The 567,926-nt window shown below is 52.0% G+C and overlaps 5 protein-coding genes across 12 annotated transcripts; 4 read left to right on the top strand and 1 right to left on the bottom strand.

Moving 5' to 3' along the window:
* The first annotated feature begins 6,888 nt into the window (after window positions 1–6,888).
* On the top strand, window positions 6,889–35,615 carry TMPRSS13 (transmembrane serine protease 13). Of its 2 annotated transcripts, XM_044257926.1 has the most exons (14): window positions 6,889–7,025; window positions 18,077–18,341; window positions 19,308–19,412; window positions 21,592–21,630; window positions 21,726–21,848; window positions 22,790–22,919; window positions 24,656–24,748; window positions 25,764–25,807; window positions 26,993–27,155; window positions 27,977–28,149; window positions 30,715–30,813; window positions 33,052–33,194; window positions 33,334–33,486; window positions 34,177–35,615. In XM_044257926.1, the coding sequence occupies exons 1-14, from the start codon at window positions 7,005–7,007 to the stop codon at window positions 34,201–34,203; spliced, it is 1,578 nt and encodes a 525-aa protein (XP_044113861.1). In that variant the 5' UTR covers window positions 6,889–7,004; the 3' UTR covers window positions 34,204–35,615. The 2 variants fall into 2 exon arrangements, with proteins under 2 accessions (XP_044113861.1, XP_044113862.1); XM_044257927.1 differs by lacking the exon at window positions 21,592–21,630 and having other exon boundaries at window positions 6,890–7,025.
* A 26,061-nt stretch (window positions 35,616–61,676) lies between these two features.
* On the top strand, window positions 61,677–91,404 carry FXYD6 (FXYD domain containing ion transport regulator 6). 2 transcript variants are annotated; one of them, XM_044257923.1, is made up of 8 exons: window positions 61,677–61,852; window positions 85,876–85,938; window positions 86,157–86,192; window positions 86,313–86,387; window positions 87,165–87,201; window positions 87,965–88,014; window positions 88,529–88,579; window positions 90,092–91,404. In XM_044257923.1, exons 2-7 carry the CDS (start codon window positions 85,881–85,883, stop codon window positions 88,555–88,557), a joined length of 285 nt encoding a protein of 94 aa, XP_044113858.1. In that variant the 5' UTR covers window positions 61,677–61,852; window positions 85,876–85,880; the 3' UTR covers window positions 88,558–88,579; window positions 90,092–91,404. The 2 variants fall into 2 exon arrangements, with proteins under 2 accessions (XP_044113858.1, XP_044113859.1); XM_044257924.1 differs by lacking the exon at window positions 61,677–61,852 and adding an exon at window positions 79,885–79,902.
* A 7,608-nt stretch (window positions 91,405–99,012) lies between these two features.
* LOC122912320 (sodium/potassium-transporting ATPase subunit gamma-like) lies at window positions 99,013–106,808 on the top strand. Of its 2 annotated transcripts, none has more exons than XM_044257921.1 (6): window positions 99,013–99,125; window positions 104,392–104,430; window positions 104,615–104,689; window positions 106,103–106,139; window positions 106,315–106,345; window positions 106,622–106,808. In XM_044257921.1, the coding sequence occupies exons 1-5, from the start codon at window positions 99,107–99,109 to the stop codon at window positions 106,337–106,339; spliced, it is 195 nt and encodes a 64-aa protein (XP_044113856.1). In that variant the 5' UTR covers window positions 99,013–99,106; the 3' UTR covers window positions 106,340–106,345; window positions 106,622–106,808. The 2 variants fall into 2 exon arrangements, with proteins under 2 accessions (XP_044113856.1, XP_044113857.1); XM_044257922.1 differs by lacking the exon at window positions 99,013–99,125 and adding an exon at window positions 102,233–102,335.
* Window positions 106,809–125,595: 18,787 nt separating this feature from the next.
* Window positions 125,596–465,431, top strand: DSCAML1 (DS cell adhesion molecule like 1). The gene is made up of 33 exons (XM_044257920.1): window positions 125,596–125,760; window positions 141,223–141,540; window positions 145,057–145,203; window positions 363,384–363,530; window positions 368,456–368,734; window positions 371,997–372,272; window positions 374,656–374,952; window positions 376,559–376,831; window positions 385,717–385,995; window positions 386,364–386,483; window positions 387,371–387,547; window positions 406,822–407,021; window positions 407,611–407,707; window positions 408,355–408,483; window positions 424,689–424,856; window positions 426,169–426,239; window positions 431,712–431,952; window positions 435,458–435,604; window positions 437,768–437,923; window positions 445,299–445,438; window positions 451,342–451,495; window positions 454,508–454,625; window positions 454,861–455,024; window positions 455,277–455,375; window positions 456,052–456,240; window positions 456,664–456,951; window positions 458,463–458,618; window positions 460,683–460,713; window positions 460,842–460,960; window positions 461,248–461,400; window positions 462,003–462,197; window positions 462,663–462,974; window positions 464,390–465,431. Exons 1-33 carry the CDS (start codon window positions 125,715–125,717, stop codon window positions 464,863–464,865), a joined length of 6,162 nt encoding a protein of 2,053 aa, XP_044113855.1. The 5' UTR covers window positions 125,596–125,714; the 3' UTR covers window positions 464,866–465,431.
* Window positions 465,432–499,934: 34,503 nt separating this feature from the next.
* Window positions 499,935–567,532, bottom strand: CEP164 (centrosomal protein 164). 5 transcript variants are annotated; one of them, XM_044257916.1, is made up of 33 exons: window positions 567,509–567,532; window positions 556,420–556,522; window positions 551,818–551,929; window positions 543,500–543,704; window positions 536,481–536,636; window positions 535,934–536,068; window positions 534,994–535,071; window positions 527,327–527,713; window positions 526,269–526,349; window positions 524,324–524,407; window positions 521,560–521,645; window positions 520,512–520,709; window positions 519,492–519,638; window positions 518,130–518,267; window positions 515,399–515,599; window positions 511,271–511,402; window positions 510,971–511,187; window positions 509,931–510,008; window positions 509,563–509,694; window positions 509,158–509,280; window positions 507,992–508,135; window positions 507,477–507,560; window positions 507,300–507,368; window positions 506,799–506,974; window positions 506,416–506,542; window positions 506,078–506,145; window positions 505,413–505,620; window positions 504,490–504,597; window positions 503,821–503,965; window positions 503,047–503,394; window positions 502,347–502,413; window positions 501,355–501,483; window positions 499,935–501,172 (listed from the first exon to the last, which is right to left on the bottom strand). In XM_044257916.1, exons 2-33 carry the CDS (start codon window positions 556,499–556,501, stop codon window positions 501,079–501,081), a joined length of 4,539 nt encoding a protein of 1,512 aa, XP_044113851.1. In that variant the 5' UTR covers window positions 556,502–556,522; window positions 567,509–567,532; the 3' UTR covers window positions 499,935–501,078. The 5 variants fall into 5 exon arrangements, with proteins under 5 accessions (XP_044113851.1, XP_044113850.1, XP_044113852.1 ...); XM_044257915.1 differs by lacking the exon at window positions 567,509–567,532 and adding an exon at window positions 561,760–561,866; XM_044257917.1 differs by lacking the exon at window positions 567,509–567,532 and adding an exon at window positions 561,760–561,866 and having other exon boundaries at window positions 506,078–506,109.
* Between the last annotated feature and the right edge of the window lie 394 nt (window positions 567,533–567,926).

Raw genomic sequence — 567,926 nt, 5'->3', positions numbered from 1 at the left:
GGCTGTTCAGGACGGACCATTATGAAGTGAGGTCATGGAGGTCCTTTGGCTGCAGCCAGACTTAGTCAAGCCACTGCTGGGACTGGAGCCTCTCTGGGCTTTCCTGAGACTGTTAACCTATTCCTCCTACCTTGGATATCCTAAGGACTAGATGAGATAAACAAAGAGAAAGCACTTTGCAAATGTGATTATTCAAAGTCCTAACATCTGTGTGCATAGGAAAACCCCATATTTCTTTAGATTAATCTGTTCTAAACTGAGAAGTCTTTTGAGAGCCAAAAAAAGCAGAAAAGCTCCTGTTTTCTTTCCAAACTTTGAATCACCTATAGGAGGAATGGGATAATGGGGCCACCTGCTCACATACCTGAAGTCTCTCATGTTAACTAAGTTTGAAGTCTGGATAACTTCATATCTTTTTTTAATGATTCACATTGAAAAGCAAAAAATTCAAAATGCATAACATTCCCCTTTCACGGAGCAGACAATATAAACATGTATCTCTCAGTGACAGCTGGCAAAACACGACTGATTAATCTGCAGACCTATGGGGGTTCACCTTCAGTGACTTCCCACTTTTCATCTGCTCTGATAAAAACACATCTGGAACAGCTGAAAAAATGAAGCTAGGAGAAGAATTGCATCAAAATATTTTTTAAAAAAATACTCTGGGTTGTAAAGAATGTGAAGGTTCTAACAAGAATGCACAAACTTAACAGGTTCCACTTTATTATTAAACAGTATATTGATATTCAAGAACATTTAAAAGTATAATGACCCATTATATGTTTCTATTACCACTGAGGTCTTCCTGGTAAGAGCAGAGAAGTGGTGGCTGAAAGTGCGGATTTGAGCATTAGTTCTATCCCTTATAAGCTGTTGACGCAGGGGAGCTTATTACTTTGAGTCTTTGCTTCTTTGTTGCAAAAAAGGGAGAGTAAAACTAATAGTGTGCAACTGTGTTCTGAGGATAAAGTAAAATAATACATGTCTGTTTCAAGTGCTTTGCAAACGTGAGTTTTTATTGCCTGGTGTTTTTATTATTTTTCACCATGAATATATGTATATAGCTTCGACTCAGAATTTTCATTTATTGCCCATTGCAGCTATTTTTGCTTTCTGCCTGGTTTCTGATCTGTCTTCTGCTCCTGTCTCTCTGGACAACGTTTGGGGGTATTTTCTTCCTCCTCAAACTATGACTGTTTCTGTCAGATCCGCGGTTTCTCCACTCTTTGGCCCGGAGCTCCAACCCACCTGATGACCTGTGTCGGCTTTCTTTTCTTGTGCCAGATCTCTCTACTTAGAGATCAGTGGGTTCTCTGGACTTGAAAGGGACCTTGCTTTCAAAAAGCTGAGCTCTGGGGGCCTGGGGAAGAAGTTGCTTAGAAGTCAGAGAGCTGCAACAGAGGCTCAACCCTGAGTCTTAGCCCCGGGCTTTCTCCGCCAAACTCCCAGTGAAGGACCCTTCTGTTTGGGCTTCGGATTCAAAGCACACATCTTAATCCTCTCCACACCTGCTCAGAGCACTATTTGTTGTTCAACCAAACTTAGAAGTTATAATCCTATCATAATGGCTACTATTTATCGGTGGGTACTATGTACCAGGTCTTGTGCCGAGTATTTTATATAAACGATGCCCCTGCATGGATATAAATATTTTATTTGAGAGGAACACTTATCCCCATTTTATGGATGAGGAAGCTGGGGTGCTAATTTATTAAGTGAATTGCCCAAAGACAATCCTAAGGCACCTACCTACCTAAGGTAGGTACCTGGAAGAGTTGTGATTCCAAGATCATCAGATCTCCAAGTCCACTCCACAGACCACTCAACACTCACTTCTCTGAATGCTCCTTCCCTTCCAGTCTATCAGGCTCCCACGACAGCCCCAGAATGCCAGGTTGTCTTACTGCCTGTCTTTCTAGAACCGTCTGGAATCTCACTATCTCCTCCAGAAAGTCTCTTAGATGGACCAGAGGGGAGTGAAGACATTCCTGTCTGAATGTGGGGGTCCCGTGCTCACTGTAGTATGCTTCTGGCTCAGCCTCACTAATTCTGTACATGTTTGACTCCAGCTGTGTGCAGGTGGCCTCGTGGTTGCCTCTGCTGGACTTAAGCCCCACGTGGCTGTCCCCAGTGCTAGTCTGTCTGCAGTGGCTCCAGTTCTATAGGAATAGGAGCAGCCCAGTGGGTAATTCCAGTGAACGACTGGTTGGTTTTATCTGAAGGAGGAACCCCTGTAAATAAGGCTGTGGGGACCCCGGCTCTGAGCCCATACTTCAGGAGGGCCCCCGTGTCTGTGAGGCTGGTCTTGGAGAAATCCATGGGGGTGAGGGGACTTGAAACCAGCTCACACCAGGAGCAAGTGAAGAAGGGGCTGTGTTCAGGTGGAAGAGAGCAGACTCTCAGGCTCCCCAAAGTCGCCCTCGAGTGAGAGAGGGCGGTCTCGAGGAAGTGGGATTTGATGTTTGCGGACGTCCCCAAGGAGGGGAACTGGGAACTACAGAGAAACGGGTGTGGGCGAATCACGAGGAAGCCCAGCTGTGTCAAATCCTTCTTGGGAAACAGGTGGCATCTAAAGAGTCAGGACCATCCCCAGATGGTGGTATTTCCCACTCCTGGGAGCCATCTGGGTACAGCTGGGCAGCTACCAGGTCAGGGTGTCCCAGAGGGACCACCTGGGAGGACTTGGCGGCACTTGGCCACCTAGGAGACCCTGGGGGGCAGGGCTAGCCTCCCATTGTCCCGTGCCCACTGCCTACTGTTCAACGGTGGGGAAGCGTGTGCTGAGGGAGCCGCGGGTCCGCCAGAGGCTTCTAACTAGTTTATCCCATCTAGTCATAGATTTTTGGTGATGCCATGAGCATAAGTGACAATTACAGGGAGAAGGGCAGGGCTTTGTTCCTCTCTGTCCCCTGCTGGTCCCCAACCAGACACAAAGGGGCAGTAAAGCCCACGACTAAGAGAGATACTGGCTCCTGTGGTTCCGGTTCTAGGCTCTCGGAGGTGCAGACCCGCTGTGGGCTCAGCAGGGGGTTCTTTCCGCCAACCTCAGGCTTCCCACCCATGTTTATTTTCTAGCTTCCCCTCCTGGCTATGCCCATCCTTCCTCCCTCTCCTGTCCCCATCACCCAGATGAGAGGCCCAATATCTGCCTGAAATAGGAGCCACTGAGTTGCTCACCAGCAGAGGCCCCTGTGAGCCTTCCTTAGCATTGGCTGAGAGGCCCCTGGGGACCAGGGACTTGGTTTAGTCTTACGGGGTGTTTCTCTTGGCTTGAAAAACAATACCTCCACCCTATCTGGCCTCCCTTTACAATCTCCAGGAGCACATGACAGATGCCTGATGTGGTCCTAGGGCAGTGGGTCGGCTGCTCTGTGCTCAGAGAGAGAGGCTTGATGCCTAGGAGCCAGGGAGGACAGGCTCTGGCTCCCGAGCTTTCCCCTGCTGACTCTGCCCTTGAGGATGGGCTCAGTGTCTCCTCTCTGCCCTGCCTGGCCTCTGAGTGGGTGGTCTGTGTCTGGCCCCCTCAGGCCAGGAGGGAAACCCCTCTGGGGTGTTCTGAGTGACGGAGAAGCTCGGAAGTGGGGTGCAAATGGGGGGAATGGATTTCAGGGGCTCCACGGAGTGAGCTGAGGAGATGATCTGGGAGCGAAGCTGATGAAGGAGGATTCAGGAAAGAGAAGCTTCGATGACAAGGTAGTGGGAATGGAACGGGCAAGAACCCTGCTTCCATCTGGAGCCCCAGGAAGGAGTTGGTGGTGGCAGCTGGAGCAGTCATGACAGCAGAGAGCTGGGACTTGAGGCTCAAAATAGGAGTGAGGTTTCTGTCGCTCCTGGCTTTCTTCCTCTGGCTGCCTTGAGGCCCATGCCCGTTTGCATGGCAGATGTATTTTTTATGAAAAACTCCACTTTGGATGGAAAAAGCAGGAGGGGGGCAGTGACCAGGTATGAAAGGGCCAGGTGGTCCACCTAAGGTCCCCACTGGGGGTCAGGAAAAGGTAGGGTAAATGGACACTTGGTCCTAGGGTGCTGCTGCTGGCCTCCAGGTGGGGGTAGTCGTGGGCCAGAGAAATAGAGGGAGGGGGCAGGGAATGAGGCCAGAGGTAAGGAAGCAGGGATGGCATAGATAGGTTTCTCCTTCCTTCCGGGGAGGCAAGCGAGGGCAGAGGCAGGCCTCCAAGGCCAGCGGTGCTGCAGGAAGGGTCCAGGTCTTGTGCCATCCTAGCCCCTTCCCCCTCTGGAAATAAAACTATCAACAAAGAATTCGATTCCTCAGTGTTTCACTTCTGCCCCATGAACACACATGTCGTGAGTTCTTCCAACACAGCTCCCTGCCTTTCTTGCCCAGTAGCTGCTGTGGGGCCTGGGGCTGAGCAGCCAAGGCCAGCTGCGCCGAGCTGAGGATGGCAGGGACCCCATGCGGGTTGGTGGCTCGGTCAGCAAGGATGCTGGGATAGCCCAACTTGTGTCTCTGATGAAACAGCAAGAAAGAAAACTGACATTTCTTCAGGGCCTACCTGGGACTGGACACATTCCCTGGTCTGGCATGTCATCGTCTCTTTCCAGATGTTCAGTCTGAGGACATCGAAGTTCATGGAGCTGGTCTTCACCTCCGAGTTGGGGTTTTCATCTGCTCCCATTGCTCCAGAACCCCAAGTCTGAGCTCTTCCCAGGAGTTGGTGGGACCTTTATGGGAGAAAGGTGGAGAGTGATGCTGGGAGGTCAGTGGTCTGTCTGGGGATGGAGTGATGAATGCCAAGGTTCAGCCATGGTTTCATAGCTCTCTCTGGTGGCCGGAGTGGGGCTGGGTGCTTCCCTGGAGAGAGGAGGCATCACCTCAGGATTAGATGATCATGTGGCAGTGGTCCCTCTGCCATGGCATGCTGGTCAAGACAGCAGGAAGGGGAAGTGGCCTGCGGCTAAGTCCTGCTCTCTCAGAGAACCAGGAATGTGAACTCGAAAATAACTCAGGATTGGAGAACCCTGGGGTCCCTATCTGGGCCCTCTGAAAGTTCTCTCCTCCCTCCTTCTGCCTCAGGATTAGGTTTCCCTCACGATACCTGAAGCTGGAGTTGGCAGCTTCCATTCTGAGCTAGAAGTTTCTGTTTTCTCCCATGTAAGTGGGGAGAATAGCAGTCACTTCCTTGAAGTCTTTGCTCAAGGGTCATGCCCATGAAGGGCTCCCTGACCTCCCTGTTTCAGACTGGAAGTTTGCCCCCTGTCTTCTTGCTTCCCTTGCTTGCTTTTTCTCTCTGTAGCACTTCTCACTATTATCTATCTATCTATTGATCGATCTATCGATCTGTCATCATTTATCTGTTTATTTTAGTCTGCCCAACTCTACCCCAGTGCTAGTGCCTCGGGAGAGGGGTATTTGCCTGTTTTGTCCCCTGTGTCCCCTGCACCTAGAGCAGTGCCAGGCCCATCAGAAGCACCCGGATAGGGCGCCTGGGTGGCTCAGTGGGTTAAAGCCTCTGCCTTTGGCTCAGATCATGATCCCAGGGTCCTGGAATGGAGCCCCACATTGGGCTCTTTGCTCAGCGGGAAGCCTGCTTCCTCCTCTCTCTCTATGCCTGCCTCTCTGCCTACCTGTAATCTCTGTCTGTCAAATAAAGTAAATAAAATCTTAAAAAAAAAAAAAAAAGCACCGGGATATTCGTTGGGTGAAGGAGTGAAGGACAGATGGATAGCATTGTCATGAAGGTGGTAGGCATTGCTGTATGTTGAGCATTGGCAGGAAATCCAGCTCCTTATCGCTGTTGTCGCTGCTGTTTGCTCCCTGTAACTTGAGTCGGTTCTGTAAAATGAGAGGACCGGGGGCGCCTGGGTGGCTCAGTGGGTTAAAGCCTCTGCCTTTGGCTCAGATCATGATCTCAGGGTCCTGGGATGGAGCCCCGCATCGGGCTCTCTGCTCAGCAGGGAGCCTGCTTCCCCCTCTCTCTCTGCCTGCCTCTCTGCCTACTTGTGATCTCTATCAAATAAATAAATAAAATCTTAAAAAAAAAAATGAAAGGACCGAAGCACTAGACGGTCTCTGGGCTTCCTCCAACCTTAAAAAGTCTGCCGTTCTATGGCCACCATGCCCCCAAATGCTCAGTCACACAAGTTCTTCTCAAAGCTCACCTGAAACGCCTCAGCAGCAGCTCTGCTGGGTTCAGAGGTGCTGAGCACCCCTAAGGGGTAGCCCTTCCTCTGTTTCTTTCGACTCTGACGATCAGAACGGGGCCTAGCTGAGAGACCATGAGTCAGCTCACAGTTTCTTAGAACGGTTTCCATTCAGATACTTGTATGTTTTATTCTAATTGGCTTTTGATGTGTTGTTTCATAACGTTTTATTGTTTTCCGTAGAGGAAATTCATTATAGGTATAATTAGAGGTTGTTTGGTTTTAATTTCTTTGGTAAGTGTTTTCATAGAATAGAGTTCAGAAAATGAAAATTTTGCCATGTGCCTTGATTTGGGATTTGGACACGTGGTCCTTGGAGATGAAGGTTGACACCGTCCTGCCCTGGGTGGGGCTCTGGTCCCTGGCCTTGGATGTTCCATTTGGGAACAGGGTCCTGCCTCAGAGGGCCCCGGGGAACATCTGTTTTAGGTGCTCAGGTTGACTGGCCTAAGACTGTCCACACAGGGCCTCCATTTTTCCTCTCAGAATGCCCCTCCGAAAGCAGCATTCCGGAACCCCTGGTTTCCTCATAGCTGACTCTGTGGGGGCAGTTTCAGGAGTAAAGGTAGCTTCACACTCCCGGTATTTGGTATTTGGTATTCGCTGAGTAACTGGGATGGCCTCGGAGGAGGGGAGAGGGACAGGTCTGGCTAGTTCTGAGGTGTTGTTTATACTTGAGATTACCTCACACGTCCCAACCCGCTTCCCCGCCCCATCTCGTGGGGGCTGGCCCTCAGCCTTCCAGCCCCTTTTTCCCCACATGCTGGGGAAGACAGGGGCCAACATGGCTCTTCCCGTGGACATCAGCTGAGCCTGGAAGCTTCACCCCTCAGGAGACCATGGAAAGGGACGGCAGCCGGGTGAGTGGCCATGGGCCTTGGGCCAGAACTTCCCAGGGCTGGGGAAGCAGGGATAGGGCTGGGAGATGGGTGGGGCGCTGCCACCTCGGTGCCTAAGGTTTTGGGGGAAACCGAATGTGCCTTTTCACACTGAAGCTCCTCGAAGGGATTGAGATTGCTTGCCTCCTTTTCTCCTGGTTTCTAAGAGGGGCCCCTGGGAGCAGCTGATGGGATTCAGGGTCTGGTCAGGAGGTACCACAGGGCTGTCCCTGAATTTTGGGCTCTTGGTCTGTCGCCTGTTAGATCATCCCTTTTGCTGGCTTGAGAAATCACCAGAGCTTCCCATTCTAACTGGCCTTCAAGGTACTCTTGGCTAATCCCTCCTTAGACTCATAGACCATCTTAGAAAATTTGAATTTCTATGTGTATTTAAGATCTTCAAGGGAATTTTTCAGTCTCCTTTGGTCACTTATTTTCAGGCTTTATAATATTCATGCTTGGAAAGTGCTTCCTTAAGTCTAACCATAGTTTCTTCTGCCACAACTCAGGTTCCTTTCCTCTTCTGTTCTTGATGGTGGCAGAGAGCAGCTAGAGTGCCCTGCGTTGAAAAGCCAATTATACACGTGAAGGCTTCCAGAGATTTTGTTCAACTGTGCCTCAGCTTTCTTTTCTGGAGGGACAGTCTTCTTATACTCTAACTTATCCTTACATCTTGCTTTCTACTTCTCTTTTCCTTCTTTTTTTCTTTATTAAAGTAGTATAATCAGAAAATCTGGGAAGGATGGGGCAGCTCTGGGTTTGAGAAGGATCAGCCCAGCCTATGTTCTGACTTATAGGAGGCTTGTGGTCCATTCTGAACCCCAAATACATTTCTGCCAATTTTACATCATCATTCCTGCCATTCTTCCAACCCCTTCTTGACTTTTCTTTCTCAGACTTAACCCCTGACCTCTGCACTGTCCTCCAGAGTTCCTGTCTCCTCCTCCCCAGGTCATTTGGTCCTAGGCCTCTGGGCTCATTGGAGACTCTGGTGAGCAGTAAGGGCAGTGCATAGGGCAGAACAGAGTTTTGTCTGAGGTGTGGGGAAGGTGAACCCACAATCACAGCCATCAGGCATGTTTGTTGGTGACTTTCTGGGAGCCTAACCTTGATGATCTCTAAATACAAAGGATGAGAAGGGCTCATTTTTCTGAAGGATGGTAGGGCCAGACCTGGGCAGGGTGCTGTAGGTGCCATATGCCTAGGATGCTTGTCTTTCCAAAGTTCGCGACCTTCCATGGAAGGTCACTGGAGGGGCAGAGAGTGGAGAGAAGACTTTTCATTCCTGATGGAAGAAGTGTTAAATGGTGTGTTAGGTGCCATGTTCTTTTGTTCTGGGAGGCTGTCCTAACTTACTTTGGAGTGAAAGAACTGAACCACCACTTTTTTTTTTTTTAAGATTTTATTTATTTATTTGACAGAGATCACAAGTAGGCAAAGGCAGGCAGAGAGAGAGGGAGAAGCAGGCTCCCCACTGAGCAGAAAGCCCGATGTGGGGCTCCATCCCAGGACCCCAGGATCATGACCTGAGCTGAGGTAGAGGCTTTAACCCACTGAGCCACCAAGGTGCCCCTGAACCAGCACTTTAAACCACCTTATTTAAGGTTCTTAAATTCACTCCCTTGTTTAAGGTGGGCCCTCCAAGATAGTGAGCCGAGGATGGGGGCAGGGAGAGCTGCCTGGGGCTCTTAATCTTATTAGCGCAGATTTCTTCAGGTCCTTTAGACTGAAGAGGAGCAGACTGGAAGAAACTGGTAATTTGTGACTGTGCCTTCTCTCCGAGGGTTTCATGGCAGAGAGATGTGCACTGCGGTTTTGGTCCTTCAGTTCTGTAAAGCAGCGAGCAAGATGGTAGCAAAGGGACATAAGCCTGTTGAAGCTGGTTGGGTATTCAGGTGGGACCTGGGACAGGAGATGCAGAAAGCTCTCAGCTTCTCGGTCTTCAAAAGAGAAGCTGCATGATGTGGACAGAACACTGACTGATTCCAGGTCACCTGTGACTTTGGGCAAATCAACCTCTTTGTACCTCAGTTTCTTCATCTGTAAAATGGAATAAAGATAGTGTCTCCTTCAAGGAGTCTTAGAATAGTGACTTTCACATATAAGACCCTTTTTACTTTACTTTACTTTTATTTTTTAAATTTTATTTGTTTGTTTATTTATCTATTTATTGTTTTTTATTAACATATAATGTATTATTTGCCCCAGGGGTACAGGTCTGTGAATCATGAGGCTTACACAACTCACAGTGCTCACCATAGCACATACCCTCCCCACTGTCCATAACCCAGCCACCCTGTCCCTTCCCCTCGACCCCCCAGCAACCCTCAGTTTGTTTCCTGAGATTAAGAGTCTCTTATGGTTTGTCTCCCTCCCCAGTCCCATCTTGTTTCATTTTTTCCTCCGTAGCCCCCCATACCCACCCCTCTCAAGTTCCTCATATCAGAGAGATCATATGATAATTAAGACCCTTTTAAAATAGCATCCAGCAGAGAGAGAGATACAGAGTTTTCAGATTTTCCTCCTCCTCCCCCATCATCATCACGTGGGGTCTAAGCCTGACTCCTCTACAATGTGGGCATGCCTCCATGCCTCAGTTTCTCCGCCTACCAAAGATGAGGGTTGGTCAAACTGCTTTCCCCCCGCCGACAGCCCATGGACTTGTATGGAATGGGATTACAGGTGCATTCCACTACGTATGTGCATTGCTCTTGAGCAATAGTGTGTGTTTTGTGTTTTTTTCCAAAGGTATCACATTCTTAATGCTTACAGAAGTGCCATGTTTATTTAAGAGAGACTGAACAAACCCACTGCTAAAGCTGCAATCCATTGTTGACTGGGTCTTCTTATAATAGAGCAGGTTCTGAGTCAGTCCAAGACCACGGGTGTTGTGGACTTGAGAGGGGTAGGTGGTCCCAGGGCTGGGTGGGTGAGGCACCCTCCCTTGATGGGGGTGGGTAGGTTCCCACGAGGGCGGATCAACAGGCTCAGGTCACCGTGCTGTCAGCCCCACAGCGCAGGCTCTTCCAGGACCCTTGGCACCAGCCCTTTCAGGCCTACAGACGTGCTGCCCTCACCTGAGACCTCTCTGTTCCCTGTTGTCATTGGTGCTGGGCAACCTTCCACCTGGTGCATCTTGCCCTGCCTCCCCCGAATTGTCCCTGTGACTTGGCAAATGTGAACAAGAATGTGTGGGAGTGTGTGTACGGGGCTCCAGGCTGGGGTGCTGGGCGGGAAGGCCGGCTGATGTAACAGTAGCCACTTAGCTTAAGTGTCTTGTTTTCGCAGAGCAGCTTCCTCTTGGTACAGCAACAGCAGCGTGGATGGTGCCCAGCCAGGCGGCCCAGGTGCTGGGGGGAGGTGTGAGGGAAGCTGGCCCGGGCCCCCCGGGGCTTTGGCAGGACCCTGGCAGGACCAAGGGGAGGGTGGCTTCTCTGATAGGACAGTCCAGGGCACTTCCATGAGGTACCAGCCCTGAACTGTGTCACCACCCCAGCGTGGGCCTAAAAGGCACATGGGGGGAAATTGAGTTAACAAGACCCTGGGTGATCAAAGATTATTTGCTTGGCAGCAGTAGATCCTTGACGTTCTTTAAACTCTTTGATGAATGAACAAATGAATGAATGAATACACGAATGAATGAACAAGGAGGTGTTTTGACACTGGGCTACCGGGGATTCCCCGAGGCTTTTTCATGAGGCATCGTAAACCAGAAGGAACATCAGTGCTCGCCCAGGCCAGTAATTTCCAAGTTCTTTGTAGCAGCAGCCTCTTTTGTTCAAATGAAACCGTGTGTGGAGCCCATTGTACACAACTGCCAAGTGGGTCTTCTCTGTTTGAAGTGGGGTGAAGGACTCCGGACCCTTTCCCTGCTCCAATGGTCCTGGTCCCAGAGGCATTTCCACGGAACCTCTCATGCTCCAGGAACCCTGCTTGAAAACAGTTGGTTGTCTGCTCTCTTCCTTTTATGGATCAGGGAGCTGAGGCCCAGAGAGGGATGCAAATGTCCTTAAGGTCATGCACGGTGAGGAGCAGAAGCCAGACTCCCCCATGTATCCCAAGCCTGCAAGAGAGGCCTCTGGGACCCAGTTTGATTCCAGGGGGCTCCCCAATTTGGAAGGAGGGTGGAAGGAAGTGCTGGGGAGTCTGCCTGTGCTCTGAGGGGAGCCTACATTTATGGAATTTACGTGGGTCCAGGAAGGAGGGAGTAGAAGGGAGCCCGGCATACCTGGAGGTACAGGGAAGCCTGGGTTGAGCAGTAAGGACAGGAAAGAAGCACAATCCTCTCCATCCCAGTTCCGACCAGTTCAGTCCAGGCCGGTCCATAGTCGAATGGTTTCAGGCCTCCCCTCCCAGGGATTCCCCAGCATCCCAGCAGCACAATAGCCATTTAGATTCTGCCAAAGGTAGCTTCTGATTTTTCTTGGTACCCTCTAGTGCTTCCAGTGGGGATTGGGGCCATCTCTTCCTGCCTAGTCCAGAATGCTGGGGGGTCAGGCTGGGGTCCTGCCTATGTCCCCCACTCCGAACATCCCTGATACTCAGGGTCTCTGGGAGAGAGAAGCTGCCACAGGGGCCCCAGTCTGGTCAGGAGTCCTTCCCCATGGGAGCCTGGTAAGGGACGCTGGGAGAGCACAGTGATGGACAGGAGCCCAAAGACAGGAGCCAGAAGATGACATCGCCCCCGACTAGCTGTGTGCCCCTGTGTGCCCCAACTAGCTCTGCTCCCAACTGGCTGTGTGCCCTTAGACCAATAGGATAAAGGAACCAGAACTAGAGGGTTTTCAAGCTCCTAGCTTTGACGGCTTGTGATCTGCCCAGCTTGCCTGGGGAGTAGGCTGCATGAAGGGATGGCCCAGGGCAGAGGAGGGAGGCCCTGCCAGCTTTGCTGGACTTAAACGGGCCCTAGTGGACCTGCCCTTGAGTCCTGAAGTCGTGTTATGGCTGCTGCCACCCACCGGACATTTCCACGGGAGCCTTTAGCCAGGTTCTTCTCCCTGCCTGCCACGGGCTCTGAGCAGCCCATGAGGCTTGTATCCTGGAGTTCAGACCACTTCCTATGGTTGGAGAACAGCCTCTAAGCAAAGACCAGAGCTCAATCCTTGGCAGCGGCCACGAAACCGAGCAATCTCGGAGGTGACCACCGCATGGGTCAGGATGGCAGAGGATCCCTGAACCCTCTCCTCTTGGCACAGCTGGCTGGGCTGTAGGAGGTGCAGAGAGGCCAAGGGCAGGACCACTGGGCTCCTTGCTCACTCAGTGCCACCCCCACCAGGTAAGGGCCCATGGGACGGACTCCACCAGAAGAAACCATAGACATGTCCCATTCAGCCTGGCAGCCCTGGGAGAGAGGACCATGGCCTCGGTACAACAGCCCTTGGGTTTTAGTCTTTATTCTGCGATGTAAGATGTATCAAAGTGACTCTGAGGAAAGCATGCAAATGTTTTAGGCCTTTACTTCCTTGACTGTAAAATGGGATTAATAATTCCGATCAACTCCTGTTCAGGAAAGTGCTTAGAGAGCGCCCCAGAGCCGGGGACTGTTCTGCCCAGCTTTCTGTCTGGCCCATCGCTCACTGCCTCCCTGCAGATCCCTGTGTGGCCTGCCTTCCAGCCAGGCCGCCTGGTGCCCCAGGGCACCTCGGGGGACCTGTTGCGAGTAGGCACCCCTGCGGAATGCAAAAGTACAGGCAGGTGGGGGTCATGACTGCCTGGTGTATAGGCTGGTCTGCGATGCTGTGAGGGCTACGAATGTATTACCCCACGGGGAACCCCGGAGCTGGCACAGAGGAGAGGCAGGGCCAGGAAAGAATGATTAGTGTGCTTGGCCAGGGAAATAGTCCAGAATCACCCACCTGCCTGGGTTTGTCCCGTCCACTGTCCCCAGATGGGCTGAGGGGCCTCTCGCCAGCAGGCGGGTCATGGGGATCCTGGACTTGGTCATCTGAGTTCCATTGTCAGGTCTTCTGTTCACTGGCAAAGGCCAAGAGTTGGGCTGGTTCTGGTTTGGGCTCAGGCCCTTGCATCTTGGGGTTCTGGACAAGAAGTCTCCTCCTACCCTCTTCCTTACCTACTCAAGGCATCTGCTCTGAGGGTGAGTCCAGGCCTCCAGGAGGGAGGCTGGAATCGCAGCAGTTGCTCTCCAAGGATTGAGGAAGGGAAATGAGGTACTGCTCTAATAGGTTAGACACCAGAAAGAACTTCCAGCAGGTGGGGGTGGCAGGCCATGAATGGGGAAGAGGTGGCTGTGGAATCTTTTCTAGTGCTCCCTGAAAAGGGGGGCTCTTCCCAGCATCCTGGGATGGTCTGGGTTGAGGTTCAGAGTCAGGGGACTGAGGCAGATGGCCTCACTGTAGAGGCTGCTTTCCTCTGGTCTTGGGGCTGCCCGACCATCCTGCTGGGGTTCATGGTTCCCCTAGCCTTGCGGTCAGGCCTCTTCTCTTGCCCTGGCCTTTGGGGCCCAAATCTTGGCTGTGACACAAGAGTGCTTGCTCTATGGAAACCAGGCCCTGTACAGCCTCCAGCTCTTTCTTGTCTACCCCAATGCCTGGCCGCCCCTGTGCATCCACAGCCCCCTCCCCTGCCCTGGGAAGACTTGACATGGGCTGAGCCTTGGAAGCAACACCTTTAGAGTCTGTCTGGAGACTTAACCCCTTCATGCCCAAGATGAGTCCCACTTTACATTGCCCCAGCTCCCTCTAGACTCAGAAGAGGGACCCAGGGGCTCCTCCAGCCTGGACCCCAGCTCACCTCCCCAGACACCCTCCTCCCTGCTTCCTATGGGCCGAGGCCATGGGTGGGCACGTTGGGAACTATGTACAGGTGGAGCCAGTATCAGGGAGAGGGCTGAGCAAGGTCTGGAGACCTCCCCTCTGTCTTTCTGGCTGCCCGGAACTTTCTACCTTGCCTGCTGCTCACCAGTTACCCCTCTGGTCTAACTCCCTCCCACTGTTCCTACCTTCCCCTAGCCTTTCCACCATCTCCCTTGGGGCCTCTGCCTGCTGTGGGCCCCTTTGTTCCTGCCACAGTGAAGCAGTACCAGGACCAGGGCCATGGAGCCCTGCTCTGGTGGGGACAGCCTGAGCTCTTGAATGTGAATCAGAAGGTTGTGTTAAGTCCCTACAAGCCTGCCAATCAGTTCAGGGGCTCTGGGCATGCTGTTTAGTCCTCCGCACCCTGGTTTTCTCAAGGACAGGTTGGGGGTCATAGTTCCTTCCATCCTTGATAGCGCGGCCATGGGAGAATCACAGGAAATAATGGGTATGGAAGCTCTTTGCATGCTGTCAGCCTCAAGGAAGCGAAGAAGGTTATTGGGGACTCTCACGATACTGTGGGTCCAGACTCTACTTGCTCCTAGGAGGCCTGATGAGGATCCAAGCCCTGTGACTCAGCCCTAAGTGGTGAGTTTGGCATGTTCTTAACCTCCCAGGACCTCAGTTTCAAAATCTATAAAATGAGACTGATAGTACCAGCCATAGAGGTCTGTGAGGAGTTTGAAATGGGATCAAGCTAAGTGCCTAATGGGCTACCACCTTTGCTATGGTGCGACACACATTCATAGACTAGGCTCTTCTGTGTTTATTCTGCGGTTATGGGGAAAGGAGGCAAGGTCAGTCCATCTTACATGAATGGGGACAGACTAAAGTATCCCCTTACTTGCCCAGGGCAGTGCATTCAGAAGTGGATGCAGTCGTATTTGAACACAGATTTTTCTGCTTCGACACCCACTGTCACAGCTCATGATCACCAAACCTTTCCTGTACATACAGCATCTTTTACTACGCTGCTAGGAAGCAGGGCGATTGGTTCACCTTACAGATAAGGAAACGGAGGCATAAAGAGGCGGAGTCTCTGGCCCAGAGTCTCCTGCTGAAGAGTGTGTGAGCCTGGCATGCTGCCTCTCCTGTCCCCAGACTCCACCCCAGACCCACCTGTAATGCCCATGAGAAAGTTCCATAAGACCGAGATCACTGTAGAACCATTGTCCCCACTGCCAGGCTCCCCAGGGTGCTCCCAACCCGCCAGGCCCCAGGTCCCAGTTCTCAGGCTGTGTCACAAATGCAGAACAAGTGCCGGTGTACAGGTGCCTGGAGAAGACTGTGCCAGGGGCTCTTTCTTGCTGCCGACCTCAGAGGGCAGGGGACTCACACACACACAGGCTTGGGGCAGAATCCCGACTGTGGGATTCTGGGCAGTCTGAGCCCTGAGACTTGGTTTCCTCATCTGTAAAACAGGCTTCTAAAAACACCAAACTCGGGGGCCTGGGTAACTCAGTTGGCTAAGTGACTGCCTTCGGCTCAGGTCATGATTCTGGAGTCCGGGATCGAGTCTGGCACTGGGCTTCCTGCTCAGTGGGGAGTCTGCTTCTCCCTCTGACCCTCCCCACCTTTATTCTCTCTCTCAAATAAATAAATAGAATCTTTAAATAAATAAATAAATACACCAAACTCTCATGTTTGGAGTGAGGACCTCATGAAACCACAGACGTGAAGTTTATTGTAAATTCTCAAGTGCCATACCTTGTGAACTGGTATGTGAATTATTATTTGAAGGTATCCTGTAGTGGGAGTGTGCCCCCCAGGGTGGGGAAGGGTTATGGTGTGAGCACAGCAGGGAGGGAAGGCTGGCAGGCCATTTGAGGTGCCCAGTGCCAGGGTCCCGGGCAGGGGACAAGCCTTGGGCCATCATTGGCCGGAAGCACAGAGTCTACACAGCCTGGGTTTTTCTCTCTCATTGAAGGACCTTAGTCTAGTCTTTGTCCAGCACCCACTTTTCTCCCTAAGATGAGCTTCCACCATCTTTCAACCCTCTGGTCATGCCCCAGGGCTGATAAATCTCCGGCAGGGGGGTGTTGTGTGGGCCAATGCAAAGATGGAGGGAGACAATCATTTCCTGCCCAGCTGCTGTGTGCCACACATAGGCAAGGCATTTCCCATTTTATCTCATCAAGTCCTCAGGGTCATTAGTCCCATTCTATAGATTAAGAAAAAGAAAAAAGTTTAAGTGTCTTGCCGAAGGTCATACTGCAGGGTACAGGATGCAGACCCAGGTCTACCTGACTCCGAAGCCAATGCTAGCAGCTGATGGGTGCTATATTTCCACACATCCTCACCGCCTCTCCCTGCCCCCAGCCCCAGTCCTGGTCCCCGTGGAGCATCTAGGGGCTCGCCTGTCTTCACTTTACGGGAATCTGGTCTCTAGAGGTTGGGGGTGAGAGGGGGGAATCTGAGCTCTGGTTCAGCTGGGTCAGCAGCAGTGGCAGCTGCCTTTAAGGTCCCTAATCACACACACGTGTGTCCCTGCTCAGCTGGCTGGGACACCTGGACCCACGTGTATTTACTCACATCCATCAAGAAACCCAGCAACAACCTGGGATCATGGCTCCTGGTCCCAGCCGGTGGTAAGCCGAGCATGGTTAGGGACTCAAGATTCCTTCTTGAATTCATCTTGCAGCCTCCAGAACAGCGAGGAAGTGACCAAACTATTACCTCTGACTCTTAGAAAAGAGAGTTTAAAACAATTAAAACAAAACCAAACAAGAAACCCTTGCCTGGTAGGGAAGATAGTGTTGACTTGGGCTGATGTTCAAATGAGGAGGACTTTTTCTTACCTGCTTTGCTTACTAATAATGTCCAGTGTTAGCACAGGGGCAGGAGAGGGATGGAAACAAATGCCAGGGGTCCAGAGCCTGTGTCCTCCACACAGCCCTGCCGACCATGCCCCAAGCATGGGGTCCCCAGCACAGGTGAGCTGCCCTCACCATCCCTGCTGCTCCCGCTCCCAGACTGCCCTCCTCACGGGCCAGGCAGTGCTCAGTGGAAATGATGACGAGGGTCAGATGTGGCCCTGGGGCCAGCGCGTTCCCAGATCCCCCCTGCTGCTCTGGGACTTCTGGAGGGGCCTGAAGAGGTAGAAATGGTATAAGGAGTCAGAAGGCAGTGACAGGGACTGGGAAGCCCCACCAGACTTCCCTCCCGCCCTGACTGCCCACTGGCTCTCTCTTAGATGTAAAGCACCCCAAAAGCTCCACTTGCCAGGAAGGAACTTACCAGCATTCACAGATTGCCTAGTAAGGCCAGCTGCTGCATTATCAACCGTGTTCCTCCTCAGAGAGGCAGCAAAGCCTCGAGGTTGAGCTGGTCCCTAAGCCCGGCTTTCTGGACTCACGCTCTGGCCCTACCCCTCTCCAGCTCTGACATCTTGATCACGTTGCTTAGTCTCTCTGCTTCTGTCTCCCGTGTGCAAAATGGGAGTGATTCTGTCCTGAGGACTAAGTGTGGGAATACATATAAAGCTCTTGGAGCATGTAAAGTCCTCTCTAAGCACCCACAGGAGTGCTGAATGGAGGTGAGCGGACCACTCCTCCCGCAGCCGAGTCGGCTTAAGGATCTTGCCCAAGAGTGGTGGGCTCCTACCCCACCTGTACCTTCTTCTGATTTTGCCTCTCCAGTTGCCCCGGTGCACTGGTGAGCAAATGCACATGCGTGTGCGCAGGTGCGCCAGTGAGCGAGACAAATCTGGTTGTTATTGAGAATGGTGGGCTGCAAGGCAGGTCAGGGCTCTTCTTAAGCAGAGCTAGTCACCCTTGAATGACAGCTCATAGTAAGAATGGGGTTTTAGAAGTCTGGCGCACAGAAGTGGAAAGGGCTGTGGTGTGGGGGGAGTGGGAGTGAAAGGGCCATCACTTCTGCCTCCGGGGATCATATCTCCTTGAGCCACCCTCAGAGGGCGGGTCCTTAGACACATGTAGCCAAAGCAAGGGCCCCTCAAGCCCCAGGCAGATGGCCCATTACCCTCTGCCCACCTCCTCAGGTCCCCGTGATAGGGAGAGATCATGGGGAGCTGGGGATGTGCAGGCTCTTCGAACTGGTGCTGCACTCCAGGACACTCTCTTCTCCCATGCTTGGGGGGGCGGGGTTTGTTCCCCACCTAGCTGCTTGCCCCAGGGCTAGTATCTCTTGGCTCAGACGGGCTGACAGCTGTGTGCGTTCTCAGGGGAGCAGCCTGAGGGATGCCCTTCACTCTGCTTTCAGAATGCTTCCCCGGCAAGGACATCTCCAGTCCGGGCGTCTCCAGCCCGGGCATCTCCAGCCGGCACGTCCCCAGCCCGGGCATCTCCAGCTGGCACACCCCCGGCCCTGGCGTCCCCTTCCAGGTCATCGTCTGCCAGGTCAGCCTCCACGACATCCTCTCCGACAAGAGTATATCTTGTTAGAGCAACACCAGTGGGCGCCGTGCCCATCCGGGCATCTCCTGCCAGGTCAGCACCAGCCACGAGGGCCACCGGGGAGAGCCCAGGTAAGGGGGACACTTCAGGGAAAGCAAGAGGAGCAGGGAAGCAGGAGGGTAGTCAGGGTGGGCAGTGGGGGGTCTGGGGAGGTGGGGCAGAAAGGGGCCATTCCACGTAAACCTAAGACAGTGGAAAATTGGAGCCAGCGGGGTAGGGGCGAAGGAACCAGGACCAACCCAGCAGCTGTAACTTTGGAGGCTGCACAGTGTGGGTCAGAGTTCAGATTTCGAGAGCGAGGACTCTGGTTGGAGACCGGGGTTCTTTCCTTAGGCTGCCCCACAGGTCTTCTGGGAGGCCCGGGTCTGCCTTGGAGCAGGGTCCTGATTGATCACGGACCCATCTATGGGAGGAAATGGAGGAAATGGATTCTGACCAGGCACTCTCGGGCCCCATCTTTCCAAACCGGCTTATCTGGTTCAGGGGCTGGAAATCAGAGCGGCCCGCTGGGCCTTGGGGCCGGCTGGCTCTGCCCCTAACAAGACAGTGTGTCTGTCCATCCCAGCGTTGCCTCCTCATCCAGTTGTAGACTTCAGACCGTCCCCACCATCCCATGCTTGGGGCCCCTCTCCCAGTCTTTCCCTCTCGGGCTGGTGGGGCACTCTGGTGTGGTGGCCTTTGGAATGGGACACACTTCATTTGACTGCCTGCTCTGCTGTTCACTCGCCGAGTAACCTCGAGCAAGTTCTTTCACTTTCATGAGCCTCAGTTTCCTCATCTATAAAATAAGGAGGATATCGCCCAGCTCACACGATTGCTGTGAGAATTCCCTATGAGAATACTTGCCAGTGCCTTGCTGGCCCATAGGAGATGCTCCATTAAAGAAAGCTGTCTGTATCCGGTGGGGTGGGGCCATATTCTGGAGTGGGGAGGTCCCCAGGGGGCCCTTCTGGGCCAGCCTGTTCCCTTCCCCTCCTCCCCTGCCCCGGACCCCTCTCCAGCAGCCTTACCCTCCCCTGGTGCTGTCCCGCTCCTAGGTATCAGCCTGCCCAAGTTCACCTGGCAGGAGGGCCGGAAGCGGCTGCCGCTCATCGGATGTGTCCTCCTCCTCATCGTCCTCGTGGTGGCCCTCATCATTCTCCGTGAGTTTAATAGAGGGAGCAGGGGCAGGCTCTGGTCACGGTCAGGAGGCATGGGGTCCGCCGGTGGGGGCACGCTGCAGGGAGACGGGAGAGGGGAACACACACACAGCTGGCTACCCTGCCCCACAGACACTCCTGCAAAAGGCTGTGGGCCACGGTGCCTTCAGGCCCCTTTGAGGCTGCTGGGTTAGGGGGAACTGGGCTTGGGCCTTATCCTTGCTCCTTCCTGTGCATCTTGCTTGGGAGAGTTAGCTAACCACTCTGAGCTCCGTTTCTGCATCTTCTAATGGGATTCAGTTCCTTCAGTGCACTTGACTTACTACGGGCTCCGTCAGCACTCATAAAGATGTCACTGAGTTTGGAGCCATAAATGACAGAATGGCCCAGGGCCTGGCACAAAAATCTCTAAATGCTAGTTATTTTTTTAAAAAAACATATAAAGATGGATTAGGGAAAGTCTCTTGGGCATTTTGGACAATAGGATAGAGTGTTCTGGGGTTTGGCACAGGCCCAGCACAGTGGGGAACTTCAGAAGGGGGCAGAAGGGGAGCACACCTCCAGCCACCCTGTCCTTGGAGAGATTCTAATCTCCTTAGGGACCTGGCTGGCAATAATTAAGGCCAGATGGGACCATCGAGAAGAGGTGACAGCTGTGTGGGCCAGGGTGGTAGGGGACAGCTCAGAAAGGTCCAGGAGACAGGCTGGAGGAGGGGACAGCATGTGGATAGGGTGTCTGAGTGGAATGAGCTCCTGCAGGAAATGTTGGGGCAGGTGGGTGAGGTCGGTGTGGGGAGAAGGAAGGGACCTCTTGGCCAGAGAGGAAAAGAGTGTTGGGGGATCCCAGGGGGGCTGTTTTGCTGCGCATGGCCAAGCTACATGGTAGAGAGCTTTAAACACCAGGCTGGGGAGTAAGGTTTCTGCTGAAGAAGTGGCACGGTGTGGGGAGAAGCCAGGGTGACCATGTGGAAACCTGGGCTGGCCAGGCTGCTCCAGGAAAAGGATGGCGCAGGAGGAGGTAGTGTGCTGGTTAAGGGCATGGCCACCTGGAGCCTCCTGGTTCTGCTACTTGCCACCTGGGGGACTGCAGCAAATTAATTAACTTCCCTCAGCCTCAGTGTCCCCACCTGCCTGACAAGGTGATGGCATCATTGTCATGCTCATAAGGGCGTCCTCAGCACGGTGCCTGCCACATGGTATTCACGTGGACCATAAGCCAGGAGATGCTGCCCAGCTTCTCCTGCCCCCCCCCACAGGGCACTGCTCTAGGGACCCCCTGGCAGTCATGGGAGAGCAGGTGGGAAAGACCCATGGAGGACTGAGTTGGCATCTCAGGGCGCCCGCACCATAGAGTCACAGTGTGGTTTCACAGCATGTCCTGAGGTCCACTGACCAACAAGGGGGCCCCTCCACATGTGGCCCAGCGGGCACTGGAGTCTGGGTCTGGAAGGAGCAGACACACAAGGGTGACCTTCGCCCTGGGTGACCTAGTGCGTGGTAGGGCTGGGGGAGCAGTGGGACATCAGGCTGAGGATAAGGGGCGGGGTGAGGAGTTAAAACTCAAGTTTCTTGGACACCCAAGGGAAGATGTCTCCAGGAAGGAGGGATGGGATCCCTAGTTTTAGAAGAGGTCAGTGTTCCAGACGCAGGGAGTCATGAGGCTGACTTTCACAGTTTGCAAAGCTTGTACATTTGGGAATCAGCCATCTAGATTTGCTCTTTGAGAGGAAAGACATTTCTAAAGACAAGTAATGGGGCAGGAGCTGATCGAAGGAGACATCCCTTGTGTAGGGGAGGGGAAGGAGAAGGAAAATCCCGAGATTTGAGACTGAAAGAACAGCTTTCGAGCAGACAGCATGGGGAGTGCTTGTGCGTCTGGACGGCGGAGACAAATTTCTCTGCTATGACCTGCAGAGCACAGAGAAGAAGGGATATGCCAGAGGGGCTCCGAGAGGGGGCCCTGGGATTCTGGAGGAGGGCTTTCTCTGGCTGCCAATCTGGCCCATGTAGAGCATGGGAGCTCCCAAGCCGTACCCACCTCCACCCCTCCCTCCCTCGTTGTCCCTCCCTCTCTTTCTCTCTCTCTCTGGGTGGCTGCTTGAGTCCGCCTGGTGCTGCCCTGCTTGCAGGAGCTTTCCGGAGCATTCTGGAGCATTTCTGAGCAGCCTTTTTCTCCATACAGATGGGGGAAGAGAGCCCCAGAGTCCAAGAGGGATTGCAGGTCGGTGTCTCAGAACCCCCAGGGCCTCGGGCTGCTCAGTGTCTTATCTACGTGGGGTTGGCAGTGACCCGGCTGTCTGCTCCGTTGTCTTCCAGTCTATTTCTGGCGGGGCCACACGGGGATCAAGTACAAGGAACCAGTGGAGAGCTGCCCCATCCATGCTGTGCGCTGTGATGGGATCGTGGACTGTAAGCTGCGGAGTGATGAGCTGGGCTGCGGTAAGGCTGCTGGGCACAGGTGCATGTGTGCCTGAGTGTGTGTGTGTGTGCGTGCGCATGCACTCTCGTGACTGGTGACTGCAAACTGCATATCAGCTCGAATTGGAGGCAATGCACAGGGAGTCGGAAGACCTGGGTTCTAGTGATAGTAGACTCGGGTCTGAAACCTGGCTTTGAGTGCTGTGTGACTCAGGCAAGTCACTTACCATTTCTGGGCTTCATTTCCCTAAGTTGTGAAATGAGGGAACTGGACAAGATTAGTGGTTCTCAGAATCTGCCCACTCCCAAGTAGCAGATAAAATAGAGCTACTCCAGCTGGAGGCAGATGTGGGGTCCAGAGCTCTGCCCACATACCCCGTCCATCTCGGCCCCCATAGGTGACCTCTGACTTGGCAGCCCTACGGTTTCACACAGGCCAGTTTGTAAATAGCCAGCAGTGGTGAGCGCAAAGATCTCTTTGCCCTTGGATGCTCAGGGAGCTTTCAGTGCGTTGTTGACGTGTAGGCTCAATGTTGGGGTCCATGGGAGCATTTCCCTGTGTATCTGTGTGTGCTTGCCCGTGAGCACACCACTCTCTGACTGAACATGCAGTCAGATCACAGGCCTTATTCCCCTTGCCACTCTTTTGTTCGGGCATGCCGCTGTCCTCTTGGGGCGAAGGCTCCTGGCAGTGTTCACCCCTTTTCCCAGCACTGGTCCCCTGGGTCCTGTTGCAGAGAGAGCTCTCTGCCCTGCCCCAGCCCCTACCTTGGCTCTGCCTTTACTGAGTGTCCTGGGCTTCTGAGCCCTGGCCTGTGGTCATTACCTCCTGGCTCTGGCTCCCAGATGTTCCCCAGGCCGTAGCGAGGAGCCCCAGGACAAGAGCATCTAAGAGCCCAACTCAGTACATTCCTCAAGAACCGGGTGCTGAGAGCCCGCTCTGCCCTTTTCCTGCCCGGCAGTGAGGTTTGACTGGGACAAGTCTCTGCTTAAAGTCTACTCCGGGTCCTCCCATCAGTGGCTTCCCATCTGCAGTGACAGCTGGAATGACTCCTACTCAGAGAAGACCTGCCAGCAGCTGGGTTTCGTAAGGTAAATATCCCCCCAGGTGTCCCAGGTTCAGAGGCGTCCTGGGTTCTCTGCAAGGGCCCCTCAGGCTCACTGTGGGCAACTCATTGAGAAGAGTCTTGAGGACCAGGGCTGAGGGCACTAGCTCGGACACTCCTGTGTCATTCAAAGGGACAGTGGCCCTGGGTGCCAAAGTCTGGGAGCAAGTTGTTCCCATGAGGCCAAAGTCATGATATGGAGATTTGTCGTAGGACCTGACACTACTGTATGTTCTCTGCATCGAAGTGGCCTTGTGTCCGTGGTCACGGTTCATGGTCACGGCAGCCCAGCAAGGGGGGTAAGGCTTTGAGCACTCCAACCGGGAACCAGAGGCTCAGGCTCTGCACCCCAGCAGTTGTGGCTTGAGCTGAAACTCATCGAAGCGGGGAGGAGATGGGCAGGTGTGGGCAGGTGTGGCCAGGTGAAGTCTTAAGAATCTTTTTGGCTCTAAAGATTTCACACCAAAGCAGGTGCTCGTGGGTGGAGCCGGGAGCAGGGTTAGGACAACCTTCCCACTTGATGGAGTCCTGCCTTCTTCCCTTATTTCTAGGCCACATAGCCAACTCCATCTTCCTTCTTGGTCTGAGTATTGGGGTTCAACAATATGTGTGGGGTTTTGGGGGGAAGGGTTTCAGCTGTGGACTCTCTGTGGAAAAAGCACCTTGAAACCCCAAGGCTGGGAGGCCAGGACTTAGAAAGCCTGTCCTCTCCCTTCCCTCAGCCTCAGAGTTCTGATCTGTGAGAGGGAAATCAGGGGGATGTGGCTGGAAGACGGACATCTTTAATTATCAAGTTGTACGACCTTATGCAAATCAGAACCTCCCTTGGGCTTCAGTGGATGGTGTCGCTTATTCCAAACACATAATTGAGATTTGATGCGTGCCAGAGACCACGAGTACCCTGACAAGATCCCTGCCCTTCCAGAACCTCCGGTATGGTGTGGGGGAGAAAGGCTTAAACCAATAACCATAGCATAATGCTATGCGTAATGATAAGCACTATGGGTACGCAACGGAGAGGGAGCCTGACCACACCTGGTGGGCAGTAGGGAACAGAGGACCCCCAGGGAGAGGAACAGCATGTGCAAAAGGCACACTCTCATTCAGGGGTGCACCATGTTCCAGAAATGCACAGAAGTGCCACGCAGATTGTGGTCCATGGATCTCCCACATCAGAATCACCTGGGGCGGGAGGGGGGGTTGTTAAAATCAGAATCTGTGGATTAAGATTTGAAACCTGCTTAACAAATGTCCTGAGGTGATTCTTATGTACACTGTAGCCTGAGGTCCAGTAAGTGAGTACCAGGTTCTCAGATTTTCATGTGCAAAGCCGTAAGATGGGGATCTTAAAAAGGCGAAGTCTGGCTCAGCAGCTTTGGGGTGCTGCTGTGGTGCATGGATCACAGCTTGGCTTGAATTTGCATGTGTATCAGAATCCCCCAGAGAGCCGGCAAAAACATAGAACTGGAGTTCCTGATTCAGTAGATCTAGGGTTAAGAGGACCCAAGAATTTGCATTTCTAACAAGTTCGCAGGGGTGCTAATGCCACATCTCCTGGACTGGTGCACAGAGCTAGGGGGGGACAGTGGTGGAATGTGTGGGTGGGGGCAGGGTGTGCTGGGCCTTACCGGCCCCTGGCCACTGCCAGCAAAATTCTTAATGTCAGCTGGGGCACCGGGAGTGGGGGCAGGCTTATTCTTCTTTCCCCCACCCTCTTCACAGTGCTTACCGGACGACCGAGGTGGCCCACAGGAATCTTGCCAGCAGCTTCTCGATCTCCAAATACAACTCCACCCTTCAGGAAAGCCTCTACAGGTGTGGTGGTGTGGGCCAGGCTGCCTGCCTATGAGCAGGGAAAAATGGGGGAGTGCTTTGAGTCAGGGAGTCCTTCTCCTTTGGCCTTTTTGAGACCCAGCCTCCAGGAGTCCATCGTGAATGTCCTGAGCATCCCCGAAATAGTCCCCATTTGCCACCTGTCTCCTGACTTGAAAGTTATTGAAGTGAGGTGCAGAGAGAACTTCAAGGTCAGCGGAGCCCCAAGCATTCATCTGTTTGTTAGAGACCGTAAATAAACCTTGGGGCCACCAGTCTGCTGGATCTTTGGATTGGGAGCCGCTTTAGGGAGTGGGCTTGAGGTGGGGAGGGAGAAACATCGCTGGGGTCATCAGGGGGTGGGGAAACAGGAGCAGGAGGAGGGCCAGGTGCATGTGACCAGGGACAGGGAGCCCTGGCTGGGAGGCCCTGGCCCCCTCCTGGGCCCTGCCATCTGTCATCTCTGCATTGCAGACCCGCCCTTGTCCCAATCCCACTCAGGGGAAGGTTGAAGGGTGCTCCACCAGCTAGTGGTGTTTACCTTGGGGAGGGAAAGAAGAAGCCAGGCTTCCAGAGAAAAAGGGACAGGGAGGGGAGGGGAGAGAAGAGAATGAGCTGTAGCCTGGATGCCTGCTTTGTGCTAGGTGTTTTGCAAGCTATATTGCCCGTGAAGCATTGAGGAACTGGCTGAGGAGAGTCAGGCCACCTGTTCAGCTGTGGAAAGATGCAGGGACAATGAAGTCATGAGTTCAAAGGACAGGGATCTACCCAATGCGTGCAATCTCCCATAAGAAAACTGAGGGGTGAGGATGGGGACAAGAGTGGGGATGATTTGCACTGAGTCATCCCCATTTCTGGAGAAAGCACTAGAAGGGTCTGTCTCTCTGGGAGGGAGATCAGAACCTCTATCTTCTGCAAAGGAAATGGAATAGGAAGTTAGAAGGAGTCAATCAGGGAAGGCTTTCTGGAGGAGGTATCTAAAGTGCCCTTTTCCCATCTTCTGTGTCCCTTTGTACAGGTCTGAATGCCCTTCCCGGCGGTATGTCTCTCTCCAGTGTTCCCGTAAGAAGATGCTCTTCTTCCTGGACTGTGGCCTGTGTGGGGTGGGGGTCAGGGAGCAGAGACATGGGACCCCTCTAGGGGAGATAGCCAGCCCTGGGGGTCCCAACAGGAAGATGGTCTTCAGCAGCAGGCCTGCTTCAGGGCTGAGGTCCCTGTAAGGCACTGGGACAGTCTCAGAGTAACACTTCTCCTCCTGACTCTGCTCAGCCCAGCAACCTTGTTCATACAGGGGAAGCCCTTCAAATCTCACGGATTCTGGGAGGTGGAAAGGACTGGAGGGCTAGTCTGGATCAGTTTAAAGCTCCTGTATCAACAGATGTGGAACTAGATCTAGGGCCAATATTTACTGAGTACATTCTACTCTTATTGACTCTTGATAAATAATTGCATTTCATTCTCATGAGGCAGGGCCATTACTGTCCACTTACTGATAAGAGACTGGCATGTTTGTCTCACTGCTGGTAGGTTAGGAGCTGGTATCTGACCTTGGGTCTGACCCCAAAACCCAAGCTGTTGAGCAGCCTGTATACGTGTGCTGTGTTCTCAGTAATGACCATGTGGGAGTGCTCCCCTGAGTGGGTGGGCACCAGGGCTACAGACAGAGGGCCCACCCATCAGACCACTACCGGTTCTTCATTCTCTCCCGCTTTAAAGAGAAAAGGAAACATTTCCTAACAGACTCCAAAGACTGCCCTCCTTGTCCACAATTTTGGGGAGATGACTCCAGAACATGGTTGGGAATGTCCCTGTGGGGGTACATACAGGGTCCCCAGTAGCATTAAATGACCCCCTGGGGAATCATATGGGCACAGACCCACCTGCACAGCACGGCAGCTCTGGGATTTGCCACCATGATGGTATGGTGCTTGGCACAGTCCCCCAACTTCAGACACTTTAATGAGCATTTGTCATCGTTAAGGAAAGAATGAAGGAGTAGGAGGAAAGAGGAACTTGCCTGGGATGAAACTCCCCGCTGGGTGATCCCAGCAGTCTAACCCTCCCCATGGAAGCTCTGCTATGGCAGGAAACAGCTGGGCCACATCAGATTAAGTGAGCAAAGCTGTGTCCATGGGCGGGCACGTGCCCTCAGGATGGGGCTGCCTGAGCCTGCCCTGGGTCCAGGGAGCACGGGAGCCATTCTGAGAGCAGCAGAGGTCACGGTTCCTCGCTTCTGCTTCTCCCCAGACTGTGGACTAAGGGCCATGACGGGGAGGATCGTGGGAGGGGCGCTGGCCCCAGAGAGCAAGTGGCCTTGGCAAGTGAGCCTGCACTACGGCACCACTCACATTTGCGGGGGCACGCTGATCGACGCCCAGTGGGTGCTCACCGCTGCCCACTGCTTCTTTGTGTGAGTGCCCGAGGGGCGGGGAGCACCAGGGAGGGCTGATGGCAGATGGATTTGTGTCTCAGCAGAGAGGGCTTTGGTCGTGAGCCCAGGCCCCCAGTCTCAGGACCATGATCTGCAGTTACTGTTGGGTCCTGGGACTGGGCGTTGGGACTGCTTGTTCTGAGTGCAGCCCAGAATGAGAAAATAACCTGGATGGCCTAGAGGGAGGGTGAGGCAGGCAGGAAAAAAGGGCTTAGGAGTCTTTCCCGAAGAACAAAGAACGGGGTGAAATAAAAAGGCTTTGGGTTTGTTACCGCTTCCTACAACAGGAACTTCCGGGGAGGGAGCCTGGGGAACAGAAATGCTGTCCCAGGGAATCAGGAATGGAGGGATAGGGGCCGCGGGTAGGGCGGTGCTGTGAGCTTCTGACTGTCACCAGCCAGCCTAGGCCCCTGGAGCTGGAGGGCAGGAAAGGGCTCTGAGGATAAGGCGTCAGGGGCACTAGCTTCCCCAGGAGGGAGTGAGTCTCTGGCAGGTCCCTTTGTCCTGTCTACAGCTCCATTTCTGCTGACCTGTCCTGTCCACCTTATAGGAAGCTTGGTGGCATGCAGAGGAGACAGTGGGGGTCATGAGGTGCTGGGTGGCCAGTTAAGGACCGGCTTTTAGAGAAGCTGGTTGTTTTTGAGTCCTGGGCGAAGATGGAGGGCTCCCTTTTGAGGTCATTTCGTCCATCCCCCTGCCTGTAAGCTGGTGCCGTGGCTGCAGCTCCCTGTGCATGGCAGACACTGCCAGGGGGCCCTGCCAACAAGGAGCTGGACCATGCTCCCTTGTGGCTCTTGCAGGACCCGGGAGAAGGTTCTGGAGGGCTGGAAGGTCTACGCAGGCACCAGCAACCTGCTCCGGCTGCCTGAAGCAGCCTCCATCTCCCAGATCATCATCAACGGCAACTACACGGATGAGGAAGACGACTATGACATTGCCCTCATGCGGCTCTCCAAGCCCCTGACCCTGTCTGGTGAGTCAAAGCCACGCCCGCTTTTCCAGCAGCCCTTGGAGCCCAGCCTTTCCACGTCCATAGGCCCTTTTGGGGTCCCAGAGCCTCAGCACAGTGGAAGCCAAAGGCTCTTAGGAATCATTTAATGGAACACTTCTACTTTACCATTGGGGAAACCGAGCCTCAGAGGCTGGAAATAAGGTTGTGCCAAATGACACATCTTACATTGCAAGTTGATGACAGAGATAAGGCTTGGGTACTGGTCTTAACCAATATGAATAGATTGAATTGTTCCACGCATATTTATTGAGCACTTAACAGGGGCCAGGCACTGCGACAGGCATTTACAGCTGCATCATTTACTCTTCCCAACCTATCCTGTAGAGCAGGTACTATTATTAGCTTCATTTTATACTTGAGGACATGGAGCCTCAGGGAAGGAAAATTACCCAAGGCCAGAGTCCTAAGCGGCTGCCTGCTCCAGGATGGGATCCAGGCGGGTCTGCCTCCGGAGTAAAGCTCTTTGTGCTGGCAAATTGGGATCACTGCAGCTGGGAGCACAACACGAGCACATATGCAGACAGGGAACTGCCACGAGGTTGGCCACAGGATGGAAATGCTAGGGGGGTTGTCGGGAGATCAAAGGTTTCATCTGTGAATTCACTCACTCATGTGCGGGCTTATCAAATACCGTGTGTCTACCGCTATGCTGCGCGCGCTCCAGTTGAAATTGCAAATAGAATGAAATGGGTGATACGCAGCCAGTAGAGGCCAGTGACTTGATGGTGGGGACAGCTGGGGGAGCCGACATGGCACAAGTGGGGCTTCTCTGGAGAAGGATCTCTAACGTGGACTGGGCTTTCTGGGCTCTCTGGTTAGTCCAGACTTTCTCGTGCTCTGACCTGTGAGCTGGTCTTTCCGGGCGTATTAATTACAGAGGCGGTGTCAGTCCTGAGTCAGACACTAGGTCGTCAGAGTGGGGTGAGGAGGAGGAAACAGCCTAAGCTCGGTTGGGCGGGGCTGGCCTAGGGCCACGCCCTCCCAGAGCCACGCCCACCAGCTGTCCAGTCTCCTCCACTGTAGCTTATCAGCCCATTTTGTGGCGAGGGGCGGTCTTCCGTGCATGCCTTACCCTTCATGCCCACCTAAGAGGGGCAGTCAGTCTGCAGGACCAGAACAGGCCTTTCCAATCTTGCCAAACCCAGACTCCATTTCGCTAACCATCCTGATCTCCCACCACCGCAACCTCCCTTAATGTTATTTGGAATTCCAAATCAAATTAGGTAATCTGTAAAACCAAATGAAAGCTATTATAACATTATGTATGGTTTTCAGACTGTGGCAGTCCCTCTACAGATTCATAGGTCCCTGGGCAGGAAGCACACATCTAGACTGAGAATTACAGTTTAGATTTATATAGTCCTATGGTCAGACCAGGTGCCCTGATTTTGGGTTTAGAAATCAGGGTAGATTTTCTTAAACTCCTTTGGCGGGCCAAGCACTTTCAAGTCACAGTTCTATCGAAGAAAACTTGTGAAAATTCACTGATAAAGTTAATACCCCCCATAAAAATGAATGGAGGATAGAACCATGTTAACATTTTTTTAAAGACCCTGTATCTTTAAAATGGGCATATTTTAAGAAATTATGTTTTGCATTTTTTGGTTAATAATTGATGCCATGCCTTCATTTCTTTTTTGTTTACTCTCTAGCAGACAAATATGTTAGACCCCGATACTTAGAGCCCAATTTATAGGAGAAGAATCTAGCGTTCATTCCCTCTCCCACACTCCCATCCTCTGTGTCACTCCTTCCTTTCTTCCTTTCTTTGTTTGTTGAGTACTTTGTATGTGTCAGGCACTGTTCTAGGTGAGCATAAGAAACCATTGAGAGCATTGCAAACATTCTATCAGCTGGTATTTTCATCTTGCAAGTTGGAGTTTGGTTGCTCACGCCCTAGCTTAAAGATCCCAGTCCTCAGAAAGGCTGTGACGTGATGCACAGCAGCACCGTCTAAATGTTTCTGAGCCTGGGAGCAAGTGAGTAGGGGTTTTGTGGTCCATGCCTCTAGGGATGTGCTCTTCCCACTTGGGGAGGTTGAGCTTGAGGAAGCCTCTCAGTTGCTGACCCACCTGTGGGTGCTCTCCCCAGACCTGGCTGGACACATCACTGAGAGGCCATGGTGCTAATGCCTGGGACTTGGTCTGCTGCTGCTCCCTCCTCTGACGGATGCACATGGAGGAGGTTCAGCCGGGAAAGCCACTCATAGAAGGGAGATCCTTAGAGCCACCCTGGTATCGGCGTGGCACAGGGGAGCTTCCAAGGCATATGCTTCTGCCCACAGGGCACCCACTGAGATCAGAATGTTTACGGGAACTCAGCAGCAACCCAAAGGCTGGAGGGTCAAGATAAAGTCCCTGAGTTTCTTGCCTGGTCTGGTTCTTGCAAGGCCCTAGAAGGTTCTGAACCATACTGGGGCAAGGAGGGAGGGTCCTAGGACCTGGATACCCCTGTCCCTCCCTAGTAACATCTCAGCTGAGATCTCCAGCCTTGACCTTGCTCTGATGTCTTGAGGTCTTGTTGCAGCTCACATCCACCCTGCCTGCCTCCCTATGCACGGACAGACCTTCAGCCTCAATGAGACCTGCTGGATCACAGGTTTTGGCAAGACCAAGGAGACTGATGGTGAGAGGCAGAGTTGTTGGGCTGTGTGTGTGTGTGTGTACATGTGCATCTGTACAGAGTGTGTGGGGGTGATGTGTCGGGGTGTATGGAGGAGGGCCTATCTAGATGAGGGTTTGGGCATAGAGATTCATGGGCCTGCATGTGGGTATGTGTGTTCACATCACCCCCACACATGGCAGACCAGTTTATATTACATCTTGTAACCCATGTCACCCTTAACCCCTTCTCCCCATTTTACAAATGAGGAAGCTAAAGACCTTTGGGGCTCCGTCATTTGCCCAGGGTCACCCTAGTAGTTTCTGATAGACAGAACTAAGTCTAGAACAGCCTAGAATAGTCTAGAACATGCCAGGCTGGTGCTATCTGCATCATACTCCACCACTTGCTCAAAGAGCCTGGGTTGTTTCTTACACTTTGGACTAACTTTTCCATGGAGAAAGCCACCATTAAATTGCAGTTATTTTGAATTTTTTAAAAAGTGAAAATGAAATGAGAAAAAAAAGGTTTTGTTTTTGTTTTTAGTATATGCAGCTTTAGTCAATCAAAAGAAAAAGTCCCAAATGTGCAGGTGAAAAAAATGCCAAGACACATGCTTAACTAATATCTGCCACTTTCACAGAAAACTTACCCTATAAGAATATACAAAATGTGTTTATATACAGCTCTGTACCTAGGGGCCTATATGGTTATTTCCTCAGAACTCTTAGGTGCCACCTCCTGGCGAAGAGGCCAACACTTCATTCACGTATCTTTACCAAAAAAGACTATTTAGCAACAAATAGACTATTTGACTGTTGACAACACTGTACATCCTCTATTCAGACCACATAGGCTCCGCTTGGTCAGTTAAGATCCTCCCATCAATGCAGACAACACCAGGTACCTGTGTCCCCCTACATGCAGACCCTACCAGGTGTCTGTGTCCCCCTAAATGGCTTCACATGGAGCTCTCCCAAGTGAAATCCTGTAAACCAACCTAAGACAAATGTGTATGAGTGTATATACCTGAGCAGATGTCAAAGTAGTTGGTCTCCAGCCAAGACCACCTGGAGACCCCCTATAATCAAACACGTTTGGTCCATTGCTCACTGCACTGAGGGGGAACATATACCACAGGGAACCATGGACGTCTTAATAACAGAGTGCTAGGAAGGACTTATTGTAGGGAAGGGGGGCGGTTCAAAGAAGTGCAACATTTCTCTAGATTGGATGCTTTCGGGAAGCCGGGATAATTCTTTTTTTTTTTTTTTAATGTTTATTTATTTATTTGACAGAGATCACAAGTAGGCAGAGAGGCAGGCAGAGAGAGAGGGGGAAGCAGGCTCCCTGCTGAGCAGAGAGCCCAATGTGGGACACGATCTCAGGACCCTGAGATCATGACCTGAGCTGAAGGCAGAGGCTTAACCCACTGAGCCACCCAGGCGCCCAAGCAGGAATAATTCTATGATTGGACATCCTAATAATCTCATCTAGAAGTTAAGAATAAGCAGAGTCTCAAGCTATAATCGGTGAGGAGGCAGTAGCCATTTCTATTGGCTGGGAGAGGGGATAGTTGCCGTTATTTGTGGTTTGTAACCTACCTTGTTTTCCTTTACCCTTAAACAAGATTATGAAGTGGAGTGGTCTTCTTTCGCCTCACTTTATCTCTATTGCAGAGTGATCTTTGCTGGTGTTGGTTCTGTAGGATGGTTTATGCTTGGCCCCGGAGCACGTGGCTGACCTCACAGAGAGCCTCTGGCCAGTTGCGGGTCTCAGGGCCTCCTTTCCCTTGCTCAGTGCAGTGGATGGTGACTGGCCTGGGAGCAGACTTGTTCTGGTCCCGGCTCCATAACTGACTGGCCGTGTGACTGTTGGCAAGTCACGCCTTTGGCCCTGAGTTCCTCCAACTGTAAATGGGTTAATTATACCTCGTTAGGGCACATAGTTACTGAAAACAAATGAAATGATGTGTTTGATGGTGCTCTGCATACAGAGAAGATCTTGCAACATGAAGGCAGCCCAATAGGCTTGTGAGTTTGTGTACATGTCTGTCTCTATGTTACGTGTAGGGGGTTGTGTGTGGTGTGAGGGTGTATATGGCCCTATGTTCTGGGAGGCCAGCCATGGGAATGGTATCCTCTGCTCCCAGGAAGCTGTGACTCTGAGTCATGGCGTGGCTGGCTAGAAGGTCATGAAGGTGTCCAGATCTGGTCTCACTCCTTTCCCATCTTCTCTTTCCTCCACCCGCCTTCACTGAAGAGAAGACATCCCCCTTCCTCCGAGAGGTACAGGTCAACCTCATTGACTTTAAGAAATGCAATGACTTCTTGGTCTATGACAGTTACCTTACCCCAAGGATGATGTGTGCTGGGGACCTCCGGGGAGGCAGAGACTCCTGCCAGGTGAGGGGCTCATGTCCTGGGAGCCAGGGGCCATGGGGGAAGGCTGGGGTGGTGGTTTCAGAGTGAGAATCAGGTGCCTGCCATTTCCTGCTCAAGGACCACCTCTCCCACCCTGCTGAGATGTGTGTTCCCCCCACAGGGAGACAGCGGGGGGCCCCTGGTCTGTGAGCAGAACAACCGCTGGTATCTGGCAGGAGTCACCAGCTGGGGCACAGGCTGTGGCCAGAGAAACAAGCCTGGTGTGTACACCAAAGTGACTGAAGTCCTCCCCTGGATTTACAGCAAGATGGAGGTGAGTGTCTGCCTGGGCCAGACTGGGAGCTCCCCAAAGTTGGGGTGTCTGGTAGAGGGCCCAGGCTTTCCCCAGAGTCTTAGTAAAGTTCCCCTCACCCCTCGTGTTTGGAGGTGTTCAGAAGTGTGGAAGACCGGGACAGGATAGGAATCAAATGTTGGGCCAACCCCAGCGGCCTAGGTTTCTTACCTTCTGTTTCCTTCCTCTGGAGGGATGGAAAGGGGTGGCCCCAGGCTGGGCCCCAGTGGCATGTCTTCTCCCCAGAGACAGCCACAGTGTGAGTTCACACAGCTGACTGGAGCGGTGTATGAAGGAGGCCTCCCTCCTTGGCAGGGAGTTAGTCTCATGGGTATCTGGGGTACAGGGCTTCACCCCCACCTCTGCTGACCCAGAACAGCCCTACCTTCCCTGCACCTGCCATCTTAGCCCTAAAGCACGAAAGCTATGCTCACCTTCCCTCCTCTGCCTGAGAGAGGGGAGAGCAGCACACAGAGCTTGGGTGGCTGGTCCAGAAATCCAGCCTGGTGGGTCTCTCTGCTTCCACGGTTCCTCCTTGTTCCACGGTTCCCCTCCTCTCTCTGAGGAGCAGTGCCCAGTGACAGCTGGACTGAATGGCAGGCTCTGAACCCCACCTTCGACATCTGTCTTCCTGACCCAGTCTCATCCTGTTCTCCCTGTTCTCGTCCTCAGAGGGAGGTGCACTTCCGGAAATCCTAAGCAGCTGGACTGTCCCACCTCAAGGCACTGGCCAAAGTGACTGGGCCATCGGCAGTGTCATCTAGGCTAAAGGCCACCAGGCACCTTCGTTACTCCTACATCTACTATCTGCTGCCTCTGTGAATATGCACGCACGTGTGTGTATGTGTGTGTACATGCGTGCACGCATGTAGATGTTGTTACTCTCCCAAGGTCTTCAGAAACCGGAAGAGCTGTCAGCTCTTCGCAAAGCCCAGGCTGGAAGGCATCTGGAGTTAATGGTTTGGGCTGTGTGGAGGTTCTGGCAGGGGTAGCCTTAATGGACAGAGGTGGTGAAGCCCAAACAGGGCCCCAGAGAAGGGCCTGGAAGTCCATATTAGGCATTCTTGCTCCTCTGACCGTGACTTGGAGACGAACCCAGACTGTGTGGTCACCAGCAGCCCCGGGGACACCCAGGTGGCAGAGGGCCTGGGCTGGCCCTGGCGGGAAGTGTCCCCCTTTGAAAGAGCTTCCTGCTCTTTATCAGACCTCGTGTTGGTACCCGGATGTTGAGGGCTGGCTGCATGCAGCAGTCCAGGCTCAGAGGCACTGGGGCAGATTTTTATTTTATTTTTATATTCAAGAAATGGAAGTAGATGCATTTTATAAAGATTCTCCAAAACTTCCAGGCGCCTGAAGCACTAGCATCCATCACCCCAAAGACTCCAAGGGACTTCTGGGAGTTGTGCCATTCCGGAGTCCTGCAGAATGTTCCCGACCTCAAGGGACCGGATGAAGGAGCCGCTTTGGGGTACTTGGTAGGGAGCCCTCAGGCGGGCTGGTGAGCAAATCCCTCACAGAGAGCCACATGTGTCGCTGCATCTGAAGGCCACACCAGGGCGTGAAGAAATGGCTGCTGCTTCTCCATGGGCGCCAGAGCCTAAGAGAGTCCGGGTGGACAGGGTTCCCTGTCCAGTGCCCTCCTGGGCCTTTTGCAGTTTCTTTTCCGCTTCTCCGCCTTTCAAATTCTCAATTGTTTCAGAAACCGGGCATTGACCCCAACGCTGCCGTGGAGAGAGAGCGGACACAGTCTCCAGGCCCTCCAAACAGTCATGTTGAAGGATCTGAGGTGCCCTGCTCCCGTGAGCCATCAGTGTGCCTGGTTTCCATGCCAGCCAGAGGCCTGGGCCTTCCCCAGCCTCTCCTCTGGGCTAACTGTTCTTGCTCAGCCCCATTCTCCTCACCTTCCTGGGGCCTGCCTCACGGTGCTATGACTCTCTGAGGCAGGGTCCACGCGGGTCAGCCCAGCCCAGCTCAGGCAGGCAGCAAGACTGGACAGGGGCCGAGGGGGCCGGTTGCGTGTTATCAGGGCTGGGGGTGGGGGAGGGCAATGTTCATGTCTACAGCAGCCCCGACAATGGTCTTCAGCAATAAAAGTTGTGTAACCTGAAAAATTTGTGATTTGTTGTTCTACTGATACCCTGCCCACCCCGGTGTCCAGACAGTCTCTGTGGGGTTCTTAGGTTTGGTTCCTCAGCTGTGGGTTCTGAGTGTTTATTTAGCCCACCAGCCAGCCCCCGACCTGCCATATCAGTGCCTACTCTGTATCAGGTATCACGAGAGGGGCACAAAGACTATGACAGTGTCCTCAGGAACTCATGTTGTGACCCAGTGTGACGGAAGCTATGACGAGTATGGACAGCATGCGTGGAAGCTACCAGTCGCACCTGGAGAGGTCAGGGAGGGCTTCACAAAGGACGGGAGGCTTGAAAGGAATCTTAAAACTTAAGTAAAACTTCACCAAACCAAGCCAAACCAAATCAAACAACCAAACAAACAAAACCAGACAAGGATGGGTGAAGGACAATCCAGTGCTTGTCTTTTCTCCTTTTCCCTTCTTCCTCTTTCTCTTCCTCTGCCTTTGCAAGCTCAGAGAGAGGCCTGGTTGTAAGAAGCTTCCTCAGGCATTTCCAACAGAATTGGATCGGTGGTCCCATCAGTTTCTGAAAGATCTATCCCTTCTTGCTCTGCAGTTACTTTCCTACCTTGAATATATTGACCTCCATCACTGCGACCCCATGGATACACGATCAGCGTCACTGGGCACACCCCTGCTTCTGGCCATGATCACAGACATCTCCAGGCCTGCGTCCGTGGGCCTGGCCTTCAGACACCTCAGATTTGGTTTCTTTACTCTCTCGTGTCAGTGGGAGGGGGAGACGTCCCACCTTCAGTTCTTTTCTGGCTTCATCCCAACAAAAAGGGGTGGGGGAGGGGCAGGTGGCGGGCTTAGCATATTAGCAAGTAGGGAAAACATAGCGACCCCAATAAGAGCCCACAGTTTCCCACAACTTCAGTGGTTCAAGCCAAAGCTTATTTCTCATCCATCTCAACATCCAGCGAGGAGGCTTCCTGCCACATTATTTTTCAGACCCTTCTCTCTGTCTGGCTTGCTAGGGCAGAAGTAACCTATAGGGGTGCAGGTGTGTGTGTGGGAGAGATAAGCTTGAGAAAAAGCAGTATCTTAATAGGAAAAGAAAAACACTCCTTAGACACCGGACATTTACAGAAGCCATAAGAAGCATGGAGTAGGGTGATGGAATTTCCCAAATCCGTCCAGAATTTCCAGAAAGATGTGCGTGTCTCTATTGGTGGAGGCTAGTGGGGGTTGCTGGTGACACCGTCTCGGGTCCCTGGATCCCAGGCATCTCCAGGTACCACTCAGACTCTCTGGCTTTGTCAAGTCCACTGACTGCTGAGTTTACCCCCCGGGGAAGGAGGGGAATGTACGTGAGTGTGTTGGGTGTGGGGCAGAGGCTAAGTCTTTGGAGGCAGAGCCGGTCACAGCCCAGCAGCCCATCCTGCTGCCTCTGGAGTTTGGTTCAGTTCCCAAGGGCTATTGTTTCCCATAATTGCTTAGCCAGTGTCCTGATGCACTTGGGGGGACATTGGGAGATGCATGTGGAGCGCTTTCTGTGATGATAATGATGAGGATAATGATGATAAGAGCTAGCACTTGCTGAATGTGTGCTATATACCAGCTGCTGTGCTAACCACCTGATGTGTCTTATGTCCCGAAAGCACAGAGTAGGCACTATTATCCCTGTTTCATGGATGAAGACACAAAGGCCAAGGCAAGTGAGTTAAGCTTCCCCGAGCCACACGCCTGCTACAGTGGTAGAGCTGGACTTTGAATCGAGGCTGTCCGATTTTAAAATCTGCTCTCCCAAGTCAGGTAGGTCTCTCCTAGCTGTGATGTTACAGGGTCTGCTGCTCGGCAACGGGTATCTTTCCGTTCTCCACTGGGCCTCTGCCGTGGGAGGGCCAGGGCGGGACAGTGCCGCAGAGAAGGCTGGGCACACCCCTCAGAGTGTCACAGGACCGGAGCCTTAGCTCACACAGAACCTGAGACAAAAGCATTATGAATGGGAGGAGGCCTCCTGACTCCTCTTGCACCCACGTCCCAAGTGGATGCCTTCTGGGAGGTCCTCCTCTGCCATAATAAGCTGTCACCCCAGGATACCTCCATGTCTCCTCAGTGCGGGTGGGTGGCTCTGAGAAGCTCGTGCCACTCATTCCGTACATCCTCCGCGCTGGCCCAGGCTTCCTGTTCCATGGAATTCTGCTGCCCAGCCCAGGCAGTGAGCTCACACTGGTCTCACGATGAGTCTTGTCAGAACATGGAGGACCACGCTGTGGAGATATGCAGCCTGTGTCATCTGGGCAGAGATCGTCTCAGATGAGTCCTTAGAGAAGAGGAGGGCACAGCCTGGGCTTTGGTCCGGCACGGCTCAGCTCCGGCCCGCAGGATGTGGGACGTGGACGTAATGGGGTAATTCTTCTGCCAAAGGCCCGAGTCCCAGAATAAGTTCTTCACTTTTCAAACAAGGAGGGAACTGGGAATCTTCTTTGAACTCCTCCTAATGACGCTGATTTAGCGGAAAGAGCCATGAAGTTGGACTGGAGGTAACCAGAGGCACAAATTCCAGCTCCACTTCCTTTGCTCTGTGACCCTGGGCAAGCCAGCCTCTCCCTCCCGTCATGCAGCATAGGTGCATCTCTCCCATGTGCTGTTGCAGGGTGAAACGGGCGGCTGCGTGTCAACATGCAGGACAGTGACAGGCAGATCAAGCCCTCGAAACAAACGTTGAAATTGCCGCAAAAGGGCCAGATACTTTACCTCTTTCTCCACCCCTTCAGCAAACCAGTGAGACGGGACTGGGGAATTTGAATAAATCTTCACAGGGTTCAAGTTTCTTAGGAGATTTGCCATTTCTCTGTATAAACCTGCCTCTTCATTTTATAGCAATGGGGTTGGTCTTATATGAAGGTGACACCACCACCCGAGGCAGCTGGACCTCCTGCTGGGAGTTTCTCTCAGTCAGGGAGGACCACTGGGTTGAGCTCTCTCTGCTCTCTCTTGCCACTGATGGGACCAGGATGGGTAGCTGGCGCTGCCCTGGAAGCACCTGGCCACTCGGCCAATGGAGCTGATGGTTCAGGGCTGTGAGGGGACATACAACCTCATGCCCCATGGGCTCCTCAAGCCACAGCCATCTGGCTCCTGCCCCATCACATCATTGAGCCACCATGTTGCCAAATCCAATGGTAGCTTTTCAGTCCTCATCCTACTGGAACTCCCTGCTGGCTCTGAACTCTTGAGGACTCCCTGCTTGATGACATTGCCATTGCTTCTACGGCATCAACCTCTCCCTTCTGGCCCTCTGGCCGCTCCTCCTGTCTCCCACAAGCTCCTTAAATGGTGTTCCCCAGGAGACCTCCGTCCGATCTCTGGGGTTCCAACGAACACCCCATGCAGTCAGCAGGAATTTGCTCCATGTCATGAAGGTACAAGAAATGTCACCTTTCTTTATAAAATGGATGAAAATCTGACTGAACTTCTCAGCCTGTCTGGAAAGCATTCCTCCTCCTGTTCTTCCCCAGGATGCTACGCCCTGAGGGAGGCCACACCCTGCTCCCAGGCTGGCTGCTCCATTGGTGGCCTTCACGGGACGCCCTCACACGATTTTACAGGTGCAGGCAACAGCTCGCAAATCTGCAGCTCTCTGTACCCCTAGTCTCAAGAAACCCCTGTCTCGCTGGGTCAGACTCTAGCTGCTCCCTTCTCTTCCGCCCCCAAAGCCCTTCTCCTTGGAGACAGTCCAGGCTTGTCTCTGTTGTAAACATTGCACAAAGGCCTAGAAGTTCTCATGAGTCAAAGCTGTTCCTCCTTGATAAGATCATGGCGGAAATTAAGATGAGCATAGATTTCAACGCTCTTGTACAGATTTTCATGTGACTGAAGTTTGCTTTCCTCTAGGATTAATTACTACAGGTGGGATTGTTGGGTCATATGGTGATTGTATGTTTGACTGTATAAGAAACTGCCAGGCTGTTTTCAGAGGATCTGTACCATTCTGCGTTCCCACCCGCAAATTAGAGTTTTACTTGCTCCTCATCTCCCAGTAATTGGTATTGCCCAGAATTTTTTAGGGCAACCATTTTAATAGGTATGTAGTGGTATCTCATTGTGGTTTTAATTTGGATTTCTCTAACAATGAATGATGTTGAGCATCTTTTTATGTTTTGTTTTGCCATCTGGAGATCCTCTTTGGCTAAGTGTTCAGATCTTCTTGTTTCTTTGTTGGGTTGTTTGTTTCTTATCATTGAATTCTGAGAGTTCTTTTCTTTATATATGCTAGATACTAGTCTTCTTATTGTTGAATTCTGAGAGTACTTTATATATTCTAGTTGCTAATCTTTCCTGGATATTTGATTTATAAATATTTTCTCCCCATGTGGCTTGTCTTTTCACCCTCTTAATTATGCCCTTATAGAGACAAAGTGAATTTGCTGAATTCCAACTTATCATTTTTTTTTTTTTTGGATTGTGCTAAGAACACTTGGCCAAATCTAAGCTCATGAAGACTGAAGACTTTTTCTGATGTTTTCTCTTAAGAATTTTGTTGTTTTATGTTTTTTATTTGGACTAGGATCCATTTAGAGTTAATTTTGAGATACTGTTGTGATCTAGATTGAGGTTCATTTGTTCGCTAATGGATGTCCGGTTGTTTTAGCACCATATTATTTTTTTAAGATTTTATTTATTTATTTGTCAGGAATAGAGGGAGAGAGAGCAAGTGAGCACAGGCAGACAGAGAGGCAGGCAGAGGCAGAGGGAGAAACAGGCTCCCTGCAGAGCAAGGAGCCCGATGTGGGACTCGATCCCAGGATGCTGGGATCATGACCCGAGCCAAAGGCAGCCGCCCAACCAACTGAGCCACCCAGGCATCCCTTAGCACCATATTTTGAAGACTGCCCTTTTCCCACCCGCAAATCTGCATTTCCATTTGCCCTTCCATTTTCTCAAAAGGCAATTGAGCATATCTGTGTGGGTATATATATATTTTTAAAGATTTTATTTATCCATTCAACAGAGAGAGATCACAAGTAGACAGAGAGGCAGGCAGAAAGAGAGGAGGAAGCAGGCTCCCTGCTGAGCAGAGAGCCCGATGCGGGACTCGATCCCAGGACCCTGAGATCATGACCTGAGCCAAAGGCAGCGGCTTAATTCACTGAGCCACCCAGGCGCCCTCTGTGTGGGTATATTTCTTTGATCTATGTGCTTATCCTTTCAGCAATGCCACCCTGTCTTAATTACTTTAGCTTTATAGTAGGTCTTAAATTTGGGTAGGGTGAGTCCTCCAATTTTTTTTCAAAATTATTTTAGGTCTTCTGAGTCCTTATTTTTCCATTCAAGTTTTAGAACCAGCTTGCCTCTATCTCCAAAGAATCCTGTTGAAATTTTTATTAGGGTTGTGGTAAATTTATAATCCATTTGGAGAGAATTAGCATGTTAGCTGAGTCTTCTGAACCAGGAACATAGCATTTCGTTTGTTTGTTTGTTTGTTTGTGAGGAAGAGTGAGAAAGCATGAGCAAGGTGGAGGGGCAGAGGGAGAGGGAGAAGTAGGCTCTCTGCTGAGCAGGGAACCTGACATGGGGCTTGATCCCAGGACCCTGGGATCATGACCTGAGCTGAAGGCAGAGGCATACCTGACTGAACCACCCAGGCACCCCATATTATCCATTTACCTAGATTTTCCTTGATTTCTTTCACTTAAGTTTTATAGTCTTCAGCATACAGGTCCTGTACCTATTTCATTACCTTTATAGCTAAGTATTTAATCACATGTTAACATAAATAATAATTTTATTAAAGTAACTGCATTTTTCAAAACAAAAAATAAGAACGGTGGCATTGTTTTTACATTTTTGCAAATCTCTTTAATATCTGGCTGAACAAAAAAGATAGCTGGATTCTCATACTTCCTCAGTATTCAATCTGTTGTGATATGTTGTTTGGGTTGAAATATATGAAGAAAATCTGATCTCACATAGATGTAGAGTTGGAAAGTGAAAGAGTATTTTTTTTTCGAAGATTTTTTTTTTGAAGATTATTTGAGACAGAGTGAGAGAGGGATAAAGGACACAGAGGGAGAGTGAGAGGGAGAAGTCTACTCCTTGTTAAGCAGAGCCCGATGCAGGACTCGAGGTCATGACGTCAGCCAAAGGCAGATGCTTAACCCACTGAGCCACCCAGGCAACCCATGAGAGGATATTTTAATAGCCTTTTCAAGTACTTGTGGATACTTCAATACTGTATGCAAAGTTGACAAGCAGCAGTTGGTAAAGATTAGTTGCAATGTGGAGTCTGAAATCTGTCAATGAACTTTTTGTATTTGGTTGTTTTTAAATCTCTTGGTCTATGTCGCACTCGCAATGGGTTTTTCACCCATGTATAACTTCATAACATTATGAATTGATCATTTGGAAAATATTGGTTCTGAGCTATGAACATCTTCCAGATGTTGACACATTCCATTTTACAACATGAAAACAAATCTATTCATATCATCACTGATGTCATCAGAAAAGTCTTTAAGGATTGGGAAGCTCCTGGTAAAGGATCCAAATCTTCCAAGATCCAAATTTTCAATTGAAATTTTAAATTATATCATTAGGGACAAACGCTGTCAGATGTTTTCTTTGAGGTGACGATCTCATTTTGTTCATTTTTGACGAAATGGTTGCCAACTCTGAAGTCGGAGTAATCGCAGTTGTCAATCTTCTTTCAAGGAAAAATGGTGTTTCATGAAGAGAGTGGCAAGTTCAGCTCGCAGCTGAAACATAAGTGCTTTTTCTCGAAACAGCCCCCAAATTTTGGTATGCAGCGCAAGTGCTCTCATTTTTTTCACCCTGAATATTAAAAAGACATATATTTGGGATTGGGATTTAAACAAGTTAATACCTTGTAATAATTCATAATTTATACTGCTTCAGCAAGGATTTTCCTAAGCAAAACTGCCAAGTGTGTGGTGGTAAAATGACTACAGGCACAATTTGGTGCCCTTGCCTTGATTCATGTGAAGGAGCCAATGGTTTTGCCCACTTTTTTTATGTGCCATTGGTGCAAACATCACCACAATGAAAAAGGCAAATGATATCATAGTATTATTATGAAAATAGTTTTGACCTGCTGATGCCCTGAAAATGTCTCAGGCACCCCCACACTTTGAAGACTGCTATATTAGACCACGCAAAAAGACAAAACCTGGGGATCTGCAGGTGATGACTTTGGATAGTTGCTTCCTGGAAATTGCTTTGGAACCATGTCTTTTACTTACCCTCACTGTCCACTTTCAGGAAAAAGTGAACAATCTCTCATCTAAAGAAGCCAAAGGCTAGTCAGCTTTCTGTGGTGATGTTGGGTCTTGTTGAAGAAGGGAGATGTTAATTTAACTGCAGGCTAATGAAGAGTTCAGTGGGTGAGAGAAAGAGGACCGGGGATTCACATTTCCTTAATTTCCTGGGCTTGATGTGTCCCAGGCAAGGGCTCTAGTTAGATACTCCAGTTGGGGCACCTGGGTGGTGTAGTTGATTAAGTGTCTGTCTTTGGCTCAGGTCATGATCCTGGGGTCCAGGTTCCCTGCTCAGCGTGGAGTCTGTTTCTCCCTCTCCACCTCACCCCTGCCCCCCATCGTGTTCTCAATCTCTGTTTGCTCTTTCTTTCAAGTAAAAAATAAAAGCTTTAAAACAGAGAGAGAGAAACACTCCAATCACTCTGACCTATAGCCTCAACAGTGAAGTCTGGTTGGGGTCTGCCTCATGGTGGGACTGGAGACTAGTATTCCATTAGGTTCTTTTCTGATAAAGCTTCTCACTGGACTAATGGATGCTCCAAATCCAGTTGGATTCAACAAATTGTTGTAAGCACTTACTAGTACTGAGGACTGTATTAAGTGCTGGGACTGGGGTTTGAGCTAGAGCTGGAGGACACATACCTGCCCTTGGCCCTTTCCAGCCCTTTCTGGGTCTATGTTTTAAGGCTTTATTGTTCTTGTGATTTTGTAACTTTGTTCTCACTACAGGAGGATTCTTAAAAATCAAAACAATCCTGGAAACTATACAAATGATATAAAGAGAACTTTTCGTGCCTAGGATCATGCTCTAAACTCTCCACATCATCCACATTTTATCTCTTTTAATCTCTCAGCAACAGTATGAAGTTGGTACTATCGCAAAGAAGAAAGTAAAAATCATCTTCAATCCCACCATGTGGGGCGCCTGGGTGACTCAATCAGTGAAGTGTCTGCCTTCAGCTCAGGTCATAATTTCAGGGTCCTGGCATTGAGCTCCACGCAGGGCTGCCTGCTCAGTGGAGAGCCTGCTTCTCCCTCTGCCTCTGTCCGTGCTCATGCTCTCTCTACTGTGCACACACACTCTCTTTCTCAAATAAATAAATAAAATCTTAAATAAGTCCCACCATCCGGATGTAAATATCCTTAGCATTTTGATAACATCGTTCTACAACTCTATGCAATCATAGAGAGGGCTACAGTTTTATGTAAATGGGATCATATTTTACAGATTATTTTGTATCTTGATTTTATTTTCTCGATAATATGAGATAAGCACCATCCCCAAAGGGATAGATATTATCATCTTTAACAATTGTAGGCTATTCCATTGGCTAGATATACCAGTTTTCTTAATCTTTCAGTGGACATCTAAGTAGGTATAGTTAGTTTCCAGAGTTTGCTTTATAAACACTGTTGCCATGAGTACATTTCAGTAAGTAGGATTGTTTACATTTCTATTCCAAATGCTGAATTGTTTTTCAGAAGAGTTGAATTAACTTCTATACCTCAAACAGCGTCCAAACAGCTTCTGCTGTGTTTTTCTGCAAAGAATGCTGAGGGTAGACATGAAAGAATACATGTGAATGTCTTCTTGTGTGAATACCTGTGTGTACATGTGAGCTGTGCCCACATGTGAGGGTTCATTTATTCATTCAACAAACGCTTCTGAGCATCTACCCTGAAGCAGATGCTTAGGTAGGGGTGAAACTGTGCGAAACTCAGCATGATCCTGTCTCTCATGGGGTCAAACATACTTTTTTTTTTTTTTTAAAGAAATAGAGAGAGGGAGGGAGTGCATGCATGCACATATGGGGTGGGGAGGGGCAGAGGGAGAGAATCTTAGGCAGGCTCCTTGGCCAGTGCGGAGCCTGATGCAGGGCTCTGCGCATGACACTGGGATCATGACCTGGGCCAAAATCAAGAGTTGGACACTTAACTGACTAAGCCATCCAGGCACCCCTCAGATGTACATTTAAAAAAAAAAAACCTACCATATCCACGTAAAGAAAATTTATATGACAATATGGCCACTTAAATTGGGCTCTCCCTTGGTCTAATGATGATGGCCAGCGTAGCAGAGGAAATCAGAGGAGGTTTCCCTGATAAAGGACAGTCAGAGCTATAGTCTGAAAGCTAAGGAGGCATAGCCCAGACAAAGATTAACAGGACACGTGTTCCAGGGGACAGAAAGCTTCCCGTTTATTTTTCCACCTGGACTAGGGACCATCCTGCCAGGAGAGTCTCCTGCCATCCCCCACATTCTGGCCTTTCCACCTCAATTCACTCTTCTCCCACCTGTTTTCCTTCCTGAGGCAGGAGGAGCACAGCTTGAAGAACATAAAGAAGACAGGAGAGGTTGGAGCCCAGAGAGCGAGGCCAGAGACTGGGGCCCAAGGATGCTGAAGAGGAGGCAGGTTGTGTGTGTCTGAAAGTGTCCGTGCCTTTGAGCACATGGGTGAGTCTCTCGAGAGCTGCCGGTGGGTGAAGGAGGGGGCTGGTTCTCCAAGTGTGGTTCCCCTGACCAGAAGCATCAGCCTCTCCTGGGGGTGGGGCCCAGCATTTGTGAGTTAACCCCTTGTGGTTGTGATTTGCACGTTGGTTTGAGAAGCACCCCCCGAGGAAGTGTGTGTCTGAACGCACCTGCGTGAGAGAGGCTTTGGGAAATTTGTTTTGCAGATGGAGGTTTGCATGGAGACCTCCTTGGGGCAAAAAACTTACCCATCTCCTTGACTTTGTCTTCTCGAAGCACTTCCCAGTCTAGAGGCACTTAGCAGATATTAAATTACGATGGTAACGACAATCAGCAGCTATGTTTCTAGCTGAGCTTCTATTTCTTACCCATCCCTGGGCAGAGCTACCACAAGGCATCCTTCTTTTATCACAGAAAGAAATCTAATCTCAATGGTGCAGAAAGCAGGAAATTCACCATGGGAGAGCAAGAGAAATGGCTTATTCAGGGGGGAAAATACCCCCCTGCACGTCCCCTAAGCAGATGGCCAGGGCAAAGGAACAGTTTCCCACCTAGCCCTGGCTAATGGCTCTGGTGTGCAGAGAGATAGGGAGGGTAGGGTAGGTGCCAGGGCCTCGGCTCCAACCGGGCATGGCTTGCCGGTGGCTGGTGGCTGTAAGAGGGTGTCCTTGTATCACAGGGTTGTGCACAGAGGGAGCTCCAGAGAGCAGAATCTCCTCCTGGGAAGAAGGGGCCAGACAGCCACGCACTAAGGTTACATCTTCACCAAACAAAACCCCAAACGAGTACCCAGTTTGCACCCAGATTCATGTCCTGGCTCTGCTGCTTATCAACACGGCAATTCTGGGGGAGTTGCTGTCATTCTTTCAGCCTCAGTCTCCCCATCTCGGAAATGGGGCCGATCGATCCTAGGATCTGCCTTGCGGGGCTGCTGTTCAGATTGAGTGAGGTGATGCATGTGAACTCATTGGCATGGAGCCAGGCACACGGGAAATGCTCACTTCAGGTTGGCGGTGGCATTTGTGTTTCTGCCTTGACATGCAGTTCACTGGTTCTGCCAGTGAGCCAGCTCAGTGAGTTCAGCTGGGTTGTTCAGGGTCCCCCAGACACGCAGCAGGGCTGGTGGCCCTTGCATTCCTCCTGGAGCACCCAGGGTCCTGATGATCTGCAAAGGTGTCGTGGTCAGAAGCAGGGGCCGTGTCACGTTGCGACCTGCCCTGTTGTGAGCCTGTCATGTGGTACGTCCATACTGGGTGTTGGTTAAAGATGAGCTTCTAATCAGACACATGAAAAAATGCTCATCATCATTAGCCCTCAGGGAGATTCAAATTAAAACCACATTGAGATATCACCTTACACCAGTTAGAATGGCCAAAATTAACAAAACAGGAAACAACATGTGTTGGAGAGGATGTGGAGAAAGGGGAACCCTCTTACACTGTTGGTGGGAATGCAAGTTGGTGCAGCCTCTTTGGAGAACAGTGTGAAGATTCCTCAAGAAATTAAAAATAGAGCTTCCCTACGACCCTGCAATTGCACTCCTGGGTATTTACCCCAAAGATACAGATGTCGTGAAAAGAAGGGCCATCTGTACCCCAATGTTTATAGCAGCAATGGCCACAGTCGCCAAACTATGGAAAGAACCAAGATGCCCTTCAACGGATGAATGGATAAGGAAGATGTGGTCCATATACACTATGGAGTATTATGCCTCCATCAGAAAGGACGAATATCCAACTTTTGTAGCAACATGGACGGGACTGGAAGAGATTATGCTGAGTGAAATCAGTCAAGCAGAGAGAGTCAATTATCATATGGTTTCACTCATTTGTGGAGCATAACCAATAGCATGGAGGACAAGGGGCGTTAGAGAGGAGTAGGGAATTTGGGTAAATTGGAAGGGGAGGTGAACCATGAGAGACTATGGACTCTGAAAAACAGTCTGAGGGGTTTGAAGTGGCGGGGGGGTGGGAGGTTGGGGTACCAGGTGGTGGGTATTATAGAGGGCACAGCTTGCATGGAGCACTGGGTGTGGTGAAAAAATAATGAATACTGTTTTTCTGAAAATAAATAAATTGGGGGAAAAAAAAGGAAAACAAACAAACAAACAAACAAAAAGATGAGCTTCTATCTTGGGGCTGGTCAAAGTGGGTTTACTTAGGGAAGTCAAGAAAGGAATATTGGCTGAGTGATTGCCATGGCTAGCATGTGGCAGCACGCGCTTTCCGAGTCTTAGCTTGATCAGTCCCCACAAAGACCCTACGGGATCGAGAGTAGCATTAATACCATCTTCCCAGAGAGGAAACAGATACTCAGAGAAGTCAGGTGACTAGTTCAAGTCCAGCAGTCCTGGATTTTAATTCCCGACTACATTCTACCAGCCTCTTACCCCTTTTCCAAAAGAAACTGCTCTTCAGTGAGGAAACTGCAGAAAATGTTATTGATTTGTCCATTGAGTGAGAGTTATTTGTCAAAGAAATAAATTTAACCAACATTGCTCATTTTGCCCACTCTGACCACAAAGTTAGCTTTTCCGTCTGCTTGGACTTGACCTCTTCTACTACAGGAAAAATCCCTTCTCTTTTGTTCAATCCTCAGTGCAGGACAGCTGGGAACACTTAAGTTCTGTTCTCTGCTCGTGGCAGCTCCTAGGAAAGAATGGGAAGCTAAAAATAAACTCATTGGGTGGTATCTCAGGGGCTTCTTCTAATAACAAAGGGGGGCTAGACTTTGAGGGGAGAGAGGGGAAGAGAGAAGAATCCTGACACCAAGTTCAGAAGCCTTGGTCTTGCAGATAGAACTTTTGGGGCCCGTTGTCTCCCAGGCCCTGGTCAGCCTTTTTTTTTTTCCCCAAAGATTTATTTATTTGACAGACAGAGATCACAAGTAGGCAGAGAGGCAGGCAGAGAGAGAGGGGGAGGCAGGCTCCCTGCCAAGCAGAGAACCTGATGGGGGGCTCTATCCCAGGACCCTGGGATCATGACCTGAGCTGAAGACAAAGGCCTTAACCCACTCAACCACCCAGCCACCCCCCCACCCCCAGCCTTCTTAACAGCCCAGTGGGATGGGTGGGGACTCAGGAAGTCTGTGTGATTAGGCCTTCCCCTTTGGACAGCTGCCAGTCCTGTCTCCCTTCCATGGGTGGAGGAACCAGATAAGAAACAGACACTAGATGGAATCTTATAAATCCCTGTTCCTTCCCAGCAGGCCTTTCTGAACCTGCTAAGTAGATGAGACTGTACATCCACAGGTCTCATTCCAACCTCTGTGCCTGGGTTCTCTATCTGCCTGCCACAAACCTCCATCCTCTTCCTTCAAAGGTCAACTGTTTCAGGAAGGCAGCCCAGATTAGTTCCACCTCTAATTCTGACCTTTCTCTTACTTTGGATACTCTTGGTATGTTCACATTCATTGGGATATTAATAATTGGTACTCACATGTACATGGCTTATTTGAAGGTATTTAGTATTTTAAGGTATTTATCATGCATTTAAGAAAGCGTCTGTTTTTTTTTCCAATTTATTTATTTTCAGAAAAACAGTATTCATTATTTTTTCACCACACCCAGTGCTCCATGCAAGCTGTGCCCTCTATAATACCCACCACCTGGTACCCCAACCTCCCACCCCCCCGCCACTTCAAACCCCTCAGATTGTTTTTCAGAGTCCATAGTCTCTCATGGTTCATCTCCCCTTCCAATTTACCCAAAAGCACATACCCTCCCCAATGTCCATAACCCTACCCCCCTTCTCCCAACCCCCCTCCCCCAAGCAACCCACAGTTTGTTTCGTGAGATTAAGAGTCACTTATGGTTTGTCTCCCTCCCTATCCCATCTTGTTTCATGGATTCTTCTCCTACCCACTTAAGCCCCCATGTTGCATCACCACTCCCTCATATCAGGGAGATCATATGATAGTTGTCTTTCTCCACTTGACTTATTTCGCTAAGCATGATACGCTCTAGTTCCATCCATGTTGTCGCAAATGGCAAGATTTCGTTTCTTTTGATGGCTGCATAGTATTCCATTGTGTATATATACCACATCTTCTTGATCCATTCATCTGTTGATGGACATCTAGGTTCTTTCCATAGTTTGGCTATTGTGGACATTGCTGCTATAAACATTCGGGTGCACGTGCCCCTTTGGATCACTACGTTTGTATCTTTAGGGTAAATTCCCAGTAGTGCAATTGCTGGGTCATAGGGCAGTTCTATTTTGAACATTTTGAGGAACCTCCATGCTGTTTTCCAGAGTGGTTGCACCAGCTTGCATTCCCACCAACAGTGTAGGAGGGTTCCCCTTTCTCCGCATCCTCACCAGCATCTGTCATTTCCTGACTTGTTGATTTTAGCCATTCTGACTGGTGTGAGGTGATATCTCATTGTGGTTTTGATTTGTATTTCCCTGATGCCGAGTGATATGGAGCACTTTTTCATGTGTCTGTTGGCCATCTGGATGTCTTCTTTGCAGAAACGTCTGTTCATGTCCTCTGCCCATTTCTTGATTGGATTATTTGTTCTTTGGGTGTTGAGTTTGTTAAGTTCTTTATAGATTTTGGACACTAGTCCTTTATCTGATATGTCGTTTGCAAATATCTTCTCCCATTCTGTCAGTTGTCTTTTGGTTTTGTTAACTGTTTCCTTTGCTGTGCAAAAGCTTTTGATTTTGATGAAATCCCAAAAGTTCATTTTTGCCCTTGCTTCCCTTGCCTTTGGCGATGTTCCTAGGAAGATGTTGCTGCGGCTGAGGTCGAAGAGGTTGCTGCCTGTGTTCTCCTCAAGGATTTTGATGGATTCCTTTCTCACATTGAGGTCCTTCATCCATTTTGAATCTATTTTTGTGTGTGGTGTAAGGAAATGGTCCAATTTCATTTTTCTGCACGTGGCTGTCCAATTTTCCCAACACCATTTATTGAAGAGGCTGTCTTTTTTCCATTGGATTCTTTCCTGCTTTGTCGAAGATTAGTTGACCATAGAGTTGAGGGTCTATTTCTGGGATCTCTATTCTGTTCCATTGGTCTATGTGTCTGTTTTTGTGCCAGTACCATGCTGTCTTGATGATGACAGCTTTGTAATAAAGCTTGAAGTCCGGAATTGTGATGCCACCAACTTTGGCTTTGTTTTTCAATATCCCTTTGGCTATTCGAGGTCTTTTCTGGTTCCATATAAATTTTAAAATTATTTGTTCCATTTCTTTGAAAAAGATGGATGGTACTTTGATAGGAATTGCATTAAATGTGTAGATTGCTTTAGGTAGCATAGACATTTTCACAATATTTATTCTTCCAATCCAGGAGCATGGAACATTTTTCCATTTCTTTGTGTCTTCCTCAATTTCTTTCATGAGTACTTTATAGTTTTCTGAGTATAGATTCTTAGCCTCTTTGGTTAGGTTTATTCCTAGGTATCTTATGGTTTGGGGTGCAATTGTAAATGGGATTGACTCCTTAATTTCTCTTTCTTCTGTCTTGTTGTTGGTGTAGAGAAATGCAACTGATTTCTGTGCATTGATCTTATATCTTGACACTTTACTGAATTCCTGTATAAGTTCTAGCAGTTTTGGAGTGGAGTCTTTTGGGTTTTCCACATAGAGTATCATATCATCTGTGAAGAGTGATAATTTGACTTCTTCTTTGCCGATTTGGATGCCTTTAATTTCCTTTTGTTGTCTGATTGCTGAGGCTAGGACTTCTAGTACTATGTTGAATAGCAGTGGTGATAATGGACATCCCTGCCGTGTTCCTGACCTTAGTGGAAAAGCTTTCAGTTTTTCTCCATTGAGAATGATATTTGCAGTGGGTTTTTCATAGATGGCTTTGATGATATTGAGGTATGTGCCCTCTATCCCTACACTTTGAAGGGTTTTGATCAGGAAGGGATGCTGTACTTTGTCAAATGCTTTTTCAGCATCGATTGAGAGTATCATATGGTTCTTGTTCTTTCTTTTATTGATGTGTTGTATCACATTGACTGATTTGCGGATGTTGAACCAACCTTGCAGCCCTGGAATAAATCCCACTTGGTCGTGGTGAATAATCCTTTTAATGTACTGCTGAATCCTATTGGCTAGTATTTTGGTGAGAATTTTTGCATCTGTGTTCATCAAGGATATTGGTCTATAGCTCTCTTTTTTGATGGGATCCTTGTCTGGTTTTGGGATCAAGGTGATGCTGGCCTCATAAAATGAGTTTGGGAGTTTTCCTTCCATTTCTATTTTTTGGAACAGTTTCAGGAGAATAGGAATTAGTTCTTCTTTAAATGTTTGGTAGAATTCCCCCGGGAAGCCATCTGGCCCTGGGCTTTTGTTTGTTTGGAGATTTTTAATGACTGTTTCAATCTCCTTACTGGTTATGGGTCTGTTCAGGCTTTCTATTTCTTCCTGGTTCAATTTTGGTAGTTTATATGTTTCTAGGAATGCATCCATTTCTTCCAGATTGTCAAATTTGTTGGCGTAGAGTTGCTCATAGTATGTTCTTATAATAGTTTGTATTTCTTTGGTGTTAGTTGTGATCTCTCCTCTTTCATTCATGATTTTATTTATTTGGGTCCTTTCTCTTTTCTTTTTGATAAATCTGGCCAAGGGTTTATCAATTTTATTAATTCTTTCAAAGAACCAGCTCCTAGTTTGGTTGATTTGTTCTATTGTTTTTTTGGTTTCTATTTCATTGATTTCTGCTCTGATCTTTATGATTTCTCTTCTGCTGGGCTTAGGGTTTCTTTCTTCTTCTTTCTCCAGCTCCTTTAGGTGTAGGGTTAGGTTGTGTACCTGAGACCTTTCTTGTTTCTTGAGAAAAGCTTGTACCGCTATATATTTTCCTCTCAGGACTGCCTTTGTTGTGTCCCACAGATTTTGAACCGTTGTATTTTCATTATCATTTGTTTCCATGATTTTTTTCAATTCTTCTTTAATTTCCCGGTTGACCCATTCATTCTTTAGAAGGATGCTGTTTAGTCTCCATGTATTTGTGTTCTTTCCAAACTTCCTCTTGTGGTTGAGTTCTAGCTTCAGAGCATTGTGGTCTGAAAATATGCAGGGAATGATCCCAATCTTTTGATACCGGTTGAGTCCTGATTTAGGACCGAGGATGTGATCTATTCTGGAGAATGTTCCATGTGCACTAGAGAAAAATGTGTATTCTGTTGCTTTGGGATGAAATGTTATGAATATATCTGTGATGTCCATCTCATCCAGTGTATCATTTAAGGCCTTTATTTCCCTGTTGATCTTTTGCTTGGATGATCTGTCCATTTCAGTGAGGGGAGTGTTAAAGTCCCCTACTATTATTGTATTATTGTTGATGTGTTTCTTTGATTTTGTTATTAATTGGTTTATATAGTTTGCTGCGCCCACGTTGGGGGCATAGATATTTAAAATTGTTAGATCTTCTTGTTGGACAGACCCTTTGAGTATGATATAGTGTCCTTCCTCATCTCTTATTATAGTCTTTGGCTTAAAATCTAATTGATCTGATATAAGGATTGCCACTCCTGCTTTTTTCTGATGTCCATTAGCATGGTAAATTCTTTTCCACCCCCTCACTTTAAGTCTGGAGGTGTCTTTGGGTTTAAAATGAGTTTCTTGGAGGCAACATATAGATGGGTTTTGTTTTTTTATCCATTCTGATACCCTGTGTCTTTTGATTGGGGCATTTAGCCCATTAACATTCAGGGTAACTATTGAGAGATATGATTTTAGTGCCATTGTATTGCCTGTAAGGTAACTGTTACTGTATATTGTCTCTGTTCCAAGAAAGCGTCTGTTTTCTCACTCCTCAGGACACAGAAATCCTGAGAGACAGATGGGTGAGGGAAAGAATGGACCAGTACTCAGGAGACCTTGCTCCGGTCCCAACTGGGTCACAAGCAAGCTAGGGGACTTTGAGTCAGTCGGTTCCCCCCTCTGGGCTCCCAGTTTGCCAAACGTCCTCTAAGGCTTCATCCAGTTCAGATGTCCCGTGGCTCTGTTTGGGGCTCTGCACAGAGAGCTCTGTGGTACCCTGTTTCTTCTAAGATGTTGCCTTATCTCTCTCGTCGTGTATGTCCCTGGCCCAGGTTCCTGCAGCTCCGATGCACTGTGCGTTCCAGGGCTTCAGACTCACTGACTCTGCAAGCCACAAATGAAATCATCCATGGGAGAAGTCACTGGGAGGCTCAGCTCTCTCCCTGTCCTAGGCAGGTTCTGTTAAAAAGCCGACACCCAGGTCCTGTTCCTGGAGCATTGGATTTATGGGTCCGGGGTGGGCCTGATCATCTTGCTTGAGTCATCTATGGCACAAAACCAAATGCTTCCAAACTTAATGGTGTAAAAAACAGCCATCACTTTATTTGCTCCAGATTTGAGCAGGAGGAGCTCATCTGGCATGGGAATGTCCGAGGTGGCTTCTATCCTTTCTCTGCGTTCTCTCTGTCTCTCCAGCAGAGTAGTCTGACTTCCTCTAAGGCAGCTGGCTTCCAAGCGGTGGTGTTCAAAACATTGAAGGCAGAAGCTGCAGCTCTTTGCTGCAGACCCCATCTAAAAAGTTATATGGTGATTGTTCTGCCCCTTTATGTTGCTCAGACTAAGTGCTGTGGCCAGCCCGGATTGCGGGGAGGAGAGACAAGTGCCACCTCACAGGGGCAGAAGAGCCTGTGGGATGGGAGACACTGCTGAGGCTATCTCTGGAGGCACAACTTACCGTAAGTTAAGAGCAATCTCCAGATGCATCTGCTGTGGCCCATGTCCCTGGAACCCTGCTTTTCATCTCTGCCTCCCGCTTATCTGCCAGCCCAGGCAGCATCAGATGGCCTCTTAGTCCTGGTCAGGGGCAGGGCAGGGCGGGGCGGCGGGGGTGGGGGCCTCTGGTTCTTGAGGCACGTTGTTTTTCTCTGTCAATATCACTCTAATCTCTTGCATTAGTAAATACTGATTAGCCACCAATTACATTGGCAAGTGTTAGGGACCAGGTGTTAGAAGCATAAAAGAAGAAGAAGGAAAAAAACCCTAAAACCATTCCCGAACAAAACAAACAAATGGAAAAACATAAACTGGATATTCTTCCTGTCTTCGAGTTCCGCACCATCCAAGAGCAACCCACTTAGGTGATTGCCTGGGTCAAGTCATGGCACCCCGCCTGCTGATTTGGGAGCTGAAGGTTCTGAGCTAACGATATGCTGGGAAGGAGTTGTGTTCAAGGGCTATATAAATGCTTATTATTAGAGTGAATATTAATATTAGAGTGAATTAGAGTGAAGTAGGGAGGGGTGAGGGTTTATGCCCTTCTCCTCCCACCAGCCACACCTAAGGTTCCATCAAGTCCTAAAAAACGAAAATCAATAGAGATAATGCTTTAAATGGTGGGCATCAAACAGGCTTCTGGTCTGAGAGGCAATTACATACACAGCAGCATCAAAGAGAGAACGGAATGGCAGGAGGATGGAGGGAGATGGAGAAGTCAATGAACCCAAGAGTCCACTACCAACAGACAAGAGAGACAGTGTCCCCACGACTGAAGGGGTCTTCAGGCCTGCCTGGAGTCCCTCTTGGAAGCCCATTATGGTCAGAAACGAGCTGCCTTCCCAAGATGGGCCAGGCACAGCCCCAGGATGCTGGGCGTCTGGCTGCTGCTGTCTGCTTCTTGGGAGAAACGCAGCTCTGTGCACAGGTGCCGAGTTTGCCTTGCACGGAAGTTGTTTTCCCCACGCAGCAAGTAGTTTCAGGCTTCACGCAAGACTCCCCTATAAAGTTCAGTCACCAGACAGCCCAGATCATTTTTATTGCTCCCCTCAACTCTAGCTTGGGCTTTGGGGTGCAGGTAGGAGTGGGGGAATGCAAAAGAGAAAAAAGTGGATTCAAGTCTTTCTTGCCTGGAAGTGTGGCTGGGCTAGTGGGTTATTGTCTAGGTGCAGGGCTGGTCGAGAGACTGAATAGAGTTGACGGCTGGGTCCCTGTGTCTCTTCTGGCTCACAAACTCAGCGACAGCCTCTGTTCTGAGCCTGGATCCAGTGGGTTGGAAGAGAGTATATGATGATAAACAGGTGCCTCTCCCCACAAACGTTGGCTCCAGGCGCTCAGGGAGGGGTGGGGAGTTCAGACGCCTGCTTATGCTAACAGGCTGTCAGCTTCTCCGTGCATGGGGAGAGCAGAAACACGAAACTATTCTGGTCTTGTCTAGGGAGCCATTATGTATTGAATTTCCAACATCATTATCTCCAAAGGGCAACATTGCTCGTTTTCTCCCATTTGCATTCACCGGGAAAAGACAAATGGGTGCACATTTGCGGAGTGGAAAGGCAGGGGGAGGAGTGGTCATGTGCTCGATTTGGACGACCAGCAGCTCTGGAAGGGGCAAGCTCATAATTAGAGATCGGCACCTCGAGGTGATGCTTCACACTTACATGGCAAGTTTAAGTTAATCAGGCAGAATTAGTTCCCTAGACTGATGGGACTGGGGTGGATTTTTCACTTAGGAGCAAATCTCATGCATGCTCTGGCATGCCTTGTTTCCTGACATATGTTATAGTTTTCCTGTGGGAAGACAGGGTGAAATTTTATTTCAGACCTTCCCCACTCAGCCTGCATTTGCTTTCTTCCCTTCTCAAAATCCAGATCCTGCTATAAAGGTGGCTAAGTCGGTGGGGAGGGGGGACTTAGGGGGACCAGGTTCAGGAAGAGAGGTTGGCACGTGTCAGGTGTATGCTAGCGCTAAGTGGCAGGTAGGGGTCTTCTAGGCCAACAAGATTTGCCCGTGCTGAGTTTCTGCTTTCTCATGATGCAAGGCTATCCTCTCCAGCTATTCCATTCTATTTGTACCAGTCAGGACTGTGTTGGCTGCATGGGACAAAAACCAGTTACAGGGCATTTCTGTAACGCGAGCTGAATTTTCTCAGGTGACAAGAAATCTGGAATGCAAGATGGCCACTTTACCTTCAGGCATCACATTCATATTTCTAACCAAAAAAAGGATGAGGAGGAAAAGTAGGAGGGAGAAGAAGAGGGGACGGAAGGGGAGGATGAAGAAGAGGGAGAAGAAAATTGCAAAGGGCAAAGTCATGTGTCTTTTTTAGAATTCTTACTCAATAGAATTCTGTTGCCATCTTCTTGGCCAGAGCTGGGTCACATAGATCCCTTCTAGTAAATCTGGAGAACAGGTGGTTTTTTTTGTTTGTTTGTTTTGTTTTTTAAGATTTTATTTATTTATTTGGCAGAGAGAGATCACAAGCAGGCAGAGAGGCAGGCAGAGAGAGAGAGAAGGAAGCAGGCTCCCGGCTGAGCAGAGAGCCCGATGCGGGACTCGATCCCAGGACCCTGGGATCACGACCTGAGCTGAAGGCAGCGGCTCAACCCACTGAGCCACCCAGGCGCCCCGAGAACAGGTGGTTTTTAAACAGAGCACATTGTAGCTCGGTTAGCGAAAGGGCAGGAAAAAAAAAAAAAAGAAAGAAAAGAAAACCAAGCTGATCTAGGCAACCAGCAGTGTCTGCTATCCACCTGGTCCCCATGGCTCCCTCCACCATCAGAGACGTCCTGCTTTTCAAGCCCCCATGTCGGTATCAGGGTCTCCTTCTCTTCCCCTACGGGTGGTCTGGCCCCAGAGCCCCGTGAGGCTCACCACTCCCCTCACCTCTACCTGTGACCTCAACAGCCCTGCTCCTTTGTCCTTTCTTCTGGGGAAGACAAGTGCATCGCACACAGGTGTGCAGGCGCCGGGGTGCCAGTGCATGGGGAGACGGTTCTGAGGCTTTGGTGAAACTGACAGATTGCTGAGAGAGCAAGGAAAAATGTGTTCACGATGAATCTGGAGAGGTTGGCTAGGACATAACCATGCTGGGTCTTATGAGCTACAGGCCACTAGCTACAGACAGGTCACCAGGCGAGACACTGGGGTCTACATATGGAGTGAGAGGCCAGGTTGCCCCCAAGGACTTCCCATTCCATTAGGGTCGCACATAGGTAATGACACAAACTAAAAAGCCAGACGATGATGTGCACCGTGATCAATGGAGAGGCTTGACGCCGGTCATGACAGCATGGAGAAGACAGCCTTAATTTCAATAAAGTGATGTTTGAATTTAGCTTTGCAGAGTAGGGAAAATTCTTACGAGAAGGGAATTAGGAGACATTTGAAGCAGAAAAACTACATGAGCAAAGATCGGGGGCAGCAAGCCGGCAGCATATTCGAATCATTGTGAGTAGCCCTTTTGGGCCGGGAGACAGCATTTGCAAGGACTGGGCTGACAGGGGTGGAGATGGGATGGGGAAGGCCTAGCAAAGAGTGGGGTCAGGAGATGAAGCCAAGAGGCGGGTGTGTGTTGGGTTGTAAAGACGGAATGTCATGTTAAGAAGTCGGACGATAGGGTGTAGAAAACACGGAGCGCCTGAAGGTTTGAGTCACATCCGAGCTGCAGAAAATACCAGAGAGTTGAGAGCCTGGGGGTGGGGAGACTGAGGCAGAGTCTCCAGCAGGAGTCTGGCAGCAGAGAGGCCTGATCTGGAAGAGAAGCACTGGGCGGGAGGGGAGTGAGGACGGTACAAGCTCTCCCGGGTGAGTGACTGGTGGTGGGGTTGGGGGCGCGGCCGTTTAGGAATTCAAGAAAGACCTAGGAGGGGAAGCTCCTTTGATATGTGAGGACAGTTGGATGATGGATTCAGCATAGGTAGTGCTGGGTCCCTGGGCATGACTCCTCTGGGTCTCTGGGGGTGAGGACCAGGGCTGGAGAGGGCGGGGCCATGAGCCCTAAGTGGATGGTAAAACCATGGCTGTGGACTGGATGGTCCAGGAACAGGGTAAAGCAGCAAAGGGCCCCAGACAAGCCATTTGAGGGAGAAGCCGGGGGTGGGGGGGGTTGGGGTGTTGGGGTGGAGGGTCAAAAACCCGGGTCAGGGAGGGTGGAAGAGACTAGGTTCAAGGAGCAGGTTGGACATGACCAGGCACTTTCAGCCAAGGAGTTAGGAACCCGTTCTGTCCTGGGGTTTGGGGGCTCTGCCTTTAGCCGAGGGGTGAAGGTGCATTCGAACTTGTACAACGTGAGTGTGAATGGACTGAAAGTAGCAGCTGGTGGGCAGGAGCTGCTCTGATTCCTCAGGACGCACGGCAGGGTGAAACGGTACCCCAAAAGCCATCTTGGAGGGTTACATGCTAGGAGAGGTCGGGGTCTTTCTCCACAACTCGTGGTCTTGCCTGTTAATTTTCCCTGCTGGCCCTCCACTTCCAGTCAGTTGGGCCACTGCTCCATGCCCTGGGCGCTGACACGCTGACAGGCTATTTTTGCCGCAGCGCCTGGCGACAAGGCAAGGGCTCCCCACACGGGGTTTTAGTATTTAGTAGCACAGTTGTGAGTTACTGAGCTCAGCACAAGCTTTAAAGCACTGAGCTGTCCCTTGTGCTCCCAACAGTTAGGCTGTCCTTCTAAGCCCTAGGTCTTTTCATGGCTCCAATTCTGGACAAGTGGGGAGGGTTTTAGAAACGGTTGCTAGCCTTTCTTGTCCTATTTCCACCATGGCTGTGCACCCCTGCCCCAGCTCACTCATTCTCTCTCTCTCTGCTTGCAGGGCCTTTAGAGAAGCCATGTTCTCCTCATTTGGGGGTCAGACTCATTTTGTACCTTCACATTACCATTGATCTCCTCACAGCCCCTGAGCTGTCACTGTTGGGTCCTCCTACAATGTAAGCCAGCCACTCCCCAGTTCTTGCTTGCAACCATCTTCCTAATGCCCGTCAGTGGCTTCCTATTGTCCTGAGGATAAGAGCTGGACTCACCCAGGATCTACCAGGCCTGCCTGGTCTGGTATCGTTTCCTACCCCGGCCTGTCTCCCCTGCTCAGAGGCCACAGTGGCTCCTTTCATGCCATGCTCCTTCGGCCTCAGGGCCTTTGCACATGTGTCTTCTGTTCCTATGTTGGATTCATTTCCCAATCCTGCCTGTCACTCCAGCTCCTGGCTCCTTCACCTCATCCCTTTCACACCTCTTGACTATTTGGCTCGCTTTTCAAATGCTACATCCTCAGGACTCTGAACAGGTTTTAATTAAAACTTTTTTTAAAAAAAGATTTTATTTATTCATTTGACAGACAGAGATCACAAGTAGGCAGGCAGAGAGAGGAAGGGAAGCTGGCTCCCCGCTGAGCAGAGAGCCCAACTCAGGGCTCGATCCCAGGAACCTGAGATCATGACCTGAGCCAAAGGCAGAGGCTTTAACCCACTAAGCCACCCAGGTGCCCCTAATTAAAACTTTTTGTAGGACTAGCTGATAAATATCCATCTTGCCTGTTCGCCTTTCCTTTCACTGTTGTATCCTGGAGCGTGGCCCAGGGCTCGGTGCAGAGGGGCTCCCCACATCAGTAAAGGACTGAAAGAATGGGGAGCAGCTGGAGACCCTTTAACACCCACGCCCGCATTTCACGGGGGCTAGATGTGCTTCTTCTTTCCCAAGGGGGGGGGTGCTACTCTTTCCAAAACAAACTTGTGTGGATTTCAAGGCAGTGCCACCCCAGATTTCTTCTTCATCGCTCCTGGGGGAGCTGTGAAGATGCACAATTTGAGAGGTGAGCCATGGGCCTTCCTCTAGTGATCATAGCTCCTGTTCTCCCTCCCCGGCCCTTATAGTGGTCAGCAAAGCCAACAGCTGCTCCCAGGAAGTAATTTGGCCAAACACCTTGCAATTCTGTGACAGGAAAGGGGCTGCTACTCCGGGTCACTTGGCTTCGGAGTTCCTTTTTTTCCCAAACAGGCTTGCAAAGACTGGGTTTGGTGTGTTCCCAACCAGGAGGAATTCCAAAGAACAATGCAGAGAAATGGTCAAAAGGCAACACTCAAGGTCATCTGGGAGGGATTAATCTGCTTGCCCAAGGACGTGGGCCTACCAAGTGGTGTGGTTTCATCCCTCTCACCCGCTAGAGCAAAAGAAGAGGGAGGACAGCTGTCACCAAGTCTTCACTTGCAGAGGAAAAGGCAGGGACAGAAAGGTGACTCAGTCTGTGTCGAGTCCTGTGGATCAGTGAGACTAGAGCCAGGCTTAGAGCTTTAGCCTTCAGAGGTACCCACAGAACTGGGGGACTGTCTCAGAACCAATCCACTTTGTCCAAGGTGCTGTGCTCAGTGGGTCAAAACTGTCATCCATCAGTCTCCTTTGGTGAGGGAGGCTACCCACTTGTTCTCAGTGACCACTTAGGGCTTCCAAATCTATGCAAAGCCTTTTTGAATTCATGAATATGTCCTGCCTCAGGGTTTTGAGATCATTTATTGAAATAATAAAATCATCTAGGTGAGGGCTTGAAGTGGCTTTAGAATTCTCTAGTCTCCTTCCTTTTGCAAATAAAAATATTGAGGCTGAGGGTTGGGGGTGTTAGAGGTAGGGTTGGGTCCCATCCCAGCTGTACCCCTCATCCCAGGATTGGGGGTCTTTAAGGAAGTCTCTGTGGCCCTGCCTAGGTGGGGACAGTGTCTCCCGGGAAACACCCCTCAGCCTGTCCACCCCCATCCTGGCTCAGGCTGGGCAGCCTTGTGGCAGGCAGCATGGCTTCCTGGCTACCAACGAATGGCCAGCCCTTGCTGTGTTTCTGTGGTCTCTGCCAGGACCTGACTGGCCCCTTCCTACTCGCCTTTCTGCTCTCCGTGGCCTCCGGTTTGCAGAGTACTCCCCCCGGGCTCCTGGGCTCAGCCTCCTAGGAGGTGAGTGTTCCCACAGCCATTGTCACCGGGAAGGAAACTGAGGTGCAACATCTTCCTTAGCCATTGGCTCAAGGTTACGTCACAGGTAGACCCCGCAGAGCCAGGATTTACATCTCGAAATTCAGCTGTCCTCTTAAATCTGGAGCCTGAGATTGGGGTGGTGGAAGGATTGCAACCCAGCAGGGCCAGAACGAGGGGCCCTGGAAAGGGGATTCTGGGCGGCACACCTGTGAGTCGGGTGAGCGCCCCGCCCCGCGCCCCCCACCTGGCTCTAGCTGGAAATGACAACTACAACCGGAGCGCGCTCAGGCGCCCACGACACAGCCATTCATGCTTTGGGTACACATTTCCCTTAATTGCCAAGCCTCCCAATTAACGTGGGTTGCTGTGTCTGGTGCTCGGTTATTTTCCCGTTCCCCTCAGTTTACTATTTCAGAGAGACACTAGCTCTGTCATTGTGTTCGTCTCGCTGCCTTCCCAGAGGAAAACCAAAAAGCAGCCGCTGCGGGCAGATCCCGGGCGCGGGCCCGCCCCCTCGGCGGCAGTCTCCTGTTGCTTCGGGAGCGGGCCCGCCCTAGGAGAGGGGCCCGCCCTCACCCCGCGAGGAGCGGGGCGCAGAGGGGCTGCTCGCGCGACGCCAGCCGGTGACACCGCGGCGGCCGGTCCCCGAGCCCCGGCCCGGCCGAGCCCCGCCCCCCTCTCCCACCCCCGCCGGCCGCGCTGCTCCCGCCCGCCCCAGCCCTGCGCAGGAGGGGAGGCGGGAAACACGCGAGAGCCTCGCCCACCGCCCTGCCCCCAGCCCCGCTGCTCCCAGGCTCCTCGGACTCCCGTGCGTCCTCCGGGGATCGGCTCCGAGGGGCTCGCGCTCTGCAGGTAAGCCGCGGAGCGGGAGGCAAAGTTGGGCGCGTCTTCCGAGGAGGAGGGCGCGAGGCCGGGGTGGGGAGCGACCGCGGGCGGGCATGGCCCGGCGTTGTTTCGGTGGGTGTGAGCGGCCCTCTCGGGCCCGAGGCTGCCGGGGCGGCGGAAACGCGCCGGGGGCTGTGAACGCGGAGGTGGGCGTCGGAAGAGGACAGCGGCCTCGGTGGGGAGGCCGTCCGCGGCTGTGGGGGCGAAGCCGGTGCTCGAGCTCGGGGCTACGGCGTTTTGGAACAAGGCAAGGGGCAGCTCCCACCCTGTATCCAGCGGGAGTTTCCCCTTTGTTACTGGGAGGCTGTGGACACTGGAGTGGAGCGTGGGCATGTGAAGACGGAGAGGTCGCTGGATGCGCGAGTGTAGACACACCAGCAATACAAAATGGGGCGGCTGGTTTGGTGCTTGGGGGGCATGGGAGCTGGGGCTGGGCGGTGGGCAAGCGGTGGCGGAGAAGGGGGGAGGTAAAGAAGGGCTGGGCTTCCAGAGCATGGGATTCATGAGAATGTCTGCATTGGTTTTTGTTGTTGTTGTTGGTTTTTCTTCTCCTTCTTGTTTATCCAGTCCTGTTTTCTTCCAGGGGGCCTCCCTGATCCCCCATTCTCCCCTTTCCCCATGCCCAGCCCCTTTCCCCAGCAGGGCTGGCCCTGGCAGAGCTTCCCCCATTGTGTCTCGCTGGGCTTCCATGGACAGTTGGAAGAGCAGCCCCAGCTCCTGGCGCTTGCTGCTGGCTCTTACAAGTGGCCGCTGTTAGAGAAGGCACCCGAGGGTGGGAGCAGCTGCGCTGGAGAGTGGGCCTGGTCAGGCCCCTACTGCCAACCCCCAGGCAGGGGAGGAGGGGCTGGCTGTGGAGCTTTCTGCCCACCAAGGTGGCCTCTGTCTCCACTTCCTTTGTCTCCTGGGTGTTGTGCTCTCTAGCTGGGCCCGGATTTCCAGGTTTGGAGATGGGCCAGTGGGCAGCCCATGCCCTCTGTGCAAGGAACCCCACCCTGGGGGCCCCGTGCCCTCATATTGTGTATGTGTGGTTGTGTGTATCTGTTTCTGCAACTTAGCCTTTTGCACGTGACCTCCCTGGTAGTTGCCATGGAAACTCCTCTTCAATTCCCAGCCTCCCTTCCTTTTCCTGCCCATTCCTCACCTCCATATCTCCTCCCCTCCCCCCATCATGGTTGCCTGGATACTGGTTATCCTTGGCTTCTCTGACTGGGTGACCCTGGACAGCTAGCTCCCACGTGGGACTGAGGTGACCGCGTACCCACTCCAGTCCTCCCCGCCATACGTCACAAATGTGCCCCTAACACCCCACATATACGTACCTACCACATTACACACCCTTGCGCACACAAACACCACGCGTTCTGTTGTGCCACACACTCCATCCACACACGCACACACGAGTATATCATACCACAGATAGACGACGCACACCCCCAATGCACTGTACATTGACCACAGGGGAACACAGCACCCTCAGTGCCATGCACAGCGCGCTGTGTACGCTCTCACACACATCAGCCATAACTCACACACGCGCACCGCTTCTAAATAGGTCTCAAGCCGGAAGAGAGAGGGCAGTTTTCTGTCTCATCTAGGTCTGTGCCCGGGAGTGTGTGTCGGGGAAGGCTGAGGAGGGCCAGAAAGAAGACCCCGCCCCAGGAACCCTGTGGAAGAAGGTATCGAGAAATGTACTTCCAGATTCCCACAAGGCACGGAGGAGAGGGAAGCCAGAAAGAACAGGAAGGACAGGAGCTGGGTAGTAGGACAGTACGAGTCTGGACATCTGCTCCTCTTGGGGGTCCGGCCACCCTCTCTCCTGCCTCCTGTGGCTCCTGCAGCCACATCAGTGCCTCTGGGAGAGAAAGCCGGTTTGCAAAGGGCTCCCGCATTGCTGGGCTTTCAGAGACCGGTGGCTTCTGTCCCTCAGGTGGTTGATACCAGAGGGGGGCATCGCCTTTCTGGCCTCCGTGCTCTTTGGACTGATGGAGGATCCGTTTTACTCAATGGTTCAGTGAATGTTTTAAGTACCTACGAAACATTCATCGATGGGGACACTAGGGTGAGGAAGAAGAGAATCCTAGATTTCTCGGAGCCAGAGAGGCCTTGAGGGAACACCACTCAGGACATCGTGTAGGTGAGAAGACAGGCTCAGAAACAGACACACACCCAGGGGTGGCTGAGGCCTTCTGGCAGCTCAGCCAGGATTTGTGACGCACACTCCCATCCCCCATCTCTTGTCTTCTTTTCTCTCTTGCCAGCAGTCCTCTGGGGACTGAATGTCCCTTCCAAATGGGTGATACCCTATTCCAAATAGGTACCAAATACAGGTATTGTAAATGGGGTACCCAAGGTGGGTACCCTAGTGAGCGAAGAGCCTGCTCCATTATATTGACTTGGAGGGCGTGGCAAGGAGAGGGAGGGGAGAAAGAGCAGTTCCTTAGGCTCTGGAAGCTTCCACAGCCTTAGGTGAGCCAGCTGACCTGGATCCACCATAAATCAGAGCACACGCTCCCCTGCTCCCCAGTCCTGGCGGACTTAGGGGGCTGCCATCTGGAGGACACACACTCATTGTCTAACAGATCACCCACCTGCCCCTGCCCCAGCACCTGAGCGCCCCGGAGGAAGCCAAGCAGTCTTGACAGGCGCAGGCCCTAGAGGCAGAGAGCCTGGGGCCGAAAGGCTGTGAGCCCGGAGGCACAGACCCAGGTTCTAGTCCTGGCTCTGCCCCAAGGGTAAGTGCATTCAATCCACAGATATCCTTTTGGACGCAAATGGGGCTTTTGGGGGGAAGTCAGAAACTGTTCAGATTGATTTCAAGCAAGGGAAAGCCTCCGTAATTTTAGACCTGTTTCTACATCTGTCAATAAGGGGTTAGATTCCATGATTTCCAAAACATTTCTTCCTCTAATTTTTTGTAGATTATACGATCTTGAAAGAGAGCCCTTTTCCCTCCAGGTGCCAAAGTGTACTCATTATTTCATAATACAGGGTTGCAGCTGAGTTGAGCAGGAACGGGGCTTGGCCTCCGGTTCCTTTGGGGAAAGCCTCCCTTTTCAGCCAGTCGGACAGGAGGTGCTGCAGAAAGTGAGCCCGGGCTTTCTTCGCCCCCGGGTGCGGGAGCCAGCCCCTTCTAGACATTGGTCTACCTGTTCTGTTCTGCCAGGATGAAAACAGGCTGGGAAGAGTGTTGAAAGAGCTGGCCTGCAGAGAGGATGAGATCCAGGGCCACTGGCTATGGGTCTGTGAAATCCTGGAGAGGGAGAACCTTTGGCCAGCTGGTAACTGTGGCCAGAGGAGCTGAGCAGCAGAATATCTCTGGACCAGACGAAAGCCTGGAACCAGTTTGGCAGTGTCCTGTCCACTCTGGAAGAGGGAGGAGGAGGGAAGACCTTGACCTGGGGAAGTATGAAGTCAGCTTAGAGCCCACACAGGAACACATTTGTTACAAAGATATGCAGGGCAGGGTTGGGGAGGGAGGTGGAGCACGAAGTCCAGGAAGGGGGCTAAGGCCCTGGGGACCAAGCTGGGCCATGGGAATGTGGCTGTTCCCACTGCTCAGAATATCTGACTTGGGCCAGAGAGGGCCGAGAGGGAGGGAGTTGGAACGACGGCGACCCCCACACAGCCAGAGGACAAAGCCAGGGCTCCAAAGAGACCAGAGGCCAAGGTCTTAAATTCATTCATGGCCTCCCTTTAACAAAAAATCCACAGAATCCCTCAGATGTGTTCGGCTGGGCAGGCTTCCCAGAGCCTGGTGGAGCTGTGAAATGGTGGTCTTGCATTCCCAAAGCCCTCCAGCTCGGCTCAGTTGGGTTGCTTTGTCCTGTCCCTTCCTCCCGCCTGGACAACTCTGCAGTCTTCCCGAGCAGGGCGGGCTGGGCCCTCATGCACACGTGGGCTCACACATGCACACACTCTCCCTTTCTGACACATACCTAACCTCCATCCCTCACCCACACACCCTCTCACCTCACCCGGCTGCAGTGTCACACCCAGGTCTTGGTGACAGCCCGTTCCCTCAGGCTCTCAGCCCCGATCCACTTTCCCAGTGATCCCGCGGGTGGGTCCAGCTACATCGTACCTCCCCCGGTGCGCTCTCCTCCATTAACAAGGACAGGTGCCAGACCTGGCTGCGGCCGTGCTCCCAGCCCTGTCCCCAGATGGTCACCTCTGGCCTTGTATCTACCTCCCGGCCACCTACACTCAGACCCTGCCTGGAAGGAGCCCTTGCTCTCACCCTGCGGAACAGGGGCTGGCGGCCTTGGGAGACACAGGGACATGGGTTCTAATCTGTGTTCTGACACTTCCTGGTTTTCTTAACTTCCTAAGCCTCCGTTTCCTTATCTGTCAAATGAGCACGAGAATAATGGGGCGAGCTGTGTAAGGTGCTGCGCGTGGTGCCTGCGTTAAGTGAACAGTAGATGCTCGCCGCTGTGATGATGATGGTAATGATGACATTATTATTATGGAAACGGATTGTTATATTTCATTATATCAGCCTTCGAGGCTCCTCTCAAGAGCTCATTCTTTCAAGGAGTTTTTCCGAACTCCCAGGAAACAGAAATGCTTTCCTCCTCCCTGGGCTTCTGAACACCCTGATGGTTCTTCCCCGGGAGTGTGTGGCCCACCCGGCGGGCATTTTAGTGACTTCCACACATGCCTTCTCCCCCCGTGGGTCAGGGTTTGTCCCCACGCCGCTGCCACCACGAAGCAGGACCATGTGAATTTGTGTGAAGCACGGCAGTGGGCCAGAGCTGTGCTTTCCAGGAGCTGGGTTGTCGGGTAGAGCCGCGCCAGAGGACGGGCCGAGCTGCCTGTCCCTGTGGTCTGACTGGGGGCGGGCTGACGTGGCCCTGGAGTTTCTGTTTCTGCCTCTGGGACTGCTCGTCTGGCCTCTCTCGAAGGGGCCTTTGTCAGCCGCCTGCGGAGGAGGTGATCCTGTGGCTGGCCTGACTCACTCCTGTCTGCCCAGCCTGCTGGGGCGGCTCTAGCCTGGGGCTTCTGTACAGATTCTCTGGAACTGGATGGAGTTCCAGTCTGGGGGTCAGGGCCCGGGCCCACGTGCTTGCCCTGCTCCCTGACTCACTCTGGGCAGCACGCGTCAGTGGCCTGGGCCAGGCTGGTGGCCGTGTCCTGCTCCGTGGGCCTGCCTCTGTGGACTGTTTGGAGTGGCTGCGGGGTGAGGGCTGGTGTGGGCTGGGAAGACTCATGGGGGGACATCAGGGCACCATGCCCCCCTGGGGTATCAGCTTGGGGTCCTTGCCGAGAAAATTCCAGAAACCAGGCCCGCGTTTGTGATTTGTGAACTCTGTGTCTCCCTTTCTAAGGATACAGCCTTGTTTCTTTTCACAGTTGGTTCTTTTCTTCCTTGGACCACATTTCTTTTCCCAGAAGGAACTCCACGTTAAAGATAAGGTGCCTAGGGGTTGGGGCACTTGGATGGCTCAGTAGTTAAGCATCTGCCTTCAGCTCAGGGTCCTGGGATCTGGCCCCACATCGGGCTCCTTGCTGGGGAAGCCTGCTTCTCCCTCTCCCACTCCCCCTGTTTGTGTTCCCTCTCTTGCTGTGTCTCTGTCAAATAAATTTTAAAAATCTTAAAAAAAAAAAGATGCCTAGGGGTTAACATGATAGGTCCTGTCTACATAACAGAGGAGCTTTGTCCCTCCCACACCCCCTGGGAGGCCAGGCTGGATTGGGTCTGAGCTCCAGAGAATGAGCTTTGGGGCACGGGACCTGGGGATCCTCTAGCCTCCCAGCTGTGGGGGCACTGTCCTCCTCCATGAGTGAAGGAGGGTGCAGGGAGACCCAGAAATGGGGCCACTTGGGGAGGCCTGCCAGGCCTGAGGGACCCAGTAGGAAGGGGCCAGCCTGGGATCGGGCAGCATGATAATCTGGGCGCAAGGGGCACCTGGGTGGCTCAAGTGGGTTAGAGCCTCTGCCTTCAGCTCAGGTCGTGATCCCAGGGTCCTGGGATCGAGCCCCTCATCGGGCTCTCTGCTCAGCGGGGAGCCTGCTTCCCCCTCTCTCTCTGCCTGCCTCTCTGCCTGCCTGTGATCTCTGTCAAATAAATAAATAAATAATCTTTTTAAAAAAAAAAAAAAAAATCTGGGCCCGAGGTGCCCTGGCACGCGTGGGGGCAGTGCAGAGAATTCAGGAAAGTGTCACAGCTGCGGTGAGCCCCTCAGGCCTGCTCCAGTGTTCTTATCCTCTGCTTTCTCCTCAGTCCCAGGCTCTGAGTCCTCTCTGTTCTTCAGCCGGTCTTCGGAACTTTGTAAGGGAGCCAATCATTCCAAGCCAGGTTATTAAACAGAATAATTGGTGTTTAACATTTATTGGAGGGGCACTTAACATGCAAATCAAGGGAACGGGTTGTCTTTTCCTCGGGAAGCAACAGATCCGTCATTGACCTCGGGCTGGACCCAAAGCACTTGTTTTATGTGCAGGTTTAAAAGCCTTGGCAGGGTTTGGGCTCTGTGGTTCTGAACCGTAAGAGCCTGGCTCCTATTACGGGAGCATCAGATGCTGTGAGCAGGGCGCAAGGCTCCACGATGCTTGCCGGGAAGCTGAACAGATGTAGGAGCGGTGGGGATGGGTCTGGGGGGCTGTTTTGTTTTTAACTGAGCTTAAAATTTTGCATTTTTAAAAAACAGATTCGTTTTTTTTTTTGGAACAAGGTTGAAGTTAGGGAACAATTAGAGATTTGCAGAAACATTGAGCAGATTAAGTGCAGAGAGATCCAAATAATCCCCCCTGCACACAGTTTCTCCAAGTTTTTATTTTCTAAAGATGTTATTTATTTGACACAGAGAGAGCACAAGCATGGGGAACGGCAGACGGAGGGTGACGGAAAAGCTGGCTTCCCCGTATAGCAGGGAGCCCAGTGTGAGGCTCGATCCCAGAAACCCGGGATCATGACCCGAGCCAAAGGCCGTGGTTTAACCAACTGAGCCACCCAGGCACCCTAGTTTCCCCAAGTTTTAACATCTTACGATCTTGTGGTACAGTCTGTCACCATTGAGGAATCAACACTGGTAGATAATTATTAACCAGAATCCATACTTCAGATTTCTTTAGCTTTTACCCACTGTCCCTTTTCTGTTCCAGGATCCCATCTGGAGTAGCACATTACATTTTGTCGTTCTGTCTCTGGCTCTTCTTGAGAGAGAAGACCGTTTCTCAGACCAGCCTGGTTTTTGATGACCTTGATGGTTTTGAGGAGGACGGGTCTTGCGTATTGTAGGATACCCCTCAGCCTTGGATGTATCTGTTGGTTTTCTCATGATTCCACTGGGCTTATGGGTTTTGGGAAGGAACATCACAGAGGTGAAATGCTATTTTCACCATACCACGTCATCGTCGAGGGTATGGACTCTCCGCGTGAATCATCACTGTTGATGTTGACAGGACTCATTTTCGTCCCTTTCAGGGCCCCCTCCTTCCCCAGCATAATTTCCAGGGCCTGGTGATTGGAACTGTGCCCTTTCACACATCAGGCTGTCAGCTAGCGCTCGCTGGCTAACTCTGCCGCCTCGCCTCTTGCTAGTCATGGGGCAGCAGAGAGACTTTTCAGCCAGGAGAGCCTTGTTAAGGAGAACATAAAACAGAAAGTGCTATGTGCCAAATCCATGCTAAAGACGGGCCTCAGGGGCTGGCAGCGTCTGGGGAAAGACGTGCATAGTTCTGTCCACGGGCTCCAGTAGTCTTTGGACAAAGACAACTTTCTCAACCTTGGCTGCGCAGTGTGAGGCATTCTAAGTGGTGGGAACAGAATATACAGAGGCCTGGAGGTCATTGTACCCTTGGCAGGAGACAGGAGTCGACTGTCTGAGCTGAAAGTCTGGGAGAAGATACTAGAAGGGAAGAAGAGGGATAGACCTAAAGGTAGCTACAGGCCACAAGAAAAAACTTCTATTTTAAAAAAATGAATGGGATACTGGGGCATCGTGAAAGGGTTTGAGTTTGAGAGGGAAGTGATCAGAATACCTGTAAGACAGATTAATCAGGCAACAGTCAGTCTGTCTGGGACAGATGGACAGGAATGGGTTGAAGGTGGGGACAGCTATTGTCGTATGAGGCAAGTGCCTGTGGCTGCTGGGAAAGTAGTGAACGTTCTGGAGTAGCTTGAACAACAGGAGAGAAGGCCAGATCAGAGAGAGAAGTGCTGGGGTCCCCACAGCCTGGCCTCTGCCCCAGATACAGTGTGGAGGCGGGGAGGCCGGGAGGAGACCCTGAGGACTGGCTTGGGGGGTAAGCTCCCGGAGGGGGACTGTGTCATTCTACTACCCTCAGGGGTCGTTCCCTGTCAAAAGTAGGTCATTGATAAAGGTTTATTACCTTGATTCCTGGAAGGAAATCAGCACCATTCCTTCCAGAGCTACACCTTGTTGCAATGTTACCTTTCTTTGCTCCACTATGTGCAGGCAGATGGCCCCTGTTTGGAAAGCCATCTGATTTAAAGACTCGGGCGACACTGGACGTGACCCTTAGGGTTAAAAGTTCTTTACCTTTGAAATAAAGCCTTTGGTGAAATGAAAACATCTTCCCTTGGGAGAAGTTTGTGGGTGTGGATCTGTTTTGGAGCAGGAGTGTGTTCTCTACCCCAGTCTAATTCTGAGCTGAGAGAGAGATACCGATTTGCAGCTGGGCAGCCCACTCCGAAAGGCTGCCAAGGGCTGGGCCTGTAGTACTATTGGCTTCCCCAGACCCGGATGGGCAGGATCACCTCCAGCTGGCCTGCGACACTGCCTGGCTATAGTAGGCATGGGCTGACGTTCTGCAGGCCAGGCAGCTATTGTGAGGGGCAGAGGCTGAGACCGGAGACCAGGATGCTTTTAGCTGGCTGGGTGGGGGCAGAGTGATGGCTGATGGGCCGGGCCTCCCCCTTCCTCCCAAGGGGCTCCGGGGTCCCATCCTTACCCTGGCATCAGTGATCGTGGGCAGAGTCAAACAAACAAAAATGACATTTTGCCTGCTGAAGTTAGACCTCGCTAACATTATCAGGGGTATCCTCAGCCTGGTTTTTTGCTCTGGCCTGGGTCGGAGCACTCCCATCAGACGAGCCCAGTTTGGGCTTGGGTCAGCGTCAGCATTTTCATTTCCCCGAGTCCACATGCGTTGCCACACGGACTGGCTAGCTTTGGGCATCTGCAGAGTTAGGAGACGACACCTGCAATGCCGCTGTTCTCCATGGGGCCACGGGCCCGTCAGCTGACCGGGGGGCCTTGCCTCTTCTGATCTCCAAGATGGCAGGTACCCAGCAGCACACATGGTTGTGTTAAGCCTCTGGGCTAGTCTTGGGAGGTTGTCTGGGGAGTAGGCTATCTTATGAAGGGTTAGCGTCGTCAACACCACCGTGGCCACCTTCTTCCCCTTCAGCCACCACGGGCAGGGAGCAGGACTGGGTTGGGGGCAGGATGTTCGAAATACAGTTGCTCCCCCTTTCTCTCACAGCAGCCACACTTGGGGGTCCGGGGTAGAAGAGTCTCTGTCCTGGTATATCTTGTCTCAGTGCCCCGGGGTAGAAGAGTCTCTGTCCTGGTATATCTTGTCTCAGTGCCCCTAAACTGAAGAGGTAGGGGGGATTAGGCTGCCTTAGGCATGGTACCCTGGTTTTGCAGAAGTCTGCTTGGCCTGCCTGTGAGTCTCAGGGCTTGACCCTCCCAGGGAGACACTCCGAAGGGACTTCTCGTAGTGACGTGGCTTCTCCCAGAAGGACTTTGGGTTTGGAAGAAGATTGGGCATCGGGGCTGGGCCTCAGGCTCCCGCACCCCATCCAGCAGAGAGCATGGGCCTTCCATCGGGCAACAGCCCTGGAAGGGTAGGGGAGCCTCCAGGTGTCCTCCCAGGAGCGGCTGAGGTCTGTTTGTTGACCTTCCCTTCCTCCCCGCCATGCCTCTGCCCTTCCCTGGTCTCTGTAGCATCTGCCCAACTCTGGCCCGCAGGGTCAGGCTGGGGGTGTTGGAGGCAGGCATTGGGTGTCGCCCCACGAGGGTGTCGCCCCATGAGGGCCTCACGGGGAGGACAGTGGCTTGGAGGTTTGTTTGAGATTTCTCCAGAGCAGACTGCCTTGTCTCTCCGCAGTCCCCGCCTCTCTGCTCTGCACGTGTCTCTCCCTTTCCCTGCCTCGCACTGGGTCTCTGCGGGGACGCAGGCCCTGGCTGACCTCGGTTCATCATGTGGCCTGTTTGTCTCTCCTCTGCCGGCCTCTCCCGTACTTCCCCTGGGTTGTATCCCCTGCTCACTTTTCCTTCCTCTGGGATTTCCTTCCTCTTCTGCTGCCTCGGGCCCGGTGTGTATCTCACCACTGTGTCTCTGGAAGGGGGCTGCCCCGTTGTGGACAAGGCACCACCAGCTCTGGCTGCTTTGGGGAGACCTGCTGTCCCCATGCCACCTGGCCCAGGTGCTGGGTGACAGTGGTGGTTTTTCTTGGAGCAGGACAAGGCAGTGGCTCTCTTTGGAGCCTGTCTAGGCCCACTCTGCCTGTGTCTGCTGTGGACCGAGGCCCCTCAGTCAGAAGTCCACTGGAGCCTTCCAGAGGCTGGAGGATGGCTGCAGCGAGAGGCAGGGAAGTGAGGGGATGGGAGCAGGGCCCTTTACTCCTCAGCTCTGGCTCCTTCTCTCTTTCTCTTCCCCATTTCCCACGAGAAGGTCGGAGAACATGGAGGGGAAGGAGTTGGGGGTGATAACGGTCATAATATCAACAGCTGTTGCTTGAAGAGCGGTCTTGTTTGCCCAGCACAGAGCTCAGCATGGACACGACAGAACTCTTTTCTTTCCTTCTTTTTTATTTTTATTTTTTTTAAAGGTTTTATTTATTTATTTATTTATTTATTTATTTGACAGAGAGCGAGAGAGAAAGAGAGAGCACAAGCAGGGGAGGTGCAGAGGGAGAGGGAGAAGCAGACTCCCCGCCAAGCAGGGAACCCGACGCAGGACTCCGTGCCAGGACCCCGAGGTCATGACCTAAGCTGAAGGCAGATGCTTAACCGACTGAGCTACCCAGGTGCCCCAGGATAGCTCTTTTCATGGCAAACAGCAGAAACCCAACTCGGTCTTGGCCAGACAAGGCAGGTATCCTATTCAGAGACAAACTGTAGGATGGGCAGCGCTGGCGTGGGAGCTGGAGGGCCAGAGCACACCCAGCCGGGGCCTGCTCCCGGGCCCTTCTCCCCACACCTTCCTTCCTGCTGGCTCTTCCCCTGTAGGCTGCTGGCTGACACCCCCACAGCCTCCCTGACCCCCACACCTCCCAGCTTGGAAGCTTTGACCCTTTTCCCCTTGGTTTCCATGATGGGACAGCCCCTGAAGGAACACTGAGGTCTCAGATCTTCTAGTGGGAAGACTTACAGGGTTGGAGTGGGGGAGGATCCCTTCTGCTCCAAAAGAAGACGCCCTTCTCGGAAGGGAAGGGTGTGAGCAGAGCGGCCGTAGTGGCCCGTGCACCAGAGTGATTTCTTCTGATCCTCACGGCTCCTGAGGTGCACGTTACTGTTCTTGTTCTGTGTTTCAGAAGCAGAGGCTCTGAGAGGTAGAGTAACTTGTTCAAGGCCACAAAACCACTGTGTGGCAGAGTGGTAGGACAGTAGAGTGGCTCAGAACAAGGACTCTGGAGCCAGATATCTTGGGTTTAAATCCAGGCTCTGCTACTTTCCAGCTCTAGGACTTCGGGCAAAAGTTACTTGACTTTCCTGGCCTCAGTTTCTCCATCTGTCTCATGGGGACGATCCTAATCATAGTCACGTTCTGGAAGTGCTGTAAGGATGAAATGAGTTAGGATATTTAAACCACTGAGAAGAGTTCTTGGCGTGACACAAGTGCGCCCTAATCAGCTGCAGAATTCTGGAATCTGTTAAAAAAGAAAAAAATCACCCTCCTGAGTAAACAGCTCTCCGTCCAACAAGGGACTATAAATTCTCCCTCAAGGGCGAGCTGGCAGGCAGCGCATATTCACTGTATGAATATGGATGAAGCGCGAGATGCTGGGGAGCTTGGCTGACAACTTTCACTCGGAGGCCCTCGTCGTGGCCCCCTGTGCAGAGCTCAGCCCACGAGGCTGGGGGAGGAGCCAGGAGCAGGGTGCCACTGCCTGGGGATGTGGGCTCCCCTCTGCCCTAGCAACTGCAGTGCAGGTAGCCCACCGAGAGGATGTGAGCTCTCCCCTGGGCTGAGTCCTGGGCTCCCAGTAGGAAGCCAACAAAGCAGGGTTGAAGTCTAGAATCCTCCTACATTCAGGGGACCCCTCTCTGTCCACGTTAGTTTCTTTGCCTTTAAAATGGGTTTGATGGGAATACGTACCTCATAGGCTATTTGCCATGACCTCTTGTACCAGTCCAGGCCCCTAGACTGGGCTTCAGATATGGGCTTCCCTTCGCAAACTTTTTAGCTCCTAGCATTTCCTTCCACGGAGTTGATAGAAGGACTCCTGTGTTCCAGGCATGCCTCTGTTCCCAGCCCCAAACCCCCACCTGCCAGCAGCTTGCTCATTCCTACCACCAAGTTCACTGCTCCCTACCACTGAGAAGACTCCCCTGCCTTTCCTCCACCTTCCGTTTCACACTCTCGTCAAGGCTGGGCTCCGGGAAGTGCGCAGCGTGAGTGGGGACTGGGATACGTGTGAGCTGCAAGGAGCCCTGGCCCTGAGGGTCCCTCTTTGGGAAGTTTGCATCCTGAAGCTCCCCTGGCTCGTGGGCGTGCTCCCCGGGGTGGGGGTCCACTGGCCTGGGGGCGGGGGCTGGGCAGCGCCACCCAGAGGCGTCCAGGCAGGGAGGCTGCAGTTGGGTCTCATAAGAGGAAGGGGTTCTAAGCTGCTTTCCAGAAGGGGCCGAAGAGGACCAATGCAGCCTGTATTTTACAGAAGCAGGTGATGAGGCTCATGGCTCTGGGTCACTGTGGTTGGGGAGCTTCAAGGCCAGCGTTTAGGGCATCCATTTGGTGGATTGAGGCCACCGAGTGGTCCTGGCCTGTTTCCAGGTGACTGGTCCCAGGGGACAGGCGGTGAGGGGCAAACACCCCACCCTGAAAGCAGAGAAGGAGCCAGAGGTGAGCTGGGCTCGGCAGGAAGGGGTGTGGAAAAGTGCCCTCCGAGCTCTTCCAGACACAGCTGTCAAGTAGATGATGACTGTCCTTTTGTTCTTTTTTTTCTCTTTATTCTGGCACATAAAACCCCCAAAGCAAAGAGAGCTTTAGGCCAGAGCATCCAAGACTGGAAGCAGGAAGGTGATGAGCAGTGACAGGAAAGGGCCTCTGTGTGTGAGGGGGCAGCGGTGATTTTCTGAGGGCCGAGGATGCCTGTTGCCCCGGCATGGATGGGGAGGCAGGGAGACATCATCCGTGGAAGGGGGTACCAGAGAAGATCAAGAACATTCCAGCCTTTCCAGCTGAGACATTATCATACCTAACTTCTCATAAGGTCCTGCACATTCCAAAGCTAAACGCCAGGTTTGGGCAGTATCTGGCGGCTTGTGCTGGCCACGTCTGCAGCCCCATTCATCGGCATGTGTAACCCAGAAGTAATGGTCACACTTACCAGGTGCGACACAGCCCTTTCACGGAGTCCCAGGCTACGGAGGCCTGGAAAGGCCGCCAGGGCCTGTCCCCCGTCTCCAAAGAGATCTTGACACAAACAGATCAGATGACCTTGTCCTGTTTGCCTGCCAAACTGTAAGACTTACCAGTCAGTGTCTGAGGACCCCCCTGCACCATGGTAAATCAGACCAGTTTGTTGGTGATGTTTTCTAGTCTTGGACCTTTTCTCTTCGTAGTCTTTTGCCAGCCTTAGACTATTCAGAGCTATGCCGCCTGCACTCAGCTTGGCCACGCGGCAGGGCCAGCAGAAGTAGAAAGGACTTTTCCATTATTTAAAAATTTTTTTTTCTAGTTTTTTTCCCTCTCCTGTTTTTCGCCCTCCCATTGAGAGACTAAGACTTGAGCTCCAAACCTTCTGTAGGCCCTCTCTGGATTGACGCCACTGTTCGCCTTCCAGAAGCCACCACGGTCCCCCTGAATGTCTCTGGTCAAAGGTGGTCTTCCACTGGCGAGCCGAGGAGCCTGGCAGGGGCTTTCCTCCTGCCCCCTCTCATTGCCCTGGCGGCCCCCTTTCCTGCCGGTGCCCTGTCTTCTTCCCTGCTGCCTTCATGGCCTTCCGTCCTGCAAGCCTGGCCTGCCCACCTCCCAGTCCCTTTGTGCCCTGACCAGCTGTGCTCATAGGCTCCATCCCTGTTCTGCCTCACTCTCCTCTGATAAGAAGAGCTTTTATCTCCGTCCTTCTAACCCCGGGTGCTGTGACTCCAGCTGCATCTGGTAAACCGCACAGCTTAGTTTTATTCTGCTTATACACGGTGACGTCTTCTCTTACCAGGCCTCTCTGTTGCGGATTTGGGTACATCTCAGGCTATATCACGTGTCCGGGGAATACTGTAACAGTCAAGGGTAACCCGTTCACCTAAATAATGGGGTCCCTGTGTTCTGTGACCCCATCAAGGGTCCCTTTCAGCAGGTCTTGTCTGGAAGGGGTGGGAGGAGGGGCTCGGCTTTCTTCGGGGAATCCTGTGGAGACCCAGGCCTTGGTGATCCCCCAGGGCATGTTTTCCATGGGCAGAGCCTGAAGGAAGGCAAGGAGGTGAGAAGCAGGTGACTGATGGGCCTTGAGGCTGGGGTGGGTGTGCGGAGGGACAGAGGGCTGAGCGTGAGCCGATCCAGTCCCACTGTGATTGGGAGCCGGTGCACATTGGGGCGGTTGTTTCGGAGTTATTTTCACAATGGAGCTGGTATTCTGTTCTCCCTCACGGCTGCAGGGAATCAAAACTAATAGAGCACACGGCTCCCTCATCAACCAGTGGCTTCTTTTTGGAGCAGCTTTTGCCCAGCAATTATGTGAAATTATGTGACTCAGAATGGAAAGATAATCGCCGGAGAGAATCTTCTGAGTGCTTTCTCTCGCACATGCGGAAAGCAACTGTGCAAAAGGCAGGGAGATCAGGGAACAATATTAACATGGAAGGGCCACTGCCACCTGAATGCCCGCCGTTGACAGATGTCGAGAGAACAGAACACAGAAAGGAGGGGAAGAGAAACGAGTGGAAACCCTAATTCTCTCTCATGGGATGCCACGGAGGAAGCAAACTGTGGCTGATGCCTTCTGCCAGCTGGGAAGGGTGGCCTAAAGGATCTAGAATTTCCGGGCTAGGGAGAGGTGGAGGGAGGGGGTCCGGTACCTCATGGTGACGACGTGTCCTGACCCCTGACCGGGAGAGCCCAGTCCTCAGGGACCCCCACGCAGGGGCTCGGGGCCTCCCGTGCATATGGGGCTTCATGTTCCTTCCTGAACCCCCTCTTCTATTTACTCCTTAGACTCTGTGGCCTGGAAAGGAGACTTGTCACTTCTACCACCTCTTAACCTCCCCTCCTCTGGCACCTACCCTTAGCCAGCCGCAGGCAGCCCTGCTTCCTGTCTGGGAGAGAGGAATGTGGTAGAGAAGGCGTGGGACACCAGGGGTGGCTGTGTGGGAGGGAGGGGAGGCCCAGATGAGTTTCTCGGTGCAGCTGTGAGAGAAGAACATTGTGTGTGTGTTTGGCCTCTTGTCTCAGGGGCCATGCCAGTGGGACCAACAAGACTTAAAAATGGCTGTCGGGGCCAAGCGGCACCGTGAGGAGGCCTGTGCCGAGGTGTGACTGGTGTAGGCCAGGCCTGGACTGCAGCTTGGAGGAGCAGGGAGTTGGTGACTTTCCAAATCTGTAACAGTATTTCTTTGAGCACACTGTAACTCGATCAGAAGTGCTTTCTTCAGAACACAAAGACTGGTCTTTCCTCTTCAGCTTGGCATTCGAGGCCCTCCACCCTCTGACTTAGAATTCTCGCCATCCACCCTTCATGTTTTCCCTCAACAGGACTGTTCACTGTTTGGAAGGTAGCTTACTCTAAAAATGGCACATACTTGGCCGATTGCTGTCTCAACCCCCTCCTGTGCTGGGCAGGCATTACTGATGGCGGAGGCCCTCTCTCCTGAGGGATCTTATTCAGAGTCCTTCTGTGGTAGCCCCTGCAGGCCATCACGGTGGAGTGCCTGGAGGGGCAACTTGGACTGAACTTAGAACTTGAACTGAGTACTAGTTGTTTTCCCTGCTTCCCGTATTCCCTTCTCATTGCCTTGGTTCATGCTATTGCCTTTGCCAGAAGGCCCTTAGTTTCTCTCTTCTTGCCCCTGTCCAGCAAAAATCCCATCCTTGGGACATCTGGGTGGCTCAGTTGGTTAAGCAGCTGCCTTTGGCTCAGGTCATGATCCCAGCATCCTGGGATCGAGTCCCACATCGGGCTCCTTGCTCAGCAGGGAGCCTGCTTCTCCCTCTGCTTCTGCCTGCCATTCTGTCTGCCTGTGCTCGCTCGCTCTCCCTCTCTCTCTCTGATAAATAAATAAAATCTTAAAAAAAAATCCCATCCTTCTTTCAAGGTCCAGCTGAAATGTCCGCTCCTCCATGGGATTCTTTCAAGGTCCAGCTGAAATGTCCGCTCCTCCATGGGATTGTTCCAGGTCTCCTGTTGTATTCCCTTCTCCCTCTCTCCCTGCCCCAAAGGAGTCTCCTTTGTAGTCTCTACCTCTGACTTTCCCTCCCGTGAAGCTCTCTTCACCCTTGCTGATGTACTAGAGCCCTCTGCTTCCAGACCCCACCAATGCTTGGAAGCCGAGGTTATGTCTTGTTTACCTATTTAGCCCTGGCAGAGCCCAGAAGAATATTCCTCGTTCTAGGATTCAGCGTGTGCTCAGTGTGCTTGATCCTGATCATGCATGGAGAGGATTTGGGAGAGTTGAGGGAAATGCAAAACAGTAACGGGTGCCCTGGAACCCTTTACATGTGTCTTTTCTACTCTTGTGAGGGGCCAAAAAATCCCTCTCCTGGCCAGCAGCCAGTCTCAGCTGTTGTCCCCATTCAAGATGAAGGCATTACACTAAGGCTGGAACACTAGAGGTAGGTCACAATCACTAGGATCACCCTTGAGTCTGTGCACTGGAAAGGTGAAATGAAAACATTTTCAGGTGCACAAAAATTGAGTTTGTAACTGATAGATTTTCATTAAAGAAAATTCTAGAAAGATTTTCTTGCGGAGTAAAGGAAATGTCTTGACAAATGGCTAAGAGTCAAAAAGAATCGTGAAGAAATCGGTTAGTAGGTACGTTGTATTAGTTATCTTCCACTGCATAACAAATGAGCCCCAAACAAGAGCGTTCGTGATCTTGTACAGTTTCAGAGGTCAGGAATGAGGCAGCAGCTGGGCTCCATGGTTCTGCTCTGCATTGCTAACACGGTTGCCATCAAGCTGTCAGCAGCGGGGAGCAATTGTGTGGAAGCTGGAGGATCTGCCTCCAAGTTCACTTACTTGGCTCATGGCAGGTCTGCTCTCTAGAAGCTTTTGAGCTGAGGTCCTCAGTTCTTTGCCATGAGCATCCTTAAGACATGGCAGGTGATTTTTCCCTAAGAGCAAGTAATCTGAGAGAGAGAGAGAGGAAAGAAAGCCATGGTGCCTTTTGTAATCCAGTATTGGAAGTGACATATCAATTTCACTGTGTTTTATTGGCCACATGGTGCAGTGGGGGAGGGTACTATGTAAGGCTCTCAAACCTGGGGACCATCTTGAAGGCTGGGTACCGCACATGTGGGTTAATCTAAACAAACATGTTTCCATGAAACATAAATACTAATATCCATGTCATAGAATTTTTAAAAAGAACTGAAAGCTTTACAACAATAGTATACATATTAGGAGGGAGGTGATTTTTTTTTTTAATTTTTCAGGAAGGGTATTATGCTTAGTTACTCTGATACCTTTTAACATTAGACTCTTTAAAAGTCTTTGTTAAATCAAATACTATCTTAGTCTGCTTGGACTGCTATAACAGAGTACCATAGACTAGGCGACTTATAAATAACAGAAATTTATTTCTCATAGTTCTAAAGGCTGGAAGTCCAAGATCAAGGTGCTGGCAAATTTGGTGTCTGATGAGAACCCGCTTCCTGATTCACAGGTGACCATCTTCTCACTGAAGCCTCACTTGGTGGGAGAGGCGAGAGAACTCTCTTTTGTTTTTTATTTTAAAAAAATTTTTTAGAAGATTTTATTTGTTTATTTGAAAGAGACCACACCCTGGGGAGAGGGGCAGAGGGAGAAGCAGACTCCCCGCTGAACTGGGATCATGACCTGAATCGAAGGCAGACACTTAACCGACTGAGTCACCCAGGAGCCAGAGAGCTCCCTTTTTTAAGGACAGTAATGCCATTCATGAGGGTTGCCCTCAGGATCTAATCCCCTCCCAAAGATCCATCTCCAAGTATATCCCATTGAGGATTAGGTTTCAATACATGAATTTGGGGGACACAAACATTCGGTCTATAGCAAACACCCGTGGTGAAATTCCAAAGGTAACCATTCAACTAGAAATAGCTTGCATAATTTCTCAACCAGTAGAGGGAGATGCTGAATAAATAAAGTCAGAGAACACATAAGGGCAGGATGGAGGACAATTTAAAACACAGTGAAGAGGATCAGCAAAACCAAGATCAGGTTCTTGAAAAGACTTGAAATAGGTGAGCATCTAGTGGAGCTGATGAAGAAAAGAGAGTCGTGAAGTCGTGAAGCCTCTGCCTTTGACTCAGGTCATGATCCTAGAGTCCTGGGATCCAGCCCCACATCGGGCTCTCTGCTCAGCAGGGAGCCTGCTTCCCCCTCTCTCTTTGCCTCCCTCTCTGCCTACTTGTGATCCCTCTCTCTGTCAAATAAATAAATAAAATCTTTAAAAAAAGAAAAAAAGAGTCATCACAAATAAACAATATGAAGAATGCAAAAAAAAAAGACATAACCACAGATCCAACAGAAATTACTGGTTGCTAAGGATAAATAGAAAATACTATAAACAACGGTATGGCATTAAGTTTGAAAGAAGAAAAGAGCAAATTGCTCTAAAAATCATACTCATTAAATATGCTCAAGGAGAGAAATCTGAGGTGTCTCATGGCCATTAATGAGTGGAAAAGACAACTGAAAATCCTCCCACAAAGGAAAGACAAAGTTAGATGATTTCACAGGTTAGTACTACCGGACGTTCGAAGAATAGATTATTTCAGTCTTCTGCCAACTCTTCCAGGGAAGAGCAAGAGAGGAAATACTAGTTCTGTGAGGCTAGGACTACCACAATACCCAAACCAGGGAAGGCCAGTACAAAATAAAAATTGCAGCCCAATCTTACTCAAGCACAGAAATGCAAAAATCCTAAACAAAAGCTCAGCGAACCCAAACCGTCAGGTTACCAAGAAGGCAATACATTGGTTTTATCCCAGCAATGCAAGGATGATTTGACATTAGATGATCCACGCACATAATTTCTTTCATTGATAGATTAAAGGTCAAATCTGTAGATGTAGAATACTCATTCCTAAATAATGTAAAACAGAAACATCTTAGAAAACCAGGATTAGAGGTGGAACTTATAAAACATTAGAAGAAACCTATTTAAAATCCATAATTCCCGTCTCTTGATGGCTGAACAATATTTCATTGTATTTAGGCCACATTTTCTTTGTTGTTCCTCACCATGCACACAAAAGGTAATTATGTGAGGTGGTAGAGGTGTTAGCTAATCTTACTGTGGCAATATTTTGCAGCATAAACAAGCATCAAATGAATCATCGCACCTTAAACCTAACATATTGTTAGGTGTCACATCACAGTAAGGTTGGGAAGAACTAAAAATACACACAAAAATGAAATACAACTAAAAAGTAAAGCCGCTAACAGGACTCCATGTGTGCGTGTCCGGTACTCCTGCTTCTAGTCTACATTTTACGGTAAGGCCTGGCAGGACATAAGACAAGAAATAAAAATCAACAAAAGGTAAGCATCGGCAAAGAGGAGACAGTACAGTCATTTACTGGTGATGTGTCCACAGAGAAAACCCAAGGGACTCCACAGGTTAATTATTAGAAATAATAAGAGAGTTTAGTGAGATTGGATTTAAGGTCAATATGTACAAATCAATTGCCTTTCTCTGTGCCAGCAAAAGTTAGAAAACACACACAAAAGATAGCATTTAAAATAGCAGGAAGAAGCATATAGCACCCAGGAAGAAATCTAATAGAAGATGAGCAAGACCGATATAAAAGCCTTTATAAAACCATTAAAAGACATTAAAAAGGACGTAAACCAATGAAAAGATGTTTTTATGGAAAAGAGACTCAAGATTACATGAATGCCAGTTTTCCTTGGGTGGTTCTACACACAGATCTCTTGCAATGAGATCCTCAGTCATGTTAGATGCATTGGACAGGCTGATTCTAAAATTTCTATGTAAGAGTAAAAGACCAAAAATAGGGAGGATATTCCTGATGGAAGAGAAAGAGAAGAAAGAAGAAAATGAAGAGGAGAATTCTACCACATGGGAAGATTACTATCAGGCTGTACCAGCTGAGACACTGATTCTGACGTGGGAGCAGACAGATGGACCAACGGATCAAAAAAGGAGTCGCAGAAACAGACACACACCTGAGTAGAAACTGGGTATGTGATGGAAGCAGCAGGACCATTTCAGAGGAAAGAGGGGATGGGTTGCGAACACATAGTGCCAGGACAGCTAGTAGAATTTAGATCCCTACCTCCTGCCTTACATGAACACCAATTCTGGGTGGAATAAAGATTTCAATGTCAAAGGCAAAGCTGTAAAATGTCCAGAAGAAAATTCCTTCTGACTCGGGCAGACAAAGATTATCTTCCACAAGATGCATTAAAAAAAAAAAATCGCATTCAATTACATTAGGATTAAGACATTCTGGTCATGACCTGACAGCAACAAAAGATGAAAAGTCAAAGCACTAATTGGGAAGAGACATTTGCAGTACTTAATGATAAAGATTTCATATCCAGAATAATAAATGGATAGTATCCTAATCATGTTAACCCACTTGAAAAAAAGGAGCCAAAGTCATGAAAGCCATCACTGATGAAGAAACAGGAATGGCAAATAAACAGATGCCCAACTCCATCACTAAGGGATCAAATGAAGACCGCACTTTGCACCTCTCAGTTGGCAGAAATTATGCAGTCTGGCAATGCCAAATATTGTTAGGGATGCAGAGAAATAGGGGCAGTCATGCAGTTGGTGGGTTGTGGAAACAGGCATGATCATTTTGGAAAAGAGTTTGCGAGTATTCTGTAAGATGGATAGTTTGTATACGGTACAGCTCAGTGACCTCACTCCTCAGCCTGTCTCTAGAACATGCATTTTCTACTGCACAGTGACCCATTCATGGGCCTCGCTGTTTTATTTTAAGAAGGGAAACTATAGGGCCGCCTGGGTGGCTCAGTGGGTTAAGCCTCTACCTTCGGGTCAGGTCATGATCTCAGGGTCCTGGAATTGAGCCCCGCATTGGGCTCCCTACTCCGTGGGAAGCCTGCTTCTCTCTCTCTCACTCCCCCTGCTTGTGTTCCTTCTCTTGCTGTGTCTCTCTCTGTCAAATAAAATCTTTTAAAAAAAATATTTCATATGAAAATGATGGCAAAAAATTCGAAAAACAGTGCCTTGCATGTGTGCCCTGGGCAGCATGCAGAAAAGTGTTCACAGCTGCTTTATTTACAATCACACAAAATGGGAAAAACAAAAAAAAAAAAAAATCCACTGGTGGGAGCATGGACAGAATAATTAATCTGCATGATGGGATACTGCAGGACTTCAGAAACGCATGAACTATGGTCACGTCACAGTGGATGAAACTTAGAAACATCACGTGAACCAAAAATAGCCAGTCCCTGTAAACAACAACATGTCGTAATTACAAAGCTAAAAAAAAGCTCCATTAAACACCATTTTATTTCATGCATAATAAATAGGTTTTTAAGAAGAAGAGCAGGAGGGTTAGCCATATGCTGAAATAGTAGCTGTAAAACGGAGTGATGTTCTGACGCCTGACACGGATGAACCTTGAAAATGTGCTGCTCCGTGAAAGACGCCAGATACCAAAGGGCACATATTGGACAATTCTTTTACATAAAGTATCCAGAATAGGTGAATCCACAGAGACAGAAAGTAGACCAGGGGTTGTCCGAGCCTGGGGTGGGAGGTGGGGAGGGCAGAATGGGAGTGACTGCTGGCAGGGACAGGGTTTCTTTTCAGGGTGATGAATGTGTTCTGGAATTAGCGATGGTGGGTGTGCAGTTTTGTGGAGGTACCCAAAAGGGCTGGATGTACACTTTTAAATGAGTTTCATGGTATGTGAATTACATGTTAAGTTAAAAAAATGTCTTTGGGGCACCTGGGTGGCTCAGTCAGTGTCCGGCTTTTGGTTTCGGCTCAGGTCATGGTCTCAGGGTCCCGGGATGGAGCCCTGCATAGGGCTCTGTAGGGGAATATGCTGGGGATTCTCTCTCCCTCTCCCTCTGCCCCTCCCCCTGCTCACGTGCTTTCTCTCTCTTTCCAATAAAGAAATAAATAAATAAATCTTTAAAAAGAAATGTCTTTGAAGAACAACAAAGGGAGTGATGACGCAGGTATGGGTGTCTGCTGTCCAGGGTGCTGTTCCCCTGTGGGAGTGAGGCGGGGGGTTAGGCTGGAGGAAAGTACAGGTGTGCTGTTGCAGGTGTAGGTGAAGGTCTCGTTCTTGCATTATGGGTGTTGGTCTTGTTACTGTGCTTCGTTATATGTGTGTGCTACCTACGTTTTTATACATATAAGGTATGTAAAATTGAAAAGAATTACCAATATTAGGTGAGATGGCATTAGGAGCCAATTACTGCCTTTTGATACACACTTCCCAAGCGGCCTCCCCCGTCCAAGGCTGGGCCTCCTCGGGGCTCTGGATGTGGCGGTTGTGACCTCTGGTGGCTGAGAGGGGCAGGGCACCCGGGGCTGCTCGCTTGGGGTGGGGAAAGTCCGAGGGAGGATCCCTCAAAGCAAGCATGGTCCTGGCCACTCCGTCCTGGTCCAGGGGTCAGGCCACTGCCAGTGTCACCCCCTGGATAAAGGGAAGACAGCATTATGCTTTCCTGATTTGGGTTTTTTCCCCTGCTTTTCCTTGCTGGCTCTTCACTGCAGTTCCTTAAGCCCAGGCGGGAGGTATGTATAACTCCACTGAAATCTGTCCCTGGAAGGGACCACCTGGCCACCTTCTGCCTCCATGCAGATGGCCTATCCTGGGATCCCTGGCTCCAGGGACAGGGGCTTGATGAGCTCACGAGCAGAAGTCCAGGGAAGGGGAGAGGTCAGGGCACTGAGGCTCCGAGAGCCAGTGTCCACACCGCCTTGGTTTGAGCAAACCGCCTTTCTGGAGGACTGTGAACTAAAGCTGTGGGAGGAGTTGGCTCGGGCCAGGGTGTCGGGCATAACTGAAGGCATAAATGTCAGCATTTCAGGGTTTCCCATATGGAGACCAGTAAGCAGCAAGACTCCCGCCCCGCGTGGCTGGCTGGACTAGGGCGACCTCCGCTTACCTGCCCCATTTTGTCTTACGGAAGAAAGACTCTGCCGGTGCATGTGCCTGTGGGGAACTGGGCCAGGAAGTCCCAGACATCTTAGTGAACGGGGGGTGGCCACAGAAGGATGGCCTGGGGAGGAGGGCGCCGCTGGGGTCATTTCCAAAGCCCTTAGAGTCTTCTGGCTTCCATACAGGAGAGGCATTGTGGTGGAGGGCTTCCTGAGCTGGGCGAGGACTGGGCCTCTGCTGCTCACTCTCCCACAGGTGTTGTTTAACCTCTTCAGGCTCAGGTTCTTTACCTGCAGAATGGGTCAGTCATTGTGCCTGCTGATGGCGTGGATTCCGTCAAAGTCGCTGAGCTCCTGCACGCGGAGCTGTCTCTGTGAACGCTCTGCCACGGCAGCTTTGGCTCAATTGTCTGAACTCTCTCCGCGTGGAGAGTACTCGGAGCCTGGAGCCTGACTCGGCCCCCACATCAGGCTGGGGGTGGGGTGGGTGGGGAGTCTTCTGTGCAGAGAATGACGTTCCTCCTCCATCCACAGACACCATGGAGGCGGTGCTGATCTTTCTATGCAGCCTGCTGGCTCCCACCATCCTGGCCAGTGGTAAGTACCCTTCCAGGTCCTGGCCCTTTGGGACCGTAGGGCTGGGGGAATCTCACATTCTATGTGGCTGATATGCTCCCCCAGGCATCTCTGGTTAATGGGCTGTCCTCCCCAGGCATCCCTCAGTGGGAAGTGAGTCTTGTGAGCCTTGGGGGAGACTCAGGAATCAGAGATCTCACTGTCTTTCTTTTGCCCACCTTTGTTTACTTTTTCGGCAGCTGAGCAGGAGGAAGAAAAGGACCCTTTTCATTATGGTGAGCAGTGATGGGAACACTGGGTAGGGAGGGGGAGGTGCAGCCCCGCCCTGGGGAGGGCAAACCATGCTCCTTTCCACCTTCCCTCCCTTCCATGTCTCCCCCTTGCTCCTTTGGCAGACTACCAGACGCTGAGGATTGGGGGATTGGTGTTTGCCGTGGTGCTCTTCTCCGTGGGGATTCTCCTTATCCTGAGTAAGTTTGTCTGTTCCCTGTCCGCTCTGTAAGGGGGCGTCTGTAAGCTGCTAAGCAGGTGGAGAACGGTGGCAGAGCCTGGCCATGCTCTCCCCCGGGGAGCGGGAAGGAGACTGTCGTTCTCCCTGTTATCTCTAGGACCGAATACAGCGTGGGCCACATAGTAAGTGCTCAGTAAAACCGTGAGGAACAGGGGCGCCTGGGTGGCTCAGTGGTTTAGGCCTCTGCCTTCAGCTCGGGTCATGATCTCAGGGTCCTGGGATTGAGCCCCACATCGGGCTGTCTGCTCAGCGGGGAGCCTGCTTCCCCCCTCTCTCTGCCTGCCTTCTGCCTACCTGTGATCTCTCTCTGTCTATCAAATAAATAGATAAAAATCTTTAAAAAAAAAAAAAAAACGTGAGGAACAAACAAAGTAAATGCTTGATGAGAACCAGCAGACAATAAGAAGGGGCAGAGTAGCTGTCCCCGTGCCATATCCAGGAGGCGAACGTGGGGGAATGTCCTCAGAGTGCCCACCCGGGACGCGCCCTGTGTTTGTCTTTCCTATATGAGCCTGGGCTGCATGGAGCCGTGTCTGATCCAGCCGACTGTGGTAGGGTAGTAAAGCCATTGAATGTTGAACCTTGGCTCAGAAGAGTCCTACACCGACAGAGGATTGCTACACGTAGCTGTGCTTTTTATGTGGTCCCCCATGGCAGCCCCATTGTGGTCAAGCCAGGAGCAGGACCTTGAGCTCCAGCCGGGAGCATGACCTTGGCTGGTTTCTTTGCCTTTCAGGTCGCAGATGCAAGTGCAGTTTCAATCAGAAGCCCCGGTAAGGATGCTGTGTCTGTGGACATCTGGGGACAACACTAGGAGGGCATGGGGGGTCCCAAACGAGTGTTCTTTTGGGTTCTTATCTCAGAAAGAGGCCATGGGTGTAAGGAGTAGATGTTTTGAGGATTGCCAGGCATTTCCTGAGGCAAAAGAGAGGTAAACATGTCCAGGTTTAGCCCCGCCTCTCTTCTGATATACACTGGGAAAGGGAGGGAGGCCAGAAGGTGCTGGACCCTTGTCTGGAGGCACTTGAGACAGCTGGGCTATGGAGAAGGGAAGCAGAGGACCTGAGAGCCTCTTGTGAGGTCCTCCTCTCTACAGGACCTGGGACACTGTCCCTGCTTGCCACCTGTTCATGGGGCTCTTTGGCTAAGTAGAAGCTTGGGTTCCCTATCATTCACCTCCCCACCCGTAAAGGGGCAGACCCCATGAGTCCACTATAAAAACCAGGGGTAGCACTGGACCTCAGAAATCTGAAGTCTGGCAGGACACACACCCCAAGCCCCCAGGCCTAGAGGTGTGTGTCCTGCCCAGCACTTACCTATCTTGGGGGCCAACCAACACCGAAGGGTGCTGGTGAGTTCCCCTGACCCTGCACCCTGCAATCCCGACTTCTCCCCCTGCCCCATGCACCCTTTTGGTGGAGAGAGCTCAGGCCTGCAGTGACTCGGAGGGGCCAGATCCAGACAGCCATGTGCGGCCAGGAGAGCGGGTTTGCCCTGCAGACCTCTAACGGGAGGGCTGTGTCTCTCCTCTTGTAGGGCTCCGGGGGATGAAGAGGCCCAGGTGGAGACCCTCATTACTGCGAATGGTACGTGTCCTGGCCACCAGCCTGGGTGGCGTGGAAGTAATTGGGTGGGTCCTCATATAGCTCAGGGAGGCTGGTTACCCAATACCATGGCCTCCCTAGAGCTCACCAGATGTGCTCTCACCTCCGTGCCAGGAAGGAGGTCCCTGGGGCCTCTGCTCTGCCGTGCTCCCTCACTGCCACCAAACAGGCTGGGACTCGTGACAGCAACCGTGTATGGGGCAGGTGCTCTATGTCAGGCAGACCCCACTTCATGGGCGCACAGCCTGCTGGAGTAGACATCACTATCCACAGTTTATAACTAAGGGACCCAGCAGGGTTAAGGAATGTGCCAAATTCCTAAAACCAGCAAGGAGTGGGTCAAGATGTGGGTCTGTCTGACCCCACATCCTGCCAAGTCGCCTCTCTACTGTGCGGGTCAGATGCCCCCCGCGTCAGGCAGAGGTGCGGATGCCCCCTGGGCAGGGCAAGGGGTCCATTCTCTACAATCGGTTCTTTTTTTTTTTTTTCCCCCTAGCAACGGAGCCCCAGAAAGCAGAGAACTGAAGTGTAGCCCTCGGGTAGGAAGGTAAGATTCTGCCTGCCTGTGTCTTCCTCTGGCCCCGTCACTGCGCATTCCTCATTCCTCAGAGAAGAGCAGCGGGACCGCTTTTACTAGGAGCCACGCTCGGAGGCCAGTGAGACAGGCGGACGGGAACGGGGGAGACGGCCCGCACATGCGCAGTAAACAGTTGGGAACTAAGACCTCTGCAGAACGCAGCGGTCAAGTTAATGGGGTGTCATCTTCGCTGCCACATGGGCAAGACTTGGGGGCAAATTACAGTTCGTGAAATACTCCCGATACAAAGGAGCATAAAGATAATGGCTTTTAATGATGAGTCAAAGTACCTTAGGGCCACTTTTTTAAAAAATTAACATTTTATAATAAAACTTTCAAGATCTACACAAAGCTAGGGAGAACAGTGTATTATCCCCTCCCCTCCTACCTCCGTGTGCCCTCTTCACGGGCATTCCGTTTAGCGTTTGCTTCCACTGTTCATTGTAGGGACACGGGAGAGTCATAACCGTCAAATGCCTTAGTTTTCAAAATACACTCACAAAACACACACTCACACTCGAGCCTGCTAGAAGAGGCAGGACAGGTGGGGTTGAGCCCCGTTTTATCGATAAAAGAAACGGAGGTCACCGCGGACAGATTGCAAGTGACAGGTGGGACTTGAAGTCAGGCCCTTTAGCTTCCAGCCATTTCCACCACGCCCCTCTGTGTCTGTGCCCGTGTCACTTGCTGAGCTCTCTGGAATATGCTGGGGCCCGGGGAGTGCAGAGGTCGGTCTCCTGTCCACTCGCATCTGCCTCACGGAAAGCGTAATAGACAGGTCTGTGATCTCATCCTGAATTGTCAGCGAAGAGATTCCTTTTACCGAAATCCCTGGTACACCAGATTCTACCATGAGTGCAATGACACAGCGTCCTCATGACAGCCCTGCAGGTGAGCAGAGCAGGGCTTATTATGTCCATCTTCTATTCTAGATGGGCTCAGAAAGGTCAGTGATTGCCCACGCGCGAGGTGGCCATAGATGCCAATCTCGGAGTGGGCGTACAGGCTGGTCGCGTGGTGTTCTGTCCCTTTGTGGTGGCTGGCAGGTCCCATCTTGGGAGTGGTATGGGGAGGCTCAAGGGCAGGAGGCAAGACCTAGCACTTGTCCTGTCTTCTTTTTTTTTCTTAAACTTGAACTACCTCAGAAACCTTGTTCTCTTAGATCTCGGGACTGTGAGCCGCTCCTGGGAGTGTCCTGACATAGAAACCCTGGGTTTAACAGTTTTCTTTCCATGTGTCCCAGGTTCCAGCCCCCGCTGAGAGAAGCCCTCTCCTGAGGGCCACCCCCTCCCCCGCCTCCACCTTCTTTCCCTGTGTTTCAGGCTCGTAGTCCGCTTGTTGCTGGGAATGTGGTGCTCGAGTAGGTCTCATCCTGCGGGTTTCAGGGGGCACAGGGGCTGTGCTGAAGGCAGGGAGACAGCCGATAGAGATTCCTGGAAGGAACCCAAGTGGTGTTTTAATTTAAATTCTCTCCCCCCTTAGCCTCCGGAACCCGAAGGAAGCTGCTCCAACCTTTAGATGCCAATGTTGATGCTTAAGAACACCGGCCACTTCAGCAGCAGATCTTTCCCCAGGAGAAGCCAAGAACGTGTGTGTCCCCTGCCCTCTCCCCGTCCCCGGAACACGGTCCACAACTTAGTAATGCAACAAACACCCGCCTTCCCCTGCCCGTGGCCTGCGGTCTCGTCCACCTCCTGTGATGTGTCTGTGTGTGTGTTTGATGACTGTGGTCTCTGTGGCTGCTTGTTTGTGGGTGATGTTGTATTTTAGTGACCCCGGACTCGCTTTCCTGGGCAGGTGCTGAGCCATGCCGCCACCGGCCCTTCCCTACTCCCCTGTGCCCCGGCCCCATCATCTCCTACTCCTGGGACTCTGCTTTTTCCCTTGAGAGACCAGTCCCTTCTCTTGATTGAGGGGTGGGTGTAGGTGGGGGTGGGGGCACGGGTGGGGGTCGCCCGTTGTCTCAGGACTTGGGAAGGTTTACATCACCTTTGTGATCGTTCTCCATGGCCTCTCTCACTTCCTTCACAAGAGCCTGGCTTCTGTATTCCAGCCCCGACCTGAGTCTGTTCTGGGGTCTCTTGGCCATGGGAAGTTGACAGCAAGGTGCCGGTGAGCCCAGCTTTGCCTCCAGGCAGGCTCTGCCCCGTCTGTGGTCATTTCCTCTTGGGGCTTCCGGCACAGAGGAGTCCTCTGCCTGGCCCTGTGGCACAGCAGCCCGGGATCCCGGGCCCGGGGCTTCTCCTCTACTCCTTGGGGAATGTGCCCCTTGCATATCTTCTATCTTCTCAGCAATAACCCCATGGGCTCTGGAACCCTGCTTCTCTCCCCCATCTTCCCTGCTTCTGAGACTCCCAGCGATAGCCCAGCTCTTCTGGACTCAGACTCCTGTCCCTGAATGAGGTCTCCAGGAGGCGAGGGCCAAGGGGACCCATTCTGTTGGGGCCAGCACTCTGGGGAGGGGCAGCCGGGAGAGCAGGGTTCTCTGCCCCCGTGTTGTTGACGGGGAGGAAGCAACGGCTCCTGCACCCTTTGCCCCGCCTTCCCTGGTTAGAGAGGCAGGTGCAGCGGGCCAGCTGCAGGTTAGAGAAAGATGGAGCAGGCGCTCACAGCCCTGCAGCGGAGGGGACAGCGAGAGGTTGAAGGTCATAGAGAATGGAGAGTCCGGCCAGACCCCATCCCATCCATCGTGTTCTTGTGGAAACTAACCGAACGGCGCCGCCGTGACTGCTGTTCTCTGTGTTGTGACTTACCCTCTCAGCCACAGAAAGGAATAAAACACCGTTTGTTTCCTAGTGGCTCTAAGTGCTTTCCTTTGTGTCAAGAAGCTGGAGTATTTGTAGGGCGCTTGTAGGGCTACGGGGACTCTGTGCTTGGTCAGAGGGAGGCAATGGTTGCTGAAGAGGCAGTCGGGGTATGTGTGGGCCAGCAGCTTGGACGCTAAGTTCCTCTGCTTCCTCTCCCCCTCCTTCCCCCTCCTGCCTCCCCCTGCTTCCCAGTCTGTGGGCTCGGGCTCCGCCCTGTGGCAGGACCTGAACCTGATGTGTGGCCTGCACAGAAGCCAAGAGTCCAGGTAGCTCCCCTGAGGGCGTGCTGGCCGAGAACCAGAGGTTCTAACCTCTTCCTTTGGTTGACTCTGGGCTGCTACCTAAGGACTTGGCAAAGAGGGTGTGGGTGGGTCAGACCCTTACTTACCTTTTCATCTCCCACAAACCCCAAATACCGCCTTCTCTATGCAGCCTTCCAGGACTTCAGGTAGAATGAGTCCCTTCCTTTCTGTGCTCCAGTCACACGGACTCTGGCCTTTAGCCTCACATTGAAGCACTCCATACGTCGGCTCCAAGCCTTGGAGGCCAGGCAGATAATGTCCATTGGTGAATCCGCTGTCGTGACACAGGAGGTGGCTCGTAGGAGCCAGAGTTCACTGACAGTGTCCCCCCAAAGACATTCCAGTTCAGTGTTCGGGAAAGGACTATTGGTCAAATGAGCCCAGCTGCCAGCGACCCTCCGGGAGGGCCCCGGGAGACACCCCATCTCTGTGCATCTTGTGTGTTTCTGTCGTGAGACACTGTTCCCAGGGGGTGAGGACTAAGTCTTGTTCTAATGTAACTTCCTGGCCTGTCCCACCCCCAAATCTTCAAAGGGTCTGTCTAGGTTCTGTGAGCTAGAGCCCTGTGTAGAGCTTTGGAATTGGCAGGTGCAGTTCCCGAGGGCCTCGGGGCTCTGGCTACCCCCGGCCATCCCCCGGGACATGCAGGGAGCCCTCCCTACTTCTGCAACTGCCCTGCCTTCTGTCCCCTAGGTCTTTGGCGGGGGAAAAAAAAGTAGGCTTTTCATTGAGATCTACCTCAATATTGTCAACTCCGTGATTATAGGGGCTCAAAAGTCTCAAAAATCCTTTCAGGGCATACACAAGCAAGACTATGCTCTGGGTCTTGTGGCCTAGAAATGAGACACATAACAAAGAGTCAAAGAAATGGATGATCGATAATATTAGCATTAATATATAATAACAAATTAATACATTTCATAAATAATATTATAATATTAGTATTAATAACTAAATAAAGCAGCTAATATGTGCCAAACCCTGGGCTGACCACGTTCCACAGATCAACTTCCAAACTCAACAGTACTACCTTATGGTATCTCAGTTTTACAGATAAGGAAACCATGGCTCGGTGGGACTGGCCCGAGTTTGCGCTGCTGGCGACAAAGCCAAGGTCCAGCCCAGGCCCATCCAGCTCCAAGCCTGTTTCTCTCTGCACAGGAAAGGAAAGGATATAGACCCTTCAAGTGCACATGGGAGGAGGCAGAATTTGGCCTCATGTTGGGGGGGGTGGCGCAGTCCTTGGTTCCCACAGCTATGGGAGTGAGCTCCCTGTCACTGGAAGTATTCAAGCTGATAGGACCCGCTGGCTAAGAGGGACCATAAGAATCTACCCAGGATGGCCTAATCTACCCAGGTCCAAGCTCAAACTGAGGAACAACCCCTCTCCCCCACCCCATCTCCTCCATACAAAATGGGGAAGCCCCTCTCCCTCTAGCCCCTAGTGTTGTAGAGCCAGGGAAGAAGAATCCAGAATCCAGGCATGGATTGCTGTTCCATGTGTGTCTTCCCTCTGGACCAGCATTTCATGCTGGGCGAGACCATGTCTGTCTATTCAGTCCTGGCAGGCGCCTGCTCTCTGTAATTTGGTTGGATATAGGAACTGTAACTTGGTTATGTAGGAAAGCTGGTATGTCATGCCACTTCCCAGAAGGGAGTGCTGAGTCCCCTGGCCTCAGACAGTGATCCCAGGTGTCTGGGACATTTTCTCTCCCAACTATTGCCTCCTTCCCTATGAATTCCACTCCAAAGATTTTCAAGTCTATTTGCATGGAGGTGTTTGTGTTTACTTAACACCACATAAAAATAGGTCAATCTGCCTTCTGGGTCCCCAGGCTGTGGCCCTCCCCACCGCTCTGGGTTTTTTGCAGGTTGTGGATTGGAACTTGCCAAATTGTTCTTGGAAGAGAGTCAGAGGCAGAGTGCAAGCTTCAGGGAGCGTGGGGTGGGCAGGGCAGGGAGGGGAGGGGGGGTATGCCAGGCTGAAGTACACGCCAAGGTCACGGGGCTCTTTCCTTCCTATGGAGAAGAGGGCTCTGGCCTCCCAGTGATCTTAGGCTGGTGGGGGTGGCCGGGCAAAGCCAGGGTGGGAGGACTGTCCAGCTCTATCTGGTTCACCCCACCTTGTCCTTGGCTGCTCTGCCTCACTCTGGGTCCAGAGGGGGAGAGAGAGAGAGAGATCAGGTATGTTTGCCTGAGCCAGGGGAGGAGCTTGGAAATGCCTGTCTCCAGGCCACAAAGATGAAGTATGCCACCTCTCACCATTAGTGTGATTCATTGCTGTCACAGCTACACTCCGGGGGGCAGAATCAGCCAGCTCAAGCCAACCGGCTGCTGATTTTATGGAGCCGGCCCCAGCCCTGTGCCCGCTTGCACAATAATAGGGCACCTGCCAAGGCAGCGATGACCGGGCAGGTGATGCTAGATCGGATGTCATGGGAGGCTTGGGCTGGTAAGGGGAGGGCCCCCTGTACTGTCCGGAGGTGGGGGCTCCTGCCTCTGAGCCAGGCTCAGAGGCAGGCCCGTGGAGGAGAAGGAGGCTCAGGACATTCCCTGGTCTCCCCCTCTCCTCGCTAGCTGAGTGAGCTCAGGCATACTCCAGCATCTCTGTCACTTTCTTTGCACAACATTGTCCTTCCTAGCCATAGGGTGTGCTGGGTGCCATTGAAACCCTAGGAATGCCACTTAAGCCTCAGTTTCCTTCCCTGTGCAATGGGTCCATCAATAACTTTCCTGTTCCCTCACAAGGTCAAAGTGATACAATGTACATAAAACACCGACACTTAAACATGCAGATAGTATATTATTAATATTTATATTACCATCATTTCCTTTTGCATCCTTTCTGAGGTAGCAGGGTGCCCCTTCTGTCTGTCAGACCTGGGTTCGAGTTCTGCCTCACTCACATTACAGTGCAATTTCCTCCTCTGGAAGATGGGGAGCACAACGGCGGCTTGGTTGAGTCACTGGAAGGAACGAAGCAGCTCAAGGAAGCCAAAGCTCTTTTGGAACCCTCAAGAACCATGAAGTGGGTGGGATTCTTACCAAGTGAGGATTTCTGGGCACCGGATTTTGAGAAGACACAGCCATTTAACAGACACCCTGAGCTGAGTTCTTGCGATAGGCCAGACTCGGCCATCTGTGAAATAAAAGACAAAGATGGGTACAAAGCCAGAGGTGGTCATTTGGGCCACACCAGGATAATCCAGAAGGTCATGGAGGAAGGGCAGGAGCAGAGAGGGTGGGCTTGGTCCTGGAGGTGGTGGGGCCTGAAGCTGCTTTTCAGAGATAAGGGGGGACGTGAGTACTAGGAGGTCAAGGACCACCACTGGAGAGAATAACCCCTATTCTAGTTCAAGCTCAGATGTGAGTTCCGAGAAAAGTCAAGAATGCATTTCTCTCCAGGGTATTCACTGTGGGAGAGGTGGGTCAAACAGGTTCGCCCTTGCCAGCAGCTGTAGAAACAGAAGAGGACGTCTGCGTCCCTGCCAGCTCAGGGAGCAGAAAGCCTCAGTGACCTTGACTCTCAGTACATTGCCCTTTGGCAACTCCCAGGACCTGTGTGCCCCACGACTCGGGTCATCTTAAAGCCAACACTTAAGGAATGGACCCTCCAGGACCCACCTCCCCTGGCCTCGCCTTATAAGACCCCAGTGACCCTGGCATTGGCAGCGACAGCAGGAGACAGGCACCAGTGCTCCTTGGGGTTCAGGGCCTCTGGGCAGCCCAGATGGGGCCTGGCAGCTGCCACCATCCCTGCTGAGACTGCAGAACCACGCATGCCAGCAGCCGCAGACCAGCCCCAGCCAGGATGCAGGGCTTTCTAGGGGCTTCTGGCTTCTTCCCAGCTGCAAGCCAACACCGGGAGGATTGCAGGGGGCCTGGACTCCGAGGCCGTGCGCTCTGATGTGCGGCCCCAGACACGCAGGGGTGGCGGAGCTGGAACATACCTCCTGGGGAGGGGTGGTGGTGCGGGCCTTTGCCTCTTGGCTAGTTTTTGAGCACCTGGCGGACGGTGCTCAGCTGACATCCTAGGATGCCGCCCTCCCATCCCAGCAACCCAAAAGTGACCACCCAGACCTTTGCCCTGAGACTGAAGAGTCAGGGGACAGTTGGAACACTGCTTGGGGAAGATGCGGGGGTGCTGAGGCATGGTGACCAAGGACATTGTCCCACTGGGTGTGACTATGCTGGAAGGGGGACCAGGACTTGGGGCTACCTCTCCATACCTCCCAAAGGTCTCCTTGATCTGTGGGTCTGGGGAGGAAAGCAGAGTATGCTGGATGGTCCTCTTTGGCCCCAGCCTAGAATAATCAGACAAAGGGAGGGCGCAGGGGTTGGGGGTGTCTTTGCCTGCCCTAGAGCCTTTCTGAGACAGCAGAGGAGCACTCCCACCCCATTTGGCCCCATATCCTGAGAAAGACTGAAAGAAGCACATCTGGACCCCAGCAGCAGCCAGTGGTGCTGTGCAGGTGTGGGGAAGAGAGGAAGGTTGGGGGTGCGGGGTGGGTGGTAGACCGGCAGAGATTGTGCTGAGGGTCGGGAGGGGAGGGTGCTCTGGAAACTGCCTTCGAGACGCTTTGGCAAGGGACTGGGCCCAGGGAAGGGACTGCAGTGAGGGTCCTTGCCTCCTAGACGGTCATCTCCCGGGAGGAGAGTGAAGTCCACATTCATGAGGACCTTCTCTGGCCAGGCTTTTACCCACGTCATCTCAATTCCTACAAGAACCACTCAAGGTAGGTGCTTCAACTCACTGTATACGTGGGAGAAGGAGACCCGGAGAAGTGACCTTCCCCAGCGTCACAGTGTCTACAGCGAAGAGTCGGGATGCAAAGCAGCTTACTCAGGGCGCGTCTGTCCCACGGGGCGGTTCCTGCGTGGAGGGACCCGTAGGAAGAGAGGCTCTCCTGGGTGATGCGCCAGGCATCGTGGGCCATGGGCTGAAGGAGGGCTCCCTTGTCCCCAGCGTCAGCCAGGCCAATGACCTCAGCTGGAGGTGGACATGAAAAAGTCTGAGGGAGGACTTGGGTGTGAGCAAGAGAGAGTAGCCCTCCTTGACTCTTAGCCCCAGGCTTCCCCTGAAAGGAGAAATAGAAGCTTTCATGAAAATCGCTTCAGGTCTTTGGGTAAAATGCTGGGGGAAATAGAGGGTGGGGAGGGGGAACTCCCCAAGATGGACTCTGGGGGATCCATTGCCGGCCACCCACTCTGTCTCCGTGGGGGCAAACTAGTTCCTGCTACCTGTTCTAGGACGGGATTTCAGGGGAAGAGTCTGCGTTAGGCAGGTCCTGGGCCTCCCGTGCCACTAGAGAAATGATTTCACCTCTGGGATGCGTTCATTTGTTTAACAGAACTGGGGGTCCACCATGTGCCAGGTTCTGTTCTAGGCACTGAGAATCTAAGAATGAACACAGCAAAAATCCTTGCTTTACTGGAGAAAACAAACCAAAACACAACAAACTAAAAGGGATTTGAGACATTGCAGAGTTGGTGGAACAATTTAGACTGGGGTGCCAGGAAGGGTCTTCTGAGTCAATCAATGAAGAGAGGCATGAGTGGAGTTAGCCAGGAAGCTCTCTGGAGGAAGAATGTTCAGGAAGAGGGAAGAGCTAGTGCAAAGGTCCTGAGGCAGGAGCATGCCTGGAGGGTTAGAAGAGCATCAAGGAGATCAGTATGGCTGGAGTGGAGAGGAGGGACAGGAAAGTTGGAGACAAGGTCAAAGATGTCACTGGGGCCAGTATAGGATGGTTTACACTTTGAGCCCTCAAAGGGTTGGAGCAGGAAGAGTGAGCCCTTTATAAGTGACAGGGATGGGTAGGATGGCTTTGGATGCCCTTTCTAGTTAGCCAGTCCATGACACAGGGTCTCCATTTGGGATCAAGATGCCTTCCTTTGCAGCATTAGGGGCTGGTAGGGGACACACTATGTGTGTATGTGTGTGTTTGCGGGAGGGTGTGAAAAGGCTGTGGCTGAGATCCTCACGTTTCTAAACCACTGACACTTTTGGACCAGGTAACTTCTTCAAGTGTCATCTAGCCCCGAGATTTCCAGATCTCTCCAAGTACCTGGCTTGGAGAATCTCCACTCGGCAGCCCTGAGCTGTCTAGAACATGCAAGTTTCCACTTGGGAACGTGTGACAAGGCTGGGTCGTGGGAGCAGCTCGGCCAGCAGGCAGGACCCTCGGGGTTCTTGGGACAGACCTCAGCCCCTCCAGATCATGCACCTCCCAGGCCTGCCCTTCTACATTTCCAGTCTTCCAGCCAGGAGGTGGCTCTCTGTGGGGTTATTAGTCATCCCCTCCCCCCGCCCAGGGGCAGGAGATTCCTCTAAGGAGGGATAGGAGGCAAGTTGTCCTCTCTCTGGCTGGAGGGGGGGGGCAGAGATAGGGGCCAGAACCAGCACCTCCCAAACCCTGCTTTTCAGTGTGCCTTCCGGGGTGACTGAGCAGGGTGGCCCCCAAGTCACCAAGGGAGGTCCTGGGCCCAGAGTGAGCCGTACCCAGCCTGCTTGCGGCCACCTTGCTCCAGGCCACCAGAGGCCCAAGTGCAGGGGAACAGAGACTCGGCCTCTTCCGGCTGTGCCCCCTCTGGCACCGACCAGCCGCCCTCAGGGGCCTCGTTAGGCTGCTACTATCTCCGGCTGGGCCGCTGGGGTGTGGCGGGCAGTCTGACATCACAGCCCGTGGTAAGTCACTGGGGACTGCCCTGGAAGGGTCCCAGGTGAGACTGGGTTGGTTGCCATGGAGCCGCTCCACGCCAGCGCCCCCTCCGGGCCCCAGCTGCTTCCCATCTCGGCCCTACTACTTGCAGCTGGGGGCTCAGGCTCTGGGCGGGGCCTTGAAAAGACCCCCGCCCGGCCCAGGGGCTGCTGCCCAGGGCTGCGGCCATTCTGACCCATCTCGGGAGACGCCCAGCTGAGGATGAGACCCGGGGGCAGGATCGATCCGGGCGGAGGCCCGGTGGGCTGGAGGGTGGAGGTACAGCTGAGGGAAGACTTGGGGGGCCCACAAATGGCCGTCGGAGTCTCCCTCAGTCACCGCTAGGGTGACCTTGGCAGGCACCCCAGGCTTCCTTGAGGGCGCCCGCTGCGGCGTCTCTCCTGTAGGGGCGGAGGGGCCAGTGGCTGTGGCTCCCAGCTTCCCCCTTCCTCTGGGGGAAGTCAGAGACTCTCTGGCTGGGATCCCTGGCCCCAGCCTGTCCCCGCTGGCAGGCAGGCATAAGGTGTGGGCTCCCTCGCCAGCCCCTCCTCCCCGACTCTGTCTCTTCCTGCCCAGGGGCCCCCGATGAGGTGTGGAGGGAGGGAGGGAGGGCCACACTTCCCAGGCAGGCCCTCAGCAACCAGCGCCTCGCTTCTCTCTGCCACCAAGGACACGCCTGCGGCTCCTGCCATGGACAGGTGGTACCTGGGTGAGTTCCCTGAACCCCCTGCCTCCCGCCTACTCAGACTCGGACACAGGTGTCCCTCTCCTCACGTTCGGGTGCAGCCGCCTGCTCCCCCAAAAGGGCAGGGAAAGCAGAAGCCAGGACAGGCAGGATTTCTAAACAAGGGCATCTCAAGGTGGAGTCCTGGGTGTGGGGGGCATCTCTGCCCTGAGCATCTCAGAGCTGCAGGAACTAGGAAGACCGCTTGTCCAACGGCCTCCTTTTCTGTCTGTCTGTCTAGCCACCTGTCCATCTGCAGGAATTCTAAAGCCAGGCTGCTGGGTTCAAATCTTGTTTACCTGACTCTGTGCCTCAGTGTCCTCATCTATGAAATGGGGATGCTGAGGAGGGCTTCCTTATCTTAGGGCTGTTGGGATGATCACATGGCTTAATTCTTTTTTTTTTTTTTTTTAAGATTTTATTTATTTATTTGACACACAGAGGCAGAGAGAGTGAGAGAGAAGCAGGCTCCCCACTGAGCAGGAAGCCTGACGTGGGGTTCGATCCCAAGACCCTGGGATCATAACCTGAGCTGAAGGCAACGACTTAACCAGCTGAGCTACCCAGGTGCCCCTACATGGCTTAATTCTTTTTAGGTGCTCAGAACAGGGCCTTGCATGTAGAGTTTAAAATGCAGATAACAACTTTTTTTTCCTATTTCTGCCTCTATATCTCTGCCTCTCTCTCTCTCCCTCCTTCCCTGCCTCCATCTACCTATCTACCCATCCTTTCCACCCATTTTTATATCCATTATTGCACATAGAATCCGCAGTAGCTTACAAAAACAGACAAAAGGCACTAAGCTACCGAGAGTACATGTAGTAAGGGTCACCCGGCGTCCTGTGTGGAGAGCGGCAGTAGCTTTGGGAGCACAGCCTTGGGGGTCTGGATTTCTAGACCTGGTTTTGTCACTATCAGGATGTTGCAGGCCAATCCCTCCAGCTCCTTGCCCTCCATCTTTTTGGTCTGCCCCGTGGGCCTCCTGGCCCTGCCCTGGCCGCCCCCAGCGGTCGTTGCAGGGAGCAAATGATCAGCCTCAGCTTCTTCATCTGTAGAATGGAGCGAACACGGGTCCAGTGGGGCAGTGTCTATCGAGAGTCTGACAAGGGGCCCCTGGGTGGTGCCGTCGGAGAAGCATCTGACTCTCGGTTTCAGCTCGGGTTGTGATCTCGGGGTTGTGGGATCCAGCCCCACGTGGACTCCGTGCTCACGGGGAGTCTGCTTGGAATTCTCTCTCCCTCTCCCTCTGACTCAGGCACACTTGCTTCCTTGCTCTCGCTCTCTCTTTCAAAATAAATAAATCTTAAAAATAAGTAAAGAGGGGCACCGGGGTGGCTCAGTGGGTTAAGCCTCTGCCTTCGGCTCCGGTCATGATCCCAGGGTCCTGGGGTCGAGCCCCGCATCGGGCTTTCTGCTCGGCAGGGAGCCTGCTTCCTCCTCTCTCTCTCTGCCTGCTCTCTGCCTACTTGTGATCTCTGTCAAGTAAATAAATAAAATCTTTTTAAAAATAAATAAATAAGAGCCTGACACAGGGTCAGCCCCAACTAAGCTTTAGCTGGGCTGTATCATTCTCGTGGATATTCATCCCTCAGCTCTGAAAGCAGAGAGCAGAATGGGTGTCAGGGCTCCTGGTCACAGCCGTGATGTTCTCTCTCTACCTCACCCCCCCACCCCACCCTGTGCTGATTTTTGCTGGAGGGGGTTGGCTTTCCTGCATCCAACGGTTAATGTTCAACAGAAGCTGAGCGCCCTTTATTTTCTGGTGAGCACAAATACAACAGTGACCACAGTAACACTAGCTGTGTCCCAGTCTGTGTGCCCTGCTCTTCACAAGCTTTATCTGCCTTCTCCACGTGACAACTCCCTGAGGCAGGGAGTACTCCCATTTCACAGACGAGAAGACCGAGGCACAGAGAGGTTCAGTAACTGGGCAGAGGCCATTTACTTAGCAGATGGAGGGGCCAGGAAATGAACTCAAACGTTGATCCCCTGCAGCCACCCCAGGGGGAGTAACAGATGGATTAGGTCCCTTTGGGAGGACCAGCCTGTCCTCGGTGGACGCCGATGGCTGGCTTTGGGCCTGTGGCTACCACTGAGCGTTGGCCTGCTCTGGAGGCCCGTTCAATGGACGAGAACTCAGCCAGGAATGCGAGCCCCCATGGAGTACCCAGCCCAGGGGTCTCCAAGGTGAAAGAGGCCACCGCAGAGCCAGGAGGCTGCCTCGGAGGTGTGGGAAAGCACCTGATGCCCAAGGCCCAAGGCCTGCCTGTGTGTCCTCCAACACGCCCCTCCCTGGCTGTGTGACTCGGGGCCTCAGCTGCCTCATCTGTAAAATGGGAAATAACACAAGGCACAAAGGGATACTAGGTAGGAAAGTGCTTTGTGGGTCCGAAAAGCAAGCCCTTCTCCAGGTGGTCGACTCAACCCCTTCCTGAAGGAGCCGGTGGCGCAACGCTGGGAAACCTGGGAACCCGGCTTGGGAGCAGCCCGCCTGTGGAAGGAAAATGCCAGAGGCGGCAGGGAGAGAGGGATTAGTTAGGGATGACTGGAGCCTTTGTGACAGCAGCGTGTAAGCTGCACGCTGCAGCCCCGAGGGGTGAAGGAAACAACAGGAAGGGTGGGGCTCAGCCCTGGAAGCCTGGACAGCAGCAGCCATGGTGGGCTGGGGTGGGCCAGGCGCTTGGGGTCGGTCTCAGGGAAGCCCTGGGTGCCGGGTCAGAAGTAGCTGCTGAAGCCCTTGTCTCTGCAGCGGTCGGGGAGGTGGGCAGCTGCTGGGATGGGGGTGTCTCTGGACCCCCGATGTGGCCCCTTAAGCTCTGGTGGACACTGACTATATTTAGAAAGTCCCACGTACCCCCCGCCCATGCCCCAGCCCCAGCCACGGCTTCTCCGGCTAGAGGAAGAACACTGGCCTACCAGTCCCCAACCCTTTTCTGGAAATTTCCTTCGGGAGGGATTTGGCTCGCTCCTCCCTCCCCCTGCCTGTCCCTGCACCTCTTCCTGCCTCCGAGGGAGCCCCTCCACTCACCCCGGGGCTTCTCTTGTGACTCGGGCAAATATTACCTGCACTGTTAATGTTTAACGCCCCCCACCTCACCCCTGGTCTCCCCGCTGCCCGGCATCCTCCCCAGAGCAGAGCAGGAGAGGGACCAGCCCAGTCTGCTAGGGGAATGGCAGGGCCCGCGACGGGCAACGGTGAGTGTGCGTGTACGTGCGTGAAGCAGGCGGTGGCCTCTCCTTGGACCACTTTTGGAGGGATGAGCTGGACCCCTGGAGCCCTTGCCTTCCAGAGACCCCAGCACCCCTCCCCCAAACTTGCCAGCCTCTTTAGACAATTTCAAAAGCAATTACTTTGCAAAGGGGATGCTGTGCTAAGTCTGAAGGAATATAGCTTGAATGGCAGGACCTGGGGTGCCAGGTTAGAGCTGGGGGTTGGGCCAGGGATGAGCTCTCCTCTTGACGATAGGACTTGCACCTGTCCTAGGTCAGTGTATCTTTCCAAACTACCTGAGCTCAGAGCAGGAGGGGAAGGGAGTTAGGCTGGCTTTGGGGCCAGAGCCCCGCGGTGTGGAACACCCCCAGAAGGATCCCGTGATGGGGGTGACTTGGGCCTGGAGGCCAACAGGGGCCTCTGTTGACTGTGGTAGGCTTTGAGCCGGACCTAGAAAAGATGAGGGTTTGGGTGGGGAATGGCTCAAGACAAGGGATGAGGAAGGAGGCGGTTTCTCGGTGTGGTGACGGGAGCCACCTGTCTAGTCATGGCTCTGGGGCTAACTCCCCATGTCACCTTGAACAAGACCTGAACTGAATCCGGGAGACAAGATTGATGGGCTCCTGCATGGGGATGGGTCCTGGGTCCCCATAGTCCTCCCTAGAGGCCCAAGCACTGGCCCCTTTTGGCCAGGGAGGCCGCACTGGGGACAACTGGGTTCCTCAGGTCCCCCACCCCACAGGGCACTGTTCAGCACAACCTGGGAGGTGCCGATTTCTACCTCAGACACTGCCTCCTTGGTGCCAAGAGGGGGCTTGAGCAGGGTAGGCAAGGGGGGCCACCCTCCACCATGGCAGCACAGCCCTGGCCAGGCACCCTCGGGCTACCCAAAGGCCAGTGTGCTCAGTTTCCAGGGCTGGAGGGCAGAGCTGTGACCTCTGGTGCTGAGCAGCTCCAGCTTGGGTGGGCTAACGGCACAGGAGGCCAGGGACTGGGCCATACGTGGCCTTGAAATGTTTTGTGCCTTCTGACCATCTGAGAGGCAATGTAGCAAAGGGGTTAGGTACCTAGATTCTTAACAGCCTATTGCCTGGGTTCAAATCCCAGCTCTCCCCTTTATGCTGTGTTACTGTGAGGGCATTACTTAACCTCTCTGTGCCTCCAGCTTCTAGGGATTGTATTGGAATTGTATCAGTGCTTCACGGGTGCTTATGATGGTAAAAAGAGCTCACGTTTTGTTAGCCTTCCCCTGGCACGTGGAAAACACTATATATTAATGTTTCTTTTTTTTTTTTTTAAAGATTTTATTTATTTATTTGACAGAGATCACAAGTAGGCAGAGAGGCAGGCAGAGAGAGAGAGAGAGGTGGGGGGGGGGAGGAAGCAGGTTCCCTGGTGAGCAGAGAGCCCAATGCGGGGCTCAATCCCAGGATCCTGAGATCATGACCTGAGCTGAAGGCAGAGGCTTTAACCCACAGAGCCACCCAGGTTCCCCTATATTAATATTTCTTAAAAGAATTTGCTTCCCCTTGAGGATGGAAACCTAAGAGAGAAGAATCCAGAAACCTGAGTCCAAGACCCAGTTCTGCCCCCAACTCTCATGGGGGACTTTAAACAGGTTCAGTTTTCTCCTTCTGGTCAGTGGAAGTGAAGGACTTCTCCGTTCATTCATTCCACAAGCATTTGCGACACATCTTGCCGTGGACTAGTCACGTGGAGTGAGGTTAATGATGAGTTCAATGGGAAATGTCACCCGTGGCCTGGCCTACCGTTGCAGGAAGCAAGGGGTGGAAAGATCCAACCCTCCAAGTGTTGCTGGAGGCCCCCCAGGCAGCCCAGCATCCTGTTTGGATGCTTGGTGTTTGGTCCCAAGGGGACGGTTTCCAAGGTGGCCTAGGACAGATGCCCCCACTGGCGGTGGCCGTAGCTGGCCCACCAGCCTCCTCTTGCTCACTTAGACTCTTGGGGAGGCTGGGAGGGAAGGATGGGAGTTCTACTGTTTCTGTGGCTGGCTCACCCTGCCTCTGGCTCTGTCCTCAGGTGGCAGCCCCAAGGGGGAAGTGGACCCATTCTACTACGGTAAGCCTGGTGGGTCCCCTTCCCCACCCTTCCCGAGCCTGTTATCCCCCACAGACCCTGCTTCCTGGCATCCCCTGGTTATGGCCACCATCTTCCCCTGGTAGCCTGGGGCTGCTGCAGGGGTGGGTTGTGGGAGGGTTGCCTGGGTAGACCCATCCCACCTCCTTGCCCTCTCCTTTCTCAGACTATGAGACTGTCCGCAAAGGGGGCCTCATCTTTGCTGCCCTGGCCTTCGTCGTGGGGCTCATTATCATCCTCAGTAAGTGGGCTGTCAGAAGGGGCTGCTGCACGGGGCCATATGTCTTCTCAAAGCCACTGATCAGGGGTTCCCAGGTGGGGGTGGGGGAAAGCCCTCTCACCCTCTTCCCAGATCCCAGAAGGGAAGTGAGCCTCTCCGGTCCCCTCCATTCCCCTATGCGAGATATGGGAACTGACCCACACTCTGATGGACACAGGCTTCATGGGACGCCTCCTCGCCTGGTCCTTGGGTCACACAAAGGAAGTTTCCGTTCCCTCCAGTGCGCCCTCTGGCGGCCCAGGATGGAGGTGCAGAGGGGAGAGCTGGCTGCGTCCAGCCAGCCGGGGGCCCTCCAGCGTCCAGGGGGTTCAAGCCAGGGAGGGGAACCAACCCCCACAGGATATCTCCCTTGGCCAGATCTGGGCACTTTCCTTTCTTGGTGTGAGCAACATCTCAGTCCATTTAATCTCGGCAGCTCTGAGGGATGGCCGCTTCTGTCCCATTTTACAGAGGGAAAGCTACCCATTGTGACAGGTGCAGCAAATTTCCCAGGGTTCCACAGCCAGCCAGAAGCAGAGTCTATTCAGCTGAACCCAGGATGTCCACTTGTCCACTCCAGCCCACCCCACAGACTGTTGGAGAGCAAGTGTGGCTGGGAGCCAGAGGCATTTGAGCCCACTGCTAGTTTACTGGGTGCGGATCCCTAACTCCCTGGGCTTGTTTGCTCATCTGTTAAATAGGGATGATCCAACTTATCTCATAAAGTTTGGGCTAGCACAGCAGCCAAGGAAGCACTCAGGTATAGGCCTAGAGTGTTCTGGAGGAGAGAAGTGTCCTTGCGTATCCCCCAGTCCCAGCCGGTACACAGCAGGGGCTTAGTGAATGCTTATTGACTTGGTTGTACAACCAGAAGAAAAGTACACAGAAACACAGTCCTGGGATTCTAATGCCTCCATGGTTGGGGCCATTCCATTGGGGGGGCTTCTGTCTGCAGACACGGCTGCTCTCCCCAGCTCAGATGGAAGTGTCTTGTGGGCGGCACTGTGTCGAGGTCGAGCACACAAGCGCAGGAGGCAGACAGGCCTGAGCAGAGATCTTGGCTCTGGACTTGCATTCCTCCTCCTCCAAGAGCGTATGGAGCAGCTACTGTGTGCTCGGCCCTGTGCCGGGGGCCCTGCCATGGCCCAGGCTTGGCCATTGCTCTCGGTGAGCTCACAGTCTACCATGGAGCCGGGGCAGCAAATGTTTGTTGACTGGCTAACAGATGGACTAACAGAATGCTTATGGTCCAGCCCTGTATAAGGACAGAAATGGTCCCCTGTGGCTCTGGTGGGAAGGAGGGTGTAGAGGCTACTGTGCTGCCCTCTTCAGGGCAGAGACGCTCTCCCTGGAAGCAAGAGATTGACAGAAACTCATCTCCTTTCTCTCTTCAAGGCAAAAGACTCCGCTGTGGGGGCAAAAAGAAGCACCGGTGAGTGCCAGCCTAGGGTCCCTGAATGGGATGGGGACACTGGGGGGAAAAGAGGCACAGGCCAAGGATTTTCATCTCCAAAGCCTGTGAGGAGGGGTCCCTGACCTCAGGGACCCTGAGACTGGTGACCTCCTCCTCTGATGTCTTCCCTCTCTTTTCCCCTCCCCGGCCCCAGGCAAGTCAATGGTGACGATCTGTAATGACGGGTAAGTGGGGGAGGAACAGGTGAGCGGGGAGCCAGGGAGGGCCCTGGAGAAATCAGGCAGAGCTTGGGATGGAGCCAGGGAGGATTTTGGGGTCTGCTGGCCACCAGCCAGTTGGTCTGCTACCCACTTTGGTTTTTCCATTGATGGCCAAGTGCCTGGTATGGTGTGTGTGGCCAAGGCAGGGGGGCAAAGAGAAAAATGAGATGAATAAGGAATAAAAGAAAAATCCCTACTCCTGCCGCCATTGCTACCTAGAGCCTGTCTTTGTCTTTGCAGAGTCAGCTGTGTCCCCGCTGCAGGGGGGACCTTGGGAAGCCTTCCCTGAGCTGTAGACCTTTGTCCCCAGCACTGCCAAGGCCCTCAGGCTGAAGGAAGCACCAAGCTCCGTGTGACCCCTGGGTTTGCACAGCCTCCTCCCACCCCAGGCCGCCTCCTGTTAATAATAAAGCGAGCCTCAGAGACAGCTCCTTCCCTGGCCTGCCTCCCTCCCTCCTCCTCTCCCGTACCTGCCATGACCGACTCGCCTCTCTGAGCTGGAGTACGATACGGTCTGGTCTCTTGGTTTTCAATGAGCTGCTCAGGTGCCCTTGCCTCCTTGGACAGGGAGTTCAGTACCACCATCCGCAGGCCTCTGCCTGCCCTCTGAATTGCGAGGAGCCCCAAGGACCGAGGACTCAGCCTGCCTTCCGAACGCCAGGCAGAGAGAAAGCCAGGAAGCCTGAAGGTCGATGACAATTGGGTGCTGTTGGGGTATCTGCGCAGGCCCCGGGTGCTGCTGCTGGAGCTCTCTGCTGGGAGTTCCTGCACTTGTGCCCTGAGCAGCCGAAGTTGTAGCTGTTTGTGACCACAGGATGCCACCTCCCCGAGCACCCGTGTGCCAAAATGGGTGGGTCTGGGGGGGCTGGTGGGCGCCTTGGCACACGCTCTCTCCCTACCCACCTCCTGACCCTGGTGCTAAGCTCAGGCCACTCCCTTTCCACTCTTGGGGCTTGGGGATCCCTGTTGCACCTGTTCTCCTCCACCCATCTGGGTGCTGCCTTGGTTGAGCCCAGGGCCAGGGAGTCTACAGGGAGGGTGAGGACCTGGGTACCCTGCATACCCTCTCCTCCAGCCCTGTCCACTCTGGCAGGCACCCAGCCACAGGCGGCCAGAGCCACGATGGCATCAGGCTGCCTCTCAGACCAGAGCCTGACTTCATGAAGCCTGTGGCCCCCTTGCGGCGCTGGACTTAGAAGGAGCCCATCTTCCTTCTGCGACTCTTCCTTGAGGAAAGGACGGGTGGCTGGATCATGGCACCACCTAGTGTCCATCTTCCTCATCTAGGTCTGTAAGCCTGCCAGGGAGGGGAGGGGAGAGCTTGGCAGGAGAACCCAGGCAGCCTCAAGTGAGTGGAGTTTACCATGAACAGGGGGGTCATGAGTTCAAGCCTCACGTTGGGCATGGAAGATAGTTAGAATAAACATTTAAAAAAGATTTTTAAATTAAAAATGAATAGGGTATGTTTGGGGGCCACAGGCAGAGTAGGCCACCACGTGCAAATTTCCATGTGCAAATTCAGTTCTTTGTCTAAATCCACTGCCCCTAGATCCTGAAGATTGCCAACCCTCACAGAATCACAGAAGGCTTGAACACAGAAGGTCCTCAGGGAGCAAAATAGATAGACTTCACTTCTCAGAAAGGGAAACTGAGACCCTGGGAAAGGCAGGGACTTGTCCAGGTGACAGAGCCAGCCCGTATCAGGGCCAGAGCTAGAAACCGTGTCTCCGGCTCCCATCCCAGCACTCTTCTCACTGACACCTGGGGTGGCAGACAGATTCCCCACTGACCGCCTGTGGGCTTAGAAAGCAGAGGAAAGAGTTAAAGGGCCTGGCTACTTACACCTCGAGGCCAAGGTCTTTGAGACCCCCTGCTCCAAACGTGGGCTCCCCAAAGACAAATAAAATGTGACAGGCCACACCCCTAAATAGAATTCAGTATTTCCATACACAAGCTGGAGCGTGTACTTGACCTGTCCATGATGGTGGGAGAGATGAAACGGAATGGGGTGGGTCCAGCCAGGGGCACTTTCCTGGGGGTTTGCTCTTGTAGCTTCTTGGATATAACAGCAAGACAAACAGGAGGAGGGGGTGTTGCAGGTCTGTGGTCCAGAGCAGTGGAAAGGAGTCATACTTCTAGAATGTTCTATATACAGACCTCCGAGGAGGCCAGCTAGGAGGGGCATTCTAGCTGCTCCACAGGGAGGATGGTCCCAGGGGAACCACTCTGCTCTCCATCCCTGCTGTACACCCTTCCCCTTTGTCAGATGTGAGGCTCCTTTGGGTCCCACATAATAGACCCCAGAGAACCCAGGGTGCTGTTTGGACCACCAGACACCCAGCATTCCCTCTGGACCTATTGACCAAGACTCTTGGGGTGGAGCCCACGAAAGCTGAGGCTTAACAAGCGCCCAGGAGGCCCTGGAGAATAGCCAGGGCTGAGAACCACGGAGCTAAGTGCCATTCTGAGGTCTGTGACCTATTTGTGGTACAGGGCCTTCCTGAAAACTTTCCCTTCCCTCTCCACAAAGGTCACATGCACTGGGAACTACTGAGCTTTCACTTCACTCTGGGATTTTTCACAACTCAGACACAAATTGGGTCACAAAGACCAACCAAGCCTGGGAATGATTGGATGAATGACCCCATCACCCAACGCAACAAACCCTCGTCTGAGGGGATACAATTTCCATTATCACCACCAGAGGGAGCATACGTCTTAGTCTTAAAGCTCCTTCCATTTTGGAGTTTTCAACTCCTCTTTCCAGGGCCTGGAGCCCTTCGCCAATGTTAGGGCCCTCTGAAAGATCTGCCCCGTGCCCTGGGTTTCGGGGGCGGGGAGGGGGGAGCTTGGAACTCTTCTCAATCTGTTTACACATCCTTCAGGCGTATCCCTTGTCCTGTTCTGGGGTGATTTGGGCTGGGGGTCTCGAGCCCTCGCTGCCGGACGGCAGTGATCATGTGGTCTGAACTTTGTTCCCGGCGCTTGGGGTAACCACGAAGCCTCTCACCCCATAGCTGGAGCTAATCAACGTCATGAGGAGGACCTGAGAAAGGCAAGGCGTTGAGCAGTGACGTCTGTGGGGCGGCAGGTGGGAGAGGTTGGCTCGTGCCCAGCAGAGAACAGGGCTTCTGCCTTAACTGATGAGCTGCTGGTGTTTGAGGCCACCCCCAGGAGAATCGGTTCTGGAGGCAAAGCTGCAGGTGACTGGCCCACTAGGTGAGCCCAGCTAGGGGCGGTTGAGGAGAATGGGAGGCGGGGGGCGGGGAACAGACAGGAAGTGGAGACTCAAGGCCCCAGAAAACTTGGCCTGCTTCACAGTCTGGGGAGGGGGCAGACAGCGGCACCCTGCCCTGGCGGTGGCCTCACCCCAGCTCCCCCATGAGGGTGATTTCAAGACATAAAAGGTACGCACTGGCCTTGGCCATGAGGGCCCTGGGGTCTTCTCCTGAGTCTGCCCTACCCTGGCCTTTCCCCACCAACCTCCGAGCACAGGAAGAGCGGGGACAAGGCCAGGATGGGGCAGTCTTACTGGTGACCCCATCAGTTAGTGTCGTCCTGTCCCAGGCTTGAGCGCCCCTTGCTCGCTCTCCCCCAGCCTCTGTCCATTTGGGCATGGGGAGCTCACGTATGTGTGGGGTTGGGGGGGCAGGAGATCCCCTCTTGGACACTCCGGCTAGGTGGCCTGTAGGGGGGAAGCTCTCCTCCCTGGCCTTGGTTTCCCCGTCCGAGGGACTGGAGGCTTGGACTGGCTGGTCCCTGGAACCTACAGGTGTTGATCTCCTTTCCAGAGTGAGGATGCCCCTGCCCTGCGCCTCTGATTTTTCAAAACTCTGGGACCTTGGGAGACTCCCCCCTCATCCCCAGCAATCCCAAACTCTGCCGGGCTGAGCGAGGAGGGGGTGCCCCAAAGAACCCACCTTGAGCATCTACTCTGGTCCTGCCTCTCTCAGAGGGAGTGGTGAAGAGGTCCTGGAGCAGAGAGCAGAGCTGAGTCTTCCCCCAGCGCCGCCCCCCCCTCCCCGTTCCTTCTTGCTCAGGGCCGGGCTGCTGCTGGAGAGATTAATGGCCTCCCTGTCGATCTGCAGCCCCAGGCAGCTGAGCTCTGAACTGCAATTCAGCAGAGGCCTCTGGGGCGGCAGCGGCGGGCCCATTCTTCATCCTCCGCCTGACACACACCGGTCCAGAGGAGATCAGAGGCAAATGCCACAGCCATCAAGCCCTGTCCTAGGGTGGCCCTGAGTCCCCGGCTGAGAAGATGGATCAGATAGGGCCTGGGAACCAGGAGCACGGCAGCCTCCATCCACGGTCGCCGGAGGGCAGCACTGAGCCCGGCGTGGCCCAGCCAAGGGAAGAAAGCCCCGGCTCTGTCTGCGCGCCCCCCTCCCAGCCTGGAGACCCTTCACGTTGAGCGACCCAGAACTTGGGAAGCCAGCCTACTTAGAACTTGGAATCTGGGTGCCCAGGGCTTCGGCCCCGACACTGGAGGGGCTAGGGGAGTGGTGGGGGAGACCTGAGCGAGGGGTTGTCCCCACAGTTGTGGATGGGCTTGGTGCCTGGAAGGAGCTGCCTGGGGTGGGGGGCAGCTCTGATTTGGCACCCTATGTTTCCAGCTGTTTGGCCTGCCTGTTCCCACCGTGTGTGACCTCCCTCAGTCCTGCTCCCGCAACCCCCAGAAGCCCCCAGGTTCTCCTGGTTGCTGTTTGCCCCTAGAGCTCTAAACTTTGGTTCCCTTTCCAAGAAATTCTGTCACTTCCTCAAAGGGCTTCTTTGGTGTCACTAGAAGGAATTCCCCAGGTGAGCGTGGCAGAGGAAGGGGAGAAAGGGTGGAAGTTCCGAGCTGGGGCGGCAGTTTGTGGGCCAGGACGTCCCCCGCGGTCCCGTGTAGCTGGAGCAGGGAAAGAGGGAGAACTGGCCTCACCGGCAGCCTTGCCCTTGGCCTGCTGTGTGACCTTGAGAAGGCCCTAGTCTGTCTCTGAGCTTGGCAAAAAATACCAGACATTGGCTTCCAAGTCAAGGGACTGAGGGAAAAAGTTCTGTGGAGAAGCTGTAGCAGATCCCTTGTTCCTTCCTGCCCCCGGGACAGCCGGGCTCAGAGAAAGCAGGGTGTGTGTGCATGCATGTGAGTGTGCACACACACACACACACACACACACACACACCACAAACACAGGCAGAGGCACCTGTGAGTGGTGAAGGCAGACAAAAAGACACACTCGACAAAGCATAGGAGAGGAGGCTGGCTTGGCCCCAAGCCAGGAGCATGTTGAATTCTCTTGTGGTCTTTGTTTCCTGAAAGGCCTATCAATCAGGAAGAGTCGTGCCAGACCCAGCTTGCATGGGAGGCAGTGAGTGTCCTCTGCCCTGAAGTAAATAATATTTCAGGTCTCATGTCCACGGACCATATGCTCCCGACACAGCTAATAACATCATCAGGGAGTGGCCTCAGCCCTTACACACCTGCCCAGGGTGGCAGTGGGATAGGCTCAGCTGGGCCTCGGCTCCTGAGGGACCCTTCCTGCCTGGCCCTCCCCAGCACCCTTGGAGACCTGCTGGGGGACGCCTCCCCCATCTCCCTGGATCCTGACCATCCCTTCGTGTCTGCCTGCCCTACTGCCCCTGTCTGAGGGGTCCCTGACCAACCCCCAGAGCCCAGCCTGTGCCTGGCACATAGTAGGTGCTCAGTAAGCCTTTGTTGAATGAATGAGTGATGGCCCACAGCTGCTGCCGCCCTCCACCTCCCAAGGGACAAGGAGGGCTGCTGGGTGTCCCCATCTGGACGGGTGGTGCACGTGTGCTCAGTCAGGATGCTGTCCTGGGGACCTGTCCCAGGGACGGTCCACATTTTCTTCCTTGGCATTATGGTAAAGATCATAGACTTTGGAATCAGCCAGCCTGACTTTGAGCCCTGGCTTCTGCAACGGTGTCCTACTCGGGACTGTGGGCCAGTCCCTCCTGAGCCTCAGTTTCCCCAGTGGAGAGACAATTTCTAACCCTTGGTGGTTCCTTGCTCCTGACCAGGCTGTGACAAGCCGAGGCCATTTGCTGAGTGTCCCAAGGCTCTAGCATTTGAAGCTGCAACCTCTTCCCGGACCCCCTCCAGGCACCTCAGCCGCTGTCCTTTACTGCTTTCATGTTTGTTCTTCAGTGGGGTCTTCTCAGGACACTTCGGGAGGACCAAAAGGCAGGGACCCCCGAATCCCACCCTCAGACAGGCCAGGCCCCAAGGGGAGGCTGGTGCAAGCAGAAGTCCCAGCCCCTGACCCTCCTGAGCACCACGTAGACCTGGCATGGCCCATTCTCCAGAAGCTCCCACCCCCGGGGCCACCGCCAGCTTGCTGTGGGCTCCGCAGGTCCTTTGAGACCAGCGGAGGGTTTGTGTCTTGATTATAGGTTTCCCTTCTGTGTGTGGTGTGTGTGTGTGTGAGGGAGAAGGTATGTATGGGCGCCTGTGTTGCTGGTGGTGTTGGAACCGGGGAGGCGCCCAGCAGGCCAGGAGGCTGGGCGGGACCCAGCAGAGGGCGCAAGAGTGTGGCCCCAGCATCCGGGAGACCTGGACGGGCTGGCTCCTCCCCGCCACCCTGCAGGCCCCTGTCTGGAGCCCGGCCCCTCAGGGGAGAGCCAGAACCTGGGTGGGAGGACGTCATTCCTTCACCCCTTCCAGTGACTCTCAGAGGCCAACACAGAAACAGGTGGGGCGGAGGGTGAGCCCAGACTATAGCTCCACCTGGGAGGCCCCGCCTGGTGTGACAGCGGGGCCCCAGGGTGGGAAGCCTGGACCGGATCCCTGAGTCCTGCCAAGTCCCATCCCCTCCTGTGGCACTAGGGGGAGGCAGATAACCAGATTCCCTGGGCAGAGGCTTGCCGGTGAGGGGTCCACAGGGTGCTGGAGACTGCCCTGAGGGGCGGTGAGGGAGGGAAGGCAGCCGATGCGCCTCCAGAGAGCAGACCCACACCCCAGAGGCCAGACTGAGGAGGGGAGGCAGGCTCCTGTCCTTCCCCAAGTGCCCTCTCGTGGGAATGGGCCAAGACTCTGGTCCTCCCTACGGGGACCCGCCTCCCCTCCCTGGAGCTCCTGCTGAGGCAGGATTTCTCCTGACCCGGGGTGTCTGGACCAGCTGCTGATGTCCCCTCTCCCCAGATGTGAGGTAATTCCGGACAGTTCAGGAAGACTCACTCACTCCTAGATCTGAAATTTTCCCTCCTCTCAAACCGTGCAGTGACAATGTTATCGAGCAGGAGGAGTGCAGCCAAGAGGGGCTGGAGGTGGGGAAGCAGAGACGGGTTCAAAGCTCGCCTCTGCCACTGCCTAGCTGGGCAGCACTGGGCGAGCCCCTTCGTATGTCTGAACCTCCCCGTCCTCTTCTGTAAAGTGGGCATTAAGGTACTCAGCCCATTAAAGAGTGAACGAGATCATGTGTATAAAGAGGCCATAAGGACCTGCGAACCCAGAGCATGAGTTTAAGGGATCAAGCAAAGGTCAACCAGGGCTTTCCCGGAGGCAGGGGACGGGCCTATCTTTTCAGTCATTCATTCAGCAAAAGAGTGAAGTATTTGAACATCAGGTGATGTGCCAGGCACTGTGTTAGGCATTTCGACAAGCTTAAGTGGAAGTTGTTTTTGAAACCACAGAACCTAAACCCATTAAAGATTCTTCTGGTCAGTGTTTCCCAGGGGCCAGTCGTTAGTCCCATACCAGGCTGCCCACACACGTTCCCTGGGACATGCAGAATATTGATCCCTGGTTCTGTAGCCTGGGATTTCTCTGTCTTCCCTGCGCCACCTGTGTGTGCGTGTGCACACACATGTGTACAGGAGATGGGCTAAGAGGACATCATCCGTCACTCAGTGGCTGTATCACCTTTAGAAGTCACTTGCTCTTTGAAGCCTCAGTTTCCTCATCTGTGAAATGGGGTTCTTGATGCCTGTCTCGCTGTGGGGTCTTCCTATGAGCTGCTTGAAAGGGCACAGTTACTCGTTTGAACTCTGGGTACAACCAGACTGGCATTTTTTTTTTAATTTAAAGATTTTAGTTACTTACTTGTCAGAGGGAAAGAAATCACAAGTAGGCAGAGAGGCAGGCAGAGAGAGAGAGGAAGGGAAGCAGGCTCCCTGTTGAGCAGAGAGCCTGATGCAGGGCTTGATCCCAGGACCCTGAGATCATGACCCCAGCCGAAGGCAGAGACCCACTGAGCTACCCAGGCGCCCCCAGACTGGCTTTTCTAAGGAGAAATCCCACATGCTAAACTATTTCCCACTTCCCCCAAGTCCAACTGGCTTTAATACTGGAAAGATAATCCTCTCGGTGGAGTGGCCCCCCACCAGTTCCCCCCCCCACCGTATTTTAGGTGCTGGTCTTTGGGTGACACCTGCTGGCCATAGCAGGTACTGCATCCTTCCCAAGCCAAACAAACCCACAGATAAAACGTGCCCATCCCTTTTTAAATTTTTTAAATCTTTAAAAAAGTTTTATTTATTTATTTATTTATTTATTTATGTAATCTCTACACCCATGTAGGACTCGAACCCATGACTCTGAGATCAGCAGCCGTCCACTCTTCCGACGGAGCCAGCCAGGCACCCCTTCCCCCATCTCTTCGGACATTCACAGCCACTCTGCCAGGTAAGTGTTTTGGTCCCATTTTAAAGATGAGGGAAGTGAGGCCTGATCATGAGAGGCACCGTGAATCTCTGATTGCGGACTGAATCCAGGTGCTTTAGCTACATCTCCTCCATATCTCTTGCTCTTAGACCGGGCAGGGTGGAGAATCGACTGGATTTAAGGGAATGGCCAGGGTTGGGGGCCAGGTGTAGGCTGGCTGAGAAAGACTTGTTCTTGTGGCAACAGCCCCACTAGGCAGGAGACTGCCACATCCAGCTGTTTTCCATCTCCAAAGGAGCTAGACTGCTGGCAGGGGCCTCGGCTGTCATAAGACACCCTGAGGAGGGCCAGAGAGGCCGTTTGGCCAAGCTGTGGAGTGAGGACTTTGGCACTGGATGCCCGGTGAGCTGGTTGCTTCTGTGCCCAGAGGGTGCACGTTCAGCTGTTTTAGGCAGTGGCTAGCCTGAAATCGTGTGTGTGTGTGTGTGTGTGTGTGTGTGTGTGTGTATAGAGGGGCTGAGGGGTACCTGGCCTGAGCTACTTCTCAGTCAGAACACACGCAGTGGAGTGATTGAGAACGAGGATTCGGCCTTATTGTTTTAGAGATGCATGCTAAAGGATCCACAGATGAAATTATATAATGCATGCAATTTGCTTCAAAAAAATCCTTGGTGATGGGAAGTGGTGGCAGGCGGGTGGTGGGGGGAGTATGGGAATAAAAATGAAACAAGATTGGCCACGAGTCAACAATTGTAGCAGCGAGAAGATGGGTATGTGGCAATTCATTATACTATTCTCTCTCCTTTGGATATGAAATTTTCTATATTAAAACCTTTTTAAAAATGTGGCAGCAGAAACACGACCAACCAATGACAATGAAACAGGACGAGGCCTCTGAAATCAGACTGTCCACCTCGAGGCTTGGGCATTTGATGTTCACCAGCTGGGTGCGTTGGACAAGTCACTTAATTTCTCCTTATGGAATTATTCTGAGGGTGAACTGAGATGATGCGTGTACAGTACTTAGCATAGTGCTGGACCCACAGCCAGTGTTCAGTTATAACCATTACTATTAGGAGTTCATGGCTCTGGTTCTAGTTTACCAAAAGGAAGAGCTACCTTGGCTGGCTCGGACAAGCAACTGACCGATTCAGCTCAGCTCCAAGGTTCTAAGCAGTGAGTCTGGGAAGACACCACCCCAGCCCCCTTGTGTTGGGTGTCTCAGATGGGTGGAAACCCCACAGGGAGACCCCTCTCCCTCCAGCTGGGCCTGTCCAGGGTCTTCCCAACTTCCCGTCATGCAGGCTGCAAGACCACCCACGTCCTGCCTGGTTTTTCTGGCCACCCCTTTCTCTGACATTAAGAAGCTCTTTTTACAGACTGATCAAATCTCAGCCCTAGAAGAGAGTTAGAAGTCCTCCAGCCCAGTCTGCATGATGGGGGGCCATGAACAGCAGGGTATGCAGAGTGCAGGCCTGGGAGTCAGGAGCCCAGGAGCTAAGCCCCATCCGAGCCCTCTGGCCATGCGGCCAGGAATGTCCTTCATCCTCCTGGCCACCATTTCCTCCTTTGAGACACAAAATGCTGGTGGTAGATGCTCTCCAGGCCCCTTCCCACTCTGACCCTTTGACCTGGCACATGGACCTCCCTTTGTGCTCTCTGCAGGTCGCCCCCCCCCCACTCCGGAGCCCAAGCTCCCCCAGGGCAGTGGTTCCTTGCTGGGGTTTCTGGGAACGCTGGGAGCCGCTGCATGGGGACTGGGCACAACGTTGCTGAAAGAATAAATAGACGGACACGCTGTGGGCGGTGGCCAGTGAAAGGACAGAATTTTTAGACCAGGAGATGTGGGAAACTGATCTCCAAATACCTCCTCCTGTATCCGTCACTTGGAGGTTTTCCAGGCCCGTTAGTGTTTCCAAGGCTCCGGGCACCTTTTTACCTTGGGTTGTTCCAGGGTTTTCTGCATCTATTTGACCGTAATTTAGTTTTCGCATATGACCTGTTTCCTTCTCATGGCACACTTGGGGAACGCAGTGTGTTCGATCTGTTTGACTTTTCAGCTGGTTTAAAATAAAGTCAAATTCATGGACACCCAGGGGGCTCAGTCAGTTAAGTGCCAGCTCTTGATTTGGGCTCAGGTCACGATCTTGGGGTCGTGGGATCGAGCCCTGCATGGGGTTCTGTGCTCAAAGGGGAATCTGCTTGAGACTCTTTTTCCTTCTCCCCCATGCCCCCCCAAAATAATAAAGTCAAGTTTAATAAAGATACGAAGCTCTCAAGCCATATGGCCTGAAGATGGGAACTTTGGCTCGATGTTCTCGTGTTCTCAGCTGAAGCCCGCCCCCTCTCTGGGGAGGAGTGAAGCTGCAGGGACGGGGATAGCCTTACCCAGTGGGTGTGTAAGTGACACCATTTCACCTACGAGGTATTTCAGCCCCCAACACTCAACAACTGTGTCTAATCACGCTCACCTTCCCAGATTGTGCACACCAGGATGGTTCAAGGCACAGAGGCCCAGCTTTCAGCGCGGCAGCCAGAGAGGCCGGTGAAGCCTCGGGTGACCGTAAAGAGTAATTCAGAGACCTCCCCGGTGGGGCGATAGCGCCTGTCCTGGGGGCCGCTCACACTTCATCTGAAGTGTCGCATCCACTCTGATTTTAAGAGAGCTGCGGTCGAAGTTGAGTGTGTGTAAAAAGGGAAACCATGAGAGTGAAGGGTCTGGAAATGATGTCGGAAAAGAGGAGGTTGACAGACTGGAGTATTTAGCCTGGCGAGAGGAACGCTTGCGGGGAGCCTGGGGTGGCTGTTCTCAAGTGTTGGGAAAGCCGTCATCAGGCAGAGATTGGGTGCACCCTGTGAACCCCGGAAGGCTAGTGCAGATCAGGTTTGATAAAGAAAAGAGTGTGTATGTGGTCTCGGGTGGTAAGATGAGCATGGGCTTGTGTGTGGGGGGAGGGAGCCCCTTGTCCCTGGAAGCATTCAAGCAGGGACTGCATTTGCACGTGTCTGGTGGTGTAAGGAGAGCCCGTGGGTGTGAGACGGGCCTGGGAGAGGTGAGCTCTGAGGCACTCCTGACCCTTTGCCGTGTCTAAGGCTGTTGGACTGAGGTAACCTGCTGTCCCCACACAATGTCCTTGTTCACCTTTGCCATCCCGGACCGGCTCTGTGACTCTGACCTCCAATCCTGTTCAGATCGTCTGCAGGGGCTCATGGTGTCTCCCATGGCTCTCGGGCTGTGAGGGATAGCTCAGTCCTTTTTGCTGATGCCCCATCACGGTGACAGGAAGGATAGTGTCCACAGGGAGGGCACAGAGGGGATTTGGCAGCAAACCTTCCATCCCTGTCTTCCATCTCTGGGATGCTCTGCTTTGTGGACTGGTCAGGGCTGTCGTGAAATGGCCAGATTTCTCAGGAAGAGGACTTTCATGGAATCAAAGTCATTACCCCAGAGTGAGCCTTGACTTCCGCTTCACTGTGCAGGACCATCTCTTCTGGAAGCCATGTGTTTTTGAGGACCTTCTGTGTGCGTGGCACTGGAGAAACACACGAATTATCGTCTTATGTCTCTGAGGCAAAGGATTCTGGTGGGAAGAGCTCTAGGCCAGAGTCCAGAAAGCCTGGTTCTAGGCCCAGCTCCGCTGCCTCCGTGTGGTCCGTGGGGAGCTCCTGGGATGGGTTCCAGTGTCAGGGACCCGAAGCTTAGACCACTCGGTGGGACTTCTTGAAGGGAAACAGGACAAGATTACGGAACCCCAAATTAGGCACAAATGCTAATATTTCTTGAGAACAATAAAAAAAAAATTGCAACAGAGTACCAGTCTTGAAACAACTCACCAATACCACAAACATCACAAAACCGGGGCAAATAATGTTGGTGTTAACTGCCTGACACACCCCCATACTGCCTTTTTTTTTTTTTACACAGACTAGCTTCTGGCTCCGTCAATCATTTTGCCCTTTTGGCTCCTTTAGGAGACACACATGTGCCTCTAGTGCAGGGATCTTAGCTGTGGTCGTTTTGTGACCCAGCTCGGACCCTGCCCCCTGGGGGATGACAGAGCCAAGTGGCCCTGGGGGCTGTGGGAGTACCTGGGCAAGCCATTTTCCACCCCAGGATGGCTCCATGGTGGTGCCTGGGGACCCGGGAAGTGTACCTCACCAATCCCAAGTCCGATGGCTCCATCGTTCGCTCACGTGGGGAGACCCTGAGTCAGAGCCCCCAAATGCACATGAGACCCACAAAAGTCCGAGTGGGAGAAAGGAGTGATCATGACGGATTACACTGAAACTGGAGTGTTCTACCAGATCACCGACACCGCCTGACCACCTGAGCGCGTGCCTGGGGCCCTGTGGGACCCCAGAGCTCGGGTGGTGTTGGCCTCCCCGTAGATCTACCTCTGGGACATCCCAGACCTCTCTGTAGATTGAGCAAGACCATTCTGGGCCAATCTACTTTTCGGCAAGGATCTGAAACGAGAGCAAACTGAAGCTTTTGGATCCCAGAAGCCCAGCTTGATGGCGACAGCGACTGGGCAGATGTCTGTGGAGACCAGCGTCCGTGTCCGTGGTCCTGTAGGCTCAGCTGCCCTGCCACAGGCTCCCCTTCCAGGCTGGAAACTCCAAGACAAGAACCGCGAAGTTGAAGGCTTTGATTCCAGGGGAAGGACCTGCTTCTGGAAGGCATGACCCATGACGTCGTCCTCCGGTATCTGTAACTCTGAAAGGACGAGCTCATCTGGGCCTTCAGTCGGCATTTACTGAGTGTCCCTAGGGAGCAGGCACCAGGCTGGGCTCTGCAGGGGCAAATCCAGGGTCAGGAGCCTGGGTCTAGAAGAGGAGACGAGTCAGGCACGCGCAGGAATAAATAGCCACAGCGTGGGACGAATAGAGGAGAGCCGCAGGCCGTGCTGGCGACTGGGACAAGCCGAGCCAGGGGCAGGACGGGCCGGGCCGGGCCGGGCCGGGCCGGGCCGGGTCAGGAGAGCTGCGAGGCCTAGCCAGGCCCTGCTGCAGAAGAAGGCTCATGCAGTTTCTCTTTCTGTCAAATAAATAAAATCTTAAAGAAGAAGAAGAAGAAGAAGTGGGGGCACCTGGGTGGCTCCGTTGGTTAAGTGTCTGCCTTCGGCTCAGATCCTGATCCCAGAGTCCTGGGTTCGAGCCCCGCCTCTGGTACCCTGCTCAGCGGGAAAGCAGGAAGCCTGCTTCTCCCTCTCCCACTCCCTCTGCTTATGTTCCCTCTCTTGCTTTCTCTTTGCCAAATACAAAAAAAAGAAGGCTCACGCAGGTGGAGAAGCGGCATTGTAACCTCAAAACGGGAAGAGTGAAGGGCCCAGCTCGCTTTCTGGGATGGAAGGTGCTTTCTGGGATGGAAGGTTGTGTGTTCAACACATAAATCACTGTGTTGTGATTTGAGCACAACAACAAATCATTGTTCATTTGATGAACAATGTTCATCAAATGTTTGATGAACACATTTGTGAGTATCTTGTGGGCCAGAAGGAAGTAAGGTCCGCTTGGGGAGTCAGCAAAGTTAGTTCCCACTCACAGAATTTTCTTCCTTCATTTTCTCTTAGTTTGGTTTCCTCCCACCCCACCCTGACCCCCAGAGAGAAGTGTGACCATGAACTTCAGCTCCTCAGAATCTGGACTTCAGGGAGCCCCTCTGGGTTGGCGTCTCAGCAAGTCTGGGGGTTGTGAGCTGAGAGAGAACAGCAGGAGGGAGGCTGTGGTTTTTTGGGGGTGGGGAGACTCCAGCCTTGCTGGGCATTTCTGCAGCCCCCTGCCATCCACCCACCAGAGACAGTGACCTGTACAAGGGCAATGGGACCCCAGAGACCCCATCTGTGGGGCAGAAGGCTCTGGGCTTTGAGCCCTTTGTTCCAGTGAGCTTAGAACTATGATGTTACAATCTAAAATGTTGAGAGAGTGAGTGGTGTAACATACCTAGATATTCCCCTGGATAGGCACCTAGAATTTGGGTTTAAGGAAAGCCTGGGTAATTTAAGGACATACACTACCTTCTTATGTAGGTTTCATTACTTGTGAATTGCAATGATTCATTTCAAGAATCTCAAGAAGATGGAAATATTTTAGAAATACATGCATGCATTTGAAGGAAAAACTTTATTTTGTGGACTTTTTTGGTGTTGGCTTCTGAGTATCTGGGTATGAATTGTGTATCTGTTTCTTTGCCTGCACATGCATGTGGACAGGCACGCACCTCCCTACACAGGGTAGGAGTGGGGGACGTGCAGATCTGTGCTCACCTCATCTCTGGTGTTAGGAAGGGACCTTGGTCATCATTCTAGCTCAACTCATTTGGGAGAAAACGGAGGCCCGAAAGGGTAAACTAATCCCACAAGCTGACTAAGGGGGCGGAGAGGAGATTAGAACCCAGGATTTCTGATTCACAGTCCAGGACTTTTCCTATAACATTAAAACAATTACAAAAAAAAAGGGGTTGGTGAGAATCCTTATTTGTTTTTTCTCCTCCAGTCAGTGAATTAATACTAAGAAGGTCAATCCTGAATTAGCTATATAACCCCCAAAGTGAAGTTTTTATTTTTTATTTTTATTTTTTTATTTTTAAGATTTTATTTGTTTATTTGACAGAGAGAGATCACAAGTAGGCAGAGAGGCAGGCAGAGAGAGAGAGAGGCTGAGCAGAGAGCCCGATGTGGGGCTCGATCCCAGGACCCTGAGATCATGACCTGAGCCGAAGGCAGCGGCTTAACCCACTGAGCCACCCAGGCGCCCCCCAAAGTGAAGTTTTTAACACTGACCTGGTTCGGTATTGATTTCTTTTATTAAAAAAAACCCTATTTACAATCAAGTTGTTAAAGAACTTCAGAGCACATATGAAGGTTTTGCTAAAATAATGATACGCCTTTTTTTTAAAAGATTTTATTTATTTGACAGAGAGACATGGAGAGAGGGACTACAAACAGCAGGTAAGGGGGAGAGGGGAGAGGGGAGGAAGAAGCAGGCTTCCCACTGAGCAGGGAGCCCAATATGGGGCACTTCTCCAGCTAGCTCTGGTAAAACACACACATACACACACACACACACACACACACACACACACACACACCACGTGATCACCCAGTATCCTGATGTAACAAATATTGAAATTAATCACTGTTTTTAAATGGGTGGGGTGTCTTTACTGGAAATGAATCCCACGCATTTCAGGCATTTGTAAAAAATAAAATTAAAGGCATAGGCATAGATGCCAATGCAGAATTCTTGGATTATGTTCAAATTGCATTTGAGCACAGGTGTGCTTGCCGTTAAGTGTTTACGTTTACCTGTACACATGAATGTTTGCCTGGACAACTGTGTTTGTTCTCACTTCGGTGTACATACATTTGTGTGTGAGTGTGAGGGCTTCCATTTAATTGGGGATGGTGAAGGCGTCGTCCCTTTTATCAGAATAAAAAAAAAATAGCTCTTCCAAAATATCAGCTATGGGAGGAGAACCCCAGGGTTCAAGGTGAGCGTGGGTGAGACGAGCTGCCCACTCTCCATCCCCAGGGTTTGCTTTTTTCTTGGACTCCCCTTGCTAGGATTTTTGCTGACTCTGCCACGCTAGTTCCTGGGTACACTTCCAGTGAAGATGGGACTTCTGAACACATTTGAGCCAGGCTGTCATTCCCAAAGAAATCTTCCTAAATGCTAAAAAGGGATAAAAGCTACAGACTGGTCCTTCCCTTGCTGGTGGTCTCCCCACACCCTTCCAGCCTCAAATGTGCTTTCCTTCCATGTTCCTATGACCTCTGGCCATGTCACAGTGTGGGGTACAGGCTGTCATCCCAACATCTCCCCAGTCAAGCGATTCTCTCCCCAACCGCTGAGCAGAGCCAGGAACAATAGTGATAGGGGCTTACGACGTGGGGGCCGCCGGGTTTGTCTTACTCCATCCTTGCAACAGCTCCCCGAGGTAGATGCTGGGGCCAGTCCCCACTTTCCAGGTGAGGGAACCGTGGCTGGGCACGGGCAGGGAACTCAACTCTGACTCCAAAGCCACACCTCCGACCATGACATTATAAAGCTTCCGGGTGCTAGAGAGCAACAGAGAATCCGTACTCCCCACCTGCCCACCCCATTCTCGCAGCCACGCCTCCTTTTTAGGGGACAGCCAGACTAGAGTGGACACAGTGAATGGCCTCCTCCTGCAGGCGACACTTGGCCCTCTACGCACAGTTAAAGGCTGGCAGGTGTAACCAGCATAGAAGGGATATCCAGGTTATAGGACTTTCTTCAGGTTAATGGAAAAAGGAAGATCCTCTTCTTTCCTTCCAGCATGTGGGGCATAAGTGGCTCTGGGCAGCCCTGGGCCCACTTGGGACCTGTCCCCTTCCAGCAGATGGCAGCCCCTTTATCGGGGATCTGTCACTGCATGGCTTCGGTGGTGGGGCTGGGTCATCTCAAACACCTGTTGCAGTCTTACCCCCCACCCCACCCCGCTGCTATGTTTCCTGCCTTTGTTTACAGGGTGAAATCCCTAGTGAAAAAGCGTCCACTTCAGAGGGGTGACAGCATCATGAAGCTGAGCACCAGGGAGGAGTCTGCTCCTGAGTCAGGAGATGTGGGTTTGAGGCTTGGGATACAAACTGAGTGACCTTGAACAAGCTAAGCTTCGATTTTTCTCACCTGTTTCAAAGGGGCTGATAAAGCTTCAAAGCAGAGTGTGAAGTTTATGAAGAGTGATTGCAGGTGAGAGTCCTTTAAATTCTTAAAGCATGCTATGGAAAAAGTGAATGTACAGGGCAGTTCCTCCAAAAGTTAAAAAAACAATGACCGCATGATTCAGCCATTCCACTACCAGGTATAAACACAGAAGGGTTGAAAGCGGGGGCTCAAAGAGGTATTTGCACACCCGTGTTCACTGCAGCATTATTCACCATAGCCATAAGGTGGAAACAATCCTGATGTCCGTTGACAAATAAATGGATAAACAGAAGGGGGGAGGGGTGTCTACGCATGCAATGGAATATTATTCAGCTAGGAAAATGAAGGAAATGCACAGGCTACAACATGGATGAACTTTGAAGACGTCATGGTAAGTGAAATAAGCCACACACAAAAGGACGAATATTATATGATTCCACTTACGTAAGATACCCATATAGGCAAATTCAGAGACAGAAAATTGGTGATTACCACGGGTTGGGGGAGGGGAGAATGGGAACTTGTAGCTTAGTGGATACAAAGTTTCTGTCTGCATGATGAAACAGTTCTGGAAGCAGAGAGTGATACAACATGGGGAAGGTACCCAGGCCATTGAACCGTATACTCAAAAATGATTACAGTGGTCAATTTGCTATGTATATTTTAACACTAAAAAAGGAAAGTATACTTCAATGAAAATTTTAGCTAAGATGTCTGCAGGTATTTTGGCAAAACTGGGAGTGAGGAGTCCTACTTCTTTGGTCTGAACTTAGGTAAGACATTTGGAGGAAGTACATTTTTTTCCTCTGTCAGGTGAAGCCAACAGCAACCTCTCTACCTCTCCTGCTCCCCCACGTCCCCCTTCTCCCTGCACACCCCAAGGAAATGGGTCGAAGCATGCCAAGCCAAATAACCAGAGCAGCTGAGGTTGCCTGCATTAGTCTTCACAAGAAAAGGTCCCGTCCTGACTCCTAGTGCGTTCTCCAGGCTCCTGTGGACTCCTTCTCTGGTTCCTGGGAGGGCCGTTATTCTGGAATTACCCACATAAGGGGAGCTTTCTAACCATAGCAACCTTGTCACAGCAGACCTGACCCCCGTGCTTTTGTTCACCTGGGCCAAACCCGGTGCCTGGCACACACCAGGTCCTCAGCCCTCATTTTGTAACTGAGATGCCCTCCCTGGAGTCCTGTTCAATTCCATGCCAACTTTATGCTGATTGGTATAAGGAATAAACCAATTTCTGCTTGGTAAGAAAGCGAAGGGGGCGGGGGGGTTCGGTGAAGGTAAAGGAGGAAGACCCTCAAGGTAGAGCAGTCATTAAACTGTTTATTGTAAATAATTGTTTAAATCAGCATCAGGTGCCAAGGGCTAAAGACAATTGGGCCCCGGGCCTGGGGGTGGCCCGACTCCTCTGAGGCCCCCCAGAAGGTAGGCTTGCAGAACTGGGGGGGGGTTGGCAGGGCACGCAGCTTTGAGCTTTGGGGTGGGGAGTAGCTCCGGGGGTCCCCAAAGACTCTCGGTCTGGATTTCATTGGGAGTCAGAAACGGAGTCAGTAAACTGAGTCAGAAAGAGGCAGGAAGCATTGGCCCCAGGTGACCGAGCCGGCCGAGAGACCCAGGGCCTCCTTGGCCCGAGCATGGCGGGCTCTTGGCACATGTATGACACATGTCTGTGTGCGACCACAGGCTCCGAGCCGGCGGGCGGCAGGGACCCCTCGCTTTTTGGACGGCGAACCCAGGCCACGGCCGGATGGTCCCGACCCCCGGCCCTGTCCCTGGGCTCGTGGGGCTGGGGACCGGCTGGGCTCCGGGCTCGCGCTGGTGCTCAGCACCCGGGGTGCCGCGGGGGGGCGGGGAGAGCGGCCGCCTAGCCCAGCCCCGCGGATGACAGGAGCCAGGGAGCCGAGGAGGGAGGAGCCGCCGCCGCCGAGCGCTGGGCTGAGGAGCAGAAAGAGCGGGGCGCGGAGTGCGGGCGGCTGGGAGCGCGCTGAGCGGGGGAGAGGCGCTGCCGCACGGCCGGCCACAGGACCACCTCCCCGGAGAATAGGGCCTCTTTATGGCATGTGGCTGGTAACTTTCCTCCTGCTCCTGGACTCTTTACACAAAGGTGAGACCCGCGCGGGCGGCAGGGCGGCGGGGGCGGCGGAGCCGGGGTGCGCGCGGGGGGCGGCGAGGCGGGGTGCCCGGCGGGCTCCAGGTGCCCGGGGGACAGACCTCGGCCGGTCCTGGCGCCGGGTGGGGCGCAGCGGGGGCGGGGCGGGCACTCGCAGAGAGGTCAGGTGAGAGTGTGCCCTGGACCGCTCGGCCGGTCACCCGCGCCTGCCGTTTTGGGGCGCGCCCGCAGGGGTGGTGGTGGAGGAACCCCTCGTCTCCCCGCCCCCGGCTGGGCCGCAGCTCTGCCCCCGACCCCTCCCCCAGCCCCTTGCCCGCTTCCTGCGGCTTGGTGGCGCTGGGACCCCGGGGTGCCCTCCGAGTGGCGGGGTCCTCAGGCCGTGACTGTTCTCCCCGGAGTCCTGGTATATTCGGGCCTCGGACTCCGAGGCTTACTCCTCCTCCGCCGCCCTGCGCTCCTCCGCCGCCTCGGACCCCCTGCGCCGCACCGCATGGCGCTCACCCGCGCCTTGGCTGGATGCGGGGCGGGGAGAGCGGGGGCTTCCGAGAGCTGGGGTCCCTCGAATGGCAAGTTTGTTCTCCAGACCCAGAGGTCGCTTTGCCCCCAACCCTGTCTCACCCCCCTGCCCCGGGCACTAGCCCCAGCTTGGCTGTGCCGCCCCGGGGCCACCTCGGGCAGCGCGCCCCAAGGTGCGAGACTCCGCTTCAGCGCCGGGTCAGCTGGACATGGGGACAGTCTTCAGTTTGTGGGGGGAGGCGTGTCGCTTTCCCCGGAGAGAAGGCGTTGCTAGGGGTGGGTCCAGGTGTCCGGCATGTCCAGACCTGCTGCTGGGGCGCCGCGCACCTGATCCTCGAGGTAGCCGGCACTGGGGGTTGGAAGGGGACAGACATTTACGACCAGAGTCACCTGGGCACTGAGTCGGGACCAGGCTGTCGCTGGCTTTCGGGCTTCCAGGCTATCACAGAGGACGTGCCCCGGGGCGCGCAGATGGCGGGAGATGAGGCGGCCGAACTCTGCGCCCTTGCGCAGCGGAGCACTCATGCTCTCGTACCCGCTCAGCTTTACCTGTTCAGCCCTCTAACTTTTCTCCTTCGCGCCCTGGGGGCGGCTTCTTCCCCCACCTTGCCCCGCCGGTGGCCCTGACTGAGCCCCAGCTCTCGACCCCTAGGCGATGGGGGAAGGGCAATCCAGCGGAGGGTTGGCGGTCCGGGAGGGGTCTCGTTTTTTCCCTTGAGGAGGCCCTCAGGGGTCTGGAGTCTGCAACCTGCCAGAGCTGACTGCAGTATCTCCCAGCTTGGGGGCGGGTTGGCGGGGGGAGGGTCACCCTTATTTTATTTGTAAATACCGCCTGGTTAAGGCCAGACTGAAGGCCAAGATACTGCTGGGGTTTGCCTAGAGATCGGGGTGCGGGGCGAGAGGTGGCGTGGACAAAGTAGTTGAGTTTCTCAGGCCCGATGGGGCCCACTGGGTGACAGGCCAAGGCTGGTCTAGGTTGGTTAACCCCTTGTCCCCTGCTCAGCACCCTCTCCTCCCACTTTAGCGGAGCAAGAAGCCCGTCTCCCGTTCAAAACTACCCCCCACTAAACCCCAGTCTCCCTCTCCCCAGGCTCTTCCTGCCTCCCTCCGCCCCCGCAGGCTGGCTCGGCTTGCAGCTTTAATTACATTAATATTAAAAATACATAAGGTGAGGAGCGGCAGCTTTCTCTCTCACTAGTTCTCTCTCCGCACCCCCACCCCCTTTCCATTTTGTCAGGCGAGAAAGCACAGGATGGAGCTCCTGCACACTCTTGCCCAGCTTTGTCCTCAACCCTGCACTCCCCACAGCCCCCCACTTTGTTCAGAGTAGCCCATTCCCCAGGAGTGGCTGTCCCTTAGCAAGTACCTGAAGGACGCAGCCCTCCCCCCTTCCAGAAGCCTGGCATTAATAAATGAAGTCCCAGCTATTTGATAGGGAGGAAGCAGATGGGGGTTGGGGGGACAGGTGGAGAAAGGCCCAGAAGGCCACAGGACAGGCTGAGGAGGAAAACCCTTCCCAACTTGAGAAGGAAGTTGCCACTGGCCCTGGGCCCCGAGGGGAGGCTGGAGGTGTCAGGTGAGCTGGATCCTTGGTGGCCTTTGCGGCCCTGCCATCCGGAGGCTCCAGCATCTGTGTCGGGCGCCAGGGCTACTCGCCAGACAGGCCTTTCTTTTCCTTCGTGCCTTAATTGGGTCTTAGGTGCCAGGCTGGTCCCCGGGGCTTGTTCTGCTTGGGGTGGCGCGGCGGTGGGGGCCGATAGAGAGGCGGCTGGGAGAGACGGGGTGCGGGCAGTGCAGGGACGATGGGGTTTGGTGTATTTTCTCTCTCCTTGCCAGTCACCCCCACGGCACCAAGGAAAATGTAAATGTGAGTGTTCGAGCCTGTTACAGAAAACAATATCCTCTTGCAATAATTTGTACGTCCATCTGTGAGGAGCGGGAGGAGGCAGAGAGAGAGAGAGAAAAAACAAGATGGGATAGAGCGTCCTCTGGATGGAATTAAGCGGTTATTGAATGTGTTTTAAGCTTCCGTTATTTCCATTCCTCTCAAAATACCTTTTTTTGATGAAGCCTGAGCTCAGACCGATTCCCCAGAACTGAACCGGGAAGGTGTTTTAATAATCGGTTATCGAGTCTCCAATAGCTGCCTTATTATAGTCAAAACAAATCCGGGTTCGGGCAGCCAGATGAACCCCAGTGAGGCTCTCTCGTTGTTCCATCCAGCGGGCCAGCATCTGTGTTGCCTACATTTGCATTTTTACTGTGTAAAAGAACAAGCTTCCCCGGCACTAAAATTCCCGTTTTCTAAAAGCCAAAATAATGGGTTGCATTGATTTTTTTTTTTTTTTTTTTTTCCATTTCCCACCCCAGCCTCTCGGACGGGGACTCATGGTTCTTCTCTCTTGAGAAGACCGAATTAAAAGGCTTCGTCAAGCCATTAAGAAAATCTCTAACACTCTGTTCGGTGTCTAATTAGAAGTGGGGGGTGTGTGTGGGGAGACGCTGGGGGAAGGTGTTTTGAAAATCTTGAAACAGCAGACACAACTTCGGGGAAGCAGGTGAAGGCCCCGTGAGCCCGAGGAGGGGGCGGCTGGGCAGAGAGGCCCCGGTTGCTGGAAAAACATGCCGGAGAATGGAATTGCCATCATGCCCGACAGACCTCTCAGATGCTTCGTGTTTCTGGGCATCAAAGTCAGCTGCCTTTAATATATCTCGGCAGCAGAATGGGGAGCTCAATTAGAAACAAAAAGCAAGTAAGCAGTTGACCCAAAGGCAGCGGTTAAGTTGAGCAGATCCCGGGAGACTGGCTGGAGAGGCTTGTTTTTCTTAGATTGAGGAACCGGGAGGAGGTGGGCAAGCAAAGGGCCGTTTGGCCCAGCAGAGCTTTGCTAAACAAGCCCCCCAAACAGCCTGGGAGCCCTCAGACGCAGGATGGTAGTCTACCCTAGAGCACCTCTAGGACCGCTGGCCTTCGATAGAGGGGTGCAGACCTCCAGCCCTGCTTGTCGTCTCGGTGTCTTCAGGAACTCCATCTCTGTCCCTTGCTCCATCCCCTAATCAGCCTGGGGAAGGTGGATTTTATTTGTGGTTGAATTAAAGGGGAGGGTGGTGTTCAGAGAGCTTTTTTTCAGGGGTAGGGATACCAGGTTGAGAGATTCTTACCTCCCACATGATCTTGAAGAGGTGTTTCTTGGAGACCTTTGAAGCAGTCAAGAGGCAGAGCCCCCCAGCTCCCAAAGTGCTTTCTCAGCCCCTGCCCCGGTAGATCTGGCCGGGACCCAGGTGCCTGAATGGGGTGAGCCACAGGCAGCAGAGCATGGCAGAGTGCCAGGAACCCAAGGGCAGGCCCTAGATTTGCATATGATTTGCATACAGATTTGCATGCTGACCTAGCCAGGCCAAGAGCCTGGCCCTCTCTGTGCTAGTAGCCTCTCCTCAGGCACTTTTTCCTGGCATGGCATGGGGGTGGGGCAGGAGCAGGAAGAAGGGCTGGTGTTTTGGGTAGTTCTTCTCTCCTGCCTCTGAGCTTGAGGCCTACGGGGGCTCAGGGCTGAGCTCACCTGCTAAGGCAGCCTGGAGCTTGCTGTTGGGCTACGATGAGCGGTGATGGGCTGAGACACCCTAAGGCAGACAAGCCTGGGATGTGGGTTGTCCCTCTTGTGCTGCAGGATGAAGAGGGTTGAAGAGTGGGGGCACTTGGGCAGTGGGGATCCAGGGCCAACCCTAGATTTCTGGGGCATGTGCCCTCAGAGTGGAGGAAGCTGGGTGCTTGGGGCTGTGGTCAGTATTCGGAGAAGCAGCAACTGATGGGAGAGGTGTGATGGGACTTCCAGCTCTGGAGGGGGTTGTGGTCTCTGAGAGATGAGGGCAGGGCCCCTGGGCTGCTTATTCTAACATTGCTAAGGCCGCTTCATTGGGAAGGCGGGCACGGTGGTTGCGGAGGGAAGTTGTGGAGTACTGCTTGGGGAGCAAACATTCAGGGCAGCTGGAATGCTCCTCCTTCCCAGGGAGCCAGCTGGGACGCCTGCAGTGGGAATGTGGCTTCCAGAATGGTTTTGTCTGCATTTCCGGGGCAGGAGCAAATCCTGCCCTGGCAGGTGCGCCTCCAAGGCCTCCCAGAGGTTTTTTCTTTCTTTCTTTTTTTTTCCCCTGCATATCTAATGATCCAGGAGGGCCCTGGCATGGGTAGAGCCTGGGGGGAGGGCTGGAGGTAGAGAGGGGAAGGTCAGCAGGCAGAGCTTCAGGTCATTCCATGCCTAGTTCTTTCAATCCGAGCCTTTTATATATTGGGGTTGTAAAGAGAAAAAAGGTGGCAACTCGCTGGTGTGGTGGAAATTCAGAGTCAAAGCAAACCCTCCATTCATATCCCAGCTCCGCACTTACTAGGTACGTGACTTTGGGTCTCTCTGAGCCTTTCTCCAGCTATTAATTGGGGTTAAGGGCAATAGCACACATAAGGTAGCGAGAATGTAGTTGGTACTCAATAAATGCTAGACCTCTTCTTTTTTCCTGCACTGCTCCCACCTTCCTCCCTCTGCCCTTACCTCCGAATAGATCATCAAGTCCTGTCCTGAGTAGTTGAATCAATCAGCTGCAGTTTTGGCCAAACCAACCGACTTAGACCTATAGCAGTAAGACTGTGGGGTGGCCGGGACAGGGGACATCGCTGCTTCCTTCTGCCACCTCGCCTGGGAACCTGCAGGACCCATTCTCAGCAAGACAGCTGTGTCCCTGGGGAACCCAACACACTCCCTTTCTCCAGCTATAGCTAAGCCACCAGTGGAAAAGAGATGAGGGCAGAGGTTGGCTCTGGACTTGGATATGAGGGGGAGGCAAAGGCTAGTTACACACCTGCCAAAGGAAGGCCAGGCTTGGTTGTGAATCTCTACCATAGTTGGACAGAATAAGTACTATCTTGGATTTAATGCCATGACACCTGTATAAATGGGCTATGCAGGGTGAGCCCCATCCCTTGTAGCTGGATAGATTTCTGTGTTTCTCTCCGCTGGGATGAGCCTTGCTTTTTTGCAGGTAGTTTTGTGTATAGAGAACACCCCTGGTAGCCCATGACCTTGGGGGTTCCTGGAACCACTTCTCCCTTTATGACCCAGTCAGCCAGAGCGAAGCAACATAGGACCCAGAGGTCAAGTGCTGCCCATTCAGCGTGTGGTCTGTGGGTCCATGACTGCAGGAGTGGCTTGGGGGCACAACAGCCTGTGTGCCCTGCTTAACAGATGTTTGTTCTGTGCTGCATTAGCCTCGGGTACCACCCCTGCCATCCAGCTGCTACTCCCCTCATCCGTTCAGACCCACCTCCCCCATGCCCTTGCTCTCCCTCATGCTCACAGTGACAGTTTCCAAGGTCACCACCATCTTCATTAGGAACAGGGTTATTCAAATGCTGGTTGCATATCCATTATGCGTGTGCGTGTATGTGTATGTGTCGGAAAGAAGGTTGTGGGCCCACATGGCAAAGCTCAGCCTGATTTCAGCAAGTTACCTAAGAGTTCCTATACCTCTATTTCATCATCTGTAAAGTGGGGGAAATAACGGCACCCTGACTGTTCCACGGGGCACCTGTTATTACGTGTGTGCAAGAAGGATAAGGAGCCTATCATTGTGTGTTGTGTGACAACGCGTTGTAAACCAAACAGGGCAACCTGTGAACACACATGTAAAAACCACAGTAAAACCCTTCTAGCCTTATAAATCCTTTGCTGAAATGTGAGGTATAATTACTGTCACTTCATCAGACAGGAACAACCAAGGTCTCCCAGCTGTGTGTGGCTGTCTCCCTGCTCCTGGGCCCCGCATGTATAGCAACGTGGGCAACAGCAGATGAGGCCCAGACAGGCTGGCAGTTGTCCTCTTGGAGCTGACTTGGCCTGTAGTTGCCCCTGTGGCCCCAGGAGGCGGTGGGGGAGGGAAGCGCCTACCTCTGCTGGCTCCCCAGGTCCAAGGATGCGGGGTTATCCCATAGTCCTCTGGACACAGTCTGCAAAGGTGATTCTCACTGCTGGGAACCCCCAGTCCCTTTTGGGAAGAGCAAGTCCTACCCGTGTGACCTCATCTGAGGTGAGAGCCAGCACCAGAATTGAGGCCCTGAGAACGCGGCCGAGTCAGGGTTGTGATCACTTTGCTTCTGAGATGGCCCCCCTGAGCCATGGGGGTCTACGGGTCTCAGGTCTCAGGACCTGCTTTTGGGGTGTGAGCGAGAGATCCTATGACTGTCACGGGTAGAAGTCCTCCAGGTTGGAAGGCACCTTTGAGGACACAAGCTATCCCCTCATTCCTCTGCTCCGGCGCTTCCGGGCACAGAAAACACCTTCCTCTGAAGGCAGCCTGTTCTGACCACACAGTTCTGACTAGCACAGAGCTCATCCTCCGAATCCACCAAGCAGTCTAGGTCTTGGGCCTTCTGCTCCTGGGCCCTGGTTCTGCCTTTTAGGCCACAGGGATACCGGTGAAGCCCTCTTCCACTTGACAATGCTGTGACCATCTGCAGACAGATGTCTGTCACGGAGGCCACTTCTGCAGGCACCCAGCTCCCCTGCTTGCTCTCCTGCTCCCCCATTAATGTCTTGGCCTTTCCCCACGAGCCCACCCCCCATTCCTGCTTTGCTGGGCTCTACAGGCGAGGTGGCCAGAATTCCAAGAGCAGTAGAGACTGAGTGGGGACTGGCAAGCTGTGTACCTGGGGTGAATTCCTGTGCCCCTCTGGGCTGCAGGCTCCCCGTCTGTAAATGAAGGAGATTGGACAAAATAATCTCTTAAGTCCCTCAAGCGTTAACAATCTAAATCAAAGACTCTCTGGGGACAACTGTGCTGTCTGAGCCGCCTCCCTAGAAAGACCTTCTGGACGTGAGGGGCCTTCTCCTCCCAGGGCCTGTCGGCCAGGGGCTGGGAGATTAAAGATTCTGTTCGGCTGTCAGCTGTTGGCTCGTAACTCCTGGAGCCGGTGGTGAGGGGCCTTGTAGGTGGAAGGATGACTGATCTTTACTGGGTCTTACAGGTTTCTGGTTGCCAGTTATAGGAACTATGTTTATGCTGAGAATCGTTAAAAACAAAACCAAATAAACCCTCTGGGTTTTGGGGAGGTGGAGGACTTGGGCATTTGGAGCCGTCCTGCTCATCGGGATAGGACTGCTTCCCTAGGGGAATTTGCAGACGGAGACTTTCTGGTCACCTCCAGGACTAGGGTAGGGGTTGCTGGCGTTCAACTGTGGGAGGGTGTCCCAGGGATGAGATGTTGGAAGGCTGGGACAGTCCCAAGTACATAAGAAATGTCATACCCCGAACTGCTCTCCTTCACCAGAAAAACCCCCGTCATGGTGTGTGCACACCCTGGAGACAGTCTGAGTCCAGAATGTGATGTGCTCATTGAGAAATGCAGCTATGGCCAGTGTGTGAACACACCGAGATTACTTGACCTAATATCCAGTTTTCTTTTCTTTTCTTCTCTCCCTTTCTTCCTTCCTTCCTTCCTTCTTTCAGTTTCAGAGGTAGAATTGACTGATTCCCCATTTGCATATAACACCCAGGTTCATTCCACCAACTAACCTCCTGTTTCCTTATCTGTAAAATGGGGTCTGGGCAGTAGCTACCTTAGAGGTGGTTATAGGGTTTAAATGGTCTGTAGTGCCAGGCAAGGGCTGCTCACAGTGCCTGGCACAAGATAATGTTACAGAGAAATGGTGATGGTAAGCGGTGGGGCAGGTGTGCTGTGTTTGGGGGAAGCATGGGACTTGGTCTGGGCTGCTCAGTCTTGCCCTGAGGCAAGTTCCAACTCAGAGCGCCTGTAAATGCTCTGACACCCTCTGGGGAGATTCGCCCCTCTCCTCCCCAGGGTCTAGCCTCAGGAAGTCTCAAAGGTGTGAACACATGGGAAGCAGGTTTTCTGATGAAGGAACCAGACCCTGTCTCCTGGGTCCTGACCCGGTTGTGCTGAGGTCCCATTGGTGGATTCCCTCTGGACCCAGTTTTTCCAACTGTGGGATACAAACAGAGTGAGGGCAAATAATCTATCTTGTGTGAAAACCTTTGTATGCAAATGCAGCGTGGTAATGAACTTGGCAAATTAACCCCAGAAACTCACCTGGCCAGATCCGCATAAAAAAAAAAAAAAAAACAACTCTGTGTGAGGCCTGGGGGGCAGCAGCCTGCGACCATCGCAATGTTTTGTTGCTATTGATCGCACCACTATTATTTTATTAACTCAATCACCGAATTAAGTTAATTAACATGGTGCTAAGGCCCCCGTCTTCCAAGCCCTTGAAAACCGGCTATTGTTGGAAAAGGTGATACGGAAGTCTGGGGTGGCCAATCTTCTCTCTAGGGAGCGTTACTCTGACCTGTAGACAGAGGACACATGCATCAGAAATAGTTTCCAGGCCCTCCGTGAACCTGTTAGGTAAGGATCTGCATTTTTAACCAGCCCTCCAGCTGATCATACATCATGACGTCCGAGAACTGTCTTTAGTAGCTGTCGCTAGTGTGGTAGGTGAGAGGTAAGTATTTGCGGTGGGATATTTGCTCCACAAATAACCGCTTGCCTGTTAAGATAATACTCCTAATAATAGCAACAAATACATACGTGTTGCTAGGCACTCAGATTCCAGAAAATGTCCTTTACATGAATGCATCCAACCTAACAATCTTTGAGGTCACCCCCATTTGATGGATGGGGAAACTAAGGCACGCAGAGGTGAGGTTATCTTGCTTAAAAGTGACAGAGCCTGGATTCAAACCCAGGGAGCCTGGCTCCAGAGTCTTGGCCTCGAACCACTGTGCAAAGTGCCGGGAGCCGTGAGGCCCAGGGGATAGAGTGGTGGCTGGGATGGGAGCTCACAGCCCTGCCTGCTTCCCCTGTCCTTGTGGCCCTGGGACCCACTTGCTATGCGCAGGTGTGGACACCCCCTTGCCGGCTCTGGCCCATCTCTGGGGGGCGGGTTGCAGGTCCAGCCCTGACAAATGCTCCTGGTTGAAAAGTCCAGTGAATGAGATGAGTAAATATTGTAAAGGAAGAGAACAAAATGACTCACTTCTCCCAGTGGAGGCGGCGAGGTGTTAATATTTCAGTTCCCTTGGGTTGTCATTGGTGATGACTAGGGATGACGACATGGGGGTACTTCAGTGTCCACCTGGGAGGAAGCCCCAGTGGGCCAGACACTCCCAGCCCAGGCCAGCAGGGTGTGGGCCCATGGGTGTCCAGTACACAGGGTGTCAAGTTTCCTTTGCCCAGCTAATCCGGATGGCCAGACGGCGGGAGGGCCAGCGCTGGAGTTGATGTGATGGATATTTAGGTTTCTGTGGTGACCCTGGGGGCAGCCCAAATGCCTCGGGGCGATTTCTGGTTTAAAAATATTGCGCTGCTATTTCTACGCTTCTAATCTTCCAGCGATTTGGAGCCTGTTTTCTGAAACACGGCATCGGGGCGGTGTTCCACGTTAAACGGCAGAGAAGATTAAATGGGTTTAAGTCTGGGCGTCTGTCACATCACATCCAAGCCCATAACTTCCATTTTCTATTAAAAATCCATTTCCCCCTTTGACCAGAAGAAGCTTTGCTGTTGATCTGAATGTCTCTCTCTTTATTTATGAAGTGTTCCCCCCTCCTCTCTTTCTCTCTGTAAATATGCCTGCTTCTGTCTGCAGAGAGGAAAGAGCTGGGCAGGGGGGCGGTGGGGGGAGCCGCTGAGATTTGAGGGGGAGGTAGGAGTTTCCTGTGTGAGGACGTGGTTTCCAATCTGGGACTGGCTTCCAGAGAAGAAATTGGAGGCCCTCCTAAGGCCCCAAACTTTGAACTCTCCAGCATTTAGACAGAAAACACTCAGGCTGGGGACCCGATGGACCTTGACTGAAGGATGGCTCTGCCTTCTTCGAGCTGTACAGTCTCCCCATGAGCCTCTTTTTCTTTACTGATAAAATGAGACCACCAGGACCACCTTAGACCTTTGTGTGAGGGTTAAGTGAGAGAATGTTCTGGAAGCATGCAAGCAAGCCCAGTGCCAGGCACGTAGCGGGGGCTCAATCAATGTGAGTCTCCTCTCTTTGGAGAACTTGTACCGTTAGCTAAGCCACCAAGCCTTCAGGGAAATAAGTATAAGGTCAAGATGAAGTTAGGCACAGGGTTAGGCACAAGAACCTGCAGGAACCCAGTTACCAAGCCTGCAAACTGCACTGCCATTGCCTTCTACTGCAGAGGGACCAATATGCCAATCCAGCTGTTTCTGCCTCTTCTCCCCAAGCCCAGCCGGCACTCCTGCCTGGAAGGTTTCTGTGGGGTCCCCCAAACATGCAGTCTCCTGGTTGCCACGGAGGCCTTGTTCAGGCTGGTCTCTCTGTTGGGAGTGCCCTCGTTTAGATCTTCCTTCCAGGCTCAGCTGGAGCTCCCCCATGCCCAGCCCTGTCCCCTAGCTGCAGACTAACTTGCATGTCCCCTCAAGAGGGCTCATCTCAGAACTGGTACTTTCCATGCACATCCCCCAGGGCTTGGGGCTAACCATCCCTATTCTCCTTTAAAGGCCATCTCCTTTACCAGCTCCTGGAAGGTGGTGTCTCCCACCTAGGGCTGTGGTTCTGCTGGGCATGTGTCTGGTGCTCCCTAAACATCCCCGGAAAGAATAGGACTTTTCCGGCCCCTTGGCGTCCGAAGGGACCTGGGGAAGGGAGTCTGGAAGGGTGCGGGAGTCAGCTGAGAGGACGTGGGAGTGGAAGAGGGTCTTGAGTTCTGCAGGTTTGCAGAGTGGTGCTGTGCCCTGGTTACCTTTGCAGGAACTGTGGGCACCCTAGACCGCTTGGAGGTCGCGGGCATGCAAATAGCGGTCCTGTCCCTCTTAGTCACACGTGCCCTCTCTGTGGGGAACCAAATTCCTCCACATTTTCTTTTCCCTGCTTTGCAGTCCTGGAGGGCAGGTAAGACGGTGCAGTCCCTGTCTTTTTGACTGAGGACATGGAGGCTTAGAAAGGCTGGTGGCTTGCCTGAGGTCACACAGCGGGTCCGGGGTGAGCTCCGGGAGAGAAAGCAGTTCATCAGACGCCTACCAGGGTTCTGTCAGTTGTACCCCACTTCTGTGCTGCTCTGAGAGCTTGCTGAAGCTTTGTCCCTGCTCTGAAGGTTCAAACAGGGACCTGAGAAGGAGGGGAACCCCCTACCCCCATAAAGGCTGGAGTGAGGCCCTCACTACTCCCCCTTTCATGGCTGGGTGATGCATGGCTGCTGCGGCCACTCACGGGTGCCCCTTGGGCCAACAACCTTCCTCTTGGCACACAGCAGAGATTTGGGCTACTGGGTGGTCAGTGCCTCAGTTTCCCTTTTATAGATTTGTTCACGCCTATCACCTGGCAGGTGGGATGAGGCTAAATTAATGTTTATTAGAGGGTGTCTGCATTCTGCGCTGACAGGTGCCTTGTGGTGGTAAAGTATGGGCCTGCCGTAAGTGCGGGACGCTATTGTTTTACACCTGAGGGTGATGTTTCATAATGGCAATGCACTGTCAGAGCCCTAAGCAGAAATGAATGGTTTGTCTCATCCTCCCCTGCTCCCCCAGACTCAGAAGACAGCAGCTCACATCCCGAGGTGAGAGAAATATGAGGCTACTCACCTTTTGCTATCAATCTGCCGTTTCATCAGCCCTGACAGGTGGCTGGACAGTCCCGGTCCATTCATCAATTAAATCTACCCATTTGTAGTTGTTGAGAACCCCGTGTCCTTGGCTCTGGCAGGATCCAAGGCTCAGAGTGCAGGAAGGCTGCTCTCATTGTGGCTGGGGCTCCTGGTGGGAGCAGAGGGGACCTGGGGAAAGGGGCAAGCTCGCAGGCGGGGCGCGTGGTACGGATTTCCAGCAGGAAGAGCTGGAGACTAGGACTGTGTGTTAGGGGTGGAGTTGAGATGAAGGGAAGGATGGAGAGAGGTACCCAGCCTGGGAAACCAGATTCTGTGGTTTGTCTTCAGCGTGGTTCACACAGTAGAGCAGCTCTGTCCCTGGGCCCTCAAGTAAGGGCACGCCGGGCTCCGGTCCCAGCTCCGGCATGGACACAGCATTTCTTTGGAGAAGATAGTTAACTTTGAGTCTTAATTTCCTTATCCGTGAGGTCAAAATAACATTAATACCATCCCCTAGGGAGCCATGAAGATTAAGTGAGATAATATCTGTAATGGGTCTAGCTCTGAGCCTGACCTACAGTTAACAGCGAAAGCCGTGGTGGTGGTTCTAATTGCTGACGGCATTATTATTACTGAGGGCTATAGCATAAACATTTTATTAACCTGTTCTTGAATCCAATAATTCTAGAATTCCTCTCTGTCAGGAGCCTTTCTCAGCTTCCCAAGTCCATTTTTCAGGCACAATGTAGAGTCTTTCTGTCCCGTGATGGATTTTGGCTCCCCTAATCCATAAAGCTGCCACGGAGAGAGTGTCTGATTAACTAGGTTGTCTCAGGAAGCATCCAGAACCCCAGAGTGATGTCCCTGCTCCCACAGGCTAAGCATTGTCTGAAATGTCGACTTCAACGATGGCCCCTCCCACAAGGAGTGTGTGTGTATCTATGCATGCCGGTGTATTAATCTTGTACTTGGCCATCCAAATGTGGATGTTGGTGGCCAGGTGGTGTTTGAGGAAAGTGAAATCCACCTTTTTATTATTGCAATCATCTACTTGTACAGAAGTCAGACTTGGGGCTCAGATTTCCCATGTCTGCATCCCAGAGCCCTCACTCATCGGCTGTGTGGTCTTGGGTAAGTTGCTTTGATCTCCCAGGGCCTTACCTCCCTCATGCGTAGGCTGGGATGACACAGCAGTACCTACCACACAGGGTTGTTGGAATGTTGAGAGAAGCCCCATAAGTCGAGTGCTTACGACAGTGCCTGGCCTGTAGAGGATGCTTCTCAGATGCTTGTTGAAGGAATCTCACTAAGGAGATCTCCCAGAAAGTGAGCAGGCCCACGGAAAGGGAGCCTGGCAAATTTGGGTGCTAAGGGAAGTCTTCCTAAGCTTTCTTTGGGGACCTGTGCAATGCTGAGATTGCATGATCTTGGGCAGTACCCTAGCCACTGGGGGTGAAGCACGATTCCGAGCTTCTGAGTGTCCCCTCACCCACCAACAGTGGGGCTTTCGCCAGGGGAGGCACTGTGAGGAGGAGGAGGGAAAGGTTAGACCACGGCCTCCCCAAGGGCCTTGCAGCCGCTAGGGGTGCGGTGTCTGGAGGGGACAGCAAATCCCTTTGCTGTCGGGAAGATGCCCTGACACCCCAGCAAGGAGCCCACGAATGTGTTTTCCAGCACTGATGCTAATGGCTTCATCGGAGCTCTTTATGAGATGATGTGAGTTGCTCTGACCAATGAGGCTTAATCACCTCCCTCAATGAGCTGCCCAGTATATTCCCCCTGGAGGCTCGGCTCAGAGTTAAGCCAAGAATATTAATACAGTCTGGATGCAGGCCCTCCTCCTCCTCATAAAGTTGTGGAAATTGAGGTCAAGTTGGGTCCCCTGCAACGTTCTTTAAGTAAGCAGTGGAGTGGTCTGTTTGCTCCTTGGTCTTCCGGGTGCAGGGGAAGGGCTTGCCGCTGGAGACCTGGGACTGGGCCCTCTCTTCTCCGGGACTGTCCCCACTCGTCGTTCCGAGGTGGCCCTTGTTAAGGTGGCTCCTTAGCCGGGAGGAAGGGTCGTATTCCACCATTCAGGGCTGTGGGCCATCAGGCGGGAGAGATGGAGGCCACGTGCCAGCGTGAGGGCTGCAGACAGCTGTCCTCGGGGTCAGGTGTCCCTGCCCCCGTCAGGCGGCTGCGGGCTGAGCAAGTTCTCCCACGTGACGGGGTGCTGTAATGGGAACCCGTCAGACAGTCAGATGTATGAGGTCTTTGCAGCCCTATCCACCCTCCCCCCACCACCCCCAGCATTTTATAAGCAAAGGAGCGAAGGAACAGAGAGGGAAGTGTCACCACAGTTGGTCCGTGTCGGGGCCAGGTTGAGAACCTGGGTGGGCCTCTTGCTTCCTGCCCAGATCTTATCCACCCATCGGAGCGCTGGTCCTTATTCGGCCCTTGGGGGCTCGGCCTTTCCCAGAACGGCCTCCGTGGTGGGAGACCCTCTCAGCATCTCCTGTCGCTTTCTCTGCCCCAAGCAAGCATCCCCCTTCCTCTTACAGCACGGTCCCGAGACCCTTCGCCTTTTCCCTGTGTATGATAGGAAGTGCACGAAGACCCTCCCTAAGAGGGATGGGTTCACATTTCTTTTTTTCAAGATTTTTAAAATTTATTTATTTGACAGACAGAGATCACGAGTAGGCAGAGAGGCAGGCAGAGAGAGAGGAAGGGAAGCAGGCTCCCTGCTGAGGACCCTGGGATCATGACCTGAGCCGAAGGCAGAGGCTCAACCCACTGAGCCACCCGGGCGCCCCTGGGTTCAAATTTCTGTTCTGTAGCTTATTAGCTGTGCGATCTCTGGCATGTCACCTAACTATAGAAGAGAATGATTAAAAAAAAGAGAGGTGATGCCAGCTCTTCTCAGGGTTGTGTGGATGAATGGAGGTCATGGTGTGAACCTGCCTGCCATATAGCAGGTGCTCAATAAAGGTTTATGATCCAAGCAATTTCAGCGTCTCTCCTAATGTCAACAGTGGAGGCCAATAGTGGATCATGGCTTCGGACCCTTTGACCTAGAAGACTGATGGCCAATCTCTTCTCTGTGGGCTTGGCTTGGTTTGGCATGGAAAGGGGGATGTCGTTACCTTTTGCCACTCTCATGCGAGGCTGGAAGCTTCTGTGGGGCAGGAACTGTCTCCTATCTACCATGCCAGTGGCTGGGGTGTAGTTGGCACTTAGGGGATGCTTCCTGGGTGACTGGTGTTTGAAACATGAATGGGGGTGGGCGCACGCCTCAGGGGATTGGGAGGTTATTACCAACACGTGGATAATCAGCCCGTCCTCTCCCCTTTCCCACAGCTCGCCCTGAAGATGTTGGCACCAGCCTCTACTTTGTAAATGACTCCTTGCAGCAGGTGACCTTTTCCAGCTCCGTGGGGGTGGTAGTGCCCTGCCCGGCTGCGGGCTCCCCCAGCGCGGCCCTTCGATGGTACCTGGCCACGGGGGACGACATCTACGACGTGCCGCACATCCGGCATGTCCACGCCAACGGGACGCTGCAGCTCTACCCCTTCTCCCCCTCCGCCTTCAATAGCTTTATCCACGACAATGACTACTTCTGCACCGCGGAGAATGCGGCCGGCAAGATCCGGAGCCCCAACATCCGCGTCAAAGCAGGTAAGGGTCGGCCACCTGCTCCCTGCGGGGTGGTGGTGGGGGGGGGCTCCGTCCGGAGGGTGGTGATGGGGAGCAGGCAAAGTCCCCCTCCTGGGGAGACATGGGTGCCTTGCTGAGGGGGTGGCGTGGCAGAAGTCCGCCTCTCAGGGAGAGTTTTTGAGCCTTTTGGAATCTTAGCTCCCATTTTACTGCATGTCCTTAGTCAAAGAAAACACTTCTCCGCGTCTATACTTTCTCCTCCGGGAAGCTGAGACCGGTACCTGTTCCAGTCATTGCTCCTTTCAGTCCTGGGTTCATTTCAGGGCTCGATTCTAGGAAAACACACCCAGTTGAGTTTCTTTCTTTTAAACACCCTTTTATTGAAACATCTAAAGAAAAGGGCACATATCATAAGTAGATCGCTTGGTGAATTTTCACCAGCTTTAATATCCAGATCAAGACACACAAGATCAGCACGTCAGAAGCCCCCTTCATGCTCTTTTCTGTTACCGTTCCCCTGGGGGAAACCATTGTCCTGACTTCTCACAATACAGGTGTTTGCCTATTTTTGTACTTTATATAAATGGAGTCCTACAGCAGGTATTTCCTTGAATCCTCTGTACACTATTGTGTTTGTGGGATTTGCCCCTGCTGCTGTGCCTTGTTGAATGGGGTCGTTCATTGGCATGGCTGTGTGGTGTTCTATTGTTCGACTCTACCGTGTTTATTTATCCATTCTGCTGTTGATGGATCTTCGAGTAGACTCTGCCTCCTGAGAACAGGCATTTAGGTAAAATTCATGACGGAACATTTGAGCAGTGAAGCATTTTGGTCTTCGGAAGGGCCGACGGAGGCCAGGAAGTAGGGGTTTCTCAGCTGTTGTCTTTAGAGAAAATAGAAAAGCTCATTTCTCAGGGCTAGGTCTGGAGTCCAGGGAATGGCTTAGATCAGCTTCTCTTAATGAGGATGTCACGAAACACTGGTGTGTTGTCATCGTTTCCAAGGTGTGCCTTAAATCGTAATGAAACACTGAAGTTTGGAGAACAGTTTCCTTAGTAGAGCTTTTTTGGGTGGGAGAGGACAGGTAGCATATTAGCTAGCCCACTGTGATGGTGCCGGGCTCTGGGGTGTCATCTTTCCTGGTGAGTGTGTCGGGAGAGAAGCGTAGGCTCCGGGGAAGGCCTCCCAACCCGTCTGCCAAGTGACGGATCCTGCAAGTTCTCTGACTTCCAGGGTCCTTCTGCCTCGGGAGTGCCTCTGAGGTTCCAAGTAGCTGAGGCCTGAGGTTCCAAGTAGCTAGGAATGGGTGTATACAGGGGTGAAGTGGGGCATACGCTCTTAATTAAAGAGCTAGTCTTCCTCCTGTTGGCTTGCTTTGAGGGGAGATGTGAGCTCTTGGAACCCAGGACCAACCCCAGGGTATCTCCTGGGGCTTCCCGTGGAACTTCTTTTCAGGACTAGGTCCTTTGCTCTGCTCCCCTCACACCACCAGCTGCTGAGCTGGGAGGCCCGAAGCCGGCATTTGGTGCAGCCCTGGCCTCCAGTGCCTGGAGGATTGGGCTAAGAGGAAGTGACGTCCTATTTCCTGTTATGTGCCTGTCACTGGGTTAGGACGCAGTTTTCACAATAATCCCATAAAGTGTTTCTTAAAAGTGAGGGACTGAGACGAGGAGAGGGTACATGGCTTGGCCGAGGGCCCATGGCCCGTGGGTCAGAGGTGTCACTGGAACGGTGAGCAACCTTTCTGTGGTGCTTCCCTGGGCCAGGCCTTCGACACGCTGCTATCATCATTGTGGTGTCCTTTTACAGATGAGGAAATTGAGGCTCTGAAGGCCAACCAGCAGGGTCATGCAGCAGCTCAGAGGAGGAGGCAGGGGCTGCTGGCCTGTTCCTCACCTCTGGTCTCTGCCGGCTCGCTGGGACTCTCCAGGGGGTGCGCCCCCAAACCCCAGTTTTTTCTACTCTTTCACTTTGCTTCCCTCCTGTGTTTACTCCCCCTTGGCCTCCTGCCTGCTCCCCTCACATCCGCTGGCTGTGCCCCGCTCACACCCATGGAAGGCCAGACCACTGCACCAGAGAACAGGCAGAGCGGCTCTCCTCTCCTCTCCCTTTTCTCCCCCACCCCCCCCAGCTGTATCTCTTCCCCAGCAGGTCACCCAGAGCCAGGGGAAGAAGAAAGGCCTGAGGAGGCTGGGGCAAGGCTGGCCAGACTAGAGACACAGCTAATTAAGGGGCTCTTTATGAAGCCAGAGGGGCTGCAGGTGCACAGCCAGAGGGCCGCGGGGCCCTGAACATCACCCTGGCAACCGTGGCCGGGAGAGCAGGAGGGCACGCTGCCCAGGTGCCTGCTGAGGGACAAGGTCGGGAGGCGGTGGGGATCTGGATGCACCAGCGCTGCTTGGCAGAGGAGGGGCGGGAGGATGGAGTGAGCCCCGGAAGAGGCCAAGCAGAGAGGACAAGGCAGAGGCCGAGGATGGTCCCTGGGCCCCCCTGCAAGGCCCAGCCAGCCCACCCACCAGAACTGACTTGTAGACTGGGGAGGCAGGTGACTGTGCCCCTTGAAACCAGCCCTGGGACTGAGACAGGGGGCCTCCACTTCATGTGCCGCAGGGAAGGAAGAGCTAGATTTTGGAAGCAGGGGCAAGCCTGGGGGTCAGGCTGTAGGCAGTGTCAGGAGGTTGGAGGAAACAGTAAGGATACTTTGTTTCAGAGTCAATCACAGTTTTAAATATTCTCTTCCATTCTCCTTATAAACCACCAAGCCCTTCCAGAAAGTTCCATGTGTCAACTACATTTTTCCCAGGTCACCTTTCACGTTGATGTGGCACAAAAGTCTGTGGTTGAATTATGTGTCACAGTTCCTATTTTTGGCAAATGATGGTCACCGTGCCCCAGCTGTTGTCCCCACAGACCCAGGAATAATGTAGGAAATCAAGTGTGGTTTCCTTAGAGGAATCCTATCACATTTCCTCGTTACCTACATACCCTCTTGCTGGATGCGATCCCAATGTTGGAATTAGGTGCTACCCCAGGCCCCTCCAATCCAATGGTTTGTTAAATACCGAAATCACGGGGCGCCTGGGTGGCTCAGTGGGTTAAGCCGCTGCCTTTGGCTGAGGTCATGATCTCAGGGTCCTGGGATCGAGTCCCGCATTGGGCTCTCTGCTTGGCGGGGAGCCTGCTTCCTCCTCTCTCTCTCTCTGCCTGCCTCTCTGCCTGCTTGTGATCTCTCTCTGTCAAATAAATAAATAAAATCTTAAAAAAAAATACTGAAATCACAAAAGTTTGATGTTGGACTCACGGCCTTGCAGGGGAGACTGGACGTTTCTGAGGGAGCAGGGAGGAGGTTGCTCAGGCAGGAGTAAGATCACGGCAGGAACATCTGGGCTAGTTAAATGGGAGGTGGGGGAGGAGGTGTTGGGGGGCAAGGCCTGGGGCTGCTGAGGGACCTCAGGTGGCTCTCTGTTCCCTTCTTGGGCCCCCACTGTGTCGCAGTCTTGTGACACCCCCTTTCCTCACCCCCTCATCTCTCTGCAGTTTTCAGGGAACCCTACACCGTTCGGGTGGAGGATCAAAGGTCAATGCGTGGCAACGTGGCCGTCTTCAAGTGCCTCATCCCCTCTTCAGTGCAGGAATATGTTAGCGTTGTGTCCTGGGAGAAGGACACGGTCTCCATCATCCCAGGTAAGGAGCCCTGTGGGGCCGCGACAGGCAGGGGTGCTGCGGGGCGGGGGGAGAGATGGAGCAGAGGTGCTGAGCTGGTTGTTGAGCTGAGCTCTTGAGGTTGGTTCCGGTGACTTATTCATTCTCCGTGTTCTGGTGACGCTTTGGCCCCAAAGCGTCTCTGGTCTCGTCTTGGTATGTGGTACGTCTGTGCCGGTCAGTGAAACCCAGGTGCTGGGGGCCTCTGCTGGGCGTGCCAATGTCCTGTCAGATAGAGGATGGATCCTACTCCCCCTAAAGAGTGGGACCCCCATCTTTCTGGCTCCTGAGTCTTTGCTTGCCCTTGCTCTTTGCAGTGGGAGGTGAGGCTGGAAACCCCTTTAAAGTGAAGGGCTTCAGAGTGGGGGAGGGGAGCCCGGAGCTGGCGATTGTCCGTGTTCCCGCGTGGAATGACTAGAGCTTGAGCACCGGACCAGACCTGAGTTTCATGTGTACAAGAGTCTTTTTTTTTTTCCTCTTGACTTGGTTGAAGATCCCGTTAGGATTCTAGTGGGTCTCGCCCTTGCCTGGTATTGGGGGATGAGGTTAGTACCATGTCGTAGGCCTTCTGTTACTGGTTCCCTTTCCCTTCAACAGGAGGTCAGGTCTGGAAACCTTAAGAGAGGAACTCAAGTCCTCAAAATACCTCTTGGCCTCTCGCTACAAAATAGTGGGTTTTCTCCCCCCATGGCTCCAGTGTGACTGCCTTCATCCCAGCATCAGGTGTGGACTCTCCTGTTTTTTCTTCATTTCTCTGCGGAGGACCTTGGTTTTCCCTTTCTGTGAAACAGGGGAACTTGGCCAGGTGCTGAGATCCCGTGCAGCCTCGATGTCCCATCGTTGGTCATACAGAATGATTCCAGCTGCCAGGTTTCCAGGATAGCCGGGGAGGCAGACGTCAATGCGTCACACCTGTGAAGCTGGGGTTCTTAATCCTGCTACACCCCCTGAGTCCCTGGGGAGCTCTGTGAAAAACACTGGTGCTTGGGACTGACCCCAAATCAGTATCTCCAGGGGAGAACCCGTGATCAGTGTTTTTAAAGCTCTTTCCACGGTTCCGACAATCTAGCTAGAAGAGTCCATACCTTCGGCTTATTTATAGCCAACACCACAGGCTACTCTTCTGGAGACGTTAATTTGTGTTTTGCCCCTGGTACCTTTTCCTTCTCTCAGTTCCAAGCAGATGGCCAGGCTGTTATGTCTCCTGGCCTCAGAGCTCCTAGCAGGACGGGAATCCAGATCTACTTAAAGACAGCTGCCCTTCCTGCCTTCTGTAAAACCATAGGCTAATGGGAAAGGTTGGGATGGGTTTCCTGGCTGGGAAAGAGAGCCTCTGAGGACAAGGAACAAATGGGAGACAAATGAATCCCAGGGATGGGGAATGGGACTGTAGGCTGCTTAGTGGGTGCAGCTGGGTAAAGCGGTTGGCCCCCACAATGGGTGGCTGTGTGAGGCTCCACGCGGTCTGGGATGGGGGCCAGTGTTCTGCGTCCAGAGGAGGCATTAGGTGCACAGCCAAGACCCAAAGCGATCATGCAGGGAGGGACAACCGGGTGGGGAGAGATCCCAGACCTTGGCACATCCCTGGGGGAAGCCCCAGTAATGAAGACTGAAAGTCCCCACTTATCCAACTGAGTCAGACTGAAGGCACTTTGCAGAACATAAATGTATTTCTTACACACTTGAGTTTATGGACTCAGAGTTATACTTGTTAAAATATCATTAATTATTGGTAGTAGTATTAAATAACAATGATTATTATCGGAGTGCTTACTGTATGCCAGGCAGTGGCTAAGAAACTTCCATGTATGATCTCATTTTGTCCTTCTAAAAATCCGGGATGTGTATTTTTTCCCTCCACTTTAGAGAAGAGGAAACTGAGGTTCCCAGGAGTCAAGTCACTTCTTCTGGGTAATGGATCTATTAAGCAGGGGGCCAGGGCTGGAACTCGGGTCTCTTCCTCCAACCTGTGCACTCCCCCCACACAGAACTGCCTCCCTGCACCATACAAATGTGTCCAGCAGAGCGTGACTCCAAGGCTTTAAATGTGTGCTCTAGATAAGGACGGCCTTGACCTCAGGGAGGGGAAGAAGGTCAACATTGGCTTTTAGGGAAGGCTTTGTGGGGTTGAGGTGGGTGCAGTGAGGAGGAGTCTGAACCCTGGCACCAGACTGTCTGGGTTGAGACCCAGCCCACTGCTTAACCAGCTGGGCAGGTCACTGGCCCTACAGTGCCTCAGTTTCCCCAACTATAATAAAATGGGGATAATGATTAACCTACTTTATAGGGTTCGAGAAGTTAATCTATTCGGAAACATTCCGAACTCTTCCTGGTACACCTAGGACAGCTGTGGCTGTGATCATGATGCTGGTGTATCCCTTTCTACTACATCACCGGCTCCGTGTCCCCCGTCAGACTGAATTTCCCAGGACGGGAGCTGGCTGGTTTTCATCCACACGTCTCTGGCTTCTGACACACCCCTTTGCACGTGCAGGGCAGGTGCTCAGTCAGTGCTCCAGGGGAGCATGGATGGATGGTTGGAACAGTTCTGAAGGAATGTGGGAACAGCACTGATGTAAGGGTGAGCACGGTGGGTGCCGGGTGGTACGAAGTCTAGCTCAGATGGGAGAGGAGGCGGGTTTACCTGGCTCCTGTGCCTAGGAGCTGGAGGCAGGGAGCTTCCCCAAGGCAACCCTTGTAGTTGGTGCTTCAGGGCTGTCTTTGATGTAAAGACATGGCTGGTGGCCCCAAAAGGCATAATTATCAGGGAAGCGGGCTTGACGCTAATCTGCAGGGCTCTGGTCAACTTTGGCTCTTCAGCATCCCTCTCTTTCCTTTAGCCTTGGAGAATTTTCCTCCCCCACCCCAACCTCCATCCATAATCATTCTAGATCCTTCTACAGCTATGGTGTTCATCCAGGGACAGACGTCCCAAAGCACATGAATCCAACTCACGCGTTCCTGGAGGAATGTGAGAGAACCAGAGACTGGAGTTTTGCTTCCTCCGGGCTCTGGATGAGAGGCCAGAATGTGGGCCGCCATGGTGCCTGCTTTAATTTTGGAAAATGCAAATTGTTTATTGTTTTTTTTTCCCCCATAAAAATAGGATTCTCTGCCATTCATCTCACCCTGTACCCAGTGTGCATGTTGTCTGGGAGGCTGGATAGCAGCTTCTCACAGTGGGGGAAGATTTAATGGTTACGGAAGGATCAAGGAGCCCTTTATTTCCCCCTGACGCCTTAGGGTCAGCTTCTGGAGCAAAGAGAAAGTGTTGACTTTGATCCCTGGATGTGCAGGTCTGGGTTCAGATCCTCCACAGACCACGGGGCCAACAGGGGCAGGTGCTGGTGAGCAGGGGGAGGAATGGGAGGCCTTGCGGGTTACTCAGGGCCCCAGGACACATCTCCTGGGGGAGAGCAGACGCCCTGTGAGGCGGGGGCCCGAGGGGGTGAGCGTGGGCCCCGGCGAATGAGGAGCCTGCCCTTCAACGCCTCTCTCTGAGGGGGTTTGGAAGGAATTAAAGGCTTGGTGCCTAAAACAGCTCCGTGAGTTGGGTATTTGTTCCCAGGCCAGCCTTCCCAGCTGTCCACACTGGGGAGGGGCAGGGGAGCCTCCCTGCTGAAACTCTAAGCAGCTTTTTGACTGTGCTTTCCCTAGGGAGAGGCTGGAGAGACTAACATGCAACGTTTCCCAAAATGGTACTTTCCCCAGAGCTACCTACTACACGAGCCCCTTTCTCCCCCTGCCTTTCCCCTCCTCCAAGCTGGTCTTCTTCCTTCCATCGGGCTATTTAAAGATGTAGGAGCCCAGAACCTCTCACCTATGATCTGGCAGACTCCTACCCTTTACTTCTCTCCTGGGGGCCTTGGTCTTGACAAGGAGAACCGGCTCTCTAGAGTGGGTGGGGTGGGGGGGAAGAGGGCAAAGGGCCGTGCACAAACATAAATAAAAATTAAGGCCTCCGGTGAAGCCGAGATGTGGTTTAATTTCCCATCTGCATGATCACCATTACAATGTATGTTATTGGATATAAAGATAAATCCGGCCCTGTTCCTAATAGCTTTTAATTTCCACCAGACCTGATTATATGGATGCGGGCTCCTTGTGGGAGTTTCCCAGCATGCTCTTCACCAGCATCCTGACTGGTTCTCTTGGCCCCAGAGGGGAGTTTTGGACACTGCTCAGATGCGGGCCAGATGTGTCTGCGGTGCTCTGGAAGACAAGCCTGGATCAGCTCCCTCATCTATGAGGATGGGGCTCTGGAACGCTGGGTTGTCATCAGGCCCTGCCTGGGCTGGAAGCCCTGTGCGTTGGGAGTGGGAGTGGGGAGAAACAGGGGCAAGGGTGAATCTGGTCAGAGGGGTCCTTTCTGGCTAGCGGGCAGTGCTCCTGGACCGTAGCCCACCTTCACCTGGGGAGAGAGCCTGTGAGCTCACCTCCCTGATTGTCCCCAGAGTTCCAAGTTGCTCCTGTGTTTTCACACCTGTTTTCACTTGATCCTGCTGTCCCCTCTGTGCCCATCCCTCTTTTGTCCTTTAAACTTGGTCCACATGTGTCGCCTTCCAGGAGACCTTGCATAAGCCTGCTGGCAGAACTTACCACTTCTCTGGTTCCATTCCCAGCGCACTCCCGTCATTTCCTCTTACGTGATAGGTGGTGGTTTCTGTCTGCCTGCTGCAGGGGGGTACACAGCTGTATCTTTTTCATCTCTTTATCCCCAGGGCCTTCGTAGCCCCTGTCCTAGCATAATAATAATAAGATTAATGATAATATCTATCATGTATTGAGACCTAAATTATCTCTAATCCTCACAATAACCCTTTAAGAGAGATAATATTTTTTTGTTTTGTTGGGTCTTTTCTCATTTTATAAATGAGGACATTGAAGCCCGGGGAAATTAAGCAACTTACCTAAGGTCACGTGGCTTGTCAAGGCTGTAGCCTGGGTTTGAACCCGGCTCCTCCAGGCGCCTCTGCTTTCTGAGGCCTCCCCAGAGCGGGCTTCTCATTGAGAATGGATTGTTGTCAGGTTCCCACAGGGAAGGAACTCCTGTCCCTGTCTCCTGCACTTGCCTGGGGACAGACACGTGTCCCCAATCCTTGCACTGACCTTTGGCTGTGTGTTCAGTGACCAGAGGCTCTGGCTTTTCTGAAGGGCCACAGATCTCCAGCTGAAAGATCTGGGAACAAAACAGCCATTCTAACAAGAAGGCTTTATTGGGCACCGACTCTGTTTTTGGCCCAGTGGGAGACACAAAGACCGTCCTGATCAGGGAGTTTAGGATTCCATTCATGTTGTCAGCTCTGATGGGCAGAGACGGATAATCTCAACACAGTAAACAATCACATACGGTCTTGGTTTGCTTTGGAATGCAGATTCAACGTATTCATTGCATTTTGCTCGGGCTGATACGGAGACTACCTCAGATCCCATATGTCTACACCAACTTGGACGGGGGATGGCGCAGACAGGAGCGAGCTGGGTGGTGCCTGGAAACCAGTTTGGATGCTTCTAGGCCACAGGCGGATGGAGTCAGGGACTGTTAGAGCTGGAAGGGCTCTGGAGGTCCTGGGGCACAGCCTCCACACTTACTGATAAACCCAGGTCAAGACCGAGGTGCTCTCGGGCTCCCCTTCTCTCCTGACATTCTTAGGGCATGTTATTTTATCTGCTCGTGGGATGCTTTGCTTTTACTCTCAGACTTCATTCTTTGTCTATCGAAAACCTACCCATCTTTCAAAGTCTGGTTCAAATACCACTTTTTCCATGATGTCTTTTTCCGATTTCTGCTATGAATGGATTGAAAAATCACCCTGATTAACCTTCTTCGAGGGGGATCCTTTTGTGAACTCCCTCTGGACTTTCTCAGTTCCTTGCTCAAGGCACTAACTGTGTTTTGTCCTGTAATATTTGAAATCTGTGTTATCCCCATTCCAGGAAGATAGAACCAGCAAGAGCAGGCGCTGTGTTTTCTGCGGGGCCCTCTCCCCTCCAGTCCCGCTGAAGATGATTAACGATGATGACGCAATGCCAGTCTCTCCCCGCGTTGAGTGCTCATGTGGCAGGGAGGAAGGCATTTCAGGGTTTAAGGTGCACAGTCCTTGGTCTTTATTTCATGGAACTGCTCCAGAGTGACCCAGAGAGAGATGGTTTCTGTGGGTTCCCTCTGTGATGCTCTGCTGTGTGATGCAAAGTTGGGGGATCTCTGGTTCACCTGGGGGACTCAGTTAATTAAGCGTCTGCCTTCGGCTCAGGTCACGATCCCAGGGTCCTGGAATCGAGCTTCTCCCTCTGCCCCTCTCCCTGCTCATGCTCGCTCTTGTTGTCTCTTTCATTTCTTTCTCTCTCTCTCAAATAAGTAAATAGAACCTAAAAAAATATATATATTTTTTTAAATAATTGGGGCTCTCCTTTCTTGGCTCTCTAGGGCCATATAGAGAAAAGGGGTTGGAATGGTTATCTGGGCTAACATGAAGAAAATGGTGCCCTCAAGGCAATTTAACCAATGGGGTTTGGACCCCTGCTGGGTGATGGACATGGGGTCAGGCCTTGCAGAAGAGTTGCACTTGCCCTTGACCTGCTTGTTCCCTTCAGCAGCTCCAGGGTAGGGACTGTGGTACCATCCCGCGAAGAAGATGAGCCATGATGCTTTCTGATGGTGGCCCTGTGAGGCCTCATGAGAGGAGGGAGGCCTGCAGTCGAGTCTTGGAATCCAAGGGCCACAGGGGCAGAAAGCATGCTTCAGGTGGAGGTGGCAGCAGGGGCGAAGGCAGGCAAGGTGGCGGAGGACGGGGTGATTTGGAGGGTAGGTGAGGTGCTGAGAGCAGTCTGAAGAAGATGCCAAGCCATGGAGGTCCTGCCAGTTCTAGAAAAAGAGGAAAAAAAAGAAAGGTATGTGTGGAGAAGTATGATAATAATGACTCATACTCATTAAACCCTTCCTCCACTTCCAGGCTCTGTTCTAAGCATTCTCTGTGTTTAGCTCATTTGGCCTCACAGCAATCTGATGAGGGGTTATTACTCCTCCATTTCAGAGATGAACAAACTGAGCCTCGTTGAAAATAAACAAAGTGCCTAAAGTTAGTAAGTGGTAGAGCCACAGCTTACCCTGATGTGTTCAGACTCCACTGTGTGCTCCGAAGCACAACATTCTATCACCTTGCAAAAACTTGACACGCAAAAATGTATTTTTAAAAACGGCTGCAAATCCACAAGGAGAGGACGACCTGATAGAAAACCGGGTAACAGATGGGAGCAGACAGTTGACAGACGAGGAGGGACGCAGTGAAAAGAAGGCAGACTCTGGTCTGCTAGTCCTAATTAGTGCTCTGGAGCGAGTTATTTTCATAAGCCTCAGTTTATTCCTCTGTGAAATGGGGATAATGGATCCTGTGCTTGGAATCCTTCAGATGGAAATCAGGCCTCTGCAGAGACTTGGATTCTCAGGTGGAGAAGGAGTCGCTTGAACACAGCCCAGAAATGACCCCCCCAGGTTCATGATGTTGTCCAACCTTAGGCCACATTGGGCACCGGGCTGCCGGCGGAACGTGAGATGCTGAGAAGGCCGTGTGGGACTAGGGCTAGATAGAGGCCCACTGAGGCAGTTTTAACTCCAACAGTCTGCGATGGTATCTGGGCAGAATGAGGGAAACAGAAGACTGAGACATTGACATTGCGGTATTCATCTCTGAATTCATTTGTGCCTTGCCCTGTTACCTGATAAAAATTATGTTGCAGGAAGGAACGAAGGCCTGTGGTTTGGTACCAACACAGCGAAGATCCGTTCCACAAACTGCCCGGTCTAGTCTCAGCGTGCTCAAACTCTGGCTCGGTAACAACTAGTATCTCCTAGAATCCACCATCCGGTGTAGGAAGTGCGTTGCACGCTCTCCGTGGAGAACCCCCATCACCTTCCCCACTTTACAGGCGAGGAAGCAGGTGCAGTGAGGCTAGGGGTCCTGCCAGCAGGTATCTGGATGTCCTCTCATTCAATTCTCCTCTTTACTCTGTGAGGCAGGCCTGCTACCCCCATTCTTAGGTATAAAGGATATGAGATTCAGAGAGGCCAAGCAATTTGCTCCAGGTCACGCAGCATTTCCGTGGCAGAGCCTACTGCTTGAACCCAGAGCCAAGCCCTTTTCCTCTAACAGGCTTTCATGCCTCCAGCCCAAGGGCTGTCTCAGGGCTGCTAGGCAATTACTGCTTTCCATAGCAAGCCAGCTGCAGAGAGGAAAAGGCAGCCGGCCCTTAATTTTGTTGTTGTTTGTTTCTTGTCTGCTTTGATGGGGAAGGGGCATCAGATTCAGACAGCCTTAATGTATTCCTTGGGGTGCAGAGAGAAAATCCTACCTTCTCAAGCCATAAACCAGCCTTTACAGGTTCGAGATGACAGGGAGAGCTTCAGAATCAACAGAGAAATTCTCTCCCTAGTTGAGGGCCCGGAAGGAGATGATAATCATGATGATGATCATGGTTAGTAGGAAAAGAAGTGATCACTTACTGAGCTCTTAGGTGATCTGTGCTTTTCAGGAGTCATTTTCTGGACTCCCCCGAGTGTCCTGTATAGCGGCTGCCATTATGAGCTCCGTTTTGCAGGCGAGAAGCCTGATGTACAGTGAGCTCAGTCACCTGCTCGAGGTCACAGAGTAAGGAGCTGAGCCTAGAGCCGTTTGATGTCAGCTCTTGGAGATGACTTGGGCCACCTCTCAAACCATACCCTACGGTCTCTGTCACCTTTTCTCTGTATGGAGCTCTCTGGTTTATAAAGGCGGTTGGCTGGCATCATCTCAGGGAATGTTTCAGTTCCATCTGAGGGGGCCGTATTCTTAACCTCGCCTCACAGACGGGGAAACCAAGGCTTGTTGGGGGGATCATGAGGCCTGCCCAAGGTCACCCAGCCAGGAAGGGCAGATACAAGAACTCCAGTCGGACGCCTGCCCCTCAGAGGCCCGTGAGACCCCACCCAGACTGCATGCCCGCAGTTCCCCGGTCCCCCTTCCAGTCTCCCGGCAGGCAGGCTGCTCTGTGGGTACACGCCAGTTGGTTGGTTCCAGAACCATCCGCCACGGCTCCGCAGTCGAGCAAAATCGTCTGTGTTCACAGGTGCCTCTGGCGGTGTGTGCATGTGTCGTGTTTTGCTTTTCCATTTAGTTCATGGCAGGTGCCGCATTTCCAGAGCGCCCACTGGGTGAATTTCCGCAGATTTAAGACAATTGCAGGCAAACGCTTTGCCCTGAGATCACGCCGTGGCAGTGGACATGGAGCAAGCGGCATTGTTTGGTTAAGTTGGCACCTCTGTAAGTTACCCTGAAATCAGAGCGGGATTCTTTATAGAAGGTTATCCTACACATAAATCATCATTAGACTACCTCATTTTTGTTTAATGCCTACCTAACTGTGCTGTAGTCTAAAAATGTGTGTTTAGTGAAGTCAAGGGTTGCAGGGAAATTATAGGGTTTTCAAAAACCCATTTGCTTTGCTGGTGTTCACATCAGAATCAATCTTGCCTTTCGTTCTCAATCTCATTGCAAACATGCAGCATTGCTCGCCGAATTCTGGCATTTAATGTAGGGTAGCATTTATTCAGAAGAAGCCAACGGTGCTTACAGAATGGGAGAGCTATGTATAGATGGCGCTTCCTGCCAAGCCTGTGATTTTGAACTCTGTTGCGTATCAGTGAGACCTCATGGCCAGGACCTGAGCCGCGTGGGGACGGGGCTGCGGTAGTGAGCAGGGGCCGGCACTAGAGAGCTGTGGAAGGAGAGTCTGTGTCCCCCGATGCCACCAGCTTTGCTGCACCCCTCCCCTCCGCACACAGTAGGTTCTCTGCTGCGGTCTGCTGAAAGGCTGCCAGGGACGCCAAAGGGGGCAGGGGCTGGCTCTGACCCTTGGACTCGGAAGGGTGTGGCTCTGCAGCTGCTAGTCCAGCCCTCGTTTGCTCTCTTCCTGGGGGAGCAAAGCAGAATGGGTGTCGGCTCTGGCCAGGGAGACCCGCTCCACTTACTCGCCATGGGACCCTTTTTGATCTCCAAGCCTTACTTTCAGTGGCTGTGCAGATGAGAAGTTAGACACTTCTCCTAGGTGGAGAAAATAGATTTTCTGGGGATAGTTAGAGTGTTTCTAGATAGATGTGGCTTTGGGGTGATTTTGTTTGTTTGTTTGTTTGTTTACAACCTTTATATGTACTTGTCTGCTTTGGTTTGTGTGGATCAGACACAGGAGAACCATTCCAGGATTAGTCATCTCCTCCAGGCCCAGGAGGGTCTGCATGCGGACAGAGCGAGCAGGTGGGAGCACCGAGGTAGGAGTCCATAGGAGCTGGGCTGGGGTCTCCTGACAATGGGGGTCACTTGGCCTTCAGGGCTGAGTGCATAAGGCCAGGAGATCGAGGAGACAGGGGCCAGGGCAGGCTACTTCCCCAGAAGGCTAAGTCCAAACCCTAACATGATGTTGGCTTCTGTGGCCTAGCGGGCATCTTGCTGTGTGCCTGTGTCCCCCGAAGCCTGCCTTTCTCAGTGTGGAGCGCTGAGCTGGTGGAGCCAGGAACAGTCTTTTGCCTCCGGAACGGTAGTGGGAGGCTCAGAGGCCGGCACTAAGGCCTCTAAGTTGGAAGCACTTTCCTCTCACACCAGAGACTTCTTCCCCCAGATCAGAGCCAGAACATACCTGAACAACCACATCCTTAGGAACTTGGACTCTCCTTTGTGAAGCAGATGAGAGAGTGGAAGACAGAAGCCTGTGACAGTGAATGGCAGTGGAGGGGGCGAGGTGGGAAGTGGAGTCTGGGTTTTGAGTTCAGCTACGAAGGGCACTGGAGTAGACCTTTGTGTGGTGGTCTGCGGGGCTCTCTGTAAAGGAATCCCCTCTGAGAGCATATGGCTGGGGACCTCTTCACCACCCCTCGGAGTGGGACACAGAAAGGAAAAGGCTTGTGTCTGGAGCATTCCAGAGCCTGTTTTTACTGACACAAGTGTGGAGAGCCCGTGGTCCCTGTTCACAGCCTGCACCCGGGAAAAGGCACGGGCTCCATTGGGCGGTAGCGGACAGTGCCGTGTCCTGTGTTGGCTTCTTCCCCTGAATCTGTCTAAATGGCTGTATTGGCAGAAGCCACAATCAGTGGTTGCATTTTCAGTTCATTATTTAATTGAGCAAATGTTTTTTGAGCGCTTCCTGTGCGCAAGATGCTGTTATATAGACAGGGATTCCCAAGGGTCTTTGCTTGAGGCTCTCAAGCAACTTGGAGAAATTCCTCTTATTACTCACCAAAGAAACTCATTTTAATCAAAATGTGTATGTGTGTGTGTGTACAGAGTGTGTATGATATAATTTGTGCATATTGAATGTGTACCTATATGTGCTCATATACTCACACTCAGTTTTTTAAGTTTTTATTTAAATTCCAGTTTAACATACAGTGTGATATTAGTGTCGGGTACACAGTGTGGTGATTCTACACCTGGCATCAACAAGGGCCCTTGGTAATCCCCGTCACCTGTATCCCCCTCCCCCCCAAGTCCCTCCCCTCTGGTGACCCCCAGTTTGCTCTCTATAGTTAAGAGCCTGTTGCTTCGTCCATCTCTCTCTCTCTCATTGCGTCCCTTTGCTTGTTTTGTTTCTTAAATTCCGCATATGAGTGAAATCATGGTATTTGTCTTTCTGTGCCTGACGTATTTCACTTAGCGTTGTCCTTTCTAGCTCCAGCCATGTGGTTACAAATGGTAGGATTTCGTTCATTCTTATGGCTGAGTACCATGCCATAGTGTGTGTGTGTGTGTGTGTGTGTGTGTATCACCTCTTCTCTATCTGACCTCTCTCACTGGACACCTGGGCTGCTTCCATAAGCTGGCTTTTGCGGATAATGCTGCTCTGAACATCGGGGGCCACGTTTCCCTTTGAATGAGTGTTTTTTCACCCATTGGGTAAATGCCCAGTAGTGCGATTGCTACTAAAAGTAGGGTAGCTCTACTTTTAGGTTTCTGAGGAACCTCCATACGGTTGTCCAGAGTGGCCGCCCCAGCTTACCTTCCCACCAACAGTTCCAGAAGGTTCTCCTTTCTCTGCATCCTCGTCAACACCTGTTGTCTCTTGTGTTTCTGATGTTAGCTGTTCTGATAGGTGTGAGGTGGTACCTCATGGTGGTTTTTTTTTTTTTTAAAGATTTTATTTATTTATTTGACAGAGAGAAATCACAAGTAGATGGAGAGGCAGGCAGAGAGAGAGAGAGGGAAGCAGGCTCCCTGCTGAGCAGAGAGCCCAATGCGGGACTCGATCCCAGGACTCTGAGATCATGACCTGAGCCGAAGGCAGCGTCTTAACCCACTGAGCCACCCAGGCGCCCCCTCATGGTGGTTTTGATGCACGTTTCCCTGGTGATGAGTGGTTGGGCACCTTCTCGTGTGTTCACATTCACAGTTCTTGCCTCTGGAAAGAGCAGACTCACTCTCCTGTGTAGACCTCCCCCTCCCCACCCTGAAGCACCCCAGAGCAGAGATCCAAGGCAGACCCTTGACCCACTGCCTCTGGGGAAGGGCATCAGCCTAGAAACATCTAGCTCAGGAGTGGGCGAGTGCATAGACCTTGGCCTTTTCTCCAGAACAGAGGACAGTCTCCTATTCCCCTATTTGTGTTCTGGGCAGGACTGAGGGTGAACTAGGTGTTCTGAGTTTTACGAAAAGCCTGGGCTCAATCGCTGTTTTTTTTTTTTGTTTGTTTGTTTGTTTGTTTTAGATTTTATTTATTTATCAGAGAGAGAGGGGGAGAGCGAGCGAGCACAGGCAGACAGAATGGCAGGCAGAGGCAGAGGCAGGCTCCCCGCCGAGCGAGGAGCCCGATGCGGGACTCGATCCCAGGACGCTGGGATCATGACCTGAGCCAAAGGCAGCTGCTTAACCAACTGAGCCACCCAGGCGTCCCCTCAATCACTGTTTGATGAGGACTGTGAGGTGTGGCGTAGAAAGGGTGGGCAGAGGCCTGAAAGAGAGAGCAACCCCGAGCCTGCCTCAGAGAGGCCTGCTGCCTAACAGACAGGTGAGCTTGGGACACAGGTGACCCCGACACGAGGCAGAGTGTGATCAGGGCCCAGGAGAGACACAGCCCCTGGGGGCTCTGAGGCGGGGAGCCCTGTGTGGTGTGGCGACAGCAGGCGCCACATAAGAAGTGGCATTTCCCATGGGTCCTGGAGAATGGATTGTTTTGGCAGTCTGCGCTCCTACAAGGGAGAATGTTCTAGACCTGTCACACTCAACTTCAGAGTCACCTGGGGAGCTTTTAGAAAACTCTGTCCAGGCCCATTCCAGACAATTAAGTCCAGATCCCTGGAGGGTCAGACCCAGTTGTCCATATTTGTGACTTTCCCCTAGGTGATTCTGGGGAGCAGCTGGGTTGCAAACCCCTTGCTCTGCATCCAGGAGGCCACGGGGGTAAAGGCCTGGGGTGCTGAGAACAAAGCTGCATGCTCTTCGGAGAAGCAGCCTGGCTTGGCTGGAGCGGAGGATACACTCAGGGCTGGGCAGTAATTGAGGCCGTACTAAGCTGAATGTAATTAAATGGTAATGGGGACCCCGGGAAGATTTTGAGCAGGGAAATGGTCCGGACTTGGGGGAGTGGGTCTTCAGTGATGAAGGGGACTTCCAGAAACACGAAGATTGTCTGTCTCTGTCTCTTGGAGTCTTAAGTCTGCCTTTGACTTTCCCAGGAATTATCACTGGGCATCCTTCAGGCAGGCAGGCGGGCCTCAGCGTGTCAGCGGCATAGGGAATAAAGACAGCTAAACAGTCTCTTTTGATAATATTAGTGAGTTAAACTTGTATTGTGCTTTTACAGTTCATAGCACACTTTATATGTGTTATACTCAGCCTCTCGTAAGGTTTCTGCGCAGCATGGACTGGTCACCCCCACTTCAGAGGCACAAACAGAGGCTCAAAGAGTTTCCGTGACTTTGCAGTGCTCCCGCGTCAGTCCCTCCTGTACTCGGGGATGCACCGCGGGCCAGAGCGTGTTCAGCGTCTGGACGGTGGGCCAGACGCGGACCCAGGCAGATGTGACGCGGTGGCAGATGTGACGTCACGTCTGAAAGGCTGAATATCTTTTCTGTCTCCCACGGTCTGTGGCCCACGATGAATGGGCAGAGACTTGGCTGCACCAGCAGTTACACAAGTGAATACGGTGATAACGGGAGGAGTCCCAAGAGGGTCCGAGCGGGAGGTGAGGCCACGCTCTGCGGAGAGCCTGCTTGCTGGGTGTGAGTTACCTAGTACAGGCGACCTTGGGTAGTCCTCCCAGTATTATGATGAGGGGGGCAGGGATTATTAGCTTCATTTTAAAGAAAACGAAGCATGTAGACATGATGTATCTCACCTAAGGCCCCCAGAGTTGGTAGGAGAGGACCGGGGACTCCATCCCAAGCCACATGGTGCTGGGGTCCGCTCTTCACCTCTAGCCCATCCGTCTGGGTCTCCTGGGTCCCAGGTCCAGGGTCTTCCTCCGGACTAGGCTAGCAGGACTCCTCCTGCTGCATAAAACAAGACCACAAAAGTCAGGCTTCGGTCTGGGTGCCGGGGGTCCAGCTCTGAGGTCTTGATGGGGATGTCCAGATATGAGGCCTCATCCAGAGGGAGAGAGTTCAGTGTGAGACCACCCTCCAGGCTGAGAGCCCGGTGTCCAGGCTTGACCTCTGTAACACCTCTCTGCCCTTTTCCTTGCTCTCTCTTGTGTGGATCACTTATCTGACTGTCACCTGCTCCCCCAGGATGTGATGGAGACTGGGCCAGGCAGGTAGGGAGGGCCACAGGTGTCCTGCCCCAGCTCTCATGATCTGATTTTGTGCCCCTTCTCTGGATGTCCATTTCCTCATCTGTAAGTGGGGGGCCTGGGAGAGATGATTTCCTAACACTCTTCCACCTTGGTTCAGTTTAACGCACTCTTTGGGCCCCCTGTGCCCCCCATCATCCTGGGCACCAGGGACACGGTGACAGGTCCGTGTCCTGCTGGGGAGATGGACGTGTCAAGAAAAGAGCTTCCAGGGGTGCCTGGGTGGCTCAGTGGGTTAAAGCCTCTGCTTTCGGCTCAGGTCATGATCCCAGGGTCCTGGGATCGAGCCCCGCATCGGCCTCTCTGCTCAGCAGGGAGCCTGCTTCCTCCTCTCTCTCTGCCTGCCTCTCTGCCTACTTGTGATCTCTGTCTGTCAAATAAATAAATAAAATATAAAAAAAAAAAGAAAAGAGCTTCCAACATGTATGTTCCTTAAAGAACCTCTTGCGTATGGGCAAGACAGGAATTGTCATGGCAACTGTGTTTGTGATAGCAAAAAATTGGAAACCAATATGGATAAATTAAATTGCTTAGATTTCTACAATGAAATACTATACTGCAGGGGAAATGCATGAAATAGAGCTTTACAAATCAGCCTGGACATGTCACGAAAAGTATGTTGAATGGGAAAAAAAGCAAATTGCGGAAGGATGCGTACGATATGGTACCATGTGTATAAAGTTTGAAAACATGCAAAGCAGTCCCCTGCATTGTTTCTGGATACATACATATGTAGCAAAAGTATAAAAACATGCATGAGAATGGTAAACACCATATTTAGGGTAGCGCTTACCTCTGAGGAAGGAGGCAATGGGCTCTCACTGGAGGAAGCACAAATGTTTGCAGAATGTCTTGTTTCTTAAAATGTTCTTCTTAAAAAGATCTGAAGAAAATAGAGCCAAAATAAACATGGATGATTTTATATTATTTTTACCCTTTTCTATAAGCATGATAAATTTCATTAGAAAAGCAACTGTTTCGGGGTGCCTGGGTGGCTCAGTGGGTTAAGCCTCTGCCTTTGGCTCAGGTCATGATCTCAGGGTCCTGGGATCGAGCCCCACATCAGGCTCTCTGCTCAGCAGGGAGCCTGCTTCCTCCTCTCTCTCTGCCTGCCTCTCTGCTTGTGATCTCTTTCTGTCAAATAAATAAAATCCTTTAAAAAAAATAGAAAAGCACCTGTTTCAACACAATAAATGCAAAATGTGGGGAGAAGGGCGGGGTCGCAGTTTGGATGACATTCCAGGGCTGGGCGGCCAGGAATACGGAGAGAGAGCAGGTTGTTGGTGAGTGTGGGGAAGCCGATCCCAGGGGGGTCTATTGGTGGAGCTGGGGAGGGACAAGTACATGTACCCACATCAGTGATGCCCTCCACGACCTGTTTCCTGCCCTCTCTGCCCAGGGCTGCCTTGGGCAGGGTTGGTGCTCAAGAACTGATAGCAACAGTGGTTAAAAGTGGTGTAAATAGGGGTGCCTGGGTGGCTCAGTGGGTTAAAGCCTCTGCCTTCGGCTCAGGTCATGATCTCAGGGTCCTGGGATCAAGGCCCGCATCGAGCTCTCTGCTCAGCAGGGAGCCTGCTTCCTCCTCTCTCTCTGCCTGCTTCTCTGCCTACTTGCGATCTCTCTCTGTCAAATAAATAAATAAATAAATTTTTTAAAAAAGTGGTGTAAATAAAAGAGGAAGAGAGACATGTCTGGCTTGGGATTGCCTTGTAATCTGTTTCCCAGTTTAATGAGAGTCTGGAGACCCAGCAAGAGGCCACTGAAAATGAAGACCACATATTCATGGGGCTTTGAGGTCCCTTGCCTGGCCATTTTCCTCAGAGCTGGGAGCCAAGGACAATCCTGGCAGCCGTCTGTCTGTCCCTCTGTCCCAAGGGGCAGCACGTCAGTATCAGAGGCCATCTAGGAAGGGACAAATGACTTGGGGATGGGGGAGAGGCCTGGATAATTACCCGTTTGGAGAGATTTACTCCCAGTTTCAGCTCAAATGACAAGAGAAAGCTGGGAGCCCAGGTCATGGGCCCCCAGGACAGCTGAGAGGGAAAGCCGATCTCCTGGTGCCCCTGGGGAGCCCCCTTGGGACCTGCAGGACAGAGGGGTCGGGTGGGGCTCGCCAGCTGCCGCCGCCTCCCGCACCTCTCCCAACACCTCCTTTCCCCCCAATTTATCCTGTAACAGCGATTCCTCTTGTCTTCCCTTTCTCTGTTCCCCTGCCCTCGCGTATCCCCAGGTGCTCAGGGCACACCCACGGGGGTAGATTGGAAGACGGTCAGGGCAGGAAGGGCCTTGGAAACCAAGAAGCCTGTTTCTGTAGCTGCCCTTTGGGACCTTGACTGGGTTTGGGATCCAGGCCTCAAGAAAACTTCTACTGCACCGTGAGGGAAACGGTCTCTTTCTCAACTGGCTAGATTTATGTCCAGGTCCTCCAGGGTCTGGAAGTATTGCCAGAGTAACAAAGAAGAGAGATCTAGCATGCATACCTCTGTGTGTGTGTGTGTGTGTGTGTGTGTGTGTGTGTGAGTGACTGAGTTTCTACCTTTTTTTTTTTTTTTTAAAATTATCATGAATAGGCATGTTCCTGAAAAGGGACGTATCGTATCTCCTCTCACATCGGGAGTACTCTTTTCAGGGAAACCTTGAGGCGATCTTGGCAAGCCTGCAAAGATCTGGGCATGCTCACACCATTGATGCAAGTATGAGCTGATGGAACCTTTCGGGGAAATAGTTCGGCATCATGAAACCATCAGTGCCCGTAAACTTTGGGCCCTCTCCTTCAGAAGTAGCCAAAGATGGCGGCAAAGATTTCCGTTTACGCCGATGTTATTTCCAACGGTGAAAAAAAATGTAAAAAGGTCCTAAATACCCATTAATAAGGGAATGAGTAAATAATTTATGGGTATGATAATATATGGAAATATTCCAGTGCATTTTTAATTACACCAGAAAAAGATCATAATACATTAAGTGGAAAAATACATTTTATCTAGGTAATAGGATTCCAACCGGTTGAAAACAATCCATGTATCCGTCTTGTAGATGAATATCTTGAAGGAAATGCTTCCAGGCTGTTAGGGACAGCCTGTTGTGGTTATCTCTGGGCACTGAGCTTAGGAATGATTCCTGCTTTCCTTCTAACAGTTTTCTAAATGTTGCAGGTCTGTGTTGAGGAGATTAAACACAAAGTGGTTTTAGAATGGGAAAGGCTATATCGGAGTGCAGGTACCTCGCGAAGTCTCAGCGACTCCTGTTTTTCTAGCAACTTCCTCTTTTACAAAGTTCCTTCTTCTGCTGGGCTGAAGGGTGCTCTCATGCAATGCACCCTTTCTGTCCTCCTCCGGCCCCCTCCCCACTCCCGGACTGACATAGAATGAGTTTTCCTTTTTGCCTTGGGGTACTCGAAGTTAGCAGAAGACAGACCTCACCCTGTCGTGCACCCCGCACCCTGGGTCCCTTTTCTCACAGCTTGAGCACCCTATTTCTGCAGCTGTCCCTTCTGGGATTCAATCTGATGTCATCCTGGGTGTCTCCTCCAGGCATACCTCAGTCAGCATCCTTCTCCAAACCCGGGCCGGAGAGAAGCCCCGCGCCACAGATGGTATGAACAGAGGGCTCCGTGAGACTCCAGCCCCTTCGAGGCCAGAACAGCTGGGATCAGGTTTTTCCAGCCACCCCGTGGCCCTGGCTCCTTCCGAGCTTGCTGGCACTCAGTAGCTCTGGGTCTCGAATTTCTCAACTTCCTCATGTCTAAAAGAAGAACAATGATACTTTCCTATAACCCAGATATCGATAGGATAGCCCCTGCCTCTTAAAAGCTATGAAATTGCCTCTCAGCGCAATTCCACATCCTGGGAAATGCCCTGTGTCTTCCCCAGGGTATCTGCAGTCTCCAGGAAGTGTCCGGTCTCATGGCTTTCCACAGTTGTGGTTTCTCGGCAATGGCCAATTCTTATTCTTTGCTCCACATTTCAGGGATGCCACTTCTTCTTTGTCTCAAATTAACCTTCCTAACGGGGGGAATTCAAAGGGTCATTCAGATCTTTCACACAATTTCAGGAAGAGTGTTGGCGTTGATGAATTTATTAATATATTTAATAGAAAATCTATGGTGGTGTACTTTCTCTCCTCCTTGCCTCTGGTTTTTTTTTTTTTCCAAGATTTATTTATTTATTTGAGAGAGTATGAGAGCAAGGGTGGGTGGTGGAGAGAGAGGGAGAGAGAATCTCAAGCAGGCTCCCTGCTGAGCAAGGAGCCCATCGTGGGGCTTGATCCCACGACCCTGAGATCATGACCTTTGCCCAAACCAAGAGTCCCACAGTCAACCGACTGAGCCACCCGGTTGCCCTGAAGCATCATTTCCTCTCTCCTCTGATGTTTTACCGAAGAGTGAGTTTCCCTCCTTCCAGGTAAAGGGGTTGCTCTCCCAGCAGTGATGAGGACCCCAGGGGCACTGGTGGGGCGGGTACAGTGCGGTGTCCCTGATGGGTCGGGGTCAGGCTGCTGGGCTGCCCTCGTCACTCTGCAGCAAGGTGCTCCCTTGTTTGGGTGGTGTCAGCCCCCAGCACTCAGAAGCCACCCCCGCCCCCATGAGTGGGGAAACCTTATAACTTGATTTTGTGACTCGGTGAAGAGGAAAGGTCAGGATTTCCTAAGAAGGGTATAAAACCGGAACTCCTTAAAATGGCTCCCTTTGCATTTCTGTCTGTAGTTTGATTATAGTCTCAAGGAGGTGTTGTCTGCTTGGAATTCCTGAGCCCATGGGAATCTTCCAGAGGGAAAAGCTCTGGTGTAGGAGAGAGCAAGCGGCAGGAGGCAGGAGGCCAGGGTCTGGGTCTTGGCTGGGGTCTACCTTGGACAAAGTTATTTAACCCCTCAGAGCTTCATCACCTATAAAATGGGGGGAGTGGTGGAAGTTATTATTTCCCTCGGATTATTTCCTGTCTGTCCCTCACCTCAACAGGAGTCAGGACCAGCTGCTAGGATTTCACTGGGGATCTGCCTCCTTCCTTTAGCGAAATTCTTCCTTAAACTCTGTCTTCCGTCACAGATTAGCGTTCTCCTAATCCACGTTCTCTGTCCCTGGCCTTATGGGTGGCTTCTATGTCCTTGCAAGCCCTGGACAAGTCTTTGGGGGCTCCATGGAGAAAGAGAACCAGACTCCAGCACTGCCTGGTGACTTGCACTGAAGGCCATTGAAGGCTTTGGAAGCATTGTTTCCTTGGACCCACAGATCTCAGAGTCTGGTGCCCTGGGGTGGGGCTTCCTGTTCACACTTCTTAGCACAGATAAAACGAAGATAATAATGGTTCGGCGTTTCAAGGCAAAAGGAGGACATTGCCTATGATGGGGGTGACCAGTGCCCACGGTGGTGCTGGGGGTCCTCCTGCCCCATCTTTGCACGGGGTGGGGGGGTCCACCCAATTTGGAGTATGAAGGAACTTCGGAATGTCACAGGTAGGTAGGAAGGTAGTTGTAGGTCCTTGAGGGGGTTGGTTTGAAGCTGATTTCCTGCAGGTGATGTAGCACTCTGACGACGCAGAGTGGCCCAGGTACCTTCCCTGCAGCCCCTTCTCCTTTCCTCCCTCCCCCGTCTCCCCATGAAGTCTCCCGAGGGGACTTTAATTATAAAGTCACTGTGTCAAGAATAGCTAAAAGGGGTGAACCTGTTAGCTGTCACCATGAGCTTTCAAACCTTTCCTTCTTCTGCGGGTGGTGGAGAAGGATCCATCATGGCCCGGGATCCTTCCTTCCTCTCCGTATGACAGCGTACGTGCGTTGAGCTGTCTCTCCGCCCACCTACTCACCCGCCCATGCCCGCCTCTGTCCCCCGGGGTCCCAGCCCATGATATAGTCGTAGTGCAGGTGACAGGGGAAGCTTCCCATCTCAAGGAGAACTTTCGACACGAAGGTGGGAAAGATCAAGGAGCCATGGCTGTGGAGGGGAGAGGATGACGGAGACAGTGATGGCAGTGAGGTGAATTAATTCCCCCGTGTCGGATTTAATGAAGGGCTGCCTTCTGTGCTTCAAAAAGGCACATCATGGAGTGATCGGTGCTGGTTGCATGCACAGCTCCAATTAAGAGTTTCTGCATCACACAGGGGCAGGGTGCCTTTGAATCTCCAGACTCAGGGGGCTTTTCAGCCCCCTCCCCCTTCCTGGCTTGCACAGCCTAATCCAGAAGTCAGGGATCTTTGCTCCTCTTAAAGGGAAAGAACCCAGGATCTTTGTCTGCTGGTTCCATGCATCCCTGGTGGTCCCGCCTTCCCCCATCTCCCTTAGGGGTCTTTGGGTCAGACCTAAGCCTCTCCCTTGCAAACGGTGCCTATTGTACCCAGGCCCCAGTGAATGAATCAATCGTGGAATCATGGAGGCTTAGTTACTGGGATGGGACTCGCAGGTAATCAGGTCCAGAGCCCTATAATTAGTGATAGAGCTGGGACTAGAACCAGGCTCTCTAGAATAATCTTGCAGGCCTCCTGCCTTTCTTCTGGCAGCAGGCAGGGCGAGCCGCGGCGGCTTCTAAGCCCCACGGAGTCATGGGTCTCAGCTGCCAATTCAAGGTGATTTTCATGACTGTTGCCCAAACCCAGCAACTTAGCTGCGTATCACCCTTGACCGTCAACAAAAGTGTATACACGTCATCTTGGCAGTTATTGTTGTGTGGAAGCCCAGGGAGACACTCTTTTTTTTTTTAAATTTTTAATTTTTTATAAACATACATTTTTATCCCTAGGGGTATAGGTCTGTGAATTGCCAGGTTGACACACTTCACAGCACTCACCATAGCACATACCCTCCCCAATGTCCATGACCCAACCACCTTCTCCCCACCCCCCTCCCCCAGCAACCATCAGTTTGTTTTGTGAGATTAAGAGTCACTTATGGTTTGTCTCCCTCCCAATCCCATCTTGTTTCATTTATTCTTCTCCTACTCCCTTAACCCCCCAAGTTGCATCTCCACTTCCTCCTATCAGGGAGATCATATGATAGTTGTCTTTCTCCGCTTGACTTACTTCGCTAAGCATGATACCCTCTAGTTCCATCCATGTCGTCGCAAATGGCAAGATTTCATTTCTTTTGATGGCTGCATAGTATTCCATTGTGTATCTATACCACATCTTCTTTTTTTTTTTTTTTAAAGATTTTATTTATTTATTTGAGAGAGAGACAGTGAGAGAGAGCATGAGCGAGGAGAAGGGCAGAGAGAGAAGCAGACTCCCCGTGGAGCTGGGAGCCCGATGCAGGACTCGATCCCGGAACTCCGAGATCATGACCTGAGCCGAAGGCAGTCGTCCAACCAACTGCGCCACCCAGGCGTCCCTATACCACATCTTCTTTATCCATTCATCTGTTGATGGACATCTAGGTTTTTTCCACAGTTTGGCTACTGTGGACATTGCTGCTATAAACATTCGGGTGCACGTGCCCCTTCGGATCACTACGTTTGTATCTCTAGGGTGAATACCCAGTAGTGCTATTGCTGGGTCATAGGGTAGTTCTATTTTCAACATTTTGAGGAACCTCCATGTTGTTTTCCAGAGTGGTTGCACCAGCTTGCATTCCCACCAACAGTGTAGGAGGGTTCCCCAGGGAGATACTCTTACTCTGGGGTCTGAATCCTAGCTCAGTCACCAACTCACCCAGGACCTTGTGCAACTCCTAGTGCTTGACTCCTCAAAGCCCACCTTTTCTCCTTTGAGGATGGACGATAAGGAGTCTTGCTGCACAAGCTCGTAACAGAGTAGGCTCTCATTTTATAGATGAAGAATAAGGCTCGGAGATTAAGTGACTTGCCCTAAAACACGGCAGAGAACTAGAACACAGATCTCCTCACTCCCAAGCTGGTGCTGTTTTGCATCGCATTTTGCTAAAATGACGTCACCCTTAGGCGTCCCCATCACCCTTAACCATCATCATCATTCTCTCAGCTACCACGTGTTGAGACGGACGACGCTACATGTTTTTTAAGCGTCGTACCATTTAAAGCTGACAGCAACCCTGCGGGGTGGGTTTTCAATTTATTCCCATTTTACATGCGAGGAAACAGGCTTAGAGAGGTTGCATTGCCTGAGATAGGGAGCTGAGGAGTGGCTGGGCAGGATTCCCACAGCCAGGACACCACTATCATCCATTGTGTTCCCACCACCCCCTGCCACCGTCCTGGGGTCCCAGGTCCCCCAGGACAGCTGTTCTTACTGGCTCACCACCCTGAGTGCTCCAGGCCGGGCTTGGGGGGGGGGTCTGTTCGGTCCTCCTGGGGTCCTCCTCACCACCTCAGGCCACCCCACCCCTGATGTCAGCATTTGCAGTGTCTCCCCACAGTGACGGGAATAGGCAGCTGCTTCCTCCTTGTCAGAGTGGGAAACTGGGATCCAGAGGAGGAAACCGTCCTCAGCAGGCTCCCACGGAGCCTCGAGCAGACCACAGTATCCTGGTCCCCAGACCCTATCATCTCCCCAGGCTACTCTGCTGCGTGTCCCAGTCGCGGTGGGTAACTGACAAGACACGTTCTCTGGTTAATACTCAAATAGGTCTTTTTTGTCCCAGTGACCTGCTTGTGGTCCTTTTCTTCAATGTGTGCTGGCTCGGAGGGGTCTGGATGGAGCCCTCTGCTAGATCCAATCTCCTCTTCTGTCCTCTGGGGTAAAACCCTGCTGGGAGGTTCACTTAAAATTATATGTGCCCAACCCCCTTCCTCTTTCTCTGCGGGGGTACTAATGAGACCCTGATGCAAGCCACTGAGTAAATACACACGAATTATGGTCCCACCCTGTAGGTTTGGGCTCACAGAGCGTTCCCCTTTTTGCTCAGCTGTGGCTTTAATAATGAGCCACGCTCAGCTTTTACAAGCATTGAGTTCAGTTCCCTGAGGCTTCAGGAAAAGGGGCCTCCCAGAATCCAAGCTCAGAGTGCCTGTCTCCCCTACCCTGGAATTGGGACTTTTGATAAAAATGTGAAGGCTCGTGTGAGGGAGGCAGTCTCCGCCTCCTGTAATATACTCTGCATCGTTGAAGTCATACACACGCGGCAGAGGTTTATGAACTGGTGGTCTTAAATAACAATTAGGTCAATAATGCCTTTTCTGCAAAACCTTTTGATAAATGACATCCATTGATAATTAACCCCTGTGAGAATCTCAGCCCAAGGAAGCTCTGATGGGAAGCGGACACAGATGTAAACCCAATGCTGGTGGTCAAAACTCTCCTTTTGGAGGAAAACCTCTTTCCTTGCTTAGCGATACTTGGGAAGGGCAGAGCTATGGCCCTGGGTCAATTTCTGCAACTTCTGTTGCCTTGACCTTGAACAAGGGCATTGCCTTTTGCCCCCCTGAGCCTCCATCTCCCTCCCCAGGTGGTTTCTAGGGTTGCCGAGGAAGCTGTGAGTTGAGGACAGGTGGCTGGCTGTGGCTCGGGGCCCTACTTGGCCCCGAAAGCACCTCTGGAAGAAGGGCTCTTGCCTCCGCTCGTCCATGGCTTCCCAAAGAGGTGGTGACTTGTCCTCTTGCCCGTCTTCCTGCCCAAGCCCGGAGCTGGTGCCCAGGCATGTTACAGGGAGAAGGAGCTTGAGAGGGGTGAGAAACTGTCTGAAATGATTCCATCCTTCCCTGGAGACTTGGCGTGAATTTTATCTAATCACCATGGCAACAGATAAAAAAAAAAGGAAAAAAAGGTGTGAGCATATCGCCTTTGCTGTGATAATTCAGATTTATATATTCAGATCAGATTGGAGTTGGAGATTTTTTTTTTAAGGGAGCAGATGCGGCAGAAGGTGTGACTGCAAATAATGTAGCACAAATGTTTGATGATCCTGCCCTTTAAGAAGTGGGACGCAGTTTCCTGCAGTTTTTCCAGAATATAATTATTCCATCAAACCCATTGCAATGAGGACTCATTACGGGCCTGGATAATGCAGAGTCACGTCCGTGCCAACAACACGCCTGCGCACACAAACACACACAAACACGCATGCATGGGCGGCGCCGGCCCCCGCCCTCAGCCTCTGGCCTCCCCCAGATGGAAACCTGGGAAAGACCCAAAAAAAGCACGAGGCCTAGACAGGGAGCCTGAGAAGGCAGGTGGAGGCTGAAGGCCGAGGTGGAGACTGCACGGACCCCGCCCGGGAAGGGAGCATCTCCTGGCTGTTGCGAGGCAGCGGGACTGCCCTCCCTCTCCCGTCCAGATCCAGCCCTTGGGAGCCCGCTGCCGTTTCATAGAGCATAAGCCCTCAGAGGCCAGGGGCTGGGCTGGGTGGTCCTGTTGTACAGTCTCTGTCCAGCCTGGCTGACCGAGTCAGATATTTTCATAAATTACGTAATTCTGCTCATTCGCTCGAGTTATTCTCGGATCGGACCGGAACTGGTGTCCCGACTCCCCAGCCAGGCATCTTTCGTCTAGAGGCTTTACTTTGGGATGAGGATGAGCACAGAGGCCAACACTCTGTTTTCTTTTATCCCTCCCTCATTTACCCCAGGGAAGATGGCATGCACGCGATAGGCCGTTAACTTGGCAGAGTGGACACACCCAGCCACCCCCTGGTCAATGTTCACCGGTGCGGCGTACCCTTCTCTGCCCAGCTCTTGTGGTCGCAGGTACCGCCGTTGAGTAGCTGACCGTTTCGCTAAGGCTCTTGGTCTCAAGCCACTGAAAGCTCCTCCAAGGTGATCACCCTCATAATTGACTATCCCGGGTAGAGATTGAAAGCGGTAGAGGGCCAGTCCCCCTACACTGGCTCTACCCTGGGCTCAGCAGAGAGATGGGGGTCTACCCGCCCAGACCAGCCCTCCCCACTCCCCTCAGTGAAGAGTAAAGGCAATGCCAGGTGTGCAGCATGGGCGGGGGAGCCAGGGAGCAAGGGGGAGGGAGACAAAACCCCCGAGGGCTTTGGGGAGTCCTGAGCATGGCATCCCCTCAGTGCTGCCCCCCCAGCCTCTTACAGAAGGATGACTCCTCCACATTCTCTCTCCTCTAGTGCAGATGCCCCTGTACCCACATTTCCCAATGAGAAACCCAGGCCCAGAAGGGTCCCATGGCTTGTTGGGAGCAAAGGGAGAACAGCAGTGTAAGCCTCTGAGCTGTCCCTCCTCAGTGCCTCTTGTCAGCCAGATCCAGTGCTGATACAAGACACTGGCACAGGCTTGTTGCCCTAGGTGTCCATGTCCCCTGCTCTGGGGTTCCCACTGGCTGGGGGGTCTGCGTCATGAAGGACCACTGGAGCTCAGGTTTGCACAGCCTCCCGTCACCTCTTCCAATACCTCCTGGGGGTCAGTCTTTGGACTTTGCCTCAGCTCTGTCCCTGCTGGAGGAAGGGCTCCCGGCATCCTCTGGGATGGCGTGCTGGGGCCTTCCCGCAGACCTGTACTTCCCTGCCCTTCTGCGGAGCCTCGCTGACTCTGGCCCATTAAGAAGACCCCTCCCCACCCCCGGCAGGCTGGGTTCAGTGGCACCTCGCCAAGGATCCAGGTCGCCTGCCACCTCCTCCCCAGCAGGTGCACCAGTTCTGAAGGCTAAGGTCTGCTGGTCACTCTCCACTGCCCTCTCAGCAGAATGCTTATAAAGTCCCTTTTCTAGCCATCGACGAGAGATGGCCAGGCTGTTAGACACAGAGCGCTGGAGGCGCTGGGGTAAGTGCCAGCCCCTCCCCCAGGCCAGCCCCCCTTCCCTCCAAGGATATAAGCTGCTTCTTAGAGGAGGGCTCCTTCCCGTGTACAGGGCCGCCCTCGGAATGGGACGAGGCAGGCAGCAGATTGTTTGCGTTTGGTGTGTAATTTATTTACCTGGGAAGGCACAGCTTTGAGGCAGCATCTGGTCTCCGGCATGTTTGCAGGCCCTTATCCTGGCTCACACCCCATCTGCCCCAGACGAGACCAGGGAACCAGGGTGCAGGGTGCTGGAGGAGGAAGCTGTAGCTCTGGGCCTTGTCCTTCCCTTAGCTGCCTCCCTGGGCACTGGCTCCTCTCGGGGAATGGGGCTGTTCACCTGCATAGGAGAGCAAGACCACAGAACCCTGGCCTCCGAGCCCAGCAGGGCCCCTACAAGGCCTGTGTCAGAGGTGAGCTCTGGGCCGCAGGGCCAGCTGGAGCCTCCTGGCCCGGGGCCTGTCTGCCAGCCCCTGCCCGCAGCACTCTAGTGGCCCTGACCTGATCGAGGGGGGCTGAGGTGGGAGAGATGTGGCAGCCCCTTGTCTGCTGCCCTCAGTGGTCGGTCTCCCCGAACAGGGGTCAGCAGAGCATCCAAGCTCCAGGTTCCAGAGCACAGTCTCTAGGCTGGGGTTCCAACCCCCTTGTCTTCCAATCCACATCTCCAAGTGGACGGCTGGCGATGGACAGGGGCTCCATCCGGGCTGCTTCCTGCAGGGCGCTGGTGGGCTGTGCACAGAGAGGGACGGGTCTTAGGAAAAAGCTGGTAGAACTGGGCTGGATGGCTGGAGGTGAGATTTGGGGAGACACGATTCCTGCCTACTTTCCAGTGTCTGGGCCACTACCACAAGGAAGGGGGAGCGGGCTGGTTCTAGGAAGCTCCAGGAGGCAGAACGAGGGGCAGCAGGCAGACATTATGGGGAGGTCAGAGGCAGCTTAGTATCAGTGGGACTTTTCTAAGCATCAGGCAGTGGCTCAGATTCCTTCATCAGGTAGTGAACTCTGCATTACTGAGAGTGGCCAAAGCAGGGCCAGACGCTGGTGACAATATTAGTAGCCATTTACTGAGTCTCTACCATGTGTCCCATATTCTTGCTCTGTGTTCGCTTTTTCATGACAACTCATAATCAGGGTTTTATTGACCCTGTTTTGCCCCGGAGGCAGTGAGCTCAGAGAGGTGAAGTCATTGGTCCAAAATCCCGCAGCTTATAGATAGCACAGCAGGTCTGGGTCCCCCAGGAAGCCCGTGTTCCTCCTGGCATTTTGTGGGGCTCCTGGAAGGGAAGCCTACTTCAGGGGGCGAGACTCAAGACCCTTCTTCATCTGGTGGCTTATGACCCCGTGACGGCATTTCTCTCTGATCCCCTACCTCGGATCACCTTGGTTTCATTCTGGCCTCAATGCCTAGGCTTGTCTGGACGCTCAGGGCAAGCGAGGGCAGTTTAACTAAACTCTTGCCCACGAAGTACTGCATTCTGTACACGCTGCAGCTGTGGAGTTGGGCATCTCCCCCTCCCGCGTTCGCTACGGGACCTGAGGTCTGGAGACCCGGCTGGTCTGTCCGGGGTTGCAGAGCTGTGGTAGCCCATGATGGAGGTAGACCCCTACTTGCTACGGTCAGTTCGCGGTCTCGCCGCCGTGGTGGTGGGCCAGGCCCTCCTTCCCCTGAACAGCTCCCTAGGGCCGAGCTGTTTTTATTCCTGCATGTGCTTCTTTCTGAGTGGGAGGGGCTTTCATGGAGTCTTCTGGAACTCCTGCCTCGCCCTTCGTGTTGTGCTGTTGGCACATGCGTGAGGAGGGACCGGGAGAGGACAGTGCGTCCACGCTGACGGACTGACCGCTGGTCCCCCGGCCACAGACCAACCAAGGCTGCTTGTGGGGGGTGCCTGTGAGCAGGACCGGGCCGGGATCCCATCAGGGGAGTAGTTTGAATTTGAAGGAATTCCCTTCCAGGGTTTAGGGGTTGGGATTGCTGCTTAAAAAAAGAAAAGAAAACCTCCGTGGTGTCTGTCTTGTTGTGGAGAAAAGGCTCCAGGTTTATGGAAGGTCAGGTTTGAAGGTGGGGCCCCAGTGGGGAGCGGCAGTAGAGGCAGTGTGACTATGAGCCTGGACTCTGGCTCAAGTGTGGCTTGGGTGGCCCCTGGATTGGGTTCCCTCATTCTGTTATTCGTGTCTCATGTACTGGGTGCTCTCAGGGAGCCACCATCCAGAAGCGGGATAGACCTCCAGAAACACGGGTTCCCACCCCGTGTCATTATGGGCTACATTGGAGGAATGTCCCCAGGGGCTAAGGGAGCCCTGAGGGCGGGGGTCAGGCAGGTTTAGGGGAGGTTCCATGGAAGATGTGGGAGGTCAGGTCACCAGTGTCCTGAAGCGTGAGCAGGAGTTTTCCAGGTGAGGAGTGGGTTGGGAGAGTGGGTCCTGGCCGTGGGGACAGCACGTGACAGAGCCTGGAGGAGGGAGAAGGCACCCTGTGGTCCCCAGTGGCCACTGGCATGCCCAAAGCAGGGAGGGGTCCTGACGAGTATAGTCAGATGAGTATCTCAGAAAGCGGCCTCTGACAGCAGTAGGGAGGCTGGCTCAGCTCTGCGGAGCCCAGCCCCTCTCCTGAGGGCTCTGAGCCCTCCCATAGCTACCATGCACTTCCCTGGGCCTCCCGGGGCCTGGGACTGGGCAAGAGGCACAGAGAGGGAGCTGCAGAGCCCTTGGCCACACAGCCAGCCACAGATAGCCCCAGGCTCAAGCCCAGGTCCCTGTCCCCTGACCTCCAGCCTGTTCCAAAATGCCCATATCTGAGGTGCCTAACACGTAAAAAATGTAGAATGTAAGGAGGATTCACTTCTACAGTCTTACTGTGGGCCAGGCGCTATGCTAAGCACTAGCCTATATTAATTCCCTTCATCCTCAGGAGGACCTATGAGAAGGGTACCATTCTTATCCCCATATTACAGACGGAGACACTGAGGCACAGAGTAATTAAGGGGCTTGCCCTGGGAGGCACATGAGTAAGTCACACAGTTGGGGTTTGAGTCTAGGAAACCTAGCTAAGACTCTACAGGCTCAGCCAACACTGCAACATGAGGCCCCAGACCAGCCTGTCTGGTGCTGGGGGCCCATTCGCGGGGTGCTATGAGTCTGTCTGGGTACCGACGTCCTGCAGCCCGTGTCGTGGGAGAGAAAGGGGTGCAGGAGTGGGGGGTCGAGGAGGGCTCCCCCGGGGCCGGTGCTGATCCCGCCTCCAGGCCAAGGACAGAGGGTGGCAGGATTTTTGCTACCTTAGCCCTGTCCCTGGGCCCTGTCCTGCCTTGTCCTTCAGGGGAGGAAATCTCCCTGGGGTGGAGCAGCCTCGACTCCCTTGGTACCCTGCCCTGGTTTCATTTTATTTTGTTTTGTTTGTGTTTTGCAGCCAGGTTGTGTGTGTGTATGTGTGTTTAATTGACTTTTTAATGAGGTATAACATACGTACGGAAAAGCACACAGACCTCAAGTGCACGGTTCAGTGCATTTTGACAAAATGAACACACCCTTGTAGCCACCCCTCAATCAATCTCACCAGCGCCCCGGAGCCTCCCGTGTGTCCCTGCAGCTGTTCCCCCGCCCCCCAAGGTGACCACCCTCCCGGTGCCTGTCACTGTGGATTAGTGTTGCCTGGTCTTGAACTTCATGTCATGGAAGTGTGCAGCCTGCTGGCTCAAGCCAGGCCTCTCCTCTTCCACGCGAGGCTGGCAAGGTTTGCCTAGGAGGTGGCCATTGTCCTGGGCGATGGTCACTGTGGCTGTCAGGCCGCCCCTGGTCCTGGGCCTTTTCCACCTCCTCTCATTCCACTGGCCCTTGGCGGGGGTCAGGGCTGGGTGCGGGGATTGTGTATCTCAGAGCTGACCTTTTTGGGGAGGAATACTGTGAATTCCTCCACTTTCACCTATATTTGAGGACTTCGTCTTACCCCCAGTAGTTTCCTAATGGTCCCCCTGTCGAGAATCAAAACCTGGCCTTGGGATGGATGTCCCCTTTTCTTGTCTCTGGCTCAGGCCGGAATGGGATGCACCTGAGGGACCGAGGGTGTGGTTGGTGCGGCCTTCTCGCCCCCCAACTCTGGTTACTAGGGGGACCTATGGCTGGGGCTCGTGGGAGAGAGGAGGGAACACCCAGTGGCCACAGGCTGGGTGGGATGCCCGGCAGGACTAAGATTGCTAGGGTTCCTTCCCACTCAGAAATCCCAGGAAGCCAGGCCTCTTGTAAAGGCTGTCTTTCTGCAAGAAATAAAAGAGAAAGAGGCCTCTTGTCTTCACAGCCTCACCTGGCATGGCCTGGGACTTGTCCAAAGGGCAGAATCTCGGGCGCCACCCTGCACTGCCCAGGAAAGAATCTGCATTTAACACAACCTATTGCTTCAGTGCATTAAGGTTTGAGAGGACCTGTCTTAGGGAGGCATGCTGTGGTGGTCAGGAGCTTGGGCTCTGGGTTCAGACTGTCTGGGTTTAGATCCCAGCTCAGCCACACACTGTGTGATCTCAAGCAAGTTACTTAACCTCTCTGAGCATTATCTGTGAGGTTGCATTGAGATTACCCCTGTGAACAACTTTGAGTGGCACCAAGCACATGGTGAGCAAAAATGTTATCTTTTACTAGGTGTCATGGACTAGGCGAAGCGCTCATCTAACCACAAAGCCCTGATCTGAAGTAGGATTATGCCCATTTTACAGATCAAGGCACTCATTTTTCAGATGAAGAAACAGGCTTATGAGCCATCTTGCTCCAGGTGACAGACAGAAGGAACCAGCACTCAGAAGAAGCGCTGTCTTGTGCTGCTGGGTAGAGAGGGAGGGGAGGCTGGGAGCCACCTTCTCCCCACACAGGTCTGGGGATATGATCCCTGCAGGCCACATAAGTAGGCTGTCGGTGTGTTTATGGATATTAAATTCTGCCAGTTAATTGCTCAGGATTAATTGCTGAGGATAAGCACAAGGTGTTTCTCTCCTAGCAAGCTCTAAACTAAATGAGAAAAGGGGTGGCCGAGCCTTGTTGAAGGGTCAGAAAGCGAACCCATGGAAGATGCTGGACTTCGGGCTGGGGCCGCCCAGGGAGTTATGCCAGAGAGCGGGGGACGAGGCAGCTCCGAGGTGTTGGAGTCCACTCAGCACCCTGCATCTCAGGGAACTAACTAGTGGGCTTGCTGTGGGGCCTGGGAGGGCAGGGGCCCCAGAGGCACGCAGGTGTGGAGAGAGATGTCCAGAACTGAGCGTATCTGGGAGGCTTGGGGCAGATGCTGGTCACAGCTGGGCTCTGTGCTCGTTCATGTGTGTGTGCAGACAGGGCAGGGGGGTGGGGAGGCTGACCTCGACCCAGGAGCCTGGTGTCCTGTCCAGGCATCCTGTTCCCCCTCCACCTCAGGGCCTGTCTCCTGCTGCCTCTCTTTCCTCCAGGTCTGCTCCTCGGCTGTGCTTCGTAAGACTCTGCTCAAATTGCTCATTTACTTCTCTGTCTCCCCTGCAGACGGTGTGTGCCTTGGGGCAAGAGACCATGTCTTATTTCTCTCTGTATTCGCACAGCCTGCACAGGGCTTGGCCCAGAGTGGATTCTCTATACCTGCTGGACGGGTGGGTGGGGTGGGTGGATGGGCGGAAGGAGGGGAGAATGGGGTGACCACTTCGGTATATGCGCTTTCAGGAAGGGACTCTCAGGATATGGGGGTGGGAGGACGTGCGGAGGCCACAGCATCACAGGTAACCCCACTCCCCCGTGTTTATCTCTGCTGTCTGCTGTGTGCCCGGGCTGGATTCGAGAGAGCCCGTTCTTGATCAGAGACAAGATTGGCCTCTCCCTCCCCTGACGAAATTTTTCTCTGATCCAAACACATTGACTCTGCAGACGGAATTGGAGCTGAACGGATAAACCGGCCCGCGTGGCGCACGTGTTTGCTGGTAAACGGCGCAGGCGGGAGCTGGCTGCGTGCACAGGGCATGGACCCTGGAGGCTGGCTTGGCTCCCTGTGCCAAGCTGCCCCACTTTGTCTTCCCAGCGGTCATGCTCCGCCCAGCCGCGTTGCTCCCTCCAAGCCCAGCATGTCACCAGACAGACTTGACCCTGCTCTTTCTCAGAGCATTTGAGAGAAATCCTGTGTTAGGGACCTGGGGTGCCCCACAGCGGGGTTTGAGGTGGGGCCCCAGGAAGCCCCAGAACACCCCCTGCGGTCCCAAAACGGACCTCTGGCACCATGTGTGTACTTAGCTGTGTCTGTGAATGAGCTCCATGTTTGTCCCGTGATCACTAGACTGGGAGTCAAGAGGGCAGGGCCTAGGAATCTGAGACTTTCCTTTGAATACAGTGCAAGTCCTTGGGGTGAGTTCTTTTGTTGGGTTTTATCATTTCTCAGCATATATCCTGAGGGCTTCCCAGATGTAAGGCTCTAGAAGCGAGACCAGTAGGACAGAGGGTGCTGTTGTCCAACCGCGGGCCGGGTCCCCCTCCAAGGACCCATGGTCAAGGAGCTGGTGCTGAGGAGACACGATGCCTCCTTCTGTTTCCTCCAGGGTAGCCCCTCGGCAGCCTGGAAGCCCTATCAGTCCGACCACCCAGTAAGGGCCACACCCTCGGGGCTCTATGGTCCACTTCACCTTCCCTGATGAGAAGGAAGGTACACCAAAGCCAGCCTGGGCTTTGTCTGCGGTGATGGGGAGTGAACCCCAGTATCCCTCAGGGTGCAGGCGGCACTCCAGGCCTCCTGGGGATGCTGAGGGTCCAGGGGCAGGCCCCAGGACTGAGTCTGGAGGCCTGTGGCCTCGGCGGGGCGGGGAGCCGGCCTGGCTGGGGCACAGAGAGCATGCCCAGTGCGGAGGAACCCGGGGACCCAGCTCCCCTAATTGCTATGTGTTCTTCGGAAAGTCTCGAGCATTTCTGTGCTGCCTGTTCCTTGTCTGTCAGTGGAAATAACACTGTATTCATTAAGGTGACACAATCTGTTTTAATTGAAGAAACCCAAATCTCAGCGACTTAATCTATTTCTTGCTCACGGAGACCGATAGGTGGTGGGGGTCGGCTCCCCCTGGTCATCCAGCGATCTCGACTAACCAGGGGTTCCCTGTGTTTAGCGATCTGGTATCTCAGCATGGCACGGGACGTCAGCATTCAGAGGTGGGTGGCAGAAGAGAGGGAAGGTGGGGGGTGAAGCGGGAGGTTTGAGGAGGCCAGGCCTAGGGCCTGTATTCGGGTCTTCAGCGCGCATTCCATCCACGGCCAGGACCTCCCACTGAGAGGGAAGGAAGTCCAGGTGGGGATGTGTGTGTGTGTGTGGTGTGTGGGGGGGAGCCCCTCCTCCCTACTGGGCTGCTGCTGCCAAGAACAAGGTCATGCCTTGGAAGGGGAGGCACAGGTCCCTGAGGACAGCACACCTTCTCTGCTGAACGCTTGCACCTCCAGGATTGCTGTGAAAATCTGTAAATGAGAGAACAGAGAAAAGGCTCCTAGTGTGAAGGAGATGCTGGGCATCTGCATCTGAACCAGGAGGCCTGCTGGGGGTGCCCACAGTTGCCCAAGTGCTTGTCCCAGGGACACCCCTGGCCTCAGGCCGGCTGAGCTATGCCCCGCGGGCAGCTCCTCCCAGTGGAACCCCAGGGGCTCCCTGTGGGCACGCTCTTGGGGACATGTCAGCACAGTCGGCTGTGCAGATCGGTGGGCCTCATTTCTTGAATGATAAGGACGCACTCTCGGAGTCAGGGAGGCCCGGGACAGGCCAACCTTGGCAAAGTCTTGCTGCTTCATGAGACCAGGCTCGCTTCTTGTCCACAGTTGTGAGATGCCTGGGATCAAGGGAAGGTGAGGTGGCAAGGTCAGGGAGCACCTGTGTCAGGGGTGAGCTGTTCCCGGGATACCAGGCAGGGGTGCTCAGCATCAGTAATGAGGTCCATTGATCAGGGTTAGGGTTGCTGAATAGAGAGGACCTGGGAATGGGGTCCTACCAGACCCCAAAAGGAAGACTCTCGGTGTTAGGGCTATTCACTCATTCCCGTTTTTGCCGGGGTGTTTGCTGGTTTTAGCACTGGAAAGTTCCATGTCCTGGGAGCTGCCCTGCATACACAGACAAGCTGGGAGAGCTGGTCACCAAGCCTTAGATGTGGGACGATAAAGGGGAAAGAGCACCAACTTTGGAGCCAGGCCCCAGTCTAAAATCTGGCTCTGGTAGGGCGCCTGGGTGGCTCAGTGGGTTAAGCCGCTGCCTTCGGCTCGGGTCATGATCTCGGGGTCCTGGGATCGAGTCCCGCGTCGGGCTCTCTGCTCGGCGGGGAGCCTGCTTCCTCCTCTCTCTCTGCCTGCTTCTCTGCCTACTTGTGATCTCTCTCTGTCAAATAAATAAATAAAATCTTTAAAAAAAAATAAAAAATAAAAAAATAAAAAAAAATAAAATCTGGCTCTGGTATTTACTGGTATTTACCTGCAGAACCCAGGGCAAGTTCTCTATGTTTTCCACACCTCCATTTTCCTCATCAATAAAATGGGGTTAACCACGAACATTGCCCAGAACTATTTCCATGATTAATTTAAAAAATATGTCCAAGAAGCCTGGTCCTCCCCTGTTATGGGTAATTGTTCAGCCTCTGCCTGACTCTTCCCCTCCCTCTTGAGGCAGCCTGTTCTCTCTTTGTCTCACTCTGGTTGTTAAAAACATCCCTTCTGGGAATCCTTACTCACAGGTTCCTCTAGACGGGTCCATATCACAGCCCCTAAACTCCTAAGGGTACAGTGTGTGCTCAGGCTGTCTGAGCAGACAGATCAGTGTAGAGACGGAGATGTGCCATCATAGACAGGTTGGTACTGGGACTGTGGTAAGGAGCCAGAGGCTCTAGAATTAGAACAAAATGGTTTTAAGTATGTGATGATGCTGGCTCCACCTTCTCACCCTGTTTCTGGCCAATCTCAGTTTTGCAGCCACCAAATGAGACCCATAAGCATGGCCACCCCTAATGGCTGGCAGCACATCTCTGGGGGCACCATTTCTTCTGAATTGTGCAGTGCACAACCTGAATAACCATGCACAGAATCCAGAATATATACTGGGGGATTTAGTGGGTAACTAAGGTTAATTTCAGTGAGCGGGCTCACGCTGTGTGCAGTTGAAGTAGGCAGCCACCACCTGCTCCCAGGCACTCCCTGTCGATACGTGAGCTTTGTGGGATTAAAGTCCTTTTATCTGTTATACCTCATTAGTCATTTCCACGTCCTAGGTCATGTTCTCAAACTTGTGTGCACATCTGAGTCAGCTGGAGGGCTTGTTAAAACATAGACGGCTGGATCCCACCCCCAGAGTTTCTGATTCAGTCGGTCTGGGATGGGGCCCTCGAGTTTGCATTTCTAGTGATTTCGCAGGTGATATTGATTCTGGACCACATTTGAGAGCCACTGCCCTGGCTTAATCTTTCATGGTAACCTGTGCAGTGGGAGATGGGAGGCCAGGGTTCGGGTCCCTTTTCTGGCTCTTAGTGCCATCAGCTTAGACATGTCACCTCAGCTCTCTGAACCTTCGTTCTCCTTATCAATCAGGAGTGGAAACATCTGCTTTTAGGACCTTGGGTCCCTGTTTGGAGGGTCAGATGAGACATGGGTTGGAGGGCTAGAAGCTGTCTGAAAAGTGTTCAGTGTTTTTTTTTTTTATAAAGATCACAAGTAGGCTGAGAGAGAGGGAAGCAGGCTCCCCGCTGAGTGGAGAGCCCGATGTGGGACTCGATCCCAGGACCCTGAGATCATAACCTGAGCCGAAAGCGGTGGGTTAACCCACTGAGCCACCCAGGTGCCCCTGTTCAGTGTGTTTTTAGTTGGTCTCTTCTGCCCTGGGCTGCAGGTGTTTCTGTGTTCTGGGAAACTCTTCTAGTCTTCTCCTTTTATGATGTGACAATACATCCCATCATCTCTTAGCATAAAAAGGACCAAGATGCAGTGATGAGGGACTGCTGCAGGGTGACCCCTGCCTGGTACCTGGTAGCCGTCGAGGTCAGCATTCCCTGGACTGAGAAACCCTTTTACTGGGGCTGCCAGCAGGTCATGGAAGTTAGCCTAGGAGAGGCCTGTGCTAAACTCCTTCCCCAGTCACAAGGAAAATCCTAGCAGAACCCAGACAGGATCCTCAGGCAACCTATGGTTTTGGCCCCGGAAGCCTGGCAGAATGAGCAGAAGGCCGATAGTCCGTATTTTTATGCCTACATGCATGGGTGCTTTTTTTTTTTTTTATAGAGATGTAAGCTGTGTATGTGCAACCAAGTGTGCGCCAAAACCCGTGTGCACACCGTAGCAGGTGAGAATGAAGTGTGGTTGACATTGACATCGTGTGACTCATGCTGAAGTCAGCCAGAGGGGTCTGGCTGAAGTCAGCATCCGAGGGAAGACTGGAGGAACAGGGAGCTAATTACTGCTAGGCTCACAAAATTCTTCGTAGGGTGGGAATGACCCAGAATGCAAAATAGGCCTCATTTTGTTTGGGAGATGGGGAGGATGTGATCCAGAAGAGTCCCAGGAAGGTAGGAATGGCTGGGGTGCAGGCAGGGGGTGGGAAGGGGGTGCAGAGTGTGTGGGTGGGGAAGCGATGACTAGGTCCCGTTCTAGAACAGGGCATAGAGTGTCTCTGCGTGTAGATGTGCACTCACACACAGTCATTCAACCATAAGCTTCTAGTGAGTGACCTATGTGCGGCGAGTTCGGGCAGCTGTCGCCGTTCACCCCTACCACCTGCAATTGCTTCCTAACTATTTTGGTGCCTCCAATTTCTCGCCACCTCTATCTAAAATAGAGATCCGACTGTATCACCGCCTGACTTTAAACCTTTCATGCCTCCTCGCTGTCTCTGTAATAAATACCGGCACCAGCCAGACTTCTCCCCATCCCTGGAGCCTACCACGCTGTCTCTCGCCTCCCTGCCCTTTCCTCTGGCTCTTCCCATGGCCCGGCTCACCCTTCTCAATGTGGGAAGCCCACGTGACCCTCCAAAGACCTTTCTCGGCCTGTGTCTCTCAGTGAAGCCTTCCCACGGCCCAGCAAATGAGCCAGCACGGTCGCCGGGTTGGAGGACGTCCTCGATGCTGAGCCGGACTACCATCTGTGTAATAGAAGTCAGCGCTACCTTAAATGGCCGCCTCAGGTATACCTGGTATCCCCGATTCAGGACCTTCCCCTGGAGGACCAGCCCGTCTCTTAGAGGGGTGGTTGTCTGCTCTGTAGGCCCGTAGCTGCGCTCTGCCAGTCTCATAGGGCCATAGCCTGTGATCTGGTTTGGGGATGGCTGGTCAGCGTATAATGCTTAGCATTAAGTAGTGGGCGCTTAGTGCGTACTCGCTGACCAAGTGGCCCAACTCTATGGGGACATGAAATGCAGCGGACGCAGAATCTGTCTGCCACACTCAAACGTTAAATCCCGAAAGGCCTTTTGTACTCACTCTTTCTTTTTCATCACTGACTGCATTACTGGAAAGGATAAACTAGTGGAAATTGGTTTCTTCTAACTTGTAATGAATTGAGGCCCCGGAATTGAGGCCTGGAAAATTTAGAGCCACTGCCCCAAAGCCAAGAACAGAGTTTGAGCTTCCCGATTCATTAGGCTTGTTGCGGCTGAATGGCGTTCCCTGTAAACAGCGACACGAGAGAAACAGTGGTGGATTTCTGCCTGGAGCTTGATATTCATGCCAAAACCAGCCCAGCGGTTTGCTGAGCTCCTACTCTGTGCCAGGTGCTTGCGTACATGGTCTCATTCACCCCCACAACAGCCCTGCGAGCTGGCTCTTACTACCCCTATTTCCCAGATCGGGAACCTGAAGCAGGAGGAGAAAGGGTTTGCCCCTGTTTATAACCACTTGTAAGGGCGGGGCTGTGAATTCAGATCTGACTGAGCCTGTGAATCCTGGTCGTTCTCCTCAGCCCTTTTACAGATGTTTTCTGCATTCCTGCCAAAGCCACTTTCTTATCACGTGCTCTTGAGGGCAGGGGACCCATGGTTCCATGAGAAGAAATATTCCAGAGAAGCTTCTGGAAGTGTGGGGGCTGGAGAGAGAGTGAGGAAGGAGGGGAAGAGCAGGGGGAACTACTGACATTGGGAGTGCAGGGCCAGGGATGGCACACTTAGAAGAATCGTCTCCACCAGACGGCTGCAGCGGGCCATGGCAGCACCTCCTAGATGACCCTCACTGTCCAAGCCCTCCTGTTGCACCATCCCGTACCATACCTGGGTTGGTCTGTGTGGCCACTAGCAAATGACAAAAGTGATGAGGTCATTTCTGAGATGAAGTTTTAAAAGGCTGTGGCTCTTGTCTTGGGCTCTTGCCCTTGGGTTACTGGCTTTGGGGAAAGCCCGTCATTCCATCATAAGCAGCTTTCGTGAGATGCCCACTTGGTGAGGGACGGTAGCCCCGAGCCAATAGCCAGCAGGAATCAAGGCCTGATAGACCCCCATGACGGATAAGCTGGGGACAGCTGCTCTAGCTTTGGCTGACTGCACCCGAGGTCAACAACCAGCCAGAGTCATGTGAGACCCTGAGCTAGAACCTCCCCAACCCCCATCAGCCGCTCTGGTTCCTGACCTTCAGAAACTGTGCGAGGTTGTAAATGATGGTCATTTTAAGCTGCTCAACCCGGGAGTGATTTGTTACGCAGCAGTAGATAACTGATACAGACCCATTAAGAGCCACACTGCTGGTCCGATCTCTAGGAGAGCCCCAGGAGCCCTGCAGATGGGGTTGGGGCACGGAGAAGCGATCACACCACTCCTCTCAGAGCGTGAGTCCCTGTCGGCTCCTGGGGTGAGCTGTGGCTCTGGGATTTTGCCCTGGGCAGCGGGGCTCTGGGCCCCCCATGTCCATCTGTCTACACCTCTCCTAGAGTCCCTGGGGTTGGGGCAAGCCTGGGTGCGGGAACAGCGTGGCCGCTGTCTCCGTGGTGGTGAAGGCGACAGGACACGCTGGGCACAGCTCCGCACCCAGCACAGTCTATGCTTTATTATAGGCCCTCTTGTTTTTCAAAACCTCTTTCATTTTGTATGAGGAGACAGATGTGAGGGCCTGCGGGCTCCCACAGGCTGCCGTTCTGGGAAAAGAAAAAGATATTTTGTGTTCCCCTCTCTTTCTGTGGAGGTCCAGCCTTCTTGCTTGATTTTTCATGTGCTTTTTAAAAGGGTGATTGTTCCCCTCTTGGAGACACACACACAGAGCCTCTCCTCTCTCCAGGGCAGGTGTCTTGGATCTGCCTTTCTTTGACCTGTGTGACCTTGAGGTCCATGTTGCATCTTCTCTGAGCCTTAGTTTACTCATCTATAAAATGAGGACAAAAATGCTTGGCCTGTGAGATGTGGAATGAGGGGATGGAGATGGGAGTCCTTTGAAAACCAACCATCAGGGCTCTGCTGCTGGGGTTCGGGTGATCTGGGACCCCGTGCTTTGCATCTCTGGGCAGAGATCCCCCTGTTTGCTCTCCTTCCTCCCCGACCTCGGTGCCGCAGTGGCTGTTAGCCCCTGGAAAAGGAGACAGGGTGGGACCCTCAGAGTCCAAGTCCCCCCAGCTTCTGCCTCCCCAGAAGGGCTGTGAGGTTTAGAGATGAGGTCCCTGTGTGGACCTCATGTGTGATCCACATGTGCCCCCCATGGTGTGATCTGGATCCCCACTAAATGGCCCTCAGGATTTCTCATGGGATGGGGACCAGCCACCTTGAGAGGCAAGCGACAGCAGCTCCGCCTCCAGATTTCCAGGCCATGTTTTGTGCTGAGTGTCAAATGTCTGAGTCCTTGTCTCCAAAGCTCAGGCCTGGCCTTGCCTCCTGAGCCACTTCTCCCCTCCCAACCCCCTCCTCGTCTCTCCACCCATAGATCATGTGATCAACAAATACAATGGAGCAAAACAATCCTGTCCGTGCCCCCACGGAGCTTACAGAGAATGAGACAGACGTTCCCCAAACACCGAAGCAAGGGAAGAGGAAGGGATCACCAGGAGAGAACGGGGTAGAGGGGTGGCACCCCAGGGAACTGCCAATGAAGCAGGGGCTTCAGATAGGAGTGGGGGTTGTCTGAGCCGAGCTGGGGGCGATCCCAGTTTCACTTCCAACACCCTGAACCCCATTCCTCCATCCCAACTATGGGCTGCCTCCCGTGTGGCCTCTCGGGGCCCCCGTGTTACACTGCTTTCCTCTGCAGGGTGCTGTGACTATGACCTTTGGGCAACCATCTCTGGCACGTTTCATCTGTGGCCCTTTAGTAGCCTGTTTCAACGGCCTGTCAAAGTCTGCCCCCCTCAACGCTCATGGGGACGACGAAGCAGGTGCTCTCCGGGAGCAAAGACCCCCAGAGTCCGAGCCGTATCGCTCAGCCTGCCTTGTGCCAGGCTTTCTAAGTGAGGGCGGGCACCACCAGTCTGCTTCTCTACCTGTCGTTCACGATTTGCAGAGAGCCTGCTGTGTGCCGGACCCTGCTCGAGGCCTAGATGGGGAGCACTTGTAAGCACTTTCGGGAAACGGGAATTTCCCAGCATGCAGGCAGATGAGGGTCAGTTCTGGGCTTTGTAGGGCATAGAGCCACCCATACACCCATTTTGAGCTGCCCAGGGGCCAGGCCTCAGACAGCCTCTTGCAGATCCACTGCTCCTGCTGCCCGTCGCCTCTTACCTCCTCTCCCTCCTCTCACCCGTGAGCCGTGGCTGCTCCCGTGGAGGGCCACGCTGTCCCTGAACCTCTCGTTCCTCCTTCCCGCCTCCACCTCATGGCACAGGCCCTTTCTGTCCTCCTCTCTTGCCAGTTCACCCCCTGAGGATGATATTCCTACTTAAAAATAAATCGCTGCGATCTTTAATTGCAGACTAAATAATTGCTTCATTTTATTTAAATGTGGCTCTTGGAGGCTCTGGGAACAATTAGAAGAAAACATAGGGCAGTGCTGGGTGCATGTTTTCAAGCATATAATTTTTTTTTTTATTATTATCATACCGATGTTTGCAGGATCTGGAAAAAGAAAGTGTGCCCCTCCTCCCGAGTTAGTCATGCACAATTTGCATGCAATAATAATACTAATAATGATAATAATAATAATTCCTGGATTTTTCTGGATTTCACGCTTGGCTCCCAGGGAAACTGGGCAGTCACCGTGCACTTTTCAGAAGAGAGAGGTGAGAGCTGTCCAGCCTGACAAGTGACTGAGACCCTGGCCCTTCCTGGGGTGGGCGCTGGGTTTGATGTGGTTGCAGAGCTGACATTATGTGTGTGTGTATGTGTGTGTGCTCTGAGAAGTGCCAGGCAATGTGCACACTCAGGACCCCTGCCTGTGTCTAAAATTCCATCATTCATTCAACAGCAAAAGAGCTGGCTGGGTCATTTACGTGCTTCTTTTTTATAATGGAAGGAGCTGGGGCCAGAGGAGTGATCTTTTCCCCTCAGGGCACAAGGCTGGTTCATAACAGATCCCAAAAGAGGGCTGTGTGTTTGAACTAGGGAGACAGAACTCTTAGGACCAGGAAGACCCAGACTGGAATTCCTGTCCTGCATTTTGCTGTTCGTGTGATCCTGGGCATGCTTCTTTCTCTGGAAAAATTAGCAAGAATGATCCTTGCTTATTTTGAGGAATAAAGAATATAGGGAGAGCTCCAAACGTGGTACCTGCACACAGGCAGTGCTCCGTGGTTGATTGTCCTCTTTTCTTTCCAACATTCCTCGATCTTCAAGAGTCTGCTGACCTTACACAATTGTTCCTGGAAGGGGCAGCTGGAGGACCAAAAGGCCATTGAGCATGGAGGGTAGCTGCTAAGAGGAAGGGGAAGGGGAAGGGAGCCCACTCGAGATGCCCTCTTTCTCCCCCTGTCCTTCATTCTCGTCCTTCCTCCCTCGTGTGAGTCCCAGCGGGAGCTGCCCAGGTTCAGGCTGGGAAAATGGCCTGGGTGGGCTGTCGAATCTGCCTTACTGAGCACCCACTGTGTGCCAGATGCTCTAGATACTGAAGCTGCCGAGAGAATAAGAGTGGTTCTGCCTGCACGGAACTTAAAGCCCGTGGTACCAGAATCACGGAATAGTGACATTTACAGTGATGTGAGATGATGGCGGACCTGTTTTCACGGACTTGGGGAACCAGAGGAAGCATGGGGGAGGGCCAACTGCCCCGCTTCTGGGAGCTCAAGGAGGCTCCCTGGGGGGAATCCACACCTGAATGGGGTGTTGGAGGATGCATAGAAGTTGCGTGAAGGAGGTTTACAGGAAGAAGGGGCAGCCTGTGTGTGTGGGTGACCTCATTGTCCTGGAGCAGTGGGAGACAAAGCTGGTGAGGGAAGCAGGGAACTTTGTGGAGTTTCCTGTGTCCACATTGAGGACCTTGGGCCATAAGAAGACCACACCTCTCCTGACCTAGAATCACAACTCAGGTAAACCAGAGGGCTGTGGCTCTTTCTGCTGGACTTGGTCTGCTAAGGCAGCTCTAAGAGGCCCTTGCATGATTAACTACCTCCTTAGGGCAGGATGGGGCAGGCTCTCTAGTCGTATTTTAGTAATATCTTTATTGAGATATAATTCATATGGTGTATGATTCACAATTTATGATTATAAAGTATATAGTTAAGTGATTTTTAGTATATTCACAGAGTTATGCCACCCTCACCATAATCAAGTTTAGAACGTTTTCATCACCCTAAAAAGAAACCCCGCATCCATGAGCTGTGACGCCCCACCCCTCCTCCTCCCGGCTTATACCCTGAGCTGGGCAGTTGCAATCTGTGCCTGGATGGATTTGCCCATTTGGGACATTGCACGTAAATGGAATCATAGAATATATGGCTGTTTGGGTCTGGCTTTTCCCACTGAACATAGTGTTTTCGAGGTTCGTCTGTATCGTTGCGTGAATGCACATTTTATTTACTCATTTATCCATGAGTGACCATTTGATTTGATTCCACTTTTTGGGTGTTCGGGAAAACGCTGCTATGAACACGTCTGCCAGTTTTCATGGACTTATTGACCACTTGTGTATTTTCTTTTTTAAAGATTTTATTTATTTATTTGAGAGAGAGAGAGAGAACAAGTCGTGGTGGGGAGCAGAGGGAGAGAGAGAGAGGGAGAAGCAGATTCCCTGCTGAGCAGGAAGCATGACTTGGGGCTCGATCCCAGGACCTGGGAATCATGACCTGACCTGCCAAAGGCAGACACTTAACCGATGCCCCTACTTGTGTATTTTCTTTGGAGAAATATCTATTCAGATCTTTTGCCATATTTCAATTAGACGGTCTTTCTATTATCCAGTGACAAGAATTCTCCTCGCATTCCAGATACAAGTCACTTAGCACATATGTGATTTTCCAATATTTTCTTATATTCTGTTGTTGTCTTTTCACTTGGATGGGGTCCTTTGAAGTATAAAACATTTCAACTTTGGTGAAATCTGATTTACCTATTTTTTCTTTTGTTGCTTTTGCTTTGGGGGTCATAGATGTGAACCCATTGCCCAGTCTGAGGTCCTAAAAATCTCCCTTTGTGAAAACATAAAGAGTTTTATGTTTTTAGCTCTTAAATTTAGATCTGTGATTCATTTTGAGTTAATTTTTATATATGGTGTGAGGTAGGGCGTCCAACTTTATTTTTTTGCCTGTAGAGATCTGGTTGCCTTGCTACCATTTGTTGGCACAGTTGGTGAAGCATCTGACTCTTAATTTCAGCTCAGGTCATGATCTCAGGGTCAAGAGATCAAGTCCCATGTGGGCTCTGCTTCAGCATGGAGTCTGCTTGAAGTTCCCTCTCTCCCTCTGCCCCATCCCTGCTCATGCTTGTTTGTGCAGGCCCCTGGAGTACTAGTGTCTTAACAATATTAAGTTTTTTGGTCTATGAGCATGGAATGTTATTTATTTAACATGGTATTTTATTTATTCAAGTCCTCTTTAATTTCTTTCAATAGTCTTTTATAATTCAAATCTTTAATCATGTAAGCACTTTTTTGTTAAGTTTTTCCTAAGTGTTTTAATCTCTCTGATGTTACTTTTACCGTATGGAATTATTTCTGAATTTCATTGTCGGATTGTTCATTGCTAGTGTGTAGAAATGCAGTTGATTTTGTGTGTTGATCTTGTATCCCATAATCTTGCTGGTTTTATGTATTCTAATAATTTTGAGTGGATTCCTTAGGATTTTCTATATGTAGGAGGATCACATCATCTGCAAATAGAAGTTGGTTTTACTTCTTCCCTTCTAATCTGGATGTCTTTTATATTTTATTTCATTGTCTCATTTAATTTCTCTGGCTAGGACCTCCAGGACAATGTTGATTAAAGTGGTAAGAGTCAACATTTTTCTCTTGTTCCTGATCTTAGGGAAAAGCCACCACTCTTTGGCAACTTAAATGCTGTCAGTTTTAGGTTTTTGTTGATGAACTTTATCAGATTGTGAAAGTTTCCTTCTATTCCTAGTTTGTTGAGTGTTTTATGTATGAAGGTGTTAAATTTTGTCAGATGCTTTTTCTGTGTCTATGGAGATGAGTGTGTGGTTTTTGTCCTTTGTTTTATTGATGTGGCATATTTTATTAATCAATTTTCCAATATTAAACCACCCTTGCATTCCTGGGATAAATCCCATATGTTCCTAACAGAATCTTTTCTTCTGTGTTTCTGGATTTATTTGGCTGGCATGAAGTAACTCTTCTGATGTCAGGATTCCCTGGGGCAGCGAGTCACTGCTCCCTCTCCCCAGACCATGCTACCAGATCATCTGAAAGGATCCTGCTTACTTCCCTTGGCTCCATCTTTCCCACATGAGCCCATGGACCGTTCGCTGATGACAGTGGGAATGATAATCCCTTGAACCCACTGTCTTTAGGGTGTGGTTCAGATGTCATCTTGGGTAGGAAGTCTTCCCCGTGGCTCCCCTCCACCCCCCAAACAGTGTCCTCCCCATCTGACCTCCCACTATCTTCATTCTTCCCATGTAACATGCAGCAGCACTTGCCATTTTTTCCTGTGGTTCGCTAGTTAACTGTCTCCCCTGCTCGAGTGCTCGCTCTTCAAGGACTGGGTCATTATCTTACTGGCCTGACAGATTCTCAGTAAGTGTCTGTTAAATGATTTGTGTCTATCTGCCCAAGAAACTTTCTAGGAAGACAAGCGATTGGAAGCTCTTAGAAATGATTCAGTATCTTGGTACAGTATAAATGATTTTTAAACATATTTAAGGCAGCAAAATCCTTATACAAAATAGAATCTTAGAACCCTGACATTTAAAACCTGTAAAAGAGGCAGTTAGTTGCTCAAGTTGGAACAGGGGCAGAAGGCCTGAGCCCCTGCCCACTGGGCCTTGTCCTGGCCTCCCTTTCTGGCTCTCTGGCAGATCTTTAGAGAAGTCCTCAAAACCCTTGTGACTTCATAGGACGGAGTTTGCAAGTGAGGGTGGAGTGGGAGGAGCCCTGGACTCTCTGTCTTGGTGACCTTGGGCATGCAGCCTCACCTCCCTAGGGCTGGTGTCTTCACCCTCAAGAAGAAGAGTCACACCTGATCATAACTGGCCCAGTGGGGCATGAATGGCAGCACTCCTGACTCTCGGACACCCCAGCTGATATTGGAGCTTTCTCGCAGAATCCAGAATCTTCCATACAGAGCCTCAGGGAGCCTCAGTAGATCGTGATGGAGGAACGTGTGTACCACACCAGGATGAACAGACCCTCAAGGAGGCCTGTCCCAGACCTAACATTCTGGGGCGCAGGTCACGTTGACAGAGTCCCTTACTCAGAAAAGGCAATTCAGTTTGCAGCTATTGCTGGCTTCAGGATTTATCTTGGCTCTGGAATGTTTCCTAGGATCCTGAATCAAGTGTTCAATGACCAGCCTTGCTCTCTGCTGACCATGAGGGTGTCCATGGGGACCAGGCCACTCCATGATGGTGTGGGGCAAGAGGCGTCCCAGTGCTGTGGGAAGACAGGCAGAGGGTCGCTAGCCCAAGACATACTCTCATGGAGTCCCTCAGAGTTGTAGAGAGGCCTAGAAACAAGAGATGGTGAATAACAATATTAGCAATGATCCTGACATTAGCATAGTCCACAAAACCCCCTCCTATACATAATCTATTTCTGACTTTGAGTTTCCCGACAGCCATGCAAGGTGGACAGAGCAAGGTTTTGCCCCTCCACTTTTGTTTCAGGAAGTTGAGTGACTTAGCCAAGGTCGCACAGTGGGTTAGGACTGAACTAGAAATTTCTTTTCTGGCTTGTCGGCTCTTAACCATTGCTCTCTTTACGCTGCCTGTCCCTACTTCACCCAGACTCCACACCTGGACTCAGGAGATGATTATACCCCAGCACTGGGAGGCCTGACAGGCTTTAGAAGGTGACTGGCCAGCAAGGGCCTTCACCCCAGGGCGAGCAGCAATAGCTCAGGCCACAGGGGTGCAGCGAGGGCCAAGGATGACCCAGAAGTCAGCAACAATGAGGGCAAACCAAAGGTGCCAGCAGTGGGGAGGCCAACAAAGGAGGGGACCACCATTTTTGGAGAGAGCTGAGCCCAGAGCAAACCCTAATCTCTGGCCCCCATTTGTCTTAAGACCTCCAGGAAGCACCAGACCCCCAGGCCCTCACCTGAGCCGTGGATATGAGGGCTGCCTTCTGAGAGATGAGATCTCTGTGATTCTGACCCCACTTTGCCTGAAGCACTCTAACTTTTGTTGAATGCCTTTGTGTTGTCCAGAGATGACTTCCTTCCAAATTAGCGTCTTCACAGAGTCCGAGATAAAACACAAGCGGTGAAAGGGACCAGCCAGATCCTACATGAGGGGAGGAGGCCAGGTGCTGCTGGTCAGATCAGGTGCTGCTTCTGACATGGGCTATGTCCAGACATATATGAAAAGAGCCTTGATCCCTGCTGGTGTTCAACTGGCTGTGGTCCTCACCTCACTCGGCTCTGATATTCTACAGTTAGAGATTCATTCCTTTGACTTAAGAGTTTGTTTCAGGTTGAAAGGCAAATACGCCAGAAGGAATGTGTTAAGTTCTGCAGTCACACTCAATCCATACTTTCTGAAGGAAGGGTTTTGCTTGGGGGAAGTGGAGAAGTACGGGTGCTTAGGGAGGTAAGGAGGGAAGAAAAAGAAAGAGTGAGCTAGGGTCATTGTCCTCTCTGGGCAGTGACCCCCTGTTTTTCCAAGGCTTGTCTATAATCTGTGGGCCCTCCTAGTCCCATGGTGTTTCAAACGGTTAACATGGTCTTGGTGGTTGTGGTGGGGGAAGATCTAGAATTTTCATCATCCACCGCGATAACTGTGAATCTAATTTAAATCCTAGCTCTTCGGGGCGCCTGGGTGGCTCAGTGGGTTAAGCCGCTGCCTTCGGCTCAGGTCATGATCTCAGGGTCCTGGGATCGAGTCCCGCGTCGGGTTCTCTGCTCAGCAGGGAGCCTGCTTCCTCCTCTCTCTCTCTGCCTGCCTCTCTGCCTACTTGTGATCTCTCTCTGTCAAATAAATAAATAAACCTTTAAAAAAAAAAATCCTAGCTCTTCTACTTACTAGCTCTGTGACCTTGGGTAAATTATTTAACCTTTCTGTGCCTTCATACTTAATTTATAATATTGCGGGTAAGCTTAGTACCTACTTAAGAGTGTTTTGTTAGAATTAAGTGAGTCAGCGAATGTAAAAGGTATGAAACTCTCTGGCACATAGGGCACACTCAAAGAATGTCAACTATCATCACTGCTAGGAGCCAACATTTTTTGAATGCTGTGTGTCTGCTATCCAGCTAAATACCACCTGGGGTACAATATGCCACACTATTGCTTTGGCTGCTATCCCAAGGTCTCCCATTCCTACAGGTTGCTTGTGCTGGTCCAGCTTCCTTACAAGGGCAGAAGTCCCTGTACCTTGTGTCCCGATAGCACCGTCATTCTCTAAAGCTATCTTCCTGCTGCTGGTTGGGCACATCACAAGCCCCACTGCCCATTTCCCTTACTACGAGTCTCTCTGTGGGGCCGTTGGGGTCCTGTCCTGTCATCAACCTTCTTCTTTTTTTTTTTAATTTATTTTTCTTTTAAAGATTTTATTTATTTATTTGACAGGCAGAGAATACAAGTAGACAGAGAGGCAGAGAGAGAGAGAGGAGGAAGCAGGTTCCCTGTTGATCAGAGAGCCCGAAGATAGAGGCTTTAACCCACTGAGCCACCCAGGCGCCCCTGTCATCAAACCTTCTGTAGTGCCATCCTAGTTCACTCAACAGATGGTATATACCTTCAGACTTTGCAGAGACACGGTGGGAATTCTTGGCCCCCTCCCTTCTGGAAGGCCCTTGAGTTCCCCTGATATGTGGCTTTACCTTCATAGGGTCTGTAGGCCTTAGGAAGGGGCAGCCTTTCTAGAACACAGAGAAAACATCCTGATGTACCTTTTGCTTGGGCGGGGAGCTTCCCGGGGCCTTCTATTCACATAAACAAACATAAAAATATAACATGAAATAAAAGTAAATCACCCAAGTGATTTTTTTTTTCCCAATAGCCATAACAACAAAAAATGGCACCAAGGTGAGGTCCCTCTTCTCCCTTCCCCCACACCGAAGACTCTGGCCTAATGCTTTAAATGCCACATCCTGAAGCATTCTAGTCACACAGAACCTCACATCATCTTTGCACCACTGACTATTACCACTCTTCTGAGGAAAAGGAAACTGAGGCCCAAAGAAGCCAAGCCGTTCACCCAGACTTTTGGCCACAGCCTTGGTGCTCGGGACCCCCACACGGTCGTGCCCGTCACGGGGTGGTGGGAGCGGCTGTCGGCAGCCGGCCGCTCTGCGGATGGCGCATCCAGAGACGGTGGCCGGCCTGGCCTGAGGACGTCAGGCAGGGGTAGGATCTCTCTTTCCCTTCATCATAGGCCCAGGGGGTGGAGGGGAGCAGGGCAGGGATGGTGTGGGGCTGGTGGGACAGGACAAGCTGGGCAGCTGCAAGGCACAGGTGGGACAGGTGAGAGGGACAGCGAGTGACGCCTGGACTCAAGACAGCCTTGGGGCTCTGGTGCCCTCTTGCTGAGGCCTCTGGCCTTCTCCCACCTCTCCGTTCCCTCCTGCTTAAAGCCTATCCATGGCCTGTTCCCTCTGCAGAGGCTCCCGGAACCTCCCGGACCTCCCCTCCTGGTCTGGAGCGGCCGCTGGGCTCTGGGAGGGTCTGGCCTCCGCCACGAGGCAGAGGGAGGCCCGTGCTTTCTGGCTCCACAGCCGTTGATCGCAACAGATGATATGTTTTCACTCTGGTGTGTTCAACAGTGCGGATCGGACAGGGAGCGGAAACGGGAAAGATAAGTGGGAAATAAATCACCCAACTTGATTTAGTCATAATAGCAAGGAGAGGGTGATTGCGGAGCCGTGATCAGAGCCGTCGTCAGCGCGCTGGGGGCCGGAGAGACGGGCCTGCCTGCGCTCTGCACCAGCTTTCCGAAGCCCCAGCAGAGGGAGGTGCGGCCGGGTCAGAGAGGGCTGGGGGGGTGCAGTGGAGTGCACTCAGCTGCCGAGAGCCCCAGGGCACAGAGGCCTGCTCTGCCTGGGAAGCCTCTGGCCTCCCAAGGGGCAGACAAAGGGATCGCAGCCGGCAGCAGGCCCGGATCCAGCCTGCCTCCAGTCCGGGGAGACTGTGCCCAGCTCTACTGGAGAAGGCGCTCTGCCTGTTGAATTTCCGAGTGGGAGTCAGTTGGGGCTGGTGGGAGGGAAGCGTAGTGCGCTCTGATTCCTCCTATTTTTAATGCTCCCCAGAAAATATCTCAGCCATCCCTTTCTCTAGGCTGGGCCCAGTCCCAGCGCTGCTGGCTGGCCTTGGACGGTGTCCACAGAAAGAGCAGACGTCACAGGGTCTCTCTACCCACTACCCCAGATTTCGCCCCTTGGCATGGTCTATCCTGGAGACTCCCCTGCATTTTAAGCCCTTTCCTGTCTGCGGGGTGGGGCCAGATTCGGGGGTGTCAGGCTCCTCCCCTCTCCCCAGCAGGACTCTCATGTGCAGGTCTTGGAAAAGCACCGAGTGTCTGTCGTGGTGCACGGCAGAAAAGGGCAGTGGTTCTCAGAGGCCCGGACATTGGGAAGACGGCAGCTTAGGTGACGCAGGAATATCTATTCCAATTCACGAAGGGATATCTGCTCTGGCAAGTTATAAAATACCATTTCCACCGAGGCTGTAGAATTACTTACAGGAGCCACAATGAAACCAGACAACCTTTCAATCAAGCTGCCTGTTGTTCCCGCTTCAAGGCCGGCGAAATAAATACTGAGCAAATAAAGTTAGTCGGCATCTGAGCATTTTAATGAATAAAGAGTAGCAGGAGGGCCCAGGGTGGGGAGCTGCCGCACATCCCAGTGGGCAGGCTGGAGGTGGCCCGTGTGACAGCTCCGGGCTGCGGGCTGCCCTCCTCCCCCACCCTCCCCCTTCCTCGGACTGGTGGGGGGCTTCCTCCTCTTGCTTCCTGTTCTGGCCCAGACTCCCTCCCCAGACCCCCACCTGGCAGACCCAGGGGCCTGGGCACTGTGTCTCCAGCCCCCGAGGGATTCACATTCTCACCAGACCTTCCAGAAGGAGCTCTGGGGGCCAGCTCATGGTGCCCCATAAGACACGGGTCAGGACAGCTGAAGCCCAGATGAAGTCAGACGGAAGGCAAGAAAATGATGTTGAAACCTTAGGAAGGGGCTTTTCAAGTTGTTTTTGTGGCACGAACAGGGAGGTGCGGGCTTGCTGTCAGGCACAGCTGGTGTAGTCCTCGTGGGAGTCGGGGGCAGGCGGCAGAGCCACCCTCTGAGAGGCCGGTGGTGGGACTGGGGAAAGGGAACATGGGAGGGACCGCTGAAGGGCCGAGCTGGTGGGTGCTGGGGGCAGGTGCCGCAGGAGAGGGCGCTGGATCCCAGTGGGCCTCCCCGAACCGTGAGGAACCGCAGATAGGGCTGTCAGTGGAGAGACGGTCAGGGGTTCAGCTTGCAAGGGTGAGGACGCTGGAATGGTTCCAACAGCCCATCCTGCGCTCAGCGCCAGCCCCCACGCCGGCTTCTAGAACAGATGTGGAACAGATGACTGTAGATACAGGGAAGTGAGGGGTGATCACCAAAAATCAGGGTGGCTTCCCGACAGACAGACCTCTCATTCTTTTGTGAAGCGCTGGTAGGTCAAAGCGTGTTCACAGGATGAGGGTTTCGGCGTGGTGTTAGTCATCACCGTTCGGGGCATCCTTGGGGACCAGCTGCAGATTTGTACCCTGGATGGTATTTAATGAGGAGTATTTCCAGCAGGTCAAAAACTGGGGGGATGAATGCCTGATGGATTGGGATCAGTTGGAGGGAAAATTTCTGAGGACATGGGGATCCCTGTTCTTTCAATGACTAATGTGGAGGACCTGAAGCTACAAAGGGATAATAAATACCTTGTATGATTGTGGTAAGGAAAATAAAATCTGGGGCGCCTGGGTGGCTCAGTTGTTAAGCATCTGTCTTCGGCTCAGGTCATGATCCCAGGGTCCTGGGATGGAGTCCCACATCAGGCTCCCTGCTCAGCGGTGACCCTGCTTCTCCCTTTCCCACTCTCCCTGCTCGGGTTCCTTCTCTTGCTGTGTTTCTCTCTGTCAAGTAAACTAAGAAAATCTTTTAAATAATAAAAAAAGAAAAGCTAACATGGTATAGCGGGTTATGTTCTAAACACATCGCCTGTGTTAACATTTAACTTTTTCAGCATCCCGAGGAGATAGGAAATATCATTCTGCCCATTTTACATATACAGAAACCGAGGATAAACAGGTTAAGGTAACCAGCTCTAGAACCAGGATTTAGTCCTGGCCCATCTCGCCCCAGAGCCTATGCTCTTAATTCCTTTGCTATGAAAAAAATTAAAATGATAGTGATTTCAGTGGACTAGAATTACGGGCAGAACACAAGATGACATCTAATAGGAATATGGGGCAGGGTGCGCGTGGGTGGCTCAGGCCTTCAGACCTGCGTCTGCCTTCAGCTCAGGTCATGATCTCAGTGTCCTGGGATCAAGTCCCACATGGGGCTCCCTGCTCAGAAGGAGAGCCTGCTTCTCCCTCTGTCCGCTGCTCCCCTGCTCATTCTCTCTCTCTCTCTTTCTGTCAAATAAATAAATAAAATCTTAAAAAAAAAAAAAGAATACAAGGGAACTACTGTTTCTAGAATCAAAAGGACATTGGGATAGGCTGGGGTACAGGACTTGTCAGCAGCGTACCCGAAAAACTTATGGGCTTGGTTGGCTACATGTTGGGCTGAATCAGGGTTATGGGGGCAAGGGGCAAGGCTCCTCAGATTGCTCCGGGATAGTAACAAGCCAATAGATTGGTAGCCGGGGACTGCAGGCTCCACGTTTTCAAAAGGACGCTGACCAGATGAGGCAGGTCCCTGCTGAAGGACCGGGTCAGGAGTGTGGACTCAGGAACCTCTGACTGTAATAATAACTAACTAACTGCCTAATATGTCAACCATTGAGGGATGGTTGAAATAACTGGAGAACAGGGTGTGGGGGTGGGGCGGTGCTTGTTCCCCTCGGCACCCGCAGGGCTGGTATGTCCACAGGGGCTGGGCTCGCTCTGCGTCCAAAGGGAGGACCCAGGACCCACACGGGCAGACATCCCAGGGAGGCACATTTTGGCTTGGTGCAAAGACTCGGGTTCTAGGTCTTCGGGCTCTCTGTCATTGGACCGGTGCCTGGAGCATTAGTGGGGGGAAATAATGCGTCACTTGCTCAGCACAGGGCTTGATGCATTACAGTTGCTGTTACGGGTATTCACTGTAGCAGGTCAACCCAGAACCTACCACATGTCATTTCACCTGGGGCTCAATGTCCTCATCTGTAAAATGGGGATTATAAGGCCTGCCTTGGGCAATAGTTGAGCCTTGCCTAATTGAGGGGGGTTAATCTAATACATAATATACACTGTAGGTGCCAGTAAATGTTTCCTCAGAGGGTAGGGCTGTGCCCTGTCCCTGATGCGGGGTTTAGCGCATCCTCAGGAGTCGCTGGATCATAGTGACCGTGACCTCTGTCCTGGATTTCTTGAGTGTGTGCCATATTGCAGGCACTCAGAGATTTGAAGGCATTTTTTAAAAAAGATTTTATTTATTTATTTGACAGACAGGCATCACAAGTAGGCAGAGAGACAGGCAGAGAGAGAGGGGGAAGCAGGCTCCCTGCGGGCTCGATCCAAGGACCCTGAGATCATGACCTGAGCCAAAGGCAGACGCTTTAACCCACTGAGCCACCCAGGTGCCCCTGAAGGCATTTTTAGCCTTTAATCCTCTCAGCACCCCCTGGAGGTAAGTGAGGGACCTGGAATTAGGATACTGGGAGAGCCCAGGTGGAAGCCAGGTGTAGCTGATTCCAGTCCCTGCTGGAACATCACTCTGCGACCTCTCTCCCGGACTCAGGGGACGGTTTGGGAAGCGAGGAGGAGGAGGAGACAGAGTAGGGTTCAAAGGCACAGGGGATCTGGTCCAGTATTTTCGTCTTCGTTCAGAGTTGCGGTGGAGCCCTGGCTCACCTCCGGCTGCTGCGGCGGCTCCCTGGCCTCCCCCACCCCCTCCCAGCAGCCTGCTTCCCTCCTTCAGCCTGTCTGACTCCATCTCCGCACTTTGTCCTGCTAATTCCCAGGCTGGAGGGCGTGTGCACTCTTTATGCCGTTCAGCCCTAATTAGAAGTTCCTGACAGCTTGTTTGGGGCCCTGTCAGGCTCTCTGACTCGCCTTGCACCAATAAGTAAAAAGGAAAATTGCTGTCTGCTCTGTACCTGGCTGCCTGGGTGTCATTATGAGCGGCCTGTGCTGGTGGCGGCTGCTCTCTGGCTGCTCCTATTCTGGGCCTCCCCATGCTGACTCGGCACCGGTGGGGACCAGTGGGGGCTTGGTCCCTCCAGGGCCTACCAAGGGCTCCAGCGCCCGGGGTTGGCAGGGACTCATGGACAGGGGCTGGGTGGAGGCTGGGGTTGGGAGCTGGGATGGCAGACCCCTGGGACTTTCCTATCCAGATTTCAAGTCTTTTCTGCCTTGGAAACCCCACGTATGCTCAGGGCCAGAAGGCCACAGGCACATGAGCTCTTTTTCTGGCGATCTGCTGCAGGGACAGGGGGGCATGGTGGAAGGTGAAGTTGGATCTGGCATTTTTCTGGTTACAAGGGAGTGATACAGCAGAGGCCTAAACCCCTGGGCCTTCTGCCTGTGGGAAGCTCTAAAGACTGTCTTAAGAATTAAGCAGTTAAGACACCAGAATGGTGAACTAGACCACCTGGGTTCGAATCTCTCCTCTGACAATAAACCACAAAGCCTTGGGCAAGTCATTTCAGCCTCTGGACTTGGTTTCATCACCTGTAAAGTGGGCTCTAATAGCAGAGTGGTAAGGATAAAGAAAGTCTTCAGAATGGTACCTGATTTCTAGTAAGTACTCCGCACATGTCCGCTAGTATTATCATCCTTGTTCCTGAGCCAAAATCAAGAGGCAGATGCTCAACCGGCTGAGCCACCCCAGGCACCCCAATTCCAAGATTCTTAACTGGGACAATACAGTTAAGTGGTATGAAGTCCTGCTACAGGGCATATCGACATTATGGACATGGGCAATTATTTCTAAAAATGAGAGTCCCAACAGTGTCCGTCTCCTAGGGTTATCGTGAAGATCAAATAAGATTATTTGTGCAAAACACATAGCACCCTGCCTCGTAGAGGGGTCAGCAAACTGTAGTTAGGGGCCAAATCATGCGCACCACCTGGTTTTATAAAGAAACTTGTTTGAACACATGCACCTTTTTAAAATTGTCCATGCTGCTTTGGGATTACAATGGCAGAGTCGAGTCTAGCCTACAAAACTGAAAATATTTATTATCTGGCCGTTTATAGAAAAAGTTTGCTGGGGCGTCTGGGTGGCTCAGTCGTTAACCATCTGCCTTCGGCTCAGGTTGTGATCCCTGAGGGGTCCTGGGATGGAGCCCCGCATCGGGCTCCCTGCTCCGCGGGAAGCCTGCTTCTCCCTCTCCTGCCGCCCTCCCTGCTTGTGTTCCCTCTCTCTCTGTCTCTCTCTGTCAAATAAAAAAAATTAAAAAGCAAAAAAAAAAAGAAAAAGTTTGCTGCCCGCTGGCCTAGAACATAGAAAATGCTCATTAAATGCTAGCTGTCATTATTAACAAGTAATTGTAATTATAATCCCCACGCTGCTTCCTGGAAGAGTTTTGACCCCAAGCTGGCAGGACCAGGTAGCTTCTCTAAGACTTTCTAACCAGGGAGGGACTTTTTAAAGGTCTGCTATGAGGGAGGGGAATGTTTTGAATGCTTATCTGGTTTGCATGTATTTTCAGGAAAGAAAACTGGGAGCAGTATTTAATAGGCTGCCCACCCTCACGCTGAGCCCCTGTTTTCTGCCTTAAGGGGTATCAGTGATGTGGGAGCCATTCAGTGGATCAAACCCATTAATGAATTCGATCACTGAGGGGGCTTTCATCCTTCTCTCTTTCCCTCCAAGAAGCCCCTGCTGAATTGTCCCGATGAGTCCGGTTATTGGATAGAGGGCGTGTAGCTCGGCTGGGAACGGAGTCTGTGGGTCCCCCACACGTTTTATGTCCTCCCAAGATGGGGCCCTCGTGAAGGGCCTGGGAACCTTTATGGGGTCCTGGGGGCCCCCGAGAACCCCTGGCCACTGACAGCCACCACTTCCCCCCCAGACAGCCCCGTGATCTGTAGGCCTTGTGGCTCAGGCAAGGGGAGGGCCCGTGGGGGTGAGGGCGGCCGGGGAGAGGCCTGGGCCAGCGCCTGCCGTGCCCCACTGACGTCGCATGCAGCCGGGCTGTTATCATGCCATTTTTATGCTGTGTTCCGGACGCCGCTCAGCCTGCGAGGGACGTGCAGCAGTTAAAATATTAATGTCTGGCATGTGGCAAACATTTAAAATATGCTGAGACATGGGAGCCGTTGAGTCGGGCCTTGTTGACACGTCGCCTCACCTGGGTATTGTTTGCTGTGTAAATGCCAAGGATTCCTCCCCAGAGGGGGACCTGGCTTTTCTGTCCCTGTGCCTTATTTCCTCCTGTGACAGGTAGGTGAAGTGGGGGTGGGAGTGGGGGTGTGTGTTCCCCGTCCTCCTAGGGGTGCCTTGCTGGGCGCTCCTTTGAGAACAAGACATGTTTTCAAGGCATCATTGGTAACAGCCACTCGGCCTCCCCTGAGTTCAGCCCCGGGCCAGGCACTACGTGGAGTTGAGGGGGGGTGCTGTTGTGTGAGCCACCATCGCCTAACCCTCAAACAACACAGTTTGAACGGCAGAGGTCCACTGTATGCAGATTCAAAAAAAAATAAGTACAGCCTAGTGCTGTAAATGGAATTTCTCTTTCGTATCATTTTCTTAATAATATTTTCTTTCTGGGTGGGAGGGAGGGGGTGGCTGGGTGATGGACACTGGGGAGGGCATGTGCTGTTAATGGTGTAAGACTGAGGAATCACAGACCTGTACCCCTGGAGCAATAATACATTGTATGTTAATTTAAAAAAAAAAAAGGAAAATATATTTTCTTTCCTCCAGCTCAAGTTATTATAAAAATACAGTGTAGAATGCAGACAATATACAAAATACGTGGTCCTCTCCTGTTTATGGTATTGGTAAGGCTCCTGGTCAACAGTAAGTTTGGGGGAGGGGGAGTTAACAATTCTATGAGGCTTTTTGATTGCACAAGGTTTGGCACCCCTAAACCCCCCTGCCCTGGCGTTGTTCAGGGGTCAACTGTAGTTCACAATGGGGTTGATGCTGTGTTCCGTGGTCCAGCGTAGAACAGCGTAGAACAGCTAATCCTCAGGATAGGCCCTCACCCCCCTCCCACGCCCACAGCAGCCATTGCTGGTAGATCAAGATAGTCTTTGCTGAGCTCCCAAGCAGCCTCATGCTCCTTATCAACACAGGAAGCCACCTCCAGTCACTTGGAACCAGGCTGAGATGAAACCCATTTGTTGTCCTTCGTGGAGGAAATGAGTGATGTCAGAGAAGTTCTAATGGATGCAGAGGGGCCTCCGAGGGGGATGGAACCTTTTCCAGTTGGGGACACGTAAAGGAGGCTTCCTGGAGGAGGTGACCTTTGAGGGGTGAGTGGGATGGAACATGTGGATGGGGAAAATGAATGGTGCAGGTGGAGGACATAGTATGGGCAAAGGCCCGGAGGCACGAGCAATGTCCTTGGCTCTTCTCACTCTACCAGGTGGCAGGAACCAGCCTGATCAACCGTCCCAGTGACGGGGGCTCAAAGCTGCCTCTCATCTCTGGCTTCCCTGGGCAGGGGGGTGTTCCTTAGCTGATAAAAACCTCCTGAGATCCTTTCTTCCTTCCAGAAGAGTCTCCATCCCAAACTAAGCAGAAAACAAGGGCCACACGCCTAGTCTCAGACACGCCAGTCACCTAGCTGAGGTTGGGCAGGCTTTTTCTGTAAAGGACCAGAGAGGAAATTTTTGTTTGTTTGTTTGTTTGTTTGTTTGGTGGGCTGTAAGGATTCTTGCTACTACACTACTCTGCCAGGTAGAGCAAAAGACTGCAGACCATATGTGAACTAGCAGGTGTGTTTGTGTTCCAAAATACCTTTATCCAATAGACACTAGAATCTGAATTTCATGGGATATTTATGTGTCATGGAATCTTCTTCTGATTTTTTTCTTCAAGTGTATTAACCAGTACAAGCCATTCTTAGCTCTCAGGTTGCACAAAACAGACAGCGGGTCAGACTTGGACTTTTGATCTAGTTGGATCAAATCTCACACTTGGTTGGCACTATTTTTTTTCCCCCAAGATTTTATTTATTTTTGAGAGAGAAACTGCATGAGCACAAGCAGGGGGAGAGTCGGGAGTGGGGGGGCAGGCAGAAGGAGAAGCAGGTACCCCACGAAGCGTGGAACCCGATGCGGAACTCGATTCCAGGACCCCAGGATCATGACCTGAGCCGAAGGCAGACGCTTAACCCACTGAGCCACCCACGTGCCCTTGGTTGGTACTTCTGACTTCCCGCTCTCCACTCTTGCTCAGTGCACTCACCTGTTCCCATAGGGTAGGCTCGAGCCACAGCTCATGGCTCTAATGGGACCTTGGTCTGTCTCAGAATAGCAAGGTGGGGATAGAGTTGGTCAGGTTAAGCTCTTAAAAGCCACAGAGGTCAGGGAGGGGCACAGATGAGGAGATGGAGCCTGCGGAGAGGAGGCGATTGGCTCACATTGCTCACCTGGTGAACAGCCCAGCTGGGACCAGGACCCCTGGTGTCCCGGCCTGGAGCCTTCCCGCCCCACCTGAGATCAAAGCATCTCTAGGTTAAGCATCTTCTTGCCTCCCTGCTCCAGGCCGTCAGGGAGCGACCCTGGCCTCCGCTGCCATTATCGGTCATGCCCGCTTGCTGCTGTGCCTTCCTGAGAAGAGAAGGACACAGCCAATAGGCACAGGCGCTGGGTAGTAAAGAGAGAAGTAAACCATGATAAATTGTGGCTAATGCTGCTGGGTGACTGAGATAAAGCCTTGATTGTTTGGGCAGCATAAATCAACACCCTGAGCTGGATGGGAAATAAAGCAATAATTTAAATCTATTTTCAGGGTCTTGTGGGCCGAGTGACCGACCAGGAATTGATATCCAGGGATGGAATAATGGATGGGGGAGGGTAATATATGGTTAAACCACACTGAGTGGATATCTTTGGACTCCCCTAGGCTTGTCGCAAGCCCCGTGGGTGGGCTCCAGGCAGAACCATAACTCCTGCTCTATACAGAGATCCCAGTAATCCACCTGCCTGCCGGTCTGCCCAGCCGGCCCCCCTGCCGCTAGCCACCTCTGCCCCTCCCCTGAGGACCCCGGCCACTGCCATGTCACGTTTCATGCAGGGACTATTCTTTTGGGCCCTTGGTGGGCACAGGGGAGTCAAAGATGCACGAGATGAAATTAGTGTCCCTTGATGGTAAGTTCCATGAGACCGAGAACTATGGCTCTCTCGTTCACCACCACGTTACCCGTGCTGAGGACACTGCCAGGCCTGGAGCAGGTGCTCTGTCTGTTTTCCGGTGAGTAGGGAAATGACCAAGCCCAAAACACAAGCCACAAAGAAGCATTAATTGCTACACTGACAATGGACCGTGCCTGGGCATGTGGGCCGCGGAGGGGAGGCGAGGGTGCCTTCGTCTCTAGGACATCTCGGGATGGCTGAGGGGAACTGAAGAAGAGAGAAAACCTCAGCTGGGTCTTGGGGTAGGAATGGAGTTGGTCAAGGGAACAAGGAGGGGAGGAGGGCGTTTCAGGGGGCAGGAGCAGCTCGAGCAAAGACCTGGAGAAGGTAGGACGGTTGCTTCAGAGACCAAAGAGTGTTGGGAACTTGAGGAACCATAATGTCAAGCCAGAGGATTGTGATTTCTGGTTTTAATTCATATTTTCCCATATTGCTTTCTTTTCCTCCTGGCGTGGCTTCTTTTGGTTTGTGATACACTGCATGGGTGGGAAGATGGGCACTATTGCATGCAAGGAGGAGCGAACAGAAGGACACCTGTGCCAATCAGGAGCCCAGGGGGCTCGTTCCAGCTTCCTTGGGCGAATCCCTTTGAACTTTTCTTGTTCTCCCGCTCCTCCTGTGGGAAATGGCAAGGCGGGGGAAGCATGCCGTTAGATCCGTTAGATGACCTTCTGGGCTGTTGCCGATGCTTTAAGTCATTTCTGGACGTACACTCCCTGCAGAGGCTAAGGGGCTCTTTCAGCTCTCACCCAAGTGTTAGGCACTCAGTAGATTTTAGTACTTAGGGGTGGGTTATGTCAGGACTGAGTTCCCTATCCTTCACAAAAGGGGAATAAAGGCAGCTTTCCAAGAAATCCTGGAGCTGTAGATGGTTTCTTGTCTTTATTCAAACTGCATTAACAATAAGGCCCAAAGAAACACAGGTAACAGAGCATGGACCGCAGGCCTGGTGACGGTTTGAATTACCTCCATGAACCACACACACACCCCAGAGGAGAGGGTCTGCGACTATTTCCCTTTCACAGGTGCGGAGGTGAGGACCCAGAAAGATGGAATGACTTGCCCAGTAACATATAGTTAGTGAGTGGCGAAGCCGGGATTTGGCCCAGTCAGTCCCCAGCGGCTAACCGTGATGGTGTGACCACGGGGCTCACCTGCACTGTGTTCCTCCGTGAAGGTGGGTGGCAGGAGGGACGGTGGTTCCAGGGTGACTCTTCCCTCGGCAGCGGAGTCCGGGGGCCCCAGGGCAATTCCACCTCTGCCACCCACCACGGTCCACAGGGCCACCTGGCCACAGGCTGTTGATCCTACAGGAAGTCGAGAGGGATAGGCTTTGCAGAATCTGTCAGGACCCGACAAGGAGACACATCTGAGCCGGTGACGGAGGTCGTAAATTTTTATGTTCATTATGTTTGTTTTGTTTGGTGTAATTAATGGATCTATTAAGCTTAATCAAGCTCTGACCTCTTTTGTAACCATTATAAATCAGCTCCAATAGCTCTGGGAGGGGGGTTGGTGTCCTACGGCCGAGGGGACAGAGGGGTCCTTCCATGAAGTGAGCTCTCAGAAATGGGGAATGGAGGGAGGAGACCCAGTGGGTCCCACAAGACCGATCAGGGATGAGATTGAAAGTTATCAACAAGGGCCTTGGGAATGAGGGAGCCATGGGGAAACTGAGGCAGGGAGCCTTGTCATGGGAGCCCCATTCCAGTGACATGGAATCGCTTATGTTTCCATGAGTTCTGTGTGGTTGAGGGTGGGGGTTTGCTGCAGAAAGGAGGTTGGGAGGGAGGAAATAAGAGAATCTCACGTACCTTATACCTCTTTGCCCCAAAATTGGCTTTCCTTGAGGAACAACACACCACTCAACCACAAGAGAGAAGGCTGGTATGGAGGAGGGGTAGGGGTGGTTGGGTGGGGGGAGAAAACAGGAGGCCCTAGGGGAGGGATTGGAGGTGCCAAGCTACCAGCCCAGAGCACAGAGCCAGGCTGAGGACTGTCATGTCTTTTGCATCTCTGCTTTCTCTGGTTTGGTGAGCAGAGTGATTGAGTGTGATTGAGCAGGAACGCAGACGCTCGTTCTCAGCTATTAGGATGAATGGATCCCTGGGATGCCAGCAAGGATGCTGTCGCCTGCGTGTGCTTTAATACTAATAAAATAAAAAAAAAAAAAAGGAAACTAACAAAATACCATTCCCCATCATTAAAATGCAGAAGCAGATAAAGAGCAGCTCCTGTGTAATTACCAAAAATTTTTATTTCCATAAGAAGCCAGCGCTTCATAAATGTTCCAACCTGAGCCTTTCTCTCCAGGGAAACTGGATTTCTATGAATATAGAAATTCGGTAATTGCCCCTGAAACCGTGCTTTTCTGTGTTAATGAGGAGCAGGAGCTTGCTTTTGCTTAGAGCCCTAAACAGAACAGTTTCCTTCCCCATCACAGGGCCAGCGAGGAGCACCCTGCCTGCCCCCCACCCCCGGCCCCCCAGCCCCACACATTAGACCCATTAGGGCTTCAGGGTTTGGATTTCAGGGGGAGTGATGTCTTCTCCGGGAAGAAGGGAGTGGAAGAGGGTCCACCAGTCAGGACGCTGGTTCTGCATCTTTCCAGCTGCATTTGTATTCCTCCTTACCACACACATGCATTTTTCATTTCGGGGCAACGTGCTTTTAAAAAAAAAAATACATGCACTATTAGATTAAAAAATGTACAGCATTATATAGCTTATAATGCCATGGTAGATTTTAAACCTCTAAAAGCATATGCATTAAAGCAATTTTCTAAACTAATATAGCAAGAGGTCCACAAAAGCACGGCAGCATTTGATAATAGTTGCCATCTTCAGTTGAGGATAATGATGTTAACAAATGTAATGGGAGTAATGAGTGGAGATTCAAAAAGCTGCTTTTGTTTAATTTTTTTGTAATGCAAATTCAGTTTGGGAATGAAAGAGGGGGGAATGAGGGGGGGAAAAAAACCCTCTTATTTGAAATGAATCTTAATCCTGGCTGATGATAGGCCAGTTATAAGCAGAAGTGGCTTCATTGTGGAATCAAATAATCCAGAGATGCAATTATTAAGGTGATGGGATGAAATTGAAAAAAAAGAAAAAAAGAGAGAAAGAAAAAAAAGAAAGAAAGAGAAAAGAAGAGAAGCTGCAGAATCAGATCTTCTTTCTTGAGGCTGGAATTGCAGATGTTTGAGTAATGAAGTCAGAGTCTGCCAGGGGTGTCGTCCCTAGGGTTGTTCGTGCCGGGATTGGACACCTCTACCCACTGGGCGGGGTGGGGTGGGGTGGGCTGGAGGAAAAGGATGGTGAGGGAAAGAAATGCCTGGATCCTCATCCAGGCCAGGTTGCCCTATGGGACCCTGAGTTATTTTATTGAGCCCCACAACTGGTTCCACTCAGGGATTTCCCCAAGCTATTCCACCCCTCAGTTTGCCTCTTCTGCAAAATGGGAACAGCAGTGCTTTCTCACAGTCAGTGCATTTTTGAGGGTGGTAGGGTTCGCATCTTAACTCCTCATAAGAAAAGAGGGTGGTGCAAAGCAGAGCAGCCGTCTTCTCCTGGCCTCATTTTTCTTGGCCCTTCCTGGGCTCAGCCTGTCCCACAAAGCAGAAATCATAGCCATGACTTTGAAGCACAAAGGGAAAAGGCTGTTCAAGCACGCCGTCCTGGAGGGCTCTGTTGGGTCACTCAGGAGTGCGCTCAATTTTCTTGGTTTTCTCTGGAGAAGGCAGGAGCAGCAAAGCTTGAACCACTGGATTGGCTTCTCCAGCAGTGGGCCAGTGTGTGTGGGGGGGCAGGGTGTAGATGGAGAACAGCCCTCCCCGAGGGCAGCTTGTGCGACCCTGAAGGGACCTGACTCCAGCTGTATTGATTACAGGTACCATGTGGCTCGGGCTCCATATGCTCCTCCTCTGGTGTCCTTCCCATTTCCCCGATTGGAGGGTCAGTGTGCAGAAGGCACTGTACTTCGCCTGACACCCAAAGGGCCATCCAGAAGCTGTGGTCAGCAGACAGTGCCCACGACTGACACCCCTGACTCTGTACTTTTCTAGGTGCTTTACAGAGGACTTTTCATTTAATACTAACAGCAACCTACCAGGTAGACAGTGGTCATCTCCATTTCACAGACAGGGAAACTGAGTCACAGATGGATTAAGTCACACAGCCATGCAGAGCTGGGGTCGAGTCAGGAGTCTGTTTCCCTAATTCTAGTCCTGAAGCGGCGTGCTGGATATAGTGTGAGATGCTAAAATTGGGGAGGCGGCTCTTTGCCCAGAATGTATGTCAGATCCCACTGTCCACAGGCAGGAAGCCATGACTGGAGGATAGCCCAGCCCAAGGAAGCCTGCCTGCTGGCTAAAGATAGGTTTTGGGGGGAAGATTAGTCTTAGGAAGAGTATCATAAAATGATTGGGTTTTGAGAGGTGCAGAGAAGTGGGGAATATGACTTACAGTCACTCGCTTCCCCAGTTTACAGCTTTAATTAATCTGAAATTGCAACATAGATTTTTATGATTAGCAGAGACAACTCAGTGAGCACAGAAGGAACCTTTAACCGTGATCCCAAGATGAATCTGGGACATGAAATATCCATGCAATAAACAAGGCCGTGTTAGAGGAAGCAAAGTAAAATACAAATCCCCGGCCATCAGAATAATCATCTGTCAACAGGACAAGGCCTTCTAGGACCTGTTCCTTGCAGAGGGGAAAGCCATTCCGGCACCAAGGGGCAGGACTGCGCTGAGGCTGGGAGGAGTCCCGTGATTCCTTCTTTGCAGGTGTAACTGAGGAGCCCAGCCTGGGGCAGGAATGCTGAGCTGAATCTCTGCTCCTTCCTCCTTTGGTCTGGGTCTGTCCCATTGTCAGTGTCACCTTTAGGGATTGGATCCTCCTCCCTGGAATCTCATCTTCCTCACAACCGCGGCGAAGGCTGATGGATCAGGACATTTGTCTGGTGTCCAGAAGATGCTGACCAACTGGCTTCTGTCTTGTGAAACCTGACCCTGAGGCCAGTGAACCCAGGAGGAGGCTGGGGAGGGGAAGGGGAAAGCTGTGTTCCTGTACCCATCTGCCTCCCCACGCAATTGACTGGAATAGCCACTTATAAACCCCCGGTGGCTCCTTTTATGGACTGAATATTTGTTTACCCTCCCCACCGCCCTGACACCAAATTCCTATGTTGAAGTCCTAACCTCCCATGAGACTGTATTTGAAGACAGCACCACACCCATAGGATTGGTGTCCTTGTATGAAGAGGCACCAGGAAGTATGCTCTCTCCCTCTCTATGGCGTGAGCCCACAGTGAGGAGGCAGCAAATGTCTCCAACCCAAGGAGAGCATCTTCACCAGAGACTGAGCCTGCTGGTGCCTTGATCTTGGATTTCCAGTCTCCAGAACTGTGGGAGAAGAAACTTCTGAGACTTAAGTCACTGAGCCTGTGGTGTTTTGTTACCTCAGCCCAAGCTGACTGAGATGGCTGCCATCTTGTTTCACAAGGCTAATGGCTGACTGGCCCACCGCTTGATGCCAGCCAGTATCTGACGCCCTGTAGCAGTGTACCAACTTTGACATAAGTCCAGTACCTCATTTCAGCTTATTCCAAAATGAAAAGTCCACAAGGTGGAATCAGTATCCCCATCTTACAGATGAGGAAACAGCACCTCAGAGAGCTTACATTCTTGCCTTAGTCAAAAAGCAAGTGGGTACAATTGAAGTTTTTCCAACTCGGACAGGCTGTGATTCTCAGATTGGACTCTGCCTTGGATGAAATCAGGATGGTTTATGGGGTGACGTTTAATGGGAGGGAGCCTGCACCTCAACCCACCGCCGACATCCAGCAGGGGTCAGGTTGTCTTGGGCCTTGAGGGGACGGTATAGGTTTCACTTGTATGCACAGCTCTGACCTCTATTTCCTGCCCATGTCTCCAGAGCACCTGAGAACTCTCACTCTCAGGACAGCGTGTGTCCCTTCTGGAATGCCTGAGGTGCAAAGGAATATGTATCAGTTCCTCAGAAGCAAAATACTAGCCACCGACCCTTCCTGAGGGCTCACAATGTGCCACGCACTGTCTACTAGTTCACAAGACTCGCACAGCGGTCCTTGGAGTTAGCTGTTTCCTGTCATCCCCACGTTGTGGAAAAGGAAAGTAAGACTTTGAGAGGTTAAGAAACTTGTGCAAAGTTAAACAGAATTTAATTGGTTTGGGAAGAGCAGGAGGGCCTTGAGTAACTAAGGTAGTTGCAGATTTGATATCAAGCCCACTTCGTAGCAGGACTGACCAGAGAGTTTGGACAGATAGTGAGTCTCTCGTCACTACAGATGGTCCAGCAGAAGGCAGACACTCCTCCGAAGGAGATGGGGAGAATGTGACAGAGCCTTAGCTTTGGGTACTAGGGTTACACTAAGCAGGTCTGAAGTCCCTTCCCACCCAAGTCTCCTTGACTGCCTATAATTAGTCCAGGAAAACTGAGTCACACTGTCCTGCGGGTGGGAATGGGATGTGTAGGACACAGACTGGGAGTAGACATCAGAGACATGGTTTGTCCTTTGCAATGGACAGTTCTCAAATTCACCATTGTCCCAATCCAGTCTGTCCTCACCTCTTGGTGAGTCTACACTGGGGGTCCAGTCTCTGCTTCAGCTCCTCAGGAATGGAGAGGGGTACTCTTACCCCCGTCCCCCAAGACTAGAAAGGTAGCCTCATGATAACGCTGCTCATGTTTCCAGGCAGCTCCGATGTCTACCTCCACCAGCATTTTGGCAAGCCTGAATGGGTTGCTGAGTGGGCTCAGCTTGCTGGCTCAGGAACACGTTTGGAAGACTGGCTTGGGAGGCAGACTTTGTAGGTAACGTAAAACCCCTCAGTCACAGAGACACCTGACTTCAGAGCTGGGACACAGGCCTCAGGATACTGCTTTAGCAGGCCATTGCTCTATCACCTTTATTCTGCAGGGGAGAGAACAGAGGTCTAAAGCCGGGCCCTCAACCTGTGGCTCGCGAACTGAAGATGCTGTGCGATTCCTCTAGGTCAGTAGTTCCGTGAAGACTCTGAGAATCTGTGCTTGAACATAAGGGGGTCCAGGTGGCATTTATAATTGAGTAAATTTAGGAAAACCAAATTTAGGGACTTGCTCAAGATATTAGTGGCAGATGCGGGGCCAGACCATAGGCCTCCCGCTCAGGTTACATGTGTGTGCACAGAGGAGGGTTTGCTTGGACCCACGAGTGTTTGCCTAGATGCGTCTGCCTCCCTCCTGGCTTGTAGTTTAGCAGCAGTCAGTCTGGTTCAGGACACGTGTGCTGAGGGGATTCACCATACTGAGGGCCTTCCATTCACACCACTGCCTTCTAGCCCTTAATCCTGCTGGATTATCTAAACTAAACACTGAGTTCTGATTGCTGTCCTCCCTGGGAGCAGGCCAGTGTAGAGTCATGTGGAAATTAGAGGTTATCCAAACTCTCATCTCTACCTGCCTGTAGGCTTCGGGTTCTCCCACTATAACCTGGAGAGACTAAAACCCACCCACCCACCCACCAACCAACCATCTACAAACCTAGGCAAGACTTCCCAGGAGCAGAGACGGCTCTTGCAAGTTGGAGAAGGGGAGCCTGGGGGAGAGGACAGCCATAAGCTCGTGTCTACCACTGTGTATGGGAATCAGGGCCCACTTGCCATGATCTATTTCCACATGTGACTTGATCACAGAGGCCAAGGTTTTGGTGCCCAAAGCTAGCACTTGGGTTCATTGAGGGCCCTTTATTCCCACTGGTCTCCCCAAATAAAGCTCAGTGGGGTGAGGGACACTCACCTTTTCAACTGTATCAGAGAGGACCGTGTTAGACCAAGGAGCTGGGCATCCCCGCTGTAGGCTCTCTGCCTGCCCAAGTTTACTGTGAACAGTGGTCAGAAATGAGCCCCCCCTTAGAATTCTTTTGTGCCAGGCAGGGGAGTAGGCTCATGGCGGTGCAAGACACGTACCTTGCGTATCCCCACTGGACAACCTCAGGGAGGTTCAGCCCTGGCTTAAGGTCACACTTTCCATCTCCACCTGCTTCTCATCTCCCCCACCGTTGAACATGCAGGAATTTGGAATTCCGAACGTCACTACCAAAGAGACGAAACATTCTGAGACTCTGGGAAGTGGGTGGAAGTACTAAGAAGATGTTCCGCTGCTTGGGCTTACGTAGTCACAGTTCTGCTTAGAGGCAAACGGAGGGACAAGGTATGTGGGTGAGTGATTTGGACCCTCTCAGGCTCTCTTTCTGAGCACCCTTTCCCACTCCTAACTGGAGATAATTCTGGACCACTCCCCTGGTGGTTTTGAGCCTCAAAGTCCTGTGTTTATCACAGAGGGTATCTATAATACCAAACATATGTTAATCGTGGTAGATGGTGGGGGTGAGAAGAAGTGGAGTTTTTAGCAGGGGAAGACAATCTCTCTCCTTCACGACTCTGGCGGGTGGAAGTGTCTTGTCTCTAACAAAAGAAAAAAAAATGTAATATGATCTTAAAGGGAAAACAAGTTAATTGGCTCTGAATTAGGATTGCCCAAGACAGAGGTAAACTCCCAGGTTGGATTTCCGTGCCACCTAGCCCTCACCTGGCTTCCACAGCCAACCGGGTGTTCTCTGAGAATACAAATTCACTTTAATAACCGCCGAAGCAAAATAAAATTAGAAAGGTGGTTTTGCTGGGAGGGAAATCGTCTATTGCCAGTCAAAGGCAAACGCATACTATTTTTAGGTTGTGCATTGTAGGGGGTTATCTTCACTCCCCACCCCCCCCAGCCCCCAGACGTGCCTCCCCTGGCGTGGGTAGGGGGAGCTGCCACCCCCCCCACACCCACCGGGGCGCACAGGCATACCTCGACAGTCTCTACTTAGCTCACTGCCTTCACCGCCCACCCAGTGCGCACAGGAGAAAGGGAAATGCTTTTCCACCGTTCCCTGAATGAAGAGGTCTCTGTTAGTCACCACCCGCCCGGCTGGGCCCCCGGTGGATAGTACCGTCCCCGCTACGGGGTACCAAAATAAATGGCTTTGGAGGCACCGTGCAGGGAGCTATGCTGAGACTCGCATACAATTAAAACAGTTACTCAGACTTGCATTGTTCCTGGTATGTGGGTGTGTATGACATCTACCTTTTTCCTTTGGCTGGAGCGAAACTAGGGAACGTATGTTCTGGTTGTCGGGGCTCCCAGCCCAGACACCGGTGGTGGGGTTGGTGGTTGGGGGTCGGGGGAAGGCCAAGGGTAAGGAGGAGGCTCAGCCCCTGGCCCTACCCGTCAGTGTGCCTGGTGTGTGGCCCGTGGTGTCTGGGCCGGGGAGCTGGGTGTATGCGTTTTAGCCATGAGATTCTGCCAGACTTCGATTTTGCCATCTGTCTACACAAATTCTTTAAGAATGTGTATGGGAGTGGGCGAGGGCAGAGGTGGGACGGGGTGGGTGGGCAGGGAAGGATGAGAGGGACAGAGGCACCCAGATACTCTGGCCCGCCTTGTTGGGTCGTAGGAAGGAAAAGAACAGAGGTGAGGGCACTTGGAACTTTTCGAGGAAGAAGTCTGGGTGTGATCATGAAGGTTCGTCCTTTCTTCCTTTCTTTCTGGAGTAAATGTCACTATCTTGACCTTCCCTGCTTTGCTGCAGGTCAGCCTGTCTTCCTCTCTATTCTTCCTTTCCTCACACTTCTTTCTCCCTCTGCTCGTCTTTCCTCCTTTCTTCACAGTGAACTTTGTCGACCGTGTGATCCTGGACAAGTTATTTAATCTCTGAAACCTCAGTCTTCCCATCTGAAAAATGGGCACAGTCCTGCTGGGGAGAACTGACCTAGGTGATGACCCGGTGACGGGTCAGCCCAGGCCCAGCACACAGTGGGGACTGTAGAAAGGTAGGGGTCTGGCCAGGGTGGGGTGGTGAGGGTTGGCACGAGTAAGATCATCACTGTCAATGTCACTTCCAACTTTTATCGGGCTGCCTCTAGGTATGAGGTTCTGGGCCAGGCTCTGGACAGAGGAGACGGAAGTCCAGTAGAAGTCCCTGTGCTCAGGGCACCCATCTCACGTCTTCGGGGATGACACGATCGTACCCACTTCTACTCAACTCTCTTTAGGTGTGAGATTTTGCATGGCGTAAGGCTACATGCTTGAAGGAGAATCGCAATTTCCAGCTGTTGGACAAGGTCAGGAGTGGAGCAGAAGGCTAGATTAAGTGTTTCTTTCTTTTTTTTTTTTTTTCTTAAAGATTTTATTTATTTATTAGAAAGCATGAGCCGGGGGAGGGGCAAAGGGAGAAGCAGGCTTCCCACTGAGCAGGGAGCCCAACCCGTGGCTTGATTCTAGGAACCTGAGATCATGACCTGAGCCGAAGGCAGACACTTAACCGACTGAGCCACCCAGGCGCCCCTGAAATTTGGTGTTTCGATGACAGGCAAGCACATGGGCCTAGAATTCATTTGACACTTGGGAACCGGGGTTTTCTGGGACCAGAAAACTAGCAGGTGCAGAAACAGTTGGTTTTAGTGTCAATATTTGTCACATGTGGTAAGTAAACGTTCCCAGGTTGGGATCCGGTGTCTGGAAAGGGGCCGGGGCATGGAGCAGGCGGCTCTCTGAGTGGCAAACAAAAGGATTCCAGATGGGACCAGGGACTGTCTCTCCAGTTCCCCCTTAGAGCATTAGGTGGGTGGTAAAGAGAGCTGGATAATCTCAAGACGGAATAGCCGTGGGGTAATTGAGAGGCGGAGGCCTGAGCTCCAAGCCATATTCCTTCAAAATCACTGGCTTGCATAATGGAGTTGCCAAGCAGACCTGAAATTCTCCATGGGCTTCTGCCACCTCTCCCCATAGTTTCCACATTCTCCAATGGCTGCTGCCCATTTATGTGCACCCTTACAGGACAAGCCACCACTGCGGTCACATTTTCAGAGAAATTGCAAGTGCTCCGCTAATTTTAAGCAATCTCCAAATTCAAACTTACAAAGTACATAAATTTGGAGGTGGTTATTTGCACTCCAGAAAGTCCCTTTTTTTTTTTTTTTTTTTTTAAACAAGTCTTAACCACAGGAATCATTTAACTATCAGCTTCCACTAGATCATCTTGGGGTTGAGTTATACCTGGCAGAGGCTTTGGGGGAAGATATGGAAAGTTAGAGGATTAGAACCACCATCGGTATCTTAACGGTTGGAAACGAGGGTGAGGCACCTCTAACATTATAACAAAGCTCACTGGAAAATACTGTTTGATTCACAAACACTGGGTGATTACACAATTTTTATAAAGCTGTTTTCAGTTTTCATGCGTCCACCCATGCAACGAACGCATATTGACTACCCACTACGTGCCAGGAAATATGAGGTGAATAAAGATGTAGTTCTTGTTGTCAAGGAAACTTCAAGGAAAAAGACATCGACTTTGAAGGTATGGAAGGGAAATTGCCGTGAGAAGGGTCAGCAGCAGACACAGCAGACCCATAGAGGAGGATCTGAATCAAATTGGGGGAGGAGCAGTCAGGGAAGACTTCTTGAAGGAGGCAAAGCTTAAGCTAATGGAGAATGCATGTTTGCCGTTGGAAGAGGAGGAGAAAGGGCTATCCCAGCAGAGGGAACATCCCACAGGAAGAGGATTGCTTGTTCTAGGGGACTCCAGAGGGCCGCACACGGAGGGGGTGTGTGTGTGTGTGCGCGCGCGTGCATGCGTGCACTGTGGGCATAAGGTTAAGAAGTAGGGTGGAGGCAAGTCAAGGTCACTGAGGGTTTTCTGTGCGTCACCATGGGTCTGAATTCTCCTGAAAGCAATAGGGGCCATTGAGCTATTTCAAGTGAGGGTACTGAGACAATCCTATTTGCATGTTAGAAGGATCATTCCCGCAGCACCTAAGAGCGTCAGCTGCGAGCCCAGACGAGAAGTGGGAGGGGCCTGACCGAGGTTTGGGAAGAGGGACTGGAGTAGTGGGCTCCAGTACCGAACCTCACAAGGTGTAACTGGAGGATAGGTATGGGAGGGAGGGGGAGCCCTCTAAAGGGACAACAGCGAGGCCATGATCACAGCTGTCGTGCGTGTCGGGTGCGGTCGGTGGCCCGCAGCGCACCTGTTGTTTGCCTTTGTACGGCTGGCCTGGGCTGAGTGGCCTGGGAGTTATGAGGCTGGGTGTTGAGGGTGACGTCCCAGGACATGCAGGCCACCGGGCCCGAGGGTAGGAGGGTGAGCACTGAGCCGGGAACAGGAGGCACAGGACGGGCAGAGGGGCTGTGCTGCAACGGCAGCGGCACAGTGTTAGAAGGTACAGAAACGACCGCCGGAAAGGTGGGAGCGGGGCTAGAGAAGCCGGCCTCCTCGCACCCCCGGCCCCCCACGGCTGGTGCTGAGGGGAGATCTTTTCCACAACCTTCCGGCTCTTCCTCCCCTGAAGGCGGCCTCGTCTCCCCCCACCCGCGACCAGATGTATGTCATCCAGAGTTCAGTGACAAATATTGAACTATCTTTCAGGAGTGTTAATTGGGATTTTTAATTGACCATAAGCGGGTTATCCAAGCCCGCTTGTCTCCAGAGCTGGCTTATTCTCCAGGGGACAGAGGCGCCCGGAGTGGTGTCATCACTCACGAAGCGTGTGTCCCCCCGGCCCCCCAGCGGCTTCTCTCGCTTTAGTTTTGCTTCATTTCAAAAATAAGAGAAAAGAAGAAAACTCTGTTCTGTCTTCCAAGGCGGGGACCCGAAGCCGCTCGTTCGAGGACTCGCAGCGAGTGGGTCTGTCCCTGCTCGGGATTGGGTGGAGTGCGGTGTGGTTAGGACATCGAAGAAGGGGCTACAAGGCTTCTGGCTGGGTGGAGGGGAGCCCCGGGCCTGCCCCCCGGCACCCCACAGGGCACTGCTCACGCGGGGACAAGCTGCGTGTATAGATTCGTGTCCATCCAGCCGCTGTTCCTGCCGGGGAGCCTGTGCTCCTCGCGTCTTCCCGCTGATTCAAGCTCCTCAGATGCAGCCTAGGAACCTGCTTGGTTGTGACTGAGGTATTAGTTATCAATAGCACAAAGCAGGTCAGTCAATAGCTAGCTGGCCTCACACATTTATTTTCAGCCTAATTCTGGCCTGGGGCTCTGAGCTGCTGCTGCTTCTCTGGGCTTGGGCAGGACCTGGCCGGGATGCCCTAGGGGTCCCAAGGTGGGTAGGGAGCAAGGGCCACACACTGCTCCAGATGAAAGGGTTTTATTGGCGTGAGCCCTGAGTTAGCAGCCGACTTCCTCAACCTCTGTAAGCATCTTTGACACCATCTCTGCCCAGCCCGCTTGGTAGTGTCACGGGGAAAACTAAGTAGGTGTTTATGCTTAAAAAACTGGGGGAAGTTTTTGAGGACTATTATGATGAATACAACCATTTATACTTTAAATATCTGTTGAACGGATGGCTGGCACTATGCAAGGCCCTGTGGTTTCAGAGTTGAATATGGCCAGGTCTTTGAATGACTGCCACCTAATCCGTGAGCTCCCAGAAGGAGAAAGATGTCACACAGGTGTGAGGTCTCATTACTAAGGGTCCTCCTACCAACCCAAAATATGAACACACAGGTCAGTGTATGCCTTTGTGCCATCCTTTTTGATGTGAACTCTCTAATGTCCGTGAACTTAGGCTGCCCCTCCTTTGATTACCATTCAGCTTCTAGAAGTGACGGGAAGGCCAGCTAGGGAGGGAGGGAAATGGGTTTTAATAGGAGGCTGGATGGGGCCATGGGGGAGGGCGGGCAGGGGTATTGGGGTGTCTTCTGTGTCAGTTTGGGTCAGAGGTCAGGTGGGATTAGATGTACAGCTGACTGACTCAGAGAAAGTTCTGTGGAGTACAGAGAGGAGAGGAGAGAGGGCAGAGGCGGGTGAGGACTCTGCTGCGGTGTGATAAACAGCAGGTGAGGAGAGAAGGAAGAAAGGCGGCCTGGCCAGAAGGGTCTCAGACGGCAGTGCAGCTCCGAGAGGCGTCCGTGTTGGAGGTGCCCTGGCTCTTGCGTCAGCGCCATCTCCGTGGTTGGCTGGGAGCTGTCTGGAGAGCCTGGTCTTGGCATCAGAGCTTGGTAGAGGCCCAGGGTGCCATAGCTGGAGGCTGGTGGCCAACCACGCAGCACATTCCCGAGGCTGACACGTCCTGCTGTCTCCCATCACTGTCCTCTGGCCTCCAGCAATTCTCTTTTTGCTGCAACTCCCACCCCAGAATGTGTAAAGTCACACATCCCTTTCCATTCATCTGAACCTAAAATCTCTTTCCCTAAGCCCCTCCTCACCGTCCACCTCCCATCAAAGAGCCTGTGTTCCCAGCCCCTTTCCTGTACCATGACCCCTCCACGCTCTGCTCACCGAGGCAAGGGCTTTCCACACAGGTCCACCCCCCTGCCGCCTTGGCCAGTCCCTGGTTTGCTCACACACTCTGTCTGGTCCCCTCTCCTTCCCTTCATGGCTTTTCCCTTCATCAGGGCCTGCCTTCGCCCCATCAGGACCTGCCTGTCCAGCGGCCCTTTCCTTGACGGATGACCAGATAGCAACACAGGTTAAGGAATCCAAGGTAGAGTGTTAATGAGTCCTAGTGAATTACCTCTTCTGGATGGCACTTACTCATTGACAGAAGTTTTCAGTGCCTTAGCCCCAAAGCATATAGTGTTGTGCCTTAATATTCCATGCTGGCCAAATCTCATGGGATGAGGAGGGCAAAGGGATTCCTTTTGCTCCCTCAGAGCCCTGCCAACAAACCGTCCTGTGGAGGTGCAGAGGGTACAGGGTCAGGATTTTTTTTTTAAATCAAAGGAGAAGTGAAAGTGGCCCCCAAGCATGGGACAAGATGCTGAGTATTATTAATCATTGAGGAAATGCCAATGGAAACCACAGCGGAAACACCTCACATCCATTAGGATGAATGCTGTAGGAAGAAAAGGAAAGGAAAGGAAATAGCGTGTGCTGGTGAGGATGTGGAGAAAGGGGAGCCCTTGTGCACTGTTGGCGGGAACGTGAAATGGTGCGGCCGCTGTGAAAAGAGTACGGTGGTTCCTCAAAAAATTAAAAATACCATTTCTTTCTGGTGTAGCGATTCCAGTTCTGGGTTTCTGCCCCTCCAAAGTTGGGAGCAGGAGCCCGAAGAGGGATTTGTATACCCACATTCATAGCAACGTTCGACATGAGAGCCAAAAGGTGAAAGCGACCCAAGCGAGCTTCCGCAGTGGGGGACGGACGTACAGAATGTGTCTAGACATAACGACGGACTATTATTCAGCCCTAGAAGGGCAGGACATTCTGACACGTGCTACAATAGGGAGGAAACTCAGACATATTATACTAAGGGAAATGCCACGAAAAAGACAAATACTATACAATTCCACTTAAGTAAGTACTCGGAGTCGTCATCTTCGTAAAGACAGAAAGTTCCATGTGCTGATTGTCTGGGGCTACGGGGAGGGGGAAATGGGGAACCGGTGTTTAACGCATGTGGAGTTTCAGTTTGCAAAGATGTAAAGTTTCTGGGGCTGGGTGGCAGTGATGGTTACCTAACAGTGTGAATAGACTTATTTACGCTGAACTATGCACATGAAACAATCAAGATCGTCAATTTTCTGTGTATTTTACCACAATTAAAAAAAAAAAATCAGGGTAGGGGAAGCGTGGTTTTACCATGAGAGAAAAAGGACACAGATAGGTGGACCTCAGGTTTGCCTGTGAATCTCTCCTTCCCGCCTTCCAGCCAGCATATGCCACAAGGCAGGACCAAAGTTGCTAACACAGGTTGGACACCAGGAGGGACAGCCAAAGGGGATCCCTGCAGACCAGGAGCTCGATGAGGGCAGGTAGCCGAGTGCAGGGGACTGAGCACAGGAACGGGAGTCGGCCAAGCCCGGGCTTGATCTTGGTGCTGCCAACTCAGTGCTGTGTGGCTTAGGACAAATGAGCTAACCTCTCTGAGCCTTTGGTTCCTTCTTGATAAAATGGGGTCACAATCCTAGCAACACCAGATCTGCCGTGAAGCTAAACACTGTGTGTGGTGTGCATGAGAAATTTCCTGGCAGATAGAAGGGCCTTGTTAAATAAATGTGAGCTCCTGTATTAGACCCTGAAGTTTGTGTGGAGGAGGTAGGGATTTTCAGGCTGTTTAATGCCAGCGGTTGCCTCGGATGACAAGGGAGGTTGTACTATTAATGGGCAAGCATGTGAGCTGTCCTTTTCCCGTATGTTGAGCAAGAATTTAACATGCTGAGAGCGAGCTGAGTAGCGAGTATGAGCTCGTGGTGTAACGATGAGAGATCAGCATTTCCAGCCACCATGTAAGGCCAGATAACTTTGAAAGGAAGTCCCTGAGTCAGTGGGCATCTCTCTGCTCTGTGCTGTGCGCTGCAGTATCGGCTTGGGGGGTCAGGAGCCTGGATAGCAGGAAGTGGGGCCGGCCCCCAAGCTGCCCCTGGCTAGCCAGCGAGGAGAGTGGGAGGTGGAGAAACCCCCAGCCCACCCTGGGGGCCAGCCTCTGCTGGGAAGACGGTACCAGGTCAGCAGGCGATCAGAACTGGGATGAGCAGAACTCCCTACCTTCTAGTTCTCCGTAGAGAGTGAGCCTCAGATAACACACGGCACCTGTCTGGTCTCCAGCCAGAGCTGTGACACCACAGCTCCAGTGGTTCAGTCCTGGCCTTTCCCTCTCTCCAGAGCCCAAGTCGGCTGAGCCTCTCTCAGCAGAAACATGCCACCACTGAGAGGAGAAATCCCACCAGGCGCACACAAGCTCAGTCTCCTGTCTGTGGGCTCTAGACTCACCTGCTGTCAGTCTGGAAAATGTGGCCGTTATACCCTGGGCCAGGTTTCTTGCTTTCATCCCCCGCACTTCTTCCAGAACTTTCCTTTATCATGAGAGATCCCTTGTCCTTAGACTTAGTCCAAACTGCTGGTGTGGCCCTTTCCACATTGCACGGTACTGAGTGGTTCAGGGGTACGTGTCCCGGGCCACACAGGGCTGGTGCCTTACTTTCCTTCACTGTGAAAGGACGTGACGTGAGCACTGTATAAGTGTTCTGACATACACACAGCACAGGAGCTGGGGGCTTAAAGGTGGAAATGTATCTGAATTTGCAAAAAAAAAAAAAAAAGTGGGAAAAGACAGACCAGACATGATAGGGGAGGGAGTCACACTGCATTTCTGTGGTCATGGGGAACTAGCACGTGTTCAGTTGAAACAAGTCATGGCACAAAACTCGTCTCCTGTTGCCAGGAGGACACCAGACTGGTAGGAGAGGAGAACATCATAGCCGTGGGATGTCTTGACGTGAATGAGGCTTTGGACGAAGTGTCTCCCTGTGTCCCTGTGGGCAGGGCTGAGCTGCGTGGTTTGTAGGATGGTGGCCGACCCGTCCAGGTACGGAGCGAGGAAAGAACTGGCCCATCCGGTCTAGCCTCCTCCCAGACAGCGGAAGGGACTGAGGCTCCAAAGCTCAGTTTTCTGTAGAAATACATCTTACTGGCCGCACAACGGGGCCTGCCGTCTACTTCCCCAGTTCCGGAGCCTCTGCTGACACAAGGCTTTTCCTAGAGCTCATGGTGTGTAGCCCACGGAGCAATCGTGCCGGAAAGAAAGTTTTTTGTTTGTTTGTTTGTTTGTTTGTTTTTAAGATTTTATTTATTTATTTATTTGACGGAGAGAGAGACAGAGATCACAAGTAGGCAGAGAGGCAGGCAGAGAGAGAGAGAGGAGGAAGCAGGCTCCCTGCAGAGCAGAGAGCCCAATGTGGGGCTTGATCCCAGGACCCTGGGACCATGACCTGAGCTGAAGGCAGAGGCTTTAACCCACTGAGCCACCCAGGCGCCCCGAAACAAAGTTTTGAACCTGACTGCCGTCCACCTGACAGGTGAGGTCACATGATGGGCTACGGGGCTAGAGCCTTGACCCGCCCACTCAGGAATGTATCAAGCTTTGGAGTAAAGCCCAGCAGTTTTTCAACTACAGGAGGGACCCAGATGCAGAGGGATGGCTGATCTGGGGGACCCCAGAATCAGGATCCAGAATACCTTGCATCCAGCAACAACTGGCCAAGGGCACGGGGAAGAAACTAACTGGAATAAATGAGAAGTCCTGCACGGAGCCTTCCAAAAGATCAATTCCGTAAGTGCAGGCTGGGAAAACTTGATGTAGGTTCTGGTGGCAAAGACTTTTGTCCCTGAGTTGATAGCAGGAGGATCTTAGGGTGTCTTGGCTGCTAAAATAGCCTCTACGAGATGCTGATCTCAGTGCTGTGTGACTTAGGACAAAAGAACTAACCTCTCTGAGCTTTTGGTTCCTTCTTGATAAAATAGGGTCATGGTCCGGGCAACACCAGAGCTACCGTGATGCTAAACACTGTGTGGTGTGCAGGAGGAGTTTCCTGGCAAATAGAAGGGCGGGTTCTGAATTGCTAAAAGGGAGATTCCAAGGCAGAGGACATGCTGCTTCTCCCATATTCTGTGTAGCTCAGACCACGTCAGAGCCCTGATTCTGAGCGCCACACTTTGGTGATGCTGGTGGGGGGTCTTTGACAAACTGAACCTGTCGGAGGCAGGCACTCAGGACGGCGAGGAGTCTAGTTTCATCACATGAGACACGCTTGAAACAATGGGAGCTGTGAGTCTGGGGAAAAGACTGCAGATTGTTGTTACCAGGTTCCATGAGCTCCCGAGGGCAGAACCGGGGAGCTGCGGGTCAGCAGGTTTGGGTCCTGGGCAGGGAAAACATTTCTGTGGGGGTCTCCCCAGCCAGCAACACATGCATGCAGACCGTGAGCTTGAGGTCACGACCGTGTGCTCGTCGGGCCCGGAGGACGCCGTCAGGGAAGCGGGTGGAGGCATTCTTGGGGAAAAGGCTGATTTCGGGGGTCATGAGGGTCCCTTCCAATTACTAGTGACTATGATCCTGTGATCCTGCGTTCTTATACAAAACCTGTCTCGAGGGATCGTCTGGGTGGTGCAAATTGATGAGGTATCTGACTCTTGGTTTCGGCTAAGCTCATGGTCTCAGGGTCCTGGGATCGAGCCCCATGTCAGGCTTCACACTCAGAGTGGAATCTCTACTTAAGATTCTCTCTCTCTCCCTTTCAAGTAAATAAATAATAGCTTTCTAAAAAAACTGGTCTTGAAAAAAAAAAAACTCCCTTTTCTCAGCCCAATACCATTCATTTTTGTTTAAAATTCCTCAATCCCAATGAACCTTTAGACACTGAGCACCTGGACAGAAGAAGCCTATCCTACGTGTTTTTTTAAAGCTGAATAAAATTAGTTTCTTAGATGACTGAGGAATGAAGAAAGGAAATATGGATATTGTAACCTTAGAATATAATTCACGTTCTGGGCGTGCCATACCATGTATACCTATAATTTTATCCTTATGATGATCCTTTTTTTAAAAAACATTTTATCGAGGTGTGATGACATAGAGACAGCTGTGTGTGTTTAATGTATCCAGCTTGATGACTTTGGAGAGCAGCAGACACACGTGAACCCATCACCAGTCTCCAGCATCCGGGTACTTGGCTCCTGCACCTGCCCTCCCATGAGAGCCTTCTGTTTAGCGGGAAGGAAATACAAGAAACAAGGCCCACACCCTTCTGTGTCTCAGGACCCCACCAAGTGGGACGGTGGGGGCAAAAGGTGTGACAGGCACCAGGCGAGAGTTCCCTCTCCTCTGGGCCACTGTAAGCAAGAATCAGACCCGAGGGGATGGCTAGAAGCAGACTGGAAATGGGAAAACTGGCTCAGACAAGGTGGGGGGAGAACCGAGGTGCTTGGCCCAAGTACGTGATCACAGGGAACCTTGCCTTAGGGAAGGGAAACCTGCACCTGTCCCTCTGCAAGGCAGCTTAAATGCTTCACACTCCCTTAGGCCCGGCTCTCCAGCCCAAATGGACGTATTCATTTTTAATAGAGCCCATTTGAGGTAGTTGTGTTTTCAAAGGCTGACGGACTCCTAAGTACTTTTCATTCTCACAGGTTACAAAAAAATCCTTTCATCGCAGAAATGCCAAACTGGGGCTGGTTGGAGGCTGGGGAACCCTGGCCGGGCAGTCCCAGGAGGAGGAGGTGGAGGAGGGGAGAGGACAGCCCCCGCCCCCGCCCTGCCCGCCCCTCCCCCGGCCCACCCCGCCCCCACTCGCTCTCCTGAACACAGAGTGTCGATGTAGTCATGGCTTTTAAACAACATTACACACACTTGTCGTCCAAGATAAAATGTTATTAAGATTAAATGCCGAGCAGGGAACGGGATCCGACTTCCCACTGTCATATTTCAGCTACAGTGAGTGATTGCCTTTCCATAGTCCCAGCTCCTAAGCAGGGAAACGGCATTATTATCATTAATAAGCCCATAATGGGGAAGAGAAATTATAAACATTTCTGCAACAAGCGGCCCTCCAATGTTAATATTTTATGAGCACACAGAGAAGCCGGCAACTGAATGTAAATGGCAGAATTATACGTAACTGTAATGTAAACACGCATAATTGGGTTGAGTTGGTGGGAGGAAGGGGAGGCTGGTGGGGATGGGCGGACGGACCGTGGCACCCGGGATGCTGGGTGGATCCCCAGAGGCAGAAAGTCAGAAGCCTGGGTGCCCCTGTGGCCAGTCTGTGTGTCTGCAGGAAGGCCCATCTCTCTGGGAGCCCCACCGCCTGGGGGATGGTGTCAGCTTCCACGTCCCACAAGTGAGACTGGGGCCGTGGGTCCCTTCAGACCTCACGTGCTCCGGGAATGGACCGTTATTACTAAATGCTGTTCCTGCAGCTTTCTAGTCTGTTCCCGTGTGTGCTCCCTCCTTGCTGTGGCAGGTGCAGCCACGGGCCAGAGAACCTGGCGTCAATTCCTGCGTAATCGCCAAGTACACCATACGTGCGTTGCAGGAACCCTAGGGAAATTTCTTGGAGGAGTAGTTTTGGTTTGGGTTTTCAGCCATGGAAACCTTGGTTCAAACGGACTGTTTCGGGGGAGCCCACTGAAAAAGAGCCGCTCTGTTGGAAGCAGGGCGAGTACCCAGCTCCCCGCTCGCTGGCCAGGCCCCCGCCTCTCCCTTGGGTCCCCAAAACCCAAGTGTAGAGCACAGCATGAGAACTACTGAAAGGCACCTCCTCTCTGTTTCCAGACAATGAGGCTGAGATCCAGATAGATGTGGCTTGCCTGCCCCAAGTGCTAGAACGAGGTCCCTTGCCTGTCTGCACAACGTGGTCGGAGAGGGGAGCTGGGTTCTTCCTTCGTCTCCGCTGCTAACTGGCTGGGGGCCTTGGGCAAAGCTCATTGCCTCTTTGAACCTCACTTTCCTGTTTGTGAAATGAATAGACACAGCAAGATGATCGCTGGTCTCCCTTCCAGCTCTGAAAGTGAAAGGATATGCCATCCTCAAGGAAATCACATTGTCCAGGGACCAGGGCAGTAGATGCAAAAGAAGGGGGGGATCCTGGACACTGTTAGATACCTTCATGGCTTTACTTACTTCCCCGGTTGCCTGGGCTCTGACTCTGGGCTTTAACTTCCCAGGCGGGGGGCCTCCACAGGGCCCCCCACTTGTTCCAGACTGCTAGGTTTGCCTACAGGAGGCTCAGCCCAGGGCTTGACCTGGCCATGATGGTAGGGACCCCAGGACCTGACCCTACCAGGTGCCCCGTAGAATCTGTAGAACAAAGCAATGGTTGGGTCAATGAACTGTTTATTAGTTAGTTGGTGAACTGGAGCAGTTTCTTCCTTTAGCTTTACTTCATTATTTGTTTTTTTAAATCGTCCGGCTTTTCAAATCCTCCTACTGTGTGCTGGTACCTTGCTAGTAGCTGTATGAAAAGACCAGAACCCGTCTGGCTGGAAGCCCATCTCTCTGCCTCCCCCCACCCCCGCCGCCTTGAAGTTCCCTTTCCCTCTGCTCCTATTCATTATTGCTGTCTGCAGTTACGTTATTATTGGCCTTGGCAAAGAGTTCCAGGGGTGTCGTTTGTCTGAGCAACATTATGCTGAATTAAGTTCCAGGGTAATTTCTGATGCAAATACCTGTCCTCCAGGAGAACATTTATTAAGCCCGCTGGTCTCAGCTCGACAGAAGTGGCAGCATTTGAATCCAAGTCTCTAGCACACAGGGAAACTCCAGGGGCTTGTGGGACCCCCTTGGGCTCCTCCCCAGGAGACCCCAGAAGGGCCTAGGACATGACTCCCAGGCAAGAGGGAGCCTTGAGCAATCATCTTGTCCACACCGCCCCCCCATATCCCATCTGAGCATCCCAGAGACCTGAGGATGTCTGCCTGCACCTCCTCCCTCTCCTCCCTGAACATATCTGAGAAGCAGCTGGTAGGAGTTTTTCCTTCAGAGCAAACCCAGTCTTCTTGCTCTGCGTGCCGCTCTGTTTTAGATCCACGCTTTTCACCTTTCAGCGTGCCTCCTACTTACCCAAGGATCTCCCTGAAAACCAGATTCTGGGGCAGGGCCTGAAATTCTACATTTCTAGCCAGTGCCTAGGCAATGCTCTTCCACACCACCCCCGAAGTAAGGAAGGTTTAGAAAACAGATGGGTAAAAATTATACTGTGAAGGTGAAGCAGACCTCAAAACAAAAAATAAGGAGCCCTCCCTCCCTCTCTGAGCTCGCTTCTGGGGTGCCTTCAACACTTCTGTCTTTGCGGAAACTCTTTGTCCGCAAATTCCTTCACCCCTGTGAGTCTTGGTTTCCTCATTGGTGAAACAGGAGGGCAGCTCGCTCTGGAGACAGGAGGGGAGACACGGCACTGGCACCTACCGGCTGGAAGGAACACCCTGGGAAGGGAGGAGGGCGGAGCCTCATCACTTCTGGCGCTGCCGGGTGGGGAAGCGATCTGTGAGACTCTGGAGTCTGATCCTTCTGTAGGGCCCGGTGTCCTCAGGGCTACCTGGTGGCCAGCTGGGTAGTTTGCCAGCAGGGGGCAAGCCAGTCCCTAGCCCAGTTAGGCTGACCTTGGGGTAAAAGGAAAAGGATAACTATTTGCATGACTCCCTATTATTCGGCACTTAACGGTTTCAAAGAAAAGTTGCCGGTGATTAGAGACTACGTTCATTTCGGGCTTTTATTCCCCTGGAAGTATCTTCCTGCAACTTCTCTTTTCAGCCCTTTAAGAAAGGTAAGGTGGCTGTTCATCACTGTGGGCAGCAGATACAAGGGACAGAGGGGATCAGGGATTCGCCCAAGGTCACACAGGTTGTCCTTGGTGGACCCCAGCCCAGAAGCCTGTCACTTGCCTCCTGGTCCTGGGTTCTTCTTGCTGCCCTGAAAGGTGGGGGCTGCAGGGGTGCGAGGGGAGGAGATATAGGGGCTGCAGGGGTGCGAGGGGAGGAGATACGGGGGCTGCAGGGGTGTGAGGAGAGGATGGCTTTTTGCCCCCTTGGCTGATGTTGGGCTGAGGAGGCAGGAAGGAAGCAGCTCCTCTCCCAACTCTTCCCAGCTGCTGTCCTGCTGAGATGCAGGGCCCTTGTCAGGAAGTAGCAGCAGCCTGGCCTGGGCCCCGCGCACAGTGCACACTTCCCACACTCCCTTCGTCTGGAGGGGAGAATGGTTTGTGAACCTGCCCTCGGGCCACCCTGAGTGGTTCATGGGCACAACCGTGTTCCTGCCTCTCGTGCCTCTTGGGGCTGGACCTCAGTCACAGACTCCGAGTCCTTTAAGTCGTCTCTTCCCGGACACCAGTCTGTTTCTCTGTTGCTGCTGTTGCGTGTCCCGTTCCTCCCTCACTTCTCCCAGCGCCAGTGTTTTCCCCAGAGGGGCCCCGAAGGAGCTTCTCCCTCCTCCGACAGCTGTCAAGTGCAGGGGACTAGGCTAGCCTCGTTCCGGGCCCGCAGGAAGGGCTGCCCGCACTGCATCTCAGGGCCTGTTGCCCCCGCCTGGGACTGGGACTGGCCAGGAGGACACTGGTGCTTGGATCCGAGGTCCCAGCCACCCAGCCTTCTTTGTTCTGAGCTCCCGGGGGGGGGGGGGCTTGCGTGGGAATGCAGGACACCTGCTGTCTGTGAAGCTGCCCATAATGGTTTTAATTTGTCAGAGGCTTGATTTCTTCCCTTACAGCCTAGAGAGATGACTCTTATAAGCTTTGATTTCCTCACTTTTCAAAGGACATGGTCATGTGAGCCTCCCTGGGTCCGGGGGAGCACGGCGTACTGTGAGCGCTGGGTGCGCAGTCTGTGCTCCGTCCGTGGCGACAGAGTGCCCTGCAGAACTGGGGACTGGGAGACAGGTGGACTCCCAAATCCAGAACGCCCATGGACTTGTCCCTTCTCCTTCAGTTCCCTTAATTGTGAACTTCTCTGCTTTCCTCCTTCCCCTCTGGCCTCATCTCCTTGGCCTCCTTTCTTTCTCCCCCATACATCCTTCCCCACCTGTGGTCCTTGCCTTCTCACTGGTCCATATCTCCTACCCTGGCTATATGCCTGCCCCTTCCTCAAGACTCTGGATCCCCTTTAACTCAAGTGCTCTCGGGAAGGGCTACTCAAAGTCCTTATGGTCATGTATACCTGACAACGATGGTGTTGGCCTCTGTCAGAGGTTAAGAGGACTTGATCGCGAGTCTCAGAGACACTCATCGGGGGCGCTCTGCGGAGCAGGACAAGGACCCGGGGTGGGGAGGCTGGTGGAGAGACAGCAGGGCTCTAGGCCAGCAGTGAGGATGCTGGGTTCTGTTCTGCCAGTGGCGGGGTCGGGCCTCATTAGCACCGGGCCAAACCCAGCCCCTCGCTGTCATGTGCTTTACAAGCTGCTCACACCGGGTGCTCATGGAGGGTGGGACAAGCACTTTACAGCACCCCAGCCGACGTGCAAGGCAGCTTAATATTGGGGATACATTCATTACTGAACTCTAAGCCAGGGGGTACCCAGCTGAGCCCAGCACCCCCCTCCTTGCCCTCCTCCAGACTGCTGTCCACAGTCAGGCTTAGTTCTGTCTGCCTCTGTTTTTGGCCCCAAGCTGGGGAAGGAGCCGGGGACCTCAGCTCCCCCCTCTCCAGCCGTGCCCCATCAGGGTGTTGCCTCTGGACTAAATCCGGGAATGTGCTCTGACAGGGAGGACAGGTGCAGAAGCAGACAGAGGATGGGCCTGTGACAAACTTCCCCCCTCCCTCAAGGAAGGAGGGGTCAGAGCACATGTTCAGGGCCCAGGATTCCTCCAGGTTCTGCTTTCTAAAAGCAAGGTCGAAATGAGGTGGATCCAAGGGGTTCATGCCCACTGCCTGTGGGGTGGTGGTCGGACCGCCACGAGCAGTCATCGTCGGCCTCAAGGGGCCCAGACTGTACAACTTTCCAGACTTTCCAGGCCACACCATATTCTCCTCGTGCCCTCAAGAGCCAGGTAGGGCCGGTGTGCCCATCTGAGACATGGGGCTACTGCCCACAGCCACCCAGAAGTTTAAGAGTCCTTTTCATCCCTTTTTGAGGAGCTCAGAGCTCCCAGCAGCTCAGGAGGAGAAAGCCAAGCTTTGGGCCTTTCCAGAGCATCCCTAAGTGCGATTTGCAAGCCCCACGCCCTCCACCAGCAACCTTGCATCCTACCACAGGCCTGTGGGCACCCTGGAGGCCGTGGGGCCTCAAAACACTTGGGGTCATATGTGCCCCATCACTCTGCCTGGGTCCTCTTTGCGTGCCCTGCCCATGACCTTGGTGTCCTTCGGCATGCTGACCTGACCAGACAAGGTGAGGAAAGGGGGCGGGGATCACGGGAAGGTCGGGGGAGAAGAAGAGTGCCTGCCCGGAAACCAGGAGCCCCGGCCATTCATTTTCTGTGTGACCTTGAATCAGTCACATGATCTCTCCAGCTTCCCTTTCCTCCTCTGCAAAAGGAAAGTCCTGACTAGGTGATCTTTGAGAGTCCTTCCTGACGAGGACTGAGGAAATCCTGAGCCCTGCAAGTCCCCCCACAATTCTATTGCCCACGATGGGATCCAATGCCAGTATGTGGAGACAGGTGTGAAGGAAGCCACCGAGGGATCCCTAGCTATCCCCTTTTTGATGGGCAACCTCCTTTTTACCATGTTTTCCCATGACGGGCTCAGAATGTTCCTTGCACTGACCCTGACCTCCACTGGGGCCTACCTTGGCTTCTTCACAAGGGAACGTCAGAGCCTTTTCCCTGAGTCGCAATTAGGTACGCAAATTCAACCCCCCCCCCACCTTTTGGCTAAAGGTCTGAAGTGGGGCAAGCCGCAGCAATGTAGGAAGAAGGGGCTCGACTCTGCTCAGGCGCACACGCAGATCCCCTTCAGTGTTACACTGTTGACGGAAAGTGCTGAACTCTGCGGCAATACCTTTGAAACGACCCCGACGCATCTCATCAGCACAGAAAAACTAGCACAAAGAACGGGCCCCCTCCTTCCAAACTGCTCTCCTCTTTTTTTTTTTTTTCCCAAGTGAAACTCCATCCCCTCTCCCCCGACCCCCTTCTCCTTACCTCCGAGTCTCTGTATCTAATTAAATGGTTTTGATACGCTAGCGTCTTCATCCCACTCCCCCTCTTTCTCTTTTTGGTTCATGGAATGTGTGAACAGTTTGTTCCCAGCTAAAAACAAGGGCTGATGGGTTTCCTACCTTTTTGTGTGGGAGGGAGCCGTAGGTTCAGAACCACGCCCGGGCCAGTGGTGGGGAGGTGGCTGCTGGGAGGTGAGGCAGGGAGGAAGGAGCGTGGAGAGATCAGTGCAGAACTTCGTGTGTGATCTGCTTCTCTTTTATTCTCCCTGGGTGCCAGCCCTACTGTGGTCTTTTTGATCGATACGTGGTTAGAGGGACTTGGGGAAGCTCTACCCCTTTGAGAGTGAATCAGTACATCCGAGGGTTAGGAGAAAGAGATTGATGCTGGGGATGGCTTTAATAGGAGGGAAAAGCCTCCTATGGGTTTATTTCTTGGTGTCCACTCTCAGGGAGGGAAGGCAGGGTACAGAGGGGAAGATGATTTTGGCAGAAGCCATCAGCACATAATCTGGGTGCCTTTGGATCCCTCTTTCCCTGTCCTTCCTTAAATCCAGGATTGGGACTTTGCTGGGGGTAATGGGGGGAGACAGCCAGCTGTGTGATGAAATTCTGTTAGCTCATGTTTATTTGATGCCTGCACTTGAGCCAGGACTTGGCTCACGAGATACACACAGCCCGCTATTTTCCCCCATTTTCTATGCAGGCCACCGGAGACTTGGAGATGTGGAGTAACTTGCCCAGAGCCACACAGCTCAGAAGCAGTGGGTCCAGGCTACGAAGCCCGGTGGTTGGGCTCTGGAATCCGCGTGCCTAACTCTTGTGCTCCACAGGCAGAGACCCGGAGGCAGAGGCCTCCTTCACCTGTCGGCTGTGTGGCCCTAGGCAGGACACTCCCGTCTCTGAACTCCCACTTTCTCACTGGATTATTAGCAGACTCAAAGCAGGAAATGCACACCAGGATGCTTTGCAAACTTTGAAATCATGTTGATCAACTCCTGGAGAACTGAGCTCAGACTTTCATCTCTTCGCTCCAAAGGGATCAGCATGCTTGATGGAGGCTTTACACACAGTAGGTCCTCACTCTTAGCCATTTCTGCTGGGAAGCATGCAGTCTGGTGTACCGCCAACCTTTAGGGATGCTCCAGGCTGGATGTCCTGGGGACCAGCCATGCTTTGGCCGTGTAATCTTCCTGATTGTTCCAATGTCGGCCCCTTCTCGTTCCATCCCTCACCCCCCAACTCATCGTATTTCATGGCACTGTGGGTGTCTTTGTAAGCTGCATCTATGTTCTACTGAAGCAGGGTAAGATACAAACTAGTCACATAAAAAGTGGCTGTTGGACATGTACTTCTTGAGAGAAGGAATGAAGGGATACCTACAGGGGACGAAGAAGGGGGCAGTGAGTAGACCAACCAGGAAAGGGCCGTACCCTCTCCAGAACAGCGGGAGGATATTGCGGTTTGGTGGGAAGTGGGGCAGATCTGGGTCTGACTTCTGTTTCAGCCAGTTAATAACAATGGGGGCTTGGACAAGTCACATATTCTCTTTGGCCTTCAGTTTCCTCATCTGTAGGATGGGGGGAGGAGACAGTTGGTGGAAGGGTGGGGAGATCCAGGAGGGGAAGGTCTTAGCCTCACTGGGAACTGCTCTGCTGGAGACAGCAGACCACTGCAGGGGAACCCAGTGTCTCCGAAAGCTCGCTGTGGTGCTGAGTGGGGATGGTGCAGAGACCGGAGGCGGGGCGGCCAGTTAGGAGCTTAAATAATCACATTAATTTGTAGTGATATTAATAGAAGCAGCTCCTGTGAGCCGGAGGATTTTTATGTGGGTGTTAGCGATTCTTCCCAGTGCCTTAGGAGGGACCCCCCAAGGACGCAGTGAAGAAAAAGTCCAAGAATTAATTTATTAAATTAAGAAGCTGTATCCACGACTGATGTCCTTATGTGGGGTTTCTGTTTTGTGTGTAAGTGGAGAAGGGGGCAGGTGCTGGGCGAGGTGAGCAAGCCCGGGGTCGGGTGGCAGTGGAGGAGAAATCAGCCTCCTCCACCCAGCCATCACAGCTCTGCAAATTAAACACAGAAATTCAATAAAGGCCGGGCATGTCGAGGGACTTTGATTTTTCCAACTTGAACTCCTGCCTGTCTTGGAATGGCCTGCAAAAGGGGAGGGTTGCTTTGGCATTTCTGGGTATGGCGGGACTTTGCTGTCCTGGGGTCCAGCCAAGGGGGGATGCGTTCGAGCTGGGGGCAGCCCATGTGTCCAAAGCAGTGTTTCCCAGACTTCAGGGCACTTCCTGAAAATGCAGATTCTGATTGCTCGGGCCCTGCAGGGGTCTGAGGGGCTGCATTTCTACTGAGCTTCCAGGAGCTGCTAAGACTGCTGGTCCAGAGACCATGACGGATGCGTGGCAGTGGCCCAAAGCCTGGTTGATCCTAGGGCCATCCATTTGCAGAGGGATTTATTTGCAGGGTGCTGGCAAAGTCTGGAGGGCATGGGATGGCTAGAGAAGGGTGAGTCTGAATCTACCTGGCTTTTGATCCCTGATCACCCCAGCAGGGTGAAAATCTGGGGTCGGAGGAGGATGGGAGAGAGGAGAGGGCGGACAGAGGTCCTTCCACAAAGCTCAGGCTGGGGTAGCCCCCTCCCACCCTACACACATTTTGAATAACTCGCCACACTAAGGGTTTCCTCCTCCTTACCCCTGTGCTCCCAGAGTTGGCCAGTCCTTGAGAGACTGCGGCGCTGAGTGGGGATGGTGGAAAGACCAGAGCCCGGGCAGCCTGGGACCAGATCTTAGGGTCAGATGGTTTCATGTCTGTGTTCACGGAGGCTGGGGTGCTGCAAGCAATCCTGCCCCATGGTATTTTGGCGGGGAGGGGCCCCAGAGGACCTGCTTGCAGGGACAGGGCTGCCTGAAGTGTCAGATACCACCCTCCCCCCTCACTGGCCATGCCTGGGTTGATCTTCCCCAGCACAATGCAAGGATGCATGCAGGACTGCCCTGCTGCTCCCACTGTTCTGCAGACAGCACCTCGGAGCAGTTAGCAGTTAACCAGAAAGTCCCTGCCAGCCCTGGACCTCTGTTTCTGTGCTTTCTGCATCTGTGGGAAGGGCCCTAGAGCTCCCTGGCCATCTCCCTGCACTTTCTGCTTATTGGCCTGGTAGGACATGAGGGCCCCCGAGACAGGTGGGGTTCCTTCTGCAGGGCCCTTCAGGGCTGGGAGGACTCTGGGCCCACCAGGCTTGGGGGTTGGAAGGTCTGTTTCTGCTTCTTGCTGTGCAGTCTGGGACATGTCCCTTGGGTTTTCCGGGCCTTGAGGTCACATCTGCATAATAGAAAAAACAATCCTTGCCTCATTTTAGTTCAGGAAGATGAAGAAAGAAAGCTGGATGGTAGAGCCCCAGCGCTCACCGGTTGGGTTCCTGCCTTTGGCTTTAAGAGGGCATCGCCTTCACCTGCTCATGAGCCTCCAGGAGAGGGCAAACCAGTGCCCCAGGGTGCTGAGAGTGCAGACCGTGGGAGCCCAGACACCACAAGCTTGTGGCGGAGGACCTGTCCACACCCAGGGGATTATGAGACATAACTTGCGGGCTTGACTGTTCCCTGCATGTCTCTCTCTTAGAGAGGAGGGCGTTGTTCCCAGCTTCAGATTCCTATATAACCATTGCTAAGGGGCTGGTCTTCATGGTGGGCACGTGCAATCCATTCTCAGAGGAAAAGTCTGCTGAGCTTAGTTTCCCCCTTTGAAGAACGAGCTGAACCAAATCTGCGTGGGGAGTTTGTTGGCCTCCTGCTGTTGTTCTGGAATCCAGGAGAACTTGGGCAGTCTTTCGGTGGATTACATTAGAACAGGCTTTGGCTCAGACAGCAAGGAAGGTACAGGGGTCAGCCATGGTGTCCTAAAGCTCCCCCATCCTCCCCTATCTCCGGAGAGCCAGGAGCTGTCCTAGAAAGGGAGGAGAGGCTGAGGGCACACGGAATCTGGGCAGGTTATGCTGCTGGAGAGGGCCACAACCAGAGTCAAGGGGATGTGGCTGCTCACCAAGCAGGGGCCACCAGTAGCCCCATTTCAGAATAGCCATTGGGCAGAGTTACCTTCTGTCTCAAGGACTTCTCAAGTGTCCCTCCTTCTGGAAGTTCTCCCTGATCCTCAAGGTGAAGTGAGGGGGGAGGTGGCTGCCCCACCCTTCCTGCTGCCCCCCTGCTGATGCTGCTTCTGTCACTCTGAGCCCCTGCCACCTTGTTCTCTGGGGACAGCCGCTGTTGGAGGCCAGGACCTGGTTTGTGATTCCTGCCACACTTGGGGATCTCACTCCCCCCGTTGCTCTCCCTCTGCTCCTGCTTGCCAATGATAGCCAGGCCCAAAGTTTGCCTCTGCGGTGGCAGGGAGGTCCTGGACCAGCCCAAAGAGGTCCTTCCATGCAGCAGGGGGTTGTGTGGCCCCTGAATCTTGGAGCCCCTCTGGCTGTGTGCCCTCCTTTGGCCACAGAAGCCCTTGGCTTGAGTCCTTGCTCTCTGAGGCTCACTCTGCTCCTCCATAAAATGGGAGAAGTGTCCCCCACCTCTGAGTGTTATAAGGATTAAACGAGACAATAAGTTTAAATACTTAATACCGTGCTTGGTATGATGAAGTGCTCAGTGAAGGTTTGCTAAAAAGCCTTCTCAGAAATGCATAAATCAGCGGTAATTTCTCTACTTTATCAACGAGGCTGGACTCACAGAGTGCAGTCCAGAAATAGCTTGATTTCCCCCTGCCTCTGTCCCTTCCAACCTCCTCGCTGGGGTTTCCTTCTTGGCTCCTCCCTGATACCTCACACAAACTTGTGGCATTTCTGCTGTCTGACTTTCTAGTATTAAAAACTCTACTTACTTGCCCACTCAAAACCTTCTCATGGCCCCTATATCTTTGCTCATCTCCTACCATGCCCCGCACTCCAGCCCCAAGCTCAGTGGCCCCTTGCCTGCCTCAGGCATGCCTCATGGACTGACTTTCCACATGCCATTCCCCTTCCAGAATGCCCTTCCAACAGGTAGCCCTGTGGCTCACCCCGCCCCCCCACCACTGTCAGGACAGTCTGAATTACCAGGATTTGTCAGAAATGCCTTCCCTGATTGCTATATAAAATAACAACCCGTCCCCATGCGCCCTGGCCTTGCTGGGCAATTACACACGCCCTAGTGCTTCATACCATCTGACATACAAAGTATTTACTTGTTTATTTATTGTTTGCCCTCCCTTCCCTGGGACATAGACCCCAAGAAGACAGAGATTTTGTCTGTTTTCTTATTGCTATATCCTCAGGGCCTAAAGTTGGTCCTGCCCATAGTATATGCTCAATTAACGTTTGTTCCTGAATCTCCATCAAAGCTTCCGTTTCTCCTCTGTCAAGCCTTCTCTTCTCCTCCTCCCCCTGGCATGGGCCTTACCTCGGCTGGATGATGGCAAGGAGAATGGAGGGGTGATCTATTTTTGCACAGGGATGAAGGGAAATGGCTGGGAAGTCATTTACTTTGCTGCTGCCGCCGTGGCTTGCCCTGGATCAGCAGCCCCCACTCCTTGCCCCTGGTTTGGTGAGGTCTTTGGAAGAAGTCTCTGGCACCATGAACAGTGCACCATTCCCTGGAATCAGGCAGTGACTTTTCACTTGGTGTCTCCTGAGACCCCGTTCACCCTCGCTCGAGAACACAGCACACAGTCTCGTTCTGTGGCCTTGGCAGGCCGGCCTTGGGAACAGTTTCCTTTAAGATGGCTCTAGCAGAGGGCAGTATAGCCTGGTGGGTCAGAGCAGGGCTCTGATGCTCTGTAGCTCTGACCTCAGGAAAGTCTCCTCACCTCTCTGGGCCTTAGTCACCTTGTCCATAAAATGGGGTTAATAGTAGTATCCTGCTAGAGGGATGTTTAAATGAGCTGACATGTGTCAGGTCCTTAAAAAGGAGCCTGGCTCATAGGAAGTGCTCGGTAAAAGGTAGCTGTGGTTAGTGTCCCTTCTGCCCTCCATGACGTCTACTCTTCCCTTGGTAAGCAGAGGGGCCTGCCCCTCTCCCCCTCCATTCAACCTTCTGGAGCCCATTCTACTGCCTCTGCCCACAGGCCAGACTCATTTCCAGCCCCTGCCACAGCCCCAGAACACACGTCTCACTCACCTGAGGATTTTCTTGAACCTTCTCAAGTGGCCACAGCTTCCCTGGGTTCACTGAGCCCCTCCCCTGGATCTTGGGGAGACACAGATTTCAGACACACACAGAGAGACCCCACAGAGTGCCCACTCTCTTAGAGAGACCCTCACACTGTGGTCTCTTCAAACATCTGTGCTGCTTTGGCCCAGGCTGGAGCTGGTAGCGGGCTTGGGGCCTCAGGGCCAGCGCCCCTCACCCCTTAGCCAGCCCCACGCGGAGAGTCTGGTGCCCCCTCTGAGAGCAGGGAGCTCCTTGTCCCTGTGACTCTCACCCTTTGGGCTTCACAAGAAATTCCGAGACCATGGGGGAAAATCTCGTTTTGTACCCAGTCATAATAAATATAGGGTGTTCAAAATTCCTAGGGGATTTAATGATCTGGTTCAAACCTTCATGTAGCTACAATGAAACCAAGACCCAGAAAGATGATTGACCCACAAGCCCACCGCTAGTCAGGGGTGTCCCCACCAGTACTTTGTATGCTGCTTCTTGGGGATAAATTGCAGTCCTGTCGCTAGACACGACCCTGCCTTTACTTAGCTGAGTCTCCAGGGCCCGACCGTGCCCCTCGGGAATGCACACAGAGCAGGAGATTAACTGGAGCCTGGGCAGGGCTCACAGACTCCCTTAGGCCTGTTTCCCAGTGACCTGCCCCATGGGGACTCAGCTAGGGCCCTCCCTGCCATCTGGCCCCATGAGGTGAGGCTCCGACCCACACTGCTTGCTTGGGAAGATATCCACTGAGTGGCCCCCTGTCCTTCCAAACAGCCCCAGACCCTCCCAGGCAGTCTGTGATGGAGGCTGATTCTGTAGGGGAGGAAAGGAGAAGGTCAGATCTTGGGGACATGCCTTGTCTGTGCAGTTGTGGCAATGGAAACCTCAGACCTTTCTGGGAAAGAATGTCATAGGCTGTAAGGGGAAGGTCTTTGGCCTATTCTCATGGTGGGGGACACAGGACTGGAAAGAGAGACCAAGGTGCCTCCCCGTTGTTTAGAGGGGCTTACATTCAAAATGCAGGGTTAGGAGGTTAACAGAAGGATTTTCCTCTCACCGTAGTCCAAGCTCTTCCCTTTTGTAAGGAGGAGAGATCTAGAACTTGTCAGAACCATGTCCGCGGTCTCTTGTCCTGAGGAGGGTCTGCTTCTTCCCTGCTTGTGTTTATGAAAACTATACTATCTCCCTCCTTCCTCCTTTATGATTGCTTTGGGGGGGGGGTTAATCAAAACTGTCAATGATTTTTTTCTGCCAGTTTGTGACATGATTGCCAGTCCTTTACCTGTCTGTCAACTCTATTTTGTTTTCTTCACAATGAAATTTTAATGAGAAAATCTGGTGGCTTTGGAACCTGACAGCAGTCTCCCAACTTGAAAACCCTGTTTCCCCTGCTCCCTCCTGCATGCCTCCCACCCGGCCCTCCACTCAAACGCCGGTCCCCAGAGTGGACATCACTCAGGATGGAGACCGTAGCATAACCTGAAGACTGAGCAGTTCAATGCAGTTTGCATTTTACCAGGAGGAGATATTGATAAGCTGCAGCATGAAGTGGCCAGCTGAGAGTCTGTGGGCTAGTTTCGGACTGGGCTGCTGGTGGATGAGATATGAGAGCAGACGTGGAGAGGGCCATAGCTGACCTTGACACCTGACTAGAGGCACTGTCCGTGGTGCTGCAGCTCTGACCTCTGCCCAGAGCCGGGGGACTGGGACTCACAGCCAGGCCCAACATTATAGTGACCATATTGTGGACACGTTTCTTCCCACAAGTCAAGCCACAGACTGGGACCCAGGCCCAGAGAACAAGAAGACCCCTGCCTGGCGGAGGGAGGTTTTAGTCATGGTGTTTGGAGCCATGGGGGAGAGAAAGAGAGAGAGAGAGAGAGAGAGAATGTGTGTGTGTGTAGAGCAGCACAGGAAGGAGATAGACCATCCATCTGCATCTGTTATTATAAAAGGCAACTTGCGCTGTTCTGGGTCCTTCACATATATCGACTCTTTAAATCGGTGTGACAACCTCGTGAGGGAGTGGCTGCTATTATTCTCATCTAATAAATGGAAACCCGAGGCACAGAACAGGCAATAACTTACCCAAGGTCACACAGCGAGGCAACAGCACAGGCAGGATTTGAGCCCAGGCAGCCAACTCTGGCATCTGTCATCTTAGCAGCTCCCCTGGCTGCCCAAGGAGATTCTGGTCCTGCCACAAATATGTACACACCTCATCCCTAAAGAGCAAGAGGCCAGAGCAGATTGACCCTTTTTTATATATGCAGAAATACAGGCTCAAGGAGATCATCCAATCTGCCCGGAGTCACACGGGAGACAGTGGCGGAAAGACTTGGAACACTAGGCAGGGGAGACGGAAAGCAGTTTCTCCGAGGCCCTCGTGAGGGTCCTCTTTCTCTTGGACCACTCATCCAGCGCTCTGTGAGTGTGATGGTCTGTCATCCTACAGAAGAAGCAGGGGAGCTGGCTAGGGACTTCGTGGAGGAACAGGGGTCCTGAATCTGTAGTGGGATATCTGGGGTGAGATGACGTGTGGGGACATTACCCACGTGAAGTGCTCAGCACAGATCTCCCTACCAGGACACAGCGTCATGCCATCTGAGGGACCCAGTGCATAGAGAGGAACGAGACAGGCCCATCTGGTCCATCAGAAATGCCTCTACACCTAGAACCCCCTTACTTTGCCATAGAATGAGGCTACAGATTCAACCTCACCCCTGCACCAAGAACCCCAAATTCTCCAGGAGTGGCGGCACCCCAGTGCCCACCTGCAGGCCCCCAGTCCCTGGAGAAAGGTGCCCCAGCTCTGTGCCAGGCACGCAGGTGGGGGTGAGGCAGGAGGGGATGGGGCTGACTGACGTCCTCACGAGAATACAATAAGGTACACAGAAGACGTGGATAAGTATTGACAAAGGAAATTGCTCTGGAGGCAAGCCCTGCTCTCACTTCTCCTGCACAGATGCTTCTGTTTAGGGCTTGCAAGTTTTGGTGGGGCGGGGGTGCGCGGGGTGTGTGGGGCGGCTTGCAGGAAACCCACCCCACGGGTGAGACCGAAGGAAAGGTGGGACTTTGAAGGAAGAAAGTGGAGGATGTGCTTCTAATTGAATCCATTTGCTGGCCCCATCTTCCCAGGGCAGGGCTAACCTGCACGTGTGGACGGAAATAAGGAGATAAATAAATGGACACGCCAAGTTCCAGGGCAGCCTAAAAGGTTGGGGAATGAATCGATGTTCTCCCCAGGCAGCTGTCCGGAATGAAGTGTAATAGTTAATAAAGGCTGATTGTGCACACACAGCTGGGGCCAGCAAACAGAGCAAGCCCAGGCCCGGGAGGCTCATCCTTTTCCTGAACCACCCCCTCCCCACCCTACCCCCCCCCAGTCATGATCACAGGCTGATTAAATCAGACTTCTCGGCAGCGGATCCAATTAGGGGGTGCGGGAGACTTGGATGTTACCAATGACTGCACAGAGCATGTCAAGTAATCCTTAATCTCTCTGATTTGCTTTCCTGGGCACGGGGTGCAGGGTGGGGGTAGAGTCAGAACAGGGGACAGACTCCAGAGGGAAGTGGAGCATCCGGGCTGCTGGCCTCACAGTGAGAGCTTGGGATCCGCCCTGGTGGGAAGCGCTCTCTTAGGCATCTTGGGAAGGGAGGGAGACAAGGAGGCAGGGTTCTTGCCCCAGGGGAGCTGACTGCTCATGGCTGTAGTCCGTACAGGGAGGGCTCAGGAAGGTGCTTAACATAAACAGAAACACCAGCACAGATCTTACAAAAGCAGAGGATAATCAGAAATCATTGATATTTGGCTTTGGAATGTATTGATTTTCATCCCAGAAGATTTACCTATCTAATTCCGTTCAGCTTAAGCAAAGAATAAAAATGTGTTTGCCTTCCTTGATCACATTTAGACTGGCAGCAAGGGGCAAGGGGGTTCGAGTCCCACTGGCAAGCTGGAGGAGGGTACTTGGACTTTTTCATTCATCTACAGGGAGCCTCAGAAACGGGTGATGTAACTGTCCCAGGAGAGGGACAAGCCCCGCAGAACACAACTGGTCAAGAGAGACTAGACGAGGGCAGGCAGTCTGGGGTGGCTTCCTGGAGGAGTTGCCACCTAATTTGGGGAACAAGTATGAAAATGTACAGCCCACCCGAGTGCTTCCTTTACCCCTTTTCCAGTTCCCACCTCCACACATAGGGAAGCACAAGCAGCATTTGTCTCTGTACCTGGCCTCAGAGGCGACCCACCCTGCATGGACGATTGCCCTAGACTATCCAGGTCTTTAAATCCGTTCAGCAGATACATCAGGCTTATAGTGATGCTCAAATTAAGGACCACAGGAAAAGCATCGGACAGAGCTGAGAATGGTAAAGATACAGACTGTAGAAGAAACAGAACAGAACATATATGTCTCTACAATGCTTATGTCCACTCCTGGCATCACCAGGACACCCGTGGGCTTGTCCCCGAGCTGCTGCACTTGCCGTTCCAGAAGCCGTTCCACGTGCGGGTGCTCAGGGTGGGCTTCCCGTATGATGGCCAAGCCTCCTCCACTGAGCGGTCTTCTTGCCGACGTGGCCAGAGGGCCGTGATGTAGAAGGTGTTTCCATGAATCTCTGCGTTAATGGACAAGGCCTGTGTTGGGGGGTGGTGAGGAGGACCCTAGTGAGTCCCCTAAGGGAAAGGCTGCCGGCAAAGCATCAGTGATGTTGCTACTTTGCGCCCAAATTGTACAACAGAGACTGCCTGCCCTTTCACTTTAAGGGCGCTGGACCAGGCGGCAAGAGGCCTGGAGGTAGTCCTTGCTTTGACACGAACCCGCTGTTTCCTCAGGTCAGTCCCTAAACCTCTGGGAGCCCTGCTTGCCCTCTCATTAAATGAGGGAGCCAAACTGGGTGGCTCTGAGCTTCTTTTGACTCTGAAGACCCGTGGTGCTGTGAGATGCCACTCTCCCGTCTCCTCTTCTCTCCTTTCCGCTCCCCTCTCTCTTCTCTTCCTTCCTCTCTCTCTTCTCCTCCCTCTCTCTTCCTCTCTCTCTTGCCTCTCTCTCTCTCCTCTCTAACTCCAACACTGTGGCCACAGGGTTTCTATTTTTATTTCCTTTCATGTTCCAGGATCTGAGCTTTGCTTTTGACTGACTGTAGGTGTAATAGAATTTGTACTTTCCCCCAAATTTAATTACTAGCAGTAAATGATCAATCAATCCATTGATTAACTACTTATTGATTCCCCCTGACATGGCTCTGAGACAGTTAGGCTGCATTTGGAACACAATCCTTTGGTAATTGGCTTATCCTGCTGGGTGTACAGCCTCTGTTAAAAGGCATTTGGGTCTTGGTAAATGGCCTTTTATCTAAGTATTTATTTCTCAGATCTCAGAACTGCTGTTGGGAGACATTTTATGTATGCGCTGGGGTTAGCAGGTAAGCCCTGAGATGTAAATATAGATTCTGCTTGGCTCCCCTGACATCCAAAGCAAGAGATATAGCCCTTTAACTGAGGGTCCCAGGGTAAGTCCTTAACTGAGGGTCCCTGGATGAGTCCTTTCACCTCAGTGTGCCTCTGGTGGCTGCTCTATAAAAGGAGGCCATAGGGCTCCAGGATCTCTAAGGGCTCAAACTCCTTAACTCTGATTTTCACTCTCTGTTTCACAAACAGTCCAGCTTAGAGACATGGGAGATTTGCATATCAAACACAGCTACAGGTACAGGTTGCCCAGGCTGCATCCCTCTCCTGGGAAGATGTGGACTGGCTTGGTGCTTTGAAGTCTAGTGTTAAGTGCATTCCTTATGCTGGGGACCAGCCACAGGGAACTGGCCTCACAGTTTCCAAATGTACACCTCTTTCAAGGTGCAGCCTGCTCTCAGCTGTCCACGTGGATGTGAGCATGGAAAAAGGCATTCTGGTCCCACTTCCTCTGCCACCCAGGCCCTCTGGGATCCTTCCCTTCTGTCTAGTTATTGCGTGCCCAGGAACGCAAATTCATTTCACTTTCAACAACAGCCAAGCGACACCAGGGGATGGGTCTGTTCCTTCTCTCCCTGTGCGTCTGCCCAAACCCTTAATGGATTTTAACGTCAAGAAGAAAGGACCTTTGCAGTATCTGTTGGTTTTCAAGTTTAAGTTGTGGAAGTTAACTGGAACACACTGGAAATAGGAACAAGATGGTGCTCAGGCACAGAGGTGTGAAGTTTGTTCTGTCCTGAGAGTTGGCAGATGCCCTAAGGAGGGGTCGCCGCTTCTCACTGGACAACCACGGTGGCCTCTGACCGCAGGCTCTGTGGAGTCCTCTCTCTGGTCCCCTCCAAACTGTGGCCAGAACTACCTTGTGCAGTGAGAATCTGAGCCCGTCACTCCCCTTTCAAAACCTTTGTTCAAAAGGTCTCTGGGCTCCAAGGTCAAGTCCAAACTACTTGCCAAGACATACAAAGCCTGTCCTGATCCACCCAAACTTGCCACTTGCCTCCTGCCTGCCTCCCTCCCTTCCTGCTGTGCACTTAGTAGGTAATTGGTACTTCCTGGCATGAATAAATCGGTGAATGGTGGGTTTGGTCTTGAGTAATAGGAAGGAGTAGCACACAGAGCATATGAAAATTAGAGGGAGTGAAAGGTGTCAGAACTGCTGTCTTAATTTCTCCCCCATCCTCCATCAAAGGCAGACAAAGGTCCATGAAGACTTAGAGCCTGAAGGGCTCCCTCCTTTCAAGAGAGTCTAGGATCATAGTGTTGGCTGGGTCACCAGCCACAGCCTCATGCTTCCGTTGTTCACTCCAGAAGCCATCCTGGAATCCCGAGGAACTGGTGGTCTGACCCTTGACACTCTCTGACCCCTTTCCTGCTGCAGTCCCCTTGCTCTTTGAGCTAGAGCCAAAGGACCTCAATTTCTTAGACAAACCAGGGTCTTTCGAGACCACCTTCACCCCAGGGCCTTTGTCTGTGCTATTCTGTCTGGAAAGCCCTTCCCCTACACCTTGCACATTTGGTTCCATCTCATTCTTCTGGTCCCAGTATAAATGTGTGTTTCCCAACCCTGTTTAAAGTAGCCATTGTCCATTGTCATCCGTCTCTCTCCCTTCCTGGTTTCTGCCCTAAAACTCCCACCTTTGTTGTCTTTTTTTTTTTTTCCCTAATGTCTCTGATTAGGCCACAAGCTCCCTTAGCCCAGCATGTCCATCTGTCTGTCAGTCTTAGGCACTGGGATTTCTCCAGGGCCTAAAACAGTGCTTGGCATGAACAATGTGCTTTAAATAGTTGTTGAATGAATGAGCCCACATAGGAGGCCTGGACCAGGAGGAGCCACGTCAGCCCAGGCCTCCTCGTTCTCTCCCCATCACTCAGCTCGGGCAGATGGGGACCTGAAAGGTCTCCAGAGGGCAGGATGCCACAGCCAGCCACGTGAGGCAGAGCTTCCTCAGAGCCAGCCTGAGGGCCCGGCCCCGGCCATCTGCCCAGGCTGGTGCCCGCCCAGGCCAGCGCTGCCAGCCCATTGAAGCCGCCCTTCAGAGAAGGTTTTGTCTTTGAGGGCCCCGCACTTCCCAGCGGGGAGCCCTTTGGCTTTCTTCTTTTATGGGGAATTTTTATTGCCGGATTGACTGTAATTGTCAGATTTGCATGTGGTGCACCTGCAGCTAGGGGCCCCGGGGGCACCTAGGCCTTTGGAAATCAATAGGAATAAACAAACAAATATATTCATAGGAGGGAGACCTGGAGAGGAGGGGCGGCTTGAGAGGAAGGGAGAAAACAAAGTGCCAGCCTTACCCGTCTGGAGCAGAGGCCCCTTCCCCTCCCCCGCCGCCACCCCCACCACGCCGACGCCAAGCTCTGTGCCGAAGTGCCCGCCTCCTATCACCACAGTGAAACGGAAACTGTAATTTCAGTGCTAGCCTGAATGGGTTCATTTCTTTTTATTAACTCCAGCATTGGGGTTTTAGGCGAGTTGGCTATTGTTTGAGCCACGCTGTTCTCCTCTCCACGCCCCATGCCTTGAAGCTGCAGGAACAGCCGGCAGGAGATGGCACGGAGCCGGCAGCAGACGTGGCTGCCGTGAGACCAGGTCTCATTGCGGTCCGATGGAAGCCAGGAGCAGAGCAGTGGAGGGAGGGCAGGGAGGGTCCAACTCTCTCTGCCTGGAGCCCAGTCTGTGCGGGGATGGGCCCCAGCATCTTCTTGGGTGCACCTGCTAGGGTCCCCCAGTCAGGCAGGGACCTGGCTGACCTCTTAGGTAGCCCCTGGGCTCTAGATCATGAGGCAGAAGACACCCAGCCACACCCTGGGCTCGACTGTTTAAAGGGAGCTGTCACATCTGCATGTGTGAGCCGGTCCTGAGAGCTTGCCCCATGCTCGTGAGCATTCCAGCAGCTGGAGGGCAGGCAGCAGGGGCAGGATGAGTGGGTCCCAGGGGATCTGTAGACCGGAAAGCAGTCAGCAGAGAGGTACGAAGCTTGAGGGCAGGAATCATGCAGCCTTAACTAACCTCTTTGGGTCTCTGTTTCCTCATCTGATTTTCCGCTCCCATGAGGACAGCTGTCTGTCCTATTTACAGTCTTTCTGCTGCCCTGTCTTACAGATCGTAAAGGCGGTAAAATATTTTCAAAGGAACGACTAAATGACAAATGAAAGAAAGAAAGTCAAGATAATAATGTATAGCCCCCAGGGTTGTTGTCGGGATAAAGGAGACAATGTGTATAAAACCCTTGGCACGGAAGGGAAGATGATGAGCTTATGCTCACAGTGGCCACCTTGTTCGCTCTGGGGTCAGACACCCACACCAGTAACAGATCTTCTGACATTAGATTTCATCGCCCTTCTTCTCTGGAAAGGGATTAAAAAAAACAAATAGGACTTTCATGTGTTTAGATCCCGGATGGGAAGAAGTGCTGGGAAACAAATCAGTGGGAAGCCGCGTCTCCTCCTGCAAACAAGAGGGACAGCGGCAAAGGTGGAAACGTGTGCCAAGGTGGGGGGCGGGAGCGCCCAGCTCAAGGGACAGTCGCGGCAGGCGTCAGTCCGTGCGGCTCTGGAGGTGCCCAGCAGACCGGTGGCCAGGAGCGGACGTGGAGGCTGCTGGCTCAGCTAAAGCAAAGCCGGGATGAATGGGGATACAGAGCTCTGCTGTCATGCGTCCGTGGGCCTGTTCTTCCAAGAGAGCTGGAGGCCTTCGAGAATGTCAGGTCTCCCTTACTGCACCATGTTTTCTCATTAACATGTACAGCGGGCCACTGGGAAAGAGTTCTGCGAAGCCTGTGAGTACTCATGATGCTTGCCAAAGGAAAAGGGGCTGAGCCACCTTTATGGAATATCCATTAAGGGCCAGGCATTGTGCTGGGCACTTCGTTTTTATCACTGAGATGAAATTCACTTAAAGTGCTAGACCCTTGTCACACATGACCTTATTGCTCTAAAATAGCCATGGAAGGTGGTTGTAGGGATCCCCTGTTCTGCAGAAAGGGAAGGGAAGCCTCCGATCGTGTGACTTGCTCCAAGTCACACAGCAGGGATGTGTCACAAGGGACATCAGAACAGATTTCTCTGAATCCAAAGTCCCTTCACACAATTAGCAAGTGTACTTACTTATGTAAACTGGAATAAATGACCATATCAGCTCATCAAGCCTGTCACCCGTCAAGTGCAACCTTGAGTATCACTGTTGCAGATCTGGCCCCTGGAGGGCCCTGGCTTCTGGTTCTCTGCAAGCCTGGCTTCACCTAGGCCCCTCAGCTATGTGCCTAGAGAACCCCGCTTTCCTGTCCGCCGCCTGGCTCTCTTCCCTCTGTCCTCTCCCCTTGCATCCTGGAACCACACCCCCTGTCTCTGGAGGACTAGCCCCTCTGTTCTGGTCTCCTCCTGGCCGCTGGGAGCTATAGCATTTTCCAGGGTGCACTGTTGTGTATCAAATGTCTGGTGTTCGTGCTGAGCGCAGGCTCACTCTACTTGTTATAGCTCAGTGGAAACGCGGGTGCTCTTTGGCAGAGCAGGGGAGGAATAAATGTTTCAGTCATGCTATAAATAATGTAGCGGGGAAAGATGTTGCGAAAGTGGTGCTCTGGGTTTTGCCAGGAGGTATGTTTTCCTTCTTCCTTTCTTTTTTTTTCTTTTTTTTTTCCTTTTACCTTCCTCCCCCAGCCCCTCCTTGATTCAGGCCGATCCAGAACGCCTTCCACCAGGGATCAGAAGAAACAGCTCTGCTCCTAGGGAAGGGGAAGATTAAACTGTTGAAACAAAACAAATCAATCCTTGTAGGAAAAGGGCAGGGAGGAGGGGAGAGTCTGGCCAGATGGGGGGCTTGCCAGTGATATGGGGACTAGAAGAGAGGGAACATTCTGAAAGAGCCAGGTTTCATTCATTCTGATGTGGCGTGAGTGGAGCAGAAGCACGGAGGACAGAGAGAGCTGCTTGGAAAAGGAGGGGTGGGATGAAAGTCTAGCCCCTTCTTGTTTCTCCCAGCTCAGCAAGTGAGAGAGCTCATGGGGGGAGGCTGGCTGCTTGCAGGCCTGGAGCAGTGTCAGAGGAAATGACAGGGGACAGCCCTGAGAGGGAGGGAGGGTCCCTGGAGCCAGGCTGGGTAGCCCAAGGCAGTAGAACAAGAAACGCAGCCCAAATCACGGTCAAGGTAGGAACCAAAGACTGAATGAACCCAGGTAGGAGGACCAGGTGGAGCCATTAACAGGAAGGGCAGTTGTAAGCCCAGAAGCACGGAGGACGTGGGCCAGCTCCCAGGACTGAGGTGTGGTGGCAGGGGTCTCAGAGACCAGCTTGGCCGTGGAATGTATTGCTTGGTGATAGGCTCAGGCCAAAAGAGGCCTTTATTTTCTTCCCGCTTTCTGGGCCTCAGAGTTTTCCAGGGTTCAGTTCGATGAGATGGAGGTCTCTTCTGTCCCTTCTGTCTCCAGGGCCAAATGGATATGGGAAACCAAGGGCAGTGGCAGCTCTGATGGGGCCGATGATCAAGGAACCAGAAGACCCTATAGCTTCTTATCACAGGTCTACATTTCTTTAAGTGTGTCCTCGTAAGCCCAGGCGTAAGAATCATCTGGAGCTTGTTTTATTTGTTTTGTTTTAGTTTGGTTTGGTTTTTTGAGAGGGTAGGTAGAGACAAGGGGGAGAGAATCTTGAGCAGGTTCCATGCCCAGCACGGAGCCTGATATGGGGCTTGATCTCTCGCCCTTGAGATTGTGAACTGAGCCAAAATCAAGAGTCAGATTCTTACCTGACTGAGCCATCCAGGCACCCCAAGGGAACTTATTTTTAAAACACAGATTTCTTGTCTCTGTTCTAGAGGAGCAGAATCCAAATTCTGGGTGGGGCCCAAGAAATTTTCCTTTTAAATAAGAACCAGGGGTGACTCCCAATAACATGACTTTTAGTAACCCCTAGTAGGGGCTATATTTGGTGCCTTTGGTTGGAAAAGGTTTGCTAGAGAAGTTCTCTACCACCTACTTGAATGCTGAGTCCCCCATGTAATTTTTTTTAGGATTTTATTTATTTATTTGATGGACAGATAACAAGTAGGCAGAGACACAGGCAGAGAGAAAGGAAGGGAAGCAGCCTCCCTGCTGAGCAAAGAGCCTGATGCAGGGCTTGATCCCAGGACCCTGAAATCATAACCTGAGCTGAAGGCAGAGGTTTTAACCCACTGAGCCACCCAAACGCCCCTTCTGTGTAATTTTTTTTAAAGATTTTATTTATTAATTTGATAGACAGATCACAAGTAGGCAGAGAGGCAGGCAGAGAGAGAGGAGGAAGCAGGCTCCCCACTGAGCAGAAAGCCCGATGCAGGGCTCCATCCCAGGACCCTGAGATCATGACCTGAGCTGAAGGTAGAGGCTTTAACCCACTGAGCCACCCTGGCGCCCCCTGTGTAATTTTTTTAAAAGATTTATTTATTTGAGAGAGAGAACACACACACACACATGAGTCTGTGAGGGCAGAGAGAGAGGAAGAGAGAGAGAATCCTCTGTAGATTCCCCACTGAGCCTGGAGCCCCACGTGGGACTCAATCCCACAACCCATGATCTGAGCTGAAATCAGGAGTTGACACTCAGTTGACGAGCCACCCAGGCTCCCCACTCCTGTGTAATTTCATGTTATCCATTCAACAACCTGAAAACATCGATTGGGCATCTACTGGGTGCAAGGCGCGATGGCACGGTCTGTTGCCTTGAATCCCAGAGTCTTAGAGTAGAAGGGACCACAGAGCCCATCTGCCACACAGAAGAAGCAAGCCTCTTCCGTGGCTTCCTTGACCAATTGTCTTCCGTGAACTACTACTGTGTGAGATGGCCAAGTCCATGGCTGGCTGGATTGCAGATCCTGATTCTGCCTCCAGGCACATGGGCCAAATCTGCTTCGTCTTCTCCATGACAGCCCTTCAGATTTTGAAGCAGGCTGTCATGTTCCCTTGAAGTCTCTTTTCTAGACTAAAAAATACCAGTTCCATGAAAGGAAGAGCTTGCCCAGACCTCTCATCCTTCTGGTTTCCTGTTTTTGGGTACTAAAGTTTGTGATTGGCCTCTTTAAAAGTGGTGCCTTATTCCTGGAAGGAGGTTGACCAGCAGAAGGAGAGACTAAGATAACCCCCCTCTCCTTTTTCTGGACACAGACCAACCTTTCCCTGGAAGATGGCCTTTACCAGGAAGGAGGTTGTCCCCCGCCCCACTCCCAGGACAGCCTTTGGGGAGAGAAGGGCTTCCAAGAAAGGCAAGACACAGGTGCATACAGGCCACTCCGAGCCTTTCCCACTCCCTGATGCCGAGACCTTACTTGTCCAGAGTATGTGGATCGCTGTTTGACTTTGGAGGAAGTGTTTGCCCGGCTCCAGCCAGCAGGTGGGTCCCAACCACAGAGTGTACTGGAAGGCATTAAGCTTCTGGTTCACAGGTTGTCACTCGTCTTCACAGGCTCTGTCTCCATAACCATCGGACATCCTTAGTTCTTCCCCTCCAGCAAGGCAGCCCCAGGAGGAAGCTGCCCATTAGGGAAAGAAAGGGGAGAAAAATTCCCTGGATGCAGACAAGCCCCAGAAGGACTCCCTCCTGGATGGTGCTCTGTTGCCTTGGCCTTGGGAAGGGATGCAGGAGAGGAGACCCGGGAGGGCCAGGTGGCGGTTGAGGAAGATGATATGAGCAGTGGCATTTGGACTGATTGGAGGGGAAAGAGTCTGGGGCTAGGGCGGCTTCATTAGAATAATTGTATCCTTCCCCTGCAGTTACGACCTTGCAAAATGTAACTTGATGCTTGTAACGAGCCATAATTAGACAATCACCAAAAGTTGTAGTGAGGAGAGCGAAGGCAAAACCCAGCCCGCAATGGTATTCGCTGTGGGCACACACCTGTTGTATGCTCCTTTCCCTCTTCCCCTGCAATAGAAGCGCTGGGGGAGGGTCTCCTGTTGCCATGGCGACCTCCCCAGCCACTCTGTGGTGGCTTGGCCAGGGTCTGTGGTCCTGTGAGGCCCCTCTCCTGGGTTCCCAGCCCTTGGATTTCCTACTGCTATTTTTGGGTTGAGTCCCAGGACCATCAGCCCTAAGAAGATTGGGCATAATGCTAGGATTCTGGGTCCCCAAGAAGAAAAGTCCAGGGTCCAGGCCATTGCAGCATGCCTCATCCCTGAAAAAGTGACCAAACATTTGTGTCAGTGTTTCTGAGAAAGAGCAAGACTGGTGCCCGAAATGGCACAGCTGGGTAGTGACTGTTAACAAAATATATTATCTCTTGCGTGCTGTTCGTCTCCTTATAAGAGCAGGATCCCTAACTCAAAGGAAGCCCCAGCGATGGGATTTTATATACCATGTATACATCAAATATTAATATATGGGTGTGTATAATAGGGTGAGATTTGGGGGGCCAGGGCTCTTTCTCAAAATCGAGCCACAAGACCACCTTGAGATACGACCCGCTAGAGGACGCCCCCTCTCCTCTTGCTTGGGTGTCCACATACAGGAGATCCCCTAGGAGAATTTTGCATCGGCAGCATATACAGAGCACCTGCTGAAGCTAATGACGGTGAGTGGTCCCCTGACCCCCCCTTGGCAGCTGGGCCCCAGCTCCCGGGGTGGAGTGAGTTTGAATGTTTACAACATTTCCATTTTAATTAAAATCCTTTTTGGACTCTCCAGAGTTTCCACAAGTCCATTAGCGCCTGCTCCCGCCGCCCCTTTTATGGCAAAGTCATTTCAGAGGATGGGAAGCTACATGAAGGCTTTGCTCTCGCTGCCTGTTCAGTGAAACCCCGCAGAATCTCTGAGAGCAGCAAGGAACTCGGGGGTCACGGAATCCAACCTGTCCTTTTTCAGATGGGGAAACTGAGGCCTGGATGAGAGAGGCCACTTGCCCGAGGACGCATGGACTGTGGCCGCCCTGGGCCTTCAGTTCATATCTGGCTCCTCGGTGGTGCCCTTCACGTTAGACCGTGATACCAGCTCCTTCCCAGTGCAGAGGGGCTGGGGAGGCGGAGGCTCTGGGTGGGTTCAGTCTCCCCTTCCTGCAGCTTTGAATTCTGAGCTGCCTCTATAGGATCTTGGCCCTGGGTGGGGACTTGGACCCTGATGCAGGGGACTCTGCTTGGGCAGTTGGGCCACTTCCAACAGCCTGTGTCGGGAGGAGAGTTAGAGCAGGAGCAGGAAGTGGGGACAGAGAGGACTGATTCTGGCAGGGTAAGGACATGGGCGTGGGCCAGAAGACGGAGTGTCGGCTGAGTGGGGGAACTCAGTAGCTGAGATGCTCTAGCTCAAAGCAGCCCTGAACCCTCACACAGGGCGGAGCCCGGTAGCCTCCTCCATAGCCCCCAGCAAGTGCTTGGGGAGGCCAGCAAGTCCCACAGCCTGGTGCTTTGCACCTCAGAGGGGTCTGTGCTGAAGTAATAACGTTGTCTTGGCCGGGGGCTAGATTAGCCGATCTGTTCTGAGAGACAGTCTCGTTTCACTAGGGAGTCAGGAAACCAGATTTCTGGTCCTGACTTCTTCATTAACTAGCTGGCCTTGATCAAGGCCCTTAACCTCTCATGGCCTCGGTTTCCTGGTGTTGAATGTGAATATTATCATTGGCTCTGTAGTCTGTGGCCAGGCTTACATTCGACCGATCTTAAAATACTTCATAAGCTAAATGCATAATGATAATACCCCAGGGCTGGGTGTGACAGCCCCCACCCCCCAGGGATCTTCCTTCCTTACATTTGCCTCTGGATCCCAGGAAATGTAAGCTGGACACACAGGAAAAGCAGTCAAATACTAGTTCCATGTTCTTGCAGAGCTACGCTGAACTAAGCTCACCTTAAATCCCAACAACTTTCCTGTCCAGAAACTCTGAGACAACAGTGAGGCTCGCCTGGGCTAGGACGTATGAACAGTGCCTGCCCCCTGAGCTGGCTGCTTGGGGGGCCACAGGGGACTTCTGGGTCAGTGAGGGAGAGGAGCATCTGTGTTTTCCGCTGTGATCATAGGCCAGTGCACCTAGAGGTCAGATCTACACAGAGACTGACGGTAGGACCAGACGGACTGGCTGAAGAATCCAGGGGTCCCGTCTTTGCCCTAATGACCTGGGAGCACCGAGTCTACCAGTGTTTGCTTAAACAACAACAGGAGAGGAGCATGTGGACACTGGGGAGCCGGGGCGGGGAGCGGGTACAGACCGCGCCACTGACACTTCTGTGCACGGGCTTGGTTTATGGCTACTCCGACCGACCGGTGTTCCCTAAGGAGAGTCTTTGCCACTTGAAAAAAACGTGTTTCTCCTAATCCCGAGCTGTTAATTGCCTCTTCCTCAGGCTGGAATGAATTGTCTGGGGGCCGATTCCAGCTTCTGTCACTCTCCTCTAAGATGTTAACCCTTCACCGGTCCGGGCCGTGGCTGTTAACTTGGGCCCTGGGATGTGGTCCAGCCTTCCAGGAGCCCTGCCGTGAACTCTTCCTAAAGACAATACCCTGCCGATGCCGGACCCCAGCCCATCCCCGCTCTCACTCTAGAGACGTGCCCTATAGTGCTGGCTCTGCTGGTAAACCAGCAAGTTATAATTTTTCCAGCTTTGGTTTGCTGATCTGTAAGACAAGAGAGTTGAACTTCATCGCCCTGAAGAAGTGATCAGGAAAGTCTCCTTGACGGCCGAACATGAGAGAGAGGTCAGCAGGCCCACAACCGGGGCTTGGGACTGGCACGACATTCCGGTTCAGATGGACATGGAGCCTAGCGTGAGCTCCGCGGACCCTAGGGCTGCAGAAGGGACACCTTGGGTAGCTCCTGGGTATGCTCAGACATGTTCTGGGAAAGAGGATCTTGTTCTGTTCTGTGCTTGTCATAAAGACAGCCTCACGACTTCACAGTCCCTGCTAAGCCTTTGTTGTCAGTTAGCAGGCAGTTGCATTGTAGAAGGGCCATTGTTCTCAAGCAGTCGGCTCCCTGTGCCTCTGTGCCCCCCTGGCATCCTGGGACTGAGCCCAGCTCCAGCAACGAAAGGGGACACCGGCGGGAAAGCGGGTCTGTGGTTACTGCGCTGAGCCTGCGCATGCTGGAGTCAATCACTCCTTGACATTCCAAAAGCAAAACACTCTTTTCCAGGAGATAGGAAAGAGGCTTGATTTTTTTTTTTTTTTTGGTGGAGGAAGAGCACGGCAGACTGTTTATTGATCACTGTCCCAGAAATGCAGGGTTAAAAGGGAACCTTAAAAGGTCACTAATCCAGCTCCCCGTTAATGCTAAAATCTCCCTCTGTAATCCAGCAGCCAGCTATAATGTATGTCCTACCACAGCTTCTGAAAAGGAGAATGGGGACCCTTTACAGTCACAAATCAAGTCAGAGAAATAGATCCCAGATAGATGAGAGTGTGGGGTGAGGAGGTCCTTCTGCCAGGGACCTGAGATTAGACGCTTACTAACAGGGTGCATTCAATTCAACCCTGAGCCTTTTTGGCAGCAAAAGGAAAAGTGGAAGTAGGATTGTTCTATGGGCATCTGATGGAAGGACTATGGCAGGTGAGGCGTTCTTTCCCCGGGTGCAAAATTTTAAAGTGAGCCACATTCATTTACTGGCCGGGGCATGTGACCCTGGAGGTTGTGTCTTGTTTCCAGATTCCTTTCCTTACTGCGATGCCCTTATGTTCTAAGTTTCTGCATGATTTCTCACGGGTTTCTCGGCTTGGTTCCTTTCTCTCTGGTTCTTCTTTCAGGGGCCTATTGAGTTATGTGTGTGCCTGAGGTCCTAGGGATCCAGGTCCATTTTGGAAATCCGAAGGCTTTTGGGAATCTGGAAGGAAACCACTTGACCCGGGGTGTGGATGTTGGTGGACGGAGGCAGGGACTGGGAGGCCTCGACAGCATGCGGCATTTCTGTCCCTGCGAGCCCCACAGCCCACACACACCCACCTTGCTGCTGGTGTGTTCTATGAGCCTCCTGCAGCTGGACAGAAATCCCCCTCCTGGACTCAACAGTGAAGGTCTTCTTTATTTTTCTTCTCTCCGAGCAATGGGTACATTTCTAGTTCTCTGCTGAATGAGTCAATGGTCAGATCCAGGTGGCATAACTGGGCACCTTCTAATAAGCTTCTGGGACCCCTCGGTGGTCTGGGGCACGTGATGACCACAGCGGCCATGGTGTATCCCTGCCCTCCAGCAGACACGGCGCCCCGTCTGACCATCACTGGAGCCACGTGTGTGTGCCTCAGAGGCTGCATGGTGTGTGGTGAAGGCCACAGACTCTCGGGTCAGGCCACCCAGGGTTCGGAACCCAGTACCCCCACTAACTTGGTCTTGTGTCCTGGGGTCTAGTTCTCGTCCTCCTGAATCTTGATTTTTTTCGTCTATAAAAGGGGAATCCTAGCAGTATCTTTCTTAGTAGGTAGTTGAAAATATCAGGTAGACAGGATAGTCAAGGAGATGTCTATGTAGATATTTGGAACAGACGTCCTTGGCACAACAGTAAATGGGACAGAATCCTTTACTGCCATCACCATCCTTCTCCTTGGAACATCTCAGCGCTGTAGGCACTGTAGTCCCACTTCACAGCCGACGAGCGGCGGCTCCAAAGATGTGAGCTTCTTGCCACAGGCGACAAGGCTGTTAAGGGCTGGAGCTGGGGTTCTGTCTGACTTGGGACCCCGCACCCACTTCTGAAGAGTGTGAATGTTCACCCCCTTTGTCCCATCCTTGACATGGTGGATGGGCCCTCCCTGAATCCCAGCTGCACGGCGCATGCCAGCCCCGGGCCAACGGCCCTGACCAGGAGGCGCTTCTCATGGGGGTGGGGGGTGCCTACGGGGAGGGGGTCTCAGCCCCTGTGGCAGGGAACCTTCTGTACCCACATTTGCTTTTCGGACTAAATGCTTCAAAATATGCCTCCTTTCCCTGGCGTCTCCGTTGCGAGATTTAAACAAAGACCCCTTGTGGCACCTGACGTGAATGTGATCTTCAGGGCTCGACTTGATTTCCACAGGGGCTGGGGCAGTCCCTGAGATCACCCTTTTACAGAGCAATCATTTTCAGGATGCTTGGGGGCTCTCAGCTTTCTGAGAGGGATGATGTATGGATTATGCTTTCCAGTGATTTCTGCATCAGACAGACCTAGTTTTACACCCTACCTTAATCGTTTATTAGCTGTGTGACCTTGAGCGAGATACTTAACCTCTCTGACCCTTAGTGTCCAGATCTATAAAATAAGGATGATAACATGCACCTCCTCGAGTTGTTGTGACTTCTGATTCATGATACCTGTAAAGTCTATGCCCACTTTAAAGTAGAGCTGCTTATTTGTGTTAATGTTTTTATTAGTGGAAACCGCGTAATCAGTACTGTATCCTGCTGCTCCGGGATTCAAAGCCCTCAAATAGCCAGTCTTCTGCCCGCACATTGACCTTGTCCCTGTCCTGAACTCGGGCACACCCAGACCCCCACGACTCACAGACCCCAGCCAGCCCTGTGCCTGCTGGTGTGGCTCCCCTGTGGATGGACCGCGGTATCAGGGTATCAAGAGGGCAGGCAGGATGGTGGACCGAGTGTGCACGGTAGCCAGGCCTCAGGGCGGTTGCGAGGTTTGGAGCCGTGGTCAGCCTTGGGCTGTATACTCAGGGTTTGGAAAGAGGGAATGTGCTGGCAGCTGCCACAACATCTGGACACCTGGCACTGGGGCTGGGAGGCAAACATGGGAGGAGGGTTGTGTGTTTCAGACAGATTTCAGAGAGATGGCCTCTGACTGTGTGTTTTATATCCAGTGGCCGTTCCCACCAGGGTCCCTGAAGTAAAGCACAGCCATTCCTTCCTGCTGCTTCTCCATCCACTCAGGGCCCTCCATGCCTCCCATAAACGTCTGGGCCTGGGGCAGGGCACACGAACCTGGCCAGGAACAGCACCGGCCTACCTGCGATCTTGCTTGCTCTCTAAGGCCCCTGTGTCTTAACATTCTGCGGGGCTTGGAGCCTGTAACTCAAGGATGTCTCAACTTCCCAGGGCAGTGACATCTCGACAGTAAATCTTGCACATTTAAATAATGCCTCAGTTCCTATCCTGCTTCCTATCCGGCACCTTCCATCCGTTCTTCCTCCCTGCGCTCCTGAGAGGCCGGCAGGAGTGTCTCTCCCTTCATGGAGGGGCTGGCAGGGACAGCAGAGAAAGAAGCAACTTCTGTGTCACAGAGCAAACTGGTGGCGTGCCCTGAAGGTTGGCCTGCCTCGCTCAGTTTGCTGTTCTCTTTTAAAATTTTCATATGATGCTTTACTGAGGTATAATTCATATAGCACATGATTCATCTATTGAAAATCTACAGTGGTTTTGGGAGCTCCTAGGTGGCTCAGTTGGTTGAGCGTCTGCCTTCAGCCCAGGTCATGATCCCGGGATCCTGGGATCGAGTCCTGTGTGGGGCTCGCTGCTCAGTGGTGGGTCTGCTTCTCCCTCTGCCCTTCCTTCCCTACTGCTCATCCTCGCTCTCTATAATACATAAAATCTTTAAAAAATATATCTATACAATGGTTTTTAGTACATTTCCAGATACGTGAACCCAGCCCTATAATTTAAGGACATTTGCATCACCTCAGAAAGAAACCCCTTGCCCTTTCTGTGGTGCTCCCTAAACACCTCTCCACCATCTCCCCCAAGCCCTAAGCAACAAGCAGTCTACTTTCTGTCCCTATAGGTTTGCCTAGTGGACGTTTCCTATAAATGGGATCCTTCAACATGTGGCCTTTTGTGTCTGGCTTTTCTCGCTTAGCATAATGTTTTCAAGGTTTACCCACTTCGTAGTGGATGTTAGTTGCTCCTTCCATTTTATTCCTGAATAATATTCCCTGGTGTGGATATGCCTCATTTTCTTTGTCCACTTATCGGTTAATGGACATTTGGGCTCTTTCCTTCTCTTGACTCTTATGAATAACGTTGCCATAAACATTCACGTACAAGTGTTCACGGGGGCGTACGTTTTCATTTTTCTTGGGCATATGCCTAGGAGTGGACATGCTGCGTCAGTGGTAACTCTGTGTTTAACCATTTGAGAACAGGCAACATACTTGGGACTCATTCCGTGCATAACGGAGAGGACCCTGCAGAAGCCTGGTAGTGGTTTCAAAGTCTGGGCCTCCCCTGCTGCGAGGCCTCCCAGGGCTGCTGGATCCATCCAGTGTGGTCCAAGCTTTGGCTTTCAGCCTTGTAATCTGAGAGCTCAGACAACAACAGAGCCCCAAGGCCAGAAGCACCAGCCTTGCTGGTTTAGGGGAAGCACTCTGAAGACAGAGGTGAGCCTGGGCGACCCCGGGAGCCTTGACTCACAGATGCGGATGGCGGTAACCACGCTGGTCTTGGAGTGGGGGCACCTGGCACCCCCATAGCTCCCTGGGCTATGCTGGGACTTCTGAGGCAGATCGTGTCAAGAAAATACTTTGAAACTCCCTGAAGGATGGCAAATTTTTAAGGGTCTAATTATTCTTACTTTGCTAGAAATGCAATACAGGGCTCAGAGTGGAGCAGAGCATCAGGGCGTGCAGGAGTGGGGAGGATGGGGTCCCCGGGACAGATGGGACCCACTGCAGCCATCAACTGGGTGGTCTCTGGGGTCTTAGCCATTTTCCTTCTTTGTCCCATGCCCAGGCTGAGACCAGGGCAAGGGGACGCTGGTCCAGTGGCTGTGGACAGAGGCAGCAGCTGTGACAGGCTGTAAGAGCAAAAGCACTTTGGACTGAGGTTTTGGTCAAAGTGTGGCATTAGTCCGTGTCCTAGGCTTGGGGGAAATGCCTCATGAACCAAGCTGTTTCTGCATGCCTCGTGGTCACGGGGCCGACCCCCCGGGTCCATCACCATGGTGTACCCACCAGCGATAGTCCTGCATGGTCCCTGGGGAATCCTCACTGCCTGAACTCTCCAGGGCCCACTGGACTGTTCTGGAGAAGCCCTCAGATCCTGGCCCTGCGAGCTCCCTGTGGGCTCAAGCCCCTGACCACAGCCACAGCGGGAAGCTGGGCAATTAGCTGCCTGGTCCTAAGAGCCTTTAGCTGTCTCCAGTAATCTTGATAATCCTAGCAAGCCACCCTCCCGACCCTGCCCTATACACACACACACACACACACACACATACACACATACACACACTCACACATGCATGGCTATGCCTCATTATCACCTAGCATCCTGATGTAACAAAATACTGAAATTAACCACTATTTTTAATTGGGTGGGGTGTCCCTACTGGAAACAAATCCCATACGTTGAGGCTTTGTAAAAAAAAAAAAAAAAAAATTAAAGGCATAGGCATAGATACCAGTGCAGAATTCTTGGATTATGTTCAAATCGTATTTGAGCACAGGTGTGCCTGCCATTAAGTGTTTACCTGTACACATGAATGTTGGCCTGGACAACTGTGTTTGTTCTCACTTCGGTGTGCAGAAGCTGTAACTACTTCCCTTCAGGGCTGTCATTCATTCACTCTTTCGTTCAATTCTCATTTGTTAAGCATCTTCTGAATGTCCCAACTAAGGCCTTGTGTACCTGCAAAAAAGACCAAGCCCTTCGAAATCTGTCCTCTGTAAAACGCCTTCGACACCAGGCCAATCTATAGGTTCTCCAGTCCAGAGGCTCCCCAAATCATCAGGGGGAGTGTCCCCCAAACTGATTCCCAGGCCCCACCCTGCAGATCTAGACTCGGAAGGCCCAGAGGACAGTGAGGAGTCCTGTGTGGGAACCCCTGGTGCCGATCACTCCCTGATTTCACCAGTGAGGAAACTGAGACCAGAGGGTTTATTAACTTACCCAGCTGGTGGCATGGCCAGGTGCCAGCCCCCCGTTCGGCACCCTTTCCAGGATGTTCTGCCAACCACAGGACGAACCGAGCAGGGGGTCTGATGAGGAACCATCTAGAAAAGCTTCTCAGGAGCCCACACCTTGGAGGGCTGTGTTTCAGAGAGGTGGAGGAAGGACCTTGCAGGCTCCCGGTGGAGCCTGGAGGTGAGCACACCCTGGGCCTCTCAGGGGAGTGCGGAATGGGAGAGAGCTCCAGAAAGGTAGTTTGGGAGCAAATTTGGGACCAAGAGTTTTGTATGTTACCCACTAGGCATTTCAAAAATTTTAGCTGCTGGCATTTTAAGACGACTACTCTCATAATTGAGTGAGGCGGCCACTCACTCATAACAGTTCAAGGGCCAGCCCAGAGCAGGAAGATCCGTGAGAAGCCAGCCGGGAGGGATCCTGGGCCTGACCTGTGTGGGTTTGGGCTGCGGTGGCCCCGGAAGAGGCCAGAGATGCTAGACCAGGCCTGGTGACTGCAGGAAGCCAGGGAGATGGCAGGTCAATGATGTGAAGTTTGAACCATTGTGTCTGGAAGGACAGGAGTATGGTGGGGGCCGTGGGGGACTTGTCCGGGCCCTGGAGATGGATTCTTTCCTTTGGGTCTGCAACAGCGATAATGTAAGTAAAGCACTAGGCACAATTCCTGGCCGGATCAGATACTGAAGAATTTGTTTGTTGCCCTATGGACAGCTTAAGTCTAAGCCTGTGGGCATCTCCCATTCCCTACCTTGGTATAGGTCTCAGTGGCAGATATTTAACCTCCCCAGGGACCAGCACGTGTTTGCAGATTTTACCTCCTGTCTCTGGAGGAGGCCCCCATGGAGCTGGGGTCCCCCGGGGTTGCTGAAGCTGGAAGAGAGGGGACCTGTACTGAGTGGCTAGCAGGAGGGGGTGCGCACCCCTCATTTCTCTCTCCACACAACCATGGGGGGAGGGGTCACCACCATCCCCATCTTGCACAGAAGGTCACTCACACCTGGGTGGCTGTAGGCCAGCCACGCACTCAGTGTCTACCTGACCCCAAAGCCTGTGTTGCTCTCCAGGCTAGGGCCCCAGCACGGACCCTCCAGACACCTGTCTTCTCTTCTTGGCTCACACTGGATTTCTCCTGATGCACAGGAGTTGAACTCAGCTGGAGTGGCCAGGGCAGGCCAAGGACACCTGCACGGAAGCAAGACTGGCTTTGATTATAGTCCTCTTTGGATCAGCTTTGGTGCTTGGGAGATTGGTTGACCTTGAACCTGCCCCTCCAGGGAAGCCAGGAGCCCCCCTCAGGCCTGCCCCTTGCCTTCCCCTGGGGTTTCCAGGGTGGAAGGAACTCACCCTAGGGACACACAGCTGGGCAGCAGAGCTAGCCCTCCTGCTTTCCAGGTCACTGCGGCTCCCCTCTGCAGAGGGCAAGTGCACAAAGAAGGCACAGATGGCGCTGGCGGGGAGAGGGGTGAAGGGGCCAGGGTGGGGAGAGTGGCTGGCCACTGGGAGCATGGGCCAACAGAGCCTCCGTGCAGGGCTGGATGGCACGGCCACCGTGGGCTGCTCCTGGGCCGCAGCACCCAGGTCGGGTCACCTCACTGAATCTGCAGGTACAGGGGACTGGAGGCCCGGCTGCCGGGCCACAGGGTCCCTTGTTGCTCTGGGTGAGGGGAGGCCAGGTCATGAGTGGCTCCGCGGGGGCGTGCCCTCCAAGGGGGTGGCCCAGGGGGGCGTGGCTTTTCTTTCTCCTTCCCTTGATCTATCCTCCTGCACTTTATTTCCGTGCATTGCTGGCAGATCCTGCTTCCTGTTTGCCTTCTTATAGGGGAGTGGTTCATTCCCCATCTCCCTTACCATCTGCGCCCACCCCCGGAGTCTCCCTTCTGCCTACCTCCCCCCAACCCACCCCCGTTTCTCTTTATGGTCTGGTCTGGCCCAATTTCTGCCTCTCTCGGAGGTTAGCACCACACTCCTGCTCCAGTGACATAAAAGCCTGGAGTGGCACCAGATTGCCCCCATTTTTTCTCTGTCCCTCTGCTTCATGTCTCACACCTAAGTTTCTGGAGACTTTAGCTGCCCTTTGATCCTGAGAACCCCCTCCTGGGAGGGCCAGAGCAAGTGACAGCCCCGAGAGCAACTTACGGTCCCTGTAACCTATTCCTTTAACTCCGGTCGCCAAGGGACCTGGGAGATGAGGGAGCGCGCCATGCCACCTGGGGAGTGGACCATTGCCCCATCATTGTGATTCTGCCCACTTGGGTCATCAGCCTGTGCCCGTAAGAAGAGTCTGCCAAGCACCTTCTGGACACCCAGCCCTTTGCTGGGAAAGCAGGGTGGGGACAAAGGGACAGGAAGTGCTCAGTGCACCACCATTCCCTCAGGTGACCCCCTCTCCAGCTGAGCAGCCTCATGAGGAGGCATGGGGTTGTAACAGCGTGGACACAGTGCCAGGAAAGGAAACTGTGAACTGTAAGCCTGCCTGTGTCATAAGCGAACTTTGTGACCTTGGGCAAGTCACGCTATCTCTCTGGACTCTGTTTTGCTTTCTAACCTGAGAGGCTTGGACTGTGTAACTTCTAGGGACCTGTCCTGCCATGAAATGCTGAGCAGCGGCTGCTTCGTTGGGGTGAAACCCCTCTCGCTCTCAGTCTCATATCTGACATTTGAATATTTGGGATTCATTCCTTTGGCTGCTAAGCATGTTTCTTCTCTAGGAGAACCCTTGAATGCAAATATTCTCAGAACAGTGAATACCAGCGGTGTGCTAGCAAATGGTTAACAACCAGCTCTTAGGGAGAGGGGACCACCTCTCCTCTTACAGCGTCTGTGGGTTGATGCTCATGGTGTCAATTCTACTATTGCCAACTACACGCTACTAGCACGGTGTTCCTGACGGAGGAGCTGGGAAGAGACACCGCTGGCTCTCTGACCTGGCATGAGCAGGCCCGGCACATGCAGCCAAGGATCCTGTGACACCTGGACAGTGGCACATAGTACATGCTAACTGAGGAGGACAGGCTGGCAGTAGCCGGGAGCACAGCCCGCAGGAAGAGGGCAGAGGAATGGACGGGGTGGGGGGTGGGGAACAAGGGACTCGAGACAGGAGGGGTGGGGGGACCTGGCAGAGCCCGCCCCAGGTTAGACTTCCTCCCGTTTTCTCATGCTCCTTTTCACGCAGCAAGCATTCTGGATGGGGAGATCTATCTCAAAGGCTTGAAAGGAGGCATTTCCCCGGGATGTCACCTCTCCAGAGTTTAGGGAATTTGTAGCAACTTCCCTCCCGTCCAGGTAGGCCCAACCACGGCCACAGAGGACCGTGTTTCCGAAAAGAAAAACCAGGACGCACCGCCTGACAGAGAGGGCTTTTTCCCTTCCTGATTCTGAATGTATTTAAATGAAGTCTTCCAGGGTCTAAAAATTAAATCCTGGTTATGCATTTAATGAAATGCCTTTATTGAAAAGAATAAAATGATTTTACATTTGAAAAGAGCTATAAAGACTCAGCTAACCATACAGCAGCTAATACCATATTTGAAAATAGAAATCATTAAAGTTATTAGGATTTGTTAATACTGGTAGTGGGTCCACAGAAGTTGGTTATATAATTCTTTCTGTACGTTTGACAATATTTCGTAATAACAAAGAAAAAGAAACGACTCAAGAAGTCTAGAAGCTTGGCTCTCCTGATTTCAGTCTTAGTCCCTTTTGGATTCTCTTTCCCACCCGCTCTGGATCCTAGGGAGGGAAGGAAATCAGCCTTGGTTGTCCTGGGTCCACAGATAAAGGAGCACTAAAGGGACACCAGGCAGGAAGGTGGGGGGCCCCAGCAAACCCCTCTTTTTCTCTAGGGCTCATTGTCCTCATCCATCAAATGGGGAGGGAGTTTCCAGGGACTCTGGGGCCCTTCAGGGTTACAACCTGCTGTCCCCGACCTTCCTTCCCTGGACCAGATGCGCCCTGCAGGCCTCTGCAGAACATGCTTCCCTTCCCTTCCATGCTGGCCCATGTGGAGGGCTCTCTTGAAGTGCAACCCTATCTGTGAGCCCAAGGCCCGACTGAGCTAGGATAGCCCAGTTGGGAGAATATGGTCCCCACACCCGGGGCTCTCAGGCCCCATCTATGACCCTGAGTGGCTCCATGGCGTCTGGGACTACGTAGGAGTGAATTTGCTCTCCGCTGCTGCACTCTTTGATTTGGGGTCTGATGCATGACAGGTGGGTGTCCTCCTGGGTGGGCTCAGCCGTTGTCTAACCAGCCCCAGCTGAGAGCCCTTGGCCGCCCCATTGTGGTCCCCCAGTGGCTGTTTGAGAATGGGACCAACCGCACCTGAGTTTGGGGAATCCCTTAGCTCTGCCTGCAATGGAGAAATGGTTGTAGAGGGGTCCCTGACCCGGAGATGGAGATGCAGGCTGCGTAGCTGAGAGGGATCCCAGCCTCCCGGTCGGCTTCTCCGTGACAGCTACAGATAGTGTCTGGAACGCATTTAATGAACCCGGGGAAGGAGTTGCGGCTGCCTCGTCTCTGCCGGGGAAAGTGATGGATGTCTTCAGTGAGGAGAGGAAAGAAAACTTTCTAAACGGGTTCAATTTAAGGAAGGAAAGCAGTCTGGAGGGAGTATTTTTGGGTGCTAGCACACATACACCAATGCATGGGGGAGCCTATGTGTGTCTGTGGCCCTGGCTGGCACTAGAAACTTCTGGGAGCATTAGAACATACGGCCCGTGCAGGCCCAGCCCCAGGCCCGGCTCTCGGGACAAGGGAGTGCCATCTGGAAAACCAGGCAGACCCCAGCAAATCTCTCCCGCTTGTGACCTTAGGTGCCTGGCCTTGAAAATGAGGGCTGGCATGGCTGACGTCTGATTCCTTGGGACTCGAGCCTGTCTTTTTTCCAGAGAGGGGGCTTTGCATCTTATACCTGAACCTTGCAAGACCTGGGAAGTGTCGCTGCCCCGTGCATTTCAGTCGAGAAGAAGCGTGCAAGCCCGGGGTCAGGCAGTCCTGGGTGACCTACAACACAGGCCAGAACCATGGCTCCCTATGGGGCCTGTCCTTGTAGGTGTCCTGTGAGGAGCTGTGTGACCCACAGAGAAGGAAAGCTCTTAGGGAAGAAACTGGGGGAGCCACCCAAGTGTCCAGCCAGCCCATACCCCCAGCAGTGGTTTCACAGCCCGAGGGAGCCTCTCCGTGCCCCCTCCCCCAACGGGCTTGCACTGACTCTTCCCCCGGCCACCTTCTGCCTGTCTTACTATCTTCCAAGCCTCTTTCCTCACCTGTGGAATGCAGGTAAGGCTTGTCCAGCTCACCACCCCCTCCAACCCGCCCACCACTTGGGGTGACCATGAGGCTAACAGGAGGTGAGGTACGTGAGGGCAGGCTGAGCCTACAGCACAGTGCCTGGCATGATCAGGTGTGTGGACAGTGACACAGGCATTGCTTCTCCACAGCCAGGTTGCCCTGAAGGACAGCTTCCTTCCTTGCAGGAAATGAATGACTGGGTCTGTGCCAAGGGCAGAGGGTGGCCCACCCAATCCCTCCTAAAACTCTACAGGACTAGATGAGGGTAGGTCTTTATAAAAACTAATTGAGCAATTCTGCTTTGGGTGAATGAAAGGCATACAGAGGAGTCTTGCACTTTCTGGAAAATTAAAAGGCAAATTTGTAGAAATCTTCAAGGGTTCAGCCTCATCGGGAAAGGTTGAATTTTCATCCCTAACACTAACCACAGAGGAGGGTCGTGGAGGAGAAGATGTGGGAGATTCAGGGCGGGGGAACGGGATGCCCTGCCCGGCCCCGCCCCCAACACACAGTCAGACGCGCATCCAGTCTCCTCGGTTCCCTTCAATCATCCATCATAGTCTGACGTCTCGAAATGAGCTAAACCCTCTCAGAAGCTCTTTCCCTTTTCAGCTTGTCCCACCTCTTGGGGTTAGATGTTCTCTAAGTTTACAAGCTTCTGTATGAAGTTGTGCTCCTCTTTCTCCATCTTAAACTAGCCCCATAAAAGCTTCAAAGGGAACCGTGTAGCAACCAGCAGATATAAAGAGAACATGGGGCGGATAAGTTCAGACTCAGAACTAGGTAACAAGTGTACCAAAGGCGAAGTCTGAAACCCCTGCAGGCTGAGAGTTGAAGGTTTTAGTGGAGAGCTTAGTACAGACAAATTGGAGGAGTGTTGTGCTTCTGGAGAGGAAGGCTGTGGAAACTGTCCTGCCTTCTCCTCCTCCGGCTTCATGAGGGCTTCCTGGAGGAGGAAGCGTTTCCGGGGGTGTCTCAACACAGGGTGGCTTTGGCAGCGTGGGCCAGGGTGGGAGGTGGGAGGAGGAGGTTGGGATCCAGGAGCAGGATGGGCACCGTCAAGGGGAGCTCCTCAGCCACCCCACACTGCCGTGACATCTTCGTCTTAGCAGTGGTAAGAGCTGGGGTCATGGCGATCCACCGCCCAGGAGGAAAGCAGGCCCTGCAGAACCCACTCTGGGCCATGGCAGCCCACCCACAGGGACATGACCCTCCTGTGTCTGAGTCATTCCTTTCCAAACCACCACCCAGCAGCTGTCCTTGTACCTCTGCTAACCTGGGGTCCCACCGAGCATCTTGGCAGTGGAGTGGGGGGGGGCAGATGCTGATTGTTCCCATTCTTCTTCCCCAGACCTTGCCCAGGTGCCTCGTGGGGGCAGGGCTTGCTAATTTTTGTAGACGGGACCAGAGCCTGAGCAAGACAAGGGGAAGGCGGGGATGAATGGGGAGGCATGGAGAGGCTGAGAGGGGACAGATGGGGATAATACTACCGCTCGCCTCATAGGGGCGCTGTGGGGATCAAGGAGGGCCTGTGAGCGCAGACTGGGCCAGCGGCCATCTTAAGGCAGAGCAGCCTGTAGGGTCCAGCCCTGGAGGAGTGCCCTGGCCTCAGCGAGGCTCCCCTGACTGGCTAAGGTGAGCTTTCTGCGTTTGACAGAGCTCAACTCCTTCCTGTTTGTTTCCTGTCATGGGGGGCTCTACGTTGTGGGCTTTCCACTAAGGGGAATACCTGTCTGTAGCACATGATGTCAGTGATGTGCAGTAATTGCCCATCTCCTCCTCCCTTAGTTCCCTGTGGGCCTGGAATGGGGCGTAAGACCGGGTATACAGGGCAAGGCGACACCCTCAGCCACAATGGCCCCGATGTCAGCCTCTTCCTTCTCCTCTGCAGGTCTGTCTCCTAGTCCAGACAGAGCCCCCTTGTCTGTGAGTTTCAGGAGGGTCTAATCTCTCACTCCGAGGCTGCTGCTGACCTCATACCCTCCATGCCCTTCCGAGGCAATCACAAGCCTCCACAGCCCATACCTGCTAGCCAGATCGCATGGGAAGCTGCCACAGTCACAGGCAGCTCCATGGAGGCAGAGTGGGGGTCTGCCCGGGGTGGGGGTGTGTGCACACGTGAGACACCAAGGAGGTCATTATTTCCTCATCTTGGATACAGACAATGAACCGGAAGAGGCTTTCTCACACTGATGCGATCACAGAGGATGCCGAAATCAAACCAGAAAGCTAAAAAGCTAAGACTTTAGCAGCAGCCCAGCAGCCTTCTGAGGGATCAGGCTCCATCGTGGGGCGGGGGGAGAAGGTGGCACTTAGCCATCTGTGTCATAGGTCAGCTCTGTCTGGGACCCTCAGGTCAACTAGTTCTCAGTCCTGGCATGAGATCAGGTCTGAGCTGCTTGGCAGGATGGCAGAGGAACTGAGATGTGGCCTTGCCCCCCACCCCCTCTAAAAGCATGCTCTCTCATCTTGCCGGTTGGAGGGCTTCTAGTCTGATTTGCCACAGAACATAATGTGTGTATTTCCCCCTTTCTTTCACAGTGAGGGAAAGACACAGGGAAGGGCTATTTGTAATCACCAGTGAGAGAAATGTGCTCTGGGCCGTGGTGTGGAAATGACAAGTGACCAGGTTAAAGACATATTTGAAGACAGAATCAGTAGGGATTTCCAGGGGACTCACAGGGCTGAGAGAGGAGTCGAGGGTGGTGTCCATGTTTGGCCTGAACAACTGGAAAGGGTCTGAATGGAAAGAATCCAGAGTCTGGTTTTTGGGTCCTGACCTTGGCACTTCCACCTGTGTGATCTAGAACAAGTCACTGAGATTAACTTAAGCCCATCTGTGAGGTAGGAGCAAACGTTCTTTCCCTATTTGCTTCCCACGATTTTCCTTAGGACTAAACGAGATCATGCATGTCAGGGTCTCTACTGATGTGACCTTAGGGTAACAATGGCAGCAGGTAAACCAGCCCTTGGACAAGTTGCCTTGGCAGGGAAGGAGCTCTTGGTCCATCACTGGGCTGTGATCCGGGTTTTATGTGTGTGACTGGGGAGAGGATAGGAAGAAATGAGGAAGTTCCACGGCCCCAGCGTGAGGTCTGAGTGTGGTTAGCTGTGTATTTGAGGACTGATTACAGAAGGAGGCGTGGCCACTGCCCCCTTTGGCTTCCTGGGGGCCCGAAGCCCTGGTGTGTACCCCTGCACATTCCCACTCACCCGACTCCGAGCGCCCCGCCCAGCCTGTTCACTTCTCCTCCTCGAGGACGTTCCTGGGTAGCTGAAAAGTCCCTTCTGTGGTGACAAGACAGAAACAGAAAGGCCAGGTGTCAAGGAAAGAAGAACAGATGGGCAGCAGTGCCCCACGAAAAGAGCGGGAGGCATGGGGGAGGCAGCAGGGCAGGGTGGTGGCCGTGGTTTCTGGGGTTTCTGCAGCCGCTGCCAATTCCCCCACACTGGGCAGCAGCACGGGCCCAGCCAGCAACACCTGAGCCGGGCCTGCCTCCCCAGCAAGCAAGCTTGCAGCAGAACGGGGCTGGAGCGAGCCCGAGCGTCTACACCCTCCTTCCTTTTGCATTCCTTCACCATCTGTCCCCTTCCCGAGCCTTCCTCCAGGCCCCAGAGCCCCAAGAAGAGGGCCACAAAGCCAAAGACTCTGAGACCTATTTTTAACTCCAACCTCCCAGCCGACAGCGGCAGCCCTTCCCCAGGCTCATCTAGGTCTGTTGGGATGCCTGCTGTGTCAGGGGTCTCACCACCTTGCAGACAGCCTTGTTAGGTCCCGGCTCTGACTGTGGACATGCCGGCCACACCCAGTAGGAGGACGATACTCAGACAGATGATAACAGCTGTCAAGGACGTGGACAAATGAGGACACCCAAGTGCTGCTCGTGGCAACGTAAGGTGGTGAAGCCGCTTTGGAAAACAGCCTGGTGGTTTCCCAAACTGTTAAACACAGAAGCACCATAGGCCTGGCAATTCCACGCCTCGGTGTCTCCCGAGGGAAATGAAAACCTACGTCCACCCAAGACTCCTGTGTGAGTGTGCACAGCAGCAGGGCTCGTGATCGCCGAAAGACAGGAGCAAGCCAAGCGTCCGTTAATGATGCAAGTGAACGGTACGTAATGTAGTGTGTCCATACAAAGAAATAGAATATTATTTGGCTGTGGAAAGGAACGCTAAAAAAAAGAAAAAATTATGCCACAACACAGGTGCCCCTTGAAAACGTTCCGCTAAGTGAAAGAAGTCAGAAAGGGCTGCACAGTGTATGAGTCTGTTTATATAAAATGTCTAGAAGAGGCAAATCTATAGAAAGAAAAAGATTGATGCAGAGGGGGTGGGGGAAGGGCAGAGCGGTTTCCCTGAGGTAGTCCTGGGCAAGTTGGTTGGATGGTCACTACGTGTGGAACCAGATCTGCCCCTCCATGCACTGGCTGGTTTGGGGTCTCTCCCTGGAGTGACCTGGAACATGTCTAGTCCCTGTCTTGCCCCGTAATGCCCAAGCCCACACCACTTCTGCTGAGCTCGTGTCTTCTGCCCTTCCGTCGTATCTCAGGACCTGAGATGGGCTGGGGGAGGGGTACCTCACTGTTCACGGTAGTCCCCAGAGAAGAGGGGCCGCCGCGTAGATGGGTGTTTCCAGCAACACCCAGCACGCCAGCTGTGGTTACCCATGCAGGGGGAGCAGAGTCCCCACTCTTTCTGTCTGGAGAGGACTTCTCTGTTAACGTGGCCGAACTGCATTGGCTTTTAGAAGGGAAGCCACATCTCAACAAGTGCTCCTGGGTAGGACCTCTAAGTTGTTTGCATGTGAAACGATCCCTTCCATTGCCACTTTTTTGTATCTGGTTGATTTTTTCCTTGTCTATCCATCTTATTTATTGAGCACCTACTATGTAAATAACACAAGAGACACCAAAATGTACTGAGCCTGGTCCCTGCTTTTAAGGAGGTCACGGTCTCGGAGGGGGGGCAGGTTCCAGACTCTTACATGGATGATTGAGATAGTATCGGAGACAGATACCAGAATTGCCACCAGCACAGGGGACCTGGGCGCACCGGGGACGGGCCTCGAGCTCAGGTGGAGTAGGGTTCTCTAAAGAAATGACTTCCAAATCCCGAGTTGATGGATGAGTAGGAGTTAACCCGACAACGTGGGTGGGAATGTGGAGATAGAAAGTGGGTTCACAGTCAGGGAACAGCCTATGCAAAGGCCAGGAAGCAAGAGAAACTGTGACCCCATCCGCTGTGACATGGTTAATGGGACAGACCAGCGTGGACTCCTGAGATCACGGAACAAGGTATGTTTTGTCTGGAGCTTCTAGAAGTCACCCTTTGTCTTGTCTACAAAGACTGATGGAAGAACGTCCTTTCCTCTTTATTTCCTCACTGAGGCCCCATACCAGGTTCTTTTCTGGTATAATTTCGCATCTTTCCAACAATGCTATGAAACAGACGTCAGTTTTACATCCTGCAAACTGGGAAATCAAAGCTCCGAGAAATCCAGAATTGCCTACGCCACACAGCCACGAAGTGGGGAAACGGGGGTTTTAAGCTCAGGACTCCCTGACACTACAGCCAAGCTTCTTGCCAGCAGTGCTTTGAATAGGACGTTTGGGGGGTTTCCAGTGAGTTTTGGGGAACATGGCTCCCTCAGGAGAGTGGGAGAAGCATGGGCCCCCCACCACGGCCTGCCCAGGATTGAGCCCGTCAGAAGCCATTTGCTTGGCTGGAGGGGAGGAGGGGTAGGTGAGGAGAGGGTTTCTGAGGAAGAGGAATCTGGTTAGTGTGTTCACACATGCTGAGCTACTGGGTCTCAGGTGCTGGTTTCTGCTAATCCGAATACACTGGGAATTGTTTAATGGGATTTTTTCCTTTTAATTAAAATATGATAATGAAACTTGCGGCTTCACTCTTAAAAAGGAATGCTTGAAAATACTCACCTATTCCCCAAATGTCTGGCCAGGAGAAACATGGGTATGATTTATTTGCTGCAGCCGTAACACCAACGAAGGACTCCATTTTTTCCTCATTCAGACCCCGTGCTCCCCCACCCCTGCCCGTTACCACACTGACCTTTCCTATTTCTGACTCCCTTCCCTTGCCAGGGCAAGACCCCTGCTTCAGGGAGCCAGGCAGGGTGCTCAGGCCTTGGCTGGGATCCGGGCACGCACAGAGGAGAAATTACCAGAAGCTCTGTGTCTGAGTCCGGTTTGCTTTGGCCGCTCTTTGGAAGGGGTTAGAAGCAAAGGGAGCAGGCACCAGGGGTTCAGCGCAGGGAAGATTCATTGAAGTGATATACACCCCATTGTCGCATCTACTCCCTGGCCATAGATTTCCACCACTTGGACCCAGTTGTGGCTAAAGCCTCCTTTCCCAGCCCACATCCTGTCTCTGCTATGCCATCTCCTCCCCTCTTACATGTCCCGAGAATGCACCCCACCCCGCCCCACTTCTGCTGTCCTCTGATAAACCCCACCCTTCTTTCTGCTTCCCTACTGGTCTGTCTCCTTTGCTCCTTCTCCTTTCCTCCACATCCTTTTCTGGGCCCCCTGCCCCCCCCCACTTTCTTCATTCCTTGCCCTTCTATCCTCCCCCAGGCAAGCAGGGGTCCGAGACACACCCCTCTTTCTTCCTTCGAGGCCCTGGGGTACCCCGGAAAAGGGAGAATGGCAAGTGAGTCGCAGAATTTAAGATAAATAAAAACATCGGGAAGTTCTGCACTGGAAGCCATAAAACCCAACCGCTGGCACCATTTTCCTCGGATACCCGTGATCCCGGCGCTGTGGAAAGACAGCCCACAGCTTGCTAGATCCCTGACCAGCCAGGGATGAAATGGTGCAACTGAATTTGCCCGGAAAGAACGGGCAGACAGAGCGGGGCCTCCTCTCCCCCTCCCCGGGCCCCGCCTTCTCCCCGCCGCTCCTCGTTCTGTGCACCAAACCGAATATGATTGTGTGTCGCTGCGGAACATCAAAGAGCAGAAGAATTGCTTAAGAAGAAAATATTGGGGTTATGCATCCAAGAGCAGCCCGAGCTGCCAGTAACCTCGGGGGCTGTGCATCCGTCTTTAATCAGCCCCCATGAGGCAATATGCTTGCTGTTGAGCCTCCTGTCGGGGGCTCAGGGGTGGTGGGCATGGCGTGCCTGCTGAGGGAGGTCAGGGTCTGTGGTCTGGCCACACTGCTTCTTGTGCCTAGCCACAGCCCAGCACCAGAGACGAAATCCCATGTCAAGGCCCATTTGTTGTCAGAGGCCTTGACCCTTGAGAGATTCCCCGCTTTGCTGTCCCTCCGTCACCTCCCCAGGACTGGGAAGGGAAGGCCCGGGCCAGGTAGCTAGCTGAGGCTGTGGCCCCACCAAGCTCCCATCTGTGACCTGCCACCAGGAAGGCAGCCTCGAGGGGCAGGGGATACCCCACCTTGCAGCTGGGGGCCCAGATGCAAGAGTATGTGGGTAGGAGTAGAGGGGGGCGGGGCTGGCAGGAGGGGACTGGATTTGCAGGTGGACGGGGCTCTATGGCTCTGCAGACCAGCTGAGCTTTAGCCTGGAGTCACGAATGCCAATTCGAGGCAGCCCGATTCCAGGCTCTCGCCCAGGGCCCTCAGCAACTTTGATCGAACCCGCAGGCCCCTAGCATCTTGCACCATTTTGTTTCCTTTCCCTGGCCTTCTAGAGTCACATAGGAGCTGGAAAAATCCTGAAAGATAGCCTGTTGTACCAAGCCAGGCAGGAGGGATGTATGGCCACAGTTTCGTGTTCAGCACAAAGTGGAGGCAGCGATGACAATGGCTGATTCCGTTGACCCTCTTCCTGCTCCCTACAGGGCACCCTTCAGAGCCACAACCCCCTATCCAGGTTCTCCCAGCTCCAGGAAGCCTTCTCAGAGGACTGGGTGATCTTCTTCTCTCTCTGTCACTTGCTGCTCCGTTGTGACCCCTGGTGCAGTCTGTCCTGTATCCAGGTTCTCCAGATGGATAGCTACCTTCCCTGCCTGCCTGTGATTTCCTCAAGGCGAGGGGAAAACTCTCTTGATCCTTGTGCCCCCCACCAAGCCCAGCACGGTACACACCACGTGATAGATGAATATACATGCGTTTGTCGGAATTGAATTTGCATCTGCCCCCGGCTCCCCCACCTTGTTTGCTGTGCCATCCAGAGAACAGGGTCAGGCCGACCCCAATCGGTGCCAGAGCATCTGACCTTCCCTCCTCTTCTGGAGCCCCAATTTGTAAGTGCAGAAGTCTGGAGGACGTGAAGGGTTGGGGCCGCTAATCAGCCAGGTGGCTCTCTGCCTTTGCCTCGCCCTCCAAGAGGACAAGCTTCCGATGCAGCGTTGAATTTTGAAGAGACAAGTGTCTTCCCCCAGCCCTTCAGTCCTGACGAGGGATTTGCACTTTGATTATTTTTGAAAACAGGTTTGTGTAAAATTTGATTTAAGAAAACATTCTTCTCCCACATGCTGAAGGATTGAGGGTCTGTAATCCCTCTCAAATCGCCCAGACGAGCTTGGTATTGCAATGCTGGTATCAGAGTTAACAAAGGGGGATTAGTAAGGAAAATTCTGCGTGAAAACCTGCCACGCGCTGAAGGCTTTCAGTGTAAAGCAGATAAGATAGGTACAGCCAAGCCATTTTTAACCCAGTTTTTAGAGCACTCAGATCCCTCCTTCTGCGCTGACAGAGAGTGAGGGCTGGATGCCTGTCTCCTCCCTACCCCAGCCCTCTCAGCTGGGAGACGTGTTTCTAACGGGAGGAGAATCTCCTTCATGGAAGGGTGGCGGGAACCCAGGCCAGTCTAGGTGTGACGGGAGAGGAGGCAGGACCTCTCAGCCAATGGGCGCCTGGGGGCCCACAGGCCTCTGAGGGTCACATACTGTCCCCAGCTGCCGACTCTTCTTGGTAGCTGTCATCTCAAATTCCGCTGACAGAGAGACCTTGCTTTCTGTCATCTTTCCTGATCAGAAGGCTGAAAGGCAAGGTGTTTTGTGGTATCACCCTACGGGGGGTAAGACAACAGGAGCCCACCTGGATCATCTCTCTTCTGAGAGGCCGTGGGGCCTAATGGTTTGGAACTCTGGCTTTGAGGTCATCGCTCACCATGTAGACATAGGCAGGTCTAGGTCTCCTCCAAACAGCGTCACCTCCTAGCTCTGCTGGGAGAATTAAATGAGATACTACATGTCGAGCCCTGGCCCATAATCCATGCGGAGTAATGGCAGCCACAATCACTGTGAGTGAATCAGTACTACCACCCATGAAGAAATCAAAGGAAAAGAGACCCTCACGAGCCTGAATTGATTGAATAGGGGACATTTGGGGCTTCATGCTTTTAACAAAACCCCATTCGGGACCTGACCAAATGTCGGGGCCGTGCCATAACCTTTGGTGCAAGTCCGGGCCACACTCTGGAGTGACTTGATTTGACCAAATTAACGGTGGGTCCCAAGCTCCCAGAACCAATCCTTGCGACGGCGTGCTCCACTGAAGGAGAATGAGGGCTGGTGAGGGGCTAGAAACTCATTGTATGAGCTAAGTGTAGAAAAGAAAGCTCTGAGAAAACAGAGTTTCCTCCTTCTGCTCCCCACAGACCTGGGAGAAGGCAGAAACAGGGCAGTGAGGTCAGGGGCTGAAGACAACAGATTGTTGTTCACTCTAACCCAACAGCTAGAGTGCCCAAAAATGCAGTGGCTGCTCTGGAGAGGTGGTGAGCCTCCCATCACGGGGAGCATCTCAGAAAGTATGAGGATAACCTCTGATAATGAGGCTGTAGAAGACATTCCTTTGTGGGGTAGAGGCTTCAGCCAGTTTGTAAACACATTTGCAGGAGTGTGGCTGTGCGGACCTGTGTGTGGACGTGATGTCCTGGGGCTGGTCACTGCTCCTCCCTGGGCTGCTGTGTCCCCAGGAGCATATGAACAGTTGGCTGCTCCGAGTCCTGCCCACTCTGACCTGGTGTCTATAGACCTTCCCTCCTGCTTAGGGAGCTGCTCTGCATGCACAGGGCCCAGGTTGCTGTCCTTGGTCACTTAGAGCTTCACTCAGGGCCCGGCCCAGGGAAAAGGCTGGGAAGTGGGGATGAGGGCATGTTAGATGGGCACGGGATGGGTTTATGGAGTGCTGGGCTCTCATGCGCCCCATGCTCACATGTCCACACAGGCACTCACAATACACAACTCACAATACACACATGTCCAGGGGACATGCTCACACATGCCCACACACGTGCACATCTGTGTACACGTGTCCAGACGCGTGTGCTCACACATACACACATGTCTACGGGACGTGCTCATACATGTCCATGCACACGCACACTGGTGCACATGGGCATATGCACACACAGACACAGGGCAGGCTCATACATGTCCAGACAGGCACACGCGCACATACACCCATGTCCCCCACATGTGCACACACATGCACACTTGTCCATAGGGCACATATGCACATGCACACGCGTATCCACACAGACACCCGCAGGGACACACGCACACATGTCCGTAGGACACACACAAAAAGCACACCGATACACACACGTGCACGCACACACAGGCACACACACACTCCCTGAAATGTGTGCCTGACTCCGCCTCGCCCTGGTCTAATTTTCTAATGTGTTCTCTCCAGGTGAGCGTTGGTCTCTCCCTCTGGGTGTCTTTTAAAATGTAAACATTCCTAAAGACACTGCCCTTTAGGTTGAACTATTCCTCCGATCTCTTGAGACCCAGGCCACTAAGCATTCTGGGACCCAGTGGAGAGAAGATGCTGGCAAGATAGTTTGGGGTGTGCCAGGTTAACACTGGTTGGAGCCCGCATGGGTCCTCTGTCGGGCTTCCCAGGGACACTGGCCATAGAAACAGGTGGTTCTGGAAGCCCCGAGGAGCTCTCCTCTCTCTGTCCCCCTGATCCAGCCAGGCAGGTGTCTGCAGGAGAGGCTTCCTGAACATGTGTCATCACTGCTGAGCAGGGATAAGACTGGGCAGGAGCAGGAGACCCCAGGAAGTCCAGATTTAGGCCTTCTGTGTGGCCGTGTCCCAGGCAGGACCGCTGGCCGAGGCATGGCAAGCAGTGTCTTCTTTCCAAATGTCCTTTTACCTTTCCCAGGGCCCTTTTTTCCTCCTTTGCCCCACCTATCCCCCAACTTTGGCACCAGGACTCTCCCACCCATAAAACAGTAACAGCTCGCATTTATTGAGCACCTACTATGTGCCCGGTTCCATTCTGAACATGTTACGTGCTCTATCTCATTCATTCTTCACAACCCTTGTCCCTGGAGGCTATGACCCCAGTTTTATAGATGAGGAAACTGAGGCATGAGTGCTCCTGTGACCTGTCCAAGGACACAAATCTAGGAGGAGTGCCAGAGCTGAGGTTGGGACTGGGTGTTCTTTGTGTGACTGGGCTCCCAGTCACCAGGCTAAAATGGTCCCACAGGGACAGTCTTCAGGAAGGTTTTGTTGTTCTCCGAGAGGCTGGAATCTGGAGTCCAGCTACCTGCTTGCAGGCCGTGGCCCCGCCTCCCACTCACTGTGGAACCGGGGGTAGTTTAGTTTTAGTTTGCCTCTCTATGCCTCAGTTTCCACAGCTGTAAGGTGGGGGCAACACCAGTTCTTATTCCTCAGGACCGCCGTGCGCCTCAGCGCAGCTCCGTCAGTGTGTGGTCAGCATGGGCTTGTGGTGGGGGGGACAGGGGCCCGCCAGGATGTCCTTACGTCCCCAGGGAAGGCTTCTTGGCAGCGTGGGCTGTCTGCCTCCTCCTCCCCTCACTCTGCCCTTCGCTCCACATCCACACACATTGCATCCTGGGCAGCCCGGGTGCTGGTGCGCTGGCCCCCAGTGGCAGAAGGCTCCACAGGTTCGGAGCCGAGCTCTGCGTGTCTCCAAGGCCACTGAGCTGAGCAGAGGTGTGTTTTGTGTGTTAGGCCAAGTACAGCAAACAGGCGCATCAAGCACATTCAGCAACCCCCTCCAGGCAGTGTGACCACTTGTCCTGTCTTGCAGTCTGTTCCCCTTCTCCCCACTCTCCTTAGAGCAGGTTAGGGGTCTGTGAGAAGAAAGAGGAAGGGGCCCCCTGGGTGGGACACGACATCCCTGTGTCGGACGGGAGTCTCTGTCACTCCTCTCCCTCCCACCCCACCTTCCCGAGCCTTCCCTGAGACAGACTCTCTCTCCCGTTGTCTGTCGCTTGGGGTGTCTGCTGTTCTTCGCTCGCCTGTCTTGCTCAGTTTGTCATTGCCCTGGCTGGGCCCTTCTGGCGGCTGCCTCCAGGCTGGGGGAGCACTACCCTCTTTCCCCAGGGCCCCCCGGGTGCCATCCCAGCTCCCAGTGCTGGTGTGATGGCAGTGGTGTGATTGCCCCGTCCTACAGTCCCTGCGGGGGGTTGGGGGGTGCTGCGCAAGGACAGTCAGCTGCTCCGTGTTCCCCTGGCTGGAGGAGGGGCAAGCCTGGAGCTTCCTGTCCTAGCACACAGCAGTGACACAGGCCTCTTAGAGTGACCGGGAGCACCAGGGGTCTCAGGGGTGTCACCTTGCCAAAGGCACGTGGCTGTGAGTGTCGTCGCTGGGCCTGCAGAGTGACCCCTCACACCCCACACCACCCTCCGGACAGGGGCACGTCTCGGAAATCCCCAGGCGTCTCTGTGGAGTGCATTTCCATTTGAAGGAGAGCTGATTCCTCTTCATCTTTTTCTTTTAATCCCTAGCTCTGTTTTTTTCTCTTTTTTTTTAAGCTTCATTAACCCCGATCAGTCTGCCATTTCTAATTTCCATCGGCATTTGGGAAGTGTGTGTTCTACTCGGATTACCCAGGCTCGGGGCCCGGCTGGGGCCTCGCAGGGTGGGGACGTGGGCCAGAGGGAGGCAGGAACAGGACAGACGCGGCAGCCACGTGGGCAACGTCAGACCAAAGGGGAGGCAGAGGTGGGATCTGGGCATGGAGCAGAGGGGTCTCAACCAGGGAGGTGGACGGTGGGAGTCTGGGGAGGCCAGGGTGAGCTGGAGACCCCAGCCCCATCTGGGAGGCAGCAGCAGGCATCGTCAGGGAGGAGAGGCAAGCCCAGAACCAGGAAAAGCAGAGTAACTGGTCAAGGGAAGGGAGAGGGGGTGCAGGACATGGGTGGGGTTTTGTGCTCAGGAACCTAGCTGTCCTTCAGAGACTATGTCCCAGGTCCTATAGGTACATGACCGTGTGATGAACCACTCTGCACCCGTGGAGGTAGATTCAGTAGGACTTGGCAACAGATCAGCTGTTTGGGGCAAAAGCAAGAAAGTCAAAGCAAGCCAAAATAACAAAAGCCAACAATCACATTATACGGAAGAGGCATTACTGTTCCCATACCCGTTTTATAGATGAGGAGATTAAGGCCTGAGGTGGTCAGGTTCTCACTCAAGGCCATGCCTCTGGGAAGTAGGGGCTGGAATGTGGGCCCAGGCAGTTTGGCTTCAGAGTCTAAGCTTTCAATCAACTACGTTAGTCTAATGTCTGAAGTCAGCTGACAGGGAAAGTGATGGTGCCATGAAGCGTCATAAAGAGATCACACTAATGAAATCCAAAGTCTGGCCTCCAAGCTCTCCATGATCTGGCCCTATCCTTCACTCATCCTGGCTCACTGGCTCCCTGCCTCAGGACCCTTGCACTTGCTGGGTTTCCAACAGGAACAACATCCACATGGCTCAGTCCATCCTGTCATTCAGGTGTGTGGTCCAGTGTCCCCTTAGATGGCTTTCCTGACCCTCTCTATGAAGTAGCAGCTGCTGTACCATTCTCTGCCTTCTTCCTCTGCTTTATATCTCTTCATAGCCTTATCCACCACTCACCCTATGCTATCAATTTCCTTATTTGGTTATTGTCTCTCTTCCCCAACTAGGATGAAAGCTTCACGAGGGCAGGGATTTTTCTTCCATTTTGTTCACTGCTGTGTCTCCACAACCTAGAAGAAGGTCTGGCATATGTTAGGCAGACAGTAGAGCTTTTTAAAAATTGTGGTAAAGTATACATAAGATGTACCATTTTCAGATTAAGATTTTTAAAGTTTACTAATTAACATTTTTAAAGCTTTTAAATTTGGGGGGGTAATCTCTGTACCCCACATGGAGCTCGAATCCACAACCCCGAGATCAAGAGTTACTGCTCTCTGACTGAGCCAGCCGGACGTCCCCATTTTAACCATGTTGAAGTGTACAGTGGCATTAAGTACATTCACCTTGTTGGACAACTGCCACCTCACCCCCATCCATCTCTAGAATTTTCTCATCAGCTCAAACTAAAGCTCTGTACCCCTTATACAGTAGCTCCCTATTTCCTCCTCCCCCAGCCCCTGGCAACCACCATTCTGCTTTCAGTGTCTATGGATGTGACTACTCTAAGTATCCCATCTAGGTAGAATCATATAATATTCATCCTTTTGTGACTGGTTTATTTCACTTAGCATAGTATCTTCAAAGTCCATCAGTGTTAGAGCACGTGTCAGGTTTTTTTCATTTTAGAGCCGTGCAATATTCTCTTGTATTTATGGAGCCCATTCTGTTTATCCAAGTGTCCATTGACCATCCACTGTGACACGTGGATTGCTCTCACTTTCTGGCAATGGTGAATGATGCTGCTGTGAACATGAGTGTCCAGATACTGGTCAGTAAATATCCAATAGAGAACGTTTGAATGGATGAATGAATGAATGGAGCCTGGAGGCAGAGCTGTGTGTGGAGCGGTGGTGTGATGGTAGGTGCCCCTGCAGACTCGGTGTGCCCGAGGGGCAGGCAGAGCTCAGGGGAGAGGCTGGGACAGAGCTCACAGACTAAGGGGTCAGTAGTGCTGACTGAAGCTTTGCGAAGGCAAGATCCAGCAGGGAGAGCACCAGGTGAGGTGGGGAGGCTTGTCCTGCTCTAACACCAGTGCTTCTCCCTGTGCTGGGAGGCTGAACTAGGAAGGTGGAGCCACCGGCACTCGGACCCAGCGTGGCCACATTCCCAGACGTGTGACCCTGGGCAAGGCACTTCGCTTCTCTGAACCTCACTTTGCTCAGCTCCCCGTCCAGGATGGTGGAACCCCCTTTGTTAATTCAATGTGGGGGGGGCACCCCGGAGGCTCGGTCAGTTAAGCCTCCGACTCTTGGTTTCAGCTCAGGTCATGATCTCAGGTCATGAGGTCAAGCACGGCATTGAACTCCACGCTCAGTGGCGAGTCTGCTTGAGATTCTCCTGCCCCCTATGCCTCACCCCCAGCACCAAATTTAAAAAGAATCTTAAATAAAAGAAAATTAAATTAGGTAATTTATGCAAAGTGCCTGGTATGGGAGTTCCTGAAATTCCCTGCGGGGCTCTGCAAAGATAAGCCCATGCAAAGTCACAGCTGCTGAGCTGAAAGCAAGGCCAAGCCATGGTCATGGACAGGGTTTGCATGGAAGGGCATCCAGATGGTAGGGAACGTGAATGCCATGGCTCAGAGGCAGGGTGAGTGTGGCGACGTGGGGCCATCACCCCCGTGCCCTGGTCCTACGAGGTGCCCCACCATGAAGGGCACGAGAAAACCATGAGCCAAAGCCTTGAAGAAAAGCACCAGCCATGTGCCCAAGGACCAGCCTCAGGGAAACCAGGCAGAGCCCCTGAAAATCCCCCTCAGATGGTAGCGAGGGCGGCTTTGGCCTGAGAACAACGTGTGAGGAAGGACTGGAGAGGTCTTGGTCGCCTCTGGAGCTATCCTGGCGGGCCAGGGCCCCGAAGAGGCTCTGGTGGGGCAGGGAGATGGGATGAGCCCTGTCCTATCTGCCCAGGAAGACGAGGCATAAATTATGTTTCTCTTGTAATATGTGGCCACCTAAAAAAAGAATTAGAAAATTAATTATCTGCTATAATTAGTGTAATGACCTACGCCATTAGAGGTTATTTACCACAGAAATAAAACTTCTCACCGTAAATGTCAGCTCATCTTCCCAAAGGTAGAGTCTTGCAGGAACCACTGCCAACAGGCCCGGCTGGTTTCTTCTGTAGGTTTTTCTTCCCCTTTTCTTCTCCTACAGAACTAGGGTGCTGGTCATGGGCGGGAAACATGTGAGTTGCCCTACTGTGTGCCTGCTGCTAGGTCCTCTTGGTTTTGCCCTCGGGGGGTCAGAGGGGGAGGAGAGTTCTCGGGGACTGCAGGCTGCAGGGCTGGGCCCTGCCAGTCCCCAGGTGTGCACGTGTGGGCCCTGGAGACACAGGGGTGCTGGGACCCTGGGACAGTGATGGGAAAATTGTCCTCTCCCCTCCCCCTCTTCCCCTCCCCCAGCATAAAGGGGGCTTGCTGGTGTGGAGCGTTTGCGTCCGCCACACACTTTTATACTTTTGCCTCGTTGGGTCCTCGCCGCAATAAAGCAAGCAGCATCGCCACCCAGCTTTGCAGATGAGGAGACAGGCGGGAGGGGGGACACGACTGCCCCAGTGAATAAAATAGCCCCAGAGTCTACCCACCTGCTAATGGCCCATCAGCCTCACCTTGCCCCACTGTCCGGCCGAGAAGGTATGGAGCTCCTGGCACTAAGCAGAGAGGTGCCTCCTGAAAGCGGTTAGGCAGCCGTGTAGACGACCACACTCACGCCTAGCATCCTGGTGGGGTGTCCTGTCTGTTCAGGAAGGCGCAGCCCTCCCTGACAAGTCCCATGCATCATGTAGCACCCGCAGGAAACGGGGTCGCTCGGGCCGAGCAGGGGGCAGATGGTCATCTGGTCTGAACCTCTGTCCAGGTCTGATGCCAGAAGAGGGGAGGCCCCCAACAGGAGCAGGCTGTGCTGAGCACCCCCCCAAGGGGCGTTTTTAACTTCTGACCTGAAGCTGGTGTGGGGGTCTCCAGCCTCTCTTGGACCCGAGGCTTAGCTCCAGATTAACCCAACCGCCCAGATGCTGGCCTCACAGCACCTATGGAGCTGGCCTGGGGCGTGGCTCCTTCTGCCAATGGACTCACAGAGCCAGCCGACGCGGCCCCAGTGTTCCCATGAGGAGCTTGGGCGAAGAAGGGCCTCCGAGGCAGCAGCAGCCCAGGGCTTAACTGTTTCTCAACAGGGATGCGAATGGCATTTGAGGCTGGACACTTCTTCCTCGGGGAGCACGGGCCCATGTGTTGCAGGATATGTAGTGTCACTAAGGCCAGCAGCACCCATGGACATTAACAATCAAAAAACGCCCAGTGTGTTTCCAAATGCTATTTTGGAGCAGTATGATGTCTGGTACTGGACGCTTAGGGGTCGCACCTTCTATATTCAGAGTCAAGGCCATGCCCATGCCCAGGTGGGTCAAGGGTGCCAAGTATCCTCCCTGCCCAGAGGTTCTACTGCGACTTGCTGAAGAGATGCCCTTGGCCAGGTCACGTCCCACCTTTATGACCCCATTTCTTCCTTTCTAAAATGAGGGACACCCTTCTAGGTTGACTGTTTTCACAGGCAGGCAACGTGGCTAAGTCATTTCCCTCCTCATCAGTCGTGTATGGGCTTAGCACGAATGTGAGTCACTTTCTTTTCCCTCAAGGGGTGGTGGTGGTGTTTTAGGCCTTCTCTCTCACTGTGGAATACAGAGCTTTGTCCCAGGGAAAGGAGCGGCAGGTGTCAGGATAGGGGGGCAGCAGAGGTGTTTTGAAAGGCAGAGGGCACTGTCCTGGCCCTGGCATCCTTTTGCTCAGATGACTTCATGTCAGAGTTGTTCGCTGAGCTGGACCCCCTGCCCGACAGTCCGGGAGATCCCCCAGAGACTCCCTGTGTGTTTGGGGTAGGAGCTCTGGGAGCTGGGGGTGAAGCAGAGCCCCTCCTCGGAGGGAGTCCCAGACCAGCGGTTCACATTCGAATCACCCCTGGGGGCCTTTGAAACTGTCCTGGAATCGAGGCCACCCTGAGAGCTATGCCATTCAGGCACCAGTGGACTTAGAAGTTCTTTGGGTGATTCCAATGGGCAGACAAGTTTGACAACCACTGACCTAGACCCAAAAGCCAAGCCTGCCCTCCAAACTCTGGTTTTAACTTCTCCACCAGGCCACAAATTGACCTGTGCCCCTGCCAGAGAAATCCTTGCTAGAAGCCTTCTGTACATCGCAGGCTAGCTCTGGGACCTGGGATTCTAGCGAGAGGCTGATGAAGTCCCCCCCATGAGGGATGCGTGGGGGTCAGCTGCCCAAGCTGCCCAAGCTTGGGAGCGGACGAGTTTAGGGCTGGGGTGAGTGTGAGGCTCTTCTCCAGGGCCTCCGGTGTTCGTGGGAATGCACGATACAGGGTTATCTCACCTCGACATGAGCAAGCCATAAAATAGAAAGGCCAAAATATAGAAAAGGGCAAAACCCAAGTATGCCTGATGCATTCTTTTTAACTTGTAATGGGATTCCTTCCCACCCCCTCTCCCTCACAGCGCACTTACAGATGGCTTTGGAACCTCCAAAACTCCTTCTATCTGCAGGTTAAGATCACCTTGCCACTCATTTCCGTATCGAGAGCCACAAGGTCAAAAGTGGCTCCTGTCATTCTTTGGAGACTAAATCAGAGTCATCTCCTCTCTCTAGGCCTTGCTGAAGGGCCCTCCTCTGGCTCTTGTCACCGCACGGAGCCTCTGCTCCTGACCCTTCTCGCCCTTCTCTGCGAGCGCCTTATGACGCTGTCACTTCAATTCAGCTCATTTCAATCAAGTTGAAGCTGGTGGGTGGCTTAGCTAGTTGGCTAGACTTAATTTGGAACCAACGAATGGTAAAAGGGAAGTGAATGGTTTACCGCGGGTAAGCTGTTCTATTTTTCCGCTATGCCTCCTGCACCGAGAGCCCCTTCCACCTGTCCTTTATGGTACCTGAACGCCCACCATTGTTCTCTCTGGAGGAGAGCCTTCACAGAGCCTGTGAAAATTGTAGCTACCCTTCATGCAGGGAACAGTAAGCCATTGTCCCCCAAGACTGACACCACTGGTCATGGTGTCGGAGAGTAGGGTTCAAATCCCAGCTGTGTGATCTTGGCAAATTAATTTCTTGAACCTCTGCTGCCTGGTATGTTGGGAGATTTCATTAATAGTAGCCAGGATTTCTTGAACATTTACCATGGACCAGGCACTGAGCTAATTTTCGAGGGAAAATCCTATCAAACTTTCACAACAATATTATGAGATCAGTATCAATATTGCCCTCATTTTAAAGGCAAGGAAATGGGGGCACCTGGGTGGCTCAGTCGTTAAGCCTCTGCTTTCGATTCAGGTCATGATCCCAGGGTTCTGGGATTGAGCCCTGCATCGGGGCTTGGCGGGAAGCCTGCTTCTCCCTCCCCCACTCCCCCTGGTTGTGTTCCCCCCACCCATCTCTGTATCTCTGTATCTCTCTCAGTCAAATAAATAAATAAAATCTTAAAAAAAAAAAAAAAGGCAAGGAAATGGACCCTCAGGTTCTTTAACTTCCCCAAAGTCCCATAGCCGGTGAGTGATGGAGCAGAGGCTATTTGACCCCAGATCCCATGCACTAGAAAGTACAATTTCCAGGGGAAGGGTTGAGCATTTTAGACAAGCAGCTGTCCTTTACCGTCATAGGGGTTTTCAACTGATGTTAGTCAATGAAAACCAGGGTTCTGCCCCTGGAAAGTGAGAAGGGCTTTGAGATATTAAATAACATACCCGAGGCCACAGAGCTCGAACCAGCATGGAACGAGGATTTGAGCTTAGACTAGCCTACTTTAAAGTCAACAGCACTCATGATGGCTGTGCTGTTCTGCCCAGGAGAAGACCTTGCGCGTGCATGTGTGTGTGTGTGTGTGTGTGCGCGCGTGCACGCGTTTGTGTATTTTGCAGTGTCCTATACATAGTATGGACTTGGTGTATATTATTATTTTTCTGTAGATGGGCAGCATATATAATCCTTTCCGAATCTGCTTCCTCTAATCCTATAGATGTGTAGCATAGGAAATGTCTTGCATGCTGAGTGCTTTGGGACAGTGAGGAGCACCAGAGTATGTGTCCTTAAGAGGACTTGGACCTACTTCACAGTCCTGCTAATGGCCCTGGGTCCTGGGCTCCCCTCCTCTCCAGTGGATCAGGGCTCAGGTCCCCCAGAACTGAATATAGGAGGAGAACTCTGACATGAATGAGGAGCCACGATCTCCTTCATCTGGGTCTGCCACGGAGTGGGAGTTCCAGAACGGACACACGAATGCTGCCCGTGAGGTTGGAGGGACCGGTCCACTCCTGTGGTTAGGTCGGTGTTCTCAGAGATCCGGAAAGTATGTGTGTCTGATCCTCTTTGGGCTGTTGGCTCTGCATTCTCCAATGTCCTGCACATTGTCACCCAGCTCCCTCCTACCCACAAGCCATCCAGAGCAGCAGGGAGTAAGGGAGGGCAACATCGTACAACTGGCTCCTGTTCCTGAAAGAGTATCCCTGGGGTAAAGCAAGGGTATTGACGTCTCTGCAAGATTCCAGCTGCTGGCCTTTTGGTGGGAGCCAAGCTAAATATGGATCTGGTAGGAAAAATGGATCTGGTCATAATCTGGTCAGGCCTCTTCTCCTTTTAAGGCGGTCTCCATTCTGGCAAACATCTGAGCTTGGATTAGGCAAATGGTCTCTCAATCTACCATTCATTGCTTCCGTAGACATGGAATGAGGGCCATGTAGGTTTCACACTACATAGTATGCTTGCAATACTAACAATAAAATATTGAAATAGCATTTCAGGGGCACCTGGGTGGCTCAGTGGGTTAAAGCCTCTGCCTTTGGCTCTGGTCATTGTCCCAGGGTCCTGGGATCTAAGCCCCACATCGGGCTCTCTGCTCGGCAGGGAGCCTGCTTCCTCCTCTCTCTCTGCCTGCCTCTCTGCCTACTGTGATCTCTGTCTGTCAAATAAATAAAATCTTAAAAAAAAAAGAAAAGAAAAGAAATAGCATTTCAATTGGTAGAATACTTTCTTACCAAACACATCATTTCATGTGATCCTCCTGGTAACCTCACGACGATCCCACTTTTCAGATGGGAAAACTAAAGCTCAGGGAAAATATGTGCATTACTTATGGATATGCCGTTCGTAAGTGGTAGGTATTTTCATATGTTATCTCGTTGAAACTTTAAGTTAATCCTTGGAGGTATTATATTATCTCTAGTGGGTTAATAAGGAGATGAAGCTTAGTGACATTGATTAACTTACCTCAAACCACACAGCCAACAAGTGCCAGAGCCCAGCTCCTAATTTCACGTACATTATCTTCCCCAAAGAAAGACATACAGCCCTACTCTTGAAATCCTAGAGTCCAGCTGGGCAACAAGGTAAACTAACATTTGCAAAGAGAATGCAGCTGCTCATATATACATAGATCCTTTCTCTGAGCCTCAAAATCCCCTGGCTTCTCCCTTGAAGCACCAGTCTTCCCGCCTTGACCTTTGATTAAAATGTGGGTTTTTTTGGTCTAATAGAGCTGGTCTGTAGCACCAGACTTCACCAATAGGTGTCACCACTGAGCTGCCTGCAAATTACTTAACCTTGGGTTTTCTGACGTCAGAAAATGCTTTGGTTCCTAACTGTGTACAAAGTTAAGCATCCACTTATGTTTACTTATAATTGAATTTTCTCTATCGTCTCAAATGTATTCGTAGGTACTGAAAGGCGCCCAATAAAAAGAACAATAAAACTTGAGTGCTTTGATCAAAGAAGGCTTCCTAATGGAAGGAAATCTCAAGCTCGGCTTTGAAAGGAACACACGTATCTTCCATTCTCAGCTTAATTGTCCCAGATGCCATGTCCAAAGACAGTAATCTATTTAGCTGGAATAAAGAAATTCTTGCAGGCTGAGTGACTTTTCTATCCCTGCCTCAAAACTGAAAGGCAGGCTTTCCCTGGGCTGTCTTCCATTATGTACCTACTGTGTATGCCTGGTACAACCTGAAACATACGCTTGTGCATTATTGTCCTGAGTTCTCATGGCCACCCCGTAGGAGTTATCATTGTACCCATTTTGCAGCTGAGGAAACTAAGACCCAGAGAGGCTGAGCCACTTTCCCAAGGTCACACAGCTAGTAAGTGGTGGAGGTAGAACTGGAACTCATCTGTCTGATTCCATGTCCACTCTTTCCTGCTTTCTACACTGGGTCTGAATTTTCTATGTCTCCACTTGTCCCATGAGATCAGAGGCCCATCCTGCCTGCCTGGACCTGAGATGAGTTTATAGGGGTGAGGGTGTTTCTTCTGTGACTTGAGAAGGAAAGAGAGGAGGTATGGCAAGGTGGGGGGCTCCAATCCAAGCTGGTTGCAAGCAGACAAGCCTGTCTGAGCAGTGACTTGGAAATCCACCCCTCTGGAGTTCATTTCAGTCACAGTGTCTTTCCTATTAAATGGAGCAGTTGGTTGGCTGTATGTGTCAGAATGGCCTTATAAAACTGGAATCCAATCTAATCTTGGGGGGAGGTGTGTGTGTGTGTGTGTGAGGAGGGGGGTGGGGGAGAGCAGGGAGGGGGAAGAGGGAGCTGGCAGTGTTTACACGTACTAGTGGGGTAAAGAGAGCAATTTGTTAGCTCTCTGCTGTTCGTGGCTGATGAAATTCAGACCTAGCTCTGGTTTGCACAGAGAAGTTGGATCATATCCCTGTCTCCACGTCGCTGGTCAGAGCTGCTGCTTCATCCACTTTAAGAGCTTTGGCTGGGGCTTTCTGTGTTGTTCTGGGGAAGCTGGGGTACTATTTGGGGACCTTTCACATTTGGGACCTCAAAGTCGCAGGGTTGTGATTTACTATTCGGCAACGATTTATTGTTTTCAGGGTGCCAAGCTCTGTGCTAAGTGTCTTCACCAGATTTGTCGTAACGAATTTTCTTACCAAATTTATGGAGTAAGGATTCCTACCCCCATTTTATAGATTGGGAAACAGGCTCAGAGATTTTTGCCCAAGGTCACAAAGCTAATACATACAAGAGTCAGAATTTGAACTATATATATATATTATATATATATATATATAATATTTATATTATATTATATATAAAATTTAAAAAATATATATGTATATTTAATTTTACATTGCTCCCCTTCATCATGCCTTTTAGTAACCTGTCAACAGAATTTGCTGAGGAAGGGGCAACAGAATTAGGTATCCCGTGACCCAGGACCGGCTGTGGCTGTGTGAAAGCGTTTAAAGCTGCGTCTATAAACTGCTTTTCTACTGACAAAAAAGTAAGGAAAACAAGAGGAACTTTGCATTTCTGAAATGCAGCCGTGTTTTTCAAATCTTCACTTATGCTTCTTTAAGTATACCAACATGAACATTTTGGAATCAAAATATGTTATCCACAATCACTTTTAAGTTCTTTAGCTAAAAAGGAAAACAGCTTTGCAAAGGGCACAATACAAAGATTAAACGTCCTTTCTATTGTCCTACAAATATTAATTTTTCTGAAATGTACCTCCACTTTGTGCGACATCCAGATTCACAGCGGGTGGGACTCTACAGCCTGAGAGGGTCCTGCCCATCATCTGCACGCTTCGAGGCCCTGGATCCCCACCAGGGGCGGTCCCCACGGAGGGCTGGCCTGGGTGATCAGCAGGTGCCCTGGGACCCACAGACATGTCCTGCCGCATCGCCACCCTGTGGAGGCCCAGGCCTGATGTTCCAGCCAGGCCGTTTCCTAGCGACCAGGTTGGGCAGAAAAGGCCTCCGTCCAGCCACTGGGGCTGGAGTCAAGTCGCCCAGCACCGGTCTCGACTTGGCAGTCCTTGCGGGAAGCATATGGGACTGAACAGATGGGCTGGCATGAGCACCCCAAGCTGGATCCATAAAGGCAAGAGTGGCACTGGGGAGGGGACGGAGAGAAAGGCACAGAAGACGGGTCAGGAGCTGGCTCCCCAAGCCCGGCCACCACGGCGAGGCGCTTTGAGGCAGCCTGGATGGCGGGATGGTGCAGACAAAGGAGGACACTTATGCATCATTGCAGCCTGGGCTGGGGGACGCCCTCCCCAGTGAGGGGTGGTGGCACTTAAAGCTATCCCAAGGGGCTGAGGGACAAGCCTGCTGGCACTGGACTTGGGCAGCCTAAGCCTTAGGAGCAAGAGACCCCGAGCTCTCAATTCTGTGCTCTCCTTTGCCCCATTGATATGCCTCTCCCCCTCCCTGCTCATTTCCCCAGCTCAAACACAGGCATCTATTTGCCTGCAAAGACTGTTTCTTTTTGTTTGTTTTGTATTGTTTTGTTTAAGCAAACCAAACCTGAGCTAGGATGCGGAGAACAAGGTCCCCATGAACACGTTAGTCTAGGGACCTCTTTTGTCGTAAGGCTGGAATTTGTTAACCAGATGGATGGGTTTCTGAAGCTGGCTGGGATGATAGAAAAGGGACAAGGACCAAGGATCAGCAGCCTGCAGAAGGGAAGACTTGGGCTGGACGTGGAGAACGTGGCTCAGTCAGGAGATGAAAAACCAAAAGAGTCGTGTGAAGGAGGAAGTTCTTTTATCCTCCTAAGAGTAGAACCGGCCAGTGGGAGCTCCAAGGACATAAAGTTAAGCTCCTTTATATAGAAGACTTCTCTCATAATTAACACTACCTTAAAATGGAACGCATGCCTTTAGAAGGTAGCGAGCTCCCCATCAATGGAGGTATTCCAGAAAAGCCTGAACAAGCACCTTGTAGAATGTTGGAGAAAACATGAAATGTTATAGTGATTAGCTCAAACATTTGATCAGGGTCACGTTGGATTCCATGTCTCTTGGCTACTGTCCTTTGTGATGAAGTCACCCTGAGAAATATATTGTTGAGATTGAAGGTAGCCTAGGAGAGAGAGAGACAGAGACAGGCAGACACAGAGTCTGAGAGACACAGAGAGGCAGGCAGGGGTGCCTGCAGACCTCGTTTGTTAGGAGCCCATGCCAGGTGCTCGGAAGGCATTGTTCTGCATGGTCAGCTGAGCACAGACCGTGCGTCCTTCCACGAATGCCAACAGGACCCGGCCCTGCCACCCGCTCGTCATAGCAAGGAGGGGCCACGGGAAAAGGTGCCGGAGCACGCTGAAGTGTGACACAAGCCATTTTTGTTCGAGCATCTCAGAGAAGCCCCGTCATCTTGTGGCCTGGAGACGGGCACTTATTCTGGGTCACGGGACTGCAGGGAGCGAGGGTGCCTGTGTGTCGTCTTGTGTCGCTGTCTCGTAGGTTGTTGTGTTTTTTTCCTAAATGGTTTAATACGCCGATGTTTGTGGAGCATCCTTGGAATCAAAGTGTCTTTGGCGTAATTATTGTTAATTGCTCAGACTATTCTATAAACTCATCCAATTAAGAGAAAGTTATTAACTTTATAAAATATCGCAGGCATCCCACAGTGCCATGTGTAGATGGAATAACAGTTTGAGAGGCAGAGTCAGCGTGAAATATCATGCAAATGAGGAGGCTTATTTACTTCTTTTTAAAAATACGACAACATCCACACTGTGGGGGTGCGTTTCCTCTCTGTTGGCCGGAAACACTTGGGCCAGTGGCCGAGCCTGGAGGGCTTTCCAGCCCGGCCCAGCTTCCCCAGAACCAGGTCTGGGATGCATTTAGTGGGGCACCCTGTGAGCTCAGAGGAGGTCTTTCACACCTTACGTCTTTACAGCAGACTCTAGAGTCCCAGCTCTACCACTTACCAGCTGTGTGACCTTTTAGTGCTTACTCAACCTCTCTGAGCCTCCACTGCTATCTCTGAAAAATGGAAATGCTGACCTCTTAGTGTTGTTGTGAGGATTCAGTGAATCAGTACCCAGAAAACATTTGAAATAGTATCTGATGTGGGGTAATAGCCAACAAATTTCGGTTTATTATGATATCTTTATCACTGCTAGACTTTTCACCGTAACTGTGAAAAGGTCAGTCCCTCCCTCAAAGCCTCCTCTTACCTGTTGCACCTTCATGAGAAAGTGTAAGTCCCATTACACTAGTCATTATAGCAGTGCTATTTTAAGATCAATCACGGTTGCGCTGTCATTTGTTAAATAAGTGTTTTGATAGAGAATAGCCTACATGTGTCAAAGGACATAGATTATAGACATACAGCTTGATTTTTCATGATGTAAACACATCTGTGTAATCATCACTTAACTCAAGAATGGGAACATCACCAGCACCCCAGAGACCCTTCCATTCCCCTTCCAGTCATTAACATCCCCCCTTCCTGGAAAAAGCATACGATCGAATTATGCAAAGTGTACTCTTTGGGGGCTAGGGCTTTTTTGCCCAACCTTATGTTTGTGAGATACAGTCATGTAAGATTCATTCATTCAAGACTGAAATAAGCTGAAATGTCCATCAGCAATAGAACAGATAATGCAGTGCTGCAGGCTGGCGATGAAATACACAGCAGGGGCGCCTGGGTGGCTCAGTGGGTTGGGCCACTGCCTTCCACTCGGGTCATGATCTCAGGGTCCTGGGATCAAGCCCCGCATCAGGCTCTCTGCTCAGTGGGGAGCCTGCTGCTTCCTCTTTCCATCTGCCTGCCTCTCTGCCTACTTGTGATCTCTCTCTCTACGTCAAACAAATAAATAAATAAAAACACTTAAAATATATATATTTTTTTAAAAAGAGAAAGAAGTATTATACAGCAGTCAGAGCCACAAATGATACACGCCAGTGGCAGTGGAACCTTCTGCTTGGGAGCTTGGGACTATTTATGAAGATTGAGATTACTGAGATTCTTGGGCCCCAACTGTGTCCACCTTCTTGAGCCCCTGTGGCAGCTCCAGCAGCAGGATCCATTTCTCCAACACTGGCTCTCCCCATGGCAGTGGGCTTGGAGACTTTCCAGACTCGCTGAGAAGCCCAGTCCATACCCCAGTCCAATAAGACAATGTCTAGTGCATTTGAGTGGAAGTTTTTAGAGGTAGTGAGCACCCCATCATGAGAGGCATATTAGTAGACACTAGAAGGCTGTTTGCAAAGGAGGTTTGGGATGCATCAGAAGGCCAGCTGAACTGATGATGACCCCAACGTCCCTTCCTTCTTTGTGATTCTATGCAGCCAAGAGGCCTGACAGTGGGACAGTCTCAGGGCTGCTTGGGTGAGAGAGAAACGGTGATTGTCATCTGGCTATAGATTGCAGTTCTTTCCAAGCAAGTCAAAGCTTTCCAGCAAGAAGGCACATGTCCCTGCTCTGCAGGGACTCCCCTCTCTTCTCCCATGCCAGGTCATGGGAGTAACATTCAGTAAATAAACACTCGCTGATGACCCAGGGGTCACTGAGGAGGACACTCTAGCCAGCAGCTGCTTGTTCACCTGGCCCAGGCAGGTGTGGGAAATTGCATTTGGGAGGATTTCCTTCCCCAGAAGGAGATGCTGCCTTTCTACCCACTCAAAGCACCTGCCTGGGGCATAATGTGGCCTAGATGAGTACATCTTTCCTTCCTTCCCTACAACCTTGCCAGCCCTATTGCCTCGGCGAAAATGGAGGACATCTGGGGACCAGCCACGTCTGAAGGGTGAAACACCAGCTCCCGCCTCTCCCTGAAACTGGCCTCGATCAACGGGTCCAGGTCATCAGAGTGCCCCACCCCCACCCCTGCCCCCTGCTCCTCTCTATACGTGCCTGCTACCACGACATCATGAAAGCAAGCTCACTCTGGGCCAGGCTTCCTGCCCTGAAGGTTGCAGGTAGAATTCACTAGCTCCCGGGCAGGCCCAGTGTCCCAGATTTCAGGATGTGATGGGTTCGGGTGTGCAGGAAAAGGACCCAGAAGGACCCAGAAGACCCCAGGAGGAAGGGCACAGAGCAACAATTTCTTTCCATATTGATGTCATTGGCACCTTTGTTCATTTCACCATCACAGCAGCCAGGGAGGAGGGTACCACTGTCCCCACTCCAGGGGCGGGGGAGAGGTTTTTTTGTAGTGCCGGGGACCTGAGTCACCCCTCCTGGATCAACAGACCTTTAGTCCCCCATGAACCAGAAGCACCATGAGATAGACTGTTCCGCTCTAGATTCCTTACCTGCTTTCTCCTGAAGTGATGGTCTGACCACAAGCTGAGCCCTCTGTCTGCCCTGGACTCGCCTCCCGCCTGACCCCACCCCCAGCCAGGCTCCCTGCAATGGCAGGTTACAGACCCCGTCCCCACCACACTGTGAAGAGGAAGATGCTGGGGCTTGCGGAGTGACCATGACTTCTTCTTGTCCGCCTGGGCTGTTCTGCCCCTGCTGCAGGTCAACTTCCCATGGTTCACACCGGAGCCGGGGAGAGGAATCTGGGCGGGGCACCCTGTGGACCCAGGCCTCTGCCCCAGCTCCCGTGCCCCCCAGCTGTGTGACCTCAGGCATGTCACTCGCCTGCTCTAAGTCTCTAAGTTTCTTCTTCAGTCTCATGAGAGTGATTGCTGCCCTCCCTATCTCGGGAGAGTGCTTTAAGAATCAACAACAGAGTCTTAAAGGAGGAGGACGAGACAAACCAGGGAGTCAAACCTTTTTTATTAGATAATGTAGCTTCACATTAGAATCACTTAGGGAGCTTTTAAAACCCCAGACGCGGGCGCCGCACCCGCACTCGAGACCGATCTACCAGCGTGAAGGCATCCGGGTGATTCCACAACGAGCAGGGTTGAGAACCAGAGGCGTAAACTACCCGGGCATTGGTGTCACTGGCGTTTCAGCGCTTAATTCACTCACCGAGGGCCTCTGTATGCTGGGCACTGGGCTAGACCGGGAGGTTTGCAAAGTGTGCACACAGCCCTCGTCCTCAGAGAGCTTACAATCTCCGGGAAGACAGTCCAGAGCTGCAAGCAGAGAAAGTGTGCTCTGAAGGAATAAATAAATAAATAAATAAAGCAGACATGCATCTGTGTATATCGCCTGCAGGTCTGCAGACGGCTTGAGGGTCCTTTCTTCCCTGATTTCTTTCCTCTCCCCATTCCAGAAAAGCATGCAGGAAAAGTATTCACAAATATCCAAAGCACCCCTCCTTCACGGGGAGAGCTCCTAAACTTCCCTCCAAGCCCCGCCCCCCCCCTTGCAGCCAGATCAGTTGTGGCCAGTAGACCTTAGTTATCCTCCTCCCTCCAGACTCCCTGGGATTTGGGGACCGGGAGGGGGTGCCTGGGGTCTGCTTGCATCCCAAAGCTCTGGCCTCCGCGGAGCCTGTTCTCCCCGCTCCCCGGTGCCCTCCCTGGGCTCCGGCAGGAGGCAGCTGGGACAAGCAGCCTCAGTCCCAGACCCCCTGGGGCGGGTTATATTTGGATGTTAAAAGTAATGACACATCTCCACGCAGTCCTCCCTCCTGCCTGCCTAACACCGTGAAGTCTCCTGGCAGGGAGGGGGCTGGCTTATATTTAGGTCTGGCATTCCCTGGTAGGCATCCTGTTCTGAAATGGAAATTCTTTTAATAGCTAGCCAGCCCTGAGCATTTAATGAGCCGGTGTTTGACTTTTTGATTTCTTGTTCATGGTGAAGGACTGTGAGCTGCCTTAGCTAATTAGGGGTCCCCCCTCCCAAAAAGTCCCATTTTTTGAGAATGGGAAAGAGGAGAGGGTACCCATTATTTCTTGCTCCCTTTACCTTTACCTTTCTCTTCTGTGTCACCTGAGAGCCCTGCTTTCTTAGGGACATTAACCTCTTCCAGGAAGTCTTCCCAGATTTATCCACCTGCCTCAACTGTCTCTTTACTGTTATTCTGAATGTGCCCTTGAGTCTTTTTCTGAGGTGCCCTCCCTGTGTCTCCAGAAATTTCACCAGCACTGTCCCTGCCTGTCTCCTATTTGGAATCAAAGAATTCTGGGGCTGAATTGATCATTTAGAGACAAGGACCCCTTTAAGAATCTGATACTAGAGGACATGTGGGAGAGCAGAGACATGGGCCCTCTACCCAGGAAAAAACCCACACATACACACACAATTTGAAGAGAATTTCATAGGTACATGGGCCCTGAGAAGCCCATCCATGGACCTTAGGTTGTGTAGTTAACCTCCCCGACTAACAGTAGAAGCTGTGACCAAATCAGAGAGGGAAGGTTACTTCCCAAGGTCACACAGCCAGCGAGAGGCAGAACTGGGACTCGAAGCCTGGCCTGTGCCCTCCTGTGCCAGGCTTCTTCCGTCAGCACTGCCGGCACTGCCTCTTCATAGACTCCTCATTCCCCACCGCAGGGCTCAGGGCAGAGGGTTCTGTATCCAAAGGATACTCACCCCTTGATGGTCACCAGTGACTCCTCTGCAAGGAGAAGCAGGCCAGCCTGGTCCTGGGCACACAGGCCTCTGCAGGTGCTGCGATGTGGCGGGAAGGAGGCAGGGCGACATGGGCTGGGGAGGACTGCACAGTGTGGTCCTCCCAGTGGAAGTGGCACGGGTGTCCCTGGCCCCCTTGCTCCTGAGTTTTCCAGTATAACCAGTATTGATCTCTTTATTACCTCCCGGAAGGGCAGCTTCATTTGTCAAGTAAAACTACCTTTGTATCTGCAACCAGGAATTGATCCATAGCCGGGAAGGGGGCTGGTGTGTGAGGGGTGGGGGTGGGGAGGCAGGGGAAGAAAGCAGGCTGGAGAAGAGATTGATAGCATGATGCTGATGTGGAAAATGAAAATAGAAACCTTCCAGACTGATGGGAAACATCTGCCTTGTCTGATGATATTGCCTGAGTTCTGGGATGGGGATAATGTAGTTTGAAAGTTGGCAAGCCATAGGGCTTGGCTTGCCTGTGCTGGGGAGGAGGAGAAGGGAGGGGAGAGGGTCTCTCAGTCTTGCCTGGGAGCTCCATCTGGAAAACCTTTCTGAAAGTGCATGAAGCCAAGATGGACCCCTTTTAGCATCATTTGGTCCCAGTGTGTCTGGAGCTTACTGATACCAACTGCATACGGAGCACTGTGCTTGGGATGTTGGGGGGTGAGCGAGGATACCCCCTGCCCTCCAAACCTCACATCTAGCAAAGGGACAGAAAAGTCCATAGACTACTCCAAACCCCAACCAGGTAAAAGGCCCTTTGGAGCTCTCATTACGGGGCTGGGGGCAAGGCTAAATGTAACTAGGAGTGTTGGCAGGTGTCAGACAAGATGTACCGTGTTCTCAAGAATGAGCAGGACTTCATCAGGCATGCGAAGGAGGACAGAGCATTGCAGGGAAGGGAATGACTTACCCAAGGGCCTAGAGAGGGAAGAGGCATTGTTGCCATGAAGGGATTGGACCGCTGCTGGATGCAAAGGGAGAAGAGAAAGGGGTTCAGGGGAACTGTAGGGTTTCCTGTCAATGCACTAGAAGGGTACTGATGTTCCCGCAGGATGGGAGGTATAGAGGCAGGAAGCGATGCTTTTATTTGACTTTGTTCAGTCATTCCAGAAATATGTCCACTGCCTTCTGTAGGCCAGATAACATACGTGCTCTTAGAAAACACCAAGGTGATCAGGAACAGATATGACGCCTGCTCGTGGGCTTAGACTGCAGCTCAGAGATCTCTGTCCAGGAATTCCAAAACCACTGTAAAGGGGCCAGTGACAAGAATGGGGAAGGACATCATATGCTGGGAGCTGGGCCAAGAGGCTGAACGCCAGGTCTGGGGAATTCAGGGAAGGCTTCCATGAAGAAGCAGTGCCTGGCTGAGATCTGGAGGAGAAGCAGGGGAGAACATTCCAGGCAAGGGAATGGCATGGGCAAAGGCCATGCAGGCAAGGAAAGTGGGAGGGGAGGACAGTCACCCCGCCAAGGCCGAGAAGAGGCAGTCTGGGGCTGCCCTGTCACTGGGGGCTTGGGTGGCTGTCTTGGGCAGTTTTGTCTATTTCTAATGGGACTGGCCTCCCATGCTGCTGGGATGGGGGACGAGAGCAAGCAGGGGGGTTCCCCCCAAGTTGGGGGAATTTGGTAGGAGATCTTAATATTGGGAGCATGTGTATCTTCATCTTGGCCATCCTACTTCCAAGAATTTACCATACGGAGATGGAAGTAGCCTTCCGCCCATGAGCAGCGAGACCTGTGCACAAGTGTGGGTTTTGTTGGTGTCCTGTTGCATGGTGACATGTTGGTGTCATGTCGGTGTCCTGTTCCCTGTAACAGAAACCTAGAAGCAGAGACTTCTACACTCAGGAACAGAGAACTGGTTAAATAGTACAGTTGTGGATAATTGAATACGGGTCAACCATTACAAAGAAGGCAGTGGCTTTGTGTGTCCCCATAAGGAATAGCCTCCAAGATCTTTTAGGTAGAAAAAGAAAGCAGAAAAGAGGAGGCAGAAGTGTACCACGGACTCCTAGGGGAGGTCCGTGTCCAAAGACCTAATACCCCCATTATCCCTTCACCCTGAGTCTGTCCTTAACTGCCTGCCCCCAGGCGTCCCAGCACCTGCTAACCTACGCGTTGTCCCTGCATTCGGGGTCGGGGAGCAGAGAGGTTGCCCCTGGAAACTAATTAGAGATAGTTGTTGACAAAATCTTTGTTGACATAGCAACCCCTTGGTCAGAGACGTAGATAAGAATTCCTACCACTGCCCAGGGTCTGGCGGACTGGGGCACACGGGTGTACTGTGCAGTTGGGAGGGAGGAGTTTGGGAACAATGTGTGACCAGAAAATCTAGTTATAACAACAAAAGTGGGCAGGGGAACTGGTCTCTGGAATTCCCTGTTGACCCACAGGGAAAGAGCCAAGCAGTCAAGAGTGTCCTGTTGGCATGAAGAATGTGTGCAAACACTCCATTGGAACTGGCCTAGATTCCTCTCCCCAAGCCATTGGCTGGGAAGCCACCTGGTGTGGACGGTGTTGGCGCCTCCTTGAGAGGAGCTGGTTACTCTGTCAGATGTGTTTGGTGGTTTGTTACTCTTTTAGGAGGAGGTGGGGATGGGATGGTTTTCAGGTCCAGAGTGCTCTATCTGCACGGCAGCCTCAGAAGTTCCTGCCAAGCAGCTTGTAGGTTTTGAGGAGCACAGGAGACAGGGCCAGTTCCAGAAAACCTCCCTGGTTTGGCCCATTGTAGCCATGGGCAAAGGCCAGAGTGCAAAGCCCGTCTTCCACACTTTTCGACGTTACACCTGCTGCTTCATTTCATCAAAGAAGTAGTATATAAAGTTAAAAGGCAAGCTACAGAACAAAAAAAAAAGTTATCTGAAATGAATATAGCAGTGGGCAAAAATAAACATCCTTAAAATATAGCGCTCTTTGAGACTATTAAGAAAACGCTAACATCCAGAAAGAAAAACGGGCAGAGAACATGACAGAGAATGTGTAGAAGAAAGAAAGAACAGTTTTGAAAAAGAATAAAGCAGAAAATTGACCTCACTAGGGGTTACAGATGCCGATGAAAAGCCAGCTGCCTGTTTGACCTCCTGGTTTGGCACGTATTTAAAAATCAGTCACCTTTAATGTTGGCAAAGGTGGGATTGGGACATTGGCAGACTGCTACCGGTCTTGAAAACTGATACAATATTTACAGCGGCACATGTCAACCCTTGGGGCAAAGTGTATCAGAGAGCCTCACAAATACTGTTTCCTGGCCACCCAATAACTTCTAGGAATGTATCCCCAAGAAAATATCAGAAATACAGATTAAGATTTGTAGGAATGACAAAATCAAAAACGGTTTCAATACGAACAGGATTGTTTAAATACCTTCTGGTACATCCGTACAGGGGACGATCACGCGGGCATCTTGCCCGCTGGTTCATGAAGAATGTTCAAAAATGTAAAAACGTTCTCAGTTGAATGTGAAATGAAAAAAGCAGGAAATAGAACCGTGTACGATATGATCTCAACTGTACCAAAACGTATGGGTAGACGTGTGGGTGTGCGTCGTGGGGGGTGTGTGTAGGGGGAGAAACACATATAAAAATAAAAAGTGGTATTAAGGAAATACACCAAAATGTTAATAGAGGAAGTTGGATTGTGGGTTTCAATTCTTCCTTTTATCCTTTTCAATATGTTTCCATTTTTTTATAATAAGTATACTTTATTTTTATGATCAGAAAAAATTACTCAATAAAAGTTACATCTATTTGCAAGGCTGTGTTAACCACACCAGATCATTAAGTACCGACGTCATCTCTCTGTTGGGAAACAGTTACGTTCCGCAGCTGTATTGCTGCTCAACTTTTCATTCATTCTAGATGTCCCCCTGCGATCTCCTCCACCCAGTGTCCTCCACAGCGCTTGGCTCCATGGCCTTAGACAGGAGCTCCCGAGGCATAGTCTTGGGTCAAAATGCATATATTACCATGAGGATGAACCTTCTCGTAGCTTCCATTACTGGCCTCGTTGCTCAAGGCCACCATGATCCAGGTGGAGACAGGAAGTCTTCAAGTTGTCACTTAAAGTTTAAAGTTGTCTCTTCTAGTTTAAAACGGTCTGTTGGGACTTAAGGCACAAATACTCTTGTGAGGTCTCCACTCTTTATCAGCATTCTTCACTCCCTACACATAAGTAGTTCCCTGAAGTCCTTCCACCCCAAGATGGCTTCTGGGTGCGGGGGACCCATCCAGCCTCCATGGCATTGGGATCAGATCCTGCTGGTTTCTCTGCCGCTCTTTATTGCTGCAAGATCCTGCCTTCTTGGTCTGTCCCGCTAAGGTCTCCACCACTAGGAGAGAGGTCCGTTCTCCAGCAAAGTCTGTTCTCTCGGCAAAGACGAGGTGTAGAGACTGTTGTCTGGGAGCCAGGACTCCCCAACTAATGCCTTGGCCCCTACTCCAGCTCTCGCTAAGACGCTCTGGGTCCCCCTGCCCCTGGCTGCACCTGGCCCGCACCTCTGCAGCTAGTCCCTTCCCAAACGCCTCTGCTTGGGAAGCTTTTGAGTGAGATTCTATTTCCCACTGGCATCTTGGCTGATACAACAGAGATCCCACATCTGCCGCGGATGGCGGCTCCCACGAGGCCAGCGTGGGTCAGGGCTGTGAACAGCAGACACCCAGACCAGAGCCAATGCAAATGGCCTCACTTTGGTTCTGCACCTTCGTGTACCTGCCTTTCCGCTGAGGTGGGTTAGGCTGCCTTCCTACTGTGAATCAGTGGGCTGTCACCCCATCCGCCCCTCCTTCCCTTCGCTCTGACTCAGCTGCAAAGTAACACAAGGCCATGTGGGGGTTGGGAGACAAGGGGATGGGGAGCTTACCACTGGAGTCATGGATGGTCAAACAGTCCTCCCACGTCTGGGAAGGGTCAGTCCCCACCTCACTCCCTCCTATGAAAGGGAGGCTCACTTCTGAAGAGTTTGCCCTCAGAATCTTACACTTCAATACCGTCTGGTCCCAGTCCGTGGCGAGCTTTCCGAGGGCGGGACTTCCTGACTTGGGCATCTCTGTGTTCTGACCACTCAGCACTCGGTCGGGCACCTGGAAAGTTCTCACTATGTGTTGCCTGAGGACGTGAGCCCTGAGTCGACTTCCTTGTGGAATTCCACTCTCCCTCAGTGGTACACTCAAGAGGTACCTTCCGCAGGAAGCCTTTCCTGGGTGAGCAAACTGTGGTGGGATGATGGCACATTTGAAGGGAAGGGACATTCGAATCAGACCCATGTTTCCCTCCTTGGACTGCAGTGATGAGCTAGTGTAGCAAGACGGAAGAATCACAGAGATAGGTAAGATCCCTAAAATCTCCCATGCATGCAGAGAAAGGGGAATCTGACATACTGATGGTCTTTGGAACCAGAGCAGGCTCAGGGTAGGTGGCGTGGGTGTCAAATCAAGAGTGACTTCGATAATGAGTGTATTCTACCTCAAAGAGAGGACGCTGCAGTTTCACAGCTGTCCAAAATACTTGAAGAGACGTGGTGCAGGAAACAGATCACACCCATTGAAAGGTACAGCTGCAGAGGGGATGGCGGTCAGGGAAGTGAGTTTCTTTGTGCGGCTGTTGTAGTACTTGGAACTGCCCCCCAAGTGGGGAGCGGGCGAGGTGTGTGGTGCCACGTTCCTGCTCTGGGCAGGGTTGGCACCAAGACGGAGCCGCCTTCCCCAGGAGCAGTGAGGGTAGACAGGCTCCTTCTGGAGCCACAGAAGCCATGGAAGGACAAGAAGGTGTTCCCAGCCCCTGGTTTCCTCTGGGGCTTCTCAGAATCCACTCACAGGGAAACCCCCAAGGGGAGGGAAGAAAGGACCCTAAGCGAGTGGGAGCCCCAGCCCCAGCCTCCTGCACACCTGCGAGATCGGGGAGGAGTCATCACGGCAACAAAGAGCACTGGAGGAGTAATTTCCCATGTAGCCAACTGCACTGTTCGACCCCACCCTGTCCGTGACGCAAGCGGGCAACTGAGACGAGGGCATGGGCAGGACAGTGACTGCTGCTATGCTTGGAGCACATAGTGGCCCTGGCCTAGACATTGTACTCACACAGTCTCTAACCCTTGCAACCGTGCACAGGGAGCTCGGGGTTGGCCCTGGGTGATGGGCGAGGAAATTATGCTCAAGGGCATTATGTGACTGGCACCCCCCCCCAATGGCCCAATTAGAAAGGACCCGATTGGGGTTCAGATCCACGTCTGCCTGCCTCCAGCACATCAGAGCGGCCCCTGGAGCAGGAGATGCTCTCCAGATAGCTTGCACTAAAGCCAGAAATCCCGTCTTGACCCTCTTGTCTCTCCCTGGCACCCCAGACCTCTCTGTCACCTGTCCAGCCACCCCTTCCTCAGACACTTCCCTGACCTACTGGAGAAATCTAGTCCAACAAAGACAGACTCCATGTGCCCAGAACTAAAGGAAGCCAGGTGGCGGAGTAAATGAAAGTTGGCTGAGGGCCCCCGCTTCTGTCAGTGCTCTTCCATTCGGCCTCGTCTTTGCATTCTGGGCTGTGCTGCATTTCGTGGGACTCTGTGTGCTGAGAGGGCTCTGTGCTGGCCGCCGGGGATGCTCCCCGAGCCGGAGATGGAGGCTTGGCCCATGGACGGGGGAGGTCTCAGCTGAGCTCTGTGAGACCAGGGTGTGGTCAGCCCCATCTTCTTTCCCAGCCCAGTTAGGGACCCTGGGACGTGTTTGGGAGAGTCGGGGTAGGGGTCCAGGCAAAGAGAGGGACCTTGAAGATGTTAAGCCTGGAGGATGGAGGAAGGCAGAGTAGAAGGAAGGGGTGCTCTCTAGCTGCCACGAGCTCCATCTAGAAGAGGTCCCCCCCAAACCCTCTGCCAACAGATAGCCTGTGCCACAGGCCAGGTGCTGGGAGTCCCCAGAGCACCTGCCTCATGTCTCCATGGCCCAGAGCCCTGGATCCCAGACAGGCCTTGTTGCCAGGGACGCAAGGAGCAGATGACTGGCAGGGGAGAGATCTCCTTCCATTTCCATCTCTGGCTCCTCCGTCCCGGGCTCCCGGGACAATGAAGCTACTTGGCTTTTCACCTCATCTTCCCCTGGAGCCCCGGGAGCGAGCTAGCACTCGAAGGAAAAGGGGTGGAGAGCAGGATTCAATGAGGGAAAAGATGTCTGCGTGCGGGCTTGGCCCACCCCGTTCGAGCATGAATAAATAAACCACTGCAATAATGAGCCAGCGCCTCGCCACACAGCCCCACCAGCCAAGAGAGAATTCCTTCAAAAGAATGGAGCCCAGTGTGGGTTCATTATTCATGAACAGAGCCCTCCAAGGTGGGGCCTCTGTGGCTCGGTGCAGTTTGACGTGGGCCTTGCAGCTGGGCTGGGGGGCAGTACCAAGAGGGAGAGAGATCTCTGTGCCGCAGTCAAACCAGGTAAGAGATCAAGTTCCCAGGACTCATCTCAGAAACGTGGTGGGCAGCTTGTCCACCTTACAGAGTCTGGGTTCCATAGCCTCGGTGGGCCCTTTCTCATGAATGGCACCTCTCCACCCCCTGGGACAACATGAAATGGATTCAGGCCTCCAAATGCTCCATTGATGGTCATGTCCTGAACACCTGCCCCAGGTCAGACACCACACAAACACGAGGGGCTCCTGAAGGTGAATGAGAGGCTCCCATCACCTGGGAGGAACCCTTGCGGTGGTGATCCCAGGGTACGGAAGGCACTCTGCTCAGGACGGAGACCTGGGCTTTGAGTCGGACAAGGTCAGGGTGGAACATCGGCTCTGCCGGGGCCCAGCCATGGGGCCCCAACCACGTCAACTGGTCATCTGAGCTTCCTCCTCATTGAATGGGGATAATAATGCTTTCCTTGAAATGCCATCTTAAGGATTACGAATAAGGTATTTGGCACAGTTCCTCGCACACGGTAGATGCTCTGTAAGTGAGAGCTGCTGCGTATCGTGGTAGTGTTTGACCCTCCTACAAGGATCTCCATCTTCAAGATCATTCGGGAAATTGCCTACGTTATTCTGTTTCTATCCAAAAGCTTGACATTTCCGAGTTACTCTTGGACCAGCCCCCTTACCTCCAAATGACTGCACTCCTGCCCCCTTGCTGAAAGATACAAGCTGGTCTCCCCTCTTTGAATTCAAATATTTTTCCTTCAGAGCGAATACCGCTGCATTAACCCGTGGCATTAGCCTTATGCTTTAGGAAACAATAAAATTCAATAGGAAGCATTTACTGAGTCCTTCACTATGTCTCAGTCCTTGTATCTATTCTCTGCTGTGACCGTCACAGCAGGCTTTGACTTCGATGGTTCTGAAGCACCATTTTACAGATGAAGAGACTGAGGCCTAGAGCCACTTGGCATGTGATGAGGCGAATATTCCAATGGACCTGACCCCAGAGCCCTTAGCCTCTGTGCAACTTACACGTGGATTTCCTACCGTTGGAAGCCACGTGTGGTAGCACTGGACTCCGGATAGAGACACTGTAACTGGGCAAAATTAGGACCCCGTTTAGCAGCAGGCCTAGGCTGAGGGCTGCAGCCCATTGGTAATTCCCAGGCCAGGAGCTGGAGGATTCCAAGTGTCCTCCACCACCAGGGCAGAGGACCCTGCCCTTTCCCCTGCAGGGCCGTGCTCTGCTGTCTCTGGGCATCGGCTGTGCATGGAGTCTTACCATTGCCCCCAGGCTGTGAAGTCGCTGAGAGCAGGGACTGGCACCCCATCAGCTAGTAATTAGTGAGCGCCAGCTGTATGCCTTGCCTTGTGTTGAGCACTGCGGAGGCTAAAGAGAGGAACTCCGCCTCCTGGCAGCCTCAGGCACAGGGAGAACAGAGACACACCAGGCCGCCTATGCCCGGAGCCTGATGTGGAGCAGGTGGAGTGCTCCGCCCAGCTCTAGGGGCATGGGGTAGATGCTTGTGCCCGCCGGACACCCTGAAGTTCCTCTTTTTAGAGACCGACAAAAGGCAGCACCTTCGGGGCCCACCCAGCTAGAGTTGTCGATTCTGACGTGGAAACAAAGATGAGCAGTGCCATTGTCCTTTGGATACATCTGTGCCTTAAAAGAGAAGCAGACTTGGGCCTTGTGGGTATGTGGCCTCATCACAGCAGCAGAGAATGCAGTGAGACTAAAAGGTGGTTCTTCTAGCTCGTTTGGGGATGGAGCGCAGGGCCGTGCTGTTCCAGGAGCTGTAACTCAGGACGGATGGCCCTCAGCTGGGCTGGCTCGGTTGGACTGCAGCGTGCTCAGGTCTCTGCATCCCAGGAACCAGTCAGAGATGGTCCTGGGGAAGAATGTAAGGAAGGCTAGGCTTCCCAGCCCATGTTCTTTTGCTCTGCATTTTCCCTCCTGCTGGGAAAACCTGCTCCCACCTATTCATGGGGTGATAGTCTCACGTGTCTCTCTTTTTGTTTCTAATCAATTGTTTATTCTCAGAAAAAGACTGTAGAAATTTATTCTTACCAAGGAGTAAATAACTGAACACATTTTATAGTGTTGTCCTCTCTCGGGAGTATTAGCATTTAAACCAGAAACAAAGGCTTAAGCGAAAGGAATGAAACACGAATGGTGGAATTTTAGGTCATATTGGATACTGAATAGTGTTTTGGATGGTATAGAGCTCCTGGATCTTTCATAGTGACACCACTCCTCTAAAGGTAGGCTAGTCCTGATTGGGAGACACTCTATCAGCCTCAGTAGGTAAAGTTAATCTCTTGATGAAGAGTTTCATTACTTCCCCAACCCCCACCCTCGGGATAAGGCCTTTGAACATGGTTTCCTGATAGACGGAAAGGTTTATGATCCAGGATCAGGAATCAGTGTGAGCTCCTGTGCCTTTGGGTCTCCTTTGTCTCTGTTTCTGAGACCAGAAGTGCTGGGCCAGCATGCCCTGGCGTTATAGCATCTGGATCTTACCGTGGTTTATTTTGAGCCAGGGGTGGGAGAGGGACAGAGGAAGAAGGAGTGGGTACAGGGTGGGGGCAGGGGCAGCGGAGGTGCCTTCGAGGGAGAAGCTGCTTCGGAGCCCGCTCTGTGGGTGTGCAGCAAAATGGTGGCTTTTCATGCTTTTGAGGGGTTACTCTCATTCAAAATTCCAGCTGAGGAGGTAAAAACTACCCTCAGATGATTCCTGTCTTGCTTCCAGTCCTCCTGCTGTGGCCTCCAGAGACCCTCCCCAATGCCCAAGCACAACATGGCCCACGGAGTCCCATCACCTTGTCCCGTGTCACCTCCCTCTCTGGCTCTAGCCTCCCGGCCCCCTGCAGAAGCCAGCTAGGGCAAAAGAAGAGGCTCCTTCATCAATCACCTGCTCCCTGCCAGGCCGTGCTCAGGGGGAAAGAAGCCGCCATCTCTCCACCGCCTGGCATGGTCACCAGAATGCCAGGAGATAATGACAGGTTGAGTGTTTTCTGTCTGGTGAGGAGCTGCATGCAAATGACTTGGCTCTGAATAGGCTTAATTGTCACTGCCTGATGCGGTGGCTCAGACCACCCCTCCTTCCTCCTCTGCTGGGAGAGCAGGGAGTACGGCGTGAAGGGGATCCTGTGGTGTGGGGAGGGATGGGCTCAGAATGGCCAGTGGGACCCAGAGCCCAAGGGAGAGGGAAGCTGGCATTTCCCTTCGACGGCGCCAGGCCCACAGGCACACAGCTGTGAGCAGAGAGTGGGGATTCACTCCCCGACATGATCCAGAGTGAGATGCGGCTCTACAACCGTAAATCCCTTTACGCATCGCAGCTCAGCTGAGAGAGGCTGTCACGTGCCTGCAAAACGTTCCCGCTTGGCCAGCCAGGCCCAGGAGGAGAGAGGAGGGGCTGCAAATAACAGGGCAATAGATGCTCTCCCTCTGTGGTGCCTGAAGCCCCACCCCAACCCAACTAATTTCCAGAAACTCCCACGCAGGTGCTAGTGTAGTCAGGTGTAAGAGACCAGGCAAGGAAAATCTGAGGGCAGTCCATGGTAGGGACAGCCAGCCCTTACTGAATGCTTCCTTCATTTGGGGCCTTTTTGTAAATCAGGGCTTCTTCTTAGAATAAACTCATCGACTTCTCACCCCATCTCTATAACGTAGGTTCTACGATTGTTACCCACCATGTCCATAGATAAGGAAGTTAAGGCATAGAGAAGTCCAGTAACTTGTTCCAGATCACACTTTGGCAGAGCTGAGATTCAAATGCAGAACCTGGCCCTTCACTTGGCACCCTGCCATTCCCTTCCACGCAGTAATGCACCACCCAGCCCGTGCTCTCCTGGAGTCAGGACAGCAGCAGTGAGTCCTAGATGCTAAGCTGGGCTTTACCGTCTGTCTGGGAGCATATGTCACCGTTGGTCTGATGTTTGTACATCTCTTTGTGTGTTGTATGCCCATCTTCTAACTCAGCTGGAAATCTTTTGACCCCACCAAGGTCAGGAGCCTGCAGCCTTCACTGGTTTAAATACTGGATTGGAGTCTGCTTTGATGAAAGTGCAGGGTGCTGGCAGATGCCTTGTGTTGGGGGAGAAGAACACCATGTTTGAAGGACGCCTGGGTGGCTCAGTTGGTTAAGCATCTGCCTTCGGCTCAGATCATGGTCTCACAGTCCTGAGACCAAGCCCCACATCAAGCTCCCTGCTTCTCCCTCTCCCACTCCCCATGCTTCTTCTCTCCCTACCTCTCTTTCTCTGTGAAATAAATAAAATCTTGGAAAAAAGAAAAAAAGAACACCATATTCATATGGTGTGGACCAGAAGTGGGAGCTCTACTGAGCAGGGAGTGCTCTGAACCCCTCCCAAGGGCTATATTCAGGGCAGCACCTCTTTTGCCTACTTTGTACCTGGGGGTTCCTTGTGGGATTTCATTTGGAGAAAGGCTTCCATACTCCAGAGAAATGATCCAACACTAGAAGGTTTCTAAGGGCCCATTCCATAGTCTGTGATTCTAAATAATAAGGACCCACTGAGGACTTCTGGGGAAAACTATTTGGAAATCCCCTTCCTACTTCTGTTATCCCTAGGATGGGAAAGGTATGGACCAGAGTTAAATTTGGATATCCGGTGGTCCAGGGCTAGACAGCAAAGGAGGAGGCAGCTGGTTGTTCCTGGTAGCAACCAAAATATACAGATGGACACAGGATCACTTAGTCATGCTAGGAAATGGGGTGAGGAGAGGGAGGCTTTTCATCTGCGAGATTCTAAGAAAAGGTTTCTGGTTTTGCAGCAACCACCCAGAAGTTTATCCCAAGCCAGAGCAAAATGTTTCATGTTAATTGCTCAGAAATTCTCTAATTACTGAAAGGAAACTGGTGCTGAGATCCGTATTACTATAATAACTGTAATTCCGCCACATTAGTGTTATTGAATGTCACTGAGTGATTGCTTTCCAGGTGTTTAAGTTTTTAATACATTTATTCTTTCAAAACTTTGGGTACCAACATTTAAAAAAAAAAAAAAGACACCACCAGAGACCCAGGTCTAAAAGGAGACAGTCAGAAGACCCCCTCAAGAGCTCTCAGAGCTCCTGCTCAGATTAAGCCAAAGCGATCTAGTTCAAATTTTGAGATAACACAAATACACTTGGCTTTTTTTATAAGTGCATCCCCAAGGTGCTGTAATGAAAGTTGGCACTACTCCCCATTGCCACGCAAAGTGCATCCCTGTTCATGATGTCGCCTTTTCAATAGCTAACCTCTGCCCCAAACCCTGAAGTTAAATAGACAAGGGCAAAGAAGGGTTTGGAGTTTGTATTTGATGGGTCTGAATATAGAGAGATGAAGAAAACAGAATTTCCCCATACGGTCAGGAACTTCAAGTAGGGAAAAAGCATGCTGTTTGAGCCAAAGGGTTCTGTGCTACCCTTTGGATAGCTATCATCCCCTAAACCACCCTAGACACTGACAATATAGCAGGATCTATCTGGGATTAGGGTATTAGCAAACATGAGTTCTGATTTTTCCTTCCCTTTGTAGTCTTGGGCAAATTGCAGAACCAGTTCCTACTCTTGCGTTAGATGGGGTCCTGTGGGAAAACGGGAAGGTCCTATGGAAACTACTATCACTTTTATTTTTACTTTGTCAAAATGCATTATACCAAAAGATAATCCCCTTGGAAAATCTCAGAAAATAAGCAGGATGGGTGCATCTGTTAGGCTGGGATTTCAGATCTCTTAAGCTTTTATGGTGGGAGAAGACAGAATATCTAAGAGTGCTGTATTCTGCACTTTTAAAAATAAGCAACAGCATCCATCTCATTGAGAAATGTTAAATAAATAAATGATCAATGAGTGTTTTACTTCTTCATTATATATATTTTTTGCTTCCCCTCCTCTCACCCTGCGACCCAGACCTGGCTTCAGTTTATGGATAGGACCAGGCAGAACATGCTTTATATGCTCGATATGCCTGGACTCAGTGTGTCTCTGTTTGAATTTTTTTCCCTTTTAAAAATAACGGCAGTATTTCCAAAGATGCAAAAAAGAAAATGAGCTTCTAGATGATGATTCTGGGGTTGACAATTTTCAAATTATAGAATAAACATTTAAGTTACAAAAAGAGGTCAAGAGAAGGCAGCACCCAGGTAAAAAATCAGAAGCAATCCATTGCAGTCCCTTCTTTCAGGCTGAAAAGGCCTTGGCCTTGAACCCAGGTTGGGTCTTAACCGCTCACTGCCCTGCCCTCAAACACTTTCCTTCCAGATCCCATCTTTGCAGAGGTCTTTTTGGCAAGCAAGGTGACTGGGGTGGGGGCTTTTGGCGCTGTCCCAGGTCCTGAAATGCCACGGGTTCCTGTCTTCCTGATTAAAGTGGCTCTGGAGCATTCCCCTCCAGTCAGCTGTTGTGTGGAAGCTAATTTCCATATAATAACATTTTGTTATTTGTAATAAATCATACGCACAGTAAGGTGACTGGGTTATGTCATTATTTGCAGACCTACAGAATGTAATTATAATATGTCTGAAAACCTCCATGCAGAACAGTGCAGTTCCAGCCACAGCACCGTCCAATAATAATAAAAATTTATATTGTGCTATATGTGGCCGCTCATGACTGTAACCATTCTACGCCAAGGGAAAAGAAAGCCCACAGCAGTGACAAATTCACGGACGTGGAAACCTTGTAAATGCCAAACTAGTTGATCCCAAAGCTAGCTACTGGGTTTCCCCCTCTTTTTTTCCCTATGAACCTTTTATAGTAACAGAGCGGATGTCCAAATTTGCCTCTGCATTCAAAACAATGAGCTCTTTTTGGAGTTTCCTTTTTATGCATTGAATACATGAGTGTTAGACTTGGCTAGTGTTGGTTCATAGGGATTCACTTTTTGAACAGCATACTTATGTGTTCCCTTTTGCATCTTTCTCCCCACGTCTGTCTCCCACCTCCCCTGCCTCACCATGATTTGTCTGGAATGCATGGTTCCACTGCTTTTTGTGAGCCTTATGAAGCAAGGTTCTGTAGGCAGGAACTGAGACACATAGTGGCATTCATCTTGCATCTGTTTTCTCTCATATTGAATCTCACTCAAGCATAGAAATATATTATTACAATTAGAAGTGGGCTTCCAGTTGTCTCTCCTTCCCAGCCTTCTACTGCTTTATGCCCTTGGCATGCCCTGCTGGGATTTTTTTTCCCTGAGAGACATGGCAAGTTCTGATTGGAAAATGGCTCTGAAGTTCCAGGGAGGCTGTGTTTCCTGTAAGATCCCATTAAGAGTAAAACTGGTTGATTCAAAAGCTCTGGGCTTAGGTGTAGAATGTTCCACCATCGGGTGCCCAAGATCTTCTGTAATTCTGGGGGGAAGTTCTCCCGTGTTAGCCATAGTGATCTTACTTTTATTACATGTGTGGTGGTAGCCGCCCTCTCAGATAATTTTGCTTGGGGCTATGAAATTTGCCTTCAAACCTGAAATTTAATTGAATCCACAGCTTTCAGCCAGAGCCCTAGGCATGTGCGTATATCTGTTTCCCAGGTTTGTTTGCCGTTATTGATGCTGAGTGTGGTCATTTATTATGGACAATATGGAACAACCAAAAAAATAATAATAATTTTATTAATAAGTTGCCTGCTCCAACATGATTTTGTCTTGGAGCTTAAGACGTGACATTTTGTTCCTTGACCACTTTTGTCTGCATATTTCCACAGCTGCTTCCTTTCCATTCCTTCACTTTGGGAGATTTGTTGAGAAAGGTGATCTTGCTTTGGTTGTAGTGGAATTAGAACTTGAAGGGTTGCTTTTGTTACCATACATGGCATTGACAAAAATCCATCTCACGGTGGGGATGGGCCTGGGGACTGACACCAGCAAGCTCTTCCTGACTGTGAGGTCAGGTAAGGAAATGCATCACTAAGGAGAAAGTTTCATCTTCTCTCTTGGGAGATTCTTATGGAACTGCTAAGCAGGGTCAACCCTAGCATCCTGGGGTTCTGGGAATCCTGGGATGTCTCTCATAGCCTATCCACAGAGGGGACCTGGGTGTAGTCTTAAAATGATGCTTTCAAAGATGATTTAATGATATAGGAGAAAATTTTATTATAATATAAAGTGGGGGGAGAAAACCAGCTTATGAAATTGCATATGAAGCTTGATCTCACATACACACACCCCCACACACAAAAAAGACTGGGAAGAAATACACCCAAAATGCATGAAAATACTAACTTTCTCTAGTTGGTGGGATTACAGCTGATTTTTATTTTCTTACTTCAGCTTTTTAAAATTTTCTAAATTTTATACAATGCATGTGTATTATGTTTTAATGAGGAAAAAATGTAGATTTTTTAAAACCCTTCCGAGACAGTGGCTCCACTGACTTCCTTGATCCCTATTCTAATGACTGTCTTCCAACCCTCCCCCATCCCTACTATGAAGAAAGCCTTCCTCATTAAAGCTCCCCTATAGCCTTCCCTCACCCTCATTTCTTCAGTGTCTTAAAGAAATATCAAAGGGTGTGTGTGTGTGTGTGTGTGTGTGTGTCTGATTGTGTGAGTGAAAGAGAAAGACAGAGTAATCATTCTATCAGGAAGGAGGAAACCCACCATAGAAATGCAAAACAGAACAGATGAAGAGAAAGGCAAGGGTGAACTATAGAGGAGACCCATCCTGACAGAGGTAACAATGAGGAATTAAAACCCCACCATAGAAACTGTCAGAGGGCAGGGGATGATGGGAGAACTGAATAATAGAGTCTATCCAGGGGGAAAGGGGCATGCCCTTTACCCTTCCTTCTCCCCCTTCCCTCCCTGGGCTTCAACCACAGAGGACTAAAGACCCCTTGAGAGAAGAATGGGGATGCCACAAACCAGGGAGGGACCTGGGGAATCTGGTCAGGGAGAGAGGACCACGTGATGAGTCTGAGAAGGACCTAGGCTTCTACAGGAGGCCGTTCCCCACTGGGGCCAACCTAGAGCAAACATGGGAAGGGCAGAGCACAGCACTCTATTTTGCAAAAGCTGTTGCCCAGAGGGAAGTCATGACTATTCTCCAAAGTCTTAGGACAAGAGACCCAAGCAGGTGTGCATGCCTTGCTAGGAGCATTGACACATTGGGAGGGCATCTCCTTCTGGCACAGTGTCACCATCTTCATGGGTGTATGGACTTGGTGGGTGGTGGAGGGGCATCTTTGGTTCTCACAAATGAGCACTCCTGGCATCTAGTTCCTGAAGACCCTGAGATTCACAGAAGGGCTGGCCCCAAATACCAATACTACCCACTGAGAAACAGCAAGAAACTTACTCTCGAGCTAAAACAGAGTCAAAAACAGGGACCCATATCGTCTATGTCTCTTGGAATTCCTTGAGGAATTCCATTTAGTGCCTTTTGCCCCTTTTCCTTTGCTTTGACAAAACTGAAGAAGTTTGATGTCTCACTTGCCTGGGTGACCATACCAGATAAGACCCACCTCCCCTTTTAAAAAGCCCCATAGCAACGCAGCCAGCTCAGTGTACTGGTTCGAAGAAAACAGGAGCCCCATGTCCTGTGATAGGGCAGAAACAGGAGGTTCTGCTGCTCTCTTTCCGGAGCCCCAACCCCGGGCAGCCCCTGGTCTTCTAATAAATGAGGCCAGAGTGTCAACCCAGCCTCTGGGACTGGGGGTTGTAAGAAGCCTGTCCACCGGCTCAGGGAGGTTAGATGCCATCTCTTTGCTCCAGACTCATGATCCCCTCTGCAGGCATCTCGGGGTAGCTTTCATCCTCGGTTCATTGGCCGGACTCTGATTAATGCATCCACACGGCAGCCCCAAGGTACCCCCTGAGTGAGGCGAACGAAGAGGCAGCTTCATAGCTGCCAGGGGGAGTCTGCCTTTTTAGGGAAGATGTGCATGAAGCGGGGGACAGGTGGGAGAGGGTGGGAAAGCAGACAGCTGTGCTGAAGGGCGGATGCCTATTTCTCTCGGTAGCGAATCCAGAGTCTGCTAACCACCGAGCATCTGTCTGTGTAGACTGGTTTGGTCGGATACCTGCCAAGGGCGGAACAGGCAAACACAGTCCTTTAGATCACGTATCAGTGGATGGAGAAGCTGGGCCATCCCCCACTATCCCCTCTTTGCAGGGGCAGGGCCAGGAACACCTTCCTGTTCAGTGACGCGGAAGGACCAGTGACTACACTAGACACTTTGGACCCAGATTTCGTCTAATCTTCACAGTGACCCTAAGAGGTAGTTGTTCTTAGACCATTTGTGGGAGGGAGCACTGAGTCTGCAGGAAGTCACGACCCATGGAAGCTGTGCCAGAGTTCACAACCAGAGCTGCCTGATGTCCAAGCCTTTCCTTCTAAGCCCTGTCTTAGGGCCATTCAGTGGAGAGGCCAGGAGCTTGGGTTCTGGAACCAGGCTACCTGGGCTCAAAGCCTGCTTCCACCCTTCACTAGCTGCGTGACCCCCAAGGGACAGAATCAACCTTATTATGCCTCCATTTTTGCATCTGAGAAATGGGGCTAGTAATTGTTCCCACCTGATAGGGTTATGGAAGGGACCATACTACTGAACACTGTAAAGCACCTAGAAAGTTGCCAGGCATGTAATGAATACTGTGTGACTGTTAGCTAGTATATGATGCCTGCTACCCATGGGTGAACCTGGAACCTAGTAGTCTCCAGTCCTCCATAGTGAGAGGCCTTCCAAGTTAGATGTCTGGGGAGGAAGGGTCTTTGTAACCCTGGGCCGGACCCCAAGGGAGACCCCAAAGAAGGACATGCACAGTGCTTACAACACCAAGTGAGGACAGTGTGAACTCCGAGTCTGCGTGCTGCGAGGCTGCCCCAGCTCCAGGTCCAGCCAAGCCATGAGACCTTTGTAGCTGACACCACAGCCTCCAGGAGGATGAGTGCATCCTGGATTAGGGAGTGGAAGGGACTGCAGGCTAGGACTTAGCAGAGAGAGTGGGATGGCAAGCCCAGGGCTGTTCAGAACCCAGTTGGCAACACTTGAGGCCCCAATGGCTGGTGTCCCAAGGCCCCTGGCCCTCCTGAGTGTCATAGGCCCGGGATCCTACACCTGCATCCCTGTGGAGAGAACAAGCTCAGATCTGGGACCCATGGCCCAGGGCATCCATGCCAAGGCCCTTTTAGGGTGCCCATTTTTCACCCAGTCCTGCTTCCCCTTTGTCCAGACCTGCAGAAAACCCACTTGAATCAAGAACAAAGACCTACTGGGAGCCTTCAATATGGATGTGGGCCCTGGTGAGGGGCCTGGGTCCCCCAGCAAGCAGAGTCATAGGGAAAGAAAGAATCTCTGGAAGCCGCCTCCCTGGGACGTGTTTCTCCCTTTTCCCAGAACGTGCAGAGAGTGGGGCTCCCTAAGGCTTCTGCAACACAAGTCTCTGAGGAAGAGAAGTTAGATGCCGGCCCAGGGTCCGCTAAAAGCCCGTCAGAGAGCAGAGGTAATTTATGAGGAGGACACTGAAGCAGTACAGGCAGAGCAAGGGAGGAAGAGGGAGTGCAGCCCAGACACATAAATATCATAAACAGAAGCGTGGGTTCCTACCTCTCCACGTCCCAAGACATATAATATTACAGCTCGCAGCGCGCACGGTGCTCGCGTGTTCCTGCGGCTCTGATACAATACAGTAAATGCATTGTGACAGTAGCTGAGTGGATTCTATGTGCTGAACAGATGTCTTCCAGCAGACGAGGTTTCTGTGACTGTATCACATTGTGCTTTCATCAATTATACATCACTCCTCATTACAGAGGCAGGCGCTCATGACGGCATGCAGTGGTTAAGTGAGAAACCTGGCCAGGCCGAGCAGCGGAAGGCAAACTTGAAGGATGCTTTTTGGGTTAAGAGGGTGCTGGAGCCCCCTCTTCTCCCCCAAAGACCCCACCTCCACCCCCTTACTCAGCTACCGCCTTATAGATCTTGATACCCACCCCTGAGCTAGGGTAATTTTTTTTTCCATTTAACGAATGCTTATTACAAATATTTCAAATTGGGTAAAATAATGAACTGCATGAACCCATCACCCCATCACTCAGCTTCAGCAACCCTGAAGATTTGTCCTCCTTGGTTTCCTGTCTCCTGGCTACTTTGTGCCCAATTGTTTTAAAATGAATCCTGGCCTCTTGTAAATTTCACGTCTCTATCACTCAGGATGAATCTTTAAAAGAAGGAGGGCTCTTTCCCGTTAGCACTTAGCACTGTAGGATATTTATTGCCACTTATAAAATTAGCAATACTGCCTGGTCGTGATCCAGTACCCTGTCTGCATTTGGGGGCCTTTGTGGTTTATGTTCTCCTCTTCCTCCTAGCCCCTGCCTTGGGACACACCCCCACCCTGCAGACAGGATAGCTGTTGGAACGAGGCCAGCAGTCTCCTGCAGCAGCTCTTCAATCCCTCGTCCCCAGACCCTGGCCAGAGCTCAAGTCGTAGTCCGTCCTCAGCCTCATGAGGCTGAGGTGTCGTCTCTCGGTGACACCAGGGCCGTGGGTCTGCAGAGGACATACCATGCACACACCCCTGGCAGGACTTGTGTGGGAGGGACAAGTAGCCCCAGCAGGTCTTGCTTGGGGGGTGGAGGGGACCAGTCAGGAATGAAGAGAACGACTTAGATGTGTCAGGCATGCAGCTTTTGTGTGTAAGCCTACACTACCCAAAATGTGGCACGCATGCCTCGTGGTATACCAGGCTATATACTAGGTGGGGTGTAGACAAGCACTGAAACAAAGAAGTTATGTATTTAATCCTTATTTTAAAAAATTAGAACCAGCGTAGGAAGCCCGTGGTTTTGTGGATTTCATTATTGTAGATGATGCCAGCCAAAAAATGTTTGTGATTTAAAGTCAGTTTTGAGAAGGATAGTGCATAAATAATACTGCGAAGGTATCTGGAAAAGGCAAAAAAAAAAAAAAAATTCCTAGGGGGACCCAAATCCCTGAAGTTTAAGAGCCTGGTCTGGTGGAAGTAGGAGATTTGAACCAGAGTCATCTGAATTTCAGTCCTAGCTCTGCTCATTACGGGCCAGTAACCTGGACCCAACCACTCGGTGTCTCGGGGCCTCACCCTTTCACCTGGACGATGGAGCTATGCCTGTCCTCTCGTGAATGTCAAACCCAAAGTGCTTCTAAACAAGGAAACCTTCACCAAAGGCAAAATTTAAGCTATACTAAGAAGTCCTTATTTTGAGCCTTCTCTACCTCACATCACCTGCCCTCTCCCTGGGGTTCCCTGCAACTCAGAACCTGGACCCAAACGCTCCAATCAGCCGTGAGTGCTGCCGGTTGTTAAGCCTGACCATTGTAATAAGCATCGATTATCATTATCAACATTATTATATTTACCTAAGATCCCTGGTGCATACAAAAATGCAGAGGGCCCTCACACATCCTTTGCTTTACAAGAAAGATTTGCCGTGTCTAAAAACCATTTCTAGAATTAATTTGCCTTCTGCAAACAATTTATATTAATGAAAACACATTGAGTTGGGGGAGGGGGGGCTGTTCTGCCTGCAGAATGTGTTTGCTTTGTTCACCTAGAATAAAAAGACTTCGAGTGCGTGTTTGTTTTGAATAAATGAGTATCTGCTTGTCAGGAGGAAGGGCTGCCCCGTGCCTCTGATTCAACTTGGTCTGGTCGTCCTCTCCAAGGCCGACAGTGGCACAGGCAAGAGGCAGGCTCTTGTCGCTCGCATTTTAATACATAGCAATGCCTGTCATCTGTTTTGCTGTATTTATAGGCCCCCTCTAGGGCTCGTATTTGATCGTGGTGGAGAAAGAGGCTGCCAGTCTCATCTGAGGCTGGAATAAGCCAAAGGGGAGGGTGGACTTTGGACCCCGTCTCCCGTTTTCCCTGTGAGAGCCTCCCCAAACCGTGCCTCGTACTTCTCTACAGCAGCTACTCTCCCTCTGCATGTGCTTATTCTATTTATTTGGGTCGATGAGGCTCATTTTCTTCTCTACAGATGGCAGCAGGATCCCTTGATCCTGCACTGACGCTCCCTGCTTGTCAGAGGGAGTGGGAGATGGGAGGAGAAGGAGGGGGAGGGAAGGGAAGGAGGACCCGGTGAGGTGAGGTGACAGCAGCCCCAAGCCAACCTCACCGGCCTGCTTCCCACCCTGGGTGTTAAGGTCAGTGTCTGGAGCTCAGCCTGACCCACCCCGCCTCGCTGTTTGTGATTGTAAGCATCTCGCATGTTTAGTGTTTGACAGTCCCTGGATGATATCATACTCCAGAGCTCTCTGCAGCAGCCTGGCCAAGGCTGTGGGGTGTGAAGGCTCCAGCTCTGCCTCGCTGGCATCCAGGGCATGTGTGTGTCTGCATAATAACCTACAAAACGCTTCATGCCCCTCAATGCACCTGCTTAGGGCCTCAGGGAGAAGAGGGCTTTGTCGCTATGGCTTTGTTTGGGAGCTGTCGCCCATGTTATCCCAGATTCATCAGCCCTTACAGTTTGTGTGGGCTACCTAGGGCCAGACGGGAGATCCGAAGTCACTGGAACGGGGCCTCTAATTACCAAGGTGGCACTCAGTCCTCAACGAGTGGACCCCTCTTGTCCCAGAGACGGACCAGCACAATGTCTTCTGCTGGGGGTCGCTGGCAAAGCTGGCAGAGAGGCAGCCCTGTGCCCAACTGCTCTAGTCTCCTCCTGGTGCTGCTGTCTGCCAGCTTCTGTGACTTTAGGGCCTCAGCTTCCCAGATCCTGAGATGGGAGTGACAGTGAAACCCCAGAGGGCCATCCCGGGATTAAATGGATTCATATTGCCAACACCGGCCATACTGATGTGCCATGACGGAGCCTGAGAAAGAGACACCGTGAATGAGTTTCTCCCAGTGGTGGTGGATTACCCTGAGGTTTAGAACGATAGTGTTGCCAAGTCCCAGGAAGTCAGATGTGGAGATCCTAGTCCCAGGCAGAGAAGGGCAGTGATTCCTTCAGGACCACGGGCTCTTTCCCGCCCAGAAAGACAGCACTGCTCTCCCCATTCCCACCAAGGAAGGAGCCCTCCAAGAGGACCCCGTCCGAATGGGTTTGCTCAGCCCCTGAGGGTGAGGAGTGAGGGACAAAGAAAAGGGGCGAATAGCAAGAATGGCCCCAAATTCTGAAGACTGAGGGAGACTTTTTTTTTTTTTAAGTCACATTTCCTCCCCTTTCGTTTTTCACTCCCAGAAGAGTAAACACTCTGGGTCTAGCCTCTGTTCCTTTAGCTCATCAGCTCTGTGATAGCTCTGCAAGGCAGCTGGGGCCCCAAGGCTGCAGAGAGATATGGAGAACACGGGCCCGACTGGGCTCTGATAGGCAGTTCCTCTAGCTAGGGTCCCAGGACCCCCTCAAGAGGCTGGGGGCGGGAGAGAAATGTCAGCACATGAAGCCTGGACCAGGGTGACAGCGTTCCCCGGCATGCCCCAGACCTACAGTGCGTCTGGGGAATACAGCAGGTGCGGGGCGGCACCCCCGGGGGCAACACCGCCTGGGGCTGCCGAGGACAAGGTGGCTGGGGGCAGTGCGACGGGGTCATTGCAAGGAACACGATGTAGCATGTCAGGAACCTGCTTGGCTGGAGACCTGGCTCTGACATCTTCCGACTAGCTGACCTCGGGCAAGCTGCTAACCCTGTTTCACTGTCAATTTCTTCAACTATTAAATAGAGGTAATAATGGTATCCGTATCATGGGTCTTTGGGGGGGAGTTAAATGAGATGATGCTTAGAGAACTGGCTCATTGCCCAGTGGGTCAGCTCTTTCACTTATCCAGAGGAGTGAGGGCAGCAGTGACGAATCTTGACCCAAGAAGGCATCCCCGGCGATAGCAGCAACAGGGGTGACTCCTGGCAAAGGTGAAGAGCCCCCACGCTGGGACCACCCAAGGGGGTATGTGGCCACCCAGCCAAAGGATTTGCCCAGAGAAGAGCTAACTTGACTATATGACTGTCCCAGGGGCTAGGATCCCAGGCGGCTGTGGGAGACCATGAGGCAGCATCCACAGAGCCTCCCCTTGTCATCGTCCCCATACCCTGAAACAGCACTGGGCATCAGCACTAGGTAGTCTCTATCCCCTAAAGCTAGGGTACCAGACACGGTAATCGTTAAGACACTGGGAGGTGTTAGCCTGGGTGCGGGGAATCGTTCCTCTTTGGGCAGCGTACCCCGGAGGAGAAGAACAGTGTGCGTTGCTGTGCTCCTGGAAAGCTGGGTCCCAAAGCCTCCTCCCTGCCCTCGGAAACCCATCGTGGAAGCAGCATGCCTTTCTCTGATGTGCCTTTCCCACTCCTAGCTCCTCGTCTCTGGACTGGCTGTAGTCCTCCTACCTTCTGCTCCATCATACCCCCAGTCCGGGTCCTACCCTGCCCGTGCAATCAAATACAAGGGATGGAACAACCAAGCTGAGGAGAGAGCCGGGTCCAAGTCCCAGCTCGGCAGCCGGATGCTCCCCTTCCTGTGCCCATGCACCACCACCTCCCCCCCCGTTCTCAGCTAGGGCAAGGGGTGACTAACTTATTGCTAAGACCTTTTTCTGCTCCAGCTTTCTAGTAACCGAAGTCCAGCTTAGTCGTTTGGTGGGGCCCCAACCTAGGGTCTGCAAACCCTGGGAAGAACTGCCCGGGCAGAAGGCAGGATTCCTTGGTGTCCCTACAGAAGCACGAAGAACAAAACTCTAAAAGACTCTGGACCTCTGAGATTTTGCTCTTTCTACCCGAACTGGGTTCTGCCAGGAAAACATCTCTTTTGTCCTGTCATTGTTGGTGCTGCTGCTGTCCTAACAATGAGGGGTTCTCAAACTCTCACCATAGTGACGTCAAAGGGGACCTTTCCCTACTCCCCGATGCTGTCCGAATGTGACATTCAGGAGGTGAGACGTGTATCCAGCACTGCTGCTCACTGCTGGCCAGGGGCTGGGCTGGGGTGGTGAGCTGGAACTGGGGAACGTTTCGGCATGGCACTTTGCATGGGGTTCCTGCTCGCCCATCATCAACAGAACCCAAGGAGACAAAGTCCGGCCCCTGCTCAGTCACTTGGCCGAGGCACATGGTTTGTGATCACCGTTTTCAGGAGGAGGCCTGGCCGTGTCTTCAGCCATCATCCAAACCCCGCCACAGAGGACATCCCAGTCCCTCCAGAGTATAATGACTGCTGCCCAGAGAGGTTAAAGAACTTGGCTGACATGGAACAGTGAGAAAGGAGTCCAGTATCTGTGTCCACACATTTTCCAGGATACTATACCGAGCCTCAGTTAGTCTGTCTACAAAGTCGGCATCTCACCGGATTGTGCGTTGCTTTATAAATGGTACAAAGGTAAACATACATGTGGGGTGAGGGGTAGGTCAGGGGGGCAGATGTGACAGGCCAGGCCACCCTCTGCCTTCAGCCCCCTTCCCAACTCCACTTAGACCCCACCCTGGGCTTCCGGTGGAAAAATGGGGACTAGAGAGAGCCAGATTGAATCCAACAGTAATATGGACTGTCCCATCTCCCTAAAACGTCCTGGACGCAGCCTTTCGCATCTTGTGGCCAGCTCGCATCTGCCCGAAGGGAGCAGCAAAATGTGTGTTTGGAGCTTGGGCCACGTCTGGGAAGAGAGTGTTGGAAGAAGGAAGGGGCCTTGCTAGGCCTGATTTCGGATCTGAAAAAGGAAGACGCTGGCCCAGCGGATCCAGAGGTTGGTTCTCAGATCCCGCCCACTGGCGTTCTAGAGTTCCAGAGGTGGTCAGCCACCCAAGGGCATGCCTGCCTTTACCAGCAAACGGCTCCCGAGAGCCTCCCCTGCCCCAGGCACGTGTGGGATGCTCGGGACCTTTGATGAGTCAAGAGACTGTCCCGCCCTCGGAAGGCTGAGGGGGCCCGGGCGTGAAAGGCCCATGGTGTAAACACACAGGCTCTGGCAACATGGAAAGGTGTGATTCATTCTGACAGGAAATTGGCCAGAACGATTTCACAGAGGAAGTGACCTTTCCGCTGAGCCTCCAAGGAATGAGGGGGGTCCCTGGCCGGGTGATTCCCGGTCTCTGAGCTCCCGGACAGGGCCACCAGTTCTCCCACCTGCTGCGACCTCCTCCAAGCAACAGCTCGGGGCAGATCCGCAGTGGCTGCCGGCAGAGGTGGACTGCGTGACCCCCGGAGGTCGGAATAGACCCCATGAATGCGGGGCTGCTCCCGTCAATGCACGCGTACGGACGTATTTGCAGAGGTTGTGAAACCACCGCTTCAGACAACAGCGGGCCCCTCCCCAATCATCTGCCCTTGATTCAAAACCCACGTTGAGTGGCGGAAAATACAAATTCCTAATTCCGTCCTGCGGAACATCAAAATGAGACGGGTCCCGAGAAAGCGCTGAAGGACCGTGAACGCAGGATGCCCTGAATAACCCCGAGAGAGAACATCGGCAAGCACGATCTGGACCAGAGTCGTCGAAATGAGTCTGCAGTGAATACCCAGGCCACCCATTGCGAACTGGTGTTCTTTGCTCTGCTCTACGGCATGTCGTCATAACAAGAGCTAACATTTGGAGGCCTTGCCTCGTGCCAAGCCCCACTCCCGGCACCTGCTCATCCGGCATACCGCTGTGCGACCATTCTACAGATGCGGAGACTGAGGACCCGCCCCAAGCCTGTGCTCTCTGTCGCTGTGTCACACTCCCATAGGCCACATCATCCCTGCTCACATCTAACGAGCAACACGCGAAGCTCCTGAAAACCAGCCCAAGCGACCGCACACCCCACCGGAGGGGACGCACATGTCTGACTTTTTCCAACTCCAAACCCGGAGCAAACAGTGGAACTGCCAGAAGCCAGCCGGGCCCCGGGAAAGCTTTGCTCTGAGGACTCTGAAAGGTCAGGAGAGAAGGGGTCTGGCGTTGCTCTGAGCAAGTGACGGTGATGCCACCAGGCATCCACGGACCACGCACTCTGCATCTGGGCAGATCGGGTCCCAGGCGATCCCTTGATACAGCCCCGATCACAGGCAAACACCTTGCTTCTAACTTGGCTTTGGGGGTGGTTCTTCCTCCGAAGCATCCCCATCTAGGGTGGAAGCTGGCTCCTGAGAGCTGGTAGGACTCTAACCTGGCAGGTGGGCGTGGAGGCGTGTGGCAGGTGATGAATCAGACCGAGAATCCCCTCCTGAGTTTCAGATGTGGAAGTGGAGCTAGAACAAAGACACTCTTCCTGCCCCTCCGGGTTAGAGCCCGAAGTTAGAGACGGGGGAGATGGGGCCAGCATGAGTCAGTCATTTGAATGCAAGGGGACAGAAGCGGAAAAGAATTTAAATGTATTTCTATTTTCTTAGTTCCCTGAGGATCCCTTAAGGTTGCAAGGGGAGATGGGGGAGGAGGGAGCGGAGAGTATAGGAAAATCTCCACAAAGCAGTCCTGGCCCTTGGCCATGAGGAGATGCACCCCCGCCTGGTCCCCAGCAGGGTACCAGGAAGCTCTCCCCACCCCCAAAATGTCAGAGTTTTCCTTTGGCTGACAGTATTGCGCCTGTTAAAATGCAAATTCTTGGAGAAGAGCAATGTTAGATCTATGGGTCTTTTACACCCCTGGCTGCTGAGGCCCATGATGGCAAATAGGGAGCGTTGGCTGCAAAAGACCTCTGAGATTTCTGGATTCAACCCCCTCCCACGTTGCGGGTGGAGATGTGCGGAGGCACACTATACCCCCGGGTCAGGGCGGAGGGTGGGCTGGGCCGGTGCTGTCAGATGCTCCCCAGGGACTCCCAAGCTAAAGTGGGTGCCGGGAGGCAGACTCCTACACAGAAGGAAGTGACCAGCAAGGCAAGGCGAGGTGGGCTGGGGTAATCAGGAATCACCCCAATGAGATGGGGCAGCAGCTGAGCCTCGTAGGATGGCTGGGGACTCACGTGGGGTGAGATGATGCCAGACCATTGAAGCCGACCAAGCAGTACCCACTGGGCATAGTGTCCCTTAGGTAAAAGGAAAGCCCAGGTGTGGGGGGCAGAGGGGTGCTGAGCTGGGAGCCGTGTTCAAGATTTGCCTGCCACCAGGGCACACAAGAGGAACTGGAATGGGACAGAGCGGACGTGAGGAGACTCAGGTCTGGGGATGGGTTTGGAAGAGGCTCTGGAAATGGAGAAGAAGAAATGAGGGGTGAGGATCCCAAGCCTGTGTAGTCCCCAAAAGCCATGCGGAGAGGGGAAAGGCCGTGGTTTCATGATCGACGATCACCTGCTCGCTGAATGACCTTGAGTGACTCCGTCTCTCTGGGCGTCCGTGTTCTTGTCTGCAGGATGGGAATGACAAGGCAACTAACAGCCTCCCGACCCCAGCCCCGACACAAAGCTGCCGGGAGAATGACATGAGATATAGTAGGACAGCACTTTGGAAAGGAGGGGAGGGCCGTGCACCGTTTTGGTTCATCTTTCTTCTTAGAAATCAATATTGAGAAGTGGCTTCTGTACCCTCTCACCTGCCTTCCAGGCTCCTTCACCTTCAGAGAATTAACAGCACAACACAAATGGAAAATATCTCTTTCCAGCCCACAGGGATGAACGGATCAGACTACTGGCCACCAGAAGTCGCTGGTCTGGGCTTTCCCAGCCTGCCAGTTCCAGAGATGGAGGGTCCCAGCCTAGAGGCAGGGCCCTGTAGGATTTGTCCTCACCCTCACCATCTGGGACTCCCTGATTTTCCCTCAGTAGCCTCAGGACCCTCCTCACGCTCCCTCCCATCAGCAGCCCCTCTCCGCCCCCACCCCCCACACGCTTGCCCAGGCGTCCTTAGGCACAACCATTTAATTTATTTATATTTATGGAACCTCCCAACTAGGTCAGTGCACTTCCATGCACATCTTAATAATTGTTGATATAGTGAAGGAAGAAGAGGGTCACATGGGCGGTAGGAACTGACGCATCCCTCTCTCTCTCTCTCCAGCAAGGTCATCGGGGACCCGGTGCGAGGAAAATGCCTTTGTTGGTATACTAATTGCTGAGCCCATTTCGACCCTGCTTTCCCCAGCCCCCGTTAGCACTTCTCCAAGGATATGAGAATGGTTTTGTGGTTTCAAACCACAAAACAGCCCCCCCCGGGACTTTTAAGTGGGTACAGAGCCCAAAATCAACAAAGCAGGCACTGAAAGGAAATTAGACACGGAGTCCAAAAGACACCAGGCTGCGATTCTAAGAACAGATAGAACTCAACCTTTCTCTTCTGCAAGGTCTCAGATGCCCTTCTCACCTCTTGGACTCATCCCTATCTTCTCAAAATGTACTTGGCTCTGACTCCATCCAGAAACCCGCTCCCCATGGCCACGGAGGTTTCTGCTTCTGTGAGCCCTGTGGTTTGTTCCTCAGAGAAAGCTCTAACGTAGGGGTCGCTAAGTCACGTAGAAAAGGAAGCTAATTTTGAGGAGCTAGGAATAAGCTCAGGGGACAAGAAGGGCCATTGGAAAAGGAAGTAGAATCAATGCAAGCAATTAACCAAATACGCCGATGTGGGTTTCTAGAAAGGCCGTACCCGATACGCTTGTAGAGTGCCACCATGATTAAATCCATGGGCTCTGGGGTGATTTGCTAGCTGTGTGACCTTAATCAAGTTAACATTTCTAAGCCTTACTTTCCTCATCTATAAAACGGGGATAACACTGGAACGTAAATCAGAGTTGTCCTGAGGACGAAAGGACCCCAGGCACACACGCAAGACTCTTAACGCACGGATTTCACGCGTGTTCATCTCCACATGTTATGCTCCAGTGCCTTGTGCTAGGTGAAAGAAGCCAGGCTCGAAAGGCTCTTTGCCATATAATTCCATTTCTGTGACATTCCAGAAAGGGCAGCACTATAGGGACAGAAAACAGAGCGGTGGTTCCCCGAAGCCGGGGAGGTGGGAAGAGGGTCTGACGACAAAGGGACAGGAGACACGTGGAAGGTGACACAGCTGCTCCGTACCTCGATGCTGGTGGCAGTTAGAAGAGTCAGCGTCTGCGTCACAACCTGTAGAACTGGGCACTGGAAGGGACGGCCTCACTGAGTACGAACTGTCCGCTGTCTTGCAAACGGACCCCTCAGAGGAGAAGATCGTGTGTTTGTGTCCAGTCTTCAAGGCAGGGCGTTGTATGGGGAGTGGGGGATCCGGGGCAGCTCCTCTCGTTATCGTTCTGGTGGGGAGCCCCTTCCTCCCTCAAAGCGCAGACAGGCCTGGCACGTTTTCACCGGAGCAAACGGTGTTGTCCGCAATCCTTCTCGAAGGAGGCGGCTTTGGCTTTGTCAGCCTGCACTGGTCCCTTCTAGTCTGTGGCGTTTGTTGAAGGTGGCCCGTGTTTTTGGCTCACCAAGTAGTTCGGCCTAAAAATGACTACCGTTTTTTGTGGGTTTTTTTGTCTCTCTCTTTTTTTTTTTTTGTTCTGGGTTGAATGCCCCGGCAGCCAGAGCTAATAGCCACCTTCTCCACGATTGCATTGTTCTGTAATCTGTATAATTTTAGGACCCTGTTCGGCACCTTCTCCAGGCTCGTGGTTCCCATTAATAATCATGATCAGCACTTACCTAGGTGCTTTTCATTTTCAAAGCCCATTAATTAACACTAATTAATCCACACAGCAGTCCTGGAAGGAAGGGGAGCTATCATTATCCTGGTTGCAAAAAAAAAATGGCAAAGAGGAAGAAGGCTCCAGGTGACTTCTGTGGCTGCGAAGGGTAGGGAAGAGCAGGAAATGTAGGCAGAGACCCCTGGCACCCCAGATCCCAGCTCGCAGCTATTCACCAATGTGATAACAGCCAGCATTTATTGAGCAATTACTGTGTACAGAGAGCTTCCTGCGCATTTTCTCAATTATTCAGCACAGCAAGCCTGTAAGGACCTGAAACTAGAGTTCATCCCTTTTTACGCATCAAGAAATGGAGACACAGAGAGATGAGGTAGTTGCCCAAGGTCACACAGCCAACAGAGCCCACTCTGGTCTCACTGACGTCACTCTACACCCTCTGCCAGATGGCCCCTTACAGCGAAAGCTTGCACCACATTCCACCAGCCGGCGCCCAAGTGGAAAAGCTGCTGGTGACTTTGCCTTGTTCTCCTTGCATGCAAGTGTAGCCTAAAAGGGGCTTTGGGGGCAGCTGCCGTGTTGGAGGTACAGAACACAGCTGAGTCATGGGACCGACCGAGGAGCCAGAGTCTTTTGACCCCTGAGCACATTTCTTCCCTATCCTCTGCCTCACTTTCCTTGCTTACCCATGAGAAGACCATGCTTTCCTTCTCTTAAAACGTTTAAGGAGCTCAGCCCAACCCTGAGCTCTCGGGGACAGTTGGAGAGGAGTAAAGCATGTGCCAGTCTTCACAGAATTCACTGTGTCTCCATGAAGCAAAGCTTTGGTGCCCGAGGCACCCAGACGGCTGAACAGCTAGAAGAAACCGTTGAAACACTTACTGATTCCACTCAAAACCACATTCTGGGGCCCCATACAACTTGTACGTGGAATAACATAATTCATCACTAAATATTCTGAGTATATCGTGTGCCCGCAGAACTGGATGGGAACTCCCACCCATTCACTTATTAACAAATACTGAGCACCTACAATGTGCTAGGCTGTTGTGGGCACCAGAGATACGGTGGTAAACAAGACAAATGAACACTTTGACCTTGCCCGTTTTACCATCCGCGGGAGACAGTCAACAAACAAAAACAGCGCCAGCTCTTAAATATCAGACCGCGGTCCGTGCTGAGCAGGGAACAGACATGAAGAAAGTAGGAGGGAGCGTGCCAGGCCGATGACATGGAGTGGTTTGTGGAGGCCTGTCTGGGGAGGTGACCTTTAGCTGAGACCTGAGAAGAAGGAGCCAAGAGGGTGAAGACCAGGGATAAAGCTTCCCCGTGGAGGGACAGCCAGGGCAAAGGCCCAAGGTAGGAACGCTCTTGTCCTCAGGAGAGGCGGAGTGGCCAGAGAGGCGTCCCAGGAAGAGAGCCACAGAGATGGGGGCCCGGGCTATGGTAGGCTTTAGGTCCCAGTAAGGAGTTTGGATTTTATGGTAAGTGTTCTGGCTAACTACTGGGCGGGATGACCTGTGTTTTAAAAGGAGCACTTTGGCTCCCGAGCAGAGCCTGGATTGCGAACGTGGAAGCAGAGAAAACAGTCGAAGCTGCAGAGTGCAGGTGGGGGCCAAGGGGCTTTACACCAGGTCCTGGCAAAGTACGCGGAGAGAAGCAGACGGGGCCTGGGTATGTTCGGAGATGGAGCCCACAAGGCTTCTGATCATCCAATGAGGGCAGAAAGGGAGGAGGAGAGCTCGTGGTAACTCCTATATTTTTGGATTAACGTTGAGATGGATTGGAGTCCTGTATGGAGACTGGGAAGGCGGGAGGTGCAGGGTGGAGGGCGCAGGTGGAAACTGTGTGCTGTTCAGGGCACTGAGGGCACCATTGGACATCCAGGTGGAGGGGAACGGGAAACGATCAGAGCTATAGATTCAGACCTGGGAAGCCAGTGGCGTCGGGGTGTGGTCAAAGCCATGGGGGTTGACACAAAAGCCCAGAGAGTCTCTGGAGATAAGGGGCCTCCAGACATCAGGACGCACACACATTTTGAGGCGAAACAGAAGCATCAGGACAGGGGATCGAGACAGGTGTGTCAGTGAGGGAGCGGGTGGGCCACATGGTGTCCTGGAAGCCAGGAGCAGCTCAGGGTTTCACCAAGGAGGAGGTGGTCAGCCCCGTAAGTGTCGCTGATGGGGACAAGTAGGGTAAGAAAACACTCCCCAGCCACATGGTTCCCAAACCTGGCCATGCATTGAAGTTACTGTGGGACTTTTAAAAAATAGAGATATTTGGGCCCTACCCCAGAGCTGTTGAAGTGGACATTAGTATTTTTTTATAAAATGTGTTCCAGGTGATTCCACCAGGCCATGAGCTGGGATCTAAGAACTGCTAACCTAGTTGAACTCATGGGCCAGAGACCAGGGAGACACCAGTCCCCAGGGCTGACACCAGTGCCCGGGGTTGGTAGGAAGAGCACAGGACTCCCCATTTCCCTAACGCAGTGCTTTGTCCCTAACGCCGCACGGCCACTCTGGTTTGGGGGAGATCAGAGCTGCCATGTGGAATAACTTGTGGAATAAATTTAACTCTGATTCTGGGATTCGACTTTGAAATTAAGCCCAAGCCACGTGGAAACCGTGATGCCTCTGCAAGAGGCCTAGAATGTTCAAATCAATGGTAATTGGCCTCTGAAGGCACCATTGCGGTGACTCTAGCCCAGTTCTCAATTATCTGCCCGTGGATTATCCCCTTGCACTGATGAAAATGTTGACTGTGCTGACTGATTGCTCCCTGACAGTCCGCACACAGCTGGATCCTTCTCTCCAGCAGCTCCCATGTGCTCACGAACGGAAAACCAAAAGCAGGGTACCCAGTCAAAAGAACTTGTTGAGGGGGGCCCCTGGGTGGCGCAGTCAGTTAAGCATCTGACTCTTGGTTTCAGCTCAGGTCGTGATCTGAGGGTCGTGGGATCGAGCCCCGTGTCGGTCTCTGAGCTGAGTGTAGAGTCTGCTTGTCGAGAACATAAAGGCTTCACTGGTACCGAATGGGGCTTGGGGAGAGGGAATGGGGAGACTTCCATTTCTCGAGCACGCCTCCTGGGCCAGGCACTGGGGTAGGAGCTTCATGTATATTCTCTGTGTCCGTAAGCACAATATCTTCATTCTCTTATTCGTTTGCATCAACTGAAGGAGACCCTGGAAGCCAAGGGTCCCACTGGGGTCACCCACCGGGTGAGCCAGGTCCCTGCTCACGCTCTGGGGTGACCACCTCCCAAGTTTAGGAATGGCATTGACCACCTCCCCTAGGATGAGAACCCCCCTCCCCATGGATAGGAACCATCTCCCCACGGATGGGAACCCCCTCAGTAAAGCCAAGAATGAAGTCCCAACCTGAGGCAGGCCAGCGGCCCCTCCCAAGTCCCCTCCTCACATGTCCTGCTTTTAAGTGGGAGCAGGAGGGTTTGGGTGAGGGCACAGCTGCCTCGAGATCGGGGCCGTCCCAGGGAGCCCGTGAATTTCAGCCCAGAGCCCGGGTTCTGATGGAGGACACAGGAACATCATTGGACAGGAGGAAGCCTTTACCAAGGCAGAGTTGGAGCATTTGGACCTCTAGACATCCCACCCAAGGCCAGGACAACCCGGGGACCCATGCCCTCTCCGGAGTCTGGAGTGCAGGTGGGCCTCACCCTAGTGGTGCAGCCACGAGCCTTTGTTCTCCAATGGCTGTGCTACACCGCGCCGTGTAGGGAGAACAGCTCCATCGTCTCAGAGACCGTGATTCACAGCGTCATAGCTGGAGGGCAGGTCTGGGAGCCTCTCACCCTGGGCCTGTCAACTCCAGCCATGCGGCAGGATCACCAAGAGAAGTTCTATAAAATCCCATGTCAGGACCTCACCCCCCACCTACAAAATCGGAAACTTCAGGCTTCCGCCCTATGGAAAGTGGTCCCAGGATGCACCAAGGGTGGGGAACCACTGATCTAAAACTCGATTATCAGAGCCCCTGCAAGATCTTCCTCTCCCAGGCAGCTCTCCGTGATGGAGCTTTTCTCAAAACTGCATTGGCTCACATGGACCTGGTTTTAGGATGGGACCAGGTCTCCAGGCCAGGCCTCCCCTTCCTGGGCCTGCACGGTGGATCCGGGGCTGCTCTTTGTGGAGCCTGGTTGCTGCTGGTGTCCAAGGGGTTTCTGCAGTGGACTGTAGGCCCCATAGCAGGCGAGGAGCAGAGCCCAGACGGCCTGGTGCCCTAGTGCTCACCTAGTACAGGGCCTTGACCTCTGCCCTTGGGAGGTGGAGGAGAGTAGGTTTAGGAACCCCCATGACCAAAACTGGCCTCATAGGAGAGATGCCATCAGAGACCCATGGAGGTGATACAGGTTCATATAGTTCATGTCCCATGGCCAGGGCTAGAGAGTCCATGAGTTGGAGGAAGGGCCAGTCCATGGCTGTCTGGCAGAGGCCTGTTTAAGAGCAGAGGGCAAGTAATTTGCAGGAAAGACAAAGGCCTTAGAGGCAGTCTAGACCATGGTAGATGAGCTTTCAGATAGCAACACCAGGCAACCCCCTTCCATGCCCCCACCTCTTCTCACAGTAGAGAAGACTTGGGGGTCTTCTGAGACCAGGGCAGAACCCTCAACACCAGGCCTCCGTGGGACCAGCCAGTAAATCAGAATTTGCTATTCCTTCCCCTGGTGGGTTTCCTCCAAGGATAGTGTCCCCTTGTCCTTCTGCATAGCTGGATCCCACAGAGGCTAAAACAAGGCCTGTGGCCAGAAACTGGCCCTCCCAGAGTGGTCCAGCAGCCAGGTGCTAACCTCCCTCCCTTCCTATGCACTTCCTAGAATACAGAGTTTGGCTCTCCCTGGTTCCCAGCTCCAGAAGGGTATGGAATGTTAGAGCCAGAGGGATCCCAGAAGCAAGAAGGGACCTAACAGCCACCCACCTGAGAGCAGGTGCAATGAAAGACCCAACCGTTCATTGCAGGGAGGAAGAAACTTCCAGAACAGGAGTCACATAAAGTCAGTGCTTGAAGATGCTCCTGGGATACAGCTTGACTCCTCACTGGGCTCATACTGCGACTGCCCTAGGGAGACCTGGGGTCACAGCTGTCCCGGAGAGATGAGGGGGACCCAGGACTCAGAGAGCTGTGGCCAAGGTGAAAACCCAGGTTGCCTGGCTTCCTAGCCTCTGCTCTGACACCAACCATAGTATCCTCACCCCAGAGGGCATTCCCAAAGGTCAGACAGGGGGGCTTATAAAGTAGGAACAGCCTGAAGAGGGAGACAGGGATTGGAAGGTGTGCCGCTGCCCCCAGACAAGCCTTTGCTCCAGCTGTCCCTCCAGTCCGCTGACCAAATCCCCCATCGCCTGAAAGCCTGAGTGCCGCTGCTTTCCAGAACCAGAGACGCCTTCCCGGCCTGCGCACCTGCGCTCTCCCTGCTCTGACCCCAGGTCGTCACATACTCATGTCAGTCACGTTTGGGGGAGTCTGGCACGACACCGTGCTGCCACCTGGGTCAGCCTCATCTCCCCCGAATACTCTGCGTGCTCCCCTAAGGCAGGAGCCGTATAATACGCTTCTTTGCATCATTTTCTCCTCCTTGCCCTTCCTGCACAGAACACAGCTGAACAGCTGAACACATCTCGTGTGTGTGTGTGTGTGTGTGTGTGTAGGTCGGGCTGGTCTGGACTGTGCTAACACAGACCTTCAAAAGTTTAATGGCTCAGGGTGCCTGGATGGCTCAGTCGGTTAGGTGTCCGACTCTTGGTCTCAGCTCAGGTCTTGATCTCAGGGTCGTGAGTTTAAGCACCATGTGGGGCTCCATGCATGGGGGGAAAAAAAGGCATAATGGCTCAAATACAAGAAAAGTTTATGTCCAAGGCAATGGCCTTGTCGGTAGGTAACTCTTTAGGCACCTGGGCCCCTCCCGTTATACGGCTCCACCCCCAGACCACCAGGGCCAGGGAATAGAGCCAGGGTATCCACAGGGTATCCGAAAAGCCTGGGCCCCAGAACACCCCTCAGGAGGCTGGGGAGTGAGCTCCAGCCGTGTGCCCGGGGAAGAGGGGAATCAGGGATGCGGCTGAATATCAGCACCCCTGACGCCCAGACGGGATGCTCAGCCTGAGCCGTCTGTTAAGGTTTGGGGCTAAAGGAGCCCACCAGGGGTCTCTCCTCTCTTTGGCCCCCTGTTTCTTTGTGAGTAAGGGAGCCTAAAGCACCTGGCTTTCCGGCCAGCTGGGGTGGCGACAAGGGCCAAAGCCATAACAGCTCCAACAAAGATTTCATACTCCCAAGTACTCACGGAGCGATACGGCTTTTGAGACTGTCCCTGACTACGGCTGCCACGGATGGGGCCTGCCTCCTGTTTGGCCTCTGGTCTCCAGCACCTTCTGGCTTTTGAATGTTCTATCAAGCACGAGAGACCCACCGTGGCCGAGGAAGGCAGTAGTAGCTGGTAGCTAGTGGGCGCCGGGCCTTCTCCTTCCGCTGTGCGGGCATTCCCAGAGCATGTGCTGGGCGGGGTAGGAGGGAAGGTTCTCCTTCAGCGGGAAAGGGGTGGCCGCGTTCCCCTTCCCACAGTCTCCTTGGGGTGCTGCCCTTTGGTTGCCATCTGAGGAGGCTTAAAGGAGAACTTGGCATTTAGGGCTTCGTGCTCTCAGGGGGTCTGAACAGGTTCTGCTCTATGGTGTGGTGCTGGTGGGATGGGCCACTGGGGGCTGAGAGGAGAGAGGCTGCCGGCCTCATGGAGAGCTGCGTCTCTGCCGGACCCCTGCTTCACGTCCAAAGTCATGACAAAGGGACTCCTACCCTGGGAATCCGCTGGGGCAGGCGGCGCCCAGGGGGACAGGTCTGGGGCCCGGGGGTGGGGAGGCTCTGGATGGAACGGAAGGTAGACTTCTCTGCCTCCGGGCAGCGGCTGGGGGCGGGCAGAGGTAGCCCAGCCTGAAGGGCATCCTTGAAAGATTTCTCCAGACCCTGTGTCTGGGCATCTAGACCCATAAATGAGGATCCCCAGAGCCTCCAGAGTCCTGGCTGTGGTCACAGGCTGAGAGGGCATACGGACAGTCTAGCTCTGGGAGCAGATCAGGTTTGGAACTTTCGGATGAGCTCTGACTGCTGCCGGACACGAGTGAGCTTTGAGGGCTCCCCTGTGGCCCTCAGGAGCAGCAGGTGGACTTGAGCTGGTCGCTTAACCTCATGTTCCCCGTTTGGGGACGGGAATGCTAACACAATAGGGGTCCGTTATGAAGAACAATGAACGACACTGGGAAAGTGCTGGGCTTCCCAGGTGGTCACCCAGTATCAGCATGGTTACCGTTGTGACCATGAAGGCTGAAGGGACCCCACACACCTCCTGAATTTACTTTTCCCCTCTGTCTCTGGGGCAGACCCCGCACTCTGAGGGCAGGGACACTCAGGCCCACTGGCCTACACTTGAACTAGCAGGTGGGTGGGGACTGGGCCTTGATCAACAATCTTTTATCTAAGGAAGAGGGTGTGGCAGAAAGCCATCTTTACGGTTCTAAAACTAGGCAAGGACTACTTGCTTGCTTTAACTCAGAGTTTTGAGGACCCACTCTCCTCAAAGCGTATTCCCCCAGATACTGGCTTTCCTAATTAGTACTTACTGAGCATTCTTCTAAGAGCCTGTCATTGGTGTTAGATCAGATACAGAGCTAGTATGACCTGAGCACTCCCCCCAGGACAAAACAGGGTGAGGCAGGACCCGCCGGGCAGAAGAACAGGAGGTCGGAGTAGAGGCCCAAGCTTGGCCCAGGAATGCATTCCACGGGGGTGGGGGGGTGGGGGGTGGAATCCACATTAATGATAATGACCCTGAAATGCCAGATCCATAGTCAGCAGTCCTAACTCCTCCTTAAGCCTTCCCCACTGCCAGCTGGGGGACCTGGGACAAGCCCCACCCCCTGCTCAGCCGCCCTCCCCTCACCTCCCAAGACCAGGCTGGGAATCCAGCGAGGCCACAGCCAGATGCCCTTGGGAAAGCTAGAGCCTTGTGAGAACTGTTGGTAATTTGAAGAGGAAGGCCAGAGTACACATCTGTAGGTGGGGAGAGCAAGGGGCGGGGACTTTCCTCTCAAATAGCCACTCTGAGCAGGAGGCAGAGAAACTTAAGTCCCAGAGCCAAGCCTTTCCCTAGGACTGCCTGGAATCATGGCCTCACAGGATGATAGAGGCTAGGGCTCCAGGAGGCCCCAGAGAGTGGAGGAAAGAGCACTGGGCTGGGAGTCCAAAGCCTGACCACCCACATAACTCCAAGATCTTGAGAAAATCAATCAGTTAACCTCTCTCTCTCTCTCTCTCTCTCTGAGCTTCAATGTTCTCATCTGTGAAGTGTGGCCAATAATACCCACCTCTAGGGTTGTTGAAGGGTCGCTGTCCGTGTCTGCATTTGATGGTTATTCAATAAATGGTAGCAATGACTACAATGACAAGGGTGATCTCCCAGGTCCCCTCCTGCTCTCAAGTCCTCTGTTCCCCACCCAGAGGTCTCTCTCAGCCTCCACAATGATTTGTGCCAGAGCAAAGAGAGCTGTGCCCAGCTGTGGGTCCTCCAGAGTTCTGTCCCCATACCTTCCCCGCCAGGGCTCAGTTCTCCAGATCCTGCTGCTCCTTCTCTGTAATGAGGCTTGGATTTCAGTACCTCATCTGTCCGTGGCTCCTGGTGCCCAGTGGCAGATCACTTGCTACGGGAGCTGGGTTCTGTACAAGGCCAGTATTAATCCTTAAAGCTTAGCCTCTGCGCTCGGCTGCCATGTGTGGAAAGCTGGCCTTGCAGCTGGCGTGACGCCAGGCTGGTGGGGAGCAGGAGACCTGATCCTGCTTTGTGCTCTCCAGGGAGCCAGGCTCCAGCCTCAGCACCAGGCTCCAGCTGTCATGGCCAGCAGCTTCCTTGTGTTTTAGCTGAGCCTCCCCACCCCCACCACTATGAAGGGTCATGGCCCTCAGTGGCCCCTGGAGTAGATAGGCACAGTAGCAAAGAGCTCCGCCATCTGCCACTGGCTACTGGAACACCATTTACAATGTGCGATAGTCAAGGGGAATATTAATAGGTCTTGCACACACAGTAAACCAGTTCCTTTACTGCAGGACTTCTCAGAGCCTTTAATTGCTCAGTCACCCAAAATGTATGGAACACCTATGAGGTGCCTGGTTCTCATCTAGCTGCTGGGAAAAGGTTGTGAGTAAGACTACTTCTATGCTCTCATGGGTTTATAGTCTTGTGTCAGGGGCAATAGAAAATACATCTGTAAATAAACAAGAGAGCTTCAAATAGTGGTGGGCGCTAAGAAGAAAGGAAACCAGCAAAGGCATAGAAAGGGAACAATGGGTTCATGTGTGCTCTCCAAAGGCAAGCACAACCACATTTGCCATGAACAGCTTTCCGGGCAAGAATTCCTTGGAAAGATCCCGAGGAAACACAGCATTAGATAAAAGTTCATGTTAAATGTGTGGGTCTTCTGCATAAAACGCCGGAGGCACCCCCGTCATCTCCAGGACAGCACCAAGGCTTTCACCAACCGGCCGCCGCGCTCTGCTCCCACCAAACTTCCATAGGGTCTGGAAGCTCGAGATTCCTCCATCACGTTCTGCAAGTTTGGTCAGTGTTCTCAGAAAGTCCTTCCCTGCTTTCCATGCCTTGCAAACATGCCCTCACCCTCCGAGGCTGTATTAGCGGTAATAAATCTGCCGTAATGAACAGCTCCCAAATCTCAATGAGTTCGCACCTTACAAGTTTCTTTCTCAAGCCACATCGCTTGAGTCAGATGCCAGCAGAGCTCTCCTTCTCGTGGGGTCTCGGAGCCCTCCATGGGGTTCCGTATGTGGCCAGCAGGCAGAGAAGAGGGAGGGAGTGCGAAGGCACACGCAGGTCTTAGGAGCCCAGTCCGGACTGGGTGCATCATTCCTGCCCACATCCCATTGGTCAGTCAGACATGCCCCCTGGCTACTGGGAAATGGAGTTTTACTTTTAGCCCCCAGGAAAGGAGAACTTGGCCAAAAGCATTGTCTGGACCACAAAGACCCAGTTCAAATGTCACCATCTCTGTGAAGCCTTCCTAACCTTCTCCTTAGCAAAATTAGGACAGGATAAACTAGGGGTGGTAGCTTGGTGTAATAGAAGGGGTGTAGGATGGGGACGGAGGGACCTGGACTCCTGTTCTGTCTCTGCGCTGTGTGAGCGGGGATGGAGGGGAACCTGACTTCAGACTCCCCAGCTGTCGACATTTGCACCAGTGACTCTAGAGGCCTGGAGTCCCTCATCTGTAAAACAGAGAGATGATGGTGATACTCACAAGTACCCAGGAGGGTTTGGGGGGAGGATGAAATGAGGCCATGTACATGAAGAGCCTGACCTACAGTAAGGACTCAAAAATGTTGTCATTAGCATAAGCTCCAAGAGCCAGGTCAGGTCCTCCGTCCTCAGACCCTGACTCTGTCATAAAGGTGACAGTGAGGGGGATGAGGCCATTCTCCAAGCAATGCCTGTCCCTCTCACAGAATGCACCTGCTTTCCCACAGCTTTGGGACACCCAGGGGACAGGGTCTGCACTGTCCCCAGCTTGGCCACACTCCAACTCAAGCTTCCAGCTGCCCAGCTCTGAGTCATTGTGCCTGGTTGTGCATCTGTCATCCCCAGTGGGGATGGGCCTTTTGGCCCAGAGATAGGAGCAGCCCACAGCCAGCCAGTGCAGAGGGCAAGGGAAGAAGGCCTGAGGACCACGAGGAAGGTGAAATCGTGGGCCTGACCACGGGGGATGTGGGCATGAGGGAGCGATTTCGTTTCCTACATACAGAGCCCCTTCAATATGATAGATTCTGATCCAAGATTTTAGGATAGATCAGTGACTATAATAGAGATCCCTACCCTCATGGGGCATACATTCGAGTAGGAGGAGACTATTAACATAAGAAATAAATAGATGCTGTGTATATAGTCCTGGGCTCCTGAGCTAAGAGAAGGCAGATTAGGCAAAGGCGGGTGGAAAGGAGGGAGGACAAGCAGCAGAGCGGTCACAGGGTAACCTCACCCAGAAGGTGGGATTTGAGCTAGGACTTGAAGGAGGTGAGAAGGGGGTGAATACCTCTTGGGAAGAGCTTCCCGGGCAGGGGAACAGCTGTGACATAGGCCTGAGGCAGGAATGTGCCCAGCTTGGAAGTCAACACTGCTGTAGTGGAAATACTGCTGGGCCTGGCGGGCCCCTTGACTGAGACGGGCTCTGGAGCAGAGAAGCATCTTACTGGCCTCAAGAGACATATGTTCTCGGGTCGACAAAATAATTATACCAAGTAATGGCCTTCTCAGAGTACTCAAAGAACAAGGTATTTCTGAACACAGTAGAGATGTTTCTAGGCTTCCACGAGGGTTCTCTTGGCAAAGGTTTGTATACATGTGGGTTGTCTTGGGAAAGGCTAGGGGTTGATACCATTTCCTTGTAAGTTCAACATGATGGGGACAGGTGGAAGTCACCTTCCCCAGGTACGTTTCTAGGAAGGAGTGTGAGTCAGGCCTCTGAAGCTTTAAGACCAAATGACTCTTTTCCATCTTGCAGACGTGATGGTTAATAGACACCTTTTCCCCACACAAACCTGTTTGGCCAACTTTGGAAGCCTACTGAGGCGGGTAACCCCTCCCCTTGCTGCTCCCCACCAGGGCGCCTGGAAGCTCCTAGGCATCTCCTTTTGATGTTGGGAGGATCCTGATAAGCCTCAAGCCTGCAGACCCATCCTTGGCTTGTTGGCCATGTTTCACCCACATGAGCTCCCCTGGCTCAGCCTCTGGGCTCCTAGCCAGGCTGGCCCCAGCACCGATGCCCAATGGCACTCAGAGCCCTCTCTGCCCTCAGAATGGTCCCCACGGTCCCTTGGTCCATCCCAAAGGGAAACCAAGCCAACTCTGCCCTTTTCCCTACACCTGTCATTTTAAAAATTACCTCCCCTTCGGAGTCTGCTGTAATAACCTTCCTCTTGGTCCTAGCCCTTATAACACGTCCTGCTTTTACTCTTTCCTGACATGAAGGAGTCAATGTCATAGTCCTCAGGTTCCTCACAAGCTATCACAAAGTTAGCATGTGTGAGGGGCAAACTCTAAGGCAGAGGAGGGCCTGTGTGATACAGGAGGAGATTGGGAACCTCAGGACAGGACCTGATTTCCCTCTGGCACAGGGCTGTTCACAAAGGCAAGTTTGGAAGTAGAGAGCTCAGAAAAGGAGGAGATTTTATTTTGTTTTTTTAAAGATTTTTTTTAACTCGTTTATTTTAGGGAGAGTGTGCCAGCAGGGTGGGGAGAGAGAAGGAGGGAGAGAGAGAGAATCTGAAACAGACTCCACACTGAGTGCAGATCCTCATGGGGGGCTTGATCTCGCAGCCGCAAGATGAGGTTATGACCTGAGCTGAAACCAAGAATCAGACACTTAACCGTTTCACCAGCTGAGCCACCCAGACGCTCCTACTGGTTTTTAAAATGCATCTGGCCCCTTCCTCCTTCCCTGTCCTTCCAGTTTCTGTCTCAGCTCAGGGGGCTCAGTATCTAACAAACTTCTAGAGAGCCTCTAGAGCTGGGAAACTGGAAGGCCCGGGGGCTCTGCCCCAGCACGGGGTGGGGGCAGGCTGAGGGGCTGCTGTGCCTTCCATCCTTTACGGTGCTGCTTTGTTCTTTGGGTTTGGTTTCTTCTCTCTTCCTCTTATCCTGAAACTATAAACGTTCCTCCTATAGGCAGGAGATAAGCGCGCTAATATAAAGTGGCAAACTGCCCCCAAGTTAGTGGCAAGCAGGCTGCACTCCAGGGCTGGTTTTGGGGTGGGTGACACACAACCAGGAAATGGGTTTCAAGTTGGTAACTGCTGTTGACATTCACCTCATTTCAGTAATTCGTGGGCTGGGCGGGGAGGCACCGGTGGTCTGTGTTGGTGAGTAGCGAGAACAGGAAGTTTGTTTTCTGGATCAGACTCCATGTGGTATCTGCTGGCCTTAACATGCCCATGATATGGATATGACGATCCCCATTTTAGGAAGAAGGAAACAGAGTCCAGAAAAATGAAGTGACTTCCTTCCTTCCTTCCTTCCCTCCGTCCTTCCCCAAGGGTCTAGTCCCTCGAGGACTCGTCCCCCCAGTCAAGCAGACCCTCATCTCAACATTTTGTTGGAACTCAGAGAATGGTGTTCAACACAGACCACATGCCATGGGAGCTCAGAGGAAGGAACGCTTCTGAGGGGATATGGGAGGCACACAGAAGAAGTGGCATTTTCATGGGGGTTGGTCCACACGCCCTGGTGAGAAACCCCAGCCTGGCACAAGGGGAAAGAGGCTGTGATGTACTCCGGGAGCTGTCCGGAGTACAACGGTGCACCCTGTTCTTCCTCAGATCTATGCCTCTAGCAGAGGCTGTGAGTCCACACTAGCTGCCTCCTCACCCTCTCTCCTGGCTCGCTCCTGCCCCCTCCCCGCCCCTTCCCTGCAACATGAGCTTCCTGGCTTCTATGCCCCGGAATCCTTGTATGCAATCATTTATTCATTCCATATCTGCCACGTGACACCATGCAAGGCACTAGGGATACCTCCAAGGTCAGAACAGACATGGCTTCATTCCCTACAGAGCAGTGCATCCGTAACAGGAAAATGCAGAGTGGACAGAGGCAGTGAGCCAGGTGCTCTGGGGGCATGTGCCACGGTGTCCAACCCAACCCGATGGTCCTGGACGGGTTTGTGGTGAAAGTGAAAGCTGAATTATAACCTGCAGACGAGACTTGAGGGGAGGAGGTGGGTGGGGGTGGGGAACAGAGACCCGGACCAGCAGAGGCAGGAGAACCGCATGTGCAAAGGCCCAGTGGAAAGGGAGAGAGTCAGGAGGAGCTTCTAGCGGGCAGGTGGAGTAAGGTGAGGGGCAGGGGCCGGCAGGAGACATGGCTGGAGAAATGGGCAGTAGCCTTATCATGAAAAGCTCCACAGAATTATAGACAGGAGTTTCTATCAACAGCAGCATTGTCCACCACAGGGTTTTAAGAGAAGGAATGGCGGAATCAGAGAGTGCTATAACTGGGCGAGGTCTGCAGGAGTTCATCTGGCATGAACTCCTACGTTGCACAACAAAACCAAAGTGGAGGAGAGGAGAGGGAAAGCCAGGGAGCCAGGATCACTGCACTGAATCGGTTAGAACATAGGTCTCCTGACTCAGCCCTGTGCCCACTGTCCTGGGCCATGGGCTCGCTGCTCACTGCCTGTTAGGGAGGGATCTGAGGGTGTCCAGGGAGAGGGCTTATGTCCACCTCACAAGTTCTGGTGAGAGGAGGGTGGTGAGTGCCCCTGCAGTCCCCACACAGCCTGGCCAAGAGCTGTGTTCACCAGTGAGCCCTGTGCCCCTGGTCTGGGAGGGGCTGCCCCTGCAGGGGGACCTTTCCGGTTCCTCTTCTGGACAGTGGCTGTGCCAAGGGGCCTAGTGCCCACCACCATCTTTGTCCCTGCAGCCCAAACATCAGGACAGCCTCTGGACTGGGCCAACCAGGACTGAGGAGTTGAAGCTTTGTTAAGCTTTCCCTGCCACCACCTCACGAATCTTTTAGTAAATGAAGATGAATTTTACCACAATAAGTAAAGCCTCAGAGGGAACGGGGAGGAGGGGAGAAGGGGTGCCCATGTGACCTGGAGGAAAGCCCTTGCCGTGGAAACAGGGATGCTGGGCAGGACTTTCTGAGCCCATGGGACCTCTCCCCAGTCTAACAGGACATGGCAAGATGCCCCCGGCAGGTTATACAGAGTGGGTTGCCCTCTCCAAGTTCTAGAAGGTTCTAGAAAGAGCCTTGGTAGTTGTCGAGAGGTGGGGTTCTGGTTCTGGCTTTCCCACTAAGGAGCTCTATTTTCTTGGGTGTAAAATAGGATGATTGCTATCCGCTTGGCCCGCTTCATGGGACAGTGTGCTCGTCCGTGAGAAGCTGGATTTGAAAGGGCTTCTATTGACAGCACGATGAGGATTTGACAGTGGGGAAAGGGACTGCGGTGGCCAGGGGGCTGTTTCCAGAAGCTTGGAACATCACCCCTCTGGGCTTAGTGGAGTTCTGTGTGGAGCTACTATGCTGATTAAATGAGATACTACGTTAAAAATGCCTCGCTGGCAGCTGTGTTCGCCGTTATCCGTGACCTTCGTCATCTTTTCTAGCCCTTGATTCCTTCAGCATGTCCCTGGTCAGAGGGATTCCTCCTCCCTTTCAAAGAAGAAGTCTACCTTCTCTGGGGCCCCCACCACACACCATCCTACCCCCACCCTTCCCAAAACTCGCCCAAGGAGCTCTGCCTGCGGGCTGGAGCTTCCCTGGAAGGCCTTTTTTAGGGGCTCCTGCCCCACCCCCCAGGTCCCATCTCTCTTCTCGCCTGGGCCTGACACCCCGACCAGCCTGCACAGCTCTGCACCTGAAAGCACCTCTCTCATGACTTTTGTCCTTGCCTGGGGTCTTCCTGTGTTCCCCCTTCCCTCTGTCCACTGTGGGGCTCTCTGCCCCCTTCCTCCGGCCTGGCGCCTGCCCTCTGACCAGCGCCTCCTTCTTGCCTCACCATTCCCGGGGGTGCTGTGGGGTCTGCAGCAGCCCCTCAGCCTGGCCTCGTACTGTTCCTCTTCCTGCTTCGTGGCCCCCAGCTCTGCCCCATTCCTGGCAGACACACTGGTTAGATCTGATGCCCAGCCTGGCCTTTACAGCTCTTCTCCTCTTTCCTCGAATTCTCCCCTATCAGGGTTTCTCTGCCTCAGCCCTACTGACATTTGGGACCTGATGTGCCTGTGGGGGGATGTTTAGTGGCAGCCCTGCCCTCTCCCCAGTGGATGCCAGCAGTGCCCCCCCACCCAGCTGTGACATCCAGGTGTCTCAGACACTTCCACGTGTCTTTCTGGGGGTCAAAATCACCCCCACTTCAGAACCACAGCCATATGCCTATAACGTTTTGGCCCAGAACACCCTTCCCAACTTTCTCTGTGGGGTTCGTTCCCTCTCCCTGCTGTCCCCCCATCTCAGAGCAATGCTGCCCCACCCCTGCACCGCCACAGCCACCACCACCACTTTGCGGCCCAAACTGAGCTGATAAGCACTTTCTCTGACTCTACCTACTGTTTTTCTTTTTGGTTGCTCAAAGCCAGGCCCACTCAAGATGCAGAAAGAAAGAAAATGCAAATTGTACACAGTGAAATGCTTTGCTGGTGCCTGGGGCTCTCCCTTGTTTTCTGCTGCATGGAAGAGGAGAAAGGCTGGGCTGTGAGAGACCCCACTAGAGCTCCAAGGAAGCCACAGCCACACCCCACTAGTCCCCACTGTGGCCTTGGCCCCTTGCTAATGCCAAGTACCTCCTGGTGGGGGGGCAGGAGTGGGCCCGGCTGACCTGGAGGGGCCTGGTTCCCCCAGGATGGGGACCCTAAGCCAGCGCTGTGCTCCACAGATGTCCAGAAGGCAGGTGGGAGCAGGCCAGTGGTTTTCTGGAAGGACATTTGGAGGTCTGCGTCTGTTCTAGGGCGTGTCTGAGCCCCAGAGCTGACACTAAGCACATTCCCGAGGCGGGGGGGGGGGGTCACCTTCTATCTTGTTATGGCCTCTTCAGCCAAACTCTGCCTGGCACCTCCTTCCCCAAGCCTCAGCTTGCTTGACCTCCCATCCATGATGCTCGACTCTCCCGAGAGGATCTAGGGAACATTTTCAGTTCCTTCAGCATCTTCACAAAGAGCTCAGAAGAAACCTTGTGCCCATTTTAAAGACCCTTCATCCAATATCTAGTCCAGCTCCTAGCCCGCGGGGCCCCGTCTGGACTGGCCTTTCCCTGCACTGCCTCCGGGAAGGGCATTGCTCCCCCTCTCGCTGGGGAGATGCCAACACCCCATCCCTTTAACCAGCACCGTCATCCCCACTAGACCAACTTAACCCAACAAAAATGGATCATTAGGCACAATGCCTAAGAAGATGTAGGCACGGGGGCTCCTGGGTGGCTCAGTGGGTTAAAGCCACTGAGGTCATGATCCCAGGGTCCTGAGATCGAGCCCTGCATTGGGGTCTCTGCTCAGCGGGGAGCCTGCTTCCTCCTCTCTCTCTGCCTGCCTCTCTGCCTACTTGTGATCTCTGTCTGTCAAATAAATAAATAATATCTTTTAAAAAAAAAGATGTAGGCATAGGCATACAGGCTATTAAGCTCTAGCTATAAAAGGATGCCAACCCTTCACCAGTGCTGGACAAGCTGACTTCTCAAGGCCCTTGACCTTCACTCGGGAGTGGATGACTCGGCTGCACCTGTCTCTTTGGCTCCCAGCATTCATGCGGACCACAGAGGCACGTGGCTGCAGCGGCAGTCAGGGTCCCCGGTCCTGGTGCCCTGGAGTCAGGGGGGATCCCAACCAGGGCATATTGACAGGATATGTCTTTGTCGCCAACTTTCCTTCATGTCCCTTCCACCTACTCCCTCTTGGACCCCCTGGTAAGGCCACGTGGGAGGATGAGGGAAACTGGGCAGCACACGGCTTAATGACACTGAGCCTGGAAAGGAAGAAGTCTGGTTCTCCCTCCCTCTCTCCCTCCTTGCTTCCCTCCCTGCCCTGTTCATCGTCCTACAGCACTTCTCCTGTCCTGCATGCTAGCATCCAGAAACCTTCAGTGGCCCGGCACAGCTTATCAGATGCTACCCACCTCCTCCCCTGGCATTCAAAGCCTCCCCCAACCAGCCCTTGCCTCTGGACCACCTGGACTGCCCATGGCCCCCAGTGTATCCCTTAGCTCTCTGAGGATGGCATTCGGCTGCATGTAATAAAAGTCATCAGCTAGGACTTGGCCAAACAGGAGAGGGTGTCTGGGAGCAGGCAATGCAGGCCTGCCCCCGGCGGCTCAGAAAGCAGCCCCTTTCCCTTCCTGCCCATCCTGTCTCTGCCTGTCTCTGTGAAGCTGATGAATCTAGGTACGGCCTCTCTGGTGGAATCAGACCATATTTGTGCTCCCGTGACTGGCTTCTGTCATTCAGCCTCACGTTCTCAAGGATGATCCGTGCTGGAGCGGGTGACAGAATTTGCTTCCTTTTTTAGACTGAATATTATTCCGTTGTACGAGGACACCCCGTTGTGTTAATCCACTCATCTGCCGGTGGAGTCCAGGCTTTCTTGCACTTTTTGGCTCTCGTGAACCGTGCTACTGGGAACCTGGGTGTACAGATACACTGTAGAGTCCCCGCGTTCAGCTCTTTGGGGTCTGAACCCTGAAATGGAACCTCTGGGTCATCTGGTGGGGCTGTTTTGATTTTTGAGGAACCGCCATCCTGGTTTCCATAGGGCAGCGCCATTTTACGTTCTCTGCCGCAATGCACGACGGTTTCATCTGTCCGCATACTCGCCGGCTCGCGCTGAAAGGCCAGACTGGACCACAGGCGGGTTTTAAGCACCTTGGCGTATGTCCCTCATTTAGCAGAGCCCCCGATATGTACCCAGCGCTCCACAAACGGGTGCTGAATACTCATCTGACTTCTCCTGTATGCGTCCAGACCCCATACATCCTTTCAGGCCCGCAGAGAATCCTGACTCCCTGGTGCCCTCTCACCTGGTGACAGCCCAGTGGTCTTTGCCCTTGTCCCTCCCCTTCATCTCCACACTGCAGCATTTGAGGAGGGTAGGGGCAGCACCCCGACTTGAACTCCTGTTGCTCTGTGGATGTGGCTTCTCCCCAACTGGATGCTAAGCTTCGTGAGGATCAGGATTTTGTCCTTGACCTTAGCAGTTTCCCAGACCAGCCTGGGAGAATCCCGAGTGCATCATGGGCCCTTAATACACAGACACTCAGGTGTGTGCTTAATCAGATTCCCTGGGACAGCCTCGTTCACCACAAGGCAATGGGGTGATTTCCTGGAGTTGAAACGCCCCCTGGATTTGAAGCTAAAGCTTGCCCTGTCCACCCTGTTACCTCCAACAAGACATGTCACCTGTTGCGTCCTCTTCGGAAAACTGTCAGTGTTTCAGGCATGAGGAGGGCCTCTTGCATATTTCTTTCCTCTCTAATCTCCCAAGGACCCTGGGAAGTAGGTAGGGCAGCGTTTATTTTACCTGTTTTCAAGAGGAGACTGTTATGGCTCAGAGAGGTTAAGTGATTTGCCCAAAACGCTCAGCTGGTAATTTCCAGGACAGGCCCTCTGACCCGCTCACTCGGTAATTGCCCCCCTGTCCAGCTAACAGGAACGCAGGGCTGGGAGGATTCAGTGAGAGCCTGGACAGGAAAGTGCTTTGTGGACACCGGGGTGCTTTCTGCCTCTTCAGCAACTGTCCGTCCGTGTAGACTGGAGACGGTCCTTGTAGATCCAAGCGAGATGGTCTCAGATGGGGGTTTGGTCAAAGGAGGAGGGCGGAAGAGGGATCCTGGGTTCTCTTCCAGGCACCTGAGGGTTCTGACAGCTGGACAGGACAGGGAGGATGCTCCCCGCCACTCAGCAAGGAGTTAGCGCCAAGGGGAGAGTTTTTACCTCTGCCCCCTTTTTGCAGGGAGCAGAGACAGACCAGCGCAGGTACGATTCCTCCAAGACGTCTGCTAGTCTCCTGGCTGACTCCCTGGAACCCGCGGGCTCTGGTGCCACACCTCCCCAGCCTCTCTCCCTCCTTCTCCAGGGCTAGCCCCCCACCGCCCTCCCCGGGCCCCACCTCCTCTTCCCCCTCCTGCTCTCTCCTTTCACAAACATAATGAGTTTGATAAGAAATTGTCTCGTTAACAGGATTAGCCACGGAAATCTCTTGTCCCCTCCCATTCATTCTGTAATGCTCCTGCCTCGTGGCCTGTAATTTTCTGCTGGTATCAGAGGCTCCGGACCACCTCAGGGATATTAATTCCTACTTGTTCTTTGATCGTGTGACTGTTGATATGCCAGGATGCACCCCCCCCCCATGGCTGCTGGGTCACAAGGCCTTACGGGGAAATTACATCGAGGGGAAATTACACTGAGGCCCTCACAGGCTGGCTCCTTCCAGCGCCAGCGGCTTCCTGGGTTTCTGCTGCTGTCACCCCTTCCCGCCCCACTATCCCCCCTCAGCTTCCAGTCCTGGGAGGGGAGGGGGGCAGTGACTACCTCTATCTTATTATAGGCCAAAGACATAGAGCTCAAACTGGAGCTCAAAAGGAGCTTGCTCCTTTCCTTCCCTTTCAACCCCTTCCCCTCCCCACCCCCACACACATGTTCCTCGGAAGACTCTAGAGAGGGACACACAGAGATAGTTGGGCTCGGTGGATGGGTGTTCAGCATTGGACCTGGGTTCACTTCCTGGGTCTGCGCTGCAGACAACAACTTGTCCAAACTCTCTGAGCCTCGGTTTTCTCATCTGTACATTGGGGATGACAATACCCATCTGGCAAGGTTGCAGTAATGCACTAAGTACAGTGCCTGACACACAGTAGTAGGTGGTCAGTTAATCCCGTTTTCCTTCTCTGCTCTTACAAAGACTGGAACTTAGTGGGGGTGGGGAATATAGTTCTGAGAATTTACCAAGAAATTATCGTTTCAACCCTAAGTTATATCCCCAAGCTCTTTCCTTGAGTGGATTCGCTCTGACCTTTGCCCTCCCAAATTTCTTTCTCTATATACGTCTTTAGGGACTTGATGCAGAGGAGACTTATGGCCCCCTTAACCCAAAACATTAATTACTAGAAAGCTCAGCATATTGGATGAATCCCAAGAAGAGGTAGCAGGAAAGAAGAGGCTTGCCTGACCTAGGGCCCTCAACTGTGATTGAAGGCAGAGCAGAGAGACATCCTGAGAAAGAGACCATGCCCAGAATAGGCCATGGCCAGGGGCAAGAGGGTCGTGCTGGGTGAAACCCAAACTCTGGGTTAACAGGGACTTTAGAGGGAGAGGTAGAGATATAGGGAGACCAGAGCCTGGAGGAGTTGACCCACCACAGAGATAGCTAGCATATTGTTAGAGTTAGAAGAGGGGAAGCCAGAGCTAAATCTGGGTTGATTTGGAAACAGTTTTATGACTGATTACTCAGAAAAGTATCAGAGAGTGAGAGGCGGGAAATTGTACCTGTCTGGTGAATGAGCTCAGCATTCCAAGTGCTGGGACCACTCTGCACACGGTGGGGGGGCAGCCTGTGCCCAGGGAGCTGGTGGGGCCAGAGCTGCACTCAGAGGATCCAGGCCAGTGTCACCACTGGAAATATACATGCACAAAGAGCACAACCGGTGCTCACATCCCTGGTGAAGCCTGCACTGTGTACTCAGCCTAGGGTAAAGCCTTTGCCTGCGTTTGTCCATTGTGAAAGATGGCCTTTGTCCATAGCTAAGGTCAATAAACAGACCCTGGGCTTGCAGGCTGGGGCTGTTGGAAACCCTAGGGTGATTTGAGACTTCTGTCCTTAAGGAGTTGTGGAATCAGACAATCTGGGTTCCGATCCCAATTACGTTGTTTTCTAACTGTATGACCTTGGGCAAGTATCTGAATCTCCACGAGCCTGGTTTCCTTATCTGTAAGATAGGGATAATCTTGTGTGTGAAGCCTCTTGCACTCTGCTTGGCACTTAATGGAAATCCATAAATGAGAAGGACGTCCCTCCCACCCCCCTCGTCCCTCCCCCGTGCACAGGCACCAAGGAAGACAAGCATTTTTAAGATTGTGAACAAAAACTTAGTGAGTGATAAAAGCCTGGTAAGGGATACAGGTACCCCAGGTTAGGGGAGGAAGAGGAGGAGAAGGCCTGGGGAAGGGAGGTGAGGTTCCCAACAGGTAGGCTGTCATTTCGAGCTTAAAGGTGGGGAGATGGCACAGTGGTGAGGAGAAGCGCTCAGGCCAGTTACTGTGGGGGCAGAGCGCTTCTGCCTCTCATCATTTCAGTGAGACAGCCTGGCTGGGAGAGCTGATGAGACACGGACGCCGAAGGACTGTGAGCATGCCTGCTTCTCCTGACAAGTGCCCTGGCTGGCTTTGCTGATGGACCATGCCGCTGGGGCGATTAGCCTGTAAATAGAAAAGCTGGGTGCTCAAAATAATGGAATTGCCTCCGCTGTCTGAGCGGTGTCAGAGGATTTTCATGGGTGCTAAGAAGGGGGAAGCAGGATGCAGGAGTAATCCAGAACCACCAGCCCCAGCGGTCACTCCCAAGTCCTGAGAAGCTTCGCATCAGCATCGGGCGGGTTCTCCTTCCCCAGAAGCTGTGCGGTAAGAATAACAAGAGCTAATGTTTATCGGGCAATCGCCGCACAGGTCCCGGGACAGGCACTCGCATGTTTGCAACAACTTCGACTCTGTGATTCATACTATTATTAGCATAGGTTTATAGATGAGGAAACTGAGTCACAGAGGTTAGGTAACCTGAACAAGGTCGCACTGTGGAGCCAAGGTCGGTCTGACGTCAGAGCCCAAGTACTTAACCATAGGGGTAAAAAGTTTCAGATTCATGCACTCATTCGTCTGTCTGTCCATCCATCCACCCATCCACCCACCTACCCATCCATCCATCCATCCATCCATCCATCCACCCGTCCATCCATCCATCCATCTATCTGTTCAAAAAATATCTTTAAGCACCACCCCCATGCAGGAGCTGAACCCAAAACTGATCCCAGAGTAATGGAGAGCAACCCAAGCTGTCATGGAGGTCATGATCTCGTTAATGGGTATGCACTTGACCAACTTCAGCAAGTGCCAGACTTGGGCCATACCAGGGATTGGGAGGCAGCGATGATGGGCAGCTGCCCTTGGCCTTCGGGGGCTCTGGCCACTCATCATGGGAGGTTCTTCTCTCCGCAGCATGTGGACGCAGGAGGCCTCTGAACCAGACAGTCTCCTGGGGTGGAGAGACAGTAAATCAGGAGGCAAACCTAGGAAGGACAGAGGGGTGGTCTCCACTGCCATCCCGGTGCCCTTGGAGCCACATCGAAGGGGTTTCGAGAGGTCACAGTACCACGCTCCTTGTAGCCAAACACCTTTCTGGAACACTGTAGGATCAGCTGTCTCATTCTTTCTCTAACTCCCCAATTGTCACCACACTGTCCAAAGGAAGGACTGGGACAGAAAGAGGAGGCAGCTCCCTGAGACCTCACTGCAGCCCTGCATTAATCCCCCATTACAGAGGAGGAGGCTGGGGGCGAGGCCCTCCTGTCCAGGACCTGGTCCAGGTCACACAGCAGCTAAGGGGCGCGGGGGGTGGTGGTGGTGGCAGTGCTTCCGATGGCAGATAAGTGCCCTGTAGCATATTCCCAGAAGTCGCAGGGGCGAGGAAGGGGGACATGAGGTATCTGTAAGGAACTTGCATTCTATCTGGGAATACAGGAATGGCTCTTGTGGACTGGTCAGGGAACAATGTAAATGTGAGAGCTGAGGCTCTCCAGGGTCCCACAGTGTGGCCTCACAGGTGGAGACGTGCACTGTTTGGAGAAGGAGAGAGAATCTGCATTAGCTGGACTTTCCAAGAGGATGTCCAGAAGAAAGAGGGTTCAAGAAGGGTCTTATAGGGGTGCCGGGGAGGTGAGTGGCCCTCCCTGTGGGAAGGAGCTGGTGGGGATGCCCAGAGGAGGGTGGCGCGGTGGGAAGTGGCTTAGCCAGAGTGAGGCTCTGGATTCGGACAGCCCCAGCTCTATGATTTGGGGCAAACTGCTTTGAGCTTTCTGATGGTCAGTTTCCTCATCTGTGAGAGGGGAGGGGAAACCTCTCCCTCAGTAAGGCCGTAGCAAGGTGTGAATGAAAGATCGTGTCAGGAAGAGCCCCTAGCTTGGTACCTGGAAGCAGTCCCCTTGTCCTCAGCCTCTGGTGCAGAATGAGGGCTGGGCCTATGGCAGGGGTCAGGACCCTCAAAGGGCCTGCAGTCTAGGGACGGTGCCAGGCTCCTGGTGACTCAGTGCACACTTTATCGCAGCTGGTATGGTGCACAGGGAAAGAGGACCTGAGACAGATGCGCGGGGAGGGTCTTTTCGAGGAGGGGAGAGCGAGCTGAGCTCCAGCGGGGCAGTGGTCAGCATGCACTTTGGGAAGGAAAGGGGCAGGGGTCCCAAGGGGCCAGGGTTGGAGGAGGAAGAAGCTGGGGTTTCTGGAGGAACAGAGGAAGGCCCCCGTGGCTGGAGTTGGAACCACCCATCAGGGATCAGCAGAAGCATGGTGGGCTTTGATGCCCCGTAAAGGATTTTGGTCTTTATCCTGAGAGAAATAGGAAGCCACGGGGTGGTTTATGGCGGGATCAGATGTCCATTTTAAGAAGCTGTAGCTTTAGGGAGGGATATGAATCAAACGAGGCCCCAGCAGGTGTGGATGTATAGTTGGGGCCTTGATGCAGAGTTGGCTGATCACGATATGCGCAAAGTGCTATGGGGCTAGTGATCGCTGTGGAGGCCTCGGGGGGCCAGGGGGATCAGAATGGATCTCTTACCCCACCCACGATAAAAGGAAAATCTCAGCTACTCCATGACCCATAGTGGTTCCAGCTGCAGCATGGTCATTGCGGGGAGGGTGGAGAACAGAGTTGGGAGCCACACATGGGAGGTGAGCCCTTGGGGGGCAGTCACCGTCCATCTGCCCCAGGCCCAAGGATGCAGGGTCCCCCTCCCTGCCGGCCGCCAGGCTATCGGGGTTCTGTAGAAGCAAGGCTGCTTTCCCGGATTGTAATAATAGTTATTTCTATTACACCATGAACATCTGACACATGGAGCGAGGCGCTCGGAAGCCCCCCCAGTGGGTAACATAAAAGTGGGGGTGGGGGCTCCGGGGAGGCTGGGAGGCCATGTGCAGCCGGAGGAGGACGGGGAAGAAAGAGGCTTATTTCAGCACCCTGTTATTACAGCATCTTGTTTTCATAGTTTGTTCAACAGACCTCTCTCCCTCTCCCTCCTCCCCCCTCGCCTCTCTCTTTTTCATCTTCCTCTCTCAGCAAATCCATTTAAATGCAATTCTATTCTTAAAGCGCCCCTCTCATGCATGTCTAATGAATGTCAGGGAAATGCTATTACAATGGGGCTGAGGAGGATCCGATCGGCAGTGTGTGTACAAGTCATTTGAAAGGAAGCCTGGGAGTGCTCCAGCTTTATTACAGCATAATTAGAAATAAAATCTTGTTGCAATAGGAGAATGAGAGATGTGTGCTAATCCTGGGGTAGGGAAGGATAGAGCTGTATTTGGAGAAAGGGACTCAGGGAGAGAGGAGACCAGCCTCTGCTCCTCGGTCTCCCTCCGCCAGAACTCTCCTGCTGGCTCCCCTCCCCAATCCCGTCCATCCCAGCACCCCCTGGGAGCTCCAGGTCCTGGGCAGTGCCCCGGAGACAGTGCTGATGCCCTCCTAGGTCTCAGCTGCCCAAAGCAGTCAACCCACCAGGGCTCCCGGGAGCTGAGTCTGGTCCCTCCCTGGGAATCCACACCGTCCTCCTTGCTCAAGACGCCAGCTCGTGGGCAGCTGGGAGGTGGTGGGAATGGTCTACAGCACCCTGTGCGTGCAGGCCAAAGCCCAGGGCAGGTGGTGAGAGCCCCCCACCCCACTGCTATGAGAATTATACATTCCCTTATCCATTAACTCATTCAGTTATTCAGTAATGACTAACTGACTCCCTCTTATGTGACAGGCACTGCGTTGGGCATGATCTTTATATCATTTAATGCTCCCAGGAAATAGGTTCAGAGAGGTCCAGTGGCTCACCCAACACCTTCCAGCAAGGAAGGGAAACATGGTTCGAACCCATGCCCTTTTGAATCCAGATGGGGCCTTTTCTGCTCTACGATGCTATCAACATCCTTGGCCCTCAAGAGACCTCAGGTTCCCATCCCTCCAGTGACCCCATCTCTTATAGGGGCCAAAGGCAGAGATAAAGATAGGGAGCATGGCCCATCTCCCTTCCAGGGCAGACGTGGGGACTCCGGGCTGGTGGCAGCTCAGCATGGTCAGGCTAGGACGACCATGGGGGTCAGGCGCTGTTACACCCTTGTAGACCACTCTGGACTGGGGTGTTGAGACCACATTGGCTCCTGTGCTCAGCACTCCTCAGAGCTCTCGCTGAGATGGGGTTAAAAAGAGAGACACACCCTCCCCCCACCCTTGCCGGGCCAAGTGGAGGGAAATTGTAAAATCACGAGGAAAGTGAGGCTTGGGAGATCCCTTCAAAACAAGTCCCTTCAAATGGTCCCATCTCCTCATTCATCAGTTAGGGAGATGGGCCCAGGGGGAGCACTGCAACTTGTCCAAAGTCCCCCAGCAAATTCACAATTAGGCTTCTCATCTCCCAGGCCAGTGCTCTCAGCCCCACCAGGCCTGCCTCTGCACAAGCCTTTCCACGGGAGAGACTCTTATAAACGACATTTCTAGGTCACGGTGCTCTTCCAAGCAAAACCTCCACCCTTTCTGGAAGACCACAGCTGGGTAGAGATGAGGAGACCACCTCGGCGCTTCCAAGTCAGCCAAACCCTAGAGCTAAGCGTGGCCCGTGGCTGGATCCAGCCAGGAAAATATGACTGCTGTGGTCAGCTCTGGGTCCCTCCAGCCTTGCGGGGAAACAGAGTCTGGGTCACACCCCGTGAGAACCGGATAAGGTCGGCATCTCTCTATAGTTCCATATCCTCCTCTTTGACCACTCGCTGTCTCACCTACAGGGGCAGCAGTGGGCACAGAAGGGCATAGGCCTTCTTGCAAGGCCTCCTGGGGACACGTGGTCTGTTATGCCACCATCGGGAGCCTGACACACCCACCAAGCCCCAGCCCAGCCTGGCATCACACCTTGAAGACAAACAGGAGGCCTTGGTGCCTTCCCCAGTACCTGGGAGCCCTTATGCCAGGAAGCAGGCAGGTAGAGCTGCCCCCGGGTGCATGGAGGTTATGGAATTGTGAGGTGCTCTGGCTTAGCTCCCCACTGGAACCTTCGCTCTGGCATTTGCTCATGCTTCCTGCCGGCCAGAGACAGGGCGAAGTTTCTGGCTCTGCATACCTTATCCGGATTTCATAGCAGAGGTCCTACCTCCCATCCATCTGGCCTCCCAGATGCGTGCATGCTCCCAGACTTGAGTTCCACTTGGGAAGGGAAAGACTAGCCATGTGCCCCTCTAGGCCCCAGTCTCCTTGGGCGCCCTGTGCGGTGGTAGGTGAGATTTGGATGTTTGAAAGGGAGCGCAGACGAGGCCCTACCCGGGATCAAAGGCCCATTCCCCGGGACAGCTTCCCACCCACGCCCCCCCTGCACGATGCCTCCTCTGCTCCTGGTATCAGACACCCACTAAGGGGTCTTGGCTGGGTCTCTCTGCACCCCTCCTGCTCTCAATGTCTACACCCAGCCTGTACTCAATGACCTTCAGGACCAGCTGGCCTCTGTCCTCCTCCCCATTCCTACCCAGAAGCCCTCCCTGCAGTGTCTTCACACAGCAGGATCCAGTTCTAGAATCGTAATGCTGGAAGGGCCCGCAGGGAACAGCATGTCTGGACTAGGGGTGTGTTTGTTTTCTAGGGTGTCCACGACAAAATGACCAGAGTGGCAGGTCCGGTTTCTCCTGAGTCCTCTCCTCTTACCAACGGCTCCCCTGTCGCTGTGTCCTCACAGAGTCTTCCTTCTGTGTGCCCATAGCCCTGGCATCTCTTCCTCCTCCCACAAGGACACCAGTCCTGGTGGATCCATGCCCCACCCCTATGATCTCTTTTAGCCTTAACTACCTCTTTAAAGGCCCCGTCTCCTAAAAGAGTCACATTGGGGATCAAGACTTCACATAGGAACTTTATGGGGACACAATTCAGCCTATGACAGGGAGGCACTAGAACTTAGAACCAGCCAGCACCCAGAGCTGGGATTTGAATCCACATTCCTGACTCAATACCCTGTGCTATCCACTGTGTTGCAAATCTCTCTTGGGGTCCTGGTTGCAGGCCTTACAGTCCTGGGGGTCCAGAGTCCAGGGAATAAGAGGAGCCAAAATGGGCCTCGGCTTCCCTGGGGCTTTTGAAACCCAGGATAGCAGTTTCCGCCAGGGTCTCACCATCAGCAGGACAGAAAGGAGTAAGGCCCAGCAAGGTTGGCCCTAAATAGCGTTCCGCAGGCTGCCCTGGTGCCGGATCCCCAGGCAGGGCTGATTCTACCCCCCCAGAAGCATCAGCTACCCCCACCCACCCTGCCCCATGGGGCAGCCTGCTTGGGAGGGAAGAGCCGCCTTACCCGCGGGTGAGCTGTCTCGTGCATCTCCGCGCAGCCGGCTGACCGCATTGTTTCTGTAAAACTGTGCTGGATAGAGCTGTAACTAGTAACCTGTATCGATCGCAATTACTCTTGTGGGATCGGGATGCCCCCGGGGGCCGATAGAGACACTTCAAGGCTTTGGCATCCTGAGGCTGCCCCGAAAGCAAACTCGCACGGACACAGGCCAAGTATCTCTTCTTTCCCAAGAGAGACTGAATGATTTTTCGGATCCCGACCAAATCCTGGACTCTACAAATCTCGGTCCGTTTCTTCCCACCTCTCTGTCCCCAGCTCCTTACCCTATTGCGTTCTGTGGCTTCCTTGCGGGGGTGAGGGGTGCGAGCCAAGCAAAAGACCCCCCCCTCAGTTTCCGGTTTTCTTGCTTTAGGGACCCCTCGGAGTCCAGGAGCCGAGAAACCTCTCCCGGGAAGTTTTCCTACGGCCAGGATTCATTCATTCAGCACAATACGCACAAAGATACCTGGGTCCCCATACATGTCTTAATCACGCCTGCCCTGTGTGTTTACACACTTTGTACTGTGGAAACAACCCCCTTACCCCCGCAGGACGTATAGTACAGGACATGTCACGGCCGCTTTCACAGACATTATCTCCTGGACACTGCAGGAGATTCTTGTGAGATGAGCAAACCAGGGCTGTTAGGACCCCCAGTTGGGGGGTGAGACAACAAATGCCCAGAGAGGTTAAGGGATTTTCCCAAAGCCACACAGTTGGTAGGACACAGGTCTCAAGCCTCGCATTTTGGACGGCAAGCAGATGCTTCCCCTAAGCTGCCGGCCCCTTCTCTACCAGCTCTGCCCCAGCAGCTTGGGTCAGAGCACCCAGCAGTGCACACGTGGCTGCACATGCACCCTGTTCCCTCTCAGACCCACACAGCCACCTGCCCGTGGCCCTGCCTTCCTGACAACACATGCCATTCGGTCGCGGCAGGCTTTGCTGCCTCTATGTGAGGCCTCCCGGAACAGATGACTGCCTACTACTTCTGACAGCTCGCGTCACCGCACGGGGGCCTCCCAAGGGAGGTGGCTCATCCGCTCTGTCCATCCAGTGCCTTCTGGTGCCGGCTTCAGGGCCTCCCTCCCCTTCCTGCTCACCCCCCACACTGGCCATGGCTAGGGAGAGGGACACCACGTCCAGAAGAAGCCAGGGGCCCAACCGCTGCCTGGAAGGGTCAGCCAAGTGCACGTCACCTGGGAGAGGTTGGCCAGGGCGCCCTCCAGAATGCAGCTCATGCTCTCCTGGCAGCTGGTTTTGGGGACAGCAGCTCGGGGTTGGTACCGGAGAGCCCGGGGGAGCCCCGGCTCTTCCTCTCACTAGATGCGTGACTCGAACTGGTCCCCACCTGAGCCATGGTCTCCTCCTCTGTACAACAAAAGCGCAGGTGCCACCTGGGCCAGTGATGGCACTTCATGGGGGGACCCATGTGGGAGAGCTGGGCACCTGAGGTTACCCCGATTCAGGCACCTTGGGGTGTCTTGCTTGCTGAGTTTATAAAACCATTGAAGACACTTCGCCAGCGGGACCCAGATCAGTCTCCCAGCCCAGGCAGACTCTGCCCACCAAGGGTGTCTAAAGGGGACAAAGAGAGAAAGTGTCTGGCTATCGGTTCCCACACACGGGTCTTCTTCCTCAAAGGCCCCAGCCATGGAAACCTCTAGCGTCGGCAGGTGGAGTTTGCCCACAGCGGCTCAGTCCCCCTCCTCTGTCCCCAGAGGGGCAGACCACCACTCCACCTCCCCCGCGGCGTGGCATGGTCCGGTCTCAGAGTTGGGCCCAGGACATGTGGTTCCGTCCCGGGACGCCTGTTGTCAGGGGGTCCCTCCTCCGGTCGAGTGCATTTGCACTCCCGTCCGCTACGGGAGAGATAGTTCCCTGGTTAGGGAAGGACGGGGGAAGGCCAGCCTCAGGCACACTGGACAGAGACTGTCCCTGTTTCTCCTTCTCCCTGGGCGGGCTGTCCCAGGTCTCCACATGCTTGAGTAGCTCCTGAGAAGGGTGAGGTCACTCCCTGCGGGGCCACCCTCTGAAGAGGAGTCAGACATGGCTTATACTCCAGAACCCCCGGCCAGGTCGCTCATTGTCTCCTTCCCTTTTGTTCGCGCCACACCATCCTCCACACGTCCCAGCCTGGACCCCACTGAGCTGGGGAGCCAAGACAAGCGTTAAGCATTGGCTTAAGGGAGGGGGGTAGGCAGTGGGCCAAACCGTTATGGTATATCAGCAGGGGTTCTGGGGGGGAGAGACCCCAGAGCACGGGGGACCTCGGGACAGGACTCCAGCCTGGAGAACCTGTTGTCTCCCTTGGCTGGAGGTGCCTCCGCTCCTGCCCGGATTCCTCCGTTCGCCGCATGTGCGCTGAACATCTTCTATGTGCCAGCCGTGTTCTGGAGCTGGGTTACTAAAATAACTCCTTGCTGTCAGCGAGAAGCACCACGTGCTCTGAAGACAAACAGGCAGGGTAAGGAATTGGGCAGGGACACGGAGCACAGTCTAATTTTGAGAGAGGGGTCAGGCAAGGCCTTTGCAACGAGATGGTGTCTGAGCTGAGATCTGAACGGGGCCGGGAGTGAGTCAAGGAAAAAGCATTTTGGGCCCAGAAGGAGGACAGAAGCAAAAGTCCTGGGGTGGAAAGGAGCCTACAGACACAGATTTGCAAACCGCTGTAGGAGCTGATCTCCAAGGGGGTCTTGCAGCTCCGCTGTCCTTTCAATTAAGAATTTACAAATTTAGGGGCACGTGGGTGGCTCCATTGGTTAAGCACCCAACTCTTGATTTGGGCTCAGATTATGATCTCAGGGTCATGGGATCGAGCCCTGCATGGAGCTCAAGTTGGGCATGGAGCCTTCTTGAAATTCTTTCTTTCCTCTCTCTCTGCCCCCTCCCCTTGCTTCCTCTCTCTCTCTCTCTCTCTCAAAAAAAAAAAAAAAAAAAATATATATATATATATATATATATATATATATATTTCTAGGAAAAAAGGGACCTTAAAGATGATCCAATTTCTTTCTCTTACTCAGTATTTAAATCCTCTATGCAATATCTCAGCCAAGCGTTTCTTCAGTCTCTACTTAAATACCCCTGGTGACAGGAAACTCACTACTTCCTGAAAACACTCATTCTAATTCTTTATAATCTTGACTTAAAAATTTTTCTTATTTTAATCACAGTAGAATCCATATAACATAAAATTTGCCATCTTAATTATTTTTAAGGCTTAAGTTTTTATTTCAGTAGCATTTCGGCTCCGTCTTGAGTTCAGAAATGTTTAAGTGCAGCTTTATCTCGCAAACCTGGAGCTCCGTACCCATGGAAAACTACTTCCCATTTCCCCTTCCCCAGCCCCTGCCACCCAACATTCCACTTTCTGTCTCTACAAAGCTGACTGCTCTAGGTACCTCCTATCAGCGGAATCAGACCATATTTGTCTTTTTGTGACCGCTTATTTCCCTGAGCAGAATGTCCTCAGGGTTCACCCACACCGTCATCTGTGTCAGAATGCCCTTCCCTTTGAACGCTGAGCAACATTCCATCATGTGTCTAAACCACCTTTCCTGGTCCACTCGTCCATCAGCGGACACTTGGGTTGTTTCCACCTTTCACTAGTGTGACTGATGCCATGAACAGGTGAACAAAGTCCTTTTTAAGAACCTGCTTTTAATTTTTCCAGGTACACACCCAGAAGTGGAATTGTTAGGTCACGGAGTAATTCCATTTTTATTAATTTAAGGAACCTCCATCCTGTTTAACTTTGACTTTGGAAAGCTCAAACATAATTATTTTCAAAAGTGATTGGATATAGCAGACACAGTGGTTAGCAGTGGCAAGAGGTTTGCCAGACGAAACGCTCAGTACTGGGGGTGCGCTAATCTGGGAAGGCTTCTTGGAGGAGGTAAAATTAGAGCTGGTATCTGACTTTGCCGTGTTGCTGTTTCATCAAGAGCAACGTGCCATGGAGGTTCCTCAAAATGTTGAAAATAGAACTGCCCTATGACCCAGCAATTGCACTACTGGGAATTTACCCTAAAGATACAAACGTAGTGATCCAAAGGGGCACGTGCACCCGAATGTTTATAGCAGCAATGTCCACAATAGCCAAACTATGGAAAGAACCTAGATGTCCATCAACAGATGAATGGATCAAGAAGATGTGGTATATATACACAATGGAATACTATGCAGCCATCAAAAGAAACGAAATCTTGCCATTTGCGACAACATGGATGGAACTAGAGCGTATCATGCTTAGCGAAATAAGTCAAGTGGAGAAAGACAACTATCATATGATCTCCCTGATATGAGGGAGTGGTGATGCAACATGGGGGCTTAAGTGGGTAGGAGAAGAATCCATGAAACAAGATGGGATAGGGAGGGAGACAAACCATAAGTGACTCTTAATCTCACGAAACAAACTGTGGGTTGCTTGGGGGAGGGGGGTTGGGAGAAGGGGGGTAGGGTTATGGACATTGGGGAGGGTATGTGCTTTTGGGTAAATTGGAAGGGGAGATGAACCATGAGAGACTATGGACTCTGAAAAACAATCTGAGGGGTTTGAAGTGGCGGGGGGGTGGGAGGTTGGGGTACCAGGTGGTGGGTATTATAGAGGGCACAGCTTGCATGGAGCACTGGGTGTGGTGAAAAAATAATGAATACTGTTTTTCTGAAAATAAATTGGAAAAAAAAAAAAAAAGAGCAACGTGCCAATAAAACTACCTTCACGTTTCGGGGAGTGTCATTCTTCGTTCTAGAAATACTTATTTCTAGAGCACCTACTTTGCAATCAGCCCTGCTTTCACACTGAGTGAAATGAGAGACTACTGGAGGGCTTTGAGGAAAGGAGCCACATAATCTGACTCCGGTTTTAAAGCCTCACTCGGGCTGTAGTTTGGGAACAGATGGGGGAAGGACAGGGGCCAAAGCAGGGAGCCAGGCAGGAGGCTGCTGTCCCTGCTGTATTTGGTCATTTCTGTTCCCTTGCTTTAGGGGCTGGGAGTGGGATCCGTGGAGCCCATACCTTCCTGCAAACCCTCAGCTCCTTCTTCCTCTTCTGCCCAGCACCCTCTCCCCACCAAACAGACCCTCCCGCCTGCCTCTGAGCGCAGAGAGAAGCCAAGCCTCTGCAGAGGGCAGCCCCCACCACCCCCCCCGCCACTTGCAGCCCCCTGGAGCTGCCAGGACCTCCAAGATTTCTAGTGTTCCTCCCTCCTGCAGCTCTGGGGAGTCTCTGAGGCCCAGCTGTTTGACCTTTTAGAAAAAGACCAAGAAGATGCTGTTGGTTCACCTCGCCGCTGTGTGCGGGACCTCTGCGTTACCGAGGGCAGGCAGCCCCTTTCTTTATGGCCAAGCTCCTGATGGGGAAGGAAGGGGAGAATTTGCAGGAAGCCCGGCCACAGGGACCGAGCGCCCCTCATCTCCTTGAGGTGGGGTCACTTGGATGGAGGGTGATGGAACCCCGCCAGTGTGCCGAGGCCTCTCACAAGCCGCGTTTCATCTGGCTCTCCCAATTTCTCCGTGACGTAAGGTCTATTTATTATCTCTGTTTTCCTGAAGGGGAAACGGGACTCAGAAGCTGAGCGCCATCAGAGAGACGTTGGTTGTCAGAGGGAAGGGGCCTCGTGAGTTTCTCTTACCCCACGGCTCTCTGCCCTGCCTGCATGTTTCGGGACCTGAAAAGATTTCTGCAAAGACCAATTTCTTCAGAGACCACACCCCCAGAGATTCTGAGTTTAATTTTAAAAGCTGCTGAGATGATGCTAATGTCCAAGCAGGGTGGGAAACACACATGAACCCCACCTCTTGTGCAGGAGGGACAAGTGAGGGCCTGGGAGACTCCTGGACCCCCCTGCGGTCACCTGGTGTCTGTTTCCCAGGGCTGTCGTAACAAGTTACCACAAACCCAATGGCTTAATGCAGCAGAGATTTACCATGTCATGGTTCTAGAAGCCAGAAGCCCCAGGTCAGGGTGCTCGCATGGCGTGCTCACTGTCCTGGCTCTAGAGGGGAATCTTCCTGGCCTCTTGCATAGCTTCTGGGGTGGCTGGCAATCCCACATGTATTGCCTTACAAATGCATCACCCCAATTTCTGCGCCTGTCTTCACATGGCCTTCTCTCTGTGCTCATGTGCCTGTGTCCAAATCTCCCCGTTCTTAGAAGAGGACCAGTCACACTGGATTTAGAACCCACACCAATCCAATATGACCTCATCTGAACTTGATTATGTTTGTGAAGATCTTGTTTCCAATGAGTTCCCGTTCACAAGCCCTGGGTGGGCATTCATTTTGGGAGATACTTTTGAACTCAGTGCACAGTCCATCGTTAGTGGCAGTGCCAGGACGCCGATCCAGCCTCCTAAATCCAGTCCTGGGCTTGGACCCTCTTTATCCTCCTCTTCTCACTAATGGCCTCCATCAGGTCTCCCCACCCCTCGCCAGCCCCCAAGATAACACCTTTCCTGGTGGAAGAACATTGTCTTCTAACCATGGAATCCCAAAAGGCAGAGACCAGGTCCAAGACCTCTCCATGGAGCATAGTCCAGGACCTAGGGATGCTCCACAGAGACTTGATAAACCAAACTGAATTGAATGTATGAGTGCTCTCTTACATTATAAGCTATAAGGTAGTGAGGACCCCACTGACAGAAGCAACCAAGCAGAGGCTGCTGACCTTATGTCCCTATGAGAAGGGCCGCCATTCTAGGAGAGTCAGTCTAGCACAGAGCTTTGGAAGAGCATGGGAAGTGGACTGATCGTCTGGACTCTGCCATTTATTAGCTGTGTGACTGTGGCTAGGTTATGTAACCTCTCTGTGCTTTGCTTACTAAAAACAATAGTATCCATTTCAAAAGTGTTATGGGAATTAATTGCATAAGATAATGTTTATGAAAGCCTTGCCCTGACATGTAATAGGTGCTCAATAAATACTGAGCTTACAAAAGGAGAGGCCCGCTCCAGATCACCAGGAAGAAGGATGGTAAAGCAGGGGTGGAGAATCTGTAGTAATAGTAAAAAGAAAAAAGGAACCACACACTGTGCCTCCCTGGTCACAGGCAAATTCACAGGCAATGCTGCAGCTTTTGGCAGGTGATAGTCCAGCAGCATCAAAGCAGTCCACACTGAAACACAGATCCCTATCCCAGACTTAGAGCCTAAGGGAAAGTGACCTCCTGGCAGTCGCCCATGGCGACACTGCTGGAATTTGGGGTGGAACGGTATTGATGACCAAAGATGTCTCCTGGCCCCTGGCCACCTCAAGCCGTTAGTACCTCCCAGTCTTGGTATCTACGCAACATGATCCCAGACCCGCATTTCCATATGGCCTCAGGACGGGGGCTGGACATGGAGGTTGTGGCTGCCACTCCCCCTCCTCCAGCCGGACCCAGCCTTCCCTGAGAAGAAGGAACCAGGATGAGGGATAACTGCTCCTCTACCCATTCCAGGGAAGGCCGTTCCCATTTGGGGTGTGGAGCAGGGGCTGCCCGACTGCCAGGCCACACCATCAGAGCCAGCCCTGGAGGCCAGCTGTTCTGTGGATCCCTGGCCCCTCCGAACCCCCCACCAGCTGGCTGTGCCACCCCCATCCCACACCGTGTGCCACTCACTCCGCCGGCCTCTTGCTGCTCCCTTCCCCAGCAGGGCCCATCATCTGATTCTCATCAAACATGCACAACTGATGTTGCACAAGTCCCCCCCAGAGGGGATTAACATAATACCCCTGATTTCTCCTTCCCCTCTCTCTTCCCCTCTCTTGAGCGAGCAAGCGCTGTGCCTCCCCCTGGCTGCGGCCCGCCTTTGTTTCACGAGGAGCGATATACTGTGTCTGGAAATGTTACTGCAATTAAATATGCACAAGAAGGGGGGAAGGGAGGGGGGAAATGAGGACAATGAAGGATGTGAAACATCAGACGCAGCAGCTGCTTGTTGCCATAGAAACCCTAGCTCCCCACCACCATCCCCGCAGCACCCCTTCCCAGCTTAAAATTCCAGTAGGACCAAGTGCACCGTCGTCCCGGGGTGCTGGGGGCCGCGGGATCACAGGGTCCAAGCTGCTGGGGCTGGAGCACCTGTAGGCTGCTGAGGTGGATTTGGGGGTCTCTCCCCCCACAAACACACACCTCCGACCAGACACTTCTGATTGGCAGTAACACCCTCCAGTAGTTCTGCATTCCAGTCCCAGTTACATAATAAATCACGGGAGAGCTTCCGCATTTGACTTTGGGATGTCACAACATGGAGACAAAACGGCACATTCAGAGTCTGGTGGGGAAGCCAGGCTTTCTCTGTGCTTCCCCCGGGTCCTCTCCGACGGCTGGCAGCAGGGCTGGGCTCCCTCCCGCTTCCTTCTCGTGTCTCACCCACCGCACTGAGTGGGGGTCTGCAAGGTGCGGTCTGGGTGCTGGAGAGGGCGTGGTGGGGGTCCAGAGGACAGGCAGGCTGCCAGATGGCCCAGTGTTCTTCCAGGGGGGTGGCCCCAACAATCTGCCACTCGGTGGGGAACCATGTGACATCCCAGACCTAGTCCCACACGGTCAGGTGTCCAAGGGTGGAGAGAAGGCAGTGGTCGGACCAGGCCTTAGCTGAGTATGAGCTGAGTGGGACGTATGGTGTAATGGGGCTGCCTCCCACTCCAGCGCATCCCCTGAGAAAAGCGAACAGTCTTGGGCCGGGCGTGGTAGTCGCACTCTATCCTGTGCTCTATCAAGGCTGATAGTTAGGTACCCCCCCCGGCACCTAGTAGGTCTAATCCTATACAAAGGAGGATGGGAGATACGGAGGGGAAATTCAGAGATCAATAGATAAACCAACATTCATTAAGAAACAAGAGATCATCCATTTTGAAGAAGTTCCTTGAGACCATATTAAATAAATATTAAAGATAAAGCTTCGCCTGATGAAAAGTCAAAGGGCATGACAGCTCCTTTCCAGTTGGTGAGGGAGGTGTCAGTGACACAGGTTCGGGCTAGTTCCCTAGGGCTCCAGGGAATAGAACCAGGACCCGTGGAGAGAGCCACCAGGAGACCAGTTGTGACCAAGGAAGATGTCTCCAAAAGTCAGAGCTATCTACTCCAGAGTGGACCACTGAGCGAGGTAGTGAGTTCCCCAAACCCAGAGACATTCAAAGGAAGGCTGGAGAACATTTGTCAATGATGCGGTCAGGCACCTTCAGCTTTCAACCCTACAATTCTATAGCATTCCTTGTCACCAAGTGTCATTAGGCGAGATCCTAGTCCCCTGGTGCAGAGGCTGGTGCTCCGGGGTGGTGGGACACCACAGGATGTTTCTGAGAGCCAATGTTCAGAGCTCTCGTCATTGGTTGAGGGGATCATCAGCCCCCAGGTGGGAGGAAGTAGACCTCTAAATAATAGGAGTTGAAGGACATGGGGCCACCCAAAGTGTTTCCTTATGAGAGCCTGGCATTCGAATGTTAGCAGGTCCCTCCAGTGGAGTCGGCATGACCCTCTCCCCTATAGCTCCTTTTTAAAAACACTGTACGGTCTTGATTCCAGTGCCCACTTCTGGTGGAAATGGCAGCCTAGGGTCTTTTATGCCTGTCTGGGGAAGCAGCCTCGTCCCCAGAGAGCAGGCAGAGGGACCCAAAGTCAGCATCTCACTCTCAGTCTGGCTGGACCTTGGGTGGGAGGGCGCTGTCTTGGGCTTCGGGCATCTGAAGCTGAACGCAATCCCCGCCCCAGCTGGCAAGTCCATATTCTCCCCTTTTAAAGTGAGCCCTGACTAGGCTCAAGTTCAGGGTTTGCCTTGGGACCTCAGACAAGGAAATCCACTCCACCGCTAAGTGGCGTCAGATGTCATAATCCACAAAATGGGTGTCCTGTCCCCTGTCCTAACGGCTTCCCTGCCGAGTCCTGACAATAAGACCGTGGAAGGACCTTGAAGAGTAAAGCACAGCATCTGTGCCTTTGCCTCGCACAGAATGAGCGTTCAAGAACTGAGTGGTGAATGAGTGTTGTAACCCTGGCTCTCCCCGTCCCCACTGAGGTAGCCTCAGCAACTGTTCGCTGACTGAATGGATGACAGAAACTCAGAGAAACGGGTTTAGGCTTGTCCTGGGCTCCATACGTGGGGAAAGCTGGGATCCAGAAGGCCTGAGTTTTGTTCTGCTTGTTGGTCGTGTGACTGACGATGGAGAGGACACCTCAGATGCCTGTAAGAACAGATGAGTATGGAATGTGAAGGAACTTTCAAACTCTTGCCCAGAATTAGGAAAGATGAGGACTTGCTGTACGCCAGATACTTCATTATTATTTCAGTCCTGTGATGCATTATTTGCACCCCCTTATGTGGGTAAGGCTCAGAGACGTTAATTGACTTTCCCAAGGTCACACAGCTATTAAGTGGACATGTCAGATTGGAACCCAGATCTTGGCTGACTCTAAAGCCCACCATCCTTCTGTAAAAGTCTGAAACCTCTACATCTAAAGTTCTGGGAGGAAGGCAGCTGCCGGCCCGAGTGGCTTCTATTGGCGTGCCCTGCCAGGGGAGTAATGGAGTATGTCTTGATTGTGTCTCCAGAAAACAGGTTTTTTATTACTCACCACGGCGGGCTGTACATCTCTGACGTGCAGAAGGAGGACGCCCTCTCTACCTACCGCTGCATCACCAAGCACAAGTATAGTGGGGAGACCCGGCAGAGCAATGGGGCCCGCCTCTCCGTGACAGGTAGGCAAGAGGGCTGTGGAGGGCACCAGCCCACCCTGGGGATGGCCATGTCCATGCCACGGATCTGGGACACTGCTGTGTACTTAGGTCATCAGGGGACTCAGAGAAGGAGATTAAAGAACAAAAATACAGGGCCCAGCAGGGCAGAACATGTCTAGTGTGGTTTGGAGTGCCCTTCATATAAGAACCTCAGAGTCTACACCTAAGCAAGCTACCTCTCCTGGAGAATTGATAATGAAGGTGAATGCAATCCATCTTCTCTTTCCCCTTTTTGCCTTTGCTGCCAGGAAGCTCATGAGTATAACCTGATGTTCAAACATAGTAATGATGAGGTTAGATTAGATAGGATTTTGGAGGATTTTGTTCCTTCATGCCTCTAAGTATTTTTTAAGATTCTATTTGCCCTGTTTATGAGCCCATGTGTTTCTTCTATTATAGATTGAGAGTAGGCAGGATATAATCCATAAACAACAATATTTATAAACTAAAGAAAAGATTCTATTTCTGGAATGATTATCCCTTTTTTAAAGGGATAGAAGCTAAAGTTTATTGAGTCCCCTGCATGCCAGATCTTATCTATTAGGCACCAAAATATTCTCGTGAGGGGTACGCTGTTCTGTTTTACAGGTGAGAAAAACCAGATCTTAGAGAAGCCAAGCAACTTGCCCCAACTGTTTAACCAGTGGGAGGCAAAGCCAGGACGTTCCCTCTGCAGCCAGGGTACCATCCCTCTTTGCAAGGAAGGGGTCATTTGAGCACCCGCACATGCCCCAGTCACAGAGTAAAGGAGGGCACAGGGTCCCCCTCAAGGAGCAGTGCCTTTCTGGAAACAGTGCTTTTTCAAACTCTTGACAGCAATCCACAGATAGACATTTTTATCATAACCTGTGCAAGGCACACTGATCGCTCCTACCACATGCATTTAAATGAACTCTGCTATTTCCTATTCTATCGTATCCAATTTTGATTTATCTAAATGCTGGTCGCAACTCACCAAATGGATTTCATAAGTTCCTAACCGTTTGTGACCTACAATTTGAATATCTCTGCTGTTGAGGAGGTGGGATTGGAGTGGCTTGTGGAAGGAGGGTGAACCGATAACATGGTCGTTTCGGAGACCAGATTCACCCAATTGTGCAACCTGTCAGGGCCTCTGGAAAAGTAGCCTAACTAGAGGACCGACCGACTAGAGGGTTCCATCTCACTCTGACCGTCTGGGGTTTGGGGAGGATGACGCTGACCCTCAGAGTATCTCTGTCCAGACCCTTTCTCATTTGCCTAGCCCATTTGAGGAGCAGGAGACAAGAGGGTAGGGCTCTCTGATCCCTCTTTGTGTCTCCAGCACCGGACCCTGTGCCTAGCACATAGTAGGTGCTAAGTAAAGATTTGTGGACCTAACCAATGCCAAGGGAAACTGCTGGTAGCTGCACTGAGGGCCTCTCTCTTTGTGGCCAGACTTTGGAATCTGCAGCCCAATTCCCCAATGTGTTAGAGTGGTTCCTTTGGAAGTACTGGGACTTGTTTGCATGCTGCTTTGCATCTCATTTGCATGCTTCTCATAAAACAGGGGAATGGTGCAGAAATCCCCCCTTCCTGCCAACCTGCTTCTTTCTCCTGCACAAATATTTAGTCCCTTCATCCTGCCAACCTAACCTCCACTTTTACTGGGGGAGTAGACAGGTGTCTCTCAAAAAAGACACCCTTTAAACCCGAAGGTGTGCCAACCCTGATCTCCTCCTGGTCTCCATTCCTCACCAGCTGTGGGGAGAAGGGGGGTTGGGGCAAGAAGAGAATGAGAGAAGCTGTCAGAGATAAAGCCCAAATGAGAGACAGAAGAAAAGACAGGGAGGCCCCCCGGGCAGACAGAAGGGGAGAGGCGCAGGCACAGAGAGACAGAGGACAGGGAGAAAACAGAACAGAAGAAAACCTGCCCAGAGGGACAAAGGCAGAACGGGAGCTGAAAGGAGCAGGAGGGACCTGGAAGGAAGGGAACAGAGGGAGCCAAGGGGACGGGGTCCCGGCGGTGACATGGCCCTGATGTGATGTGGCGTGACAAGGCATCTGCAAGCTGCTTGTCTCGGCAAACGTGCAAGTGATACTGGAGGAAGGCAGTGCAGAGGGGGTGCGAGGGGGGCACGTCGGGGAGCTCAGGCCTCAGCCTCCAGCCCCATGTGCCACACATCCACTCTGGCTTGAGGAGGGTGCTCAGTCAGTCCTGAACTAGAGAGGCTGGTCACGGTTTCTGCTGCGGAGGTTCGCTGTCTAGTGACCAGCACCCCTGAGAGCCCCCAGGCCGGCAGGAGTGGCTGGACTACCCAGGGAAGGGTGGCCTCATCTCCCCAGGCTCCAAGGCAAAAGGAGGGAGTGAAAGGGTCCACGTGACAGTGTGTCCTCCACGGTCATTTAGTGAGGGCAGCAACCACACCCGTGGGTTCCTCAGTCCTCACAGTGTTCCAGAAAGCAAGAGGGCGGGAAGGAAGATGGGCACAGGATAAAGGACTCTGAATCCAGCCCAAGGTGCCGGCTTAGCCTCACCCCTCACGAGCTGTGCCAGGCGGCAGAGAATAAGGAGAGTCCCAGACCTCAGGCTCCTCATCTGTAAAATGGGAGCAACCCCCGCCCCAGCTTGTTGTGAGAAACGGGGACCAGATGGGCAAAGCTTAGCGCGGTGTCTGCCACGTGGGGAGCACCCAGGAGACGAGCTGCCGTGTCGTGGTGGCTGTCTTGTTCCTGTGCTGTTGCTGCATCATTGTTTCTACTGCTTTCCAAAGAGCGTCTGTTGCGGAGGGGGAGGAAAGCGACTTTTCTCTTTCTGTGTGGTCCACGGTGAAGGAGGCAGTTGCAAGAACGGTCTGAGCTCCCTAAAATCCAACCCCCAAACAGCCATTCTGGACATGTAGGTCCTTCGTAGAATTTATCGAGAGCTTCCATGACTATGAACTCCATGCAGTACGCATTATCGTCTGCCTTTATAAAGATGAGACCAGTGACCAGAGAGGCTGGCCGAGGAGTCCAGGGCTCTCCAGCTCATGGGGTTGTGGGGGGGCGGGGGGCTAAGCCACGTGCAGAAGCTGTGTTCAGGGCACCTTTCTGGGGCAGCATGGCTCATCCGATTGGAGGAGGTCCCAGCAGCCTCCCCAGGGTGCCCCGAATGCCCCTGGAGATTTCTCGGGGCTCAGCCATCTGGCTCCCCCAGCCCCACGCCAGCCCTGGCAGCGCCCGATCCCCCGGGGCTGTCGCCGGTACACGCCGCAGCATTTTACTTCTGCTCCGGAGTAATGAAAGAGGCTTCTTTCCCTCAGAATTTAATTTCACGCCTGAGACTCGGTGATTAATTCCCTCCCCCCCGCCCCTTCTTCCACCGCCCCGTCGGCCCCTCCGCTTGTAAATTCTGCGGTGTGCCACGGAATTTGTGTATTTTGCATCAATTAAGTGTCACATTGAGTAATTCTTCCCTGGCACTGGGTTTGTTTATCCCGACCATCCCCACAGGGTTGCGTGGGGAAGAGGCCATCGAAGCGGCTGGGGAGGGAGGGCGGGGGCAGAGCGGCACGGAGATTTTGCTCAGCCAAGCTCTCGGACACGCGTCTTGCCTTGTTGCCTACAACAGCCTTACGAGACACGGAGGCAGCGCCAGGACCCCGGCCCCTGCGCGTGACCCTCAGGCTCTGAGCCAGGATGAGACTCTCCCAAGGTCACACAGTTTCCCCATGGCCGGGGCGGACCCGCACCTGGCTCTCCTGATTCTCAGCCCAGCCTCCTTCTGAAGAGCCACGGAAGGTGGGGAGGGAGTAGAGCCTTCTAGAAAGTCTCTCCCCACCAGCACGCAAGAATTCCCCACCCAACCCTTCTCTGAGGGAGATGAGCTGAGGACGGGAGACATTTGCCATTAGTCAAGGAGGGTCCGGAGGGGATGCCTGCCGCTCCTTCCATTCATTGTTGAAATGACCTCAGTATTAGATCACTCCAGTTACTGAACAAGGGTGGGCGAGACCTGATTTGTGATCTCGGCTCTGCAGTGTGATCCTGGACGGGTCACTGCACCCCTCTGGTCTCTGACCCTCCTCTGTCTGTGGCCACCAAGACCCCTGAGCCAGCTCAATGAGTCCAGGAGCCCCCAGTCAGCCTCCCCCGGAGGTCAGGGGTTCAGCAGCCACAGGCCTGGTCTGTGTAGACACAGGAGATCCACTCACAGAATCCCACCAGCCAGGGGCCTGGGACAGCCACAGGTCAGGGCCATGGGGCCTGCAGTCATGGCTCTCTCTTGCTTGGGAGTATAAAATGGAGAATTATTCAGGATGGAAGGTGTGTGTGGTTTGCAGAAGGCTTAACTTCTGAATTCTTCTGGACACAGATGGAAAAGCATGGCTCTCTCTAGTTGGCTAGGATCTCAGATGGGAGGAGACAGGACAGGACAGGACAGCTCGTTCCCCCAACCCTGAGGGGCACCCCCAGGCCAGTCCGAGGCCCAGACCAAGGCTTACCAGAATCGCAGATTCGAAAAGTCATGACTCTCGTGTCACAGGGTATTCCTTCTCCCCAGTCAGGGCCAGGCTCCAGGCACCGTGTCTGTGAAGGGAGCTCTCACACACTCTCTCCCTCTCCGCACCTCTCTCTGTCTCCCTTGTTGCATCTGTCTGTCTGTCTCTCTGCTCACACTATCCTCTTCCCACCTCCCCCAAGCCCCTGCTTCTCAGTCATGGCTCTCAGGGCCTCTATCTGGCCTGAGTAGGAGAGTTTGGGCCAGAGTCTGGGACCCAGGAGACACCACAAGCCGTCCCACACTGGGCGTTGTTCATGCTGGGTACTGGTGGGCAGCAGGTGCCTATTCTGGTGCTTGCCTCTCTGCTCCCCCCACCCCTCACCCCTGCACCTGCTTCATCCTGCTTGGGCCGGCCAGGGCACTGATGCTTTCTGCCTTCCAGACCCTGCCGAGTCGATCCCCACCATCCTGGACGGCTTCCACTCCCAGGAAGTGTGGGCGGGCCACACCGTGGAGCTGCCCTGCACGGCCTCTGGCTACCCCGTGCCTGCCATCCGCTGGCTCAAGGACGGCCGGCCCCTCCCGGCTGACAGCCGCTGGACCAAGCGCATCACGGGGCTCACCATCAGTGGCCTGCGGACGGAGGACAGCGGCACCTATATTTGTGAGGTCACCAACACCTTCGGCTCTGCAGAGGCTACGGGCACCCTCACGGTCATCGGTGAGTGGGGAACCCCTTTGCCATGCCTAGGAACCTTTGAGAGCACTACGGTATGACAGGGAGGGGCGGCACCTGCCTCTGGCCAGCCCCAGGGGAGAATCCCCTGGCTGGGGAAGGCAGCAGGACATCCCAGGAAATGCTCTGGGTTTGAAATCAGAGGATCTGTTCCTTTGTTCTGGCGTTATCAGATAAAAACCGACTTTGGGCAAATCACATAACCGTGGTCACCACCTCAGTGTCCTCTTCTATAAAATGGGAGAATGATCCCAGGCCTTCCTGAAGTCAGAAGGGTCAGAAGGGACCCTGAGCGTGACAGTGACAGTGACAAGCTCACAGGGCTTCCTGGCTTGTTGAGAGGGAGGAATGTGTGCCCTAAAGGAAATAGTGCCGATGTTAATCCAGTAGAGAGGAGGTACTGTGGCCCATCAGACACGATTCTCGGAATATTTCACAATAATTGATGGGGACACTGATGAATCAGATCAGATTCAGGAATAAATGACAAGGAGGGCTTTCCAGGATCTACAGGCAGGGTATCAGCCTGTCCTGGCTGTTCCTCCCTATCCCGGAGCCCTAGACCTCCAAGGGTCCGGCAAGCCCTTAGGGGTGGTGTTGGGGGGGGCGCGGGGCGGGCTTCACAGCTGCTGCTGAGCCCCTGGGCTGAGGTCAGGCTCTGACCACAGTGGGGCTGGGATTTGGAGACCCCCTAGGGAATCCTATCCCACCCAGCAGCTGCATAGCCTGAGGCCCCATTGAATGTGCTATCGAAGGGCATCATGAGGGTCCCTGAACCTGGATGGTGGGAGGAGGCTGTCCAGCGGTGATCCACCCTGCGGCAGAGAAGTTCCCTCCACCACGCCAACTGACCAGAGCAGCCCTCCTCTTCTCTCCCCTCCCCATCCCAAGAGCATAGAGCTACAGGTCTGCAGACACCTCAGTGTTCTCCCTGCTCAGCTAGCCTCCTGGGCCTGGGGTCTTGTTCCCCCACCCCAGCCCAGATGTGAGCCTGGTCTCCTCCCTGTGGTCGAGGACATTTTAACAGTCAGGGTACATTTATCTGCGGTGCTGGGAAGAAATCCTCCGCGTGGGAACACGTGTGAGGCTGGAAGAGCAGAAGGAGCCCCAGGAAACACACTGGGGTGACAGCCCAGGACACAGATGCTTAGGTGGGAGTGTTGAGAGAGCCGGGGGCCGGGGGCTCCTCGCAGCCTAACGAGCCCCGGCCGGCAGGGTAGACGCGTGGAAGGACCAACGCCGATGCCCTCCTCCGTGCCCCAGTACTGTCCAAACCCGCATAGTCGGATAGGCCTTCCCCTCTCCCCCCTCCCAGTGCACACGCATTACACACACACTCTCTGTCATCTCACACTCACACACACACATGCACACACGCATGCACGCTGCCTCAGGGCTCAGGTCAGGAGGGCGGCACACCCCTGAACCCTTGGAACATTAGCACACCTGACTCTGGGTAATGTGGTGTTCATAGCCCCTGCCTCAGTACATACAGGCAAGCAGATAGGCGTGCCCGCATGCACACACACACACACACACACACACACAGACTCACAGACACAGACACACAGACATGCACCTACACAGGCAGATGTGTTGAAAGGTCACATGCCCACTTCTCCATGCACACATGCACACACGTATGGTGCCCGTACACATTCACAGATACACACTTCCTCCCCCTTCGCGTGCTCACATCCAGGCACACGCACACAGACCCACGGCCGCGTGCACACCCCCGCTGCCGTGCACCTGATTCCCCGCCCACCCTCAGCTCCACATCCCCCCCAACACTGGGTTTGGCTGAACAACCAGGTTCAAGGGCAGGTGGCACAGCTTTTCTGGGCCTTCCATTCTCTCTGCCAGCCCCGCTCTGCCAGGTGTCCAGAGGAAAGCAGGCTTTTCACACGCACACACCCCCATTCTGCCACCGAGCATCCCATTCATCTTGTCACCAAGTCGTGCGGGGCAGCAAGGTGAGAGCAGGTAGCTGGCCGAGCCCTGGGAGCCCTGGATGGTGACTGGGACAAGTGGGATGCCACCTGCCTCATTGTGCACTGACATTTCCTGGGCAGGGCCTCTGGGAGAGAGTGGGAGAGCCCGGCAGGAGCAGACTCCTGTGTGCTTTGACTGTGCCCAGCCCAGCCAGGCTGCCCTGCCCGCTCCTCCAGGTGACCTCACTGGGGTCCTGGTCCCCTGCAGGCCTCAGCCTCCTCTAGAGAACCCCAAGCCCATGGACATCGGGGCAGAGAGGTGGCCAGCCCTCCCAGCAGTGATAAACAAGGCTAGGGCAGCAGTAGACATCCAGGTGAGAGACACTGCCCTGCTCTCAAGCGCTCACAGCCAGGTGCAGAGACAGACACAGAGGAGTGATTAAAAGCCCATGTGCGTAGTGTGGTGACAGTGATATCGAGAGAGGCCCAGAAGAGAGGTCCTGACCCAGCCTGGGAGGGGAGTGGTATCCAGGAAGGCTTCCTGGACGAGGTGTCCTTGAGCTCAGTGTGAAGGATGGATAGGCATTAGGCAAAGAGGAAAAAGAGCACTCTTGGGGGAGGCTCTGAGGCAAGAAGTGGCCCCGGGTGTGCAGCAAGCACAGACAGGAGGCCGCTGCCCTGAGAATGTAGGGCTGAGAAGCAGAGGCAGGTCCCCGGGGGCCTCGATGGCCTTGAATGCCACACCGAGTTCTTGGGCACCATAGAAGTCCTACGCAGGGCAGCGGCCAGCTGTGGCATGGAGAACAGAAGGAGAGAGGCCGGGACGGGGGAGGATGTTACTTCCTGGGTCCGGGATGGAGAGCAGAGTCCCCGGGGGGGATAATAAGGCGGTCAGAGTGACAGAAGATGGCAGCTGGTTATCTCTACGGATATGAGAGACAGGTGGCATGGCCAAGGGTACCTCCCTGATTTCTGGGGAAGATGATGAGCCAGCCAAGCTCCTGTCCTCTTCGGAGCTGAAAGGAGCTCCCCAACCCCACAGCCCAAGGGCTACGTGTCCAGAAAGTGCAGGCCATCATAACAAGAGGTACAGAGGGATGGCCTGCCCTGACTGTACCATTTGCCAGATGAGTAAACTGAGGTCTAGAGAGGGAATTCACTAGTCCCAGCCCCTCTCACGAGGAGTCTGGGGACAGAACCAGGGCCTCCCTCCAGCCCAACCCCAGCCACACTGCTCCGCAGTAAAAGCCGTTTTCTTCTTTTTTCCTCCCCTCTGCCTTTCTCCTCTCTCCTCCCCTGCTGGCCTGGCCCAGACCCCCTTCACGTGACCCTGACACCAAAGAAGCTGAAGACTGGGATCGGCAGCACGGTCATCCTCTCCTGTGCCCTGCTGGGTTCCCCGGAATTCACCATCCGCTGGTACCGCAACACTGAGCTGGTGCTGCCCGACGAGGCCGTCTCCATCCGCGGGCTCAGCAACGAGACTCTGCTCATCACCTCGGCCCAGAAGAGCCACTCCGGGGCTTACCAGTGCTTTGCCACCCGCAAGGCCCAGACCGCGCAAGACTTCGCCATCATTGTGCTGGAGGGTGAGCTGGGGCGGCCTGCACCCGGGTGGGTTCAGGCTCCCTCCCTCCCACCCTGAGAGCAGGCACTGGTCCAGGCACCTGCCTGTCTTAGTTAGTCCTTCCATGGGCCCTGTGGGGAGATGCTTCTGCTTCATGTTCCCTATTATGCAGTTGGGGAATCTGAGGCTTGGTCACTTGCCCAAAGTCACACAGCTTGGCCAAAGGTCAGAGTTGGGATCGGAACTCAGGTCTCTTAACCACCATGCTATATTGCCTCTGCCCTCCGAAATTACTAGGACCTCACTACAAAAGCAGTCTTCTTTCAGATGCCAGAGGCTTTCAATCTCACAGGGGCCCTAGGACTGCCCACCAGGAATCACTGCCTTGAGCCCCACCTCTGCTTTCTTCCCTGAGCCCTCTCTTTCTGGCCATCCCTCTCTCCCCATTCTCAACCCTTCCCGCCAGGCCCATAGACTTTCAAATCTTTGCCCTAAGGTCTCTGCAGCAGGCTCTGTTTCTTACTACAGAGCTGGATTTTCACATGCTTCCTTCTCCTTTTAAAGCTGCTGCCACCCGGGGCTCCTCACCCAGCACATCTGTGTACGGTTGTTCAGGTTGTTCACTGCACCAAGTGCCTACAAGGCAGGACCAAGAGTAAGGACTGGAATCCAGCTTGAATCCCCCTTGCCAAGCCATGGGCCCTGGCATCAGGTTGTGACCACACAGAGGAGTCCCTTTTTTTCTTATTTGCATGAGAATCCAGTGAGGATTGACAAAGGCCCTGTCCCTACCAACAAATTTAGTGGTCCCCCAGCTCCTTTGTTGCTACCAAAACAAAACAAAACCCCCACAATCCTATTGTTTCCTAGGATTTTTTTACCATTATAACAAAGACACCAAACCCAGGCAAGTCCTACAGGTTATTGGGATCCCACATGGGTCTACCCGTCATGGCCTATGGGTCCTCATTCCTTGGGAGACGGGACATGGTAGTGGGCATCCCCTTATCCCTCACCCTAAGTACAGTGCCCAGTGAACTGCCCCTCCTTCAGCCCCTGCCTCCTTTTGTCCAGCCAGAACTTCTTCCCAGATCTTCTTCCCACCAGCTAGGAACAGACCAGTTCAAAATGGGAGCCTGACCTCCCTGGGGACTTCCTGTCTGACCAACTCCCACACAGCACAATTTCTCTCTGAGAGGACAGCCCACTGGTGGCCAGTTCGGGGCTGAGGATGGCAGGAAGGGCAGAAAGGAGGGAGGGAGGAACAGCCAGAAGGGAGGTTTCAAGGAAGGAAGCGGAGGAGGGGCCAAAAGCCGTGACCCTAGTGGGCAGTCCTGGGCTCTGCCAGGCACCAGGTTCTCCCTGCAGTTTTAGGTAAGAGTCTCCTGCAGAAACGGGGTTAGGGGCCAGCAGGCTGGATTAACATCAGCATTTGGGTGTGAAACTTGGTGGGGGATCTGGAGAGCCATGTAACTTTAGCCTTTTTTTTTTTTTTTTTTTAAAGTGTTTGCCTTAGTTTTCAAGTGCACAACACATACTTTAACTTTACAACAATCCTGTGTGGCAGGCTGGCCAGGCTCAGTAATTTCATGCTCCCTCTGCCATGGAGGAAGCTGGAGCAGTGGGATTAATTGTCCCGTCTGGGGTTATTGGGTCAGCCCACACTTAAGCTCCGGCCACACACACACACCCATGCCTCTGGACAGCCACTGAGCCTTAAACTCTAGCACCCCCAACCCACGTGCAGTAACAAGTGCTGGAATCCAATTCCGCAGGTCCAGCCCAGCCAGGTCCTGGCTCCACGCAGGAATCTTGAGTCCTATGGCTTTCCTAACGCAGGGAGGAGAAAGGCGGAAGGGCAAAGTGGGCCAGAGCTGACATTTAGCAAGCACTTTCAAAGCATTATACAAAGCATCTTTTTTTTTTTTTAAGATATTATTTATTTATTTGACAGAGAACACAAGTAGGCAGAGAGGCAGGCAGAGAGAGAGGGGGAAAGCAGGCTCCCTGCTGAGCAGAGAGCCCAATGTGGGGCTCGATCCCAGGACCCTGGGATCATGACCTGAGCCGAAGGCAGAGGCCTAACCCACTGAGCCACCCAGGCGCCCCTATACGAAGCATCTTTAATGCACTAATCCCTTTCGTCCTCACAGCATCAGTATGAAGAGGGTATATTCACTCCCCCCGATATCTCTACCCTCCAGAGTTGAGGAATGGGGAGACTCAGAGAAATTGGGGAACTTGCCCAAAGACACAGAGCTCACGAGGGGCTGCAGGAGGATTCAAATCCAGAGGTTGGAAATCTGTGAGGGAAAAATGGGTACCTCACGGGGTGGGGTGGCCTGTCCGGGCGGCTGTCACTCCGTGGCTCGGTGACCCTGATGGGGATTCCTCACTCCCGGCAGACGGCACGCCCCGCATCGTCTCGTCCTTCAGCGAGAAGGTGGTCAACCCTGGGGAGCAGTTCTCGCTGATGTGCGCGGCCAAGGGCGCCCCGCCCCCCACCGTCACCTGGGCCCTGGACGACGAGCCCATCGTGCGGGACGGGAGCCACCGCACCAACCAGTACACCATGTCGGACGGCACCACCGTCAGCCACATGAACGTCACGGGCCCCCAGATCCGTGACGGCGGCGTGTACCGGTGCGCGGCGCGGAACTCGGTGGGCAGTGCTGAATACCAGGCGCGAATAAACGTAAGAGGTGCCTGTCTACATTTAAATATCAGAATAGGCTTTTGAGTTCCTTTGCCATCTCTGTGGTTCCCATTATTCTTGTGGTGATTAGTACTTATTATTAACTGTCATTTTGCTTTTAGTAGCGGTCTCTTTCCTCTCTTTCTCCCCTTTTCCCTGCCCTCCACACACCTGCCATATTTCTCGTGTGTGTGTGTCTGCTACAGTTGGCCCTCCTCTGCATCCCCATCCCTTCCCCCATCCCTTCTCCTCTCCCCATCTGACCTATCCCCACCCCCACTCCTCCCCATCAGATCTCTCTGGCCCCAGGTATACTCCGCACCCCACTAGCAACCACCAGCCCCACCAGGGCCTTGTGAGGACAAGGACAGGAAGGGGCATTGGGGCCAGACTTGACCTTGGATGGGGGTGTCCATCAAAGCTGTGCTCCCAGTGTCCTCCCACTGAGCCATCCCCCAAATGCTCCAGGAAATATAAGCAGCCAGGAGCCAACACACAGTCTTCCCCCTGATTTCCTCCCTCCCAAGGCCCAAGCCATCAAGAATGGGAGGCTTGGGCTGGGTGGGGGCATCCCAAAGCAGACACCCACCCCCAGCAGTGGGGGAAGCAGTCCTCAGGTGATCATCCCCAGATCTCAGCTCTCCAAGTAAGCTCGGTGAGAAGAGCCTTCTCTGAAGCTCTTCGCAGCCCTGTCGGGTACCACTGGTCCTTACCCGGCCCTCCCAGCGACCCCTGACCCAGGAGCAAAGGAGGAGGGGGGAAGGACCCTGGTGGACCCTGGTGGCTAAAATTGGCCTCCCATTTACTTCCCTCCCTGCTTTTGAATTGGAAAGGTCAGAGTTCCAGGGTCCTGGGATCCCCTCGTGCGGCCCCTCATCTGCGGGGTGGGGAACCTGAAGCCTGGGGTTTCCTATGCCCACTCCCGCTCCCTGCCTGATTCCCTGACCACTCCCACATCGCCACCTGCCCAGCCACCCAGCTGAGGACACCCCCTCCCCGCAGCCAGGGTGACCAGAGTCCCCCTCTTAGGCCCCTTCTCCAGGACCCACAAAACCCACTTACCTGTTTAGAAAAAAACCATCAGCTCATTCAGTAACAACCTCCTTACTGCCTTTTAAATATTTAATGTATACGAGATCCTTTTTGGTACAAGACCATTATGCACAAGTTAAATGAAAAAAAAAACAAACAAACAAAATCTCCACATCACCATTGTAACCCCCAAATCTTAATCCCCTTGTAAATGAGAACTCACCCTCCCAAATCCCAGTCACTTCTCGTGAGGCTTCAGTTGGCTCACATACCCCGTCCCATTAGGGGGACAGATCCCTGCCCCAGCCTGCAGGGAACATGTCTGTTTGCAGCTGTTTGAAGATAGTAAACAGAGTCCTGGAGAGACCGTGGGTGCCCCCCAGCTTCAGCCTCTGCCTTTACCCTTGCAATAAAGTCTTCCTTCTCCCCCACCCCACCCCCTACCCCACTGAATTTCCATCCCCTGAGAGTTTCAGAGCCAAGTAACGGAGAAGAGAGTCACAGGACAGCTCCCGGCTGTCCCTGGCTAACCGAACCGCTTGTCCTTCCTCTGCTCCTCCTCCCCCCTGACTCCCACCCAGGCCCCCCCAGCATCCGGGCGATGAGGAACATCACGGCCGTCGCCGGGCGGGACACCCTCGTCAACTGCAGGGTCATCGGCTACCCCTACTACTCCATCAAATGGTACAAGGACGCCCTGCTGCTGCCCGACAACCACCGCCAGGTGGTGTTCGAGAACGGGACGCTGAAGCTGACTGACGTGCAGAAGGGCATGGACGAGGGGGAGTACCTGTGCAGCGTCCTCATCCAACCCCAGCTGTCCATCAGCCAGAGTGTCCACGTGGCTGTCAAAGGTAGGCCTCGCCCGGACCCCGAGCCCACCCGGGGCTCTCTGCCACCTGCTGATGGCTCTGACAGCAGCAGCCTGGCCTGAAGGAGTGGCAGGCCAAGGAAGAGAGGGTCCTGAGCGGGTGTTCGGGAGAAAAGGAGCGGGGCGGGGGGAGATTGCAGCAGGACAAAGAAGGTTCCCTCTGTGGGCCACAGAACAACATGGCACTGACCCGGGAGGCATGAGAGGCATGTGAGGCACAAAGGTCACTTTCCGGGCCAGAGGCGCGGGTCCGTGATGGCGGGCTGTATCAGTGAGGAGGGAGCTGCAGCACGTCAGCGGGGGCCCACCACAGGCCACCAAGATGGGCGCAAGAAGCAGGTACAGCAGGAGGCTGGGTGGAGGGAGCCTGTTCTGGGGCTCTGACTCCCCTCTACCTGCTCATGCTTTTTGAGGCCTACAGAGGACAGCCTGACAAAACCTCCGCCCAGGCCCTTCTCGCTCGCCTGGGACAGGCATGTGTTTTGGGCAGGGGTACTTAGCACAATGCCTGGTGCGTAGGAGCTATTCACTACACGCCTGCGGATTAAATGAACGAATGAGTAGAACTAAGGGACTCCGTGCCTGTGTGAGCAATGACAGCTGTCCCCTTGGTTCTGGGGCTGCGCAGGTGTGCCACGCTCCATCCCAAATATGTTCTTGGAACTGCCGGGCAGTGAGTGGAGTGTGGCCTGGCTTCTCTGGGACAGGATAGGCAAGGAGATGTCTGCCAGGCCTGGCTGAGGAGTGACAGCTGGGATGGGAGGTCACTCATGGCCCCAATGGGTAAGGATCTGAGAGCTTCAAGCACTGGGAAAGCCTGAGGCTCTGGGAGCATGGAGACGCCAGCCTGGGGCCCCGCAAGGGAGGAAGGAGGGCTGTGGTCTCCAGCCACCATGCTGGTCTCCGGCACCAGACTGTAGCCGCTGTCATAATGAGACCAATATCACTGTGGTGGGCCCACCACGCACCACTCACTGTGACTTGGTTCTCCACATGTTCAGTTTCATTGAACCCCAGCACGGCCCCCTTATCTCAAGCAGGTACCATTTTCTCCCAAGTTTCCAAGGCGGAAAAGGCAGAGGCACAAAAAAGTCAGGTAACTGTCACCCGGAAGCAGAATGTGTCCCAGGCCTGTCTACCTCCAGGCCCCGGGCTCTAACCCAGAGCTGGGGGAAGGAAGGGCTGGGAGGAGGAACCACTCTCCACGCTCCACCTCAGGAAAAAAAGAGGCCTCGGAGACCCCCCTGAGAGTCAGGAAGGGAAACAGAGACCCTGGGAAGGCTGAGAGCCCCTGTCGCCTGGGCACCTGTGTCAGGTCACCCCAGGGCAGGATGGAAGGGACCCTGGGGACAACATGCACCAGGAGAGGAAAGCTGGCCTGGGACCTGGGGTGGGGTGGGGGGGGCACAGGCAGGAAGAAACAGCGGGGGCAGGGGTCCAGGCCCGCGAAGGGGCCCTGTTACAGGGGAAGGCCCCAGTGGGCCCCAGGCCCCTGAATCAAGATCCAAGGGCAGATTTGTGGACAGAAAGAGGACAGTCTGGGAGAAGGAAGAATCAGGGGAGACAGACACCACATTGGGTTGTGGCCCCTTTGAGCGTGGGGTGATAATGGCAGGAGCAGGTGAAGTGTCTGGTGGACGGTCAGGAGACTGAACAGTAGCAGCAAAAGGCGGGGTCCCTCGCTTGCCCCGCATGTCACCGGTGCCCTTGGGCACCCATCACCTGTCACCGTGCCAGCCGATGAGTGTTTCCCGAGCTGAAGCTGAGACAGCAGTCTGGGTGGTACTGGCTTGCTGCGAGGCCTCACTTTGGTGGGGCCGTGGCCATTTCAAGCCATAGCAGGTGCCATGAGACCCTAGGGCGTCAGCTCCCTGCCTCCCGCCGCTACCCCCTAGTTAGGCTCAGGGGCACCCCGGCCCCCTCCTTAGCTGAGGCCTGTCCCACCTCTGTCCTGCCCGGAGTCCTGGGCAGGAGGCTCACAAGCCCCAGGCCACCTCCCCCGCTTGCTGGTGGTGGAAGATAGCAGAGCCTGCCTACCCCCTCCCAGCATCAAGGGCTGCCCGGATCCATTTCCCTTACAAGCAGTGGACCGAGAGTTTACATTGTAAACATCACATATTAAAACATCTAACCTTTGCTCCACTCCCTTCTGCCCGCCCGCACCAGTGAGCATTTGGCCGGGTTTGTTGGCTTAAAAAAAATAAATAAATAACAGGGCTCCGGCGAGCCTCGGAGTACGCAGAACATCCAGAAAGCCGCTCCTGCTCATCAATTATTCAACCCCATTCAGGGAGCGATCAGTCCTAATGAATTGAATCTGATGCATTCCGTCTCAGCGACTCTCTGGGCCTGTTGTGATTGTGCTGAGCGACAAGAGGAAAGGGGGAGTGCATGCGTGTGTATGTGTGTGTGTGTGTGTGTAAGAGAGAGAGAGGGAGAGATCTAGAGGGCAGAGCCCATGCTCCAGGCACGCGTGGCTCCCGCACCCAGCACAAAGCCCCGCGTTCATCAAACACTATGCGTGTGTAAAGGGTATGGGGCACGTGTGCACACGTTCCCTCTTCCCTGCCCTCAGGGTCTGAAGATCCAGCCCTGGAAGGACAGGGGTCCCTTGTTTTCTCTCCAGACCAAGAAGTGGCATTTGTGTGCGGGGCTCTGGGACCCCCTGCCCCTTCCACTCGGAAAGCTCAGGTCCTCCATCCTCCCACTCCCTGACTCCCTCTCCCCACCTCATTAGAATGCACTTTTGCAGAAGAACCCATCAGAGCTGATTATGAGCATGCTGCTTGATTAGCTGATGTGCTGTTCCAAGAGCTACTCAAGGAGGAGGGTGGAGGAGGTGCCCCTGGGTGTGCAGCGGGGCCCTGACTCTGGGTGAGGTCCGCTGGGTCCAGAGGCAGCACGGCTGAGCCCTCTCCCATCACCTGGGACATGCACTCAGGGTACAGCAAAAGACCAGGTGGATGTGGGACAGAGCACTGGACATGGGGGATGGGTTCGAAGCCCCTCCCACACCCCATCTCTCTGGGGGGCTGTGGGCTTGCGGGCAGGAAGCAGCAGAAACCCATGCTGCTCCAAGGAGCTGGAAAAACCACTGCTGACCCCATTCCTTCTGGGACTGCTGGTCTTCTGATGAATTTTTCAGACACTGAGCTAAGAGCAGAACACACCCGACACACATGCACACACATGTGCAGAGCCCTTTGTGTGTGCGGATGCACACATATACTCATTGGTTCTATATGATATGCATGTCCATGCAACAAATATACACACACTAACCTGTCCACTGTTGCACACACATGCCCGCGCGTGCACGCGCACGCATGTCGGCGGTCATGTGTGCAGGAATATTGGCTCTGTCCCTACCCTCCTGTAAGACACCATTCCTGAGACACAAGAGGTGACTGCGAGTGGCACCAGGTGAAATATTGCCAAGGTGAGCTGCTGTGGCCCAGCAAGGTGGGAGGGCTGCCGGGAGAGGGTGGGCATGCTTTGTGGGCCCCTTGGGCCTTGGGGCATGTGACGCCAACTGGCAAGGGAGAGCAGGGCTGTCGGGAAGGCAAGTGCTCCTCTCCGGGCATCTGGAGACTTCCCTGGCAGGATGCTAAGAGGCGGGCACATAGATCCAACCTAGATTCAATGTCTTTAGGGCCCCCCGTAGCTGAAAAATAATGTAGCAGAAAAGCATCTCTGGGCACGCGGACTGAATGTTTAATTAACTAAGAAGGCAGGCTGCGACTGGGGCTCCTTGGCTTCAGCTCAGCGAGAGAACATCTCCATCCCCACATCTGAGTCTCTCTGGGCCTCTGGAGCCAAAAACGAGGACAAGAGGGGCTTGCAGCCCATGCTCTGCAAGGCCGGGGGTGGGCGGTGCTGCCAGGCCCCTGTGGAGTGCAAACAGAAGAGGACACACGCATCCGCTCCTTCCCCAGTGCCCATACTCCACACCCACACTCTGTCTGCCCTGGCAGCCCAAACCAGTGCCTGCCCTGCGCCCGGAGCCTTTGGAGGAGGGCCCCTTCCACTCCAGTGAGTGGGTTGGGGCTTTCTGTGATCCTAGGTTGGGGCTTAGGAAAAAGCCAGTCCCTGGGACAAATGCCTGCTATCCGCAGAGGTGGAGGTTTGGAACCCACAGGGAGGGGATACAACGGGTTCCGTAGGAGCAGAGTCTGGTTGTCCCTGGGAGAGGGGGGCACCAGGAAAGCTCCCGCCAGCGGTCTTGTTCCCTTATTCAGAGAAGGAGCTGGGATGAAAGTGCCAAGAAGAGCTGGGAATGATCTGTGATTTTAAATAGGGAGGCCAAGGGAGGCCCTCCTGAGAAAGAGAGGGTTGTGTTAAAAAAAAAAAAAAAAAAAAAAGGAAGTTATTATTATTCCTAAAATAGTAGAGGCTTTAGAGTTTACTTGGTCCAACTCCTCGGTTTTTCAGATGAGGAAACAGAGGCTCAGGGCAGAGGCAGGGTGGTTGACGGGAGGTGGCCTGCATCCGCTCCCTCGCACAGAAGACAGAGGCCGGAACCCAGCTCCTGGGCACGGCTGCCTCCCCACCTCTGTGCTACATGGGCAGACACGCCGACTCCCCCCAGGGCCCTCTCTCCACTAAGCAGGCGCAGTAAATAAGAAGGCTCAGTCTCAAAGACAGACAATGAGCGACACCATAAAGTGTTTATGGTCTGGGCTGGCCGTGGGCACGCCCTCGTCTGTGCAACGCTCCCAAGCAGGGGGCCGTAAAGGCTTTATGGTGGCCGGGCACCTCCTAGACGGCCGCAACCACTGTACGTCCCCAGCCACTCTGTCCTCTGGCCTCACCATGGTAGCACCTTGCTCCAACCCCACCTCCCTCAGCACGGAGTTGCCCTCCCCCCACAGATGACTGCGGCCAGAGCATGCTCCCTCACATTTAGGCTGGGGGTTGGAGAAATGCTGGGACTCAGGGACGGGGTGGGGGGGTCCTTTGTGCAGTCGACCCTCGGAGGTCCCTGCTCAACACTGCAATAGAGGTCATCAGAACCGGACCCCCTCCCCCGCCCCACTACTGAGGATCGCTTTCCCAGAGGCAGAAGTGGACACACACACGTTCAGTTAGCTCACGTCTACCTCTGAGCGTTGGGGAAGACATCCCTGACTCACTGGTCAGAAAGCAGCCCCACCTCGGGGCCGCTGCCTACACACCCATCCCAGAGCCCCCACACTCTGTTTCTCAGAGCCTCTGGCTCATGGGGCTCCTCCACTAGGCAGGGAGCCTGTGAAGGAACCAGGACCCCTGGACTTTCTTCTCCCTCCTGCTGTACCTGCGGTTATGGAAGTATCTGAGCAGAGCCTGGAGCCAGGAAATTCCATGAGCAGCTCTGGCCTCTAACACCTACACCAAAGGGCTCCTAAGGGGACACCTCCTTGCCTCATTGGCCTGCAGCAGGGGCAAAGGGAGGGGGCCGGGAGACTGCCCTGGATCTCTGGTGTGTTGTCTGGTTGTCTGCCTTCCACAGGACAATTGGACTCCTGAGAGCTCTGGCCAGCCCTGGTGAATGTCTAGCCCCCCGGATGGGTACTGGTCAGCTACTGTCTCCAGGGGCATCGCAGTAGCCATCCACGTTATTCCCGAAGGCCAGAAGGGAGTGATCACCCCTGGTTGGCCTCTGCATCATGGCTCAGCCTTTCCCCTTCCCCCACCCCATGTACATTGTGTCCTTTAGCTCTCTGCCCAAATGCCACCTCCTCCGTGAGGCCGCGGTCACCCAGCCAGATGAGTGAGACGTCTCGCAGCTCTGAGTTCAGCATCTGTCTACTCAGGTGGTGCCTGTCCAATAATCTTTGAGGGAAATATCTTGCCTTCCCTAGCAGATGATGAGCTCCTGGGGGTTCTATCTGTATTTTAAGCATGTTTCTACTTTCTCCAGCCCACACGGAGCATAATAATGCCTTCACAGACTAGGCATTTCATAAATATTAGATGAATTAGTTAATTAATGAATTAACCTGCCTTAGTAACTTGTTCCATTATCCAAATCCCTTCTTACTAAGAGAGACAGTCTTCCCCTTGCATGAGCTAAGTCTCCCTGCCTGATTTCAGTCTTTTGCTCGCCACTTGCTCTGTTCACAGAGGAAATATAGCGCGAGACCCCCCCCCCATCCCTGGGGCTGGTCCTTCAGCCTTGACAGCCCCTCGGCCCTCTCCTCCTTGGTAGAACCTCCCAGAACTAGCTTTGCCCACACATCCTCCTCTGCAACCTTTGAGTCTCCCCTTGGTCACGTTCTAGTGTGCCTAGAAGCTGCTTCTGGGAATATGGGAGCAAGGGCCTGACCCCCAGGAAGGACCAAGGGATAAGCTCTCTTGATAGCATCAATATAGCATCTTCAGGAATGGCATAGGAACCCCCCCCTTCTGGATGGACCCCCATCCTGTGCTCTCTCGACCCTGGCCCGCCTGACAGTTCAACATCTAAGATCAACCCAGGAAATCATATCTGAGCATGTGTTCATTCATTCATTCATTCACTCATTCATTCACCCACCAGGCATTTATTGGGCTCTTGCAACTGGCCAGGGAAGTCAGTCTTAGTTACTGCCCTAGAGGAGCTCCCAGACCCCCCACACAAGGCAGGAGTGCAAACCGCCACCCTCCTGCCCTGTGACAGGTGCCATGATGAAGGTGGGCACAGGTGCGTGGGACGAGGGCAGGCCTCACAGAAGACGCAGTACTGCAGAGCCTCTGAGAGGACGAGGAGGCATTTCCCTGGAGGCCTGTGGGCTCTAGCTTCCGGCCTCTGTGGGAAGGGGAACTGGGCCAGGCCTGGTTCTGTCTGGCCTAGAGAAACAAATCAGAGGCAGACCTGGGTCTTTGCAACAGTTCCCTCAAAACATCCAAGGAGGTCAGAAGCCTTAGTCTGATCTAGGCACCCAAACAGTCCCAGGGAGGGAAATGGCAGAGCCCAACAGAGGGACCTCTGGGAAATCTCAGCAGTAGGCATGGGACCATTACTAGTGTCAGGAGCTTTCCAGATTTCTGGAGAAATCTCATTTGGAGATCCCCAAGACCCAGAAAACCACCCAGAATACTCAGGCAAACCGTAACCCAGGCAGTAGGCAGCCAGAGATTGGGATGGGGAGATCCAGACAAACCGGAGCCCCAGTGGACCTTGATCTGGGCCCTGGGGGGAGCACGCATGATGGGAATAAGAGGGATAAGGGTCCAACTGTGTTTGCCGAGGCACGGTATAAGACTTGGAGCGGCGGGTGGTCACGGCACACTGATGGAGCCCCTGTAGCAAGATGAAGGGTAAAGTGGCAGAGGACACTGGGAAGGTCAGTTAAACACCCTGCTGAAGGTTATGGCTCTCAACCCATCCCTCCTAAATGTCACTTCCTCTGGACCTAGGCTCTTGATCAAGAACTTTCCAAGGGAGCCAAAGGGCTGCCAAGGGTGATTCTATGCCTAACCCCCACCACTCTGCGGGGGAAGCTCCCTGCTGAGCCCGCAAATCCTTGGGGTTCAGGAAGGGCCTTGGGGTGTAGGGAGGGCCTTGGGCATGCCTAGGATGCCACCATCCTCTCCCCCCAGGGCTCGGCCCTGCTGGTGGTCCCTGTGGGTAGGTCTGGGGTGGAAAGCGGCAGGCTTCCCAGGGGGCGGGGTGCTGGAGCCTGGGAGAAGGCCAGAGGACTGTGGACAGCCTTGTAATTTAATTATTTGACTGCAGAAAGGAGATCTCATCTACTGGGTGCTCATCCTTGTTAAGCTAATTGTCTGTCTCCTTCTCTCTCTTCCCCCACTTGCTGGGGAAGTCGCTGTGGCCTAATTGAGTTATCATGAAGATAATGGCTGATGCCCTAGCCAGAGCTGAAAAAGGAGGATCCCTCTCACAGAGGCTCAGGCTCCAGACAGGCCCCTCAAGGGCGAAGATGTGGGCTGTGGGGTGGGCTGGATCTCTGGGCGGGGAGGGAGGCTGTGCAGATCCCGCTCAGCCAGATGAGTGGCACACTGGTTGTCTCACAAAGGACAGGGCTCCCTCTCTGCTCCTCCCTGCCACGCGAGGGGGCTCACCGATGAGATGAAAGAGTCTTTGGGTGGGGCGTGTCTGGGGTTTCTTGGAGAGGCATCGGGCAGCACAGAGAGAGCGTGGACCCTGAGAACAGGGACACCAGGTCTCAATTCCTTCTGTCACCTCTTAGGAGCTAGATGGCCGAGGGCAAGTGACTTCTCCATTCTAAGCCTCAATGTTCTCATCTGTGAAGTGGGAACGGTTAAGCTACATCATGTTATTGGGGAAGGATTCAGGGTGCTAGCACATGAAGACTATGGGCAGGGCTGGGGTGGGAGATGGGAGCTCTGCTGGAGGAGGCCAGCAGACAGCATCCTGGCTTTCAGAGGCACAGCTGTGGGGCAGGAGCTGGGGACAGTCTCAGTGCCCACCGTCACACTCACACAGTCCCCCACGCCCGACATTGGGGCACAGCACCCCTGTCGTTCACAGGTCCCAGAGAGCTAACATATCTTTGGGATGAGAAGGTGGCCCCGGGCCATTGAGGAGCAGCAGGGGAGTGAGGGCAAAAACCGAGCAGCGTCCGCAGGCAGATGGGAATCCAGGAACACAGCATCATGGCAGGGACAAGTCTGAGGGTCAGGATTAATGCAGGCCCATGAACACCCTACACAGAGACAGTGGGCCCAGGTCTGGGAGGGCAAGGGGATGAGAGCAAACGGCCAGGGGCAGCCCCTGTCTGCAGGTATAGGACAACGCACTGGCGCCCTGGGGAATTCTACCCCCAGGGGCAGGAGGGGCCGGAAGGTGAAGCCATGAGGCAGTCCCTGTTGGCCAGGCTGGGGCACACGGGGGGACCTGACAGCATCCCCCCACCTTTGCCTTCCCAGTGCCCCCTCTAATCCAGCCCTTTGAGTTCCCACCTGCCTCCATCGGCCAGCTGCTCTATATCCCCTGCGTGGTGTCCTCGGGGGACATGCCCATCCGCATCACCTGGAGGAAGGACGGACAAGTGATCATCTCAGGCTCGGGCGTGACCATCGAGAGCAAGGAATTCATGAGCTCCCTGCAGATCTCCAGCGTCTCCCTCAAGCACAACGGCAACTACACGTGCATCGCCAGCAACGCGGCGGCCACCGTGAGCCGGGAGCGCCAGCTCATCGTGCGTGGTGAGCAGAGAGGCTGGGGCCGGGGAGTGAGGGCCCAGCCCCGTCGGCTCGCAGCAGTGTCTCTATATTTGGGGTTGGAATCACAGGCTGAAAAACAGCTGGCCTTAACTGAGATCAAGAAGTTCAGATCTCTTGCTTTCCAGGCCCAGACCCAGAGGCCCTGTTCAGTTAGCCACTGGCAGGGTGAGAGCTGGGTCGCGGGACTCCCAGTCCTCAGCAAGACCCCTCAGCATCTTGAGTTCCAGAGCTGCCTCTTCTAAACGTGACCATGGTGCGGGCAGGGCTGGCACAGACGAGAAGGTTAGAGACCACAGAAGAGCATTAGAGACAGATGACTGATTTCTCCCTAACCGTCCCTCTTCCCACAGTGCCCCCGCGATTTGTGGTCCAGCCCAACAACCAGGACGGCATCTACGGCAAAGCTGGCGTGCTCAACTGCTCAGTGGATGGCTACCCCCCGCCCAAGGTCATGTGGAAGCATGCCAAGGGTGAGCCCCTGGCCAGCCAGCATTTCCGAGCCCGGTCAGGGAGTGGGGAGAAGGAAGCTGATGGGGCTTGGGCCCGTTTTCCCACACACAACTCCTACCCTTGGGTGGGAGCTCTAGGTGGGAGTCCTGGGTTCTAAGCTTTCTGGGGATCCCAAGCTGTACTCGCTCTGGACGTTGTCCTCCGCCGCCCTCGGGGATCGGCAGACTGGGGACAGCTAGAATGCCGACTCCAGATTTCCTCTAGTCCCCACAGACTGACCTCTCCCCTCCTCCATCCAGCCGTAGAACTCAGGGTATGTCTGCTTTCCCCAGACCTCCCCACCCTGCTTGGGATCCCGGAACCTCCTAGGCCCCTACTCTTCACCAAACTATTCTGGGATTGCCGTCCTTCTTGGAGCCTAACATCATCCCAAGGACACAGTTGGTATCTGACCAAGTCCCATGCCAACCTCTTGTCGTAGGCCGTGTCCATCACTGACACTGGGGGGATGGGGAGGAGACCACAAAGCCCCCCTTGGAAGATGGCTGGCTTCTTTCCCAGACCTGGCCGTCCAAGACCAGGCAGCTGCCATTTTAGGGTTCCTTCTCGCCTTTGCCTGTGGACAAGTGGCCTGAGACAACTCTTGGTCTCCAAGCTCAGCCCTGAGGCTCAGCGCCAGGGCAGGCTTTGAGCTGAGGTCCCCAACTCCACCCCCTTACCTGTGAGCTGGGGCAGGGTCAGACCTCTGTGAGGCCTTCCAGCCACCCAGAGGAGCACTTTGGGAGTGCTGCAAGATAGCCCTAGGTCAGCAGGAGAAGGATGTCAGGGTGTCCGTTGGGGCACTCCAACCTGACCCAACTTGCGTGCTAGCCTGGGCCCCAGCCCGCTAACAGCTGCCTCCTTCCAGGGAGTGGGAGCCCACAGCAGTACCACCCGGTCCCCCTCACCGGCCGCACCCAGATCCTGGCCAACAGCTCACTGCTGATCCGCCACGTCCTAGAAGAGGACATGGGCTACTACCTCTGCCAGGCCAGCAACGGCGTGGGCACCGACATCAGCAAGTCCATGTTCCTCACCGTCAAGAGTGAGTCCTACCCGCGCACGGCGCTCCTAGTCCCCCGACCACAGGCTGGGGCCCATCTCCACACTTGCCCAGCGGCCACTGTTCCATCTGTGAGCGGGAGGCAGGGAGGGTTCCTGGCCAGAGGTGCGCTTGGGACACTCAGGTGGGAGACTCAGACTCCCTGTGACCTTGGCCAAGTCACCTCATCTGTCTAGGTTCCAGCATCTTCCCCGTACTAGAGGTTCATTTCCAGCCCACCCTCCCCCACCAGACTGCTTGAGGAACACAGGAACTGATCATGGGAAGGGGAAGATATTTGGGGAAAGTCAAAAAAGCACCAAGACTCATCTGTGACTTCTAAATCCCAGAACAGAGCTGGCCTCATAGGCTCAGAAGCCCAGAATATCCTGGAATTCTGTTGAATCCCGTGCAGATATTCCTACCAAATAAGACTATCCCTTTAGAGTCTTGGGGTCCGTATCATGGGCCCGTGGGGAATGGTGTCAGAGGAACAGTGTCCATCTGACCCTGTGTCAGGAAACGGACCACGGGCCATGCGGGACAGGGGTGAGAGCCCGTGTTTTAACACCCGACCAAAGCCAGGTGGGAATCTAGGCACCATGTTGTCATTGTTGTGACCTTGATGAGTTTGCTTGACCTTGCCATACATACCTCATTTCCCTGGTAGAGAACCATCCCCGTTCTGTTCTGCGTCAGGAGTGAGTGCAATGATATGTGGAGAGCAGCCCGTGTGACACCGGCATCCAGCCAGCCATCAAAGGCTTACCAGTATGGCTATTGGTACCGGCCGTCCCTGCAGGGTCGGTGTGGGAATGACTGCCGAGGGCAGTGCCCGGTGTGGGGTCCCTCCTGGAAGAATCCGAGCTTCTTTATTGCTTGCCAAAGCCCGTGTTCAGCTCCGCACCAGACAGGGAAGCCCCAGCGATCGATGCGCGGGGAGCTCCGGGCGCCGGAATCCCCGCCCTGGGGAGCCGCTTCCCTCACACTATCAAAAAGCACTTTGTCCTTAATAAAACCAGGCAATCAATCTACATCCCTCAGCCGGGGAGAACTGCGCTAATTCCGCCTGCGTGAGGTGAGAGGGATCTAGCAGGCACCTCGCGGAACTGTCCCTGGAATCCCATCCTTCCCGCCCCCGTCAGCAGCGGGGATGAGCCCAGACCTTTAGTCTTTTTTATCTTCATGTTTGTCCTTTGCTCTTTCTTCTCGAAGCCAGGGGATTCCACCACAGAAGCGTGGCTGTGGCTTTGCGGCCCCCGGGGTATGGGATGAGGGGGGATACGGGGGACCTGGTGGCCAGGAGGTGGGCTGTGTGATGTCCCTGACATCCTGGAGGGACCCGGGGCAAGTCACCTCGCTCCTCAGGCCCCACGTGTTTCCGGCGGCGTCTGTGCTGCGTGGCCCAGGCAGCTGAGCAACAGCCCGAGATGCTCAGAGGAAGCCCATTTTGTAAATTCAGGGCAGCCCTGTAAGCGTGTGCCACACGGAATCTCTCTCTCTCTCTCTCTCTCTCACACACACACACACACACACACACACACGAGATGTCAACGCTGGGCCCCCTCTTCCCGAGGAGCTTCTTACCACTCCCATCACCTGTGGGCACAATCTGGACCTCGTTCCCTCCTCCCCTTGCCCTCGACCTATTGTCAGCCACCTTGTCACTCGCCTTTGCTTCCTTCCACAGCAAAAGGCACACGCACACACACGCCTTTCTCACATCTGCTCCGTCTCACAGACACCTCGGGTCATATTTTCCCGCTCGCCGCACCTCCCTCGCACTGCCAGGGACACGGTGTCTCTCCACACCTCCTCACACAGCCTCTCCCCTGCTGCCACCACCCTCAGCCGATGGGCTGTCTTCCAGCTGTGCTCTCTCCGACCGCCTCACACGCCTGCGCTCCTTAGATGGCCTTTCCCTGACACAATCCCTCGGCCACAAACGCCCCCTCGCATACCAGCCCCGTACTCCCTGGTGACCCGCCCGGCCATGCTAGGGGACCCCCCGCACCACCCCGAATGACAGCAGGACAGGAGGAGCAGGGCCGGGGCATTGGAGGCCTGAGGGCAGCCGAAATGGAAAGGCTGAGCAGGGCACGGCCTCTCTCTGGGGCTGGAGGGTCTGCCGGCCCTTCTGCAGCCGCCTGGACCATGCTACACAGCAGCCAGCTGCCGGAAGAGGCTCCCGAGACAGTGGGACGGGGGTGGGAGTGGGCACTGGGATGGGGCACAGAGGCTCCCGATTTTCTTTGGGAACTTCTTCCACTCCGGCTCCTGACGTGTTTACGCAGGCATGTTGCTCTAGGTTACCAACCCCCAGCTGCTCCCCTTGCTCCTCCTCCCCCCTCCCCGGTGCTGCTCTGTCCTTTCCTCCTTCATTCCCTCAGCCTTCTCCCATCTTCCCACCCTGACTTCAGTGGAAAGGGCACAGGAAGGTAGGGAAGAACCTTCAGGACCCAGGCGCGTGCGTCACCCGTCAGGTGGCTGGGGACACGCCATTCCTGGCCATCCCTTAATCCATCTCAAACACTCACCACCACCAAAGCTCCCCTCACCCACCTGCAGACCTGGCCACAGGAACTGCCATTCCAAGGTCTCAGAGCCAATGTCAAGGCTTGTGTCGACGCACACTCAAGGAAATGTTGACCCAATATGGCACCACTCTGTCAGACCTCATCCTTTCGTGAACTCTCAGAAGGCAAACTGGCCCTCATCCCAGATAGTAGCCAGATAGAAGGAAGTATAAACATCAAAGGGACGCACATCATAAAAAGCATCCAAGTGTCAAAGTGGACATTTGTGGTTGGTTTCTCTTAAGGAGTGTCTGTACCATTGGCCCCTATGGGACTTTAGAACCAGACGGGTCTGGGTTCAAATCCCAGCTCTGCGACTTGATAGCTTTGACGTCTTGGACCATGATCTCTGCAAGCCCCAATTTCCTTCTCGATAAGTTTGGGATTAGAATACTTTTTACTCATCAGAAAGGATTACATGAAACACGGGCTTAGAGCAATTAACGTGATATGTGGCACCAAATACACATGCAATAATCGTTAGTAATCGTTCGTTTGGGGGGCTGAAAATCTAGTGATGAGTCCGACAGAGTTGCTGTTTTCAGAGAATTTAGAATCTTGAGGAGGAGGTAGACATCTACCCCAAACAACTATTATGGACCAAATGACAAGTGCCTCACAAGGCAACAAACAAGGCGATACAAAGAGAATCAGGGAAGTCAATTTTGACTTTGGGGTGAATGAGGAAGTGTCCAGAAAAGCTCCACAAAGCAATAGTCTCTAAGTACGGATTAACCGACACGAGGATCTGGCAGGAACCAACAGCGACAGATGTCATTCCATCCTGGAGGGAGAAGCACAAGGGCGTGAGGCAGGGCAGTCCACGAGGGTCACCTGGTGAACTGGGAGCTTCAGTGTCTGGTGGAGACTAAGGGAGATGGACAGGGAGCACGAAAGGTCAGGTGCTTATGGGCTCTGGAAGCTAAGCCCTTTCTTTCTCGGTAGCATTGACTTTTGATGTCAGGCAGCAAACTAGAGTTCCAAGTGCTCAGGGGTCTGGTGGGAGTCAGAATTCCAATGACCCTTGTAGGCAACTAACCAGGCCTGACTGAGCCCCCCATGGCTCCCTGGTCCCACAGAGTACTGGTATGAGCTGAGCCCATGATTGCCTGAGCTTATGGCCCTGCCTTGCCACTGTCACAGGCCAGCACGTAATAACTTAGAGAGCTCTTCCTCTGCCTGGCCTGTAAGTTCAGCGGGTAATAAGTTGTTTCCCAAGAAGGTAAGGCACTGGCTCAAGGTCAGTGGGTGATACAGTCCCAGCTGAGACAGGAACTTCCCTCTGTGGGCTCCAGGTTTGGTAGGAAGTACAAAGACCCGGAGTCAGAAGGTGCCGGCTCCAGGTCCGTGAACCAGCCACATATCCGAGAGCTATCCCCTTCCTTCTCTGGGTCTTGGGGTGCGCCTCTGAACAATAAGAGTCCTGTTCTAGAATCCGGCCACTAACTGACCCCAAGGTTCTTTCCAGATCAAACAATCTATGGTTTTCGCAGTGTCCATGGTCTTTTCAGGACATCAGACCTCCTCCCAGGACTTGGTTGAAAGTAAATATAATTAACAAAACACCACAACCAGCTACCTTTTATGTCCCTTTGAAAATGAAAAAGAGAGAGAGAGAATGACCAAAAGGAGGAGAAAGCAATCCTTCCTCCAACTGGCACACAGGGAAAAAAAAAAACAAACCATCTTCAAAAAGAATGCTTTACGGAGAGGCAGGTGAAGAGCCAGGCTGCTTAGTCTGGGACGCGAGGGGCTGGCTGTGTTTTGATGTCGTCACCATGGCGGTGGCTCCCTGGACTCAGAGGCCCTCTTGTGCCGCCGGTTACCTGATTAGACAGGTTCTGTTATATCCCCCAGACTCTCCTTCGCTTTGTAAATGCTCTGTCGATTGGGCCGAGGCAGAACCCATGGCCAATTAAACCCACAAGGGCTCTTTGTTTGGTCTGAGTTTTGATTTGTTTGTTTAGCAAAATGTCAGGCCAATTAAAGCCAGATCCAAGAGCCCTCTCCTAGCACACATCCAGCTGCCGAGTCACTGGGAGGCAGGAAGCAGGAGGCTGGAGCCAAGTGGGGACTGGAGGAAGGGAGGGGCCCACGCTAGGGAGGGAAGTCCCGGGCCTGGGTAGACGAGGTCACCGGTACAGAGGGCAGGATACAGAGCCTTGGAAAGACAACCGTGTGTCCCATGACCCAAGATGATCCCAATTTCAAATTTGCCCAAAGGGCATTCTTGCTTTTCAGACAGGACCAGCCCCTTCCCTTGCACCCAGTAACTGGGGCTCCTGCTCAAAAGGGCTTCTTCTGCCCTCATCAACCCCTGTCCCTCCCACAGGGCAAGGGGTCCATGGCCAAAGGAAATGGCTATCCAGAGCTCACAAACCCCTTTCTAGACCACGTTCCTGGTGCCCAGGGAATTCCCTACCCAAATGCCCCAAGCCGATTTCTAGGATCTTCTGCAGTTTTTTTCCCCAATCTGTCCTCCCAAGGAGGGGCCCTACCACCAGCGTGACCCCTAGACTGAAGAGATGGCTATTTTCAGGACACCCAGAGGGAGCCTGGATGTGTGGTTTGGAAAGCACACACACATACTTGTAAGGGCCCTCTGGGCACATGAGAAGAAACAGGTACAAGGAAACCAAGCCGCTGGCCCAAGGTTTTCCTCTGCGGTCCCTGGTGGTAGGGCCTGTCTCCTTACCAGACTGGAGCTCCCTGAAGGCTGGGCCAGTCCTCCCTGCCCTCGTGGGAATGCCTGCCTCTGGCACCCACCTCGGCAGTGGTCTCTGACCACTCTGGCCTGTCTTGCTGGGGACAACAGGCCGACTGACCCCAGCCCTAGATCTGGGGCTGACGCTGACCGTGCCCTAGCCGGCGAGTTTAGTGACAGTACTTAGCCTGTCCACCCCAGGGCTGGTCCTCAATCAGCCTCCCCTGCCCAGCCTCAGGGCAGCGGAGGGAGCCCCAGCCCTGTCTGTGCCAAGCCTGGAGACTCTGCAAGCCTGGGGCCTGGCCTCCCGGTCCCGGGTACCCAAGGGAGCGAGGGAGGGGAGGAGGGAATGAACCATTGCCATGATTTCCATGGCAATGATTATCCAGCTGGCTCTTTGGCCTTATTGATTTTTAGACTTCATAGAATACGGAGCTGCGCTTTCCCTCCTGCTTCATCAAACAGGGATGAGCAGAGAGGCTGGACATAGCGTGTCTCCAGGCCAGGCTCCGTCCTGCTCTCCCCAGCGCCAAATCCTCCCAAAGAGGTCTGCAACCACGGGTCCACCCAGGCTCTCCCCACCCTGTGCAGGATCCAGGGACACCAGAATGAAGGGATGGCTTGGGGGACAGGAAGGCCCCGTGCGAGGAGACAGAAGTCCTGATCTCTTGTCTCAGTATCTCCCTCTACACACTGAGTAAACGGGGGCCAGTCACTTTGTCTCCCCAGACTAAGTTTGCACCTCTGCCAAGAGAAGTCCCTCTCCCTCTGTCCCCTTCCCTCAGCCCGGAAGACAGGAACAGATCTCAACAAACGGGCCATCTTCTGCTGTTCTGATAGAGACCAGGCAGGCATGTGTTACCAGTTCTGGAACCTTGCTTTCAGAAGCCAGAGCCCTCGGGGTTTCGAGGGCTAGAGATAAAGGCATGTTCAAACAAAGGCACGTGGGTGATCTTCCCTCTGGAGGCCACCGGTGTCACCAGAGCATGTCACATCCGGTGTCACAACCCAGCCCCAAACCGGTCCTTTGTACAAGGTTTCAAGGTAGAATAAAAGTCTCTGTGTGGAACAGCCCCCTTTCCTGGCCCCTCCTTGCCTCTCCATGACAAGCCAGGTCCCCAGACAAGCTGGAAGGGACAGCAGGAATGACCCTGCCTGTGTGACTTCTAGTCCCAATGTGAAAGTGCCTGTACCTGGAGACATCTTGGCCCCAGGCTCACTGGGGCCCCTAGCTTCTGGCTAGAGGCTTTAGGCGGTGGTGGCAGGCAGTCCCCATGACCACGAGCACAGGAGAGCATCCAGATGGCTCTGGGCTCTAAGGTGTCCTTCAAAGCCTTCCTTATGTTCAGCTCCAGCAGTTCTGATGAACAGAATTTTGTGCATCCTATATGCAATCAAGGAAAAGGTGCAGTAAACATTCTGACACACAAGGGAGTGGGGGTTCTCACTGAGTGGCCCAGTTTACTGGATGAGAAAACACAGGCAAGCAGGAAGCAGAAGCAGAGCCTCCAAACCCTGCCCTAAGTTAGGAGCCTTGGTTGTGTTTGGAGACCCTCTGGATGGTAGAGGCAGAACAGATTTTTAGATCAGTCAACTGGCAAACAGGTGCTTCCTGGTTAAATCTCCACTCCTGCCCCCCAGGAACTCAGAGACTAGTGAGGAAGCTGGAACCAACCTTCAGGAAACAAGGCAGGATCACATGCTAAGGGGTCTGGCTCTAAAAGTGCAACGTTAGATCAGGGATGGAAAAACCCAGCGCCGACAAATGTGGTCAGAGCTTTCTAGAGGAGTGAGACTTGAGCCTTAAAGAAGAGGTGGCAGAAGGAATAGCATGAGCAAAGGCACTGGGGTAGGAAGCCGTGTGGGAGGCCACGGGGAGAACCTCTAATGAGAGGGTGGCAGCCCAGGATTAGGGAGAGAGCGTGTGGAAATAGCGGCGGGGAAGTCTGCACTGATACTAGGATCAGGAGCAGGGAATGGAGGGAAAGGGGGAATCTGAGGGTCATTAGGAAGGAACAAGCACCAGGCGTTGACGATGCCGCGAACATGGAGCCGGGAGAGCCAAGGTTTGAAGCTGAGTTGAGCGGCACCATGGGGTCACCAGCAGAAGCGCAGCCGATGAGGATGGAGAAAGGTGTGTTCGCTTCGGCCAGGTCCAGGCAGGATGACAGGGTCCTCTGGGGGAGCGAGACACTGGCTGACACTCTGCCAGGATTTTTGCCTAGAGCAGCGTGGTCGCGCTGGCACAGTCCTCACGCCCCATGGGTGACTCTTGAGTCATCGTGTTTAGCTGGCAGGTGTCCTGTCCTGGGCCAGAAAGAATGAGACCAATGGACAGACTGGAGAATCCCTCAAGCCCTGCCCCCACTCCATCCCTGCCCAGCCCTTGGGGCCTCCAGCCCGGGAACACCAGGCTTCCGTCTGACCTCTCGGGTCTACGGACACTCGGGATGTGGTGGGATTGATTCTAAAGATTCTCTCCTGTTCGTGTTTGCTCGTGTGCTGGCCTGCCGCTGTCCACTCGTCATTCAGTAGTCACAGAGCCCCCCCAACTGCCTCTCCCTGGTGTCGGGGGTAGGGGTTGAGTACGTGGGGCCCCAGCACGCTGGCGCACCTGCTTGCCCACGGCCAGCCTGGGCCCGGGGTGGGAGGAAACGGGGAGGGGGCTCCCCACGGCGCAGGCAGAGCAAAGCGCACACCGCCTCCCACCTCAGGAAGCCCCCTCCAGCTCCGTGCAGGGAATCGGGGAGCGGTCCTCCCTGGCACTCGGCACGAAGACCTCTCTCACACCTGGGATCCCTGTATAACTTTGGGACGTGCGTAACAAAGTCCCACAGACCAGATGGCTAAAAAACCCAGAAATGTGTTCTCCCGCCCTGCTGGGAGGCTAGACACGCAAAAATGCAGAAGTCAGCAGGGCCGTGCTCTGCGTGCGGACCCCAGGGGCGCGAGCTTCCCTTCCTGCTCCGGTCTCTGCCTCACCTCACACTTCTCCCTGTGCATCCTCACACCAGTTTTCCTCTGAACCCGTCCCTTCTGAGGACACCAGTCCCATTGACTAGGGGCTCACCCTGCTCCAGGAAAATGTAATCAAGATATAAGCTAACACCGCAACTACAAAGACCCTATTTCCAAATAAGGTTCCATGCACAGGTACCATGGGTTAGGACTTGACTATGTCTTCGGGGAGCCACAACCCAATCCATAACAATACCTGGGTGATTATACGATAACTTCACGCTTTCCAGGACTCTGACGGCTGAAATGGCATCCCCTCCAACATCCTACAACTGTCCTTGTCTAAACGCAACAAGCAGAAACTCCTGTGCACGGAGCTCTAGAGCCGGGGGTCAGCAAACCGGGCCTGAGGTCAAACGTGACCAGCTGCCACTTTTGCTGGAAAGCAGCCTTGCCCATTCTTCCTGTCTTACTGCCCAGGGCTGCTTTTAGGCTACAGTGGCCGGGCTGAGTCATCTTAACAGAGACCTATGGCCTGCAACGTCTGAAATGTCTACTGTCTGGCCCTTTACAGAAAGACCCTGCTGACCCTTGCTCTAGGGGGTTCCCAGCAATGTCCCAGAAGGGCCTCTTCCCAGTAACTAGATGGTGTTACCATCCGCATGCTGGTGTCCGGTAACTTCAGAGTGTTCTCTCATCTCTAACATGGGAATAAAAATACCACCCACCTTCTCGGGTGGTGCGGAAGAGGAGTGGGGAGAATTTAATGAGATAATTCATGTAAAGCATGAATCTAGGTGCATGGCAGAGAGCAAGCATTCCGTCCATGGTGGCTATTTTTAAGATTAGTATCATTTTCCCAACATTCTGGGGAGAGAAGAGGGCCAGAGGCAGGGGAGAAGCGGGTCCCCGCCCTGACTTGAGAATACGCCTGGAGTATGGGCTTGGACTGATTGGCAAGCAGCCGAGAACTGACTGACCCCATTTTAAAGCTGGAGAAAGTGAGGCCTGGTGAGCGGGAGGGTCTCTACAGGGACCACCCCGGAGCAGAAAGCAGGTCTGTAGTCTGAGTCTCAAAGACCCCGCCCTTGGAGACCCTCACCCCAACCCCCTTCGCACACACGTACCCACCCACCCCACCCCACCCCACACGTGCAAACACACACACACACTGTTCTTGCCAGGTGTGCCCCCCCAATACACACACACAGGCAGTGGACAGCAAGGGTCCCATGGGGACCCGCCTCCCCAGGCATCTCCCCACCACCCCTCAGAACGAAGCTGATTGCTTGCATGCAATTTGAATTCATCTCATGCTTCAGGTGGAGCTTGGCTAATCAGGGGAGACGTGAAGCCGAAGTGGGTCCAATCAAATTAACAACGCCGCGGCCCTGGCTCTTTAAGAAGGGAGAAAACAAAGCAGAAACCAGAAGGCACCCCCGCCCCTCCAACCAGCTCTTCCCTGGGGAAGCCGGAGCTGCTGCCTGGCTGAGCTCAGAGGACTGCCACCCACCCCACCCCAGGCCCAGCACCCCGTGTGCCAACAATGCCCCTTTGTGGAGGCTTATCTCACTCCGCCAAACAGGGCTGCCGTTCTCCTCACGATCTTGTTAACAAGGAGGAGACACAAGCCTTTGGGGGGAAGGAGGGGAGTCGGCTGCTCTGGGGAAAGGAGGGGCCCCCTCACCTCAAATGGGTACATGTAATCCTTTCCCAAACAAAAGATGAGAGCTTCTGAGCCAGGAGGCTCCCTGCTCCTCTGACAAGTGGGTTTGTAGAGCTCGCCAGAGCCTTCGGGGTCTCAGTTGTCCCCTGGAAAATCCTCTCCCAAGGGGGCAAAGAGGGGGACATCTGGAAAACCATTTTAGCCTGTCCAGAGCATCCTAATTAGTGAAAAGCTCAGCGCAGATCCTCGTGAGGTTTCAGTTAGACTCTCAGAAGGACTTCCCAAAAAAGGGAACTTCTGCCTTGGAGACATGAAGAACCACAGGACTTTGTTGCCCTTGTTCCGATCCTGTTGGCTCTAAAATGGTCCTCCCTGCGGCAGAGGCAGCACCCGAGGGCATGTGCTTAGAGTGGGAGGTAGAACGGTGGCGGGGAGGGGGGGGGTCCTCTGCCCTGTCTGTGGTTCTTCCCCCAGACCACATGTGAGGATCATCCAGGTGTGGGAGGCTTTTAGGGAAATCCGCCGCCAGCCCCACCCTGGACCAACTAAATCAGAGCCTCTGGGCGTGGGGACCGTGCCCTAAGATTTTTTTCTTTTTTAACTTTCCAGGTAATTTGTATGTGTAGCCAGGCCTGAGGACTTCCTCAACCCTCTCCCCCAGACCTCCCACCTAAGAGAGCAGAATAGCCTAACCCCTTGGTCTCCTGGTTTCCAGATCAATCTCCTCCCCGCCGTGTTCACTGCGTTTCTCTTCAGGGACGCTGGGCTCTTCGCGCTCCTCTTCCTGGCTACCTGCGCCCCTGTCCACGGCGCTGTTCTGGCTGGTGTCCCGTTGTGGGTAAAACCATAGGCACCTGGGCTAAGTCCTGCCTCTGCCACTGGCTAGCTGTGTGATCTCGGGCAGTTAACGTCTCTAAGCCTCAGTTTCCCCATCAGCAAAGTGGAAACCAAAACAAGGTTGTTGGGGGATTAAGCAAATTGATGCACGTAGAAGAATGCAGGACAGAGCTGGCCCGCAGGCTGCCCTCAGTCACGGAAAGCCCCATGAGGACCACAGGCTCCTGCCCACAAAGTGGGTGGAGAGGCGCCCCGTGCTTCCTTTCGGAATGCAACGTTCCTTGCCTTTTCCACATTTGATCCGGCCTCTCCCAACCGCCAGTGGCGTCCCCGTCCTATTTCTTCCATGTTCTCCTTCTTGCACATACTGCTTCTCCCCTTTGGGCATTCATCACTGAATCTTCCCTCCCTGGTGACTTGGGGACTTGTCAGAAACACCAGCTGAGCTCCAATCACCAGGCGGAAGAGAGGGAGGGAGACAGAGACAGAAGCAGCCTGACTCACTGCCCGCTAACTGCTGTCCCCAGCACCGTAGCTCCACCTCACCTGGCCTCCTGGCCCCACCACCCCGGCCCCACTCCAGTTTCCAGGCTCCTTCTGCACTCCCCCAGGATTCATCTGCACTACATCATCCCCATCCAGCTCCCCGCTCCTGGGATAAAGCCCAGAGTGGGAGCAAAATCAACCAGGCAGAAGGAGATGTCTGGACCGAAACCAGAGGGAAGGGAGCTCATGACTTGTCAGGGGACCTGGGGCTTGGTCTCCTTCCTGCCACTTACCAGCTGTGTGACCTTAGACAAACCACCTAGCCTCTCTGAGCCTCCACTTCTCACTGGTGATGTTGAAGCTAATAACCCCAGGACACCTCCTTAACAAGAGTAAAGCTCCTCACAAAGGATGTTCCAGGATTATGTGAACTGCACGGAACAGATCCCCTGCCCCCACCCAGCCTGGGAAGTGGGACCCTGAGAAAAGCAACTGGGGGAGCAAGGCAGGGGCCGAATAGACCCAGTTGGCAATCCCCATGGCAGCATCTAGGAGCCCCAGAACCCCCTCTCCAAGCCTGGGGTCGGTCGGAAAGTCTGGGGATGCCAGGGGCGAGCAAGGAAGCAGAGCTGTCTCACGGTGTTTTAAAAATCTATCAGCCTCTCACATCAAATTAAAATGTAAATAGCAGCTGGTCTGGGCAGGACCTCAGGGGTGACAGGAGCCGGCCTGTGAGTAATTTCACAGACGGGAACCGGTTACATCAGATTCTGACAACTGTCTTGTTTCTGAAATTGATTTCCTCTCCCCTCGGCTTGCTGCCCCAGGAGGGTCCTGGAGTGAGGGGAGGGGGTGATTCCGCTCAGCCTGGTGCCTTCCTCCTCTCTGTTGCACCTGCCAAGAAGGCCCCGGCAGAACCAGGAGGAGAAAATCTGAAATTTCTGCGTGGCTGTAAGGCAGTGGCCTCGGTGCCCAAAGGCCCAGCAAGTGTCCTCCCTGCCCTGGAGTGAGTCTAAGCGTGGACCCAAGCAAGGGGACCCAGGGCATGGGTGGGGAACAGGAGAGATTGGTGTCCTGCACTTGGGAGCTTTCTCACAAATACGCTGAGTCTTCCATAGAGAGGCTTCTGTCCTGCGGAGTCTCCCGGCCAGGGACGAGGGTACAAGGACCCTGCAGTAGATGACATGCACCATGCCAGCGAGCCCGTTCAGTGCCCAGAGGAGGGACAACTGCACTGACATGGGGGTATCAGGGAGTCATCTGCAACCTCTACCAGGCTTGCCCCAGTTTGGTCATGCGTAGTGCCAGGCCCTATACTGGGTGCTGGGGCTGTAAGGCTTTGAACGAGACTGGTCCGGTCCACACAGGACTTCCTCCAGGACCCCAGGGAAATGGCCCACCCTCTCCACCTAAAGGGACCATATTGGAAGAAGCTATGTATTAGAGGCGGCTGGTCAACATGGGTCTCCCTGATGCCTCTAGGCCCCGCCCCTCTCTGTTCCCAGGTCCCCAGAGACTCTCCCCCCACCCGCACCCCTCTTTGTAAAAAGAAATTAGGTTTTCCTGGCTGTTAATTGAATTACACTGCAGGAAAGCAGAGAAATTGTATCTCATTAAAGCCTCCTGTGTCCTATTGGAGCACCATGTTGCCTATGTGGCTGCTATTAGCATTTGTCACAGAGGACTCAGCCCTGTGCCTACAATCCCTCCCCTCCTCCCCTGCTGAGCCCCTAAAGCAGCCATCCCTGACACCCACCCTGGGAGCGCCCTGCTGGGGCTGCCCACCACCGAGAAGCCCCAGCTCTTTGGTGATGGCCAAATTCCATTTTCCAAAGCCAGAGACTCCGTGCGTGCACAGCAGACAGACTGCAAGAGGTGTCCGTCCCCCATGACCACAGTAGCAGGGGCTTAGAGAGGGGAGAACTGCCTTCTGGAAGCCTCCGTCTCTTCACTTGAAAAATGGGGATAATAAGACTTCTCATGGTTGTTGCTGAGGGGGGATCATTGAGCAATAAGCCAAGAAGCAAAGCATCCCACTTATTGCCAGCTCCATCATGGGCATCACAGGCCCAGGGAGGCCATGGAGCTTAGTCAGGACAAAGGCTTTGGAGCCAGGAACATGAGCAGGAGCTACTTCACATGAATTGATTCAGTTAATGTCCTAGAATATTGTCAGCACATGGTACATGGTAAGTTTGCAGTCAAAGGTAACCATAAAAGTAAGTGTGTGTGTGTGTATAGAGGAAGGGCACCCTTACTAATGCCTGGCTATGGGGAGATGTGCCTGAGCAACCGCGTCAGGATATTGACATGCAACTGACAGCTGCATCATGTCCCGTGTCTGTGACACCATGTGTGAGTCCATAGTAGAGGTCAGAGTAGAGGCAGTTACGGCAACCGTGTTTGTGACTTTAGGGTGTGTTTTTATCACTGCTGTGTGTGTGTGTGTGTGTGTGTCTTTGCTCCTGTAGGTAGGTGACCAAACATGAACATCTCTCTAGGGAATTCTTGGCTGGTGGGGTGGGGGCTGTAACCCAGAAAGTCCTCTGGTGCTATGAAGCCTTGGTTCTATGACGGTTCAGGTTCAGTTGTGTTTATGACTGTGATTCAGCGGAGCACAGAGACCTTGTGAACCAGAGCAAGAAGCAAAGAGGAGGCAGAGGGAAGAGGAGAGCAGGTGGGGCGGGGCAGTGGCCGCCCTGGACCCCCATCTCTGAGGGGGATGTCTTGTTAAGCCCATCTCTACAGCATCCGAGAGGGCTGGGGCCCCCAGGTTGTGGGCACAGGAGGGCACTGTGGCTCTTAGAGGCCAGGGACAGGGCAGGGGAAGGGGCACAGGGGTAGAGTTCTCTGTTCCGGTGTTGGCAGGGAGACCAGGTAGGGCAGAGAGAAAAGAGGAGGCAGGTTCTCTGCTTCTTGCCTAGGACAGGGTTCAAGATCCTATATGTGAAGAGAAGAGTATGCTGATTCACAGAATTGCCTCCCAAAATAGCCAGATTCCCAGACCATCTTTCCCATCTCTCCAGAGGCCCAGACACCCCCAGGGCCAAAGTCCTCCAATCCTGTAGCAACCTCCTCTACAGTGCCTGAGACTGCCTACCTCTGGTGCAGGAGCTCACTGCCTCCCACCGCAGCCCTCTCCCTAAACAGCAAAAACTACCCGCAGAGTCCTTCTCCACCAAAGAGAAGGTTGGTCCTTCCCCCTTTATCAAAGAACTCTGGTGTCTTGTCCCCCATCCCACTCCCTGCCTGGGCACCCACAGATGCCCGGTTTTCAGCCACGCTTCAAACGGCACAGCGTGAAATGTGCCCATCTTCCTGGTCACGCTTCAGCTCATTAATGTCCTCTGCCAAGGGGAGTGCCCAGATGCAGCCCTCACAAGTCCTCTGGGGCTTGTGCTTGTGACGCTAAAGAACTGGGAACTGGTTCTCCCAGCCTTGCCTTGCCTTACCTTCCTCTCCCACCCAGGTTACAGCTCTCTGTGGTAAGCACCGTCTTCTCCCATCCGACAGCCTCTCACATGCCCTGCTGCTTACTAGCAGTGGGAGCCCTGAGTGGATTGCTTCCCTGTGTGCCCTCAGTTTCTTCATTTGTAAAATAAAGAACAGATGCCCCATACCTATGCTATGCGACAGAAACAAAACATGAGCCATGCAGGTAATCTGAACACTTTTCATTGTCGCATGTTTGAAAAGTAAAAAGAAACAGCTGAGATTCGTTGTAATAGCACACAGTTGACCTTGAACAACACGGGGGGAGGGGTGCCAACCCCCCAAAGCCGTAAAAAAATCCAAATATAACTTTTGGCTCCCCCAAAACCTAACAACTAATAGCCTAGTGTGGACCAGAAGGCTTACCAATAACATTAGCAGTCGATTAACAAGTATTTTGTATGTTGTGTGTGTTCTCAACTGTATCCTTACACTAAAGTCAGCTAGAGAAAATAAAATGTTACTAGGAAAATCATAAGGAAGAGAAAATACATTTACAGTGCTATATACTGTACCTAATTTTTAAAATCCGCATTAAGTGGACCCATGCAGTTCAAATCCATGGTATTGAAGGATCAACAGTATTTTATTTAACTCAATGTATCTAAAATACTAACATGTAGCCAACATAAAATTATCGGTGATACATTTTACGTTATTTCCTTCCTGTGTGTTTAAGGCCTGTGTGTGGCTACAGCACTTCTCAGTTCTAGAGGCTATATTTCAAGCGCCCGGTAGCCTATGCGACTCATAACTGCAACATTGAACATTATCTGGGCTCCGCAATTCTAGGGCTCCATGAGTCCATGGACTAGCCCGGCAAGTTGCATCTGAAGGAAGGCATGTATTTATTTGGTGCTTTTCTTGGACCAGGAGGGCAGGAGAGCCCTGGGGTTTCTCGAGCAGCTGCTGTATGGCAGCCACGCTACATATATGGACCCTATTTGCCCCCATAACAGCTCTACAGGGGAGATGTCCTGTCTGCTTATCACGGGGGTTGAACCTGAGGTTCATAGAACTTGATTCTACTCTGCTGAAGGCTGCACAGCTGGTGAAGACACAAGTAGAACCGATGCCTACCTGGCCCCCAATCCCTTCATGTTGGTTGGGAGCCACAGAAGCAGTTTCCTCTTAGATGGGCTCCCCTGAACATGTTCTGAGCTTTGAGGCTGTGAGGACAGCATTGGATTGTGTTGCATGGTGCTCACTGCAGTAACAGCGGGGAAGGGAAACCCACCCCAGGCCCCAGGTGTGGTTGTTACCCAGAGCTGAAAGACCAAGTGAGATCTCTGGAGTCCCCCTTGTCTCTGGTTGCCCCCATGTCTGTCTCTTTGAACAAACATGATTGGGAAGACTTCCGGAGGTGGGACTGACATGTACAGATGCACAGGTTGTGCACTGCTCAAAGATGCCTAGCCTAAGGGGCAAGTGGAGTCTGAAACCTAGTTCCTACTGCATTGGCCAAACTATGGCTTTTGACACCAGATTACATCCAGCCAGAGGGGTGTCTTTATCATTCACACATGTGTCCTGCACAGGCTAGCACAACCCTTCCTAGAGAGCAGAAGAGGAATGTGTCGCAAGTTTCTTGCTCTGGTATGGAGACTTGAAGTCCTTCTTCCAGAGAAAGACTCTTCCTTTCTCTCTTCTTCCTCAGGCCTCTGACCTCTGACACTTGTCCCTGCTCCCACCCCACGCCCACACATGCACACACACACACTCTTCTGCATGGACATCCCCCAACTCCTCCATGGTCTCAGCAACATCTCAGAAGCCAAACTCCTCTTCCCCGGGAAGGTCTCAGGGCTTGGCCCACCCGGGAGTCCCCGGCCTCCATCTCTGACCATTCACAGCCCCCATGCCCCTGCCCCCACTCTCCTGCATTTCAGTCCTCCAGAACATAAATGGAGGCATCTGCAATGCAAGTCCTGACATGTTGATGTAAAATCTTACTCTATATTCTACCCAGGTTTATACGAGTGAATTATGCAAATCTTTGATGGAAAATATTCCTCCACACATCCTTGAAAGTGTAAAACCTTAGTCAATAATTCATACTTGGATGTCTCTGACTGCAGGCTTTTTCTTCATTATAACTTGCACCTCGTTATTTGTCTTTCACGTTTTATTGTATATCCTGGTGTAATGCTGTGCATTATAAAATTTATCTGCTTCATTATTTGATGAGCCGGGCCCAAGGATTGCAGGGGCTGGAGGGCCAGGGCTGCCCTTGGCGTCGAGTTCCGTATTACAGCAGGCCGACAAGATGGCTGGCTGCACAGTGTGACTTCAGGCACGCCAGACACCGCCCTGCGTCCTCCACACCTGCTCCAGATGTGTCCTCGCCCGGCATCGGGCGTCTCAGGACACATCGTTATAGCCTCATGGCATCTTCGTCCACAGGAGTCAGGTGACCCAGGAAAGTTTACCGGGAAGAACTTTGTCTGAGTAGGTCCTTAAAGCTGGAGGGAAGAGAAATCCTGAGAACACTGGGAGGGAAAGAAAGGGTTAGCCCCTGAAGCAGAGCAGGGACACGGTGCCCCCGAGGGGAGCCAGGGGCTGGCTGCACAGAGGAGACGGGAAGCTTTCTTGCACAGTTGCCCAAGCAGGCCGATGGTGATGGGGTCTGGGAGCTGGGTCTCTGCTCTGCAGAATTCAGTGTGAGGAGGGGTCCTCTCCCCACTGTGGATGGGGGCAGGAAGGTGGAATGGTGTCTGATTCTTACAGTCCGACAGTCAAGCACGACCCAGCCCAGCGTGTGGGCTCCAGGTTGGCAAACAGGCCCTCCCGCGAGGTCAGAGCCACTGGATACTCTGAGAGGCATGTTTTCCCAGGAAGGTAGTGAGGAGAAGGCAAGGGCAAGGACAGTCTTCCAGGTGCATCAGACCCCTTGCCTCTCTGAGGTCTGCCTCTGCTCGAGCAGGTCTCACTGGTTAGGGTATACCCTTCCTTCCCCACAGATGCCCCGCTGTGTCTGGCATGCGTTTCCCCAGCCTCATACTTACCCTTCTGTGCAGGAATTGCTGTTCTCACCGCTACTGTGAAACTTCTTGAGATTTGATGTGTCCTATTCACTCAGAACACAACACAAGGCCTGGCCCGTAATAAGTCCCCCCAAAATGCTTGTAAAACGGCTGGATGGTGCCTTCCCAGATAGTCCTCAGTCACAGTCATCTCTAATACCTCTGTGCGGCACTCTTCAGATCTTCCTCCTTTTCATGTTGCTCACACAAGTGTCTCGCTCCCCTTCCCTTCTCCTCCTCCAGCCTCTCCTCCCAGGCAGGGACCCTGTCTTACATCATGTGTGTCCCCCCACCGCAAGTCTGGCACAGTGCCATGGAATGGCTTAGGCGACCGATGCATATTTGTTGAACCGGATGGAGGAGAATGGGGGCGGGGTTCACAGGCAGCCAAGATCATCATCTTTCCCTCTGCCCCTCTGCTCCTACTGCTGCTGGCCAAGGTGCTCAGGCCCCGAAGAGGGTCAAGATCTAGATGCTTCTTTTCAGGGCAGAAGGGGGGGTCTCCTGATGGCCATCTGGGGCCTTGGTTCCTTCATGATGATTTTCGCAGGTCAGCAGCGAGGGGTGGCGGTGGGAAAGGTCACAGACTGGTTAGCACTGCTGGAGGGACCTTGATCACAGAGATGCTCACCAGGCTTTTCGGTTGCGTTTTGTTTGGAAGAACAGGGGAGTTCCTCAGCGGTTCAAAAAGAGCCAACCAGCCGAGCCAGAGCCATGGAGAGAGCCTGAGCCGTGAACACAAAGCAGAGGCCACCGCGTTGTAGAGCAGGGCTCCTAACCCAGGGCCCAGGGACGCCCCCAAAGAAAGTCCATGAACCTGATTCTAGGAGTCCATGAGTTAGGGTCAGAAAAGAGAGCACACCTTTTCTTCCACCACCTTATAACTGAGATGTAGTATTTCCTTCCGTTTTGAATATAAACAACAAAGCCCAGCAGGAGCAGTACCCGGGGCAGTACCACAGATGTTTCCACACCGCAGTTCTAGCTTGTGGGTCTCCAGACACCCTCCCTGCTCATGGCTGTTCCAGCCTTGTGCTACTGTAACCAGCACTAGATCGCCTTGATAAAGAGTCGTAAACTGTATATATATTGATCACAGACCTACGCCCCTGAGGCAAATAATACATTATACGTTAATTAAAAAATTAAAATACATATATAAATATGGGATATACTATATAAAAAGTTTTCTTTTGAAGGTTTTTAATATTTGTATCACCATACTAGAATATATTTGGTTCCTTTGTAATTCTATGTATGTTGTGCATTTTAAAGCATTCTGGAGAGGGGTCCACGGAATAGGAGAATCCCTGGTGAAGAGAGAGGCCACTCTAGTCACAAGTGGGAGGGGGAAAGGGAGACAGGGGAGTGGGGCTTCCTATAGCATGGCCCCACAATTTTGAGACCTTGTCCCTGGGGCTGAGGCGCTCCGTGGGGCGGGGCCGCGGGGGCGGGGCCTCTGCACAGGGCACAGGCCCCTCCCCCAGCCCGGCCTTCCCCTTACTGGGGCCTCCTGCACCTCCTCCCCTTCCCAGTCCCAGCCATGATCACCTCCCACCCCAACACCACCATCGCCATCAAGGGTCACCCGAAGGAGCTCAACTGCACGGCGCGGGGTGAGCGGCCCATCATCATCCGCTGGGAGAAGGGGGACACGGTCATCGACCCCGACCGAGTCATGCGGTACGCCATCGCCACCAAGGACAACGGCGACGAGGTTGTCTCCACGCTGAAGGTGAGCGACCGTCCCCCGGGTCTCCCACAGTTTTACATCTGTATCTAATGGAAGTAAATGGGGATCTGGGACCCGTCCCCCAACCCCAAAAGGCACCTTCCCTTTCCTGTCTGTTCAGGAACCTCTGCCTTAGAACCGCCCTATGTCTCCTTCCTGACAACCCCACACCCAGTAAATGTGTGCAGCCCTCAGCCCTTCTCCCTTTTCTGGAACCCCTGGTCTCCGTCCTCAGCTCCTCCCTCCCTCTGGGACTCCTCAGTGTCTCCCCTTGTCCTGGGACCCTTGGCCATTCCCTCCTTCTTGAAACTCTTCAGCGCCCTTTCCCCTCCCTCCTGGGACCCCTCAGCTCTTTTCTTTCTTCCTCCTGGACCCCCTCAGCCCCCTCATGCCTGGACACTTCCAGCCTCCATCCTTGGAACTTTCTGGGAAGAGGAGCCCTTGACAAAGCCCCTGACGGGTCCCCCTCCCAGAAGACGTGGCCTTGCTGATCCCCTCGAGAGTGGGCCCACTTCAGCAGACAAGTTCTAATACACTCTCCCCATTTCCTCCCTCTCTCCCCATCCTCCTGCCCCTGCTGGCCACCTCCCAGCTCAAGCCAGCTGACCGTGGGGACTCTGTGTTCTTCAGCTGCCATGCCATCAACTCATATGGGGAGGACCGGGGCTTGATCCAACTCACTGTGCAAGGTACCCTCACCTGCCCTACCATTCCTAACCCCTTCCCCGGGGAGCCAGGTGCCCACTGCTAACTCCACCTCAAGATCAGGGGTTATCACCCACACCGTGAAGGAGGATGATGGGAAATGGCCCCTGGGAAGGGCCTTCCTCCACTCTTCCTTCTGGCCAGAGTTGGGGCAATACGGGCCCTTCTAGGCACACTTTAGACAGCAAGGTTTACTCTGGCACCCATCACTATAGAACACATTGCTGCTTCCAGAACTGGAGGCATCTGGGTTTGTAGGCTCAGACCCTGGAGAAAGTGAGAGAAGGGAAAGTCAAGCTGGGGAAAGTTGGGAGCCCTTCATGGAGGACAAACAGGCCATCAGGTCAGAGGAAGTCCCTACAGGAGGGCCTGTCCCCCTGCCCCCCAGGCCAAGGAAGAGAGGATAACAAAGAAGGAAACCAAGCGTGGCCCCTTCTCGGGCTCTGAACCCCACTGCTGGGCCTCCCAGTCCCCCCTTGTCCAGAGCCCAGGGTTCAGGACTCCTGGCTAGAGCACAGTTGTCACCAGTCCCCAGGAATACAGCTGAACCCTGGTCATCTCTACAGATAGGCAGGGGCCAAGCTCTCTGCTGCCATCCTCACTTCTGCTCCTTTCATCTGCCACTCCCCAGAACCCCCTGACCCACCTGAGCTGGAGATCCGAGAGGTAAAGGCTCGGAGCATGAACCTGCGCTGGACCCAGCGGTTTGATGGGAACAGCATCATCACGGGCTTTGACATCGAATACAAGAACAAATCAGGTAGGGTGAAGCCTCCGCCTTCCACGGCCCTTGTGCCCTGGCCCTGACTTTTCCCCTTTGGTGGGACAGTCCCTGAGCCTCCAAGCTGCCCAGCTAAGGCAAAGACGCCAGCACCACCAGTGTATGAACTCCTGTGGCTTGTAAGAGAGGGGATCTGGTTGGGCTAACAATTCTGTGAGAGGGGCAGATGGACCCGCAGTTGATGGGAAGGGAGGGTCAGCCCCTTCTTTCCAGAACTGTCCCTGGACCAAGATCCACAAGGTGGTCTGACTTAAAGCATGAAAAAGCCCAGAGCTAAGGGCCTATGGGCTGTGTCTGTGGGGTCAGAGACTTCATGGGTCTGGCCAGGTCATCTGGGAACTCCTGGTTTGGGATGATGGGGACGTGTGGGGGTCAGAGAGCTGGTTCTTGCTGGTCCCTGGGGGACGGAAAAGCCTGGATCTAAGTTTTGCCATCTTGGTAGCCCTTCAGAGTCTTCCCCGGGACCCTCACTAGCCCCCATGAGGCTGCCTGCCATTGTGACGCCCTGTGGAGCAGGTCTCCAGGGAAATGGGGGCTCCATGGTCAGGTGGCAGGAATGGAAAGGAGGGGGTCTCAGAGGGGACAAGAGCCCTGGAGGGGACCAAGCCACAGAAGAGCTATAGAGGTTTGTGTCTGCGTCTGTGTGACTGTCTCTGGAAGCTTTATGAGAATGGGTCACAGGGGTTCCCCCTGAGAGGGCATCTGGGGACCCTGATATGTGAGTGAGGGGAAAACCCACTCCTTGCTCTGGATGCTTTTATATCTTTGAATTCACATAAGCCTATATAAGCTTTTCAAAACAACTTAGAAATCAAATTCCAAAAAAGAGTCTGGAGCACTCAGCACCCCCAGGCCTCCTTTTGCCACCAACTCCAGCTCATTTTCCAGGTCTTAAGGTAGATCCAAGATTCTGTCTCTCCCGCGGCCTTCCAGACCCTTCCTCTGGTCCTTAGCACAGCACGTGGCCAGTGGCTGGCTGGGTGTCCTCTCCTCTGGGGGTACCAAGTCCCGGTCCCTGCTATCTTCCCAGCACCCGGTGCATGGCCCACCCCATGAAAGGCATTCAGGAGAGGGCAGCTGAGCGAGTCCCAGTGAGACACGGCAAAGCAGACCCCTTGAGAAGCAGCTCTGTCCAGGTCCCTGGGTCAGTCGCCTCAGATATGTGGTTCTACAGGGTTCTACAAGGTTCTACATCTCTGATCCAGGTTTCTACAGCTACTCGCAGAAGTGTAGGGTCTGGCTGGGGAGGAAAGTCGGGTGGCAGCCAGCCAGCCAGGAGTGGCGAAAGGAGGGGCTGCCATTCACAGGGACATCAGGGAAGCATCTCTTGTCCCTGTAGATGACACATTGAAGCTAGGACTTGGGGACTGAGAGGTGATGGGCCTGGATTCAAGGAAAGGGGAAGGGCCGAGCCCGAGTGGGGCTCTGCAGGGAGCTGTCCCGTCTAGCAGAGGCTCCTGAATATGGTTCAGAGGCGGCCTCTGGGCTGAGCTTTTACCTTATTGGAGAAGGTCACTGAGAGTTCCCAGAGAGAGAATTGGGTACCGTGGTGCCCTGGAAAGATCCAACCGGCATCCGTGGAAGAATGGGTACTTGGAAAGTGAGACGGGGCAGAGACACAGGGCCCAGAGGGGAGAGGAGGCTGACTGTGTCCATCTCACATCTCACAGCTTCCTGAGGCTGGCCCAGGAGCTACACAGGAAGGGGTGGGTCTGCAGGCCACGTCCCCATGTGGCGGTGGGCACTCTATCTCCCTGCAGCTTGCTGTGGCTGGCGGGGCTCTGCTCCGTTATTGTCGGAGGTGGGAGCGATGCCTGGTTTGTCACTCGCACCTTTGTTCCTCTGCTCCCTGTAACTGCCTCCCTGCCCTCCTCCCCTGTGCTGCTCCAAGCCCACTCGCCCCCATGGACCACACTTGAATGTGTGCAGACCTTTCCTGGGGCACCACAGAGCCAGGCGAAGCTGAGAACCTCACACATCTGGAGAGCAGGGCTGGAGAGGCAGGCAGGACAGACGCTATTTTCACAGCCCATCCGTGTCTTCCCCAGCCTCCTCTGGCTCTCCTGCAATGAACAACTACCATACTTGCTCCCAGAGCTTGGGGGTACCAGGATGGGTGGGCAGAGTGGAGGGAGGGGTAATGAAGACTCTTCCTTTATTAAGGGCTTTGCATCTGTAAAAACAAATAATAAATCACGGGATCAAGAGCACAGAGCCACTGGCGGGTCCTTTCCCCTGTCTTTGGGTTGAAGTACTCCAGACCATCCCACCCCAGTGGGCATCTGTCCCCTATCCCGGTGGGCGCTGAGGAAATGGAGTTCTGTGGGAGCTGCAGGGAGCCATGCCTGGCGCCAGGCGGAAGCCATGAGCACAGCACAACTTCCTCGTCTGCAGGGCGGGAGCGGTGGTACCGATCCTGCGGGACTGTTTTGAGGATTAAAGAGAAAACATCCAGCCCGGGGCTAGAGCAGACCTTTCATAAACGTGAGGTCCTCACTCCTGTCGAACCCCCACACCTCATATGGCAATTGCTAGTCCTGTGGGGCTTGCAGGCTGAGACAGATGTCTGTCAGTCAGCAACATGGACTGAGCGCCACTAGTTTTCTTGCAGAATCATGCAGCCGCCATGTGGTCGGGGGAGAAAAAGAAGTAGGAGGCAGAGTGTTGCCTTTGGAGCTTCTAGAGCATTTGGAATGAGAACGTCCACTGTGTACACGCACACGGGCACACGCATGCGCACATACACACACGCCTTCAGAACCATTACAAAGCACTGTCTGATCAGTTGCAACCCACCACAGACTATATTACGTGATCAATGAAAAAAACAACTCAGGGAACAGATGGGTGACTCAAAGGAAGGGGGGGGATGGGCATGTGTGCACACACGTGTGCGTGTCTGTGTGTGTGTGTCTCTCTGTGTGTGTATGTGTAAATAGATCTTCTTCCACACGTGGAGTAGTAGAACAATAACAATTCTCAAAGCAGAAGACTTGGGTTGACCCAGTGTCGGAGCTGTGTGATCGTCAGCAAGCCACTTTGGGCATCTCTTTATCTATCAAATGGGGCCAATAGCATGTCATTCTCAGGGTGGTTGTCAGGGTTAAGGGAGTGTGAGGACTTACGTGGAAGTGCTTAGCACAGAGCCTGGCACATGCCTAACTCTCCCCGGGTGCCCATCCCGTGCCTCTCTTCTCCCTCCCCTCTCTCTTCCTCCTGTCCCGAACCACACCCATGCTGGGTCCAGACCAGCTGCTCCCGACCCCCTTCCTTGCCACAGTTTTGTCTTTGCCAGATTTTCTGCTGTGTTGCTCGTCGTGCTAATTTTCCAAGGGAAATTACCAAGTCTGCCCTTTCTAAACCATCCCGCTCACGCTGACTTCTCCTGGCCCCAGGCAGCAGAGTAATAATACATGAATGCTGAATGATAAATAGCACCGTCCACACAAATCTATCAGATGGTGTGGTGCAGTTTTAAAAATGCAGACACTACATTTCGCTTCTGTTCCCCAAGTAAGGAGCGGGGATGGGTTCGTCGAAGATGGACCTCCAAGCCCAGAAGGCAGCCTCATGGTGTGAGCTGCTGGCCACCATGGAGTAAGCCTGCCTGGTGTGCTGTGTAGTTCCGTGTGAGCCGGAGTGTGGCTGTTGGAAGGACTGGTATTGGGTTGTTGTGAGCTGTCACTGTGACCCAGGGAACCTCCTCTTGGTCCTGCAGAGAGATTGCCTTTGGGAGCAGAGGGGCACTTAGGGCTGTGATACAAGGAGGAAATCACAGATGCAAGATGGATTTGTTTCCCAATCGCGGGCAGCTAAACCCTCCAGAGGTGGCTTTTGTCTGAACTGTTCCCCCTCTACAGCAAATGAGTCTCCTAAAAAAAAAAAACAGAGGCTCCATGTCCCCTGCCGGCAAGCAGCCCACAGAGTAGAAGGCACTGACATCTCCCCAGCCACTTCCTTATTTTTTTAAGAAGAATATTTTGCATCAGAAACCCTTTGATGAAGAAAGGGAGAGAGAGCCCTTAATGAAATATGTTAATCTGGGTAAGCCAGGCTCATATGAAAGGGAATATTAAAAGAGACAATATTCGCCAAAGCTAGCTCAGTACTCTGAGAGAGCTGAAAAGGGAAGAGAAGAAAATAGGGCCCCTAATTTCAGCTATTTGGGGTCAGAGAGATGGCAGTGATCAAGTTTGGAAAATCAGCTAGAGGCCTTCAGATTTGACTCTGATGCATTAGCCTGGGAGGGCTGTGGGGAGAGAGTTTTTGTGCCAACATCAAAGATGATTTGGGAACACCAGGTCAAATCCACCTGCAAATGATGGGTTTTTATAAGAGGAAAGGGGGGCCCCCTCCTGTGACTGGCAGCTGAGTGTGGCAAGAAAGGGGAAGGCAAAGCAAGGGTATTTATTGTGACTACAAAAAGCTGAGGAACTCCAAGTCCAAAGTAAAGGACAGAAAGGGGCTCCGATCCAACCAGCAGTGGGTTATAAGTGCCCAGGACATGCCAAGTGAGGGAGATGGGCAAAGATTTAGACATGGCTCCTGCCTTCAGGGAGCTTAGCATCTCCTTGGGCATTTGCTGCTGAAACCATGAGCCCCAGACAATAGAGAAGGCTGTAAATGCTGTAGGAGTTCAGAGGAAAAGAGTGGTGAAAGATAAAGCCAGAAAGGTATACACAAGCCAGATGTTGCAGGGCCTGGAGTCATGTAAAGAAATTTTGTTGTTACCCCGAAAGCAAGGAAAAACTGTTGTAGAGTTTTATGCAAGAGGGTGGCAGTACCAGATTTGTGTTAGAGGAGACCACTGTCAATGCCAAAATAGTGTTTGGCCTGTAAGAAGTGCTTGATCATATTTGTGGGATGAATGACAGCTGCAGTGTGGAGAACAGATGGAAAGGGGCACAGAGTGGGTTCTGGGAGGCTAGCTAGTTAGGATGTTATTTTCCTGGTCCAAGTGAGAGATGACAGTGGCTTGGCCTGGAGCAGGGGTAGAGATGGAGAGAAATGAGGAGATTCAAAAGAGACATGGAAAACGAAAGCTACATGGAACATGAAAGCTATAAGACTTTATAGAGAGAAAAGTCCATAATAACCCCTAGCATCCCATTTCCTGAGATAGGGACCCCAGGAAGGTAATGGGTTTATAGGATATATGGTCAAGACTTCCATCTTGGACATGTTGACTATGGACGCCTTTGAAACATTCAAGAAGAGATGTCAAAGAAACAGTTGGCTATAAAAATCTTGAGTTCATAGGAGACATCCAGCTGGGCACAATCCTTTGAGTTATCTTTGTATAGATGGAAAGAGAAGCCAAGTGTGGGGAAAGTCTACGAAGTGAGAGAAAAAGAACCTAAGATGGAGCCTGGAAGAACTCCATCTAACCATTAATGGAAGGGTAAGGGAGATGCATCTGGAAAGAAAAGAGAAAAAATAGCCTAAAGCATAAGAGAAAAGCCAGAGAGTCTTTGATCAGGGAAGCCAAGGAAAGAGTGTTTCAAGAGGAAGGGAGAGGTTCAAGTATTGAACACTTGAGAGGCCAAGTGAGAAATCAGTCTTGGTGACATGGGGTCACCTATACCATGGAGACATAATGCTGATATCATTAGGGGTGTGAGGAGTAAATGGCGAGTGTTTACATTGTCCAGACCACACCTGGTGCATCACAGATGTTTGGTAAATATTAGCACTTCTCCACTAAAGTCAGCTGGTGTGCCCCACCCCCACACTCCCCTGTGGCCCTGCTGAAGCCAGCAGGTGCATGTAGTCCTCGCTGGGGACAGCCCTAGAGCACCTAGGTCTAGTACCTAGGCAGGCTTGTGTTTCTGGGCCCCATGGATCTGAAACAATCAGAGAGAAAATTGTTGACAGGCTGTCACCCCCAGGATACTGCACAGACAGCAGACTGAAACACAACCCAGTCTTCCTGTGCAAAACACCTATTTTCTTCTCTTGGAGCTTCAGCCTGCAGGACAGGCTTCAGGTCACATCCAGAGATTACCAAAATGTCCTAAAGGAATGTGGGCTGGGGGAAGGCCACCTTTGTGCTTTCCCTTGGTCTCATATAGCTCACCAGTACATCCCAGAAAGGAGCTCAGACATTTGTCTGGAGCCTTGATTTTTTGCAGCTTTTGCCAAGAGGACACCTCCAGATGGCCTGCTCTAGAGGTCAGCAGGGTTTGTGATTATGGTCCTATAAGACAGTATGTATCTGTATACTTTAAAAGCTGCTGTCTGAGAGTCTGGCTCCAATCAGCTTCAAAGTTAGCAGGTGCTACAATCCCTCCCTCTAAAACACTGACGGATCTTGGCACGCCATCAATATCTGGGACCTATCAAGAATAAACTTTGCTTAGACAATCACAAAGGTTCAAGAGACAACAACCAAGGGCTAGGGCAAGGAGAAACAATCTGGTTCATCTCCAACACAAGACCCCCTCAAGACAGGAAGAGGTGGCCATTTTACCTAATACATACAAACAAACATGAAGAGTTAAGCAAGATGAAGAAACAGAGATATATATTCCAAATGAAAGAACAAGATAAAACCCCAGAAAAAAAAGAAACTTATTGGAGGTAAATAACTTACCCGATAAAGAAGTTCAGAAGAATGGTCATCAAGATGCTCATAGAACTTAGGAGAAGAATGGATGAGCACAGTGAAGACCTCAACAAAGACATAAAAAATATTTTTAAAGTACCAAACAGAAGCCACAGAGCTGAAGAACACACTAGAGGCCTTCAACAGAAGACTAGACAAAGCAGAAGAAAAGATCAGTGACCTGGAAGACAGGGCAGTGTAACTCTCCCAAACAGAGCAGCAAAAAGATAGAAGTATTTATAAAAGTGAAGACAGCTTAAGGGACCTGTGGAACAGTAGCAAGCAGAGTAACACTCACATTATAGGGCTCCTCAAGAGGAAATAAATGGGGGTGCCTGGGTGGCTCAGTGGGTTAAGCCTCTGTCTTTGGCTCAGGTCATGATCTCAGGGTTCTTGGATCGATTCCCGCATTGGGCTCTCTGCTCAACAGGGAGCGTGCTTCCTCCTCTCTCTTCTCTCTGCCTGCCTCCCTGCCTACTTGTGATCTCTCTGTCAAATAAATAAATAAATAATCTTTTAAAAAAAAAATAAAAAGGAAATAAATGGGCAGAAGACTTAATTGAAGTCATAATGGCTGAAAACTTCCCTAACCTGGGTAGGGAAACAGACATCCAGATCTGGACAGCCCAGAGAAGTCTAGAGAAGATAAACCCAAAGAGACCCACACCAAGACGCATTATAATTAAAATGTCAAAAATTAAAGATAAAGGGAAAATCTTTAAGACTTTAAGAGAAAAACAACTTGTTATGTACAAGGGAAACCCCATAAGACTATCAGCAGATTTCTCAGAAACTTTGTGGATCTAAAGCAAGCAGTATGACCAAGTCAAAGTGTCAAGAAAAATCCAACCAAGAATACTCTGCCAGGCAAGGTCATCATTCACAATTGAAGGAGAGACGAAGAGTTACCCAGACAAGCAAAAGCTAAATGAGTTGCTCACCACTAAACTAGTCTTACAACAAATGTTAAAGGACTTCTTCAAGCTAAAGAGTGGGGGCACTAATTAATAACAAGAAAACATATGAAAGTAAAAAATCTCACAGGTAAAGGTAAATATACAGTAAATGTCATGGTTAATCACTTATAAAGCTAGTATGAAGTCTAAAAGACAAAAGTAGTAAAAATATCTCTAACAAAAGTAGTAAAAATATCTCTAACTACGATAACAAGTTAAGGGATACCCAGACACACAATGCAAGAGATCATGAGAAAAGAATTTAAGCACACCACTAGAGACAGTCATCGAACGACAAGTGAAGAGCAAAAGAAGAAATGGAGAGAAAGTACAGAACAGGTGGAAAACAATTACTGAGTCGCAATAAGATCATATTTATCAATAATTATGGGCATACCTGGGAGACATTGGTGGTTCAGATAACCAAGGTAAAGCAGGACATACAAAAGTTATGCATGTTGCATGCTGTAGTCTTTTGAGTGTGCAAGAACATTATGTTTTTTAAAAACAATGTATTGTAGGGGCACGTGGGTGGCTCAGTGAGTTAAAGCTTCTGCCTTCAGCTCAGGTCGTGATCTCAGGTTCCTGGGATTGAGCCCTGCATCAGGTTCTCTGCTCAATGGGGAGCCTGCTTCCCCTTCTCTCTCTGCCTGCCTCTCTGCCTACTTGTGATCTCTGTCTGTCAAATAAATAAATCTTAAAAAGAAAAACAATGTATTATTTTTTAAAAAAAGTGCTAACCATCATCTGAGCTTTCAGCAAGTCATAATCTTTTTGCTGATGGAGGGTCCTGCCTCGGTGTTGATGGCTGTTGACTCAGTAGGGTGCAGGTTGCTGAAGGCTAGGGTGGCTGTGGCAGGCTCTTAAAATAAGACAACAATGAGGTTTTCCACATCAATCAGCTCTTCCTTCCACAGTTTCTCTGTAGTATGCAATGGTATTTGATAGTATTTTACCCGTAGTAGAACTTCTTTCAGAATTGGAGTCAGTCCTCTCAAACCTGCCACTGCTTGATCAGCTAAGTTAGTGTAATATTCTAAATCCTTTGCTGTCGCTGCAACAATCTTCCCAGGATCTCCCCCAGGAGCAGAGTGTAGACACCACTTTCTGTGCTGGTCCGTGAGAAGCAGCCCCTCCCGCATTCAGGTTTATCACGAGACTGTAGCAACTCGTCCCATCTTCAGGCTCCACTTCTGACTCTAGTTCCCTTGCTGTTTCCGCCACATCTGCAGCTACTTCCTCCGCTGAAGTCTTGGGCTCCTCAAAGTCTACATGAGGGTTGCAATCAAATTCTTCCCAACTCCTCTTAATGTTGGTATTTTCACCTCTTTCCATGAATCATGAATGCTCTTAATGGTTTCTAGAATGGTAAACCCTTTCTGGAAGATTTTCTATTTACTGTGCTCAGATCCATCAAAGGAATCACTATCTATGGCATCTATAGCCTTATGAGATGTATTTCTTAAAATAACAAGACTTGAAAGTTGAAATGATTCCTCAATCCATGGGCTGCAGTATGGATGTTGTATTCGCAGGCATGAAAATGACATTCATTGTCCATCTCCATCAGACCTCTTGTCAGGTGCATTGTCAACGAACAGTAATATTTTGAAATAAATCTTTTGTCTGAGCAGTATGTCTCAACAGTGGGCTTAAAATATTCAGCAAACCCTGTTATAAACAGATGTGCCAGCATCCACGCTTTGTTGTTCCATTTCTAGAGCAAAGGCAGAGTCAATTTAGCATAATTCTTAATTTTCTTATGGAAAAAAAAAATAGGCTGCACACCCAATGTGGAGCCCAACAAGGAACTTGAACTCACAACTCTGAAATCAAGACTTGAGCTGAGATCAAGAGCTGGACACTTAACCAACTCAGCCACCTGGGCACCCCTAGCATAATTCTTAGGGGTCCCAGGATTGGGGGTGTTAAATGAGCAGTGGCTTCAACTTAAAGTCACCAGCTACATTAGCCCCTAAACAGAGAGTCGCCTGTCCTTTGAAGCTTTGAAGCAGGGCACTGACTTCCCCTCTCTAGCTATGAAAGTCCTAGATGGCATCTTCCAGTAGGTCGACTATCTGAGCTAGGTCTTCTGGAAAACTCGCTGCAGCTTCCACATCAGCTCTTTCTGCTTCACCTTGCACGTCTAGGTTACAGAGATGGCTTCTTTCCTTAAACCTCATGAACCAAACTCTACAAGCTTGATATTTTTCTTCTGCAGCTTCTCCACCTCCCTCAGCCTTCAAAGAATTGAATAAACAAGAAATAACAAGTGTTGGCAAGGATGTGAAGGGGAAAAAAAGAGAACTTTCTTATACTGTTCGTGAGACTGTAAGTTGTGGCAGCCACTGTGGAAAACATTACAGAGATTTCTCGAAAAATTGAAAGTGGCATTATTATATCATTCAGCATTTCCACTTCTTAGGTATTTATCCAAAGAAAACAAAAATACTAATTTGAAAATACACAGGCACCCCATGTTTATTGCTGCGTAATTTACAATAGCCAAGTTGGAAGTCCATCAGTAAATGAGTGGATGGAGAAATGGGGGGGGGGACACACACACATACATCACACACACAATGGAACAAAACTCAGCCATAAAAGATAGTGAGATCCTGCCGTCTGCACCACCATGGATGGACCTGGAAGGTATTATGCTAAGTGGAATAGGTCAGACAGAAAAAGACAAAAAAAAACATGATTTCATTTATATGCAGAATTTGAAAACAAAACACATAAGAAAATACATAATAAACCTCATGGGTGCAGGGAACTGACTGGTGGTTATTGGGTTCTGAGGGCAGATGAAACGGGTGAAGGACATCAGGGGGTACACATTTCCAGTCATAAAGTAAATAAGTCATGGGGATATAATGTACAGTACCTTGACTGTAGACCACAATATCGTATCACATGTTTGAAAGTTGCTAAGAGACTGAGTGTTGAGTGTTGAGGGTTCTCATCATAAGAAGAAAAGTTTGGGGGTGCCGGGGTGGCTCAGTCAGTTGAGCATCTGACTCTTGACCTCTGCTCATGTCTTGATCTCGCAGCTGTGAGTTCAAGCCTCATGTTGGGCTCCATGCTGGGTGTGGAGCCTACATTTTTTAAAAAAAGAAAGAATAGAAAAGAAAAGAAAACGAAAGAAAAGAAAAGAAAAAGATTTTATAACTCTGTATAGTGGCAGATAGTAGCTAGACTTAAAGTAGTGATTTCTGCACAACTTATGTAAATATCAAAACATTATGCCATATACCTGAGACTAATATAATGTTATATGTCAATTACACCTCAAGAAAATAAAATTCTATGAGGTAAATAGATATATGAAACTATTTTACTGTTGAGGAACTGGGGCCTATAGACTTGAAACTTCTTTTTTTTTTAAAAAAAAAAAAGATTTAGTTATTTGAGCGAGAGGGAAAGAGCATGAGTGAAGTAGGGGCAGAGGCAGAGAGAGAGAGAGAAGCAGACTCCCCCACAGAGCATGGAGCCCAACACAGGGCTCGATCCTAGGACCCTGAGACTTGAAATTTCCAACTTAATTCCTACAAAGAAAAAGGAAATTTCAAAGAGGAACAGAGGATTTGATTTTCTCATTTTAAGGAGGTTTATGGTGTCGCAATGAAATCTCTTGAGTCTGAACTTTGGAAGGTCCTGTCTGAAGCCTCCATAGGATTGGAAGTGACTCAGGAGAACATGCATGGTATCTGTCTCCAGTGTTCCTGGGATTCCTAAACCAAATCCCACTATCTCAACCGCGTACCTCTCCAATTCTTACATGAGGCAACACAGAACTCTAAAAATGACTTAGCGTAGAATTCCTTGGAAGCATGCACAGATTTCCCAGGCCCCCATGAGCAATGGATTGGCAGCTGCATTGGGCTGGCCCGCACAGTCCAAGGGGTTTGGGGGCTTGAGTGTGAATGTGATGGGAGACCACTGACTGAGCAGAAGGAGATGCCCAAAGGGTTTAAGAGACGGTAAAAGTGGGCGCCTGGGTGGCTCAGTGGTTAAGCCGCTGCCTTCGGCTCAGGTCATGATCTCAGAGTCCTGGGATCGAGTCCCACATCGGGCTCTCTGCTCAGCAGGGAGCCTGCTTCCCTCTCTCTCTCTCTGCCTGCCTCTCTGACTACTTGTGATCTCTCTCTGTCAAATAAATAAATAAAATCTTTAAAAAAAAAAAAAAGAGACGGTAAAAGTTGGGCAGATGTCCTTCTTTAGCAGCAACAGAAAACTTAGGTGTCTCAAAAATCATTTCCATTAAACAGACCTTCCCAAATCGTATTTTAAGGTCTGGCTTCCTCTGTGACCCTTGGCCCACTCCCACCCCCCTGGGTTTTTGGTTCCTGTTTCGTTTCTCCTCACGTTCCTGGGCTCCTTCTTTTGCTCCAAAAAGGTGACCAGGTTTGGCTTAGAGGCAAAAAGTCCTATTTATTAGAGGAAACAGAGTCTGGTTGAGGATTCTCCAATCTCCAGTGGAGTGTTGTGTACTATATGAAGGTGACAAGAGAGGACATTGTGGGATATTTGAATATTCTAGGATGTGATTTCCCGAAACACTGTTCCCTGACGGCACCTTTACTGTTGCTAGGACAGTGAACATTTCAGATCCTGAGTTCCACTCCTAAGTATGACTGGGTCAGAAATAAGGTGGGGAAACTGGATGTTAGGGCAGAAGCAACACTATGTGATACCACTGAATTTCTAGAATTACCACTAAGCTTGAGTAAGGGATTCAGGTTACCTCAGGAAAGATGAAGCTTAAAGTTATGATGAAACATCACGAAGTCTTCCTTTTCTATGCCAACAAACTCCCAATACGTCCCTGAAAGCAGGGATCTAAAACTCTGTCGTAGGAAGCTGAAGCTCCCAGGAGGCTTCACAGATAATGGAGCCAAAACCCAGACAGTGGACTTAGCCACGGAGGCCAGGTTCCTGTAAGCTCTCCCGTGTGACATCCCTGTCATCCCACTCCTCATAGGACACCTCTATGACCACACCCCTGAATGGCAGCAGTCCCTGGGGTTCAAAACAGGTTACCACGTGGCCATGGACAGAGACCGTCCTTTGACCTAAAATGAGACAAGAGACTTACAAGAACTTGTTGGGACTTCAGAAAGTGTCCTGAATTATCCAATAAAATCATTTTTTAACACATTAATATCCTCTAACCCTGAGGAAAGAAGATGACACACAGTCCACAAAAATCACTGTGGGGACTTCACTGTTCTGGAAGATAAATTATAAAATTAAGTCCTCAACACAGGCATACATGTTTCTGAGTGTTATATTTATAGCCTATAGGATGAATGGTGTGTATTTCTGAGATGGGAAAGTTACGGTGAGTTAGAAGTGTACTCAAATTTTAATACATAGGGAACACACTAGAGACCTTGAAAACATCCAGATTCTTATCTTTTTTAAAGATTTTATTTATTTATTTGACAGAGAGAGCGACAGTGAGAGAGGGAACACAAGCAAGAGGAGTGGGAGAGGGAGAAGCAGGCTTCCCGCCAAGCAGGGATCCTGATGCAGGGCTCGATCCCAGGACCCTGGGATCATGACTCAAGCCGAAGGCAGATGCTTAATGACTGAGCCACCCAGGTGCCTCAAAAACATCCAGATTCTATCTAGCTCAGGAGTTCTGGGGTGGGATCTGAGTTTCCTCATTTTTAACGAGTGAGGCCAATGTCTCTGGTCCAGTGGAAGTTATATGGAATTCACAGGCCTAATAGATGGTGAACATAGCAACAACAAACCTTTTTGAAAATCTACTATATACCACATATCTCTCTACCAGTTTTTTATATATTAATGCATGAACCACGTAAATCATCTGAGAATAATAATATTATTCTTTCTGTTTTCTGAGACTATTTTGTCAAATATCCAGTAAATAGTAAAGCCTGGGTTTTACTCCAATATGTCTTAAGTAGAATTATCTGAAAAGAACATACAAACCAATGCACAGAGACAGCCTTAATGAATGTCTGTAGCAGTTTCCATTAACCGAGAAGAATAATAGAAACACGTTAAGATGGTAACAAGAAAGAATGAATCAAATAATGTTAACATTTTATGTACATAGACATATATAAAAATAGGAACAAGGTACACACTAAAAGTGATAGAGAAGAAAATGTTCCTGTCCGTGAGATCAAGATTATTTTCAATTGTGTAAATCTTATAAATCTATTTTTAGATGATGTTCTCTGCATTTTGCAAACACACTGGGGAGATGAACACCTTGAGATAAAATATGTTAGAGCAGTTTTCCTGAGTCTTCCTTTTCTTTGAAAATGTGTATCATGTGTGCTGAGTGGTCGTTTAGAAACTTAACACCCTTGACATACATTAATAATACAATTCTTGTAGGCTTTTCTTGAAAATACAAAGAAGTAATAAAGAAGAGGCCTGATGGATTAAAACCCCAGCTTGCAAAAGCTAACGTTTCCACGTAAACAGAAGTGACAGACTTCATTTTGCAAAACAAACCACAAGCAAAGAAAACTAAGAAGAAAATGTGATGGTTTATTCACCTTTCTCAGTGAAGCCCTCCCAGACTCTCTTAATGACCAAGGGGGAAATAGTAAATTTGTAGTGAGTGGAGGAAGTGGACAAGAACACCTAGGCTAAGGGATCAAGGTCAACATCCCCTGTAATGGGACATAGTGGTACTCAGAGACTCGAGTACATGAAGGGACACGTTATCGCTGCTGTAATACTGGTAAAAAGAAATGAGGAAAAAATAATCTGAACCTGTCATGAAGAAAATGTCTGTTTTATGTCAATTTCAATCCACAACACCTCCCATGGTCCGTAACTCACAAGTCTTTCTTACCAACACAGAGCACAAGTCTCTTTTAATCAAGTGTGTATACACTGGCGCCCCTTTTCCTTAGCCCCTCGGTGTTCTGATACGTGGTGTGGACCTCCTGCCTCTGCCTGCCCTCATCAAAAATGAACTCACTGACTTGTGATTACTCCCCATCTCCTATAAACACGGGCAAATCAAGTATGATGAGTGTGTGAGCTGGCATGGGCTCCCGGGATGCCACAGACAGAAGTGGACGCCAGCCACCACATTGCTGGTCCATTCCCTCCCAAACCAAAGAGGTGCCCATGGCAGGTAGGAGCCCACATATTCGCAGCTCTGGCTTAACCTGCCAGTCACAGAGTGACTGTCCCGGTGGTTGGGGTGTTTTAAAAGACAAGGAGAAAATAATGTGTTTCCGAGCCTCCGCAGCTTGCCATTTGTGACTTTGGCTCATAAAACCAAAGAATTAAATGCAAAACTGCAGATGGGGAACTGGGCCAGTGCCCTTCACAGATGCCGAGACTATGCAGCTAAAAGTGGTGTTTTGAAAACCATCAAGACCTCAATTAACCAGAATCTGAAGGCAGTGTATAGTCGCTTCTGGTGAACTAATTTATTAGGTTTAAGCCTTTAAAAAGGGGGGGGAGTAGTCTTCTTAACAATTTTTCTAGAATATGCTTGCCTCCCCTCCTGTTCTAGGGACGAAACAGCAGTGAATGCAGTTTAATCTTTTCTACTGAGAATTTTCAGGACTCTCTACTGTGGATTTAAAAGGCATGGAAAATTGGGCTGAATAGTGACATCAGGACATGCCCCCCCCCAAGAAAATTTTTAAGCCCTACTATCAGCTTGTTTCCTTGTGCTCTGCCTTTTTTTTTTTTCTTTTCAACGTGAAGTACCAATAAAGTAATCTAGTTATGAATTCTGGGTTTGGAAGATCCTAGCCGAGACATTGCTATAACTGCAAGCCCTTCCTATTTTTCGTAGGAATCCCCCCAGTAGTTCCACAGCAAAAAATAGAGTGAATGAATGACTGGATTCCTCTGGAGATGAAGAATGTTTCCTGCCACAGTATTCCTGAGTGGCATTTATCTGGTTTTTCCCCCTTTCCACCATGTTGTTAAACAGCCCTGGAATGGGCTACCAGTCCCCTTGGATAAATCAGGAGCACGCTCACCTCTCTGTTGGCTCCTGACCCTGAATACTCACCATTCTCCTGCCAGTGAGAGAAAGAGGGTAGGGATTGGGCTGGGGACTCTGGCCCTCGGTCTGTTCCCTCAAAGACCAAGTAACACTCAGGACCACCACCCCACAAGTGCACGAGGAAAGAAGATATGGAGGCATATACAGAAGGAAAAAGGGAGCAAAGCCTTGGCTTCACTCTTGGCACTGAGGGATAGGGATCTCATGGTTACAGCAGGTTACTGAGGTGGTATGGGAGGCCAGGAGGAAGGGCACTGGCTAATCACACCCTTAGGGAGAGTAAGCAAATGGGGATCTTGGAAGGGGTCTTGAGAAACATCTTGTCTGACCCCCATCTGAGGCTTGAACTCACAAGCTGGCCCAGGGCAGAGGAGAGCCAGTGCATTTGCTGCTCACATTCTCAGGCCTCCCTTGGTCTCTTTGATCTTTGTGGAACAAAATCCTTGTACTCTTTGTGAAGTTCTTAAGGCCTGTGCCTTCTTTCTGCTATCTATGTAGAGCTGAACCTCTTCTGTGTCCCACAGTGGAAGTTGAGAGTTGAGGCTGGGAAGGGGTTGTGGGGTTTTCCTGGCTATGGTTTGAAATGGGTGCTCTCTCTCAGATTCCTGGGACTTCAAGCAATCCACACGCAACATCTCCCCCACCATCAACCAGGCCAACATCGTGGACTTGCACCCAGCATCCGTGTACAGCATCCGCATGTACTCCTTCAACAAGATTGGCCGTAGTGAGCCAAGCAAAGAGCTCACCATCAGCACCGAGGAGGCTGGTGAGTACCTGGCCTTGTGGCTCTTTCCCATGGCCCTGGGGATCCGGGGCATTGGAGGCCTGCACCCACCCTGTCCACTGATGGTGGACTTGCAATACAACAGGGAAGGAGAGATCCCAAGGTATTTATCTGTGTTTGCCTCTGGATCATTGGAGGCTCTTCTGTTTGACCTCTTCAGGTGCAGCAGTAGATGCTGGGCTTTGGGGAGCTGTCCATGGTTCTTTCTTACTCCCCTGGCCCCAGCCTGTCTAGAAAGGACAAATAAGCTAGATCTGTGAAGGGCAGAGTACTAGTGCCCTGTATTAATTTCCATGAGCTTTGTCTTGAATTTTGTCTGAAAGTTTAAACAAGCTTTCTCTCCCTATAGTTTCTCCTGCTATTGCAAAATATAAAATAATACCAAAAGTACATATACTATGTGAGCTTTACAAATAATAATAAAGTAAAAACTAGTATAATCCCCACTCACCATCAATTGCCAGCATGCCAGGGGTCCTCCCTACACCCCTTCCCAACCAGAGCCGCCTGTTCCTCCCCACGAAGGAACCAGTAGCCCTTCTTGCTTTTCTTTTTTATAGTGCCACTACAGTGTATATACACATAAAGCATATAGTTTAGTTTTGCCTATTTTCCAGTGGCATATCTTCATGAAGTTATTCTCAACATATTCTTCTGTGCCTTCCTTGTTTTGATCAATAGTACAATAGTATTTTTGTGAGTTTCACCATTTGTGCATTTTCAGTGCTGCATAGTATTCCTCACCGTGGTTATACCATCACCTCTTGGTCCATTTTAATGGAGATGGACATTTGGGTGGTTGACATTTTGGGGCTATGAAGATTTTTGTGCTGGTACACCTACAGAGGTTTTGCAAGTTCTCTACTGAAACTAAGTAGTTGCAGAATTAGTCATCAGATGAGCACGCTTCTAACTTCAACCAAGAATGCCAAAATATCTTCCCAAGTATTGAGCCAATTTGCTTTCTCATGGCCAGTAAATGTAAGAATTCCTGCCACGACACACCCTTGCCTACACTTGAGACTATCAGACTTTTAAAAATTTGTTGCCAATTTGCTGGATATATAGTGATATCTCATTGTCATTGTTTGCTGTTTTCAGCTAATCGTGGAGAAAGGAGAGGCACTGTAAGCCCTGTGGTTGTTTTAGGGGGCTCAATCAAAGATTCTCTGCTTTTGTGTATGAGCTTTTCCTCGGTTCCCTAGCAGTCCTCCAGCTCAGGAGAATGAGAGTAAGGACCTGGGATTCTTTTCTTCCAAGATTTGACTTGTAATGTTGTTTCTCCCTCCACCAGCTCCCGATGGGCCCCCCATGGATGTCACCTTGCAGCCAGTAACCTCACAGAGCATCCAAGTGACCTGGAAGGTAAGCGAGATCAAAAGCATTTCCCTGCTAACTGCCTCCATGACTGCTCCCTCCTCAACCCAGGAATGAAGCCCCAGAAAGCTTGCTGGTTTCTAGTCTCTTAGAATTCTCATGCCTGTTTTTTTGCTAAACAGGTGAAATCAGAGGAGAGGAAAGACAGGAGGATAAAGGGTTGGGTCCCCCCCCCCCAATCCCTACTCCCTCTGTCCCTGGGCAGGCCAGTAGCTGAGTTGAGATGAAGAACTTGGCAGTGCCAAGGAGAGGGAAATGATTTTTCCACCACACTGGCCTCTCTTCCCAACTCCACATGTTGTAATAGGTCAGGAGTTGGATTTGATTTTACACAAAGCTCAAGGGGCCCTTGTGAATCATGGGAGAAGACAGGACAGGGGCTTTCCCTTGTCCTGGCGCTGTGCCTGGAGCTGGGAGGTATGGTGGTACGACACCCCCTCTTCTCCCAGTGAGACCACACACAGGAGTCTTGGTGTTTTCAGACCTTGGTTTCCTCTTCGATAAAACCAGAGTGAAAATAACTGCCCTCCCTTCCTCTGGGGATGGTTGAGCTGCAAAAAACAGACCAGTCTTTTCTGCAGCCCTTGTGAAGGGGTAGAGACCTATGAATTCTACAGGGTGTCTGAGGACCTTATCACATAAGAAAACTCTTAGGGGGGCACCTGGGTGGCTCAGTGGGTTAAGCCTCTGCCTTCGGCTCAGGTCATGATCCCAGGGTCCTGGGATTGAGCCCCGAATCGGGCTCTCTACTCAGCAGGGAGCCTGTTTCCTCCTCTCTCTCTGCCTGCCTCTCTGCCTACTTGTGATCTCTCTCTCTCTCTCTCTCTCTCTGTCAAATAAACAAAATCTTTAAAAAAAAAAAAGAAAGAAAGAAAACTCTTGGGGGCACCTGGGTGGCTCAGCCATTAAGTGTTCAGCTCAGATCATGGGATCTTGGGTCCTGGGATTGAGCCCTGCATCTGGCTCCCTGTTCAGCAGGTAGCCTGCTTTTCCCTCTCTCACTCCCCCTGCTTGTGTTCCGTCTCTCACTGTGTCTCTCTCTGTCAAGTAAATAAAAATCTAGAAAGGAAGGAAGGAAGAAGGAAAGAAAGAGAGAGGGAGGGAGGGAGGGAAGAAGGAAGGGAGGAAGGAAAGAAGGAAGAAAAACCCTTAGAGGAGGTCCCATAGCAGGGCAGAGAAACAGATCAGAATAATGTTGAGCAGAACAATAAACCCTGTCCTGGGAAACTCTGGCCCTGGGCATACGAGGGCCTCCAGTCCTGACAGTGGCCTGTTGCACTCAGCTTGCAGGCTTCCAGTATTTTCCTACACTAACCCTCTCTTCCTGGAGGGCACCCAGAAGAGGTATTTGTATCCCCCTCTGCCAGAGGAGATCCCGGGAGAGATGTAAGGTGACTTGCCCACAACTATTCAAGTAGTGAAAGCGGCAGAACTTATATGTACATGGTCCAGGGACCCCTGGGTGGCTCATTCAGTTAAGCGTCTGCCATCGGCTCAGGTCATGATCTGCGGGTCCTGGGACCGAATCCCACATCGGGCTCCCAGCTCAGAAAGGATCCTGCTTCTCCTCTCCTGAACTCCATGCAGTGGCCTGGGTCCCCTGCTAGGTGGTCTGGAGCCCCAGTCCACTGCATGGAGTTCAGGAACAGAGAGCTTTCTTAGGGCTCATACATGTTTTTCTTCTTGGAGTTTTCCCATCTCAACGATGAGGCTTGGGGCATGGGGGATGCCTTGTCCACATCTGGGACCAGACCTTCAAACTCTTTTTCTGGCTCTAACTTCTGATGGGAAAAGATCAGGCACTCAGTCCTCCTCTGGACCTTCCACAAAAGGGCTTAGTGATATTTCCCTTAAAGGGACTACCCTCTTGGGGCACCTGGGTGGCTCAGTCGGTTAAGCATCTGCCTTCAGCTCAGGTCATGATCCCAGGGTCCTGGGATGGAGCCCCACATTGGGCTTCCTGCTCAGCAGGGAGCCTGCTTCTCTCCCTCTCTCTCAAATAAATAAACAAAACCTTAAAAAAACACACACACTCTTCATATGTGTGCATGCATGCACACACACATGCACAGCAGTGCCTGGTTCCTTCCTTCCCTAGAGAAATGACCAGGATGGAAATGGGGCACAGGTTGGGCAGTTGGTCGTTCCTGGGAACCAGCCCACCTAGCAGTTGCCCAGAGCCATGGTTCCCCTTCAGGTTCAGCTCCGGGTTCCAAGGCTTCCCTCAGAAAGTGGGGGTGAAGCCTAGAATCTAACCCCAAGTCTGTCTGCATCCTGGTTCTGGACCCAAGTCCCAGCAATACTCTCCGGAAGCCAGGAGGTGGGGGCGGGGAATGTATGTATGTAAAACACTGAGCCATTTGGCTACAGACCTCAAACCAGGAGGTCGATGAAAATTTAGAATCAGATTTATTTCTCCAAAGTCTCATAATGAAAAATAAAATTGATTAGAAAGTTAGAACTTCAGAATGAACCAGCCCATCAATAAATTTTGGCCTGACTTCTCAGGGGATTTTTTTTTTAACACCAAGAAACAGATTAATGAAAAATAAAGATTCACTTGAAAGATAAGTCACTTCATTTTAAGACCCTTTCCATGAGATGGATCGCCACTGCTTTATGACATAAATTTGCAATCAGCCCTATTGATTTCTTAATGCTTCAAGAGAAATATTGTTAAGATTGATTTAAATCCTGAGTGTGCCTGTTGGGGGTGAGGGGAGCAGTGGAAGGGAGAGGAGAGGGAGAGACAGGAGGAGAGAAGGAGAAAAGAGGGAGATAGGGAAGGAAGATGGGACAAGATTTGTATTAATATGTGAATACATACATATGGATACAGCAGCGTGTCCCTCAATGTCCGTCCCGGACCTCAGTCAGTATACGTTGATGTGAGAATGTTACACGGTGCTCTGCACAGGTGTCTGTCATCATCACGGTAAGGATGGCTGTGGTCATGAGTGTTGTATATATCAGCACATGGCATTATGGATGTGTGTAATTCTAGAATGTGCATCATTGTGAAGGCAGGGTATCACTCTTGAAGATATGTTTATGTCTATAATAGATGTGTGTGTGTGTAGATATACACGGGCACAGATGAGAATGCAGGAATGTTCTCACTTACAAACGAGCAAACAGGACTGCCCAAGTGCTGAAAAACATTAATTCAGGCATTAACAAAAAGTCAAGTCAATTAAATACACATACACACACACCTCTTTAGTGAGTTCAAAACCATTACGTTAAATTAAAAACTTCATTTTATTGAGTTAACAGTGAGCTTAAAATGCAGTTCATTTAAAACATTCATTGAATTAAAAAAAAATAGTGGGACTGTTTTACTAACTTAATTGTTTTTGATCTCACTATTTTTTGGTATAATAAAAGGTGGGCTTTTCAATTAACTTCATTGTCTTTAAAACCCTGATTTGAGTTGTTTTTCTGTGCACTGGGGTGGGTGCTCTCTCTCAATTTATAGATGGGCGAGTCTGTTTGTTCAAGGAGCTGGTTTCTATCTGTAAGTCTGGATCTGTCTGACTGTAGGTAGGTACGTGGATTAGGATGTTTGCTTTGATGGGTCGGGATGTGAGATATATCAGGAGTGCGTGTGTGTGTCTGTGTGTATCAAGGTTGAAGCTTGGGGTAAGAGAAGGTTTTCTGGCCCCAGCTTCATGCCATTGGTGTTTACTCTGTCTTCCCAGCTGACTGGGACCAGTCCTTCATTATCACCAGCCCAGCCAGAGCTCCAAAATGTTCCCTTCTTACCACGTGTCTTATCCATCTCTGTCTGTCTGTCTAGGGGCTGGCTTCAGGCCTCCCCACCCCACAGACCCCAACCCCTAGCCATGATGTCCGGGGAGACCTAGCCACGTGCTCCAAAGGACTGGCCACACACGAAGTCAAGGACTCTTTTTTTTTTTTCTTTTTGGAGTTGTGGTAAAATATATGGCCCATTTTTATCATTTTATCCATGCCTACGTGCACAGGTCATTGTCATGAAATATGTTCACTGTGTATGCAACCGTCACTGCTGTCTACCTCCCGAACTTTCTCACAATCCCAAACAGAAACTCTGCACCTGTTAACTGATAAGTACTCCTCTCCTCGCCCCAGCCCCTGGAAACTCCTAGTCTCCTTTCTGACTCTGTGAATGTGGCTGTTCTGCAGACTGTTCTAGGGACTCCATAGAAACTGGATCACACATCACTTGAACTTTTGTGTCTGGCTTATTTCACTGAGTGTGATGTTTTCAAAGTTCAGCCACATGGTAACCTGCGTCAGAATTCCATTCTGGCTGAACAATAGGCTGTGTCCAGCTAAATAATATTCGATTGCCCTCATAGACCACATTTTATTTATTTGTTCATTCATCAATGGACACTTGGGTTGTTTCTACCTTTTGACTATGATGAATAATAATGCTACCATGAACTTGGGTGTGCAAGTCTGTGTCTGAGTCTCCACTTTCACTTCTTGGGGTACGTACCAAGGAGCGTAACTGCTGGATCCTATGGAAATTCCATGTTTCACTCTGGGAGACTGCTGACCATGGCCGCCGTACCAGTTTGCATCCCCACCCACAGTGCAGGAGCCCAGTTGGCCCACGTCATCGCCCAGATGTGTTGTTTTCCATTTGGTGACAATGGCTGTCCTAGGGGGTGGGAGGGTGTGATGCATCATCTTGGGATTCTCTTTTTACTCAAGCTAATTGCTCATCTTCCTGTCCATTTGGTTACTTTTTGTCTGTGGTTCCATTTCTCCCAGGCTCCCGAGCCCATGTCAGATAAAAGCCGTATCAGCTCCTCTCTCCATTCATTCAGTAACTGTGTATTGAAGGCTTGCTACGTATCAGCCATCATTCTAGACAGAGCACAGCAAAGAGCAAACGAAACAATATTTTTCATCCTTATGGTGTTTATATGCTAATGTGAACACAGGGACGCATAAGTAAAATATATAGGATGTCCGATGATGCTAAGTGCAATGGAGAAAAAGAGAGCCTGGGGAAGAAAAAGTGGGTCCAAGAAGTGATGGGGGCCAGGAAGAAACGTGAAAAATATGGAACAGAGGGCAGGGAGCAATCTCAGATAAAGAGCATGAGGAAAGCCTCATGAAGACAGGGCGTGGTCGCGAGGATACCACAGAGGTGAAGAGGGAAGCTGTGCGGCCATGTAAGGAAAGAGGGTCTCCCTGGAGTGGAGGTGGGCCCCGTGTGAACCGCGAGAGGCCAATGTGCTGGAGCAAGGGCAGCCAGGGGAAGAGGAAATGGACCCAAGAGGTAACGGGGCAGGTCGTACGGGGTTCCGTTGCCCTTGTAAGAGCTTTGCTTTTCACCCCAAGCAAGATGGGATCCTTTGAAGGGTTGGGAACTGAAACAGGACAGGATCTTCCTTTGGCTTTCAGAGCATCGTCTCCGAGCCCCCTTGTGTCTTTGTCTCCCCTCCCCCACCCCGCTCACAGGCGCCCAAGAAGGAGCTGCAGAATGGCGTCATACGGGGCTACCAGATCGGCTACAGGGAGAACAGCCCTGGCAGCAGTGGGCAGTACAGCATCGTGGAGATGAAGGCCACTGGGGACAGCGAGGTGTACACCCTGGACAACCTCAAGAAGTTCGCCCAATATGGGGTGGTGGTCCAGGCCTTCAATCGGGCTGGCACGGGGCCCTCATCCAGCGAGATCAATGCCACCACGCTGGAGGACGGTGAGGACACGGCCACGCGTCAGTGGGCGGGAGAGCCAGGGCTGCCAGCGAGGACTCGGGGCCCTCCCACTGCTCCCGGGCCCCGTCACAACCCCATGAGGCACACAGGCACCCTGGATCCCTCCAGCTCCTCTGACCCATTAGCTCCTCAAGAGGTGTGGGACCTTGAGCACCCCCAAGCTCTCAGTCCACTGGCCAGCGCTCTGTCCATTGCGTGCTGATGCTCCGCCCATCTGAGCCCCTGCCCCTCACCCACCGGACTCTCCCTCATTCTGGCCCTCACTCCTGTCTCTCCCCAGGCCCTTTTCCTCTACACTCTGGTCCTGTTTCTTCTCCCTCAACAACCTGCAGGTCGGAAACAGAGCAGAAACCAAGTTACCTTTGCATTTCTGGGCTGGAACCCATCCACTGCCTATCTGAGGGGCCGGACAGGAGACAGGGCTTAAGATATACCAAGATCCACGTGGTGGGAGGTGTAGAGCCACTGCTTTAAACGTGATCCTTTGAGGACCAGAGAGGACTCCACACTCTGATGAGTAAATGACAGGGCCCAGCTTTCAGGGGGACAACGTTAGGAGGAAGCAGGGATGTGCCTGCTCTCCAAGCACAGAGAAGGGCCAGCTAGTACCTGAGCCTGTGTGAGGTTGAAAGAGGAGACATGGCCCTTGATGCCTGTGGCCTCCCAAAGGGCAGAAGTTTCCCCTAAGCTTCTTTTCTGATGTCCTAACCCAATTCCAGAGTCTGAGATTAAAACCGCTGCTGCGTCTGACCCTGCCCCTGCAGAGGGAGGGGACTCATGCATTCCACTATTAGAAAGTCATTCCTTGGAGGGCATGGCTGGCTCAGTAGGTTAAGTGTCCAACTTTTTTCTTTTCTTTTCCTTTCTTGTCTTTTGTTTTTTTCTTTTTTCTTTTTTTTTTTTTTTTTGAGATTTTTTACTTATTTATTTGTCAGGGAGAGAGAGAGAGAGCACAAGCAGGGGAAGGGGCAGACAGAAGGAGAAGCAAGCTCCCCTGGGGAGCCAGATGTGGGACTGCAAGGCTCCATCCCCCCGGGGCTCATAACCTGAGCACAAGGCAGACACTTCATTGACTGAGCCACCCAGGCATAAGTATCCAGCTCTTGATCTCAGCTCAGGTCTTGATCTCGGCGTCATGAGTTAAAGTTCCATGTTTGGGGGTGTGGGGGGGTGTGGGCAGTCACTCCTTAAGGTTAAGCAATGCCTTCTTCCTAGTTCATCTTCTCTAAAAATGTAGGCACCCCTGGGAGGAAGGATATATCAGGTCAGAAACCTGAAAGTAGATTAGCTCATGCTGGCGGTCCATAACTTTGGCTACAAATTGGAATTATCTAGAAGCTTTAAAAAATATCGATGCCCTGGCTTCATCTCCCAAGATTCTCATTCAGTGGTTCTGCGGCCCAAGCTGGGCTTTGGGATGAAGCACTGAGCCCCTGGGGAACGGGAGAACTCAGAAAAAGGGAAAAACACGTAGCAAGCAGAGGGACACAAAGAACCCTAGTAGGGGACATGGGGAACAACAAGACAGCCAGTGCCCCCTTGGCCTCCACCATTCCACACTGACTCTGTCCCCAACCAGTACCTCCCCAGACCACAGGCCCGGCTGGGTGGAGGGGAGTCAACTTGTCACCTCTTTACACCAACAGTACTCATCCCAAGGGGTACTCTGACCCGGTAGTTCTCAAACCTGAATGTGTATCAGAACCTTCTGGAAGGCCATAAACAGATTGCTAGGCTCTCCCCCCACCCAGCTCCTGCTAACAGGTTGAATAAATTTTGCATTTCAAAGAAATTCCCAGATGCTGCTGGCACAGGGGGGCACCTGCCTATGAGAACCGCAGCGCCAATAGCTAGGGCGCTCCCCATCAAAGAAGTCAGGTTTCAAGGAAGCTAAAAAGCCTGTCCGGAATCACCTATCACCTAAAGAACAGAGCCCGGGGTCAAAATCCAGGTCAGATCCTGAATCCTATACTCTTTCCTGTGCCCCACTCTCTCTCTCTCTCGCTTTGGAGCAAGGCTGGATATAGGACCAAGAGATGCGGACCCGGGATGCCCAGGGAAGGCGTGTCCAGGGGGACAGCTGCCCCAGGCCCACACAGCCACAGCACACACAGCCCTGACTGCTGTCTACCAGGGCCGGGCCAGGAAACAGCCAGGCCAGACCTCCAGCAGGGTACTATCTCCCTGGCTCCGGCTTCTGGGTGGGGGGGCCTAGAATTTCCAACAGGGAGAGATCAGCATGGGCTGTAGAGTCATTTTCAAAACAAAAGAGGAGAGAGGGAAGAAGTTTCCAGCAGCATTTGCTCAGCAGTTTTTCATACTTAATTAAGGCCCTCGTTAGCCTGTCAGATCCTGATCGTTTCCTGGCAATATTAGCACTCCTCCTGGGGTAGTCAAGGGCCCTGCTTTAGCAATAGTGTCTTTTCCATAATTATATTACCTTCATTTTGTTCGAACGGGCGATCTGTATTAGTTTATTACACTGGGTCCCTAATTACATGGTGCTTATATTTTTACACCTAAGTAATATGAAACAATAATCATTCTCAAAGAGGATCGTTAGGATGATGTATTATCATTTAAATGCTCATAAAAATTAGAGTTGCCTCTTGTGGGGCAGTGGGATCTAATTACCTTCCATCCAGCCTGTGCCTCCTTTCTCCCTCTCTGAGCAAAGCAGACCTGGCCTTTCCCTTTGGCCCCAGCTCCTGGGAAGCCAGCAGGAAGTGCCACCAAATTTCTTCCCAAACAAAGTGGCTCCCGCAATCTGGCGTCCCCACTGTCTGCCATCTCAGAAAGAGTGACCTGCACTAGGGCCAACCCCAGAGTGTAGGACTTAGGTTAGGCTCCAAGGTAGCGCTCCAGGGGAGAGGGTTAGAGGCAAAATGGGCCACCTAAGTTGCTATCAGAAAGTGTTTTCTCATCATCTGAGGCATTTTGATGTGTAGGGACAAGGGACAAAGGTGTAATGGTCCCAGAAAACTTAAAGGTGTCTATGGAACCTTCTCCCCTTCAACAAGGTGAAGGGACTACCTTGTTTTCCTTCCCTTCAGCCTGGCATAAGGACCCACGGGGCCCAAGAGGCTGGGCTCAGACCACCTGGTCAGATGCCACATCGGGCCAGCAGCCATCAGATAAGACCCAGGGCTGGCCTGGCAATCTTCTAGGTTCTGTAACCTGATGAAGATGAACTTCCTGGGCTGTGGTGCCCACTGGAGGATCCCCATGGGGTCATGCCTTGTGTTCATCACCTTGTGCCCTCAGCACATACCCAGAACTAGGAACATGCCGCCTGGAGAGCAAGGAACCAAAGCTATGAAGACCTCTTTTCATCCAAACCCAGGAGAGGAAATGCTTCACTTCCCAGCCATGCAGCCAGACTCTCCTCACTCTATCGGGAGCTCCTCCCGTGTTCTCCTGGTTGGGACACAGATGGCAGGCTGTATGCCCTGACCGGACTCTACCCTTCTCCCCTGCCCCCTGCAGTGCCCAGCCAGCCCCCCGAGAACGTCCGGGCCCTGTCCATCACCTCCGATGTGGCCGTCATCTCCTGGTCGGAGCCCCCACGCAGCACTCTCAATGGCGTCCTCAAAGGCTACCGGGTCATCTTCTGGTCACTCTACGTGGATGGGGGTGAGTGTCCCGGGAGTGACGGCTGTGTCTCGGGGTGAGAGATGTGGGCTCCTTGGGGGTCTGTGTCCAGACCAGACACAGATGATCAGAGCTGAGCATCTTCCCACAGGATATCAAGTGGAGGCCCAGCCCCTCTCTTCTGCATACACTGTCCCAGCCAGAGCCACGGCCAGGATGGGTGGTGGGATACATGGTCACCTCTGTGCTGAGGGGAGGGACATCAGCTGCTCCTGGACGGCCCTGTGTTGGGGAATGACTGGAGCTGTGATGGGGTGTCTGTGATTTTCTGATATAACGTGTTGATCTTGGGCAGGGTCCCCGGCACCCAGACGGGGCGGTTGAAAAGTGTCAGGAAGGCACTGCTTTCAGAGGGGTGTGGAGCGGTGGGGGGCACCTGGGCTCTCCTCACCACCGAGGCCAGAAGGGGAGGAAACGGGGTTACCAGAAGCTGGTGGAGGGACAGTGCAGCATCCCTTGGCCAGGCAGTGAGGTGGGCAGTCTGCCCAGGATCCAGAGAAGAGCAGGAAATGGAGCTGGAATGGCAGGGGCACAAAACCCAAGACCGTGGCCCAACGCTAGGGGTACCTTCCTTGCCCTGGGATGCACTGGTCTAGGCAGTCGTCTGTAGCCCCACAAACACACCGAGCCCCTGCCCGCTGGGTACACGGGAGCCTTGCAGTGACCAGGAAAGCCTGCGCTTGTACAAGCCAGAGGCCCAGCGTCCCAAACCATGGAGCTGCTCTACTGGGGGCCACGGTGAGCTTGGCTCCCCGGCTTCTGAGCCTTCTGCCCCCAGCTCCCTTGGCTCTCCCTTCTCCTCTGGAGGACCGGAAGCTCCAGCTCGTGGTCATTTCTGCAGGGCAGCTGCCCTCCTCATCCCCTCACCCCTTCTCCGTGTGTATGCCGAGATGCACTGCCGACAGCATGTGCCTTTCCCTGCCACCACCGCCATGGCCTCCTCCAAAAGCACAGTGGCCTGGAGCTCAGGGCTTGGGTCTTGGGAGGTGTCCCTAGTTCATGTGCTCTGACACAGCACCCCCCGTTTGTGCTGCCCCAGATAAGGGGTGGTCCTTCGGTTTCCAGAACTTGCTTCCTCTTTTCTAAACCCACAGTGTTCCTAGCTCAGCCCCTTAAGGTAAGGAAGTCATTAGCCTTTGTAATCTCCAAAGGCACCTGGCTCACTGGCCATACTGACCTCCTTTTGGGTCTTTTCTCTGGCTCCTGTCCTTGAGTACGCTGACTACCCTGGTTTCTAATTTCTTAAAAAAAAAAAAAAAGGGGGGTCCCACTGCTGGAGTTTCTAAGGCTTTCCTGCACTGACCTGGAGTTGCCTCTGGCTGGGCATGGTGTTCTCACTCCCGGGCCCCAGCAGACTGCTGTCCTCCCTGGGCTGGGCCTTCTGCCCACAGCAGGTCCCCAGGGAGGCCCTGGACTGGGTCTACGGGCTTCTACAAAGCCTGTTCTCAGCCAGTGTCCAGGCCTGTCTTTCTGAAAGCCCAGGGGTCTCAGTGGACGGCTGTCAGCTCAGGAGCCTGTCTTTTTGTCTCCTTCTAAGTTCATGGTCTTCCCAGGGGACCCCCTCCCCAAGCTTTCCTTCAGCCTACAGTAAGTCCCTTAGCAGAGTCAAATGACGGGTCCTCACTGAGCCGGAGGAAGGCCCGACCCTTCCTGGCGGAGGCTGTCTCCTCTCATAGCCTGTCCCAGATTCTTTCTGTAGGTTCTTCCTAGGGAGGGTGTCCTCAGGGGTAGGGAGAAGGGAAGGGGACTTAGCTCTTATGCTACTGAGAGTATGGCATGCTTGGGATCCCTTGCAGGGAGAGGGGACTGGATGGAGGAGGGGAAGGGGGGGTGCTTGGAGAGATGGAAATATTCTCCAATACTCCAGGGAGAGTATTACGTTGAATTTGGTGCAAGGTCACTGGGGCCAAGGCCAGGCATAGGCCGGCTCACCCTGGTTGGACCCCTTGGGGAGAGATGAGGCCTGGGAGCAGTGCCCCAAATTTGCTCCCATGTTCCTGGAGGTCAAGTCCCCCTAGTTGCCACTACCATGGAGGCGAAGTCTGAGCCCAGTGGAGCCCAGGCTGGCAGAGGGCCAGCGGCAGGGGGACCAGGCACGCCCCCCCCCAACCCGGGCTGCACTCAGGGGCTGCTTGTCTCCGGCAGAGTGGGGCGAGATGCAGAACATCACCACCACGCGGGAGCGGGTAGAGCTTCGTGGTATGGAGAAGTTCACCAACTACAGCGTGCAGGTGCTGGCCTACACCCAGGCCGGGGACGGTGTGCGCAGCGGCGTGCTCTGCATCCAGACCAAGGAGGACGGTGAGTCCGCTCTGCCATGCCCAGCCCGGCCTCGGCACCCCCGCCACACTCCCCCAGGGCCTGCTGCCGAGCGCTGCCCAAGGAGAAGGGTGACGGCAGGGCACCGTCCTGTCTCCTGTCCCTTTGAGTCATTGTAGGGTGGCTTTGGGCACTCTGGGACCCCACCTGGGGAGACCACAGCCTGCCATTGGTGGTAGCGGATGCTCTGGGACTCCTGCATAAACATATAAGTGACGGGAACCTGCTCCCTTGGCTCCCCATGCAGCACCAGGTCAGAGGCTGATAAAGTCTCTCTTCCCCCCTCCCCTTCAAGAGCATCCTTTTTGTGGCATCTGCTCTGATGCAAGTTTCTGCCTGGTTTCCTCTGGATACAGATGGTTGGGATTGGCGGGGAGGGGGAGAGGGCCATCTCGCCTCACATCTTGGCTTAGGGACTTGGCAGCCATCCTGCAGAAGCCCCAGAATGGGCCAGGCCCTGGACTCTGGTGCGCTGGGGAGGCTCTCAGGGACAGAATGGGCTGTGCCTCCATTCGGAGCTCTGATCTCAAAGCCCTTCCTCATGGGACGGAACTGGAGGAAAAGCAGAGATCACGAGCCAACCCTCCAGGCTGGGGTGACAAAGGAAGATGGTGGGGGAGGTTGAGAGCTGAACCAACCCAGCAGAGAAGAGGTTGGGAAAAGGGCCAGACTCCCAGCTGGGGCCCAGAAATGCACACCGCCAGGGGGCCTTGTTAGTCTGGAGCACCTCCCCTCCCCCCACCTCTCACCCGGCATCCAGAAGCTGGGGCTCCTGCTTCCGGCCTCCACTTTCTTCCTCACCCATCCCAACATCATCCCTTAGCTGACACTTCAACCTTCTGAGGCAGGTGCTCTATTTTTAAGTTGGTTCCTGTGAAGAGTGGCTGGCAGCTTGGGGACTAAAGCAGCAGCCACTGCTAACATCCTGGCTTCCTCCCCTTGCTGCCTCAGTTTTCTCAAAGTTCCCGTGGACTGGGTCCCCTCCTGTGTGTTTTCGCAGAAGGTGTTGGAGGATTAGAGTTGCTGAGGCAGGGGTCCCAAGGTGGAAGGGATGCTCGAGAGTTTCCCAGAGCAGCCAGGTGCCCAGGGAGCAGACCGGTTTAATCCAGCTCCCCACTCTCCCTAAGCCCTGGCCCTCCACCAGATCGGCCCCCTCCCTGCCTTAAGCTCTGAGCAATTAAATATTTACCAACCTGCCTGCCCTACTTTTCCTGCCATTAATCCCCCCATCAAGGTTTCCTGGGACAGCTCCGGGCAGAGCCACCTGCTCATATGTGTGCAGGCCAAGTGGGGACCATGCTCGGAGCCTGGCCCCTTTCCAGAGCTTCTGAACAACATACCTATCCAGCCCCTAGATGGGAACCACTGCTCCCCCACCCTGTCCCCGCCCTTTTGCATCCTGTGCTGATGCAAGGTCTGAGCTATAAGCTCTTCTGCATGTTTGACAAAGGTGGGGGCCCCACGAGGGAATCTGAAGGTCCGAAAGCATCATCCCTCTCCGCAAGGAGCTTCCCACTTTTTGCTTCAGAGCTGCCTCCAGAGCCATGCCCAGGGACACGCGCAGGGGACCATGCAGCCAGGAAATGGGTCCCGTGGGCAGCTCCGCAGAGTAAAGGGGCGCTGGCAGGCACAACAGAAGAGCATGGCCCAGCCCTGTCCGTTACTGGCCAGTCACTTAGCCTTCCTGAACCTGTTTCCTCGTGATAAAATGGGGACGCTGATCACATCAAGTTGTTGTAAGAAGCAAGTTAACTGTAAAACGCTTCCTAAAATGTACAGCGCTAGAAAATGGCAGGGGCCTGCTAGTTACCAAGGTGCTGGCCGCTTCAGGTGGACCCAGGCATCCCCGAGGGACTCAGTGCCCCCCAAAAGGGAGGCCCAAGCCAGAAGGAAGCCACTGTGAGGTGAGAACCGCTGTCACACCCAGAACCGCAGCCACAGTTGACATGGGTAGCATGTGTAGTCGTAAGTGTGACCGAGCCTTCCCAGCAGCCCAACAAGGTAACTATCATGTCCATTTTCAAGGTGAGGAAAGTGAGGTCTGGCGAGCTAAAGCAACCTGCTGGAGGTCATGCATCTTGTAGGAAGTGAACCAAGGCCTTCTTGCCTCCATATCTTCTATACTTTCCATCACATGCCTGTGGCAGACAGGCAGCTTTGGGCTGCGAATTGTACAACTAAAGAAAGGTTTAACTACTAAGTGTATTATTATCACACATAACAATAAGTCTTAAGGAGCATAGCTCCAAGGTTGCTTAACTCATTGGGCCCCATCCTTCCGCTCTGCCATCCTCCACCTGTCAGCTGTGCCTCCCATGATCTCCAAATGACTGCAGCTTTAGGCATCCCACCAGACAGGACAGAGTTCCCAGTGAGAGAGGGGGTCTCTTCCTGTGGGCATGCCTCTCTTGGGAGTGAAAAACACCTTCCCCAGAAGCCCTTCAACTGATTCATCCTCATTTCCTGTTGACAACACTGGGGCAATGTGTCTCTTGCTAAGCCAGTCACTGAAAGGGGAGTGGGATGATCACAGCTGACTTCTCTGGGGGTAATAAATCCGCTAGTGTCAGTGATGGGGACAGCTCTCTCTGAGGAAGGGAGGGGCGTGGGGACCCGAGCAAGAGGGAGGCTCAGTTTGCAAGGAATAGGAAAGAACAGGGGCAGATGGGCACACAGACCAGCAGGCGCAGCACCAGCCCTGGTCCTGCCTCCTCAAGGTTCTCCCATTCCAGTTCTTTCTCAGCTCCCTCGGGAAGCAGACGGGTCCACACTGCAATATGAGCTCTGCTGTGGGAGCTTGGAATGAAGAGCTGAAGACATGGTGACTCCCCGCCCCCACGCTCAACCACCTGCCCCGGCTCAGGATTGTGCCTTCTTCCAAAGGGGAAAAAAAAAAAAATGATTGGGAAATTTAGAGGAAACCAAAATAAATTAAAAGATAAAATGAAAACAAACTCAAATAAATTCAAGCTCATTTCTGAAGTCCAAATCCCCCAGTCTTAACTTGGTCTCAGGCTGGCTTGGCTGGACTTGGTTCCTGAGCAACAAAGCCTCTTGCTGACGTCTCCCCTCCCCCGGGAATGCTGAATCAGAGTGAAAATTGAGTTGGATTTTAAACCATCTTAAAGATATTTAGCTGAGGACGAGGCTTGACTGGACCTGTGTTTTAGGAAGGTAACTCCTGAAGTAGGAGGACAGATGGCAGGAAGGGGCTCTAGGGGTTAAGGACCAGTGTCAGAGAGGCCCGTTAGAACCTGTGGGCATCTAGGCAGAGAAGCGGAAGGTGTGTGCTAGGGTGGCCTTTTTAACAATGAAGGCAGGCGTGAGCACAAGCTTAGAGAAACATATCAGAGGATCTGCACTTCCAGTAATGGTGGACTATCTATGTAATTCAAACCCACTGTCCTTCTTGCTGAGGACACTAGGAAATCTGGATAAAATATTTTTAAAACACCTGCTTGAAGGCATCCCTGAGCTCACAGGAGAGTGCAGAATTATTGGGCCAGGATCCCAGGGAGAGTGGAGGCCCAGGAGGTGAGCCTGGCCTTTGGAACAGCTCTCCCCATGGGGGGACACTTGCCAAATCTGGAGGCAGGCACTGATAATCTGAGCAGCAGTGGAAAGGAAATTGGGAGTCCAGGGCCTGCTGGGGTGGACAGGTCTATCTGGTGAATCCCCCTTACCTAGAGTTGAGACCATGGGCACAGCACGTTGGATTAAAAGTGCACCCAAAGTAGACCAGCTAAGCTTCAAATCATCTCAGTCCTGGAAATTAGATTGAGGTAGGCCCAGGTTGCTAGTCCCCAGATTGCAGGTACTTGCCAGAAGCAAATGTGAATTCTCCCTTTAATCTGAGACCTCAAACTACTTCTACAAACAAGTTTTCAAATGATGTGTCTGGCATGCAATAAAAATAATGAGGAACAACGTAAACAAAAGCCAGCAGGAAATAAAAAAAAGAAAGAAAGAAACAGACCCACAAGAATTCCAAACACGAGTTTTATCACATGAACTTTCAAACAATTACTCTGAACGAAATTGAAATTTTAAGAGAATTGGAGACTATCAAATAGAAAATCTAGAAACAAGAACTATTAATACATGAAATTAAGAACTCAGTGGATAGATTTAATAACCAATCAGAGGCAGCTGAAGAGAGAATTAGTGAACTGGAAGTTAGATGAGAAGACCCAAAAGAAGCTCAGAAAGAAAAATGAATGGAAAATAAAAGAGCAAGTAGCAGACATAGAACAGTGATTTTCAAACTTGACTGTGCAAACAAGTCACTTGGGGGTCGTGTTAAAATTCGATTCTGATTTGGTAGGTCTAGGGTGGAACCTGAGATTTTGCATTTCTAACATGCTCCCAGGTGACGCTGCTGCTGACCAACGGACCACATTCTGAATATCAAGGACATAGAGGATGTGAGAGGAAGTCTCAAAGAAGAGGAGGAAGAGAATGGTGCAGAAGATAACAAGCCTGAAAACTTTTCAAAACTGATGAGAGACCTCAATCCCCAAAGCAAGAAGTTCTAGGAACTCTGCAGGCAATGACTTAAGGAAGTCCACACCCAGGCTTATCCTAATAAAGCTGCTAAACAGGAAACACAAAGAGAAAATTCTTAAAAGCAACCGGAGGGGAAAAGACCAGTTACTCTTATGGGACCAACAATGAGATCAGCAGCTAAACTGTCAGAAACAATGAAAACCAACAAACCAACAACGGAAGCCAGAAAGCAATGCAGTGGTATAAATTATGTAAGGAAAATAGTTATCAACCTGTAATTTTATACCAAGCCAAAATATTCTCCAGGATTAAAGTGAAATAAAGATATAAAGTGAAATAAAGATATGAAGAAATAAAGACAAACGAGAACTGAGAGATTTTACCACCAATATGCCTGCTCTAGAGAAATATTAAAGGGTATTCTTTAGCTAGAAGGAAGATGATCCAGGTGGGAGCTCAGTGATGCAAGAAGGAAAGAACAATTAAATGGGGGACATACGGGTAAATCTCCATTAATACTGACTGCATAAACGATGATGACAGTGACATTATCTTGGGGAGGACCTAAAGTATATACATCATTAAAATATACAAAATGGGGGGGCCTGGGTGGCTCAGTGGGTTAAAGCCTCTGCTTTCGGCTCAGGTCATGATCCCAGGGTCCTGGGATCGAGCCCCACATCGGGCTCTCTGCTCAGCAGGGAGCTTGCTTCCCCCTCTCTCTCTGCCTGCCTCTCTGCCTACTTGTGATCTCTCTGTCAAATAAATAAATAAAATCTTTAAAAAATAAATAAATAAAATAAAATATACAAAATGGCATATAAATTGGGTGAGGGTAAATGGGGGTCCTTGCATTGTTGGAGGAAAAAAGTACCAATTCATGATTTGGTAAGTTAAAGATTCATATTGGGTTACCCCTAAAAGTGGTAACAGGCTATCTAATAGCCAGCTAATAGAGAGGGAGAAATAAAGTATTTCTTTTAAATCTTCAATCCAAAAAAATCACAAAAAGGAGTAAAAAGAAAAACAGAGTAAGTGGGACAGACAGTACTTAGTAAGAGGAGCTTTTTAAACATAAATATAGAAGTAATTGCATTAACTGATGATAAATTGATAAATGATCAATTGACTAAATTATTCAATGAAAAGAGAAAGACTGTCAGACCAGCAATGAAACAAAACCCAAATACATGCTGTTTATGGTAAACACCTAAAACATAAAGGTATGGAAATGGGAAAGGAGTACATAAAAGATATACCAGGCAGAGCGGAGAGAGAGCTGGAATGTCAGACACAGTATGCTCTAAGGCAGGAAGCATCATTAGAGATACAGAAGGACCCTCTGTTACAATAGAACCCAATTTACTAATCAAATGAAGCAGTTCCAAATTTGTTGTGAACCTAGTAACATCACCTCAAGACTGCACAAACGGAGGTGCCTAGGTGGCTCAGTCATTAAGCAGCTGCCTTCAGCGCAGGTCATGAGCCCAAAGGCCTGGGATCAAGCCCTGTGTTGGGCTCCTGCTCCACAGAGAACCTGCTGCTCCCTCTGCTTTCATCCTCTTTCTCCGTCAAATAAATACATAAAATCTTTAAAAAAAAAAATTAAGTACCCCTCTCAGTTACTGCTGAGAAAAAAAGTATGCAAGGACAGAAAAGATCTGAACACGACAGCACCCTTGCCCCAGTGCCCCCCGCATGGCCCCCCCCTGCATTCCACAGCTGCAAAGACACTAGCCGGGGTGGGACGGTGGGGGTGTAGCAGGGAGGGCTCGGGCCCCTGGATGTATGGTTATGATGAATCATTATTTTATGTAGCCTAGAATTGTTGACCACTTACTAGATTTTTTTTTTAAAAAATGCAGTGGTACTAGAAGCTAAGAGTTGAGAGAGGGGATGCAAAAAATGATCATCGTCACCATTTATTGTCTTCTATATGTCAGGAGGTGCCAAGTGCTTTTATGTTGATCAGTGCTGACTGTCACTGCAAACCCGTAATGTGGTTGTGATTACGTCCATCATATAGAGGGGCAAACAGAGGCTCGGGAGGCAAAGTAAGTTGAGCGGGATGTCATCACTGTCCTCAAAGGAACGTAAAGCTCCCAGGAAGAAAGACGAGTACATGACAATACAAAGGAGAGATGAGGGGACCTGAAACCAGGAAGCGTCCAGTCTCCCAAGTAGAGCCCCAGGGTCCCGGCTGGGTCAGGCCGGCCCAGAGAGATGGGGGCTAGGGGGAGGGCAGAACCCATATGAACTGGGATCCCCTTAGGATGAATGTCCCAGCCAATTCTCTGGTAGACTTCCCCTCCTAAAAGAGAAAGGGTCTAGGCAGCAGCCCAGGGGCAATGCCCTGGGCACATGACAGGAAGCCCAGTCACCCACTGGCTGACCACCAGCCTCTGACCCCCCAGGAGGAGGCCTGTTCTGTGAGTCTCTGGAGCCCCCAGCGTCAAGGAGCTCACAGGCCAAAAAGCCAAGTGACCAGTGTAATTGTTTGGCATACAACCTATTAGTCAAGCATTGAGGCAGGAAATAGGTTAAGGTTGTGGGAATCAAGCTTCCCACATTCCCCATGGGTTCTGTTTGTCTCTGAAGTATCCTAAGTCCTTGGTTCTGGCCACTTTTGAAGATGACTATTCCCAGTGCCTCCATCTCGGATATTTTGTTACAAGCCCCAAGTGATCACCTTTCTCCTTACCTGCTGGAACCTCCCCTTTAAAACATAGCTCAAGGATGCCTCCTCCAGGAAGCTCTCCCAGATTGATCTGCCTTACTCTCCCCATCCTGTCATTCTTTCCCAAAGGCAGAGCTCTTTTCTCTAAACTGACCTGGCCTTCTCCCGATTCAGTTCCAGGTCCCCCCGCTGGCATCAAAGCTGTCCCTTCATCTGCCAGCAGTGTGGTCGTGTCTTGGCTCCCCCCAACCAAGCCCAATGGGGTGATCCGCAAGTACACCATCTTCTGCTCCAGCCCTGGGTCTGGCCAGCCGGTAAGTAGGCCCAGGGTTGAATGACAGGAGAAAGGGAAAATTTCTCGGAAGATCAGCAGGTGTCCAGGGCAAACCCGGGAGCTACTTATATCTGTGTTTCTACATGAATTCATGGATAAGAATGGGTACTGGTCACCCAAGAGTAGTTGAGGCCTTACTCAGTGTCCATCTTGGGTCAGTCCTCTGTTCCAAGGGCCGCAAGGTTGTCACAAGCCCTGGAGGCTTCTTTGAGTCAGGGCTCACAACCAAGCAGATGTGAAGGCGAGACCAGGGCCTCAGCTCTTCTGGTCTGGCTGACCAGGGAAGCTTGCAGCAGGCCCCAGGGCTGTTGACTGGGGCCTGGCTGGTCCATGGCCTCTGGACATGATCCACTCTCCAGCATGAACGATCTGGGCTTGGAGGGCTGCTGGAGTTCTGCCCTGAGTGGCCTACTCAGCATAAAGCCCATTAAAGTTAGGAGAAAAGATGGCAGACAGCTGAAAGGAGGCAGGAGCGTCCCTGTCTGGGCCAGAGCTGGGCCTCAGCCTTAGAGAGAGGACTCAGACAGCAAGATCTGCCCAATCCTGGGAGTGTAATGCAGGCAGCTGGCCCCTGCCCTTCCGCTGGGTGCTCAGAGGGGCCTGACAAAGAGGGAAGAGGGGATGAATGCAGTCTACACACCCACGTCCCACAATATGCATTCTTCCCTCTTCCTTTCCTGATCTCCAGCCACTCAACCACCGTGTTCTGCTGGGTGACTACCCTGGAGCACACCTGGTCTAGCTACATCAGCAGGTGCACCTGTCCTCAGTGGGGTGTCCAATCTAGTGGGGATGTGGAGAGGCACCCCCTGGGGGGGTGGGGGCGCAGGAGTACTATCCAGGAGATATCCAGGACATCTCAGGAGGAGAGCAGGGAGCAGGAGGAGGCCCGCTTCTCCCTCCACCAGCAGCGTGTGATGGGACGGCAGCCCAAGCATCTGCAGATGAGCTCCCGGCAGCCGGGAAAGCTGCCCTGAAATTGCTCGATAATTGTGCCATCTCCTCCTCCCCTCGGCTTTCCTGTGGTCTTTCTGAATTACCCTCTGAGCCATAGGTGGCCCGGCACCGCGCCAAGGAGGCCAGAGTTCTATTACCAGAGGGGAAGCCCAGAAATATCTTTTCAGGGACCCTGTGTCCTCCCCTCCATCCTCACAGCCACGACGCAGAGACGTGAGTGTACAGCTCCGTGAATTTTCACAGCACACGGAGCCAGCAGACCCAGAGCAGGGAACACGACATTACAACCCTCCAGAAGACCTCCCTGTGCCCCTTCTGGTCACCTCCCTACCCCTGGGGCAGGGTGAGAGCCATCCTGACTTCAGAGTAGTGTTGCCGCATTTCATAGATTATATAAGTGAAGTTCATACCATTTATCCGGCTTCTTTTACTCAACGTTATTTTGCATTTCTGGATTTCATCCATATTGTTATGCGTGGTTATAGATCGTTCACTGCCACTTCTGCACGGGTTTTGACTGTGTGTGTACATAGAATTGTTTCCTCCAGTCTGTTACCCGTGGATAGGCATTTGGGTAGATTTCAGCTCGGAGCCGCTACATATGGTGCCGCTGTGCGCGTCTTCGCTGGGGTCTCCTGGAGCCCGTGCGCATGCGTGCCTGACGGGCGAGCACCCACGAGAAGAACCACTGAGCCGCGGGGTCTGCACGTGTCCAGTAGAGAATGTGCCGCTATCCCTGGGTGGTTGTGCTGATTTTCCAATCAGTGTCTTAGCCATGCCTTCTGCCCCTTTCCCCTGCCCCCCAACTCCACACGCGTGCACACATGTGCATGCGTGTGCCCACACATTCTGAGCTCGTCACTATTCTGGATGCCTGCTATGCCTTTCCACAGTCACACTTCTGCCCAGGCTGACCTGCACTGTGGCGTGCACTCCATCCTGTCATACACTGAGGGTGTCAGAAGGCAACTAGCTAGTGACTTCTCTGTCTCCTGCGCTGGTCCTTGGGGCCCGGTGAGGACCAGGGCAACATCTTTTCATCTCTGGGTCCCCAGCTGCCAAAAACGGTCCATGAAACATCATCGTCACTAAATACATGTTTGATGAATGAATTACTAGCAGCCTGGCCATTGTAAAGCCTTAGACACTGGGCAAGTTTCCCAATTGATGGGAGAGGGTACTCATTCCGAGCTTGGCTTTGTGCAGTCATCTCCTCCTCCAACAATGAAGCCTTTCAAAGGAGCACTGCCTCCTCATTAACTCGGGCTTCAGGACCCCCTAGTCAGCTGGCTGGGGACCTCTGTCCCAGGCCCCACAACAGAGCTCCTGGTGCCCAGCTCCTGCTGAAGACCCCAAGGGCCTCCCCGCTTCTCTCCATGTCCTCTCTCCCAGGGAGAGTTCCTATGGGACAGTGTCCCACCAGGGGCCACTGTGCTCATGTGATGAGAACCTCTGTTCAGCCACCTCGTGGGGTAGAAACTGACCCCCACGTGCAACTGGGGTACGGACAGCATGATACTGTCGTTTTGCACACTTTCCAAATTCCAAACAACTGTATTACAGATTCACTTAGGGAAGAGCTCCAGGAGTGAGTGCTGGGGCTAAGGACACACGCATGTACGTGATGGTGCAAAACCATGGATTTGAGCTTGAGGTCAGAGGCAATGCACGAGTCTTCATGTGTGCATATGTACTTGAATGTATGAACACACGGGTGTGGAACCCTCAGAAGAGATGGGAAGTGCATCTGGCTTAGGCTCCCAGAAGGAACGCCCTGGGGGCAGCCAGAGCTGCAGTGCATCCCATCAGAAATTTCACGAAACATTTTCATACATTTGTTGTTTTCCTCGGATTATCAAAATATTGCCACTTTATTGTCAAAAATTCCATAAATATATTAAAGAATAGAGAAGAAAGCAAAAATTACTTGTATTCATTCCCTAAAGATAAACACTGGCAATGTTTGGTAGGTAGCCTTCTAGTCTTTGATCTGTATATAGATTATGGGAATTTTTTTTAATAAAATGAAGATGAAATTTTATGTAATATCATATAATCCATGTTTTTCTTGTAATATATGTAGGCACTTTCCCACACCATCAAATACTCTTCAAATATGATCACAAGTGCCTATTAGTATATAATCCATTTAACCACTATCTTGTTCTATATTTAATCTGTTTTTAAGTGTTCAACATTATAATTAATACCTCATTAAACATTCTTCATAAAAGTCTTTATACCCATGTTTCTTAGGGTAAATTTCCATAGGAGTTCCTGAGGCACAAAAATTAAGGATATCATTTTTTTAAAGATTTTATTTATTTATTCGACAGACAGATCACAAGTAGGCAGAGAGGCAGGCAGAGAGAGAGGGGGAAGCAGGCTCCCCACTGAGCAGAGAGTCCGACGCAGGGCCCGATCCCAGGACCCTATGATCACGACCCGAGCCGAAGGCAGAGTCTTTAACCCACTGAGCCACCCAGGTGCCCCAAGAGTAAGGATATTCTCAAGATATGCATACATGTTTGTAAATTACTCCTCAGAAAGTTGGAGCCAAGTTATGCTCCCACCAGCATTATAAGTACAAGAAACAACGTGCCCATGCTAATCCAAGGTATTATACATGTGTCATTTTTGCTAGTTAGATTTTTTTTAAAGGTGTCCTATTTTAGTTATATTCCTTTGATCACCAGTTAGGTTGATTATTGTTATTTGTTTATTGGCTGGGTTTTTTTTTTCATGTTTGGGTAATTATCAATTCATGTCTTTTATCCATTTTTCATTTGGCTAGTTCATGGCTTTTTTCTTATTGATCTGAGAGTACTCTTTACATATGAGGAAAATAACCATTTATTAATTATATTGGTTGCAGTTATTTGCTTGCCTTCTGGTACTCTTTTTGGTGTGCCATGGGATTTTGTTTTTATAGAATTCAAATTTATGAAACATTTCCATTTATGATTTTTACCTTCACTTGTATGATTAGAAAGACAAATATTGTCATAGTTTTATGTTTTTCTTTTTAAACTTTGATCCACATAGGCTTTATTTGGGAATATGGTTATGTGTTTTTAAAAATGATTTCAGGGGTTTTGGGGGAGTCCAGGTTAAAAGAAAGACCTCAGGATCCAGATGTGATGCTAACACCTTCAAAGGGAAGCCAAGCCTTTCCTGCCCTGTGCAGACACAAATGTACACTCAGGTACACACTGACACACAAGTAGGTACACCCAACTTTTCTCCATGTGTGCCCATACACACCTCAGTCATCAAAGGCAAACGAGCCAGGAGATGAACATGCCCCAGTTTATAAAAGACTCACGCACCCCTTGCCCCATTTGTGCCTCTCTGTAACCACACAGGGTAGGCAGAGCTGTTGTGCTTTCTTAGTTCACAGGATAGAAAACTGAGGTCCCCTGAGAAAGGTATAAGACCTATGGGACAGACCTTTAGGAAGAAGGGGCAGGTACGTGTTGAAGCCACTACACCCACCTACTTCATGCACAGGTGGAAACACACACAGAGTCTCCTGGGTGCTGCAGCCTGAAAAGACTTCCCAGCAACCAGGGCTCAGGGTGGTTCTGAACCTGTCCGCAGCAGTGACCTACTGGGGTCAAGGCCAAGTCTCCATGAGGGGGGCAAGAGGAGGAGTTGGCCAGGGAGCTCTGTGTGTATTGAAGGGATGCTGTGTCTCCTCCCTAACATTTGCCCGCATATGGCCTGGGGCCAGAAAGGATGTTTTCTCCTGTTAGAAGTCATTGGACCCCTCAGCCCTCCCATGGGGCACAGAGAATGTCCCTCTGTGACCCCATATCTGTCTGCAGGTCTGTCCCTTGGCACGTGCACGTGCACGAATGCATCTCTATGTCCGTGTGTGTGTGAACGTGTGCACGTGAGCATGTGTGTGCAAGAGCCCGTGACTGCACAGATAACTAATTATTAGCTCCCTCTGGCCTCAGGGCCCCCCATCTGTTCCGGGGGCTGCTCCCCCTCCCTAGACTTCTGCCCTGATTTCAAAGAGGCCCTAGCGCTGTCCTCCTTTCCCTTCCCCGCGGCTGACCAAAAAATAAAATAAAATGAAAGTCCGCCCCATCCCGCCTGGACCAGGAAAGGGGCTGACAGGAGGTCTGCAAACTAGCGCTTATCAAAAGCTCCTTCTCAAATTCATTTCAATATCTGAGCCTCTGGTTTCCAAGGCAACATAATCTTTTCATCAAAGCAACTGGTAAAACCACTGGGATCCGATATTGTTTTGTTGGCAACTTGTCAAAACTGTCATTTGGTTAAAAAAAAAATTTATAGATTTATATAACCTACAAATATATAGGGTGATCTATACCACTAATAATCATTAATGAAGTGTTACCCAGTGAAGCTTTCTGAGCCCCGTCTCCCACCGCTCCCGCCCCCGGACGGTTTGCCCCCGCAGAAGGAAGGGGTGGTAATTAGCAGAGCCAGCACAGGCTGGGGAGCCTGTCTACAACCCTAATAAGGCAAACGTGGTAATTTGGCTTCTTCCCAGAGACTCCCCTTCCTCGGGGTCTTCCTGGGACCCTCTTCCCTCCGTTCTCCCTTCTCCTAACTCCCTCCGTCACTCACCCGCCACTCACTCCGTGGCCTGGAGCCGCCATTGTCCGCGTCTGGATCTCTCAAAGAGGTAAACTGAGGCTGGCCCAGCAACACCCAGAGCAGGTCCATGAGCCCCTGGGGCCAAGCGCCCTACAAACTCTGCTCACTGTTGCTCCTGAACCAGAAAGGGCAAACGATTCAGGATCCTACCTTCTCTTCCCACTGCCCCCACCCCCCCCAAATCCTCCAACTGGGCCACCCCCTCCTCTGAGCCCAGGTCCCCGAGGAAGGCTGGGGTTGGAGTCTGGAGGCCCGGAAGCTGGGTTCTTAGCCCTTCTTTGCTCCCTCCCGCAGGCTCCCAGCGAGTATGAGACGAGCCCAGAGCAGCTCTTCTACCGGATAGCCCACCTGAACCGTGGGCAGCAGTACCTGCTGTGGGTGGCTGCCGTCACCTCTGCTGGCCGGGGCAACAGCAGCGAGAAGGTCACCATTGAGCCTGCAGGCAAGGGTAAGCAGCCCGGCCGACGGGGAGAAGCCACCAGAAGCCACCTTCTAGAATTCTGGTTCTCCCCAAATAGGGGCTGTCTCCCTCCCGCCTCACCTGCCTCCCTCCTGCACCCGCCAAGACTGGGCCTCTGCTGCCCCCTGACTCCTAGAAGCCTCACAACAGGCTCCAGGCGGCACAGCTACCCAGGGGCGGATGGCATGGAGCACCCTGGTCCCCCATTCCTAGCTCCACCCCAAGGTTGCAAGAGGGGGCATTAGGCCCACTCCCAGCTCGCAGCAGAGCCTCTGTCCCAAGGGTCAGCATCTCTAGATGGGAGGCAGCAGGGGACACCGCTTCCACAGAGCAGAAAGCCACACAGGCATCCCCCCCATTTCAAAGCCTGGACGCCTGGGGCAGAGGTGGGGTTGCTGATGGCTGATTTCACAGGGAGCACAGCTAGGAGGGGGGTCTGGGCTAGATGCTGGGCACCGAGTGACTAAGACCAGGTGTGTCTTTAGAGAACGCCCTCACTGAATCCCTGGCCTGGGCAGAGGGGAGCCGTGGGGCCTATGCACCCCGATACTAAAGGGAATGACTTCTCAGGCCCCAACCCTACACCGAAGAGGCAGCGGGGCACGGCGGCTCATCTGCCCTCTGCGCCAACCCTGGGGCCGCCACAGGGCCTTGCATTTCACCACCACCAGCCCAGGACTCCAGGTCCTCTACCTTGACTGCCAGCCTAGACGGGAAGGCCCCCTTCTTCCTGGGCCTGCCTCCTCCCCCAGCCACCTGACCATGAACCCTGGAGCCCAAGGACCAGGCTCCTGGGATGACAGGCTTCCTTGGCTGGAGACACAAGAAACATCAGCCCTCCCCTGCCACAGGCTCGGAGGCCACTAGTGCTCGCTGGAGGGCCTGCAACGGGGCTCCTACCGTGCCCTTGTTGCTCCATTTTCCAGTTAAGCATCGAGGCAGGGTCTCCACAGCTGGCAGACAGTGTGCAGAATGGCCTGCGGGCTCTTCTGGCTCTAGGTCGGGCTCTTCCCCCCCCCACCTCGGCATTTCTAACGTCCGCAATCCTTCCTCCCACAGGTGCCACCAACCCCTTCTCCTGGGCTTATCCCTTCTGAAGAGAAGGGGCCTAGAACCTGCAGTGCTCCCAGGGTAGCTGGCACTGGCCCAGAGCAGCATGGGAGGGTCTGGGTGTCCTGCAGAAGGTCAGCCCCTTCCCCTGGGGGCAGTCCACAGGACACATCCCCAGCGGGCTTTGTACTTCCCAGAACACATCTACATCTTCTTCTGTCCTCAAGCAGCCCAGTGAGGAAGGGGGCGAGCACTGCTGTTCCCTCCCCAACCCATACTACACACACACACACACACACATACACACACACACACACACACACACACGTTCTCACACACCGAGACACCAAGACATTCAGGGAACTAACCCCAGTCACAGGGAGGTACCAGGTCTGGAATTCTGAAGTGCTTGGTCACTTGGTTAATTTAATACCTGTAACTCAGCCCAGAGATCTGTGAGGCACCCGCCGTGATCACCTTCCCACAGTTCCCTGGACATCTTTGCCTGCCTTGCCTTCTGTGTTGCGGCCTGTGGGGCCTGGTCCTCTGAGTGTGCTCCCGTCACTCTTGGGGACGTTCCTTTGTCTGCCAGGCCTGTGCGTATGTTGCTGCCACCTCTCTGTCAATCTACCATCCCACCCATGGCGACCTCGGTCACTGGGTGGCCGACTCCCACATCAGTGTCTGCGGCCCGGCCACTTCTCTCACGCTCCAGAACATGTGTATCTGACTGCTTTCTAGCTACCCCGTGTGGGTGACCTCAGGGTCAGTGTGAGGCTAAGCATCCCGGGGTCTCCTACCTACCCTGCTCCTATCCCTTCCCCCACATCCTTCCTCCCCCTCCCCTGCCGCCCCCGCCGTGTGCCTTGTCTCTGTGAGGGCACCATCCCCCAGCCGGCATCATGGTGGCATCCTCACCTCCCCCTCTGTTTCTTCCTCAAAGCCAGTCAGACCCCAAGTCCTGGCGGTTCCTCCCTGAGCCCCTAACCTCCCCACAGCCATACGGCCCCCTTGGGGCCTGCTCTCTGGCCGCCATCTTGCCGCTGGTCTGCGTCCTCCAGCAAACCACCCTCTGCCGGCAGCCAGGGCTTCTACTCTACTTGGAATGTTTCATTACTTACTTGTAAGCCTCCAGTGGCTCCTCGTGACCTCAAACGGAAGCCCACCCTCCACCTTCTGCCGCTTGGAGCCCTCCAGGGGCTTCTGCTCCCGCTCACCGCCCATCCCCCTTCAGTCACCCTGGGCTTTGATTGCCCCAGAGTACTTGCCGACCCTGACACATCCACGGGCTTCAGCCCTCCAGGCCTCTACTCAGTGCTGTCCCCTCTTCCGGCTACACCTTTCCTTCTGCGTAGTGAATTCCTCTTTAGCCTTCAAGATTCAGGGGCGCCTGGGGGGGCTCAGTCAGTTAAGCATCCGACTCTTGATTTCAGCTCAGGTCATGATCTCCGGGTTGGTCGTGAGCTCAGGCCCCACCCTGCACTCCGTGCTGGGTGTGGAGCTGACTTTAAAAGATTCCAGTCAAAGCTTCTCATTCCAGAAGCCTCCCGGCCTTCTCCACCACCACCGGAGTGGCGGAGTCATTCCTCCTTCTTGGTGCTCCCCTGGCGATTTGCACCTACCCCTACGTAGTATTTCCACCCTGTCATGATACTTTTGAAGTATCTGTCCCCTCCCCTCCACCGGGATGATGAGCAGCTTCAGGATAGGGAACACGTCTTATTCATGGCGTGAACGCTCAGAGCCTCCTCTGATACCTGGCCCATAGCAGGCGTCTGAACAGGTGACTGCCATCTGAAAGCGTCTGTACCCACCCTTGCCCCAAGCCCAAGGTGGAGGTCAGGTAGGAGATGGGGGTCTTGCACTGTGAATTTGGAGAGCCCCAGGAAAGGCAGGCCAGTGCGGTGTTGAGAGTAGAGGTGGGGGGCGCTCATGCTCTCTTCCCTGCAGCCCCAGCAAAGATCATCTCATTTGGAGGCACCGTGACAACCCCCTGGATGAAGGATGTCCGACTACCTTGCAATTCGGTGGGAGATCCAGCCCCCGCTGTGAAATGGACCAAGGACAGGTGTGCGCGGGGCCCCAGAGAAATGCAGGGCCCTGGAGATCTCCCCTCCTTGGATGCTTGAAGAGGCCAGGGGGACAGGATAGCCCCAGGAAGCACTGGGTAAAACCCCAAGAGTCCCGGGGCCCCCCCAGCCAGCCTCCTTCTACTCCCAGCCCTGTTTGCCTGCAGTCCTGGGGGAGCACCCAGGAGGAGGGGGTGCTTACCATAATCCATGTCTGCACCCCACCCCCCGCAGTGAGGACTCAGCCATCCCCGTGTCCATGGACGGGCACCGGCTCATCCATACCAACGGCACACTGCTACTGCGTGCTGTGAAGGCCGAGGACTCAGGCTACTACACCTGCACGGCCACCAACACTGGGGGCTTTGACACCATCATCGTCAACCTTCTGGTGCAAGGTAAGGCCCCGGAAGGCAGGCCCCCCATCCCCACTTCCCCAGCCCCCTCACCCTGGGGGACAGACCCACAGTGAACAGAGGTGCCATGTGGAAGAGGAGGCCAGAGGGATGGGGAGAACAAGCAGGAGCTGGGGGAGCACCTCGAGGGCAGGAAGGCCAGGCCTGGGTCCTCAGTTGCAGCTGGGATAGCCTGCGTTCCCATCATCAGGTGTTAACCCTTTGTGGTGAGGGCTGGTGGCTTTCCCCTCACAGTTCCCCCGGACCAGCCTCGCCTCACTGTCTCTAGAACCTCTGCTTCGTCCATCACCCTGACCTGGATCCCAGGTGACAATGGGGGCAGCTCCATCCGAGGTGAGAAGGGTCTGGGTGAGGAGGGGGAAATAGGGGAAGAAATTCAGGGCCCAGGAGCCAGGCAAGGGCTTTATCCACTCCCACCACTTGTCCGCATAAAGCCTCAGAAGTGATGAGTGAGGGGCAATTTGGACCACAAGGAAGTTACCCAAGTGCCACGGCTACCAGCCTGGGTACCTGGGTTTTAGAAGGCCCAGCCCAATCGCAGCTGATGAGCTGTGCGAACCGAAGAAATCAGTTTTCTTCTCTTGACCTCAGTGTCCAAATCTATAGCAGTGGACAAATGTACTAGATCATGCTTCTCAACCTTGAACATGCGCATGAATCGTTAGGGGATCTTAAAGAAGGTAGATTCTGATTCCAGGGGTCTGGGGTGGGATCTGACAAGCTCCCACGGGATCTAATCCTGCTGTCTGGGGACCACTCCGGGAAAAGTAGGCTCTAAATACTATCCCTTTTACACCTGAAGGCTCGGTTTTCTGCTCCCCTCTCCACCTTGGCTGCTAAAGAGAGAGCAAGAAAGCTCCTTGCAGCTTTGTGTCCAATCTGCCTCTGCCCCCCACCCTGTCACCAAAGGCCCCACTCTGCCCCTGCGGGGAGCCCAGCCCCCTGCCAACTATTGGGGTGTCCCCAGCCCTGCCCTGCCCGCCCTAAGCCAGGCAAACCTCCCCGGCAGGCTTCGTGCTGCAGTACTCAGTAGACAACAGTGAGGAGTGGAAGGACGTGTTCATCAGCTCAGGTGAGCGGTCCTTCAAGCTGGACAGCCTCAAGTGTGGCACGTGGTACAAAGTGAAGCTGGCGGCCAAGAACAGCGTGGGCTCCGGGCGCATCAGCGAGATCATCGAGGCCAAGACCCACGGGCGGGGTGAGGCCCAGCGATGACCCAGCTGGGGAGAGATGGGCCCAGGATATGCGGATGGAAGGTGGAGGGCCTAGGGAAGGAGGGCGCCGGGAGCAGAGGCTGCAGGGAAAGACTGGACCTGGTTCCCATCCCTGTAGATGGCACACTAACCGATCACAGCAGGAAAAACAGGCCCCACCTCCCTGGCCCCACAGCCCATGGTGGCAGCCTCTTCCTTCCTCCTGTACCTCTTGCCCTGCTGAGGCCTCTCCACATCCTTCCCTCTTCTCCCTCCTCCTCTGTCCCCTGGGGCATCCCTACTCCCTTCTCTGCCAACCACTGCTCCCCAGAACTACTGGCCCAGGAGACTCCTTCCCCGCGCAGATGAATGAGCCCTCCTCCTCTGAGTCTCTAACCTCGCTCTCTCCCTGTGCCCCCCGCCCCCAGAGCCCTCCTTCAGCAAAGACCAGCACCTGTTCACCCACATCAACTCCACACATGCTCGGCTTAACCTGCAGGGCTGGAACAACGGGGGCTGCCCGATCACAGCCATCGTGCTGGAGTACCGGCCCAAGGGCACCTGGGCCTGGCAAGGGCTGCGGGCCAACAGCTCCGGGGAGGTGTTTCTGACCGAGCTGCGTGAGGCCACGTGGTACGAGCTGCGCATGCGGGCTTGCAACAGCGCTGGCTGCGGCAACGAGACTGCCCAGTTCGCCACCCTGGACTATGACGGCAGTGAGTCCGGGAGGGCGGGAGGGGCTGCACAGGGGGTGCTGCGAGATGTCCCCAGGGAGGCTGGCAGAGAGGTGGACACATAAAGAGAGGACAGACAAATCAAAAAATAGGACTACCATGGAGGAAAAGGCTGGAGGCACGGAAGGAGCAAGCAAAGGGGGAAGCAGAGCGGGAGGCGGGCAGGTGCACCAGTGACAGATACAGACTGATAGCCAGGCAAACCCATCACACTACGAGGGTCTTTTGAAGGTGCAGTCCTTGCTCTCCACTGCTTCAGAGAGACGGAGAGTATAGTGTAAAGGGATAGCTGAGGCCCCGCCCCCTGGGGCCCCTCTCCTAATAGGTTGCATTAACCAGGATTGGATAACCTGGGGAAAAAAGAACAGATAAATATGGAAAGCTGCAGGCCTTGATCCAGTAAAGAATTGCTTCTTGTACTCATAACATCTTGTGAGGGTTGGCTGGCCACCATCTTTTAGCTATGCCATCTTAAATGTGTAGCCTCTAAGGTCGCCAAGGAGAGAGGGATGGAAAAGCCACCCCAGTCTTCACTGCCTGGGCCAGGAGGTGGTGCGCATTACTTCTGTTCCTGCTGTGTTGTCCCGCACGTACACTAAAGACACGCTGAAAGCCAAATTCAGAGAGACTAGTTGCCCCAAGGTCCAGTCCGTCTGCCTATGTGTTAAGGAAATAATAAATGTGGTATCAGAGGGGCGCCTGGGTGGCTCAGTGGGTTAAAGCCTCTGCCTTCTGCTCAGGTCATGGTCTCAGGGTCCTGGGATCGAGCCCCTCACTGGGCTCTCTGCTCAGCAGGGAGCCTCCTTCCTGCTCTCTCTCTGCCTGCCTCTCTGCCTACTTGTGTTTTCTGTCTGTCAAATAAATAAATAAAATCTTCAAAAAAAAAAAAAAAAGAAAGAAAGAAAGAAAAGAATGGGCCCAAACAAGGAAGGTTTCATGAAGGAGATGGTCTTCTGCGAGGCTTTGAAACCAGGATAGATGGGGCTTTGCAGAGGTCTCTGTCAACAGAGCTTACTGCCTCCATACAGGCTCCCAAGATTAGCAGATCTCACCCATGGGTGGGGGAACAGGAAGGAAATGCAGGGCATGGAGTGGTTTTGTCCCCATCTGGGGGTGAGACCCCAGGATCCCAATGCTCTGACTTCTCTCCACTTTACAACCTGGATGGCAGAATCTAAGCTCATCAGCCCACCTTCTAGATATCTCCAAGAGGCAGGAGACTATCTCTGAAAGACTTCTGGGTAATTCTAAAATAGGCCCACGAAGTCATCAGTATTCTAATGCAGTGTAAAAACTATGTGACTGCTCATGGCTGTCCTGATGTGACCAGAATTGGGGAGAATAGAGGGAGAGGGTTGGGACTCTGTGCCAGGAAGTGGAGGTCAGAGTGAGAGCAAGGGCAGCAAGAGAGGTTCAAAGGCAACCTCACCCAAGGGACTCTGCCCAGACCCTGCTCATAAGGGACATCTGACTCCCCCTCTTCACTCCAACAGGTACCATCCCTCCCATCAAGTCTGCTCAAGGGGAGGGGGATGATGTGAAGAAGCTGTTCACCATCGGCTGCCCAGTCATCCTGGCCACTCTGGGGGTAGCTCTGCTCTTCATCGTTCGCAAGAAGAGGAAGGAGAAGCGGCTGAAGCGTCTCCGAGGTAGGCGAGTGTCCTACAGGCTTCTGGGGAGGGAGTGTTGATCCTCTGCCACGTGGGCCACCTTTCATTGGCTCGTGAGCACTATCTGGACAAGAGAAAGTGCCTGTGTCCCACTGAAGGGAAAGCTGCTATAAAACCTTCTGAAACTTTGGCTCTCTCCGCTTCGTCTTCTGTGTCCCCAAGTCTTTGTGCCTGACCTAATCAGGGCTGATTTTTAGAGGTACACGCTGCTAAAGCCATACTGCTTAAAATAGTTAAACATTTCCACGTTAGTTGGTAAGTAGATGTTGCTCCCTCCCACCCTGGATGCTCCTTCTCTTTCGCAGGATCCCTGAGATTATTCTAGAAGCTGGCCACTAAAGCATAGATCTGCTGGTGGTCACTAGGACCTTGCTCAGTTTTGACTGTATGGCTTCCATGACATGGCAGATGTTAGACATTTTGAATATCTTTCCTATCCCAATCTATGATACCATAGACTGGCATGAATCGGTCTCCTTTACCTTGATTTTCCCAGAGACTGATACAATGTCTAGCATCTAGTAGTTACTTAACAGATGTTCATTCACTCATTTGGAAAACATTTACTGACTATCTGCTGTATGTAGATACTGCCAGACATTGGAGATATATAAAGATGAATGAAGAAGGAATAGTCCATATTCTTATGGAACATAGTCTAGTCCTCATAGAATTTACAGTTTAATGTGAGAAGCCAGAGCACAGTAGTAGCCCAGAACTGGAAATTACTAACACTGCCTAGCATGTTTAGGAGTTGGGTAGGTGGATGGGTGGATGATTGGATGGGGGTTGGATGATTAATTGGATAGTTAGATGGAAAGATGTATAGAGGGAAGCATGGTTGGGTGGATGGTTAAATGAAAGGTTTAATGGACAGGTTGTTGAATGGAAAGATGGTTGGTTGGATCGATAGAGGAATGGTGGATGGATGGATCGATGGTTGAGTGAATTATTGGTTGGATTAATGGGTAGGTGGATGGATGAATGCATATTCGAATGGATGGGTAATAGATGATTGTATGAATTGATAGATGGGTGGATATTTGGTTTTATGGACACATGGACAGGTGTTTGGATGAATGGTTGAATAGATGAATCAATGATTGGATGGATGGATGGAGAGATGGTTGGATTGGTGAATGGATGGATGGATGGATGGACAGGTGGCTTTATGGTTTTATGGACATATGGACAGATGGCTGGATGAATGGTTGAATAGATTAATCGGTTGGATGGATGGACAAATGCATTGTTGAATGGGTGGATGATGGATGAATGACTGACTGGATAGGTGGATGCAGAAATGAATAGATTGACAGGTAACTGGGTCAATGATGGATGAATGGATGAGTGAGTGAGTCAATAGTTGGATACATACATGCTGCTAGATTCATTCTGACAGATCATTTTCATGATTCTCATTCTCATCAGAGGTCTAATGGATCTTTGAGAGAGTCCTTTGCTCCTCTTTTTCTCTATCTCTCTCTTTTTGTCAGTTCCTAACCTGAGATCCTGATCTTATTCAAGGCTCCTCTGAAGACTAAGCAGGGACCCCTAAATTCATCCATGAGCTTTTAGGGGACGGGTGCCCAAGAGAAAGAAATAAATCCTCTTGGTTCATAGTCCTCTGGGGATGCCCATTGACCACCTGTCCATCATCCTCCACTCTCTTCTCTTCCCAGCAGATAACAGAGGATAGACCCTCCACTGGAACCCATTCCCAGCCTGCTATGATGTCTTGTCTAATTAGAGTCAATTCAGGAAACAGATGGAGCACTTTATATACCCTCTCCTCTGGGAAGGACCTCCCTATTAGATAAAAATCTGAGGAAAGGAAAACAGACCTGAGCCAAATCTCGCACCAGGAGCTATCAGAACTTATCCCATGTTAGACTATTTTAGAGGTCTTTCATTTCTCCTCCCCAGTAGACCAGCTCTGGTCCCAGTCTAGGGAATTCTCCCACCTTGTTCCCCACACGTCTTCTAGTTTTCATCCTGCTCAGACCCCATTTTCACCCAGACCCTCTCTCTACTGTTTTACAGATGCAAAGAGTCTGGCAGAAATGTTGATAAGGTAGGTTTCATGTCACTGTTTCCTCCCCTGCAGAGGACAGGCTTCTAAGACCCCACTGCCCTGAAAAACCCTCTCCTCCAGCCCTTTATGGCTGCTGAGTGACCTGCTTATGGCCCTTCTCCCCACAGCAAGAACAACCGAAGTTTTGACACCCCTGTGAAGGGGCCACCCCAGGGCCCAAGGCTACACATTGACATCCCCAGAGTCCAGCTGCTCATTGAGGACAAGGAGGGCATCAAGCAGCTGGGTGAGTGATAGGGGCCACAAGCTCTCTGTCCTGGTCTTCCCCAGGCCACAGCCCACCAAGGGGAGCCCCGCAGCCGTCACATCAGTGCCCAGGGTTCTCCCAGCGGGCCCATCCCCCACTCAGCAACCTCAGAACTCCCTGAAACCTCTCTCAAGGACTGAGTTTCCTCCTCTGTCTCATGGAAAGGATTATTCCACACTTTCTGTGTCTCAACATCAGATAAAGACAAAAAGAAATCTGGGAAGTCTAAAGAGAAGGACTCGTACTCACTGCCCTTCTACCCCTAGGAGATGACAAAGCCACCATCCCCGTAACGGACGCTGAGTTCAGCCAAGCTGTCAACCCACAGAGTTTCTGCACGGGTGTCTCCTTGCACCACCCAGCCCTCATCCAGAGCACGGGACCCCTCATCGACATGTCCGACATCCGGCCAGGCACAAGTATGCCTTATCCCGAGGGAGGCAGAGCTCCTCCCAGACAGGGCCACCCAGGCACAGCATGGGGCACAGGTGGAAGAAGATGGGGTGGGGGAGCAGCACAAAGAACGGAAAGAGCACTGGAGGTAGAGTCTCCAGACCTTGACTAAAGACATCCTAGCTGTGACCTTGGGGATATTGCTACCTTTATCTCTCTGGGCCTCCGTGTCCTTACCTAGATATTTTGAGAGGGTTGGGAGTGCTTGCTGTCCAGGGGCCTCCTGCCTCTAGCACTGTGACTCTGGAGGTAAGGATGGGGACACCAAGGGCTGTAGGGAGTTAATGCACAGGGGACAGCAGGAGAGGAGGGACTTTCTTCCCCAAGCTGAAGGAACAGGTGGGGAGGGGGGAGAACCAGGATGTGCCCCCGCCACCCCCACACCTCACCGCTGTTCCTCTTCTCCTATGGGACCACGTAGCTGGAAAGGCAGTGTGCTCAGCACCCCCAGGAAGCTTTGTGGCTGCTTATGCCTCCTCCCTTGCTCCCCACTGCCCCTCGGGTCCGTGCCCACTGCCCGAGGCTGAGTGCCCTCCGCGGAGGGTTAGCTGTTGCTTCCTCTGTGCAGATCCAGTGTCCAGGAAGAATGTGAAGTCAGCCCACAGCACCCGCAATCGGTACTCAAGCCAGTGGACTCTGACCAAGTGCCAGGCCTCCACGCCTGCCCGCACCCTCACCTCTGACTGGCGCACCGTGGGGTCCCAGCATGGGGTCACTGTCACGGAGAGTGACAGCTACAGTGCCAGCCTCTCCCAGGACACAGGTGAGCCCGGCGCCCAGCCTGCATCCTGTTCTCTCTCTCCCCGTTTCTCCACCATTCGGCTCCCCTGTCCCAACCTCCTCCCACCAGCTCTTGGGGTCCAAGGCGCAGGTCAGTGTCACTTCCAGGTGGCCCACCGGCTTGCTGTGCGGCCGGCACAAACACCCTTGACCTCTCTGAGCTCTGCCTAGTCAAGGATTTCATTCTGCTCTCCCAAAAGGTGTCAGGGAAATGGTACATGTGTTGTTCGTTGGAGAAAGAGCTGAGGGCTCCGGGGGTGGGGGGTGGTTTTCAAGAATGGAAGATGTTCTGCCCTCGATTTGCCAAAGTCCCCGCTCTGCCACCAAAGCCTCCTTCCCAGGGGGAGAGCGGGGTCTTCTGAGAGGACTTCCAGGCTCACGGGTAGGGGAACGGCTTTCCCCAAGGCCCCCTCGTTTCTTCTTAACACCGAGCCTTCCGTCTCTGCAGACAAAGGACGGAACAGCATGGTGTCCACGGAGAGCGCCTCGTCCACCTACGAGGAGCTGGCCCGGGCCTACGAGCACGCCAAGCTGGAGGAGCAGCTACAGCATGCCAAGTTCGAGATCACCGAGTGCTTCATCTCCGACAGCTCCTCAGACCAGATGACCACGGGCACCAACGAGAACGCCGACAGCATGACGTCCATGAGCACGCCCTCCGAGCCTGGCATCTGTCGCTTCACGGCCTCCCCGCCCAAGCCCCAGGATGCTGACCGAGGCAAGAACGTGGCTGTGCCCATCCCGCACCGGGCCAACAAGAGTGAGTGCTCGGCCTGCCTCCCCCGCTGCATCCCCTGGCATCCCCAGCGGGGCAGGGCCCCTTGGCAGTGTGGGCAGTATAGAACAAGAACTTGGGAGAATCCGTATCCTGGCTCAGCCTCGTAATACCTCGGTGGCCCTGGGAAGTCAGTTCACCTCTCTGATAGTTCACTTCCTCAGTAAAATGCAAATGACAGCATGGACTCTGCCTTGTCCTAGCAGGCACAATACGTGCCTGGCGTGTGGCCGGTTCTCGGTACGTAGCGATCATTGCCTTTACTTGAGGCTATGCCAGTGAGGAAGGTACAGCCTTTTGGGGCTCAGCTGCCCAATGGCCACTGGTCTCAATGCCATTCAATATTGATCCATGGGGCCAAACCTCATGGTGGGCACTGACCTTGCCCGACTGGCAGCTGTCTGATGCCAGGGGCCTGGCCAGAGCGTGTGGGAATGGGGGTCCATCAGCAGACACTGGGACCACACCATACCATGTCAGACCACACAGGGTCTGACCTGCTTGGTCCTGGCCTCGCCTAGTGCCTGCGCTCATCTGGGCACTCGGGGTCCTCTAGAGAAGAGGCCAGGGTAACAAAGTACAAGGACTTCAGAGATCAGCCTGAATCACACCCCGCCCCTTCTGGCTGGGTGAATTAGGGCAAATTACTTAATCTCTCTGAAACTCAGTTTTCTCACTTGCCAGCTGTGGGCCAGTATTAGCCTGTCCAGGAGGCTCTGGGGACTGAATGAGATCATGTACAGAAAGTTCCTGGCATGGTCAGCAGATTAGAGGCACATATATAGGTGAAGTTGCTCACGGAGCAGAGGGATCCGCACATGGAGGCGGTTTAAGAAATATGGAACATTCCGCCTGGGAAGAGGGACGGGGAAACATAGCTGACTTCAGACATCTGACAGGCTGCCCTGGGAAAGGTGGTGGGGTGACGGGGGGCGGGGAGGGGGCAGCGTGCTGTGCAGGTCCTCAGGGGGCAGAATCGGGCTCCATGGGGTTGTGACCAGCATTCCCTCCTCAGGGTAGGAAAACTGTTTCACCAGCCAGAGCTCTTGGGAAGCCATTTTCCAGAGCAGAGCTCTCCAGCAGTCTGTCTAGGTCTTTCAGCGTTAAGTACTCCCCCCAGTTTAGTGAGCAGCTACTGTATGTACCCGCTGCCCTTTCCTCTCTTGATCCCATTCACTGCTCCCAGTAATCCCCTTGGGGAAATGGGAGGGGCCGCATTTCCCAGATAAGGAAACCTGCTCAGAGCCTCAAGTAACTGATCCCTTCTGGATACTTCGTTGTCTCCCTTGTGGAGGGACTCCAGGTCAGATCAGGGAAAAGACTGGGGAGTGGCGGGTGGGGTGAACAAGCAGGTGCCCAGGGGCCTCTGCCATCAACGTCTTCTGCTTCTGTGATTCCAGGTGACTACTGTAACCTACCCCTGTATGCCAAGTCTGAGGCCTTCTTCCGAAAGGCAGATGGCCGTGAGCCCTGCCCTGTGGTCCCACCCCGAGAGGCTTCCATCCGGAACATGGCTCGAACCTACCACACCCAGGCTCGCCACCTGACCTTGGACCCTGCCAGCAAGCCCTTGGGCCTCCCGCACCCAGGGGCCCCTGCTGCAGCCTCCACAGCCACTTTACCTCAGAGGACTCTGGCCATGCCAGCACCCGCAGCCGGCACGGCCCCACCAGCTCCCGGCCCCACCCCTGCCGAGCCCCCGGCTGCCCCCAGTGCTGCCCCTCCAGCCCCCAGCACCGAGCCTCCGCGGGCCGGGGGCCCACACACCAAAATGGGGGGCTCAAGGGACTCACTTCTCGAGATGAGCACATCGGGGGTGGGGAGGTCTCAGAAGCAGGGGGCAGGGGCCTACTCCAAATCCTATACCCTGGTGTAGGGGCACAGCAAGAAAAGCGGCCCTACGCTGGGACCTGTCTGCACCTCGGGCCCTCACACACCAACTTGGCTGTTTTCCTGCATTATTTATATTAAACTGACAAAAACCAACCAACAACGAAAAGAAAAGCCCCCAAGTCATGAACGCTTGTACATAGAACTCTTTTGTACAAATGAAACTATTTTCTTCTCCATGAAGCCAGGGCACAAAGAATTTGACAGTACAAATCAACACACCCCTCCCCACCCCACAAAATTCGCGTGGAGAGAGATATATACATATATAGGAGATAGGAGCACATGGACAAGCTATGTATCTATATATTTCTCTCACCTTATTTTGAGACAGAGGCACAAAGACTCAGCAATTTTTCCCTCCTACTCTCTCACCCTCCCCTCAATCTAGGTGGTTTTGACAGAGACCAAAATCCCGACTCAGAGACACTGCATGCGATTTCACTGTTCCAAGAAAACCAGGAGTTGCTTCAATTTGCAGATGCTTATGTGTTAATACCTTTTTCTATGAAAAAAAACCCAGCGCCGTGTGCAATAAAGGTTATGTTTCTACGTGGTAGCTTTTTTCCCATCTGGCGAGGGCCAGTGGGGAGGGAGGGAGGAAGGAAGGAAAGGGCCCTGTACTGGCCCGTCTGTTTCTCGTGTGGAGAGACTTAGAGAAGTTCAGGCTTTAGCTCAGCAGGTTAAACTTTTCTGAAGGTTTTCAATTAGCCTGCGTGCCTCCTTGAGCACCTGTCCGGGTCTCAGATCTGTGCCGGCCTCTAAAGGGGGCAGCTGTGTGAATTCCAGCAAGCTGCTGAACCCCTCTGGACCAGTTTCTTTATCTGTAACATGAAGCAACCCTGCAGAGAGCCCTGGGGAGCCCGGTCTGGGCGTGGGGGAGGGCAGGTGTCTGCTAACTCTTCTCATCCAGCCAGGAAAGCTAAAGGAAGGCAAACCACAGTACGCACTTAAGTTATGGGAGGAGGAGGAAGCGATTGTAGTACCCTGGGGTTTGGCCCAGCCCTGAAGTTCTAGGCTGACTGCTAGGGCTAGCCAAGGCCAAAGAGAAGGAGTGAGGTCATTAGAGGTTGGAGAGGTGAAAGAGGCTTATGCAGGAGGGAAATGGAGCTCCCCTAAAGAGAATCGGGCCAGCAGACACGCCAGGTACCATGCCTGGTTTTGGAGGAGCTGGGAATCAGGCTGCCAGCTGGAAGGAGACGTGCACACAACAGGTGTGTGGAAGGGCCCTCCCTGATGAAAGGCGTGGGGGGGGGTGTGGGCGGGGCTTCCAAGGACAGGAAGGTTAAAACAGGCAGAGGAGAGGGAAAGACCCCAGGTCGCCGTCTCCCTCCTCTCTCCACCACCACCAGAACCCCTGGGTGAAAAGAATGTACGCCTAAACAGTACAAAGGGGGTTCAGTGCCCCAAGTCAGGGCTGAGTTGTGGATCGGCATGGAAGGAAGGTGAGTCTGGGACCTGCCGTCCTCCGGAAGTTGGAAGGAGGTACTGGGAAGGGGGCCAGAGTGCTGGAGAGGGAGGGAAAGGTTTGTGCAGGATGCAGGGGGGCTGTCCCTCTCCATCTGGGACACAGTGAGACCCTGCCTGGGGTGCATGACCTCTAATACGAGCACTTCCCCAAAAGCGACTCAATCCTCACACATCCCTTAAGCCCCCAGGCAGGGTGGGATACAGAGGAGCTGGGCAGCTGTCCCCCAGACAAGGTAAGGCACAGAACCCTTGTGCTCCTTGGGGACTCCTAGGCCCAAGGGGTGACCTCTCAGCACACCCCGTCAACACGCACACAAGGATCCAGCCGGGAGAACCGGCAAACAGCGGTAACGAGGATAGTGAGAAGGGCCTGCATTCCAGACACCTGCCGAGGGCCAGGCGCGTCCCTCTGTGGGAGGACAGGACTCCTCCCAGGGCTGCGTGCGCCATCTGCAGGTCATCTCCCAAACTGCAAGCGCAATGGTGGAGCCCGGCAGTTCTTCCTAAAACTTGATGGGGAGCCTCTGTTCCATGCCTGCCGCCCGCCCCCTCCCCACACATACCTGCCCTGGATGCTGGTGAAACACGAATCCGACCCAGTCTGGACAAGCATGAGGGGATGAACAAATCTCCAGAGGCTAGAGTAGAAGCGAGCCAGCCGCCTGGGGCTGCAGAGGGACCCCTATTGTGACAATACCTTGCAGAACCTGACCCTACGTGAGGTGCCAGGTGTCTAGCGGAACACTTGCCTCACATTGGCCCAGGTAACCTCACTGCGGCTTTGGGAGGCCGGTGTCATGGGCTCCGTCTGCGCCAGTGGTTGGGGTTGGGGGAGCTGTAGCTCAGGGAAGTTGAGTAACTCACCCAAGGTTAGGGAGCGGAAGAGGTGAGCTCGGATCCAAGCCCGATGCCTTAACCACAGAGCCACACTGCCCCATGTTCTGCTGCTCAGAGGCTGAGTCTCAGTTCTGTCCCTAGGACAGATGGGGCAGCTGCTGGGACCGGAGGAAACAGCTGGACTTACTGTCCGAAAGGCAGTCCGTGTGGAACCGTGAGTGACTGGCTCAGGGCGGGGAGCCAGTATGCGGGGCCGGGTGGATGGGGAGCCTGAGAATTTTATTCTGCTGAGAACCAGCAGGCGGGACTCAGCTCTGGGGGCTGCGGTGGACCAGGCAGGATGAGAGGGACTCAGAGAAGCAGCAGAGAAGGAAAGTGAATGGGCCAGTTTAATTTGTCGTCCGCTGAGCTGCACCCATTAACTCTAAAACACAGTCCAGAAATGCCAACAGACTTGTGGAGAACCCGCGCATTTCTGTGCACGACTTCCATATGTCCTTTGGCTGAACTACAAGCCCGCCTCTCTGAACCTTTCTGAAAGCTAGTTCCCTGGTCCGCCAGACCCCCACACTTACACCCCATGGAGTCACTGTTAAACTCAGCGTCTGGAGCAAGCAGCCTACACACTTGCTCCTTCCCAGACCTCTCCCTTGTCCACCCGAGATGAGGCCACCATTGTCTCTAGAGCACTGATCCCCAAAGCACGGTCCAAAGCATCAGGAACCCCCAGGAACTCGTTAGAAATGCAGATTCATAGGCCTCGCCCACAGACCCACAGGATCAGAATCTGCCGTTCAGCAGAAGCCCCAGAGGGTGCACATGCACCCGAGAGTTCTACAAGGCCTTCAGAAAGACCGCTCCCCTGCTCTCTCCTTCTGCCAACGAGCGGTGCTAGACTAATGGGCCTCAAACTTCACTCTGAGCATTTGTATTTTTTTTTAATTGCGGAAAAAGATACAGTAAAATTTCCCATCATAACCATTTTTAAGCTGACAGTTCCGTGACATTGAGTACCTTCACCTTGTTTGGGCAACCACCACCACGACCCGGATCTAAAACATTGTCACTTCCTGGAACAAAAACTATATTCCTTAAACAGTCACTGCCCCTGTCCCCTTCCCCCCTGCCCCTGGCAACCCCCATGCTACTTTTCTGTCCCTGTGAACCAACTACCCTGAGTCTTTCCTATCAGAGGAATCCTACAGTGCTTGTCCTTCCTAGGGGCTCATTTCACTTAGTATGTTTGCAATAATCCATGTTGTAGTATGTCTGAGAGGTTCAGTCCTTTTTAAGTCTGCATAATACTCCATTATATGTAAAGACCACATTTTTAATCCCATTATTGGACACTTAGGTTGTTTCTTTTGGCCATTATGAGTATTACTGCATAAACATCCATATGGAAGTTCCTGTTCGAATCCCTGCTTTGCATTCTTTGGGCATGTAACTAGCAATGGAATTTCTGGATCAAATGATAATTTTATGGGGCACCTGGGTGGCTCAGTGAGTTAAGCATCTGCCTTCAGCTCAGGTCATGATCTCAGGATCCTGGGATCAAGCCCCGCTTTAAGCTCCGTGCTCAGTGGGGAGCCTGTTTCTCCCTCTCTGAGTAAATAAATAAAATTTAAAAATTTTTGTATTTAATGTTTTTATGAAGAAAATATATTTTTATTGAGGCACAACTGACTTATTATACCAGCTTCAGGTGTACAACATAAGGATCCAATATTTGTATACACTGCAAAATGGTCACAGTAAGTCTAGTTAACATCTGTCACCGTACATAGTTATGAAATTTTTTCCTGTAATGAGAACTTCTAAGATTTACTCTCTTAGCAGCTTTCAAGCATGCAACACAATAGTGTGAACGCTAGTCAAGACACACATGATGTCCCCATAATTTAAGTGTTTTATAACTGGAAGTATTTTCCTTTTGATCCCCTCACGCGTGTCACCTACCCCAAACCCCACCTCCAGTAACCACCAATCTGTCCTCTGTATCTATGGGCTTGGTTTTTTGTTTATGTTTAGATTCCACATTAAGATAAAATCATATAGTATCTGTCTTTGACTTATTTCGCTCAGCACCCAGTGCCGTCAAGGTCTTACCCGGTTGTTGCAAATGGGGAGATTGCATTCTATCATATGGCTGAATAGTATTGTACACCAGTAGAATGCCATTGTGCATTGTACCATTATCCATTCATCCATCAGTGGACACTGGTTTCCATTATCTTGGCTATTATAAATGCTGCCGTGAACATAGAGGGGCCTGAATCTTTCCAAATCAATGTATTCGTTTTCTTTGACTTGATACCCAGAAGTGGAATTGCTAGATCACATGCAAGTACGGAGTGTAAGATCGTGGTCTAGTTTCCTTCTTTTGCATGTGGCTGTCCAGTTTTCCCAACACCGTTTATTGAAGAGACCGTCTTGTCTCCAATTTATATGTGCACCTCCTTTACTGTAAATTAATTGACTATATGTGTGGGTGTTTTTCTGGGTTCTCTTTTCTGTCCCATTGAGTTGTGTATCTGTCTTTAGGACCATACCATACCATTTGGACGACTACAGCTCTGTGAGGTAGTTTAGAATCCGGGAACAGGATCCTTCCAGCTTTGTTCTTCTTTCTCAAAGCTGCTTTGACTATTTCAGATCATTTCTAGCTCCATTGTGAGATGAGGTTTGTTCTATTTCTGTGAAAATGTCATTGGGATGGTGAATAAGGCTGCGTTGAGTCTTTAGACTGCTTTGGGTAATAGGGATGTTTTAACAACATTAATTCTTCCAGTCCAGGAGCAATAGTACATCTTTCCATTCATCTGTGCCTTTTCCATTGCTTTCATCAACGTTACAGTTTTCAGTGTACAATTCTTTGACCACCTGGACTAAATTTATTCCTGGGTATTTTATTCTCTGATGTGGTTGTAAATGGGATTGCTTTCTTAATTTCTCTAATATTAGTATATAGAAACACAAAGGTTTCTGTATATTAATTTCATCAAATTCTTTGGTGAGTTCTAACAGTTTTTCGGTGGAGTCGTTAAGGTTTACTGTAAATAATACATCTACCAAGTGACGGGTTTTTCTTTATTTAGGTGTCTTTTATGATTGTTTTAGGTTTTGTTCCTATATAATGTACGGCATCATATTAGCTTCAAGTGTGTGATGCAGTCATCCAGCAATTCTGTACATGACTTAGTGCTCACCACCGTGAAGTGCTCTGAATCCCCTTCACCTAGTTCACCCAGGCCCCCACCCACGTCCCTTCTGGCAGCCACCTGTTTGTTCTCTAGAGTTGAGTCCGGTTTTGATTCATCTCTCTTTTTTTTCTTTATTTGGTTTCTTACATTCCTATGGCATTTGTCTTTCTCAAATGACTTATTTCACTTAGGACTAGACTCTAGCTCCATCCACATCCTTGCAAATGGCAACATTTCATTCTCTTTCATGGCTGAGTAATATTCCATTCTACATACATATCACATCATCTTTATCCATTTGTCTATCAAACAGGTGGGCTGCTCCCATAATATGGCTGTTGTCAGTAATGCTGCCACACACATAAGGGCACATATCTCTTCTTGAACTAGCATTTTCATATTCTTTAGGTAAATACCTGCTGGTGTTATTACTAGATCATGAGGCTGTTCTATTTTTAATTTTCCAGGGGAACTTCATGTTGTTTTCCATGGGAATTATGCCAGTTTTCATTCCCACCAACAGTGCATGGGGTTCCTTTTCTCCACATCCTCACCAACACTAGTGATTTCCCAATGTTTATTTCGGCCATTCTGACAGGTGGGATGTGATACTTCATGGTGGTTTTGATTTGCATTTCTCTGGTGAGGAGGGAAGCGGAGCATCTTTTTATGTGTCTGAGGACCCTCTGTATTTCTCTCTGGAAAAATATCTGTTCATGTCTTCTGCTTATTTTTAATTGGACTATTTGGTTTTTTGGGGTGTTGTCTTGTATAAGTTCTTTATATATTATAGATACTAACCCTTTATCAGATCTGTCCTTTGCAAATATCTTCTCCCATTCAGTAAATTATCTTTTAGTTTCATTAATTGTTTCCTTTGCTGTGCAGAAGTGTTCTGTTTTGATGTAGCCCCAACAATTTATTTTTGCTTTTGTCTCCCTTGCCCAGAAGACCTATCTACAAAAATGTTGCTGTAGCCAATGTCAAAGAAATTACTGCCAGTGTTTTCTAGGATTTTTATTGTTTCAGGTCTCACGTTTAGGTCTTTAATCCATCTTGAGTTCATTTTGTGTATGGTGTGAGAAAGTGGTCCCATTTCATTCTTCTGCATGTAGCTGTCCAGTTTTCCCAACACCATTTGTTGAAGAGACTTTCTTTTCCCTACTGATTATTTTTGTCTCTTTTCTCAAAGATGACTTGTCCATTTAATTGTGGGTTTATTTCTGGGCTCTATTCTGATCCATTGATCTCTGTGTATATTTTTGTGCTGAGACCATACTGTTTTGATTACAACAGCTTTGTAGTGTACCTTGAAATCTGGGATTGTGAACCCTCCAGTTTTGTTTTTTCAAGATCGCTTGGCTATTTAAGGTGTTTTGTGGTTCCATACAATGCCTTTTAATTCTTGCCTAATTAGGACTTCCAATACCATGTAGAGTAAAAGTCACAAGAGTGCATGGGCATCCTGTCTTGTTCCTGATCTTACAGAAAAATCTTCCAGGTTTTCATCATTGAGAATGATGTTAACTATGGGCTTGGCATATATGACCTTTATTATGTTGAGGTATGTTCCCTCTATACCTACTTTGTTGAATACTTTTTTCATAAATCAGTGTTGAATTTTTTCAAATGGTTTTTCTGCACCTGTTGAAATGATCATATGATTTCTAACTATTGGTTAATGTGCTATATATCACAGTGACATGGTGAAGGTTGAACCACCTTGCATCCCTGGAAATAAATCCCATTGATTGATTAATTGATTGATCAAATCAATGTTGATTTAATCAAACTACTGATTGATCATGGTGTATGCTCCTTTTAATGTATCATTAAATTTGGCTTGTTAAAATTTTGTTGAGGATTTTAGCATCTATGTTCATTAGTGATATTGGCCTGTAGTTCTCTTTTGCAGTGTCCTTGTTTGGTTTTGGAATCTGGATAATGCTAGCCTTACAAAATGAGCTTGGAAGTGTTCCCTACTCTTCTATTTTTTTTTTGAAAACTTTGAGAAAGGTTGGTATTAATTCTTCAAATGTTTGGTAGAATTCACCAGTGAAACCATCTGATCCTGAACCATTGTGTCTGGGGAGGTTTTTGATTACCGATTCAACCTCCTTACTAGAAACTGGTCTGTTAAGATTCTCTGTTTCATTATTTCATCCGGGAATGTTGTATGTTTCTAGGATTTTATCCATTTCTTACTGGTTGTCCCAATTTGTTAGTATAATTGTTCATAGCAGTCTCTTACAATCCTTTGTACTTCTATAGTATCCGTTTAATACCGCCTTCATTTCTGATTTTATTTTTTGAACCTTTTTTTTTTTTTTCTTGGTGAGTCTAAAGCATGTCGATCTTAGGGATGCCTGGGTGGCTTAGTTGGTTGAGCATCTGACTCTTGGTTTTGAATCAGGTCATGATCTCAGGGTCATAGGATCAAGCCCCATGCTGCAGCTCTGTGCTCAGTGCAGAGTCTGCTTGGGACTCTCTCCCCCACACTCTCCCCACTTGCATTCTCTCCTCTCTCTCTCAAATAAATACATAAATAGTTTTTTACAAAATTATTTTTTGTAAAGTATGTCAGTTTTATCTTCTCAAAGAACCAGTTCTTAGTTTCACTGATATATTCTATTGTCTTTATCACATTTCTTTTCACTCTGATATTTATTTCCTTCCCTCTACTAACTGGGCTTCATTTGTTCTTCTTTCTCTAGTTCTTTGAGGAATAAAGTTAGGCTGTTTGAGGCTTTTCTTGCTTCTTGAGGTAGACATTTGTCACTATGAACTTTCCTCTAAGAACTGCTTTTCCTGCATTCCATAAATTTTAGTATGTTGTATTTCCATTTTCACTTGTCTCAATTTATTTAATTTATTGCCCAGCTGGCTGTTTAATGACCAATTGGTTAATTTCCACAAAATTATTAATTTTCTTCACATAACTGATTTCTAGTTTCATATTATTATGGTTGGAAAAAATGCTTAATATGACTTCAGTCTTCTTAAATTTATTAAGACTTCTTTTGTGGCCTAATATGTGATCTATCCTGGAGAATATTCCAGATGTACTGGAGAAGAGTGTTTATTCTGCTGCCTTGGGATGGAATGTTCTGTATATATCTGTTAAGTTCTTCTGGTCTAGTATGTTGCTGAAAGTGGGTGTTTCCTTATTGATTTTGTATCTGGATGATCTGTCCATTGATGTAAGTGAGGTATTAAAGTCCTCCACTATTATTGTATTTCTGTCTTTCTTTCAGGTCTATTCGAATTTGCTTTCTATTTTTGTTTTTGTTTTTGTTTTCTGGGGAAGAGAAGGACATTGAGAATAGAGTTTGCTTTCTATATTTAGGTGCAGCTATGTTCAGTGCATAAATATACTAGTATGAAGGTTAAAAGACAAATGTAGCAAAAATAACTATAAGAATTAAAAGACACACAAGATAAAAATGTAAAATGTGACATCAAAAACTTAAAATGTGGGAGGGGGAAGAGTAAAAATGTAGAGTTTTAGAATGGATTCAAACTGAAGTTGTTATCAAACTAGTTATAAGAATAGGTTATTATATGTAAATCTCATGGCCACAAGGCAGAAACTTAGAGCAGATACAAAGAAGATAATTGGAATGAAGCCTAAACATACAACTAAAGAGAGTCCTCAAACCACAAAGGAAGAGTGCGAAAGAAGAACCGAGAAGAACTAGAACAAAGCCAGAAAACAATGAACAAAAGGACATTAAGTACTTATCTATCAATACTTACTTTTAATGTAGGTGGGCTAAATTCTCCAATCAAAAGACAATAGTTGAATAGATAAAACAAAAAAAACAAAAGACCCATCTACAGACTGCCTACTAGTGACTCACGTGTGATGTAAGGACCCACAGCAACTGTAAGTGAAGGGATGAAAAAAGATGGCCCATGAAATGGAAACCGGAAGAAAGCTGGGATGGCTATGCTTGTATCAGGCAAAACAGACTTTAACACAAAGACTGTAATGAGACAAGGGCATCATAATGATAATTGGATCCGTCCAACAAGAGGATACAACTTACGTTTAACTTTTTGAGGGACTGTCAAAGTATTGTCTACCAGGCATCTGTATTTTTAATAAGCAAGAGGACACCCAAGGCTTTGGTCACCCACCAGATATCCAAAGCTCTGCCCATGACCTGCCATTGAACTAAGCACTGGGGACGCAGAGGCTGTCCGTGAGCTCAAGGGGCTCATTGTCAGTTGTGTGTGCAAACTGGCAGAGACCTGAGGAGGGAGGCCTATGGTAAAAGGATAGGTCAGGGATAGCTCTAGCTGTCTGCCAGTGCTTCATGCTCCCGCCTTTCACAAGGCAGTTGTTGCTGATAAGTGGCTGCCCTGCCATTGGCTATAGTCCCTAGCCCCTTGACTTCTAGATATGGCCCTAAGACCAAGTTCTAACTTGCAGTGAGGTAGCAGTGAGGCATGCTACTTGCTGGCCTGGCTTATACAAATCTCCCTCACCACCTTCTCTCTCCAATGGATGTCCGTGCCCGAAGTGAGTTTGGAAGCCACTGATCAAAGATGCCAGAGCTTCTGTCAGCCTGGGTTCCTGTAGGTCTGAACGGATCAAAGGTCCTCTACCCCACTAAGTTCAACCGTACTTTAGGTGAACAAGAAATAAACTTGCAATGAATTAAGCCATTGAGATTTGGGGGGTTATCTTCACAACGGCTAGCATCATCTTACCTTATGCAGGAGAGGAGAGAGAAACTGGCTCCCCATGGAAACCTTCCCTCCATAACCTAGATGCAGGGCAAACCTCCCATCCTATGTCTCTTTCCCTTTCCCCTATATCTGTGCAGGCAAAGAGTTGGGGAACAGCAGCTGATAAGCTCAGAGAAGGGGAGAGCAGCTATGTGCATAGGACAGAAGGCTAGAGGAACAGTCAGGACTCTGTCCTTCCTCTCGGAATCCACATCTCCTGGGCAAGGGCAGCAATGCTCCCAGGCAGAAGGGGGAACCACTGCCAGCTCTGCATTATCCTAGAAGTGATCCATGTTGGGTGGTAGCATCTCTAAGGATCAGAGAATCTTAGGAGTCAAGGCCTTCAAAGTCACCAAGTCCAGGCTCCCATCCTAATTTTGAATCCTTTCTGCAGTCAGCAAGGGTCCTCTGTCCCTCACATGTGTACCTTCTGATAGAGGACTCCTTACTTCCCAAGCCAGCATACTTCCCCTTCCGAAATCTCTGCTAGCAAAGCTTTGCTCACACTAAGCTCAGTCTGCCCCCTCTGACTTTCACCCAAGAGCCTCGGGGAGACCCCCACAGAGCAGGTCTTACTCCTCCTCAACATGGCAGCTGTCCACATGTGGTACTCAAACATTGTTCTAGCTGATAAGCTCCCCAAGAGCAGAAGATGTTTCCATTCCTTCCCAGTCACACCCAGGACTGTGTCCTACTTAAAGGAGCAGAACATGTGTTAGAAGCATGAAGGGTAAAGAGGGGGAGAAATGGGCAGGGAGTGGGGGATCAGTGGACACACAGTTTTACGAAATGTTGATTCTCTCAGCACGCTGTCCCAGGCTAGAAGAAAACAGTCCAGGGGCACCTGGGGGGCTCAGCCAGTTAAGCATCTGACTCTTGGTTTTGGCTTGGTTCATGATCTCCGGATTCTGAGATCAAGCCCTGCATCAGGCTCCTTGCTCCATGGGAAGTCTGCTTGCAATTCTGTCCCTCTGCTCCTTGCCCCACTTGGCTTGCGCTCTTGCTCTCTAATTAAGCAAACACAGTACAAGGGTATACAGTCATAACTGCTGCTTCGCGGAGACTTTCTGTGTTAGGCACTCTGTTAACCACTTAACACGGATACTCTCATACCTTTACAATGACTGTGTAAGGAAATGTAACACCTATGAACACAAAACCCCATGTGGTTCAGTCTCCGGGCAGGGGTGCTGGTCAAAGAACCAGCCCAGGGACCAAAAGGTTTAACTAACTCATTATCTGCTTTTGTTTTATGACCCTGGAAAGATCAAGATGAATGGTTGAGAGTAATACCCATTAACCCCTCTGTGATATTGTGATAGGATAAGAAGTATTTATTTGGTCTCTGTCTTCAGTCATAGTCACAGAGCTCCTAAAACGCTTGAGGTTTCCTGAGTGATAGATGTGAGAGGGGCATCTCTTGTTATTCGTCGTAATAAGCCCCTTTTAACCACTCCTGAGTTTGTGCTGAGGTGGTGACTCTTGGTGGGTCCCCAGACAGCATCAGAATGAGGGCTGGTTGCCAGAGGAACCAACCACGTGATCAGAGGGTTGGGCTTTTCACCTCAACCCCCTGCATCCAGGGAGGAGAGAGGAGCTGGAGATTGAGTAAGTCACTAATGAACAATGATCTAACCAGTTATGCCCGTGTGGTAGAGCCCCCATAAGTACCCCCTAACAACAGAGTCCGAGAGCTTCCGGGTTGGTAAACCCATTTGCGTGCAGGGAGGGTGGCACACCTCAACTCCACAGGGACAGAAGCTCCTGTGCTCAGGACCCTTCCAGACCTCGTCCTGTGTCACTCTTCAACTGATGTTCATTTTTATCCTTTGCTATTACGGTGTATTGGGAAGGATGTTATGGAGTGTTTTCTCTGAGTTCCATGAGCTGTTTTAGCGAATTTTCTAACCCAAAGCGGAAACCCTTGATTGATAGTTGATCAATCAGAAGAAGGACAGGAGGCCTGGGGCTTGCATCCGAAGTGGAAGGAGCAGTCCTGTGGGGCTGAGCTTTCAACCCGAGAGGTCTGCTAACTCCAGACAGTGTCAGAATTGAATGGAACCATTGGGACACCCAGCTGGTGTCCAGATTTGGAAAACTGGTTGTTGGCATGAGAAAACCCCACATGGCTGGTGTCAGAAGTGTGAGTGGAAAGAGATGGTGACACTGCTCTTGGGTCTGGGTCCTCACCGCCCCCCGCCCCCCCGCACTCACAGCACTCACTGCCAGGTCCTCTGGCTCCGTTTCTCCCAGTGGTCTTTCCCTGCACTCTCCTTTCTCCCAACTTGGTGATCTAAGACAGCAAAGGCTGGGTCCAGGAGCAGCAGGGAAGGTGGGAGAAGCTGAAAGCAAGGCAGGAATCCTCTTTGCTGGTTAGTGAGAAGGGGCTCAGAACAAATGTGTTCCTAATGTTTGTCCTAAAGAGTTTTCTCCATTTTGTTGGCTAAGACGAAAGTCAAAGAGGTTGGGTTTGTTGTGCAAGGTCACTCCGCGAGCAAGAGGCACGGCCAGGGTTTGAATTCCAGAGCCAGCATTCACCAGACTTCTTGGGACTCTTTATAGACACCCGGGGAACACCTGGAAGACAGCATTTGTTGAATGCTAACTATACGGCAGGAATTGTGCTGAGCCCTGTGAGGGCAAAAGCAAGGAACAGGGATCAAACTCCTGCTCCTTTCCAACTCTGTAACTCTGGAAAAGTGGCTTCACCCTCATGGGCCTCCATTTTCTTTTCTGTGAAATGGGAAATTAGTCCATGGGCTGCCAGGTTGGAGAGACTGGGAGGCCATAATGCAGGTAAAAATGCTTTTTTTTTTTTTTTTAAGATTTTATTTAATTTGACAGAGAGAGATCACAAGTAGATGGAGAGAGAGGCAGGCAGAGAGAGAGAGAGAAAGAGGGAAGCAGGCTCCCTGCTGAGCAGAGAGCCCGATGGGACTTGATCCCAGGACCCTGAGATCATGACCTGAGCCGAAGGCAGTGGCTTAACCCACTGAGCCACCCAGGCACCCGGTAAAGATGCTTTTAACTTCGAAGTGAGGATTAGCAAGGGGCCAGGTCTCAGGGAAACCAGAATTGGATCCGTCAGCCGCAGGTCTTTGGGCAGCCAGACCTCAGGGAGAGGTTCATGATGCCAGGAGGGAGAGAAGGAATAGAGAAAAGTGTCTCTGGGGGACAGCTTGGGAAGCAGCATGGGGTGAGGACAGGGAGTCTGCGGGCTTCCCTGGGGTGAGTGTAATCGTCCCGTCCTCAAGGGAAGAAAGTGAGGCCCAGCTTCTGAAGAGTCACTTGGCCCGAGAGGAGAGGTGGCCAGTGGCAGCTGGAGGGCCAGACTGTCTGATCCTGTCTCGACCTGCAGCAGCCTTCCGCTGGGAGCCCCAAATCCCCAGAAACGGGTTTCTGTTTCTGCACTGCACCCCCCAACCTCTCCTTCTGGTTACAGCTGAGAGAATGCAGTTGTGCCCCCAGAAACTACTGACTTTCTCCACAAGGACATGGGGCACAGGAAGGAGACTGTTGTCTGAGAGGTTGGCAGAGATTGGGCTGCCTTGCTCCTTGGACGCATTCAGCAGAGGCTTGCTGTGCCCATAGCTGCCTGCGGTTTCCAGACTGCTCCTCCCAGGGTGCTTGACCCTGGCGATCTCATGACTTCTTAGTGTGAGGTTATTTTCAGCCTCATTATACAAATGGGGAAACTGAGGCGGAAAGAGATGATTCCTTTCCCAAAGATGCCCCACTAGTAAATAGCAACCAGGATTTGAACCCAGGTCTTTTGGAGGCCTAATGTAGAGCCTTAGAGCCAAATATTGGTCCTAAACTCAGGCTAAAAGAATACATCTTCCGGGTGCCTGGGTGGCTCAGTGGGTTAAAGCCTCTGCCTTCGGTCCTGGGATCAAGCCCCACATTGAGCTCTCTGCTCAGCGGGGAGCCTGCTTCCTCCTCTCTCTCTCTGCCTGCCTCTCTGCCTACTTGTGATCTCTGTCTGTCAAATAAATAAATAAAATCCTTTTAAAAAAAAAAGAATACATCTTCAAACTGGGTGTATTTTGTCTTTCTATGTCTGACTTGAGTCATCTAGCATAATGCCATCAAGCCCCCTCTACAGTGTTGCAGATGACAGCTGTCCTCATTTTTTTGGCGGATGCGTCGTACTCCACGGTGTGCGCGTAGATCACCATGTCTTCATTTACCCATCGGCGGACAGTTCGGGCATTTCCGTATGCTGCTATTGAAGATAATATTGTTATGAACATGGGGATGCAGATACCTTTCCAAGTGAGTGCTTTTGGGCTTTTTAAAGATTTCTTTATTTGAGAGCGAGTGAGAGAGAGCGAGAGGTTGAGAGTCCGAGTATGACCAGGGCAGAGGGAGAGAATCTCGGGCAGACTCCGCGCTGAGCACAGAGCCCGGCGCAGGGCTCGATGTCACGACCCTGAGATCATGACCTGAGCCCAAAATCAAGCGACAGACAACCCACTGAGCCACCGGGTTCCCCTCCAGTCAGTGTGTTTATTTCCTTTGGATATATTCCCAGAAGTGCAATTGCTGATATGGTAGTTATACCTGTAGTGTTTTGGGTTTTTTTTTAAGATTTTATTTATTTAGGGGCGCCTGGGTGGCTCAGTGGGTTAAGCCGCTGCCTTCGGCTCAGGTCATGATCTCAGGGTCCTGGGATCGAGTCCCGCATCCGGCTCTCTGCTCAGCAGGGAGCTTATTTCCCTCTCTCTCTCTGCCTGCCTCTCTGCCTACTTGTGATCTCTCTCTGTCAAATAAATAAATAAATTCTTAAAGGTTTTATTTATTTATTTGACAGGCAGAGATCACAAGTAGGCAGAGAGGAGAGAGGGGGAAGCAGGCTCCCTGGCTGAGCAGAGAACCCGATGCAGGGCTCAATCCTAGGACCCTGGGATCATGACCTGAGCTGAAGGCAGAGGCTTTAACCCACTGAGCCACCCAGGCGCCCCATACCTGTAGTTTTTTGAGAATCCTTCATGCTATTGTGCACAGTGGCCGCGCCAGCTTACGGTCCCAGCAGCACACAAGGATGCCTTTTCTCTGCACCCATGCCAGCCTTTGTTGTATGAGGGAGGCCATTCTGACAGGTGGGAGGTGGTATTGCATTGTGGTTTGATTTGCATTTCCCTGATCATGGCAGATGTTAACTATCTTTTCAGGCACCACCTGGCTATTCCTTACATATTCTTTGGGAAAATGTCTGTTCGGGTCTTCAGCCTGCATTCCGTTGGATTATTCGTTTTTTGTGGGGTTTTTTGCTGTTGCATTGTATGAGTTTTTTATGTACTTTTGATATTAACCCCTTATCAGATCTATCACTTAGAAATATTTTCTTCCTAATCCATAAATTGTCTTTTCACTTTGTTGATTGTGTCCTTTGCTGTGCAGGAGATTGTCAGCTTGATTTATTCTTGATTTTTTTTTGTTGTTGTTACTTGTGCTAAAAAAAAAATCATTGCCAAGACTCCTGTTCAAGGTGCATTTTCCATATGTTTTCTTCTAGGATTTTCATGGTTTCAAGTCTTACATTTATATATCTCAATTATTTTTTTTTTACTAAGATAAGGTTAATTCTTCTTAATTTCAGTATGGTTAACACACAGGTTCTATTAGTTTCAGTTGTACAGTATAGTGATTCAACACCTCCATACATTACTCAGTGCCCATAGTGAGAAGTGTACTTTTAGTCCGCTTCAACGATCTCACCTGTCCCCCACCTACCTCCCCTCTGGTAGCCGCCAGTTTGTCCTCTAGAGTTAAGAGTCTGTTTTTTGCCATAAGAGACTCTTAATCTCACAAAACAAACTGAGGGTTGCTGGGGGAGGGGGGTGGGGAGAAGGTGGTTGGGTTATGGACATTGGGGAGGGTATGTGCTATGGGGAGTGCTGTGAAGTGTGTAAATCTGGCGATTCACAGACCTGTACCCCTGGGCCTAATAACACATTATATGTTAATTTAAAATTTAAAAAAAAAAAACAGAAAGGGAGGCAAACCGTAAGAGACTCTTAACTATAGGGAACAAACTGAGGGTTGCTAGAGGGGAGGTGGATGGGAGAATGGAGTAACGGATGGTGGGCATTAAGGAGGGCACTTGATGTAATGAACCCTGGGTATTCTTTTTTTTTTTTTTTTAAAGATTTTATTTATTTATTTGACAGAGAGAGAGATCACAAGTAGGCAGAGAGGCAGGCAGAGAGAGAGAGAGGAGGAAGCGGGCTCCCTGCTGAGCAGAGAGCCCGATGCGGGACCCGATCCCAGGACCCTGAGATCATGACCTGAGCCGAAGGCAGCGGCTCAACACACTGAGCCACCCAGGTGCCCCGAACCCTGGGTATTCTATGCAACTGATGAGTCATTAAATTCTACCCCTGAAATTAATAATACACTATATGTTAACTAACTTGAATTTAAATAGAATCTAAAGTAAACAAATAAAATAAAATTTTAAGCTTTTTTTACTAAAAGAAAGTCTTTTTGGTTTGTCTTTTTTTTCTTTGTTCGTTTGTTTTGTTTCTTAAATTCCACATATGAGTGAAATCCTATGTCTCTCTCTGATTTATTTCATTTAACATTGTACCCTCTAGATACCCATGTAGTTGCAAATGGCAAGATTTTGTTCTTTTTGATGCCTGAGTAATATTCCATTGTTATACACACCAATCTTTTTTATCCGTTCATTGGTCAATGGACACTTGGGCTGCTTCCATAGTTCGGCTGTTGTAAGTAATGTGCAGGATAAGCGTGCATGTCTCTTCTTTAATTAGTGTTTTCGTATTCTTTGGTTAAATATCCACTAGTGGAATGACTGGACCATATGATAATCCAATTTAAATGTTTTGAGGAACTCCATATTGTTTTTCACAGTGGCTACACTGGTTTGTATTCCCATCAACAATTCCATGCATGGGGTTCCTTTTCTCTGCATCCTACCGACACTTGTGATTTCCCATGTTTATTTTGGCCATTCTGACAGGTGCGATGTGATATCTCATGGTGGTTTTGATTTGCATTTCCCTGGTGAGGAGGGAGGAGGGATGCCAAGCATCTTTCCATGTGTCTGAGGGCCATCTGTATTTCTCTCCGGAGAAATACCTGTTCATGTCTTCTGCCCATTTTTAATTGGACTATTTGGTTTTTTGGGCATTGACTTGTGTAAGTTCTTTATATATTTTCGATACCAACTCTTTATCAGATCTGTCATTTGCAAATATCTTCTCCCATTTAGTAGTTTATCTTTTAGTCTTGTCGATTGTTTCTGTTCTTCCTATTTTGATGTAGCCCCAATGGTTTATTTTTGCTTTTGTTTCCTTGCCCAGAAGAACTATCTACTGATATTATATCTATGATATCTATTATATCTATAATATCTACTGATATTATAGCTGATGTCAAAGAAATTACTGTCAGGATTTTCTTCTAGGATTTTTATGGCTTCAGGTCTCACATTTAGGTCTTTCATCCATCTTGAGTTCATTTTGTGTGTGGTGTGAGAAAGTGGTCCCATTTCATTGTTTGCGTGTAGCTGTCCAGTTTTCCCAACACCATTTGTTGAAGAGACTTTCTTTTTCCCTTTGGATATTCTTGCCTCCTTGTCAAGAGATTAATGGACCATATAATCTGGGTTTATTTCTGGGCTCTCTTTCCATTAATCTATGTGTCTCTTGCTGAGCCAGTTCCATACAGTTTTGATCACTGCCGCTCTGTAGTATGTCTTGACATCTGGAATCATGACATCTCCAGCTTTGTTCTTTTTCAAGAGTGCTTTGGCTATTTGGGTTTTTTTGTGGTTCCATAAAATTTTTTAAGATTATTTGTTCTAGTTCTATGAGAAATGCTGTTGGTATTTTGATAGAGATTGCATTAAATCTGTAGATTTCTCTGGGTAGTGTGGACATTTTAACAATATTCTTCCAATCAAATCTTTCCATTTGTTGATGCTTCCTTCAGTTTTCCTTCATCAAGGTTTTATAAGTTTCAGAGTACACCGTTGTCCCCTCCTTGGTTAACTTTATTCCTGTGTATTTTATTATTACTTGTGCAGTTATAAATAGGATTATTTTCCTAATTTCTCTTTCTGCTACTTCATTAATAGTATATAGAAATGCAATGGATTTCTGTATATTGATTTTGTATTCTTCAACCTCGCTGATGTCATTTATCAGTTCTAATAGTTTTTTGGTGGAGTTTTAGGGTTTTCTGTGTGCAGTGTCATGTCATCTGCAAACAATGAAAGTTTTTCTTCTTTCATACCAATTTGGATACCTTTGATTTCTTGTCTGATTGCTGTGGCTAGGACTTCCAGTACTAGGTTTAATAAAAGTGGCTAGAGTGGACATCCTTGTGTTGTTCCTAATCTTAAAGGGAAAGCTCACAGTTTTTCCTCATTGAGTATGATGTTAGCTGTGGGTTTTCATATATGGCCTTTATTATGATGAGGTATGTTCCCTCTAAACCCACTTTGTTGAGAGGTTTGATCATGAAAGGATGTGAATTTTGCCAATGATTTTTTTATGCATCTATTGAGATGACCATGTGATTTTTACCCTTCATTTTGTTAATGTGATGCATCAGGTTGGCAGACTTCAAATACTGAAGTGTCCTCACATTCCCCACAATAAATCTCATTTGATGATTTGATTTCTGTGGCTGTGTAGTGTAGCTTGAAATCAAGAAGTATGATGCCTCCTGGTTGGTTCTTTATCAGGATTGCTTTGGCTATTCAGAGTTTTTTGTGGTTCCATATTTTAAAATATTTTATTTATTTATTTGACAGAGATCATTTGTAGGCAGGGAGGTAGGCAGTGTTGGGGGCAAACAGACTCCCTACTCAGCAGAGAGCCCAATGCGGGGCTCAATCCCAGGACCCTGAGATCATGACCTGAGCTGAAGGTAGAGGTTTAACCCAGTGAGCCACCCAGGCGCCCCATGGTTCCATACAAATTTTAAGATTGTTTTTACTACTTCTATAAAAAATGCTTTTGAAATCTTGATAGGGATTACAATGAATCTATAGATGGCTTTGGATACTATTGACATTTTTTTTATTTTATTTATTTTTTTTAAGATTTTATTTATTTATTTGACAGAAATCACAAGTAGTCGGAGAGGCAGGCAGAGAGAGAGAGAGGGAAGCAGGCTCCCTGCTGAGCAGAGAGCCCGATGCGGGACTCAATCCCAGGACCCTGAGACCATGACCTGAGCCGAAGGCAGCGGCTTAACCCACTGAGCCACCCAGGCGCCCCTACTATTGACATTTTAATTAATTCTTCCAATCCATAAACATAGAATATCTTTCCATCTATTTTTGTCTTCAATTCCTTTCATCAGTGTCGTCTAGTATTCAGAGTAGAGATTTTTTACCTCCTTGGTTAAGTTTATTTGCTAAGTATTTTATTGTTTCAATGCTATTGTAAGTGGGTCATTTTCTTTATTTTTCACAGAATTTGTTGGTAGTGTATAGACATGCTATTGATTTTTGTATGGTAATTTTGTATCCTGCAACTTTACTGAATTTATTGTTTAGATATAACAGGGTTTTTTTGGTGAGTGGAGTATTTAAAATTTTTGTCCACACAAAATCATGTCATCTGCAAATAGACAGTACCTCTTTCTTAACAATGTTGCCTTTTCTTTTTCATGCCTGGTGGCTCTGACAATAGAGTCTTCCAGGACTCTATTGAATAGAAGTGGTGGGAGTGGGCACCCTTTTCTTAGTCCTGATCTTAGAGAAGCTTTGAACCTTTCACCATTGAGTATGATGTTAGCTAGGGACTTAGCATATATAGCCTTTAGTAATCTTAGGTACACTCCTTCCCTAACTTATCATGAATGGATATTAAATTTCGTCAGATGCTTTTTGGGCATCTAATAAAATTATTGCATTACTTTTTTTTTCTTTACTAATGTGATATATCACATTGATTTACATATGTTGAACCATCCTTGCATCCCAGGCATAAATCGCACTTGGGTTGAGTGATCCTTTTAGTGTGCTGTGAATTCTGTTTGCCAGTATTTTATTGAGAATTTTTACATCTATATTCAGCAGGGATATTGACCTATAGTTTTCTTTTCTGATAGTATCTTTTTCTGGCTTTAGTATCAAGTTAATGCTGACTTCAGAAACTGACTTTTTCAGTTTTTTGAAAGAGTTTGAGAAGGATTGGCATTAACTATTTTTGAAGATCTTATTTATTTGAGAGAGAGCATGCACATGCATGAGTAGGTGGGAGGGGCAGCAGGAGAGGGAGAAGCAGACTCCCGCCTGAGCAGGGAGGCTGATGCAGAGCTCATTCCCAGGACCCCAAGATCCTAACCTGAGGCAAAGGTAGCCAATTAACCAGCTAAGCCACCCAGGTACCCCCTGGCATTAATTCTTTAACTGTTTGATAAAATTCACCAGTGAAACCATACAGCTTGGCTTTTCATCATTGGAAAAAAAATTTTTATTACTGATTCAATCTCCTTACTAGTAATCAGCTATGTGGACTTTTATTTCTTCCTGATTCAGTCTTGGCAGTTTGTACATTTCTAGAATTTATCCATTTCTTTGTTGTCCAGATTGTTGGTGTATAAATTTTTCATAGTTGCCTCTAATGATCCTTATAGGTCCCTGGTGTGTGTCGCCAATGTGTCCTGTTTTATTTATAATTCGTTAATTAGGTTTCTCTCCTTGGGTAGTCTAGCTAAAAGATTGTCAATTTTGTTTATCTTCTCAAAGAGCTAACTTTTAGTTTGGTTAATCTTTTTTATTCTTTTTCTGTTTTATTTCTACTCTAATCTTTATATTTTATCTTCTTTTCTAACTTTGGGCTTAGTTTGTTCTTTGCTTAGTTCCTTAACTAAGGGGTATGGATCTAGGTTGTTTGTGTAGGAGTTTTCTTGCCTTCTTTTTTTTTTTTCTGTGCTTTCTTCTTAATGTAGGCACTCACTGCTGTGAACTTCTCTCATACAACTGCCTTTGTTGCATCCTGTAAATTTGGGTATGTTATTTACACTTTTGTCTTAAGATACTTCTTTACTTCCCATTTAATTTCTCTTTCGACCCACTGGTTGTTCAGGAGAGTGTGGTTTAATTCCTATGCATTCATGAATTTGCCACTTTTCCTCTTGTTTTTTAGTTTCATACCACTGTGTTAAGAGAAGAGATTGGTATGATTTTAGTCTCCTTGACTAAGTCTCCTAAGACCTGTTTTGCAGCCTAACCTATCATCTGTCCTGGAAAACGTTCCCTGGGCACTGGAGGATGTGTATTCTGCTGCTGGATGGAAGGGTATGTGTGTGTCTGCTGGATCTGTTCGGTATATGGTGTTGTTCATCTGCTGTGTCTTCATTGATTCTCTGCTGGTATGATTAATCCATCGTTGAGAGTGGGGTGTTAGGGTCCCCATTTATTATTGTGTTACTCTTTTTCTCCTTGTAGCTCTTAATTTTTGCTTTATGTATTGAGATACTCCGGTGTTGGGCATACTTACTATATTTTCTTGATACAACTCCTTTGTCATTATATAATGATTTTGTCAGTTTGGGCCATTTTTTTTAAAAGATTTTTATTTCTTTATTTGACAGACAGAGATCACAAGTAGGCAGAGAGGCAGGCAGAGAGAGAGAGGAGGAAGCAGGCTCCCTGCTGAGCAGAGAGCCCGACGAGGGGCTCGATTCCAGGACCCTGAGATCATGACCTGAGCTGAAGGCAGAGGCTTTAACCCACTGAGCCACCCAGGCACCCCAGTTTGGGCCATTTTAAAAGTCTGTTTCATCTGATGTACATAGAGCTACCCTTGCCTTTTGGGCGGTTACAATTTGCTTGAAATCTTTTCCCATCCCTTCACTCTCAGTCTGTGTCTTTAAAGCTAACGTGAGTTTCTAGTAGACAGCATATCATTGGACCTTGTTTTTTGTCTGCTTATCCCGTCAGCCATTCTGCAGAATTTTATCTGTTTTCATTTAAAGTATTCCTATACAGTAAGGGCTCACTATTGCCATTTTGTTCATTGTTTCTTTTTTTTTTTTAACCCTGCTTTTTAGTTTGTTTTGATGTTTTTATGTCTTGTATCAATATGTTTTGACTTCTTTGTCAAGTTCTTTTGTGTAATTATAAGTTTTCCCTTGTGGATACTGTAAGGCTAACATAAAATATCTTAAAATGATAACACTCTAAACTAATGACAATTTCAATAGAATTTCTGAGCTCTACACTTTAACCTCTTCTCCTCACATTTACAATGAATATATTCCCTACATTGTGTAACTAATAACAGATATTATAGTTACGGTTATTTTTACTACATCAGTTTCTTTTCTTTTTTGTTGAAGTAGAGTTGACACAATGTTACATTAGTTGCAGGTGTACAACACAATGATGCAACAAGTCTGTTACGCTGTGCTCCCCACAAGTATGGCTACTGTTGGTCTCCATACAACCCTGTTCTAACACCACTAACTTATATTCCCCAGGACACACATTTTATCCTTGCAGCTTATTCTATAAATGGAAGTCTGTAACTCTCATTCCACCCATTTTGCTTATCCCCCCCCCATCCTACCCTCCCTTCTGGGAGTCATCAGTGTGTTCTCTGTATTTCTGGTCTTTTTCTGCTTTTAATTTGTTTTGTTGCTTGGATCCCATAGTCCATATGGTATTTGTCTTTCTCTGACTTATTCCACTTAACATAATACCCTCTAGGTCTACCCATGCCACAAATGGCAAGATTTCATTCTTTTTTATGACAAGTAATATTTCATTGTATATGAAATATTGTATAATATAGTACTTACAGTATATAACACAATACAATATACAATACAAAGTTTCATTGTATTATATACACCACATGTTCTTTATCCATACCTCTATTGATGGACACTTGGATTGCTGCCATATCTTGGCTATTTTAAATAATGCTATAATAAATAGAGGGGTGCATGTGCACGTATCTTTTTGAATTAGTGTTTGTGTTTTCTTTGAGTAAATACCCAGTAGCAGAAGTACTAGACCAGGCAGCATTCTATTTTTAAATTTTTGAGGACTGCCCCAATTTATCTTTCTACCAATAGTACACACCGTTTCCTTGTTCCGCATCCTTACCAACACCTGTTATTTCTTACCTTTTTGATTCAAGCCATTTTGACAGGTGTAAAATAATATTTCATTGTGATTTTGATTTGCATTTTCCTGATGATTAGTGATACTGAACTTGTTTTCATGTGTCTGTTGGCCGTTTGTATGTCTTCTTTGGGAAAATGTCTATTCAGGTCCACTGCCCACTTTTGAATCAGATTATTCGTGGGGAGGTGTCGAGTTGTGTAAGTTTTTTATATATTTTTGGTATTAACCCCTTATTGGATATATCATTTGAAAAATAAGTTCCCCCATTGAGTAGACTGTCTTTTCATTTTGTTGATGGTTTCCTAAGCTGTGCAAAGTTGTTTTGTTGTTGTTGTTGTTTTGGGATGTTTGTGTGTGTGTAGTTCCAGTTGTTTCTTTTTGCTTTTGTTTCCCCTGCCTGAGGAGACCTATCTACAGAAATGTTGCCAAGACCAATGTCAAAGGAATTACCACCTATGTTTTCTTCTAGGAGTTTTATCATTTCTTGTCTTAAAGTTAGGTCTTTAATCCATTTGAGTTTGATTTTTTTTGTAGGGTGCAAGCAAGTGGTCCAGTAGGATTTTTTGCGTGTAGTTGTCCCATCTCCCCAGCACCATTTATTGAAAAGACTGTCTTTTTTCCACTGTATATTCTTACCTTCTTTGTTGTAGATTAATTGACCATATAATTGTGGGTTTATTTCTGGGCTCTATTCTGTACCATTGATCTGTGTCTATTTTTTTTAAGATTTTATTTATTTATTAGACAGAGATCACAAGTAGGCAGAGAGGCAGGCAGAGAGAAGGGGGGGAAGCAGGCTCCCTGCTGAGCAGAGAGCCCGAGGCGGGGCTCAATCCCTGGACCCTGGGTCATGATCTGAGCTGAAGGCAGAGGCTTTAACCCACTGAGCCACCCAGGCGCCCCTGATCTGTGTATATATTTTTTTAAGATTTTTATTTATTTGAGACAGAACACAAGCAGGGAGGAGGATCAGAGGGAGAGGGAGAAGCAGAATCCCTGCTGAGCAACAAGCTTGAGACAGAGCTTAATCCCAGGACTGTGAGATCCTGACCCAAACTGAAAGCAGCTGCTTAACCCACTGAGTCACCCAAGTGCCCCCTCGGTGTCTGTTTTTGTGCCAGTACCATACTGTTTTGATTTCTACAGCTTTGTGATATAATTTGAAATCTAGGATGGTGATACCTCCAGTTTTTCCTTCTTTCTCAAGATTGCTTTGGCTATTTGACCCCTACACATTTTAGTATTATTTATTCTAGTGCTGTGAAAAATGCTCTTGGTATTTTGATAGGGATTGCATTGAATCGATAGATGGCTTTGGTAATATAGATATTTTAACAATATTCTTCCAACTCAAAAGTGTGAAATATCTTTTCATCTATGTCACCTTCTTCTATGAATATTTTATAGTTTTCAGAATATAGGTCTTTCCCCTCCTTGATTAAGTTTATCCCTAAGTATTTTATTCTTTTTGGTGCAATTGTAAATGGAATTGTTTTTCTTAATCTCTTTCTGCTACTTCATTATTATTGTAAAGAAATTCATCCATTTCTGTGTATTACCATGTATTACTACTTCTAATAGTTTTTTGACAGTGTTTTAGGGTTTTCTTTATTTTAAGATTTTATTTATTTGACAGAGATCACAAGTAGGCAGAGAGGCAGGCAGAGAGGAGGGGAAGCAGGCTCGCTGCTGAGCAGAGAGCCAGATGCAGGGCTCAATCCCAGGACCCTGAGACCATGACCTGAGCCAAAGGCAGAGGCTTTAACCCACTGAGCCACCCAGGTGCCCCTGGGGTTTTCTATATATAGTATTATATCATGTGCAAATAGTGAAAGTTTAAGTTCTTCCTTACCAATTTGGATGCCTTCTATTACTTGTCTGATTGCTGTGGCTAGGACTTCTAGTACTATATTGAATAAAGGTGGCTAGAGTGGACATCCTTGTCTTGTTTCTGATCTTAAAGGCAAAAACAAAGCTCTCAGTTTTTCCCCTTTGAGTATGATGTTAGCAGTGGGTTTTCATATATGGCCTTTACTGTGTTATGTTCCCTCTAAACCCACATTGTTGAGAGTTTTGGTTCATGAAGGATGTTGAATTTTGCCAAATGTTCATGCATCTATTGAGGTGATCATATGATTTTTCCTCTTTCATTTTGTTAGTGTATCATGTTGACAGATTTGCAAATATGGAACTATCCCTTACATTCCCCACAATAAATCTTACTTGATGATGGTGAATGATCTTTTTAAAAGTACTGAGGATGTGGTTTGCTAACATTTTGTTGAGGATTTTTGCATCTGTGTTTATCAGGAATATTGGACTGTAGTTTTTCTTCTTCCTTCCTTTCTTTTCTTTGTTTCAATCTCTTCGTGTGGTTTTGGTATCAGGGTATTACTAGCCTTGTAGGATGTATTTGGAAGCTTTCCCACCCCTTCTATTTTTTTGAATAGTTTGAGAAGAATAGATATTAACTCTTCTTTAAATGTTTGATGGAATTCACCTGTGTTCTACCTATTCCCGAACTTCTATTTTTTGGGAGTTTTTTTGATCACCAATTCAATTTTCTTACTAGTAATTGGCCCATTCGTTTTTCTCTTCGTTCCTGATTCAGTTTCAAGAAGTTATATGTTTGTAGGAATTTATCCATTTCTTATAGGTTGTCCAGTTTGTTGACATATAATTTCCTGTAGTTGTTTCTTAGAATCCATTGTGTTTCTGTGGGGTCAGTCATTACTTCTCTTACATTTTTTATTTTATCAGTGTCCTTACTTTTTTTCTTGATGAGTCCATCTAAAGATTCATCAATTTTGGTTATCTTGTCAAAGAACCCACCCTTGGTTTCATTTCTCTTTTCTTTGTTGTCTTATACAATTGTATTTATTTCTGTTCTGATTTTTATTTCCTTCTTTCTTCTACTATTGGGCTTTGATTGTTCTTCTTTTTCTAGATCCTTTAGCTGTAAGGTTAGATTATTTGAGATTTTTTTTCTTGAGGTGGGTCTGTATTACTAAAAATTTCCTTCTTAGATCTACTAATTTCTCTGTATTCTACAGATTTTGGACCATTATGTTTCCGTTTTCTTTTGTCTCTGTGTATTTTTTTTTAATTTCCTCTTTGATTTCTTTGTCAACACATTGGTTATTTACTAGCACATTCAGCCTCCATGTGTTTGTGGGGTTTTGTCCATTGTTTTCTTATGATTGATTTCTAGTTTCATACTTCCGCGGTCAGAAAACATGCATGATATGATTTCAGTCTTCTCAAATTTATGGAGACTTGTTTTGTGGCCTAACATGTGATCTACCAGGGAGAATGTTCTATGTGCATGTGAATGTACCTTCGGTTGTTTTTAGATGGAATGTTCTGCATGTACCTGTTAAGTCCCTCCAGTCTGCTGTGTCACTGGGACACACTCTGTACTGGTTTTCTGCATTGGTGATCTAGATGTTGATCTAAGTGGAGTGTTAAAGTTTCCTATTATTGTATTGTTGTCAATTTCTCCCTTTTTGTCTGTGAATATTTGCTTTATGTATTTGGGTACTCCCAATTTTCGGTACATTGATGTTTACAATTTTTGTATCTTGCGGGAGGGACCCTTTATGCAGTGCTATGTCTGTTACATAGGAGGGCACTTTTGCTTTAAAGGACTTTGTGTTTTAGGGACTATTTGTCTGATAGAAGAATGCAATCCAGCTTCTGTCTCCTCGTTTCCATTTGCATGGAGTATCTTCTTCCATACTTTTGCTTTCAGTCTTTCTGTCTTTAGGTCTGAAATGCTTTTAGGCAGCCTATACATGGGACTTGTTTCTTTAATTCATTCTGCCACCCTATGTCTTTTGACTGGAACATTTAGACATGTATGTACTTATCGCCATCTTGCTAATTACTTCGTGTTGATTTTGTGGTTTTTCTCTGTTCCTTTCTTTTTCTCTTGCTCTCTTCTCTTGTGATTATTTTCCTTGGTGTTATGCTTGGATTCCTTTCTTTCTTTTTTGCTTAACTATTATAGTTTTTGGTTTGTGGTTATCATCATATGCATGTATAACATCCTAGGTATTTAGCAGTCTGTATTAGGTTGATGGTCACTTAAGTTTGAACACCTTCTAAAAAAAACTTAATTGGCCCCTCCACATTTTATGCATTTACCATCATATTTTACATCTTTTTATTCATATTTTTTTTCTAATTACAGTCTTTTCTTTTACACTTAATGAAGTCCCTTTAATATTTCTTCTAAGCCAATTTAGTGATGATAAACGCCTTTGACTTTTGTCTGGAAAACTCACTCTCCTTCGATTCTAAATGATAACCTTGCTAAGTAGTGTAGTCTTGGCTGTAGCTTTTTTCTGTTCAGAACTTCTTTGAAAATAAAATACTACTCCCTTCTGGCCTGCAAACTTTCTACTGTAAAGTCAGCTGATAGCCTTATGGGGGTTCCCTTTATGTAAATTTTTGCTTCCCTCTTGCTTTTAAAATTCCTCATCTTTAACCTTTTACATTTTGATTATCGTATGTCACGGTGTGGGCCTCACTGGATTGATCTTATCTGGAACCACATTCTTCCTGAAACTGTTTTCCGCAGGTTAGGGAAATGATCAGCTGTAAGTTCTTCGATAAGTTTTCTGCACCTTCCTCTCTCTCTTTTTCTGGGACCCTGATAATTCAAATGTTTGCTTGATGTTGTCCGAGACCTCCCTTAATCTAGCCTCGTTAATTTTTTCTTCGTGCTGTTCAGCTTTCCATTAGCCTGTCTTCCAGATCACTGGCCCATTCCTGTGCCTCTGCTAATCTAACACTGTGCTTCTGATTTCTGGGACTGTATCCTTCAACTCTAATTGGTTCTTTTCTATATTATCTATCACAGTGTTGGAGCTCCTGCTGTGTTATTCTGCTCCCAAGTCTGATACGCATCTTTGTGATCATACTACTTAAATTTTTTATCAAGCATATTGCTTATTTCTGCTTCACTTAGGGTTTTTTCCCTAAGGCTTTGTCTTATTCTTTTATGTAGAGCATATTCCTGTCTCATTTTGCTTTTCTGTTCTTCTTTCTGAATTAGGTGGAATAGCCACTTCTCCTAATCTTGAAGGGATAGTCTTGTTGATGGTCATCCCTGTGTAGACTGTGCGCATGGTGACTTTGGCCAGCTGGCTGGAACCGTGTCTGGCATAGGTTGGGCATCCTGGGCACTTGTGCTGGTGCGATGGTCAGAGCTGAAGTGGGCATAGCGTGCGGCAGTCCCAGGACTCTCCATGCAGGAGCCCTGACAGGACAACTGTAGTTGAAGTAGGTACAGGCCAGGGAGGTCCTGGGGCTCCCTGCGAATAGGGGACCCTGGGAGGACAGCTGCAACTAAAATGGGCAAAAGGCAGGATGTCCCAAGGTGCTCAGCACAAGGGTACCTGAAAGGGTAACTGGAGCTGAAATGGTGCAGGCCTGGGGGCTTCTGGGGTGCTCCGTGCCTCTATAACCTTGCTGCACCGACTAGAGCTGTAGTGAGCCCTGGCCAGAGGTATCCTATGTGTGCGGCACTGAAGCCACCTTGGTGGGATGCCTGGGGCTGGTGTGGGTTAGGGCCCTGGTGCTTGCTAAGGGGGTTGGCCAGCTCGAGTGCCCAGACTTCGCTCCTGTCCATGCTATCAAGAACAAGGGGAAACAGACAGTGATGTCATAAGCCCCTGTCCACCCAGAGAGAGATCCAACAGCTCCCCAGCCATTTGGCAAGGTCCTAGGGGTGATTCCTTTATTCTAGTTGCCCTTTTAAACTGCAGTTTGTTTGTTTTTTCTGTGCCCCAGGGCAGACGCATCTGCTCCTAGGCCCTCGTCCTATCCCCGCCTACTGCAGTTCTGAAGTAGGGGGGTGGAGACTCCCTTTGTGATTGTGTCTCTTCTCTCTTGCCATTCTCTATATGGTTTACCCTTGCTTGTGCAGAAGCTGTTCAGTCAGCCCCTAGTTGTTCAGAAGGAATCGCTCTATAGTGTGGATTTGGTGTGTCTGTGGAGCAGGTGAGTTCAAGGTCTTCCAGCATTGCCGTCCTAGACCGGAACTCTGTTGGTAACTTTAAAACCCTCGTTGTAAGTGAATTATTCACCACCTTTACTATATTATAGAATCTAACTTTGACTATATACTTAGGATTATCACTGGATTTTACAATGTCTTATGTTTTTATGATGTTAATTAGTGTCCTTTTATTTCCACTCAAAGAATTCCCTCCTCATTTCTTGGAAGGCACATCTGTTGGTGAACCCCTCAACTCCTGTTTGGGAAAGTCTCTTCCCTCCTTCATTTGCGAAGAAGAGCTTCACTACGTACAGTTTTTTTGTTTGATAGTTTTTTCCTTTCAAAGTTTTGAATATTCCATCCTGTTCTCTTCTGGCCTGAAAATTTTCTGCTGAGCAGTCTGCCAAAAAGCTTTATGGAGGGTCACTTGTGTATACTTTTCTCTTGCTACTTTTAAAATTCTATGTTTGGCAGGGAGTTTGCTTGGGATTCTCTCTCCTCGTCTGCCCCTCCCTCCATAGGAGCACATGTGCACGTCCACCCTCTCTCAAATAAATCATTTTTTAAAATTAAAAATAAATACAATTTTGTGCTTAGCTTTTAGTAATTTAAGGTGTCTCAGTGTAGCCCTATTTGGGTTCCTACTTGGGGTCCTTTGGGCCTCTTGGATCTGGATATCTTTTTCTTTCCCCAAGTTTAGGAACTTTTCAGCTATTATTGCTTTATTTTTTAAAAAAGATTTTATTTAGGGGTGCCTGGGTGGCTCAGTGGGTTAAGCCTCTGCCTTCGGCTCAGGTCATGATCCCAGGGTCTGGGATCGAGCTCTCTGCTCAGCAGGGAGCCTGCTTCCCCTTCTCTCTCTGCCTGCTGCTCTACTTGTGATCTTTCTCTGTCAAATAAATAAATAAAATCTTAAAAAAAAATTTTATTTATCTGATAGAGACACAGCAAGAGCCGGAACACAAGCAGGGGGAGTGGGAGAGGGAGCCCCTATTATTGCTTTAAATATAGTTTCTGCCCCTTCCTCTTCTTCTAGAAGTCCCATAATGTGAATATTGTTTCCTTTCATTGTATCCTATAAGCCCCACTGGCTTTCTTCAGTCTTTTTCATTCTTTTTTCTTTTTGTTCCTTTGACTGGATAATTTCAAATGTCCCATCTTCCAAGTTGCTGATTCTTCTGCCTGTTTGGGTCTGCTTTCGAAGTTCTGACTGAATTCTTCAGTGCAGTTCTTGTATTTTTTCAGCCCTAGGATTTGATTTGTTGGGGTTTTTTGATGGCTTTTGCTTCTTCGTGGAACTTCTGTTCATGAACTGTTTTCCTAATTTTATTTCGTTGTGCACATGTTCTTGTAGATCATCAAACTACTTTAAAAGGATTATGCAGAATTCTTTGACAGTTCCTAGATCTACATTTCTTTAGAGTAAGTTATTAAGCTTTCTTTGTTTCCTTTGGTTGTATCACATCTGTCTGATTTTTGTGGTCCTTGATTCCTTATATTGGTTATCTGCATTTGAGTAAATGGTCTTTGTTTCCAGACTTTGCAGGTTTGCTTTGGCAGAAACAGTATTTCAAAGGTCAGCTCAGTTTGGGATTCTAGACAAATCTGCTGGTAACGGCTTGGGTAGATGAAGCCTGCTATTAGGGTCTATTTTTGGACAAGGCAACTGTTTAAGCTCTGAGATCAAGGGTGCTGGGTATAGCACTGGCTGAAAGCAGCTGGACAGGACTGCTGGCTTGTTCCTGCCCAAGCGAGGCCAGAGGATGAGCTCCATGGTTGCCTAAATTTTAAGGCTATGAATTTGCTTCCCTGCCCTGGCCGGGCAGCAGGACAGTACCCAAGGCCTGCACGGTTCAGTCTTGGGACCCAAATCAGACAAGAGTGTGCTTTGAATATCCTGCTCACATGAGGCCACCAGTTTTGCTCTGCAGACAGAAAAAGCCACAGGCTACGCTCTCTGTTCAAGTGCCACTGTAAACAGGGCTGCTGGGCAGGCCGTGCAGCTTCCTCTGTGTTCTGGTAAAGCTCCTTAGTCACATGGGCAGCAGATTTAGTTTCCCTGCCGAGGCGCAGTGGGAGAAGCAGCTCCAAGGCCGTGACGGCTCTTCACGGTCCTGACTCAAGCTGGCCCATGTCCCCACTTCGCTGACCAAACAGAGCCACTAGCTTTGCTCTAGGGGTGGTCGGCTCTGCACACTCGGCTCTTGGCCCAAGTGTGGCTGGGTTATGCAGAAGATTCCAGGTGTTCTTACCAGCCCTTCCTACCAGATGGGGCCAAGGACCGTGCTCCGCAGCAAGTGCGGCCATGATTCAGCTTCTCCAGCCTCAGTGGAACACGAAGAGTCCCCTTTAGGCAACTCTCCAATTTTCCCAAACCAGGCTTTCTGGTCAGGAGGGGCTGGGAGCCACACTCCACAGCTGGTGGGGCTATCAGCAGTCCCGCTGCCTGGGCACAGGCAGCGCAGACGACAGAGCCTACAGACTCCTCTTTGAGGAGGAAGACCTGAATCAGGCCGACCTGCACCCTGCCTAGTTTCCGGGCCCGGCCTACCACTGACTTGGTTTAGATAAAGCCCCTGGTTGGGATTAATTACTAAGTACTTGGGCCCTGCAAGTATGGACTTGATTGGCCAAGATCTAAGTGCCGGTTGTTGGAAATCCTTCCCCACTTATGTCACAGAGCCCCTGCAATCCCCATGGGGCAGAACCACAGAAGGGGCTCCCACCCAGTGACCCACAATGCTGGGGGAACTGGGTGTCTAACCTGAACTCTCCTCCCTTGGAGGCACCGTAGGTGGGGGTCCTCTCAGCGTGGTGCTGCCCTGGCCTGGGGTGGGGGCGGTAAGGCCGGCAGGTACCGCTTCCCTTACCCTTCCGGGGCAGTCGGTCTCGGTCTCTGCGCTGCAGGTGCTGCTGCAGCCCCGGCACTGTTCTAGGGTTCTCTGTGGTGTCTTGTCCGTGAATAGTCGCTAGTTGTTATGAAGGGCCATGAGGTCAGGAATCTTTGTGGCTATCTTGGTGAGGTCACTGCCCTTACTATGCATTGAACACTGTTTCGAGGACATCATATGTATTAATTTCTTTAATCCTCCCCAGGGGGCGCCTGGGTGGCTCAGTGGGTTAAAGCCTCTGCCTTCGGCTCAGGTCATGATCTCAGAGTCCTGGGATCAAGCCCCGCATCGGGCTCTCTGCTTGGCGGGGAGCCTGCTTCCCCCCCCAACCCGCCTGCCTCTCTGCCTACTTGTGATCTCCATCTGTCAAATAAATAAATAAAATCTTAAAAAAAAAAAAAAAACTATTATCCTCCCAACAACTTTATGGGCTAGGTCACCCCATTTTACAGACAGGATAATTGAGGCACAGAGAGGATAAAGTGAGAACTCTTGTTTGACTCATGACCCCTCTGCTTTTAATTGTGAGAGTGGAACTCCGCGCACTGTCCCTCTGCTTCCCGCCTCCCAAGAGCAGGCATCCCTCTCCTCCACCGTGGACCCTCGCCTCGCCGGGCCCTCCATGGGACATACCTGCTAAAGATGGCAGAGTCCATGGGGGAGGCAGGAGGTGCAAAAGGAAAGGAGGAACAAAGGGATTTCCCCGTTCTTCAGGACATTGGTGAGGCTCAATTTTTTAATCCTCACTTCTCCACCCCCCCCACCCCGCAAAAGGTAGTCAGGGGACCGGAAACCCCCACCGGTCACCCTCCCCACCAGAGCCTATCTTGGGCTACTGGAGGCTTTCCAGCCTCCCTCTGGATAAGAGCATCTCCCCACCCAAGGCGGCAGCCTGCTTCACCCCTAGAATGTGGGCTCAGGCTTTGAGCTTTTAACCGGGGTTGGGGGGGGGTGGACACAGGCCTGAAGAGGATGTGTTCAGGTCAGAGCCTGTAGGTGCTCCAGCCCAAGGCACACCCGGCTGTCCTCAGGTCAGGATTATTTCCCCTCCCCAAGCTGCCACTTTGTGTGGAACTCTGCACGGCAGGGGGGCTGCCATGGCCGACGCTGCTCCCTTAAGAAAACAGTGAACATCTCACAAGACAGCTTTGGGAGGTTGTCTGATCCTAGGTTAGGAATGACCCTTACCCCACCAGTAAGGGAACAAGGTCAAAACACTGCCCCTTCTTTTCTTGATTTGCATAAAATCTCCAGAAGGAACCTTCAAGAAGACTGGCCAGTGGATGGAGTAACTCTTGTGTCATTTGAATACTGAACCACGAGAAGGTGTAGCCTGTTCAAAATTAGTATCTTTTTTAAAATACTCTTTCCTGGGGCGCCTGGGTGGCTCAGTGGGTTAGGCCGCTGCCTTCGGCTCGGGTCATGATCTCAGGGTCCTGGGATCGAGGCCCGCGTCAGGCTCTCTGCTCGGCGGGGAGCCTGCTTCCTCCTCTCTCTCTGCCTGCCTCTCAGCCTGCTTGTGATCTCTCTCTGTCAAATAAATAAATAAATAAATAAATAAATAAATAAATAAATAAAATACTCTTTCCTGAAGCCCCAGGCTGGTGGGCGGGACTAGGTCTTGGTCCTGCTTCTGCCACACCATGGGTGTAACTTTGAGTAACCCTAATCTCTTTAGGCTGTTTCTGCCGCTATAAACGGGAGTGGGCTGAACAGTCATCTGCAAGGTTCCATTCAGCTGCAAAGCTCCAGGATTCTAGACTCCCCAGCTAGATTTTACAGTCTCTGAGGGGAGAGAGAGGACAGTTTTGGGGTCTTTGGAAAAAGTCCCCCAGTAAAGCTTGCCCGGGTCTGAGGTTGGGGGGTTTGCTCACCCAGCTAGAAGCCACTCCCTCCCTGGGACACGGGTCTTCAGATCAAGCTGGCCAGGACCGTTGTGTGAGTCAGGACAGAAGGTGCGGACGCTGACCTGGGGAGCAGGCTCAACACAGCACCGCTTTTAGAGACGCAGAGATCTCGGTTCAAACCCTAGGCGAACGTGAGCTGTACTCATTTAACCTCTCTGAGCCTGAAGTTCCCCATCTGTAAGATAACACCAACTCCGCAGGTTAAGAGGGTTAAATGAGATAATATCTGAAGAGAACCAGCACGCAGATATTGGACAAATGTTACATCTTTCCTCCCTCCCTACAGCAGAGCAGCTAGGCCACTGATGGAAGCTGGGTTCATTTGTATGTTTTAAGTTGGTTTTCTCCTGCAAATCCATGAAAACTGGCCTTCTCAGTTGGTTCTCCCAGCAGTTTTGTCGCTACAAACTCCAACTATGCTGGCCGCTCACACCACTGGAGCAGAAAACAAAACCCACCTAACCTTGCCAGCTTGGGCCTTCAGGGGGCTTTGCTGTCATTTGCGTAAGTCAGAAAACAATGCCCAATGGCCTTAGGGAAATAGCAGGATGCAGGATGAGAGTCTCCAGCTGGTAGGTGGCAGAGTAGGGGTTGGGGGAGAGAGGTGAAGCCAATCAGCACTTCAGGGACAGGGAGCTCTGGGGTGCACAGAGGGGCCGGGGGCTCTGTGCTGGGTGGACACTGGGCTGCTTCCTTCAGGACCTCAGTCCCTTCCGGGTCTCCGAGCCTCCGGGTTTCCATCCGGACACTGAGATTACAGGCTTGCTGTCAGAAGCAGATGAGAACCTAGGAGGTGGCCTGTGCATGTTAGTTTTCGCTTCCTTTATTCTTAAGAGGAGGGAGACAAAGGCCTTTAAAGAGAAGGAGACACATTCACACGACTGCCTTGTGGCAAATGGACGTGCAGGGATTTAATTGATGTAGAAAACACAGGCTTGTCACAGAGCTGGCTGTAACAAAGGTGCCAGCCCCAAAGCACCCAGGAGGAACCAAATCACGAAATGGAATTTTTTCTCTATGGTAGATGATGCCTAAAAAGTGGGCGTGGGGTGGGGTCAAAAGTTTCTTAGACAAAGAAATGAGAGGTGGGCTGGCAGACTTGGTGGCTGTGCAGCAGAGAGGCAAGGGCAACCCCGGAGCCTTCAAGACAAACCCGGGGGCATTTTATTTAAGCGATGGGACAGATGTCTGAGAACATCCACTGCAACCCCCAAGAGAGTCCTCTGACGGGAAGCAGGACTGCAGGGAGCTCGACCCTGCGTGGCTCAGCCCAGAGGAGGGCTGCCAGGGAACAGAAACAAGAACGCACAACTCTCCCCACAGTGGTCCAGAAAGAGAAAACCAAGATACGGACCCAGAGACACCCCAGACTTCTCCTATGGCTTGTTGGCTTCTTGCAAGTCGTGCGCTTGTGACCTGAGACTTGAGCTGGGGGTGGGGGTGGGGGGAGGACTCTGGGGAGGAGCCCGAGGAAGGGAAGGAGCGCCCCTGAGGAAAGCACGGAGCCAGCGGCCGGGCGGGGGGGGGGGCAGCAGAGCATCTGGGGGCCAACTTCCAGCAACCTCTGGTAGGGCTCTGGGCCCAATCCTGAGATAGAGTGCTCAAGAAAGGAGACTTACAAAAAAGAGAAAGGGTCTGATCTCTCTGAGGCTGAGGTATGCTGGGGGCTTCGTCCTGGTGAAGTAAGGGCCACACGTCCACAACTGCCAGAATCCTATGCACAGAGAGCCCACAGGCCCTTGGCCTCGAAAGGCAACTCCTAATACCTTGTTCTTGTCCTCCTGCAGGTGCCCGGGCTCGGAGACCCCCCATCAGTGTCACCTTGTTCAGACAGGAGCTCGCAGGAGGCCACACTCTTCAGCCTGAGGTACGCGGTCTCAGGGGGTGGGGGGCATCGCATGGTTTCCAGCGCAGCCCCGGGTTCCTCCGAGCAAGGCAGGCAGCAAACAGGGCAGGAGAATGCTGTGTTGGGTCCAGAGCACCGGCGGCTCCACAGGCACTTGGTCGTGGTGTGGGAGGGGCTCGGGGCCTTAGTAATGACACACCCTCAGTCTGTTCTCATCCAGGCCCAGATGCAGAAGGCCTGAGGTAGCTGCGGGCTTGGGCACCGAAGAGAAGAGATGTCTGGCCACAAGGTGAAGGAAGACTCTGCGGTCGGGTTAGTTAAGTGGGTCCAGGGAAGGGCCAAGGCCCAGACGGGCACCCCCCCCTTGGACACTCCCACCGCCCAGGGCACAACCACACCTCTGCCATCCCAGCAACGACAGCCGGGAGGGACCAAGGCTCAGGGATCACACAAAGGATACAACTTGGGGTCATTCCTGTAATGTTCTAGCCACTTTCGGTTAGCCTCGATCATGCTCTGGAAGTCTGTGCTGCCCACCTCGAGCCCGGAGCCATGGGAATGGGCCCGCTGCAGGAGACGCAGCTGCTCGCTGGGAAGGCAGAGGCCAGCGTGCGGAGGAGAGAGGAGCGGATGCATGTGTGGCACAGCAGACCACCCCCAAGCCTCTCCCTCCTCCTCTCTGCACACCCCATACACCAGCCATGGCCTCCGCGGGGTGGCTTTAGCAACTCCGAGTTTCCTTTATTGGCAAGAATGCCCTTCTGGAATGACAAGCATCAGTTCCCCCAAGACAAGGTGGTGAACGGCACCCTCCCCTCCCTCCCCCCGCTAGGTGAGCACTCCTGATGTTAGGGCTCCCACTTCTGCCTGGTCCCAGCACATCTGATCAGTAAAAGCTTCCCCCTGGTGACTCCAGTACCTGCCCAGCATCCGCTTCCGAGTGGGCCAGGGGGTAAGCAGGGGTGCTTAAGATTGGGCACCTGTGGTGGGGCGGGGCTACACTTGGCAAAGAAGAAGATGAATGGGAAATTAACAGGTTTAGATAACTGCCCATCTGCCTCTCCCACAGCATGCCCCTCTCACTCCAGATGTGGCTAGCAGGACAGCGGGAAGAAGGAAGCCTATGAAGCAACGAGCTCCATGGCAAAGACAAAAGCCACACTCAAGGGCAGGAGGGGCCAGGAAAGGAGCAGGGTCCTGCCAAGGCTGATTTCTCCCTGCAGGTGCTACCAGGCAGCTTCCTCATAGAGCTGGGCCAGGTGAGACCAGCCGCCCCTGGGACCTCGGCAAGGTAGACTTTTCTCTAACAGTGGTAGAGGCACCTGAGACCCAGGCAGCTTTGTGGGGACCTGTCCAGGCTCTCTGGGCAACACAACCAAACTTCTGCTCTGCTGGGAGACACCGCAAGCAGCAGGCCGGTGTGGTTCCACCCTGAGCCCACAGGAAGCTTACCTGGCAGACACATAACCCAGCCTGTTCTCCAGGGGCGCGGGGCTACTGCTGAGGAACGGTACTCCAGCTGGAAAAGTGGGAAGAAATCATCCAGTTGCAGAAGCCAGCCCCAGCAGGCCGCCTCCCAGCTCACCAGCACACCTCCTGCCTCCCACGGACAACACAACAGCACAGGCTTCAGTGGTTGCAGGTGAGAGACAGGAATTGTCCTATTTATTTGTAAAATCGAACCTACTTTTCTATTTGGGTTAAGGCAGGGATCAGATAAGTAACTTTTGGGCAAAGCTGTATGGCCAGCGGGATCTGGGCAGAACCCTGAAGTCACAGAGCCAGAGAACCAAACTCCAGTGTGTTATTTACTCCTCGGTACCCTGGAGCACAGCCCTTAACCTGAGTCTCCGTTTTCTCATCTGTAAGGTGGGGATAAATATTCCTCTCTCAGAGGGTTATTAGAAGGACTCAGGCCTGGCCCCTCACACAAGGCACAAGATGGCAGTTTTTACAATGAGGACAGGGATGACCTTTTAGGTTCTGCTGAGCTCCAGTTCCCCTCAGAAAGGCTCTAGGTCAACCGTCATGGCCCACAGAGCCTGTGGCTACAGGGTTGCAAGCAATCCTTCCTCCCATAATGGGATGGGCCACGCCAAAGCAGGCGGTGGCAAGGGGCCAGCAAAGGAGGAAGAAGGGATGGGAGGCTTACTTGGGAAATACTTGCGCCACTTCTCCAGCAGGAAGTCGTCCACGGATTGAGCCACGGAGGAGGAGAGCATAGGGCCCAGCCCGGGGTCCCAGGCCCACTGGGTGGTTGTGGGCTCCAGCGGCGGCCAGGCCGAGGCCCGGGCCAGGGAGGGGCAGGCGGGTATGGGGGTACTCCTGGGGTTCTGGGACGGGGTAGGCACTGGCGTGGAAGTGAAGAGCGGCGGCGGCGGCTGGGGGTTGAGACTCCCCAGCATGCTGAGGACGCCGTTCAGCTGGCTGCTGATCCGCTGAAGGCTGCTGCTCAGGTAGTGGTACTTGTAGGGCAACGTGGCATTTGCAGTCAGGTTGACTAAAAGGGAGGGAAGGACTCGGCTTCAGGGCCCAGGATGGCCCCAGGCACGGCAGCACCCTCCTGGCTGCCCTCCTGGTCTGCCAGACCACAGCCCCTTGGCCCATGGGGACAAGGTGGGCAGCAGAGCTTCTGTGTTCCAGATGGTGCAGACGGGAAGCTGGCAGAGGGTTTGAGAAAGCCTCTCCAGGGAGCAGGCAAGGGAGGAGGAAGAGATCGCCCTCTGCCCTGCTGTAGACCAGAGAGGCAGAGGGAGAACACCTCTCAGAAGGCACGGGAAGGTCCCCGTGCATTCAGGTAGCTCCGGACCCTTTCTGCCCTATGTGCTGGCAAACCCCCACGGGCTCCCACAGACCCACCCATGCATGGCTGAAGGAGAGAGGCTGCCCCTTGGCCCCCCGTAAGCCCCTCCCTCTCCACGGATACCATGGTCCTCCCCCTGCCGGCACTGCCACTCATAGTGAGGCAGGGGGCAGGATTCGGAGCCTGCACTGCTCACGTCGTCCGTGTCGCTGAGGTCAAATGTCACCCCCTTCTTGGGGGTCTGTCGCCGAGTGTCCTCATCTAAAGCCTGAGGGGTACAAGCAGCAGTGAGTACTGGCGCTTGCCCTGTGTCTTCTGTCCCCTGTCCATATGATGGCTGGGGCCTCTCTGGGACCTGAAGTTCTGGGAGAGGGACACATACAGGCTGCGTTGCAGCCTGGGAGAGGGGAGGGAGGTGGGGGCTAAGAGGACACAGGACCAGAGACCCTGTCCTGCAGCAAACTCAGGCTTCCCTCCTGCCACCCCCATGCCTCCAGCATCCAGAGCAACATGGATGAGGCCACAGAGGAGGAAGGAAAGCCTAGATGTGTCCATTCCCGACCCACGGCTGACCCCAGGGCCCAGCTCTCCTCAGGAACCACAGCAGGGGCCAGGGCCTCTCGAGAAGCTGTAGCACGAGGCTCCGAGTCTGCTTAGGACCTCTGCGCACAGCTGGCCTCAGCAACCTCAAAGCCACTGCCATCTCGCCCGCCCACAAGCCCCAGCTCCTCCCCCCACGGGACCGAAGAACCACCCGCAGCCCAGGAACAGAGGAGGGAGGCCGCACCGCACCTCCTCCCGGAGAGAGGACTCCAGCTGATTCAGCTTCTCCTCCTTCTTCTTCAGCAGGTCGTGGCCCTTCCGCATGGCTGACTTCATCTCATCCAGGTGCCTGGTCTCCTGGCGCCAGAGAGAGAGGGGACGACAGACCCGGGGGCTCAGGAAAGGTGCTGGAGTCCCGGCTCTGTGTGCTGTTGTCTGGGTGTTGCTGGACAAGGTAGCTCTCAGAGTGGACCGTCCTCTCGAGAGGAAAACACTACTGTTCCAGGCTCATAGGATTCAGTGAGGTAGACTGTTCCAGGCTGAGCCCTGGGCCCGCACCTAACCCGGTCTCAAAGGGTTACTGTCACCCCAGGATCACTAGTGCCCCTGCTCCCGCCACCAGGCCTCTCAGCACTCAGCAGAGTCGCGAGGGCCCGAGGGCGGCCTGCAGATGGCCCTGGGAAGCCGGCCCCGTAGCAGCCCCGAGCACCAACGGAAGTCTAGGGAGCCGGCCCCGGCTGCTGCCGAGACCCTCGGCTGGCTCCCTAAAGTGCTGGCCCAATTCCCAGTGAAAAGGCCATCAAACAGGCGGTTCCACCCCGTGCGCTCAGAAGACTCCCTGATGAACCATGTCTTTAGTGGGACAGAATGCACCAGCAAAACATGGATGTGCAATTTTAAAAACCTTACTTGTCCTTTTCACCTAGGAAGTGAAGAGGACAATCACCTCCGGTTACCCTGACGACCAAGAAAGCCTCGTGCGCGGTGCACTGCCACGTCAATGTCAGGGGCTCTCATCCTCCCGGACAAGGATAACCTACAGCCCCTGTCCCGTGGCCCCAGGGCTAATGTGACCACACTGTGGGGAACCCACAATCACTGGAGGGGTGACTGGTCCTGTCCCTTGACCCAGGGCCCCGCAGGACCAGCGGGCTCCCCTCCAGGCTCCCAACCTCCTCCAGGTCCTGGCGTGCGTCCTCCAGGGCCTTGGTGCCTGGGGGGTCCTTGGTGGCCTCTGGAGCACGGGCCAGCTCCCGGCGCCAGTGCTGCTGCGCGGCCTTCAGAGCCGACTGCCGCCGCCGCATGGAGCGCGTCTGCCGTACCAGGAACTCCTTGGCACTGCGGAGAGCCATTCCCTCGGCAGAGAGGTAGTGCCGGACGCTGGGGGGAGGCCGGGTCAGGGCAGAGGGGTTGGAAAGGGAAAGCACATGCGCACTGAGAACCACTCCGGGTCACCTGAGCACTTCCCCAAGGGGCCCACTGTGAGCACAGACTGCAAGGCCTTCACACTGTAGTGTGCAGCCTGCTGCAGGGTCCCTCCATCCTGCCTCTAAAGGGACTGGGCCTGGGGCCTCCAGAGAAATGCCCAGACACTCCCAGCAGGCTGGTCCTCAGCCAGAGGCAGCAGATCCCAGCATGCTGTGCCAGCGCTGTCACCAGGGGCAGCTTCTTCGCTTGCTAAAGAAACTCCCTCGGTCCCCCAGGTCCTTGCCCCGGAACCAAGCCCCAGTGGTGGTCACGGTCAACCCATTTCCATTCACCACAGGTCTGTGGTACAGGCTCCTGTACCCAAACTAACATGGACTCCTGGACCCAAACTAAGGCTATCAGAACTCACCTGTCCAAGGACAAGTCGGTCTCCTCCATGCGCTGGGAGAGAAAAGAGGGTACCTCTTTGGTCTGGTTCTAAGGACACACAGTAAAAAAGGCCCAGCCAACATCCAGTACACCACCGGCTCAAGGGACCCCCCCAAAGCCTCTCCCAGGGGCCTAAACACAGAAATGGCTCTTGGGGCTGCTGGGCACCATTCGCTTATAGCCATCATTTGACTGATGGCAATGAGGAAGGGGGACTATTAAGGACAGGCTAAGGTGGTAAAGCAAAGCCAGGACCCCTCCGGGAGCCCCACCCCTGTCCCACCACCCCTGTCCCTTCCACTGCACAGAGAAACTCACGGTCCCAAGGGACTTCCTCAGGTCCTCAATGTGGAGGTCTGGCTCAAAACGTGGGGCAGCACTGCTCTCCTTAGCTTCCAGCTCTTTCAACATGTCCTGCTTCCTCTGAGCTTCAGCCTCCAGGTCACTGCGATGGGGGGGTGGGGAGGCAGCAGGTCATGGTGACTGCTGGGTGGGCTTCCAGCCTTGATCTCAGGAAGACAGCAGGAGGGGCACAACCAGAGCCGTTCACACCTCTCATTCACACCTCTCACGCCCTAGCCCTGCGGATCACAGCAGAGCCCCTCCACCCAGCTCCACCCCCACTGGAGCAGCAGGGGGCCCAGGCATGTCACTGGCAGGCAGGGGGCAACAGGGAGGCCAAGTGCAGGGCCCCAGGCCACCTGATGTGCTTCTGCAGCCTCCGACTCTGGGTCTGCAGCGCCTCCACCTGGGACTCCAGCTCCGCCCTGCGGGCCCGAAGCTCATCCAGGAGTCTTTGGAGCTGTCGGTTGGACTCCAACAGGTGCGTGTGCTCCTTCTTTGCCTCCTCCAAGTGCTGGTAGCTGGCTGTGACCTCCTGAAAAGACAGAAGCACCTGGAGACACATGGGACAAAGGCAGGCGGCGGCAGCACGGAGCGAGCGTGGACCTCAAGCCCCGTGAAATCGCTGTCCTGAGGGCAGGAGTCATGCAGGAGGCTCTGCCACCCTCCACGGCCCCCACCCACGGGGGTCCCCAGCTGGGCTCCTTCCAGGGGGCCGTGCTGTCATCCTACCAACAGCATTTGGAACCCTAAAGCTGGGGACAGAGCGGGTAAGCCAAAGGTGGGATGTTGCGGGGAGAGAGGGAGGGAAGTTAAAGGGCACAGGGCGGAGGTGACGGGGGCAAGGGAGCCAGCCGAACCTCGCTCTCCAGCGCAGCCTGCCTCTGTGCGTGGAGGAGCTGCTGCTGCTCCCTTCGGGCCGTCTCCTCCTGCGGGGGAGGGAAAGAAGTGGGTGTCCAGGGGCTCTAAGGGGCAGGAGGCTCCGAGCTCTCCTAAGGAAGCTACAACTCCAAGGTCCGGGGCTCCTGCTCTCTCACCTGGAGGCCCAGGTGAGCCAATTTGGCCTTGACATCTTTGGTTCTGGCTTCAAGTTCCACCTCTAAATCTTGGAGTTTCCTTTCCTGCACAGAAATAGGTGGAGCAAAAGATGTAGGTGTAGAGAGAGTGCAAGGCATTAGCTGAGGGGACAGGAGGGAGCTCCAGAGCCCCCTTTCCACAGCACACCCTCCAAGCTAGGTTCAGCCTCGTCCCGCTTGCCCTTGAGGCCCCCGTGAAAGCACCACCTTGTATCTTCCTAGTGGGGGCAAGGAGAGACAAAGCACCCACCCCAGGGTCCTGGGTGGGCTGACCTCCTCTAATCCCAAGGATGTTTGCTGGCCCAGAAAATAAAGGAGTACATGTGCCCTGGCTGGAAATGGCCTGTGAAAGACCCCTATGCCTGAAGTTGTCCAGGCTCTACTGGCCGTCTGCCCCCACCCCCACCTCTCCTGCATGGAGGTGTCCGAGGCGGGCTCACCCACCCTGGTCCCCGGTGACCATGCAGAGCCCCCACCTGCTCCCGGTGCCGACGCCGCAAGTCCTCAAGCTGCCTGTCCTGCATCTGCCTCACGGCCTCCAGTTCTCGCTCGTGGGACCTGCGCAGGCGCTCCAGCTCCCCGGTCAGGTGGCCCAGCAGCTCCGCCCGCTGCTTCCTCTCCTGCCCCGGACAGAAGGCTGCTGGCAGGGCAATGGCAGTGGCCCTCACCCACCAAAAGCCACAGCCCCTCACACTGGTAGACTTGGGTCAGGAGGTCGGGGACCTCAGTGGCTCTCCAGGGCCAGCTCTTTGAGAAGAGGAGAGCACGGAGGAGCACCCGGGCCTCCCCCAAGAAAGCCTGCACCCCTCTCTGCCACTGAAGCAGGCGCTGGTCTGAGACCTACTCCCTCCCCCTCCCCCAGTAGAAATCTGCCTGTCCTGCTGTCCCTGTTTGCAGTTCCTCGAGAGAAGAGAGCTCATTAATAAATTATCACTACTCTTGAGCATCGGTTTGGAAAGGGAGCTGCGACATTTCATCACAGACCAGCTACTTCTGTGTGGGAAAGGACCATCTGGACAGCCTGGGACATGGGTTCCAGGTACTGAAACAGGAGCCTAGAAACCCTGGGCCAAGGCCCAGCTGTGAGCCAAAGTGAGGCCCCACCTCCACCCCTGTTCACCCCGTGAGCCAGCCCACCTATGGGGGAGGCTGAAGAGGGGCAGATCAGACCCAAGGAGGGTCAGGCTCTTGCCAGTCTGTGTGTGCTGGAAAGTCTGGTTAACCCTGATGGCTCGGCGTCGGGCTGGTTAAAGCCGAAGGCTTTGGGGTCAGACAATCCAGACATGAATCTCAGCTCCGCCACTTACTAGCCTGGAGCCCTTGGGAAAGGTGCCTATGTTCCAAGTCTCCGTTCCACTTTCAGACTGGCGGTCGCGCTAGTCCGCACCTCCTTGGCGTGCTGGGAGGACTAAATAAGTCCACACCCATCAGGGGCTGAGGACAGTGCTAACATGGGGTAGGAACTCAGTAGCTGTGGGCCCAGCTGCTCAGGGAAGGAAGAGCGCTGGTCTGCTGCAGCTGCTGGAGTAAACTGGCCGTTAGGACTGCACCAGTGTAGGCCAGCCAGCTGCTGGGGACCGCAGGGAGTGTGCGCGTGTGCACGTGTGTGCCAGGTCTGTGCACGGGGGCAGGGGCAAGTCACCTCGGCCTCGTACTGCTCTCTGGCTTCAGCCACCACCTGCTGGTGCTCCTCCTTCATCCTGTCCATCTTCCTCTCGTGTTCCCTCTCCACCTCCTGGCGCTTCTCTCGCAGGAGGCCGCTGAGCTGCAGGGTAGGCAGTGGGGATGCAACATGCAGGCATTGAGGGGGGCCCAGCACATGGTGACCGAAGCACTGGAAGGGGGAGCACATACACCCCTCCGCACTCACACCCCGGGGCACGGGGCTGGAGAAGCACCCGGCTCGATGGAGCGGAGGCCCAGAAACGAACGCAACCAGAAGACCCAGTCCCTGCCACACCTTCCAGAGCAGAGCCGGGTCTGCAGGGCCAGGACAGAGCACCCAGGACAGGCACATGTAAGGTCGAGGGAGCCCAGCAGCACTTACCTCTTGCTCATATTCGAGCACGCGGTGAGCCCTCTGCTGAGCCCTCTGCTCCGCCCAACCAAGGCTCTCCTGCACCTGGGCCGCCTCTTTCTGCTGGGCTTCCTCCATCTTCCTCTGCAGGCTGGAGACAACCTGAGGAGGCCCCAGCACAGGGGACGGGACACTCAGTGCCATGGAACAGCCTCAGGGACTCCCCTGCTGGGGGCCCAGCACCCAACCACGAGGGGCTTCGGGGGCAAGGAGGCTCCCGCCCCAGTGGCAGGCCTGGGGTCGAGTTCTGCCTGCCAGCAGCGAAGGGGCCTTGAGGCTGTCACTAAGGGAGCAGGACGCAGGCTCTGCCAGGCAGCCCAGGGCCGGCTGCATCTCACCTCTCTGTGCTTGGCCTCCAGCGAGGAAGAGAGCCGCTCCAGCTCGGCCCTGTGCTCCCTCTCCAGCGCTGCCGCTGCCTGGGGAGCAAGAGGGGGCCTATGAGGGGCCCAGGGCAGGGAAGCCTGGCCGGGCACTGACCCCGGAGGGAGGAAGACCATGCTTGGCTCCCTTCCAGCTAAAGGGCCAAGGGCAAACACAGAAACATCTTTGTTCCCCCAGAATAACTCCGTCCCTAAAGGTTACAACTAGCAAATGAACAGGAAATGAAGGCCAGAGTGGAGGGCCATTTCAGTAAGCCTCAGGTCACCACTCCCAAACCCCTGCCCCTGGGCTAGGCCCCAGATACACAGGTCATACTTGGGCCTCCGAGGGCCTGAGGCTGTGAGGGCTGGAGGTCCAGCACAATCTGCCCAAGCACCTGTGCGATAGGGACGCCCTCCCCCACCTCCTGCAGTCTCTCCTTATCTAGCAAAAAAGTTCCAAGTGGCCGGACCGTTCTTACTTCCTGCTCTTATCTGGAGACAGGACTGAAGGCACAGGGAGTAAAGACTAAGGAGAAACACCCCCCCCCCAAGTGTGCAATCTCTCTACAGCAGGAGGTGAAAGGTCATCGCAGATGCCCCTCCGGCATAGGGATGGGCACAGGGCACCTTGTACTCAGAACCTGGCCTGGTCTAAGTTCTTACAGTCATGAAATCTTCCCAAATCCACAGGCCATTTCCCCTCCAACCTCTTCACTGTCACGTACCGCACCAGCTACCGCTGGCCCTAAAGAGCGCCCCCGGACACCTGCCACTCCCTCGCTGTGCCACGCAGACCTGGCCCAGCACCTACCCGCGCGGTGCTAGGTGGGCCGGGCCCGCAAGGACTGGTGGGCCCAAACGGATCGGCCTACCAACGGTCCCCCATCTCCTGTGCCAGCGGTGCAGACACCTCCTCCGTGCCCGGTCCCCCACCCCGCATGCCCAGCCTGGCACCCAGCCCCTCCCCAGGCAGCCCAGGGGCATGTCAGATGGGAGGCTCCACGCTGCAGGCTCACGTCTTTCCTCTCCTGCTCCAGCCGCTCCCTGAGCTGCTGCAAAGCTGCCTCCTTCTCGGCATTCAGAGCAGCCTGCTCTCTCTTCTCCGAGGCCTCCATCTCTTCCTTGAGCTGCTCCAGCATCTGTCTGCTCTGCCGTTCCAAGCTGGCCCTCTCGGCCTTCTGGAGAGACTCCAGCTCTTCTCTCAGCCTCTGCAGAGAAGCCTCCTGCTCGGCCCTGGGTGGACAGACAGACAGAATGGGACGGGCCTGTGCATTCGGGGCGGCTCCGCCAGCGCGGCCGGCTCGCGGTGCGCTCACCTGATGCGGCCCTCGTCTGCTTCCGTGCTGGACTGCACCTGGGCCCGGAGCTGGGACAGCCTCCGGCTCTCCTCCTCTCTCATCTGAGTCTCCTCCTCCTCGGTGGCCTTCCGCAGTTGCTCCTTCAGGGAACTGAGATGGAAAAGAAGGGCAAGTTTGTCATCATCCCCAACTCTCGGCTTCCAAATGCCTATAGCTTGCTCGCAAAGTTTCCTAAATCCGGGTCCTGCTGCCTCCATATAAGACCTTCCAGGGTACACAGCTTGCATGGAGCACTGGGTGTGGTGAAAAAATAATGAATACTGTTTTTCTGAAAATAAATAAATTGGAAAAAAAAAAAAAAAAAAAGACCTTCCAGGGTAAGAGGGGGCCAGGAACGCTTCCTGTTCTTTGCTGCAGCAAGAGGACGGCAGGGCTGCTTGAACCCAGAACAGCATTTCTGCCAGGGGCTCCCCTCTGCGAACAGGTACACCTCGGCACGGCATTCACTCAAGGACAGATGGAGTCTGGTCCCAGCCCGGCTCTGGCGCCACGTCCTCTCACTCACAGCCTGATCAACAGTTCCGGCCACATCAGGGGAGCCACTGCCTCTCAATGCCACCACACCCCCCGGCCTCTGGGCCCCTGTTCATGCTGCTGCCTCCCCCGAGAAATCCCTTTTTCACTTGGCCGAGTCACATTCACCGCTCACACACGGCTTCCTCCTCTCAGAGAAGTCTCTCCAAGTCCGTCTGGGTTCACCAATAAGCCTTTCTGTGAGGCCCTCGCTCGTCCCACGCTGCTCTGTACCGCCTATCGTAATTTCATCTTTTGTGCGTGCCTTTTCCTTAAAAGTCTGGGAGCTTCTCCAGAGAAAGAATCATGTCTTAGAGTCTGTTATATCTGAGGTGCCGAACATAGTTGCTGACATGAAGTAGGTGCTCCATAAACGTCTGTGGGACTGGAACAGCCACAACAGCCACCCAGCCCCAACCTACGAGCAAGCGCCGATGATCCGTCAGGGACGTCTTATTTATGGTCAAACAACAGTAAGCATTTCATCCCAGGCAGAGAGCCCTGCCCACACGGCCCCCACAAGAACAGGGGCTGTGTGCTGTGCACTCAGGGAACTCAAGCCTAACAAAAACGTGATTCAGAACGCCTGGGTGGCTCAGCTGGTTAAGCCACTGCCTTTGGCTCAGATCATGATCCCGAGGGTCCTGGAATGGAGTCCTGCATTGGGCTCCCAGCTCAGCAGGGAGCCTGCTTCTGCTTGCTGACTCTCTCTCTGACAAATAAATAAATAAAATCTTTAAAAAAAGAAAAAAGAGGGGCGCCTGGGTGGCTCGGTGGGTTAAAGCTTCTGCCTTCAGCTCAGGTCATGATCTCAGGGTCCTGGGATCAAGCCCCACATTGGGCTCTCTGCTCAGCAGGGAGCCTGCTTCCCCCTCTCTCTCTGCCTGCCTTTCTGCCTACTTGTGATCTCTCTCTCCCTCTCTCTCTCTCTCTCTGTCAAATAAATAAATAAATAAAATCTTTAAAAAAAAAAAAAGAGAAAAGAGAAAAGAAAAAAACATGATTCAGAAGACAATGTCTTTGAAAAGCTTCCCGGTGAATTCCAAAGCCAAAGAAGATTTAGGGTCATTTTCTTTTCTTTCTTAAATTTTTTTAAAGATTTTATTTATTTATTTGACAGACACAGCAAGAGAGGGAACACAAGCAAGGGGAGTGGGAGAGGGAAAAGCAGGCTTCCCGATGAGCAGGGAGCCCGGTGCAACTGGATCCCAGGGCCCTGCCGGAGCTGAAAGCAGATGTTTAACGACAGAGCCCCCCAGGCGCCCCTTTAGGGTCATTTTCTATTTCAAGTGACTGGCACCACTGCTTTCTTCCATTGTGACAAAAAATTTGAGTTAAATGAAAATCCTCCCTCCTGGATTCCCCAGAAACCCTTTCTCCTTGTCCTGTGGCTCCATTTTCCACACAGCTCCAAAGGATGTCAGAGCTGGGAGGGCCTTGAGAGGTCAAGTCCTTCATTTTACAACAGTCTCTCTTCATCTCACAATTAAATTCAATCTCTTCGTTTTACAACTAAAGAAACTAAGGGTCAGCCTGTCTTCCTGCCTGCCTTCTCAGTCAAGAAGTATCTGCTACAGAGTCATCTGTGGCTTCCAGAAATTTCTACTAGGTGGAAGTTGCCCAGCAGGGACAGCCCCAGCCCTCAGATAGTCTCATGTGTAAGCAGCAACAGGGTTCTCAAAATGAACTATTTCATAGCAAGTCTGACAGGGCACTACTGACAGAAAAACCACTTCATGAAGGCCACTGAAACCATTGATTTCAACTGGAAATAAAATCAAGAGCTACAATTTATTGAGCAACTATCACGTTTTAGGTCCTGAGTCAGCTACTTTTGGCAGGCTAGTCTTCAGCACAACCTCAGAGGGTTCCTGGAGGCCTTCTGGAGCTGGCAGTTTAGCAAGGGATAGAAAGCACAGTCAGCCAGGCCTGAGGTAGCCAGAAAGAAGGAAGGAGCCTGGCAGGCTCGCAGGGAGACACTACCAGGATTTCCTCTTAGGCTCTGCCTGTTAAGATCAGCTAAGTCATACCATGTTTGGGGGACACCAGCCCCAATTTTCATTTGACTGGAAGAGGATGCTGCTGCCTGGCAGGGGATCCCAGAGGGGTGACAGAAGGGTGGGTCCCGGGTCACCAGATTCTGTGTTGGGCTAATGACAGCAACTGTCCCCGGTCCTCTAGGTAACTGGAAATGGGTTTTCTATTATTCTCTCTAAATAAACATTTTATACACTCTTTGCTATGTATGATGTAAAAGTAAGTCAATGGGCGCCTGGGTGGCTCAGTGGGTTAAGCCGCTGCCTTCGGCTCAGGTCATGATCTCAGGGTCCTGGGATCGAGTCCCACGTCGGGCTCTCTGCTCAGTAGGGAGCCTGCTTCCCTCTCTCTCTCTCTCTCTGCCTGCCTCTCTGCCTACTTGTGATCTCTCTCTGTCAAATAAATAAATAAAATCTTTTAAAAAATAAAATAAAAGTAAGTCGACCACTTTTGCATGTTTTATGCAAGAGAAAAAGATTTAGCCTTCAGTTACATTGCTAAATAAGTGAAAAACATATTAACACCTTTTTGTAGCACCTGTCCCTCCCTGGGCCTGTGACAGAAGGCTGACTACATTCTCAGTAGCCACTCTCCCATGCTCTCCTCCTAAGGGGCACCGATTCTATGCTGCCAGGTAGAGAGGCCCAGCTCAAGGATTACATTTCCCCGTTTCCTCTGCAGTCACGGGTAACTCAGGAGATATGCATGGAAATTATTATTTTTTTTCTTTTTAAGATTTTATTTATTTATTTATTTATTTATTCTTCCTGCCTGCAGCCCAGACGCGATGGCGGGGAGCCAGCAGCTATGCCACACTCTGAAGAGACCCTGCGAGCAGCCAGCACTACAGGCAGCAAAGAGAATAAAGGCCCTGGTGACTCGAGCCGCCAGGCCAGCCCGGATGCCTTCCTTATAAAAATAACCTCTGGCTTGTTTACATGTGTACACACAGATCCAGCCCAGCCTTACAGTGTTTTACTTGTCAAGGGCCTCCCAGCCAGCTACACGAAGAGCAGGAACCCAGTTAGAAACTTCTGGGTCCTGGTGAACAGCACCTCACACTGTATCATGTGGTCCCCACCAACCTCACTGGGTCCCAACAGGGCCCTGACTCCCGAGAGAGGACAACATTGTGGTTAGGAAAACAGGCTCCAGGCACCGACTGCCTGGGCCCTGTTGCTTATTAACTTCGACACCTTGGGCAAGTCACTTAGCCTTTCTGTGCCTCAGTCTCTTTATCCGTAACACAGTCCTATAAGATGGGGGACAGCAACAGCTCCTCAGAGCCACTCTCCGAACTGCACCAGTTAACGATACAAAGCACGGGGACCGGTGTCATCTCTCAAAAAGTGTTGGCTACTCCCACTATTATCACGCTTCCCAACTCCGTCCCAAAAAGATGAACCAGGGAGCCCCTTCCTCCACACAGGGCCACGGAGGAGAGGGAGTCTCAGTGGGGCCACCGGGTCTCCGGGGCAGGGGGAGGAGATCGCTTGCCCCCCCATGTCATAGCTCGCCTAAGGGAAGGGGCAGGACCTGAGAGCCTTCTCTTTCTGCTGCTGCAGCTGGAGCATCTCCTCCTCCTCCTCCTGCCACAGCTTCTCCCGCAGCTGCTGCATCTTCTCCTGCTTCGATTCCAGGAGCTGCCTCCGGTCTCGCTCCAGTTCCTGGGCCACGGCCTCTTCCATGGCCTTCAGTGAAGCCTGCTTTGGGGGAGCTGCAGGCTCCGCAGATCGCCTGCCAAGTGGGGGAGACAGCACCTCAACAGATTTGATATCCCACCCGTTCAATACAGAACAACGCACGCAGAATCCTCATGGAGGGCCCAGGGGTCCAGAATCGCACACACCAATCAGGCCGCGCCCCAGGCCAGAGGGAAGCCTAGCCCCTCAAAGATACAGGCAGGATTTGTCCATAGAGCAAGCCCCACTGCAGCTAAGGCCCCAAGAGCTGAAGGAGAAGGGTAGCCCACACTAGGCTCTCAGGGGACCTGGTAGGCTTATCCCAAGGTGAAAACCTAAAGATGTGGCTCCAGATCTGGCAGCCAAAGACTGAAGCTCTGTCCGTAACGGACTGCTCCCCGGGATGGCTCCTGGCCCTGTTTCCGTCTCCCCAGCAGGGCGCTGCCTGCTACTCAAGACTTCCACCAGCAATTCGGGGAGCCCCCAGAGCCTGCTCTCTGCCGCCCAAATTGAACACAGGCTGATGCTTATGAGCCGGCAGGAGCAGCAGCAAGTCTCCTAGCCCTGCCACCTAGAAGAGTCCATGGAGGTCCAGCACAGGAAGGCCAGGGGAGCCAGGCAGGAGACTGTTCCCTCCCCCAGAGACAGCAGCAGGAGTGAACCAAGAACGTCCTGCTCCATCTCTCCTGGACGATGCCATGTTTTCATCTGCTCAGAGTTAACTCCATGTTTAGAAACAGGTAAAAGAAATTCAGCGCTAACCTGGATGCCTAAGGTGGGTGCTAAGATACGGAATAATGGTCCTGGTGGGAAAAAAATGCCTATAAAGTCATGAGGGTTCTCCAAGGAAATGCCCAGAGGGAAACCCAAGAACATCTGGAGGCATGAAAGCGTAAGCAGCATAAAGTACTTCGCCTCCCAGAGCAGCTTCCCTAAAGGCCAGCGCCTGCGTGGATTCCAGATCCCTGATCTTCCATTAGAAATTGGTCTCGCCACACAACCGGCACCCTTCCCCGACGGCGTGCAGTGAGGCAGGCCGGGCCCATCAGCCTCAGCAACATGTGGGCCCGGCCCACACCAAGAAGCACTGGGACAAGAGCAAAGAAGGGACGCAGGGCACCCTTCCCCTCACTGCAGCAGATGGAAGGCAGTGGCTGCAATCAGATCAGAAGAGCAGAAGAAAACAAAGGCTTTGGAATTCCATCTCAGCCCCTTGAGACCAGAGAGAGAGAAGGAAGACATCAGAGGCTCCTGACATCTCTGAATACCATTAAAATCCCTCCTTCCCACTTTCCTAAAATCATTCACTCGGACTGGGACCAGCCTTGAGCTAGGCCTTCAGTTCTCCTCTGCTCCCAACCCCACGCCCCGCTTCCCATTGCCGGCTCTCCTCCAGGTCCCCAGACACAGCCCAGCGGATGCGGATCTAAGAGACGTGGCCGCCACCTCCTCTGAGAGTCCTGCTCTCCGAGAGAGAACATCTCCCCGCAGCTCCCCGCCTCATCAACCCTCCAACTCATTTCCAGCCTTGGCTGAAAACATCTTTTTTCCCTGAGATGGTACCTCTGAACGGCTCTCTCCCCCGTGGGCTGCGGAGCTACGTGGGGCCCGAGGGACAGATGCTGCGGAAAGATGGGGCCTCGGACGGCGTGGCAAACTGTGGCCCGGCGACACGCACGGGCGAGCGTGCCTGCAAGCTGGCACGCGGGCGAGAAGGGCTGGCTTCCAGCAGGCTCTTCCCTGTGTCCCCGTTTGAGAACTCTAGTGTCCCCAATGTCCCACTTAGGTCCAAGGCCGTCAGCAACGGCCCAGATGATCGAGGAGACAACAGAGAAGACGAAGCCTCAGAGGAAGAGGCGGGTCTGATTTCGAGGCCACTCCTCAGGTGTCAGCCTCAGAGACCCAGTTTCCAACAGTCGGCAGCTGAGAGGACACCCCGCAGGGGCGCGATCATTTCAGGCTGGTCACCAAGGCAGGCGAGCAGCGGGGAGGGCAGGCGCTGCAGAGGGAGGACGTGGTGGCGCCTGGGAATTCTCAACTGGCTGCAGGGCCACTAGAATCGCAACCAAAGAGATCCCATTCCCTTTCATATTCGGCCCAGTGGTGTGAACTCATTTACCCGCTTTCTACAAACATGTCATGAAAGGTGCTGGGATCACCAAATCCCTGACTCCGGGACCCAGGTCTTTAGGCCACAGAGTGCACACAGGGGCGGCCGCTTGCTGGCCCCTCCGCCCCTAACTGCTTCTGATCCAGCTTGACAACATCTGTGAAAGGCAACGGACTCAAGGAATGATGGTTCTTCTTTTTTTGTTATTTAAGATATACTGACATCTGTGGATGTTTGCTGATAGAGGAGAGACTGCGGGTCCCGGGACTAGCCAGCTCGTACCGACAGCGGGAACAGGTCTTTCAAACCAACCAATCCCCCAGGGAGCCCACACCACAAGCACCTCCTTCCAGAACTCACACCAAATCGTGCAGGGGCCGGCCGGGTACCAGGCAACTGCAGGGCCTCCCCCATAGCCCAAAGCCCACCCTAAGTAGTCAAACTATCCAATCCCACACTCACTCAAGATACTTACCCTGACTCGCCCATTCCTTCCCACGGAAACCCCAATAAAGGCTCTGGGCCATGGTCTCCCTTCTCGCCTCTTCTGCCTCCTGGCATACCCTGCTCCTTCCCCATGTGGCCTAGCATGGCATGGCACGCCCTCCTCTCTCTGGAAATGTAAATAATAAATTCTTCCTTAATGGCATTGGCCTGTGTGGTCACTCAGTCACCTCCATAAATTAAAATCCCACGGGGACAAATGAGACCCAGACACAGAGCTACACCTCACGACACACAGAAACGGAGCTGTGAAGATGAGTAATGAGGAGGTTACGGGGCCTAAGCCAGTCTCCGAAACACAACTGCCTCCTGTCCTCATAGAAAGCACCCTGACCCACTGTCCACAGCTGCCAAGGAGACATGGGAAGGCCAGGTCATTCCTCAGTGTCAGAGCTGTCACCACCTGAGCCACGGAGCTGCCCCTTCCCTGCGTCACTCTGCAGTGTGGTGGTGAGGACAAGAGTCAGGAGCTCACGTGCCCTGCCAGCTGTGAGTAGGGCGCCAACCCGTCTCTACTCAACATTGGCCCCCATCCCAAGGACTCCTAATCTTTTCGTGGCACTCGGTTCACAGACATGACATACAGCACAACCCTGGCTCCTATCTCTCCACGCAGAGAGAAGGACCAACGGCTGCACACTGAGTAGGAGGTCTAGGGCTCCAGCGACCAGAGCCTCGTCCTAGTGATACAACCCACCAACGAGGTGATGAGGGGGCAAATCCCTTCACCGCAAGCCTCAAGTCTCCTCATCTGTAAAAGGGGTAGAGGGGAAGGAGACAACAGGAGGAGGAAAGCTCAATGATCTCCAAGTTTGAGAAGTGCGAGTAGAACAACAGAGGCGAGCTTGGACCAGGCCCAAAATGCATATACTGGATACGGTATGATTCCATTTACGTCAAGTCGGAGAACTAGAGAGACGCACCTAGGGGACCAAGGCCAGAAGCGTGAGGACCTGGGGTGGTGCACGGGGAGGAAGGGGACATGAGGAAACCTTCTGGAGAGACGGAAATGTTCTACCTCTGATCCGTGTGTAAGCATGGGTTAATTCGTACAGTCCAGGTTTATGTACTTTTGGTAAATACCTCAATAAAATGTTGATAAGAAAGCGAAAAACAGTGCTTTGGAGAGCGGAAAATGGGATTAGCAGGTTTCCGCTAGCCCTTGTGTCCACGTTCATTCACGGCTGGCTGGGGTCTCAAAGCAGCACAAGCAACAAAGGGTGCACTTAGTCTGCCCCACCCCAACCCCTCGGCAGGCCCCCCAGGGGTAGTGGGCACTCAAGCAATGCACACACAAGGGAGGACGGGGACAGACGTTAACACTGGCCCTTACGCCTCTGGGAAGACTGGCGGGGCAGGGCTGGCCGCCACCTTCTCCTTGGGCTCCTTGGCCTCTTCCTGCCCAAGGCCCAGCTCCGTGGCCCAGGAGCGCTGCTCCTTGCCCCTCTCATGGGCGGCAGGTAGGCTTCGGGTCTCCTCCCTTGATGACAATAAGGAAGCAACCGTGTTATAGCCGGTGGGAAGACAAGGGGCTCCAGGTGCACCCATTCGGGGTCAGAGAGCCCTGATGAGGACAAGGGATCAGCCCCAGCTATGTGTCCCTGTCTCGGGCCTCACTCTCCCCAGTCTGCCTCTCCTCTGGCTGTTTACAGAGGGCTGCAGATGCATCCACGAGGGCTGCGGGAGGGTTATGGTGCCCGAGGAGAAGCTCTGCACACAGCAGGTAGTCTGTGGACCCAGCATTGCTGCGGCTCGGCTTTCCCAGGGACTCATCCCAACTGAACGTGCTCCAAACCAGCTCTGACGCCGGCCTCTTGCTTTCACCGGGAGAACAGAAGGACTAGCAAAGGCAAGCCAAGCTCTGGGCGGGGCTGGGGCACAAAGGTCCCCTCAGCTGGCCTCAGGGAGGCCCAGGACTCTGCACTTCCCTCCCCGAAGGGCCTGGCACACGACAGGGCTCTCCTTGGGTTTGCTGTAGGACTAGAAGTGGGATGACTGCTAGGGGTGTGGGGAGCACGGGCAGGTGGGGATGGGAACAAATGCCCCCCTAATGGGGGGCACAGCCCAGGTGGGACACAGTCTCTGCCCCAGCCCCCGGCAGGAAGACAGCTGGATCACAAGAGATGCTCCCTTGTTCAAGAGTTTCCAGGCTCCCCAATTGGATGGTGCACCCCAGTTTTAGCTGTAGACTAAGGACTAGGAAGAAGCAGGTTTCCTCATTCCCCAGCTCACATTGTACACTCGTGGAAACCTGCGAACCCACCGCAGCTCCCCACCACTCCAGGCTCCCCCAGCAGTCGCTGTCAGCCCCTGTGCACAACCGCATGCCTAGAAGGCCTCCCGCTCCCCTTACCTCTGCAGGGAACCGGGCGGGACGGGGCTGCCTGCAGAGTCCCCAGACTCCTCTGCCTGCTCCTGCTTGAGCTGCCCTTCAGAGGCCTGCAGAGGCCCTTCTTCGGTGGCCTGGCTGTGAAGGGGACTCTGGTGCCACCTCCCAGGCACCAGTGGAGGAGACAACCTGGTCAGACCAGCCAGGGCAGCTGAGTAAGTCCTGCAGGGAGAGCAGGGAGAGATACGTGGACCTAGGTCCATTCCTCTTCTCAGATGGGGCTCCAGCCCCGGCCCTACATCCACAGGGAGACACGGAGGGCAAAGCAGCCAGAAAAGCAGGAAGCAGGAAGGGGAACCCCCCTGCTGAGCTCTCCCTTTGCCTAAACCAGACTCAGCCCGCTCAGGTCCCTGCACTGCATCTGCTTGTCCCGGGGTGACAGCTGGGCCCTCTCACGGCTGTGTCCACTCCCAGTGCTCACCATCACTGAAGCCAGGCAGGGAGGGAAGAACTGAGCAGGAAACAGGGAGAAGGAGAGAAGCCAGACTACAGAAAGGTCAGACGCCAGAAAATGCAGGAAGCTGGAGCTTGTGGGAAGGCTGACACAGCCTCAAGGTTCAGAAAGCAGAATGACTGGCCCACTTTCTCTTCCAGAGTGGTGGCTCTCCTCTCACAGCAGCCCGGGCCTCAGAGGCTGGAAGGCTCTGTCCCCCTCTCCCAGTCTCTCTGCTCTCCGTCCCCGTTTTTCTGCCTCGCGCGTGAGCACCCACAGTGGGCTACAACCACTCCTGATGCGCAAGGCAACGGCTCCAAGCCAGTTCCTCCAGCCTCGGCCCACAGCACGACACAAAGTCCCACCAAATGTACCCACATTCCTGTCTCGGGGCAGAATCCAAGGGTATGCTCATGTACACACGTGCACACGCACATACAGACTCTGCGAGGCCATCAGGTCAGCTCACCGTCTGCCTTCAGGCAGGACCACACTGAGCCAGGAGCACCAAAGCCAGGAGTCCTGTCCAAGTCCACCCCATCCCGAAGGTTCCGGAGGGCAGCCTCCCACGTACTGTACCTCTCCGAGCCTCTGGACGGCTTGCTCCGCTGCTCATCTTGGCTGGACTGGCTGCCATCCTTGTCTTCTCTTCCCAACCTCTGGGCCTGTAGGGAAGGAGCAGGGGCAAGTATATACTGGAGAGGTCGGCATTCAGGTGCCTTAATTCTCCAGCCAACTCCTGCGCCTAGGAGGAAGTACCAAGAGGTGGCTCTTGAGAAGGATGACCACTCAGAACCCGAAGAGGAGGCCTAGCTGCTGTATCATGGCCCCTCCAGGGGCTGTGGCTAAGCCACCAGGCTCACAGCTACTTCCAGGACTGGCTTGGCTGGCCTAGGGAGGAAAAGCCAGAGGCCACAGCCATTGCCTGCAGAGCCTTCAGAAGCCAGAGGCTAAAGGAGAAAACATATAAAAAAGAAAATTCTGCCTCCTGTCATTGGAAGCCTTCACTGAGAGCTGCAAAGAAAAAGCGGAGACATCCATGAACACCTCAAACCCGCACAGGCCCAGACATGCAGCGCCAGTGACGTACAGGGAGGCTGCGCGATGGGCATTGGTCACTGAGGCAGCAGCCAAGCACGTGGAAGAGGAAGGACCCTAGAGAGATGGGGATGTGGTGAAAGGAGGGGGCACTACTACATTCCAGACGGAAAGGATACCATCTGGGCAGACCCAGGGAGGAAGACAAGGTAGTCCACTGCATCACTCTGGGACCCCAGATACCTGGGTCCCAACAGTAGCCAATGATGCCCCCCCTTCCCAGTCAGGGACTGATTATACCATCTATAAAAAAACAAAACAAAACAAAAAAACCCTCATGGAGTGAGGTGGTGGGGGCGCAGAGGGGGAGAATGTCAAGCAGACGCCACGTGGAGCACGGAGCCCGACACAGAGCTCAATCTCACGACCCTGAGATCATGAGCCGAAATCAAGAGTCGAACACTTAACCGACTGAGCCACCCAGGCGCCCCTGCCCCCATCTCATTTTAAAGCTTGGGTGTCTAGGCTGATCTAGCAAGCTAGTGAAAGGGCTACTGCTGCTAAGTTCAAATATTTCCTGCGGGGGTGGGGCCTCGGGGATGGCCACGCCCTTGGCCTGGACTCAAGCTCTTACTCCACCACTTCCTAGCCGGGGACTCAGTCTCCTCCACTAAGAGAGGGGACAGTAACTCCACAGCTCACAGGGCTGGTGGTAAGGATTACAGCAGCCCACGAGCATGAAGCCCAACTCCTGGCCCAGAGAAGGCAGGCCCCACATGTCAGCTCCCCTGTTCCCGCTCCTCCCCTCTCCCCACCCTAAGTCACAAAACCCCAGCGCTGGCAGGGCCAATCCCCATCCAAGACCCCACACTCCTCTGTCACGCCGAAGGGAGCCCCGTCTGTTCTGGGACAGCAGGGTTAACAGGAGAGGTAAGGGCAGGTGACAACTCACTCCATCATTGCCCGCGGGGCTCCGGCCAGGCTGGCCCATGGCCGTGTCCCCAGCCCTGTGCCCACAGCCACCCATGCCTCTCTGCTGGCAGTCGGAGGCCCGGCAGCTGGAGCCGACACTACCATCTGGACGGGTGAGGAAGGGTAGGGCCCGAACTAAAAGCTCCCCCAAATTCCATTAAAAAGAGAAATGCTGGGATGCCTGGGTGGCGCAGTTGGTTGGACGACTGCCTCCGGCTCAGGGCGTGATCCTGGAGTCCCGGGATCGAGTCCCACATCAGGCTCCCAGCTCCATGGGGAGTCTGCTTCGCTCTCTGACCTTCTCCTCGCTCATGCTCTCTCACTGTCTCTCTCTCTCAAATAAATAAATAAAATCTTTAAAAAAAAAAAAAAAGAGAAATGCTGCCTGAGTACCTCCCTGTGCCTGCAGCAGAGGGCTCCCTGCGGGCTCCTACTGCTTATCATGTCAGCCTGGGCAGAGCCCGCAACTGGTGGCCCCCACCCCCTCGCCCCTTCCAGTGTTCAACTCACCACCGTCTCCCCTACAAATCACATCGAGCTCAGCAGAGAGCTCCCTCTCTCACTTTCAGGGGAAAAATGAAAACCCACACAGGCCAATCTATGTAACAAACTAAAATGTAAAACGAATAACAATGTGGGGAAACCATAATAAAAATGAGGGGCTTGAGCCCTGAGTCCGAAAGGATGGCCTCCTTGGCTTCAAGGCTCCTCAAGGACAGGATCTGTGTCTAAGTCATCTTTGTATCCTGCTGGGGGCCAGACATCCCCACACAGAGCTTCCATCTGGGAGGGAGACAGACCCAAAAACCATAAAAGAGAAGAAGCAGAACTATGGGGAGCAAAGGGACAGAACGATTCATCCTGCCTGGAGGAGGTGACATCAGAAGTGGACCTCCACGACCACCTCTGGGAAGGGACAAATGGGGAAGCAGCACGGCAGGTGGCGCAGTGAAGGAGGCGCGTGGTGCACCCCGGGAACAGTGAGTGGTGGGCACGGCTGGCGCATGGCAGGTGGGCCGAGGGGGAGCCTGCAGAGGCTGAAAGGGCCAAGTCAGGAAGTAGCTTGGAATCCACAGTCTACAGTGCTTTTGCACATGAGCAAGTGGCCATCCCTCAGTTGCTAGAAAAATGGATAAACACATAGATGTTCACTGCAGGGCGGGGAGAGAGGATGTCTTCATTCATAGCAGCAAAGAGCAGGAATGATGGACAGCCCATCACAGGCACAGTCAGGGCCATCCCTTATTGAATCAGAAGGGCGGGAGCTCCCGGAAATGCACCCTCAGATGGGCAGAGCTTGGCTGGGGCTTATCTGTCACCCAGAGAGACTCACCTCCCAGTGGGCTCCATCCAGGACTGGGGAAAGCACGTTGACATCCAGCAGGTGCTCTGAGATCCGGCCGCGAAAACCAAAGTCCTAGAGACAGTGGAGGGGGAAGTCAACGCTGCCCCTGTCACAGCATCCCCCTGGGCCTCTCCTCCACCTCCCCACCTTCCAGAAAGAGGCCAACTGCAGGCCAGGCACCATGTGAAACATTGCCACATCTACTGCTTACTCTCATCTTCAAAATAACACAGCGAGGAGTCTAGAAAGATACATGATACGGCAGGTGTAATGTTCACTATAGACTCTGGGGGTAAGGATGTATGCATTCACTCGAAAATCCTTTAGTTTTTCTGTATGTCTGAAATTTTTCATAATAAAACCATGGGGGAAAAATAAGCCCATGAGACTGATACTCTTAAGGCCTCTCACGGACGGGGAAGCAGGTCTGCGAGCACATGTAATTCACCCGAGGTCACACAGCTCATTAGCAATGGGGCTGGTGGGTCAGATGTGCCCTGGGCTGACTCCCAAGCCCAAGCTCTCTGCAGGACTTGTGCTGCAAGCATGTCACTTTCCAGCTGTCTTGCCCTCCTGGTGCCCAAACAGGGTGCCAGCAGGGAGGCCAAAGGGTCCAGCAGACCTGCAGGCAGCTTAGAAATGAGGCATGGTGGGTTGTTCACCGCTAGCTCTTTCCCCCTTCTCCGGGGCCCCTCTGGACAATGGGGATTGATTAGTGGTGCTCCCTAGGCAGGCTTCTCTTTGGGACAGAGAGCAAGTGCCCACACCAGTGCCAGTTCCCTGCTGTCCTCTGGCTGCCACAGGACCCTGATCCTGCCCCCTCCGAGCCCAAGACGCCTGCTGGGCTAAGTGAAGGATTGCTACATGACAGCGTGCTAATAGGGACAGTTCTGTCATCAGCCCTGATGAAAGGCAGGAGGCCCAGGCCTAGGTCTGGTCCTGCTGTCCTGTGGCTTCCTCCACCCATTCCCTCAGAGAAGAAAAACACGGACAGGCATACTTCTGCACATGGGGACTCCCGCAGGAGGGACGGAGCCCTTGCTTCCAAGAGTCCTAGAACCTGGCTATTCTTCATGATGGTTTTTGTCAACAAAAACCTGCCCCTCCTAGATTGTGTGTTTTCTTTTTTGGTGACATTTTCCTTTCTGTTTTAGTTCTACTCCACTTAACGCAGCCGCCATCTGCCTCCTAAGCCCGTGGCTCAGCGAGGGGCTAGAGCACACAGCCGCCTAACTCCTCCGCACCCCCTCCCACACCCCCTCCCGCCATCACCGCTCATCCCTGACCCTCTCCCGCTAATCCTTTCCCTTTGATCTGCCTCCTCCAAATAGATGGAGCATGGTTTCCAGAGGTGATGTTCTGCCAAAAAGCACCCTCAACGACTCCCCATAGATACAGTCCTGGCAAATGAAGCCAGGAGACAGCAGGCTGGCTGCGACAGAGCAAGCATCCATCCACTGCTGACATTCCAGGACAACGCCTCCTCTCTGGAAACGGAACCCCAGCATCGCGCCCAGCTACAGCCTGAGTACTGGTTCTCGCCATTGCTTGGTGATCCCATAAACACATACACACACACCTCTAACCCCCTAGATTCGTGTAGTATTTCTTCTACAGGCCAGAGGCTCTAGATCACTTATCTCCCAGACCAGTCACGCTGCAGAAACAAGAAAGGGTAACAACTGCTCACAGTCACCTGACATTTATTTGCTAACGTTTTACATTCTTTACCTCACCTTCTTCTCCCAACAAACCTATGGAATTAGTAGTGTTACTCTTAGCAGATGGGCAGAGAAACCAAACTTGAGACAAGACCCAAGTCTGAATTCTGACATCCCCCCCCCCAAGCTGCGGGGTGCCAAGCAAATGAGCCACAGGGACGCACAGACCCCCACCCTTCTCCCCACTCTGCTGCCCCCCACCTCAGACTCACCAGGCCCGGGAAGGACTTGGGGTCAGACGCGGCAGAGTCCGAGAGCTGCAGCTCTTTCACGTGTTCACTGATGTCCGAATCCTGGGGAAAAGACCCCCCGAGAAGTTGCCCAGGGCACAGCACGGAGAGGGATGACCGCCCAGGGAATTCCACTCAGGCCATGGTGCCAACACAGGGCGAAGCTCTCACCAAAATCCACCTCTTCCAGAAAACCTGAAAGAGGACCGTGGACCCTCCCCTTCCTTCTGGACATGGGCACCAGCCCCCACCTCACTGGGGCTGAACAGCCCAGTTGAACCCACACTCTGACTCAGGTCAACAAGGATATACGCGTGTAAGGAGAGCCCGGAGAAGTGGCGTGGAGACAGTTAGAAGTTGGCAGTAGGGAAGGTTCATGCTGTCCTAAAAAACAGAATGAGAGTATCTTTCCCAGGAAGCAGCTTAAAGCTCCTTAAATGAACTCCCTCATCATCTACCTGGGAAACGAGGATGGAAAACTGAAAATGCCAAAGGCACTGGGAAGCACTTGTGGGCATCTGGGTCATTGGCCCGGTCTTGCCAAAGCAAGACTCCCACGCCATCAGTGAGAGGAGCCTTCTGGTACCCTAACTGACCCCTGCTGGGGCCAAGTACTCCCCACGGTCCCACCCCCTCCGTGTCCTCCCCCTCTACAGAAACTCTACAGAAACAGACTACAGCAACCGGCTGCTGTCAAGAAGTAAGAGGGGGCAGGCAGGAAGAGAAAGGTACTACAGAAGAACATGAATGTCCCAGGAGGGTGCCAATGGAAAGGCAAATTTCTATCCCGAATTTCTAAGGCCAGCAGGTTTGGAGTTTCATTCAGGCTCTGGCTGCCTGCTGGGTCTGGGCAGATCTGTCACCATGAAGGGTTCTGGCCAGCTGCTGGTGACAGCCCACTGCAGGGCCTGCAAAGGAAGCTAAGCTCCAGACTCCTCCTCCAAGTAGGTAATGAAGATGTTGGGGACCCGGATGTGCACAAGGCTTAAGAGAGCAGCAGAGGGAGGGAGCGGCACCTCCCCAGGGCACAGGGGACTCACCTGGCTCCGGTCTGATCTGCTCTCTTTGGGGACCGAAGTCTCCTCCTTGGGCTCCTTCTCCTCCACCACCTGGGCCTCTCCCCTCCTGGAACCCTCTTCTCCTGGATCCAATGAGTCTTCTGGTGCCTCCTTTTCGGTGGCTTGGGCAGGCTGACCACCCCCAGGGTCCACCTCAGTCCTGGACATCCCAGGATCACTCTTCTCATCCGTTTCTTTTGCCGGGAGCCGAGCACTCGCCCCTCTTCCCTGCTGCTCTCTGCCATCAGCGCCGCTCAGACTGCCGTCTGCCCCCTGGCTGAGGAGCTTGCCGGGAGTTGGGGGCCCGGCAGCATCAGAATACAGAGAAGCGTCCTTCCTCTCCTCTGGCTGGCTTGTTCTCGGAGACTCCTAGGCAGCAGCAGACCATGTCAGACAAGGAGGCGTCAAGAATTAATAAAATGATTTCAGAGACTTGCAACAAAATGGAACTGTCATTCCTCGACTCAAACGGGCCAGTGCTCCAGTTCTGACCCTGGTGGTTATCCAACACCCCAACAGCTATTTAAAACCCAGATTCCTTGTTCCACTCCAGATCCGCCGAATCTAAACATCCGTGGTGATTTACAGACACCCAACCGGCCTCATCCAGTGACAGGCGTGAAAACCAGTGCACTGAACTCCATCACCGCCTACCCGGTTCTCAAGGAAGAAATGTCTCACTCCAGCCCCAGTAGCCAAACCATAGGGCTGCAGACTCAGAAGTCAGTATTTACTTTTTAGAAAGTCAGTACGTACTTACGATGATGATGATAGAAAAATCACATAAAAGTACCAATGCCTAAAATTTGTTTTTTTCCCTTTTAAAAGGCAACAGGGAAAACAGAAGGAGAATGCCCTTCATCGGTGTGACGAGAGTGGCTCTCCCCCAAAAGCCTCCTCCGCACCCGCCACCCTATCTGCTTCTGAGAAGCAGAAGCCAAGACAAGATTTCCTGGAGGAAATGGCTTTGAAGGATAAAGGGGTTGGAAGGCCTTCAGAACGCAGGTCTGACCTGGGGTGCAGGAGCAGGGAGGGGGCGGCTGAAACCCGCAGCACCTCGGGCCTCCGCCCAGTTCTGAGAAAGTCTTGGCCTGCACCGCAGAGTCCCACGTCTGCCAGGGACAGTCCTGCTCTAGGGCCTGGTGTTCTCTGCGGACAAGCACAGCCTTGGCACGAGCCCAGCCAGATCAGAGGTGCCGCAGCTTGAGGCTGACATCGCGGAGGTCCCCCTCAGTACAGTCTCTCACTTAGAGCCCCTGTCCGGCTGCCGCACCCTGCCTCTCACCACAAACCTCACCTGAAATGAGTGAGAGTTCAGGAAGAACCCCGAAAGCCGGCCAAAGTAACAAAAGAAACCCCTTCCTCGAAATACGGCGAGTGTTCTCTCCCAGGCTCAGAGAAGCCTTCCTCCGAGAAAACATCGCTTGGGATGCTGGTGTGAACAACTTCTGAGCAGGGACATGTGACGCTTCCAGATTCCTCAGCCTGGGGACTCACAGAAGGAGCCTGGTGACTGGAGTCCAGAGGTCCCCGCAGAAGCCTGGAACACAGCACTCCTCCATGCTGCCTGTTAAAAGATCTACTGACACGCCCACCCGCCTACTGACCAGCCTCCCAGAACCTTCCAAGGATGGTCAGGAGAGGGAGGGGAGCACAGCAGTTCAGAGGTGAGCTTCAGAGACACTGAGACACACGCCTTAGGTTCAAATCCTCACCTGACACTTACAGGGACCTGAGGCCCATTATTTAACTTCTCTGTGCCTCAGTGTCTTTCTCTAAAATATGGGGACACAGGAGGACATACCTCACTGGGTCTGGGGGAAGATTCAGTGAGTTAACACTCACCAAGTGAGCTAAAGAACCAAGCCTGTGCCCGACAGACCCTGAGCGTCCCACACATGTTCCACTAATGCTTTCCTGTGAGACACACATGGTCACTCCCCGGGTGCCTTTTGTGCGCCAAGCACTGCTCTGGGGACGCCTACATGAACAAGACAGAGATCTTGCCCCCAGCATGGAGGAGCGCTACATGCCCCAGGTCATGAGCCTTTGCTGCCCAAAGCAAGGGGCACTGGACACAGTGCTGATACTGTCCTCAGCCCCAGGCCTGTCCCAGGGAGAAAAGCAGAAGGTGAAAGAGAGAAGGGGAGGCTTCCCTCATGCCCTGGCAGCTCGAAGGCAGGGTACCCTCCAGTGCTGCCGTAGCCTGGGGCTTCGCGAGCAATCCGCTGTGATCACAGAGAAAGTGGGGAGGTAAGCCCCTCCTCCTCAGGAGCAAGGGGAGGCCAGGCCTGCTCATCGCAAGCCCCAAGACAGTGGCCACCACGCGGCTGGAGGGCAGCCCCCAGCCCGAGGGGCTCCACAGACCTCCCAGGGGTGGGAGTCTGTCAGGGTGGCTGCGGGGTGTCCGGCAGAGCCAAACCACCCTGGCCACGCTCATCTCATGATGACATGAGCACAGAGGAGGGTCAGACCCCCCCGTAGCACCCACGGCCTTCAAGCTAAAATCCACAGCACCTCACATGGCCCAGAGCCTTTCTCGCCTAGCCCTGCCCGCTTCTCAAGGGTCAAGGGCAGCCACACCCTGCACGCATTCCCCTGCCGGGCCAACGGATGAACCTGGTGCCATTGCGCTACCTGGCCGTGCATGTTCTTTTATTTTTTTATTTTCCTTAAGGTTGGTTATTTCACTTTATTTAGCCAACGGTCACAGTCTGAGCCCCACCAAATTAGTCCTCCAGCCTCACTCGAGGGTCTGCCTCCAGAAGCAGCTCAGAGGGCAACCAGGAGGGCCCGGGTTCCCCAGTCAGCCTCCTCTTCCACCAACACACACCGCACAGCACAGCACAAAATCACCACCTACATTCTCAGGCACCCTCCCCAGGGGGGTGGGGGGCCCCCAGTGCCCAAGAGCCACCTGCCAGGGCCCAGCTCCAGGCACAGACTCCCCCTTGCTCCTGAGATGCCATGCACATTCTCAACACACACACACACACACACACACACACGATCTACCCAGACAAACTCCCATTGGCCCTCACAGTACCACATCTTCCAGGAAGGCCTCCTTGATCCCCGGGACAGCCGTCCTGAGATGAGCCTTCATGGCCGGCCACCACAGCTACTCTAACATCCCTGCTGACTTCCTCTCTGCATCCCTCACCAGATCAGCTCCCGGCCACCCTCAGTGCCTAGTTTCTGGCACATAAGAAGTACTCAGCAAATATCTGTTGGCTGAGCTTTTTAAAATGAATGTCTCATGCAGATAAAGGAGCTCCCACTCTGTGAAATGGGGATGAACTGTTCATTTCACAAGGTTACAAAGGGGTCAGCCTCTACCCGTCACAGTGCTTATGAAATGGAAAATGCTGAGCAAATGTTAACTGTGAATATTCAAGATGAGGGAAAAGCACATAACCTTTCAAAAACCAGAGGCCATCAGGCGCAGGAAGAGACTCCACTCTTAGGCATGAGAGAACGCGGTCAGGCGACAAGAACGGTAAGCCGATCTGTGCCATTCTCAAGCTTAAAGTCTTCAAAAGAAGATTTTCCCATGATGGACTTTATTCTGTTCTGTCTACCTAAACGTTAAGATATTAAAACGTGGCTACTATGTAAAGGAGTTTGTGTTCTCTGAGGCCATGTCAACTAAGTGCAACAAGTCGGCAGCTGGAGGCAGGTCCGGTGGGTCTGGATGGCAGAGGGAGGCCAGAGGTCGTTGAAGACAAGCAGCGATGCCAATGCACAACTGAGGGTACTGGGGGAAATACATCCAACTCCAGACCCCTCTCCCCCGATGCAGCTCAGCACAAGCCAGGCCTGCCCAGGATGCATACTCCAGGCCCCGGTGTGCCGGCTCTGGCTTTAGTGTTGGGGGTAACGGGGGGGAGGGGGATGCAGGGCAGGGCTGCCCCCTCGGCACCCTTTGCTCCCCAGCTCATCCGTGCTCAGACTCCTTCTATCTCCTCCTGTCACAGCCGCAGGCCCCTGAGCATCTCAAGGCAAGTATCAGCTGCCTTTTTAAGAACAACCTTGTCATCTGCATGAGGAAGGCGGGGCCTGTGAGTCCCCATAGGAGCACTGCATGAATATTTAACATACCCCCAAAAGCTGTAAGATCTCCAACACTGCAATGCCCTCCTTCCCAGAGCACAAAGGCAGGCTTGGTGGGGGAAGAGAGTGGAGGACGGGAGAGCGGAACCCCCAAGCTAACCATCAGTCAGGTTATTTGCCAAGTCTCCTTCCCACCCAGTTGGTCTCAATTCTTTGCACTGCCCCCCCACCCCCATGTTGTTAGCGCTTCCCAATCACACTGACATCATCCTGTGATTTCTAAGCCCAGCTCCCTCCTTCTCCTTTGATCCCAGGATGGGTTATGATGGGACAGACAGGACAGGGCACCAGGCCACATGCTGCCTGCTCACCCACCCGCTCCCTCCCCTCCTCACTCACACCCATTCTCACTGTCTGGTCCGTGAACTATCCCCTTTGGTTCTGTAATCATCAAGAAATGGGTTTACATTGAAGGCAGGAGAGAGGAGGGGAGCGGGAAGGGAGGAGGGAAAGAGAGAGAGAGAGGCATTCTTGCCATCCTACTGCCCTCTCATGGAATCATGAGCAAAGTGATTGTGGATAGCATGGGGACAGGGCAGAACCCACTACGCAGGAGCCCTCGTCTAGAACTGCCCAGGATGCCCAGGATGCCCAGGAGCAGGAAGAAACGGGCCACTCAGAGGACCCAAGCTCTATAAACATGGACAAAAGCCATCTGCAAAGGGTGCGGTCCAAGCAGAGGGAGCTTTGTCTATCCTGAAAGCCCCATTCACTCCTACACCAGGAAAAGCCCTCCAGGTTCCTACCTGGGGTTCAAACACAGGAACCCAACACTCCCCGTGGCAAAAAGAATGAGATCCGCTGGGATCCTAGAGACAGGGGTCAGAGGTGTGTTTAACACCTCCGACTTCAGATGTTTCCCCCATCACACTGGGTTGTCTATTTATACTAAAAAGGTCATAAAAAAATATGTTTAAAAGCTCCCACTCCCCCAAAGAAACACAGAGTCATCAGAAGGGAAGCTTTTGGAAATCCAGGACATGTCAAAGAAGATCCCTTTTTTGCTGACATTTATAATCCATTATGAAGTAAAAATTAACAAGTTCAAAGTCAAAGTGCATCCTGTTTGATCCACAGTGGGACCTTCAACTGGTTGGCTGACAGCAGGGACCAAGCATCCATTCAACCCAGGGCCTGGAACAGCAGAGGGAAAGAAACAGCACAACACAACCTGCAGGGATTCCCTCCTTGTCCCAGAGGGGCTCACTCTCCTTCATTCTCCCAGCTGCTTAGCAAAACATACCCACATCCTTCCTATGCTCCAGGCACAGGCCAGTGTTGGCCATATACACATAAATCTCTACTCCCAATCTGCTCAGTCTCCTGGGGAGACTTTCTCCTCTCTCTGAGAGCCACTTAAGCCCTCTTGATGCCCCATTCCCGCTCATGGTCATCCTTCTCAGCTACAAACCTGAGCTGCTGATTAACACCGGCAGGATAAGGTCTTAATGGTCGATGGGAAGAAACAAAGTTGTCGTTTCACGGAACCAAACACACAGAAGGCTTTCCATATAATGCAAAGAGACCAGGCCCCACACACAAGGAAGTTTCAACGTGGACACAAACCAGGTTAATGATAAAGATGGGACACTGGGGGAACACATCGTCACATTTCACGCGAAGTATTAAAGTCATAAGCAAAAGGTATCTGATTGGGCACCGCCTAAAACGTGGACAATTTCTGGGGTAAAGATGGGGACATGCTTCCGGGAAGAAGCAGAACAATAACATGGAGACTGCCCAGTGGCTAGAGCTGGACCACCCAAGAAGGCCCAGCTACAACCCCAGCCTGTGCGCCAGCACCAACCCCCGCCCTCTGAGATGGGAACCCTGGCTGTTGATGTGAGCTAAAAACCAAGAAGTCAGAAATAGTAGAAGCACGGTAAGGGATAATAAGAACACAGTTAAGAGATAATAAGGAAACAAACTTAAAACCACAATATAGGCACTATTGTTTTCCTGGCCAGCTTTGGGATCATTCTAATGAAAGGCGAGTGACTAGTTTCATTTGAAAGTACTGCAAGTGTGTATAAGAATTTTATATATTAGACTTAGGAAAAATTTAATTCAGCTTGCAATCAATATTTAAAAGTATGGGGAAATCTGAGTTCCTGACATCATGATTTACTACTGGGTGTATGAACACCACAGGAATACTGAGAGAAATCCTAACTGCTAAGAACTAGTAAATCGGACATTAGAGAAAGGGCATACGATAGGGAATGTTCCTTTTCAAACAGAAAACCACACTCGGGGTTTGTAGATTATTACAACACCATGATGAGTCTTGGGTTTGGTTTGTTTTCCAGAACATTCCGGTGGCAATGGGTGGACAGACCGGGAGACGGAGATTAGAAGTGACAGGAGTACCGTGGGAAGACTCTGTAAGCTATTCCCCACCGCAGTCCACACTTCCCAGGCCCCTCGCCTTTGCTCAAGCTGTTTGCGTGCCTAAAATAACCCTTACACCCCCACGTCTGGAATTTACCTACTCTTTAAGAGCAAGGTCAAATGTCATCTCTTCCAAGCTTTTCCTGATCTCCAGGCAAGTCATATCCTCCCCGCTCAGAGCTCCTCTAGGCCGGGCACCTGTGCCAGCGGGAGCTCTTCACCCAAGCTGCCCTGCTTTACGGCTGCCTAGACAGGCATTTAATCCACAGCGAGCACTCACTAAACGCCAAAGACCTGCTGTCCTTTCTCTCTCTCCAGCTGCAAACTCCATGAGGGCAGCCCAACCCATTTTCCAACCTCTGTATCTCCACGGGGCCTAGCACAGCGGCCAACGTTCGACAACTGCTAAGACTCTGGCTGTCACACCTCTGTTCAAAGCCACCCCTGGACCCGGTGCCTGCGTACCCCAAAACAAACTCCTTTGCTGGTACTCAGGGCCTCCGTGACGCAGCCCAAGCTACCTCCACAAACCGTCTCCCACTCGTCTCCCACAGGCGCTCTGTCTGTGCTCCAGCCAAAGGGGACAGCCTCACCCTCCCCAATCTCACCCTGCACCCTCTGCCTCTGTCTATGCAAGACCCTGCACGTGGGCTTCTCTCTCCCCACTCACCCCTGCCCACCCAGTCCTGCCCACCGTCCTTCCTGGTTTACCTCACATGGCAATTTCTCAACAGAGCCCTGCCTGGTCGATCCATGCAGCTTGCAGACCCCAGACTCTCCTTCCCATGATGCCCCGTCTCACTGCCTTCTACCCTGTCTTCTGGGAATAGAAGCCCCTCTTTCTGTGAGGCCGCAAACCCTCAGGGGGGCAGTAATCCCACCTAACTTAGGCTTGCACGACTGACAGCCCCCAGCCAAGGGGCCCACATGACAACATTCAACCACTGGTGGTTACCGGGCAAACGAGCGGAAGGATGGAGTCCTATTCTTCTCTGTGTTTCCCCAAACCCCAGAAAGCCCATCTAGACAGCACTGGGACAAAACAGTTCTCCTTCCAAATCCGCAACCCTCAAGCAGAAAAGCTTAGAAAGGAAGGAGGGACAGACCAGGCTGAATCATTTGCCTGCCAGGCCTCAGACTCTTACCTCGTACTCAAAGTCACCCCCCAGCGCCCCAATGTCCAGGTGCAGGTTCTTAAAAAGCTCACTTGAACTTCGAACACTCTGAAAACAAACACGATTACAGGTGGTAAGTCAAGGAAACGGGTCAGCCAGGGGTGAGGAGGCCAAGAAGCACCTTGTTGGTTACACTATCTGGGTCGGGCCCACAAAGTATATAGATTGGGCAAGAAATGAAGCTGTGGGCTGGAAAATCATCTTACTTATTTTTAAAGGAGCACAGAGTTGGCCAAAAGGTGGAAACAGTCCAAGTGTCCGTCAACAGATGGATGGCTGGACAAAATGAGGTCTAGTCAGCCACACATGCTACTCACGACGACCCCTGAAAACAGGCTACATAAAAGAAGGCGCCTGGGTGGCTCAGAGGGTTAAAGCCTCTGCCTTCGGCTCTGGTCATGATCCCAGGGTCCTGGGATTGGGCCCCGCATCGGGCTCTCTGCTCAGCGGGAAGCCTGCTTCCTCCTCTCTCTCTCTCTGCCTGCCTCTCTACCTACTTGTGATCTCTGTCTGTCAAATAAATAAATAAAATATTTAAAAAAAAAAAAAAAAGAAAGAAGGCAGACATAAAATGGCCAACATTGTAGGAGTCCACTTATATGAAATATCCAGAACAGGCAAATTCAAAGATAGAAAACAGAACAGAAGAGACGAAAGGGGAGAAGGGATTGGGGAAGTTACTATTTACTTAACGGGCACAGAGTTTCTGTTTGGGATTGCGATCAAGTTTTGGAGACGGACAGTGGTAATGACCATCTAACACTGTAAAGGTAATTAATGCCACTGAACTGCACGCTTCCAAGTGGTTACAATAGTAACTTGTGCGTGGTATGTAGCTGCCCACAATAAAATAAACTCCTTGTTCAATAGCACTCAGGGTTTCCAAGGCAGGAGGAGGGTTCATCATTACCTGGTTGTCGCTCTCCACCTCATCCTCTGCGTTGGTCTCCTCCCCTAAAGCCAAGAGGCTGAGAGCATTCTTGTCCTCATGGATGGAGCCCAAGAGACCCTTCGTATAAGCAGAAGTCTTGAGACCCTGTGAAAGCTCCAAAGTAGAGAAGGAAAGTCAAGGGCACGTTAAGGACCTGCACAATGTTCTCCCCACTCTCTTTGGAGGTCTCATACCACAAGCCTGCCATGCCCAGGAAATGACCCCAGGTCACACAGATCCCTTCCTGACTCCCAGTGCCCCCGCTGTAAGGACTGGGAAATCAGCGCTGCAGTCCCCTCCCACCACCCCCACCACCCCCTTCCCTGCCATGGGTCTACCCTCTGGAGCTCAGGCTACACATCTAGCATCACACAAGCGTGATTTACTTTCCCAGCTTCCCAGTTTGCCCATGAACTCTGAAGACTCGGCCTATGCCTTCTTTCTTATCTAGGGGCCACCGTTCCTAGAGAGGCACACAGAGACCCCAGGGCCACTAGACAGACTGAACGTGAGAGAAACCATTTACCAGCGTGAGTTCTCCAAGCTGACCAGACTCCGCCGAGCTCCCCAAGCTCACGTTTTGTGATCCACGAAGAGCGGAGGTGGGGGCATCCACAAGGCCTCTCAAGGGAGCCAGGCCCCCAGGAGGGACGTGGACTGGGGCTAATGAGGAGCCCAGGGCCTGGGCAACACAAAACATCTTGTTACAAACCCAAGAAACCACATGGCTCTCAGAGTGCCAGAGACAGATATAAAAATAAAACATCTAAATCCTCCCCGCTCAAATTTAAACCACCTCCGCTCGGAGGCTGCTAATGAAACACAACATCCAGAAATTGCCATTGTGCCAACTGTGTGAGAAATCACAGGCTGGCTTGCTGATTCTCCTAACTCCGCTGCCGGCACACAGCGCACGGTTCCCTCACATCTGGCAGATGCCGCAGCGGGTTCTGCTCCCCTTTCAGAAGCCACATAGGAAGTGGGGGGGCGGGGGGAGGGCAGAGACAAAAGCCTCATCTACCAGAATGAGAAGTCTCAATAGATGGAAGTTTAAAACTGATGAACCAAGAAAAAGCAGTCTAAGCATATTATTTACAAATGTGGAAGTACACAGCAGCAGAAAGCGATTGCCTCTGGGGAGGGGTACGCACACCAGAGAACTGTATTTCGTTACACGCTTTCTGATAGTATTCGACTTTGTTCGATATGGGCGTGTATTCCTTTCATTAAAATACATATCAACTATGAAACGAATACATGGGGCGCCTGGGTGGCTCAGTAGGTTAAGCGTCTGCCTTCGGCTCAGGTCATGATCCTGGGGTCCTGGAATCGAACCCCACATTGGGGTTCCAGCTCAGTGGGGAATCTGCTTCTCCCTCTCCATCAGCCCCTCTCCCCTGCTCATGCTCTCTCTCTCCCTCTTTGCTCTCTCAAATAAATAAGTAAAATTTTTTAAAAAAATACATGAATGACAAAAGAACTCTCTTTCCCCTCTTCCACAAACAAGGAAGGTGGCTGAATGAAGCCTTGCTCAAAGGACTGACCGGTTTCCCTCTTCTCATGTTGGCCAGAAGGAGGCTTCCGGCTAGGGAGGATGGGAAAAGAAACCAGGCTGGGAGTCAGAATGTGTAAGACCTCAGCTCATTCACAGACTCCCAGATTCTCGGTTTACTCATCGACAAGACAGAGATGATAGGTATCTTGCGACTTAAGAAGGTTTGTTGGGAAGCTGAAGAGAGACCATGAAGGTGGGGAGCACATGGGAGTGGTCCAGGGCTACGCCACCGTGGAATGGCCGCGAGAAGGACACACATTCCCATAGATCAGGCAGAGCAGCAGGGGCAAGGAGAGCATTGTGGGGATAATTCACAAAAAGCTCTTTAAAATTCATTGCTCAAACTTAAAAGTGTATAAAACAACACAAAGCCACTCCTGTCTATCCCAAGGGGACTGAAGAAAGGGGATCCCGGAGAAGGTCAGGCTGAAGACCCACAGGCAGCCCGCCAGCCGGGGCTGAAGGGCCCAGACCATCGGGCGGGTTCTGACCAGGACCCCTTCCTGTGTGGGAAGAGCAGCAGACGCTCATCTGAAAGTGAGATGAGAACCACTCCCAAGACTTTAAACGCCCAAGTCACTGCCCAACCATCTGGCCTGCTGCAGAGTACTTCCAGCAGGCAGAAAGGAGCGGGTACGATCAGACGCCCACAAAACCTAGGGGCTGAGCTCAGCCCTTACGCGCCATCTCTCCTGCTCTCATGACAACCCGAGGCCTGAGTCCCTACAAAGGGAGATGGTGGAGATGAAGACCCCTGCTCGCAGTCACGGGCCAGCCGGGGGGGGCAGGGCACAGGCACTGGACTGGATCCAGGGCTATCTCCCAGCCAGTACTTCACACCACATCTTGGTTGTGGCCAAAAAGAAGGAAAGCTTCTCTAAGGTAAACTGGGAGCATACTGGTCTGCTCCTCCTGACTTCAGCCCTCCAAACCAGCCCCAGCCGATAAACAACCAGAATTTCTCCCACATTACATTTACGGAAACGTATAGACTCCTCTCGTGGCTAATTTGCAGACGTGCTGGGGGACTGAGGGAGGGAGACAGGCATGCTGAGGGCTCTGTTCTCCCAGGCCTTTACCAAATCAGCAGCTGGCAGGGAAATGACACATCCTTGGCTCCTAGCTGATCATCTTCTAGAGCTGGCCATTAACTCTGACTATGGGCTGTGCATGGCCTTACCCTTCAGAAGAGATAAACCTGCTGCCATCGGACTAATTAAAACTTTCAGGATCATCTGCAGCTTATCCGAGATTTATCATGCTACAGTAGTTATTAAAGCCAACAGGGAACCAGGACACTCGAGCAATTAGAAACCAGAGGGAACAACCGGGCACGGCTGCAGCCAGGCGATGACAAAAGAACAGCCTGGGAAATTCCATCTGACCCTTCCAGTCTCTGATCCAACCTGACTTCTTCTGAATGAGGAATACAGTGAGACTCTGTAAAGGGACAAAGGGTCAGAATGACAGAGAAGGCAGAATCCTATGTCAAATCCCCACAGTGGGGGAAGAAAAGGTACAAACAAGGTCTGCAAAGCCTGACGCCAGTTAGTCCCGGATTCCTGGGACCTCTGGGATGCAGGAGCAGAAGCAGCTCACCAGACAGCAGAGAGATTCTGGGCCTCAGCTCCTCCCACCCCGCACCCCACGACTGTATTAACTTTCCAGTTCCAGGGAACTCCAAGAAGGGACTAAATTCAGAGCTTGTGAGGAGGGTGTCACTTGGGGAAGCCTCTGTCCACAATCGGCTGATGGGAAAGGCCTCCCAAGTCCTGGGAAGGCACCTAGATCCGGCCTGCATGCCAGGATCGGTACCACCTCGCTCACCTTCAGAACTGACCATCTTGCCAAGCCCATGACCTACCCGGGACCTAAGCACCAAGGAAGGGAAGGCTAGCTGCCCTCCGCCGCTGTTTTGGAGGTCACAGGTATAAGAAACAGAAGACCCGTCAGCCCACAAGAGGGCTGGCCCGGGTAGCTAAGAGATCAGCAGTTACCAGGGGAGAGCACACAACAGGAAAGCAGGCCTGACAGCTGAGTGAGAACGAGTGAGAACATCAGCTGAACCTGGCCCCTCCCGCCCAGGTTCACGGAGGCCCATAGGCCCCACTCACTAAGAGGCCTACCTGGCTGAGAAGCCTCACCTTGCCCCGCTCCGCAGTGAGCCCTCTGCTGCACCTCAGCTCATCCGGCCCCTGGCTGAGGGGGCTGCTGCTGGGCTGGACACAGGCTTGCTGAGGGACCGCCTGCCCAGCAGAGGCAAGAGCCGCCTCCTGAGGGTGCTCCAGCATCTCCGGCCCCCAAGCCAGGAGCCTTGGGTCCCTCTCCACAGCTCTGCTGGCCTCGTGCTCACCCTCACTAGACATTCTGGGAGACTCGGCCGCCAGGCAACAGACCATGCTGGCGAGAGCCTTACATGGCATCTCCGGCGTGCTCTCGGGCAGCTCCAGGCCCTCCAGCCGCCTGGAGATCTTGACCATCTGCAGGATGTGCCGGTAGAATCTCTGGTCCTCAGAGTAGTCTTCGCTCTCTGACTGCTCATCAGCAGAGCTCTGCAAGTGGCCCAGGAAGGGGCTGCGGCGCTGCCCTCCGGCCCTGGGAGCCGGCTGGCCCCCGGCCTGCTCAGAGCCCTGCAAGCTCTGCAAGTCCCAGGGGAAGTTGCTCACCTCACCCAGGATCTGCGAGCCCAGGTGAGAAGCCAGGCTGCTGCTCTCCACGTCAGGCTCAGACTCACTAGGCTTCCTGTCTTCTTCGGGGGGCTCTAGGGACCCCGGGGGTTGTCTCTCCTCACAGTCAGGGGAGCGTCCAGGGGCACTCCCGGCAGGGGCATTCTGGGCCAGCTCTAAAGCCAGCGGGGCAGGCGGCAGCAGGAAGAGCTCCTGCGGCGGATCTTTGGCTGATGCCCCTAGAGCCTCAGGGGCATCGGGTCCTGTCTCCTCGCAGCTCCCCGAGGTGTCCTGGTTGACAAGCTTGGAGACCTGCCCCATCCACAGTTCTGGGGGCTCTTTCTTCCTCCTCCCCCTGCCCACACTACCACCTTCCCCAGAAATGCCCTGCCAGCTCAGGCCATCGGCCGAGGCGCTATCTAGCAAGAGCGCTTGGCTCTTCCTGGTAGGCGGCATGTGGTCAGAGGAGCACAGGGACTGGGAGCGGTCCTCCTCCAGGGACGGTGAGGGAATGGGACTCTGGCTCTTGTCTCCCCCGGGGCCAGTGGAGCCCCATTTGGCCACGAGGTGGCCATGCTGCTCCCCTCTCAGCTGTAGGCCGGTGATGGTTTCAGAAAGCCCTGAGTACACAGAGGCCTGGCTCCTGCCTTCCAGCACATCCTGCCCATTCTGGAGGGGCCTGGTATTCTCAGCGCCCAGGGCGCTGGGCTTCTGCTGTCTGGTCCTCAGTTCCAGCTCTTCTATTTCAGGGTCGGAAAACCCCAGGTAGATTTTGTCTGTCAGCTTCTGGGGTTTTCCCAGGCCCTGCTGGTCACCTAATTCTGTCCTGCACTGGGCTGGGGCCCTGCCTAAGATTTCCTCCACATCGGCAAAGATCTGGTGGGTGCGAGAAGCTTGGCCTTTGGAGAGTGGCTGTAGCTTGCCAGGCAGGGTGCCCAGGAGAGGCCAGGGCGTGTCACCCAGCGCGCTGGGGCTCTTCCCTTTCTTAAAGCAGCCCTCACTTCTAGCCTGCATCTCCTGGTCTGGGTCCAGATCAGCAAGCCCAGGTGCCGAGAGAGGGGATGGGCCACGGAGAAGGGAGGAAGAAGGCAGAAGTCCCTGCTCAGGCTGTGTTTCCTAGGTGGGTATATAAACATGCAGAGAGAACGAAGACAAAGCACTTCTGTTTTATACTTGCTACCTCAGTCCTGGGCAAGCCCTTAGCAGAAACCCACCCGCCATTTAAAGGAAAACATAAACTAAGAGGGAAAAAAATGAAAACATAAGAAAAAGCTAAAAACTCCTTTCAGCTCCATTATTTTCTGGGCCCTAGTTTCCTCATCTATAGAGGAAGCTGGACTAGATCAATGGCTTACCCCCCTGCTTCACAGAACCTGCCGGTAGATCACTCTAGTGTACATGTAATGGGGAGGGGGCGTCACCAAGACCTACACCCCAAGGTTCACTTTTTCTTGATATGCTGGACCTCCATAGAGGAATTGACTGGAAAACAGCGTTTCACTATTCACAAAGATCTGAGTCACCAACCAGATTATCCCTAAGGTGTCATCAGGCTCTCAGTTCCGGGACTGGTGAATTTCATGAAATCCACCCGACTTACCAAAGACCACCAGAAATTGTCTAAGAAGGGAGAGAAGGGAAACATGGCCAGCGAGCTGAGCCCTGGGAATTCCATCTAGGTCATCCAGCAGAGATGCAAACTGGTACTGCTCAAGAGAGGTCCACACCAGAGACTCTTCGGTCTCGAAGAGACCCTAAAAGACAGACCTCATCCTGCAAACATTCACACTAAACTCCAGCCGGCCTATGCACACACACCGCCAGAGAGCCCAAGCCACCTGAGCCCAGGTCACCCACCTGGCTCAGGCCTGCCCTCTGCACAAACCCAGGTCTGAGGCACTGTCCTGAGCCCTGAGATCCAGACTGGCAGCCCAGGGCTATCCAATCGTCCTCAGCTCCTGAAACCACAAAGGAATCCTTTTTAACAGGGAGCTCCAAGCACTTACTCACATACCCAGAACTCTGTCACCCAACCCTCTGCCCCTGAACGCTCGCCTCATTCCCTCTCTCTCCTTTAGCCATCCCAGAGCCTGCCCAGACACTGAAGTAGTCCTGGGCTAATGAAAAGCCCATTATCCATCTTAGGCCTTTCAAACATGTAACATCAGAAAATTCAACTGATGTGGACGTTACCCAGCCTCTTTTCTCCATCTGGAGGGATGGGCTTGCTATCTTATTTCTTGGGATCATGAGTAGCAGTACATGGGGAAAAGGATGTTTAGAGGTTGGAAATGTTGAAAGAGACAAATTCACCAGCCACCATCCAGTGGCAGAACTGATGCCTTGGGGAAGGGAGGAAATTAGTTAGTTAGCTGGAGGAAATCTTCACTGAGAAGCAAGCACTAAGCACTGTGGGAAACAGACTACAAACAGAAAGCTGGACAAATGAGAGGGTTGAAAAGATAGTGTCAGTGTTCCCCCACCCCCACTCCGGCTGGCCTGGGCTCCTATGGGGCCTCCCTCTCCTCACGGTGCCCCACCTGCCCCACACCTGGATGAAGGACTTCCTGGACCACCAGAGCACTCTGGGCGAGCCTGGGCCTTACATCGGGATGGCCCAGTCTTAGTTTCTTTACCTATAAATTCAGGGCCATAACTCTGTCTCTAGAGTTCAGACACACTGGAGGAACAAATGAAACAAAATAAGGGCAAAGAGCGCTTTCAACTCCGAGTTAAAAAAAACAAAGCTACCCGAGACCAAGATGATCACGCTGCCATCAAATGTCAATTATGCACCGCTAACAGCCAACACCGGCAACAAAGACAATCCACAGGAGCGGATAAAGCCCAGAGCTTTCCTCGCTGGATTTGGAAGGCACTAGCGTCCTGACAATTGAATTAGGGCTACATCTGACATCTAGGAATTTGCACCACCCTGGGAAGACCTGGCTCTGACGGGGCAGGGAGGACACTCCACTCTGGTTCTCCATCAACTGTCCCCCATCCCTGACTCTGAACAGGGACAAACGACACCACTTCCCTGACCACCACAGAGCTTGGCAGAGTGCTCTCGCTCCCTAATCCCCCCACACAGCATGTGCTTCCCAAGGGGGATAAAAGGAATTGTTCAGAGGCAGTAAGAACTTCCAAAAGCTAAAAGGAAAATTTTCCAAGAGACAGGCAGATCAGAGGTGATATCCTATGAAGAAATTGCTGTATTATTGGTGCTGTTCTTAACTTCCCAGCTGGAAAGGCCTAGAGGCTCCCAACATTCCCTTAGGTCTCAGCCCTGGCGTCTCTGGGAACTGGCAGCCACGGACTCACCAGCAGACTTTTGGGGTTCTCTTTGTCCTTCTTATCTTTCTTTTCTTTTTTCTTTTTCTTGTCTTTCTTCTTAATGGCTCCAGGGGCTGACAGCTTCCCCCGCTCTTGGATCACCAAGTTCCGATAGTGCTCGTCACACGGATGAGCCCACGTGGACTGCCCATTGGCAAAGTTGAAATAGTAAATATCACCTGTGATGTCCTGGCTGTGGACAGCAGAGATCAGAAATTAGTCTCTGCTCAGGCCCAAAGCTACTTAGGGGAAAAAAGAAAGAGAAGAAAAGTGGCCGGAAGATGGAGAAGGAAGAATGGCGTGAGAGGAGCAGAAGGAGAAAGAAGAGGACAAGAGGACACAGGGAGGATTAACACAGAACGGAAGGGTACCGTGTGGCTAAGACAGGACTTAACTAGGAACAAAGGACTGGGATGCCTAAGGACTTCTCTAGAAGAAGATATATAATCATCGGGGTTCCTGGGAATTCATGCTGGACTTGGTTTTAGATGGTAAGTACTTGGTTTTATAAACTTTCATAAACTTTCGTAAACTTGGTTTTAGATGGTAAGTACAGACGCCACGGGATCCTGGAGATAAATTCAAGGGTCAACCTTGTTTACTATTTTTATAAACGGCATAAGGAAGAAAGAGCCATTCCGAAAGCTCTGGTTTTGCAGAAGACTCTGAACTCATAAGAGGTGACAATCCAAGTCAGTGGGGATCAACAATAGAAGAAGATAATGTAGGGACACCTGGGTGGAACAATAGGTTGAACGTCCGACTCTTGATAGGGGCTCAGGTCTCGATCACAGGGTCATGGAGCCTGCTTAATATTCTCTCTCTCCCTCTGCCCCCCCCCAGGTTCTCTCTTTTTCCTCTCTCTTTCCCTCTAAAAAAAAAATAAAAAGAAGAAAAACAACATAAAAGGTGCATTTCAAGAATCTGTGTTTTGACATAGACAAGCCCAAAATAAGCCATTCGTTACATTCACTGTTGTCAACAATCCATTGGGACAGCTATTGGAAAAACAAAGAACAAACCACACATTCACAATAGCAATATAAAAAGACACAATACCCAGGACTAAATTCAAAGTGTGCAAAATCTTTATAAAGCTTTACCAAAAAAATCAGGAAAAAGGAAAAAAAGAAAAAGCACTTGGAGAGACAGTCCCTGCTACTGAATAGAAAGACTTGAGTCTGGGGGCGCCCGGCTGGCTCAGTTGGCAGAACACATGATTCTTGATCTTGGGGTTGTGAGTTCAAGCCCCACACTGGGTGTCGCAACTACATTTAAAAAAAAAAAATAAAAAAGACTCACGCCTATAAACATGCTGATAATCCTCAAATTAATGTATAAATTCAATACAATCCCAGTAGAATCCCAAGCAGGCTCCTTATAAAACTCGACAAGCTCAATCGCGATTCTTTTTTTTTTAATTTTTTATTTTTTATGAACATATAATATATTTTTCTCCCCAGGGGTACAGGTCTATGAATCGCCAAGTTTACACACTTCACAGCACTCCCTCAGTTGCGATTCTAATAGAAGAGAAAACATGCTGAAATAAGCAGGGAAAATATCAGGAAGGAAAGATAAGAAGCTAACACGGCAGAGAAGCCGCACGACACCGTGGCCGTCAGGGAGCGTGAGCTGCCACTTCAGGCCCAGCAGCACAGCTGCTGCCAAACAAGCAGGGACGAGCAGGAGTGGGCGAGGAGGTGGGGACACCAGACCCTTGCACACTGTTGGTGGGGATGGAAAGGGGTGCAGCCACCATGAGAAACAGTGTGGTGGTTCCCTAAAAATTAAAACCAAAACTCCCATATGACCCAGTAATTCCGCCCAAAAACACTGAAAGTGGGGATTCAAGCAGACTTTTGTACACCATGTTCACAGCAGCATTATTCATAATAGCAGAAGGGTGCAAGCACCCCAAAGGCCCACCAACAGACAAACGAATGAACAAGATGTAGCACAGACATACCCTAGAATTTTATTCCACCTTGAAGAGGAAGGAGGTACCGACACAGGCTACCACACGGATGAAGCCCGCAGATGTGATGCTAAGTAAAATAAGCCAGACACAAAAGGACCAATACTGTGGGTCCACTGATGCCATCTAGAACAGGTTAATAAGCAGAGACAGAAAGTAGATCAGAGGTTGCCCACAGCTGGCAGGTGGAAAGAGTGGGCACAGACTTTCAGTTTAGGAAGCTGAAAAAGTTCTGGAACTGGGTGGTGGTAATGCTTACACAACACTGTGAATGTGCTTCGTGCCACTCAACTGTCTACCTAAAAATGGTTAAAACGGGACATTTTATGTTATGTATGTTTTACCAGAAAAAAAAAATTATAAAAAATGTATGATCTCAGTGTGATAAAAGAAAGAGTAAAGACATTAAAAAACAGGAGAATGGAAGAAAATAACAGAAACAGTAGTAGAAGATTCATACACAGAAAAATCAGTTTCACCTTCTCCAAAATAAAAAGATAAGCAACCCAGCAGACAAAACTGGCAAAGGGTATAAAGAAGCAAACGGCCAACAGAGGGCCAGTTCCACTCAACGTACAATTTGAGAAATGCAAATTCAAATGGACAGGTATAATTTCCTGCCCTTGGAGTGACAATTTTTTTTACTGACCATTTCTGGGGGGTTGACAATGTTATAATTGATAATATTTTTAAATGAACCACATGTGCTATTATTGGAGGGATTGCTAAACTGTAATGGAAAGTATTTGGCATTAACTAATGATATTTAAATTCGGCATATCTTTAAACACGTTGATTCAAAATCTAGAAATCTAAAATCAAATCACATCTAAAATCAAATTCTAGAAATTTCTTCTCAAGACACACATACAAGGGGCGCCTGGGTGGCTCAGTGGGTTAAGCCGCTGCCTTCGGCTCAGGTCATGATCTCAGGGTCCTGGGATCAAGTCCCGAATCGGGCTCTCTGCTCAGCAGGGAGCCTGCTTCCTCCTGCCTCTCTGCCTGCTTGTGATCTCTCTCTGTCAAATAAATAAATAAAAATCTTTAAAAAAAAAAAAGACACACATACAAAATCTCAGGCAATGTGCTTAACCAAACTGAAGGAAACATCTGACCTCTCCTCACCTGGGGCCAAATTCTCAGAGGCCAGAAAAAGAAAGAACACATGAAGCCTGATTAGTATGAGAAGTAACAGGTCAATAGTCTGGTGTCTGACCTAGACAGAGACCTTTCAAACCTGGGTTTTAATGCCAACTGACAGACACAAAAGATGACCTTAGGCTTTCAGGAATCTGGAAACCAGGAATGAGACCCTTGCATATGGCTGGGCCCCTTAAGGCTTCTTGCTCCCTGAGTAGAAAAATATAGTGCAGCAAGGAAACATATCACCTAATCCAGGTCTAGGCAGGCAAAATCAAATTTCATTAAAAATTAAACCCCAAGACACATGTAGACATAGAGTCCAAACTGTGGTAAGGAAATCCCAAATCAGAAAATTAATGTAAAAATTTAGTCCTAAACCCACTGAAAAATCCTCGGCATAAGCTATCATAAAGCCACTCAACAACCTAGGAATAAAACACAGAAAATACTCTATAGAAGATGGAGTCCAGGGGTGCCTGGGTGGCTCAGTGGGTTTAGCCTCTGCCTTCGGCTCGGGTCATGAGCTCAGGGTCCTGGGATCGAGCCCCGCGTCGGGCTCTCTGCTCAGTGGAGAGCCTGCTTCCCCCTCTCTCTCTGCCTGCCTCTCTGCCTACTTGTGATCTCTGTCTGTTAAATAAACTCTTTAAAAAAAAAAAGAAGATGGAGTCCAAAAGTCCCAATACTTAATTAACAAACCCCATGGGAGAGATAGTTCATGGTGAAGGGGAATCAGAGCCAGCGAAGACAAGCATTAGCACACAAGGACACTTGGCATGGTAGAATCATCAAAAGAAAACTAAAATTAACTACAACTAAAATTACTGTAGAGATAAAAAGAGTAGAAGCCATAATGAAAGAACAGAACTCTAAAGAAAAAAAAAAAGACACTGAAAAAACATAACAGAACTTGTAAGAATTGGTAAAATCATTAAATTAGGGGAGGAAAGGGGGATGAAGAGACAGGACTCCTCAAAGAAAGAAAGCATCCAAATCCTGAACTTGGGAAATAGAAATAAATACACACTTGATACACTGCAGTAAAAATATAGAACACCAAAGATAAAAATAAAATTATAAAAATAACCAGAGGGGGGAAAGATTTACTACCCACTAAAGAACAACAAATGAGACCAAGAAAATATGTCTTATTAAGGAAAACCGTAAGTCAGAAGATAATGGTACATAATATTGGCCAAGGCTGTTCAAATTCAAGAGACAATTCTGTACTCAATTAAACTGTTTCAGAGTGAGACCAGACAAAAGTGCCTAGGGACACAGGAAGACATAAACACATCTAGATGCTTGACAGAAAGAATATTTATAGAACCCTATATTGAAAAATGAGAGACTACATTCTTACTGAAAACACCTAGAACATTTACACAAACAGAACCACTTACTGAGCCAGAAAAGAGGTCCTGACTTGTAACAAAAAAATGAATAAATAAAATTGGAAATCAATAATAAAAAAAAATACCCAAACTCTATCTACCTCATCCCCTTCAAACTGTTATTTTAGAATAAAGATACTTAACAACATTTTAGAAAATCAAATCCAATAATATATGATCACGACCAGGTGGAGTTTATCCCAGGAATGTAAGGTCAGTTTAATATTTGAAAATTAATCAATATCATTGACCATATTAAGACTAAAACAGAAAAAAAAAAAAAACCCACGATCCTATCAATAGATACAGAAAAAACATTTGGTAAAAACCTATATGTGGGGTGCCTGGGTGGCTCAGTGGGTTAAGCCGCTGCCTTCGGCTCAGGTCATGATCCCAGGGTCCTGGAATCGAGCCCCGCATCGGGCTCTCTGCTCAGCCGGGAGCCTGCTTCCTTCTCTCTCTCTCTGCCTGCCTCTCTGCCTGCTTGTGATCTCTCTCTGCCAAATAAATAAATAAAATCTTTAAAAAAAAAAACCTATATGCTTTTTGACTTAGACTCTGAGCAAGCCAGGAATATAGGGAACTTCTTCACCTTGACAAAGGGCATTTAAAAAAACTACAGCTAACACCAGACTCAATCCCTTAAGATCAGGAACAAAGCAAAAATATCCATTGTCACCACTTCTATTATTGGCAGCTCTAGTCAGTACAGTAAGGAAAGAAATAAAAATAAAAGGCATCAGATTGGAAAGGAAGAAGTAAAAATGTCTTTGGCACGAAGACGATGATCACATATATAGGAAATCCTATGTAATCTACAAAACTATTAGAAATGACATACGTGGGGCACCTGGGTGGCTCAGTCAGTTGAGTATCAGACTCTTGATTTCGGATCAGGTCATGATCTTGGGGTCATGAGACTGAGCCCCCCACCTCATCCCCTGCTTTGGGCTCCATGCTCAGAGGGTAGTCTGCTCTCTTCCTCTCCCTCCCTCCTACTCCCCCAGCTCACTGAGTGCCCAAGAGCACACAAACTTCTCTCTCAAATAAATAAATCTATTAAAAAAAAGAACTGACACATGAGTTTACAAGGTTGCCAGCTACAAGATCAATATACAAAAACTAATTTTATTTCTATATAAAAATAATGGGAAATTGAAATTTTAATATATACCATTTACAGAAATATCAAAAATACACACTACTCAGGAATAAATTTAACAAAATATGGGCAAGACACGTACACTAAAAACCATGAAACATTTCTTAAAGAACCACCTAAATAAACAGAGACGAGCCCTGCTCAGGGGTTAAAAGACTCCATGTAATTTTAGAGGTCAGTTCTCCCTAAATTGATTTATAGATTCGGTGCAATGCCAATCAAAATCTTAATAGGATTTTCTTTTTCTTGTAGAAAATGACAAGCTGATTCTAAAATTCATATGGAAATGCAGAGGACCTACAATAATTACAACTTGGAAAACGGTGAACAAAGCTAAAGGATTTACCCTAAATGACCTCAAGACTTATAATAAAGCTACAGTAATCAAGATAGTACATACAGTATCGGTGTTAAGGTAGACAAACAGATCAATGGAAGAGAGCAGAGAAGCCAGAAGCAGACCCACACATAGGGTTAATTTGCAAAAAAAATAAAATAAAATCGAAACACCCTTCAGTACAAGAGTGGTTAAATAAATCAGGATTTTTAAAAATTAGGGCACATCTCTACGTGCAAAAGTGCTCAGGTCATGATCCCAGCGTCCTGGGATCGAGTCCCACATCGGGCTCCTTGCTCGGCGGGGAGCCTGCTTCTCCCTCTGCCTCTGCCTGCCTGTCTGCCTGTGCTCGCTCTCTCTCCCTCTCTCTCTGACAAATAAATAAATAAAATCTTTAAAAAAAAAAAAAATCTTTAAAAAATTTTAGAAAAAAATCTTTAAAAAATTAAAAAAAAAAAAAAAGGCTAAGGTGGGCCACACATTGACAAGAGAACAGCAACAATGTATATTGCACACACTTAGTGTAACAAACAAAACCATGTGCGTCCTGTGGGGTGTGTTTTCAAGGCCAGGAAGGAAGTCACCAATTAACAGTAGTTACTCTTGGAACTGACAGGGTAGAAGATGGCACGCGCAGATAAATTTTAATGACTTACAGTGTTTTAAAAATTGCAGGAAGAGTTCATGCTCCCTTCCAGGCTGAGGGAGCGCCGGCCACCACGAGCAGGACAGTGAAGGCAGCGGGCACAAGGGCGCCCGGCTGACCCACAACCGACGACGGTGTCTTCCCTTCCACCCTCCGCTTTCCTTTTTACAAACACGGCTGCCATTTATTTATTAGGTATGTGTGCATTAAGGTATTACTATACTGATTATACTTCTCGTGTGGTTTTTCATTCAAAAATGGATCCAAAAGCAAAACAGCACATGTACCAAAAAACATAAAAACAAAAACAGAGAAGATAGAGATTAAAGGATGAGGCAAATGTCCAGGCCCCCAGGGCAGATAAGTCAGGTAAGCACCCGACTCTTGGTCACGATCAAGATCATGATCTCCTGGGATCAAGCTCCCGCATCAGGCTCTGCCCTGGGCGTGGAATCTGCTTGAAGATTCTCTCCCTCTACCCCTCCCCCCATGTGTACTCTCTAAAATAAACGAACAAATCTGTGAAAAAAATAGACAAGGCAAATGTGGGTATCAGGGTGGATACTGGCAACAAAACAGAAACCACTTCCTACGAACTTATCCTACAAACCCAACTATGTGTCCTCGGCACCTGGAATACCGTGTACAGCACGGACGGACTTCTTATGAGAAAGATGAAACTGGAGGAGATCCAAAAAGACGCAGCTAAAAAGATCAAGAGAACGCGGAGCCCGCCACCTAAGGAGAAGCTAAAAGGATTACGTATGATTCTTCAGCAGGGATGGGTAAGGCCACAGATGCAGTCATTTTGAAGCTTGGCCAACACACTGAATGGGATGGGTATGAGCAGAGTAATTACACTGTGCCCACAAAACCGTGCCAGACCGGCAGAACAGAGGACCCCAGAAGACAACTGGGGCACTAGCTGGGGAAAAGCATAGGCAAGTGGCACACTCCAGAAGGAAGTAAACTTAGCACACACTTGCAGAGGCAAGGCAGTGTGCACTGCACCAATGACAGGAAGAACAGAGCAGGAGGGCAGAAGAGAGAATAGGTGTCACCGTCCCCCAAGAGTGGGGCAGGATGCAGTCCTCAGACGGCAACAGCCTGGCAACAGCTGCCAAGACCCTGTGAGCCTCCTCACCATCAACCTGGTTCCCTGACCCAAGCTGAGTGGGTCCACTCACCACCATTCAGAGAGCTCAGAGCCAAACTGAAAATAGGAACGAATCCACAACTCAAAGTCAGAGACAGGTTGCCAAGGGAGACAGAATCCCCTCCAGGCTGTGGGGCCCCACCACAGCCCTCCTTAGCACCGGATCCACTGTGGACATGCTGACCGGGTCTCAGTATTGTCACTCTCCATGGCAGTCTGCAAAGAATAGCAATGACACCTCCCCAGCGTGTGGGAAACAGACGCTGCCCTTGCGAGACCCGACCCAAGGCAGCCGCTCCTGGGACCCTGGACCAAGCAGGCCGGTGTAAGCTCAGACCCAAGGCATCAGGTGGCGCAGCAGGGGGACAGCCCACTGCCATTCCCAGCTCTGTGCAGGACAGGCTTCGAAAGGTGGCATATGCAAGCTCACCTCTGGGGCCAGCTCCCTCTGCCTGGGAGGCCAAGCCGGTGGGCCGCATGCATGCCAACTTACCAGGGCTTCCACTCCACAGGCAGCGGGGCCACAATGCCCTCCCTCGCCAGCCACATCAGTTCCGGCTCTTTAACGGGGTCGATACCAATCTGTCTGGCGAACTCGAGAATTTCTGCAAGAAGAGGCAAGAGAATGAGAAAGGAAGAAAGTTGGGGATGTGGAAAGGAGAAAAAAAATCATAGGTGTGCAACAGTGTACCTTGGGCAATAATAAGAAATATACCTATTGGCTCCCAGTTCCTGTTACTATTTGACTTTGGACCCAAGTTCCTGACTAGAGCTCCGAAAGCCCCGGGAACTTCCAAAGCATCTTTTCTACCAATGAGGTGATTCTGGGCAGGCTCCTGGATGGGGGACGGTCACTAGAGAGACCAAGCCATGTTTAGAAGCTTGGGCCTTGGGGCACCTGGCTGGCTCAGCTGGTAAACCATGCAACTCTTGATCTCAGGGTGGTGAATTCGAGCCCCATGCTAGTGTAGAGATTACTTAATTAAAAATCTGGAAAAAAAGGGGGGGCTACCTGGGAGGCTCAGTCAGTTAAGCATCTGCCTTGGGCTCAGGTCATGATCCACAGGGTCCTGGGCTCGAGCCCCATGTCAGCCCTGATAAGCAGGGAACCGACTTCCCCCTACGCGCCTCTCCCAGGCTCCTGTGCACACACGCCCTCTCTCTCTAAAACAAATAAATAACATCTTAAAAAAAGAAAAAAAAAAGAAGCTTGGAACTTTCAGCCTCACCCCCATTCCCCAGAGAGGGACTCGAAAAAAAGTTAATGATCAATCATGACTTGGTGAAGAAGCTTCTGTAAAGATCCCTAAACTGCGGGGCTCAGAGAGCTGCGGTGGTTGGTGAGCACCATCATGTGCCGGGGGAACCTGCGTCCCAGGTCTACAGAGACAGAAGCTCCTGCACTGGGACCCCCTTGGACCTCAAGCTATGGATCTCCGCATCTGGCTATCCATCTGTATCCTTTAAGAGATCCTTTATTATATAATAAACTGGAAAATATATGTTTTAAGTGTTTCCCTGAGTTCTGTGGCCTGTTCTAGCAAATTATCAAACCCGAAGAGGGGGACATGGGACTCTGGTGTCTCGCTTGTTGGTCAGAAGTACCAGGCACAGCCTGGGACTTGCTACAGCAAGTCTGAAGTAAGGGCAGTCTTGTGGGACTGAGCCCTTAGCCTGTGGGATCAGACGCTCTCTCCGGGGACACAGTGTCAGGGCTGAACTGAACTGTAGGACATACAGCTGGTGTTAGGAAATCCCCAGACATCTAGTGCTAGTGTGAGAGTAAAGGAAAAGCAGAGTCTCTTCCTAGACAACTTTTTTCTACTTCACCTTTACTCTCTAAATTTTCCTAAGTGAGCAAGTGTTATGTCTCTAACTATAAACAATAAACTTACATAATTTCATATTTTTTTAAGATTTTATTTACTTATTTAACAGAGAGAGATCACAAGTAGGCAGAGAGCAGAGAGAGAGCAGGAAGCAGGCTCCCTGCTGAGCAGAGAGCCCAATGTGGGGCTCGATCCCAGGACCCTGGGATCATGACCTGAGCCGAAGGCAGAGGCTTTAACCCACTGAGCCACCCAGGCGCCCCTAATTTCATGTTCTTAAATGATAAATGGTACACCTGAACCAAGGCATGCTACTGTCATACTCCAGGAATGTCATCTGAAGCCAGGGACGACAAAGGCAAAACGGTAAGACCAAGACCATCAGTGTGGCAGGGACCTGGGGAAGAAGCGCACCAGCCACAGCCAGAGCCATCCTGAATGAGGGCAGCCTTACCGAGACACAAGCTCTCCCAAGATTTCCAAAAGCTTGCTGCCAAAGTGCTCGTCACTCAATCAACTAGCATGAACGCAACTAGAGAAGACTAAGCCCCCGGAGGACCTTACCGACCCACGAACAGAGTCTAAACCACGGGGCAGGTGTCTGAATGGAGATCTGCACCGTGTGCCCAGGAGCAGAGACAGAGCAGTGACTTCTGCTCAGGGTCCTGGGACATCTGAGCTGAGAAACGGGGACGATACTTGAACAGCCTTGTTCTCCACTCAACCCTCTCACCCATGACGGCAGTTTCTTTTCCAATTTTACTATATATTATAGACTCTGAGACTTGCGTTATACTCTTGTGGGAAGCATTTAGAAAGCTCTTTCACCAGAGACCTAGAGGAACTGGGGAGATATATATATACATATACATACTAAGAGCTAGCTCACACCAACAGGGAAAAAGACAGATGATAACCACTGGAATGTCACCAGAGCCCCGAGGAATAATGAAATAAACACATCGATGCTTCAGCTGCTAAGAGCCCAGGCCAGAAAAGCATCACCAGTTTGGGTCATCTCAGGGGGAATGGGGAGGATGACACACCTGGGGACCAGGGAAGAAAAAGCACTTTTTCAAAGGACCAGCTGGAATTTGGCTAGCCAGGGACCAACTTATTCATAGAGCTCACAAATAGTTTTTGAGTGCTTCCTGTGTGCTGTGAATAAGAGAATCAGTCCCTGTCCTTATGGAGAAGAAACCACCAGTAAAGAAGTGAACAGACAACTGCACAAAGAATTACAGCTTCTGATAAAGGAAATGAAGGAAGTAAATGAGGTACGAGAGAGAGAACATCAAGGTGGAAGGGGCACTCCTTTGCAAAGGGTCAAGAAACCTCTCAGAATGGAACACAAATGAAACCTAGAGGAGACCAGGGAGCTGGCCGTGCAGAGCGCTGAGGAAAGAGCACTCAGGTGCAAAAGGCCTGTGGCAAGTGGTGGTTTGGCCCTTCTGGGGACTGTCAGAAACGTCATGAGACTGGCAGAGTGGGAAAGAGAGAACGGCATTGGGTGACCCCAGCCAGGTGGCAGGCTGGGTCATGCAGAATCCCGCACACCCCACTAAGGGTGCTCTGCTAAACAGAATAGATTATTACTAAAAGCAGAGTCCTGCTATGATCTGCTTTACAATGTTAGAACACTCTGGTGCAAGCAGGAGCATAAACAGGAAGGCGGTGGCTTTCGTGAGGACACCTGGCTGCGGGTCCCGGCTGTACCGCTCAGCAGACCTGTGCCTTGAGGGAAGTTGGTTTACATTCCTGTGCCCCATTTCCTCATCTGTAAAGTGGGAATGGTAACAGTACCTAACTCATGGAGCTGTTGCAAGGGTTGAAAAGAAGTACATGTGGGGCACCTGGCTGACTCCATTGGAAGAGCATGCAACTCCTGATCTCAGAGCTGTGAGTTCAAGCCCCACATAGGGTACAGAGATCACATAAATAAGTTAAAAAAAAAAAATTTTTTTTTAAAGAGTAAAGGAGATACATGTAAAGTTCTTAGCACAGAAACCAGTACAGGGGAGCACTCAGTAAATTCTGTTATTTCTGCTGTTTAAAAACAAGGGGCGCCTGGGTGACTCAGTCGTTAAGCATCTGCCTTCCACTCAGGTCATGATCCCAGAGTCCTGGGATCGAGCCCTGCACGGGGCTCCCTGCTCAGTGGGAAGCCTGCTTCTCTCTCTCCCACTCCCCCTGCTTGTGTTCCCTCTCTCACTGTGTCCATCTCTGTCAAATAAATACATAAAATCTTTTTTTTTTTTTTTTAAAGGGCTTTAGGGGGCACCTGGGTGGTTCAGGGGGTTAAGGCCTCTGCCTTCGGCTCAGGTCATGATCCCAGTGTCCTGGGATTGAGCCCCACATCGGGCTCTCTGCTTGGCATGGAGCCTGCTTCCTCCTCTCTCTGCCTGCTTCTGCCTGCTTGTGATTTCTGTCTGTCAAATAAATAAAATCTTTAAAAAAAATAAAAGACTTTAGTTTTCATCTTAAGAAATTGGGTTGCCTCCTGGCTTTAGGACACACTGTATTTAAGGTATTCCCTACTATATTTTTTATTCTCAAGATGGACTCCTTTTTTTTTTTTTTAAATATTCATTCATTCATTCATTCATTCATTTGAAAGTTTTATTTTTAAGAAACCTCTACACCCAACATAGGGGTCAAATTCACAACCCTGAGATTGGGTCACATGCTCTACGGACTGTGTCAGCCAGGCGCCCCTATTATTTTCATTTTAAAATTAATCATTGGTCAGGGGCACCTGGGTGGCTCAGTCAGTCAAGCGTCTGCCTCAGGCTCAGGTCATGATCCCAGGGTCCTGGGATTGAGCCCCACATCGGGCTCCTTGTTCAGTGGGGAGTCTGCTTCTCCCTCTCTCCCTTGCTCATTCTCTCTCTCTCTCTCTAATAAATAAACAAAAATAAATTAAATTAATCACTGATCCAACCCAGTCAGCAAACCTTTTGTGTAAAGAGCTAGACAGTAAGTATTTTAGGCTTTGTGCATGACAGGGCTCCTGTCACAACCCCTCAGCACTGCCCCTGTACCATGAAAAGCAGCCACAGACAATACATAAGCAAAAGCATGGCTATTTTCTAATAAAACTTTATTTACAAGAAGGCAACAGGCCAGGTCAGGTCCACGGACTATAGTTTTCCCTGATCTAACCAAATACACGGATTGGCCCTACACACACAGCACGCTTCGTATTAGAAGGACAGAGCTCAATCCGAGATCATCCCTGCCCTCGAACTGCACCCCCGGCCTCTTACCTTGCTCACTGGGGATGTAGGTCTCATCATAATCTTCCTCTAGAACCAGCTGGTCTCCTATGCGGATGGGTCTTTCCGCCATGACTGGTCTGGGCTCGAACACCTGCGGTCCCAAACACCCGCGCCCAAAGAGAAAATCAGTGACCCAGCTTAAAAGGGGAAAAACTGGAGCTGGGTCAGACCAGACCATGCACACCAGCTTAGCCAGGAATTTTCCAACTCCAGGGACAGTGAAGGGTGGGACAAACAGCTCAAAACCCAGGCCTTCTAGGCTTTGCACCTGGGAAAGTTCCCTGAGACACACCTCCCAAAGGCTTGCTGAACACGTGGTGAGTCACAAAAGATCTGGAAACCCAGCCTTCTCGAGAGTTTGACTTCATATGCCGCCCTCCCCCAACACAGGAGAAATAATTCACAGTATAGGCCCCCCAGCTAGAAAACCCTAGTAAAACACCAGAGGAACTAGCAGCACCCCTCACCCCATATACCAACGTATCCCAGGGCAGTCCCACAGTCTCAGCACACAACCCTATTTGCCTTCAACCATGTCCTCAGGGAGCTGAGGATCTAGTGGCAGTGGCAAACCCAACTTTAATGCTAGAAGGCAGAAGGGGAGTAAAACCATACAGCTCTGGAAATACTAGGAGAGAAGGAACATTCCCGCTGAAGGGAGGATCGTAGACTTTGTCAAGGCGCTGGGGACGAAGGGCGGTCAAGAGTGGCCTGAGTGGAGAGAGGTGTTCTAGGCAATGGGACATCAGGTGCAGACAAGCTGTTCTGGAGTGCTGGACCCCAGCGGGCATGGCAGGGGCTGGGGCCGAAAGCCAGGTCACGGAGGAGAGCCGTGTAGACCATGCGGAAGAGCCTCGCCTCTCCCCTGTGGCAAAGGGAGCTGCTGAGGGCTTTGGTGAAAGAAAGTGGCACAGAGTGGCCTTTTTCTAGGTTGAGAATGTTGGCAGGAGTGGCCCGGCAGGACCGGAGGAATGAGACTGGTGGAAAACCACTGAGGAGGCCTTAAACGAGGGCAGAAGCAGAGAGAAGGCAGAAGGGGCAGAGGCTGTGATGGCAGGCTTCATAGGACCAGGAAGGAGGACAGTTGGGGGAAAGGAGTCTGACTTGAAACCAAGGTTTGTAGCTCCAGGGATGGACCAGTGTCAAACTGTTCAACTGACGAGCTGTCACCGTTCTAGAATTGCTCCTCCCTTCCAATCCCTCCTCCTGTAACTACTGAGAACCCCAGGTCACAACTCTCCCCTCAGGCAGCTCCCACACCGAAGCTCCCCAGGATGCAGAGACAAGTCACCCTGGACAGGGGCTGCCATGTACGGCACTGCTGGGAGGGCTGTCACCGCCCTGATGTGACTGACACGAGCCTAGAGCAGCCCCTTCAGAAGCTGTCACTGCTCCACCCGGAGCAGCAAGCACAACACAGCTGTCTTCTAGCAGGGGAAGTGAGCAGAAAGACCCTGTCATCCAAAAGAAGGTCAGGAGTGCTCATGGCCTTTTCTGGTAGCTCAGAATCTGTCCCAGGACCCCCAGAGAGGGACCCATGACGAACAGCACAGGACAGAGGAAAGACTGTTGCTGTGGTCCCCTCCATACCCTGAGAGTTGACAACCAGCCAAGGAACGGATCTTGCCTCGGGACTCACGAGAGATGGCTCCCTCTTTCAGCACACCGGTGCCAAGAAAGTCAGGCTCTGCCCCCTCTCACTTCCAAGCAATAACTTCGTGCCTCAGGAAGACAGGCTAATGGAAGAAGCGTTCTCCTCTGCGGTGCATCAACCCAAGTGGGGATCTGCTTCCTACCCGAAGATCCCATAACACCCTGCCGAAGTAATGTTCCCTCCACACACAGCAAAGGTAAGTAGAGTCACTGACTCTGGAAAAGCAGAGCAGAAAGGTACCAGGAACCAGATGTAGCTAAAGGAGCCACGGGAATCTTTGAGTTAGGAAGAAGAGGGAAAGGATCCCCGGGGACATCAGGCTAGCCATCATTTGATCCAACAGGGCAGTGATCTTTTTTTTTTTTTTTTAAGATTTTATTTATTTGACAGAGAGAGAGATCACAAGTAAGCAGAGAGGCAAGCAGAGAGAGAGAGAGGGAAACAGGCTCCCCGCTGAGCAGAAAGCCCAACGCAGGGATCCTGGGGGATTCAGGACCCCCAGATCATGACCCAAGCCAAAGGCATCGGCTTAACCCACTGAGCCACCCAGGTGCCCGAGGGCAGTGATCTCTTACAAGGCACTTTATCAACCACCTCAAAGCAACTGAGAAATCTCACGTGTGAGAAATGTCACCTATCCCTAGACACATCCCATCTCGGGAAAGCAGGCGGCAGGTAAAATCTTGTTGCCGCAGAATGCCTGATTAGCTATATTGAAAAGGTCAGGAAGAACCCAGAAAATCTAAATTCACGGATCACTCCAATATCAAACAAATTTTTCCATCAGAATAAAATCAAGATGTGGGTGGGCTATATTCTCCCTCCTTTCTTTGCTTTGCCTGGCTTAAGAAAGGATGTGGGTAAGGGCAGGACCAAAAGAACAGGAACTGTAGGAACGAGGAAGGTGGTGGGAAGAGAAATCCTATGTCTTTAATGACTACTAGATGTCATTTCCTCATTCGAGAAATATTTATTGAACACCTACTAAGTTTACTTCTTGCTGGCACTAGAGACGTGATGAGGGGTAAAAACACCTGCAAGCTAACAGAGCAGATTTACACACACATATGCATAATCAGAGTTCCCTGGGTATGGATTCCTTCCACTCTGCTGGAACAATTACAGAGAAAGTACAGCCGAGAAAAGCAGGCTTACTGAAGAAGGCATTGGGGAGAAGGCAGGAGATGTGAGAAGTGATTATGTAGTGGTAACTGAGGGCAGGTCTGGGAACATTCTTGGCTCTGAACCCCAGCTCTGCCATTTACCAGCAGAGCAAGCTGCCTCAATTTTCTCATCTGCAAAATAGAGATAACAAGGTCTATCCCAGAGGGCGTTGAGAATCGAATTATTCAATACATGGGCGGGGGCGGGGGGGGAGGGGTAACGCCTGGGTGGCTCAATCAGTTAGGCCTCTGACTCTTGATTTCTGCTCAGGTCATGAGATGGAGCCCCATGTCTGGCTCCACACTCAGCACAAAGTCTGCTTGAGACTCTCTGTCTCCCTCTGCCCCTCCTCCTGCTCCTGCTCACTCTTGCATGAATGCCCTCTCTAAAAAATACAAACCTTTAAAAAATTAAATAAAAATAAACTATTCAATACACATAAAATACTTAAAACATAGTAAGATCTCAATAAATGAGTTGTTCTTACTATTACATATCTGAAAGGCCTATTCTACCTTGTTCCAGAGGACAGATCGAGTACCAGGGAATGTAAGTGAAGGCCTTTCTGACATTCAATGACCACTTACTGAACACCGACCATGGGCTGGCACTGTGCTACCTGTTAGGGCTACAAGCCTGATTACATGAGGTCCTGAACTCCAGCTGAGCCTAGCTGAGAAGCCAAACACATAAAGACGTGGTTGTAGAACGTGGGAGGCATGTTAAATAGCAGGAGGTACAACGAGAAACCAAGGTAAGGACAACTAACCTTATTCTGGAAGATCAGGGAAAGCATCAGAGTAGAGGACCAATGAGAGGACTCCAAGAATCAGCAGGAGCTCACCAGGATATGGGAAGAGAAGGCAGAAGAAACAGCATGCACAAAGGCACAGAGGCAGGAAGAACACAGTGGGCGCAGAGAATTCATTTTGACAACAAAAGTTTATATTCACTGAATAATTCCTATGTTCCAAGAACGGTACTAATACTATATATACCTCATCTCACCCTGTCCTCTCCAAGGGGTAGAAAATATTTTTCCCATTTTTCAAATAAGGAAAGTGAGGCTCGGCAAGGTTAAAGAAAAAAAGAACAACTTCCCAAGGCTTCACAGATAGCAAAGGGCACAGCCTAACAGACATGCCACCCCCATGTCTGAACTCAAAGCCTGAGCTCTTCACTACTCCGACACGGCCAGCACGCAAGGGACAATGAATGGGTGGAGTGGCAGGAGAGAGATCTACAGTGGAAGGCCCAGAGCACACTACAAAGGGCTTGGAAGGATTTGGGTTGAATCCTGTATGTGAGGAGGAGCCAGTACAGGATTTCACAAAGGAGACAGGCATGATGAGATCTGCAGTTTAGCAAGATATTCTGACAGCTGTCTAAGAACTAATTTCAGGAGGGCAAGAACAGAAGCAGAGCGGCCACTTAGGAAGCTTTCCTGATAACACAGGCAAGAAATTATGAACTAAGCCAGTGGCTGTAAGAATTGAAAGGAAGGACCAGATGCCTACGGTATGAGGCTGCAGAATCACAGGACCTGAAGTCTGCAGCAAGCGAGGGATGGGGAGGAGGGAAATCAGGGCACTTAGACTAGCGTGGGATTATCTGTTCACTTCTATGCCTTGCCCAATAGCCCCACCTAGCCTACTCCCTAGAATAGAGGAAATGCCCAGCAAATGTTTGCTGCGTATATCCTAAGACTGAATTCCGGGTGCAGACCTGGCTGAGTGAACAGTGCAGTCCTTCACGGACAGAGGAACTACAGGAGGAGGCGCAGACCTGGGGGGGCCAGGAGGGCTGGGAAGGGACGCAGCTGGAGACGATCGGTAAGCAGGTCTGAGCTCAGGAAACAGGTGTGGCTGGGGCTCACGCTAGTTAAACAGACGGTCACTGAACTGCGGGCGAAATCACCCAAACCCAGACGCGGCCTGTGGTGAGCAGAAAAGCCAGGCCTGCAAAGACGGCTGAGTTAGGAGGCCCGGGAGCGAGGAGTCGTGGAAGCCAAATGAGGGCTGCGATTCCAGGTGGAGGAGATAGATTTTTTTAATCAGTGCAAGGAACGGAAGGGGGAAACAAATCTCCAAAACTTCCCGACTTCCCCAGCTGGCCCAAAGACGGCAGAAGGCCCAGAAGGTCGGGCTAGCCCTGGATTCGGGCGCGGGGAAAGCCTCCCCACGAAAGTATTCGAGCGCGGTTCGGAGGCCGGGCCTCACTCTCCATGCACGGGACAAGTAAACGGGCGCCCAGCAAGCTCACACGCTGTCACTCGCGCTCCGGCTCGCCGCTCGCTCCCCGCCGGGACCCCAGCCCAGCCCAGAGACCCCTCCAACACTCGGAGAGATTCTGGATGGATGCACCCTAGTGCGGCCGCTCCTTCCCAACCTCTCTCCCCAGTTCCCGCCCACACTCGTGCTCCTCCCGCCGGCGGGCACACGAGTGTGCCCCAACTCTCCCGCTTCCCTCCTTCCCCCGCCACCCGACCCCTTCCTTGAGGAGGTCCTCACCTGCCCCCCTCCCCGGGAGGCCCTGGGCCAACGCTCCCGGCTCTGCGCAGCTTCCCCAGCACCACCCCGGCTCCCCGCTTCCAGGGACGCCGGGGTGTTGCCCTGCAGCGGCCAACAACCACTTCCGGAAAGGCACCGACTTAGCAACAGAGAGTCCCGCCTCTCCACGGAGCCAATAGGTCGCTGCACGAGAGCGGTGGCACTGGATTGGTTAGAGGTCCCGTCGGGTCTCGGAGGACTTTTGCACGTTTTCCCATTGCACGATGGGAGATGTAGTTCAAGATCGTTAATGAGGGGGCCGCAAGGGGTCCTAGGAAAGCTCCGAATTCGATTAGGAGGGGAATTTCTTCCCGGGGCAGGAAAGGGTCATTCATAGTATTTATGGTAACGTGAATTAACTAAAGAAATCTATTCGTAATCATTTTTTAAGTAGTGGATTAATATCAGGTGAAGAAGACACTGATCATCAGTAACCCATTGAGTCTTTAATAAACAAAAGAAATACGAATGTAAGGTAAGGGGAGACCACCTCCCCCAACCCCGCAGAAGATGCTTCCCTGGGCTCTGATGAAATCAGTGAGCACCTGATCAGGACTTGAGAGCTGTGTTTTCCCGGTGTTTACCTTTGACCCAGAGCCCAGGGCTGTTGAATGTCTGCAACATTGGGGATGATAACATCACTCATAACGATTTCAAAGAGTCTGTTTCAGAAGAAAAAGGTGACAAGCGTACCTGGCTAGCTCAGTGGCCCGGGGGGTGGGGGGATGGGGGGTGGCTGTGGCTCTTGATCCTGGAGTCCTGAGTTGGGGCCACACGCTGGGTGTCGGGATGACTTAAATAAATGTTTAAGAAGAAAGTGACACAATGTGTAGCCCCCTCCACAGGCTCAGTCTGGCAGAAGGATTGCTATTCATATAATCCCAAAGAGCTTAATCTGGCTCAGGTGGAGGGCAGATCTTTTTTGTCCTCAACCTCCTTCTAACAAAGAAGTTAAGAGGGTAATTACACCAATGGAAAACTGCAGGGCAGAAAAGTGAACTTCCCAGTTGGAGAGAATGAAGCACCTAGAGCAGATCCTGACAGGTTCTGTTGTGGATCTGACTCCTACCAACTCCTACCGGTTCCTGAAATCACCCGGCCCTGAGCCCAGAATGCGGAACTCAGGTTGTTGTCCCGGTAGATCCCAAGCAAGACATCCCGGATGTATTTCTCTTGTTTAACTTCAGCCTTTTGTGCGACAGCTCTGCCCATACTTCTTTATTCTGCTTTCAGATGACAAATCATTGCCCCCCACCCCCCACACACAGAAAGTCTCCCTGAGCAGCAAGAGGGACAGATTGGGATGGGTCTCTGAGGGCTTACCTGCTCATCCACCACAGACCCTACACAAACCAGGATCCAAAAAAACCATTGGTAGATTTGGTCTCTGTGTCCCAGAACTTATAATCAATTCAGTTGACTTTAACTGCCGTCAAAATTCTTAACTTTTATTCCATAGTTTTGGTCCCTTCCCATCTCATGGGGAGAGCTAATAAAGTCAGGGTCACCAGGGGATTAATGGGATTACCCCACACAGATAAACAATTTACATTTTATCAGCTTCCCCTGTAGGTTTGTTCTTCAAAATGCAAACCAATTTATAAAATGCCCTTAGGCAAACATAATTAAGAAAAGCAAATCTTGGGGGGGGATAACAAAAATGACACACCAATTGAGAAGCCAGTAATATATGCAATGAGTGAGCAAGAGAGATTGAGAATTTCATCCTTTGTAGGTTAGCTTCTGCACTCAAAGATGTGGGAAGAAGAAAATGAAATCCCAAAATTTATGCCATACCCACGAAGTCAGAATTTTCACCGTTACAACTTTTTCTTCTCTTTTCATACTATTTACTGGTAATATACAGACAATCACCCACATAAGAAAGAAAAACACCTGGGGGCGCCTGGGTGGCTCAGTGGGTTAAGCTGCTGCCTTCAGCTCAGGTCATGATCTCAGGGTCCTGGAATTGAGCCCCGCGTCGGGCTCTCTGCTCCGTAGGGAACCTGCTTTCTCCCCTCTCTCTCTCTGCCTGCCTCTCTGCCTACTTGTGATTTCTCTCTGTCAAATAAATAAAATCTTTAAAAAAAAAAAAAAGAAAGAAAGAAAGAAAGAAAAACACCTGTTAACCCTACGATTTTTTAGGTATATAAAATTATGAAATGTTCCCTCTCTTCTTCAATCCACCATATTTAAAATTGCAAACTGCCCTTCTACCTCCCTTCTCTGCTTTATTTTCCCCCATAGTGTATATCACCATCTGAAATACTGTATATTTTATTTTATTTTTCTTACTACCTGTCTCCCTATGGAAGATGTAAAGTGCATGAAGACAGGAATTTTGTCCATTTTATTTATTGCTGTATCCATGGTGCCTAAACGGAACTTAGCATGTAGTAGGTTCTCAATACACACTTGCTGAATGAATAAATAAGCCAACTGAAGGAAGGAATTTCACACTTCAGAAGAAATCACTGTTGACATTTTGGTTTCTGTCTTCCAGACTTTTTAATGTTTATGCAAATGTATATTTATATGCATGCATATATATGCACACGTGCATCCTTTTTAAGTTTTGCAGAAATGAGATCTTAACATACATATTGTTCTACAATGTGCTTTTTTCACTTGACATCTTTCAAGGAGAGTTCATAAGGAGTTACTCCATTCTTTATAATGGTGAAGTAGGATTCCATCAAGTGACTGTCTCCTTCCCCTACTGGTAATCATTCATTTTGTTTCCAAAGTTTCGGCATTACGTACATGCTGAATTCATTGTATTAATTGGATAGGATCTTAGAAGTGACATTGCTCAGAGAATTTACTTATTTTTTTAAGATTTTATTTATTTATTTGAGAGACAGAGATCACAAGTAGGCAGAGAGGCAGGCAGAGAGAGAGGAGGAAGCAGGCTCCCCGCTGCGCAGAGAGCCTGATGCGGGGCTTGATCCCCGGACCCTGAGATCATGACCTGAGCCGAAGGCAGAGGCTTTAAGCCACTGAGCCACCCAGGGGCCCCAAAGAGTTTACATTTTTAATAGACATTGCCAAATTTCTCTCTAAAAACGGAATAATTTTAGTCCAACCAAGCCTTTCACCAACACCAAAAATGTCCAATGTGAAAGGCAATAAATAAATAAGTAAATGGTGATGGTATCTAAATATTATTGTGACTGCATTCTTTCACTGTTAATGAAGCTGAACTTTTCCCCCACGTGTTTATTAGCCATTTGAACTTCTTCTATTAATTATCAATTCACATTCTTATTCATTTTTCTACCAGGTTGGTTGGGGATTTTATCGACTTGTAGATGATCTTTGTATAGTATAGACATTAACCCTTTGCTGTTTATTATGTGACAAATTTCTCCTAGTCTGTGACTTATCTTTAACTTTGTAAATGTCATTTTTCATTTGGTAAATGTCATAGTGATAGTAAAGCCAATAGCTAAATTGTAAAGCATTTACAAAATGCCAGACACCATTCTAAGTGCTTTATATGGATTACCTCATTTAAATCTGCTATTACAAGGTAGCTACTACTGTTATCCCCATTTTAAAAATTGAGACCTACAAAGGATAAGGAACTAGGCTGGAGTCTCCCGTGTTCTAAGTGACAGACACTTGGAATACTAGAAGTGATTCTACAGAAGTTTTAAAAATTCAAGTAGTCAAACCTGTCCTTTAAAAACAACAACAACAAGGGACACCTGGGTGGCTCAGTTGGTTAAGCAGCTGCCTTCGGCTCAGGTCATGATCCCAGCGTTCCCTGGGATCGAGTCCCACATCGGGCTCCTTGCTCAGCAGGGAGCCTGCTTCTCCCTCTGCCTCTGCCTGCCTCTCTGTCTGCCTGTGCTCGCTCTCTCTCCCTCTCTCTGACAAATAAATAAAATCTTTAAAAAAAAAAAAACAAAAAACAAAACAAAACTCGTTTTGTTAGAGAGCTCCTCTTTAACATAAGATTATTAAATGTTTCTCTATTTTTTCTGTAGTTTTATTTTTCACGTTCCCCTTCGTGATCAACCCTTCGATCGACCTGAAGGTGATTTTTACATGAGATAGAGAGTTCGTTTTCTTTCCTTCCAAATGGATAGCCAGTTGTCCCAAAAACAGTTATTGAAAGATGTATTGATTTCCTTTTGATATGAATGTCATCTCTTTTTGGTACGATCTAAGTAATTTTCATTTTTTATTTTATTTTTCTGTTTTCTTTTCTTTTTTATATAATACTCAGTGCCCTTCACCACATGCCCTCCTTAATGTCCATCACCCAGTTACCCCCAGCCCCCCACCCCTCTCCCACCCAGCAACCCTGTTTGTTTCCTATATTAAGAGTCTCTTAGGGGTACCTGGGTGGCTCAGTGAGTTAAACACCTGCCTTTGCCTCAGGTCACAATCCCAGTCTCCTGGGATGGAGCCCAGCGTCAGGCTTCCTGCTCATGGGGAGCCTGTTTCTCTTTCTCCCTCTACCTGCCACCCCCCTGCTTGTGCTCTCTCTAATAAAGAAAAAAAATCTTAAGGGGTGCCTGGGTGGCTCAGTGGGTTAAAGCCTCTGCCTTCGGCTCAGGTCATGATCCCAGAGTCCTGGGATCGAGCCTCTCATCGGGCTCTCTGCTTGGCCAGGAGCCTGCTTCCCCCTCTCTCTCTGCCTACTTGTGATCCCTGCCTCTTTGCCTACTTGTGATCTCTGTCTGTCAAATAAATAAATAAAATCTTTTTTTAAAAAATCTTAAAAAAAAAAGAAGAGTCTCTGATTTTGTCTTGTTTTATTTTTCCTCTCTTCCCCAATGATCCTCTGTTTTATTTCTTAAATACCACATAAGTGAGATCATATGATAATGGTCTTTCCCTTTGACTTATTTTGCTTAGCATAATACCCTCTAGTTCCATCCACATCGTTGCAAATAGCAAGATTTCATTTTTTTGATAGCTGAGTAGTAGCAATATCATCTTTATCATATACAGAATTTCCACGCATACATTGATCTATTGATTTTTTTAACTGATTTGCATTTTTAAACGTGTTTCAAATCACCTTGTTGGTTAGGATTTTCTACTCATACCTGTAAGTGAGCATTCCTTGCTTTCTGACATATGTTTTAATTGCTCTGTGCATTTATTAGCTAATAATACAAACACCCTACACAGATTCGCAAGAGATACTGCAGGGGAAAACATGACTTAGAAGGACTGACAGTATCGTAGGGTCTTGGTGGATGCATTCCTGGGGGGAGTGGACCCCTAATTCCTGGTGGAGAGGGTCTCATTCCTGGAGGGGGTCTTCCTATTGGCATCCTTTGAGCACAGGGAACCCAAGTGGTGGGCCTGTGGGTGGTCATATGCCAAGTGGAGGGGCCACGTGCCTGGGGGAGTGTTCTTCGGCCCTCAGAAGTGGGTGGGGTCCCCCATCTAGATGGGCATTGAGATGGGGCTCCAGCACTGCTGGTAGGAGCAACAACGGCACAGCTGCTCTAGAACCTCTTCCCTGAGGCCCCCCCAACCCCTCAAACAGGGCCTGCTAATCCAACAGAAGCCTGGGGAATTGCAACACCAGCCGGCACTCCTCTGCCAGCTGCCCTGCTAACCCCAGGGCCTCCTGCAGCTCCAACAAGTGGTACCCAAGCAATACCAGCATCTTTGGGGGGCAGTCCTCCCACAGTCATGGAAACCAAGTTCTCCCCCTGTAGCCCCACCTTGACCCCAAACTCACCTTTCTTCATGGTCTGGCTGCTTCAGACTCTTGGGCTTGATCTTCCTGAATTCATCACAATCACAGAGGATCAAGCTCACATGCTTGGCAAAAGCCTTAAAGGTGTCAATGAATGTGCCAATGGCTCAGTCGGTAGACTTGTGTCTCCGGATCTTGGGGTTGTAAGTTTGAGCCCCATGTTGGCTGTAGAGAGTATTTAAAACATAAAATCTTGCCAAAGAAGATTTGGCCATCTTGCAGGATACCTCTCATTCTATAGTCACTGTGCTGCAGCATCTCACTGTTCTTTCCCACAGTCACGGTTGCTGCTCCACCAAATCCAAGGTCTGCAGCAAGGTTTCAGGATCCTTAGGACCTGCAGGAAGGTTCCAGATGAAGGTGTCATGCAGGTTCTCTTACAAACAGTGCAAACGTGGGG

This window comes from Neovison vison, chromosome 7 (genome assembly GCF_020171115.1).
Source record: "Neovison vison isolate M4711 chromosome 7, ASM_NN_V1, whole genome shotgun sequence".
NCBI lineage: Eukaryota > Metazoa > Chordata > Mammalia > Carnivora > Mustelidae > Neogale > Neogale vison.
This window is presented reverse-complemented; position numbering and strand designations above follow the sequence as displayed.

Excerpts from the sequence above, each read along its gene's own strand:
- TMPRSS13 (XM_044257926.1), top strand. The coding sequence starts at position 7,005 with ATGGAAAGGGACGGCAGCCGG. Across the intron at positions 19,413-21,591 it reads GGTGGCCCTCATCATTCTCC|ATGGGGGAAGAGAGCCCCAG; the intron begins GTGAGTTTAATA and ends TTCTCCATACAG. Across the intron at positions 22,920-24,655 it reads CAGCAGCTGGGTTTCGTAAG|TGCTTACCGGACGACCGAGG; the intron begins GTAAATATCCCC and ends CCCTCTTCACAG.
- LOC122912320 (XM_044257922.1), top strand. The coding sequence starts at position 102,311 with ATGGCAGGGCCCGCGACGGGCAACG. Across the intron at positions 102,336-104,391 it reads AGGGCCCGCGACGGGCAACG|GTGGCAGCCCCAAGGGGGAA; the intron begins GTGAGTGTGCGT and ends CTCTGTCCTCAG. Across the intron at positions 104,431-104,614 it reads AGTGGACCCATTCTACTACG|ACTATGAGACTGTCCGCAAA; the intron begins GTAAGCCTGGTG and ends CTCCTTTCTCAG.
- CEP164 (XM_044257916.1), bottom strand. The coding sequence starts at position 556,501 with ATGGCGGAAAGACCCATCCGCATAGGAGACCAGCTGGTTCTAGAGGAA. Across the intron at positions 511,188-511,270 it reads GCAGACGAGGGCCGCATCAG|GGCCGAGCAGGAGGCTTCTC; the intron begins GTGAGCGCACCG and ends CTGTCCACCCAG. Across the intron at positions 503,966-504,489 it reads AGTCCTCTCTCCGGGAGGAG|GCTTTAGATGAGGACACTCG; the intron begins GTGCGGTGCGGC and ends TGTACCCCTCAG.
- DSCAML1 (XM_044257920.1), top strand. The coding sequence starts at position 125,715 with ATGTGGCTGGTAACTTTCCTCCTGCTCCTGGACTCTTTACACAAAG. Across the intron at positions 408,484-424,688 it reads CGAATACAAGAACAAATCAG|ATTCCTGGGACTTCAAGCAA; the intron begins GTAGGGTGAAGC and ends GCTCTCTCTCAG. Across the intron at positions 451,496-454,507 it reads CATTGAGCCTGCAGGCAAGG|CCCCAGCAAAGATCATCTCA; the intron begins GTAAGCAGCCCG and ends TCTTCCCTGCAG.
- FXYD6 (XM_044257923.1), top strand. The coding sequence starts at position 85,881 with ATGGAGGCGGTGCTGATCTTTCTATGCAGCCTGCTGGCTCCCACCATC. Across the intron at positions 86,388-87,164 it reads GGGGATTCTCCTTATCCTGA|GTCGCAGATGCAAGTGCAGT; the intron begins GTAAGTTTGTCT and ends TTTGCCTTTCAG. Across the intron at positions 87,202-87,964 it reads AGTTTCAATCAGAAGCCCCG|GGCTCCGGGGGATGAAGAGG; the intron begins GTAAGGATGCTG and ends CTCCTCTTGTAG.